This window comes from Leopardus geoffroyi, chromosome B2 (genome assembly GCF_018350155.1).
Source record: "Leopardus geoffroyi isolate Oge1 chromosome B2, O.geoffroyi_Oge1_pat1.0, whole genome shotgun sequence".
NCBI lineage: Eukaryota > Metazoa > Chordata > Mammalia > Carnivora > Felidae > Leopardus > Leopardus geoffroyi.
The window spans coordinates 133,671,620-134,248,335 of record NC_059332.1 but is presented as its reverse complement, the minus strand read 5'-3'; the positions used below and the strand labels follow the sequence as shown (position 1 = coordinate 134,248,335).

At 43.5% G+C, this 576,716-nt stretch overlaps 1 protein-coding gene, 2 long non-coding RNA genes, 1 other non-coding gene and 1 pseudogene across 20 annotated transcripts; 3 read left to right on the top strand and 2 right to left on the bottom strand.

Moving 5' to 3' along the window:
* Positions 1–32,587: 32,587 nt before the first annotated feature.
* TRNAK-CUU lies at positions 32,588–32,660 on the top strand. Its single transcript has one exon. It is a non-coding gene; the product is annotated as a tRNA-Lys (tRNA).
* Positions 32,661–118,160: 85,500 nt separating this feature from the next.
* SASH1 (SAM and SH3 domain containing 1) lies at positions 118,161–453,768 on the bottom strand. 17 transcript variants are annotated; one of them, XM_045499954.1, is made up of 20 exons: positions 453,665–453,768; positions 268,929–269,057; positions 228,168–228,218; positions 227,982–228,031; positions 203,292–203,332; positions 200,925–201,011; positions 198,468–198,580; positions 191,020–191,121; positions 166,360–166,492; positions 159,487–160,316; positions 154,412–154,486; positions 152,839–152,982; positions 149,212–149,347; positions 148,230–148,399; positions 147,258–147,467; positions 146,315–146,465; positions 139,065–139,178; positions 124,589–125,697; positions 123,180–123,311; positions 118,161–121,545 (listed from the first exon to the last, which is right to left on the bottom strand). In XM_045499954.1, the coding sequence occupies exons 1-20, from the start codon at positions 453,707–453,709 to the stop codon at positions 121,282–121,284; spliced, it is 4,086 nt and encodes a 1,361-aa protein (XP_045355910.1). In that variant the 5' UTR covers positions 453,710–453,768; the 3' UTR covers positions 118,161–121,281. The 17 variants fall into 17 exon arrangements, with proteins under 17 accessions (XP_045355910.1, XP_045355912.1, XP_045355911.1 ...); XM_045499956.1 differs by lacking the exon at positions 453,665–453,768 and adding an exon at positions 436,677–436,826; XM_045499955.1 differs by lacking the exon at positions 453,665–453,768 and adding an exon at positions 377,107–377,215.
* LOC123609142 lies at positions 170,494–172,316 on the top strand. The gene is made up of 2 exons (XR_006717629.1): positions 170,494–170,772; positions 171,270–172,316. It is a non-coding gene; the product is annotated as an uncharacterized LOC123609142 (long non-coding RNA).
* LOC123609140 lies at positions 194,629–198,040 on the bottom strand (annotated as a pseudogene).
* On the top strand, positions 269,830–273,891 carry LOC123609143. The gene is made up of 2 exons (XR_006717630.1): positions 269,830–269,943; positions 273,854–273,891. It is a non-coding gene; the product is annotated as an uncharacterized LOC123609143 (long non-coding RNA).
* Positions 453,769–576,716: the final 122,948 nt, after the last annotated feature.

The window sequence follows — 576,716 nt, the reverse complement described above, 5'->3', positions numbered from 1 at the left end:
GAAAGACCTTAACATGGTAAGCTCTAAATATATACTTGTATAAAAAGTTAACACTAATTGAGATATAGAAAGGAAAGGAGAAAGTATGTAGTAATAATATGGTCTGACCATATAGAAATAGTACAGCTATTTTAAAAAAGCAGGGGGACACCTGGGTGGCTCAGTTAAGCGTCCAACTTTGGCTCAGGTCGTGATCTCATGGCTTGTGGGTCCCAGCCTCATGTCGGGCTCTGTGCTGACAGCTCAGAGTCTGGAGCTGTTTCAGATTCTGTGGCTCCCCCTCTCTTTACCCGCCCCCCACTCACACTCTCTCTCTCTTTCTCAAAAATAAATAAGCATTACATTTTTTTTTTTAATTTTTAAAAAATTTGAAAAAGCAGAGGAAGAGCTTTGGCAAAAATAATTTTTAAAATACTTTCAATAATCCTATTGCTAAAAATACTCATGTTGTTAACCTTAAATTGCTTTATGTGTAGTTTAGGATAAATCAAATGAGGAATTATATGAAATAATTTCTAGCATACTTGACGAGCAAGATGTATGGTGTGAGTGACAGGAGAAACAATTTTCATATTGAAAAGATGAAGTTAAAAACTCTGTCGTCTTGAATTTAGAAGCCCTGGTGTCTTTTAGTGGGAAGCACTGTTGTTAGATCCAAATTGCTGCTTAGGATGGTCATTTTTTTCCAGACCTTTCAGTGTTCAGAGCTGGAATATATATCTCTTCCTGATTACACGATGTAAACCCCCCGGGTCTTAAATGCCACTCTGAGACGGATAAAGGGCAGACAGTAGTCCTGAATGGACAGAGTCTGAAGGTACTGAGAAAATCCTGAAGTGGCCAAGAAACCTGGAATTCAGTTTTCTGCCATCTGTGGAATGAGAGCGAGAAGGCTCCATTCGGTTATAGAAAAATAAATGTATTTTCTCACACTCACATTTATGATTTTGAGATTTGTTTCCGCCATATTTCTGTCGCTTAAATGAAAACTAAGGCAAGGTCATCAGCTTAGAAAGGAAAGGGGGCATGAGATGGTTAGGAGGAAGGGAGATTGAAAATAGCCGTCGCAGAGGAGAATGATAAACCTGCCCAGGGTAACTGAGTAAGGGGGACTGAGCAGTACTGAGTGCCTTTGGAGGTCTGTGAGAAAGTGTTGACGGCCAACCTGACAAAAAGAATACTTCCAACAATTTGCAGAGGAGAGGTTTGACCTAGGCTTGGGATTAGCTAGCGAAGCACTGTGTAATGGAAACGAGAGAGGTGAGATTGGTAAGAGTTGGCAACCTTGATATATTTCAGTATGTTAGAATTAAAAAAACACAGTGCAATGTATTTTTGTATTGTATGTGTCAGGAAAAATATATACGATACGGATGCAACATGTCCTCATGGATGTTATTCTTTCAAAGAGCCACCCACATACACTGCAGAAGTATCTTGAGCAAAAATAGAAAATAATTGTTGCGCCTAATTTGTTATTAAAAAACAGCTTATGTTTTATGTATAAATTTTCAATGTGAGTTAAAGAAACTGCTTTGTAGTTTATTATGTTTATTGGGCTTCAAAATCATTGTTTCATTCTTGGGGTGCCGGGGTGGCTCAGTCTGTTAAGCATCCGACTCTCGATCTCTGCTCAGGTTGTGATCTTATGGTTTGTGAGTTTGAGCTCCGTGTCGGGCTCTGTGCTGACAGCACGGAGCCTGCTTGGATTCTCTCTCTCTCCCTCTCTCTCTCTGCCTCTCCCTTACTCATTCTCTCTCTTGCTCTCTCTATCGCTCTCTCTCTCTCAAAATAAATAAATAAATTAATTAATTAATTGAAATGAAAAAAATATTATTTCATTCTTAGTGAATTTGACTTATTCCCAGGAAACCATATGACTAAAATGAACTTACCTATTTTTCACATAGGAAAACTAAAACCTAAGGATAACTATACAATAAAGTATTGCATAAGGACTGAATGTTTTTCTTCTCAAAATCTATACATTGACGCTCAAATCCCCAAGGTGATGGTATTTGGAAGTGAGACTTTGAGGAGGTAATTAGGTTTAGACGAGGTCTTGAGGACAGAATCCCCATGATAGAGTTGATGCCCCATAAGAGGATAAGGACACCAGAGCTCACCCTACTCCTTCATGTAGGATACAGCAAGAAGGGGCCTTCTACAAGTCAGGAAAAGAACCCTCACCAAGAACCTGACCATGCTACCGCCCTGATCTCCGACTTTCAACCTCCAGAACTGTGAGAAATGACTGGTTGTTGTTTAAGTCACCCAGTCTATGGTGGGTGGCTATTTTTATGTTATAGCGACCCAAGCTAAGACAAGTTTATAAGGTATTTTAAGATGAGGAATACAATTTATGTTGCAAATACATATGAAATTCTCAGTTTAGAATCTATTGTATTTATACCTCGCTTGTCAAAAGAAACCAAATGTTTATAGGACATGAGAAATTGTGACTGTCTTTTCTAAAGACATTATACAGTTGAATTTTACACCCTTCCACAAACAGGTTCAGGAAGAACGCTAGTATCCACTGGGCTAACTCATTCAGTGTACATGTCCCAGCTAAATGCCATTTCCTGTGGGAATCCTTTCCTGACCCCCTGAGTCTGAGTTAGGTGCCCCTCTGCTGTGCTCTCATAGCACCATAAATTTACCTTTGGTCAAGGGGTATTAGAACTGCCTGTCTCTCTGTCTCTCTTCCTACTGATCCGTCAACTCTTTGGGAATAGGGTCTTGATGTTGTTCATCAAGGCATCCCTGGCATCTAGCCCAATCCAGCTCAAGACAAGATAACAGCTCTGTGTTGAACGAATAAATGAATTGTCTCTAGAAAAATGAGTGGCCAACTTGAGAACTGTAAAATATACTTTGGAAAATGCAAGGGACTCCCTCCTTCCTATTTTTTTTTTTTTAATCAAAATGAACAGGAATTAAAAAAAGGAAAGAGCCAGAGTTTTTTAAATTGCCCATGTGTTGGAAATGTTGGAGACATTAAAAAAAAAATTTAGAACACTAAAGCAAAACAATGAAATTTGCCAAGAAGGAAACAAGAATGTAACATTAAAATTAGCATCGCCATTCCAGAATCTGAAAGGGCAAATATTTAGAGGAATTTTTGAGAACAATAATAAAGTTTCTGTTCACACAGATGTGAATGAGTACATACACAGTTCATACAGAGATTTTGTTCAAATCATTGCATTTTATGCAAACCAGCTAGTGAGCCCATTTTGGCACTCTGGTTGGTTGTTGTCTTTGTCCGAAATCATGTGCTCCGAGGACAACTATGAATTGGTTTAAACATTAACAGATGCTGGATTTAAAGAGTGATCACCCTCTAAACTGCTGATCACCATGGAAAAGCGAAATACACACTCTCTGTTCTGTATCAAGTTGGAAGCTATTTTACTATAAAGAGATTTCTTCTGTTTGAGAAAGTCTAAAATATGTGCCATAAAAGCAATGGTTTAATGGCTACTCGTCTCTCCTTTGTATTTGGAGGTGGTTGACGTCAACCGATTCTTGCTAAACTATACCCAGCACGATGATAATAGCTCACAGTTACTGAGGGCTTCCCGTGTGCCAGACATTATTCTAAAGGCTTTATGTGTAATAACTCGCTTAAGCCTCATCATAACTCCACAACAGGTATTATGGGACATTTACAGATGAGGAACCTGAGTCATGGAGAGAAATTTGCTTAAGGACACAAGCTAGCAGGTAGGGCATCTGGGATTTGAACCCAGGGGCTGGGCCTCGGCTCTTTTCTTAGTCACAAGGCAAAAAGCCAACTTTGTTCAACTTAGCAGCAGAGGACTTTATTCAAAGGCTAGTGGGCAGCCCTCGGGACTTTTAGGAATGCTGGGGAGGTAGGCATGGGGATAAATCCAGGAACAGTCCCTGAAACCACAGCACAGTGCTGCCCAGGCGAGAAAAGCCTTGTTATCATCTTGAATCCTTGAATCTTAGTGCATTTGTGACCACTGGACGTGCCACGTGCAAGGCACGATAAATCTTTCATGTTCGACATGAGCAGGCAAATGAAAGTCTCTCTTGCTTTTTTTTTTTTTATTTTGTATAAACCAAACTGACTTTGTATCACCCTTTTCCCGATGTTATTCCATCTTCCACTGAGGCAGAAGATTGTACTTCTCAGCACCTAACAGATACACCGAATCCTATAAATGTGGTGAAAATGGTTCTCCGTAGTGAAATACCGTTTTGAACTAAAAAGATAAAGAATGTGGCCGACAGGGAAAAGGGTGCAGGAAGACTGTCAGGCCTTGCTGTGTTTTAAAAGCCTGGTGATATTTTTTCCATCGTGTTTGGCAAGCTCGTGCATGCGTCAGAGATTCGGGGTCAGGTAACCAAGCCTTATTTAAGGGACAAGGAACCCCTAGGAATCAAAGATCAGGTGCCAAGGGTTAAGTCTCCTTTCTAATGAAGTAGTTAGACATGATTATCCATACCAGGCGGGAGCCTGAAACCTAATTATACTCATCTATTCCCAGTACCCATTTAGTGACACCGTGTTGGTGGCTTGAAATAGGTCATGGGGTGATGTTCCCATCACAGGAATTGGCGAACAACTCCACAGCACCAATCGTTAACCATTTACCCATTAGTGAGATGTACTATTGACAGGACTGCTAGAGAGGAAGCAGAAGGGGTCTCTGCACAGTGTTTCCATTACACAAAACCTAATACTGAATTCCAAAGGAAGACATGTATTGTGTTTATTCACTTAACATTTGAAAAGTTATGGAGGAGGATGAAGCTCAAGCTCCTTGGAATTTTTTTTTTTAAAGCTTATTTATTTATTTCGAGAGAGACAGAAATGGTGTGAGCAGGGGAGGGGCAGAGAGAGAGAGGGAGAGAGAGAGAGGGAGAGAAAAAAATCCCAGGCAGGCTCCGTGCTGCCAGCACAGAGCCTGACGTGGGGCTCCAACCCATGAAATTGAGAGATCATGACCTAGCCAAAACCAAGATTCAGACGCCTAACAGAATGAGCCACCCAGATGCCCCTGGAAATTTAGTTTTACATGAATAACAGAATAGAGTCCCCATTGGTACACTTTTGCAGTACAAGTAATTAGGTTTCAATGTATTGTACTTCATAAATAATAGCTAGTATGCGCAAAATATATTTGGACCAAAGATCTTTTTAGAGAATGTTCATTTGGAGGATGGGAAAACAGGAGAGGACCCCCCCCCCACTGAAAAAAAAGGATAAAAAGAATATTCTCAGTAAACAGTAACAACCAGAGCACTAAAATAAGAATGACTCAGGGGCACCTGGGTGGCTCAGTTGGTTAAGTGTCTGACTTCGGCTCAGGTCATGACCTTGCAGTTCGTGAGTTCGAGCCCCCCATCGGGCTCTGTGCTGACAGCTCAGAGCCTGGAGCCTGCTCTGAATTCTGTGTCTCCCTCTCTCTCTGCCCCTTCCCCGCTCATGCTCTGTCTTTTTCTCTCTCAAAAATAAAATAAACATCAAAAAACAAAAGTATGGCCAACTAATCTTTGACAAAGCAGGAAAGAATATCCAATGGAAAAAAGACAGTCTCTTTAACAAATGGTGCTGGGAGAACTGGACAGCAACATGCAGAAGGATGAAACTAGACCACTTTCTTACACCATTCACAAAAACAAACTCAAAATGGATAAAGGACCTGAATGTGAGACAGGAAACCATCAAAACCCTACAGGAGAAAACGGGAAAAAACCCCTCTGACCTCAGCCACAGCAATTTCTTACTTGACACATCCCCAAAGGCAAAGGAATTAAAAGCAAAAATGAACTATTGGGGCCTCATGAAGATAAAAAGCTTCTGCACTGCAAAGGAAACAATCAACAAAACTAAAAGGCAACCAACGAATGGGAAAAGATATTTGCAAATGACATATCGGACAAAGGGCTAGTATCCAAAATCTATAAAGAGCTCACCAAATTCCACACCCGAAAAACAAATAATCTAGTGAAGAAATGGGCAGGAAACATGAATAGACACTACTCTAAAGAAGACATCCAGACACTGGGTGTTGTATGGAAACCAATTTGACAATAAACTTCATATATTGAAAAAAAAAAAAAAAGAAGACATCCAGATGGCCAACAGGCACATGAAAAGATGCTCAACGTCGCTCCTCATCAGAGAAATACAAATCAAAACCACACTCAGATACCACCTCACGCCAGAGTGGCTAAAATGAACAAATCAGGAGACTACACATGGGGGTGAGGATGTGGGGAAACGGGAACCCTCTTGCACTGTTGGTGGGAATGCAAACTGGTGCAGCCGCTCTGGAAAACAGTATGGAGGTTCCTCAAAAAACTAAAAATAGATCTACCTTATGACCCAAAAATAGCACTGCAAGGAATTTACCCAAGGGATACAGGAGTGCTGATGCATAGGGGCACTTGTACCCCAATGTTTATAGCAGCACTCTCAACAATAGCCAAATTATGGAAAGAGCCTAAATGTCCATCAACTGATGAATGGATAAAGAAATTGTGGTTTATATACACAATGGAATACTACTTGGCAATGAGAAAGAATGAAATATGGCCCTTTGTAGCAATGTGGATGGAACTGGAGAGTGTTGTGCTAAGTGAAATAAGTCATACAGAGAAAGACAGATACCATATGGTTTCACTCTTATGTGGATCCTGAGAACCTTACCAGAAGACCATGGTGGGGGGGGGGGGGAGAGAAAAAAAAGGTTAGAGAGGGAGGGAGCCAAAACATAAGAGACTCTTAAAAACTGAGAACAAACTGAGGGTTGATGGGGGGTGGGAGCGGAGGGAGGGTGGGTGATGGGTATTGAGGAGGGCACCTGTTGGGATGAGCCCTGGATGTTTTGTGGAAACCAATTTGACAATAAATTTCATATTTGAAAAGTTTTTTTTAAAAAAATGAGTCAAACAAGATGTCACTAATTATTGTAAAAAAAAAAAAAAAAGAAGAAGAACAAATCACAGCCCAACATATGCAAGTCTCTCTGTCCTTATGCCACCGGCAGGCACTGCCCCTCGCCCCACAAGTTGCTCCTAATGGGAAGAGTCCATTCGATCACAACCACAGCACAGGCTGCAGACAAACAAATGAGGTGCCAAGGAGTGGCAGGGAGAACCATAGACTTTGATGGGGTAAAGACATCAAAATACACTCCATTGCCAGAAGTGGCCCCCAAAGATCAAGCAGAAAGGCCGAGTTCAATTACCGACCCCTGTGGTTTCTTTCCTGATTACCCACAGGTTGCTGAGCCTTGATGAAAGTTGCTGGCCATCTGTGTCCCATCTGTAAGATGTTATGACAGTGCTCGGTGTGTCCAACAGTTGTGTCAAAGGCTTGAGCAACATAAGATAGGCAGACACAAGGGAAGTCATTACCCAGAAGTCACATTAAAAATGCTGTCTTACCTTAGGATTTCCAGAAACATCTGTATGTATGGGAGAAAATGCCATTACTCTAAACATGAAGGGCAGCGATATGGTATTTTTTGATCATAGGCTTCTAGGACTGCCAAGGCTGATACCATTTGCGTCTGACAGAATCTTATATGATGATGATCTCCCTCTCTGAGGGAATGGTATGTGGTTATATTAGTCTGCTGGGGCTGCCATAACAAAACACCTTCAACTGGGTGGCTTAAGCAAAGAAATTCATTTCTTCATGAGGCAAGAAGTTCAAGATCAAGGTTCCAGCTGATTTGGTTTCTGATAAGAGAGCTCTCTTCCTGGCTTGTAGATAGCTATGTCCTCACGCATGCAGAGAGAGAGAGAGAGAGAGAGAAAGAAAGAGGGAGAGACAGAGAAAAAAAAAAGGAAGGGAAATGGAGGGAGGGAGGGAGAGAAGGAGAGAGAGAGAGATGGAGGGACAGAGAGCGAGAAAAAGAGGTAAGGGGAGGGAAAAAGAGGGAGCATGAGAGAGCTCTCTGGTGTCTCATAAGGAAATTAATACTTTTGTATCAAGGCCCTACCCTTATGACCTCATTTACCTTAATTACTTCCTTAGAGATCCCATCGCTAAACATAGCCACAGTGAGCATTAGGGCTTTAATACGTGAGTTTGGTGGCAGGGGTGGGAGAGCACAAACATTCAGTCCTTGACAGCCATTGTCCACAGCAGTCTGGAATAGAGGGTCCCTCACGACCTGGAGTCAGGCATTGGGCACAGCATCTCTCCTTATTGAAATTTAGTCCTCCTATAGGTTTTCAGCTGAGTTTTCCCTTAGGATGAGGAAAGAGACTGAAGACGAAGATTTCCCTTTTGTTTCCCAGGTTGTCAGGGCTGAGGAAAACAAGGGAAATAGGGAAAGATAGTATAAATAAAGGGGTAAGGTCCAAGAGGGGGCAGGGTAAATCCTATGTAATGATTTTTACCTCCTCCATCATTTTTGGGAGTGCCCCATATCCACAAAAGAAAAAGAGACTTTTCACTGGGGCCCAGAGCCCCCCTTAGGGCCTTGTGACCAGTGAGTGAAAACCAAGCCCGTCCTGCTGGAAAGTCAGGAAGTCACTGCCCAGGTCTATCCTAAAAGATCCGAGTACAGAATATGAAGGGGAACTTGCATAGCCTAGACAACGAGGCTGAGAAAAGAACTCAAAGGCTTTAAAGATGTTCCCCAATTTTGAAACTCAGGGATAAACATTTTAAACCATTTTTTAATTAAAAAACATTTTTTAAATTCCCCTTCATGGGAAATCCTAATGCTGCCATCCCAGTGATAAGCCCCCAGCCATGCCCTTGGGGTCGTCATGGAAACGCCCCCAGCGACTGCCATCTTGAGGGACCCGGCTGTCGCCCTGGGTGTCTTCATTGAGGACCCAAGCCTGAGGCTCCCTCAATTTGGCCTCACCACTTCTTTCATTTTCTTTGAGCAGTCTGATTTTTGTTGTTGTTGTTTGCGAACATGTGGGCTTTGCCCACTGTCTAATTATTACATTCCATCATTACAGAGGGTGAGTCTGTACTAGCTATTTGAATGAAAGGCAATGTTTTATACTGACATTTTAATCAGTGGAACTTACTGTCATAAAAATCTCTGTGAGACAGTAATGATTTGCAAAACCTAATATTACATCTTCTGTAGAGTCTGGCATCTGTGTATAATTGAGCGATTTATTAGATGCTTGAGGTTTATTGATTTTCTAGACAGAAAAAAAATTGGATTGCAGCTTCTAGCTGCTATTTTCTTCAAATTGATCATGTTGGTTCTCACAAATGTTCCCTTTGTTCCCCTCGTGCTCTTACTTTTTGCACAAAAGAAACTGTATTATATACAGTGTGGTGTCATTGGCCTTGGACTTAGAGTCAGAGTTTTGTTTTTTGTTTTCTCCTGCAGAAGCTCTTTTGTGCTGTGGTTGCAAAGTATTTTGAAGGCAGTTTTATTCAAAGGAATTTTCCTTACAAAAGGCTCCTTATTTTCTGAATATACATCTTTTTGTCTACATTATCCCTATAAAGGGAAGTTTTCTGAGAACTACTTTGCTTGATTTATAATGAAGCCAAACAAATAGACATTTATTGACAATTAATCCTGGGACTCACTGCTGATGGAAGGATGAATTTCAAAAACATTTGCTTTATACTATTGCTTATAAGAAGATATTTCTGGCTTGAATGGGGCTTTTACTAAAAAAAAAAAAAAAGTCAGTATTAAAACCTAAGGCCACAAAATGATTAAAAGCAAATAGTTGTCCCTTACTTAAAACATGATCCAACATATGCAGTGAGGCAGGCCTGTGTTTAATACATACGAGTTTAGGCTTACTGATTCTTTTTTTTTTAATTTTTACTTATTTATTTTAAGAGAGAGAGAGAGAGCATGGGAGGGGCAGATAGAGAGGAAAAGAGAATCCCAAGCGGGCTCTGCCCTGTCAGCACAGAGCCTGACTTAGGGCTCGAACTCACAAACTGTGAGATCATGACCTGAGATAAAGTCAAAAGTTGGACACTTAATGAAATGAGCCACTTAGGCACCCCTAGGATTACTGAGTCTTTTTGGAGCTTACGAGAAAAGCTAGAAGTAAACAGAGGTATGGAAAAAATAGAAATAGAGGGAATACTTCCTAACTAATTTTGTGAGGCCGGCAGAACCCTAATACTAAAACCAGGCAAAGACATTGTAAGAAAGAAAACTACAGACCAGTATCTCTCATGAACACAGATGCAAAAATCCTGAACAAAATATTAGCAAATTGAGTCCAACAATGTATAAAGTGATTTATAAGCCATGACCAAGTGGGATTTATTACAGGTATGCATATGCAGGGCTGGTTTAACATTTGAAAATCTTTAATGTAATCAATCACAACACAAGTTAAAGAAGAAAAATTATATGATCATATCAATAGATTCAGAAAATACATTTGACAAAATCTAAAACTCATGTATAATTTTAAAAAACGCTGAGCAAATTATGAGTAGAGAGAAATCCCCTCACACTGATAAAGAACATGTACAAAAACCCTACAGCTAAACTCATACATAATTGTGAGAAATTAGACGCTTTCCTTCTAATATCAGGAACAATGCACGGATAACCACTCTCACTACTCTTATTCAACACTGTATTGAAAGTCCTAACTGCAATAAGACAAGAAAAGGAAATAAAAGGTATACAGATGGGGAAGGAAGAAATAAAACTGTCTTTGTTCACAGATAGCATGACTGTCTAGGTAGAAAATCCCAAAGAATCAGCAGTAACAATAACAAAAATCTCCTGGAACCAATAGGTAATTATAGCGAGGTCACAAGGTACAGAGTGAGTATGCAAAAGTTAATTGCTTTCCTGTATATAGCAATGAACAGTTGGAATATAAAATTAAGAACATAATACCATTTATATTAGCACCCCCAACTGAAGCACTTAGATATAAATCTAACAAAATATGTAGAAGATATATATGAGGAAAACTAAAATCCTCTGGTGAAAGAAATCAAAGATGATTTAAATAAGTGGAGAGATATTCCATATACATGGATAGGAAGATTCAGTATTGTCAGGATATCAATTCTTCCCAACTTGATCTATATATTCAAGGCAATCCTAACCAAAATGACAGCAAGTTATTTTTTAATATACACAAACCAGTTCCAAATTTTATATGGAGAGACAAAAGACCCAGAATAGTCACCACAATAGTGAAGGAAAAAAACCAAGTCAGAGGACTTACACTATCCAACGTGGAGAGTTATTGTACAGCTACAGTAATTAAGATAGTATGGTACTGGAAAAAGAATAAACAAATAGAAACATAGAACAGAATAGAGAGTCCAAAGATAGACTTAAACAAATCAAGTGAACTGATCTCTAACAAAGGAGCAAAGACAATTTAATGGCAAAAGAGAGTCTTTTCAACAAATGATGGTGGAACAACGGGACATCCACAAGAAAAAAGAAAAGAAAAGAAGAGAAAAGGAAAGAAAAGAGAAAAAAGAAAAGAGAAAAAAAGGAAAGGAAAGCAAAAAAAAAAAAAAAAAAAAAAAAAAAAAAAAAAAAAAAAGAAGGAAAGAAAGAAAGAACCTAGAAAGAGACACTACTCTTTTCACAAAAATCAACTCAACATAGATCACAGAACTAAATGTAAAATGAAAAACTATCAAACTTCTGCAAGATACCACGGAGAATATACAGGTGACTCTACATTTGGCCAAGACTTTCCAGATACAATACCAAAAGCACGATCCATGAAAGAAAAACTGGTAAGTTGGGTTTCATTAAAATGTAACATTTTTGCTGTGTATCTAAAAGACACTGTTAAGAGAATGAAAGAACAAGCCACCAACTGGAAGAAACTGTTTGTAAAACATGTATCTGATAAGGGACTGTTATCTACAAAGAACTCTTAAAACTTAACAATAAGGAAACAAAAGAGCTCAATTTAAAATGGGCAAAAGACCTGAACAGACACCTCACCAAAGAAGATACACTGATGGTAAAGAAACATATGAAAGGACGCTCAACATCATATGTCACTAGGGAATTGCAAATGAAAAGAACAATGGGCCATTTCTACACACCTATTAGAATGACTACAATACATAAAACTGATCCTACCAGATGCCAGGTGAGAATGGGCAGCGACAGGAACAAACTCTCATTCATTGTTGGTGGGAATATTACCTGGCACAGCCACTTTGCAAGACAGCTTGGGTTTCTTACCAAATTAAACCTTCTCTTACCATATGATCCAGCAGGTGTGGTCCTTGATATTTACCCAAACCAGCTGGAAACGTATGTCCTGTATGTAAATGTTTACAGCGGCTTTAGTCTTAATTGCCAAACTTGGAAGCAGCCAAGCAAGACGGCCTTCAACAGAGGTGAATAGATAAACAGGCTAGGGTACATCCATCCAAGGGAAAACTATTTAGCACTAAAAAGAAATGAACTATCAAACCACAACAAGACATGGAGGCGTCTTAAATGCACGTTGCTAAGCGAAAGAAGCCAGTTTAAAGGTGCGCCCTCTCTGATTCCAACACAGGAGACATTCTGAAAGACGTACGACGGAATTGTCTCCATTCTGTGGAGACAGTAAGAAGATCAGTGGCTGTCAGGAGTTTGGGGTAGGATGGGAGAGGTGAAATGGTGGCGCCACGGGATTTTGAGGGCAGTGAAACTGTTCTGTTTGATGTTATAATGGCAGATGTAGGGCATTATGCAGTTGTCAAAACCCATAGAACGTACAGCACAAAGAATGAGCCCTAATGTAAACTGTGGATGCTGGTTAATAATAATATGTCAGTATTGACTCATCAGTTGTAACAAATGCACTAAGATTCAAGGATTCAAGATGATAACAACACGGGAAACTGTGGGGAGGGGCAATGTATGGGAACTCTGTCCTTTCTGTAAGCCTAAAAGTGCTCAATAAAATTAAGTCTATTAATTACAAATAATAAAATAAATAATAGAAAATAAAATAATAAAAAATAAAACTTTCAAAATCGATTCTTTAAAGGGGCAAGGGGAAAAACATAAAAAGGGTAAGGGGAGAAATGTAGCTATGCAAACACACAGGTTTTGGGATAAAAGGGAAGCTTTGGCATTAAACACAGGAACACACAAAAGGGGGCCTAAACACATGAAAAAGCCACTAGGAATCCCTATATTTTGTGGTAAATCGGACAAAAACAAAAGAAAACAAAAGCTAGGAAAAGCAGTCAGAAAGAAAATAACGTGTCTACTCAAAGCAGAAGAAACAGAACCACGAGGGAAAAAATGAGCCCCCTGAAGGGGGCATGATGTTGAGCAAAAGCACCATGACCCTAAAAAATCCTCGTCGCTGACGCTGTGCGCAAGTTGGGCTGGCTAGCCCCCTCCACAGACGTTCTGTGAGGGTCTATTTCAGCAGCCCCTTCCCAGCTCAGGCGAGGTCCTCTGGAGGTCTCGGTCCCTGTCTGGGGGAGAGTATCTGCAGGTGTGGAGGTCTCGAAGTCAGAGAATGTTGCAAGCTGGGACAGCCACGCTATCCATGGTTGACCTCAGATGGGTCATGACTTCCCAGACTGTAAACCAGAGGACGGTGCAGCACAGATACAGTGTGTACGGAATCTCTGGTCACACCACATGGGTCAGATTCCAGCTCTGTCCCTTCCTGGCGGCGAGGCGAGGGGAATCCCATGAGCAAATGAGTGAATGTGTTAGCTGCCAGTATTCTCTTTTACTCCACTACCTACCCAGTCGATTCTCTGTTTGACCCCTTCGGATTGTTAACTCTACTGGACAAAAGAGAAGACTTTTGTTTGCCTGCACAGCATGCTGCCTTTTCTCTCTCTTCTTTTCATATAATGCTGCTTCTGTCGCCTGCCCAGATTCTGGGTCTCCAAATTCCAGCCAAGGCTCAGCAAGCGAATGCTGCTTATTTTTAAAGGGAGAACAATGCCTATTGTAGCTCTGTACCTAAATGTTCCTGTCCCTGTGCACCAGGTACCTAAAACGCCAATGCCAATATGGCTTTACTGGACCTATGGGGTTAGGATAACAGTTATTTAAAAACCAATGGAAAAAGGGGAACTAACATTCTCCATGCAGTAGCAATGTGGAAGTTGAATCAGAAGGAACATGAAACGAACTTTATTTAACCCAGTAAGAGGCTATCAGTGGTTATCGTTAGGCAATTACTCGGGTGGTTGCACCGGTCGTGTATATTGAACAGGCTCCTGAACCTGAGAAAAGTCGAAGAAAAAGCGTGTGTTTGCGCTCGGGCTGTGGTGCCACACAGCTGGGCTGCAGGCAGAGCCATTTCACATCTGCTTCTTCACACCCTGGTGACTGGGCAGGATTTTACGGTCAATAACAGCAAAAATTTGGCAACTATACACTTGAAACCCAGGAACTGAATCACCAAAGCAATCCAAGGGGGGAAAAAAAAAACAGAGAGGAAAATAGGAGAAATCAAACTCACCCAATGACTGGAAAATAAGATAAAGAAGATTTTTTAAATAGAGAAGGGCAAACTTTGGGTCAAAACAAGACAAAAGAGAATACAAAAAATGAATAAAAGCTTGAGGAGGGGAGCATTACGGAGAAACAGAGTTTCCAAAGGCTTCAGGAAATGAATGGGACGCTTTTCAGAAGATCCAGAAGTTGCAGAATTGTTCGTTGGAATTAGTACAAGATTAGAGAGGTAAAGATAAGGAAACATCTAGGACGCAGTGACTAATTTCTCTGTATCTGAAATAAATATTTGCTTCATTAAGGAAAGAAAAGAAAAAAGGAAACGAAAAACCACGAGTGTTTCAGGAAACTTTTCATTTCAAAATTATATACTTAAGGCCCCAAAACTAGTCCGATATTTAATCTCCTATTAAAAGCATAAAAAGAGAAGACACCAGAGATCAACAGACCCTAATTCGGAAGAAATCACATTTATTTATTATACTATGGGATCAGCGGATTTTTAAGCGGCAACTCAATAAAGTTAGTGGCCATTGATTTAATTATCAGTAATAATAGTAGATGCTGCTTTTTTTTTTTTTTTAATTTTTTTTTCAACATTTATTTATTTTTGGGACAGAGAGAGACAGAGCATGAACGGGGGAGGGGCAGAGAGAGAGGGAGACATAGAATCGGAAACAGGCTCCAGGCTCTGAGCCATCAGCCCAGAGCCCGACGCGGGGCTCGAACTCACGGACCGCGAGATCGTGACCTGGCTGAAGTCGGACGCTTAACCGACTGCGCCACCCAGGCGCCCCAGATGCTGCTTTTTAATAAAGAGCGAGGTTAATAGAGTAAAGGGACTGACCTAGATTCTCCAAAGTATTGAGTGTCAGAGTTTGTGTTCATGTCAGAAGAATCTTTTACACCTAAATAACTTATTTAGAAGAGAAACTTTTTGTCTAATAGTTGTATTTTATCAGTCTAACCCCCAACCTTCTCCCTGCACAGTGATTCAGAGCACAGACCCTGATATCAGGCTGCCTGGGCTCAAATCTGGGCTCTGTTCCTCATTTTCTGGGTGACCACAGGCAAATTACTTATTCTCTATTCCTGTTTCTACATCCATAATCTGGGGGGTATTAGTAGTATCTACTCTAGAAAGTTGTTGTGAAGAATAAAAGAGTTAAGGGGTGCCGGGGTGGCTCAGTCAGCTGGGCGTCTGACTTCTGCTCAGATCGTGATCGCAAGGTTCATGAGTTCAAGCCCTGCATCGGGCTCTGTGCTGACAGCTCGAGCCTGGAGCGTGCTTTGGATTTTGTGTCTCCCTTTCTCTCTGCCTCTCCCCTACTCTCTCTCTCTCTCTCAAAAATAAAATAAACATTAAAACAATTTTTTAAAGAGGGGTGCCTGGGTGGTTCAGTTGGTCGAGCATCCGACATCAGCTCAGGTCGTGATCTAACAGTTCGTGAGTTCAAGCCTCCCATTGGGCTCTGTGCTGACAGCTTGGAGCCTGGAGCCTGCCTCACATTCTGTGTCCTCCTTTCTCTCTGCCCCTCCTCTGCTTGTGTTCTCTCTCCTTCTCAAAAATAAATAAACATTAAAAAACGTTTTAAGAAATTTTTGAAGAGTTAAAACAGTGAACTAGGCAGCAGATGAATAGTGTCTGGTGGATTAAGCAACTTAGGGAGCAACTCCCTCTCTACTCACCCCTTGCAGCCAGAGTCCATAGGTGGTACCTCGGGGGTCCAGACATTCTCCGATGCCTGACAGAGTACGCAGACTTTACCTGGGCAGTAGATCCACCAGGAAGTTCTCCAGAAGGAGTCCAAAGGATCCCAAAGCAAGACTGAGGGGTGAACCCTCTCAAGGTGGCCTGATTCTAAATAGAGGGGGGCCTCAGAAGAACTGCAGCATGGTGAGAGCCACGAGAGGGTCAAGTTACCACGGCAGGTGACCCCTGGGCCTGGAGAATATCGAAAGCAAACTGGGAGGTATTCCGCTGCAGCCAGAGAGGGCAGAGTTCCATGCTTCGTGACCCAGAGGGATGAGCTGCCCTCCAACCAGAGGTCAACAGGGACAACAAGGACCGCCAATAGCCTTGGACCAGAGGATCCTTCCTTACATGCACACTCCTCAGGAAACTTCTACAAAACACAAATGCTACCAGGAGAGGGGAAGAGGAGAGATTCTCTGAGAACCTGAGCATTTGCCCCTAGAGAGGTTGAGTTATGTTAAATCTGAATCAAGTTCTTCTTAAATGGTAAAATTGAGTTTTTTCAACTCTTTGCAGAAATAGAGGCTTAAGGAAGAGATAAGTCCTATAAAAAAGAAAGGGAGGGAGGGAGGGAGGAAGGAAGGAAGGAAGGAAGGAAGGAAGGAAGGAAGGAAGGAAGGAAGGAATGAAGGGGGAAGGGAGGAAAGGGGAAGGGAGGAAGGGAGGAGAAACTGGCTACTGTAGCACTTCTCAGAGTGCCCGTTGTCACCAAGGGGAACATGGTTTTGGTTTACTGAGGGTGATTCTGCTGGACTCCTGTCCCAGCATAACCAAATAGCATCCTTTTCACTCTCGACAGGGTTCCAAGTTGGATGATTTGCAAGGGTACCCTGGTTATAACCCACTTGATTCCAAATGCTTTATCCAGAATTTCCAAGGGTTGGTATATGGGCTTCTGACAGTAAATAACAATAACCCTCAATATCAAAATGGAGCTAAGCCGTTGAGAAATGGAGTGCAGCGTACAGACGAGCTCTCAGAAGCAAAAGAAATGTTGAAAACAAAGAGCTGTGGTACCTCCTGGTGAGGTGCTGGAGAAGAGTTTCACCTAGCGTGCCGTCCAAATGGAGTTAGACAAGCTGGGCTACCCATTCCAAGGCAAGAATTACAAAGAGTAATTTACTTTGATTTTTTTTTTCTGGGATGCAAAGACTTATCCATTAGACGAATATGAATATGACAGTGCGATGCTTGTGGCAGTAACCAGAGCTGCAGAAAGGCAGCTGGCAGGGTGGGGGGTAGGGGGCACCTGGGTGGCTCAGTCAGCTAAGCACCTGACTCTTGATTTCAGCTCAGGTCATGATCTCACGTTTCATGAAATTGAGCCTGTGTTGGGCTCTGTGTGGGACCTACTTGGAATTCTCTCTCTCTCCCTCTCTCTCCACTCCTCTGCTCATGTGTGCTTGTTCTCTCTCTCTCTCTCAAATAAATAAAATAAACATTAAAAAAAAAAAAAGAAAGGCAGCTTGGGGCCAGTGAGGGGCCAATCAGGGAAGCAACTCACCGGGTCCTCACAGCTCTCCCCAGGAATGGGCACAGGCCAATCTCTCAAAGTCAGAAGAACCAGAAAGAGGGGATGTGATAGGCTTGAGAATAGGACAGAAGTCCTGGGCTGGGCATTTTTAACTGACCAGTGACAGAAAGAATACTTGGCTTTGACTAGGTCATGTGCTACTTGGGAGCATGTGCAGTGCCACAACCATAAAAGGTCGTCAATATTGCAGGGAGAAGGTGTCTTGGAGAAGGTCCTAGAATCTGCACTCGGTGGTTCTGACAGGACATTTGGTCTACATGCCCACCCTTGGAGGAACACTGTTGCTGGAATTAAGTTTTAAGGTCAAAAATTCAATATCAAAGGAGAAGATTCTTCCTTGAATGGGTGAAAAAAAAAATTCAGCCGTCATGTTAACGTCAGAAATCTGAGGTCAGGTTAAATCAAAACAATTTAGTTTTTAATGATCGTCAACAACTTTTCCCAGCTCCATTTTATGCCCTTCATTCCTCAGGTTACTCACTGCATTTGTTTTGCATTTTTATGTTTCTTACTGTTTATCTAAGTATAAACCACATCATAAAAGAAAATTATTGAGCTATCCTTGGCCCTTTCTGTTTTTCTTTTAATCCCTTTCCAAGAAGAGACGTGCACGTTGGGATTTTCCTTCTCAGGAAAGTTTATGTTTCAAAGTCAGGTGGAAGCTGCCTGAAGACAGCCTCCCTTTCTGGGTTTTGTTTTTGAAAATAAAAAATGAAGAGCTTTTGACAGAGGAAAGAGAGATAGGTATCTGGTTTGGGAGTGAAGGAGACGATAAGAGACAAGAAAATGTGCAATTAAAAAAAGGAAATGGTAGTTAGATCTTAACTCTTAGTGATTGAGGGAGGGTACAGAACCTCAGAGGAGCTTGCGTGAGGGATTCTGGCAACAGGTGCACAGGCACTGAGTCCCCTGCCCTACAGTGGTGGCACTGAAACTGTGGGGCAATCCCTGAGGCCCACAGAGTCATAGATATCTGTAATATAGGAGGTGGCCGGTATGGGACACACAGCAGTGGAGTTTCCGAAACGTTCCGGTTTGTTGTAAGACCTCAGAAGCCCTCAAAAGATCCTGGCTGGAAGTGGGGGAAAGATGCTGAGAAACAGAGAATAGAGTTCTAATAACGACCACTATTAGCTTTCCCCTCAAAGTTACATTTGACTTGATTTTTGAAAAAATAATGATACATTCATTTCTTAACATGGTACAGGGAGGATAGACATCGACCAAAAAAGAAAGATAACAGGCACCTGGGTGGCTCAGTCAGTTGAGCGTCTGACTTCGGCTCAGGTCATGATCTCACGGTCCGTGAGTTCGAGCCCCACGCCGGGCTCTGTGCTGATCTCTCAGAGCCTGGACCCTGCTTTGGCTTCTGTGTCTCCCTCTCATTCTGCCCCTCCCCTGCACGCACTTTGTCCTTTTGTCTCTCTCTCAAAAATAAATAAACATTAAAAAAAATTTTTTTTAAAAAGAAAGATACAAAAAGGAAATTCACCAGAAATGGTTACATATAGTTGAAGTGCATAAAAAACAGCTCCAAATGTATTAACATTTTAGATTCAGCTCTTTGAGCTAGAGATGCCAACAACTATTGAAACTTATGAACTCAAGTTTTACTTCATATTAACTTATTCTACCCTTCTTCTAGTGGTTGTCCTAATGAGCCATGTGTTTAGGAAGGAGTGGAACCAAGGATGACACAGACTGGCTGCAGAAGAAGACAATGGACCCCTTGGCAAACCAACATCTAAATTATGGAGGAGGCTAATATTAAGATGTTTTAATGCTAGAATTACTTGTGTTCCCATAGGGAATAGAGACAATTTAGTATCGCTCTACCTTTGAATTGGCTTGTCTTTTTTTTCAATCTTTGTTTTCTGAATTAAGGATCCCTTTTAATTGATGTTATTTTAAGGACTATTGACAAAGGGCCCTCTACCATAATGTTTCTTTAACATGGAATAGAGTTTCTGATCATGGACTCTTGGTTCTTCTGAATAGATGCAAAGGTAGCATGACTCATCATCAAGAAACTCAAACAGTTCGTGTTCAGCAGAAACCAGGATATTATCCTTTTTGTTATAACCTTTTAGGAAAAGTGCTAAGGATACATTAGTCACATTTCACGTTAGTAGCCAAGGGGGGGCGGGGTTGGAAATTTTGATAAAGAAGCAGGCTGTCCATGCCCACAGGAAAGACTTCCACTTTTGCATTAGTATGTTGCCTATCTAACTATAATTTTACTTTTTAAGAGTCATTTGCTTAGTTTCAGTGGGATTTCCCCCAAGTAAATTATCCAAATTAACAAATATTAATTCTTAGCATTAGTCGCTTCCCACACCTTTCTTTTTTGTACACTTTATTTATTTAAGTAATCTCTCTACCCAACATGGGGCTTGAACTCACAACCCCAAGATCAAAAGTCTCATGCTTCTCTGACTGAGCCAGCCAGGTGCCCCTCCTTACACTTCTAATTATCCAGTGAGAAGAATTTTCTGAGGAAAACGTCTTTCTAACCGAAGACTCCTGACTTTGGCCTCTGGAGATCAGGGACTTCACTGAGTCTCTACAAAATGGCGGTCTGTCGGCATGAACCTATTTCTGCGGGGCGACCAGGCCTTCAGCAAGCTGGTCATGAAGAGATAAACCTTGGATGTGAAGCAAGGTAAAAAGTGATTCAGCTCACTGCATTCAACTCCGTGGGTCCTTTGAAGAGTTTCCTTTTTATTGAAGTGAGGTTGAGGATGAGCCAGCGATCTAGCCTTGCTAACCCCATTTAGCCTCTGCTCCGTCAGCATAAAGTACAAAAAGTCCTCATTATCCAAGAATAATTGGTACCAGAAAAGAGCCATTTAAAAGTGAATCTGCACAAAATGGGAAGCAAACGTTTAATAGTAAATAGCAAGTACAAAAGGAAGTTTTATTAGGATCTTATCTTGCAAAATGAAGCGACGGTTATGAAAATTAGCTTTCTATAGAACATTAAAAATTTGAGGCTATTGCCACATCTACATAAGAATTCTTAGGATAAAGAAGGACTCAGGTATTGCTTGCTTTTGTGGGGGGGGGGGGGGTAGAATTTGTTTTCCAACAAAGTGATCTCAGCATAGTTCTTCACATTTGACTTTCACTGCGAACTAGAAAGAGGGTTATTTTTCTCTGCAAATATATTCAAGGATGTCCTCCTGTTGTATAATATCTTTTCTTAATCTTTTGATATTCAAGTCATTCTTTTTCAAAGTAGCATCATCCCTGTCAACTCTCTCTTCTTCAGTGTCAGCTCTGTGCCATAAACTTACTTGCCAGTGGCTTTGTGAGTGGCTGGAGTAGTTCTTCAGATTCAATGACTTTGTGAGAGTCTCTCTGTATGGCAAGATTTGCCATTGTTTTTCAGTATTTGCCTTGTAGAGTAGAATGTTCCTAAAATCCAACTACCATCAATATTCAGGTATCCAAAGATCTTGAAACATATTCAAAACTATTTGAGTAGGAACTCTTTTATAAATGTGGTCTGCTCACTGTTAAAAATGTTCAGGTTGTGGGGCTCTTGGGAGGCTCAATCAGTTCAGCGTCTGACTCTTGATGACGGCTCAGGGAATGATCTCACGGTCATGAGACAGAGCCCTGCGTTAGGCTTCCCCGAGTATGGAAGCCTGCTTAAGATTCTTTCTCTCCCTGTCCCTCTGCCCCTCCCCCCCTCAAAAAAATGTTCAGATTGTGACATCTTTTGCAATCTCATCACATTAGGGATTCAATAATGATTGTTCAGACAATGAGAATACCTCTGTGCAATGCAACAGTGAGAGGCGTTTGGGTGGAGGAGAAAGGACCCAGAGCCAATTGTTAACAGTTTAAAAAATTTTGAACACCTTACCCCTTTATTTAAAAGTAACTTAAAAACATTGACCTTTTTTCCCCACTTTCCCCATTCTTATCAAAGAAGTCAATCAACATGATTGAAAGGAAACTGGTTTCTATATTGCCATAGAGAGAGACAGTCTAGGCTGTGAGTCCAAGATCAAGTCAGCAGGGCTGGTTTCTTCTGAGGCTTCTCTCCTTGGCTTGTGGATGGCTGCCATCTCTCTCCATGTTCATATGGGCTTCCTTCCAGTGTCTGCATCCTAATCCGTTCTTATACGGACACAGATCTTACTGGATTGGGGTCTGGTTGTAACCGAATTATTTCTGTAAAGGCCTTGTCTCCAAATACGGTCACATTCTGAGGTACTGGGGGCTTAACACTTCAGCATATGAATTTGGGGCAAAACACAATTCAGCCCATAACAACTGGGCACAGAAGTCTAGTTTTGAAATTATTTTTCTTCAGAGTTTTGAAAGCATTGATTCACTACCTTCTAGTTTTCAGTTTTGCTATTTGAAGGTTACAAAGCCATACTGATTTCAGATCATTTGTGTGTGACATGATCTACCTGGATGCGTTAGGATCTTCTCTTTTTCTCCAGTGTTTTGAAATTTCACAATAATGTAAATCCATTTTCAATTATTTGGCGAAATCCTTGGTGAGACTTTTCTTTTTCAAAAAAATATTTGTTTGTTCACTTATTTATTTATTTTTAATTTAAATCCAAGTTAGTTAACATATAGTGTAATAATGATTTCAGGAATAGAATTCAGTGATTCATCACTTACATCCCAACAAGTGCCCTCCTTAATGCTCCTTGCCCATTTAGCCCATCCCCCCACCCAACACCCTTCCAGCAACCTTCAGTTTGTTCTTTATATTTAAGAGTCTCTTATGGTTTATCTCCCTCTCTGTTTTTATATTATTTTTGCTTCCCTTCCCTTATGTTCATCTATTTTCTATCTTAAATTCCACATGTGAGTGAAGTCATATGATTGATATTTATCTTTCCCTGACTGACTTATTTTGCTTAGCATAATACACTCTAGTTCCATCCACATTGTTGCAAATGGCAAGATTTCATTCTTTTTGATCACCAAGTAATATTCCATTATATATATAAACCACATCTTCTTTATCCATTCATCAGTTGATGGACATTTGAGCTCTTTCCATACTCTGGCTATTGTCAATAACACTGCTATAAACACTGAGGTACATGTGCCCCTTTGAAACAGTAGTCCTGTATCCTTTGGAAAAATGCCTAGTAGTGCAATTGCTGAGTCATAGGGTAGTTCTATTTTTAATTTTTTGAGGAACCTCCATACTGTCTTCCAGAGTGGCTGCACCAGTTTGCATTCCCACCAGCAATGCAAAAGAGATCCTCTTTCTCTGAATCCTCACCAACATCTGTTGTTGCCTGAGTTATTACTCTGAGCCATTCTGACAAGTGTGAGGTGGTATCTCATTGTGCTTTTGATGTGTATTTCCCTGATGATGAGTGGTGGTGAGCATTTTTTCATGTGTCCGTTAGCCATCTGGATGTCTTCTTTGGAAAATTGTTTATTCATGTGTTTTGCCAATTTCTTACCTTGATTCCAAACCAGACAAAGACCCCACTAAAAAAGGAGAGCTACAGACCAATTTCCCTGGTGAACATGGATGCAAAAATCCTCAACAAGATACTACCAAATCGAATTCAACAACGTATAAAAAGAATTATTCACCATGATCAAGTGGAATTCATTCCTGGGCTACAGGTCTGGTTCAAATATCCACAAATCAATCAATGTGATACATCACACTGATAAAAGAAAGGGTAAGAACCATGTGATCTTCTCAATAGATGCAGAGAAAGCATTTGACAAAATCCAAATCCTTTCTTGATAAAAACCCTCAAGAAAGTAGGAATAGAAGGAACATACCTCAAGATCATAAAGGCCATGTATGAAAGACCCACTGCTACTGTCATCCTCAATGGGGAAAACCTGAGAGCTTTCCCCTAAAGTCAGGAACACGACAGGGATGCCCACTCTCACCACTGTTGTACAACATAGGGCTGGAAGTCCTAGCCTCAGCAGTCAGGCAAGGAAGTAAAAGGCATCCAAATTGGCAAACTTTCACTCTTCACAAACAACATGATACTCTATTGGAAAACCCAAAGACTCCACCAAAAAGCTGCTAGAACTGATACATGAATTCAGCAAAGTCACAGGATATAAAATCAATGTACAGAAATTAGTTGCATTTCTATACACCAATAATGAAGCTGCAGAAAGAGAAATCAAGGAATTGATCCCATTTACGATTGCACACACACACACAAAAACAACGTAAAATACCTAGGAATAAACTTAACCAAAGAGGGGAAAAATCTATACACTAAAAACTATATAAGCCTATGAAAGAAATTGAAGAAGACACAAAAACAATGGAAAAACTTTCCATGCTCATGGAGTGGAAGAACAAATATTGTTAAAATGTCAATACTACCCAAGGCAATCTACATATTCAATGCGATCCCTATCAAAATAACACCAGCATTCTTCACAGAGCTAGAACAAGAAATCCTAAAATTTGTATGGAACCACAAAAGACCCTGTACAACCAAAACAATCCTGAAAAAGAAAATCAAAGCTGGAGGCATCACAGTTCCAGACTTCAAGCTGTATTACAAAGCTGTAATCATCAAGACAGTATGGTACTGGCACAAAAGCAGACACATAGACCAATGGAACAGAACAGAGAACCCAGAAATGGACCTACAAATGTATGGCCAACTAATCTTTGACAAAGCAGGAAAGAATATTCAATGGAAAAAAGACAGTCTCTTCAGCAAATGGTATTGGGAAAACTGGACAGAGATATGCAGAAGAATGAACCTGGACCACTTTCTTACACCATACACAAAAATAAACTCAAAACGGATGAAAGACCTAAACATAAGACAGGAAGCCATCAAAATCCTAGAGGAGAAAACAGGCAACAACCTCTTTGACCTCAGCCACAGAAACTTCTTACTTGACATGTCTCTGGAGGCAAGGGAAACAAAAGCAAAAATGAATAATTAGGACTTCATAAAGCTCCTGCACAGTGAAGGAAACAACTAGCAAAACTAAAAGGCAACTGACAGAATGGGAGAAGATATGTGCAGATGACATACAGGACAAAGGGTTAGTATCCAAAATCTATAAAAACTTATCAAACTCAACACCCCAAAAACAAATAACCCAATGAAGAAATGGGCAAAAGACATGAATAGACACTTTTCCAAAGATGGGCCTTTTCAACTTAATTTTTTTTTCCTCAGCTTTACTGAGATATAATCAACATAAAACGTTGTGTAAGTTTAAGGTGTATAACATGATGCCTCAATACAACGTGTGGCAAAATGATTACCACAATAAGGTTACTGAACACATTCATACCTTACATCATGACATTGTGTGTGTGTGTGGGGGGGGGGTGTGGGTGTGGGTGTGTGGTGAGAACATTTAAGATCTACTCTCTAAGCAAGTTTCAAGTATATGATACAGACTTGTGAACTACAGTCACCATGCTGTGCATTAGATCCACAGAACTCATTCATTGGAAGTTTATACTCTGAGCAACATCTCCCCATTTCCCTCACCCCCCGGCCCCTGGCAACTACCACTCCATTCTGTTTCTAGGAGTTTGCTACACAATATTTGTCTGTCTACCTATCTCTCTGCCTCTCTCTCTCTCTTGTTTCCCTGAGCATCACGCCCTCAAGGTCTATCTGTGTTGTTGCCCATTGCACCCCACCCTTTTCTCAACAAACGAGAATAGAATTGTGCTTATGAATGAGGGCTGTGATGAAGGTTCCATGAACAATAGTCGTAAAGCAACTGAAATAGTGACGACACACAGCAAGTGCGCAAATAATTATTATTAAAGATATATACACAAATATACATCTGGCACAATCTATTATCTGCTAAAGAAACTGGAGCATCAAGGACAATGGAAGGGATTTCTCAGAAGGGCTTCTGGAAGCTTCATGTTAACCAATATGACATCCCTGGCAATTTTGCCAAATTAAACAAATTACACAAGATGTATTCAGACTTCCATTTGAAAACTCACAGAGCGTTGTATATTTTTCTAGAAGAACAAATATGCAGCTCTCTAATCTATTTTGAGACTAGGAGGTCTTACTCACTAAGGACACCAGAGAAATCTGGAGCTCCAGGCCTGTGATGGTCATCACAGATCTGCTGCTTGCTCTTGGAATTTAGTGTGAACTGACCACAGAGCTGCCTCTGGTCTACAGCACCCATGGGCAGCAGGGTGGTGGCAGGACCATGCATCCCTCGGTGCTGGCACCCAACTCAGTCATCCCACAAAGCCCACTGACCGCTGTTGAGAGTCACTGGAAGCCAGTTTCACAGGTGATGGATGGATAAGGGGGTGGCATCACGAGTAATGATGTAAGAAGCATTAAATAAATGGTATTAGGGACCTGTGGAGGACACAAGGTCTATGTTGTTTCAGTCAGAAGAGTCATCGCATTTTAGTAGTAACAGTCTTGTGCCTTTCCTTTCATGGTGAAAAATAGGAAAGTAGCCCAGAATGGAAGATTTGACAATAAAGTATGAGAAGGATGGTTCTCGGATCCACATAAGAAGAGATGGTGCCTGGACACCACAAAGGATCTTCTTCTGACTGGACAGTCAACACATAGGTAAACTCCCCTTCTTTAGCCATTATTTCAAATCTTCCCTGATAAATCATCTTCATTCTCTATACCTTACAGGGACTGATGAATTTGAAAAAAAAATGTGAAACACATTTTTAATAAAATTGTTTATATAGACAGAGGTCCCATTAAAAATGCTTGCCCACGGCTCACATCTTGGGGACTGCCCTGGTTGAGTGTTGGCTCTGGAGCTAGACTTCCATGGTTCAAACCCCAGCTCCCCTACTCACTGGCTGTGTGTTCCTGAGCAAGTTACTGATCTTCAGTTTCCTCACATGCAAAATGGGGATGATACATCATAGGTTGTTGTAAAGATTAAATAGATTAATTCATGTAAAGCGAATGCCTGACCGATGATATGAACTCGACAAATATTATTATTTTTATCATTTCTGATTATTTCCTTAAGATTAATTTCTAAAGGCAGAACTGCTAGCTCAAAGACTGAGTATTCATGTCTATTGATGGGATTGTGAAACGGCTTTCCTGAAAGTCTGGTCATAACATTTCAAAGCCTGTGATTTGATTTCATCACATCTTAAAGTGGCCTATTTAGATCAGCCAAACAAGACGGAAGAATCGAAAAGGAAAAAAAAAGGGGGGGGGGGGAACAAAGCAGAGAGAAGTAAGAGCCAAAACCAAAAAGGAAAAGAGAGAATATAGGAAGAAGAGGGAGATTTTTTAAAAAGAAAACATGAATGAAAATGCAAAATCATCCTTAGCATTTTAAATACTTGTGACTACAAGTTCATGTGGACCAGCCCCTGTTGATTAGAGTCTGAAACTTAAAAGGGGGTCTGTCTATATTGTCCCTCCATTTCCCTCAACCCCCAGGAGTGACCCTTTGAGGGTCAGGACATCTCAACCAGACTCCACAATATCTGTCTGGGATCTAGCACTCTCTAGTAATTAAGAAGGAAAAGCATTTATTCTAAGTAACCCCAAATTAAAAACATTAGCCTCATAACAGTACATTAAATTCTTTAACCTCAAGCTCTAAGTAAAATTTCAGGGAAAAAAATTAAGATCTACTTTTCATAACACATGCTAGGTACTGAATTTTTTAAGGCAACGAATTTACCCTTTTTATTCACAAAAACTCTCCAAGTTTTCATGTACTACAAGAGCTACTGGACGGGTCTTCACTATAGAAGAATTATAGATAAATATGATTAAATTTACAGGGCTTTAAATCTCTTTCTGTAAAAATAATGGAACTTATTTATTGTATCCATCACTGAGTAATTCTTAAGCTCAATGCAATTAGTGCTAAGGGGCAGCTGGGGTTTTAACACATTATTTTTATTTCTGGAAGAAAAACAAAACAAGGCCAAACAATAATTCCTTTGAACACTGTAGCTCTATTGCAAGCACATACACCTCAGTCCTATCTAAGATGTACCATTGGGGTGAATTCAGGGTATTCTAGAAAAATGGGATCTCTTCAGAGAGGATGAACAAAAATTAATCTCCACCATCTCAAAAGATCTTTTGCAACAATAAATATCAGTCTCCTTCAGTCTCTTACCCTATCTCTGCCCAACCTGCAAAATCATGGTTGAACAAAACACTAAATTACATAAATGGGCAAATATTTACCGCTAGGCTTTGCGACAGAATGCGGTTTGAGGTTATAAACATTACTTAATCCTTGAAAATTTTTCGCTTTCTCTCTCTCCTTATCTCTCATCTCCACTTTTTATAGGTAGTACAGATGTTCCTGTTTTCCAGTTGTATAGCTTCTGGTGCAACTCCTGTTTTAGCAAAACAGGTGTCTACGTGTTAAAGTGGCTCACCAGCTACTACAAAGCCTCATGGAAATTCTGACTTTCACATATCCTTAGCATCATGTTTGGTCAGCTTTCAGATCATCTCCCATCTACCCATACTCATGTCCGGGTCAGCAAAAAGAAGGTCTGGCACCCCTGTTTTGTTCCTCTAATTTTGAATATATCCTTTGTCTTTTCTTACCCTCCATCCTGTCTGGGTCTCTGGCAGTTTGGCCGCAGCTCTATGTCGGGTGAGATGGCTCTTTCTTTGAAAAGAACAGACATGGGCCGCCTGGGTGGCTCGGCCTCAAGCCTCGGACTCTGGCTCAGGGCATGATCTCATAGTTTGTGAGTTTGAGCCCCACGTTGGGCTCTGTGCTGATGGCGCAGAGCCTGGAGCCCGCTTCCAGTTCTCTGTCTCCCTCTCTCTGCCCTTCTGCTCACGCTCTCTCTTTCTGTCTCTTTCTCTCTCTCAAAAATAAGCATTAAGAAAACTTTTTAAAAGGAAAAGAAAAGAACAAACTCTATTTGGGACTTAGAATGTGTATTGGTCAGAGCCCTCCAGAGAACGCAGACACACACACACACACACACACACACACACACACATACATATAAAGAGTCTTATTATAAAGAGTTGCCTCATGGAATTACGGAGGCTGAGAAGTCCCATGATCTGTGTCCCTAAGCTGGAGACCCAGGAAAGCCAGTGGTATACTTCAGCCTAACTCCAAAGGTCTGAGAAGCAGGGGAGCCAATGGTGTGGACTCCAGCCCAGGTCTGTAGGCCTGAGAACTAGGAAGATCGATGTCCTGTCTCAAGCCATTGGGCGGGAATGTCCAAGTTCTTCCTTCCTTTGCCTCTCTGTTCCATTCAGACCCTCCATGGATGGGTGATGCCCACCCACATTGGGGAGGGCAAACTGACTTACCGAATCCACCAACACCAGTACTGATTTCATTTGGGAACACCCTCCCAGACACACACAGAAATAATGTGTAGCCCAATATATGGGCACTCCATGATCCAGTCAAGCTGACCCATAACATCACCATCACAGAATAGGATGGCATGCTCCTGGACAGGTGTGTACAAGGAGAACCTCGTGGCATTTAGAAGCACTGAGGTATGAGGAAGGCGGAGGGAATCGGGAAGCCTTAGCCAGGCCCTACACTGAAGAGGAACTCAACCACCTTTCAAGAAATCAAGTTTGCTCCGTTGCTCTCATCTAAGTGAGCATAGGTTGGTGGTTTCAGAGTACATCCGAATGGCCCTTTAGTCAACTTATATTTTGCTAAATTTTATCCTGAAGTTGTAGGTTTGCTTTGCCACGGCTGCAAATATGTTTTCCGAAATGTCCTAGGAAGCTTAATTATGGAGCCCTAAAAGAAATGGAAACATTTCTCTGCAACTTATAAAAACCTACTTGTATTTCAATATGAGAAAGAACATATGTATTATGTAGATATATACTTACACCACACACACACACACACACACACACACACACACACACACACCACATAGGTGGGCCTTCTAACATATAGAGTGCATTCTAGACACCTTACTGGGTTTGGGGATGCGTTAATCATACTCCTCCTCCTCTGGGTTCTAATCAATTTGATATATACACACGTGACAGATGGGGGGAGCCGGGGTGCAGCAGAGGTAGGGGGAGGAGGGAAGTGTGGCTTCCTTGCCCCCCTTCCAGCTGAACCTGGCTGGCCCTGCAGCCAGAGGCAGTGCAGCTGGAGAACCTCAAACAGGATGTGTCCTTCCTGCTGCCTTACCGCAGGGGAGAGGGAACAGAGAGGAGATCGAGACTCGGGCCCGCTTTCTGATTCCAAGCTCCACTGCTGCACTGGCTCGCTCCACAGCCTGGTGGGCTCTCCCATCTCTCCTATCAAGCAAATCACTCCTTCCTCCAGAGAAGAGCTGGTGAAGAAGTAGGAAGAAGTCTGAAGCTTCCTCGTTCAGTTAAGTCCTAGAGATGGTGGGCACGTTGGTGGAGAGGGAGGAAGCTCTTAGTTAATGCATTGAAGTGAGGTGAGGGGAGAAGGGTGCCTTCCTTCAGGACAGGTAATTGAGGTTAAGTGGTAGATTCAGTTTTTGATACTTAGCGTGAGCTGCAGGAGAGCTGGCCTAAATGGTGGAGAGGTGTCTTTAAAGCAATCACGGTACAATAAAGCACTACTTTAAGTTCTCATCTAGACTGAGCTGTTTTTTTAATTGGGATTTTTATTGGAACTTAAAGCCTGTCCAATTCATTGACACACCCTCCCTGACACGCACGCACGCACGCACAACACACACACACACACACACACACACACACACACACACGTGAATAGGCAACGTGGTGGAAATACACAAAAGCATTCTGGGTGATTAAATTAAGATGGCTTTTTTTTTTTTTTCATCCTTTGGTTTACCTGTTTTTTCCTAAGATTTCCAAAATATGACTTTTGTAATAAATAAGGGAAAAAGGAAATACACGTGTTTAAAGAAAGAGTGTACTCTGGAGCTTCTCAGCATGATCTGATCTAATACTTGAAAGCAGGAAAAGACAAAGTCAACCCATCACTGTCCTGGGAAAACCCTGGAGGCAGATAAAGGACTTGGAAGAGGAGGAAGGCAAAAGCCAACAAGATTTTGATACCCAGGGAATGGGGGCCAAGCATGGTCACGTGTCCCCACAAGATACATGGAAGTACCTTTTAAGGCTGTGAGGAAAATTAAATCAAGTCCGTGATGACAGCTGAATTAATTCTGATTGTTGACATTTTGGAATGCTTCTAAGCTGGGCTTTTATAGCCAGCGGACTTTCCCAAAACATTCCCACATTTCCATCGCTTGTTTCATCCTTTATTTTTCCTTGCCAAAGACATTTTTATATTTAAAACTTAGGAATATATGTTTACGATCTTATTTTTTTACGGCTGTAATTTTATTATAAAATATAGAAATGTAGAGAGAAGGAGTAAATTTGCCCTAGTCCAAACACAGCCACGGTTAATATTTCAGGGCAACTTCTTCAGTCAAGGGCGTTGCCTTCCTGCATCAGCACCGGGAAACAGCCACATGCCATCACGTGTGATGATGGCCAGGTGAAAAAAGAAAGCACAGAAATTTAGAGATGAAGGCCAGATCAAGCAAAGCAGATTTTCTTGCACGTAGAAGCTACGGATGATTTTTCTGTCTTCAATTTAATGTAACATTCATGGCAAAGAGATAGTTGTCTTGGTTGATTTTCTACGGCTGTTCCTACAGACAGGAACATAATGCAGGGGAAAGATAATGAGCTCGAGCTGGAGTCCCAGCCCTATTTATGACTGTGACCTTGAGAAGGCTGCTTATCCACGGTGAACCTTGGTTTCCTTCTCTGTGAGATTAATATGCCCATTTCGTATGGCAACCGAGAGAACTAAATATGACAATATACCAAAATACTAGGCACACCATACGTCCACATGTTGTTTTAAGATTCTAAAATAAATTTAGTATCGCTGGTAAAGTTTTACCCATTTATCTTCCCATTCTAACTTCTTATGCTTAATCACAGCGTTCTTAAAATTTTTATTAATATTTAATTTTTTTAATGTTTATTTATTTTTGAGAGACAGAGAAAGACGGAGCACAAGGAGGGGAGGGGCAGAGAGAGAGGGAAACATAAAATCTGAAGCAGGCTCCAGGCTCTGAGCTGTCAGCACAGAGCCCAACATGGGGCTTGAACCCTCGGACCGTGAGATCATGACCTGAACCAAAGTCAGATGCTTAACCGACTGAGCCATCCAGGCACCCCAATTATAGTATTTTAAATCTGTATACTTGTATTTGAAACTTAGAGAAAGAATTGCTCTTCTTAACATGAATTAGCTGTCTTTCACTGAATTACATATTTTTAATCATGGAAAAACCCCTGACAAAATCTTCATCTATGCAAATACAACTCCAAACATCTGGATTAGTAATTATAGGTGTCAGAAAATAGGGACTGTTAGGCCAAGTTTCAGTTATTCCTTTATTTTAAGAAAAGGATACGGAATGTTACTGAATTGTAATTTGAGGATGACTTTTTTCCTAGATGTTCACAACAATGGAACTCCTTTTAGCTGGAGATAGAAAACAAACTTACCTATGCTTTAGTTTATATTTATCTCTCCCTTTTAGCCATATCCTCAACATTGAGCGATGAATGAAGAACATTAATAAGCCATTAGAAAATAAAGTCACTAAGTGAAAATTTATTTTCTTCTTGGAGAGTTCACTTTATAAACTCATTCCAAGGGAAAAACTCAAAAATGAAGAAATCAGATGTCAGTTGTGAAATCAATTATTTAGGTGTGGTGGGGCAATAAATGAAATATCTGAACTTGAAGGAGCTTTGGTAGCTGGACTCCCTCCAGATTATCCACAACCATTAAGAAGGCTCACTATTTTTTATCACTTTCTCTATTCTTGAATTTTTTAACTTCTGAATTGCCTGCGACCAAATAAAGTCCCAGCAGTTCTCAAAAACTAACCAAGGCAGGGGTGCCTGGCTGGCTCAGTTGGTAGAGCATGTGACTCTTGATCTCAGGGTCGTGAGTTCAAGCCCCATGTTGGGCGTGTAGCCTACTTAAAGAAAAAAAAAAAAAAATCTAACCGGCACAGAATGTTCTTCTGAAAACCTGGGGGTGAGCAGCTGTTATTGAACCAAATGCCTAAAGCAGTAAAAGATGCTATGGCCAAAGTAAAATCATGACGAAAATTCAGAGAAGTAAACCATCATGACCTATAACATACCTGCCTTATATATATCATACACAACCTGTATTTCACAAATATTTCACAAATCACAATGGTTACATTGCTGGTATTTATTCAAAAGAGAGAAAATTTCCAAGTTCTCCTTCCTAAGAAATATCATCACCCCCTGCCTGAGTTGATGGGAAAGGTCATTCAGCAGTTTTACCAAAGGAGGCAGGACCCCTGCAAAGCTGAGTCCGTAGCAGGGTAATAGCCACATTGGATGCTAGCACTTGACAGGTGACACGCATTTCTGGACCCAGCCTTTTCCAGTCATGGCTCTACACCGATGCCTGTGTCAGTAAGTAAAAAGTTTCTTGGTGTGCACGGTTTGCTTCTCTAATTCTGAGGACTTCTGTGTTTATATTGATAGTTACAGTTTAACTGTATCAGAGTAGAAAAGAACGTTCCGATGCAATATGAAAATGATTCACCTTTAGAAAATTCTTTCTAGCATGATATACCAAATGAACTGTTTTTCATCTTTCCTGAGATATTCTTGACATATAGCATATGTAGGTTTAAGATGTACAATGTGATACTTCAATACATGTATATATTGCACAGTGATGGCCACAATAAGGTTAGTTAACTCCTCCGTCACCTCATGTAATGGCTTATGTGTGTGTGTGTGTGTGTGTGTGGTGATAACATTTAAGATCTGCTCTCTTAACAACTTTCATGTATATAACACAGTATTGTTAATTACAGGCACCATGCTGTATGTTAGATGCCTAAAACTTATCTATCCTATAGCTGGGAGTTTGTACCCTTTGACCGACAACTCCCTGTTTCCCCCACCCCCAAACTACCACTCTACTCTCTGTCTCTGCGAATTTGGCTTTTTAGGTTTTGCGTATAAGCGAGAACATAGTATTTGTCTTTCTTGTATGACTTATCTCACTTAGCATAATGTCCTCAAGACCTATCCATGTTGTGGCAAATGGCAGGATTTCCTTCTTTATTTTTGAATGGCTGAATAATATTCTTGTGTGTGTGTGTGTGTGTGTGTGTGTGTGTGTGTGTGTGTGACATTTTCTTTATCCATTCAACCATCCACAGACACTCTGGTTGCTTCTATGTCTTCTACGCAGTGAGTAATGCTGCAGTGAATATGGGAATGCAGGTATCTCTTCACCATCACGATTTCATTCTCTGAGGACGTCCTGTTACTCTTGTATAACCCCCTTGCCTGTCTGGGCCTCTGGCAGTATTTGGATCCCTGAGGGAGGTGGAGAAACTTCTCTTCCCCAGAGCTCTTTGAGAGCTAAAGTAGTAGAATGTGCAACAGAGGCCCCCATGCTCCTGTGAATTTTATCTTCAAAATTTAGAACATTATTTCTAATAGTCTTTCCAGCACCATCCCTATGTGCTTCTGAAGCTGGCAAAAGCTTGCCTAGATGACCTGAGGGCTCCGTAAGAATACACGATGCCACCAAGTGTCCCAACTGTCCATGATCCTTTAGGCTTTTCTCCAGAGAGCCTCATCTGAACTATCTTCTCCTCTGGAGCTAATTCATGACGTAGCGCCCTGAATTCACTAATCCAATTACTTATGATAAATAGTGCCCTAAGGAATATAGAACAAAGAAGCGGTGGGGGGGGGGGTCTGGAAAGGTCTGAAACACAGCCCATTACGAGCAGAGAAAATCCTGCAACCAGGAAAAGGAAGAGTGATCTCCACAATTAGAAATACCCTGTTTCTCAGAAGTATCTCTACCTCCCCTATTACTGCTTTTGCTCACCGGATCATTCGCTCGGCACAGCCTTGCAGGATTTCTTCTCTTCTACACATGAGCCAAATTCCTTCAAGCCAGTGATGGTCCCCTGGTTGGCTGCCTCTTTTCTCATATAATGTAATTCTTTCCTATGAAGATGGATTTGAGTAGAAATTTCATAATGCTGCTGTAATATTTCTCTCTCACTCTCCTCCTTCACACTTGCAGCGACATTTGGGCCAATTTCGTTTCAGCATAATGCATGGTCTTGCCATCCATAATTCCAAGGGCAACTATGAATGAAATGACCATTAAGTGCATTAGTTTTCGATGCTATTAAGGCCATTAAGCATATTAGCAGGCCCATTACTTCATTTTCCTACAGATGTTTTAGTAATAGTGCCCACTGCGATCTCCAGTCATGAAGAAAATGTGCGGCCTTCCCACGCAGAAGCGGCCCTGGATACGGACAGGAGGCAAAGTGCACGTGGACCAAACTGGATCGTTAGTGGAAAACGATGCAGGCTCCAGCCTGCCAGCTGACCCGGGCAAGCATGAGACACCGCACACTAACCTGTGCCCACTTTGCCACCCACCTAGTTGTATACAGCTCATTAATTTGAAAACCAAAAAGAGAAAGAGAAATTAGGAAGCACAGTCTTAAACTCTCTTTCGTCTGCCCTTCATAATGGCAGCTTCAGAAGCAGAAGAGCCTGAAGGTCCAGAAAAATGCAAAAGCTTCTTGATTTAAGTGTTAAAAATAAAAGGACCAGAAAGCCTTAAAGAAGCCAAAAGAAAGAACCTCTGACTGAAGGAATCATTTCAGAACAAGCTTTGGAAACATTTAGCCTATTCCTTTAATTAATTTATTCTAAGGATGGTGCTGCAAATATTACCTAGCTAACCTTGCGGCAGAAGGAAAAATCTCCGACTCTGATTTCTGTGCACATTTGTTCTACCCTTACTGAAATGGCTAGTTCACTCGTCAGGAAAACCACCAGGCTCAGTTCCTTTCCGGAAATAATGTATCCAAACGAGAAGGAGGCATTCTACAGCAGAAGAGATGCCAACAGAGTTGGGTAGGAATGTTTTAGAACTTCACAAGTTACTGTAGGAAAAAGTTAAACTTAATGTAAAATTTTAAACTATAGCCTCAGACTCAAAAATTCTGGTTTCCTAGTATTTCCTTTGTCAAAGTGAGGAACACTTACAGTTGTGAGTAACCAAAGGCCTGTTCTTAACCATGATGATGACATTTGTCGTTTACTTAAGAGACGCAGCAGCCCAGCGAGGTCCTCAGGGAGCCAAACTCTTTCTATCTTTTCACTCTGCCACTCTTAGTATGTTGGCTTTCTGGTTCCATGACTGCTGCTTCATTATCACAACGTGGCTACCGAGGTGCTGGCCATCACGTCTATAATCCAAACCAAAAGAAGAAGGGAAGAGCAGCCCAAGAGCTGAGGGCCTACTAAAAAGTGCAGGCCCTCTGCACTAAATTGCAAAGTCCTTAGGATAGAGACTGTATCTGTCTCATCTTTGTACCACCTCCCTGTCTGGGCAAATGCCATAGGGACACATAGATACTCAAAAATCGTGGATTTAAAGAGAAAACCATGTACTACACCTAATCATGTTTGTCACCAAATACTAGTCAGTAGGTTTTTTCCTTTGGGTCACTCTGAATGCTCCACCCAGTGCATTCAGCTCACCAGGTCCGGACAAACAGCCACAGAGATGCCACGTACATGGAGCATAGCCTGGAAAACCACAGATCACACAGTAGTGACCCTGATGAGCAGATGTGCCAAGAAGAAGGTACCTCCAAGAGCAAATTCTTCCCTGTTTAAAAATAGAAATCATGACTAACACAATGCATGGTCAGTTTATTAGCACAGCTTGGTGCTCAAGGGATGTTCTTAACCGAAAGGCGTAAGCAAAATATCTTCGTTCTCAACTTACAATTTTTTTCTATCCTCAAAGGGTTAAAAATAAATACGACCAATCCAAAGCCAAACTGGAAAAATGCTGGAAAATGATGTTCCCTTTTTCCATTTTTAGGCAGTTAGGTCAAATGGTTTGTAGTCCTAAATGGATTCTGACATATATTGTCAAATTGCCTTCCAGAAATCTCTTGGTAAGCAGTGATGAGAATGTCCCTAAACAGAAAATCCGTGTATCGATCATTTACTCCTGTCTTTGGTATCCCCACTTTGCTTCTGCAATATACTAAATTAGGAAGAGTGATCCAGGGATATGCCTGACTACAGGTGATAAATACTTATTCATGGGGCTGGTCTGAGTAGTCATTATTTTTATTTTTATTTTATTTTTTTTTTTTAATTTTTTTCAACGTTTATTTATTTTTGGGACAGAGAGAGACAGAGTATGAACGGGGGAGGGGCAGAGAGAGAGGGAGACACAGAATCGGAAACAGGCTCCAGGCTCTGAGCCATCAGCCCAGAGCCCGATGCGGGGCTCGAACTCACAGACCGCAAGATCGTGACCTGGCTGAAGTCGGACGCTTAACCGACTGCGCCACCCAGGCGCCCCGTCATTATTTTTAGCTTTCTGTACCTCTACTCCCCATATCTGTCACCACCAGCGGCATGAAGTCCTGCCTTTAAGAGAATCACCAAAAGGCGGTATTTTTACAGCCTTGCTCAGAAATAGAAAGCCCTCTCTTGCCAGTGTCTTTCTTTTCCCTCCCACGGAGGCCAACCAGATGCTCTCTCCTGAACTTTGAATCTTCTGTGACTCCAGCAACAGCAGTGGGTACTGTTGGAATTCATTTGTTCAGCGAAAATAGCAGTGCGAGCACCATCTGGCTCGTGCTGTCTAATCCTTCTGAATGTTCTTGGTCCCTGACTATTATAGCAACTCAGTGAAACTTTCATCTCCTTCCATTAAACTCCTCTTTTTCTCTAAGGTATCCAGGATGAGTTTCTACTGTTTGTACACACGGATTTCTTTTTAAAATTCGTGACCACACATCTCCAAGGGCCTCCCAGTGGTGTCCAGCCATCTTGCCCGGATCTTGAGGAAGCTTCAACCGAACTTCCTTCGATTCCTATCGCCAAATTGACAACCTCATCTATAGCTACATTGGCTTTTCCGCCCTTCCTCCTGCCAGAATGAAAGAATTGTCTCCACCCTCCCCTCACAGCCAATCTTGGAACATGAGGTAGAAGCCATGTATGTGGAAGTCACAGCAATAAAACAGAAAGGGGCTTGGGTTCTGGAAAAACAGATGCGATGGATACCACGGGGCACTATACAAACACCCACCTTCAGGACAGAAGCATTCACTCTTCCTGCTTCCAGGAGGGTTGGCAGCTGGCTGCGGTCAGCCGACCCCTTGTCTGGGACTTGTCCTCATAAAGAGAGCAGCACCACTTAAGGTCAGGTCCACGTCCCTGCAGCAGCCCTCATCCAATCACAGGACAGCGTGAAGGTATGAAGTTCCATCCACCTTGCCCCAATCTGAGACAATGTTGCAGGGCTACCCTCGCTCCAGAATGATCCATAAAGAGAAGCCTTGTACCAACTGCATCACAGTTCACCTTTCCTCTTTGCCAAAATCCTATTTCCTTCGTGTCTGAGAGGTGCCCTAACACAGCTACGGTCAACATCTCTCTCATCAGAGTCTGCTTTCTGAGGAAGCCAAGCAGCAACAGTTAATGCTGGAAGTAGGCCGAGCGAGCAGATTCTAAGCGAGAGATTTTGGAGCTGGATCACCAGCTGGCAGCTGGCAGTTCAGGTCCCATTGCTGGTGCTGGTTACTGGTAGAGCCTGGCACGCAACTGTTAACACTTTTACTGCGATGAACTGAGACGTTATACTGATAGAAGGACATGTGCTGGCAGCTGCAATATTTGAGGCATTTGGGAGATAGAGGAAAAGAGTATAAGGAATGAGAGGGCTATTACTAGGGACAGTCAGCGTTTTGGAAAGACAATGAAAGGCTGAGAGTAAATTAATCGACAACTAAAGGCTACCTGTGAGAGCCAGAGGGCCTTCTTGGCCACAAAGGAGATTGAATCCTCAACTTCAACAAGTCTGTTATGCCAAGGTCAGCGTCCTTCTTGGAAAGGAATGGGACCCTGAGAAATAGAATTGGGATATCAGGGCCACGCCTGAACATTTTGAATCCCTAGATTCTCTTCAGCCCTTTGGGTTTCCAGAAATGGCCCATTGCTGCCTGTTAAATGTTAGCACTTCTCTCTTGCTACAGCACCCCCTCCTCTATGGGACATGTGCCTCTCTTAGTGTCGATTTAAGGAAGACACGGTGACAGAAAATGGAAGGGGAAGGAAAGTTTCCCAAGTTTTTATAGGAGTAAAGCATTTCCCTGATAGGAAATATCTGTATCCTCCTTTAACAAAAAAAAGAAACAAACAAACAAACAAAAAAAGGACAAGAAACAAATCTATAGACCAATAGATTTCATGATCATAATGTAAAAACCCTTAAAAGCATTTTAACAAATCGAATCCAACAAAATATAAAGATCGGCAACTGAGGTTTGCCTCAGAAATATAAGGTCAGTTTTCAACATTCAAAAACTAATCAAGGTGGGAAACCTACTGAATGGGAGAAGACGTTGCAAATGATATATCCAATATGGGGTTAATATCCAAAATATATAAAAAACTTATACAACCCAACACCAAAAAAACAAACAAATAATCTGATAAAAAAAAATGGGCAGAGGAACTAATTGAATAGATATTTTCCAAACAAGACATCCAGATGACCAACAGACACATGAAAAGATGCTCAACACCACTAATCATCAGGGAAACTCAAATCAAACCCACAATGGGATATCACCTCACACCTGTCAGAATGGCTAGAATCAAAAAGAAATAACAAGTGTTTGCAAGAATGTAGAGGAAAAGGAACACTTATGCACCTGCTGGTAGGAATGTACATTGATGCAGCAACTTTGGAAAATAGTATGGAGGTTCCTCAAACAATTAAAAACAGAAATACCATATGATCCAGTAATTCCACTACTGGGTATTTACCCAAAGCAAATGAAAATGCTAATTTAAAAAGACATATGCACCTCTATGTTTGTTGCAGCATTATTCACAAGAGCCGAGATATGAAAGCAACCCAACTGTCCACCAATAGATGAATGGATAAAGAAGATGTGGGGTATATATACAATGGAATGTTACTGAGCCATAAAAAAAAGAATGAGATCTTGTCATTTGTGATGACATAGATGGACCTAGAGGGTATTATGCTGAATGAAATCAGTCAGGCGGAGCAAATACCATATGATTTCACTTGTATGTAGAATCTAAAAACCGAAACGAGAGAACGAACAAACAAGAAACCCACAAAGCAGAAACAGACCCACAAATACAGAGAACAAACTGGTGGTTGCAAGAAGGGAGGGGAACGGGGGTTGAGGAGAATGAGTGAAGGGGAGTGGAAGGCACAAGCTTCCAGTCATGGAATGAATAAGTCACAAGGATAAAAGGTACAGCACGGGGAATATAGCCAATGGTATTGTAATAGTATGGTATGGTGACAAATGGTAGCCACGCTTGTGAGTACAGCATAAAGTACAGGCTTGTCAAATCGCTATGTTGTACACTTGAAACCAAAGTAACGTCGTATGTCAACACCATACTTCAATTTAAAAATCTATGTTGTTCACCGTACTAACGTACTAAAAATGAAAAGTGATATGATTATCTTGAGAAGTACATAAAGTCCACTTAACAGTATTCAGCATCTATTTCTGATACAAATTCTCAGAAAAACGAAGAATAAAACGGAACTTCCTCGTCCTGATAAAGAGCATCAGCAAAAAACATAGGGACTTAGTGGTGGTGAAAGACTAAACAGCTCTACCCCGAAGATGAGGAGCAAGGCAAGGATGTCTGTTGTCATTGTCTCTATAAGACATTGTATTTTAGGTCCTATCCATGGCAATAAGGCAACAAATATAAATAAAGGGCATCCAGATTAAAGAGTAAGAAGTGAGCTACCTTTATCCGCAGATACGGTAACTTACGTAGAAAATCTAACAGAAGCTACAAAAGGCTACTGGAACGAAAAAGATTAGCAAGGTTGCAAGATAAAGATCACCACACAAAAATCTAAACTATATTTCCCCACTGTAACAATAAACAACTCAAAATTGAAATTTAAAAAAAAATCACTTACAAAATGCTTAGGGAAAATTCTGGCAAAACGTGTAAGACTCATATGCAGGAAACTATAAAACAATGCTGAGAGAGATAAATGAAGACATAAATAAATTGAGAGATATGTCATCCACATGGTCTGGAAGGATCAGTACCTCTAAGATGTCACTTCTCCACAAATTGCTCCATAGGTTCAATGCATCTTAATCCAAACTCCAATAGACTTCTTGTAGAAATTAGCAAGCTAATTCTAAAATGTGTATGGAAAGACAAAGGATCTAGAATAGCCAAATTTTTTTTTTTGTAAAAGGACAAAATTGAACTGTTTACACTACCTGATTTAGATATTCTAAAAAGTGTGGTATACTACCCACAGTGTGGTACTGATGTTAAATACAGACATAAAGATCAATCATATCAGTGGAATAAAATAGAAAGTCCATAAATAGACCCAACCATATATGGTTGATTGGTTTTAGTATATTCACAGAGTTGTGCAATGATTCCAGGTTAATAATATGTTTTTTACCCCCAAAAGAAACCTTATATACATACATTATCCCCTCTTCCATTTTCTCTCTTCCCTTAGCCCCTGGCAACTAATAAACTACTTATGCCTCTGTGGATCTGATTGTTCTTGACATTTCATATATGTGGAATCAGACAATATATGACCTTCTGTATCTGACTTCTTTGACTTAGTGTAATGTTTTCAAGGTTCATTCCTGTTGTAGTATGAATCAGTAAGTGGTTTATTACTTTTTATTGCTAAGTAATATTCCATTATATGGATATGTCACATTTTGTTTATTCATTTGTCAGTTGATGGATATTTGGGTTATTTCTACCTTTTAGCTATTGTGAATAATGATGGTGTGAACATTTATGTACAAATGTATGTGTAGACACATATCTTACTTTCTTGGAGATATATACCTAGGAATGGAATTGATGGATCATATATCAACTCTATGTTGAAATTTCTGAGGAAATCCCAATTGTATTCCAAAGGAGCCACACTGTTTTACATTCACACCAGCAATGACGGAGGGTCCCAATTTGTCCACATTCTCACCAACACACCTTATGTCTTTTTGTGAAAACACACCTTAAATGCCTGTCCTTTTTATTGTGGCCATCCTAGTGGTGTGAAATGGCATCTAACTGTGGTTTTGATTTGCATTGCCCTACTGACTAGCGATGGTGAGCATCTTTTCTTGTGCTTATTAGCCATTTAAAAAACATCTATATTTCTGTGCCTATTGAGGTGGACATGTGGTTTTTCTCTTTTATTTTATAAATAGAACATATTATACTTGATTTGAAAAAAATCTTTTTAAGGTTTATTCATTTTTGAGAGACAGAGAGAAACAGAGCGTGAGCAGAGGAGGGGCAGAGAGAGAGAGAGGGAGACCCAGATTCTGAAGCAGGCTCCAGGCTCCGAGCTGTCAGCACAGAGCCCAGCCTGGGGCTCAAGCCCATGAACCGCAAGATCATGACCTGAGTTGAAGTCAGACGCTTAACCGACTGAGCCACCCACGCACCCCTATTATACTTGATTTTTACATATTACATCACTCTTGCATTCCTGGGAGAAATCCCACCTGATGCTGGTGGATAACCCTTTTTACATGTTGCTGGAATCAGGTTGATAATATTTTGCCGAGGACTTTTGCCTCCATACTAATAAAGACTAATATGTATATTTCTTTTTTTGTCATGTCTCTATCTGGTTTTGGTATCAGCGGTAATCCTGGCCTCAGAGAATTGTTTGGAAAATATTTCCTCCTCTTTTATTTTTTGGAAGGGCTTACGAAGGATTGGTATTCATTCTTTAAATGTTTGGAAGAATATGTTAGTGAAGTTATCTGGGACTGAGCTTTTCTTTGTGGGAAGGTTTTATTTTTTTTTTAATATTTATTTATTTTTTGGGAGAGTGCAAGCAGAGGAGGGACAGAGAGAGGAGAACAGAGCGGGCTCTGCGCAGACAGGCTGACAGCAGTAAGCCCGATGCGGGGGTCCAACTCACGAACCAGGAGATCATCACCCGAGCCAAAGTTGGATGCTCAACCGAATGAGCCACCCAGGTGCTTTTGTGGGAAGGTTTTAAATTACTAAATCCATTTCTTCACTTCTTAGACATCGATTCAGGTTTTCAGGCTTTTTTTTTTTTGGAGTCAGTTTCAGTAGTTTTGTGTTTCTAGCAGTTTATTCATTTCATCTAAGTTATTTAATTTGTTGCCATCCAATTCCGAAGGCCTGCCTCTCTCGTTGGGCAGAAACTGTACCACTGCACAGGATCAGGGAAACAGATCATGGCCTCCTCATCGAAGAGGGACATCCTTGCTCTCCCAACAGATGCTGAAGGGGGCAGGTGGCAGTCTCTAGTCTTCTTGGCTTGCCCGCACCTCTGCCCTGTGCAAGCTGGAGAGGAGGCTACGGTGTCCCTCGACTGCTGGTCCTGTAATAGTGTTTCTACCCTCTGAGGAGAGTCAGTGAAAAGAGCCTCATCCTCTTGGGTCACGGATGATAGGAATACAGCTTCTGCAGCACAGGGCTTGGGGACAGAAACACGGGCAGCCTGCCCCTCCCAGAGTGAAGGTGCAGCCATGTTCGAGGACACAGCAGGGAGACCGAGCCCCCATATCATTCTTGGCTGCAGCTGCCTGAAGGAGGGTGCACAGAGCAGTGTTTCCATAAGATGCAGCTTGAAGGTGGAGAGGAAGGAAGCAAGTCATGGCTCAGATGCCAGAGACTCTGGCTTTTACCGAATTTAGTAGGTTTCCTTACCTGAACGTTTATGCATTTGCTGTGTCACATTAGAACAGTTCCCAGGAACTAAATGGTTGAGTTTTTAAAAATAATTTTTGGGGTGCCGGGGTGGCTCAGTCAGTTAAGCGTCCGACTTCAGCTCAGGTCATGATCTCGCAGTCCATGAGTTCGAGACCCGCGTCAGGCTCTGTGCTGACAGCTCAGAGCCTGGAGCCTGCTTCAGATTCTGTGTCTCCCTCTCTCTCTGCCCTTCCCCTGCTCATGCTCTGTTTCTCTCTGTCTCAAAAATAAATAAAAACATTTAAAAAAATTAAAAAAAATTTTCTCCAGTAAAATGATTTTTCTAGTGGGGAAAGGGACCACCCACTTCTCACTTCTTCATCCTGGAAGTCTGTTGCCTATCATTCCCCCATCCCCATCCAGTCAATTCATCTGATTTTTGGACAAAGGTATCAAGGAATTTAATTGGGGGGGTCAAGGATAATCTTTTCAAAAAATAATGCTGGAACAATTGGCTATCCTTATGCAAAAGGATTACCCCTGTTCCTTATCTCATACCACACACAAAAATTAATTCAAAATGATTATAGACCCAAAAGTAACAGCTGAAACTATACAATGTCTAGAAGAAAACATAGGAGAAAATCTTGGTAACCTTGGGCTAGGAAAAGATTTCTTCCTCAGGACACCAAAAAGCACAAAGTATGAAAAGCAATAGAAGATGCACTGGATTTCATAAAATTTAAAAATTCTCAGCCTTCAAAATGTATTTAAGTATTGAAAAGGCAAGCCACAGGCTGGGAGAAAATATTTGCAAATGTTTTCTAACAAAGAATTTGTATCTGGGTGGCTCAGTCGGTTGAGCATCCAACTCCTGACTTTGGCTCAGGTTATGATCCCAGGGTCAGGATCAAGCTCTACATCAGACTCTGAGCTGAGCATGGAGTCTGCTTAGGATCCTGTCTGTCTGTCTGTCTGTCTGTCTCTCTCTCTCTCTCTCTCTTTCTCTCCTTCCCCCGGGCTCCTCTCCTCTCTCCCAGATGCTCTCTTTGTCATGGAGAATATTCTGTGTGTATTTCAAAATGATTACTTTTCCTCTGGGCATAATTTAAAGGATTACAGTTTTTTCTCCTCCTTCCTAAGACAGGAGAGGATTTTTCTCTGATCTTTGCCAGGAGAACCTGGGGGACCCTTGGAGGTAAATTGCACAGAGTATGAGCCTTCCCTAAGATTAACCACGCAGGAGTTTTTAAGCCTCAACCCAGTCCACACTCAGCCTTCAGCAATTTGTCAAGATGACCATGTAAGTGTTTCTACAGTTACTGGCTCTAGCCACTTCTGCTCCCAGTAAGCTAATCATTGCTGTGATTTTCTTTATTTGCCTATTTCTCCATTTCTGTGGAGGCCATTAGCCCTGTGACCTCAATTCTCCAATGGATCCAAGAAAAGTCATTGGTTTTCAGTCTGTTTGGCTTTTTTCTTGGGAGAATGGGAATGGTGACTTCCAAGGTCTTCCCATGTTGGAACCAAAACCAGAAATCTCTCTCTCTTTCTTTTGTTCTCTCTCTCTTTTACTTTCCATTCCTCCCTCCCTCCCTTCCTCCTTCTTGCGGCAGTGTTGGTGCAACATTAATATCTGTTTAACCTCAGTGATTTGAGTTCCCCTAAATTCAAGCTAGAGGCAGCATTCCTTGAGGAGGCCATGCTGTTCACTGAGAGCTTGAATTTACACTCCAGCCTCACTTAGCAGTTATTAAAACAAAATGGGCCTCAGTTTCTGTAAAAAGACCCCTGGTAATCAAATCAGCAAGAAAGCACATAGACCTCCAAAGCTCATTACTAGTCCTTTGGCACATTAAAAGGCATTTTAAAGCATTTCAGTGGCTAACACTTAAGTGTATTCCAGACAGGAGATATTGCTTTGAAAGTCTTTCCTGGAGCATCTGACTCATCTGCCTTCCCTCCAGAAGAAGCAAGGTTCATGAGGGTTTTCAGTGAGTTAGACTGTTAGAAAAAGGCCCTCAGATGACTGCTCATGCCCACTCAAGGTTCAAATTGAAGCATTTTATTAAGCCAATACTCCTGGATTGTTAAGCTATTTAAGATTCCAATGATCCCTATTAGTCACCGTTACGATAATAGCAACAATAACAAAATATTAGTCTTGTTTGGCACATAATTCCAGTAATGCCTGGTTTTATGCATAAATGGTTTAACATGGCCACTATTACAATTTTTATTTGCCCTTATTCATAAGTAAAAGTTTATCAGAGATTTACATCTTTTGGGGATCTTGTTGACTAACTTCACATTCACGGTATTTGTTTTTGCTTCACATAAGTACATACCAAATGGTCTGGCATGAGTTTAGATGCCCCTGGTATACTGTTACCTATCAGCTATAGCTGCTTCCGAATGTTAGATTTCTCTCCCTACAGTGGTCAGATTTTGCCATATGCCCTTCTGCTGGCGGTGTGGTTGTTATACCTGTGGAGGTAGTTATATTTGTTACATTATATTATATTATATTATATTATATTATATTATATTATATCATATTATATATGTAATGTTATATGTTATGTTATATCATATCAGTCAGCTAGAGCTGCTATAACAAATACCGCAGACTGGATGACTTCACAATGGACATTTATTTTCTCGTAACTCCAGAGACCAGAAGTTCATGATCAAGGTATCAGACAGGACTGGTTTCATCTTCACATGGTTTTCCCTCTGTGTCTGTGTCTGTGTCCTAATCTTCTCTAATTGTAAGACACCAGTCATATTGAATTAGGACCCACCTTCACAACCTCATTTTCACTTAATCACCTCCATCAAGATCCTATCTCCAAATACACTCACATCCTGAGGTGCTGGGGTTAGGACTGCAACATATGTCAACTGTATTTGAGGCACTTTACATGATCTCCTCCTCACAAAATCTCTTTGAGGGGGGCGGTTATTATTTCAGATGAAGAGACCAAAACAGAAAGTCAAGGAGTGGGTTCCAAGGCGTCGTGGTTATTAGCACTGCGGACTCTGAAACGTGCAAGTCAGGCTGCTAGGCAATGGCAGAGTCAAGATGAACGCGTGGGTGTGGCCAGCTTATGAGTTCGTGTCTGTCCACCAAACCACACTACTTATCTTCACTTTATCCCAGAACTGTTTACTCCTCTGTGTCTCGCCTCCTTTGGGCCTCTCCACTTGAGTGATTTGTACCCTTGGCAACACCACTGCTGACTCCCCAGCCCAACTTGTCGATCGACAGATTTGGAAATGAAGACGAGTTGTCACTAGAACAGGTAACGGGCTCTTGTCCTCGAGTGGTCCAAAGCCTCAGGCCTTCCTTACAATCTCTAGGTCAGCACAGACTCGGTAACTAGCGCACTGCATGTACAAGGGCAGTTTGTCTTGATGTAGCCTCCCGTCTTGGGATGTTCCAGGCATCACTTAAGGCAAATCACTACTGAGGGATCTGATAGCATGTTTGGAGGCAGTTACTGTCGAAACGCCTAGTATCGCTAGGTACTGTGTCCTAGAAATACCTCTTCCGAGTTTAGCACATTCTGAGTTTAGGACTCATGGCAAAATAATCCTTTGATACAGGCATATCATATGCCAAACACATTCATGAAACATTTGCATTGCTTCTTTTAAAACCTACAAAGAGGACCAGCCTGAATGTAGGCAGAGGAGACAGCTGCCTCTGGGATGATTTCAGGATACCCAGGAAAACGTCCTTGGTTAAAGAACTTTGTCTCCCACTGGATACTGCTTTTTTTTTTTTTTTTTTTTTTTTTTTTTTAATTTCGCTTTGTGTTTTGGTTTTCTTTTTAATTGCCTAAATTTTCCACTCTACCATTGTGACATATGTTATTTTTGTATTATTGAGCAATTAACTCATCTTCTATTTACAGCTCTCAGAAAATGCTAAGCAATTGCTTTCTCAGAACACCCATCCCCATTTGCAAATAACTTAGGTTGATTTGCAAAGGGTTCAGAGCTAATTCAACCATTTGATTAGTACTGATGCTGACAGAAAGCAAAAAGAGAGTCCCTGGACTTCAGTCTTCAGCCCTGCCACACACACATAGGTATTATTTCATATTGATTTTTGCAGGCAGCCCACCCAGGCTGATCTGCTTCAATTTAAGGAGATGGTCTCAGTATTTGTAGTCACGAGTAAATATTAATCTATAAAACTTGGGTATTTAGCTCTAAACAGAATAAATTATAAATATAGACAAAAATCATAAGAACTAGAGGGGAGTTAGGGATTATTTATTTCAGTCCCCTGATTTTTGTGTTTGAGAAAACCCAAGTTTTATTAATAAAATTAAGAGATTCATCCAAGGCTTCACAATTAGTTAATGACAGAACTAGACATTGACCCTAAGCCCTGGCTTCTCCCCCCAGCACCATTTCCTATTATACCCTGCATATGTATATAAGTTCATACGTATACTTGTTTTAAATTATCTGTACTGGCCTCTAAAATTGGGTTTCAAAACAACATCGTTTTTGAAAGACAAAATATAAGTCAGGAAAACTCTATGTCTTAGTCTTTAAAGATATTCAAATAACTAAGTTATGACTTCTGCCAGCTTAAAAAAAAGAGGAAATGCGATATTTAAAATGGCATACTAAAATATCATCTATTTCCTAAGTTTTATTTCAATTTACAGTAAATATTTTTAAACCCCTACTTCTCTGATGTAGCTCTGAGTCTAAACTAACAGCTGAAAAAGAAAATACTAGGCAGTAGATGCAGTCCCCAAATCAGGGTCATTTTCAGAATACGCCCTAAAGCGTTCTGAGGGGACACTGTCGAGGATTATAGACCTAAAAGCTAAATGTGTTTGGTTCGTGGGCTCAGACTGATACAAATTATGTCGCTGCTCTTCTGGAAAGTTGATCTGACCTGCCCACAATCTGCATCCTTCGCGAGGGCAGGTGGGTTCTGGGCTTTCTCGAGGATGCAAAGGGCATTCTCAAGTCCTGCCCTCTGGGGTTCTTCTCATCACATGTGGAAATGGGTGTTCGCACCCTTGCACTTTATAGTAACTTATGATGTGACCCCCCCCCCACCCTATCGATCGGATGTGCTGACTAGTACCGTACTTACGTTCCTGTCCTAGCTCCCTTAGTAGATCGGAGGATCACCATTTTCTGGTGTGTGTGCCCATCACAGGACCGAGGGCAGTACTCTGCATGTCATATGTGGCCCAGAAATACTTGTTGGATAAATAAATAAGTGCAAAACTGACTAAGATGAAAAATCACATCTGTTACAAAGTGCTTGCATAAGAAAATACAATATATTTTGTGTGTTTAAGAATTAAAAAGTTTACTATGAAAAGGAAATGTCATTTCTTATAAATGTGTATGGATGGCCATTATTCTTATTAATCATACTTTTCTGTCCTGTTGGTGGATTTATCTGTTACTTTTTGATCTTGGCTTATATTAGTGAATATAAGTTATACCGAAGGTATCTATGGGGATGCCTAAAATAGTCATGCATCTATTGTGGCAAGAGAAATTTAGAGTAGTCCAAGTTTCTTAAATCAAGCCTTGGAAAATTATATTTGTTCAAGGTCAAAAGTAAAAGCAAAGTGATGGTAGACCCCTATATTTGCTATAGGTATCAAATAAGGATTTTTGGTTTATTAAATACAGTTTATTGTCAACTTAGCTAACATGCAGTGTATTCAGTGTGCTATTGGCTCAGGAGTAGATTCCCATGATTCATCACTTACAGACAACATGCAGTGCTCATCCCAAAAGTGCCCTCCTCAAAGCCCATCACCCATTTCCCATCCCCCTTGCCCCACACACATCAACCCTCAGTTTGTTCTCTGTATTTAAGAATCTCTTACGGTTTGCCTCCCTCTGTGTTTGAAACTATTTTTCCCTCTTTCCTTCCCCCATGGTCTTCTGTTAAGTGTCTCAAGTTCCACATATGAGTGAAAACATACGGTATCTGTCTTTCTCTGACTTATTTCACTTAGCGTAATACCCTCCAGTTCCACCCACGTTTTTACAAATGGCAAGATTTCATTCTTTCTCACTGCCAAGTAGTATTCCATTGTATATATAAACCACATCTTCTTTATCCATTCATCAGTTGATGGACATTTAGGTTCTTTGCATAATTTGGCTATTGTTGATAGCGCTGCTCTAACATTGGGATACATGTGCCCCTATGAATCAGCACTCCTGTATCCCTTGGATAAATTCCTAGCAGTGCTATTGCTGGATCTTAGGGTAATTCTTCAAATAGGGATTTTTAAAATACATTTGCAAACTATTAAAATGCATGTACTTGCACACACCTCTGAGTGTTTTGGCTTCTATGTTGAAATTAACTTTTAGGAAAGAAGCCAAATTATAATTGGAGTAAAGATCCTACATACATATGCCATCATCTTTGCTTAACTTTATGGACAATGCCCTAATATTAAAGAGAGCTAAAAATTGACATGGATTATTGGGATGAGGAGGAAGAACAGCCCAAAGGAACAGGCTGAGTATTCTAATTTCTCATGATGCCGTAGACTTTTTTTAAGTAAAAAAAAAAAATAGAAGTGTGGAAAGCTCACCATTACAAGCACTGCTACCTTTGAAAAAAAGTCTTATCATTTGGGGAAAAGTTGAGTCTTAAAAATACAAACTTTGAATGGCTGAAGTCATTCACGGTTGACTTAATTTTCTGTCCTCTCTCATCTCAGGGACTAATGGCTCTTTTCTTTCCGGTTGATCTACTCGTTTTCAGACCCCTGCTCTTCCCTATACTTCCCTCCTTGGGATGCCTGACAAAGACTCTTCACTCTTCACATCTAACTCAAATGTTCTCTCCCTTGAAGAATTTAATCCTCTATGTTAGAAGTTCACATTTCTGGGGCGCCTGGGTGGCGCAGTTGGTTGAGCGTCCGACTTCAGCCAGGTCACGATCTCGCGGTCCGTGAGTTCGAGCCCCGCGTCGGGCTCTGGGCTGATGGCTCAGAGCCTGGAGCCTGTTTCCGATTCTGTGTCTCCCTCTCTCTCTGCCCCTCCCCTGTTCATGCTCTGTCTCTCTCTGTCCCAAAAATAAATAAACGTTGGGAAAAAAAAATTAAAAAAAAAAAGAAGTTCACATTTCTTCCATCATGGTGGCTTTTATCTAGAGCCTGGGTCCCCCCACATGATAGGACCCTCACCAGCTCCTAACCCTCTAAGCTTGGTCACTGTCCTGGATGTAAGTCCCAACTCTGGGCTTCCTCTCTCATGACTATTGTTCTCAATTGCTTCCTACCTTCTCCTTTTACTCCTTCACAAATCTTTGTGCTGTATACTTGGAAAGCCATACTTCAAATAGCTTTGCAGATATTTTGATCATGAACCAAAAAATAAATCCTTTTCTTTTTCACAACTCAGAAAACACATGGAATATGTACACATTTTATAAAACAATGTGGATTGCATTCTGGTATCTTCCATTTTCTTTTTTTAAAAAAAATACTCATGTGACTCTCAAAAATGAATAAGTGTTAAAAAAAATTTTAAAAAAGGGGCCCCTGGATGGCTCAGTCGTTTGAGCGTCTGACTTCAGTTCAGGTCATGATCTCACGGTCCATGAGTTCAAGCCCCGCATCGGGCCCTGTGCTGACAGCTCAGAAACTGGAGCCTGTTTCGGATTCTGTGTCTCCCTCTCTCTCTGCCCCTCTCCCACTCATGCTCTGTCTCTCTCACTCTCAAAAATGAATAAATGTTTAAAAAAATTTTTTAAATAAATAAAATAAAAAAATACTCATGTGGGACAACTGTATATCCACATGCAAAAAACTGGAGTTATATCCTTCCCTCATACTATATACAACATTTAACTCAAAATGAATCAGAGACCTAAATATAACAGCTAAAACTGTAAAATTTCTTGAAAAAAACATAAGTGAAAATCTTTTTGACCTTGGGTCGGGCAAAGAGTTCTTAGATAAAAGACCAAAAGCAAAATCCATAAAATTTGATAAATTGGATTTCATTAAGTTATTAAGTTATTAATTTAATTTGAAAAATTGATAAATTGGATCTCATTAAAAACTTATGTGCTTCAAAAGATGCCATTAAGAAAATGCAAAGAGAAGTTGCAAACTGGAAGAAAATATTTGCTAAGAAAATATTTGCTAATCTTGTACCTGATAAGGGAATATCTCAAGGATTCTTATAATTCAAAAATAAGAACATAAACAACCCAATTACAAAATGCACAAAAGATTTGAAGATATATGAACGGTCAATAAGCACAGGAAGATGTGCTCAACCACATTAGTCATTAAAGAAATGAGAACCACAATGAGATACCACTACAGACCCACTATAAGAGTTATAATCAAAAGACTAATGCTACCAACTGGAGAGTGTGGAGCAACTGAAATACCCATACATTGCTGTTGGGAATGTAAAATGGTACAGCCACTTTGAAAAATAATTTTGCTGTTTCTAAAAAGTTAAACATAAACTTTTCATATGACACAGCAGTTCCACTCTTTTTTTTTTTTTTTTTTTAAGCAGGCTTCACACCCAGTGTGGAGCCCAAAGCAGGGCTTGAACTCAGGACCTTGAGATCAAGACCTGAGCTGGGATCAAGAGTCTGACACCTAACCAACTGAGCCACCCAGGCACTTCTGCAGCTCCATTTCCAAGAGAAATGAAGACATCCATCCATCCAAAAACTCATACACAAATGTTTCTAGCAGCTTTATTTATATTAGCCCCAAATGGGAAACAATCCAAATGTCCATCAACTGTTGAATGGATAACACAATGTGGTGTAGTCACATAATGGACTATTCAGCAATAACAAACAAACTATTGCTACGTGTTTAACATAGATGGACCTCAAGAACACCATGCTAAGTGGAAGAAGCTAGACACAAAAGACTGTATATTGTGTGACTCTATTCATATGAAATGTCCAGAAAACGTAAATATAAGGAGATCGGGGGTTGCCTAGGGCTGAAGATGGAAGCAGAGATAACCTGCAAACGGCACAGCAAAACTTTTCGGGGTGTTGGAAATGTTCTAATACTGGATTATGGTGATTGCTTTGTAACCATAAATTTACTAAAAATTACTTAACTGTACACTTACAATAGGCGAATGTTATGGTGTGTAAATTATACTTCAGCAAAGCCACTTTAAAAATTAAAATACGGGCGGCTGGGTGGTTTAGTCGGTTCGGCATCTGACCCTTGGTTTTGGCTCAGGTTGTGATCTCACAGTTTATGAGTTCAAGCTCCACTGTCAGTGCAGAGCTGGCTTGGGATTTCTCTCTCCCTCTCTCTATGCCCCTCCTGGGCTCTCTCTCTCTCTCAAAAATAAATAAATAAACAAACATTAAAAAAATAAAAATAGTGCTGGTCAAAACCTGCTAAACTGATTTCTTGGCTCACTAATGAGTCATGATCCATCGTGGAAAACATTGCCTTATTGTATAGTAAACAAACACCCCAATATTCTTAAACTTCTCCTTGAGAGTCCCCCCCACTTCTTGCCTTAAATGGAACCAGAACATCAGTTTTCTTTCCCAACGTTGTGTCCAGATCCCCCCCCCCCCAAACCTAGGCTCACGCTCTTCTCCTGTGGACTTCCTATCATGGGGTTTTTCCCTCCTATACCCCTTCCTCGCATCTCATCAATGGCCAAGTCCTCCAGTGATACTTTCTCAAACCCGGTCACATCTCTCCATTTCTATTCTTCTGCCTTAGTTCAGGCCACTAATCTCTTGGCTACTGATTATTGAAACAACTTCCATTTGGTTGCTTTGACTCTACTCTTGCCTCTTTACAACTGACAGGCCCTTCTAAAACACAATCTTGTGCTACTACCTGTTTAGACATTTTAATGGTTTCCAGTGTCCACAAGGTGAAGTCTAAACTATATGCCTGTCTCCCCTAAAAACTGAACACTCCTCTAGGGTGGAGATTTAAGTGTTTATTCTCATTCGTCTTCCCCAGCCCCCAGCACGATGGACTCTACACTGTCCTAATCTGCTATGCATTTGTGAGTGAATGAATGGAAATGGGCTTTTCAAAGAACTGTATTAAAACTCAAGAGTTTCCCCCAAGAAGTTCTTGGCTTTGGTTTCACCAGCAGAGCAAACAAGAGGCTCCTGGTAACAATATGCAAACTCACCAAATGTTCTACATTCCTGAAATCTGCCTGGGGACTCATCATTCAGACACTGTTTTGACTCAAGAGAGTTGATTAGCTTGGCTCTGGGCTCCAGTGAGCAGCCTCTTCTTGCCAGGCACTCCTAGAATCTTCCAAAGACGAGGAAGAATACATTTGACATTTACATGGAACATAGAGATTTGAAAGATACTATGCACATGTGTGCTAATAGTTTATATCCCAAATGTCTCCAGAAAGGCTTAGTCAATGTCATTATTGAGCCTGGCAAAGTGACAGATCTGCTCTACAGGAAGTAGTACAGGAAAGCATTGCACTGTCCTTTCCTGTCTGCCAACTTGAAAATAAACTCTGTCAAAGTGCATCTTCTTGGTTCACTGCTAAAGCAGAGCTGGGCACCTTCAGGAATTACTTGGCTGCCTGTGTCTTAAAAGGCTGTTTTTGTTTGATTCTAAAGTTCCACTGCATTTTCAGAAGAAGAGTTGGATAACTATTTTTTTACCCAGAGTTCTTACTGAAAAGGAAAGTCACCATTGCATTCAGCCAAATTAAGGCTGCTTTCTGTTAGGCAAGAAAGGAATTCTCGTAAAGGACTTTACACGTAGCCATTTTGACACTTCTCTTGGCCTTCAAAATTTAATTAGATCATGTTCTTTGTTCAGGAAGATAAAAAATAAAACAAAAGAAGCAGGATTCATAGAGCAAAATTTTCATTGAACTGACTTTGCAGAAGGAACCATTTTTAAATATTAAATTACCTTTAGGGTTATATTTTATAATGTTTAAGATATTTTCACAGTTACATTTCCCTGCACCCTCTGTTCTTGCTATCCCTTTGTTTTTTGCTTATGCTTTTGTTTTATTCTAGAAGATCATTCTCTCTCTGTTCTGGCCAAGGCTTCTCTTCCTCCAGCACCCAGTTTAAGTGCCATTTCCTTCAGGAGGGCTGTCCTGAACTTGAGCCATCACTAACACTTTTCTGGAGAACTATTTATTGCATTTTGAGAAAAGGTGGCCAACGGGGGCTAGGAGTTAGGGGGAGGGAAGCACATAAGAATCTTAAGGATGTCATAATATATTTTGAAATAAAAGACACAACTATTATGATGGATTTAGTGATATGAAAAAGAAACAATCTTCTCGAGAGATAGAAGGTGATCTCTCTTGCATCCACCCTTTTCCCATCAGAATCTCTAGGTGCAATGCTTTTTGTTAAATTGAGAAAAACTAACACAGAATCTACACCACACAGTGCACTTAATATGGAATACTCAATGTGCGTAAAGTTCTTAACAGTTTATGAAGGGCTCACACACAATTCTCAGTTAGTCCTTATTCTAACCTCACAGGTGGGGTCAGTATTATCATCTCAATCTTAGATAAGATAGCTGAATGTCACAGAAATTAAATGTAAGAAATGACACAATAGTAGGAAAGGGGGGACCCAGCCTATTATCTCTATTTGGTTTGCTTTCTTTTGTACCATGCTATTGAGGGGGATCAGAATATGCCACCCCTAAAATAGGCCACGTTGGCAGAAGGATTGTTTTTGAACTGAGGGCAATTAAGAAAACAACAGTCATAGGAGGAGCTCTCTGTCCTCCCTCTTTCTGCCTAAAAGCATAAATTTCCCTTTATGAAAATGTCCCCCCATCCCTCCCCCATGCTGGGAAGAGACCATGACTCTTATCACACTGACTTAAAAATTAAAAAATAAAATAAAATAAAATAAAAATAAATTTAAAAAAAATTAAAAAATTAAAAAAGCAAAGAAAACTCTGACCTAAGTCTGCATAACAAACCTTACTAAATAACCTTTATTTGCCATTACTTTCTCACATATATTTACCTTCTCACAATTTACTGCCTTAGAAGTGGGCACCCCTTTTCCTTTGGCATGTCACTTTGTCACAAATTTATCATCCTTGGTTAAAATGGTTTAGAAGATCCCAGGTCTACCCACTTTGGGCGCTTGTCACTTCTCCTCTGTAAGGCTCCGCATGTGCGTAGGATATAAACCTGTTCTGTTCATCTGTCTTTTGTCACATTGACTCACAGTCCCCGGGCTAAGGGAGTAACCTAAAAGAGTAGAGGAAAGATTTTTCCTCCCTTACACTATGATCTTGTTTATCTCACATCTGGTGTCTCCAAATTTTGTGAGAGATCTTTTCCCTCAAACTTTTGATGGTGTCTAGTACAATTATGAGTGAGTGGGTGAGTGGATGGATGAGTGGATGAATTGGCTATAAGAGACATCTTAAGTTTAACACGGAGGTGTTACAGAATTCAAACTAGAGGGATGAATATCTGGCTTCCCCAATACCTTGTTAATATTCTCTGAATTAAGACGTCCATAGAAACCCTAAAGCTATTTAGATGTTAATCATGATTACTAATTTGATACAGCTGGAAAGATTCATGAGCTAGATTTTGATCAAGGTCACAAGTTCTTGGACATCATTGTTCATTATTGTTCAGTGAACACTTACTATTCATTAGAAATTATATCTCTTCTCAATACACATTTGAGCATGCTTGTCTGTAGTTTAAACAGACTCTTCAAAAGAGAACTAACATGGTCTTTGACAAAGACGTGAAAACAATCAGTAAACTAGTCATCAGCTATTTTTTTCATTTAAATGTAGAATTCCTTTCTCTTTATGAAAGGGAAAAGATGGGACAAAGTAGTTGGGCCAACAACGTCTGTACCCCAGAGAATTATCTGACATTTTTGCATGCGAAAATGGGGTATCTGTGCAAATCCAGCTGTGGCCTCAATGGGCATTTAGGAACAATTGATTCCCTTGGTGGCTTTGCCTTCAGATCACTGTTTCCCTGACATTGAAGTAAGTACCGCAAGTTCATCAAAGCTGACTCCTCCTTTCTTAGCTGAGATTAAGAAAACTAGGTCTCTTGTCAGCTCTTGCTAATGAAGACAAAATAAACCGTGCTTGCTGTTAAGCACTGGCACATACACTATACCTGCTTTAGGAAAATAGCACATGATTCCAAGGCCTCTTCAAATGCATAAGGACACAATATCTGTGTATTCAAAGTTTGGAGCCAAGTAAATCTGAAGATCTTTGAAAGTAAAATCTCCAAGGAAATTCCTTTTTTCCGTACATTTCTAGCTCGGTGAAGACTTTAAATTTTTTTTCAACGTTTATTTATTTTTTGGGACAGAGAGAGACAGAGCATGAACGGGGGAGGGGCAGAGAGAGAGGGAGACACAGAATCGGAAACAGGCTCCAGGCTCTGAGCCATCAGCCCAGAGCCTGACGTGGGGCTCGAACTCACGGACCGCGAGATCGTGACCTGGCTGAAGTCGGACGTTTAACCGACTGCGCCACCCAGGCGCCCCGCTCGGTGAAGACTTTAATACTTGATCCTTGAGGGCCCACTATGTGCCAGGAGCTTTCAAGAGCATTATTTTATTTTCTCTCAGTTATTACAATGACCTCAGGCTCTGGCCACAACACTACACTGTCTTCAACTACCAGTGATTGGCAGAAAAAGTACAAGCATATTTTTAAAAATTAAAAACATATAGGAGAGCTCTGTAAGTTTTTTTTTTTTTATCATCTTATTTGACAGGTGGGTTCCACAAAGGAGAAAAAATCAGAATCTCATCATTTTTAAAATATGAAAATTATCTTTATTAGAACAGTTGGTGCAAAAGGAAATGCTGTCAAAATAAATCCTTTTTGCCCCTCGAGGGGATCATGTATTTATCAAATTCCCTGCATTTAGTTCATGCTAATTATTTTATTTCGGGCTGGAGGAATCATAGAAAGTGCATGATAATTATGAACCCAGATAAAGAAATTTAGGCAAATTCCCTAGTGTTACAAACATCTGATTTTTCTCTTTAAAATGTTTAAAGATTGAACATTAATGTTTAGAAAGATTTTTCAAATGTCATATTTAAGTACTTTCTCCCCAAAGACTACATCATGCTTTTACTAATTAAGCAATGTGATGGCTTCTGGCCAAAATAAACTCTTCAGCAAAATTACGCTTGTGTGTTTACCATGGTGCAATTATTTAAATGTTTGGATGCCAGGAAATGGCGTTTTAAAAACATAGGTAAATACTTTTTAACATTATCCAAGTGGCTCTGTTAACTTGATTTACAAAATCATTAGCAATTTCTGCCGTAGACTGTCATTTCAGCAGAAGGCTATTCTACCAATCTCTTAGGAATGACTCTTAGTGTGGGTCATCCCAATTTTGTTTGACTCTGAAGAAATTTAAAATCAACCTAAATCATTAATATACAACTACTTCCCAGGGATATGGACAGGACAGCTAAATTCCAGATACTAAATTTGGAGTAAGGATACTTGAGTTTGAATGGAAACTTTTAGTTATAGTTGAGGTTCTTGGACACGACTGGGAAAGGGTACCATTTTATAGAACCATTTGAAGCTCCAATTCCCTAATCCGGGTGAAAACTCTTCATACATAGACGTTCAAAAGTTATGTGCTTCACCTGGGATGACAGCATCCACAGTTGTGACCGAACCAATAAAATCAGCTGTAGCACCAGGCAAAGTACAGGTTGAAACTCATTCTTTACCTTTGCCCTTGAGCTAGGATTTCTGCTTTGCCTCAGAATAAATCAGAGCCCATTCACCCCAAAGCAGTCATTGACCCCACTGCCCTCCATGCCTGCCCCTCCCGGCATAGCCGGCTGCTCACAGACCCCACCTGTTACTAACTGCCCTCCACCCCCACCCCTTCCAATTGCCCCAGGTCTTCAAGAAAACACAGTCTTTGTCACCTGCATTTCCAAATTTATTCATTCATATAAAAGTACTTATTTTCCATGAGCTTTTATAACTGATTCCCCTGGTAGTGTTTTTTAGTATGATTGCAAAAAAAAAAAAAAAACAAAAAAAAAAAACAAAAAATGGAACTGTAAGATAGTCACTTATTAAATAGTAAAGTTCATTACCAAGTCTCACACACACACACACACACACACACACACACACACACACACACAGATGATAAAACTATTTTTTTTTTTCTACACCAAACTCAAAATGCCTAAAACTATTTGTTGAAGGATGTCTCACTGCCCATCTACCTCAAGGCCATATGGGGTGTTGTCTAACAGGCAGATTTATCTGGAGGACTCCGTAGTTGGCCAGCCATCTAAACTCCCTAGGGAAATGTCACCATGCTGACATTTGGGCATGATGGTAAGCATTCAGTCAGCACCTGAATGCATTTGGATTTACTCAGGAACCAACATATGTAACTACAGTATGACACTTTTCCCTTTTATTTCTCTTCTTCATCTACGGTACATCCACTGTTACTTTCTAATCCACTGCTGACCCTTTGAGACACTTTGCCCAGTCCCAAAACATGCTATGAGCACTTCATGGTTGGGGGGGAGTGGGGTCCTGCTTGTAAAGTCAGTCCTGAGCTACTTGTTTCTCTTTGTTCCTCAAGCTTCTTCCTCAAGCCTGCATCTGAACGTCACTGTAGACAAGGGAAGTAAACGGATTCTGGAGGGTGGTGGCAAGGACAAAGTGGCAAGTCCTCATAATGGTAGCACTAGATCTCTATGTAAGGGGACAGAGACAAGCAAGACGCTTGTGAGAAATTTCAGGCTAATGTTACTCCAACAACTTCATTGTGTTGAGTAATGTGAATGAGCACGTTTATTTCTACTGTGTTATTTCACCATTAGTACCATCACCACATCTCCTGGAAACCAAAAAGAAGGCTTTAGAGCCTCTGGGGCAAACATTGAAAAAACAAAGTGTGAAAGTACACTGCTCAAAGAGCCAAGTTATTTAAGGTGAGATTAATCGACAAAGTATCGTTCATCTCTCAGCCGATTTGGCCGATTTCTCCATAATATTACCCGGTCTACATGGCTCTTTCAACTTGGTTACCAATTCCAAATGAATAAACCACCAGTCCAGTCTTTGAGCTTCCTTCTTTCATGATTAGATATCGTGGACTAAATAACAAGCACTCATGCTTTCTCAAGTCCTTGGTTGGGTCTCAGAAATCACGTACAGTAGTGCCCCCTTTGTCTGCGGGGGATGTGTTCCAAGACCCCCAGCGGATGCCTGAAATGGTGGATAGTACGGAACCTTATATATACTCTGTATGTATGTATATATGTGTGTATACTTATGATAAATTTTAATTTATAGAGTGGGCTTAGTAAGAGATTAACAACAACAATAATAGAACAATTACAACAATATAAAGGAATGAAAGTTATGCGAATGTGCTCTCTCTCAAAATATCTTACCGTACTATACCCATCCTACTCCATGTGATGATGTGAGATACAAAATGCCTGCTGATGAGGCAAAGCAAGGTGATGTAGGCGCTGTGACAAAATGTTAGGCTTCTATTGACCTTCTGAAGCTCCGTTAGAAGGACGATCACCTGTGTCAGGGCTACAGCTGACCACACGTAACTGAAACCACAGAAAGCAAAACTATGGATAAGGAAGGTAGGGTGCTCCTGTACCGGGTAATGCCTCTGAGACCCCAACAGTCTCTCTGTAAAAGCAACAGCCAAGATTAAGCCAGTAACAGCAACAGATGAAGCTATGCTTTGTACGGCAATGCTCAAAGACTCAAGCTTACATTTGCACTGAGTCTCTAGATTCTTGTGCCTTTGTTTAGTCCTTCATTCTGAAGTTCTAAACTGAGTTACGGTTTGAGAAAATCGCCACCAGAAGCAATGAGCGTGGGCAGGAAGGCTGCTATCCGAGGAGAGATGGCACCAAGGAAAAAAATCCCTGCAAAGAGCTGATATGTTTTGTTTTTATTTTCTATCTCCTTGAAAATTATAATACAGAAACAAATGCAAATCCAAAATGCACCAGCTGTCATGTTTCTTTGACAAATCTATTAAGACCTTATCAATATCTGGGAGCTGTCGTCACAGCTCCCTCTCTATTCTGTTCTCTTCTCGCCCCTCTGGCTTGCCGCCTCTCCAGCCACAACTTTAGTTCAATTCTCCACCCTGACTGTGCTATTCCATGCTGATTTGGCTCAGGACCCTCCTTCCCTGGCACCATTTCAGGAATGACTCTCTCACCCAGAACCCAGGTCACTATCACCATTTTAGAATTGTTTCCAGAATGTTCACTGGGAAAGTCATTGTATTCGGCACAATAACATTTATAAAAAGTAGATTAAAACATGGATAGGAAATATAAAGAGGAGATCAGACAGATAAATGGAGATTCTGAACACATACTTTCATAGAGATTAAGAACATATATATGCATTCTGATGTCGCATACATAATTCATGATAATTTAGGGAGATTACTTTGTTTCTTGAATTCTTGATCTACAGAAATCCACTCAGTACCTCAGCACCACCAAAAGATTAATTGTAGAGATACTAATGCCCCTGGGTGGCCAGATGCTTCATTTTTGAACAGGACTACAAATACAACAGAGTTTTTATAAGGTTTTTATAAGGCATGACTCCTAACCCTTATCAATTCCTATCCTTACCAATTGCTACATAAACACATGCTCCAGGAAAATGGGACCTGTCACCTTGGCAAAGAGTTGGCAATCCTCAACACTTTTCCATAGGGTTCCTGGCAACAGAAAGTAAAGAAACTCTGTTTTGTGGGTAGTCCCTGAAAACCCACAGGCCAAGAGTCAATAGACCGTGGTATCGTCCAGGGAACTGACAATTTGGAGACAGAGCAGGCAAACTGGGATTTTCTGGCCACTCTCTGGAACCCAGGAGGAGCTGAGCAGACATTTGATGGCACCAGCTGTACCCCAGACCAGCAAGAGGCAGAGTGGTAAAATCTTCCCGAAAGAAAAGAAAGCAGTTCATGCCAGAATCCGGAACCAATCCAGAGAGGGGTGCGCTGGCCATTCCGGATTCTGGGATACGGGAGACAGTAAAGCACAAGTTTTAGAGGCAGATCGACTCCAATTCTAATGTGCTACTTGCAAGCCAGGTGACACGGCCTTGAACAAGTGACCTGGTATTCATTTTCATCATTTATAAAACGGAACCAGTCATACCTTCTTTGTCGTGGGTGTTGTGCGATTTGAAGAAGGGCATACTTATGAAATCATTTTTGGCACACTGCGATATTGCTTCTTACAACCGTATGGACTTGGGGGCGCCTGGGTGGCTCAGTCGGTTGAGCGTCCGACTTCGGCTCGGGTCATGATCTCGTGGTTCACGAGTTCGAGCCCCGCATCAGATTCTGTGCTGACAGCTCGGAGCCTGGAGCCTGCTTCGGCTTCTGTGTCTCCTTCTCTCTCTGTTCCCTCCCCGCTCGTGCTCTGTCTCTCTCTGTCTCAAAGATAAAATAAACATTAAAAAAATTAAAAAAAACCTGTATGAACTTGGCAAGTTATTAAACTCTGCACCTCCATCTGCGGATTGATTACATGACAATAATCATAGTATCTGCTTCAAAGTGGTCCTTTGAGTATTAAATGAGATAATACGTGTGAAGTACTCAGAACCATTCCTAGTAAATGAGATCAGCTCTTTTTAGTAACAGCAGTGAATGTCAGCTGTTAATATTAGGAGTAAGCACTCAGTAAGTGAAAGCTATAATCACTATGATTATCATCATCATTATCATCATGCAGAGACTATAAGTGAATTTACAGAAATATTCACTACGGAATTTTCCGAAATCGCCAGATCCACTTATTGCATAGAATAAAACTGATCTTCCTTCCTCCTAACCAGCTTGCTTCAGTCGTAACGTGATCATAGCGTTTATAAATAGAAGTCTCCAGGTCATGCTATCCATGGCATTTCAGAGTCTCCTTAGTGCTTAAACTTTAGTGAAGAAATGTGAAGTAATATTTGCATCCTGGGCCTTTCCAGCAACAGAATATCACATTTATACAAACGCTGACACATACACACGTGTACAGGCATTCACAATCCACTTGGCCAAAAGGGTTGAAGTTTTCATGGTCTTTGGCAGTTTGAAATAGCTAGATTCCAACGAGGCTGTCAAGGTAGTGCATTGGATGCTTGCCATATCATTTAAAGATCAGAGAGTTACAGGATCTTAAGGATAAAATAGATACCCTGGTGGTCATCTAATTCAGCTTCCCACGTAATAGAAGGTTCTTCGTCAGCAACAATGCCTGCTAGTCCCTCCCTTTGGGGAGAGCTTGCCTAGTGACCAACCATCGTTGGACAACTGAAGTCATGACATGATAAAGTTTTTTCACATAGGGGCACCTGGGTGGCTCAGTCAGTTAAGCATCTGACTCTTGATTTCAGCTCAGGTCATGATCTCACGGTTTGTGAGTTCAAGCCCTACACTGGGCTCTGTGCTGATGGTGCAGAGCCTGCTTGGGATTCTCTCTCTCTCCCTCTGTCTCTGCCATTCCCCATCTCTCTCTCTCTTTCTCTCTCTCTCTCGAAATGAATAAGTAAACTTAAAATAAATAAATAAATAAATAATAAATAAATAAATAAATAAATAAATATTTTCCACATATTGAACTACAGTTAGCTTCCCAGAATCTTCTACCCAACAATCTTATCTCGGCCCTCTCAATAAAAGAAATCAAGTCAACCCCCTCTTATCCATGAAGACTGTTCACTCACTCTTCACAAGCTTTAAAACAGCTCTCACGCCTCCCTTTACTTTTTTCATCTCCGGTTCTTCCAACCCTATTTCATCCAGTTTTATCTAGTATTATCATGAATAGTACAATGGGAACATTTCCTCCAGGGTGGATATCTGTTGTGTTTGCCCATCTGGTATCCATTTCCCTCTGCTTCTATCCAGAGGGTTCCTCTTTCGTATGGGAACCTATCTTACGTATTTTCTATAGGCATAGTTCTACCTGCTGGTACCCACCTCTCCAAATGGAGAATGGGCACATGACCTACCAATGGCCATCCTATTCTGTCCACAGTGATTGGTTTAGGGATGTGACCTAAGACAAGTCAAGGACAGCCCAACTAAGGGTTCTGCCGGAACCAATGGGGAAGGGGTTTTCATTGTGCTAGTGAATGTAACTCCTAGATGTTAAAGGTCATATGTGTCACCATTCGGTAAGAACATGTCTTAGAATGAATACAACCACACAGGAAAAGAAAAGTCAAGAGACTGAGACAGGCAGATTTCCCCCTACAGTGAGCATTTGGCTCCAACTATGCTGCGAAGAAAGTTTATCTCTGGAATTTGTAAGCATGACAGACAATGCATGTTGTGTTGTGAAGCTTTATTTATTTCATTTTCAACTACAGACACAACTGATGAACACGCCTCCCTCACCTCTGTCATGGAAAGAGGGCAGGCCCAGGCATGGGGTCCAATCTGCTCGCCTTCTCCACTCCCTAGCAGCTGCACAGCTTCCCCTGAAATAAGGCCCCGTGAGAAGTGGTTATCAGTTGTCTTAGTTGGGGATCTTCTGATTGTAGGAAGAGAGACTGACAGAACCAACACAAACGATAAGAATGTTTATTGGGGGGCGCCTGGGTGGCGCAGTCGGTTAAGCGTCCGACTTCAGCCAGGTCACGATCTCGCGGTCCGTGAGTTCGAGCCCCGCGTCGGGCTCTGGGCTGATGGCTCGGAGCCTGGAGCCTGTTTCTGATTCTGTGTCTCCCTCTCTCTCTGCCCCTCCCCTGTTCATGCTGTGTCTCTCTCTGTCCCAAAAATAAATAAACGTTGAAAAAAAAAAAAAAAAAAAAAAGAATGTTTATTGGAAGGACACAAGAGTGCAATCATAAATAAAGGCTTCTCCCCTTTGAAGATGGATCTAATGTATTTTGCTGCAAGCAAAACATGTTAAGATCACTGTAAATATTGATTCCGTCATCATTTGAATTAATTGTTTCTGCCGGGTGTGTATCTTATTCATACTGTTATGAGTTTGCCTTCTGTGGTTTACTAAACCACCGATACAAAAGCAAAATAAGACAAGGCCTCAGAGCCCATGCCCCCAACCCCCGCTAGAAGTGTATACAGTTTAACCTGCCTCTTCCTTAATATCCCTTGGGTCTAGTTAGCCAGCCAGCTGCAAAACTGTCTAACATTTCTCTAATCTAGCTCACATTTCACCGTCTTAATCGTAACCTATCCTAAAGGAGATTCTGAAAAATACTTTTCTTAAAAGAGAAAGGAATAACCCACTGCACCTGACATTCACCATCCCCTCCCCACTTTCCAGTGGTAACTGCTACTTCCCATTCTGAATCGTGAGCGTCTGTCTTTCCAACAAGACTGTGAGTTGCTTCAAGTGGCCGACCTCAATGTCTGCATTAGCATATTGGTGTTTCTGTGGTCTCTTGTCACAAATTCAATTTTAAATGTTTAATTTTATCTTGCATGCTGATGTTGGAGGAAAAAAGAGGTTAACTAATTAGAAAAAAAAAGAGAGAGAGAGAGATTGGAAACAGGGAGGAGGAAGAGAGACGAGGGTTTTGGCAATAACCCAGAATGGATCAGATTGGCCCTTTTTACGAATTTATAAAACGATGGCATTGGGTTTTGTTACATCAATACTTAGTTTTCCTCAAGAATAGGGGTTTCCTTAGTATTATTCTTACAAGCCATGATTAGGAAATTAGCCAATAACAAATGAATTAGGTAGAAAGGGGAAGAGACAGAAAAATAAAGGAGATAGGCTAAGGTGGGGTGAAATGAACCACAGGGCAGCAAAAAAAGCAAGAAAAAGAAAGAAACAGAGAAAATGCTGGAAAGAGAAAGCACAAAAGTTGCTTGCTCCCCAGTACGTGGATCAAATAATCCTCTTCCTGGGCCTCTGGCCCCGACACAGGGAGGGTTATGATTTGGTTGTTGTGGGCTGGCCCCCAGGAGAGAGAGGAGATGAGCTGGTCACGTAAATAGGAGGTATCACTTGCAATGGACTGAATGTTTGTGCCCCCCCCACCTCATTCACATGTTGAAGTCTAATCCCCAGTGTGATGGTATGTAGAGGTGGGGCTTTGGGGAGGTGATTAGGTCATGAGAGTGGAGCTCTCATGAATGGGATCTGGTCACCCAGAGAGACCCTTCACCCCTTCCATCATATGAGGACACAGCGAGAAGACAGCCTATGAACGAGGAACTTTAAAATAATGGTTTCATTAAGTAATTATCAGACATTGAATCCTTGGGCTCATTGATCCCGGGCTCATCAGGCATTGAATCCTTAGCACATTGATCTTGAACTTCCCAAACTCCAGGACCATGAGAAATAGTATTCTGTTGCTTATAAGCCACCCTACGGCGTTATGGGTATTTTGGCATAGCAGCCCAGACTAAGACACTACTATTTGGATTTCCTGACTTTGAGACTTAGATGCAGTTCAGATGAACTGAAATGTACAGTCACGTATGTGAGAATACCTTCTACCAGCAAATTATTGAGCTGCTACAAAACATCCATTTGAATTTCCAAATAACCCTGAGGAATGATAATATCACTCCCCCGCCCCCCCCCCCCCACCTTTTTTAGATAAACTGAGGTGTGGAGATAGTAAGCAGCCATCTTTGATTAATGCCTAATTTGTAATGTTGCCAGAATGTGATTCCAGGCCATTCTTGCCAGGGCTCACGCGACTACCCCGGGCTCTGCGATTTCAGGCCTGGATTTACAGCTCACCAGGGACTAACAGGTTAAATGTGTTTATCATTACCTATTTTTTAAAGATTCCTGGATTTTCTTCTTAAACTGTGACACTGAACTATATTTTATCACTCACTGTTTTTTCAATAAGGTTTTTAATAAACTTCAAGGTTTGGATTCTCACTTTAAAGAAACAAGGCACTTTGTAACTGGAGGTGATATTCATCACTGTGAGGTCTGAAGGATATTGGCTTGCTCACGTGTTGAAAGGCAACGCAGCTGCCTGCAATGAATCCCAGGTCACAGACACGGGACAGAGATGGTGAACGGGGTCTGGTTGAAATAAATGGAACATCTGGCCGAAGAATTTAGATTTCCTCCTTTAGTTTTCCCCTCTCTCCAGTGCCATTGCATAACCTCTGATGATCCCTGATGATCCTTGGAAGTAAAGCCAAGTTGTTGGTCACGCTGTCAATATTTCTTCTGCACCATCATTTTAATTGTGAAAGCCATGATGAAGCAAAATAAAATAAAAAATAAAATAAAATAAAAAACCCACTTCTTCCAGAAAGTTTGCAACTTACAGTATTTATAAGGGCAATGAATGGACTCTGTAACTGACTGTTACTTTGTTTCTTTAATAATTAATCAGGTATTAAGTGAATCTATTATAATGGATAATTATTTAATGAAACCGTTATTATAAAGTTCCTGAGAGCAGAATGCAAGCCCTTACATCCATCATCTTCCTGGGCCGCTGGCCCCGGCTCGGGGAGGGTTACGATTTGGTTGCTGCGGGCTGGCCCAGGAGAGAGGGGAGATGAGCTGTTCACATAAACAGGAGCTATCACTTGCAATAATAGCTCAAAGGATGCGATTTTCCCACAGAAACTACCTTATACACAAGGTAGTTGCTAAAAAATAACAGTCACCATGAGAACGCACATCAACTCCCATTTTCCTAAAGCGTCATTGTGTTCCTCTTCCTCTTTCGGGTCTCTGCATCCCCTTTCTGGCTTAGTGCCTCTCAAACCACGGCTACAGGAACTGATATTAAATTTAGAGCCGTATGACGGGTTTTGACCCTGAGACTTAGATTCCGGGCATGAGAACTACCCCCAGCACCTCTCTCATTCTGATTGCCGGGCCAAGACTTGGTTGGTTCCAACCCTCAGAGGAATCCAGGCCGCTCTCTGCTGCCCCCAAAAGTGGTTAAAGGTCAACAGATCCCAGAGGCAAATCGGTAAATCGATTTGGGGTTCCAAATCAATTGTATCTTTTTGCTGCAGTGTGGTCTATGTCCATTGGAATCACTGTCGACCGAAAGCCCCCTAAGGACAGGCCCACACTCAGATGCGGGAGACAAGGTAAAGGCCACAGGGTCCCCAAGCCTCGCACCTAGCATTCGCGTGTGCCTGTAAGCTTCGTTCTTTGTTCTTCTTTTTGTTTTGTTCCCTGGAGACGAGTGACGTATCAGGAGTAGTAGGACCTCTGAGATCCTATGAAGGGGAGAAAAAGGTCAACGAACTATGGGAAGAAAGTGCTTAAAAAAATAAAACGATTGTGTTGGGGCCCCTGAGTGGTTCAGTTGGTTAAGTGTCCAACTTCAGCTCCGGTCGTGATCGGATGGTTCGTGAGTTTGAGCCCCGCGTTGGGCTCTGTGCTGACAGCTCAGAGCCTGGGGCCTACTTTGAGGCCTGTCTCCCTCTCTCTCTGCTCCCCTCCTCATACTTTCTGTCTCTCTTAAAAGTAAACATTAAAAATAAATGATTGTGAAAAATAAAATAATTGTGCATGCTTCATGAGAAAGGAAAGGAGACATCTGCTCAGCAGGTATAAGGGAGAGAAGATTCAATACAAGTTGAAAAAAACTTGAGAACAAGGAGAAAGCCCATGGATACAACCGATAAGGCGAGCCACGAGCCATATGTGACAAGTGTGGAGTGGCCAGAACCGCCCCCCCGCCGGGAGCAGAGCTGGTAAAATGCCAGGCGGAACTCCTTCCCTTTCTCGGCAACGCTGTCAGGACAATGAAAGAAGAGTTAAGAATAGGTCTTCCAGTCGGAGCTCTGGATTGCAGAGAAATAGGAAGCTAGACAGAGGGAGGGACACTGAGAAGCACCACAGAATCTAAGGTTAGGAAACAAAGTATAATCCTCCCTGCTAGGGTCTGTAAAGCCCGGGAATAGGATTTCCATTTGTCAGTGGTGATGTGGAATTTTATCAAACTTCTCCACGTGCCTCCTCCTTCTCTCCCCTCTTTCAGGCTTTCTTCCTCAGCTTACTAATCTGCTGCCCACTCTATGTCCCCAGTTTCTAGCACCTTCCCATTTCAAAGCTCTCTCTCTCTCTCTTTTTTTTAAAGTTTATTTTTATTTATTTTGAGAGAGATAGAGAGAGAGAGAGAGTAAATGGGGAAGGGGCAGAGACAGACAGACAGACAGAATCCGAAGCAGGCTCTGCACTGTCAGGACAGGGCTCCGTGTGTGGCTCGAACTCACGAACGGTGAGACCATGACCTAAGCTGAAGTCAAGAGTTGGACGTTTCAGTGACGGAGCCACCCAGGTGCTCCAAAGCTCTCTTGACTGACAGAGTTCTCTGGACAAAGTAGTTAAATACTGAGGGGGGAAAAGACTGATTGAGATAGCTCATTGGTCAAAGCTGGATAAATACATGGCCAGCTGTGTGCTTAGGCTGCTTTCATAGTTTATTCCTGACTCTGTCAGTGTGTACTTAGGGCAACTTCTAGAAGTCATCAGTGAGATGGGCATCATGGCACAAGGATATTCTGGTATAAACCTAGAGAGATGAGAATAAAGGAGAAAACATATGCCTTCGCTCAGCGAACATATGTTGAGATCTTTATGTGCCCAAGTACCATGCTTGGTGTTTAGAATAAAACCTGTAAAGGGCTTATCATCTAACTAAAGTCATAAACTTATAAACACCCAGCAACAGTATAATGGAATGGATGCTTTAGCAGAGGTTTGAATCAATTGCTATGTGAAAATGGAGCTAAGAGAATTAATTCTTCCTGGGAGACTCGGGAAAAATCTTCAAAGGAGCTGATGTTACCACCAGGCCTGGAAAAGTCTACGGACTTTTACAGGGAAGTATGAAGAAACTTTGTTTCAAAGCACTGTTATTTGATCCTTCTAAAAGTGCTGTGAAGAACATTGAGCAGATTGTTATTATCACATAAAGGAGGAAACAGAGTACCACAAAAGTTAAATTAATTGATTGAGGCCACATCCCAATGTGGGATAAACTCCAGATAATCCTCCAACTCCTAGTTGATTGATTTTTTTTGTGATATTTTGTGCGCAGAGATGAAAGGATGACTTTGTTCCTTTGCCATCAATAGTCCTAGAACCATGAATGATATTACTATGATTTAAAGCTGCCTTCCTTGGACACCTGGATGGCTGAATCGATTGAGCGTCCATCTCTTGATTTCAGCACAGGTTGTGATCCCAGGGTCTTGAGACTGAGCCCCACTTCAGACTCTGCACTGAGTATGAAATCTGCTTGAAATTCTCTCTTCTCTCTCTCTCTCTCTCCCTCCCTCCCTTTCTCCCTTTGCTCCTCTCCCCTGCTCGTGCTCTCTCTCTCTCTCTCGCATGCTCTCTCTCTAAAATTAAAAAATAAAAACTTAAAGCTGCCTTTCCTGAGTTTGATTTCCGTCACTTACTTTGCAAAAACTCATATATTTAGAACATATATCTGTCCAAGTCTTGATGGGAAACCAATGGCGCACTCAAACAATACGATTTGCGGAGAATTTAATAAAGGGATTCTTTGCCTAAGTGTAGGCAGGGTTTAAGCGAATCAACAGAAGACAGTGTAGGATCCCAGAACTGGCAACAGTAAGGGTCTTTTGTCACCGTTACTACCCCTGGGTTTGAAGGGCAAAATGGTAGTGGAGTTACCAGAACCCAGACACAATAGCAGGGAGAAGCCACACGGGCAAGTGCTGTGGATTTCAGCTCATAGGAAGACACAGACCACAACTTCACTCACTTCCGGTTTTCAGAGCTCCCTCCAGTGCATTCCATTGACCAAACCCGTCAGGAGTCAGAGGTCACAGAAACCCAATGATGAGATACACAAAATATCAGCTTTCCAGAGCAAGATCCCATTGGAGAAGGGTAGAAAGTGAATCTGGAGAGACAAACAAGCAGCATCCAGCACAAGGAATAAAGGGCATATTCAATGTGGGAGGCCAGCGGTTTTCAATCTGTTTCGTTTTACTGTTTTTCCACTCATACACCTCTGGAAACACACACACACCCACCCACCCACCTCCCACCCCCCCCCCCCCCCACACACACACACACAGAGTTCTCTTTTCTCCTTCTCTCCTTGGTATTTCCTTTTGTATTTTGGAAATCTGACTACACGAGTTAGTGCCCTGGGTGTTCAGCCAGGAATCTGCTCCAGGCCAATGGAGCCAAATCTACATCTTCCAGTCTCTTGGTCATTGCGAGTCCTGAACTGAACTTGAGGATGTATGCTTGCCAAGGTGAAGGATGCAAGGTGCAATGGAAGCACTTATATGATTCTGAGGTGTTCCAAACCCTGTCCTTTTCAGGACCTTCTTGGTATAGTCTGAGGCTGATCTACGGGATCGTTTTGAGGAAAAATCTTGGATGTCCAGGCTAAAGTGTATCATAAGCTCTGACGGGATGAGCCACGGACTCTCTTGCACCAGCTGAAATCATTCTGCTCTCTTCTGTGCTAGGAAGGGAGGGCTAAGGTGGGCCAACCTAGACGCAAAAGATGACTGCATCACGGCAGCTAAAAGATCACCTTTAGAGGGGACTAGCTGGGGAAAAATTTGTTTTCCTCAATGTAACAGGGCACCTAAAAGTTTACTTTTGTGAAAAAAACAACTCCTTCATTTGTTTTGCCAGTGAATGAAGTTTGCCTTGATGGCCACTTGTGAGAAGAATTCGTAGGCATGTGAATTATCTTCCTAACCTTATTCAGTAATGTTTTCTTCTCTGAGACTTGAGTACAAGTGCCCCTATGCATCAGTACTCCTGTATCCCTTGGATAAATTCCTAGCAGTGCTATTGCTGGGTCATAGGGTAGGTCTGTTTTTAATTGATAGGAAAGCCGATTTTATTGCAAGGTGGGGAAATGACGGTTTGAAAGGGGTGGGACGGGACACTGTTTATTTTAGAGCATGAAGATGAATTTCACAAAATCTGATGTTTACGCTAATAACTATGTGGCCATTGAAGTCAAACCAAAATCTTATATTCAGATGATATTGAAACTATGTTTTATAAATGAGAGGTCTCAAATCAACAGTGGGCAGTAAGATGTTTCTGGAGAACCATTTGTGGTGGTCCATTGTTGTGTGTCCCTCTCCTCTACCTTATTTTCGCTCCTCAGAGCCCCCAAAATTGCTTCTAGCCGAGTATTCATCCGTTGGGAGGCTACCCACCCACATTAGTCTCCATCATGAACTTTGCCCTAAAATACTCCTAAATACTTTTTTATTTAGTGTTCCTGCCACAGGCAATAAGGAGCTCAGCTGTCCTGCGATTAATTTTATCCTAGAGATATCACAAAGGAGTGCAGAGAGAACACCGAGGGGATGTTAATGTAGAAGTACATTATATCCCACAACTGGCAACATTTTGCAGAAAAGAAGATTTTTAAGAGAAAGAAGGAAGTTGATGTTTTGAAACCAGAATGTCTGTTTTTTTTTTTGTTTTTTTTTTTTTTTATCTTCCCCTCTTCTTTGCCTTTTAATTTCTTTTTTTTTTCTTGGCCAAAATTTTAGAGTTGGGAGGAAGCTTTGAGCAAGTTTCTAATGTATCAACGGCAAGGCTAAGGGACTTCGCCAAATAATGGCTAGTCTAATGATATTTGGTATTTTAGGGGATGAATGTCAGGCCAGGTAAGAGCAAAGTCATGAAACAAGAAGGGTCTTCCTCTTGTACATTGTCCATCTTCCCCCCTCATCACTGTGGCTAACGTCTCAGAACACATCCTTGAGATCCTCCCAGCCAGCAGTATCTCACGGTCACAGCCTTTGCAGTTTTGAGTCCATCGAAACAACCAAACCACTTGGCTTCAGCGCCCTCCGTACCCAACTTGAGGGAGCTAGCTAGTTCCTACCGATGCAAGCAGAGAACTGAGTGGCTGACAGGGAACTAATTCCAGGTAATGGAGTTGTACGAAACGGAACTTCTCAGAGACGCTGCTCAGACACACAGAAACTGCCCTCGTGGTAAGGATTTGGAGAACGTCAGCATGCAACGCGGCAATTGTGTTCTGGGTGGGCGAGGCCTTTTGGAAGCCTTCAACTCTTGTTGTTTCGACCTCAACTGTGCCTCTTTCGCGTAGGAGTGACCCTTGAAGTCTTACCACGGAACTGGTTGAGGGTTGAGGTCGTAACCTCCAGGCCTCAGACTCAAATATGGGAGAAGTTTGTAGTTCTTCGGCTTTGTTTATTTGGTCTTTCAAATACACAAGCCAGATGGCACTCGGGAAGATCCAAGATTAGTGGTGCTGCTGCTTGATGACTAATGCAATTAAGTAAGTCTTGCTGTTGGCACAGCACCACAGCAACAAATCCCATAGTGTCAAATGCTTTTGCCAGATGGATTGCTCAAACCTTTGGAAGCATTCTCGAGTACACATACTTAATCACTGCCGGCCGAGTTCATGGAAAAATGACATGGTACTTGTGTGGGCGGAAGGTTCCTGTCACTTTCTTTGGGCAATCAATCCCATTGTCAGCGTCCATAGCCAATATTGTCCTTACGTCCTCTCTGACAGGCTCACTAGCCTATAAGAATTCATTAATTTAAATATTAGAAACATAGTGAACTTAGGAGATCTAATGAGTTTTTCCAAATACATTCAATTTTTCTAGAAAAGCCCTGATTTCAAGCATCTTGTCGCACTGCCTTTTAAAGTACACTCGGGGGGCACCTGGGTGGCTCAGTCGGTTAAGCATCCGACTTCAGCTCAGGTCGTGATCTCACAGTTCGTGAGTTCAAGCCCCACATTGGGCTCTGTGCTGACAGCTCAGAGCCCGACGCCTGCTTCGGATATTAGGTCTCCCTTGCTCTCTGCCCCTCCCCCACTCGCTCACACGCTCTCTCTCTCTCCCTGTCAAAAATAAGTAAACATTAAAAAAAAAAAAAAGAAAGGGAAGGAGAGAGGTGAATGGTACTGGAAACAAATCTATCAAGTCTAGATAGAGGAATACAGCGGAAGACTGAGTCACAGGGTCTTCTAACCCCAGCGACAATGCCTACGGTGATCACCGAGTAAATCTAGCTACACCAAATTGAGAGAACACTGATGCCACTGACAGAGAGCAGAGCTTGGAAGGGTTTCCTTTGGGGAGAGGAGATAAACTGGGTGTTTGAATGCATGACTGTGAGGTGATAAAGGGAAATTCAAAGGAAAATACCTCTTAGACCATGAAAGAGACACACTGGTCTCAGGTGAGGACATAAAAAGAGTCGCCTGCAAGCATGGGATACTGAGGCTCTGGTAATGGCTGACCACTCACAGGAAGAGAGGCTGGAGCAAGAGAATAATAGAGGCCCGGAGAAAAGGCTCATGGGTCTTAAGACTCTTATCCCTTAAGTCTGAGGACTAGTCATGTTCTGCCCATGGACTGAGGTCTATCCAGGTCTGAGATGTGAGAATAACAGAGCTGGAAGCCTACCTCGCATACTTGATCAAATGGCATTTCATTATTGAAACTCTGGGAGCTGTTTTTTTTTTTTTTTTATTTTTTTTTTAATGTTTATTTATTTTTGAGACAGAGAGAGACAGACCATGAACGGGGGAGGGGCAGAGAGAGAGGGAGACACAGAATCAGAAGCAGGCTCCAGGCTCTGAGCTGTCAGTCCAGAGCCTGACGCGGGGCTCGAACTCACGGACCATGAGATCGTGACCTGAGCCGAAGTCGGACGCTCAACCGACTGAGCCACCCAGGCGCCCCTGGGGAGCTGTTTTTAAAAACGCATTGACTTCCGCTAAATTAAAAAAAAAAAAAAACACGTGTTCAAAATTACAGGGATGTGTTTCAACCTCGCAGCCTGAAGCACTAGGTAAACCAACCATGAACATGATGCGTGGCATAATTTATCTTTCACCATCTCTGCTTCTAATCTGACACAGATGGTCACACAACTACCTTGCTGAATTGCACAGTCGTTATCATCCTGATTCTTAGATGAGAAAACCAAAAACCACAGGAACTTTGTAGCTTGATCCAGACCAAATGGCAAAATGGCAGAAATATGACTGTGACCCGGGTTTTCCGATTCCAGATGCTGTGCTCTTTCTGCTCTGTGATGAGAAGTCATGTTCAACAGCGATGCAGAAAAGGTGGGACCTCTTCCAAAAGGCCAAATGAACAAATTCCCATAACACTGGATCTCCAAGAAGAATCTCCCAGGGAAACAGACTGCCCAGTTCTCTGCACTTCCTACGTCCCCCAGCACACGCACGCACATCCATACGCACACACCCAAGCCTCCTGACAGAACTGTCAAGGTTTGGGGTTGAGTTATGGTCCACTGCAGGTACCTAGGTGCGCGATGCGTGGGGAGTAATCTGCTGCTACGTATCCATACTTCATAAATACGAGTGCTTCTCCATTTACACACTTTTAACTCGAAACCATCCACACAGATGAGCGAATCTCCTTTTCAGGGCAAAAGCCCACCATCCCCACTCTTCCCCAACAGATGGCACCACGGTTGTGCACAGACACATTAGTGTCCACCAAAGTTCGTTAGTCTGCGGCCAAAGTCGTAAACTCAGGCAGGTAAAGTAAAGGAATGAAGTGTAGACCAGTAGACGACAACGGGGTAGCAAAACTTGTGAGAGACGGAACAGCAGGTGTCTGGCCAAAAGAGGGCAGCCGAATCTCGGCTCTAGCCAGCTGACAATCATGAGGGTTTGGGGGCCCATGTTTGCAAGATACTCTGATTTTTCAAGATGGTGTGAAAATTCTGATTTTTTTAATGTGAAATCTCCTGGTTTTCAATTTTGCAGCCAATTCACATTTAATAAAAGCACTGTGTAGACTAAACACACCCCACATCTGCAGGCCAGATTATGTTGGTGTTTTCTGAGTTGGTTTATTAACATTATTAACTCTGTCATGTCCAAAAAATGCAAAGCTTTTGGAGAGTGATAAAGTGATAAGAAGAGGGCCAAGAAAATCCGAAAGTCTGAGCTAATGCCACCAATGTGCACCATTCCCTGGAGAAAATTGGGTTTACATAGATGTGGGTACATGGACTGATTCAAAAGTAATGCTTTGGACTTAGGAACAAATGGACTTAGAATCAGCTTTGAAGAACCTCACACGCTCATCAAGACAGATGCACGGACAACAAACATCCGTACTGTGATTCTCCCAACATGTTTATAAAAGTAACACTGCTCTGTGATCCAGGTAGATTGAAAGTCTCTGGGAGTTAAAAAAAAAAAAAAAAAAAGTTACATCAAATGTGAGTTTTGAAGGCAAGATGTGGCCACTAAATAAGAGAGGGACTAGGAAAGACACTGGGATGTGGTGAGAAAAAGTGTACAGGATTTGGAGTCAGGACCTGAACTTTAGTCTCAGCTCTGTTATTAACACGTGCCTGACCTTGGACAGGTTCTGCAACACTTAAATAGTTCAATTTCATTTTCTGTAGCACAGGAGTTAATAACTATTTTCAAAACAAAATTGTTGTAGTCGTGATGATAATGTAGCATAGCTTACAACTTGCAAGGCTGAAATAAAATTTGAAATATCACTATTAAAATGATAATGAAGATGACAAGGAAGAGGTGGGCAAGAAAGTAAACATATCCAAAAAGCACACAAAGTGGAAGTCGCTTGGACCCTGCAGAAAAAAAGTCTCCGCTGGTGCTTTTAGGTTGAAAGAGAATACAGACTTCTCAGGAAGTTTTCTGGAAAGGACGCTAATTCCAAAATTACGTGAGGGTGGGCAGACAGCTGCATCCCACCAAGGTACTCGAAGCAAAGCTAGCTTCAAAGCCGGGACACTGTAAATCCTGGGTAGTGGTTTAAAACACTTTGTTCTTACTTTGATAATTAGAGTCATTTCCGTTGCATGGCAAAAGCTTGCCCCGGGGACTGGAATGTATTGGGGGGCACACCCGTGCACCAGACCTGCAAGCAGAAAGGTGCAAGGGATAAGAAGAGGCCAACTCTCATTACCTTGGGAGTTCTGTGCTAGGATATGGGTCGTAGGCAAGGGAATGATAGAGAAATAGTGCCGCATCTCTATCATTTCATACTAAATTGATACTTATCTCCATTTATATCATTTTATAACAAGCATTTGACAGCATGAATGTCTAGATTTTCTCAGCTAATATATTTAATTTAAAAAGATTTTATGGGTGGGGCGCCTGGGTGGTTCAGTCAATTAAGCGTCCAGCTCAGGTCGTGATCTCGTGGTTTGTGAGTTTGAGCCCGATACCGGGCTCCCTGCTGTCAGCGCAGACCCCGCTTCGGATCCTCTGTCCCCCTCTCTTTCTGACCTTGCCCCACTTACACTATCTCTCTCAAAAATAAATAAAACATTAAAAAAAATTTAACAAATAAAAAATAAAAAGATTGCATGGGAGACCTCCATTCTCGCCATGGTGCATAATGGATTAGACTTACCCTCTCATCACGAACAACAAGAAAATTGGACAAAATACATGAGGGGACAGTTTGGAGATACTAGACAATGGATAAAACAGGACTGTGATCTCTCAGAGAATGGAAATGCATGAGGTGAACCCAGTGGTCACCCCAGCTCTCTGTGTGGAGGCTTTTCTGGATCATGAATCGTGGAAAGAGAGATCCCAGGTTGTGTGGCAATCTTACTTTATTTGAGGAGACAGAGCTTGAAGTTTGAGAAGACTGAACTGGCTGGAACCCATGGGGCAGAGTACTACAGAGGGTGGAGGACAGTACATGGCGAAAGAGTTCCAGAAAACCCCATGAGGATCACCAATCAGGCTAAATCAAAATCGTCTAAACACTCCAGTTGAAAGGTAAAGATTGGGGGTGCCTGGGTGGCTCAGTCGGTTAAGCGTCTGACTTTGGCTCAGGTCATAATCTCGTGGTCTGTGAGTTCGAGCCCCACGTGGGCCTCTGTGCTGACAGCTCAGAGCCAGGAGCCTGCTTCAGAGTCTGTGTCTCCCTCTCTTTCTGCCCCTCCCCTGCTCTCTCTCTCTCTCTCTCTCTCTTAAAAATAGATAAACATTAAAAAAAATTATTTTAAGGTAAAGATTATCCAATTGGATAAAAATGAAGGACCCAACTATATGCTACATACAAGAAATTCACTTTAGCGGCACCTGCGTGGTTCAGTTGGTTGGGCATTGAACTTTTGATTTCGGCTCAGGTTATGATATCAGATCATGGGATTGAGCCCAGTGTTGGGCTCCTGCTTGAGATTCTCTCTCCCCCGCCCCCCCTCCGGCCCTCTCCCCCGCTCACACACTCTCTCTCCCTAAAAATAAATACATACATACATACACTCTCTATAGAAACACACGAATCGGTTAGAAGTAAAAAGATGAAACAACATATATCATGCTGATCCTACAAATAAATAAGAAAAACATTTAAGCTGGAGTTTCTATATTAATGTCAGGCAAAATAGATTTCACAGCAAAAAACGTTACCAGAGATAAAAAGGTTAGTTCATGATGATAAAGGTTAATTAATCGAGAGAACCTAACAATCCTAAATGTTTATGCAACTAATAATAGATCTTCAAAATACTTGGAACAAAACTGATAGAATTGCAAGGAGGAAAAAGAAATCTGCAATTATAATTGGAGAGTTCAACACTCCGTTCTCAGGAACTGATCAAACACGCTGACAGACAATCAGTAAGGATATGGAAAATTTAAACCATTCTAGCAACCAAATTGACCTGACATTTATAGAAACTCTACTACACAACAGCAGGATGAATATTCATTCTTGCACACAGAATATTTACAAAGATAGACTACATCCTTGTTTACATAAAAGAAGTCTCAAAAAATATAACAGAGTTCAAGTCATTCAAAGTTGTCTGACCAAAATGAAATAAAAAATTAATCACAGAGGGGCGCCTGGGTGACTCAGTCGGTTGGGTGTCCAACTTTGGCTCAGGTCACGATCTCGCGGTTCGTGAGTTCAAGTCCCCCGTTGGGCTCTGTGCTGACAGCTCGGAGCCTGGAGCCTGCTTTGGATTCTGTGTCTCCCTCTCTTTCTGCCCCTCTCCTACTCACACTGTCTCTCTCTCAAGAAATAAATAAACATTAAAAAAAATTTTTTTTTAATTCATCACAGAAAGCTATCTAGAAAAGTCATCAAATATTTGGACACTCAAAGAAAAAGCCAAAAAATAAATGAGAAAGCAGCTCTAATTAGAAAGTATTCTAATAAATTAGAAACGAGAAAGTATTTTAGCAGAAAACTCTTACCAAACAAGGTCCCCATGTAAACCTGAACACAATGACTTAAATCCCACCCTTGGAAGTGATACTCTGAAATGTATTGTCTGCGGATAACTGGTCTTTCTCACCCATTCTAGGAAATGAAACAGCTGAAAGTCTTAAGTGGCAGGGAAAACACTAGAAACAGAGGCAGGTTCTCTGTACCTAAGAGAAAAACAAAGCTATACCACGAAGAGATAAAATTTTAGAGTTAAAATTTAAAAGACTGACAAGATCCCGGGCATCTCCTGGGAAGCCACTGATGCTGGCTCCCAGCCCTTCCGGTGAGGGTGAAAAGTGGTAAAACAATAGTTTGCGTGGTTCCGTTTCCATGAAATTCCATCATTGGGAATACTAGTCAATAGTGACCAAAAGCAGATCAGTGGTTTCCTGGGGCTGGCCGTGTAGAGGGGGCTCTGACTGAAAAGGGCCACAAGGAATTTTTCGGGGTGCTGAAATGATTATCGCGGTGGTCACATGGGTGAATACACTTGCCAAAGCTCTAATTAAACTTTACACTTAAAAGGATGGATTTTATTACATACAAATTATATTACACTGATGTGTTTTCTTTTTAAAAGATTCTTAGCGGCTTCTATCTCCTGCAGTACAAGGGAATAAATATCCTTTTTAACTCTCTTTTTGCAGAAGGCTCTGCTGAACAACAGCGGGATGATGGCTCGTTCTTGCACACTGAATACTTACCAAGGTAGCAAATAAAAACATAGGTTAATATTTAATGTTTGTATTATTTTGATTATGAAAGTGCTACCCATAGCTAAGTCCTTTTTTAAATGTTTTTTTAAATGTTTTTATTTGTTTGTTTGTTTGTTTATTTTTGAGAGAGAGACAGAGACAGAGACAGAATGCGAGTGGGTTAGGGGCAGAGAGGGAGACACAGAACCCAAAGCGGGCTCCAGGCTCCGAGCTGTCAGCACTGAGCCCAACGCGGGGCTCGAACTCATGAGCTGTGAGATCATGACCTGAGCCGAAGTCGGACGCTCAACCGACGGAGCCACCCAGGTGCCCCTTGCTCTTTTTTTCCCCATGCATTTAAAAATGTTTTGTTTGGGTTTTTTCTTGCCTTGGGGTTTGGGGGAATAAACACAGACCAGCCACACGAGAACAAGCAAAGGCTATTTATCCGGAGCTCGCTGGAGCAAAGCGGTCAGTCACAGGGACTCGGGGTTCAGCAGAAACCCACAGGCAGGCAGTGAACCGTGTCCGGTCCGCCCTGATTGGAGGCTGTTGGCCTGGGGAAACTGTAGGTGGGCTAACTGGAAGTGGGGGGTCCATGTGGTTGGCTGGGGGGTCCATATTTGGCTTTCTCTCGTTGGCCTAAACTGGAGGTGAGAACACACGTTAGAAACTAAGCTGTCAGTTGGTATTCAAGTCCTGGCTGCTTTTGCCTGATTGTTACAGGGATCGCTGTTGGTCTTCCCGAACCAGTTGTTAGACACAGCGGTCTGGCTTCCTACAAGTCTCACCTATAGATGGCAGGCTGGCTTTCTGGGCTGGTTCCCTGCAGCCAGTGGCTTGGTTTCCTCGCCTAGCTGCTGTAGGCTGGGGGTCACCCAGTTCCATTTTTACACATGGTCTGGCCATTGTCCATTTCTATATTCAATTTCTCAAGTTTCTATGACCTTATCCTTCATTTAACCCCCGAATCATCATCAGATAGTTAAATCCCTTTCCAGGTATTCTCCCCAGCTTTTAAATATAGTCTAGATCTCTAGATACCTTCTCAGGTATCTCTCCCTTTAATCTGCAGGCTGCAAACTTCCGGGAATCTTTGAGTCTGCCTTTTTAAAATTCATTTATTTTTTAACATTGTGATATCGTCACATAACACTGTGGAAGTTCAAGGTGCGCGTGTGCTGACTGGACACGCTTTCATATTGCAGTATGGTTACCACCCTAGCGTCACCTGGCCCCTCTATCCCATCGCATAATTATCATTTCTTCTTTGTGGTGAGAACCATTCTGACCTAGTATGTTAGCAACTTTGAAGTTGATATTGTCCACTAATCACTATGCTGTGCATTAGATCTCCAGGATTTATTTATCTTTCTATTTATTTATTTATTTTATTTATTTATCTACGAGTCTGTACCCTTAAATAACATCTCCCCAGCTCCCCCCACCCCCCACCCCCTGGTAACCACCAATATTGGAATTAGCATTTCTTGTCCTCCCAGAGATTCCTTTTGTTCCTTTCCTGTATTGGATCTCTTTATGCCCGTATTCCATGCCCCCTCTCAATTCAATCCCTTGTTTTGGTGGCACACCTGACTTTCTCGAGGAAACTTACACGGGAGGTAAAATCTGGAGGACTTAGAACATCCAAAACTCTCTTTAGCCTAACCTCACAAATAAAGAATAACTTGGAAAGGTAGAGATTCACTAATAGAAAATACTTTTCTTCCAGAAAATGTTCCTTCGGGAATTTAAGGCATGGCTCCACATTGCCTTTCCACTTTCAATGCTGCCATCATTCTTCTCTCTCTCTTTTTTTTTAATAAAGGTTAATTTGAGAGAGAGAAAGAGCGTGCGCATGCACATGCATGAGTGGGGGAGGGGCAGAGAGACGGGGAGAGAGAAAGAATCCCAAGCGGGCTTTGTGCTGTCAGCACGGAGCCCAACTGGGGACTCCAACTGATAAACGGTGAGATCACGACCTGAACCGAAATCAAGACTTGGACGTTTAACCAACTGAGCCACCTACGTGCCCCAATTCTTCATTCTTGATATGCAACCTGCTTTGTCCCTCTCTGGAAACTTATGGGATCTCTTTTTGCCCCTAACATTCTGAAAGTTCACAACAATGCATCTTGGCATGGGGGCCCTTTGACTGATGGTACTGGGCACTTAGTGGGCCCTTTTAGTCTGGAAGCTGCTGGAAAGTTGTCTTGATTTACTTGGTTGTTCAATTCCTCTCCTCTATGTTCCTTGTCCTATTTCTAGAACTCTTTCTTCAGGATATTTGATTTCAGAGATTACTTCTTTAATTTTGTTCTATTTTCTCGCCTTGTTTTTTTTTTTTTTTTTTTAATCTCTTGGTCTTTTTGTTCTATTTTCCGTCAAACTGCCTCAAATTTATTTTCTAAGCGTTTAACTGAGTTTTTCATTTCTGCTACTCAAACAACCACTCTGTTTTTCGTTCTATCTTCATATCCAGATGTCCCCAGTGGTGACAAATCAGAAACACTTTGGGGGTTTGCAATGTGAATTGGGTAGCTTCTTGGCTTTTTCCTCCCAGCCAATTAAAGAATTAATCTTCTTAGTCTACCAGCCGTCCGCTTCTGCTCTTTCATTTGCTTTGCAGTCTCCAAAAGTTTGTTATTATCGTCTCCATTCCTGTTCTTTGTCCTGGTTTTGAGCCGTAACAAAAATATTTTTGTTAGCATTTTATGGGGGTTTGAGAGAGAGTGAAAGTAAATCCATGCGTTTAATCTACTTCTTAGCCAAGAGGTGCTGACCAGGACAACTTTACTGCTCCCCTCAGCTTGACTAAACTGTGGACAGACTTCTTCCTGGCTCTAGGCCCCTGACCTCCTTTCGCTTAGAGCATTTCCTTCAATTTTTTAAAATGTTTATTTGTTTTGGAGAGTGAGAGAGAGACAGAGACAGAGTGCAAGTGGGGAAGGGGCAGAGACAGAGAGGGAGACACAGACTCTGAAGCAGGCTCCAGGCTCTGAGCTGTCAGCACAGAGCCCGACGCGGGGCTCGAACTCACAAAGCACGAGATCATGACCTGAGCCAAAGGCAGATGCTTCACCAACTCATCCACCCAGGTGCCCCAACTTAGAGCATTTACTTTAGAAAACTTGCCATCATCAATTCTTTCCCCCTCTCTCGGAGATGTAAATCTTCTCCTGGCTTTTTACCATACCGAGGCATGTCTTTCTCAAGGACCTGGCAGGCATTTCCTTGAAATGTAATCATTAAGAAACATAGGGCCCATATATCCCAGTTTTTGTGAGAGGGTAGGAGCCTAACAGCAAACCTAATCGTGTTGACCAACCTCCCCCCGACTAACATCCTCTAGGACCTGTTCACTAGCGCACCCTGGTGTTTAAAAATTCTCCTCACCTTTTGTTTCAGCAAAGTTAAGTTCAGTCTCTCTCCCCTATTACAGTAGTCTTAAACAAAGTCTTTCTAGACTGTTTACCTCTCTTTGGTACAATTTTTCTTTTGCAGTATGTGTGCCTTTTTATTTTTAAAAATCATCGGGATCGGTAACTGATAAAAGCAAACATCGTATCTGGAAATACGTTTTTGACACGCTGTCCAACTCCGTAAGCATTTCTGGAACACTTGTGTCTGTGTGTCGTGCTCATATTATGTCAGGTACTGAAGATACGCCCTCCTGCCCCCCCCCCACCCCCACCAACACAAAGCAATAAATTCAAGGAAAGGGCAACCACATCCAAAAGCATCTATTATAGTCATTGAGTTTGACTTGTTTACTTATAACCAAGATAAAGACTGGCTTTGTGATCTCAGGCAAATTCACGCTCTTCTCTGTACCTCTGTCTCACTCTGAAAAACAGTGGTATTGGACCATGTGGTTTCTAAATTTCCTGTTTGGCTCTTAGATTCTGAGAAGAGTTTAAAGCAATTCAACAACTTGTTTGGGGCAATAAAATTAGTAAAAAATGATTGTTAAGTTTTTACCTTAGTCAGAATTTATTTACATATGTTACTAGCTTATTTTAAATAGTGGCGGAATTGGAGAGAGACACCACAGCTAGGCACAGCTGACCTCTCTGAGATGTACTTACACGTCAGTATGTGAGCCCTAGCCGAAATCCTAGTGAGTTTTTTCCCCTTGCAGGACATAGTTTCAAGGTCCAAAGAGTGTCTCCAGAGAGTTTTACATTTTGGAGCTTGCTAAGTTCTTCTATAAATACTCCAGCAAAAGGAAAGAAAACAAGCCATCAGCAATCACAGTGACAGGGATTTATCGCGCGGCTCAGACTGCTGGACTTCGGTCCTGACTGCCGTCAGGGTTATAAAAGCAGCAGAGTCATCTTTCAAATGGATCTAAGTGTGCGCTGTGTGCAAAGACCTTCCTCACCTCACTGCTAACAAGTTAAGATCGATAACCCCGGAGTCTCTTCAGCCTTAGGGGGTGCTTGGCATAGCAAAACTCAAAACAGTGTTCACTCCGCTCCAACCCCTGGCTGAGGTTAGCCCAAAAGTAGTGCTGAGGGTATAGAGACGCAGAAGTAATCTGCAGTCATATAGAATTGAGTTCCATTCGCCATCTGTTCCCATTTACGAGTTGTAGGACGGTGGGCAGGTTTACTTAACCATTTTGAGCCTCATAGACGTCACAGATGATGTGACCTGCTTGAGTGTAAGTGCCTGGCATGTAAATGTGCCTAGTAAGTATTAGCTGAAAATTGTAAGAGTAAGTGCTAATGTTAGAGGAAGCCATGGCAGTTTAGTCTACCTTATTTGCATTGGAGGGGATAAAAGCATGCTCCCCCAAAGCATCTCACTTTAGCATAAGAATTACTTTGAGCTGAAGCCACTGAAAAAAAAGCAGATGCAAGGACGCCTGGGTGGCTCAGTCGGTTAAGCATCTGACTCTTGATTTCAGCTCAGGGTTCGGTGGATCAAACCCTGTGTCGGGCTCCATGCTGACAGTGCGGAGTCGGCTTGAGATTCTCTCTCTCCCTCTCTCTCTGCCCCTCCCCAACTGGCACTCTCTTCTCGAAATAAATAACTTTAAAAAAGAAAGAAAGAAAGAAAGAAAGAAAGAAAGAAAGAAAGAAAGAAAGAAAGAAAGAATCAGCAGATGCAGGGAGAACTCTCTGACCTCCTCCTTTTCCCCTAAACGTAGGACAAAAATGTCCCACGAGAAAGGTGCCCTTCCTATACCAGGAAGGGCAGAATGACTCTTATCCTTTTATCAGCCCAGACATGGAATCTACATGGCAAACCTTATTGAAACAACCCTTATCTTCCATAGGTTTCTTATATAGATACATCTCCCCACAGTTTACCACTCCTAAAAGCCTAAAGCCTTGTTCCTTTGTTATGGCTACATATTTGTTATTCTTTGTTAAGCTGCCAGACAAGCCCCAAGTTTGAGTTGCTCATCCCTGAGTTTTTCCCATGTGTATGTGCACTACACAAGTTCATAAGTTGTTTTTCTCTTGTCAATCTGACTTTTGTCAGTTTAATTTCCAGAGCCCCAGTCACCAAACCTGAGAGGGTAGAGGAGAAGGGGAGCCTGGGTGGCTCAGTCGGTTAAGTGTCTGACTTCGGCTCAGGTCATGATCTCACAGTTTGTGAGTTGGAGCCCCATGTTGGGCTCTGTGCTGACAGATTGGAGCCTGGAGCCTGCTTCAGATTCTGTCTCCCTCTCTCTCTGCCCCTCCCCTGTTTGTGCTCTGTCTCTCTCTACTTCCAAAATAAATATAAACATTTGAAAAAAATTTTTAAAAAAGAGGGTAGAGGAGAAGACTTTTTTTTCCTTCCCCTACAGTGTGTGTGTGTGTGTGTGTGTGTGTGTGTGTGTGTGTGCATATATGTATGTATGTATATGTATGTGATAACTGTGTATATCCAGAGGGACATTGATCTCATCTATCGAGTCAGGAAGGTTTTATGGAGGAGACAAGTCACAGGATAAATGGCTTATTAAAATAGGAGGAAACGAGAAATTTGAGGGGATCCTCAGACAACAGAGGGATGAACATCCAAAGTTGTGTCTGAGATCCAGTCTCTCTCAAGTGGGGTTTCTTACCTAAGCCACATAACGCAGAAAATGATCGGAGTCACTGCTATGTTATAGGACGCGTAAGGCTGAGACAGGAAAAGAGATGGTAAGTTTGTCAGCAGGAGCCGTGGGCAGCCAGGCGTATGGTGAGTAGTGAGAGAAGAAAGCGGTAGGACTAGGCACAGGAGCCATTGCAGGTGTTTGGGGGAAATGCTGAGTAATCAGAAAATGTGTAGGCTGAAGCATGAGGGGCAGTGATCCGGACACAGGCTGGGGCTGGCTGGGTCATCCGGAGGGGAGGACTCGAGGGCTCTCGAAGATTGCCTCGCCTTGAGTGCAGGGAGCATCTGCCTCTGGAAGTCCGTGAGCTGGAGGAGGAGGGACGACCCAGGTCTGCTGGCCCCTCACATCAGTTACTGGATCAGAGCAATCCCAAGTGTCAGTCATTTTCGTAGCATCTTCATGGTTTGTACTCTATCTTCACAGCAGCTCTCCAATCATTCGTTTTTTTAAGTCGAAATAAATGTGGCTCCCTTGTGAGCAAGAACACCCATGAAATGAGTGTCTCTGTTAGTTATATTTTCTGCTTCACAACATTCATTCAAATAGCTTTTAATGCCTTTGTCTGTATCCCGCCTAAAATTTTCAGAGCACATTTTGGGAAGTCCCAGGTTATATCACATATATTGCATATGTGTGTTATTAGATATGTTATCTATTAACATATTAGATATGTTATCTATTCTATTACATTGCTGTCACTGAGGTCATGCTACTTAGAAGAGGAAGGCGGGGCTGTTACGTATTTAGACAGGAAGTATCTGTGTTTAGAAGAATGTTGATAACTGGAAAAATAACATTGATTGGCAGACTAGGCACATGATAGTTGTCCTCATGCATATTAGTTGAAGTCCCATCAGGGAAGAGGAAGGAGAGTCCTTGGATTAGGACTTCATTAAAGGAATTAGACCTGACAAAATTGTGGGAGCAGCTAGGAGGTAAAGGCCTGACAAGGAGAGGTGGAGGTTCGGGAAGAATGCCCTCACCAGCCCTTCTGAAGCATTGGTGTGGATGGGCCATGTGCGGCTTGCAAGGATCCAGGAAGCCGGGCACGTCCAGCTACTGGAAAGGAACCGCAGCGGAGAGCTGGTGCGGCAGCCTGTGGTCCCTACGTCTGGTGGTGGGCCAGGGTTGCTACTGGTTGGCAGGGCCAGCAAGGAGAAGGAAGAGCTCAACTCGAGAGCAGCAAAGCATGGAGACACTGGCAGCAGCTGGCATCTCGGCGTCTGTTGCTCTCGGCAAGAGAGAATCCTAAGCAGGCTCCACATCGACAGCATGGAGCCTGATGCAGGGCTCAAACTCAGGAACCGTGAGATCACTACCTGAGTTTGAAACCAAGATTTGGACGCTTAACCAACCACCTGAGTCACCTAGACGTCCCCATGTTCACTATATGGCCCTGCAGGATTGTGTTTATAACCTTGATGCACGTGCACAAGCAACAGCTTATTAGGTCATCCGGCCATTCATTTGCCAAGTACTTGTTGAGCACCTACATGCCAAGCACTGTTCCAGAAGCCGAGGATATGGCAGTGAGCCCCATAGATCAAATCTCTGCTCTCCGGCGAACAGTCGGCAATAACCGACACACGAGCCCACTCTATGTAGGATGGAGATAAGAGTTATGAAGTAAGAGCAGGGTACAGGTCTAGAAAGGGGGTGCTCTTTTTAGATCAGGTGGTCGGGGAAGCCTCTCTGAGGAGAAGTGGGTGAACTATGGAATTCTGTGGCTCCCTGGAAGGAAAGTCTTCCGGACATACGCACAGCATGTGCAAAGGCCCAGAGAGCAGATGTTTCAGATGCTGTAGGAACCACAGAGTCCAGTATGACTGTGGCAGCAAGGGCCAGGAGGAGAGTGGTAGGAGATGAGGTCTGAGGCCAAGGAAGTCTTCGAATTTCATCTCAGAGGAAGTGAAAACGCCTGAGGGTTTGGGCGGCACGGTGACCTGCCGCGAATATGAGGGAAATGGAGCGGTTCTGTGGCTCGTTTATACCCGTGTAAGTAAGTAGGGCTCGAGAGGAAAATGCGAGGGATAATTTAACTATCAGCTGAGGGAAAGCACTGAGGTATTGAGACAGCTCAGTTTTCTCAAGGTAGGTTATTTTGTTTCAAACCTATGCCCTGCAATTGGTCAAGGGCCTCATCTGTAAGAAACACAGCCTCTGGCTTTAGCCACGCTTGTCTAGAGGCCAGACCCCTCCGTGAGGCCCGAGGCAGCCTGGCGGTGGCATCCTGTCGGCTTCCTGCCCTAGTCTCTGCTTGTGGTAGAGGCAGGTGAAGGGAGGGCTTGTTTCCTGCGCGAGGGGGTCTCACTGGTAAGTGTGAAAGGCAACGATGGAAGCCATGTGCTAAGTCAGAAGAGGACTTAGCACAGGGAACGGGTTGTGTGAGTATAATTTCAACTTCAACTTCTATTTCATGGCCGAATGCCAGTCTTCATGGTCATAAAATATTAGAGCTGGAACAAAACCGTTTGGAGAACTTCGAGTCCTATAAACGATCAGACTGTGCTGAGGAACCCTAGGATTGCACAGAGGTGACGTGGGGACACTTTGGAAAGGGGATGTGAGGGAAAGCCAGTAGATTTCCTCCACCCTGACCTCTACCCCACTGCTCCCATCTTAGATTAAATATTTATCTAAGATTATTTTGGAAGGAGGAGTTTTGCAGCTTAAAAAAATAAAAGGTTTGAAAATCACAATACACTCAGTTTAATCATCTCGTCATGGAGATGAAAAAAAGGTTCAGAGATTGATTACAAATGTGCCGGACAGCCTCTTCTCAAACCTGGCCTCTTAATCACGTATTGCCTAGGAGCTATGTTATTTAATGAGCATTTACTATGTGCCAGCCACTTGACTGAATTTTGTACAATGTTTATCTCATTAATCCTCCAATAAACCTATGAAGTAGGTATGAATGGCCCTGTTAATGAGAAAACTGAGACTTAGGGAAGTTAAGTAGTGTTTTAATGCTAATGGGTAGCAAAGTCAAGATTTGAACCCAGGCCAACCCATCTGACACTTAAGGTATAACTTATAAGTTTCATGTTATCCTTGAAACAAAACAAAACAAAATTACCAGCCAAGGTGATTGTCATTATCATCCAAAGAAATTTGTTAAAATGCTTAGAACGGCCACAGAGTCTAATATAACATTTAGAGAGCTTTTAATAGTTTATTTAACATTCTTTATGTTGTACTTGCTGTAAGCAGAATACTCTTATAGGGGATTTACAGATATTAACTCACTTAATATCTCCAATCGCTCTAAGAGGGAGTTTCTAGCAATAGTCCCAACTTGCAGATGAGAAAAAACCCAGGCACAGAAAAATTAAATGATTTGCTCCCTGCTGTCAGAGGAGGGACGTACACCTATCAAAGGCCACACACAAAAACAAGTGATTCAGGATCTAGGCTCCTTTCCAACCTAGGCACTCTTCAACACACGCTTCCTAGGTCGCCATGGAAAGTAAAACAAAGTGACAGGTTTTAGGCGCCAGAGCCTGAGCGGGCTTCACTTCCTCTCACACCCCATTGGCTGGAACCCGATCACATGACCACAATTAACTCAAGCGAATCCCGGAAATGCAATCAGCGCACGGAGGCGGAAGAGGAAAAAGTCGCGTGCATCTAGCGCTGCCTCTATTACAGAGAAGGACGCAGTAAGTGATATAAACTGGAGGGGGAAAAAATCCAATTTCTGTATTTAATCGTTTTTAATTACACATAGAGGAGGCTCAGTGCATACAGGTGGTGAATTCCTTTAGCAAATGGCATTTTCTGAGTAGCCGCGCGCGTGCCCCAAGAAAGAATGCATAAGATTTACCGCTTGTGCCTGTGCTGTGGGGAGGCAGTGTGCGAAAGCGGAGGGCTTCGCCTTCCTTTTCCTTCTCGCCCTGTACTATATGCGCCCCTGTTCCCTCTCAGCCCCCCCCCCCCCTTTGCTTTGCAGGCTTGTTTTGCTCCCCTCCGATCCAGTCCAGGCATGAGGCCGGGCAGGGTCACCTGACACTGGTGGTGGCCGTGGGGCAGGAGGAGAAAGAAGCTGTTGGCGGGGGCGGAGAGAGCTGGGGGCAGACCGGTGCCCTGCTTCTCTCCCCCCCAACACCTGTCCGCTCTCCTTGACCCGAAGCAGCTCTGCTGCTCTGAACCTCAGTGTCCCCGCTCGTTCCGGTCCGGTTTAGACCAGATGTACTCCTGGAGTCTGAAAGGAGAGATCCCACGTGTGGGGTGACAGGAACTATTTCAGGGGAGTCCAGGGTGAAAATCAGGGCTGCTTGGGGTGAGAGGCAGCTGCACCTCAAAGGTGGCCAAAGTGCTGACTCAAGGAGAAGAAGCAGGCCACAGAGAAGTGTTGATCCTTCCCCAGGCACACACATCCCCAAAGCTACTAAAGCACGCGGGCGGCCAGGGCGAGAAGGGGGTGAGGCCCCTAAGGGAACACCGCGGGCCGGCATCACGCGCTCCGACCCTCTGGGGACCAGGGGAGCACCTAGAGATCCCGGCTGGCCGATGGGCGCCGCGGTGAAGCGGGGAGCCCAGGCCCAGTGCAGCCCCACAGCTGCCGCGTAGGAATCTGGGGCCAGGGCTGCCGGAATACCTAGTTTTCAAAAGGAATAGGAAATCTTCGCTTGCTGTGCCTCCAAAGTGTTATGTGTTTGAAACCATTGCAAAAATGTTGCGAGTTAAACAAAACCTGGGCACAGGCCAGACTGACCCCAGGCAGACAGCGTGTGGTGGGGGTTACGTCTACGGGGCACGGTCCCCTACGGAGAACTGTCTCTGTCCAATCGGGAACCGCCCGGGACGCAGCCCCGTGTGTTGGTGGCTGTTCCGTGTTTGGGGCCCCGGAGGAGCGAGGCCCTGGACTCAGCGAACCGGAAGCAATAAAGATGAAGGCCGCGTGCTGTTGGCTTACCTCCAGGAGCACTTTCCAGCGGCGGGGAGAGGAATCCGGCTTCTTCCTGATGACCGCAGAGCACGGAGTCTCGACCTCAGCTGCGCAGAATGACGTGCTCAGGCCACGCTGCCCTCGGCCCCTCGCGCAGGCTCCCAGGTGTGGCTGTGGGCTCATCCAGCGCGGGAGGGGTGGGCCCGGCGCACCTGCCCGCAGACCCCAGGACTGCTGAATTTATGAGCATTGGATTGAACTAAGAACACACTTAGAAAGCTTGATGTTTGTACAGATGCCGTGGGGGAAACCTTTTGCAAGCCCAAGAATCTCCCGGCAAAGTGGATAAACCATGCCTCACCTGACTTCAACCCTCCCAGTTTCTCGTTCTCATCCAGAATGGGAGAATCCGGTTTTCCGAAATTGAGACTCGCGTGTACCTCAAACAGGAAAATGGGGAAAGGGGTCGTGGGGGGACACATTTGGACGTCACTTCAGGAGTGGGAGTCCCCCTCACCCATAACCCTGTGATCATCAGGGTGGGGTGGGGAGAAGGTTGAGAACCATATGCAAGTACAAAAGGACAGGATTTTAAGAAAAAAATCATTTTCTTTGGAAAACTATTCATTATTTAAAAGCATGACTTAATTATTTAAAACATTTAGATTTATGTAATTATTAAGATATATTACATTGCAATTATATTTTAATGTATATTTATGTAGGCATAATAAACGAACATATATCCATTTGTATGATTATTACAATTATTTTTAAATTATTAATGAACAACAGAAAACACACTATACATATGATAAGCAATAGATTTTCAGTTATAATAATAAATATATCTAGTATTGAGAAGAAGGAAAACAAGAATTGGAAGTGAAAACAAGATTGGGGAACTTGGAGGGGGAGGCTCTGTTGGTTCTGCCTGCATCATTGTGTCCCGCAGAACAGATTTTCTCCTGCTCTCTCTGCCCTTTGAAATTCAAATCGTCTTTGGGGCGCCTGGGTGGCTCAGTTGGCTGAGCGTCCGACTTCAGCCCAGGTCATGATCTCCCACTTTGTGGGTTCGGGCCCCACATCCGGCTCTGTGCTGACAGCTGGGAGCCTGGAGCCTGCTTCAGATTCTGTGTCTCCCTCTCTCTCTGCCCCTCCCCTGCTTGCATTCTATCTGTCTCCCAAAAATAAGTAAATATTAAAAAAAAAAATTCAAATCGTCTTTGTAATCTCTTGAATGGTCCTGACTGGCCTTATTTCCATCTTCAAAGTTTACATTTTATTGATTTTATTTTTTTTTAATGATTTATTTTTTTTTAGAGAGAGAGAGAAAAAGGGAGGGAGGGGCAGACAGAGAGAGGGAGAGAGAGAATCCCAAGCAGGCTCTGTGCTCTCAGCTGAGAGCCCAACACCAGGCCCTATCTCTTGAACCATGAGATCATGACCTGAGCCAAAATCAAGAGTCTGATACTTAATCGACTGAGCCACCCAGGCACCCCCAAAGTTTACATTTAAAATTTTTTTAAAGTTTATTTATTTTTGAGAGAGACAGAGTGAGTGGGGGAGGGGCAGAGAGAGAGAGAGCGAGAGAGCGAGAGAGAGAGAGAGAGAGAGAGAGAGAATCCCAAGCAGGTTCCATGCTGCCAGCAGTAGAGCTCAAAGTGGGGTTCAAACTCACAAATCGTGAGATCATGACCTGAGCATAAACCAAGAGCCAGACACTTAACTGACAGAGCCACCCGGGTGCCCCCCCCCAACATGGATTTTGGAAAGCATTAAATGTGAAGAAACTTTGAGATTTACATTGGCCTGACCCTGAATTCCTGTGACACTGAAAATTCCTTAGCCTTGACCTTTTGTCAGAGATTGTTTTCCTTGCATCCTAAGTACCTCAGCATTAGATATGGGACCAGCATTTGTTCCATTATTCCAAGTCATTGTTTTTACAGCCTAAGTGTATGGATGATGGATAAATTCCAATGAAATTTGGAGGCATATCTTTTTTTTTTTTTTTTTAATTTTTTTTTTTTCAACGTTTATTTATTTTTGGGACAGAGAGAGACAGAGCATGAACGGGGGAGGGGCAGAGAGAGAGGGAGACACAGAATCGGAAACAGGCTCCAGGCTCTGAGCCATCAGCCCAGAGCCCGACGCGGGGCTCGAACTCACGGACCGCGAGATCGTGACCTGGCTGAAGTCGGACGCTTAACCGACTGCGCCACCCAGGCGCCCCCTGGAGGCATATCTTGAAAACCACTTTCAAGTAGTGGAAATGAATGGGGGTCATTGTCATACACACCCCCACTGCCATATTATGTCAGTGATGACTCATTTATGATGTTAGTAATTTAATTTTAATATAAAAATTAAATACAGTGCTTACCCTTTATTCTAGTGAGTTGTCAAACCCCCCCCCCCACTCCGCCAAGGGGTCCCAAGGTAAGTCCTTAAATGGGTCACCTCAATGTACTCACTCTTCAGCTTTTCCTAAAATGTCTCTGAGGCATAAAGGAGAGAACATGGTCCATTGGGGTCTCTAAGGGAAAGGAGAGCTTTGGCCAATGCAAAGCAAGTAATAAGATATTTCCTTGAGTTCTTTTGTTCATCTTAACGTTTTATGTACATTTCGTCTTCCATTTAAGAACATTATACTTATGCATGTTTAATCGAGCACATTTGCATCAAAGTCAGGTAAATCTGACAAAAAGTGATAGTTTCGGCAGACATCTGTGTTTGGCTTGTTGTTCAAGTGCCTTGAATTGTTGAAGCACGTTGGTAGGATGAAGGAGTAATGTTGACATGAATTTATCACTGAAGAAAGCCAGCTATTGGCCAAAGCGTTCATTCACATGCTCCCCAGGAGCCTCTAACTTCCCAGAAATATTAATAAGAACTCTAAACTTCCAGGTAATAACTTTTAAAAGCTACTCTTTTCATTACAGAATAACCACGGGTAGTCTTAAGCTTTGTTAAGGGCGATTGGCTGCTTGTAATAACTCAGCAATTGAAAAACTGAGTGTAGGCTATCTGGCAAAGGGGGTGCAAAAGAGGACACGTATTTGTAGGAGAAAGCTGTGCATTGGAACACAAACCTCCTTGAGGCATGGACATAAATAATACAAGGCAGAGGCTTAAAATTTCATAAATGAAGTGTGGCTCCAGTGCTGTGGGATGTTGAGTGGGAGGGAGGAGCGGACATGAAACTCTTGAAGGAGGCCTTGCAGGTGTCCTGGGGGCAGGACTAAGAAACCCAGAAATGGGCATAAAGGGAACAGGCTGTACAACTGAAGAGCCGCAGCAATGATTTCTGAAAGGGTTGAGTGTATTTGTTTCGTGATGGGTAATGTACATAGTCACTTATTTGTGTATTAGTTCCCATAATTGACTACGCATGAGACCGTAAAAACATTTATATATTCATCACAGTGACGTTTATTCTTCAAATATATGTGCAGCCATAAATATCATTTTTTGTTTATTTTGAGAGAGAGAGCACAAACGGGAGGGGCAGCGAGAGAGAGAGAGAGAGAGAGAGAGAGAATCCCAAGCAGGCTCCACACTGCCAGTGCAGAGCCTGATGTGGGGCTCGAACTCACGAACTATGATACCATGACCTGAGTCAAAATTGAGAGTCAGATGCTTAAGCAACTGAGCCACCCAGGCACCCCAGCCACACACATAACTTTAAAGCATAATGCAGAAACTTGTAAATGCTAATTATTAGCTCCTAAGAGTTCTATTTTGTGCATATTGTTTGAATTAGACTTTTTTTTTTTTTATAGGAGCAAAGAAAATTAAATAGTACTAAATGGTTTATAACAAAAAACAGTGGTCCCGCCTTGCCCCTTCACTTCTCATACCTCTGGTTCTGATCCCCAGAGGAGATCACTTTAAATTCTTCAACTGTTTTGTTTGATATGTATTTCTAGGTTTCTGAATCGTATGCTTATATGAGCTTTTTAAAAGTTAGACATTACCCATTGATTTCCTGTTATGCTAAATGACGATTTTGTGCTCATATGTTCCCTACCCCATGTCCTCTCTTGCCATATTCCTAATACTTATGTCCCATCTTTAGTTAGGTCAATAAAAAGTATTGACATTTGTATCTTCATCTAAATAATATTCACTGTAAAACCTAAGTCGTCTCCTATTACCGTGTTTTCTTGCCTGGAAAATGCTTTGTTTCCCTGGACTTATAATTTCCTTGTCAGTTTTTCTGTTTATAGTTTTCTGTATGTGGAAGGTTTGATCTTCTCCTATAAAGTTGTTTATATACCAACCAACTATTTTTTTTAACTTGTTCTAGTTCTTTTTTTTTTTAATCTTCTTTAATGTTTATTTACCATTGAGAGAGAGAGAGAGAGAGAGAGAGAGACGAAGTGCGAGCAGGGGAGGGGCAGAGAGAGAGGGAGACACAGAATCTGAAGTAGGCTCCAGGCGCCAGGCTGTAGGCTCTGAGCTGTCAGCACAGAGCCTGACGCTGGGCTCGAACTTATGAGCTGTGAGATCATGACCTGCGCTGAAGTCAGATGCTTAACTCACTGAGCCACCCAGATGCCCCGATATCATTATACTTAAGCATATCGAGAAGTCTGTCTCTTTATTATTATTTTTTTCCTGGAAACCCTCCTGACACCCTTCATCCTTGTACAGTCTGCACTGGTTGCTTCTTAAGCCTGCCACACAGTATCATCCTGGGACTTTGCTGCTGGACTCTCTGTTTCCTGGGTGTTGTATTCTGTTTTCCCCCCAGCTTACGCTCTCATTTTTCTGCCACATTCTTCCATAGCCAGTCTTCAGCGGTCCCCAAGGATCCACACTGCCCGAGGGTTTTGCCCTCGTGTAACCCCCTCCTACACCGAATTCAGACTCACCTGAACTGAGTACAATAAAATCGATGGTGTGTCACCTGTGAGGCTGAGTCACGAGGGGCGCTGCGGCTCCTGCCTCGCTCTCTTGGATTTCTCACCTGCTTTGTGGGAAGTCAGCTCCCAGGACAGACAGAGACCCTGCCAATGATGGGGAAGTAGTGCAGAGGCTCATGCGTTCCCAGTGCTGGCCAGAGGGGGGCAGCAGAGACACCGGTGAGAGAATTTCTCATTTCAATTTTGCACTGAGCTAATATCCTTAGATTTGTTAAACATGGAACACACGGATTCACTCTGGTTTTATATGTATTTATTCATCATCTCTGGGAAAGTCTGAGGAGATAGGGCATCATTCCACTGCCCTGAGGCACCGTAATTGGCCTAAGCCACTGGTGACCGTCATAATTTAGTGAGCTGAGCCAGAGATGCACTTGGTTTGCATCTCTGTGAAGGATCTACTTAGCTGCTAATGCCATTAAAAGCAAGCTTACAAATCAAGTCACTGTGTCACAAAATGTGAATCAAGATTTTCAGAAACGAAGCAAAAGTCATCAGAGGGCTCTCACAGAAAATGGCACTTCTGATTGGTGATAGGTCAAGGGCACTGGGCACCACTAATAAAGTAAAGCAATTTATTTAAACTGTTGTTTATTTTGTCTTTGTCTTATACTTTTAAATCTCATTTATGTTTCATAGCGGGCATAGTATGTTAATAGAGGAATGCATTTACGTAATCTGTTAATAAGGACACCTATGTTTAGGGTGTGCGTTCAAAAGTTTTAAGTGACAAGCATGCAAGGTCAAAAAAAGTTTGGGGAGCACTGACATCATCCCTTTTCAGGAACTGCTCAAGAGAGGGAGTGCTGGGGGAGTGCTCCCCAGGCTGGCCCAGCGGAGAACCTCACTGTGGCCCTTAATGCTCCCCCTTCCTCATAGCTGTGGTCTTCATATCCAGTGTGAGGGTTTCATATCTTATCTTGTTCTAGGAGGTAAATAGTGACCCCATTTTCCACATAAGGACACTGTGAGTCTCTGGGTTGCGTAACTGGCACCCCTTTATATGACAGTAAGTGGCAGAGTCTGTATTTGAACCCAGACCATACTGATTCCAGAGCATACATTTTGTTTCGTCTTATGCTGCCCAAGACCTTCCACACAAGTGGCCTTCCTACAACTCCCATGTTCACTTCATGAATACTCTGCTTTACCAGTCCTAAGTTGTGCGACTGTTTTACACTTGAAAGTGTGAAAAACCAGGCTGCACCTCATAACTGATGGGGTCTCACTCCTGCTTACAGCCAAGTGGCAGCAGGCCTGACGTAGTGGTCACTGTGCATGCGCACACGTCGCTGGTGTTCTGGGTCAAGACTGGTCTGTTACAGCTATGCATAGTTTTGGACCGCAGCAATTTAATGACATAGGAATTCTGTGTGTTGAGAATTGTGATCTTTTTTCTGGGTTTGATGTTCTCACTTCCTTCAATCATTGCCGATATGGTTTCCCTAGCAAACTATGCCGGGTTCTCTTCATACCTTTGTTTCCGCTCTTCTGTCTGGAACATCCTTCCCTTATTTTTTTCTTGGTTGGCTATTTCCCAAGCCTCAGTTCAAGCATCACCTTCTCCGATACACCTTCTGACATCTAACATAGCTAACACGCATCTAACACAGGTTTCCTCCCTTGTCGGTCACCACTATTCTTCCAGCTCTTGGAGATCAGGGCTTCAGCCACCTCTGTGAACCTCAGCATACAGAACTTAGCATATGGTAGTCAATATAGGCAGCAAAGGTTTGTTGAATGAATAAATGAGGAAGTGAATGAATGAAGCCAACATTTCCACAGGATGCAGACTGTGGCCATCTTGGTGGGGCCAAGACAAGCTGGAGATCCACGCCATCATCTTTAGCCTGGAAGAAGCTCTGTGCATTAGAGGGCACTCAGCCTTTGGAAAAACAAAAACAAACAACAAAAACACAACCGAGTTTGAGTCCCTGCATGGGCACTCACCAAGTGAGACTTCTTTATACCTGAGCATGAGAATAATTCCTACCTCATAAGGTTGAGAGGAATTAAAAGCAGAATGGCACACACTCCATGTGTTAGGTCCCTTTACTCTCATATCAATTAGCATTTAGTCGGGAGTAATTATCTGGTTATGATAAGGGTGTTAGCTATAAGGGGACAAAAAAGATATCTCTAAAGAATACCCTGAGGCTGAGAGAGAGGACTGAAAGAAAGAGCAAACTTAAAAGAGGTGATATGGGTTGAACCGTGTCCTCCAAAATCCATACGTTGAAGTCCTAACCCCAGTACCTCAGGATGTGACACTGTCTGGAAATAGGATCGTTGCAGATGTAATTAGTTGTTAGGATAAGGTTATACTAGAGTAGAGTAGGCCCCTAATCCCAGGTCGCTGGCATCATATATAAAAAGGGGAAATCTGGAGGCAGCAGGCACACAGGGAGAACGCCAGGCGAAGATTAAGGCAGAGACCACAGGGATGCTTCTACAAGCCAAGAAATGACAGAGATTGCCAGCAAACCACCAGAAGCTACAGGCAAAGCTTGGACCAAATTCTTCCCCCAGCCTTCAGGAGGAACCAACCTCGTCAGCCCCTTCATCTGGACTGCCAACCCCCAGAACTGTGAGACAATAGATTTCTGTTGGTTGACCCGGCAGTTGACGGTACGTTGTGAGGACTGCCCACTTTGAGGAATTCAGGCCTCCCTGAAGAAGCTGTGGTTCCGGCCGAATGGAAGACAGATCTGTTTGCTAAGTTGGCTCCTGTTAGAACCGGTCCAAGTTGCAGGGCTCAGGCAGACAGGAAACGCCCCTGCCTCTCCCAGGCTGGTAGCGGGAGGCCTCCTGTGGGAGCTGGTGGGTCATAGCTGGTGGGCAGGAAAGGGCAATATGGAACTCGCTAACGACGTGGGGTGCCGCTGAAGCTGGATGGGGGTGAGCGCCAGTGGATACTCACCCCCATGCCACTGGTAGCCGTGCAGTAGGAGCAAGAAGAAAAGGAAAGCGGGCGGGCTACTGAGAAGGGAAGTCCCTTCCTCAGACAGTGGTCTCTCCAGCACCCCTCCTCTTGCCCCACGCACGTGCGCACTCTCTCTCAGAATAAATGAATAAATAAATGTTAGAAAAGCACCAGATTTACCAGTGGGTCTAACAGCTACACGCTTTCTAAGTAGCAGTGACTGGAAATGACATTGTGGAGTATCTGTAACCCCTGTGAGGTGATCTGAAACTAGTTTGTATCGGATAGTGCTATTACTGGTGGTGTGGCTTACATTCTTAATGAAAGAAAATGCTGAATTTCAGCCAGAGGTTTTGGGGGGAAAGAAGGATGTAATTCCTCTCTTGAAGTTTGCGGACCCTCTGAGTTCGGAGCCCCTGTCAAGAGGTAATTCCGGCATCAGCACTGAGGTTGACCTAGACCTCACCACCCACTGGGCGCGTATTTTTGAGACTCACACCAGGGGTTCGAATCACCTCAACCCAAGTGTCAGCTGTTCTTGTTTTTTGGTTTTTGGTTTTTTAAATTTTTTAAATGTTTTATTTATTTATTTATTGAGACAGAGCAAGCTGGGGAGGGGCAGAGAGAGGGAGAGAGAAATCCCAAGCAGGTTCCGCGCTGTGAGCGCAGAGTCCCACGCGGGACTCAGACTCGTGGACTGTGAGATCCTGAGCTGAGCCGAAACCAAGAGTCGGAGGCTTAATCAACTGAGTCCCCTGGGTGCCCCTCAGTGCCTGCCATTCTGATGCGCACACCGTGCTCTTACGGAAGCTGTAGACACCTCTCCACACAAGCCACCACTGAAGGCCTCTGCAGCAACTCGTGTCTCCCCCCCACCATAGTTGCTGCCCCTTGCTCGGAAAGGCGCACAAAACCCAAGTGCACGTGGCCTTGAAAGTGAGGAAGAGGGAAGTTCCCAGCTTCACGATGCTCACTCCGTGAAAACCGAATGACACCTGCATAGTTTTTGGGGGGGGGGGGGGGTCACGTGGTTCTGCCCACACCTCGGCCAAGTGAGTCAGTCAAAGTCAAAGAGGAAACACTCGTGTATTTGCATGGGTGGCGCTGGAGGGGACAGCTGACCCACTGACCACTTGGCTGGCGAGGATAAAAACAAGGCTGACTTCTCTCATTGTGGCCTGCAGCTTGGAAACCTCAGTCCTGAAAAACAGGCTCAGAAGACAGGGCAGAGTGACCCAGCCTGGCCAGCACAGGCTGGAACACACACCTAAAGTCCAAAGGCTGCATGCTCACTTTTTGCCCAATTCCACCCCCCTGGGGCAGCCTGCGAAAAGAAGAGAAGAGGAGAGGAGAGGAGAGGAGAGGAGAGGAAAGGAAAGAAAAAAGAAAAGGTGCTGGCATCCTTTACTGGTGTGTTCTCTTCATCCAACAAATATCTGTTGGGCCCTGGTGTGTGCCAGGCACAGTGCTGGATGCTAGGGAGATAATGATGAAGTGTCCCAAGCCTCCGGGAGCTCCATCTAGCGAGAGAAACAGACAAGTAGGAAAATAATCAGCGTATCGTGATAACTATATGGGCTCAGAAGTATATCCTTGTGCTATGGGAGCAGGGGCCATGAGGATCCATTCACCTCATTACAAAAGAGCTTCATTTAAAAAAGGTGACATGGGGCGCCTGGGTGGCGCAGTCGGTTGGGCGTCCGACTTCAGCCAGGTCACGATCTCGCGGTCCGTGAGTTCGGGCCCCGCGTCGGGCTCTGGGCTGATGGCTCAGAGCCTGGAGCCTGTTTCCGATTCTGTGTCTCCCTCTCTCTCTGCCCCTCCCCCGTTCATGCTCTGTCTCTCTCTGTCCCAAAAATGGATAAACGTTGAAAAAAAAAAAAAATTTAAAAAAAAAAAAAATAAAAAAATAAAAAAGGTGACATGATTTGTGGGGCACCTACCTGGGTGGCTCAGTCGGTTAAGTATCTGACATTGACTCAGGTCATGAGCTCACAGTTCGTGGGTTTGAGCCCTGTGTTAGGCTCTGTGCTGACAGCTCAGAGCCTGGAGCCTGCTTCGGATTCTGTGTCTCCCTCTCTCTCTGCCCCTCCTCCACTCGTGCTCTGTCCCTCTGTCTCTCAAAAATAAATAAATGTTTAAAAAATGTATTAAAGGGGCGCCTGGGTGGCGCAGTCGGTTAGGCGTCCGACTTCAGCCGTCCGTGAGTTCGAGCCCTGCGTCGGGCTCTGGGCTGATGGCTCAGAGCCTGGAGCCTGTTTCCGATTCTGTGTCTCCCTCTCTCTCTGCCCCTCCCCCGTTCATGCTCTGTCTCTCTCTGTCCCAAAAATAAATAAACGTTGAAAAAAAAAATAAAAAAAAATAAAAAATAAAAAATAAAAAATGTATTAAAAAATGAATAAGCGTTAAAAATAAATTAATTAAAAATGAAATAAATGACATGATTTAAAAGTTGCTAAGAAAGTAGATATTAAAAGTTCTCATCACTGACATTAATAACTCAGGCAATAACAGATGTTGGCGAGGATGCGGAGAGAGAGGATCTCTTTTGCGTTGTTGGTGGGAATGCAAACTGGTGCAGCCACTCTGGAAAACAGTATGGAGGTTCCTCAAAAACTAAAAATAGAACTACCCTAGACCCAGCAATTGCACTGCTAGGCATTTATCCACGGGATACAGGTGTGCTGTTTCGAAGGGACACATGCACCCCAATGTTTATAGCAGCACTATCGACAATAGCCAAAGTATGGAAAGAGCCCAAATGTCCCTTGATGGATGAATGGGTGAAGAAGATGTGGTATATATATATATACAATGGAGTATTACTCGGCAATCAAAACGAATGAAATCTTGCCATTTGCAACTACATGGATGGAACTAGCAGTTATTATGCTAAGAGAAATTAGTCAGAGAAAGACAAAGATCATATGACTTCACTCATATGAGGACTTTAAGATACAAAACAGATGAACATAGGGAAGGGAAGCAAAAATAATATAAAAACAGGGAGGGCGACAAAAAACACAGGAGACTCTTAAATATGGAGAACAAACAGAGGGTTGCTGGAGGGGCTGTGGGAGGGGGATGGGCCAAATGGGTCAGGGGCACTAAGGAATCTAGTCCTGAAATCACCTTTGCACTATATGCTAACTAACTTGGATGTAAATTTAAAAGATTAAATAAAAAATTTTTTAACAAAGTTTTCATCACAAGAAAAAATATTTGTAACTATGTGAGGCGGTGAATGTTAAGTAAACTCTGGTGATCATTTCACAACATATACAAATATCAAATGCTCATGTTGCACACCTAAAACTAAGATGACGTTATATGTCAATCATATCTCTTTTTTCAATGTTTACTCATGTATTTTGAGAGAGAGACAGCGTGCGAGCGAGGTGAGGGGCAGAGAGGGAAGGAAAGAGAATCCCAAGCAGGATCCAAGCTGTCAGCGCAGAGCCTAATGTGGGGCTGGAACCCATGAATTGTGAGATCATGACCTGAGCCAAATTGAGAGTCAGGCACTCAAGTGACTGAGCCACCCAGGTGCCCCAGTGTCAATTTTATCTTAATAAACTGGGTGGGAAATGCACATATTCAAAGCAAATGCTTTCACCTCCATAAAAGAAAAAAATAAAAACAGCAGGCAAAATGCATTACTTAAAAATTTTTAAGTTTATAATCTTTACACCCAATGTGGGGCTTGAACTCATGGTCCCAAAATTGAGTCCCATGCTCCCCAGACTGAGCCAGCCAGGAGCCCCAACAAAATGCTTTACTTTAAACTATGAAAACAGGGGCACCCGAGTGGCTCAGTCAGTTAAGCATCTGACTTCAGCTCAGGTCATGATCTCATGGTTCGTAGGTTTGAGCCCCGAGTTGGGTTCTGCGCTGACAGCTCAGAGTCTGGAACCTGCTTCGGATTCTGTGCCTCCCTCTCTCTCTCTCAGCGCCTCCTCTGTTTGTGCTCGCCTTCTCTCTCTCCCTCAAAAGTAAATAAACTTAAAAAAAAAAAAAAAAACTATGAAAAGAAAGCCCTCCAAACCCCAGGTTACTTTTCTTTTTAGTGATTTTACCCAATGCAGAAATATAAGCAGCACATATCAAGTCAAGGGGAGAGAATAGGGATGGAATTTCTCATCATCACCCCTTGAGAATGGCCTCGATTTCCACCCCCTCCCACTTCTAGCACACCTTTACCCCAGGCCTCCTCCCTGCCAAAGCCAACAAAAATGCGAAGAAGTAAAAAAAAAACAAAACAAAACAAAACAAAAAAACAAAATCAAAAACAAAAAAAAAAAACCCAAAACGAATAGAACAGTTTATAAAATTCCACAAGGCGGCTAAAGTTGAAAACTAATCCTGGCTGCCATCCCGCTAAGAGACACGAGCCAGCTCCACTGGGGATGAGCCGGGGACATCGTCCCAGAGACTCAGTCCCTTGAGACCCCAGGCACCACAGCCGCCGACCGACGGGTTTGGCAAAGGCTGAGAAGCATCGCCGGCTGTGGCGTGCTTTAGGGTCCCGCTTCCCCGGGGACCTCGGGCAGGATGAGGCAGGGAGGAGGCCTTTGGGAAACATGGTGGTGTTTCCAGGCATGTCGATGGAAGAAGAGGCTCTAAGAGCTCTTCTTCGCCATGACCCAGTGTTCTCCTCGGTGGAAAAGTGGGAGCCAGAGGCTGGAGCCGACAGCCTGAGCACCAGCACGGTTGGTAGCCTTCAGGACATTCGAGTCATTGACGCGTTTCTGGGATCGCCCCCGGTAAAGTAATGGGAACTGGGAAGTCCTCCTTCCCTTCCCGGGCCAAAAACAGCAGAGTACATAAATCGTCCAATTTGTACCTTCCGAGAGTGCCGGGGCTTAAACCGGCATTCCTGCCTTAGGCATCTGTTTGGCCTCCCCCGGCTGTGTTAGCCATGAGCCCGAAGAGAAAGAATCAATTTCTCCATTTGAATGCTCCAAAATGAATGCTATACATTTTCTCCGATCTTGGAGCGGCCCGGGGGGGGGGGGGGGGGGGGGGGGCGGTGTGTGCGGAAATACCTGCAAGGAAAGTTTGGGTATTTGTAGCATCCTCCACGATCCACGATCCAACAGGCACGAACCCTCATCAAACAACCTTTTGTGCGCAACTCCCTTCAACCTCAAAGCCAATGGGGCGGGGACAGCGAGGGTGGCAGGTTCCCAGTGGCTTGGGCAGCCACAGTCTCCATCCGTCCCGCAGCGCAGAGAATTACTACGGTGCGCCTCCCAGCAAGGCCCTATTCCATACGTTCCGAGCCCGGAACGAAATAGGAAGTGCCCAGGTGCCAAAGTAAATGAGGTTCCTCCCTGGAGTGGTGCCGAGGCCCTGAATTTAGAGCACAGTTGAAAGGGCCCTTGGAAAACTTTTGGAACCCTCTGCTGGGAAAACGGAAGAAATGCACACCCTGTCCCTGCGTCCAGTGAGAAGGCACCGGGTCTTGCTCTGCCAACCGCTGGGGGGCACCACAGCTCTCGGATGCGGGCCCTTCCTTGGGCCAGAGAAGAAGGCCCCAGACAGACTCGGGGTCTGTTTTGGAAGTAACAGAAATAAGCAATTCTGAGCCAATGAGCCTGAACCGGGAGAAAGGGGGACCTTCTTGTCAAAGGCTGAGGTCCCAGGTCTAGGGCAACTTTTAATCTCTCCCCCTTTCTTCTCCTTCCCTCCTATCCTGCCACTACCCGCTGCTTCAGAAACACCACCCTGAAAGACATTTTCGGTTCGGCACCTGCCATGGAAGCCAAGAGGAGGGTTCTGGGAGCTAAGTGAGGAATGACACTGGGCAGCGGGGAAAGGACGGAAATTAATCCCAGAAGAGGACAGGTGAGTGGCGTGGGGCCACCTTCCCATTGCCATGATGGCCCAGGTGTGGCACCTCCAAGCCCTGTCCTACCACCTATCGGGCGTGCAGCCTGCTCCCCGCGGCTTTCCTGGGTCCCGCCCCAACCCCCACCCCCCCGGAAGGAGGGCCTGAACCCTCTTCCCCGCAAGTGCAGCTTCACCAGCTCTGCTCCCCCAAACCAGCTGCACCCACACACCCTGGAAGCGAGGCTCACCAGGGCACAGTCAGTGCCTGGTCAAAGCCTCTGACTCCTGCCATGTGATTCCATGCAGTTCTGACCAGAGCTCCCACGCTGGGGGCCAGGGCGGGGTGGGGACCGGCACTTGAGCCCCTCCAGAGTTTAGAGTCTGAACCCTTAGGAGCCCAACTAAGCAGAACTTTAAGAAACTGCTGAAAAGAAAAGGATCAGCTAGGATCAGGCCCTTGCAGTCACTAGAGTGACACCACCCAGTGATTCTAAGTACTAAGATGATTCTGACCTGAGCCACTCCTTGTTATGCAAAGTGGTCACTTAGAGGAAATTGGGTACATTTGAATGAGGACTGAGTTGCCACCTGTGCTGCCACCTGAGTGTCCTGTGCTCTTCCCTTGAGAGGATGTAATGGGATGGGACCCAGACACACCGAGATGAGTCCCACGGGAAAAGGCACGAAGGGCCTCCAGCTCTGTTCCGGGGAAGCGTGAGTCCAGATGATAACCTGGGTCCAGTTCCCCCACCAGAAAAGGTCCATTTGAGGGGCCGGTTGGGGCCGATCGTGTGACTAAGGCTCCAAGTGCCCTCAATCCTGCGGGGCTGAGTGTGAACCCCCTCTGGGGGCTTTAAGCCTCAGACAGACATAACTGTGGAGAGATCGGGGTTGTCCTTTGTCCTCCCTCAAAATAAAATATCGCTTTGGCTTTTGAGCTCATTTGGAGGGGGAAACGCAAGGACACATTGAACCATAAAACACAGTTTTCAACAGTTACCCCAGAGCAGAAGAAATTATGATGGCAGAAAGCTGGAGCCCGTTCATCGTTGACTGGCTCCTCTGGCTCGGATCCCAGCCTTCTGTTAGCAAAGGAAGCAAGGCGTGCCTCTTTGAGTCGAATAAATCCGGGGATTCTCGGGCAAGTTTTTCAGGCACGTCTTAGGAAGAGATACAGGATGCCATGTAATTTGGGCAAATGGGAGCTAAAGAAATTAAATTTGGAGGCGCCTGGGTGGCTCAGTCGGTTAAGCGTCCGACTCTTGATTTCGGCTCAGGTCATGATCTCACGGTTTTTGAGTTCAAGCCCGGCATAGGGTTGGTGTGGAGCCTACTGGGGATTCTCTCTCTTTCCCTCTCTCTGCTTCTCTCTCTCTCTCTCTCAAAATAAATAAATAAACTTAAAAAAAAAACCCTAAATTTAATAGAAAAAGACTATCCACATTGGTAAAGGAAATCAATCTGTGTAGGTATTTTCAGAGATAGAACAACAACCTTGAAGCTGTTCACAGTATCCCCTTCCCTTCTATTACTGGTTCTTTAGATGAATAACATGTTTAAGGAAACTGAGGAGCATATATAAGAGATAGCAAAGTGTCATTGAACACAACTGTAGCCACTTTGTGGCGCTTTCAAACATGGCTTTGGATTGATTTACGAGGAATTGATTTATTAGGAAAAATAAAGGAAGAAATGACTATGATATGATCTAGCAATTCCTTTTCTGGGTATATGTCTGAAGGAAATGAAATCACTATCCGGAAAAGATATATGTACTCTCACGTTCACTGCAGCATTATGCATCTACGATAAAGACGTGGAAGCAACATAAGTGTCCATAGACAGATGAATGGATAAAGAATACATATATTCCGGAAATCTATTGAGCCATAAAAAAAGAAGGAAACCCTGCTATTTGTGACAACGTGGATGAAACTTGAAAGCAATTACACTAAGTGAAATAAGCCAGACAGACCAAGACAAATACTGTATGATCTCACATGTGGAATCTAAAAATCCAAACTGGCAAAAATAGAGATCAGATTGGTGGTTGCCAGAGACAGGAAGTGGTGGTGGGGGGCGGTGAATTGGGTAGAGGGGGTCAAAAAAAGTGCAAACTTCCAGTTATAAGATAAATAAGTTCTGGGGATGTGATGTGCAACGTGAGGACCATAGCAAACAATTGTGTTGTGTGTATTTAAAAGTTGCTAAGAGAGTAGGTCTTAAAAGTCTTATCACAAAGGAAAAAAGTTGGCAACTGAGTGAATGATGCTAAAATGTGGTGACTGCTTTGCAGTATGTACACGTATCAAATCATTATGTTGTACGCCTTAAACTAATACAGTGTTGTATGTCGATGACATCTCAATAAAACTGGAAAAGATAAAAGGAAACAAGATGTTTGCAGGCTCGGTTGGCATCCAGAGGGCTCCCTCAGTGCCCTTGCTTGACTGTGAGGTCAAATGCTCCGGCAAAGGGCACCATGATGGGGCTCTGGGTTGTCAGGAAGGGGATGGTGTACATGAGTTAGTCGCATCTTGCTAGAGGAGGCTAGATCTAAGATGGTAGGTCTGAATCCCATCTTAGTGAAAGATGGTGGGCAAAGGATTCTAAGCCAGGAAGGAAATCCAAGCCCAGATGAACATGGGAATCACCATGGAATATTCTAGAAACATTGAAGAGACGTGACACCTCTGACCGGAGAAGGGAGCAGCTGTATTTGTGGAGGGTCTTGAATGCTACTTTCAAGATTGATTGCTATATCCTCAAAGAGCCTGTGGTAAATAGAAGGCTGTCTATATGCAGAGGCACTGGAGTCCGATGGAGTACATGTTCAGCTGGATTCCTGAGCTGAGACTCTTCTGTCTCTACAACCCCACCATCTGCTCCACAGACACCAAATCCCTGGAATGAGATGGCTGCAGAATCTTACTCTCTCTCCTGCCTCCTTTGACTACTGCTAATCAGGGAAGGTGTTTTCAGCAAATATTTTATAATTATTGGGAGGAAATGGTATCCTGGCTCTCCAGTGGCATCGAGGACCCAAGTTCTGTCTTTCTGCTTTTCCCCTTCTGCAGGTAGGCTTTTGTCTGTTGACTTGGGTCACATGGAGTGGCATCATGTCAGGCTCCCCACCTCATGACTGCAGGTGAAGCAGAGGGAGGGGCTTGCTCTCTATTGGCGGAGGAAATACTACCCCAAAGGCCATAGTCAACTTCACCTGTATCCCATTGCCCAGAAGTGGGTCCAATGCCCACTGCTGGCTGCAAGGATGGCCGTTGAAGGGGTGCCTAAGGAAGGGGCTGCCACTGCCGAAGGCTGCTCGGGGCCAATCACGACTCATCTCCTGGGGCTGGGAATGGTGAAGCCAGACAAAACTGAGATTCCGAAATAAGAAAGAAGGGGGATGGCAGTTGGGTAAAGGTTAGTGGGGCACTTTGGGCCTTTCCTCCCATTTCCTCCTTTCCTGGATGATGACATTGAGGAAGGGGCCTGTCCGGGGCCACGGAGCAAACACAGAGCCAGAGTGTGCTCCCTCCAGGGCGGTCACTCTGTTCTCTGTGGTGATCCCACACAGAAAACCAAGTACTTCTGGTGGCCCAGTTCAATTCCTGAAGGCCCTTTTCTCACTGATGGTACTCATATTTCTTAACTCTCACTACGCATCAGCGTATCACGGGGAACTTTAAACGCAGGAAAGACAATGAATATTCAGGTTCCATCCCATGTGATTCAGATTCAACTGATTTGGAGTGAGGCCCTAAAAACCTACTTTTCCAAAGCTTTCGAGGTATAATGGTATTTTTAACGTGTCAACGTGGCCAGGCTAGTGTCACAGACTGTATTCCCCCCAAATTCATATGTTGAAACCCCACCTCCCAGGCGTGGAAGTCCTGCTATGCCACCGGCCACCGCATTTCCTTTGGGGGCTGGTGGCACCGCTGCCCCCTCTAGCGGTGCCCGGTGAGCACTGTCCTCCCTGGGATATGCCTCCACCTCCCGCCCTCGGCAGGATCAGGTCAGGCGTCCGATCTGGCACGTGAATGCCCTCTGGTGGCCGCACGCCGCAGCGACTGCTCCCTCTACAAGGGCTGATTTCCTGCAGCTCCGGGATCTTTGCTTTGGCTCTGATTTCTTCTTAAGCCTCAGTTGCTCACATGCTCCAGTGAAGCCTTTGGTAGGTAGAGAAGGTCAGACTCTATCGATTTACTCTGTCACCAGCCATCTGTGTATGACTTCAGCTGCTCCTGTCAACTCTCTGGGTCCTGTCTCCTGGCCTATAAACGGAGAGGATTGGAATAGATCCTTGCCAGTTTTAACATTAAGGATTCAAGACCTTGTCGTTCAGGGACAGTGATTTATTAAGCAAATACAGTGTATCGAGTGTAGAGGTTCAGGCTCAAAGGAGAGCAAACCTGTGCATTCCTGGCAGAAAGAGACAGAGAATAAGCAACATAGAAATAAATTAAGCAGTGAGTCAGAAAATGATGGATGCTGCCGCTAAAAATAGAACAGATGAGGGGGTCAGGAGTGGAAGGAAATGTGAAGGCTGAGATGATGGGTCAGGATAGGACTCGGAGAGGTCATCTTGGAGCAGAGACCTATAGGAGGGGGTTAGTCATATGGATTTGGGGGCAATGACTCTACCAGTCATTCCAGAGGGAGGCAAACACCCTGTGTAGGCCCGAAGCGCAAGCCTGACTGACAAGGGTTGGGGACCAGTAAGAAAGAAGGCCTGTGCTGGTGAATACGCCCGCCCGAAGGCTACAGTGATGGGGTGTGGGGAACCGAATAGGAAAAGGGGGGACACGTACCTAGAACCCTGCTGGCCACTGCGGAGAATTTATCCTTGACTCTTCAGAAGAGAAGCCACTAGAGGGTTTTGAGCAGAGGGGTATGATCTGCCCCATGTTTTCACAAGATCCTGGTCTGTTCAGGCTACCAAAATAAAACACCATAAACCGAAGTGGCTTAACCAACAGAAATTTACTTCCTCACAGTTCTGGAGGCTGGAAAGTCTAGGATCAAAGTCCCGCAGGGTCCAGTTTCTGGTGGGAGCCCTCTCCCCGGCTTCTAGAGGACAGACAGCCTTCTCACTGTGTCCTCACAAGGTGGAAAGATGAAACCCTGGAGTGTCTCCCTCTTCTTATCAGGGCACCAGTCGAACCCCAGGGCTCCCCCTCAGGCTTTCATCGAAGCCTAATCACCTCCCAAAGGCCCACCCACTAATACCATCGCACTGGGGGTTAGGGCTTCGACACAGGAATTTTGAGGAACACACACGTTCAGTCCAGAGGAGTCACTCAGATCGTGCTGTGAGCTAGATAGCAGGGGGTGGGTGACGGTGGGGGCGGGGAAAGGGGCTGTGGAACAACCCAGCCAGAGGGGCAGTGGCTGTGTCATGGCCAGTGAGGTAGCAGTGGAGGTGGTAAGAAGCAGTCAGTTTCTGGAAATGGAGGTGAAAGGACAGCCAGTGGGATTTCCTGACAGGTCGAATGTGGAGGCTAACAGAAAAATAAAAGGATGGCCACGGGTTTTGAACCAGGTATCTGAAAGTTGAGACCTGTTAAGGTTAAGATGTCTATTTGTGGAGAGAATTGAATGTGGAAAGCTCAGGGACTTCAGGGGGGGGAATTGTTGCTGGAGATAATTACCATACTCTAAAGGGCAAGGGTTTTAGAGTCAGACAGACTTGTGCTCAAATCTCAGTCCCGTTATTGACTGGCTGCGTCAGTCTGGGAAAGTGTCTTAACTTCTTAACTTCTCTGAGCCTTGCTATTCAGGACGTATTTATTCATCACCCCCCTGTATCAGGTACTGTTCTGGATACTGCTGGATGCTGCGAATACAGAAATGAATCAAACGAAGCCCCTGCTGGCAGGGTGCTTCCCACTGGCAAAATAGGGGTGAGACTAAATGGCCACTTGGAGTTGGCTGAATGTTAAAGCATGTAAATTGCCTCAAACACGCGATATGGTGCTTTGTCCAGTAAACAGCTGATTCTACCGCCCTCTTCTTGCTTTCTACCAATCAGAAGAGTGGCAGATGTTTGAATGGACCAGTGAGGGGCCAGAGGACATTTGGAGTGGCAGCCTTCCAGTTCTCCAGGAACGATGGAACTGACTCCCTGGGAACAGAATGTAGAATGTTCTTGTAGAAATAGAATGAGATGCTGCCTCCACAGCAGAGCACAGCCTCTGATTTTTATTCTTTGGCTTTATTCCGGAGCCCAGCTGAACCCGGGATAATGTTACAAATGAGATGGTGCTGGAAGAGGAACCGTTAGTCTAACAAGCTCATAGCAAATGGCTGCGACGTGTCTTAACATGTAGTTGGCTTTTGTTGCAAAGCATTACATTTTTCCTTAAGTGATAGATGTTTGGGATTACTTCTTTTATTCCAAGCGGGCTTTTCTTGGTGAAAAGCGAACCACAGAGAGGAGATCACCAGGGGCGAGAAGAGGCCCTACACGGAAGTCTGAGGTTCTGGAACATTCCAGAGGTAGGGGGAGGAGAGACGCTGAGAGGCAGCAGCTGTAGAGATGGAGGAGGGCAGGAGGGGTCGAGAGGAAGCTCTGGAAGAGGAGCACACAGAGATGGGCTCCAGGAGGTCAGAGGCGGGATGTGGACACCGGATTTCACGTCAGGACATTGATTCCTTCAGTGGCTATAGGTGCATCCAGGGAGCAGTAGGCTGGGGAGTATATGAAGAAAATATAGGAAGAATATAGAAAGAAGAGACCACAAGAGCAGGAAAAGCGTTCAGGAAATGTATCTGTGAAATATGTCTGTGGGTGGGAATTATCTAGACCAGAGAAAAGTGCAGTTGAGAGAGAATTTTTTTTTTTTAATTTTTTTTTTCAACGTTTATTTATTTTTGGGACAGAGAGAGACAGAGCATGAACGGGGGAGGGGCAGAGAGAGAGGGAGACACAGAACCGGAAACAGGCTCCAGGCTCTGAGCCATCAGCCCAGAGCCTGACGCGGGGCTCGAACTCCCGGACCGCGAGATCGTGACCTGGCTGAAGTCGGATGCTTAACCGACTGCGCCACCCAGGCGCCCCTGAGAGAGAATTTTTAAAGTGAGTAATGGGTATTATTGTTCTGGCTGGTGGATCTTTCCTCATAGGCAAAACCAACAAACATCTCTGGCTCACGAGCAAGGTTTGAAATTTTTTTAAAGACCCCCAGATGGGGTTACCTGGGTGGCTCAGTCGGTTAAGCACCCGACTCTTGGTTTCGGCCCAGGTCAGGATCTCATGGTTTCTGAGCTCAAGTTCCATATTGGGCTCCATGCTGACGGTGGGGAGCCTGCTTGGGATTCTCTCCTCCCCACCCGCACCTCCCCTGCTCTCTCTCTCTCTCTCTCTCTCTCCCTCTCTCCAAAGAAAAACAACCACACGTAGCCTACCTCACAGGCCTTGAGTCTGAGATGCCACTGCCTTGGATTGCGTTAATACAGGACTCTGCTTCTAGATCAACATAGTCCCCAAACTGACCTGCCTGAGGACGCTTCCTGCCCACATGCCTTCCCCACCCCTTCTTCTATATATGCCTTTCTCTCGTTTCACGCACACACGCAAAAGTACATCTTAACAGCGCATCTTAAAAGTACGTTCTTACAAAACAATGCATCAGTCCCACTGGCTTTGGGTCACAGGATTCCAAACGGAAGCACCTTCCAGCAGTCTCTTTCAAGTACTTTTCGCCCAATGAATCATCATAAACCAAAGCAACAAGATGTATTTGGAGCACTTACTACCTGTACATTTGTGGCCAATGGTTGGATGTAAACATTTTCTATTGTACAGTATTAGGTATACACTGTCTAACTTTTTTTTTTTTTTCAACGTTTATTTTATTTTTGGGACAGAGAGAGACAGAGCATGAACGGGGGAGGGGCAGAGAGAGAGGGAGACACAGAATCGGAAACAGGCTCCAGGCTCTGAGCCATCAGCCCAGAGCCTGACGCGGGGCTTGAACTCACGGACTGCGAGATCGTGACCTGGCTGAAGTCGGACGCTTAACCGACTGCGCCACCCAGGCGCCCCTACACTGTCTAACTTTTGATAACTTTATTGACATACACTTCATATGCCCTTTAACATGTACAGTATAATTCAGTGGTTTTTAGCATATTCACAGATTTCATGCTGCCATCATTCCTTTATAATATTAGTACATTTTCATTACCCCCAAAAGAACCTTCTACTTATTAGCAGGCACTCGTACTCTCCCCAAATACCTCAGTAAATTCTGCTACTGGACCCTTGTCAGGTAGATGATTTACAAATATATTCTTCCATTCTATGGCTTATCTTTTCATTTTTTTATGGCTCCCTTTGATCCATAATAGTTTTTTAATTTTGGTGAAGTCTATCTACTTTTTCGTTTGTTACTTGTGCGTTTCTCTTTTTTTTCCTTTTTTTTTTTTTTTTTTTTGTGCTTTTCTTTATCATCTCCAAAATCCTTCACTTAATACAAGGTCATGAAGATTTACTTTCAAATTTCTCCTAAGATTTTTCTAGTTTTAGCTCCTACATTTGGGTCTGTGATCCACTTTGAGATCATCTTTGTATATGACGTGGGGTAGGTGGGGGAGGGGGAAGGAGGTCATTCTTTCACAAGTGGGTATCGGGTTGTTCAGCACACTTATCTCCCACTTTAATGTCTCATTTAATTTTCACAATAGTCCAGTGAGGTAGGAATTATTGGTCGTGCTTGCAAGTGAGGAAACAAAGGCTCGGGGAGGTTGAGCGGCCAGAGACCCTGAGGAATTCCATTTCAGGAGTGAAATTTAGGGGTGCCTGGGTGAATCAGTCAGTTGAGCATCTGACTTTGGCTCAGGTCATGATCTGACTGTCCGTGAGTTTGAGCCCTGCGTCGGGCTCTGTGCTGACAGCTCAGAGCCTGGAGCCTGTTTCGGGTTCTGGGTCTCCCTCTCTCTCTGCCCCTTCCCCACTCATGCTCTGTCTCTCTCTCTCTCTCTCTGTCAAAAATGAATAAACATTAAAAAAAAATAAAGAGTGGAATTTAATGACTCCAAAGGCAAGGTTCTTTCAACTATACCAAAATGAGCATCCACTATAATGCCAGGTGGTTGTAAAACAAACACAGAAAGAATATTCCTTTAACACCTTTACTTCTTTTTCCAATTAGATACACCGTTCCTGAGGAGCTGTGAAGCGTCAAGAACTCTAAGGCTAGGAAAGATAAACAAGACCTGTTCTTGTTTTTAAAAAGCTAATAATAATACAGTAGAAAAGAGGAAATTTCCTACAAATAGGATGGCCTCGGAACCGTGGAAGTTAATTAAGGGAAACCTCACTAGAACAGGGCCAGGAGTTTTGACAAGGAGAACTCTCAGGCCCTACCACTCATCATTAATTGCAAACTTGATGGGAAGCGAGGCACCTTGCACTTGTGAACGTCTTTACCACCCAGAGGAGGAACAAAGGCTTTGCTCCTCCCCCGGCAACAAGCCAGCCAATGAGAGATGGTCGCAACGCAGCCAATGGGAAGCCATTATACTTCTAACTCCCAGTTTACTCCAATGAACTCTGTGTTTACAACAACCTCCCCAATTCTCGCTTTCGCTGTAAAAGAGTGCCCATCGCCTTCCCCCCCCCCCCCCCCCCAGGGCTTGCTTGGGGTTTTGTCCCAGCTTGTTTGTCCTGGATTGCAGTTCTCGGCTATTCCCGAATAAGCCCATCTTTTGGTGGTAACATAACTGGCAGTTTTATTTTGAAGGTTGACAGAAGTCAGTCTTTTTGTTAAAAGCAACAGAAAATAGTTTCCGGAAACAGAGTCCCGGGCTCCAGAGGGTCAACAGGAGACTGGCGAACCGATAAACCGCCTGGAATCGAGGTAGGTGCAGCAGCTGCGAAGCTGGAAGCCAGGGGACGGTCCTGGGCCAAGGCAGCAAGGCCAGGACATCGCGGCTGTGTGGCACCGCACTGTAGACCAACTGCGCTCAGGTCTCTGCATTGGTAGATCTGGGTCCAGACAGAGGTGGGAGAATCTGGCTGGCTTGTGGAGCTTGAGTTGTGTCCCCCACCGTGTGGTCATGGGACTGAGGGGCGCGCCACATCACACACAAGGAGGCATCCTCCCAAATAAGGGGAGTCAATGCTGGAAATGCCTACTCGGAAGACAGTAGAGAAACCACTCTTCTCTCTGCTAGTCCAATTGCTTTTTTTTTTGCATTGAGGAGCCACGAAGCCACACTGTCTCCATCTTAACTTTTAGGCCTCTCAGTATTTCGCATGACCTGTTCTAATGAGTTTAAGATCTCCCTGTGGTCAGGTATTTTACCCACCACTACCTTGGGTCTCCTGTGGCACCTTAAATACAGGCTTACAGCATGTGCTTTTAAATTGCTGACGATGCCTATTCGGGTCCCCCAGGGACCACAGTCAGTTCTTCATAACCCACGTGTGGGCTCTCCTTGGCCATTTCGTCATCAGTTTGATTTTCCTTCCGGCCCGGAATGATACCAACAACTCTACCCTCATGACCCATTGGGGATGTGCAGGTGTTGGCCCCCTTCGACGTCAGCCTCATTCGAATGAGGGGCCCAGAGTGGTTGGAGATGGACGGGCTCTGTCCGAGGAGGGCTGTGGGCCAAATCGTAGCTATAGCCTTGCCCGTACATATCTGTGAATACTGCTTCATTTGGAAGTTCAAAGTGGGAGGCTTTAGAGTTGGAATATTAGGAGTATTTGAGAAAAGATGTTTGGCCAGTGGCATAAGGAATCTAACAAAAGAAAGGCTGAACGAGCTGTGGAAAGGACAGGAGGACCACGGGTTCCTCCATCGCTGAGCTTCCTGGGCACCGCCATCAGATAGCTCAGTTCCAACCCTGTCATGTGTTGACACTCAACTCCAAAGCCCAGTCCTGTGGTCGTGGAGGCTATGAGCTAGGAGCTCTGCTCACCACTCGGAGAGGCCTGGGGGACACCAGGACGAAAGGTTGCACCCAGATCCCTGGAAATGCGAGGATTGCCGTTGTCCCAAAGGAAATGCAGGAATTACCCCCAAAGGGGGGCTCTGGATGGGCCTGGAAAGCAGAGCACCAGCCTGCTGCAAACACGTTCAAGGGGAAGCTGCAGAGAAGCGAGGGATCCCAGGACCGGATCCTGAGCACGGGTAGGATTAGGCAGATGGAGGGACGCCCCTCCAGTCATGCTGTTGTGAGGAGGGAATCGGAGGTGACGACGTGGGGGAGTTTGCAAGTGTGCTGAAAGCAGGTCCGGAGAGGGGGGGCCCAGGACATGGCTTCCAAGTTTTTTATTAATCGGGGGAAAGGATCATCCAGTCAGGATGAGGGGCGAGTGGATCAGGAGGTGGGAGGGAGAGAATTTCTTGCTTATTTTCTCATGCTTTTCAAGACTTAGTGTGTTTGAGGGCCTACTGCTCTTAGCACACAGGCACACAGTTCTAAGCCACATCGACTGCCTCCTCTGACTTGTTTCTCTCCTTGACTGAGTCGGGTTTTCCTCTGGTTCCCACAGACCTCCGTACACATTTCGCTCATGGCTGTGACCTTCCTTATCTGTTACCCAGGTGTTGAGAATGCATGGGATGGCAGTAAAGGCCCATCAGCTGAGTCTTAACTGCCATGGTTCCCCCGCGCGTCCCGGAGTCCTTCCACACTTGTCTCCAGCGTGGTTAGATTAGGACCTTCAGGTGCTTTTGCTCAAGGGCACGAGGACAGGCAGCTAAATTCCCTTTCTCTGGGGGTGGGGGGGTGAGTAGTGTTGGAGGGACTGGGGGAGGAACGGCGATGCTTGCAAATAAAGCTGCCCGCAATCCTGAGGGGAAGTCCAGACACCTACACCTGAGTATTCACCCTGCCTCTCACACTCACACATGGACGTGCACTCCAAGGAAGGACTGTGTACAGTGAGCTCTGAGTGGGTCCTCCCAGCTAAGAGTGAGAAAGCCATCATTCCAAGGTTTCCAAAATGGCTTGTGCGGTTAAAGAATGACCATTATCCTTCTCTCCTTTCCCTAATCAAATGTATGTCGTTGTAACTTCTCTTTTTAAAAGTTTATCCCTTTATTTTGTGTGTGTGTGTGTGTGTGTGTGTGTGAGAGAGAGAGAGAGAGAGAGCGCGCGCGCGCGTGCATGTGAGCACGAGTGAGTACGAACAGGGGAGGGACAGAGAAAGCGGTAGACAGAGAATCCTAAGCGGGCTCCATGCTGCCGGCACACAGCTGGACGCGGGGCCTGAACCCACAAACTGTGGGATCGTGGCCTGAACCGAAATCAAGAGTCGGAAGCTTAACGGACGGACTGAGCCATGCAGGTGCCTGTTCTTTGTAACTTCTAAGTAAAAGCAACCCAAGTGTCCATATATGAAGTGCACTTAGAACAAACACCAAGAGTCGGGTCATGGTTTCTTAGGAATCACAAGAAAGTATTTTCTTTGAATTGAACCGTTGAATCTTAGGAGTCAGTCTGAGAGAAGATTGGAGACTTATAGTTATTTAAAATAATTCAGCCCTTGAGATGTACCACCACTCTAAGAATACATGAAATCTCCCCATTTGCAAAATGGATTAGGGGATAGAGCCTAAGACCCGGATTTAGAATTAAAACCTATCTTGCTAAAGCTTCCTTTAATGAAGTCTACCAGTGGATTTAAAATATTCTATCAAGGGGTGCCTGGGTGGCTCAGTTGAGCATCCGACTTCAGCTCAAGTTATGATCTCGTGATTTGTGAGTTCCAACCCCGCATCGGGCTCGCTGTTGTCAGCACAGAGGCCACTTCAGATCCTCCTTCCCCCTCTCTCTCTGCCCCTCTTCCGCTCATGTGCTCTCTCTCAAAAATGATAAACAAAAGAAGGTAATCTTTCCTCTTCTCAATCCCATTCTGATGCATTTTCTCCAAAAAATTTGGCAATATTTCATCTTTCTGTTTAAAAAAAAATTCTATCAAAATCTAAAATACATGTAATTTTAACACAGTTCCATGTGCTAAGTGATATTGGTACAAGGATATTCCTAGCAGCTCTTTAAAAAAAAAATGTTTATTTTTGAGGCAGGGGGAAAGGCAGAGCGAGAGGGAGACACAGGATTCGAAGCAGGGTCCAGGCTCTGAGCGGTCAGCACAGAGCCTGATGCGAGGCTCAAACCCACAAACTGTGAGATCATGACCTGAGCTAAAGTCGGATACTTAACTGAGTGAGCCACCCAGGCGCCCTCTAACAGCTTTTTTTTTTTTACAACAGCAAGATATTGTCCTTTCACAGAGTAGTGATTAAATTATTGGCATAACAGTATTATGTGGTCTTTAAGAGAATGGTGGGGTATTGACATGGAAAGATCTCCAACATACGTTGAATGTAAAATCACGGTAAGGAAGTGTGAAGAATATAAGGTCATTCCTGTATGGAAAAATACATAGGCAGTTGTATTTGTAAATGTGTGGGCGTTTCTGAAAAGATATACACACACCGGTTATACTACTTACCTGCAAGGACGGAGATAGTGGCTGGGAGGAAAGGAGCGGGCGCTTTTTGTTTTTGTCTTTTTTTAATCTCAAGTACGGGTATCAGCTATTCAAAATTTTATTACAAACACTGTCCTCCTAATAAAAAGTTTTTATATCAATTGTGATACACCAATTTGAAACTTGATTTTTGTCAGGTCAATTTCTGGAATATCCATCTGAACCTAGATTTTTTTTTTCCCCTCCCTCAAAGATTTGGGTTCTGTTACCACTTAACTGTGTGATATTGGATGAGTCAACCACCTACGTGGACTCACTCTTCATTTGAAAATGATGGGCTTAGACTGTAGATGCCTTCAAAATTCTTTCTGGTCTGAGATGCTGTGGTTCTGGGATTTGATTATGCAATATTTGGGAGAGGCAGTACGTTAGCATATTGCAAAGAGAATGAGTGTGTGTGAGTTTTGTGATGTGGCAGAATTAATTGTATACAATTGTTTTTACAATAGAGTTCATTTTTACACCACACTTTTGTAAATTACCTTTCATTTCTACTCCGTTCATCTTTGAAATACCCAAGGAACAACAAGAGAGGCATAGTCAACTGACGAAATTTATTTATTTTTCCTAGGTACATAAGATGACATAATTATAGACAAGTTTGATACATAGGAAAACCCTTCTGTCCACCTTTCTCTTTGCTAAATGAATCATCACAATAGTTTTTACAATTTTTAAAACAATACACAGCTTTCCTGGGCTGAAGCGATCGCAAGGACATATCGGTACTGGTATATTACAGCTACTTACAATGTTTAAGAACAGCAATGGAGAAAAATAAGTTATTTAAATATTGATTTCATATACAGAAAGTGCAATGTTGTTAGTTGTTATATAACTTGCTTGACAGTTTCTTGCATTTCTCTATCAATTTAAAATCAAGGTAACTTGGACTCAGACTACTATAGTTTCTGAAAATAATACAGTACACACAATGCAGCATTGACTTGGTGAACTGATTTCTTTTGCTGCAGTTATGAAAGCAAATTTTGCTATGTCAGGAACTGGTTTGCAATAGACTAGTAATTTCCAATTTCCCCCACACCGGGGATCAGGACAGAGAAAAGGGCTGCTAAGAGAAGGCCATGAAAATGTATCTGCTTCCTGGTTATCTGGGAATGTAAATAGTGGTTGGGACTGGCCGCATTTCCTTCTAGACAGCTTTACAGTAAAAATTACACACAACGGATGTGTAGCTACCTGAGCCAAACTGCCTTTCCAGGTTTCTTTTGTGCTTTCCAAAGACAACACTTCCTCAACATTCTGTACCAAGTGCAATTGATTAAAACCGGATATTGCTGGCACCTAACACCTACCTACCTGTCTTCTGACACGCGGTCCCTAAACCACCTTAGTCAAATGTCACACACAAACATTCAGGCTTTTCTAGGATCAAATTAAAAGTTTAAAGCAAAAGACCAAACAAATACTAACAATAACAACAACAAAAAATTTTTTTAAAAGCACGATAAAGTAAAAATCTCAGACCCCTCAGGTTAGGAAGATCTTCCCACTGAAAATCATTCATGGTCCCTGAATTTGATTTTTCTACGCAAAGGCAATGATTTCCAAAGAAGAATGACAAAAATAGGGTTTGGCATTTTCAAGAACTCCAGGACATTCCCTTTTCTGGTGCCACTTTTACTTAAATGAAAATCTGACACTGAAAATGAACTAACACTGGGAAATTCACAGATGACCCCTCCTCCTCTGTTATCTGTTGTGTGACTTGTGTGTGGTCGGCTTACACTATGAGCAGGATCTCAGAATGTCATGCCGAGGCTCCGTGTCCCTGCACCTGTCTCCACCACAGCACAAGCGCTACAGTTCGACGGTATCGTCACATTCCACGTGGGCTGTGTGCACAACCCGAGATGGCAAAAATGGGCTGTTTTTCAGATTTCGGTAGAAAGTTGGCAGCTTTTAGCTTTTTATTCTGCATTTCCACAACTTTTTCACATGGCGTCTTATAGAAGGTGAATACTATTGAAGAAACGTGTTTTTTTTAAATGTATACCAAAGTGTGAAAAAAATATATAACCTGAGAACATCCTTTTCCTCAGAAACACGGATCCAAGTACATAGAGCAAATGCTGAAGATGGCTTTGTAATGAGTGAAGTTACTCCCCCCTCCCCCCCCCCCGCAGGGGAATCGTTTTAACGAGGAGATGAAATGTTTAAGAGCTTTTGATCAAGGCTTTGTCTTCAAAGTGTTTGTTGTCAATGATCACATTCAATGCTTAGAATAGTTCTCATGACTAAGAATGTAGAGGAAATTCATTTAGTAAGCGACGGAAACCTTAATTTAGTTGCCTGTATTTCTGTGTGCTAGAAAAGTCAGACACCAGACTAAAAGAGAATGAATGGTAAATGCTCTAATCAGTAGGAAAACAACTGAAAATGGCAAATACTTATTACATGGCTAACGTGCTTTGTCTGGCTCCAGAATGAACTATTATCTGAATTAAAAGAATGATCTCAATAAAGGGAGGAAAACAGTACCTTAATTATAAAAGTGGAAAAAAAAACTTTAAAAATCTCTTATAAACTACTTCCCTTTTAAAAGCATCTTTCTGAAATATTCAACCTTACGCTGGCTTTGCAAAGGTGACCTGTTAGCTGATGAGTGAATTCTGGAATGGTCGTGGTCGGGAGTCAAAGTCAATACTGCAGCACGGTGACCAACATCGTAAACAAAACAAAACTGATTTAAAATGAAGGTAGTTTCTATACACACGCGCTCACACATGGACACACATGCATGCACGCTTACATACACACCTGATCTGTGAGTTTCAGATAGCTTTTTACTGGATTTGTGGTTAGTTTAAAAACTGAAAGCCAACATGAAGTTTGTGCCTGACAAACACCCCTACAAATTAAGCCATGTTAGAGTGAGGCAATTAGAAAAGCCCTTTTTTTTTCTTTTTTTTTTCTTTTCTTTCTTTTTTTTTTCTTTTTTCTTTTTTTTTTTTTTTTTTTTGCTGAAAACATCTCTGGTATGTTAGATGGCAGTCTAGGCTGAAGATCTGGAACTATGGTTACAGGGTGGTGAACACCAGATAACTGCTTAAAAGCTTATATTAAGGCAAATAAAAGCTGATTGCTAGAAAGCAATTATTAAAATGTCTCTTGTTTTCTTAAAGGAGAATAGGACTTTTTTTTTTTTTTTCCTAATGCAGCCAGATTTTCTTACTTTTGAATAAACAAGCATAGTCAATGGCGTACAGTAACTCCTGGGTCTGTTACTTTGGCCTGGCCAATACCCACCTGCCCTCAGGCATCCCGCAGGGTGACAGACAGCAAGGCAAGGGCATTCTCCAGCGGCTGCCCCCTCCCTCTGCCAGCGCACCAAGACAGACTGGAGGCACAGCATGGGCGGCGAGCTGGCATCCTGGTTCTTTTGTGTTCTGAGAATAAAAGTTAGTGCTTGTCTTTTCTTTGGGGGAGTCAAAGAGAACCACACCAATTTCCTCGAGGGGGGCTCTTCTGAAGAAGAGAGGGTCATCAGTCCCGTGCCCAGGTTTCGTGCTCCAGTCGGCCTTACACCGGGCCTTTCTTCTGGATCTGGTCTGCAGGTCCCAAGGAGGAGGGATTGCATTAGCATCCTAAGCACAGTGAAAGGGTGGCTCTTGTCCGGGGAGCTCCATGATGGGCCTGGCTACATGGCCTCGGGGCCTGGTGGCAGTTTGAAGAGTCTGGCTGCAGACACAAGCTTGCTTATGTGTCTCTCCTCTGTGATGCCGGCCTCCTGAAGGCAAGTGTGGGACAGAGAAGGCACTTGGCCCAATGTGCTGAACCCGGCTTCAGTGAGGGCGCTGGTATACATGGGCAGACCGATGGAAACCAGCCAATCTGACACAGACGAGACACATCCGGGAGAGAGGGGCTTTCTACAGATTTCTGTGAGTCCACCACTTGGGATCTGGATAAAGAAAGAAAGCAATTTTATAAAGACTTGACACAGGCTACTGGAGGGCTCTTATATACCTAAAAGGAACACTACTGAAATACTGCACTGCTAGACTATTACAAAGTGATCCTGCTGTGAGGTGTCGAAGACCCAAGAGTAGCATCAAGAATTCTTTCTCAGCTTCTCGAAGGTGAGATCTGTCTTCAAAGAAGTGTTTGAGGTTCTACAAAGTATTTGGAATTAGATCTAACCCTAATTAACCTAACGTCCAAGTCTCCGATTTGTAAGCATTTCTATACACTGCTATTTTGTCTTCTGGTGATAAGCTTTTCAGTGAAATCTCTAGGTGAATAAAGAGGCAGGCCTGTGCGGTAGTGTGGCAAGTAAGATACTCAGTGGGTAGAGTTTTGTTTTGTTTTGTTTTGTGTTTTTAAGAGCGCGTGAGCAGGGGAGAGGGCCAGAGGGAGGGAGAGAATCTCAAGCAGGCTCCATGCTCAGTGCAGAGTCTGATGTGGGGCTCAATCCCACAACCCTGGGATCATGATCTGAGCCAAAATTATGGGTCAGATAGGGAACTGACTGAGCCATACAGGCGCCCAGGTAGAGATTTTATAAAACAGATTTTCCATGGTATTTTGAATCTACGTTAACCAGAAAATTAGATATATCATTAGTGTAGTTCTAAAAAACATAAAATGCAATAATACCAAGTGTTGGCTAGGGCGGGGAAATGGACATTTACAATTGACTTCTGGGAAGACCAAGTGCTACATCTTTTAGGAAGGTAGTTTTCTGACAAATGTGCAAATTCTTGAGATTTTGTGCAGACTTCTACAAGCAAATCCTCTTGAAGGAATATATACTCAAATTGACCTTGAGAGTCTACAAATACTTATTATATATTAAGGGTGTTGTTTGCTAAGTTATTTAATAAGTTGGGGAAAATCTAAGTGTTGCAACCATTTGGGATTGGCTAAATGAGGGCACATTTACCTACTAGAACGTTTTGACATTGATAATATAAAAGAATGTTTAGTAACAGATTCATGATCTGAGAACTGAACATCAGGTTTCAGAACTACACATTTACTATTGTATGTGCAGAGAAATAGCTAGACAGACTTTTTTTAAAAACTTTTTCAGGGGTGCTAGGCAGCTCAGTCAGTTAAGCGTCTGATTTCAGCTCAGGTCATGATCTCATGGTTCGTGGGATCAAGCCCCACATCGGACTCTGCACTGACAGTGCAGAGTCGGCTCAGGATCGTCTCTCTCCCTCTCTGTCTGCCCCTCCCCTATTTGCAAGGGTGAGCGCGCGCGCGCTCTCTCTCTCTCTCTCTCTCTCTCTTGTTCTCTATCTCAAAATAGAAATAGATACAAATAGTTAGAAATAGATATAAATTTAAAGACCTAAAAAAAAAAAAACTTTGATAGTTCTGGGATTATGGCCAATTTTCATTTTTTTCTTTCCAAAACTGTATTTTGAAAACTTTACAGGCTGAATATTGCTTTCCCTCCAGGTGTCTCCTTTTGATAGCTGGAGGGAACCCTGGGCTACTGCGTGGCGGCCAGCATGCGCATCCCGAAGCGCCCTAACTCCGTGGACTTCCAAAGTTGAGCGAGGGGAGACCGCGGGTGCCGCTGCTCACCGCCATGCGGTGCTGCTTCCGAAGCAGCTTCACGCGGATCTGGTCCATGTTGGTGGCAACTTCCCTCTCGGGCTGATCCAAGTCCTCTGCATATCGCTGCACCAGGGCTTCGGGAATCCCACAGCGGCCGTGCTGTGAGGGAGAGCAGAAATGTGGCGTCACGGGTGGCAATGAATTTCTTCTTCGACAGCAGCAAACACAAGACAAGGTAGGCTAAGACACCTATGGCTACTGGGACGTGTCACCAAAAGTGTTCACTCGAAGTGAATAGATTGAGAATCACGATGGCTGTGTTAGAACATGTTTACATCTTGATCTTTCGGGTACTGATGAGCTCTGAGGAAAAGGTTTTGAAACCTAAGAACATAATCGTCTTGTATCATTTGGACCAGTGACCTCACCTCACTGTACTGGATCATTTTGCACCACATGCACCTTTTCCTAAACGACAGGGGAAACGGGCAGACTTGTGCCCTACGGCAGGTAGTCTCGCGTTGGCGGCCCGTCTATTTTATACCGCCAATCCCTAGGCGTGTACTGTAGACTCAAATTCTCGCTCCTTTCCGTTCTAAGGGATTTTTATTCACTAAATGTCGAGGAGGAGGAGGAAGATCATACTGTAAAGGCATTTGTGGTGAAAAGAAGTTTATAACAAGGCCTCCCAGGGATGTACTATAACAAAATATGCATTTCTAGGAATAATGTACAGCTGTATCTATCATCATTGGTCTCCAAAATCGTTTTGGTATTGGTAGATCTACTCTTTCTTTTTTCTTTTTTTTCAAATAAGCAACGTGCTTTCCATGAAAGGAGTTTAAATGAGTTTTCTCAGTGCTTTTGGTACAGCAGGATATTTCATATAATCATTCCTCCTCTGTTAACTATACAGATAACTGTACAATATAATTACATCTGAAAAGGGTTCTACAATTTTCAGTGTGCTCACATTTATTTGCTCCTAATAGTCCCTGTAGAAAAGGTAGTTACGCAGGTTATTATGAATCTCATTTTACAGATAGGAAATGAAGTGGGTACGTGTTCACATCTAAAAAGATACATGTTCAGTAAGACCCAGAGACTGCACTTCAGGTCTGTCCGCTAAAGCAGCCCTTTCTGGAACCAGTTCTAGTATTCCTCGATAGTTGTTCCTGCAAAAATCTAGCCGCCAAAAATCGAAACCAAGCAAAAGGAGGGAAGGGAAGAGAGAAGAAAGGTCCAAGGCCGTATTTGCGTCGGCTCCCGTTCGGCGCATCGCCTGGCGCCTGGCAGCAGAGGGGCCCCACTTGGGCCCACGCACCCCCGCGGCGAGCACGGCCCCTGCCACCAGGCCGGCGTCAGGGGCAGCTGTGGTGCTCCTCTTACCTGGCTGCCTGACTTAAAACAGCAGAGGCCCGTGAGGCCTCGGGTACCTTATCAGAGTACGGCTCCTCGGTGAGATCGATGCCTTCAGCTCGCAACTTGTTCTCAGTGAGCGTTTCCAGGTCCACTCCCCGGGCGCAGGAGGTCTTTCTGGTCAGAGCCGGGCCCAGCTTCACGCCATGCTCCTGGAGGCTGGCGCTCTCCGGGAGCTCTGAGAGCCAGGGCGGCGGCCTCGAGCTGGGTGGGCTGCCGGGCTCCTGTGCCGAGGGAGGCCTAGGAGCCTGAGGTGAATGACAGTCACTGGGGCTGCCTTTTTTAGCGGGCAGGCTTGGTGCGTCGGGACCGGGAGGGCCGGGGTGGAGTCCGTTGGCCAGGCGTTCTCGGCTTTTCTTGGCGGGAACAGGTGGAGGCTGGGAGGGATGTCTGGCCTGCGTTCTTGCCTCGGGGCCCCTCTGCTCGGCATCTAGGCCTTCTTTGGTGCCCGCGGGATGATGCGTTCCTTCAGACTCGAGTCCTTTCCTGTGACCCTCGAGAGGTGTCCTTGTTAAACCGTGTTTAACTCCAGGAGGCTGAGCATCATAGTTTTTGGGCAAACACGGAGGAGGTGATGTGCCACGGGAGGAGGCTGCTATGGAACCATCTAGTTTCTTAGCTGTCTTCTGAGGTTCCGAAAATCTCTTGCTTTGGGTCAGTAGCAGTGCATTGTCAACAGCAGGATCTCGTTTGGGGCTTTGAACCTTTGTGATGGAGGGGGTTGTCTTTTGTGGCACTTGTGGTACAATCTGAGGGGAGGGTTCTGTCACCTCGCCGGGCACATCCTTCTCAGCAGCAGGCTCTCCTTGAAGGTCGTCCAGGGAATGGGATCTGGGCCAAGTTTCCACGGGCTGGGGGCCCTCCAGGGTCTCACAGCTCCGACAGATGGAAACGGGCAGGCTTCTTCGGTTTTTGTTCAGACCAGTCACGCATGGCTGGTCACAGCACTTGGAGGTGTGAGGGGCGAGACCGCTGCCCAGCCTGCCTTCCTCCCCAGGCTTCAGCGCATCCCCGGACTTTGTTAAAGGCAGGGTTGGGTAGTTGCCCAGCTGATTCCTGTTAAAGGACTTAAAGCTGGACTCCACTGACGACTTGACAGAGAGAAGGCCGGTCTTCCGAGTCTTGCCTGTGAGACAAGGGAATATTTTACAATCGTTTTAAAAAAACAAACCAGTCAAACTCGGGTAAAGTTGTGCTGACATAACTGAAATCCCCATGTCCTGTCTCCCTGTTGAATTATACTAAGGATATGAGATCACCACTTAGGACTTTGGGTGATATAGGGTTATTATGGCCCTTATTTTTAGGAAGAAGTTTTAGACTTATTAATGGACTTGTGGAGACCGAAACTAAATGTTAGGAGGGAAAAAAATAGGCTGTGTCAGACAGTAAAATCAATCTAGGCCTCATGTTTGTTCCTAGCTGTGGTCAGTGAAAAAGAAGGTTGATGGTCCGTACCCCACTTAGAAACCACAGGATGGGATTTCTGTTTTGGGAGGACAGCTTCCTAAGGCCAGGGTTGCAAAGGGCGGCTAGACTGAATTCTATAAATGGTGCCCCCTAAGGTTCGCTGGTGACCAGGGAATTCTCAAAGTGCACTTTCCCCTAAGCACTCCCCTCTGGCTGGTTTGTTCGCGTGCGCGAACTATGTATCCAGTATCCTGTGTGTGAACAGTCAACCAAACTTGGCACAAATAAGCAAAGAAGCTTAAAAAAAAAATAAGTAAAGAAGCTTGTGTGAGTATTTTGCTTGCAATGATCTGTAAAACACTGATACAGTTCTCATTTCAAATGGAAGCAACAGCCCTGATTAAAATCAGTTGCCAGGCTTATAATTTAACTATCAGTCAGACATCATCTAATTTGACAACTGCTAATTGATATCAACTACTAGTATTGCTTGATGAGCTTCACTGAGAATTTACTATCTGTGGTCAGGCCCTGTGCTAAATCGTTTTCATCAGTACTTTTTTTTTTTTTTTTTTAACGTTTATTTATTTTTGGGACAGAGAGAGACAGAGCATGAACGGGGGAGGGGCAGAGAGAGAGGGAGACACAGAATCGGAAACAGGCTCCAGGCTCCGAGCCATCAGCCCAGAGCCTGACGCGGGGCTCGAACTCACGGACCGCGAGATGGTGACCTGGCTGAAGTCGGACGCTCAACCGACTGCGCCACCCAGGCGCCCCTCATCAGTACTTTTAACACCACCCCTCCCGCCCTGCCCTGCCCCGCCCCAATTAGGTGTCCTTTGCTCTATTTTGGTTAATACTATGTTTGGTGTGTGCTTTGACACTGGGCTGAGATGCCTGAGGGGAATACCCAGATGATCCTAGTATTTCAGGCTGACAGAAAAAGATAAAAATTTTAAACCCATGTCACATTTGGAAGGGACAAAGAAATGGCTGGCTGTAATTGTCAAAAGACGACTATGTTCTAACAAAAAGCTTTCTTCCCAGTCTATTGTTTCAATAGACGTTTCTAATAAAATATTTTAATTTAGAATTTTGACCTCTCCTGCTTAAGCAGTCTCAGCCTTTCAATAAGAAAGCAGCAAGGAGAGGGGCGCCTGGGTGGCTCAGTCGGTTAAGACTTCGGCTCAGGTCATGATCTTGCAGTCCGTGAATTCGAGCCCCATGTCGGGCTCTGTGCTGACCGCTCAGAGCCTGGAGCCTGTTTCAGATTCTGTGTCTCCCTCTCTCTCTGACCCTCCCCCGTTCATGCTCTGTCTCTCTCTGTCTCAAAAATAAATAAACATTAAAACAAATTTTTTAAATAAAAAATAAAGCAGCAAGGAGAAATCAGGGGGCGGATGGATTCAGGTGGGTACAAGAAACACATTCTCCGATAAAACCTTCGTGTGCATGCTGTACAAATGAGGGAAAAGGGACAAGAAGAAAAGGCCAGCACACTGTGACGATTACTACTGGTTTGGCCATTATCAGCAGTGAAAACCAGATTCCTTCCAGGATTTCAGTTTTCTAACTGCAAACTGATAACAGTAAATGGATGATGTCAGGCAGAACTCCAGCACTAAGACTGATGGATAAGAACAGGAGCCGTCTCAATAAGACTTATAATGGTCCCATCCTTTTAAATCAGACACAAATCAACAGGGGAAGTATTTTGCAGTTGGCAAAACAGAGGCATGGTCAAATGGCACCTTACGCATAATGTGAGGGCTTTGACCCCATCCACCTGTGTGTTAGCAACATGCTAAGCACTAGAAGTCATCATTTCGTTGTTACATGGAGATTGTTAGCTCAGTGTTACTCCTGAATATGCTGAATATCACAGATAAAATTGAAAAGGGAAATACTTCTTCAGAAAGCATATCCTGCTAAACATAAAGTGTAAAAATCAGTTAAAACTGAAAAATTCTTAAAACTATTTTAGTATATGGGGTGCCTGGGTGGCTCAGTCAGTTATCGTCCAACTCTTGATTTCCGCTGAGGTCATGATCCCAGGGTCATGGGATCGAGTCCTGTATCGGGCTCTGTGCTGATCATGGAGCCTGCTTGGGATTCTCTCTCTCCCTCTCCCCCTCCCCTGCTCACTTGCACACACACACGCTCTTAAAAAACAAAACAAAACCTGAAACCAAAAAAAAAAAAAAAAAAAAAGTTTTAGTATAAATTTTAGAAATAAGGCTTTCCTTCCTTCTAACTGTTAATATAAACTATATGTGTAAATTACACTTGCACACATTCTACTTCTGTCGGAAAGATCCCTGAATTCACCTGGAGTGAAGTTTGCCAGTGTCTACACTGGCAGGTAACATCCGATTCTTTTAAGCATGAAGTCCGCTGATGTTATCTGTGAAATCCTTACCATCCAAAGCAGTTCGGAGAATTAATTTCCTGAAAACGTCTGGATGTGGAAAGGTCATTAACAGGAGAGAAAAACCTTCAGGAACCATAGGACGTAGGTGTTTGTTGGAACTCCGGAGTCACTGTGCTCCAGCACTCCAGCTGAGCAGTGCAAGCACAGTGAACACACAGTGTTCTAGTAGTTTCAGGTATACAATGATTTACCGATTCCATACATTTCTCAGGGCTCATCAAGTGTGTTCTTAATCCCCTTTATCTATTTTACCCCCCACCCACCCCCCCGCTGTCCTCTGGATCTGTCCCTTTGTTCGTTTTGTTTCTTAAATTCCACATATGAGTGAAATCATACGGGATTTGTCTTTTCTCTGATTTATTTCACTGGCATCATACACTCTCGATCCATTCGTGATGTGCAAGTGGCAAGATTTTTTTCTTTTTTATGGCTGAGTAATATTGCGTTGTGCATACATACCGCATCTTCTTTATCCATCAATCAGTGGACATGGGTCGCTTCCTTATCTTGGCTATTGTAAATAATGCTGCAATAAACGGGAGTACGTGTATCTTTTCAAATGAGCGTTTTCACTTTCTTGGGTAAATACCCAGTGGTGAAATTACTGGATCCTATGCTAATTCTATTTTTAATTTTTTGAGAAACCTCCATACTGTTTCCCACAGTGACTGTACCCGTCTCTGTTCCCACCAACAGTATGCAGCTTCCTTTGTCTCCACATCCTTGCCAGCACTTGTTATTTCTTGTCTCTTTGATCGTAGCCATTCTGACAGGTGTAAATTGGGATCTCGTGATTTTGACTTATATTTTCCTGATTAGTGATGTTGAGCATCTTTTCGTGTGTCTGTTGGCCAACCGGATGTCTTCTTAGAAAATGTCTATTTAGGGGCTCTCTGCCCATTATTTTTTTGGTGTTGAGTGAAGTTTGGTGTTTCTATATTTTGGATTTTAACCCCTAATTGGATATATCATCTGCAAATATCTTCTCCTATTCTGCCTTTTGTTTTGTTGATGGTTTCCCTTATTGTGTAAAAGAATTTTATTTTGGTATAGTCTTAATAGTTTAATTTTGCTTTTGTTTGCCTTGCCTCAGGAGACCTATCTAGAAAAATATTTCTACGGCCACTGCCAGAGGACTTACTGCCTGTGCTTTCTTTGAGGAACTTTATAGTTTCAGGTCTCATGTTATTTTTGTATATGTATAAGAACGTGGTCTAGTTTCATTCTTTTGCACGCAGCTGTCCAGTTTTCCCAACCATTCGTTGAAGAGACAGTCTTTTCCCCATTATATATTCTTGCTTCCTTTGTAGATTAATTGACCATAAAAGTGCGGGTTTACTTCTGGCTTTCTATTCTGTTCCATTAATCAATGGGTCTATTTTGTGCCATAATGTTTTGATTACTACAGCTTTGTAGTGTATCTGAAATCTATGATTGTGATACCTCCAGCTTTGTTGTTCTTTTCCAATATTGCTTTGCCTATTCAGGGTGTTTTGTAGTCCCACACAAATCTTAGGATTATTCCATTTTCTGTGAGAAATGTGGTTGGTATTTTGATAGGGATTGCATTAACTCTCTAGACCACTTGGGTAGTATGGGCATTTTAACAATACTGGTTCTTCGAATCTATGAGCTTTTTTGTTTCTGTCCTCTTCAATTTCTTTCGTTAGCGTGTTACAGTTTTTGGCGTCCAGATCTTTCACCTCCTTGGTCAAATTTATTCCTAAGTATTTTATTATTTTTGGTTGTTATTCTTTCTGCAATTTCCTTATTAGCATATAGAAATGCAACGGATTTCTGTTTATTGATTTTGTATGCTGCAACTTCACTGCATTCATTTATCAGCTCTAGGATTTGGGTGGTGCCTTTAGGGTTTTCTATATATAGTATCATGTCATCTGCAAATAATTAAAGTTTGATTCTTCCTTTCCACTTCAGATGCCTTTTATTTCTTGTCTGATGTGGCTAGAAATAAAAGTGATGAATAAAAGTGGCAAAGAATGGACATCTTTGTTTTGTTACTGATCTTAGAGGAAAAGCTGTCCATTTTTTACCATAGAGTATGTTGTTAGCTGTGGGTTATTCATATATGGTCTTTTGTTGAGGTATGTTCTCTCTAAATCTACTTTGTTGAGAGTTTTTGCCATGAATACTTTATCAAATGCTTTTTTTTTTTTTTTTTTTGGCATCTATTGGGATGATCATATGGCTTTTATCCTTTCTTTTGTTAACATATCACACTGATTTGCAAATACTGAAGCACCCTTTTATCCCTGGAGTAAATCCCACTTGATTGTGGTGAATGATTTTTTTAATGTATCGTTAGATTCAGTTTGCTAATATTGTATTAGGGATTTTTGCATCCATGTGCATCAGATATTGGCCTGTAGCTTTCTTTTTCAGTAATGTTATCATCTGGCTTTGGTATCATGGTAATGCCCTTGTAGAATGAATTTGGAAGCTTTCTTCCTCTTCTGTTCTTTGGAATAGTTTGAGAAGAATAAGTCTTAACTCTTCTTTAAATGTTTGGTAGAATTCACCTGTGAAGCCATCTGGGCCTGGACTCTTGTTGTTGCTGCTGCTGTCTTGTTTGTTTTTTACTGATTCAGTGTCCTTGCTAGTGGCATTGTTGGTGTTATAGTGGTGAGCAAAATTGCCTTCCAGTTTCATTGCTAGTAAGTGGTCTGTTCAAATTTTCTTTTTCTTCCTGATATAGTCTTAGAAGGCTAGATTTCTAGGAATTTACCCATTTCTTCTAGGTTGTCCAATTTGTTGGCATATAATTTTTCGTAATATTCTCTTAGCCTTTTTATTTCTGTGGTGTCAGTTGTTATTTCTCCTTCATTTGATTTGAGTCCTTTCTCTTTTTTTGAGGAATCTGGCTAAAGGTTTATCAATTTTGTTGATTTTTTTCAAAGAACCAGCTCCTGATTTCATCTGTTCCATTTTTTTAGTCTCTATTTCATCTATTTCTGCTCTAATCTTTATTATTTCCTTCCTCTACTGGGTTTGGGTTTTTTTCTTTTCTAGCTCCTTTAGACATAAGGTTAGGTTGTTTGAGATTTTTCATGCTTCTTGAGGTAGGCTTCTATTGCTGTAAACTCCCCTCCTAGAACAGCTTTTGCTGCATCCCAAAGACTTTGGATCATTGCGTTTTCATTTTCATTGGTCTCCCTGTATTTGTTGATTTTGTCTTTGATGTCTTGGCTGACCCACTCATTGTTTAATAGCATGTTATTTAACCTCCATGTATTTGTGCTCTTATCAGATTTTTTTCTTGTGGTTGATTTCTAGTTTCATACCTTTGTGTCTGGAAAAGATGCCTGTTGTCATTTCAGTCTTTTTGAATTTGTTGAGACTTGTTCTGTGGCCTAACATGTGATCTGTTCTGGAGAACATTGCATGTGCACTTGAATTTTATATCATTCAGATGGAATGTTCTGAATATATCTATTAGGTTCATCTGATCCAATGTGTCATTCAAAGTCTGTTTCCTTGCTGATTTTCAACTGGATGACCTGTCCATTGATGTGAGTGTTCAGGTTCCCTACTATTATTGTATTACTGCCAATTTCTTCCTTTATATTTGTTAATATTGCTTTATACATTTAGGTGCTTTCATGTTGGGTGCATAAATATTTACAATTGTTGTATCCTCTTACTGAATTGTTCCCTTTATCATTATGTAGTGTTCTTCATTGTCTTGTTACACTGGTTGTTCTAAAGTGTATTTGGTCCAATATAGATACTGCTACCCCAGTTTTCTTTTCACTTCCATTTGTATGGTAAATGTTTTTCCACCCCTTCGCTTTCACTCTGTGTGGGTCTTTAGGCCTGAAGTGAGTCTCTTGTAGGCGGCATCTAACAGATTTGGAGCATTTAGTCCGTTAACATTCAAAGTAATAATTGATAAGTATGTACTTATTGACATTTTACTGTTTTTACAGTTGTTTTAGTTCTTCTCTGTGTTTCCTTTCTTGGCTTGCTGTCTTCTTTTGTGGTTTGATAGCTTTCTCTAGTGATATGCCTGGATTCCTTTCTCTTTATTTTTACATATCTATTACAGGTCTTTGATTTGTGGTTACCATTAGTTTGATAAATAACTTCCCATGCATATAGCAGTCCATATTAAGTTGATGGTCCCTTAAGTTTGAAACCATTCTAAAGGCACTAGATTTTTACTCCCCCTGCCTACCACGCTCTCATATTTTATGTATGATGTCATACTTTACTGCTTATTTTGTGAATCCCTTGACTGATTTTTTTATAGATATAACTGATCTTACTACCTCCTTACTGGTATTTTAGTGATTGAACTTCTATGTTTGTATTTACCTGTGAAATTTTTTCCTTTCATAATTTTCTTACTCTTGATTATGGTGTTTCCTTTCCACTCAAAGAATTCTCTTCAATGTTTTTTTGTAAGGCTAGTTTAGTGGTGATGAATCCCTTTAACCTTTATCTGGGAAACTCTCTTTCCTTCTATTCTGAATAATAGCCTTGCTGGGTAGAGTATTCTTGGTTGCAGGTTTTTTGTTTTGTTTTGTTTTTTCTTTCTTTCAGCACTTTGAGTATATCATGCCACTTCCTTCTAGCCTGCAATGTGTGTGCTGAAATATGAGCTGATACACACCCTTATGGGGATTTCCTTGTATGTAACTGTTCTCTCTTGCTGCTTTAAAAATTCTTTGTCACCACTTTTTGCCAATTACTCTGTCTTGGTGTGGACCTCCTTGGACTGATTTTACTGGGGGCTTTTCCTGCCTCCTGGATGTGGATGTCTGCGTCCTTGTCCAGAGTAGGGAAGTTTTCAGCTATTCTACCTGATTATGTCACTGAGTTCCCTTAACCTGTTCTCATTTTTTCTTTCTGATGTTCAGCCTGGTTGCTTTCCTATCCTCTGTCTTCCAGCTCACTGATCCATTCTTCTGCCTTCTCTAATCTGATTTCCTCTAGTGTATTTTTAATTTCAATTATTGAGTTCGTCTCCGATTAGTTCTTTATTATCTTTGCTGAAGGTCTCCCTGAGATCCTCCACTCTTCTCAAATTCAGTATGTATCTTTTTAACCATTACTTTGAATTCTCCACCAGGCATATTGCTTATCTGTTTCATTTGGCTCTTTGGCTGTGGTTTTGTCCTGCTCTTTCACTTGGGACATACTCTTCTGTCTCATTTTGTCTAACTCTGCATTTGTTTCTAAATATTAGGAAAGTCATTTATTTACGTCTCCTGATTTTCAAAGTAGTGGCCTTATGAAGAAGAGATCCTGTGGTACTCTGTAGCCCAATGTCCCCTGCTTATCGCAACCAGGAGCTTCAGGGGTGTCTCCTGTGTGTGCCCTACTGTTGTACTGGGCTTCATTTGTCTTCAAATGGTCCACTTTGCCTGTTGTGGGCTGGGTTTGGTCCCTGTGCTAAGAGGTCTGGGTGGTCATGGGCTCGCAGTTGGGTGGTGTTGGCAATCAGACCGGATGCCTGCCCTCAGCCTATTTGCAAGGGGTGCCGTCACACTCAAGTGCAGGGTGTTGTCCCGAGAAGCTTTTGTTGGTGGGCGGGGCTGGAGTCAGGCCAGATGCCAGGGCTGCAGGTGCCCTGATCGGCAGAGCACTCACTCCACACTGCCAGTGACGAAGTTTGGCTGCCAGGGCATGTGGTTATCTTCCCCTCTCTATAGGGTGGGAGTCACTTTGAAGAGGCAGCAATCCCTGCCAGGGCTGCTTATAGGATGCGACCTGGCGAGAGCTGCTTTGGAAGGAGTCGTGCCAGCTGAGGTGGTGTGAATGGGACGAGGACATGGGGGCAGGGTGCATGGTGTTAGCAAGGGAGGTGGAGAATGTCCCCCCTGTTTCCTGCAGGTGGCCCAGGGATCTACATGGTGGGGATGGGGGCAATAGCACCAGTTCTTGGAGAAGTCTCCTAAAGACCCCTGCTTCTCCAGTACCCATTCTGAGATTAGTAAATAAATCTCCTGCACATATACGCCAGGTGCTTTTCAAACTGCTGCTTCTCTGCCATATCTTGGCAGGGCTGTTTGTCGTGCTGGCTCTTTAAGGGGACGATTTCCTATCATCTTCGGCTCTCCTGGAGCTGAGCCACTGATTTTTTAAAGTACCTGGAATTGGGGTGACTGGGTGGCTCAGTCGGTTGAGCGTCGGACTTTGGCTCAGGTCATGATCTTGCAGTCAGTGAGTTCAAGCCCCGTGTTGGGCTCTGTGCCGTCAGCTCAAAGCCTGCTTTCGATTCTGTGTCTCCCTCTTTCTCTGCCCCTCCCCCACTCACTCTCTGTCTCTTAAAAATAAATATTAAAAAAAAAAAAGTGCCTGGAGCTAAAGCCCAGCTGGTTATTAAAAACTCAAAGTTAAGCCCTGTTGTTTTTCAAAGTCAGATGGTGGAGACTCCTCTTCCCGCTGCAGATTCCCCATGTCTAGGGTGCCTGGTGTGCCGTCTGTTCTCCCTTCTCCAGGGCTTGTGTCTCTCCTGTTTGTGGTCAGTCTCACCAGGAGTTCGGTTCCAACCACGACTTCACCCCTCCTACCTTTTTGATATGTCCTTCTCTCTACAACGGACTGGGAGGTCTGTTTTGCCAAATCTTTGGGTTGTTTTCTGGGGCGGATGCACAGATGTGGCTGTTACCTAGCTGTGTCCATGGGACAAGGTGAGCTCGGGCTCCTCTGACTCTGCCTTCTTCCCAGGAAGTCTGCCAGGTGGGTTTTCAGTCCAGGGGTTTAGGGAGAACCATTATCTTCCCACACTGATAAAACACTTTGGCAGAGTTCATGGGTCAGATTTTGAGGTCTCCAAAATGATCATTAGAAATGGGATTAGGGGGAGGTGACCTGTGCGCCTAGGGGCACACTTGGAGGTGACTGCTCTCGGGGTCAGGCAGGTGCAGCCGAGTACCTGAGAGTTTGAGTACCTCCTTGAAGTCTGCACCCTGCCTGCTTGCTCCCCCCACTCTCGTCCTGGTTTTGGAGCCCATAGTGGCTCTCAGACTGTTTTTTAAACTATAATCTACAGTAAGAAACACACTTCACATTCATCCAGTGCACACAGACACATGCACACGCAGAGACATACACACTGAACCAAGATTACAAGTAACAATATCAGTCTTACCTTTGGAATGCACCCTGGTATTTTCTATTCTGTTTTACAAAACTGTTTACGACCCTCTACACCGATTTTCCACCCCACTAATGAATTGCAACCTGCAGTTTAAAAAGCTTTGCTTCAGTAGGTGCTCAATATTTTAAAATGTGGGCTACTTGATGGGATTCCAGTGGCAGCTAAAACCTATCAACCCTGGGCATTTTTCACAATGGGGTTCCTGTGTTCAACAGAAATTTAGGGGATCCTTTACTACTGTCTCTAATCTTGCTATAATAGGAGTTTGGGGGCCACAACAGGAAATCAAGAGCCACCCACTGTAAAATGGAGGGCACCTGACCCCATTCCACTTATGACTCCTGTGAGAGACAAGTAAGCTTTCTGAAATTTCCTACTGATTGCTTCTCTGTTAGGACAGGGAGGAAACAAACAAGACATGTGGCCTTCAGATCACCGTCTCCCTCAGTAATTGCTCTGCACTCCGGCCATGCAGTGGAGGCGTTTATGATACCGCTGCTTTTGTGACCCTTCTGGATGGTCTACCTGGTAAATTGTTTTCCTTAAGGACCTAATAGCTCCCCATGCTCAAATGCTGGTTTTTACTGCAAAAAGAAAAGGGCATAGGAGACACACAATTTAGGGTTTACAGCTGTAGGTATTTTGGATGCAATTGATTTGCCTCGCACGACAGTCAGGAGGAGGGGACGGTAGAGACGAAGAGGTGACTGCTAACAGAATCACCCTTTCTCAGAAAATCGGACTTTTGAAATTGGGAATTTTCAATACAGGAGTATCCTTTTTAATGCAGCTTCATCCATAAAAGATGGATGCTGAAGTGTGGAGGGGGCTCGGACACAGTGAGACCCGCAGACCTCCATGGACCAGCGCTTATGCATTTATCTCTGCACTCAATGAAAATACTTTCTTCGTGAGAACTAGAATAAATGGTGCAGCTTGGTTTAAGATTTGGAAAAAAAAAAAAAGGGGGTGGGGGGAGGCGAATACTGTGTCCTTAAGTGGACAAGCAGGAAAGATAGAAAAAGAAGTCACCTCTATTTTGAAAACATCGTTTTGGTTTGAGTTGTGGACTTCTGCCAATTTTACACCTTGGTCACATACTGTTATGCTGCTTTTCAAAGCGAAGTTTATGGCCAATCTTGTTGTTCCAAAACCTATCTACCGAACATCATCTATGAGCATATAATTATGACGGATACATTATAAGTAAACCACGGATTCAAACTGAGTTTGTCATTTGCGGTGGATATGGCACTCAGTACTCCAATGAAGTGAAGGAAACAAACATATTCTCTAGTAGCTTCCAGTAAGCAGACCATGGGTAGACCTGGCCCAAGGACGTGAAGTTGGGAGACAGAACACTGAGCCCTAGTCATGCTCTCTGAGAGAGAAGGAAGCACCATATTAGATGTGGGCAGCTGGGTGATATCTAGCTGGCCTGAAGTGTTGAGATTGTTTTTTTTAATGTAAACAAAAATGTAATATTTTAAGATTTAATTCTGCATCCTGTATTCAGAGATCTAGCTTCCACAGAAATGAAGCAAAGACTGTTGGGATAAAGTCAGTCTTTTCACTTTTAGTATGAATTGAGATGTTTTTGTACTGTGATTTTTGATAAACCCCTGCCAGAATCTAGCTTTTCATCAAAGGAGTGACCACACCCGTGACCCACAAGTTGGCCTGCTTCACTGGGCAGATTCCAGATCCTGAGGGCCACCCCTGCTCAGGCTGTCTAGATAAGAAAAACTGAGGGGAGCGAAAACAACAATGCTGAAGGAACCCAACGCTCATGCCTTGGCTTTGCATCCTGGTCCCGCAAGCGCTCCTCAACATCCTTACCTTGAAATAAGGGACAGATACGTGACCATCCCAAACACTGGGATATTACCGCTCCTCAGAATAAATAAGCCAAAAGAAAAGCATAAAGAAGTTTCCCACCATGTGTGTTGCCTTTCCCCTGGTTTGAAAATGGGGGTGTCTATTTTAATCCAATCCACTGTTTTTGAAGGTAGTAATTATAACAAGTGCAAACTAAATCCTTTCTGGCTTAGAGTTCAATGAAGCCCAGATACCACGGGCTGATGTATAACGACTGTAATGGAGTATGGGCTTAAAAATGCTTATAGGGGGCGCCTGGGTGGCGCAGTCGGTTAAGCATCCGACTTCAGCCAGGTCACGATCTCGCAGTCCGTGAGTTCGAGCCCTGCGTCAGGCTCTGGGCTGATGGCTCAGAGCCTGGAGCCTGTTTCCGATTCTGTGTCTCCCTCTCTCTCTGCCCCTCCCCCGTTCATGCTCTGTCTCTCTCTGTCCCAAAAATAAATAAACCTTCAAAAAAAAAAAAAAATTAAAAAAAAAAATGCTTATAGGATTGGAAAATTAGGTCTAAAATACTGCCTACCATCGACAGACCCTCGTAATAGCCAGAGTGGTACCAGGTGAGAAAAGAACAAGGATTTCAGCTATCATTTAATCTCTCCAAGCTTTAAAGTCTTCATCTATAAACTACGCATTGCAGGGGTGCCTGGGTGGATCAGTCGGTTAAACGTCTGACTTCAGCTCATGATCTCAAGTTCGTGAGTTCAAGCCCCACATTAGGCTCTGCGCTGACCGCTCAGAGCCTGCTTCAGATTCTAGGTCTCCATCTCTCTCTGCCCCCCCTTGCTTGTGCTGTCTTTCTCTCAAAAATAAACATTAAAAAGATAATAAAATAGGCAGTCCCAGGTTTGAGTGATGATTAGTAACTGCAAACCTAAGGACCCAGCCCACTACCAAGTTCATAGTCTGTGTTTCATAAATGCTAGGTATTAATATTACTTTAACTCTTAGAACAAAGAGAAACTCATTTACTAGTTCAGGGGTAAGGGGGCTCAGATGCATGAAGTCAAGTCTTTGGCTAAAAAATGCTGTAACCCCCAGAACTCCTCACCCCAAACCACATGGCTCTTTCCTGATCCACACCGGGGCTGAGGCGCTAAGAGCTTCAGGGCCATGGGAAGTTGAGGATCCTTTCTCTGACACACAAGTGTCTTCAACTCTCCACTTATGTGCTAAGTGGGATGGAAGAAGGAGACCACTATACTCCTTTCTCGAGAACATCAGTTGCCTGGTCTCGAGGGAGAGGTTCAGTCTTTTGAAGAATCTTAATTAAGTGCCAGTATCCCCCAAAGTATGGCTCAGGCTGCAGAGGAAAGGTAGTCCTATGCCGAAGCATAGCTGTCCAGAGATGATCCAAAGGGCTGGCATATTAAGATATTAAGGTGCACTAGGGGCACCTGGGTGGCTCAGTCGGTGGGGCATCCGACTTCAGCTCAGGTCATGATCTCACAGTCTGTGAGTTCGAGCCCTACGTCGGGCTCTGTGCTGACAGCTCAGAGCCTGCTTCGGATTCTGTGCCTCCCTCTCTCTCTGCCCGCCCCCCCCCCCCCCCCCCGCTCATGCTCTGTCTCTATCTCAAAAATCTAAAAACATTAAAAAAAATTTTTTTAAGATATTAAGGTGCACTCATAGTTATCCGTGTGGACATTACCGTTTTCCAGGTTCTCGCTGCTCTCGTAGCACCCGGAGTCTCGTGGAGAGCATCCACTCAGGCCCTGGCTGTCGACAAGCAGCTTCTCCTGGGATCCCGACTGGTCGCTGTTACCTACGGAAGGTAAACACACAGCATGGAATCAGAGGGGAGTGAAAATCAAAGTCAACCAAATCCCGATTTTTATCCTGTTATCAGTGCACGTTTTGAAGCCTCAGACTTTTGGAAGAGCGCTAATTAAAGTGAATGAAATAAAATGAACGGACGAGATCAGAACAATTTTCCGTAAAGGTAACATCAAAATAAATTCAGGGGGAGAGCCTCTAGTTGCAGTTCATCAATTTCTGTTAAGTTACCCAGAGGAGGACTCTGGCCTCAGGCCTGTCAGGAAGGGAGAAATTCATAGCTTTGTGTCTGCTGTGAGGGAAGGACAATCAGTGTCCTTTATGAGCAAGGGGACCCCGGAGGGGAAGCTTAGGGTGCGTATGCCCCTTTCACAAGCAGGTTATTAGAGATTTCTCTGACAAGCGTCTGGCCGAAGACGTCTCTTCCAAATTAAGTGGTAAATGAAATACTGACTTTAGGAGCATTCTTAGGTCTTGGTGACAAGCTCTCGTTCTCGGATTCTCTCAACAGGAGTAAGGCTGGCAGCTGGGGACATTAACCCCTAACCTGATGGGGGGCACAGGTTAAATCCTTTTGTTTGTTTGTTTGTTTGGAATGTGTTAGAGGGTTTGCTTTCCTTTCTGCCTTCTCCTTTTGTTTTGAGTCAGCGTTTCTGTTCCCCGTACACAAAGGTAAGACGGGGGAAAGCTTGGAAATCCTCTAACCAGGACGCTGAGTAATGGACACTCTTCAGCTGGGCGAGTGGAAACTGAATGTCCCCATTTTAAAGAAGCCTTCTAGAGAAGTACCTGATGTTTCTGTCAAGGGCCCTCCTTATTTCCCCTGTGATTGGCTTTTAGACATTCCCTTATCACCAGCCATGTCACATGCGCATTCTATAAAAGGGGGCACAGAAGGCCTTACGTGGGAGTGAGGTTACACGACGAACACCTTTGTAATATTGTGCAGAGGGGGTACTTGGTCCCATAAAACAGAAACCAAGAACAACTTTTTCTACCTAAAACAAGTAAGTTCATGATAAATGGTCTTGATTTCTTTTCCTTTCTCTTCACGGCCCCTCCCCTACCACATAAAAACAAAACAAATCTGATGGCTTTTCTCAGGTCATTAAGAAATAAATCGCAGGAAGGCAGACGACTGCATCCCACAACGTACAGCTGTTCTACTCACCACTTCCTGTTTGCATTTTTCACATGGAAAGCGTGTTATGACACTAATCCTGGCAGAGTAAGCTGGTAAGGTAAAACTCCAGATTAAGAGGTGCTGTTTTTGGGGAGTGCCTGGGAGGCTTAGCATCCGACTTTGGCTCAGGTCATGATGTCACAGTTTGTGGGTTCGAGCCCCAGGTTGGGCTCTGTGCTCAGAGCCTGGAGCCTGCTTCAGATTCTGTGTCTTCCTCTCTCTCTGACCCTCCCCCTCTCGTGTTCTCTCTCTCAAAAACAAACATTAAAAATACCTAGGAATAAATCTAACCAAAGAGGTGAAAATTGTATAAACTGAAAACTATAGAAAGCTTATGAAAGAAACTGAAGAAGACACAAAAAAATGGAAAAATTTCCCATGCTCCTGGATAGGAAAAACAAATACTGTCAAAATGTCAGTACTACGCAAAGCAATCTACATATTCAGTGCAATCTCTATCAAAATAACACCAGCATTCTTCACAGAGCTAGAACAAACCATTCTAAAGTTTGTATGGAACCAGAAAAGACCCCAAATAGCCAAAGCAATCCTGAAAAAGAAAACCAAAGATGGAGGCATCACAATCCCAGACTTCAAGCTGTATTACAAAGCTGTAATCATCAAGACGGTATGGTACGGGCACAAAAACAGACACTCAGATCAATGGAACAGAATACAGAACCCAGAAATGGACCCACAGACGTATGGCCAACTAATCTTTGACAAAGCAGGAAAGAATAGCCAATGGAATAAAGACAGTCTCTTCAACAAGTGGTGCTGGGTAAACTGGACAGCGACATGCAAAAAATAAACTCAAAATAGATCAAAGACCTCAATGTAAGACAGGAAGCCATCAAAATCCTCGAGGAGAAAGCAGGCAAAAACCTGTTTGACCTTGGCCGCAGCAACTTCTTACTCAACACGTCTCCAGAGGCAAGGGAAACAAAAGCAAAAATGAACTACTGGGACCTCATGAAAATAAAAAGCTTCTGCACCATGAAGGAAATAATCGGCAAAACTAAAAGGCAACTGACAGAATGGGAGAAGATATTTGCAAACGACATATCAGATCAAGGGTTAATATACAAAATCTATAAAGAACTTTTCAAACTCAACACCCAAAAACCAAACAATCCAGTGAAGAAATGAGCAAAAGACATGAATAGACACCTCTTCAAAAAAGACATCCAGATGGCTAACACATGCATGAAAAGATGCTCCACATCACTCATCATCAGGGAAATACAAAACCACAATGAGATACCACCTGACACCTGTCAGAATGGCGAACATTAACAACTCAGGCAACAAGAGATGTTGGTGAGTAATGCGGAGAAAGGGGAACTCTTTTGCACTGCTGGTGGGAAGGCAAACTGGGGCAGCCACTCTGGAAAACGGGATGGAGGTTCCTCAAAAAACTAAGAATAGAACTACCCTACGACCCAGCAATTGCACTACTAGGCATTTATCCACGGGATAGTGTGCTGTTTCGAAAGGACACATGCACCCCAATGTTTATAGCAGCACCATCGACAATAGCCAAAGTATGGAAAGAGCCCAAATGTCCATCGATGGATGAATGGATAAAGAGGATGTGGCGTATATATATACATATACATGTATATATAAAAATGGAGTATTACTCAGCAATCAAAAAGAATGAAATCTTGCTATCTGCAACTACGTGGATGGAACTAGAGGGTATTATGCTAAGTGAAATTAGAGAAAGACAAATGTCATATGACTTCACTTACATGAGGACTTTAAGACAGAACAGATGAACACAAGGAAAGGGAAGCAAAAATAATATAAAAATGGAGGGGGACAAAACATAAGAGACTCTTAAATACGGAGAACAGAGGGTTACTGGAGGGTTATGGGAGGGGGGGATGGGCTAAATGGGTAAAGGGCATTAAGGAATCTACTCCTGAAATCATTGGTGCACTATATGCTAACTTGAATGTAAAGTAAAAACATTAAAAAAAGAAAATCAAAATTTTTTTAAGTGCTATTTTTTTAAACTAATGAAAAATTAACTGGAAGCACAACAGCCGAACGTTTACCTTCCCCCACACAAAAAGAACATTCTGGAGTGATGTCCTCATTATGTGGAAGAGTCTGTGGATTTGAAGCAGCCTTTGTCCTAGTCTAGCATGTTATTTAGGAAAATGATATGTATAAAATGAAGGCTTTGAGCTATTAAGTTACAACCCAGGAAGAGGAATCAGTGTAGTCTGTCCTTGGCAAGGCAGTTCAGTGTATCACTCCAGCCAAAACAGACTCTGAAGTGCTGACCAAGGGGCATAAAAGAGAACACCTGTCCCTGCCCCTGCATGAAAATGCAGACCGCGTCTGCATCTTCAGGGATGCCGGCCTTCACCGGACACCGTCAGGTACCTGAGTGCACGGGGAGTGAAGGGATCCTTCACATTGCCTCACAAAACCAGTTCAGCTGATACGGTCATGGGGCATACGTCAAGGGGCTGTGGTCCATTTTTTTTATTAAAGGTCCAGTCGGCAGCTACTTAGCAGGAACCCAACTATTAAGCTTAGCAAAATTCCCTAAAACTAAAGGCCAGTATTTCCCAAGTAACTTGCCCTTCTTCCAAGAGGTGGGTACGTACCTCCTACATGTACTGCAGATTCAAGGCCATATCCCCTCCCCACACTTACTAGCATGAATGCGACAGTAGAGGACAAGAAAGGGGAGCTAGGACCATGAACAGTCTCACAGTCAAATAAGCATAGGGGACTGGGTTTTGGGGGCTGAAACCCTGTTTGGGCATGACCTGAACTTGGGCCTGAAGCCCTCCCCCTACTCCCACCCCAACACACACACACACACACAGGGAGGAACAATGTGCTAAGACACTGAGATATCCAAACATCAAAAGGTGCTGGTGCACAAGCACCCATGCCATTTTCTGGGAAGCAATTGCCTTGGGGAGGAAGAGGGAAGGGAGTGGCATTCTTGGAGAACACGCCTTTCAGTGAGCTTGTATTTCTTTAAAAAAGAATTGAAGCAACTATGCCAAAATGGTAACTTTAGTTGGATTTTGGGTATGTGGATTTGTTTTTTTTTCTCTGTACTTCTCTGCATATTAGAAATTAATTGCCGATTACAATTTTTAAATTTTTTGTTAATGTTTATTTTTGAGGCAGAGAGAGAGGGAGACACAGAATCCGAAGCAGGCTCCAGACTCTGAGCTATCAGCACAGAGCCCGACGCGGGGCTCAAACCCATGAACCGTGAGCTCATGACCTGAGCTGAAGTTGGCCACCCAACTGACTGAGCCACTCAGGCGCCCGCCGATTATAATTTTTATTAAAATTATTAACCAAGAGCTTTCCTTTGGCAAGCCTACGACAGTGGTTTTGGTATCAGTGTAGGGAAATGCTATCAGACCATTAGAGTCTTTTCCAAATGGAACCCTGTACAGAGGCCTGCATTCCCCACGCACAGACGTGCACGGAGGAGCGCTGGTCGGTCTGCCTGCCAAGCAGTTCTGGTGATGTCCTTCCTGCTCCTGTGGGTGGCTGAGCTAGAAAAGGTGCAAGATCTGAACAGATCTCTGGATCTGTCTAGGGCACAGAAATGCAGTTTGACAGAATCTATGGTGGCCCTCTTGGTCACCAGTTACTTAGAATACTACTTAAAATTTAACTGCACTGAATGTAAAATCTTACAATCCTAGGATAAGTCTAGAGCCAGACCCTTGGCACTAATCAGCACCCTGAGCCCATGAAGCCTTTGTTTTAGAACCAGTAAGAGGACGAGCTACTTTTTGCACTGGGGATAGTCTGAGCAGGGGCGCAGCACAGATTTTAAGAAGCAAAGAACCCTCCTTAGACTTTCTGAGTATGCCTCATCATAGGTTCCCTCCTACAAAATATCCCCTGGTGCAAACCTCAGGACGGTGAATCTGAGCCAGTGTGGCAGGACAGAGACTAAGAGCACATCCAGCCTGTCTTACCCTCTGTGTTTAGCTTCGGTCCTCCTAAAGGAGGAAATGTTCTGAATGCTCCAGGAAACGTAATGGACAGGGTTGATAAGCCAGCTGTTCTCAGTGGCTGAGGAAGAGCAAATGAGCTATTTTATAGAGCAGCTGTGGTCCAGGAGACTAGATGATTTAACGTTAATTGATATCAGTATAGCTGGCTGGCCACACCAGGCACGGGGCCAGGAGGCTCCTTGTGCCCAACCTGGCCACAGACCCCCAGGAGACACCTCCTATACCAAAGAGACGTAGTTATGAAGTGGGATTAACTATGAAACACAACTCTCTTCAGATCTATCCCTGAAGGCAGTATGTTTATCTAGGATTCAGCCATCTATTTGATGGTATGTGGTCCTCTATATTATCAGTTAATTTAGAGGGAGGACCGATTAAGCAGAAGTGAATTTAACTGTACTGACTCACTTGCTCCCATGTCTCTTGGGCCTGATGCATTCAGTAATGTATTTCTTTCCCACCATTAACCATGGTTTGGGTTTGTCTTTTAGCTATAGAAATGCTATTAGCTAGCGAAGCAGAGCACGTGAAAGAAAATGCATTTGAATTCAATAACTAGGAAAGATACTCCCCTCGTGATGCATAATTTCAGGAATATTTTTGATGTCAGATTGAAGAATAAAGAGCAAGATAAGACTAGGCTAATGGAGCAAAGGATACAGTATATTCAAATAGACTACATAAAAGCTGGGAGCTTACTGAATGCTGTCCATGGACTATAAAAATGAGCTATCACCTCAGCTGAGAATTTGCAATATGGAATCTCTTACATATTCATTTCAGATACTCCTGCTTCAGTGGAAGCCAATGAATGTCATATATTCATTAACCATCCTATTCAATAAGAGAACAATTCCGGTGTGCTTTGAGAAGTAATTAACCCTTGGCTGGGCAAGATACTCCCAGTATGTCTGTTACCTTTGTGTATCCCGATGGCATGCTGAGGCTGCACGTCCCATAGTGCCTAAGTTGGCATCTATGGGGTTAAGAAGACCGCAATTCAGGGGCGCCGGGGTGGCTCAGTCTGTTAAGCATCTGACTTCAGCTCAGGTCATGATCTCACAGTTCATGGGTTCAAGCCCTGCATTGGGCTCCGCGCTGACAGTACAGAGCCTGCTTGGGAAACTCTCTCTTTCCCCCTCTCTCTGTCTCTCCCCTGCTTGCACATGCACTCTCTTTCTCTCAAAGTAATAAATAAACAAACTTCAGGGCACCTGGGTGATTCAGTCGGTTAAGCGTCCGACTCTTGATTTCGGCTCAGGTCACGATCTCGCAGTTCGTGAGATCAGGCTCCACACAGCAGATTCTGCATGGACAGTGCGGAACCTGCTTGCGATTCTCTCTCTCTCCCTCCCCTACTCGTGCTCTCTTTTCTCTCTCAAATAAACTTTTAAAAACAAATAAATACGGGGCGCCTGGGAGGCTCAGTTGGTTAAGCATCTGACTTCGGCTCAGGTCGTGATCTCACGGTTCATGGGTTCGAGCCCCATGTGGGGCTCTGTGCTGACAGCTCAGAGCCTGGAGCCTGCTTCAGCTTCTGTCTCTCTCTGTGTCTCTCTGTCCCTCCTCGGCCCACCCTCTCTCTCTCTCTCAAAAATAATTAGAAAAAAATAAACTTTAAAAACATGTATTTTAAAAAAGAGATTTTTATATTAAAAAAAAAGACACTGCAATTCAATCCTCTCTTACAGCAGCCTTTTCCTCAAATGTTACCCAGAAACATGCCAGGAAAGGGGCCAGCAGTAAGGTTTTCTTTGCTCCCACATAAACCAGAAGGGCTACATTGGAAATTTGTGCCTTTGTGCTGCTGTTTGACATAATACAAAACTGGCCCTGGCTTTGGATCAAGTAGGACCAACTGAATGACTCTAGGGACGTGAGCATGTGACCGATCTAACGAGGGACACTTGTGTGCCGGGAGGGACTTACTGTCATATTCCTGTAACAGCTCCACCGCCGTCAAGAGAACAGCCCTGTGTTCCGGGTCCCTGATATTTAACTCATCCAAATCTTCCTCCTCCAGGAGCTTAAAGGTGTCCAGGTCTTCATACCCATTGAACAGGAAAGTGGGCATGTGCTCCTGTGAGGGAAAGAAGCCAAGGGAGTCAGCAGGCCCTGTGATTCTGGACCCTCAAGCAGCCTCGAACCCCTAAAGTCTTTCCACAGTCCGTTTCACGTAGCTGGAAGATTAGTAAGTATCGCTTGTAATCTGCTGTGTACCTCTCAGCCCTACAGCTGAGCAGGCGCGCAAGGCATTTCATTAATCAGGGGTCAAGGACATGTACCTCGCAGGCTGACATGGGCCCCGCTGGCTTGCATTTTCACTGTGCCCCTGCTTTAGGGCCTCTAACGCTGCAGCGTGCACAGCCCAGGAGACTTCTTTCGTTTATAGGGCTGCTGAAATCCAACTCAGAAAGCGCGATGACTTCCTCAGGAGCACGAGGGTTGTGCAGGGAGGAGACCGAATCTACTGCTGCGGCCCCAGTTCACTAGATCCTGAGAGGGACAGGGGGAGACGGGCCGTGGGCATAAATCCTCAGTCTGAGGAGCTGAGGGAGCAGGACACCAGGGGTTTGTGTTTACAGCCCTTCCTGGTAGTAGCTCGGAGCTCACGGCTCTCTGGAAACTGTTCTTGGGGCTAATAGCAAGTTCTGACCGGGGACTTAGGCGGTCACCCACTGCAGAGGTCAACGGCAGCATTAGAATACCGGTACCTATTTCTGTAGAATAATGGCTACTCATCATAGTAACGGGCTGCCCTTGTTGGATCACACAGATGACTCTTTCTCCTTCCCTGAATGTGCCCTTGCTTAATTTAGGAAAAGGAGAGGCAGCAGGGAGCCAAATGTGACCAGAACAAGAAGAAACTGACTTTCAGGTTGATCCGATCAAGGAGATCCTCCACAGATTTGGGCTGGGGTGGTCTTCCTTTTCTCCTCCTCCTGGTGGGGCGCTTGGGCTTCTCTTCTTCCTCATTTAGCACATCTACATAGATGAACTTGAATGTGCCAACCTTGTTGTTCAACAGACCCATCCAGGTGCCCATGGGTGGCTTGCTGATTATGTCGATGATGTCTCCTTTCTGTGGCCCAGGGAACAAAGATCCTTCCATTAGGTACATCTCTAGGCATGAACCCTGCACCAATTAGATGTGTTAACCACACAGATGAGAAAATACAACGAAGGGCCAGACTCAGGGTTCCACGGGTCACTACACACGAGTGGGAGCTTGGCAAAGAGCCAGAGCTCTCCTGCCTCTGCTAGATTCCTTGCAGGCCTGAGGTCTCATACCCTCCACCTCCCCTTCACCACAAGGTGAAACGTGGCTGAAGTATCTCTTGGTGCTCATGGCTGGCTGGACACCTGGGTGGCCCTCTGGATGCCTGGCCACCATCCAGAGCTCCTACTCCCTAGAGAAAGAATTTCCCACCAATCAAATGCCAGCAGCAAGCCCTGTCGTAGAAGTGCTTCATACATTTTGTGCAGCTCCATCTGTCCTGTAAAAACCTCACTGGTTAGTCATACAGAGAAGGCAGTAAGGTTTCTTCAGCTGGAGAAAGCAAAACCGGAGGGGGGGGGGGGGGGCGGGGACAACAGGAACTCTAAAAGGAAGCCGAGGTCAGAGGTAAGGACCGGTGGAGGGGACGGTGATGACAGAGCATTAACATAAGACCCGCCTTCGTCCTAAATGCTACCTGGTTTTCGGTTTTGTTTTTCTGTACTGAGGAGACCAGTTTATCACAGCAGCCAAGATACTGGCACCACAGTAGCCCAGCACTCAAAAACAAGGACAACAGAACACCTCTTAAAGAAACCGTCAGTCTGAGGCCGGGCAGAGACGTACCTTGAGCTTGAGTGAGTCCGTGTCATAGGGACTAGGCGTGAAGTCGGTGTGCACCCTGGCGCGCCCGCAGAAGGGGCCCCGGTAGGGGGGTTCCTCATCATCACCGTCTTCTGACTTGACACTCTCCCTGTTGCTGGTTGAGGAATCCGTGGTACTTACGGTCTGACCACCTGCACAGGAAAGATAGGAAGAACCAGGGTAAACACAGACTTCCTGTGTAGCAAAGCTTAAAGGCATTAAAGGTCATCACAGATCAGGAAATTAAGGGACAGATCAGGGAAGTCACAGGCCACAACCGTTGTGTCAGGACCACGGCAGGGCTGGGTTAGGAGTCCAGGGGATCTGAATTTTCTGATGGTTATTCCTAATCAACCGCCTAAATAGACAAGGGACTCCAGCAAGTTATCTTTATGACCCAGGAATCCAGGAGACAGACTCCCTAATGGAGGACACCGCAAGCCTTCCACATTCATAACCTCTCAGGCATACTGTCCTTACCCCTTGTGACAGACAAGGAAAGTCAGAGAAGTCAAAGAACTCGCACAAGGCCAGGCGTTCTGAAAATGGTGGGTTTGAATTGGTCTCCTCCCCCACGCCATTTGGCGACACCACCATTAGTCCTGGAGTGGTTGAATGGCACGCATTATCTGTGACATTTATAATTCGCTCTTTCCCCACGTCTTATGTTGGTCATTTCAAGAGCCTTTGCCCTTGACTTCTTCCCTTCCATTCTCCAGATCCTTCCTCCGAGTTGCTTCCCTGTTTTCTCCAATCAAAATTCATCACCCGTTTGTGCCACTGCTGTAAGTCTGCTACGAAACAAATATGACTCTAGGTCCAGACATTTCGCAGGTCTGTCTCTAACAACACCCGAAGGGTGGGAACTTGTTCTTTTCATCTTTCGATTGCCTGACCCTGACACCCAGTAAAAGTCTGATGTGGACTCCAACGGAAACCATCTATAATTACAAAAGGGACGCACTCATCGAGCTCTGGCCACTCAGAGAACTCCGTAGACTCTCGACAGAACCTCCGGCTTTGAGCTTCGGTTTGTCCGTGTGTTCACCGTCAGGCTGTGAAGACGGAGGGGAGCCGGGCATTCCCTCCAGGCCCGAGTCCTATAACGGGTTTCAACAAAATTAAGTTTCATCAGCGTGGACGGGTGTCCTTTTATAATTTGAAGCAATTTAGCCCCAACTAAATCAATCTAATCCATTTTTATCCCCATATTTGATTCTGTACCCCAAATCCTCCTTTTTAATCTATAGCCTTGCTTCAGTTTAAAGTTGCTCATGTAACGCAATCATTCTTCATGCTCAAATAGATGGTCTTGAAATCTCCAATATATACATATATATATCTACCTCTTAGAACATTTTATTAAAGGCTTAAAAGATAGGTAGCATAGTCTATAGGTCGGTAGTAAAAATGAACTTCAAATGCAGATCAAGTACAATCTACCAGTAATGTGTGATTTTGAAGTACTATCAGAAAACATTGACTCAATCTGAAGAGAAATGTTTATACCTTAAAGCAAAAATAAGTAAATAAAAGACCAGATTCTCTATCTGTTTACATAAATTATTAAAATTAGTTCATGAAATAACCAATTTAGGATACAGATACATAGCAAAAATACCTTTTTTTTTTTTTTTTTTTTTTTTGGTCTGTAATAAAATTTCTATACGTCGTCTGTGGTTTTAGCTTCTTTCACATCCTTTATGCGTGCAGCATAAAAGCTGTGCAGTCCCTTTCAGATCCGAATGAGGACAGTAGTGATTCAGCAGTACTTTTTACTTTTGGGGCGGCCATGAGACATTATTCTTATTTTGGTGGCCCCTCATTTGCACATGTTAAGTATGGCACGCTCATTTGATTAGTGGTGCTATATGGAGAAGCAGTATCATGCTTTAAAAAGTTTGCAGTCTGATTGGTTTACTTGCCAGAACATACCACTTTCTGGCATATCACATAGCCACGTGAGCACAAAACCATCTAAATGAAACCTGTTATTTGCATAGTGCCGAATCATCAGAAGAGCTTTGACGCGATTCTGCGGGTCCTGCAAACATTTAAGGCAGCCTCTGACCCAAAGCCCATTTTTTTAAAAGTACGCTCTAGGGGCGCCTGGGTGGCGTAGTCGGTTGAGCGTCCAACTTCAGCCAGGTCACGACCTCGCGGTCCGTGTCCGTGAGTTCGAGCCCCGCGTCGGGCTCTGGGCTGACAGCTCAGAGCCTGGAGCCTGTTTCCGATTCTGTGTCTCCCTCTCTCTGCCCCTCCCCCATTCATGCTGTGTCTCTCTCTGTCCCAAAAATAAATAAAACGTTGAAAAAAAATAAATAAATACAAATAAAAAAATAAAAGTACGCTCTAGGCCCAACATGGGGGCTTGAACTCACATCCCTGAGATCAGGAGTCGTGTGCTCTACTGACTGAGCCAGCCAGGGGCCCCCCAAACATCCCTTTACATTTAAGGAAAATGAACAAACCCCCAAAACAAATATAAACAGAGGTGCCATCAACTGAGGAGTAACTGAAGCTGTGAAGTATGAATTCCTGAAAATATTTTCATTCCTCTTTCTGAAACATCAACTAAGTCATCTTTCCAATTATCTTTAAAAAAAATTTAAGCTTGTTTTGAGAAAGAGAGCGCACACGCATGTAAGCAGGGGCGGGGCAGAGAGAGGGAGAGAGAGAGAATCCCAAGAGTCAAGCACTGTAGATGCAGAGCCCGACTCAAGGCTCGATCTCACAAACCATGAGATCATGACCTGAGCCGAAATCAAGAGTCGGACACCCGACCAACTGAACCACCCAGATGCCCCTCCAATTATCTTTTTTAATGCTTTTGGAAACACCCATCTTAAAAAAAACAGCAATATGAAATCTACATCTCTGATACTGTATGTTCTCAAGTACTTTACTAATTTACTCATCGCCTATTGTTTACCTATGAACAGGTACTGTTTTTTAGGTGCTGGGTGTACAGCAGGGACAAAGCAAAGATCTTTACCATAATGGTTGATACATTTCCTAAAATGTTTAAAAATAAACCTTGCAACATTAGTTTTCTCTCTACAAAAAGCATCATAATGATCATTTATTCCTTTTAAGTGAAATGACTGCTTCAAAAAAGTGGAGAATTAGACTAGAAGCCTGCTAGAATAGTAGTATAATTCTAGACAACGGCGGAAAAGGACATTAAAGTTCTATGCTCATGATCCATAAAGCAGAAACCCCTTAAGAATGCAAGTGTATAAGAGCTTTTAGTGGAGGTTTCAAATCAAGGGAAAAGCAAACTAAAGTGCTTCAACTTGATGGTGCTGCTTTCAGTGACTGGCAGGACGTCTGCTTCATAGGAGAGCGCAGTTTGCCTCACTGCTGTGCAGAAATCTAGAATCGCCATTGCTCCCAATGCCCGCAGGGACAAAAAGGGAAAACGATCGTGGAGAAGACAAACAGGATGCAGCCCGGACTTCTGTAGGTTTAACAAGCCAGAGTTTCTCAACCTGAGTACTGTCAGCATGTTAGATGGGTAACTGCTGGGGGGAACTGTCATAAAAGGTTTACCAGCACCTCTGTCCTCTATCAGATGCCAGTAGCATAGCACCCAGCCTGCCCCACCCCCGCCCAGTTGTGACTATCAAAAACGTGCCCAGTTGGAACGGAAACAAAATCCGTACACGCCCCCATCTTCCCCCGTGACAACCACTGTAAGAAGCTGAAGATACTGTGTGGGCTTTGTCTGAATCACAGTGCAGGCCAGTGGCTGGCTGGTGTTCAGGGACTCAAACGGGGAGGTCTGGATTTTAGCTTCCTCTGACCACCAGAGGGCAGCAGCTGAGCAAAAATGTCCACTTTCCCTGTTTTTATTTGGTAGGTAAAGCAACATTACCCAAAGATTTCAAGTTGACAAACGTCTCGAATGCCGTAAAGGTGCCAGAGGAAAGGAAAGGCAAATGGTCAATGTCACCTCAAGGCCGAACTCTCCAGATGCCTTTATTTCCTCCACCCAAACGATGAGAACAGAAACTGGTCATGTTTCTACTGATGAAATCACAGAACGGGACGGGGGGGGGGGGGGTGGTGTCTACTCTGTGCTCTCTCAATGGCCACAGAGAGGTCCAATCAATGAAAACACCCCCAGAAACAACTGCTATCAGAAGGTCTACCTGCCAGGAGCTTTTAGAGCTCCTACTTCCTCTACCTTTTTTGAAAAGTCTGTTATCTAAGGAAACATGAGTATCTTTTTGCGGTTTGATTCTGGCGATCCATTTTGTAGCAAGGGATATTCTATCAAATTAAATCCTTCCTCTGTGTCAAACGTTAAGATGCTTTCTGCACTAAGGAGTAATCACTTCTTCACATGATTTCTTTTTCTTGTCTGTACATGAAGGCAGGGCCTGCATCATGTATTCCCAGCGCTAAGCAGGGACCACCCACCCTAAGTGCTGATGTTTACTGAGTCAATTATTGAATAAATGTCAGTCGAGCTTCTGGGTCCACAAACTAAGCATGGTCCTGGAGCCTGGTTAATACCAATGAACGTATTTGCTACCATATCAGATCATAGATCTGATAGCCCTTGGCTTGGCTCTTTGTTCCATACCTGCTCAGAGACAGAGCTGCTGTATTTTTTAGACATTCTCTTCCTCATTGTCTCTTTCACGGATTTCACCTTTTTTCCAAGAGAGATGCGGGAGGCCGTGGGTGATTTGATAACTTCTTTGTACACAAAATCTCCTTCTTTACTCTGCAAAACAAAGTGTTGTAAATACCTTTAATCACAGTAAAAGGATGCCCAGAAACAGGTTTTATTATGCAAACCATTAATGTTCTACCTCTTAGAAAAATACTGGCATCCCCCAGGATCCTGAAATTTTTCCTGTGTTAACTCAGTGCTGTTATTTGTCTTTTCGATTGAAAATTAAAAGCTACTCGCTAAGGCCCTTTTGTATATTTGTTTAAAGTGGGATGTGGGTCACTTATTATTTTTTTAACCTTAGTATATTCTTCTCCTATTATACTTTTCCTCATCATTTTAGATACCCAAGGGGACTGCATTTCATTGATAAAGAGTAATTTAAATGAACCAATGTTCACATAATCCCAGCAGTGGGAAGAAGAGAAACATAATACTACTGAATCACCCCAGGAAGAGTGGAAAGAACAACATGGCAAATCTCGGTCATCAGAAGTCCAATATCTGATCAGACTTAACAGCATTCTTGAGCTCCATGTGGTCAACTGCTAAGAATATGTACATTTCCTTCCCTGAACAAAACTTGGTCATCTCTCGTTCTATTTTACATCTTAGAAAACGACTTTCCCCTGAGAAAGGAAAAGAAATCCTACTTCCTCTATCATTTTTTTAAAGATTTAACTACACAAAATTATTGGTTTATGAATCAATAAAGTTTGATATCCAAATAAAATAGTGTTATTCTTCTAGGAAATTCTCAAACACTTGAAAAATCACAGATGGGTATTTTAGCTGACATATGATAGATACACAAATATAAAGCATGGAATTTTAATTTCATAGTTGCAGGCAAAATGCATAAAGAGAAAACAAAACTGTAGGTAAAATTCACCTACATCCTTGGAGCCTCAGAAAGGGAACCATAGGGAATGGAACTTGTGCACCACAGTGGTGGACTGTCCCCAGAGTGATCCAGAAGCAGATCTCAGGCAGCTGGAACCTTGGCTCTGAAGAGTCTGGTTTGGTTTGGGCCCAAGGATACTGGGTTCATTCCAGGACACTCCAGATCAGGAAGACCTACGCTTATAGAGAGCCATGCACTTGGCCTGTGATAAGACTGGTTTCTTAGATATTTGGGCACATCCTGTTGGACCCCGGTCACAGGGCTCCATCCTGTCACGCTACCTGTGCGTAGTGGCCGTGTACACGTGCTACTAGAAGCCAAACTCCTCTGGATTTGGGACTTAAAGAAAACCGGAAGCAAAGGCATCACAGGAATGGAGGTGGTCATCGTCGTTCCACACGGAACAGCAAAGCATCTCCATGATGGGTACCAAGGGGCTTCTATCCAACTATGATGCAGGATCACCGATGTTACGCACTATCCTTTCTCAAACTAGGAGAATTTCTCAAATTTGAAACTATGGCAACCACATGCTTGAATCCAAACCTTTCTGCTTCTCCTTTGATGTGTACGCACCATTGGGTCCGAACTGTTGCTGCCAATGTGTAGAGAACGATTCGTCAAGTCAAATCCTCCAAAACTGCAGGTTCTCTGTGGAGAGGAGAGGGCGGGGCAGGAATAATCCAGTTATGTTTAAGTCAGCCGGCAGTGCACCAACCCAACACATTTCCCATTTGCGGGACAATCACCGAATCACAAGTATGTCCACAGGATGAAAATAGGAAACAAGAAATGATGAGGAAAAAAAAAAAAAAACATACATGATTCATGTTTTAAGGAAATTTCCCTCATTTTGCCTTTCCAGAGGCCACTGGAACTGTGCCTATACCAGAGGTCCAAAATCCCCTTAACGTGCAAAAACCAACTGGTTAAAAAAAATACAACCAAACACCACCCATGTGTTTGTTAAGTGCTCCAAGATTCCCTGCCTCTTAGCAACAGAACGTGCCGTTCCGGTCCCCTGATTTCAGCTGCATATAGTAATGATGACGAGGAAATATGTATTAGGGGATCCACGGGCTCAGAGTAGTCTTGGAAACCCAGATCTGGAATCCTGTATAGCTCTACCACTGACAGCAGGCTTTTCTAACAGACTCTTATTTTGCTTGGTTTTAAATCTCTGCAAAGGGGAAAAAAGGTTATGTTTATAGTAGTACAATCAGGCCAAGAGGATTACTCACTCATTGCTTCCTTGACCTAGCCAAAAATGCTGCTAACTTTCCCAGCTAACTGCCCAACTTAACTAATCGTGACCCTTTTACTCAGAGTGTATGAAGACACCGCATTTGTCCAGAAAGAAAAGGTTGATTCAGTGACTGTCTTTGACCACACTCCTTAGTTTCAATAGAAAAAAATGCTGATGTTGTAAAGAATCAAAAACCTTATTGTCCTTTAATTGGTTTCAAACTTTATGGAACTGCTTATATTTCAGTAGTTTTATATTTCAAAACTTGCTTCGAATTCTTTGTTGTATTTCCAGCAAAAGCTATTCAATGGCCACTCCCTCCCCCACCCCAAAAAATCTGTACGACAGACTCAAAGCACACTCATTTTTCTTACAGCGGATTCACTTTTTAAGCGATTGGTAATAAAAGCTGAATAGCAGATCTGGGTTCCAAGATTTTGTATGACGTGTTTCCCAAAGAAGTCTAGGTCACAGCTATCCCGTGGAAGAAATGGACAGAAAAGCACAACGCATACTATAAACATGGCTTGTTTGAAAGAAATATACTTGAGATGTGTATTAACTGACTTGAGAAAGCAGAAACATCTGGGAAGGAAAACGCCATGGTTCCTGGAATCACACAGGTTGCCCTGGTCCTGCCACTTCCTTGTAGGGGGACAGATAAAGCACTTAGACTCTCTGAGCTTTGGTTTGTTCAGGAGTAGCAGACACGCCGTGAGTGCTGGGCTTTCACTTTTCATCAGGCCTGCTCTGATCTGATAGCTTGTCCCGGACCAATTACCATATCCTACCTTATCTGAGTTCAGGCTTAGTAAAACATCTAAATATGTAAATGAAGGACTGAAGCTTAGTTCTGGGCCTTACATTCTGGGAGCTTCCATTGTAAAACCAGAGCCTCCCAGGCGGGGGCCAAAAGGTAAGAGATGGCAGGCACCTCGGGGCAGAATGAGGGGCCAGGATAGAGAAGTGCTGCAGGAGGTACTTCGGGATAACCAAATTCCGGATGTCACACAGCAGTGTTTCTCCTTCAGCTGTTGTTGCTGGTTCGAATAATCCGCCATGGACATAATCCTAATTGTGTATCAAATATCAATGGATAATCTGATCTCCCTTATAGTCAACCTAACTGTATTCTCTTCTATAAAAAGCGAGGGGCGCCTGGGTGGCTCAGTCGGGCGTCTGACTTCGGCTCAGGTCCTGATCTCGCGGTCTGTAGGTTCGAGCCCCGCGTCGGGCTCTGTGCTGATAGCTCAGAGCCTGGAGCCTGCTTCGAATTCTGTGTTTCCCCCTCTCTCGGCCCCTCCCATGCTCTCTCAATAATAAATAAGCATTTAAAAAATTTTTTTTAAATAAAAAAACACAAAAGACCTCTTTGTACAAAAACATTCACCAAATCCCCTAACCTGGCAAGCAATGTTATGACCACCTCTCAAGGTTCATTTTTAACATTTACTTTTCCTTTCCAGCTTATAATGCCAAATAGATGTTTGCATTTTTGCAAAGGCAGTGATTTTATTCTAGTTCCTTTCCTGTGACTCAGGGCTTTACAGATATAGTATGGCACCCAGATGCCTCATCATTTTATGGCTTCCGCACTTCCCTGCTTTAAATTCCAGCATCAACTGCAACACTGCAGCCCAGCATGTACTTTCTGATGCACATGAAATAACCGAGAAAGAATTTATGTGGAAACTTCTAACTGTAATAAATTAGAAGCTCGTTTATGTCTTCATATACCGGCTGCATGCATTTATTCATAAAATAAAAAGCTTAGTGTTAAGAGTGAACTGGGCTTCTCAGCTACCAACTAAAACCTCTCCCGGTGATATGCTAAGATGTCTGGAACAGACTCTTCTTCAGGAGTGGGGGACAAAGAACATAATAATAAATATCGCTTGGACGAGTCTTAAATTTTTTCTGTAATATCAAGTAGTTCTTGAAACAGCATTCCTTCACCAGAGAAAACAGACTATAGGGAGAAACAGTAAAAGTAAGCCAATCTTTGGCTTTGGTGGTCCACACAAATGAAACCTAAGTGAGGTTGTTTTCAAGGTCTTCGTATCTCCTGTAGCGGTAACTAGAAGAACATTTTGGAGAGATGCTTGTAGATGAGGAGAGCCGGTCAATGGAATGGCCATGCAGTTGAAAACATGTTTTGGGGGGGTGGGGGGTGGGAGTTTAAAAATGGACAGAATTCCAACATGTCATGCATGCCTGTCCCCTCAAACAAAAAACTGAATGACCAAAAATACGAAGACAAGTGACCATTTCCAGTGAAATACAGCATTATCATTTCCCTGAGGTTTCATCAAGCAAATATGGCGTTTTTGAAAGACAAAAAGATCAAGTTGGAAGAGTAAAGGAAACTGTGCACTAGGACAAGAAGGATGGAAAACAAAATGGTTTAAGGAAACCAAGCAAAGAAATTATCTAAACCCCATAAAACCAAACCAAGATAACCCCCCCCCCCAAATAAAACTGTTGTTAAAATGCTTATTTGCACTTACAGTTCTCCAATTGGAAAGTGAAATTTCACTTTTGTGATGGTACAATTATGCTTAACAAGAAAAGGTATGTGCAAATTTCTAATTTAGCCTTGAAGATATTATTTTAGCCAGTAGAACTGTCCAATACTACCTCGGGCTCATAGTATCTTAAAAATATGCAGCCTTGGGTGACCTCTGGGATCGAGATTACACAGTGCCACCGTTACAGGGGGTGAAACTTGGTGCTTGAAAAGAAGCTCGCCCATGTCCATACTCAATGTCAGTGAAGAATGAATCCCTGACACACAATTAAATTCGCACAGGTCTTAGAAATACAACTTCTAGAGAGAAAGTCTTGAAGAAGTTATAATACTAACCTCGTAATTAATATGAGGGACACATGAGCAATTCAAGGTAGTCAGGGTGGAAAAATTCTCGGTATGACATGATTTAAGCTCATGGCGGGGAGACCAATGAACAGAGCTGAGGTGGATGTGTTTTATCAAGGTCATGTGCAAAGGTACAGAGGCAGATGAACTGGGCAGAGCCCTTCTGAAGTTAATACATTATACCAAGATTTCTTTGCCACAGCATTTTACAGAAGACCTGCAGGTCAGAAGTGAATGAATGAGGAGGATTTTGCTGTGTACATCAAGCACAAACCCAACCACAAACTATGGCGATGATAGAGAAAGAACCAGGAGGGAAGCTGTCACTAATAGTATTAATGTGTTACAAGATGCGCATGAGTGAGAAAAGATGGAAAATACGCTCCACCAAGACAGTTGACACATGTGGGAACATCTAGAAGACTAAAGACAAGGATGGACCTAGCAATCCTTTTGGAACAGAGAAGTCATTTGAGGGATGGCATGGACCAATCAGTCTCCATTTCTACAAAAAGCAGAACTTGAATGAATGAATATAAGTTCCAGTAATCGTCTGGGGCAGAACATCGTATCCGTGAATGTGAAGGAACCCGGGAAAGCCCCCATGGGAGGCTACAGTATGGTCTGTTCCTTCAGACCCTTAAAGGGGGTTCAGCCAGCAGTCGCAAGGGGACAGAGGGCAGGAAGCCCACAGCTCTTCCTTGCTCTGTGCCATTTTATATGGGTTTCTGTGCAAGCCAAAAGTTGGGTGGGAATTCCAAGGGGAAAATGCCTATATTCTCAAGTTTAATATAAGTCATGCCCTCAAAAGTCAATTTTTACTAGGTCTTTGATAATTCAGTAACAAAACTGAAAAAAAAAACATTTCTGAAAGTAAGTGTTTCATTGCTTGCTACGTACAGAAGAATTTATGGGGCAGGGGAAGACGTTTCTGAAGGTCCACCTTTCTGTTTAAGATAGAACATCCAATAGATTTAAGTAAAACAAAAGAGCTCGAATATTTTTCCCCCTTTCCATTTAAGAACTTTCTGGTTGGCACTACTAATAAGAGAAATGTACTTTATGAATGTTTTCAAATCACCAAATCGGTGATTCTGTTGATGGCGATCTTTCATTGAGCCAGTTTCTATGGTTTTAATTAAATGAAAGAATAAGCAACTCGTTTAAGGGCAAAATGTCCTTCTGTTCTGAATCAGATTCTTTGAGGTCAAGTGACGTGATGGCTGGGAACCAACCAGCCTAGAAGGAGGCCAAACCCCACCCCTGGACTCTGAAAGCCCTTCTCTGGATCATCTTCAGTGTTTGGTCTTAATTAAAAACCAAAGAGCTTCAACGGGCAAGAGGACGAGTGGAAAAGAAGAAGCCATTACTAAAAGAAAGCAGGGTGAGAAATTTGAGGTGATGGCCGAAAGTCATGAAGTTAGGAGAAGAGAGGGGAAGACGCCAGGTTCCCCGGAAGAAAGGCCATAACGCTTGACTGCACATCACAGAAATGACAAGGCCGTCCTGGTGACCATCTTTGTGACTCACGGACTTCTGGTGGATTCTCAAGAGAACCCTTTTAGTACAGCGGTCGACCGTGGCGGCCCACTTCCTCTTGGTCTCCTCATCCTCCTCCAGCAGGCACCGCCTGAGGTCCTGTCTCTCGGCCTTGCTCAGGGTCCTGTCCGAGGCAGGCCGCACTAGCTGGGTCAGGTTCAGGTGGCTGTACAGGCTCCGCTCCACCACGTAGGTGATATTGAACTCGCTGACCGAGGGGCGCCCGCGCGCCCTCCTGCTGGGGACGCCGCAGCTCCCTCCCCCTTTGGGTTTCTGCCGGAGCAGGTCACAGGTCACACTGTTGACTCCTTTTCTGGAGGGACGCTGGCAGAGAAAAGCTCTGGAACATGAATAATTAGTATCCATTTTCTTCAGGCGGATTTGCTTCCGGACACTCTGAACCTCCTCCAGGGACACTAGAAGGTGGTGCCTACGTCGGTGGTGGTCATAGAAGCAAACACCATCCGTACTTACCCCATGGCTCAGGGACCCGAGACCCTTCTTCATCTCCCCCTCAGTTAGGGAGCGGGAGACCTTCTGGGCCTTTTCTTCTTCTGGGTAGGAGAAGAACGTCCCCATCTTCTTGGGGGGCTTAATCAGGCCCCGAGTCTCTCCTTTGCTGAAGGTTTTGACCAACTTCCGGCCGGCTCCCCAGGTATCCAGGCTGCTGGATGATGGAGAAGTGGTGAGAGAGTCTGAATCATCTTCTGGAGGTTTCTCAGGAGAGCCATCAAAGAAAAATGGCTTCTTGTGTACTCCAGAATAAAGGGCGGACCTCTCATCCAGAACTGGGGAATTCTCAAACACATGCTCCTCCCCGCCTGGAGGGAAATCAACACAGAGATGTTCATGGTCTCTTGTAAACATACTTCTCCATTCCCTCACAGGTATTTCTTTCGTTACAGCCCCGCCCTACAAAAACTAAGCCAATCGTCACAGAAACCACAGTGATCCCCTCCCCATATCACTTACCCTCTTCCTAAGCCCAGCTCCCACTTAAATGAATGCATATAAAAAATAACAAACTGTGCAAATGTAGGGCTTCACAAGCTTAATGTTAGAAGGTGTTGGGTGTATTTTCTTCTCCTTCTTTACAGTATCTTTGTAGAACAAACCCCTGAAGAAATCTACAAAAAATGTCACTGGGAAAGCCCAAGCCAGTCATTATCATGATATTCCATAGCCCTTAGCATTTGAAGATAATTAATCCCGCCCCCCCCCCCAATCTGATTACCCTCCCCAGGCTGTGGGAGAGATCCTCAGAAGCTAGGAATCAGGATCTTCCCCCCTTCTGAAAGGCCTCCTGTTGAGTCCGGTTGGGATTTCATTGTCAGAGTGTGATGAATGCCACGTGGCTGACAGTGATTTTTTTTCTCCCTTGGTACATGTGCCATTTAAGTAATCAAATCACCAAGGCAGCCTGGGTGCAGAAACACCATACGGGGTCACAGCGTGCGAACGCAACTCACAAACGGTCCCCAGTTGACAAGCCAAACACAGCAAAGTTAGGGAACTGGGGGATTCCAGCCAGGCATTGCCATCCACTGGCCCGGCTGGGAAGCAGCAAGGGCATTTAAGGGCCCGGACACGCAGGCAGCCTCATCGAGTGTTCCACTCTGTTTCAAGGATTCCAGCTCTTGAAGCCTCCCCTGGAGCAAGGTATTGAGCCAAGCCCTCCGAAGCCCAGTGGAAAGGTTTGGACCCACTGGCAGGAAAACGGAGTTCTTTTCTGCGTGTGTTATGTGAACAGATGTGAAAAAGAAGTAGGTCAAACTGTGGGTGTAGGGATCCTAACTGGCTGTGTCCCTTTAATTATAAGGAACCTTTTGAGAACTGCTGCTTTCCACCAGCTGAACTGTGAAGAGGAAAAAATAAAAAGTTCCTTGGAACAGAGGGATGGCCCTAAATATACCAGCCGGGATGCGGGTGCCAGTGTGTGGTTAAATGTCAGAGAGAACTGCTCGCTCCGGAGAGGGGAAGGATGAAAAGATTGGTATCAGCCTCTTAAAATTCTAAAGGTTTCTTCCTTTCCCAGCTGATGGGAGTTACTATTACAAGTATAAAGAAAAACAGAATCGCTGCTATTAAGTACGACTCAAGACGGATTTTTACGTCAAGGAGACAGTGGTGGGGAGGGAGATTCAGAACTGTGTCCAGTCCAAAGTTCTCCATAATCTGCAGCACAAATGTATTCCCTGAAGGATTATTCTCGGATCTTTCATGAGAGTTGTTGTTTTTTAAAAAAAATTTATTTATTTTGAGAGAGAGCAGAAGCAGGAGAGAGGCAGAGGGGGGGGGGGGGGGAGAGAGAGAGAATCGGAAGCAGGCTCCACACCACCAGCACAGAGCCGTCACGACTCAGGGCTTGAACTCATAAACTGTGAGATCGTGACCTGAGCCCAAATGAAGAGCCGGACGCGTAACCGACTGAGCCACCCAGGCACCCCCTTTCATGAGTATTTAAAAGCAGAGTATAATCGAGCTCTGGCAGGAATTTGCCAGACCAGAGGCAGTGTGCAAATACTGTGAAAGTTTCCCGCTCCTTCCTCAGGACCCCTGACTAATAAGGTATGGAGACCAAGGGCCCTTCTGTTGTTAGAAGTAAAAACGGCCACCTCTTCTAGATGCGATCCACCCTCCGCTCGCAGGAAGAAGTGACAGGGCCGAGAGGAGAGGCACAGGCTGGTGGCAGAGGCAGACCGGCACTGGACTTCTCTATAGAAGTGTCCAGATCACAGATCACGGCTTTGCATTTCGCCCAGGTGCCCACGGAGGTGCACAAGGCCCTGATCTACCCACAGTCCGAAGGGGACTCGGGGAATTCAGGTGCGTCTACTGGAAATTTTAACAATCTGTCACCCAACAGTGGTCTGGAAACGTTCTGGACTCTGTGGTTAGGTTTGTCATCAGAGATTCCAATACTTCCATGACACATCTGAGTCTGGAACCAGCCGGTACACACATGTCCATGACCTGTAGAGCTCTGCGTCCTGATCCTGAAAAGCCTGCATTTGGTAAGGAGCTTGGAGGGAAATGGGGCAAACGCTGTGTGCCGAGGGCAGGCCTTGCATAGGGTACGTTCTTCCCTCTGTGTCTGACCCGAGGCCTGAAATCCCAGCCTCCACTTGATTCCTGGGGTTTAGAGCCCTGCTTCTCTCCTTCTGGGGCCTCCAAGTAAAACTACTTAATGGGGAGAATGACAGTCAGCGTGCACTGACCCCATCATCATTTGGTGTGACCTGTTTCACATGGCGACCTTTATCTCTCCTAGTCAGCTGAGATCAGAATACGGAAGGAAGGTGATTTTAACAGGGGTAGGATTTAGGGTGACTTAATGCCAAGAACAGAGATTTACGCCCCAATTCCAGCTCTGTCTCTGCCACTCACCATCTCCATGACCTTGGGCAATTATTTCATCGCTCTGAGCCTGTCTCCTCGCCTGTAATAATGTCTACCTATCTGAGAACTATCTGCTGCAAGGCTGTTACGAGGATGAAAAGGATGAAATTAGGGGCGCCTGGGTGGCTCGGTCAGTTAAGCGTCTGACTCTTGATCTCAGCTCAGGTCATGATCTTGTGAGATTGGGCCCCTCATCAGGCTCTGTGCTGACAGTGTGGAGCTTGCTTGGGAGTCTCTCTCTCCCCCTCTCTCTCTGCCCCTCCACTGCTCTCTTTCTTAAATAACTTTAAATTTTTTTTTTAAGGATAAAATTAAGTGAAATACGTAAAGGTGCTCTGTAAGGTAAAAAGCACTGAACGAAGGCTAATGATTCATTCATTATTGGGTTACAGATAAGCTGGAACAATGATGGAAGGTAGGTGCGTATCAGCTCTAGGGGAAAAAGCACAGAAACGGGCCGATGGAGGGCACTGACCTGGCCTATGATTTAATACTGTCTAGGGTCATCCATGCCCTGGAGGAGGACCTGAAACTCAGTTACATGGGTGAGACCAGGTGAGAGACGGAACTCTCATGGCTCTCCCAGGACTCCAGAGCTGGGGGGCGGTGGGGAAGGGGAGGGAACAGAGTGAAGACCCAGGCTGCCCGGACTTAATCCCGGGCCTTCTGCCAGCAGGCTCAGTGACCTTGAGGGAATTATTTAACCTCTTGGCGGGTCAGTGCCCTCATTTGTGAAATGAGGGTGGTATGAATGCCTGCCTCTGGTGGCTATTCTGGGGATGACATATTAAAAGAAACACAAAATCTAAAGTGTTTAGGCAAGTGGCTGGCACACAGAATGCTCTCAGTAAAGGTTAACTTAGCATTGGCACAGACATGTGGGAAGCCAAAAGGCTCAACTCTTTGAAGGTCCAGAGGTGGCAAAGGAGGGGTTATTGGGAACGTGAATCTTTCCTGCTTTGCAGATTCAAGGGCCAAGAACCAGCTCTTCTGTCGATGAGGAGCCTCACAGAGTTCCGTTCCACAGGGGCTAGAGGGAGCTCTCGTCTAGTCTGGTCCAGTCTCATGGGCAGCCTGAGCTGGCAATACCCACCTGCCCACTTAATGGCACCCTTGCTCCCCAATTCATCAGACACCAGAGGTTAATTGGGACTCGGGTTCATTTAATCCATGTTTCATCTGTGGAACCTAATCCAGACTCAGGTGAATTATAGTTCAGGGCTAAAGTCCATACAATGACTACTTTTTACCCTAAAGCTACCTCTCCAGGTATACTCTTCCCTTTTTCCACCGTGTCTCTCAGAGATACTTGGACTGATCTGTTCTGACATAAATATGCAAACAGAGTATTGCTGTACTGTTATCAGATGTTAGTCTAGTGGAAAAGGCGGCCCGAATGCAAATGACTCTTCTGTAGAACTACACGCCACCAGGTGGCAGGCCCAGCACCAGGTACATGAATCGTTCCCTCTCGTTTATGGACAAGAATCACCAATCTATTGGCTATCTTTGAGATTTAATTTTGCCAAGTATGCAAGGTTTGTTTTAAGATGTGGTGCCCAGGGGTGCCTAGGTGGCTCAGTCTGTTAAGCGTTCAGCTCAGATCGTGATATGATCTCATGGTTTGTGATATTGAGCCCCACATCAGGCTCTGCATTGACAGCACAGAACCTGCTTGAGATTCTCTCTCTCTCTCTCTCTCTCTCTCTCTCTCTCTCTCTCTCCCCCCCCACCCCTCCCCGACTTGTGCTTTCTCTCTCTCAAAATAAACAAACATTTAAAAATAAAATAAAATGCGGTGCCCAAGGTTGAATGACAGCAATTCCATATGGTTCTACTTACTATTTATTACCAACTGACAGTATGTGTGTGATTTCATTAAGAGCTGCCAGTGAGAGGAGATCAGGCTATAATTCTGTATTGTGAAAACCAGCACTGATGAGCAGGTGTTAAAACATCCAAATATAAAATCAGCATTGCACCCAGAGGCAAACAGAATTACCACACAAGAAGACGCCCGAATGGAACCTGGAATTCCACACAACTCTATGAAATTGCCCATAAGCACGTTTCTCTCCAGCCCCCCACCGCCCTTTCCCATCCTCCTTTCTCTTCCTCCCTTGCCTTCACGCTCCCATAATCCCCTCACCTTCGATATTTCTCCAGGGGATTTAAACGGATAAATAATTACAGCAAACAGAAATTTAAAAACAGCAGTGAAAACACCAGGAAACCCTCATCTATGCAAATAAGGGGAAATCCAGTCCCCTCCATGGCTTGATCTTACCAGTGTACAACCAAAAGGCTTCTCGAAGATCATTTTCAAATCTACGTGTTAAAATTCTGAAATTCCTTAAGACGTAGGTGTGACATTTTAACAAGTAATGTGTTTTTTAAAAAATAAGACCTAGTCTCTCCAGTATTTTTTCCAGTCCACTTATTGTTTTCCCAAATGGGAAATCTTACTCTTTTCTTTCATCCTTTTGGGAGAACTTTACAAGATGCTGCAAATGCATACTGCTAACAACAGGAGAGACGGATATGGTTGAGATTTAAATTGTCATAATCACACTTCAAAGGTTAACTATTCACTACAATAAATCCAGGCTCATGCCCCTTCTGATATTATTGCTTCGTCTGACAAGCAGCTTAGCCAGCAAGATAGCTCTTAAGATCCACTTAGAATGAAAGGTCCTTAGAGCCCAATCTGAATGGAGTCTTCAGACTGTTTACAGGAAGAACAAATCATCCCTCAGAGATCTGAAAGGGTATTAAGTGCCTTGATTGTTAGATGTTTGTTTGAGATGGATATATATCAAATCTGGACTAAACTCCGTGGGCAAGAGCCACCAGTCTTTGGTCACAGAGGCTAGGAAGAAGTTATAAAATAAAGTTGATATAAGGGGCACCTGGGTGGCTCAATCGGTTGAGCGTCTGACTTTGGCTCGGGTCATGATCTTGCGGTTTGTGAGTTCGAGCCCCGTGTCGGGCTCTGGGCTGACAGCTCGGAGCCTGGAACCTGCCTCAGATTCAGTGTCTCCCTTTCTCTCTGCCTCTCCCCCGCTCTCTCTCTCAAAAATAAATAAGCATTAAAATTTTTTTTTAAACAATGAAGTTTACATAAAATGATGTAAGCTCAAAATGAAAGCTATGCCACACCTTGAGAAGACTTCGTTGTCACATACTAGCCATCCCGCGTTGCTGTAACACTGAAATGACTAAGCTCCCGACATGCCAGATGCCAGGATCCGTACATGCTGAGCAACGCCCAGCTAACACGCACACCCAAAGCGCTCTCCGCCAGCCTCAGCCAGAACGCAATCCGTTTTCCACTTGAAATCATAACCCTTTTTCTACTGAAAAGCTGATCCCAGCTGATCTACTTTGGAATAAGCAGGGCCGAGTGTGTGTGTGTGTGTGTGTGTGTGTGTGTGTGTGCGCGTGCGCGCGAGCTTGCGTGTTTACCTTCGGTGCTGGGCTTTTTCATTTCTTCCACCCTGATTAGTTTCTTTCTCACTCTGCGAGTGGAGCTGACCAGTTTGTGTAATCTCTTAAACTTCACCGACTCCTCAGTCTCATCATCCGATTGTTCTCTTGACTGGCAAAGAAACAAAGGGAAAAGTTAATCAGGTAATTGCCCCAGGGCTCTGCTCTGGCAGCTGGGCACAGCCCGGCCTCCCCGCCAGTCTGAACTTGGGCAGTTGTGCAGCTGAACCTGGGGCGCCAGCTCATTGGCCCAACAGGTTCGCGAAGCTCCACATACCATCCTGAGGCCTAATTCACCGGAGCATCAGGCCCCTGCCCAGCATGCCCTGCGCTTGTCTCAGTTACTTCCCAGTCCTCTCAGGAGAACTCCGACGGGGCCCTCTCCACAAGGCTGGCCCCGTAATTCCAGTCCCGCTGCTGTGGTTTGGGCCCGGCTCTCCTCTGTCTGGCCCATCAGGACCGCTTAGCGTGGTCATCAACTACTTCTCCAAACCAAAATTCTGTTGACTTGTTCCAGTCCTCCCCCCAAAATCAAAAACAGCAGGGCAGGAAAAGGGAAGAGAAGCAAAAAGCCGCCTTCTATCGCGTTTGTTAGGACAGTCCGCCACATCTCAGCCATGCCTGCGGCCTCTCCCGGCTCCTTCTGAGAGCTCGCGAGGCGCGCGAGGACAGACCCTGCATTCCTCCACGGGGGACAAGGGAAAAAGCTGACCTTTTCAGCCATACAGCACAGCGCATATTCCCCAGCATGCCATTTCAGTTTGCAGCGACTCGAGTATGCTCAACCCAGCTGTTTTCCCTCAAGTATCAAACATTACAGAGAGAAAAAAAATTCCCTCCGCAGCAGTGACCCCAGTGAAAAACAATCCTTTCCTTGTGAACAAAATGAGGTTTGCGTTTCCAAGTCAGCTCTAACGTCCAATACGCAGCTTCCTCTGTTTTATCGGTGCAAAATGTGCAAAAGCAAGAGAAGTCTGCAGCTTTTGGCCCAACAGGCCAAAAGGCGTGCTGCGCGGGCAGGGTGCTCGGGCGTTCCTGGGGGGCGGAAGCGCACAGCCCCCCCCCCCCTACCCCAGGCAGCTCGCGAGCAGCCCCGGCTGATCCTGCACGACCTGGCAACAGCCCTCCCTCCATTTCCTCCAACCTAGTTCACAGAGATGGTAAGGACAGGGACGCCTCATACAATCAACACAAAACAAAACCCACATCTCTGAGCTGGTCTGACATGAAGACATTCCCACCCCTCCTCCATCATCCCGCCTCCATCGACCATCAAATGGGGACGTAGTAAGACTTAGCCGAGAAGAGTTCAAGGGTAAACAAGGTAGAGATACTGTGAATTACTTGGGCAGAAAAACGGTGCAGCATGTCGGGAGGCCACAAATATTTCTGTGGCACTATGGCACTACGTAAGCGATAAATACAACCCATTTCCTGGCCTCTGTCCTTCCCCTGGGGCTCCCAGCATAAGGCCATTGTACTTTCTCTCTGCACAACTGTAAGCAAACCATTCACCCACTGAAGAATAATTATTATAACCCATAAATGGTGAGTCATCAGGACAGGGGTGTTTCTCAGGCTTCCCTTCTGTGAACTGTATCCAATTTCTCTATAATTCCTAAAGTGTTACCTATCCATCTCAGCATTAAAGTGAACTACTGCTTACCTGATGATGAAGAATGCGAATTGGACCCCCAGGTAATGGGGGGTGGGGAAGGAGGATACATACACATTGCACGCTGGCCATCTGGCCTAATGTGTTTGGCCTAGAACTTAAAATGTAACAAAACTAAAATGAACTAGTAAGTAAGTATAGCTTCTGCTACATAACAGTATTGAATGGTATGAATTTCATTTATGCTTGGTGGAACTGTTGATATGTGATGAAATGGTCAGTGGTCAACCAGAAAAAATGAGAAACTTGGTTAACCCTCATGCTGGGTCATCAGCACCCGAACAGAACCCTAGGGCATGGGATTACACATTCACACTGAAACTATTCTGCCTTTTTGATGGATCTCTAAAACGAAGCAATTCCAATAGAAGAAGAACCAACATTAGATTATAGTGGGACAAATCTAGAACATGTCTGTCACTCTCGTATTAAAAAATTCCGAAGTTAATGGGTGCCCAGGTGGCTTAGTTGGTTAAGGGTCCGACTCTTAATTTCAGCTCAGGTTGTGATCTCACGGTTTGTGGGATCAAGTCCCAAGTCGGGCTCTGCACTGACGGCGAGAGCCCTCTCTCTCTGTCCGCTACCCCCCCCCCCCCACCGCTTGTACGTGTGCTCTCTCTCTCTCAAAATAAATAACAAATAGGGGCGCCTGGGTGGCTCAGTTGGTTACGTGTCCCACTTCGGCTCAGGTCATGATCTCACAGTTTGTGAGTTTGAGCCCCACACCGGCTCTGTGCTGACATCCTAGGGCCTGCTTCTGATTCTGTGTCTCTCTCTCTGCCCCTCCCCTGCTCACACTCTGTCTCTCAAAAATAAATAAACATTAAAAAAATTAAAAATAAATAAATAACAAATAAAATGTTAAAAATTCTGAAGTGAGTGTAAATGAAATGAAGATACAGGATGCTATGTTACAGAATGAAAATTAGTTTTGTATGTATACCTTGTACCTAGCTTGAGGGCTGCTGATGGTGGTGAGGGGGAGGGGTATGCCTGTGCATTCCACAAATATGTAGGAAATGTGCCATCAGAGGGAACTTTTGAGGGGAGAAATCAAAATAGCTAAATCAGGGCAACAGAATTAAAGGCAAAAACCTCCTCCGTGAGTCCTACTTTCCTCCCCCCTGATTCGCTGGGGTGAAAAATAACATATTCCAGGTACTTATTTAATTGCTTTCACATGTTCCATCTAGTTTTGAGAAACAGGAGCTCTTTAGAACTTTGAACTAATGTTATGTTTATTTTTCTAAAAAAAATTATGAATATTTTAGAGGTGTTTGCCATTGACAAATCACAAATCACAACAACCAGTCACTTCTCATTATCGTGCTTTGGACACTAAACCAGATAGATGCAGCACAATTTACGTGAAGAAAAATGTCATCTATTTCTGTCTTTATGCTTTATTATTTTTTTTAAATAGAAAATCCCCCATGAGTCAGCCTAGAAGTCACTGGAGTTGAACAGTGTATCCCAAGGATGCATTTTATTGATGGAGAGGTGTTGACTTCTCACTTCCTCCTGAGTCCAGAGGAAAAGGAGTTTGTGAAATATTTGCTTTTAAAAATTTCCCTCCAGCTGTTTTAACATAGACTGTGTATAAGGCATGCATTTCATTTAAACTGTTAAATAAAGTTAAATTCCTCATTTCAGCTCTCTCCTTTTAAATAAGCATATGCCACTTTCCAAATGCTGAAAATAACTTGTGTCTTTTTATTCAGAAATTACACCCCCAGAGATGAGGGTGTGAAAATTGAAAAAAAAACTATTTAACCGTATCTGTGTATGCACGCGTGTGCACACATTTAAAAGAAATCTGTGCACCTGGAGGAACTCTCATACAAGGAAATCTACGGGACATATAAAATGAATAGTTGGTTCCAAGAAACAGACCCCTAGAATTAAACAGGACTACTAGAGAACAGGTTTTAAATCAACTAACGTAAAAAAATAGCAGCATATGTTTATGCACCTTGTCACACGAGGTGGTATCTCCTCCTCTCCCTGCCCGGCCCCAGGTCACGGTACTGAAGTAAACTTTAATTCGCTCGTCTTCTAAATGAGAGCGTGAAAACGCAATCATCTGTATAAAACTCCTCCCCTCCCAACGTTAGCAGAAAAAGGCAATTAATTTATTCTACCAAAGGAGGTGGAAGAGTGGATTTACGTTATTGTAAATAGAAACATTTGATTTCCAAGCCTCTCTATTGCGGATTTTTCCACCAGAAAGCCCATATGGCTCAACTTTTAATTACTTTGGCTAATGCTACATGTAGTGATTCTGTGGTGAATGCTTAAGTGTTTCATTGCTGGTTTCCATGGCAACATTACATCAGATTACAGACAGCTGGCTCCACAGTTTTAAACCATAACAAATTGACCAAGCCAAGGCACAAAACTAGAGCCGCTTTAAAGAGATAGTGCACCATTCGCCTGCCAGGGCGCTGAATGAGGGGCCTATGGGGCCCACTTGGCAGGCCGAGGAGGGTGGAGCCTCCTTCCTTCTCAGCTTCTTTTGGAACATGTGCATCCTTGACACATCTGCAATGTTCTAATAGGAAAGACATGGGGCCAGCGTGGAGGACTTTTCATAACACAGCTACGCAGAGGAGGATCGGAAAAAAGGGAACACAATTAATAGCATCTGTAGACAGAAAAGTGTGTGAGTCGAGCAAACGGAACGGCAGCATCCCGCGCTCTCCAGCCCGTCCCTGCAGGTGGGTAACAGATACTTCACGGCCACCCACCCCCCCCCCCCCCCAGTAACAAACAGTTCTAGCAGCTAAGGTGCGCTGTGACACATGCTTTCCAAAACCGCGCGGCACGGCATACTGTTGCAGGCGCGGGAGCACTGTTCCCTAATAAAAGTTAAACTGAACTCGCAAGGAGCCACCGGAGTCCCTCTGGGGGCTGCTGGAGCCCAGGGTGAGCGCAGGATTACGACTGTGCCTTTTGCAGAAACAACGCTCAGCTTGCTTCCCCGGCTCTCTCGACACCCAGCCCACTGTTGCAATTAGCAGCCAGACTAAGTCAGTTTATCTCCCCTGGAGACACACACACACACACACACACACACACACACACACACCCCGCTATAAGATATTTAAGCATTTCTGAAATAGTCTGAAATCGGAAACGTATTTTGCTTGCAAAATTCACACAGCAGTTTCTGGTCGACTGGGTGCAGAATCACACAGACGCTTCCATTTCCCAGGTCTGCACTGCCAGCGGCGTTAACCGTAAGGGAAGGAAGCGGGTCGGCTGCAGCTTTATGAAAAGCTGAATCAGGCAAGGCAGTCTGCAGTCCAGTCCTCCGCACTGAAAGCCTCCACGATGACAACTGGGCTCCAACCACGTACACTCAGTCTCTTGAGAATCCCTTTATTCTCAGATTAAAATCCCCTATTCTCCCCCCAAATCTATGCCTTATTGGGTGAGCGTGCTGGGAAAGAAGGCTCGGGGTTCCATAGCAGGGAAGGAAAGAAGGGAAGGAGGACAAATCTCGAAGAAGCTGAACAGAAAAGAGGAAAGCATCCTAGCCGGGAGCAGTCAAAAAAGCTTTTCCTTGCAGGGACAGAAAGCACATTTTCCCTTTCACGTTAAACACATCCAACGAACTTACCGGCTTCGGCATTTAGCAGGCCTAAGGGGCAATTTCGAGCACGTCTGGTCCCCCCGCCCCCGCCCCACGTTGAGCGCGTCTTCACTCCTGTTCCGTCAACTCTGTGATCTCAAAGTGAGGATCAGGCACTCCTCAAACATGTTCCTTTGGAGTTACATGATCAGACAGGCTCCACCAGCACGGCTTAGCATCCGAAGGAGGAAAAAGTGAAGACACTGGGTTCAATTAGCTGCTTTCTGCCTGCTGACTGATTCCCCAGTTACTTGCTAACTGCATAACTTGTAAGAAAGGCATAAGTCATCAGCTCTAAGCAAATCTCCTATTCACCACAAGGAAAAAAGGGAGTGTTGTACGTGGCAAACAATCCCTGTTTTCACTGACGAAGGCTCCCTGACCTCCCGCTGGCCTCCAGTTCCTTAATTACTGTCTATGGAATTCCAGAGAGAGAAAAAAAAGGACGCGGGAATCTGAGCAAATCCGGGACAAGGACTAACCCTTACAAGTGACTGAACTTAAAAAAGATCTCTTTCGCAGATACTCCTCCAAACATCCCCTGAAGGGAGTAGTCTCGATTGAAAATAGACACCTTCCAATGGCTATTTTTGAAATTACTGAATTAAAACTTGTGATTTTGGTTTTCTTCTGGACTTGTCACTTTCGATCTGTCCCCGCTCCTTTTTCTATTTTAACTACCCAAGTCAATGTAGGAGAGATATTTCCTGTCCGGTGATGCTTCTAAAACTGTCTTACCCAATTGTTTCAATAATCATTTCAGAGCAGCTGGGGTTCTCTGGTCTTCTAGAAATGTGTGCACGGGGACGGTGTCACAAGATGATCATTTAATTTTCTCAGGGGTGTCTGGGGAGTGACGGGCACATGCTGTTACTTAAACAGAATATCATCTGAACAAGACAGGACTGAAAACCCAGGTGGAGTCTACGACGTGGGTTACAAGTCATGTCTGTCTTTCAGGAGTAAATTCAGCCATTTGGGTAAGTCACGTGTTCCCGCTGGGCAGTCTGAGCTGTCCCCAGTCCAAGGTGCCTCTCTCCTTGTTGGGCCTGTATGTATGTATTATGCAAGGTTACCTCGCTTGGTAGGACATTTCACGTGCATGTGCGCGCGCGCGCGCGCACACACACACACACCCTTTTTACCACGCAGCAGAGGTCCCAGCCAATGCCACAGACCACCAGAACCCCATCTATCTCTTTGTCCTGGGTGTCTGTCCTTCGCTCAGCCCCTTTGGCGTCTCTCGCCCTTCAACAAGAGCTGCATGACTCCCCTCTCCCCCAGTTTTCTCCTCGGAAGCGTCTCCTCCAACCCCTAAAGGGATTTCCCATTCTCTCTCCCCATGAGGGTTTGCTGCACCTTCCCCATACTGCCTCGCTCTGCCCATACACTCACCGACACCCCCTCCCCCGCTGCCCCCTAAGGGTCCACCTGTGCCACCCGCTGTGGCGGGTGCTTTTGCGACATCATGTTTCCGACACCCGTGTTTACGGTGTGCTCGTAATTCCCAGGCACTGGGCTAATCTTTACCCATTTGACCTCGTTTCCCAGACGGTCAGTGGCAGAGGCAGAATCTGAAACTTCATGGTTTGGCTCCTGCACCTCCAACGTGCACGTGAGCTTTCTTCACCCGAGACCGCCAACCACGTTGCACGCAGCGCTATGCTTAGAGTTCCTTAAAACTGTCAGGAGAAACCCTCGGCTGAATTTCCTTGCTGCTTGGTGCAAACTAAGAAAATGCACATGCCCCATGGGAGCGGGGTAGAGGGAAGAGGAAAGCCGAAGGCTTTTGGAGCTAGAACAACCAGAACGATTCAACAACTAGACCTAGTTGAATTTCCAGGTCCTCCAGCAAATCACTTCACATCTCTGGGTCTTAGTGTTCCTCCATGCACATTTAATCCAGTAACATCGATCTTAAAGTGTTGTTTTAAAATTTGTGTGTGGGGGGGGGGGCGCCTGGGTGACTCAGTTGGCTAAGCATCCGCCTCTGGATTTCGGCTCAGGTCATGATCTTTGGTTTGTGTGATCAAGCCCCGCATTGGGCTCTGAGCTGGCAGGACAGAGCCTGCTTGGAATTCTCTATCTCCCTTCCTCGCTGCCATTCATTCATTCCTTCTCTCTCTCTCAAAATAAATAAATATTTAAAAAAACCTTTGTGTCTGTACAACCTACAAGTGGAGCTCAGTAAGTGCTTATGACATCTGCAGTCTATTGCTGATTGGAATCCGAACAAGACCAATTTTAATTCTACCAAACTGCTGTTGTAGGGGCTATGTAAATAGCAACGGCAAAGAAAACATGTGAAAACTAATGATGTGGCCCACATTTGAGGCTGGGTCTGAACAGGCTGTTCAGACACAGAGAAGATTCTGAGCCAAATTAGGAGCTGGAACTCTGAACCTGGTCAGAGGTAGGCTCAGGGCCCCTTCATGTCACCCGTGAACAGCATCTGCTTGGGCATGTTTCTTAATTTCTCCGATTTATAAAATAGGCGGTGATCAGCCTCCAAAGGAGATCCTGAGTGTGAGGCCTAGAGCCTGGTCGGCAGCTCTGGATGTCCTGTGAGATGCACAGGAAGCCAGGCCCTGACTGCACCAGGTTCTGTGAGGAGGGTGGGGGAAGGACGCATCCCTGCCCATCCTCTTGGTGGCCTGGCCCTCCTGTCCCCCGTCCCCCGCCATTAGCTGTCACTGATACGACTCTCCAAGGAGGAGTCAGGTCTTTATGGAGGTCCTCCATGTTGGGCACTGCATGGGCATCCAAGACCGCTCGTCCTTTAGAAGACGGGAAAGTCCACAGGGGCCATGTCTGTTCTCCCTCCTTACACTCACGGTGCCCAGTGCACGCCCCACCCACAGTGGGTCCTCGGCAAACGTGTGTGTCATCGATGTGGAACGAGAAGTTTAGACTCTCCGGCCCTGTTGTTCCCAGCCCCTGCTGTGGGATCTGAGTCAACTGTGGGATATTTGAGAGACGAGGCTGGGCCAGGCCACCCTGGGAAGCTTCTTGGTGGAAGGCAGTTCAGTTGGAAACCAGGGAAGAAGCTTCATGAAGGAAGGGCATCGCTGATCCTGCCCACTGGGCGGTGGGCTTGAATGTACTTAGTGCGCGGGAAGTGTGCAAATTTGCTGAGAACAGATTTGAGCATCAGCCTCCCATCCTAAGGAATGGTTCGTTAGGTCCTCAGGGCAGAGTCCAAAGGCCTTCCCGTGGAGTGTGGGACTTCGCAGGGTTAGAGCCCTGCCCTGCCCCAGCTACTGTGGGTATCGATGCAGATACTACATGGAAAGGCCTCTCATAGCGTCTGGTTCTCATCCTTCGACCCCCTCAGAGCATCTCTAATATTCCATCTCGCGTGTGCCTGCACACCTTCGCACTGGCAGATTCCTTTTCTGGGAATATCTCTGCCCACCCCATCTCCTCCTACCCATCCTTCAATATTCAGTCCATAGGTCATCTCCCTTGGAAAGCCCTCCTGGCTTTCCTCTTCTTCCAGAACCTGGGTGGCTGAGAGCACACACAGTCACAGGACTCAGCCGAGTATATGGCAACCACCATATCACTGAGGAGACCAGGGCCACTGTCCTGTTCACTTCTACGTCTGTATTTCAGTAAATGTTTATTTCTGATTACACGTGATACGCTTTCAATTACAAAATGTGGAAAATGCAGATACAGAAGGAGAAAAAGAAATCACCTGAACCCTCCCACACTCAAAAAATTTGTCGTATTTTGGTTTTTATGCTCCTGCTTTTGACACACACACGTGCATGCACGCGTGCACACACCCCCCCCCCCCACTACCTACCCTTAGGTTTCTATGTTTTGTTTGCTTTTTATAAAAAAAGTGCGACTTTGTGATCGTTAGCTGCCCTATCTCCCACAGTCACTACCAGGGTCCCCACGCCCCCCTCACGTGAACACACAGGAGTAGAAACAAAGGGCCTGATTCCAGCCGCTACCCTCTGAGCCACACCGCTGCCTCTCAAAGTTTCCTTTAGAGAAACTGTGGAGCCCTCAATGGATACTGTTCAAACAGTTCTAAAATCTGCTTTTTAAATTTTGAACATTTTTCTTATGTCAACAAACAGCCAACAAATACAATATATTAAGGATTCACCAGTATTCACAGAAATATACCCTAGTTTTCTTAATGCCCTGAATCATTAGACAGTGGAATGTTTCCAATTTTTCAACATCATAAACAATACTCTGATGAACTTCGTTGTCAAATTTCTAACACATCTAACACATTCTTCTTTTTAGAAAAACAATTAGATTGTGGAATTGGTGGGTAAAAGATGGACATAGCTTAAAGTCCTTGGATAGATATTAAAAATTTGGTCAGAAGAAAACAGTGTTACTTTAAAAAAAAATTTTTTTTAACATTTATTTATTATTGAGAGACAGAGAGACACAGAGCGTGAGCAGGGGAGGGGTAGAGAGAGGGGGAGCCACAGAATCGGAAGCAGGCTCCAGGCTCTAAACTGTCAGCACAGAGCTCGACGCGGGGCTCGAACCCACGAACTGCGAGATCATGACCTGAGCCGAAGTCAGTCGCTCAACCAACTGAGCCACCCAGGCGCCCCGACACTGTATTACTTTTAAAGCTCACAAGTTGTATAAAAAGAGTGCCTATTTCCTTACACAATTGCCAACACTCAACATAATATCTTTTTACACTGAGGCAATTAAAAGTAGTGTCTGTGTCTGTGATAAATGGATATTGTCTGGTTGAAATCAATGGATGGATGCCTCCAAGGAGTTGAAACAGGAGTGAGTGGACTTTACTGGGGCTGCAAAGATTGCAATCCACAAGTCTTGGGGGAGAGAGAGCCCACAGAGAAGTTCAGAAATAGGATTAGCGAGAGTAGCCGTGAGGAACCCAGAAGAGGAACAGAGAGATACAGGCATTCAGAAGTGGGAGAATTGGGTGCCTGGGTGGCTCAGTCAGTTAAGTGTCGGACTTTGGTTCGGGTCACGATCTCACAGTTGGTGAGTTCGAGCCCCTCATCAGGCTCTGTGAGGACATTCGGAGCCTGGAGCCTGCTTGGGATTCTGCGTCTCCCTCTCTCTCTGCCCCTCCCCTGCTCATGCTCTGCCTCTCTCAAAAAGAAACGTTAAAAAATTAAAAAAAACAAAAACAAAAAACAGGATTGAACTCACCTTTGGCGGGGGAAAGTGAGACATGTTTCACTGAGGGGAGGAACACTCGCTGGGAGGCTGGGGGCATTTCTGTGTCCCTCCGGGATCCTCGAAGGCCAGTGTTTAGATGGCCCCAAGGCCTCACTTCTTTCTGCCCCCGCGGCCTTAGGGGCCTGCCTCCTTGGCCAGGCAGAGAGCCGGCTGCCGCTGTTGCCCTTCTAAACAGCATGTGACACCGATCAACAGCGGCTTTCCGGCCCTCCTCTTCTCCAAGCCTGATTTCATAATCTCTCCAACATGCCTGATCATCCTGCGCTGGTCCAAGAAGTGATGCATTCAAGGTCACTCCCTGCCTTGGGGGCAGCACATTGGCTCCTGCCCGGTATGTTCAAGATCAGCACGGATGAGTACCTGTGATCAGGGTCCAGCCGTGGCAGGGGCCTTCTGGTCACAGCCATCGGTTTAACGTGCTATTCTTCGCGTTTACAAAAATAAATTAGTCTCACTCTCTAAAGAAGTCGAAATTACATTGTGAAGTGTTTATGAGTTGTCAGAGTAACTACAGACAATATGAAACACATTGTGAGCTTTTTTTCCCTCTGTTTCACAAAGGACCCAGGGAAGGACTCATCTGTTTAGTAAGAAATATTTTGCTCATTAGCTGGTGACATCATTGCCCTCTGAAATTAGGAGATTTTTGTCAGCATATGGACGAAAAGAGGAGATTCCATTCTTCTCCCAGAGGTGCAGTAGAACATAGAAATAATCTCTCTGGCAGTTTCAAGATTAACTAGTTGCTGCCAGATTTGAAGAACGAAGAGGAAGAGGAGAAGAGAATTCTCTGATGCTTTTATTTGTAAAAAGGTATGTGAGGATTTGAGGTAATATTACCCTCCTCCGGGGGTGAAGGCTTGTCAGCACTTAATTCACTTATGAAACTATTTGAAGAACTAACTATAAAACCAAAGGAACAGCAAATGGATGCTACATTCCACAATAAATTCTATTCTTTTTCTTAAACGCATGAACTCTGCATGTCTTTGAATCCCCTCCAAATAAAGTTGCTAATTTCCCCAGAGGAGGAGGGAGAAAACAGAAGACTTCAGGAGTCCCACAGCCAAGCGTAGGGAGACCCGTCCCAATTCTTCAAGTTGCCACGGACCAGAGAAAATGGCTTTCCTTCTTCTCAAAGGGGCCGTCGGGGAGGAGAGAGGTAAGTGGAGGAAAGAGAACTGAATTCCCCCTTTACTCTGTAAACGTTTGGAAGATTTTTCTGCCTGGGACTGTGTCACCCTGCCCAGAGGCCAGACAACCCCACTGTCCACATAAGTTAGCTGAGCTCAGGTAAGACATGATGGGAAGGCGGTCAGCCACTTATGAGGTCCCTCTGTTAAGACTGGGGTTAAAAAAAAACAAGTGGGGTAGCGTTACCCAAAGCAAATCTATGGTGTCGGGCACACTGAAGACTGAAGCAAAACACCAAACCCACTCATTCTCAAGTGCATTCAGTTCTCACATAGCCTGTGCCATGGAAAAAGGATGATTCAGAACAGAACTGCCAAGTGGGGCAATTACATATGCGTTTGAGGCTCTGGTTTCGCGAGCTGATAGAAGTCTTCATCCCAAAAGCAGTAAGTCTCCTAAGGGATTGGGTGGTGTTTGCAAAGTCACATTACTTTTATGGCATCTGAGAGCGACTGATTCATGGATCAGGCATGATCTTCTTGGACAGGGCTGCCAAACAACCTTGCCTAGGCACATGATGATGAAAAATACAGAAAACTGATAGAACCTACATGGCAACAGGGGGAAGGTGTGGACACTGATGATCTTTCCTCCAACCAAAACTTTGGCCGCGGATCAATCAGCACAATCGTCTCTTGAAGCTGGAGGCAGATGGGCTAATTTCACCTCCTGGAGTCACGATCTATCACCTTAACATAATCATCCTTATGTTTGGAGAATAACTAATGAGCGAACTTATTTCAATGGAGTTGCTTCCACAAGCAAATTTACTTCCAAATTGAAGAAATCTAGGCTGCATCCCTGGAACAGAATCATGGAGAGCTAGAAAGGCGTTGTTTGTGGCCTCTCCTTGGCTATCAAGTCATGATGACTGCTGAAAACCAGACCACAGAATATCCTTCCCACAACAACTAGCAAAATGAGTAACAGCCTCCAAAAAATGAAATTACTGCAGACCAGCAAAAAATATTCCACCAAGAGCACCCAAGCAAGGAAACACACATAGTCTAACACACTAAGCCTTAAAATAAAACTTCATGATGAAGGGAAGAAACAAATTTCTGAAGACCCAGGAACAAGGCCCCACTTCTCTAAAAGCCAGACCAGTGGGAATCTTGAGAATTATCCCAAGGAACTTCAAAATCTCGAAGGAAGTAAACCGTGTGGCCTTCCTTTTTTTAATTTTTTGATCTAGGACCAATGGGAATTGCTTCAGGAGAATCATGTGTGAAAAGATGGAAAGTTCAGTAAGGCTGATGCGGAGTGAAATAAAGCCTCTTAGATATTCACCAGAACTGGAGACATAAATGAAAGGCAGACTGGTTTTTCTCCACACCAAGTAGGATGAAATGAGATGCAGCACAATGACCACAATCTTTGGAGAGAGAGAAGGCAGAGCCCAGGTATCCTAGCAAAGACCGCATTCCACCTCAGGTGGGTATCCCCACTTCTCTGGCCATGACATCAGGCTATAGCAACAATAAGCATGAATGGACCACAAAACAAAGCCCTCAACTGTAGCTGGGAAGAAGGGAAACAATCTATGCTCAGATAGCATGACAAACAGGTCAAAGAGTAATCTTCGTTATATCAGCACAAACAGAAAATCTGACCTGAGCTACCCAAGCGTGATCAAGGTCAAAAGAAATATATGACCACTCCTCAAACCAACTTATAGCAACGGGAAAAAAAGAGAGAGAAAAAGCATGGAAGAACTTAGAGATCTTATCTTTGGATCCTGTCTCCCTATCAGAAGAAAATACAACTCAAGGTGCAGGAAGAAATTTCTAACAGTTGCTTCACTCTGTGAAATAGTAAGAACATGAATTCAATTAAGACTTCAAAGACAAGAAATTGCAGTCATAAGGAAAGAGAGGACCGAAATAATCTATTATAGAACCAACGTATAAGTAAGAATGAACAAAGAACCATAATCTATACCCTACAAGTCAAAATACTGATCTAGAGAAAAGCTGATTATTTAAATCCATTTCCTCCCATGGTCCAAGTTTTAAGACTGACCCAGCTCTTCACCTATGCTCAAGCCTCGTTGCTACCTCTACCTGACATGTTTCTCTTTCTTCTCCTGGTGAATTCTTATCATTTTTTAAAAAAATTTTTTCACGTCTATTCATTTTTTTGAGAGACAGAGCACGAGTTGGCGAGGGGCAGAGAGAGAGAGAGGGAGACACAGAATCCGAAGCAGGCTTCTGGCTCTGAGCTGTCAGCACAGAGACCGATACGGGGCTCGAACTCACAAACCGTGAGATCATGACCTGAGCCGAAGTCAGACACTTAACCGACTGAGCCACCCAGGCGCCCCACTCTCACTCAGTTTCAAACACCTTCTCTGGGAAGGCTTCCCAAACTCTCCTCACTGGCGCTGAATGGATTTTGTGTGTATATTTAACACACGAGGTGGGAATATGCCAAATAAGCCCCCAGCCATGCTATCCACTGGTCTCTCTCTCCCTCTCATATACAAACATCTATGTATAGGGACTAGTATGTAGTAGGTACTCAATAGTGTTTGCACAACAAAGGAGTCAAATGATGCTCAAAACAGCATTCTTTCACCTGCGTTCTGGGTCAAAAGGGCAGGGAATAAACCTTTTAGGAACTAATTATGCAGTGTATATTAGCATCATACCAAGAGTAGAACAATCAATAAGGGACGACAGAGGGGCGCCTGGGTGGCTCAGTCGGTTAAGCGTCCGACTCCGGCTCAGGTCATGATCTCGTGGACGTGAGTTTGAGCCCCACATGGGGCTCTGTGCTGACAGCTCAGAGCCTGGAGCCTGTTTCAGATTCTGTGTCTCCCTCTCTCTCTGACCCTCCCCCGTTCATGCTCTGTCTCTCCCTGTCTCAAAAATAAATAAACGTTAAAAAAAAAATTAAAAAAAAAATAAGGGACGACAGAGGGTGTGGTAAGGTACAAAGAGGGAGAGGAACAAGAGACAAGGAAAAGAGAATAAAGGGATATTCCTACAGACATTATTCTGTAAATAATTAGAATTTGGTTGTATTAAAATATCGTTTTCCGGGGCACCTGGGTGGCTCAGTGGCTTAAGTGTCGGACTTCGGCTCAGGTCATGATCTCGTGGTTCGTGGGCTCAAGCCCGGCATCGGGCTCTGTGCTGACAGCTCGGAGCCTGGAGCCTGCTTCGGATTCTGCGTCTTCCTCTCTCTCTCTGCCCCTCCCCACTTGAGCTCTGTCTCTCTCTCAAAAATTGTCTCATTATCAGATGCTGAGTTTTGATAAAATGGGTAACTGGCAACTTCACATTCAAATGGACTTGAAACAAAGTGATGAGCAGCCTGTGACTTGAATGAATTAGCTTAGGCTAGAGGTGGCCCTCGGGCCAGATCCGACTCTTGAACCACAGCACGGGCCTGTATCTCTCCAGCCCATCCATTGTAGAAGATCGGACACTAGGGCAAATGATTCAAGGAGGGATTAACACGCAGTAAATCTCATTAAACAAGTGATGGAAATCCTCTCTTACCCCAACCTCCCTGAGGTTGCTTCCAAAAGCAAACTAAAAACTAGCATTCCCAATCTAATACGCCAATCCTGAACCCAGACGGCGTTACAAATATCTTTACTTAGATACAATCAGCTAGCCGGGGAAACGGGGTATGTCCTCTTTGGTATTCCTGTACTGGGTTGGACAAATAAAATGCCATTTTATAGGTCAAAAGCTAGACACTCCAGTTTCATCTGGCTCACCCTTCCAAAAGAAACGACAGACCAGGATGTATCCCAAAGCCGCCCTCAGTGTTAAAAACAGCGACCCTCGGACCACGTAGAACCCGGGTATTTTGCCGTTGTTTCTTTTTGCCCGCGTAGCCCTTGATATGCCAAGGAGGCTGCGCAGGTAGCGACCTCAACTCTCCGTAACTGGACAGACCGGTGAGGAATGCGCTGTGCCTGGTTAGTCTGCCAGGTGCAGAGAGCCGAGTCCCCAGTTACTTCTGGGCCCGCCACGAGAGCGTTTCCACTGCGACACAGGCATGACACAGGCGTGACACAGGCGCGGAAGCCCACGCCCACACGCTCGCTGAGGCCTCCTTCCCGGCTTTGTTCAGAGGATGATCTTCAGGGACTCACGGCATGGCGTGGCCCTAGGTAACTGCAGGACGATTCACCGCTTATTCTTCCCAAACAGCGACCCTACAGCACACGAACCCTGAAATCCTACCGGACCCACCCCTAAACCCGCTTACGGCGATACCACCTTCTGAAGCAGAAAGTAAACCTGGTTCTGTGTTTGGTGAAAGCGTAACTAAGTGAACGCGCCTTAGCTGCCTGGCGTTTGTTCTGACAACGCCAGCCCCTCGGCTAGCCTGAGAATGACACGTTCAAAGAGTACTTTCAGGGGAACTCAAAGTATTTCAAGAGGAACAGGGAACCGAAAGGTAGAAGATCTCAGCATAAACAGAAGCTGGCATTCACTGGGTGTTTACTTTGGGCCGTGAAATTCTTGCAACGCCTGTAGGGCATAGATGCACTCGTCCAGGTTTCCAAACGAGAAACCAGGGCACAGATCGGTGAATCAACTTCCCCGCCGATGCGGAGCTAACAGGTGGTGGAGCTGGATCTGAACCCAACGCCCGCGTCCAGCTTAACGGGGTCCCGCCCCTAAGCACGCTGGGCCAGCGCCTGGCTTTCCTGGCAGGGGGAGCCTCCTCTCTGGCTTTGTTCAAAGAGGATGATCTTCAGGGACTCCTAGCAAATACACGCCTCAAACCTTGGCCCCTTTCCCAGGGAGAAGGCTGGGGATGGGAGGGCGGTGCGGAACAAATGACAAGGAATCACCTAAGCAGTGGTTCTTGGTCAAGCTTATATGCAGTTAGAACAAAATTCCTCTTGAGGCGCCTGGGTGGCTCAGTGGGTTAAGCGTCTGACTTCGGCTCAGGCCGTGATCTCGAGGTGCATGGGTTCAAACCCTGCATCGGGCTCTGTGCTGACAACTCGGAGCCTGGAGCCTGCTTCAGATCCTGTATCTCCCCCTCTCTCCCCTCCCCATTCACACTCTCTCTCTCCCCCAAAAATAAACATTAAAAAACAAAACAACAAACAAACAAACACAAACCACAACTTCTCTTTCTTGAGAGACTTCACTAGGCGTGCTGCTCCAATGGGCTGAGTTTTATCTCCTGGACCCAAGCTGCAGGTCTAAAGAATCATTACTTTTACCCTTCTAAAGAGAATTTTAATATGTCCCTATTTTACCATCATTTCAGTTTCAAACTCACTTTTAGTGAAATTAAGAGTAGTATTTCTTCCTGTGCATTCCCACCCAGCCAAGTAAAAAAGAAATTTATAGAAAGTATCCATAAAGGTCTGAATAATCATCTGGAGGCTTTAAGTATGCATTAAAAGACCAGAATCAATAAGTTATTTTTAACACGGTTCCATTTAGAAAGATTTAGAAAAGTGGCCATTATTCTGGCACAATGGAACACAGCACGGTATAAAGAATTGTGGGTATCTGTCCCAGGGATGCACCCTATAAATGCCCTCTGGCCCATTATTGGTGGGCAATGTTGCTCTTTTTCCTGATCATATTACAAGTCAAGTGAGTAAAACTCTTCTGTGGAAGAAATAAAGAGCTGAAGCACACATCCAACCAACCCGTGTTCAAGCCCAGCTAATAGCAACACGCAGAACCATTTTCTAGCCCCAAATCCAAACTTATGTTGCCAATTAGCATTCTGTTAAGCTGAAACCCATATATGAAGAGTTAGGGGGAAAAAATGTCTCTAGGAAAAGAGATACAAAGAAAAAAAATAGGAACACCACTAACAGCAGCCAGTTTGTTCAGAAATGTAAGCTATGTTTATGCTTGGAATCTTCCCTTTCTTAAATTTCCTTGTAAAACACAAGATAGGAGGGAAAAGATAGTATAAGGAAGTCAACCATTTTCATGGAAAAACCTTTACCTTACCTATAATGTCAACTCTAATTCTGTGGTATATGTGAATCTTCACGTTAGTCTATTCATCCAATAAATATTCACTCAGAGTCAGCAAAATATGAAAATCATATGTTCTTATAATTGCTAGGAGTATTTAAAGGTGGGAGAAAATTTTGTAAATTCGACATGTGTTGTCATAGAAAAGAAAGTCTTCCTTAGGGTTCAGATTTCCCCAAGTGAGGAAGCTAATGATATTGATTTATATTTTCTTCTAATACCTTTGAAATATAAAAATAAAACTTCTGATACATTTTAACTTCTACACATTGCCTAGAAGTTCACCCTAGTAAGAGAAACATATTCAAAATAAACAGATTAAGATAGTCAACTGGGTGGCTCCGCTGGTTAAAGCATCTGCCTCTTGGTTTTGGCTCAGGTCATCTCACGGTTCGTGGGTTTGAGCCCCTTTGCAGGGCTCTGTGCTGACAGCATGGAGCCTGCTTGAGGTTCTTTCTCTCTCTCCCTGCCCCTTCTCCACCCTCTCTCTCTTTCTCTGTCTCTCAAAACAAATAAATACACTTAAAAAAAAAAAAAAAAAGACATCCAGGTTAAAAAAAAAAAAAAAAAAAAAACAATTAAAAAAAAAAATCTGGTTCAACCCATACTATCAGACTCTAAAAAGGAGCATCGATATGGGACGTCCCCTGAACGAGGAGGACAGGTCAGTCTGTTCCTGAAGGGGACATGTGCATGGGCTCTGTTTTCCCACCACATTCTGTGTTAAGTGATTGAATTGTTAACCTTTTCTTCGGCCCTAATGTAAATCAAGCCATTCAGCACAGGAACCATTAAACAAGTCACTTTGTAGAATGCTGTCTCCTGGCTTTCGGCACATTATCTTTTAGAAAGCTCCAGTTTAGACTAAGGCTGTGGCCATGCCTCCTTTCAAAATATCAGACCCAAATCCTCTGGCTTGATGTTAGGCAGGTGAAATGACTCTGAAAAACCTAAGTAAAGCCTGTCTGGCAGTGAGGGACAAGTTTAGTTTGTAATTTTTAGGAAGCCCCCAAAAGATTTAATGGTCTTGCATTATATGTGAACCGAAACATCTCATACTATGGGGATATTTTAGTTGCGACCTTAAAAGGCCTCAATCACTTAAAATAGTATTTGGTAAAATGTGGAAGAAGTAACCGCCTGACATTGTCTCCGCTGCCCAAACTCTGGAGCTCGGTTCAACCACACGGCTCTCCCGTGCCTCAAGCCAGGTGAGCCACAAAATCTATCCAAAGCCAGAATGAAAGGCTATAAAGAGACGCACACATGGATGGAAGGTGTTATTATACCTCAGCTGTAACATTACACCACTCTTTGCACAAATACTACCCAACTCAATTTCCCCCAGTGTAGATCAATTCTAAACCGATGGCTTGCTTTACCAAATAACTCACTTCACCCAACGTTTCACTACACTTGCTTCACCCTAGTCAAGAAGCTCCAGATACAGAAAGATAATTCCAGGCTTTTTCTGGAACACATGTTGTATCAAGAGAAACCAACAAAAGGGACGAAAATAAATGTCTGCAATGGACTCTAGGAGCTCTCGTGCCTCACTGTCCCCGTTGCTGCTTTAGTTTTTCCTCAACATCATGTATTTTTTAAAATAACTTCAATAGCATCATAATTAAACAATTTACAATCTGACGTTTCTTGGAAAGACGTTTTACCGCAAATGTTTTCGTCAATATGTAAGAACCAAATAGAGATCACCAACGCTTACCTACCGATTTGTAGAAACACAAAAATTGTGATTTACTAAAACTTGGGCCTTGAGTAAAAAGCTATAAACCCCAGGAGGATGAAGAGCATGATTTCCTTGAACGTCGTCTTAACCGGAAGGTAAATTGAACCTCAAGGCATAAGGCTGAAGGCTTAAAATGAGAACTCTTAACAACCTTCCCCTCGCAAAAGAAAATAAAATTTGTCAAAATAAAATAAATTAAAATAAATGTCCAGATATGTAACAGGGAGTCAAGTGAAGTACTCAACCAGCAACTTTTTTTTTTTTTTTTTAAACTCTAACACTCACAACAGAAGTTTGTTATTAATGAAAAACAGCAGAGAACGCATTCTCCTCTGGCAAAGAGAAAGCTATTTTTCACTTCCCCTGGTAACTATCTTTAGTACTTTACATTCTTGGAAACCAGGAATGTGAATATGGATTTATTGTGGAGCAACACTCAATTATCTCATGTCAGTTACGGGGGTGGGGAAGCCTATGAAATCAATGCAAATGAAATCCTAAAGCACGGCAGGCATCAATATAGGCATTGAGGTCTGGTGACAAAGGGCTTATGATCCCTGAAACTTTCATGGCCTGGACATTCCCGACTATGGCCAGTGGGCTATTTACATCTCAGTATGGAAAAGAATCAATGGAAAACTGAAAAGCCTTCGCCCTTGCACAAAAGATAATCAAAGCGCCTAAACCACCGCGGCTCGAGTAGGACACAGTGGGGATTATCTGAAATTAATTATTCTGCTATCAGGCGAACGTAGCATAATTGAGAAGGACTATTTTGGAAGGGGTTTCTTGCTGAGTCTCCATAAAAACACAGGACGTGGGGTAAGAGGGGTGAGCGTCACCTACATTAAGATTGCAATCAAGTTCAAGCAAACTTTAAACAAGTGGTGGTCAGCGGTAGGAACGAACAGGGGGACTGAAAATGGGTGTGGGTTGTTTGCACAAAGCTAGCTAGCAAAATATACGGGGTAAATAACAGCACTTCAGAAAACTCCATGGCTGAATGGCCTGTCTCCACCTACCTCTGAGCAAAAAGTCACTCTAGAGCTTCCGGAAGACCGTACTAGAAACGGAGGGTACACATGGTATTTCTGGCCCTCCATCTAAACAGAACAGGCTGGATTTATTTTTTGAGTCATCTACGAAGAAGCAGTTTGCTAAGATGCGAATAATGTGAGTGCGTACATGACGTCTCAGGTCTGTGTGAGCACATGCGGGGGGTGATTTTTACCTCTACGCCGCGGGGTAGACTCCGTTAGGGCAGGGCCCCGTCTCTCCCGCTTCTCTACCTTTGTAACCTGAATATCTAACCCTAAGCCTGGTATACAGCAAGCGCTTGGCAAGATGTCTCCTAAACGAACAAAGAAACGCTCAAGACAACGAATGTCCATCTTGTAAGACGAACCCATTTTATTCCGACAATTTATACTAAGATGTTGGTTCTGATGTACCCGCTGAAGGGGATCCAAACAAAACAATGCCTAATAATGCTTTCCTAGCCGCTCGTTCAGGACCACTATAGTACTTGGTTTATATTAACTTTTTCCTAAACCAGACGAGCCTCCCTCCTTGCGGTCCAAGTGTGGGAGGTTTTCTATAGTCCTGCTTTTCCGACTGGATCATCTTATAACCTTCCCCCCTTGACTCAGATGCTGTTAATCAGGGCAGTACGCAGGGAGCCTGATACTAAAGGACCCACTATGGACAACTGGGTCTTTGTGTTCTCCCCAAATTGGGTTTGAATCACATCAGTCCTGAGTTACTGTATTTATTCTTCATGATTCTTTGGGTTCATGATTTACATTTGTATCATGCTAGTCTTTAGGACTAGGGGATCGGAGACCCAAAAAGGCACCCTGAAATCCACAAACACAGTTCTTTTGATCACTTCAAAGTCCCAGGACACAATGCTGGCCAGCATACGATACGTTTATTACTACAAACGGTAACTTCTCAGTCTCTTTCACACAAAAGCAAACCAAGCAGGACTTTCAAATTAATAATCCTCTGGGGGCTTTTTTTGTGTTTTGTTTTTTTTTTTTGGTTTGTTTTTTTAGCTGAAATGGAAATCTGGTGCTTGACTCAGGAAATCGGAGACAAGAAGGTAGCAGGAGGCTTATATTTACCTCTGATAAGCCATCATTTGCTGCTTAGATGCAAAGAAGCCGTAAAGACGGAGTCTGTGGTTATAGGACGGGAAACATGCTCTTAAGGCAGCCAGGAAAGATGAACGCTTAAATGCAACTTTGTTCACTAGTATTTCTCAAACACAAACACACCATATGAACTGGACACTGAGTCAGACACTCGCTGGAGACACAAAGATAACATAGCGTGTCTTTCAAGGAGCTCACGATTCCCAAGGAGGTTAGAATGTGTCCAGTGAATTCTGATACTCCAGAATAATGGTCAGGCTTCAGGTACGAAGCTAGTTTAACAAAAGCACAGAGTGGGAAGCAATAAAATATACTTAAGGAGACTAAAGGAGGTTTCAGAGACACTGAAGTTGGACTTTATTTTGAAGGACGCACAGATTTTTACCTGGGAAAATCTCAAGGAAGGTATTTTAGATAGAGGCAATTGCACGAGTTAAAGCGGAGTGTGTGAGGGGCGCGTGGGTGGCTCACTCGGTTGAGCATCTGACTTCGGCTCAGGTCATGATCTCGCAGTCGGTGAGTTCGAGCCCCGCGTCAGGCTCTGTGCTGACAGCTCGGAGCCTGGAGCCTGCTTTGGATTCTGTGTCTCCCTCTCTCTCTGCCCCTCTCCAACTTGTGCGCTCTCTCTCTCTCTCTCTCTCAAAAATAAAAAGCATTAAAAAAAATTTTTTTTAAATACCACGAATAATAAAAGTCATCCAAATAAAAGAAGTAAAACTGTCTCCATTCACAAATGACATGATCTCATATGGAGAAACTCTCAAGATTCCATCACACAAAAACTGTTAAAGATAATGAATAAATTCTGTGGGGCACCTGAGTGGCTAAGTTGGTTAAGTGTCCAACTCTTGGTTTCGGCTCATATCATGATCTCACAGATCTGACTGCGCAGAGCCTGCTTGGGATTCTCTATCTCCCTCTCTCTCTGTCCCTCCCCTGCTTGCTTTCTCTCTCTCTAAAAAATAGGTGAATAAACTTTAATAAACAAACAAACTAATTCCACAAAGTTGCAGGCCACAAAATCAACATGTGAAAATCAGTTTTGTTTTTATACGCTAGCAATGAACAAAGTGAAAAAGAAAATAAGGAAACAATTTTACTTACGATTGCATCAAAAAAGATAAAATGCTTAAAAATAAACTTAAGAAGGCAAGACAAATACACTGAAAATTATAAAACATTGCTGAAAGAAATGAAAGAAGACAAATAAATGCAAAGATATCCTGTGTACATGGGTTGGAAAAACTTCATGTTAAGATGACAATACCATCCAGATCAAGCTACAGACCCAACGCAATCCCCGTCAAAATCTCATGGCATCAAAAATAAATAAATAAATAAATAAATAAATAAATAAATAAATAAATAAAACAAAAATGAATCTCATAGCATCTGTTGCAGAAATAGAAAAACCCATCCTAAAATTCACAATAAATCTCAAGGGAGCTGAGCAGCCAAAACAATCTGAAAAAGAAGAACCAAGCTGGAGACCTTGCACTTCGTGATTCCAAAACTCACTACAAAGCGACACTAATCAAAACAGTAGGATACCTACAAAGGACAGACATGTAAACCAACGGAATAAAATCAGAGAGCCCAGAAATAAACCCCAGCATACGGTCGATTAATTTTTAAAAAGGACGCCAAGACCATTTAATGAGGAAAGAACAGTCTTTTCAACAAATGGTTCTGGGAAAACTGGGTTATCTATTTACAAAAGAATGAAGTTGGACCCATATGTTACATCATATATAAACATTAACTTTAAATGGGCCGAAGACCTAAACTTAAGAGCTGAAACTATAAAACTCTTAAAAGAAAATGGGAGAGGATGTGTGGGTGGCTCGCTCGATTAAGCATCCTACTCTTGGTTTCAGCTCAAGTCACGATCCCAGGGTCGTGGGATCGAGCTCCGCATCGGGCTTCATGCTGGGTGTGGACACTGTCAAGACAGTGAAAAAGGCAACCCCAAAATGAAAGAAACTATTTACACATCGTGCTTCTGATGAGAGATTAATAGCCAGAATATGCAAAGAACGCCTGTAATTCAACAGCCAACAATAAAACAACCCAATTCAAGAATGAGCAAAGAACTTGAATGGACATTTCTTTCAGGAATATATGTATACCTTCTCATTACCATTTTATACCCTTTAGGATAGCTATTAACAAAAAAGGGGGAAATTATAAGTGTTGGTGAGAAGTACAGAACTGGAACTTTCACACACTGCTGTCAGAAATATATAATGATTCAACCACTGTGGAAAACAGTAGAGTGGTTCCTTACAAAAGTAAACATATAATTAACATGTGATCTAGAAATTTTACTCCAAGAGACACACTGAAAAGAAGTGAAAGCAAGGACTCAGATATCTGTATACCAATGTTCATAGCACCATTTTTTACAACAGCCAAAAGGCAGAACACCCAAGTGTCAATCAGCAGATAAATGGATAAACAAAATGTGGTCTATCTATATGGTGGCATATTATTCATCCTCAGAAAAGGAATGAACTTCTGGCATGGGCCGCAAGGTGGATGAACCTTGAAAACATTATGCTACATGCAATAAACCCGACACAGAAGGACAAAGACTGCGATCCCATGTACATAAAGGACCCAGAATAGTCAAATTTCATAGGGATAAAAAGTAGAGTGGTGGTTTCCCAAAATGAGGGAAAGGGAGTTACTGTTTAATGACTATGGAATTTCTGTTTTGGATGATGAAAAAGTTCTGGAAGTAGATTTTGGTGATGATTGCACAGCATTCGTGCTTAATGCCACTTAACTGAATATTAATCGAACTGAAAGTGCTTAGAAGATTAAATGTTAAGTTACACAGAATTTACAACCAAAAAACAGAGCATGACTAGCACTGTTTGGACTGCAGGTACGTCTATCAAGCAAAGAAAACGGAGTAATGTGTCAGAAGAGACACTTATCTTCAGATCTGGGTGGGACCTGGTAGATGCAGAAAGAAGTCCAAAGGCAGAAACTGCCTAAGATCTACTGTCTGGTAGAAGTGGTCGAGATGCTCAAAGAGACAGCAAACTTACGTTGCAGTTTGACGAGCCATCGAACGTCGGGTAGGAACCGTCTGGCCAGTCGGCAGGGTCCAAGGCCGCTGACTGCCGGTGCTGGGCCTCATACTCTTTGAGCTACAACAAGAGAAAATGAAAGATTGAAATGAAAATAATGGCCAGCACTGTCTACCAAGCAGCAGAGAGAATGTTCTGGGCACCTTCTTCACGCCACTACTGGGGTCTCAGTGCCGGCCAAAGACGAGGTTCTCGAAACTGAGAGGGAAACGGGTGGCCTGCCCTGTGATTTTTCATCTACACCAACCTGACGGGCACAACGGACTCTTTGTATCCTGTGTTCTAAAAAGAACCTTGATTTTCACTCCAAGGTCCTCCAGCATCAACACTGATCTTTCTCAGTTCAATCATAAGTTCAAAAACAGAAATTGTCTGTAGGATGGCCTCTGAATTACTTCTCTTTGTAGAAGACACAATGGGGTAGACTATGGACATTTTGATAAGACACAGGTGGAAGCCGGAAATGGACTTTCTAAAATCACTTGCTTTCCTTGTTCTAGACTGCTTCAAGTTACCAGTTACATGTTATCACCTAACAAACATTATGGGCTTTATTGAAGAACCTTGTGGATGAGAGGAAAATAACCAACTATCTAGAATATGTTCAGAGACTAATCTAAAGTTTGGGTTTAGACACTAGGTTTCTACTTTCTGAAATAGAAAGACAAGTGAGATATTATAAGAAATTGGCAAATTTTAAGGCAACAGAATTCGACGAAAGGTCTTTTAGAATGGCAAATGTGAGAAGTTCCAAGTGTGTTTTCATAAAACATGTAGAAATTTAACTCTGCAACAAAATACACTGAAGTTGCCATTGTATTAAAATTCTATTATAAAGTAGTTTTTAGATACAAATTTAAGACACTGATTAAATCAGTTCCATAAATCAAGACACCAGAAAACCAGAAATGAATGATCTGACCTAATAGCCCAGGAGATGGTAACATGACTGTCTTCAACCTACAGGAGCTACACAGATGTAGCAAAGTCATCATGTTGACAATATCCCTCGAGGGAAAAGCAACTTTCTGAAGTATCACTCCTACCAGGAAATTCTTTTCTGTGCATACTTGTGATGGGAGACAGACTGGGGAAGGCAGATCATAGTGATTAATTGGCTGCAGAACCAATCGGGAACCCCTGGGCCAATTACGCAACTCCTCCGTGCCTCAGTTTGAAATTGAGGATGACAGAAAACTATCTCACGAAACAACTACCACAATCACTTAATACAACAAAACTCTTAGCACACCGAAAGCATGCAAAAGACTCAGTATGAGCATAGTATTATCACCACCCTTGTGGTTTCAGACCAAAGAGAACTCAAAGTTCACATCAACTCCAAGAGTTGGAGCTTTTGCTCTTTGCTAATATCAATTTAATACATTTTAGTACATTTAATATCATTTTAGTACATTAGGGGCATTATTTTTACTCTAATCTTTATAGTACATTTATGTAGGAGAATGCTCTTTCCTGGGGCTCCTGGGTGGCTGAGTCGGTTAAGTGTCCAACTTCGGCTGAGGTCATGATCTCACCGTTTGTGGTTCAAGCCCCACATCGGGCTCTGTGTTAACAGCTCAGAGCCTGGAGCCTGCTTCGGATGCTGTGTCTCCCTCTCTCTCTGCCCCTCCCCCACATTACAAAAAATTAAAAAATAAAATTCTATGTTTTAGAGTTATAAAACAGGATCTCTAAAAAGAATTTTAAGTGCATTTTACAAGGGGAAAACCTAACCTGATTTTATATACATATATATATATATATATATATATATATATATATATATATAAATATATATATAACTACTCTTGTATATTCCACTTTGCTCCCAAAGAAGCTCTGACTTAAATAGAACTTCATGGAAGAAAGACAATTGATTTCATTTGAGAACTTAGATCTTTTAAAGCAAATGTATAGTTTTAAAACAATGACAGAAGTATGTGTGTGCACGTGTATGTGTGTGTGTGTGCACGTGTATGTGTGTGTGTGTGTGCACGTGCGTGTGTGTCTGTCTCAGGAGGAAATACTCCTTTCACATCCTATTTTCTTTAGTCCCATAGTTTGCTCATACTTGAAGTCTAGGACATGATTCCTAGAGGGATGGCCATCTTTAGTAGGTTAATGCTTACTCTATTTTTAAAACCTTTGAGGAGATACCAAAATGTCCCATTTCTACAAAAGAACATTTATATTATATCTAATCTAAATCCCCTCCAGCTGCAATTTAACTTCATTTCCTTTTATTCTGTCCTCAGTAGAGATTAAAACAAAATAAAACAAAACACTCTTCAGTACATCCTGAAGAGATGTTGTTTAATCATCCTTCATATACTTGGAGACAGTGATTAAGTTCTTTTCTGCTTCTTCTCGGAGATAAATCTTTACCATTTTTCACCCATGGGATCTATTTTAAAAACCCCATAATCATTTTGTTGTTTTCCTATGGATTCTCTCCATAAGCCTCTGTAGTTGTCCAAATCTCTGTGACTGATCACAGTTGCTGCTGCAAGGAAATAATTTAATAATATATATAGGTTCCCAGTTTATAAGTGTGAGCTCTGGTATACCAGATGCCCAGTCTCTGTTGACAAAACTGTTCATCACTTCCCCAGTTACTGTGGATTTGGGCTCACATCTACACCCTATAATTCTCTCTGGAGAACTCTCCGTGGTCGACAGGATTCATTTCCCAGAGGTATCTAGAAGGCTGCCTCCTCCTTCCCAATCAGCTTTAAGCCTCTCTTTCTCTGGCAGGACAACTTTACAAGGCAATTCACCTTCCAGGGCTCCCTACTCCCTAGGGGATGGTTCTGAAGCTAGATTTCTCCTAAAATCGCATCTCTGTCCAGATTTTTCCTCTGGCTCTTCTGCTACCTTCCCTCACTTAGCGGCAGTCAAGTCAGCAACAAACATTGAGCCCCCCCCCCCAACTTTTTTTTTTTTTAAATAAACCCCAAAGACTTTATTTAGGACTTTCACACAGATATGACCTTATGGAACCAGCCACATGTTTTCCAGATGGATAAATATGTAATATTTAGTAATTGGATCAAGTTACATGAGTAGTCTTTTGTATTGATAATTATATTTTAGGAAATATGATTATTAAATCATGGTTACAGGTCTCCCTCAATTTCCTATAGATAGTGCTTCCAGGTAAAATGTCAAAGGACGTATTTTTCTATGACATAGCTCCACCATGCTAAACATTATTGTTCCAAAGCAAGAGAGTTCTCTTCTAGCCAAAACTTTAGAACTGAGTTTATTCCCTACCCACCCATCCTCACACACCACAAAAAGTACCCGATAAATGAATAGCCTGTGGATTCCAAGTATCTCAGAACTATCCCAAGATGTGAACACTCTGAACTTACTTACCAAGAGTTACGTATGCTTTTAAAATTAGCACCTGGGGGGCACCTGGGTGGCTCAGTTGGTTAAGTGTCCAACTTCGGCCCAGGTCATGATCTCACAGTTTACGGGTTTGAGCCCTGCATTGGGCTCTGTGCTGACGGCTCAGAGCCTGGAGCCTGCTTCCGATTCTGTGTCTCCCTCTCTCTCTGTCCCTCCCCCGCTCACACTCTGTCTCTCTCCCCTTCAAAAAAATATTTTTTTTTAAAAAAATTAGCACCTGGAAGTTGTACTATATAGAATATGCTAATTACCTAGACCCCTCCCAATTTTTTTTTTTTTTACTAATAAGCTTGACTTCTCTAAAGCATATGTAGTAAATATCCACCACAAAACTATTAGAAAATGTTTGAAGTGCCATTAGATTTGATGGAACTATTCAGTTAACAAAATATAAAAACCCTAAGTTAAGCCACTGTCTGTTTAAATTACACATTCAAAAAAATACAGAGTTGTTTCATAAAGGTCATTCTCTTCAAATGCTGCTTTGTGGCTTACAGTGGTGTTTCACATATTAATTCCTTGTAGCCTTTTTCGTTTTATCTCAGTTGGTATCGACAACTGGGATTTTCAGGTGTGTGAATCATGGCTGTGTATAAAACATCTATCAATGAGATCAAATTCATATAAACAAAGCATAACAGACCAACCTGTCTTTGACATTACACAAAATGCTCCCAGTACAAGGATGTACCAGGGGATACTCCCAGCTCCAAACAGCTCACAGGCAAATTTCTCTCCTGATCCTGGGTTGTCCCCTCAGGGGTAACATTTAGACGTTCTACCCACGGGTCTTAAGGCGTCTGATTGACAGTGAGAGAAACCTACACCCGATGTCCTGAAGGACCATTCTCATCGAGAGGTTCAAGTCAAAGGGTTTTCTTTTAATACCACGACCAAGTAAATTTAGCTCCTTGACCTGGTCATTAAAGAGGCAGATCCTTTCCACAGACTATTATCTGCTCTAAATAACGTGTTGCTTCAAGTGTGCTGTCTCTGGCCAATGCAGCAGCCCATCCAGGCGCTAGTAGCTGAAGACATATGCTGCCCTATCGAGGGCAGGCCAAAGGGCTTCCCTGCTACTTCATCGTCTGGCAAAGGACACCCATCTTAGTGTGCAGAATCTCGTAAAGTTTGGAGAATGTCATCGGTTTTGTTCTTCACCAAAACCTGTGCTTCTGGATCGCCTTACAGAAAATATTTTTGACCTCTTGACGGAGCTCTGCCCCGAGATTCGGCAAGGCTGCCCACCTGGGAACAGACGGACGGCACGGCTAAATCCTCTACCCGAATCCACACACCGCCGTGTCACCTTCGTGTGGCGTTAACTTCTGATTTCCTTTCCCATAAACAGTGGCTAGCTGGTAAAATGATCGGCTCGGACAGAGCTTCGAATTAACTTTTCTCTCCAACTTTGAAAATATTCCTTTGCTGCTTTTCAAACTAGAGACATGTGCCACCTAGTCTACGGGCCTCCCACCCTGAACGCACCCGATCTCGCCTGATCTCGGAAGCCAAGCAGGGTCAGGCCTGATTATTACTTGCATGGGAGAAATGTGCTACCTAAAACTGACCATGTTAAGGCCCCTTTTTAGAAAGTTTTTATTTATTTTGAGAGAGAGAGAGAGAGAGAGAGAGCACGCGTGTGCGCACACATGAGCGGGGGAGGAGCAGAGAGAGAATCCCAAGCAGGCTCCACTGTCCACGTGGAACCTGACGTGGGACTCGAACCCCCGAACCGGAGATCATGACCTGAGCCGGAATCAAGAATCAGAACCTCAACCCACTGAGCCACCCAGGCGGCCCAAGGCCACTTTTAATATTTTCTTCTGCTCCAGGAAAACTGGATTAGGTACATCCCATGCAACTCCCTTTCCAAACATAAGTGCGGCCAGACGACTGTAGACATCGTCTGCATTCTGATCTTCATTTTTATGATTAAAAGGGCAAGGCAAGCGGCATTTCTCCCCAGAAGTAAACATCCCGCCTGTCGCGGTAAAACTAAATGCAGGTTCGTGTTTCTCACATGTATCCTCTAGGCATCCAGTTGGATATTTCCCCAAATGCCATGCCATGTTCAAGGAACGGAACTGGAAAGAATATACACGGAGGACTCGTGTCTCCGCTGGCAGCTGGGCCAGGTGGCCAGAGGGGTGGTGGAGGACGGAGACCAGGCTGAGTGTGAAAGGGGGTCTGCAGCAAGGACAAGGGGTTGGCACCTGTCATCTGTTCCATCGCTGGCCCAGCACTACTTTGGTCCATCAGGGGCACTGCAGGCCGAGGTCACCTCCAGTTTTTCGAGTCGACGGAGCAGGAGAAGTCAGCAGATGGGCGTCTGAAGGTGGCCTTGGCCTTCAGGCCTCCTGCTACACCCAGTCCCACCTCCCATTCCTTTCAAGTGCTTTCTTTCCCCCCCATAATTGTCTCAGCAATAAATTAAACCTTTTTTTTTTCTTTTAAACTGTTGAGGTTTAGAGTCAGGTACACTAAACTAAATTGAGGGTTCCTGTCACAGTTTCAAGGTTTCAGGTCTGTAAGATTCTACTTCATGGTCTAGTCTTAACACATTAAATGGTTCCTTGGTGACTTAAAAGTTTTCGTTTGTTTCTAAACCTGCCGAACTTATCACTGTCTACACAGCACCAAACCAGCTGATCGAAGTGGAAACCCAAGAGTCCATCAGTCAGTTGGTTTGGCAACAACCAAGTAGGAAATCTCTTAATAACTGTGACCTCAGTAACAAATGCTACCCCTGTCCCCTAAGGGTTAATTAGGTTCTTTTAGTGCTCTATTTAACTCTGAGCAAAAAGTGTGTGCCACACTAAACTGTAATTAATATCTACTTAGAAATAAAAGGAAGCAAAAGTTTTAAGTAGACCTAAAGCTTAACTTTTAGGTTATTCAAAGTTTCATTTGTGATAGTCTCTTACGGAACCGATGTTTGCAATGGTTGTCCTATATTAAATTGTACTCGGCTTTTTATTTACTAATTTTTGGTCCTTATTACGTTCTTATCAATCTTTTGATGAGGCTTGTGAATGTTGCCATGGCATTCAGAGAGTCATTTTCCTCGTTAAAGTGGTCCACAGCTCAAAACTATTTGCCATTCACTTATTCATGTAGTCGCTGAAGATGGAAATCAAAACTTACAGCATGGAATGCTTGTATTAAGTAAAGAGAGTGGAATCAGAATTTTATCCGACAACATAGGTACCTGATGACCGCCACCAAAGTATCATCAAAACGCTATTTTCATCTATTCCTGTACCCTCTGAGGCACCGGTTTTAGTCCCCTACAGCTGCGATAACAAACGGCCATAGAGCAGGTGGCTTAAAAACAACAGAAATTCCTCATCATTCTGGAGGCTAGAAAGTCCTAGATCAAGGGGATGGCAGATTTAATTTGTGGTAAGGACCTGCTTCCTGGTTCACAGATAGCAATGTTCTCACCATGGGTCTTCACATGGGGGAAGGGGTGTGGGAACTCTCTGGGGCCTCTTTTATTTATTTATTTTTTTTTTTTTTTAATTTTTTTTTCAACGTTTTTTTATTTATTATTTTTGGGACAGAGAGAGACAGAGCATGAACGGGGGAGGGGCAGAGAGAGAGGGAGACACAGAATCGGAAACAGGCTCCAGGCTCTGAGCCATCAGCCCAGAGCCCGACGCGGGGCTCGAACTCCCGGACCGCGAGATCGTGACCTGGCTGAAGTCGGACGCTTAACCGACTGCGCCACCCAGGCGCCCCTCTGGGGCCTCTTTTATAAGCTCACTCAGTCTATTCATGAGGACTCCACCCTTAGAACCTAAGTACCCCCAAAGGCTTTACCTCCAAATAACACGGCATCGGGCATGGGAATTTAATATATGGATCCGGGGGTTGCGGTGGGGAGGGCGGACGTAAACATTCAGGCTTCAGCAGTCCCCAAACATTGTTCCATGTCAGGGGGGCCAAGGACTCACAAATGTAAACCAAATCATCTATGCTCTTACCCTTGCAAGTGCTTCCTCAATGGTGATCATCTTCTCCTTGACCATCATCATCAGCTGAATCCGTTCCTCATCACTCATTGTTATCTCGCTGGCCACGTAGCCCACATCTTCTCCTAGAGATTGAAGACAAAAGACCGGAATGAAGAAAAAAGAGAAAACAGAATGCTAATCCTGAAAGCTCCTCGTTCGTTCCGGGCTAGAGAAGGAGGTAATTCAAGGGCACTGTGTAGCACGGTACGTTACTGGAGCAAGAGAAGCAGTAACGGGCTACTTTTGAGGAAGCCAACGAGTCCGTCTTATCGAGAAACAGGCTCTGAGAGCCTATGGACGTTACCATAGACACAGACCCTTCAAAATGATCAGAGACTTTGTGATGGAGGGTCTAGCAGAGGAGTTTTGGAAGAAAGCTGACAGGAAGTCTGGAATAGCAGCGGGGGATGGAGACCTAATTTAAAGACATGCTTAGAGCCGATAAGCATTCCAAAGCTCCTTTGGCTATGGTCCTCTGTGACCTTCCATTTCAAATATGAACAAGAGGAAAGTTTTTTTGGGAGGGGACGGAGGGACCCCTCTTTCACAACACAGAACTTGAAGGTCACAGAGTCAGCGGCAGAACAAGACCTACAGCCCGGTGAGACCCTAGATTCTTCCTAAACTGTGTGACTGTCGTTCCTCACAGGAGAAGCACAAATAAATACAATTGCAGGGATGCGGCATTTTGGTTCACTGGAGGGAAGGTTATCATATATGTATACATCTGAAAGCCTCGTCATAAATACGCATCCAAACTGGGAGGGAACTCAGCTTGCCACTCAAAACTGAAGGCAGCCAGAACTGCTCGGGGCCATCCTCGCTAGGATCCTTCCAAAGTGCTTTTCCGCAAAGCCAATGGATGGCCGCTGCCTGTAATAGACGTGAGCCACGCTGGCTTGTGTGCTTTTGGTCAGCGTGTGAGGCTGTAATGCACAGACTGGGAACAAGCCCACAGTCTGGTCGCTCATCTTTCTCCTGCCCGGTCTTTCTTACGCATACTTCGCCAGCTTCGGTGTCACTAGGATGCTGGGCTATGGCTAAATTTGCCCTTGGTCTAGAGGGACAGTACAAGAGTCCGGCCGCAGATCGGCAGGAACCCGCTGCAGTCGGGGCAACCCTGGAATTCACGTTCCCCCGGGTTTCCCTATCTCATTTCCATTTTGTAATCAATCAGTCCAGAAATACCACTCACGCTCCCTTCGCCACTCATCTACTTGTCCGGAAGAATAATAGCGTGTGCTGGGTGAGGAGACAAGCCTGCTGGTTTGATTCATTTTACTATCTGCGTCGCCTCCGATGGTGGAGGGGGCGATGGGGAGCTGGCTGGATTTGTTTTTGTTTTTGTGTGTGTGTGTTTTTTTAAATCCACACGCGCCAGCAAACTATTGGCTTCCTCCCTCCCCCCATCCCTTTCTCGCTCTCTTTTTCCTTTCCTTTCTTTCTAAATAAGACTTTGTTGGGATCCAAGGCTTACTCTGCATCCCAAGTGATCCTGGGTGCGTACCAAAAGGAAACACTGGCAATGTCGAAGCGTCCTAGCTTTATGGCAGGACAACTGAAATGGCCCCACCGAATGTTGCCGAGGACCCAGGTGCGCTAACCGGTGTACGTGCTGTCCCTGTCCGCTTTTCTCATTTCCGTGTGTCCCAATGACCGGGGAAGCATTCTGAACAGAGTAGGACGCTACGACTTTGTAAAAGAAAACAAACAGTGTCACTGGTGAGCAACTGAAAGTTTTCATCTCATGATAACCTCATTCGGCTGGACTGGAATTCAGAAGTGGCTTTGTTTTCGGTTTCTGTTCCCTCTCTGAATACTGGGGAAACATAAATCACATAACGGGGCCGCAAGGGGACGACATATTTACTTACTATATGAACAACAACAAAGACACGGCCAAGAGGAGGGCAGGACTCCCTTCACAAAGCCGCCCAGGCAAATTCCCATGATGTCAGACCGTTAGAGTTTCCCAACCCCGTAACTGTCCCTGCCACAGAGAAGCGTCGCAAGTTCAGAAGACTGCAAAGGCCCCAAGTGGCAGGACTGGGTGGGGGGGTGGGTCCAACCCTAACAAATGCTATGGCTTTCTAGACCCTTTTAGGATAGATCTTGGTAGGTCAAGATCTTCTTGAGGTTGGCGCGACCGAGAAAACAAAAGATTTGGTCTTTGCCGTCAGACCTATGAAAAGGAAGATTGGCCAGACTCTTCTCATCTTATCTTCTTTGATTTAAAAAACAAACAAAACAAAAAAACACCACTGGGGTGAAGTCTTAAAGTAATGAAGGTAATGTCAGAGAAGTTGAAGACTTTATGAGCCCAGGCAAAGAGTCACTGACACTCTAGCGTGCAGTTAGACCAGTGGCAAAGGGCTTCCCTGCATTTGAGAGCTAAAGGGACCTACTGTCCGTCAGCTGTAACAGTACCTTTTGAAGTCTGTCTCATTATTCCTTTCTGGTTCTTTCGGAAGTTCTGCCAGAAATACTTATTTTTCTTCTTCCAATCTCCTTTTCCTTTAAAAACAAAAGTGGGGGGGTAGGGAGGCACAAGCAATAAATTCATTAATAACAAAAGTAGCCTCTTCTTTAGAATTCAAAGCTTATAAGAATACTTTGATTTCACAAAAAGACAGTTTTTCTCTTTTAGTTTGTGAAAGACTTGGAAATGCCTAAAAAGTTGTTTAAAAGAAATGCAAATTTCCTAGCAGCGAGCAATGGTGCAGTGGGGCTAAGATGAGAAATAAAGAAACATCAAAAAGGCAGGCCAAACACACATTCTTATATTCGCTTTGATGTTGTCTAACTAGGATGTCTAACTCTGCCTTGTCTTGGCTTGTGGTAGATTCTCCCCCTCTGGTCTCAGCCACAATTATTTCGACCCGACCACAAATAGGATGCTTTAAGAAGTTAACTTTGTTTTGCCGTTATCCCTGGTGTGGATCCCCATCTTGACTTCGTTCTGTTATTCCAGATTTAATGAAGAGAACAGAATGGCTGGCATGTCCCGTGGGCATTAGTCAACAGAGCTGGTCCCATGGGCCTGTGGGGTTGACCTGCATGCCTTCCCTAGGGTGTGGAGTGCTCGTGGGTGCAGCCGCGGTGTGGGCGGGATGGGAGAGGAGACTCCCACCCCTCTGGCATTCGGGCTACTTGGTGACCTACCGTCTGCAGCTACCCAGGGTTCCATGACAAGAAAAGCAGACTGCGATCCTGCTGTGACCTCTCCCAAATGGGACCCCTCCTTCCTCCCCTCCCCAGCCCCCGACGGTTATGGGAATAGTCTCACTTGTCTTAACAACAATGTCACTGCCATGGCCAGACATCTGCAGTGTTTGGTAGGATTCTGATCGTCACTGATGCAGAATACCTTTGAAAAGGCAAAAGGAAAGGAAGCGAGCACATAAAAAGAACAGAGTGGGTCTTTATTTAAAAATGAAACAAAGGAGCAGCTCTCACGTAGACGTGGCACGCTCAAAGCAGAGGCTTTGTCACTGTCACCATTTGGTGTCTGGTTGCTCTGCGGCCACTGGAAACAGGACTCAGCGGAGTCATGCGCTGTTGGGTCTCCACAGTCTAGACTGGTGGTGCCAGGCGATATGGCACAAAACAGACGTATGGAAACCCGTGTCCACAGGGTTCCCGGGCTAGAAAAGGCATCATGTGTCACAACAAGATGCCCTCATTTAAGTTCCAATACACCCTGGAGCTACGGGATAAAACCCATGCCAGCTAGGCCAAGACTTCCTATGTACTCACAATCTTGAAAGTGACCTTGATGGCACCTGCTGTCTCTGGCTAAACACTGCAGCAAATATCAGCCACGCAGGGTTAAAGCAGAGGTAGAATTATCACTAAGGCAACCTTTCTCTAGGGCAATTAGGGATTATAATGTATTTCTTTTACTGGAAGGTATACTCCCCCCCCCAATCTTCCTCTATTTTAATGCTTCCAAAATGGAGGTACAAATTAAAAAATAAATAATAGCTAACATTTATTGAGCACTTACCATACCCAGGCACTTTGCTAGCTAATGGTTTATTTCATTTGATATGCACAAGGAACATGATGTATTATTGTTTTCCATTTAGTAGATGAGAAAACCAAGACTTCAGGAGGCAAGAGACTTGCCCAAGGCCATAACCACTGAGTTGGAAGGGTCATGATTCAACTCCAAGTCGAAACCTGATCTGAGCACTTCTGCTCCTGATCACAATCGACCTTACCTTACCACTGTGACCCAAACGGAAAAGGTGTTACTAAATCAAGACTGGATTTTATAATCAAGGAAATATAAGACATGTAACACCTTAATTGTGCATAATATTTGATTCAGAAGTTCCAAATCAGAGAATTCATCCTAAGGACATGATCAGGGATAGGTTCAAGGATTTTTAGGATAGTGTCAATTCTCTGAGAGCAAAAATTAGAAGCAACTTAAACGTCTAGCAAAGAAGCGATGGTTGATTGAATTATGGCTCATCCAATATGATGGAATATTATACAGATTTAAATTTTTTTTTACTGCAAAGAATATTCAATCAATGTGGGAAAATGCTCAGGACCTATTCAATACAAAAAAATTATAATATGTAGAGTATGATCCCAATTATGTTTAAAAGAAAGCCCACACAAATACAGGGCAAAAAAAAGAAAGGAAAGGGATGTATCAAAATCTTAACAGTGTCTCTTTCTGGGTGGAAAGATTCTTTGTGGTTTTTGTTTTTTCACCATTTGTATGTTTTATAAAGTATTAAAATTCTTTTAAGTCATTAAACCAAGAAAAGGAGTACTGACCTACAGAGCCGTCTTCTGAGTTTGACTTAGGAAGAGTGCTCCTAGAAAAAGAAAAAAAAAAGTCTGATTACCAGGGAGCCTTGCGTTGGTGTGAGAACTGAAAACCCTCCCAATTCGTCTGACCCAGCATCAATACCACCAGCAGAGCCAGGGGAATTCTGATAGGGTGTTTATCACTGCCCTTATCTAGCCAGCTGCTGCTTTTCTAGAAACACACTCATGACCCATTGGTCAACACGTAGTGAAGATTTACTCCAGGGTAAGACCTCTATTGAATGAAGGGAATGGATTTTACTAGATGATCACTGGATAATCCACTTGTGTGAACTATGAACTACACGTTAGGTTATCGCCATCGAGAAGTCTCTTGTGTAAGTGGGGAAGACAAAGCAAATAATAATAAAAATCAAGACCCAACACCATATGCCAGCCCCTTAAGCCAGCAGGTGAGTAACGTGGTCAGCTGTAGGAGGAATGTAGGAGATCAGATGCTCCAAACACAAGGGGGGGGGGGGGGAACAGTGTGTAGTTTCTGCAGTTGGTTTTTGACAATTCGCAAGCACGCTCTCCGCCTTGCTAGATCTTTCTATGTTCGAAGAGAAGCCAGGAAATCTGCTTTTTGTTTTTTTAAAAGGGGGGGGGGCGGCGGAGAGAGCTCCACATTTTCCAGTGATGGCAAATAATTCAATGTTTGTAAAAATGTGTCCAAGTTAATCAATACATGTCTGGGCACCAAATTTGGCCCACACCCCACCCACCCTACCCTGGCTGCCCGTTTGTGACCGCGGATACAGACAAAAGCCAAATACCTTGAAACATGAACACGGCCCCAAACCAATCAATTAAGCGTTTCTCTTGCAAACACATGGACAGACACCAACTTAAAGCAAGAAGGGAAGAAATCAAAGAAAGGTAAAATGGGTTCTCTCAAAAAGGTCAGAGTAGAGGTGGAGCGCAGTCTTTCATTAAGTGGGTCCGAAGCCTAGAGGGTGAGTTCAGTGTCCACTTGCTGACAGGGAAACCCAGGAAGAAGGAACCTGCCTCCGCACAGAAGCACAGCTACTCAGGGGTTTATACCTGAATCTTCCCAATACAAGTTCCTCTGCCAGGGAGGAAGGCGGGGGCATCTAACAAAACTCTCCTGGATGTGAGAATGCATGGGAAGACCAAGGTCAGGAGTCTAGAACCGTGTTACCCTGAAGAGGTCAGAGGAAGAGAAGCAGAACAGGCAAATGGCGATCTGCTACCTGCCTTACAGGTGAAACGACCTCTCGAAATGAAGGTGACCAGAGAGAGCAGGAAGGGCCTTTCTGTCACGCAGGGTCACCTGTGATGGGCCATCTCTCTTTAGAGCAGGTGCATGGATACTAGCTGACCGCTGGCTGCCAGGTGAGCACAGAGGCTCAGGCCCCACCAATACCTTCAAACCCTCAATGAGAGAAGAGAACTGTTTCCGACTAGCACACGAATCTAACAAACCTCTCCTATCGATGAGGGGAGGGCGGGGGGTGCTAAGAACAGAAGTAGGGGAGGCATCCTCTCATTTGCTGAGGACCACAGCTCGGTCTGAAGTCATGATTTCCCCTTACTGAGATGCTGTGAACACAGAAAATAAGGAAAATCTACCTCATCATCGAGTTGCGCCAGGATTTAGCCCCAAGGATCTTACTCTCTGCCCTCCCACCCACACAAAAATGAAAATGACTGAAGATATTTCAAAAGCCATTTCAGTTTTTAATTCACTCAGCAAAAAGGTACTGAATGCTATTACGAGTAAGGTATATGGATGATAACGAAGAAATGGGACTCTCGATGTAGGGAGGGCGACAAAATGTGAACAAATGAGAAGTACTTGCAAAGGAGAAGGAACAGCAGGAGGAAGGGGAAGGGAGGGCAGGGGTGCAGAAGGCGGAAGAAAAGAAGAAGGAACAGAAGCAGTACAATCAAAGCTCTCAGAGCCACAGAATTACAGGCAAGGCACAATGGCAGCTGAAGAACAAACTATAGACAGTTGGCCAGTTGGCTGGGGATTAAGGCTGAAAACCTTTCTAAATACTATGTGAGCTAAAGTTTGGGTTCTTAAGTTTTGTGGGTTTTTTTTTTTTTTTTTACTCTCGCATTTTGAGCTCAAAGTCATGGTAATATGCATCAGTCCACCTTACCTCAACTGGTCATGGCCTTCCAGCACAGCCATCTACGACTTTTGTCTGCTGTATACAGCAAAGAGAGCGCCACATTTATTTTTAAACTCACTCACTCTAAGGACTAGGAGAGTCTTGACCTAATTGCTAAGGATCAAAGATATCAAATATCCCCAGCTCTTGATCAACTGCTTAACTATGTAATAAACTATAAATATGTGAACTTTTGCTTTTTTCTAGAAGAAATCTTTTCATGGGGAAAATGGCCTCAAGAAACATTGCTTTTCTTTAGTCCTTTGCTGATTTACAATAATACACCCTTACTGAGTTGTGAGGAATTTTATTGAATTAAAGGGTTTTTTTTAAGTTTATTTATTTATTTTGGGAGAAAGAGTGTGTGAAAGTGGGGGGGGGGGAGGTGGACAGAGAGAGAGGGAGAGAGAGAGTCCCAAGCAGGTTCAGCACTGTCAGCGCAGAGCCCAGTGTGGGGCTTGATCCCACGAACCATGAGATCATGACCAGAGCAGAAATCAAGAGTTAGACGGTTCATCACTCAGCCCCCAGAAGTGGCCTGAGGTTCCACCAGCTGGTGAGAGGCCAACAGAGTTATCCCCAGTCACTGGCAACCCAGTTGTCTTTCTCCCAGATGGTGGGCTCTTCGTCTCTGGATAAAATGTATGTAAAATGGACTCTGTCCTATTATTTAAAAAAACGCAAAGGCTAACTTCTATTTTCCAACCCATTTTTTCATTCTTCCTGCAAAATAAGAATGTCTTCTACTATAAAAATACTCAAGAACCCACACTGCCTAAAAAGAGAAGTTCTCACTACCACACAGCTATCACAAGATATAAATGTGCTTTCCTCTATAAAATTCTAGCTTGTAATTTTTTATTTTTATCTACTCTCTTCAAATTATGACACATATTTAAAATTTATCCTCAGGTTTGCAATCTCCATCTCTTCGTTAACGTGTTTCCACTAGTGATTGCATGCATTTCCCCACATGGCCAGCAGATGGCACTGCAGCTCCTCTATTCATCTTGCGGTGACCAACGGGAATTTTTATTTTTAACGTTCCGCGAGTTCACAATCTAGACACTGGCCAAAGAACAGCAAGCCAGTGTTTCATAAGTGTGAGGCTCCCCAACTCATCAATGTGCAAAGGGGGAAAACGACATCGTATGAAGTTTAATTTGGACGTAGTGAATTGTCCCTGCAAAGAGAGGCTTGGCAGAGCAGGTGAGGCGAAATGCCATCTTTCTCCCTGAGACGGATTATAAAATCTATCCAGCAGGAGCAAAAACCCATGATGCAACCAAATTCCAAATTTGGATGGCAGCAGGTGGAAAGGGTCATTTACTGATCTCCTGGTGGAAGAAATTAATGCTCAGAAGTCAGTTCCAAAGAGGCCTCCTCAGCGCACCTCCTTCTTGCGGCCAGACGCCACAGGCCTGGGACCCACAGGCTGGAAGCAGGTTCGTCAGCCCTTTTCTATCCATCACTTTCACTGTCAACAGGGTAAAAGGGATGGGAACCTCAGCGTGGGTTTCTGGGTTTCGATGATGAAGACGCAATAATTAGCATCCCTCTGCGCTCTGAACATCTACTTAAGCATTGAATAATTCGAGTTTCGCATTTAGTCTTTGAACTCGATCTTAGAAGTACCTTTACGTCAATAACTATTAGACCCCAGTGTAAATATTTTTCCTCACGATCCCTAAGCTACTTTAGCCCTCTCTGAACTCACGTTCACTTAAGAAAATTCAATAAACGACTTATTAATGAGATAATAAAAAGAAAATAAGGGACAGCATCCCTGAACTTAACCAATTCCTTTCATCCTACCTCAATCTTTAGCAAATTCTTTGTTAAGATGCGTCATTCCTTTCTTTTCACCCACTCACTCATTCATCCTTTCTTTCCTTCAATACACATTCATCCAACTCCCATTATGAGGCTGGCATCCTCTGAGGCATTGAGAATGTAGCAGTAAATAAGACAGGTTAAGATCTCTGTTCTCTTAGGGCTCAGGATGGGCGGGAAGCGAGGTGGGCGGTGTAGATCAAGAAGGGGGGAGAATGTTCGATGGGATGGACAGAGAAGTCTTCTCTCAAGAGGGGAGAGGTGAACAGAGACCCTAAATGATGAGCTGGCATGACATGTGCCCCACCCCCGTGGGGAAGGCTGGGTAGGGAGAGAACAGAGGAAGAAAGCAAGAGGTCTCCCTCCTCTCACATAGGAAGTTTGAGGTGTTTCTTCAACATCCCCGTGGAGATACTAAAGACACAGTTGGGTATGTGCGTCTAGAGTTCACGGGCATTGCTGAGGACTGGAGATCAGGATTTGGAAATCACTTGCACATTTAAAGCCAGAAGACCAGCTGAACACAATGAAGAGAAGTGGCAGGAGGCCTGGGCTCAAGGGCAACCCAGTCCTCGAGCTCAGGGAAAGAAGGTGAAGCAGGCAGCGGGACTTAGGAGAAGGAGTCCGTGCGGAGAAGGAAAACCGGGAACACGCTTTCACCCTTCCCGGCTGAAGTAACATTAAAATCGGTTTTACGCAAGCTATATTGCTGCCTCAGATGCCAGACAGGGTAAATTCTAGGTTGCTCTGTTTTCTTTTCTCTGGAGTCTGTGGCTTTACAGTAGAGCCCTCCAGGTGGCCACAGACAAGGAGCAACAGACAAAGGTCCAAAGGAGATTCTTTACATTTGTGTGGAATTCTACCTCTTAAAGAAAACACTCTTATCGCCAACCCGATCGCTGATCCAGAGACTACGGAGCAATAATCGGGATAAGGGCACAGAGCCAGGCAGGGGCCTAAGTGGGTTTAGAAGCCACATCTCTGACTGCAGAGTCCAGCGCCCCACGCACATCACCCTATCGTTTCTCGTTTACACAACAGAAATTCGTATTACGTTACATGCGTCCTAACCCTGTTGCTGGGTGAGTTACTAAAATGATAGGCTCAGAAGAACCGGGGAAGACAGAGCACGTTTTCAACACCAAATGTGAACGTGGCCTATGAGTTTCTTAGAACCAAGTATTTCAAGAGCAGGATCGGGTTATGCAGATTCTGTCTGCGAGTTGACAGGAAAGAGGCCACGTACTTTGGCTCAGGCTCATTTTTCTTCTTATGTCCATTTACATAAATAGTCTCAGGTACCTCTAGGCAAAGGCAACTCCGTCTCTTTGCAACGTACCGACTCCGGCACGCAAGCAAAGTGTAACAAATGCCCAAACATAAAAAAGAGTTCCCAAAATAGACCTCATGTTTTTGTTTTGATGGGCTGTCCAGAAAACTTCATTATGAGAGAGAGAGAGAGAGGAGAAGCAATAACCTAATTTCTAAGAATGGAACATGTGTTATACGTTACTGGAAAACCTATACTTAAGAGATTTTTAAGTTTCCTTTATCTTGAGTCTCCGGAAATTCACTTCTTCATTAGTTTCTTTCCTGCTGAATTTTGAATCAGGGCTTTTGCTGTGTCTGGGTCCCTTCCTGCATCATCCCAGGCCTGCCAAAGCGGTCCCCAATGCCAGTAGCATTTTCCTCAAGACACAGAAAAGGGACGGAGACATCTGTGCTATGGAATTGTGCGTGGGAGTGGGAGGGGAAAAGAAGCTGAAAGGGTTGAGGAGCTTTAGAGTAGTTGATTTTTTCTTACGTGTTCATGGGTTTCTTATATGCTGATTATTTCTTCTCAGTTGATATGCCTTCCTTAAATATGACTAACTACTTATATTCACATTTTGCTTATTTCGTAACAAATCATTTTGTAGAAAATAGGTAATTCCTTAAATTTGGTATTTATTATTATTCTTTGGATATTGAAGATATTTTTCATCATAGGAGCATATATCCCCTATTTCATAAAAATACGTATAAAACAAATTTCTGTTTATGCTATCTACTGTCTGCTATAAAAATTCAAGGGTCAGCCATGGGACCCCATGGGACCAGGGCCAGGGCAGGAGGGACACAGGGGTCCACCGTGCTAGAGCTGCTCACTCTCAGCACCAGGCAGGTTTAAGGAGCAAGGAAGGGGTCTCTCTTCCTTCACCCTAGATCTGGCCCTTCCCTGCCAACAGCTGCTGGCACATAATAGAACTTAACTTGCAAACTTACTGGCTAGGATTGAAAGTAATTCTGTTGCTCATATCTGGTGTATTTTTTGAGCTCCAAGATTATTTAGTATCAATGACAACGCTGGTGACACTTTGTCACCCTGGTCAAAACACTCCATGCATACAGGCCTTTTCTTTCATTTCAGCCTATTCCCAGTCTCTCCTTCTGGCTTTTGTTGCAAGGTCACCTTCGTAAATGATCAAGGCAGGTGTCGGAAGGACCAAATCCAAGGCAACGACCTGACACAGCCCATGCTCAGCACTCACACGCTCAGAGTCAGGCACACCCGTGACAGTGCGGTCACAAATCTAAGCCATGCCTTCCCTCTCATGTCAAGTAGTGATGATAAAATCAGTACCTACCTTAACGGGCTGTTAGAATCACATGAACTTGGCAACTGGTAAGACCCCAGTCAGGGTGACCTCTTATAACTATCACCGGACCCCAAAGGATGAACGCTCTCGGTCTCTGCCCAGAGCCCTGCCACCCTCATTCCACCAACGATGGCCACTAGGCCCTGTGCTCGGCTTAGTTTCTATATTGCCACAGTTCCTCCTTTTAATTTTTTTTTTAGCATTAACTTCCCTCAAATAATCCGGATGGCCATAACAATTCCTCTTCTCAACTGCACTCGGTACGAGCAATTCACATTTTCTCACATCCATTGTTTTTCTCACAATGACTGAATATGACGTCAGTGGGTCTTCATCCACATTGTCCAGCATCATAATATTCCCATTTGCTGATCACCTATTGTCCTCCTTAAACAGTAAGATCTGTACCGATTTAGATTCTTGCATACGGCACAGGGTACACGAAATAGTTTTTTGACGACGTTGAAGAGATGTTCAGTATGGATGTATATACCACAGGAAATGGTTTGGACCCACCCATCGGGTGATACCAACTCTCCCAAAGAAATGGCAGTGATGTGTGGATATACGATCTCCAAACGTCAATACCATCCGACGTTTATTTCCAATTTGAAGAGGACCTCTTACCCTACCGATCGAGGGCTTGAAAAGTTCTGAAAGGCCATTTAAAAGGTTTGATACTTCCAGCCATGAGTTTTGACATTTTCAACTTTTTTCTGCCCTACCCCCCTTTTTAAATGATATCTTTGGTGGACAATTGCCATCCGAATCACTGTAGGTGACCCTAGTCATTATATAGGAGACGTTTCCAAAGGGGATCTTATTCAGAAAAATAAGAGAGAGGCATAGTCAATCTAGGTACGCAACAACAATCTAACAACAATAGCAACAATCATTTTTGTTATGCTTCAATCCCCTGCTAATGACATCAGGTACATGGGAGTTGTAGGTATCCACACGTGATCTTTTCTGCTGCAAATCAAGCCTATCTCTCTCTCTTTAACATTAATTTCCCCAAATAGCTAGGATGGACATAGTGACTCCTGTTCTACTTTTCGATTACACTTTACAAAAGCAACCCATGTTTTTCTTAGAACAGCACTCACGCACGCACATACACACATCAGCGATTGAATATGATGTCAAGGTAGAGATGGGCAGACGGGAACATTTTCTACAGCCCACTACCCCCGCCCAGACAGCTACCTAACACCATGGCTCATGATGTGGGGTTCTAGAGCCCAACCTCCCGTGTTCAAAGCCCAGCCCTACCATTTACCAACCAGTAACTCGACAAATTACTTTGCCTCAGTGAATCCCAGTTTCCTGCTATGCAAAAGGGATACAATATTACCTATCACGTAGGTTTTCTGGAGATTTGGGTGAACTATAACTTGTATGGTATTTAGAACACGTTTGTACATGTGAAGCGTCACTAACAAGATGCTAGCGGTTAGGACTGCTGGTCTTTTCCTCCAACCAGCTCTCCCTGTGGAGTCAAGTTTCTCTCGGTCCTTCTCAGAGAGCACTTCAGCTTTCTGACACGTAAGGGGCTGGTTCCCTGGCACCTCAGCGGTGGCCAACAGGCTTTCCAGGCCATGAACAGCCTCCATCCTTCTCGAGTCTGAAAATCCATCACAAAGGCAGACTGAAAGAGATCTGTGTTCCTTCATCCGTGGAGTGGTAACTTGTACCAGAAGTGAATGATGCAGGACACCCGCAGAAATTTAAGTCCCATGCCTAAAAATGAGCCAAATGTCATCCCCCCGCCCCATGGTGGAGGGCCACGACCTGTGTGTGTCTCAGCTACAACCTTTCTTGGGCCAGGACTATACAACGGGCAGAGTGTAGAGCTGCACAAGCCCGCAGATGTGGGCTCAGGGCAGGGAGAAGGACACACGGGAAAGCATACCGTCACCTTCCAAGATTTCCGAAACCCTCCCAGTGGGTCTTCTCTTCTCCATCTGGGCCATGTTATTCTTTGCTTGGCACTTCATGGGCCCGGCCTATCCAAGAAGCTGATACAAGCGTGCTGTAGGGATGGCAGCTTTGATGTTGTAACACTACTGAAAGTAACCATATATATTCCAGCCTTGAGAAGTTACAAATGCCTTCCCAAGTCCTGAACACTTAGTAACTAATCAGAATATTCCTATGACACACCAACCACATGGTGTATGATACTATTTTTTTATGCAAGTTCAGTACGTTTACGTAAGTTCGGGGAGTTCAGTAACTGACCATTCTCATATAAAAACAACCAACAATGATTTTCTTTGCTTGGTATCTACTGTTTGGCGTGGATAATGAAGCCCTCTGCAGCTTGATAAGGGAAACGTATGCAATATGGTCCATACCTTCCAGGAGTTTACAACATCATGAGGTGCTTTATATCGACGGGTTGTAAGAAAATAGCTGGGGTGCCCGGGTGGAGCAGTCGGTCGGGTGTCCTATTCTTGAGTTAGGCTCAAGGACGTCATCTCACGGTTCATGAGATCGAGCCCCGCACTGGGCTCCATGCTGACAGCATGGAGCCTCCTTGGGATTCTCTCTCTCCCTCTCTGCCCTTCCTCTGCTCGCATGTGCATGCGTGCATACATACTCCCTCTCAAAATAAACTTTAAAAACAGAAAAAAAGACCAGCTGAATGAGTGACTATAGCTGGCAGGACTAGCTGTCTCCCATTTCAATATCCCCCTTTCTTAAGAGAACCAAGATTTGGTTTGGGTGGCAGGATACCCTGTTAAGACACTCACTTCCCCATACACCCCCTCGGAGGCTACGTGTCAGTGGCCAGATGCTTCCTTGAGCAGCTGTACCAGCCTTGAAGTACCCACCTCTGGCCTCCTTGCTCTATGAAAAAATACGCCCCCATTTGCCTGAACTCCACAGTCAGGTTCGGTTACATACGACTGAATACAATCCTAACGCATTCAGTGGTTAAGAACTAAAAATGCCCAACTTCTACAAAGCATTGGTCTGGGTTTACCGAGCACGTTCATATAGATCTCACTGTATGTCCGGCTCACGGAGACCCTGAAACAGCCCCATTATACAGATAAAGAAGTGGATGCCTGGCAAGCTCGCGTAAGTGACTTATCCCACTGCGGGTCACAGAGCTGGGGCTTAAACGCAGCTCTTCTGGCCCCAACCCGATTTTCACCCCATTAAAACACCTGATTCAGGAAAGGAAGGGCCTCTCCTGTCTGAATCACCACTGGATTCACGGTACCAGGGACGAAACTGTGAGCCTCAAGCCAAAACGGTGTCCGTTTTCTCTACTTATTGGCAGTGAAAGTGCAATTTAAGTTTGTCACCTGGCCACTGGCGTTCACAGACACCGGTCAAGCACCGATTTTTGACGCTTCCTCGGTAGGCGTACGAAGGTGTTGAACGAAAGGAAACCTTAACGTCCTCTTCTGCTTTGGGTGCAACCAGTAAAAACCAATGCCTTTCCTTTATGGCCTCGATGTGAATTTTAAATTTTACTTAGGTCTTTATATTTTAAGAATTACTGAATTGTTGTCAAAAGCAAAATAAAACAGGGCTTTTAGCCCATTGTTTTCACCCCCAAAAGCCAGTTTTTATAAAAGGAGAAAAATACCATATGCTGGCTACTTATGCTGTAAATGAAGCAAAATCACTTCCAAATCACTTCCCCTTTAAACTTGAGTGCATACATGTAATAAATCTGTGGTGCAAGAAAGCCTCTTCTGCAAGGAACTGTGGCTGAGATGTGGGGCCGGCTGGATGGACACGTCCCCGTGGAAGGCCACGGCCATCAGGACGCGTAGTACACGGGCCTCCGCTCAAGAACAACTATGAAAACGACCGCCACCCCGCCTGGTATGGGGTGCACATGGGGTCACTGGCGGGAACCGGGCCTTTGCTGTTCTTGTCAAATGCGCAGGAACCTGCAGGGAAAGGCGGGCTGCAAAGAGTCGGTCCCTGAGAGCCTCAGCCTCGGCGTGGGGAAAGGGAGAAGGGAGACGGAGGAAAAGAGGCTCCATTCAATTATCTCCAAGGTCTGTTTCCATGGCGATGGCTCCGGAAGCGGGTCAGAACTTTCTCAGTGGAAACAAACAGCGGCTCCCATTCACCACGGCCCCGAGCCACGCCGGCCCTGCGGGCCGCTGTGCTGTCTGGGCACAGAGGAGCCGGGGAGGGACACGGGGGCTGGGGCTGTCAGCCTCTCTTGTGTCAGCTGTTCTGAGGGGAGCAGCGGAGTCGAGAAGCGGCCTCTGAAGGCCAAAGCTGGCGGAGCTGCGGGCCCTTCCTCGCCTCGCCGGTCCCAGTGGCCAGTCACCGTCCAGGACGTGGCGGCGGGAGCCATGTGCCTGTCCTACTTCTCCTGCCGGGCGGCACAAAGGATTGGGTCCCTTCCGCAGTGACCACTGCCACAGCCCTACTTTTAATTCCTTCAGACACAGCTGATGGAAAATTTTTATGTTATAAACACGATGAAGCTGAGAACTCAGGCTTTCCTGTCTTCTCAGATCTCTGGCTCTCTCTCGCTCTCTTTTTGAAAACTGAGATATAACTGACATATGACAAATTAGCTTCAGGAGTAAAACATAACGAGTCGGTATTTGTATATATTGCGAAATGATCACCACAGTGAACCTAGTTAACTTCCGTCACCATCCAGATCTCGGTTTTCAATTCCCACGCGTGTCCTCTGCCTTTGCAGCCACCGAGCCACGCGCTCACTCCGCTGGCTCATCTCACTTTTGCTCTCAGATTGCTTCACATCCTTCCCCCTTCTGATCCCGAGGCTCTATCTGAAGTGATGCGCCAGCACCCGACAGAGACACCAGGAAGCGGTCCCAAGGGTCACCGTGATGACAAATGACCTCTACCAGCATCAGCTGAGTGCCACCCCCCTGCCCCTGGTGATGGAGACGTGCAGCAGAAGCAGAGAGCGTCAACCTAACGGGTAAGAAGTAGGTTTCGGCAGTGATTCGACCACGCTGGCTGCCGAAGAGCCGCCTGGAAAATGTATTAAAGACTCCACAGTTCCACGTCTCCACCACATCTGGAGAAGTCCATTCGTTAGGCCTTGGAGGGGCCTGAGCGTCTGTCTCTCCAGCTAACTGTGAGGTACGGATATGCCTGGGACACTAGTTGAATCCACGAGACACATTCCCCATCCTTCCTTCTCCATTCCCTCCTTATATCCTTCTACTCCAAGGCCCCCAAAATCTAGTAGGCAGATTACAAGGGCAGTTTTCAGAAGAGAATTCAGGGTACAAGAACGCAGTAGGATCAAGCAGCCAGGCTTACAGACAAAAGCCTGGGGGCCAGGGTTCATCTTGGGGGCCACGTACCCATCCCTAGTATGCAGGAGACACTCCTTAAAGACTGAAGGAATTTGCCAGTGGGATGGAAAGAATTGAAAAACTAGAAGCATAATAAAAGTTCAGGCAAGTGTTGGACCCTCAGGATGTGTCCCTTTGACCACTGGTCTCCCTGCCTCCTGGGGGCATCTAGACCTCATCTCCTCACATTGACAATGGCCCTTCTCGCGCACAAAATCCACCCCTGGGCAACCTCTGGGCTGCTCTGAAGACTTCCCACAAGCTGGGCCTTGGGCTGCCTGGACCCTGAACCACCAGCCCACCCCCGACGTGCTGCACCCACACACCTTTGCAGGCCCTCGCGTCTGCCTGGAATGCCGTTGCCCTCCACCTGTGCCTAAGAACCACCCCCCCCCCCCACCCCTGCCATCATCCCCGTGCTGCTCGCTCCTTTGGGTACCTGTGGTGCATCTGTGGCCTGTCAACCTGGCTCAGCTGGAGTCCGTCTCCCAGAATTCCCTTCCCTGCCCTGTTCTACATCAGCATGGGTCCTGTAAGTCACGTGACAGGTAGAAAGCAGAGGCAGTCGGCTCTTCAGGCCCTGTGGCTCCGCAGCCAGGATGCCAGCTCCTCTCCAGGTTCCCGGTGAGTCAAAACTGGAGGCTTGCCTGGAGCTGGTGACAGAGGACATGCCCATCTCGGCAGGTGGCAGGTCACCGTCTATCCCCCACTCTGCCTGCAGCCTTTTGGCCCTGAATGCCAGTGCGGCTGCCTTGCAGCCACATCACCGGACACAGAAGGAGACAGCCTGGCCGGGGCTGTGGAACCAGCCCCAACGAGCACATGCAGTCAAAACCCTGCGATGATGTCACCGTGACGTCGGCTCCTCCAGCAAAACCCGGTCTGATGCCGAACTTCTGAGTCTGCGGCCCATGCAGGGGCCTGGCCGGCCCTCCCCTGCTGTTCCTCTGCACTGCGCTCCCGTCACATCAGGATCATGCGGTCATGGCTCCTTCGGGCCAAAAAGAGGACAGTGACCCGGGCACCCCATGCATCCTCCCGGCACCTAGCAAATCTGCGCACGCAGCAGAGATCTGGACAATGTTTATTCGGTTACACCCCATTGCTGCCTGGCCCGTCGCTGGTCTTTCCTGATGCACCAGCGTTTGGTCCGTGTGATGGCCTGACCTTGGCAGGCAGATAAATGGATGCGGGCTAGAAGTCTACCTCTGCCTCACCGGAGCTGTGTGGGGGTGGCGATCTTCGTCAGTCATTCAGCCTTCCTCACCGCCTCCCCCATCTCCTGTACTGTGAGATACACCATTTACTTTATACGATACAGTGGTCGTAGGTGTGGGGCTTCCCCTGTTCCTGGCGGGACGGGGGACTGCCATTTGCTTACCGATCGCCTCCCCTCCCCAGCCCCACCCCCACCCCCACCGCTGCCCAGTGTCCCGTTCACTTCTGCAGGGCACAGACCCAACCCCAGCCCCCTCGCGTCCTACATACCTCCCGGCAGTGGCCTGTCTCCGGCCACCACGCACACGCGGCCTCCGGCTGCGGCCCGGGCGCGTGGTCTCCGGCTGGGGCAGCTGGGGCTCCCTCACCAGATGAAGCGAAGGGCAACGGGGTTTGCAGTGGGGGAACAGCTGAGGTGGAGAATTCGAGCACAGCTGCTCCCGCCCCGAGCCCCTGCATTCTGGAATGCTGAGCCCCTCAGATATGCTATGCGACGGAGCACACACGTGTGCAGACACAGATCCCGCCCGCACACACACATACTTCAGCCCGTCGCACGAGCTCTGAGACCGGTTGCTGTCTCCCAGCCTTCCCGAGTAAGGCGCACGGAGGAATGGCATTTTTTTTTTTTTTTTTTTAATTAAAAACAAATCTCTTTTGAGAATGGCGTAGTTTAAGCGGCCGTGGCCATTGACGAGCTCTGGGTACGACACCATCCGACAGATGGAGGAACCGCACACACGGCTGCCGCTGCCATCGGCCGGGCCACGGGCCACGGGCCACAGGCCACGGAGGCGGACAAGCGAGAACAAGCGAGACGTGAGCACTAGCAGATGTCAGGCGCCGTGCTTCACACAGCCCCCACTAGAAGGAGCGTTCACTGTGCACATTTTGTGGATGAGAAAGCTGAGGCTTGGGGCACTTAAATAAACTGTTTCTGATCCCACGACCAGCAGAGCTGAAACTCAGGCTCAGGTTCTAAATGCCAGCACCCACCTCCTCCTCCCGGGAGGCCAGCGGGGACACAGCAAGGACACATCCACCTGAACGGGACAGGACCGACTTGTGAACTATTCTGAAGGACACGCCTCCACGTGGCTTCCCCATCCCAGGCGCATGGCCCCCATGGGAAAGGTCTGGCATTCCCCTCCCCGACCCACGGCCCTGCCACAAACAGGATGTGGAAACAGGATGCGTGGTCTCAGCTCCAGGGGACGCGGCTTGACCTGGACTTCCCAGCAACGTGCAGACCTCATCAGCAATTCTCAGTGAATCTAATCTGTTCCAAAGGAGGGTTGGTAACCGCGCGGCCCGCGGGTTTCTAGTGCTTCCTTCTATGTCTGAGAACGAGCACGGGGAGCCCCATCTTGTCACACAGCAGGACACGCAACCCCGGACAGCAGACCCCATCCGTTTTCAGGGGCGTCCACAAGGGATGGACCCGAAGCCCTCTCCGGCCCAGTCTCCGGGACCGAGAAACTTCTTGTTGAGCAAGAGGGCGGAGGTCCCTCGGAGGAAACAACTTACCCAGAGGAGAATGCCTTACACACTTCAAGTCCCCAAGAACACCACGCATCAACTTGTATACAAATGTCCACAGCAATACTGTTCCTAATTGCCAGAAAGTCCAAACAACCCTAGGTGTCCACCATTCAGTAAGTGGATAAGTGAAATGTGGCACATTCATAGAACAAAAGGAACCCATGGGGATGAGCCGTGAGAACATTATGCTGAGTGAAACAGTCCCTTAAACCGCATGTGACTGCATTTCCACGGAACGTCCACAAGGGGCAAATCTATAGAAACAGAAACTCAGTTAGCGGGTTGTTCAGGGGTGAGAGAAGCGGAGGGCAGCTCAAGGGTGCGGGGCTTCTTTTGGAATTGACAAAAATATTCCCAAATCGATTGTGGGGACAGGCACAAAACTGTAACTCCATCAAAAACTGCTGAATTGGATCTCTTCCATTGGTGAGTCGTATAGTATGTGAATTATATCTCAGTGAGCTTGTCACCAAAAATAAAATAAAATAAATGTCACCTCCCACAAAATTGCAGCTGTTACAAGTTTTAAGGACTTTTTAAAAAACTGTAATATTTTGTGTGTAGTTCTCAATGTTGTACCTTTATCTGGAGGTAATATGTGGTCATTTCTTTTTTAAGTTTTATTTATTTATATGAGAGACAGAGAGAGAGAGACAGAGAGAGAAATATCCCAAGCAGATTCCACACTGTCAGTGCAGAGCCCAACTTGGGCTCGATCCCACAAACTGTGAGATCAGGACCTGAGCTTAACTGACTGAGCCCCCCAGGCACCCCTGGTCTGTCATCTCTATTTAACAGAGAAGGAAAAATCTGAGGAGACTTGAACAAGATTACAAAATGGAATTGGGGGTGGGGGGCAGAGGAAGGGGAGCAGCCCTTAGATATAGATTTGGGGATTTGTGGAAGCTACTATTCTGTATACTACATGTTTTTTTAAAAAAAAAATTTTTTAGAGAGAGAGAGAACAAGTGAGCTGGGGAGAGGGATGTGGGGGGAACAGATGGGGATGGAGACAGAGGCAGAGAGAATGAGAATCTTAATCAGGCTCCACACTCAGCACGGAGCCTGACAAGAGGCTTGATCTCATAACCCTGGGATCACGGCCTGAGCCAAAATCAAGACTCAGCCGCTCAACCAACTGAGCCACCCAGGCGCCCCTAAAATGTTTGGACAGGTGTCTTTTAAATGTGAATATTCACCATCAGAAAGCACTTGCTTCTTATTACATTGCTACTGGTTTAAGGAGACACTGACACATGCTGGGAAACAGGTAAGACCAAAGTACGTCTTCTGTAATTCCGGTCCTGGGGACAATCCAGTTTTAGCCCTATTTCAAAGAACTGAACAATCAATGCTTTCAATGCAAGTATTTAATGAGCACTTGCTCTGTGAAAAACAACTCTTTTGGACACCGAAGACAATTCAAAGAGGGGAAGAACGTGAGCTCTCAGCCTCCTGGAGCTCGAGATCATGCTAGGCCAGGCAGGACTCAGGAAGTACACAAAGCTAGAGCCCCAGGCGAGGGCCTGAATTTGGACCAGACAACATAGATAACAGACAAGTTTATTGGGCACTTATTAGGTGCTGGATAGCTTATTAAGTGAGGTATATACTGTACAGATCATCCTCCTTTTACAGTTGTGGAAACTATAGACACCAAGATCCAGGTAAGAAATAGCCTGGGTTTGAACCGAGAGAGTCTGCAGTCACACGGGGTATCTTCACCCCAAGGCTGTCATGGCATTCAGACTGGATAAGGTTTTTTTGTCTCTAGCTCTGAGACCTTAGACAAGCTGATCACTCTCAAAAATGGTACAGACTTCAAGGAGTCCGTGAAAAATCAAATGACAAAATACAGTAAAAGTGATTAGCAGGGTGTCCAATAATAGAAATGAGCCAATGAGCGTTGTAAGCGTTACAACGATGATGATACTTGTTACAATACCCTGAGACGTCAGATCTGTGCCAAATGCTACCTGATTCCAAAAGGTGGAAAGAACACGGCCAGTGAAGAGACTGAGAAGGCACTTAAAGAAAGGAGACGCTTTCAAGGAATGAGCTCCAAGCAGCCCAGGAGGCATCTGGGAGATGAGAGGCTGCGGCAAGGCTGGCGGTGGGAGGGAAGCCCCGGGCTGAGGCTGCACGGGGCGTTCTGATCAAAGCGCAAGCACGCACAGGTCCTAATTTATAGGTGCCACTGGGGAGATCTCTGCATCCCCTGCCTGCTCCGTATGGTCCGATTCTACTTTAGGGAGACTAAAGATTCTACTTTAGGGAGACTAAAGTGTGTCTACTTTGGTAGACACACTGTCCTAGTTCACGAAAAGAGCATTAAAGGTATTGCTTGCAGTAGTGAAGGTGAAAAAGAAGGAAACACAGGAAAAGTTACAGGAGTAGAAGCAACAGGATTTCACGATTAAAGTTTTAGAACCATGGAAGAAAAGCAACAGATAACAATGCCAAGGCTGCGTGATGTGCAGAAAAATGGTCCCAAGGACAGAAAAGGGGACGTCTGATCAAAGAGCAGGTTGTAAGAGGTGAGAAGGTAAGAAGGGAGGGAGCGAGGGGTTGTGCTGGTAAGATAATGCATCTGGGGCGACAGTGACAGTAATGAGCAGGCATCCGCCAAGTCGCGGCAACATGCAGGTCACCAGATTGGGAAATGGGGCACAGGGACAGATGTGTATGTGAGGTGGGTGCCCAGAGACAAGAGGTCAAAGCCCTGAGTGGGGGCACCTGGGGACAGATTGCAGGTTGGATAAAAAGCCTTTGGGGAACTCCAGTGGTAAGGGATGGGCAGAAAAAAAGGAACCACCAAGACTGGGCATCAAGTGAGGACAAACTAGAACCCATAACGCCACAGACCCCAAGGGCGAAAGTACACGCAGACCCCACGGGAAAGGCAGCAGTGCCGAACCCGGCCAGGATCTGCGAGTGGGGAGGGGCTCGTGGGTTGGTTATTGCTGCAGCACTGACCTCAGATGGCATTTCAGGGAGAGGAGGAGTCGGGCTCCCGGGCAAAGGTCAGTAACCGGGGAAGAAGTCAAATTACGGTTTGCGAGAATGGCGAGAAGCCTTCTACGGGATGGAGAAGAAGAACGAAGCACGTTTGTGACACTCACCCACTTGGTCATCGATCCGATGTTACTGAAAGTCTTGTATGTCAAAGACCCAGGGGTGGGAGTGGGAGGTGGCCCCCCTCCACCGACGCACACACGTGCGCGTGCACCTGTAACCGAGGCCCACTGCCACGGGAGCAGGGGAGCGCGGAGTTCCAGAGCCCAGCGGCAGGACACTGTACCCCAACCCTGTGAATTAGGGAAGACTTCTGGCAGGAGACCAGAGCTCGATTTCTAAGTGTGATAGGATCTGCCCAGAGAAGGAGGGTTGGGGGGGATGCTCAGAGAGTCAGGGACGGGGCACCCCACCGGAAGGAGCAGCCATCTGGGAGGCTCGGCATGCCGTGGGAGCACATGGCCAGTCTGAGCAACCCGGGGAGCTTCACTTCACCTGGAGAGCAGGCGGGACGATGAGGGAGGTGAACAGGCGGGCAGAGGCAGGTTGTGAGGGAGAAAAAGGCACAACGAGAGATGCGAGCGATCCACGGTGGCAGGAGAGAGAGAAGCAACCAGAACACGAGGATCACAAGCAGGGCTTCTTCTCTGAGGGCAGAGGGTTAAAGGAGGAGGCTTTTGGGGGGTGGGGGGGGGGGGAGGAAACTTGACGCCCTGTCAGAAGAGTAATCAGCTACCCAGATGAAACAAATCCGAGAGGGAAGCGGTGTCCAAACGGAGTAAATGCTTGCATAGAACATTTATAGACCAGATGCCATCCATTTCATTCGAGCACACAACACCGCTCCATTGGCTTGCCCTCCTTTGATTTATCTTCCTCTTCCATCATGCGATATATTTTTGGGCTTTTTCACCATGAAACAGTTCAAGTGTAGCCATAGGTAATGAAAGAAAGTGAAACTAAATCAGTGAGTTTTCAACTCTGGTGAAAGACTTAGTAGAAAAGAGCTGATAAACATTGGCGAAGGTGAAGTTTTGAGATTTATTTTGGACCTTCCTGCCTCTGTAAATAAATAACTGAGACAGCTTATATGTGAATGAGAGTAAACTTGTCTCTCCTTCCAAGAGGACCACAGGACTGCGGGTTTTAGCTGCTGCTATTTACATAAAGCCAATGAACTCAATGTGCCCCTAACCTCTCTATCTGCATAAGCAATGCAATTGTAAGTATTTTGGAATCGTAGCGTGACGGTTAGGAGCACAGGCTCTCAAATGGGATAAAATCCAGGCTGTGTCACTTCATTAGCTGTGTATCCTTGAGCAGCTTATTAACCTCTCTGCGCCGCAGTTTCTGCCTTTGGCAATAGGAATAATATCAGAGCAAACCTCACAGGGTGGTTGTATTAAATAAGTCAATGTTAAGTGTTTAGGTCAGTTCCTGGCCCATGCACCAACACTCAATGAACATTACCTGCTATTTCCTCTTTTTTCTTTTCCAACTTGCAGAACCAACCCTGTAAAGACTACTCCCAATCTAGATACACACCTAGAAATAACCAGATGGGCTTCCCTACAGTTGGCTTCCTTGAAAGTAATGAATCCAAATCATCCAGATACACAGCTTATTAGCCATCTAGCTAATTTGCAGATTACTGTTTCAGATGTATACACACACAAATAAAAGACTAAATTATTGTGGAAAATACTGCTAGCTTTCTACCCAATGTCTAGTCTCCCTCCTTCCTTAAGACACTCATTTTGTTCAGGGCAGTAAGACAGTCAGCAAAAAACACGCATGTCGGGGCACCTGGGTAGCTCAGTGGGTTAAGCGTCTGACTTCAGCCCAGGTCATGACCACAGTTTGTGGGTTTCAGCCCTGCATCGGGCTCTATGCTGATGGCTCAGAGCCTGGAGCCTGCTTTGGATTCTGTGTCTCCCTCTCAATCTGCCCCTCCCCTGCTCGTGCTCTGTCTCCAATCAATCAATCAATCAATCAAATGTAAAAACAAAACAAAACAAAACACGCACATCCCCAAACTCTCCTATGGCAATGGTCGCCACATGTCCCAATTTTGGGCTTACTTTCTTTGCTTTATTTTTCTCCGTTGCAGAGTCTAAAGCATACAAATGATTTACTCCAGCTCCCTACATGCAGCTCGTGTCAGCTCATCACATATCCTAGAGCCCCAAACAGGGTCCTGCACACAAAGCCGGTGCCCAGTGAACAGCTGCTGCATGAAGAAATGAGTGACACAAACTGGAATGTGTGGGACAGGGTTTCTAGGAAAGCTTTTTAAAGGGTACGCCTGTGGCTTTTTGCCCTTTTACCTTCTTCACCCTGTTTCTCCTTCCCACCTGGGAGATGGCAGCAGCCACTATAAAACCAGGAGACTGACAAAAAGAACAAACAATATAATCTGGCTACCGGAAGGCTCAGCTGAGCCACAGCACAGCCCTAGACACCCCCCTGGAACGAGGATATATCAAATGAACACTGTATTATTTTTCATGCTGCTTTATGTCATGTTTTCTGTTATTTGTAGCTAAACGCATCCCCAATACAGTTATAAAGAATGTTCCCAGCAAAAAACTCTTTCTCGCTAGGTATTCTTGAGATTAACTGGTGAGTACCAAAAAATGTAACTAATGTTCAAGCTTGTTAGCCAGTTGACGCAAATCTAAGATCGGCGTAATAAAACAGATAGTCTCATCAATAGGCAGTGTAAATGGATATAAATAGAAGAGGTTCAAATGAAAACTCCCTTGGCCTTTTTTATATTTTCAGTGAAAATATATAGAGAGACAAGATAGATTGTAGGAAAATAAGGATGAATGAAGCCTTTGTCAAACTGGTGGGGGCAGGTCTGTTCTTTTTTTTTTTTTTTAATTTTTTTTTTCAATGTTTATTTATTTTTGGGACAGAGAGAGACAGAGCATGAACGGGGTAGGGGCAGAGAGAGAGGGAGACACAGAATCGGAAACAGGCTCCAGGCTCTGAGCCATCAGCCCAGAGCCTGACGCGGGGCTCGAACTCCCGGACCGCGAGATCGTGACCTGGCTGAAGTCGGACGCTTAACCGACTGCGCCACGCAGGCGCCCCGGGGCAGGTCTGTTCTATGTATGTATGTATGTATGTATGTATGTATGTTTCTTCCTGTCTGCCTGTACATCTATCTATCCATCCATCCATCCATCCATCCATCATGCAGGTCTCACACACCTACAGGCCAAATACAGCCTTAGCAGCCCCATTGGGCAGTGTCTCCAGGTGACGTGATGTCAGGTATATTCCCACCCTCTTTGTTCTCTGGCTAGAGCTGTATTCCTGTAACTCGAGATTGTAAACCCTGGTAAATGATAAGTACCACTTCGCGAGGTGACTTTTTTTGAAATCAGGTATTTGCATTATAATTGACACCTGATACCTTCCTTAGCTCAGGTTTTAAGTGGGGGAGAAGGGAGGGAGAAAGCTGTGCTGAGGGTCTGGACAGTGGGGGAGTCACAAGGGCCAATCACTGGACAGTGGGAGCCACAAGGGTCAATCACTGGACCCCCGGCCCCCCATCCTGTCATCGAGGCCTCTGCTTCAAGGGTGGGCTGCTGTAGAACCTGCCCACTTTTGTCTACTGAGTTCTCTTGCCTTTTGAATACAAAGCAGAAGAAATGTTCTGCCCATAAAACAAGACTGCTGACTCAGAATGATATTTGGGTTGGCAGCTACTTTGTGGACATTTAACCAGACACAACCAACTGGTTTGCCAGGTCATCCTCCAGGGCTTACAAGCAGCATTTGTATCTGAAGAATGGCACATTTTCAAGTACAAAAATACAAATAATTCAATAGAAACAAAAGTACCCAGATTATAATTTGAGCTAGACTGTCCATCTTATTAAAAAACAAATACCTTTTGGAGGGTTTAATCCAAGATAATGAGCAACTTAAGAATAAGTATCATCATTTCTATTTTAATTTATTTATTTTGAGAGAGAACATGAGTGTACAAGTGGGGGAGGGGCAGAGAGCGAGATTCCCAGGCAAGTTCCGGGCTGTCAGTGCCGAGCGCGACAGGGGCTCAATCTCAAACTGTGAGATCGTGGCCTGAGCCAAAATCACGAGTCGGATGCTCAACGGACTGAGTCACCCAGGCACCCCAAGTATCATCATTTTGTAAACATCACCATAAAAACTGATTCAGGCAACAATCATTGAGAGAATCTAAAACCATCAGGTAAAAGTCTGATGAGGAGCAAGACATTTACGAGGTCTCAGATTATCTGCCCACAAAGTATTTACCAACTGCAAAGGGAAAGTTCTAACTTCTCAGAAGAAACTTGATGGACATCACCTTCATCAAATAACCAAAATTACTATCACCAACAATGGGACGAAGTGACGTCATGATGTAGTGAACTGAAAAGAATGTAACATCAAAAATGCACTACCCGAACCCTAAAACGGAGCCCAGATGGAGGAATATTTCACAAAACAACTAGCCTACCCTCTTAAAAGACCCCATCAATATCATAAAAGACAAAGAAAGGCCAAGAAATGCTTTCAGATTAAATATGACCAGAAAGAGGACACGCAGATGTGATGAGTAATTTTTTTAAGTGTTGGATTGACGAGAAAGTGCTATAAAGAAACACTATTGGGGCAATTAGAGAAACTGGAACATGAACTGTGTATTAAGCAAATCACTATTGGGGCGCCTGGGTGGCTCAGTGGTTGAGCATCTGACTTCAGCTCAGGTCACGATCTCATGGTTTGCGAGTTCGAGCCCCGCGTCGGGCTCTGTGCTGACAGCTCAGAGCCTGGAGCCTGCTTCAGATTCTGTGTCTCCCTCTCTCTCTGCCCTCCCTTGCTCGCACTCTGTCTCTGTCTCAAAAATAACTAAACATTAAAAAGAAAGAAAATTGGTTTTAAAATCCTTCTCTATGGGACTGTACTCTGAGTTCTGTGAGAATGGCCTTGTCCTTAGGAGATAAATGCTGACGTATCGAGGAGTGAGGGTCACAGAATTTTTAACTTACCCTAAAATAGTTCTAACATTACGGTATTATGTAAGTGTGTGTGTGTGTGTGTGTGTGTGTGTGTGTGTGTAGGAGGGAGAAAAAGAGCATGCAACCCGGTAAATCTAAGTAAAAGTTATATGGAAGTTCATTGCACAATTCCTACGACTTTTCTGGAAGTTTAAAAGTTTTCAAAAGTTCTTTAAAGGAAGAAAAAAAGGGTACCATAGTTTCCAAAAAACGTTAATAAGGAAATATAGGACAAAATGGATTAAAACTCCCAAGTTACTTAGAAACACTTCAGTTTAAGTAAAACATTTAAAAGAACAGAAGCAAAATGGCGGTCGTACAGATGGAGAGGCTGAGGCTGTGTGTTCGAAATGTTTCGTTAACCTCAGAGAAGGCTGAGAGTCTCTTTCTTGGCCACAAAGCCATGTCGCATTTTACCAAGTGAAGGATATAAACACGGAAAGAATGACTACCCATAATTGAGGGGAAGAATATCCAGCCTAACTTAAGATTGGTACAAATCTGGTGAGTCACTTCCTCTTAGGAGGAAAGGCAAACATGTCTTGTTTCCTGAAGGACTCAGATTCTGAACGAACACCTGAGTTCTCGGCCCGAATCATGCCAAATAGGTAGCGAAGGAAGTCAGAAGAACCTCCAGTCCATTAACTCCGCGCTGCTGCCCACACTCAACTTCATCTATAGCCATGGTATGTCCAATTTCCAAATCAATGTCAACCCAAATCCCCAAGCTACTTCAGCCTCCACGCTAAGGTGCTAGGGGGTTACATGCAACTAAAGCCAAGGAGATTCGAGTTAATTGCACATTGATCGTCCAACCTTGAGTGGGCAGTGGCCTTGGTTTGCTTTTTGCTCGTCACCCCGATGTTCCTCAGTCCTGACTGAGCCAAATCTGCTTAGCCTCTCGAGAACCGAAGTGCTGGCAACACGGCCTTCCCCCCCTTGAAGCTGCCTCTGGCCAGCAGCACACACGTGGACGGATTAGGCGGAGCTGTGCTGTAAAGCACACACACGCTCTCCCAATGTGTGCTTTTCATTCCAGAAATACTTTATTCCTAAACCACTTCTATGCTTCTCTTGGCACAAAACCGTGTAAGTGGCTCTGTGCCAAAGGAAGTGTCTGTATAAAGCTGAGCACTTTCTTAAAATTTCTTTACCTCAGAAGATCACAAATGGAACATTCTAGTGTAATTATGATGGAATAAAGGGGAAAAAGGAAAGGTTATAGGAAACGAAACGAAACAACAAAAAACCCATTTGCTTTGTTTTGGTTTTTTTAAGGTGCCTAAAAGAAATACTGGCAATACGAAATATAACATAGAATTATCTTCCAGGAGACTAAAAATTACAGGGTCCAAGTCAGGACAAAGAGGTAAAAATATTGCCTTCAACAGGAAAGAAAAGTGAGCCTTTGTCATCTTTGGTCACAGGCATTTATTCTTGTTTTAAGGTCACCCACCAAAGCAAGGTGCAGAGAGGGGCTTTCCAGTCATTGTTTTATTCTGGAATATATTGGTTTTTTTTTGTACCATGCTTCTTTAGGACTTTCCTCCTCTATCAGAAACTAGTATAAAAGAAGAAAACCCACGTTGGTGGACCTAGCTGTCCTTTTCCTTCCTCTATGCTTGTTTCCAGGTATTTACTTAGGGTTCACTCACAAGAAGCAGTGTGAAACCAGTAACTCTTTGCAGAGTCATTAGGCATCATCGACTAAATTACACAATACACTCTTACCCACCTACACACACACACACACACACACACACACACACACACACACACACACCCCATGCAAGGAAAATGACATCATGCTCCATAGCACATACACAACACAGTCGCCCACTTGACTCCCACCAGGATGGACCTCAGAGGCACCTTCTTCCAAATTCCGATCCCGGGCAGGAGGGAAACTTACTTTCTCTCCACTTCTGGTGTTGACACGGCGCTACAGAAGCCAAGCGACTCCTAGGAGAAAAGAGGCACAGCGTGAGCACAGCCAGAGCGGCAGGCTTCATCGGATTTGTACAGAATATCACTTAAAAAAAAAAAAAAAAAAAAAAAGGCAGAAGCAAAAATAGACGATTAAAGTCATTGTGCTTACTTCGATCTGGGACCGCAGCTGAAGTGACGTGGGGCTGGCATCGGGTTTCTCCTAAAAGAGAAACAGATGCTGCTTTAATGAGGCTTCCAAACGTGGCACACACCAGAAAGACAAATCGATGTGTAAGAAGAGATGGGAGCATTTGGGAAATGCTAGGGTGCGGTGGGGGGGAGATGGTGGAGGTAAACAGATTTTCTGGGAAAACCAAAGCGTTTTGAAAATGAGAACTTTAGAGTCTTAAAACTGAACTGTTTTCCAAACTTCACCGCTTGACTCCACTGGCAGTTTTAATGCAGAAGAAACCAGCACAGTCTAACTGAAGGGCACCGACAGTTACTGGGCAAATCGTTCTCTCGATGTGGTTAGACCATCACTGGGACACAATTTACTGAGATCCATTTGTGTTCGGTTTCTTTTTCAGTAATATCGGAGTTGCGGTCCGATGTTAAAATGCTGAATGTGTTCAGAGAATTTCATGACGTCGGGCTGGTTGAAAGTGTCTTTACGAAGGTGGAAAGCTAACCTGGTATTATCATGGAGCCCTAGAAATCACCGTGCTCCTATAATACAAATGAGTTGGCCTACAAAACAACAACTCTCAGTATCCAGTTAACAGATGCAATAAATGCATGATGTCATCAAAAATCATCAAATCATAAAAAAAAAGGAATTGAACCATTTTAGAGCTCAAACCATTTTATAGTTAAAATTTCCATTTCCTGGGGCGCCTGGGTGGCTCAGTCAACCGTCCGACTCTTGATTTGGGCTCAGGTTATGATCCCAGGGTCATGGGATTGAGCCCCGAGTAGTGCTCACCACGGAGCGCGCATAGAGCTTCCTTGCGATTCTCTCTCCCTCTGCCCCTCCCCCTCCCCTGTCCTCCTGTCTCTAAAATAGAAGAGAAAAGAAACACCTCCATTTCCCCTTTGGATGGGAAAAAAAAAAAAAAAAGAGGTAAACCTATCACCTGTGACAAAAATAATATATTGAAATAAGCACTGGCAGCAAAATAGGAAAACCACACTATTAGAAGCGTTAGAACCTACTAGGGGAAAATATGAGCTGTACTAGGAAGCACAGCACAGAGCACCACATCGATATTTTTCACAAATACAGAATACTTCTAAATCTAAACAGGTGCTAAAGTACACGTCCTCATCAAAGTATGGTTCACAGTCCAGAGTGGTCCCCAGCTGATCAAGTCATAAGCAGGACAATAGGCAGTTTTAGAGGAAGAGAGTAATATCACTAATGAGGTTGAAAGACCGGGTTAATTATGAGTTTTTCAATAATCCTATTGTGTTCTTAATAACTGTTATAATCTTCAGGATCGCACATGTACCGTATGAAAATTGTTCTGTTAGTCTCGGCTGACATTCAGGATACGGGAACAGGATCATCTCAAATTAGGAATTGTCACTGCATCTAAATGTTCAATTTATTGAAGTTACCTATTTCATTACTAGCATGATTATAAAAATAGGCCAATATGTCAAAAACTTAGCAATGAGATAAGTAAGACTCAGAGTACATTTATCAATGTGACGAAGTAACAAGAATCCAGTACATAGATCGACTATAAAATGAATGTGCTGAGGTGAGAAATCTGAGAACAGGGTGGTTTGGGACGAGTTGATCAAAAGAGAAAAGTACTTTAATGGACTGGAGACTCACTCACCCTTAGTCCCGGGCCTTATTTGTTATGAAAAAATACCAGCGTGGTATTAACTCTGGTATAAAACTTCTCTTTGCTTAACATCCTCTTGGCCTTTATTGCCACCTTTGTTCAAAACGGACGGACTTCTACTTCTGTCCCAGACCTGATGCACCATTTTTACAAAACAATGTATGGAAATGTTTGAGTCACATTCCTAGTTCAACCGATAGGACATCAGGCTCCGGTGTTATCAACACGGCAGATAGGTATTTGGGGGTTCCTGGCACTTAGCGACCAGTCATGATGCCGTGATACCTAACCTCTTAGCATCGCTTAGAGAAATTTACAAACTTAAACAGCAGGAAGTAAGCAAAGGTATAGTTTGCAATTTTTTCGACCTACATTTTCCTGTTCAGAGTCAGTGTGGGAATCTCAGAATGACGACAGGTCTCTATTATTTCCTCTGAAACTTTCTCTAGCGCCTTTAACACCCAACTCCAGCCCGTGTCCTTCCATAGCCATCAACGAAAACAATGTCTAATTCAACTCTCCTCCTCTCTTCCATTCTTAACTGTTCTTCAAGCTTGAAGTCTCTACCTCACTAGGTAACAGTCCGTGATAGGGAATTACCTGCTTTCATTGCATATTTTTGTCTGCATTTTTTCTAACAAATTTTCATTTGTTGAGTGCACCATTTGTTACCCCACATCCTAAACTTAACATTTACGATACATTATACAAAATGTAGCTTTTCCAGAATACAAAGCAGGTCCTTGTTAACAACCACATTAAATATAAGATGATCAGGAAGTAACATTCTAAATAATTCATCTTCACATGTTGGTTTGTTACACACAGCAGACTGTATTTTAGGGACTTTTTAGGAAACTGGTTGGGGATATAGTTGGATGTAGAATGTACTAAAATTTATCCCTTTAAAATAATGGACCCAGATAATGTTTTCATGCAGAACATCTGCTTTTTCAGAACAGGAGATGTTAAACACATCTCATGCAGTGATGTTTCTACTGCTTCCCCTCCCCAAAGCATACTACAAAGTAATGATTTTCAGAGCAAATCTTAATAATCTCAACTCTCGAAGAAAGACTACCATCATCATTACGAGGCATTTCTTAGAGCAAACACACCCTGAAGTAAAAATACGACACAACAGAGAAGCATGTAAAGTTATCCACTAAGTTTAGACCTATGTGTGATGGTTGGAGACAAAGCGGAATGGAATACTGGCAACCTTCCGTTATTACGGCCCCGATGGATGTCACATATCAATGACAAAAGTCCAGAAGAGTAATTACTAATTACTATCATGTATGTGTGAATATTATCAAGTAGTTAAGACATATAGAAGTATATAACAAAAGATACAGCAAACTCTGTGGATGGGGAGAGAAAGTCTCCTTGACATTCCCCTTCCCAGTCTACGGATTAGGTTGCCCTCTTCTCTGCTCCCAGTCCAACCGGTGTAAGGGGCAGGGGGCATGGCTCTAGAGTTCCAGTAGGACAAGACAGTCCTGATGCAGGGGGAAGGTGGGAGGGGGCAGACAGTCCTGATGAGGGTGGAGGGCGGAGCAAGTTGATGCACCTGATTGCCCAGTTGCAAGCTATTTTATCTGGGGAACAATGGAGGATCCACAGTGTAACTCTTGATTTGTAACTCAATCAGTCATCATGTTGATGGAAATAGTAAAAATGATGAATAATCCAAACACAGTCCTTGAGTAAACATGTATCTTTTGGACATGTTCTGGAAAGAGAGATCACTGAGAAAGAAGATTCTCCTCAATAACACGTGCTGACTGATCCAGTTACCGCTGCTGTGTAACAAATCATCCCAAACTTAAGTCACATAAGCCCACAAGCATTTTATTACATTCACAGATTCGGAGGGTAAGAATTCAGAAGGGGGAAAGCAGAAAAGCCTTCTCTCTGCACCGTGGTGTCTGGGGACTTGGCTGGAAGGTTCGAAGGGTGGGGGTGACTGGATGGTTGGAGCTGTAATCATTAGGAAGCTTGCTCGCTCACATGTCTGGGGGCTGATGCTTGCTAACAGCTAGGACCTACGCAGGGGCCACCTGCTGGAACAACTATACAGGGGTGCTACACGTAACTGCTTGCCTTCCCCACAGCACGATGTTGGGTTTCAAGAGAAACCAGGCAGACCAAGAGAGCCAGGCAGAAGTTGTATTCCTTTTTCTAACACAGTCTCGTGCAGCAAGTTCTTCTGCTGGAGTTACATGCTCTCCCAGGTGCAAGAGAGTGCACAGCCCCCATCTAAGTGAAGAGTGTCAAAGTCACACGGTAACCTCCCTGGGTTGGGAGGTATCATTATGGCCCCCTTGGGAAATTAGCCTGCCACACTGACTGCCAGGGAGACGGGAGCTCTCCTTAAGTTTTCCAAGTAAGGAATCAGATGAGACATATTTATTCGTGACAATGTCCATGAGGATTCTTTTGTGATTTTTAGAGTTTCCTCCAGAAGCGCATCTTGGCAATGTATTTCAACCTGAACCTATCACTTGAAGGTTGAACTGTCACAAGGTTTTAGACTACAATTATGACCTCTCTTGTTTCAACTTGTTATAGTGGGTGCCTGGCTGGCTCAGTGGATAGAGCACGCGACTCTTGATCTTAGGGTCGTGAGTTCAAGCTCCCCGTTGGCATGCAGCCTACTTAAAAAAAAAATTGAAAATAAGTGCTAAACTCAACTTATTATAGAAAACCTTAAATATGCAAAAGTAAAGAGAATGGTACAATGAACTCCCAAATTCCTATTACTCAGCTTCAACAATTATCTACTGATCGTCAATTTTGTTTCATCCGTACCTTCACACGTGCCTTGGCTCCACCCCATTTTAATTTCAAGAAAATCCCAGATACCATATCGTGAAATATCAGAATTTTTTTAAATTTTTTTTTTTTTCAACGTTTATTTTTATTTTTGGGACAGAGAGAGACAGAGCATGAACGGGGGAGGGGCAGCGAGAGAGGGAGACACAGAATCGGAAACAGGCTCCAGGCTCTGAGCCATCAGCCCAGAGCCCGACGCGGGGCTCGAACTCACGGACCGCGAGATCGTGACCTGGCTGAAGTCGGCCGCTTAACCGACTGCGCCACCCAGGCGCCCCGAAATATCAGAATTTTTAATAAGATTTCGTAATCAGGCTTTCTTAAGTCCTGTGACTCAATCTTGAGTAAATGGTCAATTACCAAGAATTTGACTCTTTCCTAGCATTGGAGAACATTTTTTGGTCACTGCAGGGAAAAAAAAAAAAAGTATCCAACAAATCTATAGATTCCACTTGAATGTTGCAAAAGAAGATGAATAAATGTAATCAAATTGGAGCAAGGCTAGGGGCGCCTGGGTGGCTCAGTCAAGTGTCTTGACTCTTGATTTCGATCAGATCATGACCTTATAGTTCTTGAGTTCAAGACCTGGGTCGGGCTCTGTGCTGACAGTGTGGAGCCTGCTTGAGATTCTCTCACTCCCTTTCTCTACCCCCATTCCCGGAGTGTGTGCTTTCTCTCTTGCTCACTCAAGATAAATAAATAAACTTAAAAAAAGAATTGAACACAGCCAAAAAGTTCGTTACAACAGTATTCACTATTGTTTAAGTACGAATATATCCCCAACACTTTTTGAGTGTGATATGCTCATTGACTTTGCACTTGACAAAGTATTCTAAGGAGTATTTAGTGTGATATAACTCCACAAGTTAATCCATGTTCCATATAAGCATCCAGAGAGCCACACAACCCTGGTGGCTAACCATGAACCTATAACTATAAGTTAGGGTATTATAACTTAGTCAAATGTTTTAGAAATACATTTTAAAATAAAGTGAATGCATGGAATTTGATCTATGGATTAAAATGCTCATCATTAAGCTACATCTGCAAACCTTAATTAAGAATGACAGATATCAGGGTGCCTAGGTGGCTCAGTCGGTTAAGCGTCCGACTTCAGCTCAGGTCATGATCTCACGGTTCGTGAGTTCGAGCCCCGCGTTGGGTTCTCTGCTGATAGCTCGGAGCCTGGAGCCTGCTTTGGATTCTGTGTCTCCCTCTCTCTCTGCCCCTGTCCTGCTTGCACCCTGTCTCTCAAAAAGTGAATAAACATTAAAAAAAAAATTTTTTTTAAAAGAATGACAGAAGTTATTAAACATCACAAACCCGTAGTGAGTTTGTATGCTACAAATACTTAAGGAAACCTCCCGAACTTAATGAAGCATTACAGTGGAAACTAAATTATAAATACAGCCCAACATATGCACATGTATGTACGTATGTGGGCAAACACAAGGAAAGGTTAGAGGGGACATACACCAAGTGTGAACAGCAGTTACCTACATTTACTATTGTTTTTTTACAAGCATGTAGCCTGGATTACCTTCATTATTTTTTCTAATATAAGATCAGCTTCAAAGCACAATCTTCAGAAGCCATATATGTTTTTAAATTATCAACATGTATATGTTCATAAGTGTATGAGAAAATATCCGACAGTTTCCTTACATAAAGGGCTACATCTGCAAAGACTTTCATCTTCAACTTTTAACATATTTGTCAAATATATGTTGCCTTTAGATATTTCTAAAGACACAATACAGGTTTCAAAAAATTAAAACTGGCAATAATGTTATTTGTACCCCAACAACTAAACCAAGAAATGAGAAATGTCTCAAGAAATACTGAAATTTAAATTTCTCAAATTAGGTCATATTTGAGAAGACCCATATAGGTCACGCTCTATATTAAAATACCTTCATGAGGTGTTAAAAATTTTTGGTAACTAGGATCACAGATCGCTACGCATGCATTTTCTGACTAATAGTGAAGGTCCATAATGATTTTGGAAATCATCTCACACTGATTATTTTGAGGAAAAAGACAAAACTGTATAGTTCCATATAGTTTAAAAACGTAATCATATGATAAAAAGTTACCGGGTAGAGGGGAACCTCACATTTATTTCTTGTCAACTTGGGACGGCTCTGGAAATAGTACCCCCCTCAATGTTTATTATGTCTCGTACAGAAGCAAAAAAAGGAACAAAGTTTGCACATGAAATCAGCAGTTTGCCGAAACCAAAACCAAAATATGTGAACACGCGTGAGTGTTTCCACCTGTGCGTGCGTGTGCACCTGCACGCACAAGCACACCTGCCATCTCCCTGACAGGCTCTGGCTACGCTGTGTAACACACCGGAGTCCAAAACCCGGTGGGGGCCGACTGAGGTCTTGGAAAACAAGTATCACACCACACCCCCACCCATACTCTCACCACGGTTCCACCTTCTTGGGGAAATCCACACTCCTCCCAGCCCTTATTGCTGCCGGTGCTTGAAGACAAAAGAACTTGACATCTGGAAAAGCAGGTGGGATAAATCCCTCTCTTACTCCAAGAGCAGAGAGGAAAACCATCAGGCGCCGGTCAGCTCAGCTGAGCGCCAAGGTCTCCTCCTCCACGCTGGGCACAGGAAGGAGCTGGTGGAAAGGCGAGAGACCACATGCCTGGCAACACTCGACACTCAACACATACCATCACTGATGCATTCCATTAACGGAGGGAACGCGTTCTCAGTTGCCGGGGAAAGTTGCTGCCTGTGATGGATTTTAAATGCCACTCGTGGCATTTATCCCTTTACAAGAAGACTATGAAGTTGTGGGAGCTCCCAATTGGTCAAGTGGGCTCCCCTCTTGTCTGGCTGCCTTCTCCATTCTGGCCGAACAATGCGGTATCTGTTCATTCTAGCAGGACGTAAACCTCAGCACTTCCGTGGGAGTTTCCTCACTCCCCAGCAAATCAGCTACCGGGAGCGGCTGCTTCTCCGTTCACAAGGTTTCTTGTGTCCAGCCATGCCATTCCATTCCCAAGGCATCGGCTTCTCTGCAGTCCTTCACCCCACAGACACCCAGCCACCACTGTTGAGTGGAGGAGAAGGTACTGAGTGGGAGCCAGGAGGACTGAGTTCCGATCTGGCCCCCGCTATAGGAAGACCTTCAGACCTCGTTTGTTGGTTTGTTTTTTACGTTGGTTTTCCAATGGCAATGTAAAGAAATGGACTAGTCGATTATCTTTAGGTCTCTCTTTGACTCCAAGATCCTACTCAGATGAAGCACTGTCCTGCCGATCAAATCACTACTGTCAACTAAATCTTCTTAAAATAGTACTCTGTTCTTGCTATCTAAAGTGAGGTTCGTGCAACATGAGCATTAGAATCACCTGGAAGCTTCTTATAAAGGTGGTCTAGGACCCCACCCCAGACCGAAATCAAAATCTTTATTTTCCCAAGATCCCTTAGGATCTATATGCTCACTTCAGTTTGAGAGGCACACTGCTGTGTACTCTGGATCCTTTCTCTGTTCCAAAGTCTTTCCAAAATTGTGGAAACATAGAACGGACACGATAAAAATCTCCATTTCTGAATAAGAGGCCCTCCTACCAACTGGCCTGATTGAAACCCTCTTCTTCAAGAACGGGTGCTGGGTCCACTGACCTCTGAGTGCCTGCTGTCCCGGCGTTTCACTTTTGCTCGTCGTACCTGGGATGTCCCTCTTCTTCCACTCCATCCTTCCAAGGCATTCTTCAGATCCAAGTCCAAACCCACCTCTTGTAATACCTGCTCTGCCCAGCCTTGCCTTAAATGATATGCCCGAGTTCAGTCCTAACAGGAACCAGCTACACCATTTACTTATTAGGTGTATCTATGCATAGCAACCTTCTGCTCACTTACCTGTATCTTATTCCGTCAACTAGATTGTAAACGCCTTGTTTAAATTTGAGAGAGAGAGCACATGCAGGGGAGAGGGGCAGAGGGAGAGGAAGAGAATCTTGAGCAGAGTCCATGCCCAACATGCAGCCCAATGCAGGGCTTGATCCCACAACCCTGGGATCATGACCTGAATCTAAATCAAGAGTCAGACGCTCAGCTGACTGAGCCACCCAGGCACCCCTATAAATACCTTCTTAATAGGGATTCATTATACCCACTGACACATACACATGTATTTCATGCTTTGATTTTAGATTTCCTTTGGGGTTGCTTACTGGGGAGCTACACCGGCAAGCAAAAAGTAATCAGACAATGATTTTCCAAAATCTACAACTTAGATCGGTGTAAGAACTTAAAAAGAAACTGGTGGGGGTGTTTACCCACTCTTCGGATAAAATCAGTACTGGCTTGTGAGTTCTACCTCCAATTCCTTACCGCTTCACGTTTTCATGACTGGTTTCACCCAGATCAGTCATACGTGAGACAGGAAATGTTAGCCATTTTTTCAGGCACCGATAAGCTCATGGCCTGGCATACGAAATTGCCTCTAATGAGTGCAAGTGAATGGAAAAATACTCCCATCCCCCCACATCAAAGAAGAAAGATTCTAAGGAAAAAAGTTTTCACAGTTGAATGCTATTACACTAACTTCAACCTTAAAACCCATCCATAATGAACAGGTCAGTAAATTTTGAGAAATACTAGTAAGAAAGAAACCAAAAGTGGCAATTTCCACCTGGCCATTAATATTCTGTGGTAAAATCATTAAATATTCTTGCTGCATTAGTCTACGTTATGCAAGTATTCATTATGTATTTATTGAAACCTTACCATGTTCCAAAAAAAAAAAAAAAACGACTTAAGATGGCTTACAAAACTTCAGTTCAACTTTACATGATAAAGTTAAAAAACTAATGAAATGATACAGAGTGGGAAGAGGAAGAATCAAGATTATATAGTAAAATTGGTCTAGGAATTTTGTTAGTTAAAAAATATGGGGGGCGCCTGGGTGGCGCAGTCGGTTAAGCGTCCGACTTCAGCCAGGTCACGATCTCGCGGTCCGTGAGTTCGAGCCCCGCGTCAGGCTCTGGGCCGATGGCTCAGAGCCTGGAGCCTGTTTCTGATTCTGTGTCTCCCTCTCTCTCTGCCCCTCCCCCGTTCATGCTCTGTCTCTCTCTGTCCCCAAAATAAATAAACGTTGAAAAAAAAAAATTAAAAAAAAAAATATATGGACAATGGGATCCTACGCTGGTGATGGACCACACATTTGGGGCCAAGCTTTTTAACATTTAAAGCAAAGAAAGAAACACGATCAATTACAAGACTGACTTCATCCATACCTTTATGTTTTAAGATACTCACAAGACACAAGGCTATTCCTGAGAGAGAGAGAATTTCTTCTCTGGCTTCTGGCAGAGAGGACACAGTATCACGCTGACCAACATCAGGGGCAATGTCCCTGCAGAACTCATCTTGCCCCAAAAGGGCTTGAACCTTTAATGCTAGAGGTAGTCCTGAGATCCCCCAGTGAAAACTGAAGCAGCTTACAAGTCCCAGGGTGTATCCTCCCCCACCTATGGGAAGGAGTCATGAGAGTGCCCAGGACAGGGGCAGAACTCAGTCTGAGGAGACTGCAGGGTGACCATGCCACCTTGAAGCACGACTGTGGTAAAACACATGGGGTCAGTAGAAGTTAGATGAGTTGCTTAAGTTCAGAAAGAATTTGAATCTAACAGGGTCAGGCTAGGTGCTCTCGTGCCTCACTTCGAACTTCTAGGCTGTCTTAGGAAACAACGTCCTAGATCTCGTAGAACTTGAACACTGTTGAGTATATACCATGTACCAAGCGCCCTGCGTAGACTTAGGAGTAGGACCAAACCATACCATGCCAACAGGTCGTTCCAATAAGACGAGTCATGTTTCAAGAATGCATCTTCTACTATGAACAAAACTAACACAAGAGTGTCAGGTCATACAGATGTAAATGCTAGAAGGCACTGTGTCAGTAAAGGCATTTTAATTGTCCTTAAAGAAAGAATCGAACAAGTTGTAGCATTCAATTCTTCATTTTACTAGCAGGACTTGGCTTATGGACGCCAACATACAAACGGCCTCTACGTTTCCCAGTGGTGGACACCACGATGGGCCACGCCGGATGGTATCACCACTCACTGAGCCCATCTAACCTCACCATTGTGACAACAGCATGGAGGCATCTACTTTCTTTCGGCTTCTTCCCATGTCTTTCACTTAATCATTCCTTAATGTTACAACTATTTAATGAGCACATACCATGTGCTAAGCGCTGCCCTAGTCAAGGATAAAACAATGAAAAAGAGAGTCACTGCCTGCGTGGAGTTTACATTCTAGGGATTTCTAAAGTCCCTCGTGGGAATCATTGGCACTTAACGTCTGAACCACGGGTCCTAGCACATTCCTTCTGTCCTGGCACCAGGCGGATGATGACCCAAAGACCGTGCTCAGCTGCGAATGCCACTTTTTCTGGGAGATCATGAAAACCAGGAGAACTTTCACAAGAATGGTGTCTGGAAAGGGGATCAGATAAACAGATTCAACTGGAAGAACCAGGGCTGTTTACTCAAACAAGGGAAGGAATTATACAAGCACGTGAAGGGCTTCGAGGGAGCAGAGGGCGGGTAGCTGCCCAGTGCCTTTCCCCACAGGGTCACATAGTTGCAGCGCCCCGCACCCTGGGAGACACGGGGGAGAATATGGGGTCAAAAGACATTTATCGCAGTGTTTAAAAATGTGTAAGAACTGGAAAGAAAATTCAATCAGAGTATCAGTAAAAATATTAAACACTGAATTAGTATAAAACTTCCAAATGAAATCCTGTTCATTTTTTAAAAAAAGAACTTTATGCTTACTTACTTGAAAATAACTTTTTAAAAAATTGGGTTATAGGCTTGAAATGACTATAAGCTATAACAGCTAGGAACTTTTAATGATGAGCTTTCAACGCTACGGTTGGTGATCACTAATAAGGAATCTTACTCAACAAAGAGATAAAAGTTGTCTTAACTGTTTTTATGACCACTGAAATACAGCAACTCCTATTTCAAGGATCCGATCGTACTTTATTTGATTAATGTCGTCGTGAAATTTCTTATGAAAATGTGATAGATTTCAAATCCAGCTGAAATGTTTTCCTATTAGGTATTACAAAGTACTGACAAAGTTCTAACATGCAGCCTTGGGTAGCCAATGTCATCCTGAAGCCAGCTTGGCCACAGCGGACCAGAGGGTCCCCGTGCCCCACCACCACGTCTGACCATTTGGTCATACCTTGGACTACGTGTCTGAACCTTAAACCAAACTCTTCTGACAGCTCCAAGGCCCCCTGAGGGTGTCGTCCAGCGACAGCATACTGGGCAGCTGGGAGCCAGAGCCCACACCACCACTGAGCTCGCTGCCCAGAGGAATCGAATATTAAGATCCCATCTTGGACCCGGCTCCAGTAAGCCCTAGAACAGCCTTTCCACACTTGGTACATTGCAATCACCTGGAGGGCTTATTCAATACAGATTGCCGGACCCCTCCCCAGAGTTTCAGATTTAGTCTCTCTGGGCTGGGTCCTCTAATTTTCATTTCTACCAAGTTCCCAGCTGGTGCTGAAGCCGCTGGCTGGTGAACTGGTCCTCCACAACCGCTGCCCCAGACAAGCCTGTTCAGAGGGGCCTGCAGGCTTGGATGCAGTGGTCTGAAGGTTGAAGGGATCGGTATAACCTGAGTCATACCTAAACCTGGTAGGCCTCATCTTCAGGGCTCTAGAAAGGGACGACGGAGATGCACGATTTTAAAGTAAAAGGAAAGAGATGGGTTTAGTACCATTTTTAAAAAGGCGGTAAAGCTAGGTGACCAACAGTAGGACAAATTGCTTACAACACGTGAAATCCGTATCGTTCTTTGAGCAGGACCACAGGACCATCGGCAGCCTTGGAGGGTGGTTCTTACGGAAACGGGTTCAGCCCTCTGTCTGCTTACAGTGATTCTACGATTTGTTCTGGAGTGTAATGGCTGGAAGTGAGCTGTTGTGGGAGAATTTATCGTTTACATTACGCTTTTTTTTTTTTTTCAACGTTTATTTATTTTTGGGACAGAGAGAGACAGAGCATGAACGGGGGAGGGGCAGAGAGAGAGGGAGACACAGAATCGGAAACAGGCTCCAGGCTCTGAGCCAGCAGCCCAGAGCCCGACGCAGGGCTCGAACTCACGGACCGCGAGATCGTGACCTGGCTGAAGTCGGACGCTTAACCGACTGCGCCACCCAGGTGCCCCTACATTATGCTTTTATGGGAAAATGAACTACAAGATGGAGACTCTTCAGAAGCGTGTGCCAGCCTGTAACCGAACTAACATTCGTGTACTCGTTTGTTCACCCGGTACTTCCTAAGTAAGCGTCAACTCTGTACTTAGTTGACATGCTGGGTACCAAATGATTAGCAAGCAGATTGGGTATCCGTGTATGGATTTGACAAAATTATGTAGCCTGATCAAACTAGAGATGCCAAATTTAAATGAATCCTCTAATAGACTGGCTCACATTTAGTCATGACCTAGAGCATTCCCGTCTTTGTAGCTGTTAAATCAAAGGTGCTATATCCATGGCATTTAACGCTCCTTCTTTTTCACTCTTTGAATTGTGTTTGCAAACCATCTTTATAAGTTTTATAACCATCTTGAAAAGGCTCAGAGTCAATGACAAGTCGGTGCATTCTGAATTCAGGAGCCACAAATTTGTGTTCCTAAAATAAGTGAACTTTTGGAATTAACAGTGTTGTAATGATGTAAACATCTAAAAACGCAGGGATAGATGTCATCGTATTTGAGAAAGAAAAGGATACAATAAAAATTGGAATATCAGAAAGTTGAGGCAAATACCAAGTTTTAGCCCTGGGCAAACTTTTTTGCTGCTGTATTATAAATGCTAGAAAAATCAGGTTTATAATGGAAACACGGGCAGACCAAGCCGCAATGTAATACACATAAATGATATGTTTCTGTTCCTGTATAGTGATTTTCCTGCTTTCCAAGCATTAATCTTTGAATGACTTACCCTATAAATTATTGCACTTAGTTCAAAAGCAAATGAAACTTAAAATACCCATTTATTGAATGGCTCAAGTGCCATGTTGAATTTACTGTGATTTATCTGTTTCTTTAATGGTGACTGTAGCAAACATACTTCAGTGCTCACAATTACTACCTGGTTGCACAGTTTACTCTGTTTTAAACATAAATCTATCCCCCTGTTCACAACAGCAGCTGGTTTGGGCCAGGATCTCACTCATTCATCCACAACTAAGAGGTCCAACTTTTTCTACAACCTGAAAGCCTATCTAGGTGCACACGGAGGTACATGTCGATAAACGGTACTCCTTCTTTGGAAACTAATTAAATCCACACGCACCAGGATTGCTACATTGGAGGAGGGGGCAAGGTTTCATATTAGTTAGCAAGTACAGTTTACTCCCCGTGCTCACATGCCTACCTGCATCCTGCTGGCACTAAAGACAGCCCTGTCTGGGGGCTCCTGGGTGTCTCAGTCGGTTAAGCGTCCGACTTCAGCTCAGGTCATGATCTCGCGGTCCGTGAGTTCAAGCCCCACATCGGGCTCTGTGCTGACCGCTCAGAGGTTGGAGCCTGCTTCGGATTCTGTGTCTCCCTCTCTCTCTGACCCTCCCCCACTCATGCTCTCTCTCTCGCTCTCTCTCTCTCTCTCTTTCAAAAATAAATAAATATTTTTTAAAAATTTAAAAGATCCATATGGAGTTTTTTTAATCTCACACGATGACCAATTTCTTGTCTACAAGCAGACTTTGTGGAACATTTGCCATTTAATTATTCAACACACACATATCATAGTGCTTTAGTAATAGAACGCATTTTAAAAAATAGTCTCTTTTTTTTAATTTCTTTTTAACATTTATTTATTTTTGAGAGTGAGCGGGGGAGGGACAGAGAGGGAGACACAGAATGCAAAGCAGGCTCCAGGCTCTGAGCTGTCAGCACAGAGCCCGAAAAAAACAAACAAAACGGAGTTTCTAAAATGTCAATAATTTAGAAATTTCCTCACAGAAATTTTGCTTTACTTTCCCCCTCTTTCTTACTGTCCTGTCCAATTCTCCTTTTCTATAGCACAGGAAGAAAGAATTAGAAGTATTTTCTGGTCATCTGTTAACTAGCCTCAATCACGTCAGTATCATCAGGTTGTTAGCTAGAAAATGGTTATTGTGTATAAGATTATGCACATTATATGCACATAAAATGTGCATGTACGCAAACATTAAGCCAATTGCCCCCTAGCAGATAACGATTTTTCCTCAAGAAAGGCAAACAAATAAAACCTCAGAAGAGTACAAACAGGAAACATACCAAGACCTGGTCTCCAAGGGCAGAAAACAGATGGATGGCCCTTTCCTAGCATCTGGAACAGGACAAATAAAAGCAGTGAGTCCTAATGGGACGACCAGTTGCCTGGGAAACTATAGAGAAGGGCTGGCTGGGTCCCTGACTACTACGTGTCCCTCTAGAGAGGCTGGAATTTTTAGAGAATCAATAGAATAAGAACCTTGCACGGTACAGTTAAATCTCTTTAAAAAAAAAAAAAAAAAAGATGTAATCCTAATAATGATATGGTATCACCTCTAAGCCACCAGGTTTTCCCTGTCCTTAAGTGATGTATGCAAGGTGAAAGCACTGACATTTAAATTTTTCATTCACTCCATGAAATTCAACATAAGGAGAACACAACGATCAGAGTTTTGCCAACAAAACCCCACGCTAGCTAGAGTAAGAAACCCTTAGCAGCCCAGTACAACTTTTAAATGTTATATATAATAGATTTTGAAAGTTACTATGAAGTGTCTCTTGGAATATTCCAGATTTTTTTTTTTCATTTTTTTTTTCAACGTTTATTTGTTTTTGGGACAGAGAGAGACAGAGCATGAACGGGGGAGGGGCAGAGAGAGAGGGAGACACAGAATCGGAAACAGGCTCCAGGCTCTGAGCCAGCAGCCCAGAGCCTGATGCGGGGCTCGAACTCACGGACCGCGAGATCGTGACCTGGCTGAAGTCGGACGCTTAACCGACTGCGCCACCCAGGCGCCCGGAATATTCCAGATTTTAAAGTGTATTTATTTCTTCTGAGAGGGTGAGCAAATGTGTGTGAGCTGGGGAGGCGCAGAGAGAGAGGAAGAGAGAGGAAGAGACAGAGAATCCCAAGCAGGCTCTGTGTTGTCAGAGCAGAGTCCGACATGGGGCTCAAACTCACGAACCGGGAGATAGATCATCACCTAAGCCAAATTTGGTGTTTAACTGACTGAACCACCCAGCCGCCCCCTGAGTACCCCAAATTTTAATCACCATATACATGACCTTAACAACTCGTGAAAACGCTTAATACACTAAAGAGAAACGGTCTTTAGAAATGAAGAAGATTCTTTAGTTCTTTGCCATAAAGTCTTCGCAGAGCCATAAGCAAAGCCCCCAGACTTCACCAAAAATGCTGTAACGCTGGGCTGAGCCATGCAGCACACGAGAATAGGCAAGAGACAGTCAGGAGATGACTGCCAGGCAAGGTTCAATGCTGGGGAAAAGGCTGGATGTGCTGCAATAGAGAGGGCTTGTAAGTCATGTTCTGGAACGTCGAAGTCAGTGAGCATTTTCGACAGAACTTCAGGAAATGTCGATGTCCTCTTCCCCGTGGGGTGTCGCTGATCCCCCCATGACTGTCAAGTGTCCCCACCGCAGTACTCAACCACACTATACTGTTTTGTCTACAACCTTCTACATGGACTGCACCGCAGGTTTTCCGGGCAGAGGTTGTTCATTAACATCCTAAGACCTAGCGAAGTGCCTGGCAGAGATTAACTAACCAAATAATAAATATTCATTGGATGAATAAATGAATGAAAGGTACCAGAGGGGACTGGAAGTGGAGAGACCATGGCGCAGAAAGCCTAATACCTTGCACATAATGAGAAATCAATACACATTCATCAACTGAATTAAAAGTTCTATTATGTTTTTAACCTCTGGGTACTGACATTGTAAAGCCTGATCCGCAAACCAAGAGAAAGATCGTACGTTGGGCAGCGAAGCAAAACAAAGACAGAAACCACGTTAAGTTCTATATATAGCTTCCCACATGTGTCAAGGGTTTTGTCAAGGATCACGTAGACTGCCATTTGTCCTGGTTTATCCTGCGTAGTCAACCGGGGGAAAGACTGAACAGAGTGGGTTGAGAATCCATAAAAGCAAACACTTGTTTTCCTTAAAATCCTCGTTTAAGTCATTCCATTCAAAGCGGCACACGTTTTTTTTTTTTTTTTTTAATTTTTTTTTTTCAACGTTTATTTATTTTTGGGACAGAGAGAGACAGAGCATGAACGGGGGAGGGGCAGAGAGAGAGGGAGACACAGAATCGGAAACAGGCTCCAGGCTCTGAGCCATCAGCCCAGAGCCCGACGCGGGGCTCGAACTCACGGATCGCGAGATCGTGACCCGGCTGAAGTCGGACGCTTAACCGACTGCGCCACCCAGGCGCCCCAAAGCGGCACACGTTTTAAGAGTTGAACCGATGGTCTGATTCGACTGCCCACACCAAGAGACCATCGGCTAACTACAGAAAGAACACTAACAAATTCCTCGGGGTTACACCAGGTCAATACACCTCCATTAACACCAAGTATTTACCAAGCACTCACTGACCACGAGGCTAGTTCTCACCCAGCACTCCCCTTCCCTACCTTCTGGCAGTCACTGGATCTCCACCCAGAAAGCGAGTACGTGTCCCAGGGCCGGTTCTGCACTTCTGCTGTACTCTCTGATTCTTCATCATCGCCATCGTCACCTTCCTCTTCATCATCTGCACCGCCATCACTGCCAACGTTTATCAAGTCCTACTTAAGGCCCTTGACATAGATTATGTCAGTTAATCTTCTCAAAAACCTCGTAAGGTAGGAAATTTTGCGATTTCCATTTTACCAGCAAGGAGACTGAGGCACAGAGATGAAGTCTCCTGCCCAAGACCACATGCTAGGAGGTGTCAAGTCTATTTGATTCCAGGATGCATACTCTTAATTGCTATGCTAACACCTGATGCCTCTTCCGGTCAGCGCCCCAGTGCTGACAACCAGGCTACCTTGAGCTTTCTGAGTCCCTGTCCTCCTTCCCTACTCCTTAGCCCATACCCAGGGGTTTTTGTTTTGTCATTTTCTTCCTTCTCAAAGCCTCGTTGTGAAAAGTGTACACTAATCCAAGTCTTCTCCCAAGACAGGGGTTCTGTCCCATCCGCGGTCAGCCTGGTGACGGAGTGAGTCCCTCCGACCCGCTCTCAGATCTAACGATGGATACACATCCCCATTCAAGCTGCTCCCATTTTCCTAGTGTGGCCCCCGCCCCACAACTCTGTCCTGAGGACCCCCCATCACCTGCTGCTGGCCTAGACTTAAACTTCCTACCGAAGGCCGGAGCCTCTCTAGTCAATCCAAACCGTGAGGGCTCCCTCGGCGGGCAGTTCTACATCCAAGTACCAGTCTCTCCTGCATGTTTCTGATGCGGCTATCAATAATTGGCTTTGCCTGGCAAAAATCGGAAGTTGCTATTGGGTGGGAATGAATCTTGCTCAGTAATTACCGCCCCCCCACCCAGACAAGATATTGGGTGGTCTAACTATTCCTCTGGCAATCCAAGAAGACTCATTCTTGAGGCAGCACAACCACAAGACAACAAAGACATTGTTCTGGGCTGACGGTGCATGCGCAGTAGGGCCCTTTCCCTGCAAGTCACTGGGGAGGCCGCCACCTGTCAGATACTGTGCGGCTTAATTAGGTAACATTTGTGAAGGGTTTTGTGATGTGTGGCACACATGTTGTCCCGGGAGCTCACACATGGCATAGCACATTGCAAAATTCAAGAGCTATTTTTAAAATCTATCTACCAGTTGAGCAAAACCTAGAGCGTTTGGCGGACTGTGGTAAACCCGTTACTCTTTCATTGAGAGTCCCTCAAAAAAAGTATACACAACTGGTGGGGATTACTGAATAGGACACAAAAGACACTTTAAAAAGAAAAAAAAAAAAACACAACTAGTTGCAATCGGTGCCAAGTTTTCAGGGAAATCTCAAAGAGCTTGCTTTGTTTCATCTATTTTTTTGACAACACGTAATTCAAGGGGGTAAAAAAAAGGAAATCTCTTTTCTCTTGTCATGTCCAGGTATGAGAGTGAGTCATGGCACCGTGGGCCAGCAGAGGGCACAAGGAATCGGCTTCCGGGACGCCCTGGACCCTGTCAACACCAAGGCCAGTGTCTCTCTCTGAAGCCCCGGCTAGACTTGCTTGGTCAGTTAAGTCAAGTGCTTGGATGGGTACAGGTTTAAATGAGTGATCACCTTTAGCTCTCCAGACTGTAATCACACAAGCTCTTCTGGCTTCAGGAAAAAGAAAAGGTTTGTTTTTAATGGACGAAGGCGGTCCCGTTCCCTCTTTAACAATGCCTTCTTTTGCCAAAGGGAATCCTACCCAGTGGCTACATTTAATGGAATTGCCTTTGGCTAAGAGGTTTGCCACACTTCCCCAAAACAGCTGTACTTATCCTCCAAAGGCGGTTGGAGGCCCCTGCAGTTTGCCTCCTTTCCACCTAGGCTTTCCCCTCTACAATCAACACACCATCCCGATGGTTCTGTGTGACCTGCATCCTGCCGGCTCTCAGGTGATAGCCATCAATTTTCAAATTCTTGAAGTTTGCAGGGGCAGGTGCTGGCATGTTCACAAACACATTCATATTTACCTCTGTAATATCTAGGCTCGGAGAAAACAATGCTAACCATACCACATGACTCAGTCAAACCTGAACAGCGATCTTTCATTTTCTTTAAAGAAAACTGCCCTGCGGTATATTTCCTACAAAATCAATGCTTTTCTTCAAGTATTGCTTTATTGATATTGTTTTGTCCTAGATGTGGGACACAATAGGTGGGGGGGGGGGGGGAGGCTCTATAGAAAGGCCTGGGTCAAATCTAACAAATGTCAGAAAAGTGATGTTCTCCCTTCATGTTTACTATTTAAGCAGTGGAAGAATCGCAATATATGAAAATCAGTACCCAGGCCCTTTTATAGTAGTCCGAATTTCCTAGATGTGGAAATATCTTTGAAGAGATTTTTTTTTTTTTTAATTTTTGAAGGAAAGAGAGGCAGACAGCATGCAAGCAGGGGAGGGGCAGAGAGAGAGGGAGACACAGATTCTGAAACAGGCTCCAGGCTCTGAGCGGTCAGCACAGAACCCAACGCGGGGCTCGAACTCACGGACGGCGAGATCATGACCTGTGCCGAAGTCGGACGCTTAACCAACTGAGCCACCCAGGCACCCTTCTATTCTATCCAATTCTATTCTTTACAGAGAGAGAGAGCATACACAAGCAGGGGAGGGGGGCAGAGGGAGAGGAAGAGAGAGAGAGAGGGAGAATCTTAAGCAGGTTCCACCTTCCACATGGAGCCTGACGAGGGGCTCAATCCCACCACGACCCTAGGATCACAATCGGAGCTGAAATCAAGGATGAGACACTCAAATGACCGAGCCACCCAGGTGCCCCTAAAGATTTTATTTTTAAATAACCTCTGCACCCAGCGTGGGGCTCAAACTTACAACATGTGATCAAGAGTCACGTGCTCTACGGACTGAGCAATCCAGGCACCCCCGGAGCCAAACTTCTTGAGTGAATTTTCTATACCCACTGCCTCAACTTGCCTCCTGTTGACCAATCTTTGAAGGCCGTACATCAAATTAGGTGCTGAGAAGACACTGATGGGTAAGTTTCAGAACAGATCTCTCCTACTCCAGCTGCTTCCTCAAATCGGAGGCCACCAATCTTAAGCCCCTCCCCGGCTGTATGGCTCCACGAGAATGTGTGGACAGGACCTCAATCTCTGCACATTAGAGCGTCGCACCTTCTCCTCACCTGTTAATAACCACACCAACCTCCTAGCACCTTCATGCATCCCCCCCGGCCCGACCCCCGAGAGATTCAGTCAAGTTCTAAATCCTGCCAACAAAATGTTTCTTGCATCTATCTCATTTCCGTTTCTACACCTAATAATATTGTTCTTCTGCTACCTTTGATCCGGACTGCAGAACAGCCCCCTATCTGTTCTTCCTCCTCCCAAATCATCAAATGCACTCTTGATAAATCAAGCTTTTCAGGAACGGAATTCTCCTGTGGTTCTCCTAATCAAAAACTGCCCCCACCCCAAGTCAGTAAATAAAAAAAAAAAGGAGGGCGGCGCCTGGGTGGCCCAGTCAGTTAAGCAAGCGTCTGACTCTTGGTTTCAGCTCAGGTCATGATCTCACAGTTTGTGAGTTCCAGACCCACATCGGGGTCTGTGCTGACAGTGTAGAGCCTGCTTGGGATTCGCCCTCTCCCTCTTTCTCTCTCTGCCCCTCCCCTGCTTGCTCTCTCTCTCTCTCTCTCTCTCTTTCTCTCTCAAAATAAATAAATAAATAAAACTTAAAAAAAAAACTTTTCTATGTTCCCTCTTAACAACAGAACAATGTCAAACTATTAAACTGACATTCAAGGCTCCCATGACGCGGGTGCAACTTTTCTGCAAGTTAGTATTATCTCACTAGTCTAACTGAAACTGAGCTGCACCAGACTTAGTAGCTAAGTTTGGTGCCATCGGTAAGAAATCAGCCTACCCACCAGGTTCACAGTTTCTGAAATACTTCCCTTTAGAGTATCATCAGTAAAATCTTAGTATTCCTCAGGATCACAGAGCTCCTTTCTTCAAGAAATGCCTCTTTTCCCGTGATTCTTTCTCTCTCAACCTCATGCCGTTGTATTTTAGCTTTGGGGGACTCAAGGCAAACTGAAGTTAACTATGGCATAAATTATAAGTTTAAAACCCAAACAGTAACTACTTCACTATACTGTTTTCCACCATTTTTAACAACTTTTTCTTTCTTTCCATCATGGACGCCTTAGGTATAACTCTAACATACGGAAGAATCTTCCTCTCAAGGTGCCAGTGCTGAAGGAGATGCCAGCTACTGGGAGACAGTGAGGCACAAATTGAAACTTACGTGAAAAATACCAGATGCTTATTAATCCTATCTTACGGGAACTGTGGCTCTGTCGATCCTTACATCAAAACCTAGTTAAAATAATCCCTCTACCTGGCCACGCTGTAACCCTCAAAACATTTTGAAACATGGTTAGTCAGACATATACATATATTTCTGTAGCACCTCAACTACAAGTCACAACGAGTCCCCAGTACCCATGTTCAGCCTAGCCTCAGGCCAGAAAGGGGTTTTGTAAAGACACGAATTATACCAAAGTGGAGATTCAGGATTTAAAAGACTAGTGAAAAATCCGTGAAGGGTGTAACCGGCAATAAGATTTGGCAAATATTCCCATCAGGGTCGTTGAATAAATCCGGAAATGACTGGGAATGGTAAGGGGTGTTTCCTGCTTCATATTAACTTCACCAAATTTTACATAGATAATTACAAAAAACCCACGTGACATATTTTTAACTCCACACACAATTTCAGATGTGTGGCCTTGCACGTGGTGAGGTCCCAATACATGCTGACCGCCTGTAACTGTAATGCTGAGCTACAGAAAATCCTAGCCTCTACGTTTTCATGTGTGTTTGTTCACCGGGGGAAAAAATTATACTGCATTTCTCCCGGACCCCAGCACACATGGTAAAGTGCTCACTCAATACTTAGTGACTGACTGAATCGCAAGATTATGTATTTAACTAAAATTCATGCAATCGCTTAAATGAAAATACAGACCCAGGAGGCGATTTTTATGTCTGTGTCACAGATGTGTGGGCGAAGCTTTATAGGACACCTCTGGGTAGCTTGTGACACGGTGGTGCATTATACTAGTTTATGACGAAGTCCTCTTTACAGCTAGCCCATCTTAGGACGCTTATTACCTCTAATGCCACGCGGTTGTTTATCACCTCGGGAGGCTTCCATTCACTAAGGAATGTGACTTTATGTGCATCTTATAACTAAGACTGTCCTAGGGAGAGAAAATGTAACGTTAGTAATATGGGTTGCTGCTTAATAGGGAGGTATGGCTCTGTCGCAAAGAGAATCGACTGACAACTATTCTAGGTTAGAAGTCATCTCTTGTTATTTAGATAGGCAACCATTAAAAATATAACCGTAAGCCCTGCTTTCCACAATGTCGCCCTTTTCTTATAACAAAAACACCCCCACCGCGAAACTGCAGCACGGATTGCCCTGCGACAGTACCTAAACTCATGGTCACTCTACCATGGGTACATCTACAACCTCCAACTGACACACACCGGGTTTTCCACAGGCAACATCCTGATGGGAGAAACAGGAGTATCCGTGTCCAGCTAAGAGTGCGATGTGTTCTGTTATGATCTGTGGTGAAAGTGACTCTCCAAGGGACCAGAATGTTCATTTGATACCTGCTTCGTGACTGCCTCCAGCAGTTCAGCTTTATTTTTTTTTCCAACGTTTATTTTATTTTTTTGGGACAGAGAGAGACAGAGCATGAACGGGGGAGGGGCAGAGAGAGAGGGAGACACAGAATCGGAAACAGGCTCCAGGCTCTGAGCCATCAGCCCAGAGCCAGACGCGGGGCTCGAACTCACGGACCGCGAGATCGTGACCTGGCTGAAGTCGGACGCTTAACCGACTGCGCCACCCAGGCGCCCCCAGTTCAGCTTTATTAAAAGCACAAGAAGTCGTCTCCTCCTGTCGTCTGGCTTCCAATAGAGATTGCAGGTTTTAAGAACAAACTTGAAGTCACTTAGGTATGAAATCTCTTACATAGCCCCAAGCGACATTGGTATAAAAGGCCACCCTTCTCTTAATCTCTTCTTGTTCTCGAAATCTCTTACTATTATGTTGGTGGCAGATTTCATAGCATTTTAGACACTTTAAATAAAGCTGAACTTGAGAATTCATTTAAGCAAAAAGGGAAACATGAGAATGTTCAAATCCCATAGTGCTATTCACCTAATACTACTTACAACTCTTAATTTTTTTTTTAATGTTTATTTTTGAGAGAGAGTCAGAGCACAAGAGGGGAAGGGCCAGAGAGAGGGAGACACAGAATCCAAAGCAGGCTCCAGGCTCCGAGCTGTCAGCACAGAGCCCAATGCAGGACTCAAACCCACAGACTGTGAGATCATGACCTGAGCCAAAGTCAGATGTTTAACCGAGTCACCCAGGCGCCCCTACTTACAACTCTTTATAACGGGCCATTCAGTTAATCATCCTTGGCCTCTTCAAGGTCAAGTGACCAAGAGGCACCAGGTACTGTGGCAAATGCTCTGAAGGATATAAGGATAGAAGGATGCAATTATAAGGCACTTATAATCTGGTAGAAGGGATAAGACAAGTATGGATAATAATACAATGTAGTGGGGCGCCTGGGTGGCTCAGTTGGATTAAGTGGCTGGCTCTTGATTTCAGCTCAGGTCATGATCTCATGGTGCTTGGGATATTCTCTCTCTCTCTCTCTCTCTCTCTCTCTGCCCCTCCCCTGCTCTCTCTCTCAAAATAAATAAATAAACATGAAAATGATTTCTTAATTCAAAAAATAATAATACAAGGTAGAAAAGAACAGACATCATATGATAAAACTGGAGATTCAGAAAAGCAAGGCCCACTTCCCTCAGGGGTCCAAGGAAAAGAATGCAGAGGAGGTGGCCCTAGAGGGGGACACAGTGACAAGTGTGTGGTTGATCAACAGTCTATAGGCAGAAACAATAGGCAAGAGAGGCAGGGGCTGTTTTTCTTCACAATAAATCTCTTGAAATTATGCAATTGTGTATAAACTGCATGATAATAAAAGCCAAAGGGGTACCTTTCACCATATACAAAAATTAGCTCATAATGGATCAAAGGTCTAACTGTAAGAGCTAAAACTATAAAACTCTTAGAAGAAAACATAGGAGAAGGGGTTCATGACAGTATGTTTGGCAATAATTTCTTGGATAGGATGCTAAAATCACAGGCAACAAAAGAGAAATTAGATGTATCAAACTTCATCAAAATGAAACATTTTTACATTTTTGTTCCTCAAAGAACACTATTAACAGAGTGAAAAGGCAATCCAGGGAATGGGAGAACATATTTGCAAATCCTATCTTTATAAGGGATTAATATCCAGAATATATAAAGAACTCCTACAACTCAACAAGAAAAACAACCCAATTCAAAAATGGGAAAAGGATGGGGCACCTGGGTGGCTCAGTTGGTTGAGCGTCTGACTCTTGGTTTTGGCTCAGGTTATGATCTCAGGGCCATGGGATCGAGCCCTGCGTCAGGCTCTGCACTGAGCATGGACCCTGCTTAGAATTCTCTCTCTCTCTCTCTCTCTATTTCTCTCTCTCTCATTCTTTCCCTCTGCTCTTCTTTTCCTCCCTCCTTCCCTCCCTCTCTCAAATAAAATGAAAAAAAAAATTTAATAAGAAAAGGACTTGAACATTTCTCCAAAGAAGATATACAGATGGTCAACAAGCACATGAAAAGATGTTCTACGTCACTAATCATTAGGGAGATACAAATAAGAACCACAATAAGTACCACTTCCACAGCCATTAAGATGGCTACTAGAAAGGAAGGAAAGAAGAAGAAAGAAGAAAAGAACAAGTGTTGGCAAGAATGTGGAGAAACTGGAACCTCTGTGCACTGTTGGTGCGGATGTAAACTGGTGTGGCTGCTGTGGAAAACAGTAATGGAAGTCCCTCAAAAAAATAAAAAAACAATTACCATAAGGTCCAACAGTTCCACTTGTGGGTATATGCCCTCCAAAGAATTGAAAGCAGAGGCCTAAAGAGGTATTTGTACACTCACGTTCACAGCAGCATTACTCTCAATGGCCAAATGGCAGACGCAACCCAACTGTCCTCCGATGGGTTAACAGATACACGAAATGTCACATGTACATACAATCGAATATTACTCAGCCTTAGAAAAGAAGGACGCTCAGACACATGCTACAACACTGATGAATCCTGAGGACATTATACTGAGACTGGAATAAACCAGTCACAAAAGAACAGATACTACATAATTCCAAGTATATGAGGTATTTAGAGTGGTTCAATCCATAGAGACGGAAAGTAGGAAGGTGGGTGCCAGGGGAAAGGGGGTACTGGGGGGGAAGGGGAGAATGGGGAACTGTTTAACAGGCACAGGAGTCCAGTTTGGCAGGATGAAGAGAGTCCTGTGGATGGCTGTTGGCGATGAAGGCACAACCATGAGAATATACTTAATGCCACCGAACTGTCCACTTGAAATGGTCAGGATGGTAAATTTTACGGGTATTCACTACAGTCTTTTCAAAAAATAACTTTTTAACTAAAAAAATAAGAGCTAAACTAAAAAGTTCAACCCTCCTCACCGCCACCCCTCTTATGAAGAATGCCTTCCTAGATGTGAGGAGGCCCTGTTTTCCTGGCCCCGCATTCTCCCTGGTCTACTCTGCCTTCACTGATAGTCCCCAGCACAGCACTCTACCTGGACAAACCCCTAGGGTCAGATCCTTCCTGGACTACTTTAGGAGTATATTCCTCAGTATATCCCTAGAAGTATATTCCTAAGGCCCAATGTCTTAGCACTCAGGCTGCACAATCACTTGCAAATTGTCCTAGAAGGGAAGATGCACATGTTGGCTATGTCCCTGCTGGATGCTGATGAACAGGACACTGTTCTCTCTTTGCTTGAGCACTGAATTTAAGAATCTGTATACAAACAGCAACATTATTTAACACCACACAACGAATCAAAATCACACACCAACTGCCTTTATTTAGAACTCCTTTTTTTCTCTTGCAGTTTATAAACAGATTTCACGCATATCAGCAATGCCCACGTGGAGCCTCCTAGCAAAGTCCTTCAGAGGTCCTGCTCTTTGAGGTTCGGACGGTAAGCATTCCAGTCAAAGGAACCAAGCAAACAAACAGAAGGATTGCTCAATACATTCAGATCTGATTAAAATGTTGTTGGCTTGTGTTCAAAACTTGCATCTCCTCGGGTCAGGCCACATGACGGGCACCCAGCAATGAGAAGCATGTGCATCTGGCTTGTTCTACAGCCCTGCCCTATCCTCTGTCCCATCCTCAAGTCAGTGTGACATGTGCACAAACATATCTCCACCTGGAGTAAACATCTCCGAGTGTTACCTTAACTGTGGAGGCCACTACCCAGCACAAGACGGGTTGGGTTCCAAAGATTACCTTGTCAATTTCTGATTTTTTTTTTTTTTTTTTTTGAGGTAACACGCGGCTTTAACGTCAGCACAATTGGGCACATTCCCAGCTCAAACCTCAGGGTCCGGTTTATCTCATGACGTGCCGGGAAACGAAGGCAGGACCCACCCCGCCACACAGAACAAGCTTCTGTGGGAAAATGGAGTTGGTGCCCAATCGCCGATTCCAAGATAAATCTTCCCCCAAGGGAATGAGTGAAGGTGCAGCCTGGAGTTGCTGTCGGTGGCCACTAGTCAATAAATGTTTTATAAGGAACTACAATCAGGGGTAGCTTAATTAAAAGAAAATATCCACTTGGAAAACCAATATAGATCTATAACCTTGGCCATTACCGTACTAACCAGACGTGCCCTTAGAAGTTCAGCCCTGTTAGGGGCGCCTGGGTGGCGCAGTCGGTTAAGAGTCCGATTTCGGCTCAGGTCACGATCTCGCGGTCCGTGAGTTCGAGCCCCGCGTCAGGCTCTGGGCTGATGGCTCAGAGCCTGGAGCCTGTTTCCGATTCTGTGTCTCCCTCTCTCTCTGCCCCTCCCCCGTTCATGCTCTGTCTCTCTCTGTCCCAAAAATAAATAAACGTTGAAAAAAAAAAAAAGAAGTTCAGCCCTGTTAAATTCACCTAAGCCTCAGCTGTTTACTTCTGTTGGTCCAGCTTATGGCACAGGATGGGCTGAGCCATCGCACCAGTTTTGTCCCCATCACTCAGAGATCAGTCTGCCACTTGATTTTATGCTATAGAGTCCTGACCCTGGCTGAATGGACACACTCCTCCAAACCAGTTCAGCTAAGTCTTCCAACCAACGAGCGTGACCACCTTTACCTTTTCTATTTTCCTGATGCTTAATGTAGCTTTCCGTGAACGGATGGAGAGCTAGAATCTGTTGCAGGCAGATCCGTATCACCCACTTATGACTGTGACTAATCTAATCTTGTCCTTGGCGGTCTCGTTCTATTGCAACATGGGCTTCCTCATGACGCTAATAGCTTCCCCATGGCACCAAATACGTTACTGAAACACACCAGAAATCCAGTAAATGTTTTTCCTCTGCTGACTTTACCAGTTCCCTGCATTCGCTTTCAGGAAGAATACCGAATGCCATCATTTGGCCATTTCTAAGACACTTATTACAACACACTACAACTACAATATTATAAGACCCTCTAATGTTGGGTTATTCTGTTAAATATACTGAGTTTTCAAGAAAAAGCTACAGGCAAAACTGTAAAACGTCTTCACGTGATTTTACCTTCTTGAATGTAATTTTTTCTCAAGTCTATCATCCCCTGCATTCTAGGACAACGCAGGGAATATAATTTCAAGAGATTCTTTTGAATTCAGGATTGCCCACGGAACCTACAGAGCTACTCGCTCCTATTCCAAACAGTCCAGGTTGCTGAGCTTTTTGAGTTCTTCTAACTACTACTTAAATTTCTTGTCTCTTCATTTACTTCGTACCACTATCAGATGACTATCTCTAGCAACTTGTCAAACCCTCTCTTAATCGCCTGCTTCAATTCTGCCCTAGGTAAAACATGAGGTCTGTCTGTAGGCCAGGAGAGATTTCCGTGCGTGCAATGAGAAAAAGAAGAGAAATGGAGAAAGAGAACGTAAAGAAAATAATGTGGAACCCCAGAAAACTACTTAAAAGCTAATTTTTCCAGACACATGAAAAGATGCTCAACGTCACTCACAATCAGGGAAATGCAAATCCAAACCACAATGAGATATCACCTTACACCTGTCAGAATGGCTAGAATCAAAAAGACAAGAAATAACAGGTTTGTTGAGGATGTAGAGAAAAAGGAACCCTCACGCACTGTTGGTGGGAATGCAAACTGGTGCAGCCACTGTAGACAACTGCATGAAGGTTCCTCAAAACATCAAAAACAGAATTACCATATGATCCAGCAACTGCACTACTGGGAATCCCAAAGAAAACAAAAATACTAATTCAAAAAGATATATGGACCCCTATGTTTATCACAGTATTATTTACAACAGTCAAGATATGGAAGCAGCCCAAGTATTCAATAGATGAATGGATAAAGAAGATGTGATACACACACGCGCGCATGCACACACGCACGTGCACACACACACACATGCACACACACACACTGGAATATTACTCAGCCATAAAAAAGAATAAGATCTCGTCATATGCAATGGATAGACCAAGGGGCATTATGCTAAATGAAATAAGTCATCAAAGGACGAATGCCATATGATTTCACTTACATGTCGAATCCAAGAAACAAAATAAATAAACAAGAAATAAAATGAGGAGACTCTTAAATACAAAGAACAAATTGGTGGTTGCCAGAGGAGAGGTGAGTGGGGAGAAGGGGAAAAAAGATAAAGGGGATTAAGAGGTGCAAACTTCTAGTTATACATAAATTAATCACAAGTATAGCAGAGGGAATACAGTCAATAACAGTGTAATAACTTTGTATAGTGACACATGATGACTACACTTACCATGGTGAGCACCGCATAATGCATAGAAATTGCCAAATCACGATGCTGTACACATGAAACTAATATAATATTGTACATCAGTGTACTGCAAGAATAAATAAAATTTAAAATATTTTATAAAAATAAAAAAATAGTGGTGCCTGAGTGGCTCAGTTGGTTAAGAGTCTGACTTCGGCTCAGGTCATGGTCTCACAATTCGTGGGTTTGAGCCCCTCATCAGGCTCTGTGCTGACAGCTCAGAACCCGGAGCCTGCTTTGGATTCTGTGTCTCTCTCTCTGTCCCTTCCCCAAGCATACTTTGTCTCTCTCTTTCTCAAAAGTGAATAAACATTAAAGAACATTTGTTTAATAGATCGATTGATCGATCGATAGATACACAGAGGCATCTGGGTGGCTCAGTGGGTTAAGCATACGACTCTTGATTTCAGCTCAGGTCATGATCTCACAGTTTGTGAGATCGAGCCCCCACACTGGGCTCCGCACTACCTCGGCTTCTCTCTCTCCCTCTCAAAATAAATACATAAACATTGGGGCGCCTGGGTGGCTCAGTCGGTTAAGCGTCCGACTTCGGCTCAGGTCATGATCTCGCGGTTCGTGAGTTCAAGCCCCGCGTCGGGCTCTGTGCTGGTGGCTCAGAGCCTGGAGCCTGTTTCAGATTCTGCATCTCCCTCTCTCTCTGACCCTCCCCTGTTCATGCTCTGTCTCTCTCTGTCTCAAAAATAAATAAAGGTTAAAAAAAAAAATAAAAAAAAAAAAAAACATAAACATTATAAAAAGTTTATAAATAAATAAAACCTGTTTACAATTGTTACCTTTGGTAACTGAGTATTAGGAGACTTTAAACTTCTACTTTCAAGAATTTTGTAGGTTTCTTTTTTCCATTTTTTTTTTTACCATAAGGATACTGTTGTAATTTGAATAAAAATTATATCATGCTTTGTAATATTACACTTTCATATTATATTACCCAAGTGCATGAACTAATCTGTAAATCAAGATCCACATCCTTGGGGAAGAAGGCAAAGAAAACCTCTCGGAGCAAAAGGCAAGGTTAGTGAGTGGCCTGGGTGGGGGGGATTCAGAGATTTGACAATGACCTCCATTTCAAATCCCTTTCCTTATACTTACTAGCAGCTGGCTTTCGACAAGCCCTATTTTTATGATTGTTACTTTTATAAAAAATTAGTTACTCTAATATAAATAACAAAACAGTATTTGTTACAGATATTCACGGATCTCTAACTTATACCCAGGAATTCTATGGAGGGCACTATAAACATTATATTCACTTACTCTTTTCAACAACCTGATGAAACAGCCATTGTCATCCCCATCAGGCAATGCCCAGACTGAGGCGCTCCTGGCAGTGAATATCCAGGTGGGTGGGCAACACAGTCTGGGTCTCCCCCACCAGGCAATTCGTTTCTGCCTCAGCCAACTGAAATCCTAAGATTACTAGTATCTGTCTCACAGGATAATTAAAAGAACTAAATCAGGTAGATGTTGATGTCTTATAAACACCAATGTACTTTTTAAAATGCCATTATTTGGGGCGCCTGGGTGGCTCAGTCGGTTAAGCGGCCGACTTCGGCTCAGGTCATGATCTCGCGGTCCGTGAGTTTGAGCCCCGCGTCGGGCTCTGTGCTGACAGCTTGGAGCCTGGAGCCTGTTTCAGATTCTGTGTCTCCCTCTCTCTGACCCTCCCCTGTTCATGCTCTGTCTCTCCTTGTCTCAAAAATAAATAAAACGTTAACAAAAATTTTTTTAAATGCCATTATTGTGATCATTATGAACATAATTATTATTACGACCTCCTCATAGTGTACTTACTCTTTCTAGTTATTGACATTCCTTTAGGTAGTGAAGCAGATAAATTACTCTGAGTTTGACACATGTTAAGTTACACTGGCGATCAACCATGCAGAAGACCTTAATTGATAATTATCCGAACATCACTGGCCTTTAAAAGATTCATCAAAAATATTAAACAGTGGGGCACCTGGGTGGCTCAGTCGGCTAAGCATCCAACTCTCGATTTCAGCTCATGATCAGGTCATGATCTCACAGTTCGTGGGATCGAGCACAGAGCCTGCTTGGGAATCTCTCTCCTCCTCTGCCCCTCCCCTGCTTGCACGCTGGGGCAAATAAATAAATAAGCTTTAAAAAATATATTAAACAGTAAGTTTTTCCTTAAGCTAGAATTCTCCTTTAGGAAGAAAGGTTTAATCTCCATGAATCCAATGACTAACTCCAATAAGGAATTCAGATAAAATACCAAAACAGATTCCAGAAGATGAAAGAGATCAAAGGAATATACGGGAAAAGTGAAACCCACATCCTAAGGGAGAAAGGACATCCACATACAAACAAAAATAACCCTTTGAAATCACAGCTGCAATCATCTTCCTCTTGGCATCTCTCTTAAGAAGCCAGGCCTCGGCCGTCGCACACATTAAAAAAATAATACACACCTCCACAAACACATCCAGATGTTCACGAATATTCATGATGTGCTTCCAATCTGGTTTGGACTTGCCCTTGATTTATTTTTGATTAAGTTCCACCACTTTCTGCCTTTATTTCTAATACCGAGACTGCTGTTACATCAGGAGGTTTAAAAAAAAAAAAAAGTAGAAACTGATGTTCTCGGAGTGCCTGGGTGGCTCAGTCGGTTAAGCATCCGACTCTTGATTTCAGCTCAGGTGGTGATCTCACAGTTTAGGAGTTCAAGCCCTGAATCAAGTGAGCTAGAGCCCCGCTTCAGGCTCTGCGATGATAGTGTAGAGCCTGTGAGGGATTCTCTCCCCCTCCCTCCCTCCCCTCATGGGATTCTCTGTCTCCCTCTCTCTCTGTCCCTCGCTCACTTGCACCCTGTATCTCTCAAAAATAAATAAATAACGTTAAAGGGAGAAAAAAAAAGAAACTGATGTTCTCTTTTAAGTAATATAGTGGGACATTAAAGAAAACTGAGATGTATTTTCCAAAGCCATCAGATTAGTTTGTGTCCTTACAGATATCAAATGGTTGAAGGGCCAGAAGAGGAACTGAACTAACTGTACCAAACACATTAGCTCAATTTTGTATCATCTTGCTTTCTTCTATTTATAAAATTCTCAAAACTTCCAAACTGAAGGAAAGGCAGCTCCAGATTAAAATCAAACACACACACACACACACACACACACACACACACACACACTGCTGAAATGGGTGTAATGATCTTCTCTCTGCCTACTTGGGATTCTCCTCCCTCTGTCTCTGCCCTTACCCACCAGACCCTCTGTCGAAATAGATAAACTTAAAAAAAAAAAAATGGAGTGGCTCTGATCAATACACTAGGTGTTGCAGGGCCCGATTCTTTCTGTCCTTAGCCATTGCCGTGCACGGGAGCTGAGATGAGAGACTGGCCTCAAGGAGGGACCCACTGGTCGGGAGGCCAAGGTCAGGTGTGTGGCAACACCAGCAAAGGCTCACAGCCCTGCCCCAGGTGACTTCCTGTCTGGGTCCTGCCCTATCTCTCTAACCCCATTTCAGATGCTCAACACTCCTTATTCCCTAAACAGAGTCATGAAGGGCAGGTGGGCCAGTCTTCACCAGAGGCCCCAAACTTAGACTCTGATGTGATCATCAAAGGATTTGTAGATACAGCCACAGAAACCCACTTAGGCCCTGAAAATAGGCAAACATTCATCACACTCCTTTATATTTTGTCTGAAGGCAAGACCACAGTGCCTCTAGTGTGCTGTAAATTCACATGTTTCAATAGCCTATAGTTCCCTTGTGATAGGCACAAATAAATCATACTGTAACCTCCGAGTTAAAAGCATTTACTTGTTAAATGTAAACATGTACAGGGCACTGCGGCTTGGGTAACGTGGTGTAAATATTTCAAGGGCCCCAAAAAGGCACCCGGCCTGGGCCTCACTCAACAGGACGTTTGGAAACGTCCTGATTCCAAAAACAGGAATGCTCCCGTCCCCTCCCAAACCCAGGCCAAGCCCTCCCAAGCCCTGATTCTGCCATCAAAGTGGCCTCTTTTACTCTAATTCCTTGGCTTTTCTCCCTAGTTCCTGTCAGTGCGATTAACATGTAGGAATTCTCGCTCTCGTATGTAAGTGAAAATAACCACAAAGCTCAGACTTTTTTCCCTTTCTGGCACACATTCGTATTTTGAGCAAGACGCTATTTTGGCTTTTAAAGCCCTGGGCATGTTGTGTTTCGTAAGATGCAAAGAAACAAAAATAGTCATTTCTAAATGATCAGGAGCAAAACGAAGCTGATCCCTATTTGAAAACCCTGACGAAGGCCTCTCAACTATCCCATCTCACAGAACCCATCTAATCTGTTCCCATAAATTATACACGCGGTGGACAAAGCTTTCTAAGTGTAAAAGGATAGAAGAACACCTAAATTACAAGCAGCACCGGAGGCCAAGATCAAATCTGGCAGCCGAGAGATCGGTTTATGTCCATCCATGTTAACGCGGTGCAGGGCACAAAAGAACGCTCAATTGCGGCTGGGCATTTGACTACAAATGTGACTTTGTTAAGAGCAGAGCGGGGCCCTGTGCGGCCATGTGGTTTAAGGCATAATGCCTCAGTGTATTTTGCCATCGAGTATGTGAATCCCACAGCACAATGTAGTTCAGACTCATCGTCTAATGCCCACTGTCTCTGACTGCAATCTGCAAATTAACAGTAGCCCAAAGCTGGCAAATAATGTCAGTGAAGACAAAACGAAACAAAACAAAAACAAAAACAAAAACAAATGCCCTTCAGAGCAACAGTCGGGCTTCAGTGGTTGGATATTTACACTCGGGACACAGACCGCATTCCCCTGCTGTGGAAAAGAGAATCGGGGTTCCGGGGGGGCACATGTGCTCTCTGAACCTCCGTGCTCCGGGGCACGCAGCCCTCCCTCATTACGCCTGTGAGATACGGCCTCAGGTGGGGGTAGCCTCGCTTTCCGTCATCATTTTCTGGAATGTTCAGGCGGCACAGGAAACCTGTTTTCCACACGCCTTGCCGTCTCAATAAAACAACAACTCCCCCACCCCCACCCCAGAGACTGGACGAAGTCTGCGTGTCTGTGGGGAAGCACAAGTTCACCTTGACCCAGCCAGTCAACCGTTGTGCAATGGCAATTATTTTTGTTTTGTCTTCTGAACGGTGATGAATGAGAACCTCCTATCTTTTTATATTATTTCTAATCCGAAGACCTGTGAAAGACGAGCATGTATCTTTTCCTCCACGTCATTTCTACCTTAGGTTTCAGCCCCAGTAAACCTCCTGCAATTGCCTGTAAACGCCACATCTTCCCTCCCAATTTTTGACCTTTGCCTTAAGGCAAACTGTGACCTTTGCCTTAAGTTATTCCGCACCGTCCACCCCCCCTCCCCAAATCAGGTTAATCTTCTGTGTCCTTAATGTTGGTGCCTGGGTAACACCTCGTGCGGGAAGCCTTCTGGGACTTTCCTACACTCAGTCAGGGCTTTTCTCTGTACATCTTCCTGCACAGCATCTTAACAGTCTGTTTACTTATCTAACGGCCCCACTAAATTGTGATCTCTCTAGGGGTGAGTTAAGCGTCAGTTAAGCGTCCAACTCTTGATTTTGGCTCAGGTCGTGATCTCACAGTTCGTGAGATCAAGCCCTGTGTTGGGCTCTGCGCTGGCAGCATGGAGCCTGCTTGGGATTCTCTCCCTTTCTCTCTGCCCCTCCCCCACTCACATGAGCTCCCTTGCTCTCTCTCCAAATAAATAAACAAACTTAAAAAACAAAAACAAAAACTGTGACCTCTCTGTTGATGGGGAAAACATCTTTTACCTGTCTTTCTGGAAAGGCAAAATCTCAGATACAGGCTTGACGTTCATAAAATATTTAAAAACGGGGACACCTGGGTGACTCAGTCGGTTAAGCATCCTACTCTTGAGTTCGGCTCAGGTCATGATCTCATGGTTCATGAGTTCAAGCCCTGCATCAGGCTCTGTGCTGATAGTGTAAAACCTGCTTGGGATTCTCTCTCCCTCTCTCTCTGCCCCTACCCCTCCCTCTCAAAATACATAAATAAACTGAAAAAGATGTATTTAAAAATATGGAGTGCCTGAGTGGTTCAGTCGGTTAAGTGTCCAACTTCAGCGCAGGTCATGATCTCACAGTTTGTGGGTTCAAGCTCCAGGTCAGGCTCTGTGCTGACAGCTCAGAGCCTGGAGCCTGCTTCGGATTCTGTGTCTCCCTCTCTTTCTATTCCTCCCCCACTCACACTATCTCTGTCTCTGTCTGTCTGTCTCTCTCTCTCCCTCTCAAAAATAAACATTAAAACATTTTTTAAATAACTACAGACATAAACGAACTTAAATACTTGTTGCGCACCTCTTACACAGCATGAATCTTCTCGATGTTGGAATACAGAAGTGACAGACAAAAATCTTTGTCCTCAAACCAGGACTTGCTGGGAAGGGCCACGAGGAAATTTTGCGGGGTGGTGACCACGTCCTATATCATGCTTGAGTGTGCGTGACGTGGATACATCCACTTGCCAAAATCGTAGAGCTGAGATTGGTGCATTTCAATATGTAAATTTAACCTCTCGAAGAACTTCAAAAATTTAACAACAGTCAAGTGGGTGTGGGGAGTTAAGGATAAAGTAGGAACGTCAAAATGCTAAAAACTGTAGAAGCTGGGTAAGAGCCACAGAAGTGTGATATATTATGATGTTTATATTTGTTTAGTTCTCAAAATAAAAAAAAGAAAACTAAAAAGACTCTCTGCAATCATATGAATATCCATTAATGAAATGTAAGTAACAGATAATCTTCAGTGTTTCCGGGGGGGTTTGAGTTAGGAATAGAAGGGAAAGGAAATAAACGAACAGTTACAGGTCACTTACAATGATGTTCCAGGTCCTTTATAGCAGTTTTCTCATTTAATTCTTACAATACCTTCAGGAGATATTTTTACCCCCATCTTACAGATGGGGAAACTGAGGCGTGGAGAGGTTACACAATTTGCCAGCTAAAAACAAAAGCCAGAATTGGGCCCCAAGTGCCACCACCTCTTTCCACCAGTGTTTCTCACACCCTTTGCCACTGTACCAAACACAAGGGCTGGGACTCCCGCGTGGGCTTAGGCTTGGGCTGGTATAGTCTGAGGAAGCCCCAACAAGCACCACAGTCATGACAGATATCACTCTTACTGCCTCTTAGTCCAGAATTACATCTGGAAAGATTAAATAAACTTCAAGGAACAACAATTACACCCCAGAATGGTTCCTACACCATCGGCAATGGTTTTGAGGTCACATTTCTCTGTTACATGATGCAACATTTTAATTTACGTTCCTGGTCCTTAAAGTCTTTACCTGGGCTCCCATTTCCTGGCTCACACACAGATGTGATAATGATCTGGCACAGAGCCCGAGGAGGGCTTTGGCTGACGTCGTCCACAGGGTCCCCCTGTAGGTAGGGACTCCTTCATCAGGGCTATGCCTCACCAGCAACCACACAAACCTGTTTTCTGTCAACACCCCAGCAGACTCAACCTCACAGATGCCAAGGAAGTTGATATGGCCAGTAATAATTGCCCACCTTGCCTGTATCCCTTTCCTGGACACGGTGTCACTTTGACAGATGTCAGGCTTAGCATCGCTAGAGATGGGCCCATTATGGACTTGGAAAGCCGTATCATTTCCAAATGCAGACTCGCCCAGCCAAAAAAAACACACAGGGCTCAGGGATGTGCCAAATGTGTGGAAATATGGGCAACTTCCCTGCTGTTCACAAGCACTAATGTCCCAATCCCCAGCAGAGGCAAAGGCTGTGGTCCAGACATACGTTCCTTTAGGGCCCATTTGGTGCTAAATAAAAACTCTCTCCATAGTTATAAATTTGAATCATAATCCCTGTTTATACTGTTGGATTTTCACCCATCTGTACTCTCTGTTGCCTTCATCTAAACTAACTGGCCCCCAAAAACACTTTATCAAGTAAGTGCTTTATTCTAGTTGGGAGCCGGGTGATTAGGTCCTGGAAAAGTAGCTTGGTATCCGGTCCAGAAAGTTAATTACTAACATAATTATCAAAACCTTATATTTTTCAGGGTTAAGTCAAGCATCTCTGTGGGCAGGGGCGTCTCTTTGGTTGGTTTGTTCTCTAGTTCATACGTAATTAGCTCTTAAAGACAACACATTTTTCGACTTTTAAAGCCAAACACGGATATCTAAATGTCTGCTCTATCTTTGAATATTCCCTCCATTGCCAAAATTCACCCAGAGAATCTGAAATGAAACAAAGTCATAAACTGTTTCAACCTATCATTCAAATCTCCCAGTATTCAAGGACAGCAGACACAACAAACTTAATGCGTTATTTTCGTAGAAGATGCTTGAGGCTCCGAATGTATTCTTCTTACTGCTTTTGGTGGATTATTTCTTTCCCAAGCCACCTCAATTCAGCTTTCACGGGACTGCTTACTGACACAGAAAGGAAGTAGTAAGTCACAGGCCCTCAGACCCAAAGCTGCACCAACAGCCGAGAGAGCAGGGAAGGAATTGGTCTACTTGTCTGAAGGTGGAACAATATGCAATAAAATGAATAAAAACCATAGAATAATGCAGCAAAAGGCAGCATTATGGAGTGAAAGTGACAGCTTTCCAAGAAAATGACTTCCCATCAGGACTCAGTCTGTGATGAGCTAACCACCCGGAGAGGGAACTTTGAATATGGAGCTATGGTTGCATACCCGGCCTGAATGAACGATGGATGACCTCAAAACAGCTTAAGACGCATCTAACATGGACTTCTAGACTCCGGAAGCACGCAAATGACACACGGGACGCGTGGCATCTAACCTGACGGTCAGCGGTCTACGAGCTCCCCTATACCTCTGCAACCTGCCTGCGATTTCATAGAAAGAGAACCTGAATGTGCCCATCTGGGATCTTCCTTTTCTCCCAAACTACAGTCTAAGGAGTGAATGAAGTTTCCAGCCTGGCTCGAATGAGCTCCCATCAATTTTACCCACTACCACACTGCTGCACCTTTCATGAGAACTAATTAAGCTCATCCGGAGGGGTTTTTTTTCCCCCCCAGACTGTCTTTTGCAGCTCTGGACCCGAGCACACCAAATTAGGCCCATCTGTCTAACCGGGAGGAAGTTATGTGCCCCACTGCCAAACAGGCTTTCTTCCCTACCTAGACGCTGCCCTCCGAGGTTCCTAAACACCTTGCGAGGATTATGGGGACCCCAACTCTTAACCAGCTAGAATTTTGGCAAGAGCAGGGGATCACCTACCAATTCACAGCAATCCTTTCCTCGCATGGCAAATGTCACCATTTCTTCCAAAAGGAAGCCACCAAGCATGCTGCCGGGCTACTGTTCAAAGTCAAAATTACGATATCCAAGAGTTCAGCGCAACTTTTACGTCGTCGTTTCGCTGCCATCTTGCCCCCCAAAAGTCTTTTCTCATTAACTATGCCCCAAAAGAAGAGCCTAATTAATTTTAACCGAGTCTTCTCCCACGTGAGGTTACTTTTGTTAAGAAAAGGAAACAGCTCCCTCTCTCCCTGCCCCTCCCCAACTTGTCTCTCTCTCTCAAAATTAAACATTAAAAAAAAATGTAAAAAGGAAAAGCGGGGGGAGGGGAGGCGCCTGGGTGGCTCAGTCAGTTAAGCGTCCAACTTTGGCTCCGGTCATGATCTCACAGTTTGTGGGTTCAAGCCCCGCATCGGGCTCTGTGCTGATGGCTCAGATCCTGGAGCCTGCTTTGGAATCTGTGTCTCCCTCTCTCTCTGCCCCTCCCCAACTTGTGCTCTGTCTCTCTCTCTTAAAAACAAACACTAAAAAATATTTGAAAAAAAGGAAACAACCCTGCCATTCACACATGCCAGAGGACAAAGTTAGAAGAAAGACGGCCTTGGCAATGATGTCGTCTGTGCCTGCCTGGGCCACAGAGTCAGGCTCCCAGGACAGTGGCTCTTGGTCCCCAACCGATGCTTCTCGGGCTCAATCAACTCGATTATACTCTTACCACCACTGCCAACAACTCAGTGAACAAAAAGGAAAAAGAATCAATAATTATCTGACAGTCATATGCTGTTACTCCTGACCTAAGGAATCTTCACTTAGGTTGAATTAGGGAAAGAAATTAAAATACACAGGAATGCCAGAGTCTTACTGTAGAAGTGAATCACGCCCCTTTGTAGAATAACTGAGGTGCCTAAACTAGTTGTTGGGTCCATTATATAATAGGTCCTTTATAACATAAAAGGAATTACTAATTAAAGAATGATCTGTTCTCAGTTTCTTAATTATTGCTTTTTTTTTAATTCCTACCCTAAGCAGATTTATGAAAATTAAAAAAAAAAAAAAAAAAAAAAAAAGGATACAAGTGAATCAGCAGTTTTCAAACTTTTTTTTAAAGGCAGAGAGAATCTTACTCACAACAGATCCATAGAGGACCCTTCTCCCCTCCAAAATCTAGAAGATGATCAAAAAGGAGTTGACCTGGATGTGGAGACATGGAGAGTTCTGCCTCCCCTTCCTGAAGGGGTCACCACAGTGAACTAAAACAATCTGAAAAGCACTGAACCACAAGGAACCCAAATAGGATGTATGATGAAAATTTAAATTAATAAATGCAGAAGCTTCAGTAAGATCTGTTGCAGCAAATGTACTACCTGGAAACACTAGCACACATGTAGATTACAGAGACCTAAGCTATTTATTTACTTATCTGTCAAATGCAAGTTTAAATGCTGCACTAATCCTACATAAAGGTCTTCACAAAAACAGCCAAATGAATTTCGACACCTCAGTGAGAGAGCGGAGCCGTGGAAAACAGTGATTATGAAGAGGTCTTAATGACATGGAGGAACTATAATAAAATATTAAATAAAAAGGCAAGAATTATATTGCTGATATAAAAACACACTGAGCAGAATCTGCTAAAATACCAGCATGCTAATTACCAGGTGAGAGATGAGGGTGGTTTCTGGCTGCTTTAAATTTTATTTAAAAAAAAAAAAAAAAAGAAAGAAAGAAAAAAAAAAAGGAAGGGAGCAAAGGACAGAAGGAAAGACCTACCCTCGACATTCTTTGGGCTTAGAGTCCATGAAAATGTAGCGTACACTGGCCAAGAGTAAAAACATTCCTTTTGCTTAAGTTAAAAAATAAAATCTAGCCTTTTAATGAATACAGATATTCGGTCATGCTGCCCCAGCCAATATGCATTTATTTGGTCACCACAGAACTGGGTGATTAATCCTCTGGGACCTGAACTTTTTACCCCAAACTAGGGCAGCAGCCTGCAGACAGACGGTCCAAGCACAAGGAAGCCGGTCAGAGGGTCCGAGAGGGGGCGCTGGACCGGACCCCGGGAGGGGGCGCTGGACCGGGAGGGGGCGCTGGACCGGGAGGGGGCGCTGGACCGGGAGGGGGCGCTGGACCGGGTGGGGGCGCTGGATCGGGAGGGGGCGATGGACCGGGAGCAGGACACCGAGCGGCCCCGCCGGGCAGCAGCGTCCTCCCCGTGCCACCCACTCACCACGTCCAGGTCCTGGGAAACCCTCCGCTTCCGCAGCTCCTCCATCCTCTCGCACACATCGGAGAAACAGGTGTTGTAATAGTCTGCATACTGCTGCGCCAGGTCATCGATGTTTCCCAGGGAGCCGTCCTGAGGGCGAGGCGGGCAGCAGGAAAAAAAAAAAAAAACAGGAAAACAACAAAGGCGGTGAGTCCACCGGCACGAAGACCTACAGCTTTTGGTGCCCCTCCCCCCAGCATTTACACTAAGAACGGCCGGTATTCGTTAAGTGGGGAGTATGGGCGCCACCTCCAAATCCTCCGGACAGCTATGGACACGGGGCGGGGGGGGGGGGAGGGGGGACACAGGAACTATGTGCTCGCCTTTACAGTAACTCAGAGAAGTTGAGTGCCCACCGAGTCTAGGGCTAACAAGCAAAGAAGGCAGAACTCCCAACCCAGGACTGCCTGCGGCCAAGGCCGCGGTCTGAAACCCACACCTCTGCCCGCCTGGCAGGGCTAAGAAACCCCCAGGCGGGCGCCTTCAGAAGAGGCACTGTCCGGGCAAGAGGCTCCCTGAAGCCCCATCCGTGGCTGCACCAGAGCCTCCTGAGAAGTCCCGACGCCAGGACCCCACTCCCAGGAATTCTTATTGCGAGCGGAGGGCTGAGGACCCGTGAGGGACGCCGCTCCCGAACCACACCTGTGCCTCCCTGAGACCCTTGAAAAGAAAAAAAAAAACCCTACTCCTTGAGTTATTCCAAGTACACAAGCGAGAAGCACACACGTTAACAAATTCACCTAAAGAAGGAACAGGTCTGTGGCCCCGGCAGCCGCTCCGGAGCCCACGTTCCCGAGTTCACACTCAGCTCGGCGGCCGCTCACAATTCAGGGGCCTGAGGCGTGTTTCCTAAGCTCTGGGAACTCTGGAATAGTACGGATAACCTCTGGACGGATAACCTCCGGTAACAATGGAATAGCACGGAACCTATCTCCCAAGGAGAAGCGGTGAAGTAACACGGTCCACCTGGCACACAGTAAGTGCTCAAAACTTGCTTAGCTACTCATGTTCACTACAAGACGATGTTTCAGACTATAGTCTTCCTTTAGGGCAGTCGAGGCCTTGAATGCGTGTCTGAACACATACACACGGAGGACACACATTTGTAAGTTATGCCATTTCTTCTACTCACTCGTTCATTCATAAAGACATTTGCCCTCCCCTGTTTACCTCCCGACGTGTCCTTTCTTTGGTAAGAATAAATGGCCCTACCAAGCCAACCAAGGAAACGCAACTTTTAGGGAGCCTAGAAGGTGCACACGCTTTCCATTTTACGGTCCACAGCCCTGTCTAAACACGCAAACACACTCAGATGCAGGTGGGGTTGGGGAAGTAAGAGTTCTCCCAAAGCCTTTCCGCTAAAGACCTTTGGGCCTTGTCAGGAGGCCTGCGTCGGAGCGAGCATCTCTATCCCACGTCTGCACTCACTGATCTTATACAACCCACGTACAGGAGAAACAGAAATGAAAAGAAATGATATTTTAGAAAAAAACCTCTCCCTCCCCCCCACCCCAAGAAAATGTTCTCCTTTGAGGTAATCGTGTCCAAGTCCCCAGGACAGATCTAGGAAGGAGACGTTTGAGCATTTGAACATGTCTGGGCAAAAGTCATTCCTTCATTTGGTCGTCGGTCCGTCTCAGACAACAAGCTGGACAGACACAGAGGCTCTGGGGGCCTAGCCTCCTATTCAATATGTTTACTGTCAAGTTTCCAAGAGGGAAGTAATATCGGTCAAGGCAGAAATCTGCTGCTGGGCCTCTGAGGAAAGGCCCAGAGGTGGTCAGCCTGCTGGTCTCTGCTTTCCTGCCGTCAGCAAAGGAAACTGCCTGAAACCAGAATCACTCAGGAGGGAGGAAGCCAAGCCAGAGTATCTTATAGTGAAGTTTCTGAAATCTAGCATGATGAATCAAATTATGATCCTAAGGTTTGTCCTGACTCGCCTCGGCCCTACGACAGGTACCCCCATGGGCCACAGCATGGAAACCCACAACCCCCTGGTGGGTTTTCTCATCTGTTTCCCCACTTTGCCCAACCTGCCATCGACCCCGCCACCGAAGTGACCTTGCTAAACAGATCTGACCGGCTTCCCCTCCTCGGAGAATCCCCCATGCCGCCCCATCACCCAGCTGAAAAAGCAAACCCCCGCCTTGCCAGCCCAGCTCTCAGGGCCTTTCACCTCGCCTCTGCTCCCCAGTCGGGCCCCGATGAGGAAGGAGCTGAGAGCCACTGCCTGTGAGGCCCAGAGGAGCCAGAGAGAAGCAAGCAGCTTCCTACAACGACCACTTTCCCCTCGGAGCAGGCCCTCTCCCACCCCACACACACCTCAGGCCCAACACCTGAACTGAGTTCTGACCACCAACCACTACTCACAGCCAGGACAATGGGAGCAAAGTGCCCGCTGAAGCATGGGCTTGAGTCTGCAGCTGCTGGGCCGGCTGCCTTCTATTAACCCAGCATTTTTGCTTAAACTTCAAAGAAACAAAGTCCTCATGGTCCCCCTACTCTTCAAGATCCTCCTGTTTCCTTAGTCCGCGCCCCCGGTACATACTGGGAAGGACCAAGGAGCTCCCTTCAAAGCACGCGTTGGAAGGTGGGGGGAAACAGGGTTTATAGCCATATCACCTGAGAACCTATTCTTACGAGTTACTGCCTGGATTCTGCCACTGCCCACAACAGCTGGGGCCCCTGAAGTCCTGGGGCCCTTCAGAGTTGTGTCAAGCCTATCAAGAGTATGAGGCTATCCTGTCTCCATCCAGAAACTTCCACCTTCATCCATCCAGGAAGGGAAACATACCTGTCACCTTTGACCAACTACAAAACCTGTATCTTCTAATACCTGAGTGAACTTGTTAAAACCCGTAGACATTACAGCTACGCACTTTCCTATAGACTGCCGTTCTTAAATGAAAATTTCTCTCCCTCCTTCCGCCCGCTGCCCGGCCCCCATCACAGAGGCACTAAAAATTGTACTGTTTTAGCCAAGGCACTCCGATCTTGAATTCTGGCTTCTCAAAAAACAGCCAGCTGAACCGTACAACTTAACACAATCACTGGTTTTCTTGGATCAGTCAAGTCCACTCCAAAAAAGTTTGTAAGCCATTATTTACATAGCTTTTTTTCAAATCACTTCCCCACCCCTCCTTTTTCCTAGCAATACCTTCAACATCAACTGTTCGGTTCTCAAGTTTCCAAGCTGCCGATCAGATGTGTTTTTTTGCCACTGGTGAAAAAGTTTAAGTCCCTATCCCTCAGCCCAGATCACCCCAAATTCCCCAGTATCGCGGGGGCCTGGAAAATATATGAGAAAAAAAGCAGCTGTTCAACTCAACCCAGGCCAAAGACAGCAAACACTTCACACCCTGCAGCATGTGGCAACGTCCAACCCGGACTTGGGGCCCGGCAGACAATGATTTAGAGCAGCGTGGCACAGCTGCCCCTGTGTTTTCCCAAATCGCTTTCCAGATGTGCAGTAAGTCCCCAAAATTTCCACTTTCGGCAGCCTTGATGATGTAAGTGCCAAGAGAGGCAAAAGAATAAAAGAACGGGATTTTAAAAAGTAGGTCTTGTCTGCCATCCCCAGGAAGAAATCCTTATCGCCCCAATCAGATGGAACCAATGAACCACGAGACGATGGTCTCTTCCTCCACTCAAAACCCATGCTCTTTCCGGACTATCTGGAAACCTTGGCATCATTTCCGCCCAACGTGTTCTTGAGATAGCGAAGACCTATTCGGTGAAAACATTTGCTTCTGGGCGCCTGGGTGGCTCCGTCGGTGAAGCGTCCGACTTCGGCTCAGGTCACGATCTCACGGTTCGTGGGTTCAAGCCCCGCGTCGGGCTCTGTGCTGACAGCTCGGAGCCTGGAGCCAGCTTCAGGTTCTGTGTCTCCTTTCTCTGCACCGCCCCCCCCCCCCTGCTTGTTCTCTGTCTCTTTCTCTCAAAAATAAATTAAAAAAAATAAAAACATCAAAATATTTCCATATTAGGCTGTAGGGAATTTAACCAATACAGCTGATGTTAATACCACCACACCTAGTGCATCTTTCTTTCTGGAATGTGAGGTTATGTCTGACCCAACACCCACAGTGCTCATGTCAAGAGGCACTCAAGTTGCAAAATAGTAAACGCTGTCTATGCTTATTCTAATAGATACAATTATTAAACTACTGAAATCGATTTCTTTTTAAACTTCTATTTCTCTTAAGGTGTTCAAGATTTCTGCTCTAGAGTCATTGCTCGCCTAATTTGTCTCATTTCTTATTTTTCGCCTTTGGTTCTCATGCGTGAGGCTGAAGGAATATGGGTTCAAGTTTAGGAACAGGGGGAAATCTTATTTCCTCCAAAGAATTTAAGTAAATTATGAAAGTGTGTCACCCGATCTTTTTGTAAGAATTTCCCCATACGCAGCTAAAAAGAAAAGAAAAGGAAGAAAACCCATGCAAATTCGAGTTCTCTTTCCTTTTCTTCCTGCAAAACCAGGCCACGGCATCTTTCCCACATAACCATCCACTTCGATTGGTATGGGTTTAAACTGGATCGGCGGTCTCACTACCAGGGGCAGGTCAACAGAAGACGGACCCTGTGCAATCTTCCCACGAAGCCACTGCACACCAAACACTCATCATTTATGCAGCCAACATAAAAATGCAGAGATACGGGGCATTTGTACCCAACAACTCAGATGGGGCGGGGGGGGGGGGGGGACTGCTGTCGCAATTAAGGAGAAAAGAAGCAGCACTGTTCTCGTAACGACTGACTTAGCAGTCTTTTCTGATCTTTATCCCAACGTACTTCTGTCTCTGGAAAATGTAAAAACTCAAAGTACTATGAAAACAGAAAGCATTTGTATCGTTAACTTTGGTTATTTTTGCTCTCTTCTTTCCCAGATGTCGTTTATGGTGTAGGGTATCCAGACAGGCTTATGTTGGAAAAAAAAAAGAAGACAAAAGTCCTGAAAACACCCGGAAATACAATGTAATCTGTGCTGTTGTATGCAGATCGAATGCAAATGAATGCAAATGACCTGTAATCCTGATATTTTCTGTATCTATAAAGACAGAGCCCCAAGGGAAAACTCCAAGTGTTGCTCTGAATCCCCAACGTTGAGGGGAAGAAAGAGAACAGACTCCTGGCTCATTTATTTAGTGTCTCTACCTTTTTTGGTCTATAGTAATAAGTATATATACATTTTGAATAATATAAATTATACGCTCATTTACATTGCTCCCTGTTGTTTTGGAGAGGGGTGGAGCTGAATATATCAGTATTCATTCCCCAACAAGCTAAGTCCACTGGAAGAAATCACTGCAATAACAACGCAGCCCGATTTCCTGAATGACTTTTACTCTGCGTTTTCATTCTTTTTTTGTTGTTGTTGTTACATTTATTTATTTTTGAGAGACAGAGACAGCGTGAGCAAGGGAGGGGCAGAGAGAGAGGGAGACACAGAATCGGAAGCCGAGCTGTCAGCACAGAGCCCGACGCGGGGCTCGAGGGCTCGAACCCACGAACTGTGAGATCATGACCTGAGCCGGAGTTGGACCCTTAACCCACTGAGCCACCCAGGCGCCCCTCTGCGTCTTCCTTCTTAATTAGCTTCTTTAAAGATTTGGAGGTGATAAATGCTTTCAGCAAACGTTCCGGTGAAATTGCTGCTGCCATAAAAAAGACTTTAATTCTGGTTTCCTCATTCGGCCTCACTGCATCTGTGAGGCGTCGCTCCCAGCACTAGCTCTGCTTATCCCCATCCTGCCATGTCATTCGTGGAGAGAGTCAGTGAATATGCCATGATCTCGAATATTTTTCTCCGAGGTATGTCGCTCCTAGCATTTCCGCAGATGGTCTGGGCGGGAATACAGTTTGTCTCAGGAAGAAGTTTTTTACGCAGGACAACCAAAAACACACACTAAAGGGACCGTATTAGGTCATGCTGGTGGTGATGAAAAGCCCTGGGGGGCGGGGGGGGGGGGGCACACCCACGTGGCAGGTGGCTGGAGGGTTGACTTCACATTTCCACTCCCCCTCTCCAGAACACCCTAGACCTTGCCAGGCCCTCTAATTCTTGCCTTGGCAAATATAACCTTGGTGCCCGAGGCCCCCACTATTCCGCACAGAGGTCTCCGCTTAGCATAAACCCAGCCCTGGGGAAGGAAGGCCTCAGGCAGGCAGCACTGAGGCTCCCTCCCTCCCAACACTCTCTCAACAACTGCTTCTAAGGAAGTGGCCTTCAAAGGCCTGAGGAAAAACACCAAAAACAAAACCAACAGACACACACACACAAAACGCAAAACGAAAACCAAACAACAACAAAAACTAGGGCATGGGACATCTTTGACAGCATTATTTATAAACTACTTACAACTCTAAGTACTTATTAATGTAGACTGTATCTATTTACATTAAAAATGGATACGGGGCGGGGGAGTGGCAGCGCCTGGGTGGCTCAGTCTGTTAAGCATTCGACTTGGGCTCAGGTCATGATGTCCCGGTTCGTGGGTTCGAGCCCCGCCTCGAGCTCTGTGCTGACAGCCCAGAGCCTGGAGCCTGCTTTGGATTCTGCGTCTCCCTCTCTCTCTGGCCCTCCCCAATTCATTCTCTAAAAATAAATAAACGTTTTTAAAAAAATGTACTGCCAGAATCTCACACAAACTAGGAATCCCTAGTTATCAACTCAGAAGGAATTTGAAAAGCTCGGTCTAAGTAGGAAAACTCCATTTCCTGACCATAGAGAGGAGCAGCTACAACAAAATGGGATTAAAAAAGGCCTCCTCCGTATCCCTCATGGGGAGGGTGTGCTGGATCTCTGATGTCACATTAATGATCAGGTACGATGAAGAAAGTGATCAAGGCTATAAAATTAATATGCGTTTCAATCATCAATACCTAATACAGTATCCCATCAATTCCAATAATATTTATTGAACACCTAGGACACTCCAGACGCTACACTAGGTGCAAAATATTCAATGTAAAATCAAGAAACACGGATGTTTATTATTAACAGAAAAGCAAAGTATGCTTTTTAGTTCATTTTAATGTAGTCATATGGTGAAGTCATGGAAATCTGTTGAAGGGGTTTCCTAGACTGTGCTCGGTGTAAGGTCTTTTTGGAATTAAAGACACTGGAAGATCTAATTTGCTGAGCTATCATCGGCACAAAAGAACATGTCACAGGAACCTTCAGAACTTGAAATTGAAGGGAAGTGACTGGAACGTTGACAATTTGTTAAAAAAAAAAAAAAAAATTCCGGTATAGATTCACTCTCAAAACGGGCATGTGGAATTAGCAGATGGCAATTTCGGACTGAACTCATTTCTCATTTCTAAACTGCCCTGAGCTTAATAGAATCATAGATTTGGAAAGAACAGCAGAGTGAGCTAGCTGGGTGGCAATGAACGAGCTAGTTTGGTGGAAATGAAGTCACAATTTCTGACCATATTCACAGATTTTGATGAGTATGAATCACACTTGACAGTTTCTCTGGCTGCCTTCGGCACATGATCATGAGGGTATGAGCATTCTCAAGCATTTGGCCAGTCAGGATCTGATGCCGGGTTTAAAAACAGTGACCTGTAATATTCTGAGCCATTTGGAAATGAATATATTAATCTCACAACAATCCTGAAATTTCTGGTTATGTTGTTAAGCCTTGTACAATACTTGAGGGTTTCTCCTATTTTAAGAAAACGATATTCTGCCATGGCTTGCAGAGTGGGGGGTGGGGGGGATAACACAGGAGTCAGAACTGGATTTGACCATGGTTGATTTCCATGGAATGCACTTAAGGAAGGCTAAGAGATTTAGAGGTCATGGTGACCTGATCAAAACTGACATCAGGCATCATGCTTGTAACCATTCACTGTTATAGAACCAGTGTTGAGCTGCCAAAGTTCTAGATTTTTAAGAACTGGTAGGTAATGCCTACAGGGTGTTATCAAGAAAATTCACATGGCTAGGAAGCCTGAGGACACTGCTCAGATGGCCGGTACTAAAGTACGTGGGTGCCCCCTTACACTGTGATAAGTTCTCAAAACTCTCATCCACCTCCTTAGCTGCCGCCAGCTGCCCATGCCTCCTTTTCCCGGTGTGAACTCTCCAACCCCCCAAACTTTCGTTCCTGAGTCCAGTATTCCAGAGATTAGCATCCACCAGTTCCACGGATGCCAGACTCTCAGGAGTCATTCACTTACCCCCAAAGGAAGAGGTCACTATGACGAATATAACTTATACTAATGTGTCATACATAAGTCAATGTTAGTATAACATGTCTTCTCTAATATCTCTCCTAGTCTCAAGGGTCTCAAAATGTCTCTCCATGTTCATCCTAGCAGTGTTCAGGCCTCGGACAGAACTCCCCAGCTACTTACCCTCTCTCCAATCTCATCTCATTTGCAACCCACTCTATGCGCCATGCCCACTGGTCACTTTTCAAATATAAATCTTGAGAACTTTAAAAGGTCTCCCAGGGAGGATTTGACAGCGTTGGTCTGTTGGATACAAAACAAGCAGCTTTTTACCTGGAACTGTCTGTCTTTATAGACTTGCTCCCATGGCACCACCTCCCTATCCATACACCAGTTTGGTCCAGATCAAACCAGTACATGCAGCAGCACCGTATCATCCGCGCTCCTCCTTGTGGCTTCTTCTGCCCGGACCCGCTTTCGCCCTACTGACCCTACAGACGGCAGCCCATCCTTCACAAATGGGCCGTGAATGGCACGTGACCTTCCCACTGCGTCACTGTAAATCTTATACATTCCACCTGCAAATGGAATGACCTGATGTCTGCGATCTGCTTCAAAGTCAAGGAGGGAGAGGAAAAGAGTGGGAGCAGACATGGACGAAACAAGACTGGCAGTGACTGATTAATGGTAGTGCCGGAATATGGGGCTTCTTTAAAATATGCTAATGTTGTATATATTTGAAATTTTCTATTTTAGGACATCTTTGAAAAGTGACTTTTACTTAATTTACATGGTTGTTATCCCCAGACTTTAAACTCCTTGAAGGTGGAACTGGGTCTTACTCATTTTTGCAACCTCAGCACCTAACACCATCACAATGATACTTAGCAATCACCTAAGAAGTGTCTATCGAAGGAAGAAGGAAGGAAGGAAGGTCAGTAGAGCTGATCTCCTTGCTTCCTGAGGGTCTCATAACATTGATTCAGTATTTTCATATATAATGGTGAGATTGTAGTCTCAGTCTCTGGCCCCACCAACCTTACAATAGCAATTGAGTCCGCTGAGTGAGACGATCAAACGTGAAATACATCGTTAGAGATAACAATACATAAAGAATGAGGAGAGCGGGTGGGAAATACATTTCCAGGCAGAAGGCACCACAAATATAATTCCTCTGAGTCAGGAGACAGTCTACCTAACCTGTTCCAAGAGGAAAAGCTACCCAGGTGGCTGAAGATTCGGTGCAGAGGTGTGGCAGGACGGGAGTCAGGAGAGAAGAGGAAGAAGGAAACCCAGGTTGAGGATTCTTCATGTGCAGAATTGATTTCTGATTATTTCCACTTACTGCTGATAATTCTTAGCACGTTGACGGTCATGGATCTTGTTGGAATCCAATGGAAGATTCTTATACCAGGAAGATTAACAAGAAAGTTCCGCGGTGCAATGGGCCCAAGGTCACTACAGGCTGAACGTTCTCCTCACACCCTGACAGAAAAGGCAAGTAAGCGGGGCGCCTGGGTGGCTCAGTGGGTTAAGCATCTGACTTCGGCTTAGGTCATGATCTCGCGGTCCGTGGGTTCGAGCCCTGCATCAGGCTCTGTGCTGACAGCTCGGAGCCTGGAGCCCGCTTCTGATTCTGTGTCTCCCTCTCTCTCTCTCTCTCTCTGCCCATCCCCCACTCATGCTCTGTCTCTCTCTGTCTCAAGAATAAATGAACATTAAAAAAAAAAAAAAAGAAAAGGCAAGTAAGTATCTCGAAACAAAGACTATATAGAAAGGCACTGAATATATCAGGAATGTATCCAGTTGAATCCTTTCCATTCAATCCCCAAGGGAGACCAGTAGGAAGACACACCTGGAATGCTGCCAGGTCAGGTGGTGTCAAAGAGCAAATACTACAGCAACGCTGAGGCCAAGGAAACGAGCACATTCCCTTTCTGGGAATGAGCTATGGCCGGCTGAACAGAAACCTGTCTGTTCCTATTTACCGGAGGCTATTTTAGGGCCCTTCGTTCATGTGACACCAATTGGGTCGTTTCTTTCCAAAGTCAAGGAGAAACCGGCTCACCCGTTGCCCTAGAAAAACTCCAAGTAATCCAAAAACAGCTCTTCAGCGCACCCCTAACCCTCCTCGAGCGCATTTCCTGACCTAGCTTCTGACATGTGCCCTTCTGTCCATCCCCTTGATCTCACGGACACTCATAACCATCAGTGCTGTAAGGACTTTATTTAGGCACTCAAAGGCCCACTTGTGAATGTGGGGTAAACAGGGAAAATCTGCTGGCTTCATTCTGTGCCCATCCTGACCTGTAACAGATAGGCAAAAGCAGATGAAGAAAATGTCAGCCGCAAAAAATTACTCTTGTCCCAGGCACATAGGTGAGTATTACCTGTATCTACATCTGTGTGTCTGTCCATCTGTGGATGCAACCATATAAAGCAGTACGTGACATGAAGGCCATACTTTTATTTCAATCCTTTGGGAAGGAAAAGTTCTTCCCCAACTACATCATTTCCCCTCAAAGTGATCTCAACTTTCATCATAGAAGATTTTCACAACTGCCAAGAATATAACATGACAGATCCCTGAAAAAGCATCCTTAGCAATGGATCTCTTCTTACTTGGAGATTAAAGACATCTTGGAGGTTGAGAGTGAAGATTATTTGCTTTGTACCACATCCTTTAGAGAGTTACAATGTGAACTTGACAGGCATTTTATACCTAAAAGGACAAAACAAACAAACAAAAAAACAAAAAAAAAACACCACCTAAGACGCATTTACATCATTCTACCAAGCCACTTATCACTAAAATGAAAATGTTCATTTTTCCAATTTGCTCACAAGCTGAGAATTTACTAACATCACCACTGCCTTTTTCATGACACCTAATGTTTAAAAATTTCGAAGATATACTTTTTAAGTTTATTTATTTGGAGAGAGACAGAGGAAGGAAGCTCAAGCGGGGCAAGAGCAGAGAGAGCCGGGGAGAGAGAATCCCAAGCAGGCTCCACACTGGCGGCACAGAGCCCGACGTGGGGCTCGATCTCACAGGGAGCCGTGAGATCATGACCTGAGCTGACATCCGGAGTCGGGCACTTGATTGCCTGAGCCACCCAGGCTCCCCCATAAACGTTTTTCTTACAGAGCAATTCACTTCTATTGAAGAATGAACGTGTTTAGGTACTTATCAGCCATATCTCGTTTCTTTTAACAGTTTTATAGGTCAGGGTTTGTTGGGACATAGTCCCCTCCTTCCTATCCCATGCTCTTAGATTTCTAGACCAGTCACATGTCTACCCCACTTACTCAAACTTTTTCAGGCTTCTCACCTGCTCTATAAAAAAGAGCAGTTTCACTTTTTCCTCTGTGATGTGGATAAGATACATTTTTATTTTAATTGCCACATAGTGGGGGGGGGGGGGGAGGGAAGCCTGAAAACAAAAACAAAAGTCATGAACATAGTTCTAGCAAGTCTCTTAAAGAGTCCCCTCGTTTTTAATGCTGACTCTGTCAGGATGGGCTGTGTTTTTCCATTGGCAAAGCACAAGTCAACAGCTCTCTTCTACACTGGGAAATCAAACACGCGGCTGCCTCCCATTCACCCCAGGAACCCTGTAACCACAGCAGCCGGAGACATCCTGTTTGAACCTAAGTCTGATCCTGCCGCTCTACTCAGAAGCCTCCAGTCTGCCTCAGAGTAAAGGCCGCAGCCCCCCCCCCCATGAACTGAAAGGCCCCTGGCACCTGTGCCCCCCCCTTCTCCCGTGCCCCATCTGGAGCCTCTCCGGCTCATTGCCTGGCCACACCGGCTACCTGGCTTCCCCTCCAGCCCACCAGCTAGCCTGGCCTTGGAGCTGGCTCCTCTCTCGGCCCCGCAGGGCTCTTCCCCCACCTGCCGCAGCCGGGACTCGAAACCCTGCTTCCCAAGGACATCCTATCTACAATGACAACCTCTCAGGCACACACAGTCTCTGACCCCCGTCCTCTGCCTACTCTCTCTCCTCCTCACCTCTCATCACCTAAAACAGTTTACATATGGGGCGCCTGGGTGGCTCAGTGGGCTGAACGTCCGACTTCGGCTCAGGCCATGATCTCACGGTTCATGGGTTCAAGGGTGCAAGTCCTGCGTCAGGCTCGCTACTATCTTCACGGAGCCACTTCAGATCCTCTGTCCCTCCCCCTCTCTGCCCTCCTCCACTCACATGCACACGCACTCTCTCTCTTTCTCAAAAATAGTTACAAGAAAATAGAAATAAATAAATAGAAATGAAATTTAAAATAGTTGGCGTGTAACTCGTGTCTGTTTTAGTCCCCTCCCCCAACTAAAGTATAAGGTCCATAAGGGCAGAGATTTTTCTAAGTTTTGTTCACTGTTCAGGGTGTAGGGCAGCGTCTAGAAGAATCTCGAAACTAATTTACTGAATCAGTGAACGAATCGAAACGATAAAATGATCAATCAACAAGCACTGTGCCAGGCACTATGTTCAGCCCCTTGGGAAGAGGAATATAAACAATTTACACGTTGCTTTATGTTTTGGTTTCATCTTCTCTAGGTAATGGACCGACTCTTCGGTTCTCAGACTTGAAAGTAACTGGCAAGGCTTAATTTCTACAACACCCACGACTCCATCATAATTCAAAAAGCCAATATTAACTATGCGGTGCCTTCTTTATGTGTATCATCCTGTTCTTTGTACGGTTTCAAAAGAAACAAATGGAATATATAGTGCAAGGTGTTAATTACATAAGCTTATTAAAAACAAACTCCTAAGAGGCGCTGGTTTTAATACTTAGCACTTTTATGTTTATGTAGTTTATTAGTTTTTAAATGTGAGAAAGTCAAATGCAGTAGGCATAATGTTGCAAAACAGCCACCGCCAAGGGAAAACTATTTCACGCACAGATAGACAAGTCTTTTCAAGGGCTGGTTCTGGGCTGCAAGTATGAAAGTGAAAGAACCCGGCAGCAGAAGCAGGTTTTTATAGGACAGTGTTTTCTGGGTTCGGGGTGATGTCGGGCTTCCATATGCAGCGTGCAATTACGTAATTTGCAGTGTCCGCATTTTCACACAGTCAGAGATGCGGTACTGGTAAGATTCCATTTTGTAAAAATGAGTGAGGGCTATTTCGATTCATTCTCTATATCTAGGCCATAAACAACCTAGTCTGCTAACTCTAAATACTTTTCTGTATTGCATTTAAAGAGAATGTTCTGTTATGAATGTTCTGTTAATGAATATCCCGGAACAAGATCTTCTGACCTCTGTCCACAAACCAGGCCATAAATGCAGATAATAAAGATTCTCAAAAGGCCATTAGAGGTAACTGTCCTCCAGCTCCAGGTAGTTCACAGCCCTCCTGGTCACAGAAGGCAGGTGTGTTGGGAAAACTGGTGAGTAAGAGGCTCCCCGCCCCCATTGCTGCCTTTCCTTATTTGCGAGCACCATGAACCTGTAAAGTTTCCTCGCTCTGTGCCTAGACTGAGGTCAGGTCCTGTTCCCACCTCCCCACACATGAGCGTGGCTGTGGAAGCCTGGCATGACTCACAGGCAAAAATGCAGAAAACCCAAACTGATTTTCCATAGAAATAATTCAGGAAATTTCTAAAAAGGTATGCCAATTAACTTCAACCTCACTTCGTTTTTTTTCCAAAACATTTGCCCAGTGACAAGAGGCTCTTCTCTCCCAGCCCCCTCTCCATGCCAACAACACCAGTGAAAGGTATAAAATATGGCAGAAGTAAGAGAATTACAGCCATTCCTGAAAAATATAGTCCATGAGGCTGGCATTCTGAGAGCAACACTTAAGAAGACGACCAAGGAGAGATACTAAAGCATGAGGCATTTGCCAATATATACATCATAGATTTTTTTTTCATTATACATTTTCATTTGTTTCATTCATGAGTGGCAGTCTTCCTTGGAGAATACCTTATTAGGTCGGAACATATTTCTGACAAGAGACCCTAAATATCTCCTAAGCAGAGACAGAATTTAATAGAAGGAAATCAAGATGACACTGTTGAAAGGTAAGAAAAGGAAAAGGCTGGGGGTGCCTGGGTGGCTCAGTAAGTTGAGTGTCCAACTCTAGATTTTGGTTCAGGTCAAGATCCCAGGATCGTGGGGAGCCTGCTAAGATTCTCTCTCTCTCTCTCTCTCTCTCTCTCTCTCTCTCCCCCTCTCCCTCCCTCCCTCTGCCCCTCTCCCCCATTTGTGTGGTCTCTTTCTGTAAAATAAATAGAAGAAAGAAGAAAAAGACAACGATGTCGAAGATGAAGACGAAGAAGAAGAAAAAGAAAAGGAAAATTCTGGGATCAAAACATTTTAATCCATTCTATTCAAATATGGAAAACTGAAAGACTAGAAGTCTGGAACTCATGATTCAGAACTTTCCACAGACTACTTCTGTGTGAATTTCCTCCTGATTCGAAATCTTGCCAATTCTCCTTGAACCTCCAATGATAATTACTCACCTATTTGTTTCTTAGAATTGCGTTGGATTTTGTCCATACCCCACAACTTGTTTTTTAATCAAAGATATTGAGGTGAACTTAAAAGACCTCAGAATACTCTGTCTAGGAGACATCGGAAGAATCATTTGATCTCTCCTTACAAACCCTCCTCACGTTCACCTTCCATTTTATAAAAGAGAAAAATGCTGTTTGTTATAAGATACTATTCTACCTACTTTTGTGGAGGATTTCCTTGGTTTTATTTCTGGGTTCCTTTCTCTTTTTTGGAAAAGGAAGAGGAACAAGCAGTATATGGCATAATTTTTTTTTTAATTTTTTTAATGTTTATTTATTTTTGAGACGGAGAGAGACAGAGCATGAGCAGGGAAGGAGCAGAGAGAGAGGGAGACACAGAATGTGAAGCAGGCTCCAGGCTCTGAGCTGTCAGCACAGAGCCCGACGCGGGGCTCGAACTCACAAACTGTGAGATCATGACCTGAGCCGAAGTCAGACGCCCAACCGACTGAGCCACCCAGGCACCCCTGGCATAATTGTTAATACCCCCCAATCTCTAACCTCAAAGAAGCAAGTTACTAAATTTCCTTGTGCCTTCGAAGTACCTGCCCACAGAGCAATGAGGCCAAATAACAGGGATCAACAATCCACATACAGCACTCAAAAGAGTATCTGGCACCCAGAACTCAATAAATGATTGCTCTTAACCATTGCCATTGTCACTATCAATACCAATGTTATGGAATATCATGATCAACCCTGGGTTGTCTGGCTGAAAAAATTTTCCTGCGTCATAATGAAATCCCCTTTGTCTAGGTAGAAACAGTTGCAGTGGGTGAAGCAGATAGGACTACAGATAAAATACGTAGAAGCCAAGAAACCCGTGATAAGCCCAGCTTCCAAAATGGCTGGCCTTTTTCTCATTCGTAGAAGGGGAATCTATCTGCAGGTATGTCCCTCCTATGCTGTGTTATTCCCTCAGGGTTTATGGAGTCACTCTGCCCTCCCTGCATGTATTTGGTCCTGGTTGTCTCACGCACGCACATTCAGGCACTTTCCCCACCACGTATCAGCTCGGCCAGGCCCATGCATGTGGCCTCTCACAATGCAGTACATCTGGAACTCTCTGCAGTGCCTATCACAAGGTCGCACGGGTAGGCATTTCATGAAAGCTCAACAATCTTCCAGACTAACAGCATGGAGCTTCGTGCATCATATGGATGCCGCTAAAATGATTTGCTTTTGTTCTGTTTTTTTTTTTTAATGTTTTTTTTTTAACATGTATTCCTATTTTTTTTTTTTTTTTTAACAGACAGAGAGACAGAGTGGGAGCAGGGGCAGGGCAGAGAGAGAGAGGGAGACACAGGATCCGAAGCAGGCTCCAGGCTCCGAGCTGTCCGCACAGAGCCCCACGCGGGGCTCGAACTCACAAACTGCGAGATCATGACCTGAGCCGCAGTTGGAAGCTTAACTGACTGAGCCACCCAGGCGCCCTGCTTTTGTTCTGTTTGATTGAATTTGTAGAGTACGCTGACAATAGAATTTGGCGTGCGTGCGTGTGTGTGTGTGTGTGCGTGCACCTGTGCACGTGTGCATGCATGGGCGTTGGGGAGGTTGACTGGATGAGCTGGGGGAGAAATTGACAAATTGAACATGTACATGCCTATATTGTGTCAGGTTTTCTTGCATGTTATTTCACTTAAAACACACAAGACTTAATGTAGGTTTTACTAAGCATACAACACCAGTGAGGGCATAGACACTCGGGGAGGTGACAGACACATCCGCTGCCACTTGGCTAGTAAAACACAGACCCAGGCTTCAAATCCATGCCTATCTACTCCAAAACCTGACGTCAGCACTTTAGAGGGATGGACTTATACCAGTTGGGTATATAACAAACCTTAGCTAGCCTTATCGCTTATTTTAAATTGTAAAGCCATCTCCTGGGGCCTCCCACAGAAGATACCCCCTCTCGTGACATTTTTTAAATAAAGATGAGTATTAGTTAGCAGTTCTCCGGAGCTGCAGAAGCGTACAGATGAATAATTCACTCAGCCGCATATGAAGAAACATATACCTGGGTGCTTGGTGAGGCCAAACACATTGGCACGTCATCCAATCCATCATTTCTTCCTGAGGCTGGTCCCATGGCTGACCCAAGCCGCTCTCAAGTGGCTGGCCTGTGGCACTGTGGGAAATGCTGGGGGCTTGGAAATGTGGACACAGCTGCTCAGGGGGCCTCTGGGAGGTGTCCCTGCCCCAGCTCTCTACCCCAGTACCACGTGTGAGAGCATGAAATGGGAAAAAGAAGCCACGTGCCAAGAGGGGCGCAAACCCAATCAATCCCCACCCCAGTGTGGGCAGGAGAGCGGGCCTTGGAACTTACAGACTGGAGAGGGTGGGCCCAGATACAGATCTAGGCTTGACCTCAGCACAGCTCCCCAGAGGGCGGGGTGGGGGTGGGGGCCAGCTCCGTGTCACCACATCCTGGTCAACCCTGGCCCACCCTCCACCAGGACAGCTTCCTGAGGAAATCCTGCCTGCTACAGAGAAATAAATGGGTGGCTCAGCCAAAGGATGTAAACAGAAGCAGCGTGTTTTGTTCTGTGTCCCTGCCCACCCGAGCAGGGTCTCCACTGAACAATTTTTTGGCCGCAACGCAAGTGAAAAGCCAGGCTGAGAAAAAAATAAATGCCAAGCTGAGAGATGGCTTGATTGACTAGGAGTTGGAAGTCAAGAAGGTGCACGGTGGAGGGGTGCCTGGGTGGCTCGGTCGGTCGAGCACCAACTTCGGCTCAGGTCCTGGTATCACGGTTCGTGAGTTCAAGCCCCACGTGGATTTGCTGTGGTCAGCGTGGAGCCCGCTTCGGATCCTCTGTGCCCACCCCCCCCCCCCCCCGCTCTCTGCCCTTCCCCTGATCGTACTCTCTCTCTCAAAAATAAACAAACATCATAAAAAGAAAGAAAGAAAGAAAGAAAGAAAGAAAGAAAGAAAGAAAGAAAGAAAGAAAGAAAGAAAGAAAGAAAGAAAGAAAGAAAGAAAGAAAGAAAGAAAGAAAGAAAAAGCAAGCGCACAGTCTGACTCAACTGAGCATTGCTGTCAGGACTAAGTTGTTCACACCTAAACTTTCAGCTTAAGTAAAAATAATTACAATATACAGTAAGACACAGCACTCTTTTTCCCCCAAGTTTTTATCTAAATTCTATTCTAGTTGGTTAGCATACAGTGTAATATTAGTTTCAGGTGTAGAATTAGTGATTTGATACTTAAGACAACACCCTGTGCTCATCACAAGTGCCCTCCTTAATCCCCATCACCTACTTAAAAACATTTTTTTAAAACTGTTCTTTATTATTGAGAGACAGAGCGTGAACAGGGGAGAGGCAGAGAGAGGGGGAGACACAGAACGGAAGCAGGCTCCAGGCTCTGAGCTGTCAGCACAGAGCCTGACGCGGGGCTCGAACTCACAGACGGCAAGATCATGACCTGAGTCGAAGTCGGATGCTTAACTGACTGAGCCACCCAGGCGCCCTCCATCACCTACTTAATCCAACCCCCCCCCACCCTAGTGATCCCCCCACCCACACACGAACCCTGCCCACCTCCGCTCAGGTAACCATCAATTTATTCTCTAAAGTTAAGAGTCAGTATCTTGGTTTTCCTTTTTCTTCCCCTCTGTTCATTTGTTTTGTTTCTTCCCCTCTGTTCATTTGTTTTGTTTCTTAAATTCCACACACTGTACTCTTTTAAGATTTTCAGCGATCCAAGGATCTGAATTTCTTTTCTTTTTTTTTTTTTTTTTATGTCTATTTATTTTTAAGAACGAGAGAGACAGAGTGTAAGCAGGGGAGGGGCAGAGAGAGAGGAAGACACAGAATCTGAAGCAGGCTCCAGGCTCAGAGCTGTCAGCCCAGAGCCCGACACGGGGCTCGAACTCACAGAATGGAATGTGAGATCATGACCCGAGCTGAAGCTGGACGCCCAACCGACTGAGCCACCCAGGTGCCCCAATCCACACACAGTACTCTTAAGGCATGTTCCTGAGCAAAAGTCAAAAAGCTTGACAGCCTAGAACAAGACTATGCGGGTGTATACCTACCTGGCTGGGGAGGAAACTTCACAGTTAGGACCCTGTTCCCTGGTGTCTCCCCTGAACACGTGACAGACACTCAGTAAATGTTTAATGAATGAAGATGCCGAGGTAGGAAAATCCCTCCCAGTTGGCTCCACACCCACACATGAGAGTATAGATGTACACCAAGAACATCGCATTAAAAATCGTAAAACAAAAACAAAGGGAAGAGAATGAGTAGAAAGGATGTTGTTCTTCCCCACCCCCACCGCCCCCTGCTTAAACCCAAGGCAACTGCTGTATCTCATAGGTTTGTGCTTCTCCTTAGAAATTCTCTTTAGGGGGGTGCCTGCATGGCTCAGTCGATTGAGTGGCTGACTTCCGCTCAGGTCGTGATCTCACAGTTGGTGAGTTCAAGCCCCAAGTCGGGCACGCTGCTGTCAGCACAGAACCAACTTCAGATCTTCTGTCCCCCTCTCTCTCTGCCCCTTCCCTGCTTGTACTCTCTCTCTCTCTCTCTCTCAAAAATAAATCAATCTTAAAAAAGAAGAAGAAGGAGGAGGAGGAGGAGGAGGAGAAGAAGAAGAAGAGGAAAGAAAGAAAGAAAGAAAGAAAGAAAGAAAGAAAGAAAGAAAGAAAGAAAGAAAGAAAGAAAGAAAGAGTAGGACCAGAGGAGTCCCAAGGCCACTGGGGGCCCAGCCCCTTCTCAAGATGAAATGATTACCTGCCTTTACAGTAAGTCAAAACGTCAATAGACATTTTCTCCTGTTCTATCTTAATAAATCCACGCTCCGGGAAACCTAATGGAATTTTTGTTCATTATTCTCTGAAGTAGAAAATTGTCTCTCCTTTCCCTTCCCCGCCCTGTCCACCTTCCTTTCTGCCATCTCACCAGGCACAGTCATAGAAGGAAGGATGCCGCCCGCAAGCCAGCACCCAGCCCTCACAGACACTGCCACATCTCCAAGACAGCAATGGCTCATAGTTCTTCTTAGGAGAAAGGAATATTAAAAACGGAGCACCTGGGTGGCTCAGTCAGTTAGGCAATCGACTTTGGCTCAGATCACGATCTCATGGTTTGGGAGTTCGAGCCCCGGGTCAGGCTCTGTGCCGGCTTCAGATTCTGGGTCTCCCTCTCTCTCTCTGTCCCTACCCCCCTCGCGCTCTGACTCTCTCTCAAAAATAAATAAACGTGAACAAAGTTTTTGTTAATGTAATACAGATTCATATACACACTGGAGTATGGTAGGAACCAATGTGAGCTGCGAAGCCAGAATTCCTGGGTGTATGTCCCGGCTGCAGTACTGTGGGACCGTGGATAAATACCTAACCTCGCTCGGCCTGATCTGTAAAATGGGGTGATGAGGATAGACCCCACCTCTCATCTCATAGGGCTACGTGACGATTAAGAGACATACCTCGTCAGCACAGTGCCTGCCACTCAGGAAGCACTCAATAAATCTCAGCGAGTATTACTAAGCACCAAAATTCGAGAATTAATTGTCTAAACAAATCCGCAGGACACCTCTATCTGTCAAGCATTTTATTTTTAGGAACGGTTACAGAGGTATTTGAGATTTTTGAGGCATTTAATTAAGTCTGACACAGTTATCCACCCTCCCCCCCGCCCCAGGGAGCTTTTTAAACACAAAGCTTCATTTAAATATAATTTGGAACCCTACTTCTAAGTACCAGAAATGGCATGTGTGTTAGTGTTTGTACCAACTGGCGATGTCAGCAGATGTCATCAACAATCATTTGGACTGTGGGATTTGCTGCCCTCATCCACACCGTGGACGCCACCGTGGCCATAGGGTTCAATTTTAGGGCCTGTTTTCTCAAACACCTGCGAACAGTCCTGTCTGCCCATAGGGGTCGGTGAACAGCGAGTAGGGAGTGTGCATTGAATGATGCACCTTCCAATGGGACTGTACAGCTTTTGCTCAGTGTGTTTCCTCAGAAGAACAATGAGCTTAAAGTGAAAACACGAGGGTCGTGCATCATGGAAAGTGTTAGGGGTGGGGGACCTAGAAGGTCTTTTTTTTTTTTTTTTAAGGGAAAGAGAATGCACGAGTCAGGAAGGACAGAGAGAGAGACAGAGAGAGCCTTAAGCAGGCTCCATGATCCCCATAGAGCCCGACGAGGGACTTGATCCCATGACCCTGGAATCATGACCTGAGCCAAAATCAAGAGTCGGAAACCCAACCGACTGAGCCACCCAGGCACCCTGCAGGTCTTTTCTAATTGATCAAATGCCTCCGAAATTTCAAGAGAACTGAGCAGAGTAATTGGGACCATGAGTTTAAAAAGTTAGTTGAAGAATGTATCCACATAAAGACTCGTTTCTTTTTGACTTGCCCCACCACATACCCATCACCCCTTCTCACCAATGAGCCAAGGCTCAGGAGATGCAAACCTGAGGCCTTTTTTTTTTTTTAATTTATTCTGAGAGAGAGAGAGAGAGAGAGAGAGAGAGAAAGAGAGAGAATGCAAGCATGTGCACAAGCCAGCGGGTAAGGGGCAGAGAGAAAGGGAGAGAGAGAACCCCAAGCAGGCTCTACGCAGTCAGTGCAGAGCCTGACGTGGGACTCGAACTCACAAGAGTGAGTTCACGACGATCCCAGCCGAAGTAAAAGTCAGACACTCACCCGAATGAGCCACCCGGGCACCCCCCAGCATGAGGCCTTCTCTTCCCTCTCTCGTTCCAGCCCACCACAAATCAGCTGCCAAGTTTCCTCGTTTCTCCAGTACACGGCTCTCAAATCCACCCTTTCTGTTACGCTGGCTCCCTTCCCATCCTCCCAGCGTAGAAACTGGCATCACTGTACCCCCCGCCCCCACTCTGTGGCACAAGGCCCCGCTGCCTCCCGCTGGCAGGGCTAAGAGCGAGTGATGGGCTTCCAGCACCTTCCAGGAGGGGCGAGGATGCATTCTGGTCCACTCTAGAGGCCCAACTGGGGGTGGGGGGGGGGTGGGGGGAACGGGACAGACTGCGCACCCTCAGGCCCCTCTGGTCCTAATTCAATCTCTCAAGTGGACTTTCTTCCAGAAAAGAGAATGTCCCGGTAGTCCAGTCACCTCGCTTTAAATTCTCAACGTAAATTAGTTGAATGACACTGGGTTTCTCTTGATTGCCCGCCTTGACCCCCACGACCAGAAACAGTCTACCTAGGTGATCAGGCAAAACACCAGGATGTCTTCCTCAATTCTTCTCTGTCCCGCTAGCCACCAGCCCCAATTCATTTCTACATCTGTGCGCTCCTGTCCAACTCCAGGACTATGGCCTGGCCCATGCCACGCCCACCTCAGTACCATCCACTTGCTGTAACACTGTTAGTGATCTTTTAAAAATATAGGCCAATTTGGGGCACCTGGGTGGCTCAGTTGTTAAGTCCGACTTCGACTCAGGTCATGATCTAAACGGTTCGTGAGTTCAAGCCCCGTGTTGGGCTCTGTGCTGACAGCTCAGAGTTTGGAGCCCGCTTCAGATTGTGTCTCCTTCTCTGCCCCTCGCTCCCTCCTCTCTCTCTCAAAAAATAAATAAACACACAAAAAAATTTAAAAAAAAAATAATAAGCTAATTTCAGTACTCCAATGGTTTCTAATCTTGTTAAAATAAAATTCTGATGATAGCCAAGGCCATCTGGCCTGAATGTCTCTTTGACCTACTCTCAAATCTCCGATGTTCTCCAAGCAATACTCTTTTTAGCCTCGTTTCTGATCCTAGAATTCACCAAGTTCATTCCTATCGTAGGGCCTTTGAGGCTGATGTTCTCCCTGCGTCAAAAAGTGCTTCCCTGCCCCCATTCTGGCTCATTCTCACCTCCTTCCTTGACAGCCCTGTTTAATCTAGCCCCTCAGGAAACTGAACTGCTTATTCAGTCTTCAAGGAGTTGATGGTTTTGTAAAAAAAAAAAAAAAAAAAAAAAAAACGCAAAAAAGACCAACTGCAGAAATATAACATGTATTTATATTTTATAAAATGTATTTATATCGTGCCTTGTTTCACAGTGAATTTGAGGTATTATTCAAAGTAATAAAAGATCGGGGTGCCTGGGTGGCTCACTCGGTTGAGCGTCCGACTTCGGCTCGGATCATGATCTCGTGGTTTGTGAGTTCGAGCCCCACGTCGGGCTCTGTGCGGACAGCTCAGAGCCTGGAGCCTGCTTCGGATCCTGTGTCTCCCTCTCTCTCTGCCCCTTCCCCGCTCATGCTCTGTCTCTCAAAAATGAATAAACGTTAAAAAAAAAAAGTAACAAAAGATAAAGTCTTTAAAAAGGGAGGGGAGGGGCCTGGCTGGTTCAGATGGGGGGAGCGAGCGACTCTTGATCTCAGGGTTGTGAGTTTGAGCCCCACATTGGAGTATGGAGATTACTTAAAAACAAAATCTTTAAAAAAAAAAATACAACAACAACGAAGTACTAAGTGATGAATAAATTTTAAAGAGACATAAGTAAAGAAAGGGTCATGCTTTATCCATCTTCCATGGCTTAATTCAAAAGAACTCAGTTCCAACATGGTCATCTCCCCAAAGGGTACACAGTTCTGTATGCTGCAGGATAGATTCTCTCGCAGAGAACCACTATCAAAAAGGGGATCCCAGGGGCGCCTGGGTGGCGCAGTCGGTTAAGCGTCCGACTTCAGCCAGGTCACGATCTCGCGGTCCGTGAGTTCGAGCCCCGTGTCAGGCTCTGGGCTGATGGCTCAGACCCTGGAGCCGGTTTCCGATTCTGGGTCTCCCTCTCTCTCTGCCCCTCCCCCGTTCATGCTCTGTCTCTCTCTGTCCCAAAAATAAATAAACGTTGAAAAAAAAAAAAAGGGGGGATCCCAGGGGCACGGAGATGGCCCTGTCGGTTAGGCATCTGCCTCTTCATTTTGGCTCAGGTCATGAGCCTGACTTTGGGCTCTGTGCCGATGGCATGGAGCCTGGCTGGGAATTTCTCTCCCCTCTCTCTCTCCCCCTCCCCTGGTCTCTCTCTCAAACAAATAAAAAACTAAAAATGGGGCGGGGGGGAGGGAGCCACAGATACTAATAAGGCAGCATAAGAAATCTCAAACCCCCAGCATCAGTATTAAAAGCCACCCCCTAATTCCATATCCATCAGAGTCCATTACGTGGGTGAGGAGGAGAAAAGACAAGAACTTCCTCGGACAAGAGCACCCTCTGTGGAAGCCTCGTTTCCTCTCATTTTGAGAAATGACAAAGTTCAGGCCCAAACTTAGATACTGGTCAAGCTTATTACACCCCAAGTCCAGGCAGTTCACATCAGACGCTTGGAAACCTGCTACTCCCCCACCAAGTCCACACAACACATCCAAGCCGATGAAGTTCCTTCTCACTCCCTCTTACGCTTCATTCCTCCCCAGTATCTAACACACCTTACGACGGACTTCCTGGGCACAGTCTCTTCCTTTCCTAAAGACCCCCTTCTCAAAAAGTATCTCTGTAGGGGTTAATATCCAAAATACATAAAGAACTTATACAACTCAACACCAAATTAATAATAATAACAATGATAATAAGAATCATAATCTGATTAAAAAGAGGCAGAGGACCCGCCGGCGCCTGGGTGGCTCAGTCAGTTAAGCGTCCGACTCGATTTTGACTCGATTTCGGCTCAGGTCATGATCTCACAATTTGTTAAGTTCGAGCCCCACGTGGGGCTCCCTGCTTGGGATTCTCTCCCTCTTCCTCTCTCACTGCCCATCCCCTGCTCATGCTCTCTCTCTCTCCCAAGATAAATAAAAACTTAAAAAAAAGTAAAAATAGGCAGAAGACCCGAATAAATATTTGTTTCCAAAGAAGACCTACAGATGGCACACAGACGCCTGAATAGATGCTCACCACCACTAAACATCAGGGAAATGCAAATGAAAACCATAATGAGACATCACCTTATACCTGCTAGAATGGCTAGAATCAGAAGGACATGGGGTAACAGGAAACAGGAGCGGAGAGAATGCGGAGAAAGAGGAACCCTTGTGCCCTGTTGCTGGGAGTGGAAATTGGTACAGCCCCTGTGAAAAGCCGCTTTGAGGTTCCTCAAAAAACTACAAATAGAAAGATCGTATGATCCAGTAGTTCCACGAGTGGATATTCACCCAAAGAAAACAAAAACACTAATTTGAAAAGATATATGCACCCCTGTGTTTATTGCAGCATTATTTACAATAGCCAAGATACGGAAGCAGGTGTCCGTATATTGACGGAACCCAGGTGTCCATCAATAGATGAATGGATAAAGAAGATGTGGGACAGATATAAAATGGAATGTTACTCAGTCATAAAAAAAAAAATGAAATCTTTCCATGCACAACATGGACAGACCTAGGGGGTATTCTGCTAAATGAAACAGGTCAAAAAAGACAAATATCGTATGATTTCCCATATAGGTGAAATCTAAAAAACACATGAAAATTCCCATGAAAGATGGGAAGAGTGTGATCCAACAGAAAATAAAACGGCACACAGGCTGTAAATGTCAAATGAATGATACACACAATGGGTGTTAAAAGCACACGTGGAGAACAGAAATACTGCCTTTGCGATGTCGAGATACCTACTATAAAAACGGTGCAGAAGTGTAAGTCACTTGACATTGAGGCAGGCAGCCAGGAACTTGTCCGGTCAAAATGGGATAGAGTAACACACTCGGAGAAAGGGATTTTGCTAATCATAGAATGTTCTCTATTTTGTAAATATTGATATCCTTGACTTCGTGTTTCATATTTACTCTTTTGCAATAAATAGCTCCTGCTGTCAGAACTCTCGGGAACAGTGTTCATGCTACCCCTGTGTCCCCTCCAGCCCCTGAGTCAGGAAGCTGGTCTATCCCAGTGAGAGCCACCAGCCAGAATTAACTGTCTCACCTTGACCCTGCATCAACAGAAGTCTTCCTTTTGGTCTTGAGTCATTTCCTGCCCCAACCGTAGCAATTTGACTTTTATGGTCTTCTTAAATATTGAATCATAAATTCTAAATGTGGTCAGGACAGCCAACTTTTGCATTCTAACTCCCACACTACATTAAAGTGTCTGCACCCTTTTTTTTTTGCCCATTGCCGAACTTGACTCCCAGTTAGTGATTCTTCTGCCGTTCTTTTAAAGGGCTACACCCTGGTCCACACACTGGCTCCATCGACTTTCTGGGGCCCACGAGGTGAGTGTGCGCCCAAAGGAAGGGGTGGCAGCTGGGGGTCATCTTTGAAAACTTTGGGGGCCCTCTTCCTCCAGGACCATGAATCATCTTCCTTCTCAGTCTCAAGTTTAAAACTTTCCTTTTCCTCTGCGTATCAGAAGCTTAATAGGATGTCTGCTGGGCTGTGTAATAGTCTCCAAAGGGAAGTGATGAAGGTCTTGGCTTGAATCATTGCACTCGGGTTGGAAAAGTAATCTGCGGGAACGTACTAGAGGGAGCAGTCCCTTACTAACAGGATGGGCCACAGATGATCTGAAAAAATTAGTTTTTCTGACTATCCATTTTTTTTTACTTCACGAAGACATTTCTGTGGAAGCATTTTATTCTGAATGAATGGCGAAGATTAAAGCTAATTTATTCAGGGGTCTGAACCTGTTGGAGTGAATGTCCAGAAGACTTTAATTAACGTGTCCAGTAAAGAATCCACAGGGAATGAAATATAAATCATTTCCATTTTCTCCATAACCTCTCTAACATTCATTTAAAACCCTCAGCAACCCAGTAAGGAGTGCTTTCCGACGCCCCAAATCCGGCATGCTACGCAGCCTCACCGACCAGGGAGCAAAGTGGCACCAGGAGGCATCTCAAATAGAGGTTAACATTTGCATCCAGAAACCTCTATCCCTACTTCCCTAACACAGTCCTTAAAGAATACAGATTCTCCCAACCTCATGATGGGGTTACGTCGCAATAAATTTACAGCAAATTGAAAATATCCTAAGTTGGAAATGCATTGGATACACCTACCACAACGCACATCATAACTTAGCCTACCCTACCTTAAAACTTACATTAGCCAAGAGTTGGGCAAAATCATCTAACACAAGACCTATTTTATAATAAAGTGTGGACTAACACATATAACTTATTAAATACTGTACTAAAAGTGGAAAACGGAATGAATGCATGGGAACAGAATGGTTGTAAGCGTACTTACTGGCTGTTTACCTTCGTGATCACGGGGCTGAGCGCGAGCTGTGGCTGAGAGTGCTCTACTCCATACAACATTGCTAATCCAGGAAACGATCAAAACTCACAATCTGAAGTTGAGTTTTGACTGAATGCAGAACGCTTCTGCACCATCACAAAGTCAAAAAACCATGAAGTTGAACCATCATAAGCTGGGGATCATCTGTACCATGACTCATCTCCCTCTTACTGGACTGGAAGGATTGATGGCCAAGAATTCAGAGGGTGAGCCCGAAGGGTGAAGCAAGAGCGCCCGGGGCTTATGGTATCACCAGCATTCCTTTGGGGTCTTGTAATCCTGTGCCCCACAACCCTTTGCCACAGTCTTTGACACTCCCTACCCCAGCTTCTCTGCCCTGTCCTAGTAGTCAATTCAAGAAATCTAACGTGAATGGGATTTGATCCGCGTTGAGCTGATTTTTCTCTTCGCACACTCTCCCAATTCTGTTCCGGGTAGTGGCTGGGATGGGAGAGGAGGGCGGGCAAAGAAGTGTCCTCTTCGGAGGACTGACTCAATTCCACCACTTCAGAACACAGATGTAAAAGTTTCCTTAAGTCTTCATTTCTATCACTCACATCAACCCTTCTCACTTTCATCAAAATACACATACAACTGACCCTTGAGCAACACGGGTTTGAATTGTGCAGGGCCACGTACTACGAGGATTTTTTTCTAGAAATAATGGACTGGTACTATAAATGTATTTTCTCTTCCTTATAATTTTCTTAACAACACTTTTGTTTCTCTAGCTTATTTTGTTGTAAGAATACAGTATGTATTCTGTATATATACGTATGTATATATGTATACATATACAAAATATGTGTTAATCAACGATGTCATGGTAAGTCTTTTCTGGTCAATAGTAGGCTATTAGTAAAGTTACATGTGGATTTTGACTGGAGGGGGGGAGAGGGGGTTGGCGCCCCAAATCCCTGCATTGTTCAAGGGTCAACTGTACATATAACGGTAATAATCATGGAGGGCAGGAGAAGAGGGAAACGCCACAGACACTGGGATGAGGCCTTATTTGTGTGGGAAAATGGGACACGGAGCAAGTCCTTCCTTTTCCCACGGTTAATTCCTCCCTTCAGATAACCTAACAAATGCTGGACTTCACCAAGGAACCTGACTGACTTCCCTCTACTTCTGTCTCGCTTGTTACCCCCTAAGCACTTGGGAGAACAGAGGGGTCCATCTTCTACATCCCTAGTGGAACCCAGCCACCCATGCTCAATAAACATTTGTTGCATCGATGTCTGTGCTGTCATGGTCAAGTTCCTACTGGGGCTCACTCCTGATCGATCTTCTCAATTTTCCTTCTCCTGCTGGTCAAGTTGCTGGTCATTCCAAACTACTAAGCCTGGAAAAAGTTCTGCTCTCCTTAAACTTTCCTCCTTTCCTCAAGAGCTGCTTTCCTGTAGAAAGGAGATAACAAAGCACCCACCTGCATCGGTTTCCCAGGGCCACTACATCAAAGTGCCAAAAACTAGGTTTCTTGAAAAAGGAATTTATTATGTCATGGTTCTAGAGGCTAGTAGATCCAAAGTCAAGGTTGGAGCGCCTGATTGGCTCAGTCGGTTTAGCATCCGACTTCGGCACAGGTCATGATCTCGAGGTTCCTGAGTTGGAGCTCCGCATCGGGTGAGTCTGAGCTCCTCTCGGGGCTCTGTACTCTCGCCCTCTCTCTCTCTCTCTCTGCACTTCATGGGGTTCTCTCTCCCCCTCTCCCTCTGCCCCTCACTCACTTGAGCTCTCTCTCATAAATAAATAAATAGATAGATAAATAGACAGATAGACAGATAGATAATCAAGATTTCAACAAGGCCCTGCTCTCTCTGAAACCTATAGGGAAATCCTTCCATGTCTCCTCCTAGCTTCAGCTTGCCAGTAAGCTTCACCATTCCGCATAGGTGTGTATAGATGCATCACTCCAAACCTCCGTCTACATATGATTCGGGGGTCTTCACATCAGCTTCCCTCTGTATCCGTGTTCAAATTTCCCCATGCTGAATTAGGGGCCACTCTAACAACCTCATCTTAACCGAATTAAACCCAAGAAGATCCTATTTCCAAATAAGGTCACGTTCTGAGATTTAGGGGGTTAAGACTTTAACGTATCTTCTTTTGATGGACACGATTTAACCTATAACACCACCTCACCGGGTTATTTGACAATGAAATGAGAGGATACAAAGACCGAAGTCTGAGAGCCTACACCATAAAATTCCTACAAGAAAACATAGGCGATGATCTCTTTCATATCTGGCTTAGCAACAGTTTTCTAGATATGTCTCCTCAAGCAAGGGAAACAAAAAGCAAAAATAAACCACTGAGACTACACCAAAATAAAAAGGCTTGCAGAGCAAAGAAAGACATCAAGAAAACACAAAGGCAACCTGATTAAATGAGAAAAGATATTTGCAAATGATATATCCAATTAGGGTTATTATCTAAAATATATAAAGAACTTATACAACTCAACACCAAAAAACAACAACAACAACAACAAAAATAATAATCTGATTAAAAAATGGGCTGAGGGGGCACCTGGGTGGCTCAGTCGGTTGGGCGTCCAACTTCAGCTCAGGTCATGATCTCGCGGTCCGTGAGTTCGAGCGCCGCATCGGGCTCTGGGCTGACAGCTCAGAGCCTGGAGCCTGTTTCGGATTCTGTGTCTCCCTCTCTCTCTGACCCTCCCCTGCTCATGCTCTGTCTCTCTCTGTCTCAAAAATAAATGTTAAAAAAAAAAAAAAAAATGGGCTGAGTACCTGAATAGGTATTTTTCCAAAGATTTAGACAGATGACCAACAGATACATGAAAAGAAGCACAACACCACTAAACATCAGAGAAATGCAAATCAAAACGACAATGAGGTATCACCTCACACCTGTCAGAATGGCGAGAATCAAAAAGACGAGAAATAAGTGTTGGCGAGGATGTGGGGGAAAAGGAACCCTCGTGCACTGTTGGCGGGAATGTAAATTGGAGCAACTTCTATGGAAAGCTGAAGGTTCCTCAAAAAATTAAAAATAGAGGGGCGTCTTGGTGGTTCAGTTGGTTAAGCATCAGGCTAGGGTCATGATTTTGTGGTTAGGGAGTTCAAGCCCCGTGCTGGGGTCTGTGCTGACAGCACAGAGCCTGCTAGGGATTCTCTCCTTTTCTCTCTGCCCCTCCCTCACTTGTGCTCTCTCTCTCTCTCTCAAAATAAATACATAAACTAAAACAAAACAAAACCTAAAAACAGACATACCATGGGATACAGTAAACTAGTGAGTTTTTACCCAAAGAAAATAAGAACACTAATGTGAAAAAATATAAGCACACCTATATTATTGCAGCATTATTTACACAGCCAAGATATGGAAGTAACCCAAGTGTCTGTTGACAGGTGAATAGATAAAGAAGATGTGAAAGATATCCACATTAGAATATTACTGCCACTATAAAGAATGAAATCTTGCCATTTGCAGCGACATGGATGGATTTAGAGGGTATTATGCTAAGTGAAATAAGTCAGAGAAAGACAAACACCATGTGGCTTCATTTACATGTGGAGTCTACAAAAAAAAAACACAAAAGCAAAAACAGACCCATAAATACAGAGAAAAGCTGATGACTATGGGGGGGGGGGGGGATGGAGGTGTGAGAATGGTCAAAATGGGTGAAGGCAAGTGGGAGGTGCAGGCTTCCAGTTACAGAATGAGTAATTCACAGGAATGAAAGGTACAGACAGGGAATACAGGCAATGGTGTCGTAATGGCATTCCATGGTGACGGGACAGTCAATGACACTGGTGGTGAACAGAGTGTAACATGTAGAGGTGTCCAATCACTATGTTGTACACCTAAAACCAATGTAACATTGTGTGTCAACTGTACTTCAATAAAAAGAAAAAGAAAGAAATGAGATAATGCATGAAATGAGCTCGGTACAGTGTTTGGCACATAATACATGATCAATAAATATCAGCTAATATTAATATGGCTCATATTACTCTTATTACTAGGTCATCCAGTCTTTCTGCCCTGTAGCGTCTTTGTAAAAAAACTTCTATGAAAAAAAGTCTTTGTGGTAGTCAAGTTTCAGTGAAGAATATTCCAATATCCACCGCGAAAGCATGTTAACCTCCAAACTCCTTGGGAAAGGAAATAATTGCAGTGGTTGACTGGATAGCAAATCGTAGAATGTTCTTTGTTCTATCCACTGAACTCTGAAGCACCAAGGAAGCATGGAATGGAGACCAGTGTAGGAACCCGTAAAGAAAGTCCTCCGAAGAATCTGCCGACAACTGAATTTCTAGGTTCTTTTGGTTGGAAGACAAATTTGGGATTCCACCCTGACATTCTCCCTACGCTGCCACCAAGAAGGCACGCTTCTATTTTTAAAGACAGAAGTCCATACAGGACAATAGACACACACAGCATTAGAAAACCAGAAGCCAAGGAACCAATTACCTGGTCTCAGACTCCGTAACTGGGCTGAGTAGAGACTTAAAGAAAAACAGAACAGGCGATCACTCTTAGTTCCAACAGATATTTCAGAGTCGAAAATGCATTCATAGTTGTACAATAGCGACCGTGCGTCACAATCACAGCCCTGCCGCAACGTCGGCCAGCTTTCCTCTGCACTAATAAGGCTTGTTTTGATTTGGACCTTCTTGGAACAACGAAAGGTAGTGTGTTACTCCCCCTACCCCCTTGCATTTTGCGAAGTCATTTTTCTACCAAAACAATGCTCAGAGCCTCCTCCCTCCTCGCTGCCAACTCTGTTGCATAATTCAGTACTCATCTTGACCTAACTAGCAAATTCAGGACTCAAACCCATCGTGCTTTGGCTTGTTCGCTTGGTCCTTGGCTGATTCTCTGGAACCATCTGTAACCCAGTGCCTTTGAGCAACACTTGCCCTGGATTTTCCCCTTCATGTGTAAGGACTTGAAACTGAACATCCTCATACTTGCCTGCAAGTAAGTCCACAGGTATACGCTCAACAGGTTTATGTGTCCTTTCAAAAATGTTCACTTTTTTTTTTTTTAAGTCAAACCTACTGTTACAAAACCATACTGCTTTGTAACTTGAAAACCTTTTTGGCAGGAGAGTCTGCCTTTCCCAGGGCTGGGGAAGAGGCCCTTCCTGTTTTCCACAACAAAAGCACTAACTGGAGGTCAGGAGAACCAAAGCGGGGCTGGTTCCAGAATCCGCGGCAACCCAGCGACAGTGAGACACCAGACCTTTGTGCTTCTCTCTGCCTCCTTGGAAGAGGTGCGCCTGCAAAGTCCTGAGTGGATGCCATCCCGACTATACACACCATGGCGCCCAACACCCCAGAAGACACCAGGCAGCCTGGGTGGAAAATGGGGCAACACAGACCACTTCCTGGCTTTACCCCCAAACTGCTCCAAGAAGAGCAGGGCCCACAGCCACCTGGGTCTGCTCTACTTCAGGAGGCAATGTGCAAAACATCTGCAAAGACACAGCTTCAGGGTTTCACATCGCATGCTTAAACTCAGAAGTCCAAAATCTACAGAAGCCAAAATCAACTAGCAATTGCTGAATTGTGGGTATTGACGTGCGGACAACGAAACGTCGGTGTGTTTGAAAAGGAGACTAGGAACCCCAGCTTACTCCCAGGCTAAAGAATAGAGGTTGCCAACAAGACTGGGCTGCTGGTGGCTGTAAGAGTTTTAAACCGGTCAGTGTATGGAAAGACACCCCATGAAGTGCAAGGAATCATACCAATGTCAATAGCATCATCCGATCTCTAGAGCAGCACTTCTGAGAGTCAGTGATGTGATCTGCTAAAAATCTCTTGATGTTGAAGAAGGGAATTAGTTCTATTTGTCACCCCTCCCAGTTTCTATCGAAGCTCGTCCGCCGTGGAAAGGCGTCCTGCCTTCTAAAGACACAAGGTCTGGAATGCGCAGCTCTTCAGGGACTGTGACAAGCTAGGGAGTTCTTTGATATAGAATGTGGGGGTTTTACTGTCTGACGTTCTGTTCTGTTGAAACAGCGCTTAGTTCTGTGCTAATGCGCAAGTTACATCACTCGCATTTTACTGTATCTTTCATGTATCATTTATGAATCATTTGACACCTATGTGGTCTAAAGCTCATCATGGAGTCTCAATTTCCTAATAGCCTCATCAAGGCAAATCGCCACATGCATCAGTGTTACGAGGGGCTTTCATTAACTTCCCACCTGGAGCCCACATGTTACCGAAGTCAGAGGAACGTATACTGCAGAGGCAGTATTGACCTTTTTGCAGTAGACTATGCCCAAAAGCTACACTTTTGCAGAAAGTTTTCAGTTAAACTGTAATGCATGAAAAAATATGCCTTAACACTGAAACGTTTTATCTTTCCACTAGAAAACGTTCGTGGTCTTTATAGACTTTCCGAAAAATTTCAGATTCCTTCTGGCTGTCTTCAGATGCATAGTGAAGTTACCCCCAAATAAAAATGTACGTAAGTGGCAAATTTATTCATTCCAAGGTTACAATTCTGGGGCACCTGGGTGACTCCACTGGTTAAGCGTCCAACTTCGGCTCAGGTCATGATCTCATGGTTTGTCAGTTCGAGCCCCACATCGGGCCCCCCCACTAATAGTGCAGGGCCTGCTTGGGATTCTCTCTTTTCTTCTCTTCTCTTCTCTTCTCTTCTCTTCTCTTCTCTTCTCTTCTCTTCTCTTCTCTTCTCTTCTCCTCTCCTCTCCTCTCCTCTCCTCTTCTCTTCTCTTCTCTCTCTCTCTCTCCCTCCCTTAGTCTCTCTGCCCCTCCCCCATTTGTGTTCTAAATAAATAAATATATACATACATACAAGCTTACAATTCTTCCTCAAATCACAGCAAATTCCATTTTCTACCATATTCACACTGCAATGTTTGCAGGTTGCTTTGGCTCTGGTGGGGATACTCCCATGTGATATTTTTATAAATTCTTCATTGGAGACTGAAGACTCCTAATGCAAATAAGATGCAAAGATCCAGAATGAACGGCAACCTTGACAGAAACAGCAGTCAATTCAATAAAGCCTGGGGAAAATATTTCCCAAAAAGGCTCAAGATAATGAAAATAGATCTAGTACATTCCCATGAGTCTGACACTCAAAAAATAAAATCATCCGTTAAGTGGATGCTTTCAATATCTCACATGCTTCTAACAGGTCAACTGTTAAAAAAGATCTCATGTTATTGCAATCTGAACACCATTTAAACGGAAAATATGGTTTCATTACAGGTATCTTCTTGCCTCCAGAAAATTCTGCCTATTCACACGTTTTATACATTCTCTCTCTGGAGTATAGAGAATATTTGTAACTATTTCCTAACATGTAATCTGAGGTTAATACTTTGAAGCAATTTATGCATTTATTTTTAAGTCATGTATCTTGAAAAGGGAAGGTGACATAAATTAAATCAATAGGTATCAATTGTAAACTGAACACGTGGAATCAGATCATCCTTCCATCGAAAGATGAAACTGAAGGAAAATTAATTCACATTCTAAGTAAAGGAGATTCAACGATTTTCTTTTAATGTTTATTTATTTAGGGAAAGAGGGGGGAGGGGCAGAGAGAGAGAAAGAGAGAGAGAGGGAGAGAATCCCAGGCAGGCTTCATGCCCAGCACAGAGCCTGACATGGGGCTCGATCCCACAAACTGCGAGATCGTGACCTGGACCAAAATGAAGAGTCGGACGCTGAACCAACTGAGCCACCCAGGCGCCCCTCATAAGAATGAACACTTGTGATCTGCTTTCCATATGCCGTGCATAGTTTTAGTGACTCAATTAATGTCACCCTACTAGATGACGTGGGTGGCGATCTGGCTGATTTTACAGAGGAGAAAACTGTGGCACAGCATGGTTCAGGAACTCGCCAGGCCACATGTCCACCAAGTGTCTGAAGCCAGGATTTGATCCCTAACAGTCTGAACTACTTCCTTTGTTCTTAACTACTCTACAAAACAATCTTTCCGTCTTCTGAGATGTTTCATTTTTGTTCGTTTCTATATGTTCTCATTCTGTTACTCTTCTGTTTAAAACTTAAAAAATACATATTATGACTTTTTTTTAGTAAGACTTCATTTTTTTTTTTTTTAGGCCCGTTTAAGATTCATAGCAAAACTGAGGGGAAGGTACAGAGATTTCCCATGTGTCTCCCAACCCCCACTCATGCGTAGCCTCCCCATTATCAGTATCTCCCACTGTGATATTGTGATTTATAATCAGATACAATGTACTTGGTTTTCCTCCAATTTCTGGCACAGGCCTCCTAAAACTCTTAGAATGTCTGGAGTGATGGGAGTATCTTCTGCGGTTCATTAAGAGTCCCTCTGGACCACAGCTGAGTTTATGCTAATGAAGTGCATTAGAGTGGCACCCCCAGAGAGTCTCAAGATCACGCTGATTACTTGAAAGACCAAATGATTAGAAAGCAGGAAATTTCAGTCTCACCCCCCCTCCCCCCACCACCTACAGGGAGGAGAAAGGGGCTGGAGACTGAGTTCAATCGATAGCCAATGGTCAACGACTTAAATCAATCGTGCCTACATAATAAAGCCTCCATCAAAACCCGAAAGGACAGGGTTCGGAGAGCTTCCAGATTCGTGAACACCAGGTGTTCTGGGGCAAGCAGGACCCCAAGAGCATGGAAGCTATGGAAGCTCCCACGTACCTTGCCCTGTGCAGCTCTTCCATCTGGATATTCCAGAGCTATAGCCCTTAGAATAAACTGGTTAATCCAGTAAGTAAATTGGTTTCTTGAATTCTCTAGCAAATGGGAGCTGCTCTAGCAAATTCATCCAACTTGAGGATGAAGTTGTGGGAACCTCTGATTTGTAGCCAACAGTTGAGAAGCACAGGTGACAATCTCGACTGGGTCTTTAGGACTGAGTTTTTAACCTGTGGTAGACAGTGTCAGACTTGAGTCAGATTTGTGGCCCATGTCCGCTGAGAAATGGACAACTGCTTGGCAGTAGTGAAATAAACCCATCAGGGGTGCCTGGGTGGCTCAGGCGGTTAAGCGTCTGACTCCTGATTTGGGCTCAGGCCATGATCTCATGGTACACGGGTTCAAGCCCCACATCGGGCTCTGTGCTGACGGCTCAGTGCCTGCTTGGGATTCTCTCTCTCCCTCTCTCTCTTCCCCTCCTGCACTTCTGCTCTCTTTCTCTCTCAAAATAAGTAAATACGCTTAAAAAAACAGAAAAGAAAAAAACCCATCAGATCCACCAGAGTAGTACATCATTACCACGGATGACCCTACATTGACATTTCATTATCTCTCAAAATGTAAAGTTTACATTACGTTCACTCTTGGTGTTGTACATTCTGTGTATGGGTTTGCACAAAAAATTCTTTTTTTTTTTTTATTTTATTTTTGAGAGAGAGAGAGACAGAGAGAGTGAGCAGGAGCTCGAGCTCACGCACCGTGAGATCTGACCTGAGCCGAAACCAGGAGTCAGAGGCCTAACCAACTGAGCCACCCAGGCGCCCCAAGGGTTTGCACAAATTTATAATGACATGTATCCATCATTATAAAAATCCTCTGTGCTCCGTCTGTTCATCCCTTCTCCCCCCACAACAACCCACTCCCCTCAACCTCCGATCTTTTCACTCTCTCCATGGCTGTTGCCTTTCCCAAAATGTCAGTCAGAAACCTTCTCAGACTGAGTAGTATGCATTGAAGGTCCCTCCATGTCTTCTCATGGCTTGATGGCTCATTTCTTTTAAGTGTTGAAAAATATTCTATGGTCTGGATGGACCACTGATTCTTTATCCAATCTCCTACTGAAGGACATCTTAGTTGTTTCCAAGTTTTGGAAATTATGAATAAAGCTGTTATAAGCATCTGTGTGTGTTTCGGCGTGAATGTAAGTTTTGAACTTCTTTGGGTAAATACCAAGGAGCACAATTGCTGGACTGGACGGTAAGAGTATGTTTAGTTTTGTGAGAAATCACTAAACTGTCCTCCAAAGTGCGTCTGTCATTTTTCATTGCCACCAGCAATGAAGGAGAGTTCCTGTTGCTATACAACCTCTTCAGCATTTGGTGAAGTTTCCCATATTTTGGCCATTGTTACAAGTGTGTAGGGGTATCTCATGGTTTTCGTTTAAAAAAAATTTTTTTAGGGGCACCTGGGTGGCTCAGTTGGTCGAGCGTCCGACTTTGGCTCGGGTCATGATCTCACAGTTCGTGAGTTCGGGCCCCACGTCGGGCTCTGTGCTGACAGCTCAGAGCCTGGAGCCTGCTTCGGATTCTGTGTCTCCCTCTTTTTCTGCCCCTCTCCTGCTCACGCTCTGTCTCTCTCTCTCTCTCTCTCTCTCTCAAAAATAAATAAACATTAAAAAAAATTTTTTTTAATTTGTTGGCGAATAGCAAGTCTTAGGCAAAAGGGTACAAGTCCAAGGGCACGTGCCTGGCTCAGTTGTAAGAGTATGTGACTCTTCATCGTGGGGTTGAGAGTTCAAGCCCTATATTGGGAGCAGAGATAACTTGAACACATAAACTTTTTTTTAGAAAGTATTAACATCCACAAAATTAACTAGGATAAATTTTTAAAGTAACGAGAGATCAGGATACATACTGAGATTTTTTTCATTCTGCTCCTCAATGACACTTTTTTCTTCCAGTGGCACTTTTAATTAAAATTACAATTACATGCATCTTTTTTCTTTCACTTTTAATTCCACTATTACCTAAATACCAGGAGAGAAAATGAAGCCATAACCAAGCTCAACAGTTCAGAGTACAGGTACCAAACCTTCCTCAAACTAACAAAGGAAGTTTCCTAACAAAGGAAGAAGCAACCAAATTAACTCTGAATCAAATCTGCATCACAGACACCAAGGAGAGCTTCAGGGCACAACAGTCCAGAGGTCATTCATTATAAACACACACTTTTTCATGTTTTTTACCAATCATCTTAGAAAGGTGAAAGACAATAGGAGAGCCCTTCAGAAAAGAAAGAATACTGATTACAGAGAGGAAAAAAGTATCTTATCATCACTGCTTTTGTCTTCTGGGTCTCAGAGATCCCCTAAAGCCTAGGCGGCCAGGGTCTGTGTGAGAATGTCTGTATTACCTGACTTGACAGGCAAGAAAAAATACAAGCTGGGTTATCTCCATGAAGCGTCTCATCTCATCAAGAGTTCATGCTACTCAGGGAAACGTATTAGGGAACAAAACATGGGGCCACTAGACAGCTGGCCGGGAGCAGAATTAATGAGAAACAGATCTACCATTTTTGGGTCTCATTACCAAAAGTAAGTCGATAAATAAAGGAGCGTGCCATCTGAAAAATGACAAATCCAAGTGGTCACAAAAATTAGTCTGAAGGTTTGGTTAATTCTTACAGTGTCAGTCTTAGTCTATACTCCCTGGCATTAAATGGAATAGTTAAATCCTAGAGCCTTAGCCTCTATCCGTTTAAATTCACTACTGTGAGATTAATTTTATTTCTACTGTATGATAAGGTGTGTAAACCATGAGTAAGCTCATCATATATCACAGTGAGATTAGTATGGTCAGGGCTGAAGCAAAAAGCACTCTTTAAAAGAATACGTGAGAGGTGCCTGGGTGGCTCAGTTGGGTAAGCAACTGACTTTGGCTCAGGTCATGATCTTGCTGTCCGGGAGTTCAAGCCCCGCGTCGGGCTATGTGTTGTCAGATCTGAGCCTGGAGCCTGCTTCGGATTCTGTGTCTCCCTCCCTCTCTGCCCCCCCACCCCCACCCCACCCCGCTCACACTCAGTCTCTCTCTCCTTCAAAAATAAACATTAGAAAAAATTTTTTAAATAAATAGAAGAATATGTTAGATCAACTACTAGTTATAGATTTTCCTCTTTTTTTTTTTTTTTAATTTTTTTTTCAACGTTTATTTATTTTTGGGACAGAGAGAGACAGAGCATGAACGGGGGAGGGGCAGAGAGAGAGGGAGACACAGAATCGGAAACAGGCTCCAGGCTCTGAGCCATCAGCCCAGAGCCTGACGCGGGGCTCGAACTCACGAGATCGTGACCTGGCTGAAGTCGGACGCTTAACCGACTGCGCCACCCAGGCGCCCCTAGATTTTCCTCTTATGTCCTTTGTAAAGTTGAGTTACAGATTTGCTCCTGAATCAGTCTGCACAACTGAGTATTTCCCTCTACTTTGCTGTTCTCTGGAACAGAGCTTGTGAGCTTAAGAGAATCGCCGAAAGCAAGTTAGCAGGGAGCAGTCCTTGACTACCTAGAGATACTGAGTAAAAACACGGGGGACTAATGGAAGCCAGACACATAACCGATATGCTTCATAAACATTTAGCCCAGGTTCTCACCATTGCCAACTCGTCACCCACCAAAGTTACTTTGGCAAGACCCAGAAGGAATCATGTCAGGTGTCAGTTTCAAATTCTGCAACAACAGCTTCTCCCTAGAGCCCAGAGAATGACTGCACCCACTTAAGTGCTCCGTATTCTCATCTTTACTCCCCTTGGCTCTGCCCAGAAAGCCCTCCTTCCCTTCTTTCTTCCTGAACCCTCATTGGAGAACACCTCTCAGGGAAACACCAACTCAAGGCCAGGGTCTAAACGGAAAGGCATTCCTGTAAAGTGACCACCCCGCCTCCAGTCCGTGGGCACCCGGCTCTCTGCCCACTGCGCCTTGGGGCTGAGCGTTTATCTACAGGAGGGATCAGGGGCCTATTGCTTTTCCTACAAAACGTTGTCTTTCTGGAAGTCAGGGGTAAGTGTTGCCAGGGGCAACAGCTTGAGCAAAAAGGTAGACAGCCAAAAAAAAAAAAAAAAAAAAAAAAAAATGCCTGGGTAGATACATGAGAGAATAAACTATAAAACCGTAACTAGCAGTTGATTTCTGGGAAACAGCGCATGATCCGAATCCCAGCGCCTGTTTACTATCTGTGTGATTTAGGAGAGCCATGTGGATGTCTCCACGTAAGATGGGGACGACAGTGTTCACTGGTCACAAGAGGGTATCTAGTAAGGTAAGTGTGGGGAGGGCTCAGGACAGCACCGGGACTTCCTGCTTGGGAGCACTGCCTCCTCCTGGCCCTCCCTCCTCCTGGCCCTCCCTCCTCCTCGCACTCCCCCATAGGCTGCATTCTATCGTCAGAGTCGGAGGACACAGTGAAAAACTTGAATGTGGCTAGTAAATCAGGTGGAAGAGGGAAGAGTTCCCGGGTAGAGAATGGCCCATGAAGGCGGAAAGTGGGGAGAAGGGGAGTGTGAAAGGTCACCGCAGTGCAGGGGTCTCTTCCGACAGCAACAGATTCAGTGACTCCAGCCAGAATTATGAGACTTAATTTTGTCTCTGGCACAGAACTGAAAATCAGGAGGCCGCAGTTCTGAGCCCTGCTCTGTACCTTGAGCCCTTAATGCCTCCGCTAAAGGAGGGGGTGGAGGGCTCACGGCCAAGGTCTCTCCGCTCCCTGCGCTACATCACCCTGCAGCTTCCACTTATAAAAGCCACATTTCAGCTGGCGAACAGGAACATAAAATTAAGATGAAGTCAGAATATTTGAAACTGGGGCTGATGCTCAAATTCCAAGACCTCAAATTAATTAAGTCTTTAGTGGATGGTCTGTACCACAGACACCACCCAAAGGGTATGTAAATTATTGCTTTCAAAGGAGTTCGCATTTTAAAAGCCCCCTAAGGGTCTTACTAAACATCTCCCCTCCCCCACACTTTGCCTAAAATTACAAAGCGAAGGAGGATCTTTTTTTTTCTTTAAACGACATTCTTTAGTAAATAGCAAGACGGGATAAACCTAATAGTTTTTGGACTGAAGCCTACTATGTACAAACTGTGGCTTATATAGGAATAAGAACTGGGAAGGTCCACAGTATCCCCATACAATGGATATTCTCTAAGCATTGCTAGGAAGTGGGTGTAAATTGTAGGAACAGAGCAGGGAACAGAGGAAATATAAGGTTTGGGGGAGGTGCATCTTGCAGGATCTTGCAAACAATAGGCACTTACTGACTCCCTTCTCCTTCCTTCCCAGCAAGCCCGCAGCTTTGAAGGACTGGCTAAGCTTTAAGTCCTCCCAATTCTGAAGGAAAAACTTAACCATCACAACATACCAAATGGACAATCAGTGCTGGAAAAGTGATCTACCATGTCTAATAACCTTAGCAATTCCTACTCTTACAAACAACTACCCTCCCCCACCAAAAAAAAAAAAAAAAAAAAAAAAAGGAATGTTGTGTCTGCAGCATAAAGATAAAAGAGTGAAATCCCACAGGATTCTAACTTGCTTTGCACTTCTCAGCAGAAATGTAAACACGTCCTCGTGAAAGTTGACATGCTTTGAAAACCCGGGCAGGCCACATGTTGCAGAGTTAGGGAACAGAAGAAGAACACATTTCACAAGAAAGCCGTGGCCTGATTGCTCAGGGTTTACAAACATTTCACAACGTGCCATTACTGTTTCCAGTGGACGCACCAGGATTCTGGTTTGCATGATGAAACCGCTCAAGCAAGACACGAATTTATTGATGTCTTCATAAATGCACTCCATTATAGTAAGTACCATCCCTACAGAACTGTATTTTCATGTGGCTCCTGCATTTAAGAAGTATATACTTTTTTTCCTTTTCCATTCAAGAAAACCATGTTCTCAGGATCCAGTAAGTCCCAGGCACTGGAGATTTCAAAAAAAAAAAAAGTAAAATACTGACCCTGCCCACCAGGCGTTTTCACAATGGTTAGTGTTTCGGTAAGCTCCTTTTCTCTTAATTCCCTATTTGCATATTCACTTACTGGCATTTATTCATTCTAGCACAGCTCGAACATTCTCATGCCATAAATTATACTATTATTTCTTCTCTAAATAAGCATTTTGTTAACAATTATCTAAAGGCAACTGGTTGGTTCAGAACTGTGCAGGACTGAAATTCATTTAAATGCAAAATGTGTCCCAATGAACTCAAACAACCATCCTGTATTTATTGAGATCTATGCCTCTGGGGCAACACCCCTCCCAGGCTGAGAACCTACGAAAATCTCGGGGCAGATGCTCCGCACCTCTCAGGTTGGAAAAGGGAGCTATGCTCATTCATCGAAAGAAATTTTAACTTAATAGGTTTGGACGTTTGATTTCTACACATAGAGGAACCCGAAAAGTAGCAACTGTGCCTGAATTCTTTGAAGTATGTTTGGATGTGTAATTCCCTTACTACCTCTACTCCTCTCCTCAAGTTCAGTACTTAAAAAGAACCTCCCAAGTAGCATTTTCCTAAAAGAGCAGATACGGGGCGCCTGGGTGGCTCAGGTGGTTAAGCATCCAACTTCAGCTCAGGTCATGATCTCATGGTTCATGGGTTCGAGCCCCACATTGGGCTCTGTGCTGATGGTGTGGAGCCTGCTTGGGATTCTCTCTCTGCACCTCCCCTACTTGGTCTCCGTAAATAAATGAATAAACAAACTTCAAAACATATATAAATAAATAAAACAGTGAATGTAGTGACATTTCTATTAAGTTTCTCCGGGATGGCTAACTATGGAGTATCGTGGCATCAGCCTACTAACTGGTGTAGATCAAAGAACTGGGGTGCAATCTGTCATTGTCACTAACAAGGTGTATGTGTGCCATTGGTCAAGTCACTTCACCTGTGTAAGCTGATAGGCTGCAAAAGCTTATTTAAAAACTGAAGGAAATGGTATTTTTTTTATCTCAAGCAACAGAGAACGTCAACTGTCAATTTTGTGTCTCGATTTATTTCTAGAAAGACAGTCTCCTATAAACACTTGGATGACAGTTTTCTAAAAGAATAAAGATCCTTTTAACCTGGTGACTTTTTACAGACATGCATAAAGGAGAGATAAACCATATCTTCCTCAGAATTTTACTAAGGAACAATCCTGATATCCACATTTACCCCAAAGGAAAAATAAGACGGTCTAAAAGATGGGAAAACAGAAGTGAACACAATCGCTTCGGGACAATCACTTACATTCTTTCCAGCCTCACACTGAACTATGGGCTCTTTAAGAAGCACATATTTTCTTTTCTCCTATATCCGTCCTTTGAATAACAGGTTTGAGCTTCTGAAGCTCCACCCCAACTTTTAAATCAACCAAAGAACACTGCTACACCTGCCCCAACAGCACTGGAATCTGCCAGGGAAGGGAAAAGCAAATCTTCACAAAGTGCCACCTGCCAATGCCCCCCCCCCCGCCCCGTCCCAAACAACCCTGAACCCACACCCCCATTTAAGTGAGTCCCTGCAGCTCTCCCCTCTACAGACACGCCCTAGTAAAAGATGCACGGTGATGTTATCAGACCAATTTTCTCAGTGACTAAAAATTTACAGAGCAGGATCTAAGCAAGAAATATCAAGATAAGCTTCACCACAACTTTAAAACAGTCACTGGGTTTTCTGAAATTTCACTGAAGGCCTATGTTCATCAGTGATGTTCAGAAAAATGCCAAAACTTGAGGTTTTACATTTTTTTAAATGTTTGTTATTTTTGAGAGAGAGACAGACAGACAGAGAGCAATTAGGGAAGGGGCTGAGAGACAGGGAGACACAGACTCAGAAGCAGGCTCCAGGCTCTGAGCGCTCATCACAGAGCCCAGCTCGGGGCTCGAACTCAGACTGCGAGGTCATGACCTGAGCCGTAGTCGGCCACCCAACCAACTGAGCCACCCAGGCGCCCCGAGGTTTTACATTTTTTTGATACACTTTTTTTTTTTTTTTTTTTAAATATTGGAGAGTGAGAAAAGCAGAAATCTTTGACCAATCTTCCCTGGTTTTCTGTGCAGGAATAATTATAAACACCAATGAACATCTAAAAATGAATTAAGTGACACTTCAGGATGTCTGGAAAGATGAGACACAAGACTATTTGCAGGGGGTAAAAAATAGAGAGCTATGGTTTATTGAGTACCTACTATATGCCAGTATGCGGAGTACTAGTTATACATCAACTTAACTAAACCTCAGAAAACTTGAGCAAGTCTTCTTTGCCTCATTTTTCAGGTAATGAAATTGAAGATCAGTGGAGTTTAACACCTTGGCCAAGGTTCCGCAGTCAGTCAATGGGAGAGTGGGGATTTGACCCGGCCTCACTCACTCCAAAGCCCAAAAGCTTCATTCCTGTACACTTCTCAGCACCCCCAGTTTCTTTCTAAAACTACACCTTCCATTAGAAAACTAAGAGATCCCAAAGTAAATCTAGAGCATTTGCCAACAACTGCCAATTCCAACTCTTTAAATTTGACGTTTTCTGTGTGGACTAAGATGTCTGACTGTAATAACCCCCACCCATCTGATTCCAGTCTACCTGCCTACCTACAGTTCCACCAAAGGAAATCTCCTAATTCCCCAGGGCTCTGAACACGAAACAAGTTAAGTTAAAGCTTCATCCTCCACGCTTAAGAACTATTTTTCAGAAATCATGCCAAGTCCACGGGCGGTTTTACTTACTGGACATTTCAAAATACGTGACAGCACAGATTTAGCAAAATAAGTCCTATTGTTTTTAGTTCCAAACATAAAACAACAAATATGCTGTAATGCTACCAGCTGAACCACCGCCAACAGGGTAAGCACACTTTTTGGTGGTTCCCAGTAAGAAGATGGCTTGTTTTCCTCTCGGGGTCAGACAACAAATGGTGAAGAGATAAGCATCGGGAACATCAGCCTCCGGCCCAAACCAACTGTGAACGCGCAACAGCCAAATGCTAGTTATTTACGTCTACTCTTTGAAGGACTCTAACCTTTGCTACGCCAACTTCTCAGCAGGTGTCCCAGATTACCGTGCCCGCCTGGTTAAGAAACGTCTTTGAGGCGATCTGCGGCTGCTTATTTTTTCATTAGGGCTTGAAATCCTATACCGGTGTGTTCTTAACCCCCTGGGACCGAGAGCGAGGGCAGGACGAGTCGGAGACGGTGGGCTTGCCAGGTGGGCGAGCGCGCCGGGAGCGCCGGGCGCGCGGGGGCTGCCCTCGCCCCGCCCCTCCCCTCCCGCCCGGCTGCAGGTAACTCACCAGGATGCCCATCACGTCGCTCCAGAGCCGGGAGAACGCCTCGGACATGCCGGCGCCCCCCTCGGGCTCGGGCTCGGGCTCGGGCTCCGGCCCCGGGCCGGCTGCTCCCGCGTCCTCCATGGCCGCGTCCCGCGCGCCAGCCGTGCGTCCGGGTCCCCGGGGCGCCCTCGCTCCGCACCAGCGCGCGGCCGGCCCCCCCTCCCGCCCCCCGGCGCCGGTCCCCGCCCGCCGCGTCAGCGAGCCGCGCCCCCGCGGCGCATGGCCCCGGCGACCCCGCGGGGGCCCCTCGCAGGCGCCCGCGCCTCGGCTCTAGGTGGCGGCGGGCCGCGCGCCTGACAACTCCAGAAACTTTCCCAGCCCGGCTCGGCTCGGCCGCGGGGTAGCGGAAGGCAAAGTCCGCACCACCGAGTTTTACGGCGGGGAACCGCGGCGGCCCCAGCGGCGCCTAAAGCCGCGGCGAAGGCGTTTCTTCCCGCGGCCGGGACCAGCTCGCTAAGGCACGCGACTCGTTTCTTCCAGCAAGTCCGGGCAGGGCCCCGCTGGGCTGAGCGCGGCGCCTCGGCGAGCGGCCGGGCGCTCCTCGGGACCCCTCTCTGGAAAATGAGCTCTTCCAGCTCCACATGACTCTCTCCCCTCGACGCTAAAGAAAGCGTTTAGCAACAAAAGGTGCTCTGATGTCAGGCTCTTTGCATGGAAATGAGCCACAGACAGGAGAACAAATCGCCTGTTGAAAGAGCAGCCGCGCTGCGTCTCCCGCCTGCGCAGGCTTCCAGTCGCGCCATGCACGGAAACGTTTTGGGCCACAGGAACTCGAGAAAGTGGATCTTTAAGCGACTGCCGCCGAAAGCGTTCGCGAGGAGTCGGTGTCGCTGCACGATCGATCCGCACCTCGCCCCGCGTGCAGTCAAGCCATCCCAGGAAATGCAACTCTGCCGCTGTCAGCCGAGACTTGCAAAAACAAGTGTGAAAGCTTGGGCACGAGCCATCGTGTGCACCGTTTTTATTATGAGCGGGACGTTTTGGTTCCTGGGTGCCCACAATGCCCTGCATTGCTAGGGGTTTCGGCTGTTTAGGGAAAATGCGCTTTGGGTTTTAATGGTTGCCTTGTAGTGAGAGCATAGGGAAGGGCCAGTTTCGGAGCTAAATGTTATGGTTGTAACCACTGAGGCAACACACACTCCGTGTGTGTGTTTTTCCAAGGACAAGATCCATGACGGGTTTATTTTATAAGGGAAATAGCCCTGTAGAGGTATTTATCCTTTTATGAGTCTTTCTTTAAAACCCACTCAAGAGAATTTTCTCTGGGAGATGACACATCTTATTTGGTGATTGATCCCTTTGTGTAACCGTTAAGAAACCACAAGGAAACTGATCCTACGTTAAAGGGCTGAGAGGTACCAAAGGAAAAAAAAAAAAAAAAAGCAGGTGAAATGCGCCAGGAAGAGAGAGCCCTTGCTTGTTTGAGAGGCCTCTCTTGTTTGTTTTTGTTTTTCCTTCGGAGTCCACAGAAAAGGAGGGGATAAGAGCGTGTCCTTGAAACGTCCTTGCTACAGCATTAATTACTGGGAGCACCATCCATCCACACACATGGATGAATAGCCCTTAAGGAAAGTTCAAAATTGAGGGAAAAAAAAAAAAAAACTTTTTAAAAAGTAATTACATGTATAAGCGTAATCCCTGATGACAATAGTTTTGAAAAGGAAGAAAAACAATGAGGAAGTGTTCCCTTGAGAGTAAGGAGGCATCAGGTTGAAGGGTCAAGAGTGCTGGGCACTGCGTCAGTACGACCAGGCCTGTGCTTTCCTGAACGGATGCAGGAGGTATCCCGGATGTGTGCTCTGAGATGCTGGGAACCCCAATAATTTTAGTTGAAGCAGTGGCGGGCTTTACTAATATCATTATCGCATCGATAGAGACATGAAACTAAGAAAAAAACCCCAACCTTTCAGGGTTGATTTCACTGGTGTATTTGAGAATTTCGGTGTATTAGTCACGTGGTAACTTACTCATTTCAAGAAAATACGAACCGTGCGGCGTCTACCAGGAGGCAGCCTGTTCTCCACATAAATACTTTCGGGCAAGTGATGAAGCAAGAAGTCAAGTAATCAGGGTGGCCGGAGCCGGGTTGGGGAAGGACTAAGTCTCCAGCACCAATCATGAGTCTTTCTTCTTGACTCATCAGATGACCTAGGGGCAAAGCATTTAACCTTTCCGTGCTCAGTTTCCCCATCCTAGATGAGGCAAGGCCTTGCTAATTGCTACCCAAGTCCTCAGAGGTGATATTATATTTCAGGGTCATCTAAAGACAGGTACTTTTAAGCAACAACGCATATACACCTATCAGTATAATTAAACCTTAGCCCACATTTTGGTGTTTCTAGAAATCAACCTACCCTAGATATTTAAGCTCCTTTTCTCAGCGCTCCCTAATAAATGTATGGGGAAATGAGATAACTAACATTGGGGGTGGGGGGTAAGGGTGTGTTGATACCCACAATTTTGCTGTCTGTAGAGAAGTAAGAACTTTTGAGGAGTCATTTTCAACTTCTACGACATGAATAATGTTGATGACCATGTTTAAAATGAAGCTGAACCTCTCTGCCCTCGACTTCATAATGTGTCTGCTCAAAACGAGCCCGATTACTTCTCCCAAATTTGAATCTTTCCTCCTTTAGTTAATGTCAATCTTTGCTTTCAAAAATTTCTTCAGGGGCAGGGCGCCTGGGTGGCTTAGTCGGTTAAGCCTCCGACTCTTGGTTTCGGCTCAGGTCATGAGCTCACAGTTAAGTCAGTTCGAGCCTTGTGTCAGGCTCCATGCTACCAGCACAGAGCCTGCTTGGGATTCTCTCTCCCTCTCTCTCTGCCCCTTCCCTGCTTGCACTGTCTCTGTCTCTCTCAAATAAATAAACTCCAAAAAAAAATTCTTTAGGGGCTTTTGAACAAAATGTAAAAGACTGATCATCAACATCATGATCATCGTCATACTATTTCAGATCTGATACAGTACCATTTACTCAGAGCTTTCTATAATATATCCCATGAGGGTGAAAAAGGGCCTGGGAGGTGATCTGGGTAAAATCCCTCCTTTCACGTAAGAAGAAATGGGCTCCAGAGAACTTGAACAATCAGTCCAAGTAAACACAGCTACGTAGCACAATCAGATGACTTGATTACTTTGAAAAATTCTTTTTAATGTTTATTATTTTTGAGAGAGAGAGAGACAGAGACAGAGACAGAGTGCGAGTGGGGGAAGGGCAGAGAGAGAGGGAGACAAAGAATCCGAAGCGGGCTCCAGGCTCTGAGCTGTCAGCACAGAGCCTGACGTGGGGCTTCAACTCACAGGCTGTGAGATCATGACCTGAGCTGAAGTCGGATGCTTAACCGACTGAGCCCGCCCCTGATTACTTTCAAAAGTTCTTCATCTTGGGGCTCCTGGGTGGCCCAGTCAGTTAGGCATCCAACTTCAGCTCAGGTCATGATCTCACGACTTGTGAGTTGGAGCCCCGCGTCAGGCTCTGTGCTGACAGCTCAGAGCCTGGAGCCCGCTTCGGATTCTTTGTCTCCCTCTCTCTCTGCCCCTCTCCCGGTCACACTCTGTCTCTCTCAAAATAAGTAAGCATTAAAAAAAAAATTTTTTTTTAGGGGCTCCTGCGTGGCTCAGTCGGTTAAGTGTCCGACTTCAGCTCTGGCCGTGATCTCACGGTTCATGAGTTCGAGCCCTGTGTCAGGCTCTGTGCTGACAGCTCAAGAGCCTGGAGCCTGCTTCGGATTCTGTGTCTCCCTTTCTCTGCTCTTCCCCTGCTCGTGCTCTGTGTCTCAAAAATAAATAAACGTTTTAAAAAATTGAAGTTCTTCATCTCTACTGTAATATGTTTGCCCTTACAAAGATCTGCAGGGTAGGCAAGTATAGATGTACCACTAAAGATGTGTATACACAAAGTACCCAGGAATCCTACTCACCCCTTCTGTCTTTCTAATTGGAATTGCCATGGTGTTGGTGAGTGAATTCCAAGGAAAGAAAAGGAATTCCAGAAGATTTCCCAGCGATTTAGTGGAGACCCAAAAGTTGATTGTGAAATCAGTTCTGTGGATCCTAATATATATTCATTGCAATGAATGAGGAGTATCAGACTGCATTCATAGAGATTAAATATTGATAATACCTATCTCACTGAGTTATTTTTTAATTTTATTTGAGCGCGCGCGCGAGAGAGGAAGCACAAGCAGGGGAGAGGGGCAGAGGGAGAGAGAGAATCTTAAGCAGGCTCCGCACTCAGCCTGGAGCCCAACGTGTGGCTCGATCCCACAACCCTGGGATCATGACCTGAGCTGAAATCAAGAGTCTTAAGTGCCACCCCCTAGAGTGTTATTTCTTGAAAATTAGTCTCAGTCACATTGCTGCACATACAGATGTGTAACACATATATAGAGAGAGACATATATGTATGAATATAAATATGGCATGCTGTGTAAAAAGTGGTTCTCACTATGAGTCAGGATTTTAAAAGGTTCAAAGTACTTAGCAATTGTCGGGTGTTGCCTACAGTCTATGTAGGTCATCATTCTGACGTAAGAAAGACAAAGCAGTCATGCCAAAGCTTGGCATTAAAGGTAGAGTTTGGAGTAGAGAGCCCAAATGTAATGGAGTCAGGACAGAGAGCTGGGTTTGAATTTTCACTCAGGTTTTTATAAGACATTGGGCAAGTTATTTATTTCATCTGGAAAATGGGATAATTCCGCCTATTTAAGATGATTGTTGTAAGGCTATCTGTAATAACTCGGGCAATAATTCTCTATTAATTAGAACCTTTCCTCCTTTTTTCCTCCCTTTGCTTTTCCTTCCCCTATCCACTCCTACCACGAAGGGGTCGCTATCAGCAGGAAATCTCCCCGTTCATACCTACATCTTGCATAAAGGAGTAATTCTTAGCCTTTAAATATGGTGGCTGAGGAAAGGACTTGGGAGGTTCCGTGTGGCAGGGTGGGGCGGTGAGGACTGGTCAGCTCTTGTAGTAAAGGTGGTAATAACGGCAATAACAACATCTGTCACTTACCGAAAATGTACTCTAGGTCAGGCAAGGTGCCTGACATCTAAAAAATATTTCAGTTAAACGTTAAATGGAGTTTATGATTTCTCGCCACGATCCACCACCCTGCTCGTTTCATATTTCAGTACTTGTTCATCCACGAATTTGTTCAAGCTACCAAAGTCAAGAGACCTGCTTGAGTCCTTCCCCTCGCTTACCAACAGTCCTGTCTGAACCATGGATAAGGGGTGCCTGGGTGGCTCAGTCAGGTGAGCGTCCCACGCTTGATTTCGACTGGGTTCGTGGTCTCATGGTCGTGGGACGGAGCCTCACGTTGGGCTCCGAGCTGACAGCGTGGAGCCTGCTTGGAATTCTCTCTCTGCCCCTCCCCCACTCGCTCGAGCTGGTAGGTGTGCTCTCTTTCTCTCTTTCGAAATAAATAAACAAACCATGGGTAAGCCTTGTGGATTCTACTTCCTAAATACTTGCCAAACTCATCCACCTCTCTCCATCTCCCCTGCCGCTGTCTTAGTCCATCCTACCAGCAATAACAACATCTGTCAATAGTTTACAATATTTTATCTAGATCACTGCTCCTCAACGTGTAGACTGAAGAACAGAGGCCGTGGCATCACCTAGGAACGTGTTGGAAATGCACATTTCCAGGCCCCATCTCAAGCCTACAGAATGAGACAGTCTGGGGGTGGGACCAGCCATCTGTATTTTCAACGTTTATTTATTTTTGGGACAGAGAGAGACAGAGCATGAACGGGGGAGGGGCAGAGAGAGAGGGAGACACAGAATCGGAAACAGGCTCCAGGCTCTGAGCCATCAGCCCAGAGCCCGACGCGGGGCTCGAACTCACGGACCGCGAGATCGTGACCTGGCTGAAGTCGGACGCTTAACCGACTGCGCCACCCAGGCGCCCCCAGCCATCTGTATTTTAACAAGCCTCCCTACCACCACCAAGGTGATTGTGATAGCTGCTCACATCCGAGGGCCATTTGGAACCATGGAAATGTCAGACTGAGGGAAAAGAACACATTGCTGAGGAAACGCGAAGTTTTAAAATGCAATATCTCGAAAGACGATACCGGGAGATTGCTTTAAAAACATTAATTGGTTAAAAAAACTGTCACGAGATAAGTGAGTGGCGATCCCCAAGTCAGATGCTCAGAGAGATTTGGCTTTAAAGGGCAATTAAATATTGGAATTAAAATGTATTATCCATAGAAGAGTACCTGTTTTAGGAACACAACGTCATGGAAATACTTGGTATTTTTTAAAGACAAGGTCTGAAAGATTATAAATAGCCCAACTTATTCATTTATTTTTTTAATTGATATTTCATTTTTTTACCATACTGCCTTCTGAAATTAAGCAATGAAAACAGATAAGCTCATTTCATGTTGGCCTACCATCAGCAACGCTCTCTGGCACTCCGACGCTGGGCATCCCGCAGTGCCTTGGGGATCTAACCTCCAGGAGAGACTGCAATGTTACATGTTTCCCTTGATGATCCCACACATTTTTTTTTTTTCACAAATGCCTGAAAGATGAGCCAACCTCATGCTAAAGCATTACCTGTTTAAAAACCTCTTCGTCTCAAAATATTTGGTAAGAGAGATGAGAAAAGAGCTCAGAGAAAACTAAACAGGAATTAAAACAAAGTAAAGACGGACCACAGGCTCGGGAGAGAAGGTAAATAAGCCTAAGGACGAGAGGGCCATAAATACTTTTCTCTGAAATCTCTTCTTCCACCCTGATAAGCTATGTCACTGGCCTAACCCGTTAGGTTTTCATCTGTGTCGATGCTGTGTAAACACCGAGGTTCTGCCTGGGAATTATCCCGTCAGGCCTACTAGTATTCGAAGGCCATTTGTCATTCCGAAATACGAGGATTCTGAACTATTCAGTGATGCATCTAATGGACAATTCTGCTGGGCTGCCGATAGTGATTTCACAACGTTTAAGGCAAAGAACCAAAAGACTTCAACTCATAAAATTACTTCTGAATTAACATGGGGATAGTGTCCTGTAGAGAGACCCCTGGTGATGTGACAGCAAACTGATACCTCAGAGAGGAGAAAAAGGGAACACGGGGAGGGGATTATCTTTGGAATCATACGCCCTCCTATTTATCTTTTTAGATTAGGAGAGCATAAGGGGGAAAAAAAAGTGCTGATAAGAGACCAGAGATTGTGTTAAATATTTCCAAATTGTGCGAGGAAAGGCTTAAGAGCATACTGGGGAAGTATCGCCCACCAACCAAATTTCTTCGTCAACCTTGTCCATTTTATAAACTTTACCCAATAAGAACACCTATTAGGCTGTCCCTATCGCTTAAACATACTTGCAAAAAAGAATTTTTTCTATTAAATTAAAAATCTCCAGTCAAAACTGTTGCTCTGCTTCTTTGAAGTTCCAAAATATTATGTGCCACAGGACAAAAGATTGTTGTTACTTAATTAATCCCGCTAAGCATAGAGGATTATTACAATCGTATCTGGAAATGAAGTTTAAGCCAGGATGCTCTGGTTGAACAACAACAAAAAATAACTTATGGTTAAAGACACTTGTGTACGGCTATTTAAAAAGGAGGGGGGCATTGAACTGTGACTAACATCCCGGAAAAAAAATACATGTTGACTCATTAAAACAAAGGAAAAGTATGATATCCTTTTTACCATTCACTTTTTTACAGAGTCACGTATTTGCTGGATAAATTATTTAAGGAACAACTCTGAGTCTCAGGGTCGACTTATTTAGAAACCCTAACAGCCCAAACTGATGCCAACTCTCTATATGCTTCTGCTCTATGCTGTTCTATGTCTTTTGCGAGGAAGTCAACATTTCATATCACAAGGAGCAACATTTTAACACTAGTAAAATTTATCTGCTGGCTATTAAAACGAAACACTCCCATTCCTGTTCCCGGAAAAGAATAAACAAAAAAACACTCAACTTTCCCTTCGGCTATAAAATTCTATCATTTTAGAATCTTAGAAACATATATCTTCCTTCTCAAGCAATCTGCCCCCCCTCCTTTCCATGTAGAGTAAGTCATATGGTCTCCCCCTCATCATTCAAAGCCATTGTCCTCTCTTGGTTACTTTCTTTCAAATCGCACTTCCTGTGACACACAGAGCCATGGGTGCATGTGCACGCGAACACACACACACACACACACACACACACACACACACACACAAAGGCTCAGTTATCTCAGTTCTTCTGAGATGCCTTACACAATTGAAGATATAAATAAATGAACTTGGTGAAGAACTCATCAAAAGAGGTGATGCCATGGGAATGTCTCAATGAGCTTCTCACATATGGAGATAGAAGTTTGAATGACAGGACACTGGGGTCATGGCTACTTCTTGAAATAGTGCCTTGGTCAAGCTTAGTGAAACAATTCCCTGTTTAGGGAAGCATATAACATGCTCTATGGTTAGTGCTGGCCTGAATGGGTTTGAAATCTAAAAGAAATATTAATATGGGTAAGCAGGCACCAGATTTTCTACACCATTTCCCTCTCAATAAACACAAATATTTTTAAAGAAACAAAAAAAGGATTGTCTAGGCAAAAATTTTCCCTATGCCTTATAAATGAAACAGCTAGGTGCTAGCTACTCTTTATCTAATAAATGTCCTCAAAAATCAGATGCTGTTGATTCCAATAGCAAAGAGACACTGAACAAAGGCCACTTGTTCTAGAAATGAGGTCATTTGGACAGTCTATCCATTAAGAAAAAGCCTATTTTGCTTTCAGAGGTCACCTATTAGGGCAGGAAATCCATCTTTCAACCAGTGGACTTAACATCTGGCCTAAGTCTTCTGGGCTGAAATGTCAATTTCCTGGTCTAAATGGAACACACATGAAAGGAAAAAGATGAAAAATACAAATTTACATTTGCCAAAGAATTCTTCAACAGTAGCATGGATTATAAAAATTCTCCAAAACATAGCTACTCTTGAATGATCAAAGCTAACAAACGAAAACAGTAAAATATCTGTGTGAAAATTTTATTTTTTTCTTTAAGAACTACATAAAGGCAAAATTAAGAGGCTAAAGCTAAATCATAGCAAATCGACCATGCACTGGCGAATCCATAAATAAATCTACTTTAGTCTAGACCAACTCATCACAATTCATGAGGATTCATCCCAGGCTGGACCAGATTTGCTTTTATATTATGAGAGAGAGAAAGAGGAAAGAGAGAAAGAGAGAGAGAAGGAAGAAAGAGAGAGAGGGAGAGATCGACTCACAAATCAATAAAACTTAAAGAAGAAAAATGAGAGGATTTTTATCCAACATCAGGAAATAATATTTTAAAGCTGGTTAAAAGTATCATGAAACATTTAATGTATTAATTAATTCTCCTAAATAAATTTATACTACTTTCTGTATTCTTTGAGAATATTGCATAATTTTGACTAGCTTTTCTCCTACCGGTTCAAATTAAAGAGATTTTGGTCTGTTATTCAGTCAGTCAGTCATCATGCAACAAATATTGATTGAGTGGCGATTATGTTTGGCATTACGTTGGGTATTAACAAAAGATAGCCCTGGTTTTCAGGAACATCTAATCTTTTTTTTTGAAAATGAAGTGTTAAACTGTCCAATGTAGGTTTGTTTTATTTATTTATTGTTATTATTATTATTATTATTTTTAGAGTTTATTTGGAGAGAGAGAGTGCATGTGCTCACACGTGAGCAGGGGAGGGGCCAAGAGAGAGAGAGAGGGAGAGAGAGAATCCCAAGCAGGCCCCACACTCAGCAAGGAGCCTGATGTGGGGCTCAGTCTCATGACCGTAAGATCATGACCTGAGCCAAAATCAAGAGTCGGCCACCCAACCGACTGAACCACCCAGTGCCTCAACTTTAATTTAAGTAACCTCTACACCCCACGTGGGGCTCAAATTCATGACCCTGGGATCAAGAGTCACATGCTCTTCCAACTGGGCCAGCAAGGTGCCCCGGGTTTGTTTTATTGATTATTGGCCATGTGGAGCCTAGAGGGGGGTGAAATTTAAAACAAGACTGTTTTTAAGTCATGCTGCTAACCTGGGAAAAAGGTTACAAAAATTAATAATGTGGCTACTTTAGCACATGCGTCTTGGTTCCTGCCTGATCCCACACGGCATTTCCAGCTTGATTTTCTGTTCGGATCCAACTTAGAATTATTCGGGGAAGCTCTTATCTATCTTTTTCCACATTCTCTGTATTCTCTGTTTTCTGCTTCTCTGTTTTGTTCAGTCTATTCATTTGTCTGAAATATTGCCCTTTTCTCCCCCCAGCTTTATTGAGATATAACTGACATACAACATTGTGTAAGTTTAAGGTGTGCAATATGTTGATGTGCTACGCTTATATACTGCACTATATCCACCATAACATTAAGCTAACATTTCCATCACCATCATGTCATATAATTACCATTTCTTTTTCGTGGTGAGAACATTGAAGATCTACCCTGTTGGCAGCTACAGTGGTAGTAACTATAATCACCATGTTGTGTATTAGATCCCCAGAACTTACTTGTCTTGCAAATGAACTTTGTACCCTTCAACCAATATCTCCCCGCTCCCCCATCCCCATGGAAACCACCATTCTACTCTGGTTCTGAGTTTGACTTTTATAGATTCCACATATAAGTGATACCATACAGTATTTGTCTTTCTTTGACTTAGTTCACTTAGCACAATGCCCTCGGGGTCCATCTGTGTTGTCACACATGCCAGAATTTCCTGCTTTCTGATGCCTGAATAATAATACTTCATTGTATTTATATTTATTTGTGTCACATCTTTCTATCCATTCATTGGTTGACATACACTTAGGTTGTTTCTATACCTTGACTATTGTGAATTATGCTGCAATGAATGAGTGCAGATACCTCTTTGAGATGCTTTTTTCATTTCCTTTGGATATATACCCAGAAGTGGAATTGCTGGATCATATGGTAGTTCTATTTTTTAAATTAAATTTATTTATTTATTTATTTTTTTTTTTTTTAAGTTTTTTTTTTTTTTCAACGTTTATTTATTTTTGGGACAGAGAGAGACAGAGCATGAACGGGGGAGGGGCAGAGAGAGGGGGAGACACAGAATCGGAAACAGGCTCCAGGCTCTGAGCCATCAGCCCAGAGCCTGATGCAGGGCTCGAACTCATGGACCGCGAGATCGTGACCTGGCTGAAGTCGGACGCTTAACCGACTGCGCCACCCAGGCGCCCCTATTTATTTATTTATTTAGAGAGAAAGCATGTGCATGCGAGCACATGGAGGAGGCACAGAGAGAGAGAGAGAGGGAGAGAGAGAATCCCAAGTGGGTTCCATACTGTCAGCATGGAGCCCAATGGGGTCGTGAACTCATGACCCACAAGATCATGACCTGAGCCAAAACCAAGAGTCGAAATGCTTAACCAATTGAGCCACCCAGGTGCCCTGGCAACTCTATAATATTTCAAAAAAAAAATCTCCATACTGTTTTCCATAGTGGTTGTAATAATTTACGTTCCCACCAACAGTACACAAGGATTCTTTTTTCTCAAGTATCTTTATTTTTTGAAAGACCCATAGGATATGATGGTTAGTAAAAAAAAAAAAAAAAAAAATGATACCCATTGATATAAAAGAGAATGGAAAAGTGAGAAAGACAGAGCTTGGAGAACATCAGCATTCAAGAGAATGCCACAGGGAAATGACACAATGTCTGAGTGATAATGGTCCCAGAGGAGGAGAATCATGATGCGCCATGTCACGGAAGGTGGGAATTACAGAAAAAAGCCATCAGCAGTGTCCAACATGATGGAAAAGTCAACCAACAGTACACTCATTTGGGAGGTTACTGATAATCTTACTTGGCCAGTGCAATTTCAGCATCAGGGGAAGGAGTAGAAGCTATATTGCAGGGGACTGAAGAATGATGAAGAAAAATGGAAAAGAAAAATGATAATCAGAGGGGATCACAAGGTCTGAAGAAAGATTTTTAAAGATGTGAGCAAATTTGTAAGTTAAGTGGAAAAGAACTAGCAGAGAAGGGGAGGTTGCAGCTTTACAGAGTACCTCTAAAATAAGATCCCAGAGGAAATGATGGCGATGACATTACAATTTAGATTTTTGAGAAACTACTGTTGTGGGGTTCCCTCATTTTGAGGCCACATGGACTACCTCTTTCTTGAAAACACATTGCGTCCAGCCAATGACACAACAAAACTGATCTAAGCATTCTATGTAACAATTACATTCTAACTCACATTTTCCCGATAGACCACCTTCAGTGGATTTTAGGGTTTTCATAAGCTTTTATGCAGACATTTTAGATATGTCAGTTCAACAAATATTTATGAAATGTCTACTGTGTACTCAGCATCGGGAATAGGAAAATAAGTCACAGATCCTGATCTTGGTCAGCTTTGTCTACTGAGGGAGACAGACACAGAAACAAATATTCTCAACCCAGCGTGATAAAAGAACGCCCAGGTCCTTTGTAAACCGAGAGCCTAGATAGCCACTGCAGCCTGGAATCATCATGGAAGCTATCCTGTAGAGGGCTTTGTCTGAGTTAACAATTCTTGAAGGAAGAGTCAGAATTTGCTAGCTGTATAGGCTCTAAGTTGGTTTCAGGCTACGAGAACAACCAGAACGAAGGTACAAAGACATAAAATAACAGTATGTGTTAGAGGAACTTGAAACTGTTTTAAGAAACGTTGGTGAGGGGCATCTGGGTGGCTCAGTCAGTTAAGGATCAGACTCTTGATTTTTGGCTCGGGTCATGATGCGCTCGGGTCATGGTCTGTGCTCTTGGGCTCCGGGCTGACAGCGTGGAGCCTGCTTGGGATTCTCTCTTTCCCTCTCTCTCTCTCTGCCCTTCCTCCACTCACGCAGGCTCTCTCCCTCCCTCTCTCTCTCTCGCAAATTAAATAATCATTAAAAACAAAAGAAATGCTGGCGAGAGAACGGCTGGATCCAAATCTCAGGGTATACGGGTGGTGGGTCCCAGTGTACCCCGTACGCTGTATGCCAAAGAGGTTAGTCTTAATGTTCTGGAAGAGGTCATTCTTGGTATTTTGATGCTTCCTAATTTCTTTTCTGGGATGGTAGCCTTCCTTTTACTTTCAGAGTGCGCCATGAACTGCCGAGAGCCCCTGGGCCGGGTAGGTAATTACACAGCCTGTGATAACAGGGTACACGTGAAACACCATGGGCACATTAGGGAGGGAGCGAAATTTAGAACACTTCATTAATGTGCAGGTCGCACCTGCCCAAAGGCCATGCTGAGTTTTTTCTTTTCCTTTCCAATATTAGTATATGGGCCACCCCCCTTGATACTTTCTAACAGCACTACCAATCAGCTGATCTCGTCCCAGATCTCTCCACCAAGTCTGTGATCTGAAGTTGTTCACAATCTCCCTGGCTTTCTGAGTCCTTAACTCTAAAATGAGCTACTTGGGGTCTCTTCCATTTGTAACCTCCTGTGATGCCAGAGGGGGGTGTTTAGATACAGAAATGGGCTTAGGGAATAAGGTCGAAGGCAGTCACGAGGTGCTAAAAGTCTGGGGAGCAGGCAAATGCCTTTCCTGCCTCATGGAAGTCCTTTATACAGTGCATGGGTTATGGCATCTGGAAGATAACCTGTATAAGAAATGGCCAGTATATGCATTCTTGATGAGACTAGAGGGTTCCTCCATTTTCTATCTAGAAATCAAACAGGATCTTCATGAAGGTGGCAAGGATATGAAGAAAATTATCACCGTAAGTTCCTGTAAGATTCAGAAATTTGCTCGGATGCATCACAATCCATAAAAGCGTTTATATCCTCTAACCCAGTATTCAGGTTTCTGGGAACTTAGTCTGGCAAATTATTGGGGAAAAAATGAGAAGCTCTGTGCTCAGAGAATTATTATCACATTTGTATAATATTGAAAATTTGGAAAGAAGCTTCATATTCCACAAGAGAAGAATAGTCAAATAAATGATGCTATGGAAAGAATAATACTCACTGGTTAAAATGGTAATATAAAGAACATATAACAGCGTGGGAAAATATCCTTTGTATAGACACTTAACTCTGAGAAATTAGGAGTGCCTATGTACAGAAATGAGAAGAAAACGTGCCAATAGCCTATGCCATTGTTTCAATGATAGTAGGAGATCAATAAATAGTTTTTGAACGAATAAATGAATGTAAAAGGAGAACTGGGAATGCACGAGGATGGTGGAATTTTGAATTACATTACCACTGAGAAGTTCTCTACGCTGTTACCCTGTAGTTTGATGATAAACACAGAGTTAATAGCTAACATTTTAAATGTTTACCGTGGGGCGCCTGGATGGCTCAGTTATTAAGCATCTGACTCTGGCTCAGCTCATGATCTCATGGCTCATGAGTTTGAATCCTACTTCCTGTGAGCTCGAGCCTGCTTTGGGTGAGTCCCACTTCTCTCTCCCTCCCTCTCTCTCTGCCCCTCCCTCACTTGTGCCTTCTCGCTCTCTGTCAAAAAAAAAAAAAAAAAAAAAAAAAAAAACAAAACGTATCCTGTGTCTGGACGCTACCCTATACATTACATATTTTGAAACACTCGCTACTCATCCATCACCTTCCAAAACGTGCCTGCTACCTTTCCTCCTCCAGATTCAAGCCTTCATGGAGCCACATTCGATGCCGGTCAACACAACTGTGCTCCAGTGGTCTGGCTAATGAATGATTGAATGCCTCAGTGACAGAGAGTGGCAGAGACTGCAGCCCATGATATTAGCGCCTTAGACCACAAGGTCTCCAGTGTGACACCTGGGCAGGAATTCTCAGTACTCAGAAGCTTAGACTTCTAGATTCTCTATGTAAATAATTGCAAAAAATCAGAAGGATTGAGCTTCTGAAGCTGGACGCCTAAGATTTCTTCTCAAAACCCAGTCTCAGAAAGTATAACTTTTTACATTACTTACGATAATTCTTGAATGCCTCACTGTTCAAGGATGGAATGTGCTGAGAAAGGTTTACATATTGTCGCATTTCCAAAAAGGAATAGGAATGTCTTATGGCAAATTTTTAAGGAATGGAATCTGAACAGATGCAGCCTCCAATAAAAGCAAGTGGGAGCTGTTGGGAGTCACGCTTGAGAAAGGTTTTCTTAATATTTCCTCAAAGCTTCTTAATAATAACAAATATTCAGGAACCACCTCTTTGGATCCACCCACAGTGTTTAATTTTCCTGGCTTTGCAGGTATCATGATAAACGTGGTGTCCCAGATTAACAAGAGGTCTTTATTGGACTGAATTTTACCATTGGCTTATGCATGGCTGGGGTTTTTAGAGGCCACTGGAGTTGCTTGTCCGTATCCAAGAGAAGTATTTAGCCTTTGGTCAGCAACACAAGCAATTTCACCCTTGATTTTTCTTGGATACGGAGCCTACCTTCTTTACTATTCATCTCAGCTTTTCCATGGAGAGACACTATTTTTGAAGTTGCTCTGTGCCTTTGGCTATTTCTCCCAATTCCTTCCCTTGCTGGCTGACTCTCAGAATGGAGTTCAGTCAGCCAGGTGCCATATCTGATCACCATTATATTCCTAGAGGCACAAATGGCAGTGTTTTTAAGCACAGCCATCTCGGGGCGTTGTATTTCAGTAGCTCGTGTGACATAAAGAGCCTCACTTTGATCTTTCAAGCACGCGTATATACTCAAGATGCACACCTCTTCCCATAATTCTATAATCCCTGCCTGTGCAGGAGCCTGGGCACTTCAGGAAAGCAATAATAAATGCTACTTGAATCGTCCCAACATATGGTGCAAGTTTCTCCCAGAAATATTTATAACCTATGAAGGAAAACCAGCAAAACATTTCATAAACCAATGGTGTCCCATGCCGCTCATGCTCTTGGTCTATAAAATAAAATGCCTAACTTTCAGTGCCTGTGAGAAGAAACACTGAGAGTCCAAATGCACACTGCCCAGCATTCCCTGAGAGCTTTCTTCTAATCAGAGATGCATTCTGGGCAAGCCAATTAATCTGGGCACCATGCCCTGAAGTGGGCTGTGTGCTGCTCGATGTTAATAACAGCATGACATATATCTATGCCCTGTACCCACTTAATTTGTCCCTGGCTGAAATACATGAACTTTTATTTGTGCTATTATCATCATATCCTGTCTAGACTGAAAACAGCTACAGAACGGCTCCCTTCATATTCAGTGAATTAAAAATAAAAAGGCCCGTCCGTCTGCTCTGCCTTGCCTTCCACCAGGGACTCTGGTGGATTTCCACTCGGCCTCTCCCGCCTAAAATGGGAGAAACAGAGGGAAGATCACGGAAGCTGCTTCCACCTGGAAAAACCTAGATAAGGGTGAAATTATGGCAAACGGTAAACAAGGTGCTGTGACTCCAGTAAGGGTGTATTTTAAGTAAATCGCTTGAGGAAAACAATGAAAGTTTTAAATCAAGCTAGGCAGAAGTAATACTTGGGCTCTATTTTTTTAACGTTTATTTATTTTTGAGAGACAGAGAGAGACAGAGCACAAGTGGGGGAGGGGCAGAGAGAGAGGGAGACACAGAATCCGAAGCAGGATCCGGGCTCTGAGCCATCAGCACAGAGCCCGACGCGGGGCTCAACCTGAGCTGAAATCGGATGTTTCACTCACTGAGCCACCCAGGCGCCCCTTATTCGGACTCTATTTTGATTCCAGTTTGAAAACACTGGTGTGCCAGGAAGTCAGCGAACAAAAGGATTCCTGTATCCTCAGGGTTGCGAAGGGGCAGAATCTATTGGTCCCTAGCACAAGGATTCCAGAAGGCGGAAATGTTCAGAGGTATGGCAGGTTTTCTTATTCCTGAGATTTTGACAGGCCAAGAAAGTTCCCATGACTAAGCTTTGAAATAGTTTGAAATGATACAAAGCTGACCAATCAATGCATCAGAAAAACCAAAACCAAAACCAAAACCTGCCCAGTTAAGGGTTCACCCAATGATCAAAAGTCAGAGTGGAGCACACAGGCTTTGGCTTCAGACCTACCAAGTTCAACTTTTAGCAAGGATTCTCCAAGCCTCACTTCCTTGCGTGATAAAATAGGGCTAAAGGACAACGATACAAAAAATAAAATAAAATACGGTTAACGATAGTATCTCTGACGTGTGTTGTCCAAAGGAATAAATGAGCTAGTTTGTAAAGAACCTGACACTATGCATGGCACATAATAAATTCTCAATAATAATAATACTAATAATATGAGCTATGTTTATTATTATTACATGGAAAAGCACTTAGCACAATACTTATCACAGAGGGACCTCTGAATGAATAACAGGGGTTATTAAAATTTTCATTTCAGTTCTGTTTAACATTAATGATAAATAGTAGCCCACTTAATCCCTTGAATGTTTGCCGATCATTAACTGGTTTCTTTTTAATCCATCTATACTATTGTTCATTAATGGACTTGGGGCCTGGGAAAGAATAAGGTATTAGAAATGTATCTTCTCTTTCTTGTCCCTCCTCTTGAGCTAAGGACACAGTAATCGTCTTGGGAGAAGCGAAGAAGAAAATAAAAAGACATCTATTTCCAAAATTTGTTTGAGGGCCTAACCTGAAAATATATGCCATTGATTAGGGAGAAATGACCATGAATATCTTAGAAATAACCCCTAGATTCAGCCGCAAAATAATATACTCAAGTGGGCTCAGTAAATTCCTCATTACCATATAAATTGTTTTCAAGTCTGATCTAATAGGATATGATTAATAATTGGGATTTATTTTCTTCCAACGAGCTGAATAATTGAAGGGAACCCAATACGGCGTAAAAGACCGTTTCCAAACTGATCAAGTAAGTGTTGTCTGCTTTGTTTTGTATGAGCAAAAATAGTCTAATTAGTGTGCAGGGTCCTCGAGGATGCTGCATGAGGAAGTACGTGGCTGTGGTCTTGGCATCGTGTGGGTTCACTACCGGACGTGGGACTGTATCGACGCCATATGGCTTCTAAAATGAGAATAGCACAAGTTAAGGCTGCAAGGGGACGGGACTTCTGCTTCTGTGTTGTTTATACTCTGAGTAGAATATCTAGTAGGCTCCAAGGACTGCCTGAGCTCCTTCCCAGCCGTTTCCACTTCCTCCCTAGACCATTCCTGAGAAGCACGAGCTCGTTTCTGGCGTAAATGTAACGCAACCTGAACTGCTTATGAAAATCTGGACAGGAAAACACTGAGCTTACGCTAAAGGTGATTTTCAGAGGAACAAGGTTTCCTTGGGCAGATTGTCCAACATACAGAGCTATGCAACGGAGAGGGAAGGGCTGGCTGGTTAAGGGAAATAAAACCAGCAAAATACGGCCTTGGATTAGGAGTTAACACAACGTGCTCTGGCCCGTTGACACAAGTAGAGCTCTCACTTCTCCACCAGAAGGGGCAGGTAGGGGTTTTTAAATTCTGCTCTCCACCCTAAACCCGGCACGCAGCTGCACGTGCACAGCCCCCATGGCCCTTGTCGAGTAGAAGCGACATTGAAATGACACCCCATCTGCTCTACACATGTCAGTGAGCTCGTGCCACCTGTCGAGGGATTGTAGGGACAGTAGAAGGGGAAAGAGTTTCGACATAGGTTTATCTATTTATACAAACAAAGAGCCACTTCATTCAATGTTCTCCCTCTACCTCCACCCTCTAGTTCCCTTCTTTGCCAGAAATCTTTCGAATAGCTTTGCAGTGGTATTCTGCACCCAGAAGAGAGTTAGTTGTGTTTAAATACCACGTCCCAAGAAGCACAGCCCATTGAAAAGATGCACTATACTTCACACGGTAGACAAAACAACGGCTTTAGGTTGTGCTCGAACCGTCCTCCCCGGGCATTCACAAAAAAGCATGAAGACAAACCACAGCCAAGAGGTTTTACATCTGAGCTAAAGGTGAATTTTCTCCGGGTGAATCTAAGACACTGGATGGTTGTAGAGGAGTCTATGAAAGTTCATTCCAAAGATCTGGACCTTAGGAGAGCATGTCAGAATCAGGATGCCATGTCTGCTTATGTGAGCCTCCACCCAGCCTCCGCTGATGCAGTTGCCCGACACAATATCCAAGCCCAACTTGGAGGTTTGGCTCAAAAGTTCCCCTGCCACTAATTCCCATGCCCTGGGAATTACCACCCTCTCCTCCAGCATGTGCCTCCTCCTCCTTCTTCATGATCCCAGAGAAGTATCCTGCAAACCTCACACTCATAGGACTTGGCACATTGCATTTCAAGTGTTCATTTCATTTCATTGTCTTCTTGTTAGACTTGAGCTGCCTGAGGGCAGGAGCTCCTGGTCTTTCTTCCTTGTTATTATTAGTGCCTAGCACAGTGCTCTGATATAAAAGAGTCTCAATAAAGAGTGATACTAATAGTCAACACTTAGGGAGTACTTCCTATATACCAGTCACTGTTCTCAGCACGTTAGTAATAGTACCCATCTCCTGAGGGTGTTAGAAGCAACTTAAATAAAGAATATAAAGCCACATCCATCACAATCCTGGACTTCAAGATGTATTATAAAGCTGTAGTCATCAAGACAGTACGGTACTGGCACAAGAACAGACACTCAGATCAATGGAACAGAACAGAGAACCCAGAAATGGACCCACAAACGTATGGCCAACTCATCTTTGACAAAGCAGGAAAGAATATCCGATGGAATCAAGACAGTCTCTTCAGCAAGTGGTGCTGGGAAAACTGGACAGCGACATGCAGAAGAATGAACCTGGACTACTTTCTTACACCAGACACAAAAAGAAACTCAAAGTGGATGAAAGACCTCAATGTAAGACAGGAAGCCATCAAAATCCTCGAGGAGAAAGCAGGCAAGAACCTCTTTGATCTTGCCCACAGCAACTTCTTACTCAACACGTCTCTGGAGGCAAGGGAAACAAAAGCAAAAATGAACTATTGAGATCTCATAAAAAATAAAAAGCTTCTGCACAGCGAAGGAAACAACCAGCCAAACTAAAAGGCAACCGATAGAATGGGAGAAGATATTTGCAAATGACATATCAGATAAAGGGTTAGTATCCAAATTCTATAAAGAACTTATCAAACTCAACACCCAAAAAACAAATAATCCAGTGAAGAAATGGGCAAAAGACATGAATCGACACTTCTCCAAAGAAGACATCCAGATGGCCAACTGACACATAAAAAAATGCTCCACATCATTCATCATCAGGGAAATACATATCAAAACCACAATGAGATACCACCTCACACCTGTCAGAATGGCGAACATTAACAACTCAGGCAACAACAGATGTTGGCGAGGATGTGGAGACAGGATGTCTTTTGCACTGCTGGTGGGAATGCAAACTGGGGCAGCCACTCTGGAAAACAGTATGGAGGTTCCTCAAAAAATTAAGAATAGAACTACCCTATGACTCAGCAATTGCACTACTAGGTGTCTATCCAAGGGATACATACAGGTATGCTGTTTTGAAGAGGCACATGCACCCCAATGTTTATAGCAGCACTATTGACAGTAGCCAAATATGGAAAGAGCCCAAATGTCCACCGATGGATGAATGGATAAAGAAGATGTGGTATACACACACACACACACACACACACACACATACACACACACACATACACACACACACACACACATACACACACACACATACACACACACACACACACACACACACACACACAATGGAGTATTACTCGGCAATCAAAAAGAATGAAGTCTTGCCATTTGCAACTACGTGGATGGAACTAGAGGGTATTACGCTAAGTGAAATTAGTCAGAGAAAGACAAATGTCATATGACTTTACTCATATGAGGACTTTAATATGCAAAACAGATGAGCATAAGGGAAGGGAAACAAAAATAATATAAAAACAAGGAGGAGGACAAAACATAAGAGACTCTTAAATATGGAGAACAAACAAAGGGTTGCTGGAGGGGTTGTGGGAGAGGGGATGGGCCAAATGGATAAGGGGCACTAAGGAATCTACTCCTGAAATCATTGTTGCACTGTATGCTAACTAACTTGGATGTAAATTTTTTAAAAAATTAATTAATTAATTAAAAAATTAAATTCAGTAAATTGAAGAGAAAAAAAAGAATATAAAGCCACATAAATGGTCAACAAGGTAGCTCATCTTATTTCATGCATTACGTAATTTAATTCTCAGAACATATTTTTTTATGCAATGGATTATATATATATTTTTCATTTTAAAGATAAGGAAATGGATATTTATAAAAGTTAAAAAACTTGCCTAAGGTCACTTACTCAGCTTAAATTCCCAGAGCAGAGTTTTGGTTTGTTTTAACATCACCCTCACAACTAAGGGTGTGACAACTAAGTACTGTCTACAGTTTTGCTTCTTTTTCTTCCAAGTCCCATCTGTGGAGGTATAATTTACACGTAGTGAAGTTCATGCTTTTGACTGAGTTTTACAGTCACCTAACCACCGCCGCGATCAAGATATTGGCAGTGTTGAATCACTCTACTGTACATCTGAAACTAATATTACACTGTAGGTGAGCTAACCGGAATCTAAAGAAAAACTTAGAAAAATATACAGGACAGTTTCATCATGCAAAGAATGCCCTCATGACCCGAAGTGCTTAACTCCTTCCCCTCATCCCAGGCTCCGGAAAACACTGATCTGACCTCTGTCCTTGCTGTTTCGCCTTTACCAAAATGTCACATAAGCGGGATCATGCAGCATGTAGTCTTTGGAGTCTAGATCCCTTCACTTGGCGTTTCGCGTTTGTGAAGCATTGGGGATCCGTCCGTGTTGCCGCACGTTATCAGTAGTTGTATCTTATTGCCAAGTGGTATTCCACTGTATGGATGTACCACAGTGGATTCATTAACCAGTTGAAGTGTGTTTGGGCATTTCCTGGTTTTTGTTGATGATGAACAAAAGTCCTTATAAACATTCATGGGCAGGTGTTGGGTGAACATAGGTTTTCGTTTCACTCGGGTAAAGACCTAAGAGTGCGATTGCTGGATAGCATGAAAAACTTATAAGAAATTGCCAAATTGCTTTTCTGAAGCGGCCGTACCATTTTGCATTCGAACCAGCAATGTGTGACAGTCCCCTTGATGCAGTCTTGTAAGTACTTAGGATTGCCAGGTTGTTTTCAGACATCCAATAGATATCTAGAGGTATCTCAATGTGTGTGGTTTTTTTTAAGTTTATTTACTTATCTCGAGGGAGAGAGGGGGAGAGAGAGAGAGAGAGGCATGAGCAGGGGAGGGGCAGAGAGAGACGGAATCCCAAGCAGGTTCTGAAATGCCAGCGTGGAGGCCAACTCAGGGCTCAAAGCGACTAATGGTGAGATCATGATCTGAGCCAAAGTCCAGAGTCACAGGCATGACCGACTGAGCCACCCTGGCCTCCCTATGTGTGTTTAATCCCATGTGGGATCGGAAACTCCGACAGACTTCTCTACATCTCCCATCGCGTGGTGCCTTGAACACAGTATTTCCTCACCAAGTAGCCAATCCTGTTCTCCCTTGTCCAAGAAAGAAACAGTGCCCTGGTATATGGTGCCTGTGGATTTAGAGCCCTGACCCGCCCAGGAGGTTGGCAAAGGTCACCTGTCCAGTATTTACAGTGGAGAACCATACCTTAAGTCATTTAATGCGAGGGTGGAGGAGCTGGTCTTTTCCCTACAGCATTATGAGCCCCCCTCTGCCAATGGCATGAGGATAATTGCCTGTCTTCTGACAGCTCCAGCCTGAGGTACAAGCTCTGGCTGTCCTGAGGAATGATCATTTGCCAGTCTGTTCTGGAAAGTGGCCAGGGTCATTTTAGGAGCAATTTAGGGCCAGGACCAGTGGGTGGATGGGGGTGGAGGCCGCAAATTTGCAACACTAGTATAACTGAGATCAACTGCAGGCTCGTTTCTGATCCTAGAGTGGAGACGCTGGTGCGGGAAAGCCCCCGCGTGACCCTCAGTTCCGCAGGTCTATAAGCAAAGGCTTTTCTGCAACCCACGGAGGGAAAGGCCCGCAGACCACGGCTCCACCCTTGCCGCGGCAAAGGCAAGAGGATCTTATAAAGTCCACCTCAGGGGATTTTGCGCTTTTACCCTATCACTTGTTCTCAATTATAATAACCTTCAGTTCTCAGCCAAAAGTCCATATTCTCTCTTTTCCATTTGGCATAACCACAAGCACCCGGCATTTCTGTCGGGGCCACAGAGAAGAGAATCCTCCAGACTGTAAAACAAAAACAAAAGCAAAAACAAAAACAAAAACAAAAACAAAAACAAAAACAACCATTTTCTAGATACGAGGAAATGGAGACCAAGAAAGACAAACAGAAAATATTTTTAAAAAGCTACCAAGCGGGGCATCTGGGTGGCTCGGTCGGTTAAGCATCCAACTTCAGCTCAGGTCCCGATCTCATGGTTCGAGCCCCGCATCGGGCTCTGTGCTGACAGTTCAGAGCCTGGACCCTGCTTTGGATTCTGTGTCTCCCTCTCTGTGCCCCTCCCCCACTTGCTCTCTCTCTCTCTCTCTCTCTCTCTCTCAAAAATAAATTAAAAAAAAAACATTAATTTTTTTTTTAAAGCTAGCAAGTTAAAAAAATTTTTTAGAAAGGTACCAAGTCTCTAGCAAACAACTGGTCCAAGAAAATACAAGAAATGGTTTTTTGCTCAGTGCCTATAACAGATAAATTCTCAGAAATGCCATATTGTTAGCCATTATTATACACTTTTACTTTTTTACAATTTTTTTATCGTGGTAAAATGTCATTACTATATTTTGTATGAGCTGTAACACACACGTGTGTGTAAACGATGCATATGGGTGTACATTTGTGCACACATACATACACACACATGCAACAGTAGAGAGAGAGAATGAGAGAGAAATGTAGAGGGACCCAGAGATCAGGAACCCAGAGAGAAAGATAGAGTCAGATACAGACAGCAGAAATAGAGAATAAAAGATCGTGAGGACACTTTGTCTGGTGTCCATCTTGCTTATCCCCATGTGACATCGCTGAGCCTTCGGGCTGTGTCTTTTCTTTGTTTCCTATCCTCACATTATCATAGAAGTTCTGGGATCATGGCTTCTCTTCAGTGCTCTGCACATCTTGAACATTCAGAGGTAACTGGGTTATTTCAGGGAAAATGAAATAAAATATACTTGGTGAATAAACATTCATAGAAAAGTCATCAAACCCTGAGCCAAGAGACTCAAATTCTACTAGCCAAGTGTCTTGTTTTCCAGCAAACGAGAGAGAGAGAGAGCGAGAGAGAGAGAGAGAGAGAGAGAGAGAAAGCCAAGTTAAGTTGATTAAGGGGCTGAGTGTAAATTGTAAGAAACTAATTCAGGAAAGGACTGCCCATTGACAGCATGTGGGAGATGACAGATCATTCTAGTAGGGCTGGATTCTCCACACAAACCATACACCATCCTTTGAAGCCTGAAATCAACAAGGTGTGGAAGGGCAGTAAATACAATAAGATGTATGAAGCAGTGAGGCACCCATGGAACCTGGTTCATAATTATCCCCTTCCTGGAGGATGCCATTATTTAATGGGTTTGGCAGCTCATTATACAGTAAGCTTTTTCAGGGCAGGGCTCCCAGCTTCCTCTCCAGTTGCCTATGAGGATTGTGCTCAAGATGTGGCACATGGCCAGTTCCCTGGGGCACTCAAGGACAGCTAAGAGGTATTGTCACCACATACGTTTAAAAATAGTGAAGTCGGGTCACCTCGCCCATATCTACTTGAGCACACTGCATAAAGTGTGGGTAGTCCCTGGAGGTACTAAGTCCTGTGGCAGGAGGAAAGTTCTCCCAATATTTGGGTGCAACTGGTTTCTGAGACTCAGTGGGCTGACCACTGAGACTCATCAGGGTTGAATGAACTCAGACCAGCCCCATGTGGCCTGCTTTCTGGAGAGTAAAACATAAGCCGTAAGGCAGGGGCATCATAATCGTAATTCAAAGGCCACTTTCAATGGTGATGCCCATTATTCAGGCACTAGAGAGAACCCAGATTAAAATATGACCCTTGTCCCACTTTTATATATTAAACCAGTAGTACTTTTTTTTTCATTCTTTCTTCCTTCCTTCCTCTTTCTTTTTCTTTCTTTCTCTTTCTTTCTTCCTTCCTTTCTCTTTCTTTCTTTCTTTCTTTCTTTCTTTCTTCTTTCTTTCTTTTTGAGAGAGAGAGAGAGAGAGAGAGAGAGAGAGAAGCAGCACAAGCTGGGGAGGGGTAGAGAGAGGAGACAGAATTCATCTGAAGCAGACTCCCGGCTCTGTGAGCACAGAGCCTGACATGGGGCTTGAATTCACGAACCGTGAGATCATGATCTGAGCCTAAGTTGGACACTTAACCGAGCCACCCAGGAGCCCCTAAACCAGTGGTTCTTAAACTTTGTTCCACCCCAGAAACTTCTGGAAGGTTCCCAGAGTGTCTGAATCAGTTCGTCTGGGCTGGGCCTGAGAATTTGCATTTCTAACGAGTTTCCAGGTAGTGTGCCGCAGGGTTGGGAACTACAATTTGAGAACTACAACGACGGCATCAGGACCCTGGGTGGCTCAGTCGGTTAAGCATCTGACTTCAAAGCTCAGGTCATGATCTCATGGTCTGTGGGTTCAAGCCTTGCATGGGGCTCTGCGTGGACAGCTCAGAGCCTGGAGCCTGCTTTGGATTCTCTGTCTCCCTCTTTCTCTGCTCCTCCCCTGCTCATGCTGTGTCTCTCTCAAAAATAAATAAAAGTTAAAAAAATTTGTTTTAAGAAGAACTACAGCATCAGCATTGGCTTAGATAACATTTCCGACTTCTTTTCCTTTAACCTTGACCCATGAGGGAACCTTCGGAGTTCAGACACTACTGAATGATTCTATAGTATAAGAAAATAGTCCACAGTGAAATCAACAACGTTTCACTTTCACAGAGGTCAGACTTCTGGCAACTTTAAGGATGTGGAACATAGTTGCAAACTCAGAAGCAAGATAAATAGGTCTTTTCAATTGTTAAATGAGGACTATGACAAAGTTAACCTTACTCTATAATGGGTAACAGTGTAAAGACCCCTTTAGGCCCGAAGGTAAATAAGCCAATACACTGGGAAAGCTGAGATGTACTTGTTGCAAGATAAGGGCGAAAGAAACGTGAAGGCAGAAGCATCAGACGATATCATCTGTATATATGTCTGATCTGACCTGGTCGTGGCTTCTGAGATCATCATTACATTACAAGCAAAACACAGTAATTGATTTTCATAAGATTCAGGCCCCTCTTACAGCAACTCCCTCCCACTCCTGCCCAAGAGCCAAATAATATGAAAAGGCCAATAAGGAATTTTTTTCCTGGATGTGGGAGTGTAAAAAGACTTGGTGCACGATAATTACCAGCTGGAAGAAGTGGTTTTGAGGGGGCTGCTGGGTGATGTGTTCTACAGTCTCGCTCTCAGAGGGACTGGAGGGATGGGAAAGAAAACTCTACCCCTGACTCAGCCCTAGGGGACTTGTCTGTGTGTCCAGGGAGAGGACGCTGTGAACATGGAGGGAAAAGACTACTTTTGTAAACCAGATGAAGAGTTGTAAATACTAGTGGGGAGGGACTGTTCTCGGATGTCAGTGACATCGGAGACTCCCTGGAGAAAACCAACAGCTGCTTTTGAAAGGACCCCAAGTTTTGGAAGCAGAAAACACCAGCAACAGAGGAATGGCAGCGATGACGTTGACCACCAAGGATAGGCTTCGCAGGATCCAGCTAGAGGTGGGAACTTGGGGCTTGGAGGCCAGGGAAGCTTGTGGGTCAGGGCTCATGTTGGTTCATCTCCATCCACGCCCCTAAATCCATCTCTGATGTGTCCCCGGGGAGGCTGATGTCTACAGACGGTGCCCTGACTCCCTGGTTCTCTGGCTTTCTCTGAGTCGGGTCAATGGTGGAGGATAAGATTGAGGAAGGAGAGAAGCAAGGCAGGGTACTCATGTCTGTCCTGACCTTTGCCCTACTCCCGCCAGGATTTGGGCAGTTGCTACGTTCCTCTAAGCCTGGGGCTCTGTAGAGGTGACCCTATTTCCGGGGTCATGGTTCTTCATTGAACAACTGTTTGCTCCAATTTTCCCTTCAAGCCTAGAGGTGACAAAAGCTTCCTGCTGGTGCTAGTGTCTGGAGCGTCACTAGAACATTCCTTGTTCTTTACTCCTGCCCATACCTCTGTGAAAGAGTGCCCTCATTCAGTTCTTGTCAAACCCTTTGAGTCAGCCTCCTATTTGCTGCCTGGACTCTGGCCGGAATAAAGATCAAGGTCAAAGCTTTCACTAATTGCACGTGAACTTTGATGAGCTCCAGATTGTAAACTCAGGAGCAAATGGAATCATCAACTTTCCTTGGGAACCATGTAGCAGTATATAATGAAGGTAACGGACTTGAGGAAGTAAGTCTTAGCTCAGGAATGTCAACGAGAAAACCATTCTAGAACGATTACCAAGATTATACAAGCCAGGGCTAAATGGCTGACTACTATCCAGAGAAATGTCCACTCAGAAACTGATTAGCATAGAACGCAAAAGTTTTTTAAGAAGGTGTTCTAGAAGTTGTGAAGTTTTTAAGCTTGGTCTTAAAAGAGTGATAATAAAATTATTGAAAATATTCAAAAGATTGTATGAATATTAGTAGATTTAAGAAAGAATAGAGTAAGATGCCATGTCCTTTAAAAAAGAAACAGCTTTTTTGAGAGGCATCTGGGTGGCTTAGTTGGTGAAGCACCCACTTCGGCTCAGGTCATGATCTCAGGGTTCATGAGTTCGAGCCTCACATTGGGCTCTGTGCTGACAGCTCAGAGCCTGGAGCCTGCTTCAGATTCTGTGCCTCCCTCTCTCTCTGTCCCTCCCACTCATGCTCTGTCTCCCTCAAAAATAAATCAACATTGAAAAAAATTAAAAACAGCTTTTTTGAGATACATTTCACATAAAATACAATGGACCTATTTAATGTACACGATTGAATGTATTTGAGCACATTCACAGCGTTCTGAAACTATCACCACAACCTAATTTTAGAAAATGTTCATGCCCCTTTAAAGAAACCTTGCATCCATTAGTAATCGATCCTTATTTCCTCCCCCATCCCTCACTTCAAGCCCCAAGCTCCTCTATCTACTCTATGTTTCTATAAATATGCCTATTGAGGACAGATCATAGAAATGTAATCACATAATGTGATGTTTTGAGACTGACTTTCACTTAGCAAAATGTTTTCGAGGGCCGTCCCTTAATACACACAGCAGGTATCAGTCCTTCATTTCTTTTTATTGCCAAAGAATATTTCATTGCGTGGATATATACATATTATTTATCCACTCATCGGTTACTTGATGGGCATTTGAGTTGTTTCTACTTTTTGCCTACTCTGAATAATGCTGCTAGGAACATGTGTGTACAAGTTTTTGTGTGGACATATGTTTTCTTGGGTATTATCCCTAAGAGTGCAACTGCTGGGTCATATGGGAATTCTGTTCAACTTTTTGAGTAACTCTCCAAAGTCTAAAGCAGTTGTCACATCTTAAAATCTCAGCAGCCATGAATGAGGGTTCCAATTTTTCCATATCCTCCTCTCTCTTTTTGAGCAGAGCTATCATATAGGGTGTGATGTGGTATCTCATTATGGTTTCGAACTGTATTTCCTTAATGAAAAATGATGTTGAGTATCTTGTTGTGAGTTTATTTGGCCATTTGCATACCTTATTTGGAGAACTACTTATTCAAAGCATTTGCCTATTTTTAATTGGTTTGTCTTTTTATTATTGAACTGCAATAGTTTTTTTTTTTTTTTTTAAGTTTATTTATTTTGAGAGTGAGAGAAAGCATGAGTCGGGAGGGGCAGAGACAGAGAGAGGAGAGAGAGAGAGAGGAAGAGAGAATCCCAAGCAGGCTCTACACTGTCATCATGGAGCTCAATGCAGGGCTTCATCCCATGAACCGCAAGATCATGACCTGAGCCAAAGTCCGACACTTACTAAACGCAGGAACACAGGTGCCCCTGAACTGCAGTAGCCTTTAATCTCTTCTGGATGTAAGCCCCTAATCAGAGACATGTTTTACAAATATTTTCTCACATTTTGTGGCTTGTCTTTTCACTTTCTTGATGGTATTGCTTAAACCACAAAAGTTTTGAATTTCGGTGTAGTCCAATTTATCTATATTTTCTTTTGTCACTTGTAGTTTTGATGTCATATCTGAGAAGCTATTGCCTAACCCAAGGTCACAAAGATTTATACCTATGTTTTCTTCTAAGAGGTTTTTGTTTTTTAATGTTTACTTACTTTATTTTGACAGAGAGAGAGAGAGAGAGAGCGCGCGCACATGCACAAGCAGAGGAGGGGCAGAGAGAGAGAGGCGGGGGGCGGGTGGGAGGGAGAATCCCAGGCAGGCTCTGTGTTGCCAGTGCAGAGCCAAACTTGGGACTCGATCTTATGAACCCATGATATCATGACCTGAACCAAAATCAAGAGTCAGGTGCTCAACCAATTGAGGCACCCAGGCGCTTCTCTTCTAAGAGTTTTATAATTAGCATTTAGGATTATGATCCATGTTGAGTTATTTTTGTACATGGTGTGAGGAAGAAGTCCAATTTTATCCTTTAAGCTTTTTTTAAATGTTTATTTATTTTTCAGAGAGAGAGAGAGAGAGAGTGCAAGTGGGGGAGGGGCAGAGAGAGAAGGAGACACAGAATCGGAAGTAGGCTCCAGGCTATGAGCTGTCAGCACAGAGTCTGACACGAAATTCAAACCCATGAACAGCAAGATCATGACCTGAACCAAAGTCAATTGCCCAACCTACTGAGCCACCCAAGCACCCCCAATTTTATCCTTTTGCATGTGGGTATCCAGTTGTCCCAGCACTGTCTGTTGCAACGCCTCTTCCTTCTCCCATTGAATTGTCCTGATATCCTCACTGAAAACCAACTGACCATATTTGTTACAGTTTATTTGCGAACTCTCAATTATATTCCATTGATCTCAATGTCCATCTTCAAACCAGTACCACACTGTCTTGATTATAGCAGCTTTGTAATAAGTTTTTAAATTGAGCATTGTGAGTCTTTCAACCTTGTTCTTTTTTTCAGGATTGTTTTGGCTATTCTGGGTCTCTTGATAGGGATTATGCTGAATCTGTAGATCAACTTGGGGGAATACTGCCATCTTACATATATTAAGACTACTGATCCATGAACATGGGCTGTTTTTCCATTTAATTATATCTTGAATTGCTTTCAAGAACGTTTTGTAGTAACTCAGTGTATAAACCTGCCCTCCTTTTGTTAAATTTATACCTAAGTATTTTAGACTTTTTGATGCCATTATAAATGAAATTGTTTTAAGTTCATTTTCAGAAAGTTTATTGTCAGTGTATAGAAATATATTGGCGTTACATTCTGAAACCCTGCTGAACTCACTTATTATTTAATAGGTTTTAAGCAGATTTCTTAAGGTTTTCTATGTAAAAAATATCATCTGCAAATAGAGATAGCATTCTTTTTTTTTTTTTCCTTTTCAATGCGAACGGCTTTTATTTCATTTTCTGGCATAATTACCCTGGAAGACACCTTTGATAAAATGTTAAATAGGAGTGGTAAGACTAGACATTTTTATCTTGTTCCTGATCTAAGGAGAAAAACATTTGGTCTTTTACCATGAAATATGATGAGTTGTTTGTTTGTTTGTTTGTTTTTTTGTAGGTGTCTTTTGTTAGATTGAGGAAGTTCTCTTCTATTCCTAGAATGTTGAGCTTCCTTTCTTTTTATCATGAAAGAGTATTGAATTTTGTCAAGTACATATTCTATATCTATTGAGATTATTATATACTATCTTTTATTCTATTAATATATTGCATTAATTGATTTTGGATGGTAAACCAACGTTGCATTCCTGAGATAAATCCCATTTGATCATGACATAGAAACCTTAGAAACTAATGGTTTTGGTTTACTAGAATTTTGTTGAGGATTTTTGGGTCTATATTCATATACAGTATGAATATAAGGTATATGTCTCTATTCATATTAGACATGAATGTAAGGAATATTGGTTGTAAGTTTCTTGTAGAGTCTTTGATTTTGATATCAAGGTAAAACTGGCTTTATTGAACGAGCTTAGAACAAGTTGAAAGGTGTTCTTCCTCTTCTGTTTTTTGAAAGAGTAGGGGAAGGATAGGTATTAATTCTTTGAATGTTTTGGATAATTCATCAGTAAAGCCATCTGGCCTGGCGCTTTTCTTTGTGCAAAGTTTTAAAATCTCTACTTTAATATCTTTAGTTGTGATAGGCCTATTCAGGTTTCCTATTTCTTCTTGAGTCCTTTTTAGTAACTTGTATTTTTCTAGGAATTTGTCATTTCATTTAAGTTATCTAATTTTTTGCCAAACAGTTGTTCACAGTATTTCTTATAATTCTTCTTATTTCTGTAAGGTGGGTAATGATGGCCTTCCTTTCATTTCTAATTTTAATTATTTGAGTCTTCTCTTTCTTTTGTTCCTTGGTGAGCCTAGCTAAAAGTTTGTCAGTTTTGTTGATTTCATCAGAGAACCAATTTTTAGTTTCAGTGGTTGTCTTTATTTATTTTCCATTCTCTATTTTATTTATTTGTACTATAGCCTTTAAATTTTATCCTTTCCTATTGCTTTGGGTTTAGTTTTCTTTTTCTACCTTCTTTTTTTTTTAATTTTTTTTAATGTTTATTTATTTTTGAAGGAGACAGAGACAGAGTGTGAGTGGGGGAGGGGCAGAGAGAGAGGGAGACACAGAATTGGAAGCAGGCTCCGGGCTCTGAGCTGTCAGCACAGAGCCCGATGTGGGGCTCGAACCCACAAACTGTGAGATCATGACCTGAGCCGAAGTTGGACGCTCAACCGACTGAGCCACCCAGGTGCCCCTTTTTTCTACCTTCTTAAAGTGGAAGATTTTATTGTGGATTTGAGATCTCTCCTCTTCTTTTTTTTAAACACAGACATTTGCAGCTATAAATTGCCCTCTAAGTACTGCTTTAGCTACATCCTGTAAGTTTTGTTATGCTGTATTGTTTTACTTCATCTGAAAACATTTTCTAATTTCCTTGTGATTTCTTCTTTGATCCACTGACTTTTTATAAGTGTGCTGTTTAATTTTCCTTTATATTTGAATTTTCTAAAATTTCTTCTGTTATTGATTTCTAATTTAATTCCTTCATGGTCAGAAAACATATTTATATGATTTCAATTCTTTTTATTGAGTCTTTCTTTATGGCTTAATACATGGTGCATCCTAGAGAATGTTCCATTTGTGCTTGAGATTAATATGTATTCTGTTGTTGTTGGATGCAGTCATGTTTTGAGTTTTTAATCAAATTTAAAGTACAAAGGTGTCTGGAATCAAACACATTTTTACCATCTTCACTGTACCCATGGGCAAACTGGGAGAAGAAGAATAGTTGAAATCACTTTTTTACTATGTATCTATATAGAGATACATAGGTATATGCAAATATAAAATATTTTCTGCAGTGTGCAGGCATATAAGTTTGAGAAGGAGGAAGCATAAAGTCAGAAACACCATGGATCTAAGATTTCCAACTCCAACTTTCTGACACAAGTATAGAGGCAAATCCTAGAAAATTAAGAGTAGATTCTATGATCTGAAGATCCTCTTTGATGTTAAATTGTTGGTAAATTACTTAACTACTCTGCTTCTCTCTTTGATCATTTCTGTTAACCAAGATCATAATAGTACTAGGTTCTTAAGGGTCTTGGGAAAGTTAAATGACAAATCTTTGAGTTAAACAAGAAATGACATAAAAATGACATAGCATAGTTTTAGGCCCATAATAATGATGTCAGTTGTTTTTAAATTTTTATTTCTTTTTTATTTTTTTAATTTTTTTTTTTTACATTTATTTATTTTTGAAAAACAGAGCGTGACAAAGCATGAGCGGGGGAGGGGCAGAGAGAGAAGGAGACACAGAATCCGAATCAGGCTCCAGGCTCTGAGCTGTCAGCACAGAGCCCAATGCGGGGCTCGAACCCATGAACTGTGAGATCATGACCTGAGCCGAAGCCAGATGCTCAACCGACTGAGCCACCCAGGCGCCCCTCTTTTTTATTTTTTTATTCTTTAAAGTTTATTTATTTATTTTGAGAGAGAGAGAGAGCACAAGCAGGGAAGGGACAGAGAGAGAGGGAGAGAGAGACAGAATCCCAAGCCCTGATGCAGCACTAGATCTCAGGAACCACAAGATCGTGACCTGAGCTGAGATCAACAGTCAAATACGTAACTGACTGAGCCACCCAGGTGCCCCTATTTTATTATTTTTAAATGATTTTTAGTTTTAAGTAATCTCTACACCCAACATGGGGCTCAAACTTTAAACCGTGAGATCAAGAGTCACATGCTCCACTAAGCCAGCCAGGCTCCCCTATGTCAGTTGTGTTTAGATATAGATGTTATTTAGATATAGAATGTTAGTTTATCTTAGATATAGAAATTGCTATTACCAGTAATAAAGCTCTTTTTCTTCCCTCAGGTAAAAGGTACAGGAAATGCTTCTTTATAATGCTTTAGGGTTTTTTTTTTTTTTTTTTTTTGAAACTCTGGCCTTATTTCCTTGTTCTAAATACAAGGAAAAGCTCTTAGTTCTGGGAGGCAAAGAGGGTTTTTTGTTTGTTTTGTTTTTGTTTTTGTTTTGTTTTTTTTTAAACAAGACCCCTAAAACTTATTCTAGGGCATCCACAATGTTGGATCATTTGGTGAGGATATGAGAGGGGGGAATAAGCATGTCACGGGTACAGGAAGGTCAGACTAGTAACTGTTAACGTCTGTCCAACCTTGAGTTTGCGGAGAGAGACAATAGAGGTTATGAAGAGAAGTATTAGCATAAAATCATCTTGTGAATCTGGTCATATTAATGAAAAAGGGACACATTAATCAATTTATTTCTTGGAACTATCTTAAGGTGTTTGGCCTTCCATATTCAGTTTACTAAATCACTTCTGACAGCATGTTATGGTAACGTAGTCATAGGAAAGAGTTAATTCACTTCCACCCAAAAGCAATTTACTACCTCTCAAGTGTAGAATAAGAACTACAATGTGTTGCTAAACTGATATCCATGCATCAGTGGAAACCGGCCCCAGGAACTTAAAGTTTCATTGCCTCTCCAACATCTTGACAATGCTACTAAAAACATCCACCCAAATGTGGGGGGAGGTGGGGACAGGCACCTGTAAATTTATTCTGATTTAAGATTTGAGACTTTGGGTTTTATATGTTTATTTATTTTTGAGAAAGAGAGAGAGAGAAAGGGAGAGAGAGAGAGAGAGAGAGAGAGAGAGAGAGAGAGAGAGATCAGGTAAGGTCCACAGAGAGAAAGAGAAAGAGAGAGAGAATCCCAAGCAGGCTCCACAGGCAGTGTGGAGCTGGACACAGGGCTTGATCCCAAGACCGCAAGATCATGACCTGGGCCAATATCAAGAGTCAGTGACTTAACTGACTAAGCCACCCAGGTATCCCTAAAATTTAAGACTTTGTAACTAAAGATAACATCTTGAATTACTGTATGACTTTTTCTGCCCTCCCAATTCAGTTTGACATTTCACTCAAAGGCTTCTTAAGTTTATATAATTTTCAGGCAAAAAACCTCAGAGAACTTCTTAAAGGACTTAAATGATACCAGGAAGTATAATTCTTGTACCACCAATAAATGCTGAAAAATAAATATCCATCTCTAAAGTCTAAATTAGGAAAAAGAAATCTTTATAATGTCAGATTGCTCCATAAAATATTACTAAGTGTCCTGGAATTTGCTATAGTTTAAAACTCATACATCCTCATAAAACCATTCTCTAGAATGTAAGGCCCAAGAGGACAGAGAAGTTCATTTACTTCCCTAATGCCTCCCAAACCCCTTCAGCAGCAGAGCGTAGCTTAGACTGCTCAATGGGGTATTTGTTGAATGAATTCCCCTCCTTGAACATGTAAACATTTACATACAAAGTATGTTAAATGTTTACAACATTTTCTGTGTGCTTTATTCATGAATTACTTAATCATATTTCAACTCAAAAGAAAATATGATTATCTAGTGGTTCTCTGATAGCAAATATATAACTGATTTAAAATGAGAACTTGCCAGGGTGTCCAGCTGGCTCACTCGTTAGAGCGTGTGACTCTTGACCTTGGGGTTGTGACCTTGAGCCCCATGATGGGTCTGTAGAGGTCACTTAAAAATAAAATCTAAAATAATAGCAATAATAATAATGAAAAAAAGTGGGAAATTGCCAAATAGGAAATTAAGGTAAAACTTGTTTCAGGTCAGTAATTCATTAGAGTTTCTTTCCCTTTTTTTTTTTTTTTTTTTTTTAATGTTTTGAGAGAGAGAGAGCCTCACCCACATGAGCAGGGAGGGGCAGGGAGAGGGGACAGAGGATCTGAAGCTGGCCTGTTGCTGACAACAGAGAGCCAGAGTTTGTGGGGCTCAAACTCACAAACCATGAGATCATGACCTGAGCCAAAGTCAGACGCTTAACTGCTTGAGCCATCCAGGCGCCCCTCCTTATATTTTCTTTTAATGAATATTATTTCCCTTCAAGTTTGTAACTTCTGGCCATGTATTAGTTTTTGCTGAGGTAGTTGGATTGCGTTTACACTGATGGTTCAGTAGGGTCACCAGATAAAATACAAGTAACTTGTAGTATGTATCTGTCTCAAATATTGCATGGGACATGTGCATACTAAAAAATGATTGTCTATCTGAAATTCAAATTTAACTGGACATCCTGTATTTTCTTTCTCCTCAATTTGACCACCCTGTCTTCAAAGTATTGTTGCTCTCATCTTGAAGGGTGTCACAATCGAATACGGTTGCTTGACACGTAAACCCGTAACTATCTTCAAACATGATGTTTTTAGCTTACACTGCTTATCATCATCATTCCTCAGGAAAACAAACAAAGTAAGGAAGAAAATGGCTTCCCAAGGACAGCAGTGGAGTCGCTCTCCACAGGGCTGCTCCTTTGTAGTTCTGGAAGGTCAGTGACTCCTGGGGGCAGTGCCACCCCAGGGCCTAGAGTCCTATTCTTTGTGTTAAATGAACCCTACTTCACATGACAGGCCCCTATCAGTGTATTCTTCCAGAAGTTTCTTCTCACTCTGGAAATGCAGCTCCTGACCATGTGGAAATGCCAGAAATTTTAAGAATGCGGCAACAAGGAAATTCTCTTCTCCAAGGCCCTTCTTCCCTCAGGTTAACCTTACTCAGAGGTAAAGAAAAAAAGACTACAGCTGCAGACCTTTGGCTCTTTGATCTTTGCCTTCACAAGTATGCAAAAGTGTGTCTTCAATATTTTGCTAAATTCCCCAAATTCTTTAAACAAGAGGCAAAGTCAGAGCTGCCATGCAATGGCTCCAGTCCTCAGTACGGTTCTTTCCCCTGCTCCCACCCCCTTTCTCCAAACTAACCTCAAATGGACATTGAACACTCTGTTAACTTTGGATAAACAGCTTCCGGGGGCTGTAGGTCCCAGCGGCTACCTTTTGAGCCTGACAGAGAAACATTCAAAAGTAATTGCCCTTCGGTCAGTTACTCAACACCACTGAACCTCAGTCTTCTCATCTATGAAGTGGGGCTATGAGTAGCCTATAGGGTCACGTGAGATATTAGGATAAAGTGCCCAGAGATATAAGTGCTGAGTAAATGTTGATATTATTAATATGAAAATATGTATTTAAGAAGATATGTGTAGAAATTGCTTAAAAAATTTTTTTTATTACGTTTCTTTGTTTTTGAGAGGCAGAGAGAGACAGAGCGCTAGTGGGGGAGGGGCAGAGAGAGAGGGAGACACAGAACCTGAAGCAGGACCTGGGCTCTGAGCCGACAGCACAGAGCCTGATGCGGGGAGGCTCGAACTCATGAACTGTGAGGTCATGACCGAAGCAGAAGTCGGACACACAACTGCCTGAGCCACCCAGGCACCCCACAATGGTTTTTAACAAGTATTCTCTCCTTTGTTTACTTTTTTAAAGTTTACTTATTTCGAGAGAGTGCACGTGCCCAAGCTGGGGAGGGGCAGGGGGAGAGAGAAGCCCAAGCAGGCTCCACGCTGTCAGCGCAGAGACCAGCGCGGGACTCGCTGTCACCAACCGCGAAATCGCGACCTGAGCCAAAATCGAGAGTCAGATGCTTCGCCGACTGAGCCCCAAGAACGCTCCCTTTTAACGTTTGTTTATTTTTGAGACAGAGAAAGACAGAGCATGAACGGGGGAGGGGCAGAGAGAGAGGGAGACACAGAATCGGAAGCAGGCTCCAGGCTCTGGGCCATCAGCCCAGAGCCCGACGCGGGGCTCGAACTCACGGACTGTGAGATCGTGACCTGAGCTGAAATCGGACGCTTAACCGACTGAGCCACCCAGGCGCCCCAAGAACGCTCCCTTTTAAAGTAGCAAAGAGTTCCAACTGGTTTTCAGGGTAACTCAGCGAAGGCTTAATAAAGCCAATACATATGATAAGTGGCATTAGAATCATCCAGAACTTTGAATTTCATCTTTGGAAAGGACGCTGGGCAGTTGGCTTCCCAACGCTTAGGGAAAGATGACAAGAAGCGCGGTGTTCTCGTCTCCACTGCGCTAGCGCCGAGGATGGAACGCGGCAGGTCAGAATGTCAGGTAGCGGTGACCTCGCGAAGGGCCAGGAGGCGGCCAACCCGGCAGTTACCCCACCCCCCAGGTGAGGGGCTGCTGTCCTCACACTGCCCTCATGTGAGCTGGGGTCTGAGGGAGAAAGCCACGCTGATCTTCATGTACCAGGGGCCGCGGGGAAGATGCCAGTCTCTGCTGTGGGACTGTCACCCAATCAGCCAGTCCTCAAAAAGAAGTCAAAAGACTAGGCAATGTTGTTTGTTTCACTTTTCCTCCGTGTCTCTCTCTCTCCGCGGGAGAAGAGGCTGAGTTAAGGACAGAAATCAGCATCTGGAATCTGCTCACTCAAAGAATAATGGATCTATTCTGCTCAAAAAATGCCTTGATTGTTGATTTGTTTACTTCAGCTCCTTTTCTGAAGGAGAGTATCAGAATTTTGGAGACAAAGCAAAATTGGGAGGAGAGAGGGAGAGGGAGAAGGAGAGGGAGAGAGAGAGAAGGAAGTGTGCATGCATGTGTGCGAACAGAGAGCTCTTTTCTCTAAAGGGTTCAAAATTCCCCAGTAATGAGCCTGCCCACCCAGCTGAGGCATCCAAAGTGGGGTTACCCTTTCCCCAAACCTATGCGTATACCACTTTTAAAGCAGCTAGCAGGAAATACTGGCACTCATTCATTATCCTGGGCCTTTCTTTGCTCATCTATAAAACGAAGACATCGGATTAGACACAATCTCAGATTTTTCCAGACCTAAAAGCACTCTTTCTTATTATATTATTGAAATAGGGACAGTGGACTAGAATTCTTCATAATCAAAGCAAAGTCAACGGTGTGTGTGTGAAAATGTCTGATTAGGGGCACCTGGGTGGCGCAGTCGGTTAAGCGTCCGACTTCAGCCAAGTCACGATCTCGCGGTCCGTGAGTTCGAGCCCCGCGTCGGGCTCTGGGCTGATGGCTCGGAGCCTGGAGCCTGTTTCCGATTCTGTGTCTCCCTCTCTCTCTGCACCTCCCCCATTCATGCTCTGTCTCTCTCTGTCCCAAAAATAAATAAACGTTGAAAAAAAAAATTTTTAAAAAAGAAAATGTCTGATTAGTACAAAGGCCTTACTCGGCATTCATGAAATGCTTCTTTGTCTATTTCAGAAGTAGGAACCAGATTCTACACAGTTGAGCGAAACCCCCATCTTTGGAAACGGTAAATGTCAACAGGTAACAGACGACAGAGGCTAGGAGCTAAAATACCCTACTGAGTCACTGAACCACTTTAGAAAGAAACTTGGTGTTTTTTCCCCAGTGCTTTTCCCCACGCAATTAGATAGAAGGGCGGTTCACATTTCAAGCCATTTTTTGTGCTTCACCCCTTCTCCGTTACCAAGAAGGGCTTGGCATGTAATTAGGCAAGCGGGGGGTCACCACCTGGCACTGCTGTTTATCAGGTTATTATTTAAATGTGGGCATAAGCAATTCCATGCTTCATGAAAAAAAAAAATAGTTAAAATAGTTAAAAAAAAATAGTAACAGCAGTGACCCTGCACTAAGTACTCGGTTATGTTCTGGAAAGTGTTCTAAGTAAGAGTTTTACCAACTGTTACTGAATCATCCTACATCCTGATGAGAAAGGACCTGCTACTATCGTCTTTATTTGGACTTCATCCCAGTGAGAAAAGACCCATCAGCCATCTCTGCAAGGGGGTTCGTTTATCCGGTGTCGGCGAGCTGCCCTCCGTAGGGAAAGGATCCAAGATTTGTGCAATCCTGACCCTGAAGTTTGTGTCCTCAACCGTTCCTGGATTCTGCCACTGACATCTAGTAGATCACCAGCCCTGTGACAGTTTCCTGGCTGTGTGGCCTCATTCATATTCTTGCCTGCCTCCTCACATAGCCAACACTCGTGCAAAGAAATTTGCGGTCATGGAACCGAATTTCTCCGTGCAAAATCTGAGCGCACCACTCCGCACTTAGGCAAACGCCCAGCACCACGTGAGTATCCCTGACGGGGCCAGCCTAGGTGTGCAAGACAAAGACACGTCATGCTTTTCAGACAACAGGTTCCCTTTGGCCTCCCCAGAACCATTTCAAGGACCCAATTATAATTCACAGGATCCCCCATAAAACATTCAGCCGCCCAAATTAGGCCAATGTCTGTGTCTGAGGTTTCTCTTGCTCCCTGATGAATCTTAATACTCTCTGAATGGGTAATAATAGCAACTATTTCCTAAGTTCTGGTAAGGAGTGACCTTCCCTTTTCCTCCTCCCAGGATGACTGGCGTGGCTGTACTAAGGTAAAGACGGACTACACGGCTGGCTGAGAATGGGGAGCACCGTGTTTTGTGACCGGTGGGGAGGCCCTGGATGATGGCTTCCTCTGGGGTTCTGACTCAGTTGCGCCTGTAGGGCAGGCTAAGGGCGCTGGCATGCAGATTTCAGGAAGGGTAGATACCAGCATCAGTGGCGTAAATGAGATTTTTCAAATTCCCCTCCCCCATCCCCTCCAGGACTAGCTGGCTCTCTGCTCCGGTGTCTGCAGGGCTGCGGGGGAGAGAGCAGCTGCAGAGAAGGGCCCGGGCGCCGGATGCAGGGAAAGCACCTGCTCACAGTGCTGCCCAAAGTCCCTGCTATGAGACGCGAGTCCCAAGACTTCTCCAAAACCCTCGCAAGACAATCACAGCACTTCATTCTGAAGGGGAGAAAACCAGGTGGTTCTAGGGCACTTAGCCGGGCATTTAGCCGACTAAGTCGTAAGCCGACTGGGGATGGTCACAGGCTACAGATTTCTTGCTCTGTGCAAAAAGCCACACCTAAGGAAACAAAGGGCAATTTCTCTTCTCAGCACTAGCCCAGGGGCAGTCTGGTTCTGAGCACATCTGAGGGTCATTGCCAGCACTGCTGACCCCCTGTAGGGTTTGGATGATGGAGGGCTTGCAAGGTGCTCTGTGGCCACTCTGTGGGGATCTATACCCAGGGGCAGTGAGCCCTTCCAGATCACTGTGGATCCCGGTAGAGCTAATGCACGTCCCCGGGCTGCTGTTGGTTTAAGCAGACCTTTTACAGCCTGGCATAGAGCCTTTGGTTGATTGAACTCACGTATCATTTGCCTTTGTTGCTCTGCCGGATGCTAATTTTTTTTTTTTTTTTTTTGCCCCGATGCTAATTTGCTGGAGAAAGGAGCCAAAACTCAGCCCTGGCTCTAGCTACATCCTGAGTGACTGAGTCCGGTGAAACTCAACGATAGCACAATGTCCTTCGCAGCCCTCTTCCAGGTGCGGAGACTTCTAGAGGCTCCTTTTGAGCCACAGGGCCCACAGGCCAAGACACTCAGAAGAGATGGATGGCCAAGTGTTGCCATAATCGGTAGTAATATCTGTATACGGAAGAAAATCCTGTTTTGTGGAAGGCTCTTAGGCCAGATTCCAGCACGAAGCAGGGTGGGGCCTGGGTGTCACCCTCAGCCCGTGGCAGGGCTGGGGGGAGGGGGGGGCGCAGGCAAGCTCAGAACTCAGGGCAGAGCCTAGTTTAAAACCTTAAAAAAAAATGAATTAGATAATCATTCAAATTGGATAGCTCAGTTATATAGCTCCCCGAGGCAGGAAATAAGACTAAACTGTCTCTTCCAGCTGCATGATTCGATGAAAAGATCATCAGAGAAGAGCTCTATCTACCTTCCAATCTCAAGTAACACTTAAAAACACTTCATTAAGTACATTTTACAAAGGTAGTTCCTTCCTGTTCCATAGTCAGCCTGATTCTGTTAGCGGTATTTCAGATGCTAGGTGGCGTCTCTTTCAGAAGGAACTTAAAAGATTCCAAATTCCTTTAAATACTACCATTTATTTGTCTTGCTTCTAAACTTTTCTTCTCCTCCACAGATTTTTCCGTTCTTTTCCTTTCACCTTATCCCCAACAGCCCCCCTGGGAAACCAGCGCAGACAAGGATAAGAATTACAATAAATAGTTCATGCCCCAGGCTGTGGCTTTCTTATTCTTAGCCCTTATTTTTGGCTTTTGTTTGACTTTAAAGAGCATTTCAATACTCACTGCACCAGTCACATCTTGCCTCTCCCTCCATGTTTCTCTTTTTTTCTTTTTTTTCCTCAAGAGTCTGCTTTGCTTAGCATCTTGGAGAAAGCTTAGCCTACCTCATCACAGGGGGTGAATGGCTCTTTTGATTCAGAGGCACGGAGGATGGACAGATGCGAGCAAGTAACTTCTATTACTCATATCAGGTTGAACCCCATGGAGTTGCCTATTGGACGATTTTTGACCCATAAAAATAAACTCATATGGTTTAATAAGAGGTTGAGGTTCCTATTCATATCGTGAACCTCAGTTCTGTAAGCACGATTCAGGTAGAAAGATTATCTTCCCCTTTGATAGGCTACCTTCAGGCTGAATACCATATTTTTCTAAAGACGAAAATAGCATTTACTGGATAACGTGCATCCTTTCCCGGAACCTTCACTTTGGTTCCATGAGATAGGAATTATGACTCCCATTTCACAGGTTGGAATACTGAGACTCACAGAGGCTGAGTGAAGGCAGGCCTGCCTCACTCAAGTTTCTAGCACTTTCCCCTCTACTATACAGTCTCCTGTTTGCATTAACCTCTTGCCCTTTTTTTTTTTTAAAGTTTATTTATTTATTCTGAGAGAGAGAGAGAGCATGTGTGAGTGTGCGCACATGCACGTGAGCGAGGGAGGGTCAGAGAGGAGAGAGAGAATCCCAAGCAGGCTCTGAGCTGTCAGTACAGAGCCTCATGTGGGACTCGATCCCACAAAATATGAGACCATGACCTGAGCTGATATCAAGAGTTGGACCCTTAACTGACTGAGCCACAACTGCCTGCCCTTTATAAAGCTCTCCCTAATATTTCTTTTCACTCGATTTTGCCTAAAATAAGTAGAGGTAAATTATCTATCACCCGATCTTCACCAGGCCCTAATTGCCCAAGATATGGTCGTGATGACTCCCTGTTGATAAAGAGACTGTAGGAAGTGCCATTTACTTATCAACAGATGGTCTCTCATTTCCTCATGTGGAACTACTTCAACATTACAATTTTTTTTTTAAGTTGTAGACAGATGACCAATTTGTACGTGCTGCAAACAAACCGGGAAGCTAGAGCACAAATGTAGCGTGTGTATCGATGCCATCGAATAAAATCTAATAAATTACATTGATCTGACACATACTTAATGAAGTGGGTACTCATTACTATGTTTCACGGTGATGAGGACTAAATGGGATGCATTTCACGTAAATGACTGTAATTGGCTTGATTGTACACAGTCAAACCCAATGTCTAGGTTTTTTCTTATCACATTTAGTTTTGTAAGATGGATACAGGGTATCAGTGTGGACGGTGTCCTCGGACGCCACATGTCATTGTTGTCACCGTCACCATCATCATCCTCGTCGTCATCATCACACGCATTGACCAGCACAGGTGTGGCTCTTACACACCTTCCTTTGACGTTGAGGGCGTCCTTTCCCCTCCTCCCAACCCCAGTCTGGGATAGTTTCTTCTTGGGTTGTGGCCTTGGGTTGTGGCCTTGACCCAAACTCATACTCGGGAGGGCTCCTTCAGCAGCCCCTCAAGCTGTGCTTTTCTTTCGCCTTGGATGTCCTGGATGCCAAAGGCTTGAAATTGCTAAGCCCTGGGCTCCCTCTGATGTTGTGGATGGGAGAGGTGCTGGGGTTAATGTGAGAGATGACGAAACACAGCTGCAGGAAGGGGAAGGCAAGGCTTAGGTCGGGGCTGCCGGCTGAGTGTGGGATTTCCGTGTTACAAGTGACCCTATTCATACTGGTTTAAACCAAGAGGAATTTACTGGATCTCATCCCTGAAATATCGAGAGTGGAACCAAGTACTCTTGGATGTCCTTGGGGATCTGTGTCTCTCTTTCCCTAAGCTCTGCTTTCCTCTGTGCTGATTCCGTCCTAGGCGGGCATTTCTGCATGGTGAGAAGATGGCCATCAGTAACGCCAGACTTACGTCAACCATCTCAGAAACTATAGAAGAAGGTACCTCTTCTTCAGTAGTTCCAGCAAAATTCCTGAGATCAGCTCTGATTTGCCTGGCCCTGAACTAAGCAGAGAGGCCACGGCGATGTGCTGATGTAATGAGTGGCCAGGCCTCCGTCCCAGGCACATCTTAGAGCTAGAGATGGATTTAGTCCCACTAGACCACATAGGCCTGATAGTGGGCAGTGCCCACTAGGCCTGATAGTGGGCAATAGTGGGTAGCCGCAGACAACTGGATGCTGTTACCAGAAAAGGGAGAATAAAGAATGAGTTGCAGCCACAGTAGAAATGAAAATATAATAGCATGTCCTATTTTGAGAAAGAAAATCACGAAAAAGAAGCAGGGAAAGAGGAGGCCATTCAAAGACAAAAGGAAGAAGAAATCTAGGTGGTTAGGAACAGGAGACAGTTAAAATGGACTCCCCAAATTTGTCAACGTCAACCCGGTTGATCGAACACAAATAGTGGCCACAAAACTCACCTCAGTGGAAATTCTAGTACATAGCACGTTTTTGCTATTGACCCTTCGCTTTTAAAACTCCTTAGTTGATTGAATAACAACTGGACTTTCTGTATTTCAGGATTTGTTCCTAATGGAGAAGTCTCAGTCGCCTGGACAATCTTGGTCCCATTAGGCCATAATTCAAGCCAGTGAGAAGAATGTTAGATAGAATATGCCACAGGAGAAATTCACTGGCTCTGAGCCATATCAAGAGCCTTGGCATTTCTTAATAAAGTGAAACTCTCCCCCCCCCCCTCCTTTTCTGATGTAATCTGCATTTTGCTAAATAGGACTGAAAGCATCTTAAAACTTACTCCAGAAAAATGAATAGTCCAAGCTTTGATAACCCTTTAAGGTTCTTAAATTGCAGGAATTCAGGTTCATTCAATATTTAAAAGACACTGGAAAATGGCACATTGTGCTTCCCTCAGTGTGACATCACCTTAATTGTACTTTTGGAGAACAAAAGAGTGTTTGGGGTGGGGGGAGTTGGTCCTTCGGATGATTGGCTCCAGGCCTGACCATTGAAGATATCCTCAGGTCTCCCAGTGGGGGCCAGTGACGTGAGCGCAAACAAGTGACATCATGCTCACAAGCATTTTTATGATATTCACCCTTCGACCTGAGAAATGCATGAAAGCAATATTCTAAAAACACCCATAAAGAGAATCAGCACCGTAAAAAAGTGAATTCCCCTGTACTTTTATAAGAAGAAGTGATATTATTACGGTCATTTCTGGACCTTTTGGCTCTGACACCACAGGAATGACAGGAAAATGTCTGGAATGGTCGGGAATATAGGAATATAGGATAATGTACCGAAAAAGGTTGTCTGGAAGGTAAGATGCCTCATCACCTCTTTCAAAAAACACATTGAAATCTATAATAACAACTTTTAAATTAACTCCTAGCTCTTAGCAGGGAGCGAAGGGACATTCTTACCATCTATCTATCTGGAAATCAGAGACAAAAAGCTAAGGGTGTTGGTTGTAATCACAGATCAAGACTGGACATTGCCTTAAAACTTAGAGACTCTCTTCACAGAATTCCTGGCGTTTATTTTCATTCACCGTTGCTGGATAACAAACGTAGGCAATCAGGACAGAAATGAAATCACTCTCTGGTTATATATTAAGGGAAATAGCATCTCCAACCCCCCACTTGCCAATGTATAAAACTCATTGTGCTGGCCTTTAGGTTCCTTGTTTTCCAGATAGCCTTATCGGTCACAATTATCTCTGATAATTGTTAACAACAAGTCTCTGAAGCTAATCGAGCTTAAAAAGAAACCCCTACATAAAAGCCTTCTCTTTAAGCTTGTTTTGGACAATGGCCAAGGCTGCCATTGGTTACCGTGAAGACGCCCATGGCGGCCCCAACCCAAATCTGCCAGACTGGTCTGGAGACTCTTGTGAGGCCAGGCCCCCTTGTCTAACCACTTCACTGTCTTTTACCCACAAGTCAACAGGAAAGGAAAACAGTGACAAAAAAGGAGGGCAGAGGCTCAAGGCTTGAGACTGAGGCATAATGAAATCAGCTAGGATTGGGTCAGATCATGCCTTCATACCCGAATGCATCAATGGCCGCGTCTGCCCAAGGTTCACTATGCTTCCCCAACCCTGAGTCAACAAGAGTTTCCTCCCCCTTTTCTTGTAGGCTATGAACTCAAAGTATAAAATGCTTCCCAAATTATGGATTATGTCAGGTGACCTGGAGTGGGAAATAACCCAAACAACCCCCTGAAACTGACCTTGTGTCCTGCATCGTTTGGGCACGGTAAAATAGAAAAGTTGCGCACCGTGTGAAATCCAGCCATCTGCAATTAACTGTGTCCCCCATAACCTAAAGGCTGGAAGGTGCACTCTCCCTGGCCTGGCTTCCTTGGGTAGCCAGGGCTTTGATGTAAACGATTTGGGCAACATGCTGTGTTCACATTTAGAAGCAAGATTCCGGGCCAGCTGCCGAGAACCAGGTTAGAAATTTCCACCTAATTGTGACCAGACCAGGTCATTTTTCTGATGGCCCCGCCCTGGTGAGTGTTGTGTAAATTTTCTGTATGTCTGTGTTGGCTTTAGGGTTGGCAGGATTTGCTATGAGATAGGAAACCGCTCCAGGTTGGCAGAATTTGCTGTGAGTCAGGGAAAGGGGAGGGGTGAACGCACGGGTGGTAGATAAGAGACAAAGCACTGGGAGGATTTTTCTAAGCTGGTGGATTACTCCTGTTTTATGTAAAGAAGAATATATTGTTCCTTCCCCTCCCTCAGTTTGTTTTTGTATTTTCAATTGTACTGAGTTTTAGATAGTTGATCTTAGAGACATCTGTGTGCTGTGTTTTTTTTTTTTTTTTAAGTTTTTCTTTCTTTATTTTGAGAGAGGCAGAATCCCAAGCAGGCTCCACACTGTCAGCACCGAATGGGGCTGGACCTCCCGAACCATGAGATCTTGACCTGGGCCGAAATCAAGAGTCAGATGCTTAACCAACTGAGCCACCGAGGCGCCCCTTTATGCTGTTTTCTTTTTAAGCCCCTAGCCTAGGAGACAGCCTGTGTGGTTCTGGGAGGGACAGGATTGTGATTCCTGTGAGTCTCTCCTCTAGGGGACAGCAGTGAGGGCTCATCTCCTAAGCGAATCCCAGCACCGCTCAGTCACTTACTCTGCTTTCTCTAAGTGATTGAAAAGTGCACTTGACACATATTCCCTCTTCAGAGATCAAGTTATAATTAAATCCAGAAGGACCCTGCCAGCTGGAGCCCACAGGTTTTGAGTTGGGTATTTGTTTTTGCAAAAGCCCGCAGCGATAGCTTATATGCTGGCTGCCACGTGCATGACGAGTTAGGCGATCATGAAATGTGTTCTGGCTACACTGTATTTTGCTCGGCGAAAGTGGACTTGCTCTGAGTACAGATTTAAGCATTTTCGCACACAACGGAAGCCCGACTTGTTTCCAGACAGGACGAAAGGTTAGCTTGATATTGTGCTGACAAACAAGAAACCATAACTAAGTAGTTAAGAATAGGTAAACACAAATGGCTGGGGAGCAGGGAGATGTCTGGTGGGATGCCAGCGTGAAGCCAGATTTAACGGCTTCATCAAAGGGAATGTGTTAAATGCTCATTAACTAAATTTACAAATGATCCCCAACTGGGAGGTGTTGCAAACAACAGAGGCGCGCACGCGCACGCACGCACACACACGCACACACACACGCACACGCTAATTACATGCACACAAACGGAACAGGAAACGAAGTAACAGCTTGCAAAACAGATCAAAGATAAAATGATTTTAGAGACAAACATTTAAAGGCAGCGTTAACACAGATTTAATAGGGGATTGCACAACAACCTAGACGGGCAAGTGGCTGTCTCTGACGAATGTCACTGGGGCACTGCAGGGGGTAGGAGGGGAGTCTGTGCCCATGGTGGCAGGGGCTGTGCACAGCCACAAGGAATCCTGGAGAAGAGCTGAGACACTCAGGAGAGAGAGCAGGGGTCACTGGACATGAACAGAGACAGAATAGTGATTGAAGACCACTTGATTGTAATGTGCTGCCACATTCTTTTTTTTCCTCTTCTTTCTTTCTTTCTTTCTTCCTTTCTTTCTTTCTTTCTTTCTTTCTTTCTTTCTTTCTTCCTTCCTCTCTCTCTTTCTTTCTTTCTTTCATTTAGTTATTTATTTTGGGAGAGAAAGAGGGTGAGCACAAGCGGGGGAGGGGCAGAGAGAAGGAGAGACAGAATCCCAAGCAGGCTCTATGCCATCGGCGCAGAGCCCGATGCGGGGCTTGAACTCACAAACCGCAAGACCATGACCTGAGGTGAGATCAAGAGTCAGATGCTTAATCAACTGCACCACCCAGGCACCCCCATGCTGCCACATTCTAAATGTCTGTTCCTATAACAGCCCTAATTTTCCAGGGCCATAGGAGTCACTGACCCAGACCACACTGTGGCTCTTGAGAGTGGGGGAAGGATCACACTGGACCACACTGGCACCCCACAATCACCCCTGATCCTCAAGAGGCCATTAGGAGTAGACTCCTTAAGGTATTGTTCTGAGTGTCGGACAGGTGTCTTGAGGAAAAAGGAGTACCTTCTAGATTTTCAGCTCCATCATGATGGCATCAGAGACCCAGGGCAAGAATAGCTCCTGCACTTCTGTCCCATCCCTACGTGTGACCTTTTAGGCTTCCTCTATAGGCTTTTCTTGCTAGTGGAGCACGTGGAGAAAAGGCAGAGTGGGATGGCAGACTGGGGGACAGGACACCTGGTTGTAATTCTGCCTCTGCTGCTAAATATTTGTGTGACCACGGGCTAGTCCCGGACCTCTTTGGTAAGACCAGACTTCCTGCTGGAGAATCCATGAATTGGCTTCAGGGAAGTCTTTTTTTTTTTTTTTTTTTTTTTTTTCAACGTTTATTTATTTTTGGGACAGAGAGAGACAGAGCATGAACAGGGGAGGGGCAGAGAGAGAGGGAGACACAGAATCGGAAACAGGCTCCAGGCTCTGAGCCATCAGCCCAGAGCCTGACGCGGGGCTCGAACTCACGGACCGCGAGATCGTGACCTGGCTGAAGTCGGACGCTTAACCGACTGCGCCACCCAGGCACCCCAACTTCAGGGAAGTCTTAAATTCCTCGATGTTTATAACCATTTTATGCGAATGTGCATATGTGCACTTTGTAGAGAAAGGATATATTCTTTAGGAGAGAATCACGTTTTTAGAGATATTTCCCATGCAAAAAAGTTAACAACCATTGACTATCACTAGATTGTTGGTAAATCTAGAACTTGAATCCCTCACTCATATAACGCCTTCAATCTCTAACCTACCTAAGCAACCAGAAGTGTTGGTTAAAGAGAAAGAATCCGAGGCACCTGCTCATCTGTAAGTTGCCAAACCTGTAATCCAGACATCTGACCACCTTGATTAGATGTTAGAGGCTCTTTGCTCAGTAGGTTAGAACATAGGAAAAGTAAGATCAGAGTTGGCAGCTTGATACATACCTAGACCATTTCACTTTTTGCTTGCAAAGTACCCAAGGAGGGAGAAACGTCTGCCGGAATCGCCTGTATGAAACCCTACTCTGAAATCTTGGAACCCAAGAAGATTTGTGGAAAAAAGTACAGAGTCTTTCACTGCTTTTTGAAAAATATCAACTGTATTGTCAATAGCACACCCTCAGCAAAAGCTTGTAAAGGGTTTTCCGGCTACCACTCTGGGAAATGGCTTTCCTCGAGCCCCCCAAACACCCAGCACCACACTATAAGCTAATATTATATACCCAGTATGGGGCTAGATGCTTATCTTGTTTTAACCATGCTACAACTGTAGCAACTGATAGTATTAGCTTCACCCTCATTTTCCAGATAAAGAAATAGAAATTAAAAAAAAAATAATGTTTGTTTTTGAGAGAGAGAGAGAGAGAGAGAGAGAGAAAGAGCGCTGGGGAGAAGCAGAGAGAGAGAGAGAGAGAGGGAGAGACACAGAATCTGAAGCAGGCTCCAGGCTCTGAGCTGTCTGCACAGACCCTGATGCTGGGCTCGAACCCACGAACCCCAAGATCATGACCTGAGCCGAAGTCGGATGCGCAAGGGACTCAGCCACCAGGCGCCCCAAGAAACGGAACTTTAGAAATGGTTAGGCAGCTTTTCTAAGGCCACATGCGAGGAGGATTGGAAGTTGAATTCAAGGGCCCCAGTTACGGCCTCGCTACATAGCTCAGGATTTTGTGTCTGATTCCTATGCATGGGGACTGGAGGTGAGCAGGCTTGAGGTCGAGAGAAGGAGGTAATGTCACATATGCTCCGTGTAAGTGAATGTCCTTCCTCACATGCACATCCCATAAATACAAGGTGGATTGGATACAAAGCAGCTTAACTTTTATCTCCTAATGACTTCCTCAGAAAATCACTTTAGGACAATATGGTTCAAGGCAAAACAAATCTCTCTCTCTCTCTCTCTCTCTCTCCTTGCACCCACCCTTCCCCTCTCACTCGTTTTCTCTTATTCTCTACCAAAAAGACCCCATATCCTTGCAATCCTGCTCCTTAAAATAATGCACTGTCTTAAGCTGGGCTGTGGACATGTGCTTGTTGTTTACACATTTTTCTCTGAAGAATCTGAACATCAATAAATCATAAATTTTTCACAATCTGTCTGGAAAAAAAAAGATTTACTTAGCCTTAAAAGTGTTCATACCACTTGACTGAGCAGCTCCATTTCTGGGAATCTCTTCTGAGGAAATGATCCGAAAGGAGGACAAAGCTGTATATGCCAAAAGACATCCCCAAATTGTTTCTAATTAGAAAAGCTTGAAATACTTTATTATTTTTATTTTTTTATTTTTTGAGAGGGAGAGAGAGAGGGAGAGAGAGCAGGGGAGGGGCAGGGGGAGACGGAGAGAAAGAGAATCTTAAGCTGAGCGCGGAGCCCGATGAGGGGCTCTATCTTATGACCATGAGATCATGACTTGAGCTGACATGAAGAGTCAGGCGCTTAACTGACTGAGCCACCCAGGTGCCCGGAAAATCTTGAAATAATTTAAAATGAATGATCGGGCAAATTTAAAAGAACGATTGGACAAATCATGCTACATTTGTGAGTTGAAATATTACACAGACTTCGAAAAAAGATGCTTACAGAGAGTTTTTAATGGTATGAGGAAATGCATTTGATGAAGTTGTAACTGGCAAAGCAGGATATGAAATTACGCATAAAATAAAATTGCGAAGCTCTGGAAAAGACGTAAAACAAGACTGAAAGAAAACAAGGCACACAGCGAGTGCCTCTGGGTTGTGTCACCACGGCTCTTTTGTACTTGTTTCCAAGTTTTAATTTCACCCGATTGAGTGTGTATTACTTTTATGAAATAGAAAAAATAATAATAAAAAAAAATAGGCTGCCTGTTGGTTCTTGTCATCGAGAATATTCTGGTAGATTCCTGCATCTGCAATTGGGAAGACTTTTGTCCCTTGTCCTGAAGCAGATCACATGCTGCTGCTGACGGAGTGTAGCTAACTCACGGGGCTCCCGGAAGGCATTTTGGAGTTCATGGTCTGTCCTCATTCCCACTGCTTACAGCACTTAAAAAAAATAGAGAGAGGCGCCTGGGTGGCTCAGGCGAGCGTCTGCCTCTTGATTTTGGCTCCGGTTATGGTCTCGCGGTTGATGGGATCGAGCCCTGCGTGGGGCTCCGTGCTGGCAGTGCGGATCCTGCTTGGGATTCCCTCTTTCGTCCCCTCCCCCGTGTGTGTGCGTGCGTGCTCTCTGTCTCTCAAATAAATAAACACAAAAAAAACCCGATATCGATATAGATACGGATCTAGATCTAGACATGGGTATAGATAACAATCCCTCCTCCAGGCAATCCAGTGTTTGCTACAGTGCCTCGCCTGTCTCAAGACTAGACACACATGGGGAGAGACCACTGTGAGGTCCAGGCAGGCACACGTGCTTCTGACCAAGCAGGGAAGAGCTGTGATCATGTGAGGCGATCGCGCTCAAACACACGCACACTCACACACTCTACATTCCCCCCGGCCTGCGCTCTCCGGGAGGAAGCTGTGTGGCGGGGGTCCAGGGGCCCCGGTGGCAGCTGTCTCAGGGCCCAGGTGGTCGCAGGGTGGGGGTGGGGGTGGGGTCACAGCTGTGGGGCTGTGGGGACACACAGGCAGACAGGGCTGCTCTGCGGTCATCTCTCCCTCGTGTCCCCTCAGCCCAGCAGGCCGTCCAGGAGGAGAGTATCACACTAGCTAAGCAGCCCCCGGGGTCTGGGAAGAAGGAAGAAGTGAATCCGGGTTCAGCCGGAAGCACACAGCAAGCCTGCTGGCGTTGGGGGGGGGGGGGGGCTCAGAGGCAGGTGGGAAGCAGCAGGCCTGGATCTCGTTAGGTATCGTCCTTGGGATATGTGGGTGACCTTCCCCCATGTCTGGTGCGCCCTGGTTACACCTGCAGGGGTGTCCTCTCTGCAGAGAAACGCGCTTAGAAGCAGGGGCTGCAGGCCGTTCTGGTGCAGGGAGAGGCGAGCGGGGAGAGGGCAAAACAAGGCAAAGACACCGCGGCTGATGTTGGCCACAACCTTGATCGAGCATCTGTGAGTCCTGTTTATCTATACCTTATGTTTGGAACATAAAGTACATTTATCTGGTTTAAGAACTTTATCTTTAAAGTGACTTTTTAAAAAATGTTTAATGTTTATTTTTGAGAGAAACAGAGTGTGAGCAGGGGAGGGGCAGAGAGAGAGAGAGAGAGACAGAATCCGAAGCAGGCCCAGGCTCTGAGCTGTCAGCACAGAGCCCGACGTGGGGCTCGAACTCACGGACCATGAGATTATGATCTGAGCCAAAACCAAGAGTCAGAGATGCTTAACTGACAGCTAGCCAGGCGCTCCTATTTATTTTTAAATAAGGCACTTTTCACTTCTTTTTATTTTTACTTTTCATTTTTAAGTAATCTCTACTCCCAACATGGGGCTCGAACTCAGGACCCCAAGATCAAGAGTTGTGTGCTCTACCGACTGAGCCAGCCAGACGCCCCAGCAAGCAATGTATATTAAATCAAATAGTATTCACGACCTGACTCCTCTCCCTCCCCCACACATAGAGTTCCCTACTTCACCCCTCCTTTCCTGACACAACCACAACTTGCACTTGTAATCATTTTATTTGTGTTTGTTTCTGGCATTGCCTTCTTCATTTTTCTTTTTTTTTTCTTTTAATTTCTTTTAACATTTGTTTATTATTGAGAGACAGAGAGACACAGAGCATGAGCAGGGGAGGGGTAGAGAGAGGGGGAGACACAGAATCTGAAGTAGGCTCCAGGCTCTGAGCCGTCAGCACAGGGCCCGACGCGGGGCTTTAGCTCGTGAACCACAAGATCATGACCTGAACTGAAGCCGGATGCTTAGCCGACTGAGCCACCCAGGCACCCCTGCCTTCTTCATTTCTAAATCGTGTGCTTATCCTGCCAATTCTTTTTTTTTTTTCCCATTATAGACATGTAGACATTTTCTGTTGACTTTCCAAAACGAGAAATGATGATTTCACGTTCCATCCTGTCTCCCCACCCTCACCCCCCTTTTCCTCCCAATCTAGTGATTGTGTCAGCTCAGGTACTCTGAGAAGCAGAAACCAAGGTAGAATTAAAAAATGCACAGGACCTACTAGCCTGTGAAAGATAAAGGGGGCAGCTCCAGGGCTGATCTGACACCAAGGAAGGAAGGTCAGGTACAAGGAGACTTAGACTTCAGGGTAGTTCTGAGAAAGTCAAGGCCAGGCTGATAGAGAGACCCACAGTAAAGGCTGCCAATTGGAGAAGTCCTGAACTGGGCAGCAAGGACTGGCTCTCGTCCCTTTGCTGTGCTTAGTCAATAGCTGGGAACCCAGCGGTGTCACCCTTCCCCGTGAAGACAACACTGGGTCCCAAAGTGGGACACTCCCCATAGCAGGTTACCCTTTGAAGGGAGGTCTGAGCTATGCATCTCTAAAGCGACCACATTTATATTCCAATTTATGGTTCTATTAATGTTCAGCGCTTCCATTATCATCAGTAAATATTGTTCATGGCTGAGTCATACTGCGTACTGTAATCATTATTTCTTTTCTCATTAGTTATTTTTCCTTGGAGTCTTCTTTTTAAATTTGCTTATTTTTCTATATACACATCCATTAATCTGCTCCAAACTTTCTGATAGAATATAAAACAACCTGCAATATGGTAGAACCTATTTGTATATCAATTTTCTTTCTTTCTCTTTTGGAGATGTTCCATCTGGAGCCCCATTCGGGGCTTGTGGTTGGTTGTGCTTTGCTTATTCCTTCATTTTGGTGGAGCACATCTTCCAGGAGCTTGCTGAAAAGGGGTGTGAGTGATGTGAAGGTTTTGATTCCTTATATACTTTCAGTCTACCTGATGCTTGCAGGTCAGAAATCATTTGCCCCTCAGAATTTGGAAGTTATTGTTTCCCGGCTTCCAGTGTTTCTGTTGAGAAGTCAATGCCATTCAGATTCTTGATGCTTTATGTGGCCTTTCTTTCTTTCTTCCTCTCTTTCTTTCTTTCTTCTCTTTCTTCTTTCTTTCTTTCTTTCTTTCTTTCTTTCTTTCTTCTTTCTTCTCTTTCTTCTTTCTCTTTCTCTTTTTCTTTTCTTTTTTCTTTCTTTCTTTCTTTCTTTCTTTCTTTCTTTCTTTCTTTCTTTCTTCCTCTGTGGCAGCTTTTAGGATCTCCTATTTATTCCTGGTGTTCTAAAATATCATAATGATGTGTTTTATCCTCTATGCTGGGTGCTGGGTGGGTCTTTCTAATCAGGAAGCTCATGTCTTTCACTTCTAGGATATTTTTGTATTATTTCATTGATTTCCTCCATTTTATTTTTTCAGTGCTTTCTAGAACTTTTTTTATTTGGATACTTGACCCTATTGGACTGATTATCCAATTCCCGTAGACTATCTGTCCTGCTTCCTATCTGGTGCTGACAGATTTTCTGAGCTTTATCTTCTAAGCCTTCTATAGATTGTTTTGTTATCAGAATGTTCCTTTTTTATTTTATCTGTTTTTGGTTTTGTTTCCTTGGCCTCACTGAGGATACCCATTGCATGTTTCTGATACAGTTGTATCCCCCACATCGTCTCTGTTGCCTCTGAGTTCATTTTCCCCACTCATCTGCTTTCTCCTGTTGTGTGATGATCCTTTGTTCTCACTTACGACTGGGGCACCAGAAATCAGATGGTAAGCCCTGCGATGTGGGGCTTTTTGTTGTAGCCTTCACCGTGATTGATCTGACAGAGGGCCCAGATTCTTGTAGGAGACCCCCATATGTCAGCATTTGTGTAAATCTTCACCACTGGGCAGGTCTTTGGGAGGAATCCTCCCCAATCCTCTCTTGGTGGTGGTAGCTGGAGTGGGGAGAGGCCATGTAAAACCCTAGCTGCCAGCATACTGGGAGCTGAATTTGGGAAGATAACTGGAAAGTCTTGCCTTTTAGTATGTAGATTTTCTCTTCGTTCCCTTGTTTTTCGGGTAGTGACTGAACCCCTTCCTCAGCCATTTCTGAGACCGGACTGTTTCTGGTTCAACTTCTCCCATCTTCTGCTACAACGGGGAGTGGAGTAGTGTAGCTTCTTGGCTGCCCAGACAGGCCCAGGATGGTGGGGGCGGTGGGGGTGGGGATGGATTTCTAATTGCTCCCTATACATACAGGCTTCCAAAGGATCCTCCTATTTTCAGCCCTTCCCTGCCTCCTGGCCTTGTAGGGGATGGGATAGCCCTGCCTTCTTTCCCCAAACCCGAACCTTCCTAGGGTGAGTGGCTCCACTGAGCTTGTTCTTATGGGTATTCTCTAAATCCTACACCCCAAATAATTAATTTTCGGTTTTCCCCGCTGGATACTGCATCAGTTGCTATGGTTTCCCTCAACCTGGGTTCAGTCTTGCCAACTTTTGTTGGCTTTTCTCATTTCTGTTATCCATCCTCCAACCTCCCCACCCAATACAGCACTGTTGTTCTGGTACCTTTATTTATTTATTCATTTATTTATTTTCTCTTATTTCCATTTTACCAGGGTTTGAGGAGGGAGAGGGAAAAAAGAGCATATGTTCAATCTGATATGTATGATGAGACATCATGCTTCTACTATGTTTAAAAAAAATTTTTTTTAAATGTTTATTTATTTTTGAGAGAGAGACAGAGTGCAAGCAGGGGAGGGACAGAGAGAGAGGGAGACACAGAATCAGAAGCAGGCTCCAGGCTCTGAGCTGTCAACGCAGAGCCCGACATGGGGCTCGAACCCACGAACTGTGAGATCATGACCTGAGCCAAAGTCGGGTGCTCAACGGACTGAGCCACCCAGGTGCCCCCACAATCAGTATTTTTTAAATGAATGAGTGAATGGATGAACGTGACCCCATTTAACTCTCAGAGCAACCCAATCAGTCATAACTCTAATATTAGAGTTAATACATCTGACATTAACCTTAACCATTAAAGATTAGGAAACAGGTCTCCGAAATTTGGGACTGTTTCTTCCAGAGGATCACTCTTTCCAGAAAATACTTTTTCATATAATCTGTGAAATAACCCATGCGAAGGTGTCAGCTGGGGCTGAAGGAAAGTGCTGAGTTGGCTTGGCTAAGTTAGTCCAGAATTAGTCAGCATTCATTCAACAAAATATTAGTATCAGCTATGTACTACTGGGCTGAGAGATTTATATTCATTAAATCTCCTCCCATCTCCACAATAGCCCTGCCAGAGAGCTCGGTGGCCTAAAACCATTTCCAAAATATCCATTTTACCAGTGAAGAGTTTACTTAAAATTCAACCTCTGTTTGAGAATCTGGACTTCATTTTAGTGTCCTATATTTCCTTGGCATTTTGGAACCGTTTAATGGTTTAAAAACAATCCGTTCCTTTAAGGCTGCTTCTAGCTTGATTTTGTATTTCTATTAGCTACTTATTGAACTTGCAGGCCTTTTTTTTAAATGATGGGATTGTTCTGGATACTTGAAAGTGCCTTATTCTATTTGACCTACTTTTGGAGAGTTAGACTCCTTTCGGTCCGTTTATGCAAAGCCTTTTATTCAGAATTTAAGTGAAATTAAAGTTTAATTTAATTTAATATTTATTTCCAGGACACCTGAACAGATGCAAAAATACTCCAAAGGGGATTGAATTTTACATGAATGGGTTTATGGGTAAGATGTTCTCCAGCCAGGCTGTAATGAGAAAAGGATTGGAGACAAAGACCTAGCGAATCCACTGACTCCCCTCAACTCCCTCCCTCTCTTCCTTCTTTTCCCTGGACTGTAATCCAAGAAGACGACTAGGTGCTTCCTGGCTCCTGATTTTCATGATTCTTGGTGTCAAATGCTACTTTTTCCAGTTTTCCTGAGTCAAAGGTACGGACTCAGGTGGGTCATTCACTGGTTGTACTGGAGACAGGCAAAACCTCTGGCAACCTCTCCAAGAAACCTACCTACCTATTCATCCAAAAGCCATGCCCTAAAACATCAGTGGGGCATGTGAACGGGCTTAAAATAGGAATGACTAAAATAGCCAGAGAATTAGATAACTTTGTAGCACTTGCATAGTGATTGTATTAATTATAGTAACACTTAACACTAATTCAAACAGGTAGAAGAGGGCAGAACTCACATTTTTTCTGCCTACCTCACTGTCTTTGGATCAGAATTTGTGGAATTTGTTAAATGTGTTAACTATTTGAACAAGTCTCTATTTTGATAAAGGGAGGATGGACTCAAAATTGCTCAGAGGAATTTGAGGGAGAGGTAAGTGTTCAGGGATGGCACACGAGTAATGGAATATTTGTAGCACATGGTCCTTTTAAACTCAATCTAGGAAACAAAAAGGGAGTGTTGAAAGACCGTATATTTTGTTACTTTTTAAAAACCGATAAAAATAGATGACACTTCATAAAAAAAAAAAAAGAGGAAGGATAATATATGATTATCTTTATTTTCATATTTGGAAAACGGAGTGTCACCATAGCAATGACTACAAACTTCCAGGAAGAACTGTTTTTAGAATTCCCTGGACATTATCTTGAATAAAGGTGATGTTTTTCTGCTGCCACAGTGCTATGTGGGCCGCTAAGATCATCTGATCCTTGCCGCCTGTCTGTCCCCGGAGATTCTGACCAGTGACCCTGAAGCTGACTTTCCCTGGTTGATCTGGGCATAATGAACCAAATGTCCCTCCATGCTATAAAACTCTACCACTCTGACTTTTCAGGTGTTAAAATTGTATTTTAAAAAGTATATCCAGTGGCGCCTGGGTGGCTCAGTCGGTTTGAGCGTCCGACTTCGGCTCAGGTCATGATCTCGCGGTCTGTGAATTCGAGCCCCACGTCGGGCTCTGTGCTGACAGCTCAGAGCCTGGAGCCTGCTTTGGATTCTGTGTCTCCCTCTCTCTCTGCCCCTGCCCTGCTCATGCTCTGCTCTCTCTCTGTCTCTCTCTCTCTCTGTCAAAAATAAATAAACATTAAAAAAAAAAAAAAGTACATCCATAGGGATATACTCACCGAAGGGGATTTTAGAGTGTTGTTGATGATGGCAGCTGAGTCGCCATTTGATCTGCACCAGGAGCCACATCAGCTGTGAGTACATTTCTGTGTGAGTGTGCAGATTCTGGAGCCAGACTGCATGGGCCCAAGTACTGGCTCCTATACTTCCCGGTCATATGACTGGTTGTGTGCCCTCCTATCAGTAAAATAAAGATTTTATGTTCCTCACACATGTATGTATGTATGTACATATGTGTGTACGTCACAGGGTCGTTGTGAGGTTAAAATGACTCTTCGAAGGGTGCCTGGCACCTGGTAAATGGCATAATAAGTGTTAGGAATGTATTACTATCCTTACTACTTATGTAAAGTACGCGAAATATACAAGGCACTTTTGGGGGCTACAAATGCCTAGGCATGTACTTGGAGGTATATATGTTAACAATAATTCCTTTTACAATCCTGGAAGTGTTAATTTCTCACCAGTGCGATTTCTCTTCCTTTCTCTTTGTAACTACCTCCCAGCAAACAGCTTTTTCTTAATCCCTGCCCCCCTACTTATTTTAAATGTGCAAATAATCCCTCTTCTTCTATCACAGCTTATTGAATTCTACTTTGGGCTGTTTCCTTCTTATACTCTCTCACAAATCCCCTGAAACCCTCTTCTTTTTTTTTTTTTTTCACACTTCCAAGTCTATTTTATTTTTAATCACCCAAGCAATATGCAAAGTGGCTGATAGAACGTAGAGCCATGCTGTTGACAAGCTGAATCAAAATGAAGGGGGTGAGTGGCACCAGGTGACTGTCCAGGTCTGGGCCCAGGGGCCCAGGTTTCTTCCGGTTTCAAAGTTCTATGTCTGCCATTTCAGATTTAGACTGATATTTACTACCTATCTTCAACCTGGTATGGCTTAGACTAGAGGATTTTAGATCGATTACCACTTAATCCTTACAAAACTTACAAAATCCTTACAAAAGCTCTTCGAAGGTAGGTGTTCCTCCCATCTTACGGAGACGTAAAAGCAAAAGTAGAGAGGTAAATGATCTGTTCAAGGCCACATAGCTAGAAAGTAGAGAGCTAGAGATATATTCTTTAAAAAAATTTTTTTTTTATTATTGTTTATTTTTGAAGGAAAGAGAGACAGAGCATGAGCAGGGGAGGAGCAGAGAGAGAAGGAGACATAGAATTTGAAGCAGGCTCCAGGCTCTGAGCTGTCAGCACAGAGCCCGACCCAGGGCTCGAACTCATGAACTGTGACATCATGACCTGAGTCGAAGTCGGACGCTCAACTGACTGAGCCATCCAGGCGCCCCCAAACCCGTATATTCTCACTCCAACCTCCATTTTCTTCCCACTGCTCATAATCCCTCCCATAGAAAACAGTGTAAATAGAATAATAATAGACAGATTCTATCCATATCATACCCTTGAAACTTTCTGAAAGATCCATCCAGAATTCCATACATGTTTTTATTTTTTATTTTATTAAAAAAATTTTTTTAAATATTTATTTTTGGGAGAGAGAGACAGAGTGTGAGCAGGGGGAGGGGCAGAGAGAGAGGGAGACACAGAATTTTAAGCAGGTTTCAGGCTCTGAGCTGTCAGCACAGAGCCTGATGTGGGGCTTGAACTCATGAAACACAAGATCATGACCTGAGCCAAAGTCAGACGCCCAAACGACTGAGCCACCCAGGCGCCCCCCCCCCCATAGAAGTTTTTAAATAATTCTTCATCCTTCTCTAAAACTTTTTCTCCAGTAGTCCCACCCATCTATCCATCCATCCATTGATCCAATCATACCATCCATGTATGCACCCGATTATGTATTCATCCCTCCATCTATCCTTCCATCCATCCATCCATCCATCCCCCTATTCTTTTATTAATTATCTACTTTGTTTCAGGCATTGCAATAAGTTCTGAGGAAATCTCTATCTTTAAGGAGTTCTCAGCTTAGAGAAGAGGACACAACATGTCAATTATAAATCGCAATATAATGTGGTGAATGCTAATTCATCAAGGTATTTTGAGGTGTTCTAGAAATGAGGAGAGGTGGGGAGGGAATTTATGACTTTTCATAGGGCATATTTTCAAACTGTAGTCCTTGGCAATTTAGAAGGTCAATAGAGGAACCACCTGAAGCTATGTGCAAAAGGTTTTCACAGCGCTTTGTGACCAAGGGAGCCGAGAGGCACGAGTTTGAGGCTCCGCAGAGGAGTTTTAACTGTGTTAATATTTGAGCTGATCAAAAGTTTGGCAGGAATCAGAAGGGGAGGAAGACATTCCAGGCAGGATAAACCAGGAGTAAAAAACAACATGCAAATAATTTACTAGGACTCTAACCTAGGGTACCATTGAGGAAGTAGCAGGAGACAAAGCACTTAGGATGGCTGGTTGGGGTTCAAACAAAGAAAGGAACAGGGCGCGAGGCCAAGAATTAATTCTCAAGGACATTAAAAACGCTCTCCAAAGCGGTACTACAGTTCATTGTAAAATTTATTCTCTAGTGGCATTAAACAAAATGATAAAAGCTCTTGCTGTCCATTTCCAGAAACTTGTCACAAATCCTCACTACTTGCGGCTAAATCTGCATTCAGGGGTTGAGCTGGGAGCCAAACTTGTTTCTGGGGGATAATGTGTTCTGAATTCCAAACAATGGCTTACGAAACTTCCAGAGAGAAGTGAGGCCATGAGTTGGCTTGGTGGCACGGCCCCTTGGTGACATGTCTCGTGTTCAAATACGGGCCAGGGAAAGGGGATACAATCATTTGTATATTTTGTTACTCAAAAAGTAGCAGAGAGCTTTTGGGAGGTGGGTATCACTTATGGTAATGGTAGTTAAATTTATGATATGGGTTTCACCCTGGAAGTGTCTGCCACATTGCTTTTCTTTTCTTCCCAAACCTCTGGGGTTGAGATTAAGTAGGTTAGTTAAATTAAGATATATATATATATATATATATATATATATATATATATAGTTATCTCCCAAAGAGGAAGCTGGTCTCTCAACTAGAACCGTTTCTATAGATTTCAAGGCTCATTTGCCAGTCTCCTTAAATAGGACAGAAGAGATGTTTCTAAGCCTAATAATTCCCCTTTCTGTCCGAGTTGATCAATACATCTTTTTGGATGCTCTAGCACAAAAACCCAAATGTGCTTCCTTTTCTAAAAGGAAGCCTCTGTCTTGCTGGGATTAAGAGGGCATAGTCCCATGACACAGTTCGCAGTCAATTTCTGGCATCTGAAAAACCTTCCCTCTTTCAAGAACTGTGGGCGACCAGTCAAGAGGGAACAGGATTTTGGCATTTGTACAGAAAATCTTACCTGCCAACTGGGCTGCTCTTAACGTATTGTTTCTGAAACCAGGGGAAGCCCGTGTAACAAGGGCGGGCTTTGTACTGTCAGAACATTTGTGATGGGCCCGTCTGCACGGAGTGGAAGCGAAAGATGGCCAGCTGTGTTTGTTCCTTCTCTCCCATACCAGCTTTCCTCGGATTCCTGAACAATCTCCTAGGACATGATTGTTACCTCTCAAGACTCATATTTCAGACTTCCTTACTTTGCTAATACCATAACCACGGAATCAGGCATTTTACATGCGATTGTTCTGACCGCCACACGAACACTTTTCTCTCAATTACCCAGGGCCTCCTGGTCACTACTTTGGGCATGAATCTTACCAAAAAGATGGGTGGAAATTTAACAAGGTGCACTAGGTATGTTCAGACTGATGCTTCTTCTAGGACTCCTTTTCATAATTCTCTTTTCATTCAACAGGTACATATCAGATATCAACTGTACTAGGCACAGTCCTGAGGTTCTCAGAGAAGACGGCAAGGGGAATAGACTTCTGGAAGTAACCCACGAGGCCCCCACTCCCCAAAGCCCAGTCCAGAATCCGAGAAGGAGCCAGAAGGAGCCAGGCTGGAGGGCTCAGCATCTGTGCCTCAAGCTTCTGGGCCCTCAGATCCTTCCTTGTTCATAACCACTCTATGCTTCTCTTTCCTTTAATTGTCTTTAATGGACAAGTCTAACCTCCTTTCTAATTAAAAAGAAAAAGCATGGGCATCTGGGTGACACAGTTGCTTAAGCAACCGGCTCTGGATTGTAGCTCAGGTCATGATCTTACGGTTTGTGAGATTGAGCCCCACATCGGGCTCCATGCTCTTAGCTTGGGATTCTCTCTCTCTCCTTCTTCTCTCTCTCTCTCTCTCTCTCTCTCTGCCCCTCCCCCTCTCATGCTTGCTCTCTTTCTCAAAAAATAAATAAACTTAAAAAAAAAATAAATAAAAAGGAAAAGCACGAGGCACCGATGTGGCTCAGTCAGTTAAGCATCTGACTCTTGAGGTTTTGCCTCAGGTCATGATCTCACGGTTCGTGAGTTCGAGCCCCGTGTGGGTGTCCTCGCTGATAGCGTGAAGCCTGCTTCGGATTCTCTCTCCCTCTCCCTCTGCCCCTATCCCCCAACTCGCACACTCTCTCCGAATAAATAAATTTTTACAAAAGGGAAGCACTTCCCAGAATAATAATATACTGCTTTAACAGAGAAGACCAAAACAAAGCTAAGACTTCAGTAGGATATTAAATGCTACACAGTTACTCAGATGGTCCCTGTCCCTTGAGGCTTATGGTAAGGGATACATAGTTCTATCCTACATTCTTAGCAGGAATGCACATCTTTTAAAATAATTTCACAGATAAGCAGAGGTTGGAAAAGTGCTGGCTTTTCAGCAGTAACAACTTCTTGGCTTACAAAACCGTGTTAGAGTCTCAGTGTGGGGGGAAACTTTTATATAAATATCTGCATAATTATAGGAATATATATTCTCTTATAAGTGATAAGTCCCCAAAACGGCAAAACCTGGCAGAAGAATTCCGAAGCAGCACAGCCTTCCGAGCCTCTTGGGATTCTGAGCAATCCGTTAGTAGCCCTGACAGTCCCAGACAAGGGTTACTTGTCACCTATTAGCTACCATAGTCCCCTTCCGAATATTCCTGCCTAAACGTCCGAAGGACGCTTCTGCACAGAAACACCGTTCTAAAAAATTTGAAAATGGATATCTACGTACCCTGCGGTCCTGATCCTCCATGAAGGGAGCTGCTGTGTAGCTATCAGGCCATACGTTCGAATGTTCTCTGACTTCCTTTCTGACTCAGATCGAATGAATCCGCAGCACTGATGTAAGGCTCTTAATGGGAATCTGTTTTCAATTCAGGGCAGATGTGGGACACTCTTGTAGCCCTAGGGATTATCAACTTTAAAACAAATCGCCTTCAGGATGATAAGTCAAGAGGCAGTAACTGCTTCCTGAGGCCTCCTCGGGGTTCCTTCCAAATGCTTAACATATAACACAATAACTATGGCGCAGAAAGGTTTACTCTTGAGCTGCTCAGACTTTGAAACAAAGTTTGCAAAAATGATCCTCTGAAACGAGGCGTGGAAATATTTGTAGAACTTTTATAGAGAAATCCAGATATTTTAGTAACATACAAAAGTGATCAAAATGTCCTTGTCCCACCCCCCCCCAAAAAAAAAAAAAAACCTATCTTAGGACTGTGTTCGGTTCATTGAGTATAGCTTTTCCACACGCTGAAATTAAATTGTTCTGGTTCAGAATTTTCTTGGCTCAAGGAAAGGAAAGGGAGGATTATTCCAAGACTTCCACAGAGAAACATCCAGAAAGCAATTTAACACGATAAGTCTAATGTTCTAGAATTAGCGTTCACGCGGCACGAACTGCCTGCATCTTGGAACACCCTTTGTTCTGAGACCACTCTGTAGGGTTGGTCCACACAGGCCAGGATTTTAGACTCAAAAAAACACAGCTGGGGTTTAGTATAGTTTAACCCAACTTAATAACCCTGAAAAGAAGTTAAAAAAAAAACAAAAACAACTAACTTATAAGAAATCTAAAAGAAAATTTTAAGATTAAAGAAAAAAATTTTTTTTTTCAACGTTTATTTATTTTTGGGACAGAGAGAGACAGAGCATGAACGGGGGAGGGGCAGAGAGAGAGGGAGACACAGAATCGGAAACAGGCTCCAGGCTCTGAGCCATCAGCCCAGAGCCCGACGCGGGGCTCGAACTCACGGACCGCGAGATCGTGACCTGGCTGAAGTCGGACGCTTAACCGACTGCGCCACCCAGGCGCCCCAAGAAAAATTTTTTTAATGTTTATTTAGTTTTGACAGAGAGCAAGAGAGCGCAAGTGGGGGAGGGGCAGAGAGAGAGGGTGACACAGAATCCGAAGCAGGCTGCAGGCTCCAGACTCCGAGCTGTCAGCACAGAGCCCCACGTGGGGCTTGAATTCGTGAACTGCAAGATCATGACCTGAGCCAAAGTCGGACGCTCAGCTGACTGAGCCACCCAGGCGACCCTAAGATTTTTAATTACAACTTTCCTGGGGCGCCTGGGTGGCTTGGTCGGTTAAGTGTCCGACTTCGGCTCAGGTCGAGATCTCACGGTCCGTGAGTTTGAGCCCCACGTCAGGCTCTGTGCTGATGGCTCAGAGCCTGGAGCCTGTTTCAGATTCTGTGTCTCCCTTTCTCTCTGACCCTCCCCCGTTCATGCTCTGTCTCTCTCTGTCTCAAAAATAAATAAACGTTAAATACAACTTTCCTTTTAATTAAACAAGTTTTCCATAGAACTTTAAAATATGAAAAGTAAGTGTGCCTGCATTTCCCCATAAAGCACACACAGATAAGTTTAGGTCTGAAGAGCATTAGCAAGGCATCAGGAAATAGTCACCTGAAGTTATGTATTCAGAAAACACAGTCAACTCTTTAATACGAGAGTGACATAACAGAGCTACGTGGTAAAATATTAGGTCCCCCACCAATGAACAGTAGGGCTCCTGTCTCTCTCATCTTCCTGGGGAAAGAGGAATTAAACTTCCAAGAGTTTACACATGTGCTAAATAACCAGTAAGCAGTGTTACGAGGGGTGTTCGGAGTTCTGGATGGGATGTCAAGGGACCTGTCCCCGGATCTCTTTAACCGGAGGGTCTCTGGGCAAGCCACAGCCCAGGCCACAGTTTCTTTGGAAAGTGGCTGAATTAGGGAGGTGGTTTCTAAAATACACACCTCACATACCAGTAATGATGCATTAACCAAGACTGGGCAGAGCAGAGGTAAAGGTCTTGCTGTTGTTTTCGTTTTCAAGGGTAACTCCCACTAGCCAGACGTCTCAGACAAAATTTGTTTTCTGCCTTGAAGCATATATTTGTATTTATGGCAAAGGCAAGTCTTAGCTAAAAAGTTGGAACTGAAGGGTCAAGAAGCCGACTGCCTGATACAAATCAGCACTTAGTGTTTTGTTTTGGTTTTCTTTTTGGTTTCACAGGCTTCTCTGGAAACAACCACCTGAGTGAAACTCCAGAATTCTGATCCTCTTCATGGGCATCAATTGGGTACTGAGCACGCTTATTATGATGCGTCAATTAAAAACATGAAATGGGTAAGAGAAGTCAGATGTGAGTGAGCTGTGGGTAAATGTTGCTAGGCGGGCCGGGCGGGGATACCTGGCAGGGGAATATGGAATTGAGTTGTGAGGTCCAAGTTCAAGGTCCAGGGCTGCTACTGAGGACCCCTGTGGCCTCGCCTCACTTCTCTTTTCTAACCCTTGTTTCCTTGCCTATACAAGGAAGGCATCGGTCTCTGCATCCTTTTACCTGCCTAAGTAATCAAAGGAGAAATTCTGCCCCACAGGATGTCACTTTTGTTTTGGAGTTTGACTCTCAGGAGCACTGAAGCTAAGACTACAGAATCAGAAGTTCTGTGTACATTGGATGACAACCACAGATCAGGCAGAGATCTAGGCCAGTTAACCTGTGCTATTTTCTTTCTCACAACCGTGGGAGACGCCTGTTTACCCGCAGAAAAGAACTCAGGTATACCAGCAGTAATAATAAAAATTAAGGTTTTCTTTCCACAGGTCAATTTTTATGTCTCAGCTATGATTTGATGGCATATGAACATTTTTAACCTTTAACTTTAATTTAATTTGATTTTTTTAAAAGTTTGTTTATTTACCGTGAGAGTGACAGCGACACAGGGAGTGGAGGAGGGGTGGAGAGAGAGAGGGAGACAGAGAATCCCAGGGCTTGAACTCCCCACACCCAGAGATCATGACCAGAGCAGAAACCAAGAGTCGGATGTCTAAGTGAACCAACCACCCAGGTGCCCCAGCTACGATTTGATCGTCTACGAACATTGTTTAAAAAGTCACGTATGACATTGCTGTTGTGCGTTGGGTTGTGTCTCCTCCAAATTCCTCTGCTGAAGGCCTAACCCCAGTACCTCTGAACGTGATCTTATTTGGAGATAGGATCTTTTACGGAGGTAATTAAATTAAAATGAGGTCATTAGGGTGGGCGCTAATCTGACTCTAAAAAGGGGAAATTTGGACAGAGACACACGCATACAGGGAGAACACTGTGCGAACAGAAAGCTAGCCATCTACAAGCCAAGGAGAGAGGCCTGGAACAGATTCCCCCTCCCAGCCCTCAGAAGGAAGAAACCCTCCAACACCTGGTAGCTTCCGCCCCTGCGAGACAATACTTTTCTGTCGTTTAAGTCGCTCATCTGTGGCACTTGGGGATAGCAGCTCTAGCAGAGTAACACGACTGGCATCTTCCGAACAATGATTGTGCATTATGCCTTATATCCTACTGTGTATCAAACACTTACATAAACAAATCAAGGCATTTTCGACGCGAAGAACGTGAGAGCTGGCCAAATGGGCACTGGGAATGGGCTGACAGTGGGGAAACGGCCCTTAGCTGCAATACAGTTATAGTTTTGTGTTTTGTTTAAGTTTACGTATTTATTTTGAGAGAGACAGAGACGGCGTGAGCGGGGGAGGGGCAGAGAGAGAGGGAGACAGAGAATCCCAGGCAGGCTCCGCAGTCTTCGTGCAGAGCCCGACAGGGGCCCGGAACTCATGAACCATGAGATCACTACCTGAGCCATTTAGGTGGCCTGTGTAGTTTTAAAAGAAATTCCTATCTCTCTGCTCACTGGCCAACTTCCTCCCCACCGAATCCAACACACAATATAACAGAAATGATTCAACAAAGCACCCAAAACACAAACAAGTGTAAAAACCTAAAGAAGCTGGAAAGGGGGAGGGCACACACTTAGGAAGACCCGTGGCCCCCCTCTCTGTCTGGGTATCATACACGCTGACTCGGCCCAAGAGTTGGGGTCACGTCTCCACCCGCCATGCCACGCCAAGCACGTGTAATACACCCCTCTTAGTAATTGGAAGAACTTTCCCCCAAATACAAGCAAATGCAGCAACAACATACTGTTATTTCATATCACAAAAAGTTAGGCTACATTGATTCTCCCTATGAAAGCACTTTTTTCAGAAATGAGAGATGCTACGGAATGGAATGGTGAATGCACATTAAAATAAGCACTGATTACTTGGAGCAAATTGATATCGTTTCCAAAGATAAAACCCAGACTCAATCCAGCATCATTTTTTCCCAAATGCCTTATCTGGCAAAGTTGAGAAGTGAGTAAATTTTACAAAGCCATTTTAAAGGAATGCAAACGTTCTGAACTTAGAAATATTCATTAAAATCAATCTCCATTATCTTTTTTCTTAACAAGCTTAGAATCAAACACAGTCTCTAAGTACTGACAGTATTTATGGCTCACCCAAAGCTCAAAGGCTGGACTCAAACAGTGCAAGGAATAGGAAGGAAGAAAGCTTGAGTTAACTACGTAGGCCAGGCAAGTGGATGTGGCCTCAGCGAAAACGGGATTCTGCAAGACTTAACTTTTCAAAGACAGTGCTGGAATGTTCAGTGAAACTGATAGACCAGTGGTTCCGGCAGAATTTGATGCTTTCAAAATAGTGAGGGGGAGTGGAAATGTTCTTGCCATGCACAGAGTTGAGCAGAGTTTTGCAACTTGGATATCAGCAGTTAATTACTTTTTTTTTCCTTCATATTTGCCATAGTAGCTTGTCTGTATGTTATTTACATTAAACCTGATCTACCTAGCTTCCCCAGGAGAGTTAAAAGTAATAACGTAGGCTTTACAGAGCTATGCAGTATATCCTTTTTGTAGGGGACAAAATAAAAATTTAGTTACGTCCACCCCATTTCCATCCTGCACACCAAAACTCGAGCTTATTACCTTATTTCACAATATTCAAACATTTATTCTTAAATGGAAGCCTTCTTCTTTCGATGCATTTCTTGTGATCGTAAGTTGTTTAATCAAGAAAAATTCTGAAACACTGAAAATCTTATCCATCAGTCAAGATTTCCTGAAACTCTAGAAAGGGGCTGGTGAGATTCTGGCAGTAAGAGAGCTATCAGTCGTATTATTTATTGTTCACATACTTGGTTAACACACATTCGCCTTTCGTTCAAGGGATTCATAAAGTTTCACATGGTTTAGAGATGAATCAAGTATGAAGACTTTAAACATTATTCCTTCCAGCTCTCAGACTCTGATTCAACACAGTATTTCTCATAATTGCCTGCTGAGAAGAGACAGCTAGGGGTAATTGTTGAAAATACAGACTCCCATGGGGCGCCAGGGTGGCTTAGTCGGTTAAGGGTCTCACTCTTGATTTCAGCTCAGGTCAGGATCACACGGTTCTTGAGATCAAGCCCAGCATGGGACTCTGTGCTGTCACCAGGGAGCGTGCTTGGGATTCTCCCTCTCCCCCTCTTTCTGTGCCCATCCCTGCTCTCTCTCTCTCTCAAGAAAAAAAAAAAAAAAGGAAAAGAAAAGAAAATACAGACACCCAGTCCCTTCTCTTGGAAGCTGATTCTGTAGGAATGAGGAATGGAGGGACTCTGGGGCTCCTTATCACTGTACAAGTCTGAGAAATACTTTATCCTCTGACTCTTAACCTTGGCTGGATATTGGAATTGCTTTTGGAGAGAAAAAATAGTACTGAGCCTGGGTCTGTCTCCTACAGATTCCAGCTTTAGTAGTCTAGGGTATGGCCTGAGCCTTTGGATTTTTAGAAGCTTCCAATTGATTCTAATGTGCACATAAGGTTGAGAATCACTGATTTGATTGAACTGTCAATTAAGTGAAACACGTGAGAGCAATATTTAACATTTCCGTTAAGATATTCAAAGTACATCATTTGAATGCTTGCCAATGTGTTGAGAAGGGAAGAGTGGACATTATCTTTCTTTTACAGAGCAGCAAACAAAAACTCAGAGGGGTGAAGTGGCTGGATAGAGGTCCTAGTCGAAGCAGAATGACAGGATTGGTAGGCTATTTCTGAGGTATTCTATTACCTTACCTATGTTTCTTTGCTCCTCGATGGCTCCCAGCTGTGCCAGCCTCCCTTTAAAAACAAGCCAAAACAAGGCTTTTGGTTGCCAAAGCTTCTCTTACTTGAGCATTTGTATTAATGATAATACTGATAACCACCACAGCAGTGGTTAGCATCAGATCTTTTCTACACATGGTGCTAAGTGCTCTGCATGCATTATCTTAATTGCCTAAAAGACTTCCTGCGGTAGGTTATCCTCCCTACGTTATAGGAAACTGAGGCTTAGAGAGTAAGTAACTCGCCAACGTCACATTCCTACGCAATACTCTTCTTGTCCTTGAAGTCAACCAAATTTCAGCAAGGGTCAGAGAGGAAAGAATCTGATAAAGTAAGTCAGAGAAAGCTATTATGGATATGATATGATAGTCATATCCATATTATGGATATGATATGATATCCATATGGATATGGATATGATAGTCATATCTAGAAGGCTAAAGTTGTAGCCTTCGTGCATTGTATTGCCACTCCTAACATGGGGAGTCAATCTTTAAAAAAAATTCCAGAGCCAGCCATCCAGAAACATGAGTATCTAGCACTTGATGAGTTCACTTGGAGAAATTATGGATTGTTAATTCTTATTTTATTTCTGGAAATGTTATTTCTCTTTTTATGTAAAGACTATTTGGAGATCGGATCACTTTGACCATAGTGTGCAATATCCAAACTTAGTTTGTACAGAAAAAAATCATGCCTTTACCACCTATCTGGTCTCATTGCTAAAAGCGCTAGTTTATTTATTTATTTAATTTAATTTTAGTTTTTTACAACTTTCTTAAATTATTTATTGTTTCATTTACATCCAACTTAGCACATGGTGCCACAATGATTTCAGGAGTAGATTCCTTAGTGCCCCTTACCCATTTAGTCCATCCCTCCTCCCACAACCCTTCCAGTAACGTGTGTTCTACATATTTAAGAGTTCTTATGTTTTGTCCCCTCACTGTTTTTATATTATCTTTGCTTCCCTTCCCTTATGTTCATCTGTTTTGTATCTTTAAAGTCCTCATATGAGTGAAGTCATATGATATTTGTCTTTCTCTGACTAATTTCACTTAGCATAATACCCTGTAGTTCCATCCACGTAGTTGCAAATGGCAAGATTTCATTCTTTTTGATTGCCAAGCAATACTCCATTGTATCTCTATACCACATCTTTATCCATTCATCCATCGATGGACATTTGGGCTCTTTCCATACTTTGGCTATTCTCGCTACCTTCCTGCTTTGTCTATGCCTAAGGTAACCCTGCCTTCTCACAGACAGTCATAGTACCCTGATTTGGCAGGCTTGGGTCTGGGTCCAAAACACCTTTTTTTTTTTTTTTTTTTTTTTAGCTTTGGGGTCTTGAGCCATTTGCATCCAGATGTGGCTTAATGTTCTGAGAGAATCAGACCCAGTTGGAACATTAATAAATATTCTCATATCTATTTTTTAATGTTTATTTACTTTTGAGAGACAGAGAGAGAGAGAGAGAGAGAGAGAGAGAATCTGAAACAGGCTCCAGGCTCAGAGCTGTCAGCACAGAGCCCGACACAGGGCTCAAACTCACCAACGGCGAGATCATGCCCTGAGCTGAAGTTGGACGCCCAGCTGACTGAGACACCTAGGTGCCCCAGAAATTAGCTACAATTTTATGATGCCACGAAGGAGAGAAAGATGTAAAAAAAAGAGAATCTATTCCTCTGATTGTGAAGACTATACTCTGGTGTGGGAATCCTAGCTGACTTCGTAAAATGTGAGGTTATGTAAAGATCGAGGGGGAATTATTTTCTTATGTATACTACAAAGAGAATAAGTCTAGTGAGTCAACCAACAGAAGCTTAACCTATCCATCACCTTGTATATAAATCTCGATTTAGTCAACAAATATTAACTGAGCACTTACTCCGAGCTGGACACGGGGACTACAATGACCCTCCTGAAATGTCTCTGAGGTGGGGGAAAATGGTTGGTTCACTTAAGAAACTGGAAAATCAAGTATCATTGGTGTGTGGAGAACACGGGAGCGGGGGTAGGATCTGAGGCCATGAGACTCTTCAGGGGCCAGGTCATACAGTCCTCTTGGGGGATGATAATGAGTATGGATTTTATTTTAAGTCCAATAGGAAGTCATGAGGAATTTGAGGCAGAGAAGCAGAATGATCTGATTCATGCCTTCATGTAATTCCTATTGTGTGTGGAGAAGGGATATTGTAGACAGTGATAACCTTTCTCTTCCCAAGCAATCCTTGTTAAAAAAAACAGAGCTTATGAAGCAATCTGCCCATGTTTTTAAAGTAATCCTCCATGGACATAATCCTTTATATTTTTGTAGAAAGAGTAGCTTTTACATTCTCAATGGGACCGATTTATGGATATATAGACAATTGAGCATTAACCTGCCTAGCTGAGGACAGCATTGCATTTGATGACACTTTTTGTCAAAATAAAAGACAACAGAGCCCTTTCAAATCACTGTCAGTGAAATGCATGTCTTCAGGTCTCTCTCTCTTTTTATTAAAAGTCTATTTATTTATTTATTTAGAGAGAGAGAGAGAATGTGCTAGTGTGCGAGCCGGGGAGGGACAGAGAGAGAGGGAGACAGAATCTCAAGCAGGCTCCACGCTGTCAGCACAGAGCCCAATGTGGGGCTCGATCTCACAAACCATGAGACCATGACCTGAGTCGAAATCAAGAGTAGGATGCTTAACTGACTGAACCACGAAGGTGCGCCTGGTTCTCTCTGTCATCAGGGAAAGGTGCTGTGCTGAAAGTGAAAGAGATCCAGCCATATGTGACCTCTTTAAAGTCTCAGGTGGAGCATTGAGAACCCCATGCTTCCTTGTTCTGGGCAGAAAACAGTACACAAAACACATGGGCGCCTACCTAGGATAATGGATTGGCATACCAGTGTCAGTGCCCATCGTAACAGAACTCCTAGCACCCCCGAATACTGTACATAAAAGTTAAGACACCCAAACTGTCCCCAAGCCAGCTCAGAAATAAATTCTCCACCCTTACGTACTCTTCCGTTTCCATGGCGCAGATGGGGGCAGGAAAACCGAAATGTTCCGTATAACGTAGAGTTGAACACGTACAAATGTGACAACGTCCATCCTCTTACAGCTCTAAAAGGCCAACTCTCTTTACCCCACGATGGTTTTCTTTTCAGGTTTCAGTTCAATGCAAAGCATGTTTCGGTCGTTGGGTTGTGAACTCCAAAACCTGTTCACAGAGGCTTGTCCTGGAAATGCCGACAGATGCCTCACTGCAGCCGCACTCCTGGGCACCGCTATAGTCATCAGTTTTAATGAGAGCTGTTAATATCACCTCCATCAGAATGGTTGCCCTGGGCTGACATTCTGGGCCATGCACAGGTGCTCTCGGCCAAAAATGTAATGTAGGTTATTACATTATCAATGAGGCACAGATGTGCTTTCTGTCTGAACTCAAGGTGGTGCTCCTGCCAAGTGCATAACTCTTTCAGGGGGCCCAGGTCTGTTTGTATCAAAATGCTGTTCTAGCTCAGTGAACCTGAGAACTGCCTTCTGCTTCCCCAGGACATGAGTTTAGAAAACATGCCTGAGAATGCAAGGAGGCTGGGCCCTCGAAAGCAGGTGTAGGCTTTCTTAAGAACAACCATCCCGCTCTCCATCCATTGCCCTTTTAGTGAGTGTTCCAACCACGGCGTGTTCATTCATTGACTTACCAGGTTTTCCCTGGGCAGCTATCTGGGGCCAGGTACTCAGAAGAAGTCAAAGGTGAGCTTACCAAGGAGTTTGCCCCCAGGTACCCTGTAATGATCTCTACTGTTTTTGATCTTCTCTTCCAGCTTCTTCAGATTTGTCTCTCAAAATCCACACCTCCACTGCCTTCCTCTGAAGCTCTAGTCTTAACATCATGGTGTTTTTCCACAAAGTTGGATGTTTACCCAATTTTACATCCCCAGCATCTCCTTTTTCCTAGTTTGAAACTCCCTTTTCACTGTTTTGTTTTTTTAAATTTTTTAATGTTTATTTATTTTTGAGAGAGAGGGAGAGCGCGCGCGAGCGAGCAGGGGAGGAGCAGAGAGAGAGGGAGACAAAGAATCGGAAGCGGACTCCAGGGTCTGAGCTCTCAGCAGAGTCCGAAGCGGGGCTCAAACCCACAAACCATCAGGTCATGCTCTGAGCTGAAGTCGGACGCTTAACAGACTGAGCCATCCAGGCGTCCCATCACTGGACTTTTTGTTATTCAATTTGGTCCCTGGGATCTATCTATCTGATCTATCTGACTTGTAGATTTTCCTTAAAGCTGCAGCAGCCAGTCCCTGCAGTTAGCCTAGCATCCTACGTTGGCACTGCTAAGCCAGTGTGGATGCCTGGGTGCTGAGAACTTGGCCTTGAGAGGCACGGAGGAGCCACCACCCATGTGGTCCCGCACCTGCCTATGTTCTCAACATGACGCATCCCGTCAGGGATAGAATGGTGGCTCAAGGAGGCCAAAGGGCTTCTCCTCTGTGTGAGGAAGCACATTTCAAATTGATCCTGACTTTGAGAGTGACATTGCCTTGCCATCCTGGAAAATTTATCTCTTGTACAGAAGCTAAATGACGAGGAGGTCGGTACACTGACCACAGTACGGTCTCCCTACTCTCATTTCAGTTTCAAACACAGAGATGAACAAACACAAGGAAGATACCAGGAATGTCTGTATATGTGGGCGTGTGTGAGCTTGGAAAAGTGTCCAGAGCTTTTGGGGTATCTGAGAGCACCCAGCTGAGGAAAACATGAGAAAAACACAGTCAGGACCTGACATTATTCAATCCTTCTGTTCTTGAGCTTGCTGTTTATCCCCAACTGTTAACCAGAGATGACAGAAGGATCCTGAAGACAAATGGGTGCTCTTCTTCCCCATTTTCTTTCCACCTGCACCCCGCACCCCGTGCCTGACTTCACTCCCTGCCCCCTCTCCCTGATTCCCATTCCGCGTTTGACTGATGGCTTGCAGCGGCAGTTTGAAGGGATGGCTGGTGGCATTAACCCTGTTGTCTGTCTCCGTACCCTCCAGGGATGAGGCTGTTGCTGGCAAGCACAGGACTGTCATTCCTGTAGTGGCTGGGAGCCCCAAAGACCCAGCCATCAGCGGTGCCCTCATGGCGCAGTGGCTGTTCTACATGGCTGGCCTTGTTATGAAGCGAATCTCTTGACAGGCAATTTGCTGCTGCCACCTGTATCTAGAAATCTTTGCTAAGACTGCAAAATGCGTCCAGCCTCCTCCCTTCTCCCAGGTCTAGTTTTGGCGACATGCTTGCTTCCAATTACTGTACATTGCCCTGTTTGCATTTCCGTTCGGTGCTTGAAATATTCTGATCACCTCTCCCTTCTCCTGGGCAGATAGGCACATGTTTTATCACTGGGAGGAAGGCAAGGGCATAAGGGACCTAACAGATGATAATAGAAAGTAAGTGTCAAACTGATGTGCTTCTGACTCAGGAAGACCTGGGGCTGCATCAGGTCCCCTGGTGGGAATCTGAGTTTGGCTGAAATACAGAAATGGGAAGGCTGACTTTCTGTCTAGCGATTTACCATTGACTTTCCATGGTCAAAACCAAGTGAAAATCTTCCTGATGATTGCCTCAGCAATAGAAAATTGAAGCTATACATTTTTAAAAATTATTTATTTACTAGAGAGAGAGAGAGAGAGAGAGAGGGGAGGGAGAGTGCACAAGCACGGGAGGGGCAGAGAGAAGGAGAGACAGAATCCCAAGCAGGCTCCTAGCCATCAGCCCACAGTCTGATGTGGGGCTTGACCTCATGAACCACGAGATCATGACCTGAGCTGAGACCAAGAGTCAGATGCTTAAGGAACTGTGGCACCCAGGTGCCCCTTAACAGTTTATACATTAATATCTACAAAGCTTTTTCAGGAGCTTTATCAACTACTATGCGGATTCAAGACAAGGCACATAAGGAACTGATTAATGTTATCATACTTCCATATCAAACATTAAGTATAAACTGTATCCTGAGATTTTGGGAGGAAGGAAGGAGGCAACTAGATGACTAATGCGAGAAGTTAAGTGGTATGTAAAAATAATTTAGATTCAAATTATAAATCCTTTCCAATGAATTTCACATAATGGAAAAATTAAGCATCTTCAAGTTTCACGCAAATTAAAAGAAACATGAAAATGGTATCCTCTAATTTCAATTCTTCTGGTACTTTCAAAATGTATATTTCAAATAGATAGACATCTTAGATTTAAGCATGGACTAAAGAAAAGTGTTGATCCGTAAATATGCTACTTTGTTCAGAAATTAAAAACTAAGGAAGTGATCATTTTAAAAGCCAAGCTTTATCATGCTTTTAAAGCATGTTACAATGATGAAAAGTACCTTAGTCTTTAAAAGATCTTATCATCCAAAAGTCTTCCCCCAGCAGACAAGGTGTGGTTCACTCTCAGAGTAAGGGGCACCCTCTGTGAGATCCAAGGTCTTCTGTATGTCAGGGGAGCCCATCTCCAGCCATATTTTTTGCCAGGCATCTCTTCTTTTCCATTGACTTTGTGGTTCATTTATGCCGTTAATAAAATTGCATTAAGTCACGTGTGTGACAGGTTCTGGAGGTATAATGATGGGTAGGACAGACCTAGCCCTGCCTCCTGGACTGTATGGGAACGGGCAGCGAGACAAGCATTGGCAATGGAACCAGGGCCAGATGGGAGAAGGAGTTACTCCTTGTTGGGCCTTCAACAGGAGCAGCTCACTAACATGCTCGTTGGTGAAGACAGTAGAAGGCGGGGCATTGTGCCCTCGTCTCAGAGAAGAACCTCAGAGAGGTGTCTGGACTTCCTCTCTCTCTGTCCACACAGTTCATTAGAAATCCGAGGACATTTTATACAACTGGCATCAGCAACCTTGCTCCTTCTTAGAATTTTGGTTTGGTCTTGACCGACTCCAAGTTCTCCTGGAACAGGAGTTGCCCCTTCATCATGGGTGCAAACACCCCCTTCACCCTTGCCGACAACGATCCTTGAGTGCTATCCGGTCAGGACATACGCACAGCTAAGGTAACAGAATTGAATGGGAAACGGGAAAAACACCGGACTGTTTGCACTGGTACGTGGTAACCATGAAATAAGCAAACGCTTGATTTTGTTGACTGAGGTCAATACGAAAGCTGTTGCATCTCTTATTAACAACTTTCCGGACATTTGATGCGTGCCTTTTGGAAACACCTCAAGCTGAGCCCGTTGTTCGGAAATGTCAGAACGTTCCATTCTGGTAAGCATTCGACTCCGAACTCTGTGAAGCGCAGCTAAAACGTGTGAGCGGAATGGAAAAGGCTAAAACTGGAAGCTGAGTCAGTAGACAGTGAAAACGTTCTGAAGGGGCTTTCTGGTTTTGGTTGATTACAGGCTTGAATTTATGATCGAGGGAGAGAAGCCCACCCATACTTTCCACTCATGCCTTCTTTTTATGGTCTCCTTCTGAATGCAAGGAGCTGCTTGTATCGGGGCAAGGACTTTTTTGCCTACAGGGTAAGGTGATCTCAGAACACTACGGCCTGAATTGGCAGGGGAGCAGCGTGTGCTCCTAATGGAAGGTGTCAACGATCTCATACCTAAACTCTTGCTTCTTTCTCCATTTACCTCCCACAAGAGTATGTTGGCAAACTAAAATATGGAGAAGTCGTAGTTACATAGAGGATAAGGGCACAGACTTTGGAGTTCTGAGGTTTGTATCGTGGCTCCACTACGATTAATGCTGTGACTTCGGGCCAGTCGGTTAAACAACTGCGAGTCCCAGTTTCCACCTCTGTAAAATGGGGGTAAGAAACATGTCCACTCAGGGGCTTCCTGTGAGGATTCCATGAGATCATGACTCCAAATCACTTAGCTTAGGGCCCCGTGCAGACACGGTCCACAAATGCTACACCATTATTATTCAAAATGGTGTCAAGCCTCTGTGGAAAAAAAATCCGTGCTTTAGTTAGGATTCTTCGGTTTTGCTGATTCTGACAATGGCTCAATCTAGCACAAGCAAGGAGTTAATGTGCATTCCAACAAGTTCAAAGTGGGAAAGCCAAGTACTTATTTTTTTTTTTTTTTAAATTTTTTTTTTTTCAACGTTTATTTATTTTTGGGACAGAGAGAGACAGAGCATGAACGGGGGAGGGGCAGAGAGAGAGGGAGACACAGAATCGGAAACAGGCTCCAGGCTCTGAGCCATCAGCCCAGAGCCCGACGCGGGGCTCGAACTCACGGACGGCGAGATCGTGACCTGGCTGAAGTCGGACGCTTAACCGACTGCGCCACCCAGGCGCCCCAGCCAAGTACTTATTAAGTTCCTCATTTTCTTTATTTACTATTACTCATTTCACAAACGTCTGTGGAGCTCGGCCATCGGTGCACCATCGGGGGAGTAGAGATAAAAATAACAGTCCCCGTCTTCCAGGATCTTGAAGTCCAGAGGAGAAGATCAATAAGCAAGCTGACAATGGCAGTATAGCATTCACACTTAAGAAATGCAGCTTGGCAGACCTATGCTTTGCAAACACAGCAAAAGCATATCCTTCGTGAGAGAAGAGAACCAGGAGGATTACAGGCTCACTGAAGTTGAACATTCTAATTCTAAAGAAATGGAGGAGGGAAGTCAGGAACACAAGAGAGATTACCCCAGCCCTGCCTCGTACCCTGCCCAGTTCCCAAACTGAAGACTGTCTCCTGCCCAGGCTTCAATGTCATTCTTTGGTCTCTAAGGTGAACGTGGCCCTTGGCAGGAGTTCGCGGAGCTCTAGGGCAACCCTTTGTGACTCAGGTTCACGCCGAGTTTGTAGGCAGGGCAGCTTTGACCACATGCCCCAGATCTGATACCTGCTCCTCCTTCCCAGATTCCCTGAATATTTAGTGTTAGGGATCAGAAGTCAGCTCTTTTCTTCTTTGTATATATATCGAAGGACTTTAGTCCTAGCTCTGAGCTTTGTTCATATGAGTGAACTCCTGCTACCTCTTAAAGACTTTACTGATGAACCTTCTTGCCTCCTTGGCTTTATTTATTTATTTATTTATTTGGTAAGCAATGGCTTTATTGAGATATAATTCACATAGCATACAATTCACTCATATAAAATGCAAAATTAAAAATAAATAAAACGTATAATTCCAATGACTTTTAGCATATTCACAGAGTTGTCACACCATTGGCACAATCAACTTCAGAAGATTCTCATCATCCCGGAGAGAAACTTTTGCATTCCTTAGCTGTCACCCCAGTCCTCCCAGCCCCCCACCCCTCAGCCTCTGGCAACCACTCTCTATTGTCTATCATTATCAGTTTGCCTATTCTGGATATTTCACATAAGTGGGTGTTACGGACTGAATTATATCTTCCTAAATTCATATGTTGAAGCCCTCACTAACCCCCAATGTGGCTGTAATTTGGAGACGGGGCTTTGAAAGAGGTAATTAAAGTTAAATGAGGTCATAAGGGACCTGGCCCAATAGCACTTGTGCCCTTATAAGAAAAGAAAGATATGGGGGATATGTGTGCATAGAGAAGATGCCATGTGAGGGAAGAGTGAGCAGATAGCCATCCGCAAGCCAAGGAGAGACGTCTCAGGAGAAAACAAACCTACCAACACCTTGGTCTTGTACTTCTAGCCTCCAGAACTACGAGAAAACAAATTTCTGTTGTGTAAGCCCCCCAGTCTGTGGTATTGTGTTATGGCATCCCTAGCAGATTAATATACTAGATTCATACAATATGTGCCTTTTGTGTCTGGCTCCTTTCATTTAGCAAAATGCTTTCAAGGTTTAATCCATACTGTAACATGTATCAATACTATATTCTTTTTGATGACAAGTAATTTTCTATTATATAAATGTACCACATTTTGTTTATCCATTCATCAGTTAATGAACATTTGGGTTGTTCCCACCTTTTGGCTATTATCAAAAATGCTGCTACAAACACTGAGGTACAAGTTTTTGTGTGGACATATGTTTTTATTTCTCTTGTCATATGTATTTTGGGTATATATACATATCTGGAGTAGAATTTATGGGTCACATAGGAACTCTATGCATAACCTTCGAGAAACTGCCACGCTTTTTGCTGAAATAGCTGCACCATTTTACATTCTTACTAGCAATGACTGAGGGTTCCAATTTCTCTGTATCCTCATCAACATTCGTAATTGTCTGTCTTTTTGATTAGAGCCATGCTAGTTGGGTTTCAAGTACATCTCATTGTGGTTTTGATTTACCTTTTCCTTAATAACTAATGACATTGAGCATCTTTCTTCATAAGCTTATTGGCAACTTTTATGTCTTCATTGGAGAAATGGGTTTTTTTTTTCAGATTCTTGGCCTATTTTAAAACTAGCAAATAGTTTTTAGCTTAACTTTTGTTTATGATGGGGTTGCAATCAATCATTCTTTATATAGTCTAGATACAAGTTCCTATCAGACACCTGATTTACAAAACACTGTCCCATTCTATGTGTTTTTTTTTTTTTTTTTTTACTTTCTTGATGGTGTTCCTTGAAGCACAAGAGTTTTAATTTTGATGATGTCTAATTTATCTATCTCTTCTTCTGTTGCTTGTGCTTTTGGTGTTTTATCTAAGAAACCATTGTCAAATCTAAGATTAAAAAGATTTACTTATAGATTTTCTTCTACCAGTTTTATATTTTTAGATCTTACATTTAGGTCTTCTATCTGATTGAGTTAATTTTTTATCTATGGTGTGAGGTAGGGGTTTGACTTCACTCTTTTGCATGGGAATATCCAGTTATCTCAATACTATTTGTTGAAAAGACTATTCATTCCTCCACTGAATTGTCTTGGAACTGTTAATGAACTTGGAACTATACATTGACCAAAATTAAAGAATTTAACTCTGGACTCTCAAATCGATTCCACTGATCTATCCATCTATGTTTATGCCAATACAACACTGTCCTGATTACTGTAGCTCTGTAGTAGGTTTTGAAATTGAGACTTGGGAGCCTGCCAACTTTTTCTTTTTCAAGATTGTTTTGGCTATTCTGGGCCCCATGAAGCTCTTTAGGCTCTTGAAGGATCGCCTTTCTCGGGTGTCTTCTGCTAGGATCTACCTGCTGCCTGAGGCATATGAGGGTGGCCTGTAAATCTGCCAAGATTACCACATGGGCTGGTCACCATATGCCTCAGTATTGGTTAGTCTGCCTGAATAGACTTTTTCATGACCCCAGAATTGGATCTTGTGAATCCAATCTCTTGATGGGTAACTTGAAGGGGTGAAGATCTATTTCTAAGCCCGGCTCTCATGGTGTTTCAAATAGGATTGATGTTTTAGGTCTGATGGCTCACTATGGAATCCCAAGAATTAATTAGGTTGGATAGACAACTTAGTGTAGCTATGTTGTGGCTGTCGTTTTTGAATTATAAAAGTAGTATATTACATCCTTAAAAAATGGCAAGCAGATAAAAAATGCACCCAAATCAGAACCCACTTGTTAAATTAAAATGTAATTATCAATGATCTAATGCATTACTATAGATATGCCCTTTTTCTCCCCTGTAGAAGTTTTTGTATCACTTTTGGAAGCTAAATGGAATTGAGAATTCCATTTTTTTTTTTAACCTATGGTTTTCCCTAGGGTTTGAAAGGACACACATATTTTTGGAGGCGTAATCAAGCAAAAATCATACTTTGGACCTAGGAAATTTTCTTATGTCATAAGGGTACAGTCATAGGAATATATTCACCTGGACTTACTCTGAAGATAGGCTGAGACTTAACATGTACTTTGTCTTTATATCAAACCTTTTCCTCTCCAAGAGAATACATGCATTTCCAGACGCATCATCTAATCCTTTTTATCATTGTAAAGACTGGCTACATATGTTTAGGTTAAATCGCTTCGGCTTCCTAGGCACGGAGTAGAACGTGCCACACCATTTATTGAAACCTGGGCTCTGGCAATCATTATGCTCAGATTTTCTTCAGGTTGACCAGCAAGGGGCACTAAAGCATAGCATCTCTTTCCCATTTCCACCCACCAACAGCAGACAGTTTCACTAAGCAACTGGGCATGAATCTGGAAGCAGTGCAGTCTTTAGTCAGATCAAAACACTGGTGGAGGTCTCTCTGATATTTTTCGAAGGTATTAATATTTTTTAAATGAGAAACATTCTGATTGGGCAAAAAAAAAAAAAAAAAAAAAAAAAAGGACAGCAAAACAATTTCAAAGACAGAATCACTCCTTGCTTTCAAGCCACAATTCTCCTGTCTCGTCGATACTATTAGGTAAACCAGCAGAATACTGTCATTGCTTTTCTGTGAATTACTGCATTTTTTTTCCATCCCGAGAACATAATGGCCTAGCCACATAACGAGTTCCTAAAAGGATGGACTACTTGATGTTATGGTGACAAGCAATTATTATAGAGGCCTACTGGTTGGTCTTTTTTTCTTCCCTTTAAATTTTGCCTGCCTATTTATTTCCATCAACTACTAAGGATGACTCTCTTATTGTTTCAAATAAAGGATGCAATCTATATGCTAGGCACACATGATGAATAATTCCTTGTCATAACAAGGCAGGAATGTCCTTCAGAGACTGGCACAAAGTTACTGACGCTGTTTAGTGTTTGGTAATGGGGTTTTCTTTTTAATTTTAGCTTTTATCCCTGCTTAATCACCTCAAGGTACTGAAACACAAAGAATGACAGCATTCAATAATTAGTCCACCAAGCTAGAAGCAAATGCCTATTATTCTTTCATTCTAAATCAAAGAAATAGTTTTTGGAAGCCCTGTCCACTTACCCATATTACAGAAATGGTGCTTGTAAAGGCAATTCATGCAATATTAACAGGCAGTTAAAGGTCAGAGTGTAGTATTTCGAGTAAAATTGTATTCATTCTTTTAGACGCGTTTTCTTGTAAGACTTGGGTTTTTTGGACCTTGCTATTTGTAGCATGTGAGAATTGTATATTAAAACACATCACACACTTCACTCACCTCATTAAAGCCCTCTTCCCCTCAAATACAACCCGAAGCCTCAAATGGCTGATTACTTGAGAACCCTTAAGGAGTCTTAGCTAGATGATGGATAGTTGAGAGTACAATTTCTAATATTTTTCCCTTTGCTTGCCAGGATTAGAAATTGGAGAAGGTTGCAGAGCATGGACTTTTTCAGGGGCTGAGACAGACATCAAGAGTGCAATGAGAAAGAGCAAGAGAAAGGAAAGACCATGGCTTCTCTGTTTTCTCAACATATTAGAGGTGTTCTGTCTTAGTTACGCAAGAGGCTTTTGATATGTCCCTCCCGCTACCTGGGTCTTCTGTCTGACCCCGGGGAGATGGACACACAGATTGTAAATAACGGGCATGGTCAAGAGCACGGGGCCGGGAGTTAGTGTGTGGGGTGCGCATTCTGGCTGTACGACCTTGAGCAAGCAACTGACCTAAGCCTCAGCTAATTCTGTACAGTGAATCCATCCAGTTAACAAAACATTCATTAAGTGTTCAGTGCACCCGTGGGTGAGCATGCACGTGCACGTATGCACACACACACATGCATACACCCGCACGCACGCACCCACACGTGCATGCACGCATATGCTCACGCGCACTCTCATAAACATGCACGCCCACACACATGCACACACACACACACGTATGCACACACACGTTCACACACATGCATGCACACACGCACACAAACGCGCTCACACATGCACACATGTGCACACACACATATACACGTGCACACACATGCACACACACACATGCACACACACATATGCTCGCACACACATCTGTAGTCTTCTCACTTCGCATTCAGTCAGAGCAATGGCTTCTCTCCTCGGGGTAATTAAACTGCCAGTTATACATTTAGCAAAGTTGCCATTCGCTGCTCTAGAACCTGCTAACTTTTTTGCTAGGCGAGAAGTTAAAAATGCAAATTTAGTTTTGCAGCCGGTGAGCCTTCTCTCAGAGAAAGCTGTTTTGCCGGCTTGCCCATTCATTCATTCATTCATTCTGTCATCAGTCATTCATCAGTCACTGGGAGCCAGGCCTTGTCCGAGATACATTCTTAAATTTTTATTACCCACTATGCATCTCGGTGTATAAAATATTGAATCCTAATTGTAGATCCCGTACAAATTAGTTTAAAAGGACAGAATGCGACAAAAAGCATCGTTTGTTTGTTTGCTTTTCACATCCCCAGTGGTCGTCACTGACTGGCAGCTGACGATATTCTATCAACACTTCACAGCTTAAAGAAGCATATTTTCTCACGGTGTCCTTTGTATATGCTCGCCTTGGGAAACACACAGCGACAAATTACATGAAGATGCTTTAGAGCCAAATGAATCTCCTTCTGGGACGCGTGGGGGAAACTGACTGCCTTAATAAACTGTCTTTTTGGCTTGATATAATTGAAAATGTTGCAAATGGGCTAAAAAGCCACGTTATACCAGCTGATAATGGAGTTGTGGGAAGCTAAGTTCCACCGTCAAATATAGTCACTGCTTCTTGAAAACCAACACAAGAACGGCGCCCCTCCCCCGAGCCCTCACCGCAATGTACCCAAATCAGGAGGGAGTAGATTTTGAGAATCGGTACCTGTGTGGCATGAATTCTCAATTTTAATGCCCTGAATGAGCGATATGTTTTGAGACTGCATTTGCTGTGTGTTGTTCGCCGAGCATCCGGTCTTTCTTCCTTTAATAATATTTCAACTCCTCTCTGGGGAAAGGTTTGTACTGGCTTTTGATTAAAAAACCAAATGAAATGAAACGAAACCAAACATAAAACACCCCAGCAAGAAAATCCCCTTTACTGCCTTCTCTCCCAGTCTTTCGGGACCTTGTGCTGTGACGACTGTCCATTGCTCCCCTTACTGGGTTTCTTCCTTAGAGCTTCTCGCTGAGAAGGCCGTGTTGCTTGAGAGAAGGGCTTCCACTCAGCTCCATTGTTTGGTAATATAGAGAGCACTGTAAAAAAGTAATTTTAACTATTTCTGACTTATATCAATTGTCACTATTTAGGGGTTACCATGAGGTTTCTGCCAAGAATTTGAGAAAAAAAAAGGGGATTACCATTGAGAGGTAAATGGCAAAGTCATTAGATCAGAGATATATAAAAAGTGCCTTCGAAAGAAAAACCCTGTTAATAATATTTAGCAATCACCATGATCAGAACAGGTGCTACGGTCCCCGACTTTAGTCCCGTCGTTGCTGGCATACGGTAAGGGCTAGGATTTCCCAGGGAGAGAGGAGTCTGGATGGCCAGCATGACAAGTCAGGACATCAGTGCTCAGTGACTAGCATGAAAGTATGTTCATCATTTAACAACAGGTTGGCAGACCAAGACCTTCTAAGTGAATGGGCCCTGAATCTTCTAAATAAATCTTCACTTTTATACCTAATTTTTTTTTCCAGAAGGTGTATGGTTTCCTTCAGAGATCCCACAAAGTTGTATAAACTCTAGGCCCCTACAAAAGCAGGGTTCAGACCCCCTGGTATGGCCACAACTCTGCATATGATGGCTATCAGCCAGCCAACAGGGCAGGATAGCAATGGTGGAAGGGATTTGGGATGGGCCAGCTCTGGCCATGCCCGGGGTTGCTACCCACTGTCCACTGAAGAGGGTGCTCTTGCTCAAAGTTCTAGTTGTCCCATCCATAGTGTCAGGAGATAAGATTCATGAGGCTATTGTTATAATTATAGCCTGGTATCATTATTATTTCTTATAAATCATAAATGTTTGATATTTCATCAAATATTAATTTCTCCTATTTCATGCTTACCAAGAAACCTTTTGATTATAACTTAGCTCCCACTGTGGCCGCCTGTGGTGTGCTGGCCGTTGGCCTTAGGGTCTAGTTCCTTGGGCAGTTCTATTTCTCGGGAAGAATTAATAAACTGGCATTCTAGTTTACTAGTAATGATTTGAATTACTTGGCCAATTACTTGTTACCGAGAAACACTTTATGCTAAGTTATCCGAGCCTCTGAAGCTAGATTTTGGACCATGGCAAATTGACTAAAATAAACATCCTGTCTCCAGGGACAGATACTCCACTGTATTGCTCTTGGCCTTCTTCCTTTATTTTCAGCTGCACTTTATTGGAACTGTTTATTTGTCTCCCTAGTAGATTGTAAACTCCTTGAGAACTGGGGCCATCTATATTTCAAACACTTAGCACAAATGCACAGTACAGAGTAAAAACTCAGTAAATATTTACTGAATAGAATACAAAAAAGTGTGTGATACTCTGGACACTAAGTAGTAAACCAGGAGTGATGCAAACTTTTAGCTAAATTTACCAATCATTTTGTCTTTAACCAATATATTTCTTCATTACAAAGTATTCATAAAGCTTTGGGGGTTGAAGATATTTCATCTGTGTGTTTACATGTCTTATCAAATATATGACCATGCTGACCATGGTTGTTTAGTAATCCCTTCCTTAAAATATTTTATTTTGTCACTACGGTAGTCCCCGTATTGCGTGATGTCTATCAGCTCTGCGAATATTTAGGGGCACTGGAAATAATTTTGCTCGTGGCACTAAAAGCAAGTGATGAGAAACTAGATATATCAAGAACAAGGCAGCTCCGGTACGAATTCCTTTACTGAAGAAGGTGCAAAATGACACAGATGAATGGTGCTAATGCTAATATAGATCATTTTCACCACCCAGAAAAACCTACTGTCGGTTTTGAAGCCTGCCCCCCCACAAAACATTGTCCCACTATGTTCAGATTTTGAGATCAAAGTTGAGGGAAGGTGAACAAGTCTAATGGTCTAATAGACTTTTCAAAAAGAAGAACGTCCAGAAGAAAATGAATGCACCGGATGCTAAGAGAAATAAAAATCAAAAGACTTCTATTTGTCCCTAGCTAGCCCTTCCTGTTAGTTCTCATTTCCAATTCTACTGGCCAATCAACCCTCGAGGATGTGAGTGATCTAAGAGAGAAGGGGAGAGGGAGAGTAAGAAAGGGAAGGAAAGACAGAGAGAGAGAGAACATGAGCCAGAATAAAGGATGAGTGTGCGTGTGTGTGTGTGTGTGTTTGTGTGTATGTGCGTGCACACATGTGTGTGTTACGGAGAAGCAAATGCTTCAAAGCTTAGTTATTCTTCTCAAACTTGAAAAAAAAATCAGAATAAAACACTATCCCTCTAGCACATATCCTCCCAAAGAAAAAAATATCTTTCAGCTATTATGACCTGTGTTGCTGCTTCTGTCACTTGGCTTACTAACGAACTCTAGCAGAAACGACCAACAATGTATTCACTTGTCCTGTCCGTTAGATTGGCGCATTGTGCCTCAGAGGTGAGACAGGAAACTTTCTTGTCTCAAGCAGCAAATCATACGGTCTCCATCTTCCTATCACGTGTCAGTTGTGGTACAATGACCAACAGGACCCATGCCATGATATCAAGAACTGATTTTATTAGAAGCATCTACAAGTTACCGGTATCATCTTTGTGGCCTTGATAGGGCCCGATTTGGAAGAGTAGCCTGCATTTTGGAATTGGGTTTGTATGGAGAAAGAGAGAAGTTAATGCTGTTTGTTTTCATAAGCAGAGAGGAAGTTATCAACCCCGCAGATTCTAAAATTCTAAACCTCAAGAGCTTTTAAAATTTCCTCTTTAAGGCATCAAGCAGCTGTTTCTCTTGGGAGGGCTCCTGGAAGCCAACTGAGGTGAACATGGGGTAATGGAATGTGGACTTGAAAAAGGAATGCTGAGATCCAGCTTGTAATCACACGCGCGCGCGCGCACACCACACACACACACACACACACACACACACGCATGCCCCAGGCCCTGGAATATGTGAGCAGCTCATCTGAAGCTCTTTTTTTCCGTACAGCCAGGCAAAGCAAGAATTCAGCCTCTCCTCTCTCAAGCGGAGTGGCTTTTCTCATGTCACGCTCCAGGGGCCCATGCTCAGAGGAACCCTGTGGCAAGAAGCACAACTGTGGTCCAGCTGCCTTTGGAGCAGCAGCCTCCAGAAACCCAAGCCAGGAGGAAACACAGCAACAAAAGCAGCAGCAGCAGGCCTCCCCAGACTGCCATGTGGATACATCCAGAGTCTGCCCTGTTAACGCAAGCGGAGGCCTCCTATAGCGGAGGCCACTTAAGTGTACCTTAAATGTTGTCTGGCTTGTTCCCTACCGTTGTCTGCCTCCTTCCACCAGAGCTGCGAATAACTCCTCGGCACCCAGGGCCGTGGCCCCCTCTTGCAGTGTATCTTTGACACCTGAATTACCATACTGACCATGCACAAGAAAACAGCTTCCTGCCACGGCCCGTGGGCCCCCGTCAGTACCCGGCTGTGGCATTCTGTGGTTGTGTTGTTGAGGCTCTGGGAGAGGCCGTGCCCTGCGAAGAAAGCTGGTCTCTCCTGCAGGGTGAGAAGGCACACTCCGATCAATGTCAAGCATGCAGAGAGCACATGGGTTCGAGGCCAGGAAACCGGAACTTAGCAGGTGGTTAGATCTGGGCTTCCAGGAGGCTAAGCGTGCTTCTAGGCCTTGCGGGGGGAGAGGGGAAAGAGGATCTTGCTGCCTGGATGCGGGCCTCCAGCTGGGAAGGGAGGCAGATGAGGAAGCTCCACACTGAGGACGTATTTGCCCTTCGTTGTCCTATTCCCTCTGCTATGCGCAGTCCTTTATGAGACTGCCCGCTGCACCAAGAGGGCCGCTGGAGTGCTAAGCTCAGTCATTTAGGAAGAGCCTCTCTAAATGCTCCAGCCCAGTCTCAGAGTGCTTTGGGGACGTCAGAGGGTGGTCTTGGATCAGCCATTGAGAGTAGCATTAGGTGGGGGGCGTGTCCCTGAGACTGGCCTGGAAATAACAGGGAAGATCCCACCGTGTAGCCGAGTCTGCACACGGGCCTCCCATGGGGCAAGTCTCCCTGCATCACCTCATTCCCAGGATAGGGTTTGATTGAACTAAACGATGGGCTCCCCTGCATCACTTCTCACCACTTACTCCCATAGTCTTCCTAGGAGCTAATATGTTGATAAAGCCCAACGGTGACTATCATGATTGTTCAGGGAGCTAAAAGTGTCTTTAATGCTGAGAGAGAGAGGGAGAGTGTGAGCAGGGGAGGAGCAGAGAGAGAGGGAGATAGAGAATCCCAGGCAGGACGTGGGGCTCAATCTCATGAACCCAGAGACCGTGACCTGAGCTGAGATCGAGGGTCAGAGGCTCAAAACGGACTGATCCCCCAGGCGCCCCTAAAATCCGGCTTTGAAGAAGCATTTCAAGTTTTCCAATCACATGCAGGTCTCCCATATAATCTGCCAGCTGAAACATCTTGTTTGTAGGGATGGGGTTGATGGCATCAGTAAGGGTTAAAATAGCACATATTGAGAGCCACTAGATAACACAGGTTTATACATCCATTGGCCACAGTCCACAGTCCTTAAGGAAGAAACTGTTTTACCTCTTTGGTTTGGGCTGACCCATATAAGAAAATAATTATCCTGAAAACAAACCTGGATTTAGCAGCACATGAATCCGTGGCACGTGGGATCTTGACGCATCCACAGAATATAAGGAAAAAAAAAGAGTATAACAAAGAGAAGAGATCAGAATAAAACGTAGTATGCACTTTTTAGAGTGGCAGCTACCATGTCTAAGAGAAAGACAACAGGACATTAAGATCACCCCTTAACCTGTAAGCCATCTTGAGAGTGACAAACCCCGTTTCTGTGAAAGTTACAATGAACATCAGCGTGCGAGGGACAAGGAAAAGAAACCTGAAATGGATAGAAACCGACTCTTTATTGAGCCTTGAGAAATTAGACTGAACACTGGGAAATCAGGGTCTTTGTTGTTAGGGGAGAGATGCTGAGATCACTGGGGCATGAAAGTGTTCTCAGGCTAATTCCAAGCTACCAAAGTGCAGAGTCCAAAGACACTCGGAATCTCATAAAACGTCTTGCCAAGAAAAAAATGGAACTTTGCCTTCCTGGCTTCCAAAACGAGGGTTTCCATCCAGGTTCCCACTGGAATGGAGAAGTCATTCACATATTTTCCCACCCTTTTTGGTCTCTCTGAATCACAAGGATTTGATTTTAGTTATTCACAAAAGAAAAATAGTCCCTTAAAATCAGGCCAAAGACCAGCGTTCAGGTAACAAAAGAAGGCTAATAGAAAGGGCGGGATATAACGCATAATAACGGAACAACAAATATGCACAGCAAATGGTAGTGAATAATACAAAAAATTTAAGGGTTTGTCTAATGGCATCAAATAAGCATGTTTTCTATCATGAAGGTGTTTTATTTGATAACTGAATAAAACTTACCTTCCCCCAAATCTTCTTTAAATATTAAATCCATAAAGAACAATTTCTGTTTTCAACTACCACTTAGCATTGCTAGTCAAGTCCTCACCACTTGCTTTTTTGACTGAGTAGCAAGAGTCTAGATGACCCTCGTTAATCCTGAATAGTCCTACGTTGCTTTTAAATGCCTACACTTAGAAACAACTAAGGCACCAAGAAGCTAATGAAGGCCACTCTTCACTGTTTAATTCTTTCCATTAGATTTGAAGTCAAAAAAAAATTTAAACGAGGGGCACCTAGGTGGCTCAGTCGGTTACGCGAAGCGTGGGACTCTTGATTTCGGCTCAGGTCATGACCTCATGGTTCCTGATTTCGGCTCAGGTCATGACCTCATGGTTCCTGAGTTCAAGTACCGAGTGGGGCTCCACACCGACAGTGTGGAGCCTGCTTGTGATTCTCTCTCCCTCACTCTCTCTCTCTGTCCCTCCCCGACTCACTCACTCTCTAAATAAACGAACTTAAAAAAAAAGTTAAAGTAATAATCCATACGTGAGGGTCTCACACTTGTGATTTTGGACCTAATTCACAGTTTGTAAAAATAGCCCCTAATGTTTATCGAAGGCTTGTTGTATGCCAAAAACTGAGTTGATTGCTACGAATGTATTATTTATATGAATCCTTACAGCAGTTCCGGAAGGTAGATAATGGAATTAGTTCCACAGATAGATGAGAAGCTGGAGGCACCAAGAAGTTAAGTCAACTTCCCAAGGTCACAGAGCAGACAAGTGGCAGGAGAGGGATTTGAATCCCAGCCATCTGACTCCAGAACCCACACTCCTGACCGTGAAGCTTTACTCCTTTGTGAAGCTATAGGATATCACAGCTTACTCCTTTGATGACAATCCGGTGCTCAGAATTGTCTGTTTCAATATTTACGCAGGATATAAATAGTACCCTGAGACACTCCAGTGGGCATATTCCTATGAAATTCGTAGGCACAACTCAAGGTGTCCATAAGTCTCCAGTTTTAAAAGCAGGAGGAGCTGCCACGTGCCTAGTAGTTTTCACTTCAAAGAATGCATTTTCGAAAAAGTCTAGAAGTGCACCTGCAAAAGGTGTGACTTACGAACTTGTGTGTGTGCATGCACCTAGAGGCATTTTGACTGGCGGAGGTCTTAATATGTACACAGTTCAGCTCTTCAGCTGGGTTAAGTGACTTACTCAGGGTCTGACAAGTAGTTAACAACACGGCCAGGATGGAGACACAAGTCTCGCTTCCTGTTTCGGGATGCTTCCCACTGTTTCTTTCTTCATCTTCACCCCAAGACCAGAGAGGAGAATTCCCTAATGGAGCCACAGAATTTCAATTGTTACCTAGAATCCGCTGGTTTTAGTTCCAGTGGATATTTTGATGGGCGTTAAATATTTTACAGATTTTTTAGAGCTTGCCAAACATAGGTCTGTGGAGACCATGAAATGTTTTGCTTGTAACAGAGGAAAAGAGATAACAACATAGCTTTTAAAAAATGGTGACTGTGCAGGCAAAAATAATGATATGGGAAATGAAGCCCCCAGGCCTAGAGGTCTGAAGCTGATAACTTTTCCTGACCCCTGTGGGAAGAGATTTTTCTTTCGTGGAGAGCACAGAACCCTTGGCTCAGCTTTTACGCTTCCTTTGAAGACTATCTCTTCCCCTTATTAGCACAGGGTAGATCGGGTGACTGTAAATCCAATTTGGGATTTAAATTTAAAATATCTTCCTCTCGATCGTGTGGTAACGGCTTCTGCTCCAAGTTGGAGAGTGCTGCGAGCTGCCTGGGCCCACAGAGGCCTGACACCGAGTAATGCCTGTGGTATGAGGGGCCGTTACCTACCAGCAGCCTGGGGTGTGGGAAACTATTCCGCAACACAGAGAAGGCAGCCCAAACTCTGAAAATGTGATCTCCTTCTTTTGCCAAAGAGCAAGCTATAAGATTCTGGGTTCCATCAGTATTAGTATAACCGTAGGGAAAAAAATGACTTAATTGTAAACCAATGACCTCACCCTAATAACCACGGCCTAATCATCTCTGAAGAAAGCTGCCTTCTTCGTTCCTGCCAACTTGCAAATGAAACAAATTACATCGGAACATGATTATATTCATTAGTGATTATTCCATGAAAACAATGGAGATTTGAATTTACCCTGCATTTAACACGGAGACAAGTAGAACTACAGGGTGGCCTCGGGCCAAGTGTTGATCGACACTGTGAGGAGAATGTTCTGTCCCAGCCTATGAACATACAAGTGTTTCTTTTCTTTAGTGAGACACTGGTTCGAGGTAGAAAAAGAAAACAAGTCAACAAAACTACTGCTCAAACCAGACCTGGGAATTACTTAGTTTAGGACCTTTGAGTGATATTTCTCTGATTTAACTCTGTAGTTTTCTATGGGAAAGAATGACACATGGTACCAGCCGACTCTCCTACCGTAACATGTCAATGTCATGGGAGATTGAACTGATGCAGATTCCAGAAAGGCAGCGGGAGGGCTGGCTATGGCCTGACATCCATTGTCTCCCATGTGGTGCACGCATGAGGAGTCATGTGAGGTCAAGGCAGGGGTGAGGTTCTCTGGATGTCTTGGCAATTCCTTTTTAGGAGGGAGGCAGAAGAGTGAATAAAGTTGGAAAAAGAAAAAAGAAGCACTATTGCAGAATGATCACATTCCCCCCAAGTTGTTCATGTTAACCATTTTTCAGCTGATTTCTGTGTCCTCCTCGAGAGACTGATTAGCAAGTTCTCACGTTGACAGATGAAAGACGGAAAAGAGAAAGGACAAGGCTGGCAGTAGAAAGACTTGCTTGAGGCTGATTAGCAAGTCAGAGCAGGACCCAGGATAGCACTCAAAATGTCTGATACCTGCTTTTGAGCTCTGACAATGAAAGGGAGTCCAGATTTTGGATAGGAAGAAGGTTAAAACAGGTAAGCAAGCTTCCCTTCCACAGTGGTTCAACCGGTCGGACTGCTTCAAATCCATATCCTAGGTCGTGGAAAGCATGGGCCTGGGAGCCTGTGGGAGTGTCAGTGTTGAGTCAGCACTTCTCTAGTGAAACATCCCAAGGCCTTGTCATGGTGAGATAGGGTCAGTAGTATCTTCCTATCAGAAGGACCACATGATGTTATCATTTCCTTTAGGAAATGCCAACAACCCCAAACGATTTAGCCATTACAAGTTTCTACAGAGCAAGAACCTCCCCTTAGACCAAGGAAATAACTTTCTCATTCAAACAAATATGCTTGGAATCAGTGAACAAAAAGTCTTGCCTCAGATAAGCTGTGAAGCCCCTCAAAGTAGAATCCAGTGATAGAGCATAAAGTAATTCTAACATCCTTGTCTGAGCCAACCATCTGGTATGGCAAACTCAGAGACAAGTGAGTACTTGGGACTTTGCAGGGTTATACACTTTGTATCTCTGCTTTCAGTTGACCTTAACCCTGCCCAGCTCCCTGTAATCTGCCTGCAAATTTGGTCATAGAGTGACAATGTTTTCCAAAGTAATTTTTTGGAGCTATTTTTGAGATGACTCATATTGATTTTTTGCCTTACTAACCTGGTAGTCAGTAGAAGTTCTTAGGAGAGAAATGTATATGGTTGTGATAATGGGGGGTGGGGACTAGATGTATTAAGCAAATGTGGATTGAGAACCCACCATATACCAGGTACTTTTCTAGTCCTGGAAATGGATCAGTGAGCAAAACTCATAAAAATCCCTTCTCTCATTGAATTTATAATTGTGTGTGTGTGTGTGTGTGTGTGTGTGTGTGTGTGTGTGTGTATAATTGGGATAGGAATGGGTAAGACATAATGGCCAAAAGCAGTGGAAAATTTTAAATGGTGTTTTCGAAGGCAATAAAGTAGTATGGAGTCAAACTAGAAAAGCAGGAAGGGGGGCGCCTGGGTGGCGCAGTCGGTTAAGCGTCCGACTTCAGCCAGGTCACGATCTCGCGGTCCGTGAGTTCGAGCCCCGCGTCGGGCTCTGGGCTGATGGCTCAGAGCCTGGAGCCTGTTTCCGATTCTGTGTCTCCCTCTCTCTCTGCCCCTCCCCCGTTCATGCTCTGTCTCTCTCTGTCTCAAAAATAAATAAACGTTGAAAAAAAAAATTAAAAAAAAAAAAAAAAGAAAAGAAAAGCAGGAAGGGTGCCTGGCTGGCACAATTAGTAGATTGTGACTCTTGATCTTGGGGTTGTGGGTTTGAGCCCCATGTTTGGTGTAGAGGTTGCTTAAAAATAAAATCTTTAAAAAAAAGAAAGCAAATAGGGGCACCTGGGTGGCTCAGTCAGTTAGGTGTCCCACTCTTGATTTTGGCTCAGGTCATGATCTCATGATTCGTGGGATCAAGCCCTGTGATCAAGCAGGCTCCAAGAGCATGGAGCCTGCTAGGGATTCTCTCTCTCCCTCTCTCTCTGCTTCTCTTTCTCTCTCAAAATAAAGAAACTTTAAAAAAAAAGGAGAAAAAGAGGATAGGAAGTGTTGAGGTGGGAAGAGATGGGTGTAATTTAAGTAAAGTGATAACAGAAAGCTCAGTGAAAGGACAACATTTTAGCAAAAACTTAAAAGAAAAAGTAGCAATCTCTAAGGTCATATAGGGAAGAGCTTTTCAGGCCCAGGGAAAGCAAGTAGAGGCTCTCAGCTAGGGCCACCATGATGCCCATTTTTAGGATGTGTTATTCCCATGGTATCCTTATCTTATGTCAATGGTGTCTGCAGGGACTGTGTCATGAACAATATGCAGTGGGAAACATGGCAGACCTGTCATGAGGAAGGAGAATTCTGGGAAGAGCAAGGAGGCCAGGAGTAGGGGGAGTCAGGGAGAAAATGGAGGGCCATGTATTTTCAGGCTTTTTTGAGTATTTTCAGGTTCTTTTGAGTAACTATGTAGGCAGGCAAGTTGACAACACAAATTTTAGACAGCTCCATTGCTCACGACTACTGTTACCACATATTCTAAAAATGTTGGGGTGTGCCTAGGTCACTTGGGTTTGATAGTTAATAAGTGAGTTCCATGAAATAAAAGTGAAATGTCTTTGCATGGTGGTCTTTCAATTCTCCAGCAACCTGCTGAACTTGGGAATGAAAGTTGCCATAAGAATCAACACCAGTTATAATGGGAGTTTGCGATATCATTTGGAACATTCAGTTCCTTTCCAGAGGACAAGAAAACAAGTGAAATGATGAACTCCTTATGCATAGATAATAAGTAAGCTAGTTCCTTATATGCTACAGCCAAAATTCACAGCATGTGTTAAGTACAGATAGAAAGTAATTTAGAATGTGCTAAAACATATAAATAGAAAAGTGAACTATATGATGAAACAAACAAGAATGTTACCTATGGATGGAAATGGATGCGAGCATCAAATCATAAATCTTGATCATGCTGCCTCTGGGCTGAGAGCTATGTCACCCCCATCTTATTAGCCACCCATTGGTGACCTTCCATGTGGTCCCATTTTGGCCCCACATGAGCTGTGCTCAAAAAATGCAGATAAAATCTAGTGCTGTTCAGCAAGGTAATTGGCAAGCTACAGGTACTGGCCAGGGTCCTTGTCTCTGCACATCTATGATAGAGTGTGCATGGGTCATTGGCCCAGAGGTCCTTTCTACAGCCTCCCTTGCTCAAACCTCAGCTCTGGCCCCAAACCACCCCAACAGTGCAGAGAATAGAACACACAGACGTTCATAATCCAGGATTCAGGTAGGGGGTGCATGTCTTCTGCCTGCACCTCATCCTCATAGACTGACTCTGTCTCTTGCCTCTTGCTTTTTTTGTGTGCTTTAAGTCAATTTAATCAATGGTATGATTCCAGCATTTTATCAGCGTGCCTTCCTGTCCCATGACCTCTGGGACCTCTTGGGATAATTCCCCACCCCCCATACCACCATTTTCCTCCCACACCCTTACAATCTCAGTGCAAAGTTCAAGGTGCTATGAAGTTGCTGACAGTTCCTACATTGGGTTCTTATTTCCTGAATCCTGACATCCATAATGAGCGAACCAAGTCCTTCAGAGTCCTTGTGTAGAAAGAAGTAATTTTAAAATATAAAAAGAGGGGAATAAGCTTACTGTGTCCCTGTAAGCATCTTTTACATTTTCATTAATTATGACAGACATTTCAAATCTTGATGTTAGCCACCTTGTAAGCTTAAAAATAGAAAATTTAGAAACATCATGTAACTAGCCAAGGAAGAGAATTCAAGGCCATTTTGGAATGAGCAGGGGATCTTCTGAGAGTCAGAGCCTTGGCTCATGAGTTTTCTCTTACTATTTGCATCTATTATTACTACTTATTTTAATTGCTAGAAACATGCTTGTACTGGTTGTTTTGGATCAGTGGGCTGAAATAAGGAGCTGTGGGTTTGACTCATCATCATATATAAGAGTCAACTATAGAGCTCCTGGACATGTTATTACAGCTGGAAAGTGTTGAGTTAGTATATAACTTGGAGTTATAAAACCAAGCACAAATACATATTTTAAAAATTATCCAGTTTCTAATCAGTTTAGCATGTTCTGTAAAAAAATATTCACGCTGAAATGAGTTATTCCTCCATATCTGAGTAGGTCAAAAGGGACAATAAGGGGTTATACTAACAGAAAATACCTTTTTGATTAGAGAGATTTTATTTTTCTGAGTTTGTCTTTTCTTTCAATGAGTTGATTACATTTGACCAGATGAAGCATATGATTACATAAGGTCAGCAATCAGAGTCTGTTAATTTGCCTGCAACCCCCGCTTCCCCCTCATCCCCCTCCCGCCTACCAACTACCTTTTAAATTTTTCGTTCTTTGCGGAATGGAGTTTAGTTATGTGATTAAAATGGATGCGTGCTGTGATGACACAAGTGGCCCTGAGGTGTGGTCCAGTCTTTTTGTTAGAAGCCTGCGTCTAAATTATACAGTGGAGGTGCCGAGTGAAGAACATGGAGAACCTACGCATTGTCAGGAGCCGCTGAACACATTCTCCAAAACGAATTCCATTGGGCCCCAAATAACCCACGGACCCATTAAGGGTGAATTTCAGAGACTAATTCAGATATTCTGAAACCACTTGAGAAACAGGATTCTCAGGTCCCGCAAGGTTTTCTTACTTGGCCTTCGCTCCAACTCCACCTCTACCTTCTTCTTGTCCTCACCTTCTCACCCCAGGTCAACTCAGCCAAGACTAGCCATGTTCAGAGTGACATGAAGGATCATGCCAAACCCTAGCTGCCTTGCGGAAATGTCACTGGTAGTAGGCAAATATGGATATTCAGTGTAAACACACAGGCACACACACAGACACACAGACACAGAAAGTCAAGCTTACAAACTACTTGAACCCATCAAAAACAGATTTGCTAAGTTTGTTAGTTTTTTGGTTAAGATATTTTAAAAGGACTGCAATGCAAAGAAATAAGTAATTCTTATGGAATCTGGCCTTGCTTTAAAACTAAATTTAGGACTCTTTAATGAACCCAAGTGGCGTTCATTTTATAGCAAATGTTATTAAGGGAGCTTTTGTCTCTTTCTGTGTGAATCAGGTAAGTGGAGGGGCATTTAGCTAATTTATATCAAGGTATAATTAGTTGCTTAATTTCTCTATCTCCCTCTTCTCTGTAAGCACCATGAAGGTAAGAATTGAATCTTGTCCCTCCCTGTATCACCAGTAACTGGTAACTAGTACATCCATGATGACATATTTTTAAAAGAATATAGATGGATACCTGGATGGTTGGAAGAATAAAAGGAAGGAGAGAAGGAAGGGACAAAGGTGGGGGTCGGGCACATGAGGGCTCCAGCCTGTCTCAAAGCTTGATCTCCTTCTCTGCAGGCTCAGAAAGAACCGGCAGCCCGGGTGCAGTGAGGTGCCTTCAAGCACCCAAGGCAGCATGGTCTTGGTGCCCAAAGGACTCGGTTTCAATCCTTGCTCTGCTCCCACTTGTGGCTAGTTATTTAACCTCCTAAAGTCTCAGTTTCCTCATCTGAAGATAATGCCATCTGCATCAGATCTTTATTATAAATACCAAATAATAGCCTCTCCATGAAAACTCTTAGCTTGGTGCCAGGTGCAGAGTCCTGCATCAGGAGACATTCACCAAATGCTAGCTCGCCAAGGGGCACTGACTTGAGGAAATTTTAGGCATACAAGCTGCCCCTTCTGCGTGATGCACGGTAGGGCTGAAGGACACGAAGCTGAGTGCCAAGTCCTCTGATTTTCCTTCCCTATATTCTTTGGCTCAGAGATTTATTGTTTTCTTTTCATCAGCCGTCTCTTGAAGGCCAATCTTGTCTAGCGACCCATGGCTCAATCCCACATTTTAATCGTCTTGCACGTAGTTGGACGTTCTATTTTACACTTTTCTAAAAATACTTTTTGTATATGCTCATGTTTAACATATCTGACACACCAAGTGAAGAATCCCAAACTAGTGTCTCTTCTCAGATTCCCTGTTAATTTCACTTTTGTTCTCTTGAAATCCAGGGTCAAAGCCTCAGAGTCAGCTATCTTTGATTCACCTAGAAGACTGGTCAAACCATAGTCTCTTGAGCCAGGAGGCTTGAGCCCACTGAACACGGACAGTTATCTGTTGTTGAATGGGTGAGCTTGCTATTTACATCCACTAGCATATGCTTCTCCTGTGGACTTGAAAATTTCTATTAGAATATGGGAGCATATCTCTTCCCAGTTATTAAAGCTTGAAACCTCAAACTCGTCCTTGACAACATACTATTCTTCAATGACCACACTTGATGAATTAAACAGCGCTTGTTCTCCTTTCCATAATCTGTCATATTCATTTTTCTTCTTATATCTGTCACCACAACTTGTGTCCAGATCATACAGGTTAAGAGCATGGACTTTGGTATCAAACGGAACGGGGTTTGAGGGTATACTCAGCCACTTTTTAACTGTGTGGCATTGGGCAAGTTACTAAACCTATCTAAGCCTCTTTTCTCATCTAACAAAAGAGATAGCACAATCCATCTCATATGGATTGGGGGGATTAATTGAGATAGTGTCCAGTGACAATGCCTAGATTCTCACTGCTATTCATACCTGTATATCATAGGGTCATATTATCTTCCATCCAATGCTGGAATTTCTTCCATGACATTACTGATGGATAGGTCCTCTGGCTCTGGCTTGATTTTTTAGGGATGGGTAGATCAGAGTATGAGAAAATATGATTTACTTATGATTAAGTTTTGTGGTTATGAAGTTCATCTTTATATTGAACTAGGTGCCTCTTTCAGCAATTTTCACCATCTGGAGTTACAAAGAATTTGCTGGAATCATTTTTCCATTACAACAACCTTATAAAATCATCTCTCATGCTCCACTTTTACCTTTCATCTTGCAGATTAAACACCACACATTATTGAAAATTTTCTCTTAACATTCTCTGGTTTGCTCCTCTTTATCAATATCTTTCTTAAAATATGTTGTCCTAAGCTGATCATGGAAAGGAAATAGGTGAAGAATGGGCAAAGCAATCTTGAAAAAGAACAAAGTTGGAGGAGTCACATTTCTCCATTTCGAACTTAGTACAAAGGTACAATAGTCCAGACGTGCGGTACTGGCATAAGGATAGATAAATAGATCCATGGACTAGAATTGAGAGTCCAGAAATAAGTCCTAACATGCATTGTCAATTGATTTTCGACAAGGGTGTCAAAATAATTAAATGAGGAGAGAATTATCATTCCAACAAATGACATTCAGATAAGTGGATATCCACATGTAACAGATGTTGGACCCCTTCCTCACACCATACAGAAAAGTCAACTCAATATGGATCATACACGCGAATCTAAGAGTTAAAACTATCAAACTCCTAGAAGAAAACATAAAGGTAAATCTTTATGATCTTGGATCAGGCAATAGTTTCTTAGACAGGACACCAAAGCACAAAAAACAACAACAACTGGACTTCATGAAATTAAAAGCTTTTGTGCTGTAAACTGTATCGACAAGAAAGTGAAAACATAACCCACAGAATGGAAGAAAATATTTGCAAATCATATATCTGACATGAGACTTGTACCTTGAATATAAACAAAACTCGTAAAACCCAATAATAAAAAGATGAATAACGCAATTAAAAATGGGCAAAAGACCCAGGTAGACATTATTTTAAGAAATAAATACAAATGGACGATAAGCACATGAAAAGATGCACAACATCATTAGTCATTAGGGAAATGCAAATCAAAACCACATGAGGTACCACTTACACTCACAATAACAAGTATTGAAAAGCATGTGGGGAAAACTTGATACGTTGCTGGTAGGAACGTAAAATGGCACAGCAACTTTGGAAAACTGTTTGACAGTTCCTTAAAATGTTAAACATGGAGTTATCATGTGACATAACAGTTCCATCTGAAGGTAGAGACCCAAAAGAAATGAAACAGAGGTTAGCACAAAAACCTGAACATGGACCATTATTCATAACAGCTAAAAGGCAAAAACAACACAAATGTCCATCAACTGATGAATGGATAAATTAGGTGTGGGATATCTATACCATGGGATATTACTCAATATCACTCAATAAGGTGTGGGATATCTATACCATGGGATATTACTCTATAACATGGGATATTACTCAATAATAATATTTATCACTCAATAAATATTATTACTCAATAATAAAATGAAATACTGATACATGGCACAAAATGGATGACTCTCCAAGCATTGTGATAAGTGAAAGAATCTAGTCACAAAAAAGCCCATATTGTATGGTTACATTGATATGAAATGTCTAGAGCAAGAAAATCTATAAAGATGGAATGTAAATGAAAAGTTGCTTAGGGCTGTGGGGATGGTGTTGGTGGTTGGAGGGAAGAGACAATGACTGCTAATGCTTACAGGGTCTCTTTTAGGGGTGATGCACATGTTCTAAAATTAAAATGAGGTTGTGGAGGGGCACCTGGGTGGCTCAGTTTGTTAAGCGTCCAACTTTGGCTCAGGTCATGATCTCACGGTTCGTGGGTTCAAACCCCACGTCAGGCTCTGTGCTGACATCTCAGAGCCTGGAGCCTGCTTCGGATTCTGTGTCTGCCTCTCTCTCTCTCTCTCTGCCCCACCCCAACTCGTGTTCTTTCTCTGTTTCAAAAATAAATGAAACATTAAAAAAATAAATAAAATTAGGTTGTGGTGCTGGTTGCACGGCTTTGTGAACATATCAGAAAACATGGAAGTATGCACTTTAAATGGGCAAACTATATGGTATATTAATTATATCTTGATAAAGCTATTAAAAAATGTCTGGTGCAAGTTTAACACAAAAATCTGACCAGTGTTTGCTCACTGAGATTATTTGTGATTTTTGAGGTCTATGCTTTATTTTACATTTTTACATTTAACAGCACTACATTGTAATTTGTACTTGTTCATCTCTATCATAAACTGTATGTGTCTAAGGACAGGGTTTGTTTATTATTTGTTTGTTTACTTATTTATTTATAAATGTTTATTTTTGAGAGAGAGAGAGAGAGAGAGAGAATGAATGAATGAATAAATAGGGGAGGGGCAGAGGGAGGGAGACAGAGAATCCAAAGCAGTCTCCACGCTGACAGCAGAGAGTCCAACAGGGACTCAAACTTGACCATGAGATCATGACCTGAGCCGAAGTCGGACGCTCAACCGACTGAGCCACTCAGGTGCCCCTGAAATGGATTATTTTTACTAATTTTTATACCTTAATTTTCTTGCTAGTGCATTGTCCAGAGTACCTAAAAATGTTTTGTTGAGTATATAAATTTTGGGCTAAATTAATGTATCTTGCATTAGCTTTAGGGTAGACATTTTACATATAATCAACCAATCCTCTTCAAGTCTCTTATGTCGATTGTTGTTAAGCCAGAGCAATTCCATCTTGTGCTTTGGCAATAATTTCTTTTTTTTTGAAATCAAAGTGAAGAGCTTTACATTTATTTGTTAGATTTGATCTCAGATACCATGGGTCATTCTAGCCAGTTAAGATTTTTTTAGATCTGCAATCCCTATTAAAATAACACCAGCATTCTTCACAGAGCTAGAACAAACAATCCTAAAATTTCTATGGGGCCAGAAAAGACCCTGAATAGCCAAAGCAATCTTGAAAAACAAAACCAAAGATGAAGGCATCACAATCCCAGACTTCAAACTGTATTACAGAGCTATAATCATTAGGACAGTATGGTACTGGCACAAAAGCAGACACTCAGATCAATGGAACAGAATAGAGAACTCAGAAATGGACCCACAAACGTATGGCCAACTCATCTTTGACAAAGCAGGAAAGAATATCCGATGGAATCAAGACAGTCTCTTCAGCAAGTGGTGCTGGGAAAACTGGACAGTGACATGCAGAAGAATGAACCTGGACTACTTTCTTACACCAGACACAAAAATAAACTCAAAATGGATGAAAGACCTCAATGTAAGACAGGAAACCATCAAAATCCTCGAGGAGAAAGCAGGCAAAAACCTCTTTGATCTTGCCCACAGCAACTTCTTACTCAACACGTCTCCGGAGGCAAGGGAAACAAAAGCAAAAATGAACTATTGGGACCTCACAAAAATAAAAAGCTTCTGCACAGTGAAGGAAACAATCAACAAAGCTAAAAGGCAACCGACGGAATGGGAGAAGATATTTGCAAATGACCTATCAGATAAAGGATTAGTATCTAAAATCTATAAAGAATTTATCAAACTCAACACCCAAAAAACAAATAATCCAGTGAAGAAATGGGCAAAAGATATGAATCGACACTTCTCCAAAGAAGACATCCAGATGGCCAACAGACACATGAAAAAATGCTCAACGTCACTCATCATCAGAGATATACAAATCAAAACCACAATGAGATACCACCTCACACCTGTCAGAATGGCTAATATTAACAACTCAGGCAACAACAGATGTTGGCAAGGATGCAGAGAAAGAGGATCTCTTTTGCACTGTTGGTGGGAATGCAAACTGGGGCAGCCACTCTGGAAAACAGTATGGAGGTTCCTCAAAAAATTAAAAATAGAACTACCCTATGATCCAGCAATTGCATTACTAGGAATCTATCCAAGGGATACAGGTGTGCTGTTTTGAAGAGGCACATGCACCCCAATGTTTATAGCAGCACTATTGACAGTAGCCAAAATATGGAAAGAGCCCAAATGCCTATTGATGGATGAATGGATAAAGAAGATGTGGTATATATATGCAATGGACTATTTACTCGGCAATCAAAAAGAATGAAATCTTGCCATTTGCAACTACATGGATGGAACTAGAGGGTATTATGCTAAGCAAAATTAGTCAGAGAAAGACAAATATCACATGGCCTCACTCATATGAGGAATTTAAGATATGAAACAGATGAACATAAGGGAAGGGAAGCAAAAATAATATAAAAACAGGGAGGGGGACAAGACATGAGACTCTTAAATATAGGTAACAAACAGGGGGGTGCTGGAGGGGTTGTGGGAGGGAGGATGGGCTAGATGGGTAAGGAACATTAAGGAATCGACTCCTGAAATCATTATTGCATTACATGCTAACTTGGATGTAAACAAACAAACAAATACATAAATAAATAAATAGATTTTCTTAGATTTTTTTCTCTATCATCTAGCTCTATTTTTATCTGCTTTGTATCACAGATAAATCTGAAAAAGCACACTGATTATTAAAGACTTATAAGTTTATTATTAAAGACTTAGAGGTCTTTCTCCAAGATGTTGATAATAACATTGAATAGGAGAGAGCCCAAATCAAAGACTGGTGGAACAACAAACACTCACTTAAAGACTGACTTGGTTAATGGCTCTACTTACCTATACTCTGAGTTAGTCCAGGGGCTAGAATGTCCTTGGCAGTGTCCTTCTACCTGCCACTCATAATCCATCTGACAAGCTCAGATTTAATGCCAGTTCTTTCATGGACCATTGTCTGATCACCTCAGCTAGAATCTCCCTCTCCATCTATCTATTTATTTGTACTACTCTTGCAATAATCTGATACTACCTTGAATTACAATTGTTCATGTATGTGTCTCAGCATCTGTTGTAGACCATAAGAGACTTAAAAGGAGGAATTGTGTGATTTCTTTGATACTTTGACCTCTTAGAATTTAAGAATGCTTTAAGCTTTATAAATAACAAATGAAATATCCAATGCTATTAAAATACTATTAAATCGCACACCTTCAGGGGTTATATATATTTCGAATTGCATATATAATTCTTTTTTTTTTTTTAATTTTTTTTTTCAACGTTTATTTATTTTCGGGACAGAGAGAGACAGAGCATGAACGGGGGAGGGTCAGAGAGAGAGGGAAGCACAGAATCGGAAACAGGCTCCAGGCTCTGAGCCATCAGCCCAGAGCCCGACGCGGGGCTCGAACTCACGGACCGCGAGATCGTGACCTGGCTGAAGTCGGACGCTTAACCGACTGCGCCATCCAGGCGCCCCTATAATTCTTTTTTTAAGCTTATTTATTTATTTATTTTGTAAGAGGGAGAGTGAGCAAGCAGGGAAGGGGAAGACAGAGAGGGAAGAGAATCTCAAGCAAGCTCCATGCTGTCAGCACAGAGCCCAATATGGGGCTCAAACTCATGAACGGTGAGATCATGACCTGAGCCGAAATCAAAAGTTGATGCGCAATCCACTGAGCCACCCAGGCACTCCTAGATTTATGTTTACAATTCTAAAAGAAATGGATATAGTACATATCAAAAACTCTGCTAGAGTAGGTACCTTTCCCATATCTTCAATGATTCATGACATGATTTGCAGGCGCATCACGATTTGTACGTTTAAAGTTTAGAGAGTGAATCATCTTATAGTTTTCAAACCAGTCTGTACTAGCTTGGGATGTGATGTTTCTTGCACTTGTCCTTATTCTGTTTTATTTCTGCCAGTCTTGGTCCAATGCTTGGGTAACTGCTCTGCCTTTTTATGTTGCTCTAGTGCTTAGAGGTGTGTTGCTCTGGTTGTGTTCTTCCATCCCTAGATTCTGCTGGAGTGTAGCCCAACAAAACCTCTTCTCTATGCACCATTGTCACAGAAGCACATCAATGGAAAGGTGGACAATAACTCTCATGCTATTCTCCCATTTCGGCAGGTGGAACTGAGCCACACGTATGAAAAAGGATGGAGGGCTTTACATTTTTGATTTGCAGTATTAAAACCTATAATTTCTAAACCGTGATTTCCAACACTGTGACTGGATAGGGATTACAGTATCTTCCTGGTAACGTTCATCATTTTGTTCAACAAATATTTCCCGAGTGCCTACCACGTGCTGATTACACTGCTCTCGATGTCGGAGATATATCCGTGAACAAGACAAATACAATCTCCACGCTCAAGGAACTCACGTTGGAATGGAAATAAGAGACCCAAAACAACTTTGTCCATAAAATTTTCCTGACAGTTAGTAAGAAGATAAAACAAAATAGTGTCTGGATTATAGGTTTTTCATTTTAAAGATTTTAAAAAATGTTTATTCATTTTTGAGAGAGAGAGAGAGACTGAATGTGAGTGGGGGAGGGGCAGAGAGAGAGAGGGAGACACAGAATTGGAAGCAGGCTCTAGGCTCTGAGCTGTCAGTGCACAGCCCGACGTGGGGCTTGAACTCGCGAACCGTGAGATCATGACTTGAACTGCAATCGGACGCTCAACTGACCGAGCCACCCAGGTGCCCTTAGTTTTTCCACTTTAAACGCTAGGATGCCTAGGACTACAATGAACATTTCCAAACTAATAATTCAGACTTCATTGATTTATACATATGGTAATATATGTTCAGTACTATTTCCTCCTCAACAGCAAGCTGCCACCTCAGACCACCCCCACTCCAAACTTCCCTGCCCACTAATCCAGAATTTTGCTGGGCTTACATTCCTCCCAGGAATTTAGAAGTTAATCTGAACTCTCTTAAACCCATCAGAGTAGTCTTACCCTCTTTGGTTGTGACTGTTTCAGGCAGAGGCATATGACCCAATCCTTGCTAATGAGACTTGAGGCCTGACACAAGACTTCTGAGGAAGGTTTCCTGGCTCTTAAAAAAAAAAACAAAGACATGGGAAGAAGAGATAGTCTTCTCTACCACTGGACATCAGGTTTTGTCCTGGATGAAACACCTGTACCTATGATAATCATTTTGCAACCGTAAAAAAGCGGGTATACAGCCAACATGCCCAAGAAGGCATGAAAGAAGAAAGAAAGAAAGAGAAAGAAAGAAAAAGAAAGAGAAAGAAAAAGGAAAAAAGAAAAAGAAAGAGAAAGAGAAAAAGAAAGAAAGAAAGAAAGAAAGAAAGAAAGAAAGAAGAAAGAAAGAAAGAAAGAAAGAAAGAAAGAAAGAAAGAAAGAAGCTATACTTTTGAAGACACAGTGGAGCCATGGAAGCGTCCAGCCCTGGAGGCACCACCATTTTGCATCTTCTTGCAATGTCAGATATGTTTTTTCTGTTACCAGCAGCCTAAAGCATTTTAACAGATAAAAGTAGATATAAATGCACATATGTAATGAGCATTCTGACTGATTGATTAAATGTATATGTAGGCATAAATTACCTCCTCACTCCATTTGTGATTGTCACATTTATTTTTACCTCAGGCAAAAGCAACTGTAGAATTAGAAAATTTCAGGGTTGAGAATAAATATCTGAATTTACTACAATTAAAGAAATCAATTCACTATCTACTGGTTACACTACAATAAAATAGATGCTTATAAACCTGTTAACTGCTTAAGACCTAATAAGACATCAAATAAGCCAATTTTCCTTTAAGTTCCTTAATACAAAATAAAAATCTGATGTTGAGCCCAGTCTCCTTTTATCGCGGGAACAAACAGAGAACAGTCATTGCTATCAATTGCCTGTTTGTTCTCCCAGAGAGCTCTCCCACAAGCATACATTATGTATGGAGATGAGAGGGGGGTGGGGGGGACAGGGTTCCTTTTCATACTGCCTTTTCTTCTCAACTACAGTTTCTCCATTGGGTCTACTTTTAAATAAAATGAAAGCAAAAATGCTAAACTATTACTGCCAGAAAATAGCTTTCTCTAAAAATGAAATGCCAATTGTCTTGCAAATATTTTCTGCTTCTCATTTGCAATGTTCTACTGGTCACTTTGATATAGCCAAAGCTTCTGAATATTTATAAAGATCTGTTATTTATTTCTTTATTTCTTTATTTGAGAAAGACCAGAAAGGCAGTAACCACCTCGTTGGGTTGTTATTTAGCAATTCAACCTTTATATCTAAAGGACAAATGGTAAGAAACTGTATTTGTGAAAAATCTAAATATATAGCCTTCATAAAGTCACTTTTGTCAGTGTAACTCTACCAATCATCTTGGTGTATTGAGACTTGGAACAAATTTTAAGTGGTGAGTGAGGCATGGGGTGGGTAGAAGAAATTGCACTGAAAATAACCTGTTCATGCTCAAAACAATCATAGGTCTTGTCTCCACCCAGAACCAACAGCACCTCTTGCTCTGCTCATCTTCTGGTTTGTTCTTCTATCATACTAACATGTAGCATGTAACCATGATATTTCTTCCTGCTTGCTTCCCCTAACCACCAACCCTCAGTAGTCCTTGGGGAATAAAGAGCATCCCTCCTTCCCTCCAACTCCCCAGAGGAAGAGAGAAGCTGGTCAATCTCCTACCCACGCTCAACCTTTTCAAGTTTATTTATTTATTTAATGTGAGAGAGTCATTGAAAACGCGAGTCAGGGAGGGGCAGAGAGAGAGGGAGAATCCCAAGCAGGCTCCACGAGGTCGGTGCGCAGAGCCCACTACAGGCTCGAACCCACTAAACTGTGAGATCTGACCTGAGCTGAAATCAAGAGTTGGACGCTTAACAGACTGAACCACCCAGGCGCCCCTACACGAGCCCAACTTTTTGTTTTTTTATTTTTTTAAAAAAATTTTTTTTTAATGTTTTATTTATTTTTGAGATGGGGAGAGACAGAGCATGAACGGGGGAGGGGCAGAGAGAGAGGGAGACACAGAATCGGAAACAGGCTCCAGGCTCTGAGCCATCAGCCCAGAGCCCGACGCGGGGCTCGAACTCACGGACCGCGAGATCGTGACCTGGCTGAAGTCGGACGCTTAACCGACTGCGCCACCCAGGCGCCCCACGAGCCCAACTTTTTGAAAGGAATCAGTTTCTGTATCCTCAACTTCCAGATATATTTTTTTTCTGAAGATGATTTATTTGAGAGGGCTTGGTTCCTATGTGTTTAGAAAAGATTTTAGTAAAAACTGTTCCTATGAGTTTAGAAAGAATAAAAACGTATCCATCACTTGTCCCAAATCTTACTACGGTATATTGCCCAGGCCTGTAAACATTTTGTGGAGAGCTAAACAAAGAAATAAAGAGAAACAATGGTTTGAAGAAGGCTCTTTTACTGATTTATTAAGGCAACTTAAACACATAAGGCTTATTAGCTTTCCCTGTCTTATACACAATTTTGTGAAGTCTTAGTGCCGGTAAAGTAATATTTTAGGTCACGTAGGGATGGATGCTCTCAGTTTAAAACAGCCAAAGCAGCATAGGTTATTGAAGCCGATCTTTTCAAATGCAACTGGAATGTTTCTGTGGGTCTACCAAAAATTTTGGTGATATATTTGATAAATCCACACATCAACATTTTATGTAATTTTTTTTCAGATTTGTAATGCTTTATTTAATAAGGCAGGTAAAGTCTATTTTTTCAAATCAAATCATGAGATGTTTTTTACAATTACAGTCAATTCTCATCTTATCTCATTTCATGTTTTCTACCTCCTAATAACAAAAATAAATTTACTTAAAGTTATAATACAATTTCAGATATCAAATTTAAACGGTGTGAGTTACATGAGCAAACATTTTTTTAGGAGGCAGGGAAGCAAAATAGTTTAAAGACCAATAATTGATGGATTCTGATGGTCTCCATTATATGGTCACTTCCGCCCCTTGTCACCTGAAGCCCCTTTGTTTGAACTCAGTTTTTGCTTATGAGCAACAACGAACAGAACTGCATCTTTTCAGACAAAGAGAGGCACTTCTCCAGCATAATCAGAAATGCTAAATTTTTATTAACACAGCACTTTGACATTGAAAGCACTATTCTAAGAGCTTTATAAATATTAATTTGTGTAATCCTAATAACAGTCCCAAGGGGATCACTGTTATGCCCCCATTTAGTCAGTAGCAAAACTGGCATTCAAATTCAGTCTGCCTGGTTCTCTTGGTCTTTGCTTTTATTTATTTATTTTTAATTACATTCAATTAACTAATTTATTTTTATTTATTTATTTATTTATTTATTTATTTATTTATTGTTTACTATTTCTTTAATTTAAATCCAAGTTAGTTAACATATAGTGAAATAATGATCTCAGGAACGGAATCTAGTGATTCATCGCTTACATACAACACCCAGTGCTCATCCCAACAAGTGTCCTCCTTAATGCCCCTGGCCCATTTAGCTCATCCCCCCACCCACAACCCCTCCAGCAATCCTCAGTTTGTTCTCTCCATTTAAGAGTCTCTTATGGTTTGCCTCCCTCCCTGATTTTATATTCTTTTTGCTTCCTTTCCTATGTGGGGGAAAATGTATTACCATGTATGTAGTCATAATTATAATGGTATGGGTTTTAACTTGATAAACCAGTTGTGAATCTTTCAAGAAGTCAGCTTTTGCATAGCAAAGGAAACCAATAAAATGAATATGGCAGCCTACTGAATAGATTTACAAATTACATATGTGATAAAGGGTTAATGTCCAAAATACATAGAGTTTATACAACTCAACACCAAAAAAAAAAAAAAAAAACAAAAAAAAAACCCCAAATAATCCAATGAAAAAGTGGGCAGAGGAACTGAAGAGATATTTTTCCAAACAAGATATACAGATAGCCAACGGACACATGAAAAGATGCTCGACATCACTAATCATCAGGGAGATGTAAATCAAACCTCACACCTGTAAGAGTGGCTAAAATAAAAACATAAGAGACAACAAGGGTTGGCAAGGATGTGAAGAAAAAGGGACCCTCGTGCACTCTTTGGTGGGAATGTAAATTGGTGCCGCCATTGTGGAAAATTGTACGGACGTTCTTCAAAAAACAGAAATACCACATTTACCCACAGGAAAAGAAAAAAAAGCACTAATTTGAAAAGATACATGTTTATCCCTCTGTTGATTGCAGCATTATTTACAATAGCCAAGATAGGGAAGCAACTTAGATGTCCATCAATAGATGAATGGGTAAAGAAGAAGTGGTGTATACACGCAAAGGAATATTACCCAGCCATAAAAAGGAATGAGATCTTGCCTTTTGCAACAACGTGGATGGACCTATAGGGTATTATGCTAAGTGACATAAGCCAGACAAAGACAAATACCGCATGATTTCACTTATACGTGGAATCTAAAACACAAATGAATAAGCACACAAAAAGCAGAAACGGACCCATAAACACAGAGAACAAACTGATGGCCCCCAGAGAGGAAAGGCAAAATGGGTGAAGAGGTGTAGAGGTGTGGGTGATGCAGGCTTCCAGTTATGGAACGAATAAGTCATGGGAATCAAAGGTACAGCAGAGGGAATATGGTCAATGGAATCGTAAGAGCATCGTCTGGTGACAGACGGGCGCTGCACTTGGGGTGAGCGTAGCACAATGGCTAAACTTATGAAATCACTATGTTGTGCACTTGAAACTAATGTAACACTGTAGGTCAACGATACTTAAAAAAAAAAAAAAAAAAGGCTTGTTTAGTGCCACTTGGTTCCAGATCTCAGCCTCACTGCCGTCCAAAGCGAGTTGAAGCGCACTGAGTTTAAATGCTTTTGGTGTCTCTTTCTGAGGATGCTGGCCCATTTTGCTTTCCAGTGCCCTTCCTTTCTAAGTAATGCAGGGAGACAAATCCCACGGGGTGGGCTCGGTGCTGGCACATTCTCCAATTAAAGAAGAGTTTGATTCACTTGCCTGATTCTTGGTTCTTGATTTGGGCATGAAGGAAAAATTGTGAAGTAGTTTCTGGGGAAATATCCGAACTGTTGATTTATCCACCAAATTCACTATTCCTAAGCTCCTTAAGGGTCCCAGAAGCCTGAGAATCCATTTAATATTGTGGCCCACGGATGCAGAGGAGGTAAAACAAAATCTAGGTGCCCCACACAAATAAGAGCCACTAAAGGTTGGGGGGTAAGGAAAAAAAAAAGCTCCACTGGAAAATACAACTTTATAAAGGAAAGGACTCATATTTTTCAGTTTGGTTTTGTGGGTGGTGAAGAAAGCTATAAAAAAAAAGAGGCTGAAAAAGTAGATAAAGAAAGAAAAACCAAAGGTAGGGAGGGTGAGTGAGAATGAGAGGAGAGGTGGGTTTAGAGCCAGAGGGCAGAGGGGATGGGGGCAGGGTAGCAGGGAGAAGGGGAGGGAAAGGCTGACTTGGAGAGAGGAACACTGCAAAGTGCTTTGATGCACTTGAACTTCTCCGGTCCCTTTCTTCTGTACACCACTGTTATCACTGCTCTTTGAAATTCTAATTAGCCAATTAATCACTGCTCACAGCCCCTTGCAGCTCACCAAAGGGAAAATGGTGTTCCAGGTTGTAGCCAAAGCAAAATCACCCCATGTCTATCTAGATGAACTCAAGTAAAACCAGTCCTGGGGGGTAAAATTTCCCTCCTCCTGCCTTCAGCAGGCTTGGTGAATTTTAGGGGACCCGGGTAATTTTCAACAACGAAACAATCCTGTAAAATTTTTGCCAAAAAATCAGAATTTTAACAGGGCCGAAAACCTTTAAACACAGAGAGCTTCTTCCTATTGACTGCATTTTCAGTGTGACTGTCTTCTATTTCAAACCTAGTCGCTTAGTCATATGCCCCTATACACAAGATATTTGTGTAAATGGGGGACATCAATTCAGCACTAAGCAAGCTCTGTTGAAGCTTTGTCATGTTAATGTAGCCGCAAATGAAAGTAAAATTTTATTTTTAGATTTAACCTCATAAATTGCCCCAAAGCAATTTTTTATTTCCAGCTGATGTATTTGAAGAAAATAGGCTCAGATTTATTGGGTCTGTTAATAAAAAAAAAAAAAAAAAAAAAAAAAGAAAAGAAAATTAAATGACCTCCTGTAGTTTTGCTGCTGTTTATTGATCTCTTTCGAATTTAGCTAGCAATTCAATCTGCAGTAAGGCGTGTTGAATGAAATGGATTGTGAATGTGAAAGTGGAATGAACATTTAGAAAGCATTTTCAAGTCCCAGAAAGTAGCTTTAATAAATGAGAATAAATTAAATTCACATCACTGGGGAAAAAAAAAAGATGGATTTTGTTTTAATGGTGAACTACACAGGAATCATTTATTGGATGTAGGATCTATTGGCCACTTTTAAGAAGCTAGCTCACCGAATGGATTGCTGTAGCTCTGATGAGCAAAGGATCCATCATAATCTATCTTTTAATGATACCTTCAGAGACTTTGAAAAATCACTTCTAACATCATTAGGGTAATTCAATCTTGCTTTCCTCATCCAACCATTGAAACTACCATGATCACGACTACTGCTAGTAGTAATGATAGTAATAAATAATTAATAATAATAAAAATAAGCACAAGTGACTTCACAATGAGAAGTAACTTCCTGGGGTGATTTCTCAGCATTAGATGATGTGAACTCCATATTGCCAAACCCACATGTATGTTTCCATACATTTCCTATTTCACCTTTGTTATGGTTGCCACTATCGACTGTCTCTTTCTTCTTGAAACTCCTTTGACTTTCCTAACACCACGCACCATTCTGTACTGTTTGTCTACAAGTTTCTGTCTTCTTCTAGGTCTTCCTCCTGGGATCCTTTGATTTAGCCAACTCTTTAATTTGCAGCTTTAATTTTTTTTTAATGTTTACTCATTTTTTGAGAGAGAGAGAGAGAGAGAGAGTTGGGAGGGGCAGAGGGAGAAGGAGACACAGAGTGGGCTCCAGGCTCTGAGCTGTCAGCACAAAGCCCGATATGAGGTTTGAACTCGCAAACTGCAAGATCATGACTTGAGCCAAAGTCAGATGCTCAACTGACTGAACCACCCAGGCGCCCCGTAACCTGCAGATTTAAAGTAAGCCTTAAATAACGAAGCTTCCCGGGGTTCTGCCCTCTTTCCTTTGCTTATCCTTTTCCTGGGCAACCACTTTTATTCTCTTGGTGTCAGCTAACCCTTATATGTGGATTTCTCTTTCTTTTTCACAGTTCACCACTCATTTCTTTCCTCAAACTCAGTATGATGATAACTGAACTCATTATCTTTCCCCCAAATATGCTTCTGCCTCTGTATTCCCCAAAGATATCACCATCTACTCAACTCTCATCAGGAATCCTCATCTGACTTACACTACACAGGAAATGACTTGAGTGACTGTTTTCTCAATTCTTCCACCAGTGGCCCATATCTAGGACCATTCCAGATGCTCAGGAGGGAAGTTAATTCACTACATACAACAGATGCCTCTGGATATTAGAGCTTGATTGTCTCTAGGAATCCAGGTTGAGAAAGGTTGTATCTAATGGAAACCCAGCAGCCACCAGAAACATCTCCACCTCCTTCATTCCCCCAAGCAGCTGTCCTCTTGACCCTATTTTTCACCCCCACTACACCTGGGGAGAGCCTCATGCGTAGATTTGCTGCCTAAAGCTCTACTTACTTTCCCCATGGGAATCCACTTCCTTTTTCTATACAGTTAGCTTTACCTCAGGTTAAATCACTACCTTCAGCTTTGCCTTCTCTAGTCCCTTCCCCGCCTGCCCCAAGTCATTTCTAAGATGCAGATCTGATCATACGCTTCTGCTCAAACACTTCAATGGCTCCTGCTGGATTTCAGATTAAAGTTTAAAGTCATTAGCATGACCGAATGCATCGTCACCCCTGTCCGTGCCCCCGCATTACCCACCATCCCACTTTCCCAAGGCTAAACTGCAGTCGAAACCATGCCCCAGGTAAAATTAGTTTCTTCCCGTGACTTCTATGGCACCCTGTATGTATCACGCTTTCTTTCAATCATTTATTCATTTAACAAAAATTTACAGAGTGCCAACTACATGCCAGACGGTGTTGTGTGCACCAGGGAGGCAGTTATGGGCAAAAGAGTCTTTGTTCTCATGGAATCCAATTCTAGACGGAGAAACAGACAGTAAGCATAAACAAATTAAGGCAAATAACATAGAATAATGGTATGGTAAGGGACTTGGAGGTGCTTCCATTAGGGAAGTTGGGGTAAGTCTCTCCAGGAAGGTAACATGAACAGATAAGCGATGCCAAAAAAAAAGAGGCTTTCTGAAGATCTAGAGGGAGAAGTTTCCGGTAGAGGGGACAGCAAATTGAAAGTTCCCTGAGACTGGAACAAGATGTTTGAGAGATGGAAAGAAGCGAGGAAGGCTTCAGAAGTCACTCGAGTAGAGGACGAAAGGGAAAGATGTAGGAGACGCCATTGGGGGCCAGATAGGGGTTTGGATTTTATTTTAATTGCAGCAGAAAGGCATTGGAGGGTTTTAATCAGGGAAGAAGGTTCTTAGGACAGCTGGTAGGATCATAAGCAGGTCAAGAGCAGTGGCATAGTCTAGATTCAAAGTCATGGAGCCTTGAATTGGGATTTTAGGAAGATTGCGGGAAGCACCATATTTGAAATACAGTTGGACGTAATGCCAATAGAAGGTGCCGATAAACTGTGCATGGTTTACCTCTGTGACTCTTTTGTAGTAAGTAAACTCTGTGGGGGAAAAGGGACTGTTACTCATACCTATATTTTTCGTCCCAAACGTAGTGCCTAGTGCCTAACAAGTCACTGAAACTGTTTTGTGAATGAAGGAAGCAATGGGAAAAATACATTTCAGCCAGGGTAGTCAGCAAAGACTTTACGGTAAATGTGAGAATTGACCTGTAACTTAAAAGACTGTAAATTTTTGACCAGTAGAAATTGAAGTAGAGGGAATGGGAGTCCCTAACATTTCTGAATCCTGGTACAGAAATACAAATGAAATCTACTACCTCATGTCTTAATATTTTAAAGTCATAAGTCAAACTAATAGACTGTTAAATAAAATGTGTTCTATCTATTCTACAGTTATAAATCAAGCTAACAAACTGTTAAATAAAACAGGCTCAATCCTTTTACCTTGACAAACATATTTTATAATCACCAGCTTCTACAATTTGGCAGTGGTATGGGAGAGCCAGCCCTTGGCCCCTGGCATGAGGCGTGCCCCCTCTCTTTATTCCCCAGGTTCCTCATATGCACACATGTAAACACTCTGGCCTGCAAGTCTAAACTCAGTCCACTTATCCCCAACCCTGGTCCCCATGCAGACAGGCCATGGAAACTGTCACTGGGCCATTGGAGCAGGGAATTCTGAGTCTCAGGTATCCCGACTATGGACTAGACAGCAGGATTTGGGTTTGGGGTGAGCACATCCCCTTGGTCCTGCCAGTTTTTCAGGAGGAAGGGTAAAGCCAGAGCAGGGTAAGGCCAGAGAAGGGTCCCCTAGAGCATGAAGCTGGAGGAGAGGCCATTGTCACTTGGATCTAAGGGCACTTCTGGTTGAAGGGGTAACTGTGGGAACCATGAGGCATATCGAGGGAATAGAGAACGACTAGTTTGTTTGGAGCAGATAATTCATACAGTGAGTGAAGATCAGATCCTAGATGGACAAGAGTCTGGGGATGAAGAACTTTGATCATACAGGCAATGGGGAATCAAACTCTTCAGCACAGGAAGAAATGATCAGATACTTGTGTGCAGGGCGGATGAGAATGTGGGAGAGACAGTGAGATCAGCAGGATGACTGGACTTTGAAGTTTGGGGCTGGAAGTAATAAGAACTGAAAGCAGAGGGGAAGGAGTTCATGTAATTTCTAAGAAGAAGAAGAAGAGACAACCAGTTAGATGTAGGGGCTGAAGGAAATGGAGGAACTGGGTCAAGGATGGTTTTGCAAGAGAAAATACGGCTGCTGTTTTGTTCCTCAGGCTGTGGACTGGATGTTAGTGTCCCCTCCAAATTCATATGCGGCAGTCCTAATGCGATGGTATTTGGAGATGGGACCTTTGGACAGTAATTAGATCATGAGGGTGGGGCCCCCCACAGTGGGATTGGTGTCCTTCTAAGAAGAGGAAAGAGCTAGCTATGGGAGGATATAAGGAGACGATAGTCTGTATGTCAGGATGTGCTACAGTCTTGATCTTGGACTTCCCAGCCTCCAGAACTGTGGGAAATAAACGCTTGCTGTTGAAGCCACCCATTCTATGGTATTTTTGTTATAGCAGCTCAAGCTAAGACTGTTAAGGAAGGCTGCTCTCCTTCTGAGAAGTCAAGGGAGGTGTTGTGGGTTTGCTTTGAACACCATTCCTGTAATCGAGGCCATCACTCCTATCAACCTGAGCACCCCCCGCTCCAAGGTCTTTTCAAGTGAGCCTCTCTCTCTAGCTCAGCACCCCCATCCACGGTCTGGCTGAGCCCAGAAGTGCAACATTAACAGTGAGCTCTAAGTTATGTTCACCTTGGGAGGGGAGGAGAATATTTTAGAGATTCTAAAAATGTAGGATACTTTTGCGAAAGGATAAAGAAGTCCATCCTGAGGCAGGCACCCAAGTCGTGGTCGGATCAGATTAGATGATGACCTTCAAGAACAGAAGAGCTGACAGGGTGAGGTGGCCTCCAAACTGCTTGGGTTTGAATCCTGACTCTGCCTCTTGCCAACTGTGTTGACCTAGAAAATCCAGACTGGAACTTCTTCCAAAGTCCTGCGAGCATGAGCCTCTTCTGTCCTGACAGGGGTGCTGGGAGAGGGGAGGAAGCTGTCCCTCCTCCCGCCACTTGGAGGGGTGGGGACAAAGGCCAGGGAGCTTGTTCAGTCAGATGCCGCTGGGGCACAGTGTCGTGATAGACTTAACAAATTAAAAGCATTTCCTGTGAGGGGCGCCTGGGTGGCTCAGTCGGTTAAGCGTCCGACTTCGGCTCAGGTCACGATCTCGCGGTCCGCGAGTTTGAGCCCCGTGTCAGGCTCTGGGCTGACAGCTCAGAGCCTGGAGCCTGCTTCCGATTCTGTGTCTCCCTCTATGTCTGCCCCTCCCCCGCTCATGCTGTGTCTCTCTCTGACTCAAAAATAAATAAACGTTAAAAAAAAAAAAAAGCGTTTCCCATGAAAGAAAACCAGGTCTACAGATTTGTACCATTGGACAGAACCATAACAGTTTTGTATTTTACCCATCGCAATAGAAAGCAACTTGTGGCAAAGACCCCAGTAATTTTACTTGGTAGGTTATTGTTTCCACTGGGCTCTTATCATAACCATGTGTCGGGATGTGCTAACTAGTTGGTTGTCACTAGTTCTTTTCTCCTGTCCTCTTTCCACTGTTGCTTGGCAGCTGGGTTTGTTTTCCATTTCAATCAGTGGCACACAATTTCAAGCAGATGTTCTACAAAGTGCTTGACTTTTAAGCAGAGTACGCACGCAGTGCCCTCTTAACGGTGCAGCTACACTCAACCCAGAATCTGGTTTGCAAATGAGGGCGCAAATGAAGCTAGTCAGCCTGGGGACCCGGCTTCCTGAGCTTCCAGTGCTTTGATGGGGGGGTCGCCTCCCCTAATGTTATTGCCTGGACCCGCCCTGAAAGCGGCTTAGTGTTTAGGACCCGCACACACCATTCCCTGGGGAACAGAGGCCAGGCACAGGGGCTGAAGCACACTCTGTATCAGGGTGACCTGTGTTTGAGCCCTGCCTCCTTTGCCTGCTGACTGTGTGAACGCGGGCAAAGCTCTCAGTCTCTGGTCTGTAAAATGGGGAGAAGCATGGAATAGCACCTCATGGGCAACCATAGGGTTAAAAGTGATAAGGTGGGGCGCCTGGGTGGCTCAGGTCATGATCTCACAGCTCGTGAGTTCCAGCTCCGTGTCACGTCGGGCTCTGTTCTGACAGCTCAGAGCCTGGAGCCAGCTTCCGATTCTGTCTCTGTCTCTCTCTGCCCCTCCCCCACTTGCACACACACACACACACACACACACACACACACACTCTCTCTCTCTCTCTCAAATATAAATACACATTAAAAAAAGTGATAAGGCCCATAAAGCATGTTAAGTTCAGTGACCTACACACAGCAAGCACTAGGTTCGTGCCCAAGTAGTGGTATCGTTCCTGGCCTGCATTTAAAAAATCTGAACAATATTCCTATGGGGCTGGTTGCTATTAATGTTATCACTGAGTTATAGATGAGGAAGCCGAGGCACAGAGAGACGAGGTAACTTGTCCAAGGTGGTCCAGCCAGTAAGTGGCAGAGCAGTCTGGCCCCAGAGTCTCTCTGTTTGGTGCTGTTTGGAGCCAAGTGGGTCTGGATGGTGCATAATAATCAGTGCACACTCTATTTTAGGCACCAGGGGTAAGCACTTTACAGCACAAGATTTCATTGAACAAACCAGCCTAATTGTCTCACCATGTTTTGGGGGATGTTAGTACTATTTTCTTTTTTTTTTTTTTAATGTTTCCTTATTTATTTTTGAGAAAGAGAGAGATAGAGAGCAAGCATGCACAATTGGGGGAGGGGCAGAGAGAGAGAGAGAGAGAGGAGAGAGAGACAGACAGAACCTGAAGCAGTTTCCAGGCTCTGAGCTGTCAGTGCAGACCCTGAGGCGGGGCATGAACCCACGAACTGTGAGATCATGACCTGAGCCGAAGTCGGACGCTCAACCGACTGAGCCACCTAGGCGCCCCATCACTATTTTCCTGGTAGAGATGAGGAATATCAGATCCAATGAGGTCAGAGAGGACATACGTTCCTGAGCGGGGCTGACTCAAGTGCTGGCGTCCCACCCTGTTTCCCTGTGCCCTGCTGGGCAGTGCCCCGGACCCTTCAAAGTGGACGGACCCGAGTGGTCACCTCACATAAAGGTCCCCAGGATGCCAACAGGCTTCCTGGGGATGCACGGGTTGAAGCCCACGTGTCCTGACTCCAGCCCATTGTTTTATGTTTTTTTTGTTCATGATATGACAATAACAATGTCCACTGCCACTGTAAGTAATTCAATACACTTCATGTTTCCCTTTCCTCTGGCCACAAGTCTTATAATAATAAAAATATTCTAAAATGAATAAATATTAAAAGCCTAATTTGCACAAACATGAGGCAGCCCAGAAGGCCAAGTAAACAAGAAATCTGGGCACCTTTCTTTAGAAAATAAAAGTAGTAGGAAAAAGAAACAAGCTAAAAAGGGGTAAAAGTAGACGTGGGAAAATAATGCTGCAAAATTCCTTCACGTTACCCATGTTCCGGAAAATTACTGTCCTGGCTGCTTATTAGAATATATTGCTGGTTATAGTTCTGCTAGGAAGAGGTGTTTTGGTTTTGTTTTTTACTTGTTTATTTATTTATTTTGAGAGAGAGAGCGAGCGAGCAGGAGAGATGCAGAGAGAGGGAGAGAGAGAGGATCCCAAGCAGACTCCACGCTATCAGCACAGAGCCCAATGCAGGACTTGAACCCGCAAACAGTGAGATGGTGACCTGAGCTGAAACCAAGAGTCAGATGCTTAACTGACTGAGCCGCCCAGGTGCCTCTGTGTTTGTTTTTGAAAGAATTAGGTATTTTCTGCTAGTTTGGCACCTTAAATCCCCAAATCTTAGTATTGTGGAAAAGTCCAGGCATGCTCTCCCTACAAGGTGATTCTAATGGATTTTACACTGGAACCTTATACCTGGGGATCCAATGAAATGACACCACAATTCGTCATCAGTAAATGTTAAATCATTAAAATGTTGCTTTCTATGACCTCCCATGCAGGGCTGCTTATTACGGAGAATCTCCTTCTCAAATGTTTTAACCTATTACAAGTTTCCTCATGACGAACCATGAAGAAAGGCGGGCTGCCAAAATCTCTGTAGATGTCCTAAAGACAGCCTCGCGCCCCTCCAGGGGGCACAAGACCATAAGAAACGCGCCGCATTAGCTATTGCCAAACCACCTTACGGAAGGCCTATTTACCATCATTTAAACTGACCGAGTCTTATAAATGTTTCCTCTTCTAGAACCTCTGCCTTGTTATGACACACATTTTGAAATTGTATTAATTTCCAAGAAACTGAGATCTGCACACTGCTGATTTCCAAATGGGGCTGTTTTCTTCCAGATATTTACTGGATTTCAGATGGAATAAGACAGGTGGTTTTAGGCTCAAAGCTATTCAGAGGCAGATAGAAAAAAATCCAGCAGGGCCAGCAGCCTTTGCCACTGAGAGCCTGTCCCAGTACTGGCAGGACTCCTCTGGGTCTTTGGTCCAATTCTGCAGAGACAGGTGATGGGTGATCCCCACGCTGGTCTCAGATGAACCTGGCATCCCTGGGCCCCCGGGGACCCAGGGGAGACAGAGACAGACCCGCCTGCCTCCCTAGGCTCTTTTGGTTTGGAACAAATCTGAGCCGTTCACCTGTGACAACCTCACAGGGCCACAGCTGAGCGGTGGACGAGGTGCCAGGGAGGAAGCAGGTGGAGAGGGTCCGGTCTTTCTCTTTGTCTTGCCTGTTCCGCTCAGTTCAGCAGAAACACACTGAGCTCCTGTTAACGTTTGCCAAAAAGCTGTTTGTCACGGAGGCTTGCAATCTCCCTCTCATGCAAAGCACTCTGGTAGTAGGAGCTTCACCTCCCCTCTTCTCCTCCACGTCCTCATTTTCTGGTATCGCAGAGCTAGGAGAAATACCAAATAAATACACACCTTGGTGCATCTGGAGACTCAGTTGTATTTAAGCCCAAATGACACCTGAGAGGGTCCTTGTGGGAGAACGGAGATGGGACACGATTGTTATCCTAAGAGAAGATGCTACTTTCTGCCGAGGGCTTTACTTGTATCACCTCAATTCATCCTTAAAACAACTCTATTGGGAAACTATTTTTCATTCCATTTTACAGAGAACGAGGCCTAGAGAAATGAAGTAACTTGTCAAGAGTCATTCGGTTGGTAAGTGATGGATTCAACACCCAAACCCAGGTTGGACGAACTTCAGAGTCCAAGAACTTGACCATTGTTTGCTACACTGTATTTATCATTTAATCCTGGATTAACACGTGGGAAACGAGGGGCATACGAGCATTTTACTCCTCTGAACAGGCCTTTTTTTGACTTCACATCAAAATGCATGCACCGCCAGTTTCTAGCTGCTACCAAACGCACACATCAGAAATACAGCTCAACGCAGTGTCATGAGCCATGGATACTCTCGTCAGACAAAAACCCACCCGGATACATTGCGCTCGGTGTGGAGTGACAGAACTGTCATAAAGGTAATCATGTAAAACACAAAATCTGCCATTATTATGTTTCTGAATTTCCGAGAAGGCGTTGTGTTGTGTACTGGCTAATGACGAGCACGCTTCTATTCATCAGCTCCAGTTTTATACCCTTGGGAGGAGGGTTATCATAACTATCAAACCAGAGATATAAAAGATTAGGAAACATTTAGTTTTAGGAAATAATGGCTTGGAACCCCAGTCAATCAAAAGCACAAGGGGGAAGATGAACAATACGGTTATGACGCCAGCTGGAGAATCTTTAGAGTTGGACCTTGACAATGGCTTGCAAGTTTTCATATTGCAGACGATAAAAAGGAGGCTGCCTAGGAGAACCACAGTCTCCAAGAAAATATAGACAGAAGATAATTACAAGACCCTGGAATTGAAAATGACTTCTAATGCAATCCCTGCTTTCAGGATTGACTATTTCAATGTTTATAAGAGCGGAAAGGTCAACAGAACTGTTAAGATTTAATAATACCTGTATGGGTAATTTTCTTGAGAAGCCAAAAGAATGCCCAGTCTTTCTTCCCAATACTCCAACACACACACACACACACACACACACACACACACACACCCTTTGGTCAGGGAATTCTGGGCTTCAATAGCAATTACGTCTTGACTGAATCACTGAATTATATTAATTGAAATGGTCTTCACGCTTTAAAGTTGAACTTTGCTATGAGTTTTGCTATGGACAATTTACCAATCCCCTAAAAGCCGAGAAAAGAAATTCTTGACCTGGATTTCACAAATAGGCTCCCCTGAAACTGAACAAATAATTTGTATGTGTAGTATCCTACAGAGAAGGTTCAGAGCTTTAATCAGATTCTCAAAGGAGTCTGAATCCCCTTCAAGGGTCAAGACCATCCTAGAGGCCTGTATGCGGCTGAGAGAAGTCAGAATTTTAAAAGGAGTCCTGTTTCACTCTAACTCAACACTTTCTAGAGCCTTGTGCTTACTGGAGGCTCTAGCCCAGCTGTTGCTTGTTATGAAAACCAAGACAGCTGTGGGAGGTGTTGGGGTCAGACGCAGGTTTTACCAGGAGAAGCTGGCAGTGTCCGAGTCCCCATTAGAATGATGCATGGCACAGGCTTGAGTATAGGGACAGTTTTGAGATGCTCGGGGGTCAGTCCTTAATCTGTCACTCTCTACTGGTTGGAGTTGGTCCCACGAATGGCTTCCTGTCCACTTTTTTCATCTACAAAGTAGAGGGAAATAAGACCTTGTCTCTCAACACTTTCGGGAGGATTAAATGAGATCCCATGGATGGAGGGGCATGATGCACAGTCACCTACCTGTAACCCTTGGGAACAGGTGTGTTTTGGAATTCAGCCTTTGGTTTTCTTAGAAATGTAATATATTTCTATCTTCGATATCACTTAATGCCACCAACATCACCCATGGCTAAATATATGGGTATTTCTACAGCAAAATGATGAATATTCACAGTAAGAGGGATGAATCAAGATTACAGTCTTACGTCAATCCAAGGCAGGCCCGCCGCCCCAAATTTTCAGTGGTCAGAGCACTTGGACTTCGCGATCAAGAATAAGCAGTTGTATACCTGTCTTCTCACAACTTGAATCTTACTTTCTCTAGTTTCCCAAGGTCCTAATTCTTATGCCTCTGGTGGCTTGTCCTCACATTTATACTCCTTTGACATCAGTGTTGGGCCCATGGCCGAACGAGCTACCCGGTGTATCTCTCTTACCTTCACACTCATTTGAACTGCGTCCTGAATAACACGGTGGCTCCCCTCTCCTACCAATGCTCTGGGTGAAGAAGATTTTTCTCTTCTCTTGGCTTTGTCTTAAACTCTCCCAATTTCCGAGGCAGTCTCTCTTGCCACAGCTCCAGTACTCCAAGGGCTGTCTGCTGCCTGTCTAATAAATTCTCGAGGAGCTATCAAAATGACTCCTAGTGACGTTGGTTTGTTCACTGGTCAGCAGAACACTCTTCCCCTGAAGACGAGAGGGGACATTCCTCAGTTTCATTCAGGTATGCCTGAGAGCTGCTTCCAGACTGCTTGAGAATGAATGACGTTGCAAATCTTCCTGAGGACAGCACTCCTAGATTCTCTTCCCCATTCCAGAGTGTCCTCAGAGAAGGAATGTGGGCTCCAGTACCAACATCACAACCCAGAGCAACACTTCCAGTGGCACCGTGCCAGTCAGCAGCAGGTGGCAGCTGTCGAAGGCCACCTGCATGATACTGTGTGGCCGCGGGGATCACACAGTTTAGCATTGGTGCGGTGCAAAGAGCATGATCAGACATATGAGAGTTTGATTTCTAATTCATTCACATGCTGTGGGAACTTGGGTCAGTTACTTAAACTCTCTGGGCTTCAAGCTGTAACATGGGGGATGATATTACCTACTGGACAAGGACTCTAACCTAAATAAATGTCCCAGTACATTTCCAGTCCCTTCCTTCATTGCCTCTCCACTAGTTTTCTCTTCCCAGCCCAGGAAACCCTTGAAGGGCAAGAATATGTCTTCTTTTTGTGTTTATTCCTAGCACAGGGTCTGGCCCACAGCAAGCATGTAACAAGCTATTGAATGAATGAATGAATGAATGAATGAATGAATGAATGAATTCAGCTGTTTTTGTTGGAGGTGGCACATCTTTGGTTCCTCCTAAACCTGATATTCATAATCTGATAAGAGGCCATTAGGATGAAGATGCCTGAGCCAGAGTTTTATGGTCCAAAGAACCATATTTCCTTGCAAGGTAGATAACAGAGTTACACTGCACGAACTCTTTCATTCCATATTCGTGTTTTCTTTTAAAAATGGAACTTTTAACTTTACAGAGTAATACCTCTTACTAACTAGTATTAGAAGTGTCGCATTTTTAAAAAGATGTCCCAATTTCGAGCAAGATTTGAAGATCTACTCCAACTCCATACCGTTTCCTCTAATCTCCAACTATTATTAAAGCTTAGCTAAATCCTAGTGTTCCCTTGGGTTCAGGCAGATTGTAATGACCAAAGTAATTCTGAAATGTTTCAGTAGACTCTAAGATTCATCGAGGGCTTTACAGAGGTTTTGGAAGTTAAGACACCGTAAATTTAAAAACCTATTCGAGCAGCTCTGTATTTAATTATTCTTCCACTCTCTTGGAATAGAGATGAATCGAAATGATTTTGAACATAGTAACATACAAATCACTGGTGCTGTTTTGCAACATTTTTGATTGGCCTCGGCATCTTTACCTGTAAAAGGGGCGCTCTTGGCGTTGTTATGCCCTGGGAAACACTCATGGAAACACCCAGGGTTTTGCTTAACTGTGAAAAGCTGCCGGGCTGGATGGAATGTTATTTTGATATATAGCCCCAAATCCTTTTTGGTGTTTATTTGTCATAATCCCAAGATTCCGTGGTCTAGCAATAAATAAGGGCTATGTACGTTTTTACTTACAATTGATATTTTTCTTTCTGTCTGATTCTTAAGGGTACACTTTTTCTTTTTTGCCTATGATAGGGTAAAACAAAAGTCTTTGTGAGCAATCGCTGTGCCGAGAATCCACGTAGGAGAGGAGGAAGGTCCCGGAGGAGAGGAAGCTTGAAGTTAGGTGAGAGCAGAAGAGTGAGGCCAGCTGGCTGGAATTTTCTCTCACTGTTGTGGGAGGTAATAGAATGCATTTCTCCAGAGAGCACACTGACAGTGGAGGTATAAAAAGTGCTCTGGAACCCTGGAGGTAAAATGCTCGATATAGCTTCCAGTGGGTAAGGACAAAGTGGGGAATAAAGGTGTGTAAATTCCTCATACTTAGCCTAGGTGATCTGGCATTTGTTCCAGGATTCAAGCACATGTATACGCTTAACTCAGCCCGGGCCCCATGCGGTGCTCGCCACGAAAAGGAAAATCTCTCTTAATTTCTCTTTTCTGTCTATTCCCTTCTTGTTGCTTCCAATAGAATCCTAAACTACACCTGAGTAGAGGTGCACAGTCTACTTCATCTCTTCTGATGACAAGAGGGGGCTGCACGAGTTGGGAACTGGCAGAAACAGCCTTTGATTAATATTTCAGTCACAGGGGAGGAATCCGGCTACATGATAAAGGCATATTAAGAAATAGCTCCCAGACAAATGTATTTTGTGAGTTCCTCTTGAATCATCCAACATCGCATTCACACTGCATCAGAATTCAGGTGATTTATACAGTCGCATTAGGGTCTATTAGTATTAATGGGAAATATGCATGTATATCAATATATGCATTAGTGGAGACAGACTCCCCAAAGGGTTTCTGCTTTTGGGGTGAGAGCTGCTATGATTTGTCCCGTCTCCACAGTGGAAATAGAATTATGCCCATTAATTAAGTGTTCGATATTCCATGCTCAGCAGAAAAAGGGCTCACTCTTAAAGACACAAATACAACTATATTTTACATTTGTAATTAAAAGCGCGATGGCAAATGGCTGTGTCTTATTACTATTATTTAACAAGAATTTTTTTTAACGTTTATTTATTTTTGAGAGACAGAGAGAGACAGAGTACCAGCAGGGGAGGGGCAGAGACAGAGAGGGAGACACGGAATCCCAAGCAGGCTCCGGGCTCCGAGCCGCCAGCACAGAGCCTGACACGGGGCTAGAACCCACGAACCGTAAGATCATGACTTCAGCCGAAGTCGGACGCTTCACCGACTGAGCCTCCCAGGCACCCATCTTATTACTATTATTTATTATTTGCTATTCACAGTTTATTTTTACTATCGACTGTGTTTAGTCATGGATTACAGTGAAAGAGAGCAGTTTCTCAGTCCTTGATTCCCATGTCAAAGAGGAAGAAATAGGTCAAGTTTGGTAGGGATTTTATATGGAGAGGCATCCCAGAAGTAAAGTAATAAACTGTCAGAAAAGATGATAGCTCCAATCCACAAAGCAGGGAAAGGCTAAGGCTTTGTCCTGCTCATATCCTGGTGCAAAGAAGTTTTAAGTCAAATTAGAGGCAATAAGAACTCCACGATGTGTTATTGTATCAGCAATGATGATTTCAGCTGCTAATAACAGAAGACCAATTCAGAATGTCTTAACCTATTGGGAGGTTGATTATTTCACAAAAAGGAGGTCCAAGTTGTCTCAGGGTTAATTTGCCTGTTCTAGTGTGCAAGGACCCTGTCCACCCCTCCCCTCCACCATCCATCCGGTCATCTTTATACGTCACAGGTGAAAAATGCTGCTAGTTTCTGGTCTCAGTTGAAGACCCAACAGTGCCAGTGAAGGAAGAAAGATCTCTTTCTGTGCAACTCTTTTTGTTGGTAGGCAAATTTTTCCAAGTGTTCCTTAACAGCCGGCCCTAGGTCATGTTCCTCTTCCAAAATCAACACGTAGTGAAAGAGGTAGAATTCCATCATTGGCTTAGGTAATCAATTTGCCATCCCATTCCAAGAGTTCTAGAGAGGGTCACTGTCCAAGCTCATGGTCTCCCAGAAGAAGCAGTATACCACATGGAATAGAGGGCCCCGAGGGAGAGGAAGCAGGGGGTGGTGGGGCAGGAATGGATAGACAGTCATCTGTGTGTGTGCTATGCCAGTGAGTGCCATTACTGGGCTCCTCAAAAGTCTGTTTAAATGCAGTCATGGGGGTGTCTGGGTGGCTCAGTTGGTTAAGCGTCCAACTCTTGATTTTGGCCCAGGTCATGATCTCGTGGTTGGTGAGTTTGAGCCCCACGTCTGACTCTGCACTGATAGTGGGGAGCCTGCTTGGTATATTCTCTCTCTCTCTCTCTCTCTCTCTCCTCCTCCTCCTCCTCCTCCTCCTCCTCTCTTTCTGCTCCTCCCTCCATGTGTGGTTGCTCTGTCTCTCCCTCTCTCTCAAAATAAATAAATAAACTTACAAAAAATATTAAAAAAAAAAAAACAACACAAATGCAGTCATGGGCACCTGGGGCCTCATTGGCCTGTATGAGTGAGTGCCAGGCTTTGTCCTGGATCTGATTCAATATAGTTGGTCCAAAGACTTAAACATTACGGCTTGGGGCTTGAAGCCAGCTATAGCTGCCGTTTCTAGATTTAGCACATTCATGACAAACTATTGAGCAGACTGCTTATTCTGAAGTTAAACCTTTGACCCCCAACTGACAATTGTTTTAAGTGGAAAAAAGAGAAGAATGATCGGGAAATAAGATGAAATTAATACAGCTTGTATCTTGGTTATTCTTAGCTTTATATGACTGAAAAGTGGGGGGATCTTTGATATCTCAATCTCAATCTTTGATATCTCAATCTCTCCATTCTATCCTTCCTCCCCTCCTCCTCCCCATGACACTCAGAAGCACACAGGATTCTCATATTCTATTCCTGCTTCTTTCTTTCACATCTCCTCCCAGAGCCTTCTTTCACTGTAGGATGTAAATATCGACTAGCTTAAGTAACATCCATTTCAATCATAAGCCAAGCTGTGTGGCATGACAGGCCTCATGCAAAGGGAAAGAATTTTAGAACTAATCCGTTCTGGGATGGATCTAGAACCCAAAAAAGAATGGCCACAGTCAAAATCACACGCTGTAATGCTGCCCTGTGCCATATGGTGGCCAATAGACATATGTGGCTGAAGAGTTTACATTTAAATTAATTGAAATTAAGTGAAAGTAACAATCTCATTCCTCAGTCACAGTGGCCACTGTTCCAAATGCTCAGTAGTTACTTGTGTCCGGTGGCAGTCCAGTATTGGCAACTGCAGACAGAGTACATTTCCGGTTCTATTGGACAGTGTCATTCTAGAGAGAAATGATGAGTCAGGATTGCGACAGCCAGCGACGTTTTTCCCGGAAGATCCAGTCTAATGGGTGGGGATGATCTGTCAATGTTTCAATTGACTTGGGGATGTCTAGTCGGTTCATTTGTTTTGAAGCAGGAACCTGGAGAGTAGCTGGATGTCAGCAGGTGGACGGGGAATACACTGAAAACCATGACCAGCGGGACACCTTTGGGTTAGGCGTTGGTCCCACCACTGACTCCACAAGGACTAGTAGAGGACAAAGGATGCTGAGGAACTCAGAATGCTAGCATTAGGTTGAACATGAACAAGCTTAAATTTTTAAAAATTGCATAACGTATTTACGTTAATTTGTATCAATGAGTACTTTCTACTTATGCCAAGCGTCTCAATCGGCTTCGGCTGCTAATACCAAGTTAGCATGACTAGGTGGCTTCAACAACAGTGCTTATGTTTCACAGTTCTGGAGGCTGGGAAGTCCAAGATTAAGGCGCTGGCGGATTCAGCTCCTGTGAACGCCTACTTCCCACTTTGATCACAGCCGTCTTTCCGTTGTGTCCTCACACGGAGGACACACGAAGAGCTGCCTCAGAAGCAAGCTTTCTTGTGCTTCTTCTTATGAGGGCACTAAGCTTATCTTGAGGGCGCTACCTTTGTTACCTAATTACCTCTCAAAGTTCCCACTGCCAAATATTATCACACTGAGGATTAGGGCTTCAACACATGAATTTGGGGGGAATGCCAACATGCTGTTCATAAGAGCAACTTTACGCCAGTGGCATAAGTGTCCTTGAAAAAATAGTTATTACAATTTCAAAGAAGGTAAATTTAAAGAAAAATAGTAGGTGAAGAACTTGTATCGGGAAGAGCAAATGGTAACATTTCTAAATGTGGCTCGCAAAAGACTGAACTTTGAAACACTGATCTAAGGCAAAAGGGCCTGCCCCAGAAGCCCATTTCTAGCGAGGGCCCCTTATCCATCAGTCATGCTAAGCACGGTGCCTAGGGCTTGCAATAAGACATTTGGGATTCCAGGGAAATGTATTCATTTCTTTTCAACAAATCAGAAGAAAACAATATACTTTCAGGTCAAAGAAATGTTTTAATGGATAATATCAGTATGTTTGCCTTTTCTTCCGGCACAATTAAAAAAACACAACTTTTCATATTTTTTTAACAGAGGCAGGGGCTCATAAAGATGAAAGTGCCTACAGCCCATGACAATCATAACATGACTCTGTTTCTAGGCCCACTTGGAAGGCGCTCCGAGTCAATGGAACACAGAAGGGTAGTGCTGGCTCAGCAGGACAACCCGTGGGTGAGGGTAGGGTAATTGATCTCAGCAGGAGGGCATGGGGAGAAATCAGATGACAGTAGCAGCATCCCACACATGCCCACCAGCTTCGAGAGGCCTGAGCTAAGGTGCGGGTCAGCAGACAGCGTGCCCAGGACTTAGTCCAGGGCCACCAGGTACTAGGCTTAGGACAGCAGGACTGATCTCTGTTCAAGCAAAGACTAACGAGTGAGTCAGAACAGATTCTAAGAGTAGGCAGGGCTGAGCTTTCAGGGCAAAGATTTTCTGGGGACTGGGCACAGGTGAAGGTGGCCAAGTAGAAGATTTTAGTTATCTATCGGGACAATGTATTTGGACTATTTAGCACGGAAATCACGTTATTGGGCTACAGGGCAATCACATAATTGGCCTGAGTCAGGCTGATTATGATGATAAAGAAACACAGAAATGAGAAGCAGACACACACACACACACACACACGGCTACTTAACACAAGTAGTAACTTGAAAGTATTGTCAGATATTCCGTCTGGAAAAGAGAAGTTTATGAAACAATTACCCAGTGCAACCCGAAGGTAAAGGCCGGCAAAGTTAAGGCTGACTCAGAGACCTCTTGAGGAGCTCTGAGATGACAGAGGCATAGATGCCATTTCAAATCAGAGACTGTTGTTAAAGGCCAAGTACGCAGACCAATTCTGTAATATCTTGTAGTTGCTCTTTTGTTGCGAGTGAGGAGAATGACAATGATAAATCACCCTATTATAACTTGTGATCAAAGCAGCAGGTACTTAGCTACCTGACCAGGAGACACCTGAAAAAGACAAATGGCTAAGGAAGACAACGGAAACAAGTTGGAAATTAGCGATGCCTGTTGTGGGGAGAATAGGACAATGCACCCAGGCCAGAGACAGTATCCCAGTCCCATTGAACGTCCATTGATTTGGGTCACCTGACAGGCTTCTTGGAAAAAAGTCTCAATTACTAATAATATACACGAAAACACTCTGAAAACTATGTATGACACATCACACAAACTCAGGTTATTAAATAAGACTACACTAAATATACTTTCATTGTAGACTCAAGTTTTGGTATATTCGGTCAGGGTCAGGATTTTTTTTAGTTTTTTAATTTTTTTGCCAAATAGTCTGGATGTTTACCACTGTGATGTGTAGAATCAGCATAAAGAATGTTTTGGCTACTCTAATGGAAAAAAAAAGAAAAAGAGTGTTTTGATTTTCTAAAGCTTCCAGCTTTTGGTGGCGGGGGGACTCGGAAAGACTATGTGATGATATGGAGAAGACTCGCAGATACTTCTCTATGAAATTAGGCTATTTTGTACCATTGGTTGTGGTGGTTTCTACGGTGTTGTCCAGTGCCCATTCGGCAAATCACTTCCTCCTCAAACCTCAAGGGTTTCTGCTAACCACATTCAAATGCTCTGTAGAAAGTGCTACTCTACATTTTCCATTACCTCAGTGTTGGGCCAAGTAGGCCCGAGAGGGGATCATTAACTGCTTCAGTGCCTCCATGTGTCTGACTAACCACACATCTACAATGCAGTTCAGCAGTGGAGGAAGCCACGTGGAGAACCAGGGCAAAAACACACTGCAATTTTTTCCTGGCCGTCGTCACCAGTCAACATCAACCATGCTGAGAACCTCTGTTGCCAAGGGTTTTGGCTGATGTGCATCCACTTTCCCAACGTAGACTAGCCCCTGGGGGCACAGGTTGAGATGGGGTGGGGTAGGATGAGAGGGACAGAATAAAAGGGGATATAGAAAAATGAACTTCTGAGCTATTAATAAAGACTATACTGGATTAATGAAAAGGACCCATATGTAGATTTCTGGTGAATAGTGATACTCTGGAAAATATGTGGCATCCAATAGTTTGCCCGTTTTTACTTTAAGGAAACTCATTCTCGAAATTCTGCAGCAGCTGCTACTGTTTGGATTATGAATAGTAATCAGCCATATGGTGTGGCAGAAAGGAATCGCACATATTTTCACATGGACAAATATTATTATTCCAAAACATAAACACGTCAATATAAGTGTTTTTTCTCTTGGGAGGAATACAACTCCTGATGTCAGTTATGAGAAAATGACTCACTTTGCATGTGCGAAATTTACCTGCCAAGATTGTTATTGGAGCCTGCACCAGAGGTCTCCCCAAGATTTTCTTTCCTTATTGGTATGAAGTCGGGGAGGGAGGAAAGAAAGAGAGAGAACAGAGAATGGAAAGATGACCCAAGGAAGGGGGCATAGGCTGCTGGGAGCTCTGCCCCCAGGATGGGAGCACCAATCCTGAACTCTCATCATGGAGGATGCTGGGGACTTGTAGAGCCAGCCATTCAGCAATGCAATCCAGAGACAAAAGAAAAGACATAGTATTTCTGTGTACAGCTCCTTTCAGCTGTATATGAGGGCTTCTTCCAGAGTACTTCTAGCTCTTCCTGCTTTTTTTTTTTTTCAAATGTCTCAAGGACAATGTGTCCACCACTGAAAATTCATTCTAACAATGTGTCTATGTCTTCCATTTCTTAATTTGGTCTTGTTACTTCTCTCTGCTACTTCCCTTTTTCTTTACTCTTTCTTATCCTGGAACTTCTTACATAAGCTTTCTCTCTGGAGATTCTACCCCTTTTGGTCCTGGTTGTTCAAGAAAAAGTTAAAAAAAAATTTTTTTTAATGTTTTTTAATTTATTTTTGAGAGAGAGACAGAGCATGAGCAGGGGAGGGGCAGAGAAAGAGTGAGACACAGAATCCGAAGCAGGCTCCAGGCTCTGAGCTGTCAGCACAGAGCCCGATGTGGGCTGGAACCTATGAGGTCATTACCTGAGCTGACGTTGGATGCTTAATCAACTGAGCTACCCAGGTGCCCCAGTGCTGGTTGTTTTGTAACCAGCCCCAACTCTTCTCTCTACTTTCTCTTCCTTCCATGGCTTGGTCATGACTTCTTGTCTGGTTCCCAGGCTGTGGCAGGGCCCCCTTGCCTCCCTCCTGGGGAACAGCCCACAGACTCAGGGAGGGCAGACCTTGGGGGATGTTTGCTGGGAGAGCTGGAAAGGGTGGGTTCAGCCATCAGCTCTTGTGTGTTTTCGCATTTAGGTTCTTTGGCCCCATGGGTCATCTTCCTCCCCTAAGCAGAGGAAGTCACGGAAGGGAGGAAACATAGACGCGCACGGGGTGGCGACTGAGCGAGTCCTACCAGGGACACTGTCTTGCTTTGGTGATGTGAGAATCGGCCTCCATGTGGCTCAGTTTTTAGTGGGCATGCCCTCTCAGTGTGCAGTTCCCACAACTGAACAAACTAGGACTCACTAACCTCGTGGCCCTTCTCTCATGCTTTACAGTTTGGATGACAGATTATTGAAAAAAAGAGACCTCATCCAGCATTTACCTGCTGCTAGGTCACCTTATACACCAGGGCCTTCAGATCTGGGCCACCTGTTGCCAGGCCAGTGCATGTGAGTGGATGGCTCGGGGACTAAGAGAGAGCAGGGACTGGGGAGATACCCAGAGGGTACCTGCCTCCAGTCGCATTCAAAGGAACAGTTGCTGGCCCTGTATGCTCACTGCCGATGAGTCTGCAGGCTGCGTTCAGCCTCGGCCCCTTGTTTGTAATCCTTGCTCAGAAACCCTTTACCCTCCTCTGCTTGGGCACCTCCCAGAGTCCTTGATTTGCTGCCCCACTCTCTGTTCTCCCTTACTCCCCACCTATGTTTGTCCGAATCCACATCCACTGGCCAAGGTCATAGCCAGTGTCACTGGTGGAACCCTTGGGGTCATATACTCCAGCCCACTAATTGGGGGAGGGGAGGGGGCAATAGGCTTTTGTGCAACCCAGAGCAGTGTCTTCTCCAGAGTAAACATTCTGGGTGACTTGACCTGTTCTCCCTATGGTAGGTCAGAGAGAGACAGAGCATGAGTGGGGGAGGGGCAGAGAGAGAGGGAGACACAGAATCAGAAGCAGGCTCCAGGCTCTGAGATGTCAGCACAGAGCCCGACGCGGGGCTCGAACCCACAAACTGCGAGATCATGACCTGAACCAAAGTCGGATGCTCAACCCACTGAGCCACCCAGGTGCCCCTTATTTTTTATATTTAGAGAGAGGTAGAGCATGAGTGGAGGAGAGGTGCACAGAAAGAGCAAGAAAGAATCCCAAGAAGGCTCCTTGCTTGGTGCAGAGCCCGAGGCGGGGCTCAATCCCATGACCCTGGCTAGGATCACGACCTGAGCTGAAAACAAGAGATGGATGCTCACCTGACTGAGCCACTCTGGTGCTCCAGCCCAGATAATCTCTTAAACTGTGTCTAAAACTAAACCTTAACTCACACAGATTATTATCACATTCGTTTTAGTGGACTATAGGGGCAATTATGAAGATTAAATTAGATAATGCCCATGAAATACCTAGTACGGTTCCTAACACTTAGTAAACATGCAAAACATGTAAAACGTTAGTTATTATTGTCATTAGTCAATTTATTATATCAACCATATCACATTTAATCCACATGCCCTCAGATCAAATGAACTCTTATGTATGGAAACTTCTACTGTGGACTTGTCCAATACCTCCACAGAGTTTTTGTCTCTCATTTACAACGCATATATGCACGTAGTAGATAGAAACATAGAACCCGAGTCGGAAACAATAGCATCAATGCTAGGGTGGAAACATCCTCACCAACATAAGGAATGATCTTGTTACATCAGCCAAAGGCTTCAAGGGTTTGGGGAGGGGGAAGAAAGAACCCCCACTAAGGAAAAGAAAGCAAACAGAGAAGCACCGTTCCTTTGAAGAAGATGAGAGTGATGTAGCAAAAACAGAGATCCAACATTAATCTTAAGCTTTCCTGTATTTCAGAGAACACAAAGAATCTCTCTTTCCTTTTCATCTTCCAATTCCAAATGCCTTGCGAAATCTCCACCCATCTTCCATTTTAGTTAAATGGCTATTTTGAAAGTTACTCTGCAAAAAAGTAGAAATGCCAGCCTGTGCTAGGTCTGTATTAAAATTCGCCCCATAAAGAATTCTGACTTTCATTAAAATAACTACCAAAGGAGAGCCAAGAGGTTGACCTTCACGTTGTTCAAGAGCGACACCAATCACCCGGCCTTGGCACACACATGGATTTCTCGCAAGGATTTCAGCAGGTGTTTTCTGAATTGCATCCAGAATCACACTGGACAGAAACGCATCAGAGGTCGCTGAAGCCACATCAATAATGATAAGCAGGATGATCACGGCCCCCTCCCTCCCGCCCTGTGAGCCTGCGGAGATCACAGCCCGGCTGAGTCTGCGGGAGGCTGCAAGCTTCTCGCCAAGTGCCAATGTCATTTTAACATATTCAAGACGGAGACTCTAACAGTGCAGGCCAGAGGTCTAAGGAAATGAATTGAGCTTAGGAGAGGAAAGTAGATGAGAAAACACACACACACGAGTAGTTTTTATCAGTAAGTTTCATTTAGAAATTTGGGACATTTTCAATACGAACGCTTACAATGTTATATCCCAACTGCCATATTTTCAAGTACACAGGTTTTTGTTGTTGTTGTTGTTGTTGTTTTAAGTAAAGAAATTATAACAAAGGGGAAAAGCTAATTATGAAGCATGTTACCTCTTGGAATTAGAAGTAGCAAATACGATGGAGTAAAATAAAATCACATCAACGGTCACAGTTAGGAAATACTCTCTTTTAATTTAATTTAATTTTTAGAGAAAGAGAGGGGGGTGCGAGAGGGGGAGGGGCAGAGACAATGCGAGGGAGAGAGAATCTTAAGAAGACTCCATGCTCAGTGTGGATCCCCACGAGGGCCTCGATTTCTAGACCGCGAGATCATGACATGAGCCGACAGCCAGAGTTGGAAGCTCAACTGAGCCACCCAGGTGCCCCGTGAAATACTATTATTCTAGATTTCCCCAGATTCCTGCTCTCAGGAACTCCTGTTCAGGGTCCCTTTTGGCAGATGAGAATGTTCCCCCATGCAGACCTTTGCCTTCCTCCAGTTCATCAGCGTTTCTGGTCTTATATTCAGGAAACAACTACATTCCCAAAAGGCAGAAAAAAGAGGGTCAAGGAGTCAGAGCAAAGCTCAGTTCTAATCCCTGTACTATTACCAACCCCTTGAGACATACTGGGAAAGCTCTTCAACCTCTCTGTGCCTCAGTTTCTCTTTTCTAGACAATAAGAAATCAGTTGGGTCACAAACTCAAAACTCAAATGTCTACACGTCCTGATAAGTACTGAAACATGTAGATGAGGAGGGCAGTGCATGCCCCATCTACAGGGGATAGCAATCCTCAGCTCGAGCTGATTATTGACCTATCTTTTGATTCTTTTTTCAAGGAAACAAGTTTCTGGATTGTTATGTCAAATCTTCTGAATTTTAAATGTTGGCTCAAAGATTAAAAGAAAAAAAAACTATTAAAAATACTCTTCAGGTTAAAGAGAACATGCTCATGATCTCTTAAATTTCTTCACCTTCTATGATGCAAAATTTCCCTTGAAATCTATCTGGGATATTTCAGTCTCAATACACAACCCCTTGGTTTTTTTCACCTGTGTACTTGTTGTGATAACTTGTTTTCCCTTTCAAACTATCAGGTGAACTGTGTACCCCTTTCCTCTGTCACTAGGAGAGATTTTAAGTCAAGCACAACTATATATATGCACGGCAAAGTGGACTATCTAATGCTGAAGTATACTGTCAGGAAACCAGATATCACTGGGCAAAATGATGTTATTCTGAATAACGCCAGAGAGGGGAGAGATGTGAGGACTAAACTCACTAGAAATAAAACTAAGACCGTGAGGGAGAAAGAAGAAAGATGTTTCACGTTCAGCAAACAGCAGCTAAGAGAGAACTTAGGAAATGTACCACAATCTGAAGAACCCGGGTGTGGGAGAAGGATAGTTTTAAGGGATCAAAGTGTTCTGGGTAGCAGGGGTGGTGCCTGGAATAGAAGTTTTGGCCTGAATTTTCAGGATGGGTACTGGTGTTTGGAGAATTTTCTACAGAGGGTTTGGGTAACTCAAGGAATAGGGAAGGAGGTATGAGAATGGCTTAGGAGTAGATCTAAGGAGAAGAATTGGACTTCTCTTTTATTCTGAGTAAAGACAGACTGATACCTACACCAGAGAGCCATCATTTGCTAACCTTATATAGTCTGCACAAACAGGATCCCATTCATCAGTGAGGGTTTCATATTTTCCCTGACAAATATCCTTCTTTCTTCTTATTCCACTTGTCCCCCGCTCTAATCTGGAACCACTGGCATCTCATTCCGAGCTGGCCTCTAGAATCTTCAGAACTCAATCTACCTGGACACAATCATTTTCCTTAAACACTGCTTTTATCATGCCATTCTACTGTTCCAATGCTTTCCATGGCTCCCATTGCCTACCAGGTCTCAACTTGTCTGCTTGGCCTTGAAGCTTCTTCAGGACCTGCTCAGCTTTGTCTCTCCCCGGCCCTTCACACGTGTTTCCTTTTCCAACACTCAGTCCCGTTCCACCACAAGGGCTGTTTCTGTCTCCCAGAATTTACTCAATGGTGTCCCCTTCACCTGGATGCCCATCTCTCTCCTTTTCAAATCCGACCCATCCTTCTCAGTCTATTTCCTAATGCAGCCTCCTTCGACCACCCTGACTTCAGAAGCACTATTACATTTAATGTCTGAACTGTGCACCCTGCCGCTCAATTGTATATTATTTTGTCCTCTAATCGTTTCATGTATATATATCGTGTTGCTCAATTATATTTTGACCTTCATGAGTCAAGAGCATGTCTTCTCCCGTTGTGTTTGCTGCAGAAACAGAGTAGTACAGAGGCTCAACTCTGTGAGCACTTGCTTAGTGCTTTGTCCAGGTGAGCTCATGTGGAGAAAGAGGATGGGGGCAAGTGAGGGTTTTAGGCTTGGGGAAAAAAAAAAAAAAGATGGTTTGGGTCTCGTGGATGGTGATAAGCACCCAGGACCAGAGAGCCAATTATCACTGTCCACTTCCCCCAAATCATGCCCACTGCTGACTGCCGCCTCCTGTCCACTGCATCCTCGCATTTAGTTCATCCTTGTTGAAATTAGCCTGCGTGACTGTTGTGCTAGGTTGTTGGGCAGGGATGTGATCTACCAGCTGTCCTTGAGCACACAGTCTTGGGGATTTGCAGCTGTGCTTGGAGGCAACTCCCGAATGTGAACTTCCAGGGGCCACTGTTCTCTGGGAGAGAAGTGTTACCCAGTCGCATCCAGCATGGAAGTGCACTTCTAAGCAACACAAGCAGTCTGCAAGAGGGAAGCCATGCAAGAACGCATGCGCACTAAGAACAAAGAACAACCCGAGGACTATGGATGGAGGAACTATTTTGGTCCCCCAGGCAGAGAAGGCAGACACAGAATGTCCACCATCGTGTATGAAGTTGCCAGCTTCTGAGAGCAGAGGCTTGGAGGTCTCACTTCCACCCTGCTTACTAACCAGAGAGCGTCAAGCCCATCATTAAATCTCTATGTCTCACGATCTATGCAGTCAAGATAACAACCTGCTGACCACAAAAGAGGTTGGGTGTGTTAATTATGATAGAAAGACACTGAAACTAAGCCAGCCTTTCAAACCTCCATCTCTTTTGATTCACTCCATCACCTGAGCAGCTCTGGATTGTAACGAATTTCAGCGCCTCCTGCCCTGGGCCGTGCCTGTCCCTGGGCATCTCAGTTGGCAGCTACTTAATCCAACGCCCAGACTGGAAGGAGCTGACAAGAGGTTGCTGAGTTGCTGCCAGCAACCCAAGGCGGTTTCTGAGGCCACTGACCTGGTGGTTAGTGGCCACCGATGTGCCAAGGGGACTGGTGACAACACGTAGTGGCAGACACAGAGCCAGGGACCAAAGAAATTCCAAGTAGGAGAGAATTTTCAAAATGGCCGTCAGGGTAATCAAGGCTTAATAGAACAACAAGCTAGCATGAATTGGCCTAATAGCTGTTTACCTTACAATTCTCACATTCTCTCATGTGACTGGGAATCTCCTTGGGCTGGGGGCTGGGAGTGTCAAAGTGGAGAGAGCCAATGCCTTCGTCTCATCCCTTCGTGTACTTCCTGAGCTCGGCTTCTTTCTGGGCCCCACTGGAGCCAATCAGTCCTGTGCTACACCAGCTCTCAGTCCCTAAATGCACAGACATTCCTTTTTGCCCAGAGGGCATGCGGGGAAAAAAAACCTCCTTTCATTTTTCCGGAGTTGGTCACAAATGAACTCCTAAAAAAACAGAGGAATTTAAAAAATCTAAATCTCACAAGAGCATAGAAATAGTTCAGTTTCCAGAATACAAGTGGTTGATATGCTTGCTAAGTAAATGATTTGAATGACTTGGATACACAAAGGTCAATGTCTGAAAAGCTTGAATATTCATCTGAACATTGTGCTTTTTCAGTGATGCCTGGGGACAGTGCAGTATAGTTTACCCTCCTTTCTCCAAAAGTATACAATAAGACTTGCCATCTCAGATTTACATTAAAAGCTAAGACTTCAGGGATGATGCATATCCTTAATAAATAGAAGTGACGTTTTAATTTGCTCTTATAGTCAACTTCATGCAGTAAAAAAAAAAAAAAAAATCACCTACGTTTGTGACAGAATCTTCTATTTCCAATGAAGTTCAAATTCACATTAGAAAGAGAAAACAAAATGAAAATTTATACTGTGGGACAGGACACATACTAACTGAAAAAGCATTGGGCTGGGGTTGAAGTCTGTGATCTTGTAGCCCAACTCGGGGTTGTTCAACTAGGGGAACTTCAGTTTATTCAACTTTAAAATGAGATGATCAGGGGCGCCTGGGTGGCTCAGTCGGTTGGGCGACCGACTTCAGTTCAGGTCATGATCTCGTGGTCCTGAGTTCAAGCCCCGTGTCAGGCTCTGTGCTGAGAGCTCAGAGCCTGGAGCCTGTTTCAGATTCTGTGTCTCCCTCTCTCTCTGACCTTCTCCCATTCATGCTCTGTCTCTCTCTGTGTCTAAAATGAATAAACGTTAAAAAAAATAAAATAAAATGAGATGATCAGCCAGGGTCACCGAGGCCGGGGAATCTGTACCATTCTCAGAGGCTTTCAGGACTTGACCAATTCATGTGACGTAAACCCAGCAGTTCTTTGTAACATAAAGGGAAACAGCAGGTCTGAATATTCCCAGTTTAAAAATCATAAAAGTTAATTTTAGGCACCAGTATGCTCCTTTATCATGGTCTTCCAGTGATATGCTATAATTATTATATATATATTCACTTACATATGTATACATGAAATCTTAAAGAGGTACACTTAAAATAAAAAATGACAATGCAATATAGAGTTCCAAGAAATTCTTCATTTGTGTTGAAATCCTAGCTTGACTTCACAGTTCCTTTCTGTCAGTGAGTCGTCTTGTTTCATTAAGGTCATATCTTGTATGCCCACAAGATGTTCAGTATGGTTCACCAATAAAATTAGAAAAATTTATGCCCAAACAATCCATCCAAAGCCATTTCTCACTCATACCATGTGGTATGTAGAAGGCATGTTTCACTTTGAAATAATGAGCAAGACTACAATCTTTTGATGATAAATTCCTCTTTCCTCCTAATTTTATGAAAAGCTACAAGGAAAATGCCCAGTATGATGCCCTTGATATTTAAACGCTTCATTCAACTTACCATTTGTGTGCTCCAAAACTCAGCTTCCCTTGCAAAATGCTCCATACTGGAGGGATAAATTTCTTGTTCTGCCTTGTCAAAGGGGTCACTTGGACTGCTCAAGTGACTGAGCGCAGGAAAGCAAACATTTTAGCTGAGCCACTTTCAAAATACTGACGGTTGCGTTCTCTCATAGCTGAGAGTCGTGGGAGAAATGGAATTTACATACGTTAAGGTGAGATGGGTGTGGGCATTTCCCGGGGTCATGATTCAAAACGAAGATATGTTTCATTCAAGGAGTTAATAACATAACTCCAAGAAGAAAAGTACCCCCTAGCTTTACTGCCACTTAAGACCTGACAGCTCATACTTCCATGCACAAATTCACCACGCCTTGGTCACCACGCCAAGAACAAGCCTACAGTGGGTGGTGTAGGTAACTTCTGGCATTGGTCTTTCATAGAAGACTCGGGTAATTATAAATCTCCCAGCTCACTTTAAGGTGTGCACAGTAACACAAGAATGGACACCTGGAACGCAAGTATAAGGTTGCAAATTCAGGGAGACAACTTTTGGCATTCTTGGGGGTGACATTAACCAAAGCCGGCTGCGAAACGATTCATCCCTCTGTGTGCTTTGTTAGAACAGGTAAAATTTGATTTTAGATAGCCGCACAAAGATACACATGCTTAAAATAGTCTCATTTTTTTTCTTATAGCAGACAGGAGAAGAAATACTTCCTTAAGATATCCTAGAGCCTTGGATCTGTCGTTATCGTTTTGGGTCTCACTCAGACACTGAACACTGCCATCTTCTTTAGTCCTGATTAACAATCGCACGAAAGAAACGTATCTGTAAGTAGAGAAGTCTCACACCCTACCATCTCTGCAAGCTGACGAAATAAGAAAAGGTGGTCTAGATAAAATCTGATGGTAGAGACCGAGGAGAATTCTGGTCTCTTCTTTCTGTGGTCTTATGACCTTTACACATTCAACACATCAGATATTTAGAGCCAAAGAAGCGGCCAGAGCTTATGACAAAAAGTAAAACTCCGATACACAAACCGCGTATCCTTTAATAAACCTTCCCCTGGGTGTTCTAACGACATTTCCTTCCTTGGACAGTTTCTAATTACACAGGGCTTAGTGAGCAGTGGCCCTTTACAGTAAAACATAGCTGTGGTCAAACAGCTGAGTTTTACCTCCAAAGCTTGGTGTGGAAAGTCACGAGCCACCATCATGCTGTTCCAACACAAAGTGTACCACTTTTATAGTTCTTCTCTTGCCCGGAGATTCTCCCCCCTCCTTTTAATACGGACAGAGCTTTCTAAAAATGCTCAGTTGGACCTCGTTTTACCCAGGAAAGCAGTTATTTACATCTGGTACATTTTCGCCATTTCCTTGGTGCCCCAAATCAGGATCGACCTCGTCAGAGTAACTGCTTCAATGTCCTCAAATGACTATTTCCAAACTAAGAGACCTGGAGGAATTAAAACAAAAATTGGTCACGGAATAGTAACTAATCGGGAGGAGAAAGATGGTTCTTTTGGGGGTGGGTATGTAAGATTCCTTGCCTTACTTTCCCCCCCGCCCCAGAAGCTAGAGCAGGGCTACACATAGCATAACCACCCATGCACCCCTGCGCCACGAAAACCTGTTTTGCGGGTCTCGCCTCACAGCCCAGTCCACCTCTAGCTGTGTTTGTGCACAGGGTGAGTCATGCGAGGGTTGTGCAACTCGTCCAAGCATGTGAAACAACTATCTGAATCTGGCAGGGCGTCTTTTTTCTTCCCATTTGTGAAGTCTCGTGTTTTCTCTGGCTTACTATTCATTTCACTGAGTACGGATCGGATACACGCACGTTTACGAAATAGATAGGCTTTTGAGAAAACACACAAACCCATGACACTAAATTAAATCATATTAAAAAAAAAATTCAAGGACATCTCGACACTTAAAGGAATCCCTGGCACATCTACTCGTAGAAGGGAAAACAGCTTTTGCTTTAAATTTTTTTTTTTTTTTCAACGTTTATTTATTTTTGGGACAGAGAGAGACAGAGCATGAACGGGGGAGGGGCAGAGAGAGAGGGAGACACAGAATCGGAAACAGGCTCCAGGCTCTGAGCCATCAGCCCAGAGCCCGACGCGGGGCTCGAACTCACGGACCGCGAGATCGTGACCTGGCTGAAGTCGGACGCTTAACCGACTGCGCCACCCAGGCGCCCCAACAGCTTTTGCTTTAAGACCACTTGCCACACGGATGTTTTGCAAGTGTGAGGTTTTACAGGTCACGTTTTCTTAAATTGAGGGACATAAATTCCGACCCTTCGGCCTGTGACTTGACTCCACTAATGTCACTGGATCACAAAACTGACGCCACAGGCAAACTCTGGTCATCTTTTTCACAGAGAGCAGTGAAGAGGGTCTTCTTAGGTCTTCACCACTTTTACTCACTCACAAATGATTTATAAGAAGAAAAAGAGGATGCAGACTTGGTTTACATTTTCCAACAAATTAATATATATGTGTGTGTGTGTATATATATATATATATATATATATATATATATATATGAAGTTTATTTATTTATTTTGAGAGCGGGGAGGGGCAGAGAGAGGAGGAGAGAGAGAACCCCAAGCAGGCTCCACACTGTCAGCTCAGAGCCGGAGGCAAGGCTTGATCTCACACTTTGTGAGATCATGACCTGAGTTGAAATCAAGAGTTGGACGCTTAACTGACTGAGCCACCCGGGCGCCCCCGATATTAAGGGTAATCTGTAAAGGATGAACCAGGAGGGATGCCTTGAAAACAAACCTTCAATCTCCCACACACTCCCTTGCACAAACACAGGAAGTGGAGGACCCAAGGTTTCCTTCTTTTTGTAAAATGTCTCCTCCATGTCTCAAAGAAGAGGTTAGACCCTCGCATGGAATGCAGTGCTGTGTTTAGTGCTACCATGCCCGTTAGTAACAAATGCCTAGAGGTTTAAACTTAGGGTTTCTGTCCCTCTCCCTTTCTGTGACTTTCCTCTTTCCCTCCGTGCCTCTGTGCCTCATCACCTTAGTGTGGCAGACGCCAGACCCCACCTGCAAGATTTCTTGGCTTTTGTTTCCTAAAAGCCTGATTCCTAAAAGGAAGAAAGGAGCAGAATGTCTTTGAGAAACAGGTCATGGTGAGGTGTGGTGACCCAGTTTTAGGAGGAAAAGCTTCTCTCGTTTGGGGGCAGTGACAGGTCCCAAGGTCCCAGGGAAGGGTGGCTCCCTGGTTCTGCCTGGGGAGGCAGAGGACCCCCGGGAGGAAGAGTTGTGATGTGTCTAGGAAGGAGAAAGTACAGGACTGGGGCTCACAGCTCCCACAAAGACCCCTCTGCCTCCAGAGTGTGTGGGAACAACCGATAAGTGCTGGATGTCAAAGACCACTGGGGGCTTGGGCGGTGGGGTGTTGGTGAGACCATAACACGCCCTGTAGCCAAGAGCTCCCACCTTTCTGGACACCATATAACCCTTCCTGAATCTAGTGCAGCCCGGGAAGGAGAGGGGAGCCTAATGATGACAAAAATCAAATGCTCTGGGGGCTCAGAGTTGCTTCAGAGGAAATAGAAATCAAGCTACATTTAGTTCTCACCTGACTCTGAGGACAAGAATTTGTGTCAACTACTCATTCTGATGGCAAACGTCACCCCATCAGGGTCGCCAGTTTCTTTTTCTATATAAGCAGGTGGAGTCACGTCCCTGGACTTACAACTAGAGAACAAGATAGTGCTGTGTGTAACTTCGTTTCTGGACTCAAGGTCACCCAGAAGCCTCTGCTCTTGGGTATCACCTTGACCCTCGCTGTTGGGCTCCAGGATGTGCAGTCCACTGCTGATGTTTTCTGATTCCGCAGGGGTAAGTGACATTGGTTGAAACAACAGATGGGGAGATTTCCGAATTAGAAGTAGTTATCATGTTCATTGCGATTTTAGCTTTTGGACCATAAAAGACAGCACATCCTGACCAAATAAAATTCTATGGCAGAGAAAAAGAGCCATTTAGGATCAAGGAGCAGAGGCCCCATAAGACGATGAACATGGTGCACTCACCCCGTAAGTCAATCTGGCTTTTCTCTCCCAATGTTAAGTGTCGCCATTCCTGAAATGTATCGTACATAACACCTATGTCCATTACCAAATAGTTTCTGGAGCCATTGACAGATTCAACTGAAAAATAAAAATAGAAAAATAGAAAAGGGCCCTGCCATGCCCGTTGGAGCTTGTCTGACAAGATAAAATAGGACATCCCTCAGGGTTCCCTAAATGACCCATAGTAAACCCACTGCATCGTCAGTGAACACCAAAAGCTGGTAGGAAACATCAACTCCCCACCCGAGGAAGCCATACAAACACAGACGAGAGGAGCCTTCTCTGCTTTTCAGAAGGAAGACCCACAGAACACAGGAGCAAGAGAAGAGGAATAATGAAAGGTCCGTGTCGTCCGTGAAGATAGGCGGAGGCTGTGTCTCCGTTTTAATCTACTGTTTCTCAAGTATTGTAAGGACATGACAACTGTCGAGTTGCTGTTGTCAGCTGCGTTTGTCCTGCGTCAGGCTGCCCTCGGGAGACCCTACGGGATCCCGGTATGCATGGCACCATAGTCCATTTTCTTGTCTCTGTTGGTAGGAAATGGTGAGCGAGGCCAGGAAACAAGGAGCGGTAGGAGAGAAGACCGTCTTACCGCTGAGCACACAGAGAAGCAGCACAGGCAGAGGCCTGAAGGAAAGGTAGGGATATTTTCTGTATCGGACATTGGCCGTGAAGGGTCTGTGAAGGAAGAGAAAGCCCTGCTCAGCAGACTATTCCTGTGCTGCACACATTTCTTTCTTGCCTCTGTAGCCTAAAGACTGATTCAGGCCTCACAAGCCTGGTGGTAGAGTGTAAATTCTTTCCGGACACAAATCCAGACATTAGGTCCAATTTAGAGTGCGTTTAAGGTGACCCTGCAGGCTCTAATCTAATCTCAAGATCAGAGGCAACTCTAAGCCTAGGGATGACAAGTGCTTGAAGAGTTCCCTGCTGTTGTAAAAAGAGAGGAAAAGAGGGAAAAGTTTTGAACGAAAAATACCGAATACATGCCCTGTGCCTAGCCCTCTACACATGTTAGCCTTTTATTACCCTCCGGGCCCGGTGAGCTTAGATATTGTTACCCTTGCTTCGCTGAAGAGGGGACTGAGGTTCAGGGTGTTGGCTGGTCATTTCCCGTGGTCAATCAGTCGGCGGCGGTTGTAATAATGAAATTAGTGGAAACGTTTGATGCGATGGTAGTGAAGATCACAACCTCTCTATGTGTTAGGAGTTTTACATACTACTTACTTCATTTAATTGCCCAACAACCAAGCAAGGCCTCAGTCCCGTTTTACAGATTTCAGAAGCTCAGAATGTTTCAATGACCACGGCCATGAGTGTTTCAAGACTACACCGGGATTCAGACCCAGTTTGATGGGCCTCAAAGTCCTTTTCCTTTACATTATGTCATGATGCTCTTTTCTAAGTTGTACATAACCACATTTTTTTTTTTTCCACATGGAGAAGGTTAAAAAAAAAAAAAAAAAAAAAAAGATGTCTAAACAGAGAATACCCAAGAAGTCCTTGGATAAAAAGTTGGTAAAAGTTGCTGTATGCTAAGAGCCACTGAGAAGATACAGACAAGGCCTGCCTCCCTCTAGGTTAGAAAGTCTAATGGACTTATTTTATATATGCACAGAAACTTTGCTAAGGTTAAATAAGTAGTAATTGACAATGATTGAAATCCAGAAGAGAATGGGTATCTAATACTAAATAGTATCTGGCTGCTATTCCTTTATGTATTAATTCACATTTCTTTGTATTTTGCTCTGAATTATACCTCACTGTCTGAGAGATAGAAACTAGTGCTAGATTCATTTCACAACACTGAAAGAGGATAATTCAGAAGAGAGGCTCTTTCAACAGTTCATGCCTAAAAAGTCAGAGTATCAGGACACGGGCTTCTGAGTATCCTAGCCCACCTATGGCAGTTTACCTAAATTACAGTCATAGTAGTCATAGTGTCAAGAGGAGAATAAGTCTTTGGAACTTCACAACCCACATCTATAGGTGGATGATGCCCTCTGAGAGACACAGCAGCCCTGAGGCAGTCTCCTGGGCCACTCCTTCCAGACATGGATGTGTCTGGGTGTCCCTGTTCTTTAGTCCCGTAGGTCGTATCCCTCAGCCATCTTGTTCTCTCTCCTTAACCCCTCCATTGAAGAAAAAGAGGTTACAATTATCTTCAGCCATCTTATTCTCTCTCCTTAACCCCTCCCTTGAAGGAAACGAGGTTAAAATTACCACTAAAATAAGTCACCTTTTGTTTCAAAAGCCTTATTGTTTCTGATCTCAAAATATTTTGCTGGGATCAACTCTACCCATATGAAAAGTCAGACAACGTGCAGTGTAAAATGTGTGGCAGCGCGAGGGTCTAGATTTCTTGGCAGTCGTTGCTAAAGACATTAACACCAAATTTGTGACCCATTCGTAGCAATTTTACAGAATCCCAAAGTGTATCATTGGGTCCCATTTTGTGGTGATACAAAATGGCGTCACACCTTAACCCTGTCTCTGATGGTCAACAATAGGGGTGGTCAGAATCTGGAGTCTCCAATTTCCTCCTCCTTGCAGTGTAGATATGCCGTCTTTTCCAGAACCTTCTCATAGCACGTTTAAGACAGAAGAATAGCCCAATACGTCATCTCAATTCTCTATTTTCTTAGCCTATTGCTTAAGGTCTCAGACTATTTGGGGCTAGAAAGACATCATTTATCTCTCTGGCTAAGTCTACTGTAAAATCAGGAGTTAGCTTTCTGTCTTCTGCTTCCTTTCCTCTGAGCTTCACTCTGATTCTCATCTGGCCTTCTACTGTTTAGTCTTTGCTAAAGTACCATGTGTACCTGAAGGATGTAGTGCAGAGGCAATTAGGAGGCAGTGTAGGGAGTAGTTAAACCATAACAAACAGAAGCCCTTAAATTGATCATCTTGCCACCACCAAAGGTTGTTCTTGGGGGAATGATGGGAAACATTGCTTTTATCAGATATTAGTGTCCATTGTTGGCAACTTTTTTTTTTTTAACGTTTATTTATTTTTGAGACAGAGAGAGACAGAGCATTAACGGGGGAGGGGCAGAGAGAGAGGGAGACACAGAATCGGAAGCAGGCTCCAGGCTCTGAGCCATCAGCCCAGAGCCCGATGCGGGGCTCGAACTCATGGACCGCGAGATCGTGACCTGAGCTGAAGTTGGACGCTTAACCGACTGAGCCACCCAGGCACCCCTACTGGCAACTTGTAATGGTATAACTTTCTTGAATATGTTGAGTCCAAACCAACACTTGTGAATATTTAAGGAAACGATTTTTTTTTTTTTTTGGTAGTTAAAGTCACACAAACCACTTAGAGGATCTACAATCTCTAACTTCGTTAAGCCCAATTTAGTAAACTCAGTCAGCGTCCATTAGTCTTTGGGTGTTAAAAATGAGCTCTTTAAAAAAGAGATCCGTGTCTCTTTCCCACGTAAGGTGCCAGGGGCTATTTACAAGGATGTACAAAGTGCAGTCCTAGCGGGTGACCAGAGGAGGGGAGTGGCTTCTGACACTGGGCTGTGATGCAGTTGTGAGACCATCTAGTTGAGGCTGGAGCTCCGTGATCATGGGGCTAATGCCCTATCCAGTTGCTCCCTCTGCGTCTAGTGTAAGGCTGGGGGTTGATCTGGAAAGATCATAGCAGTGCCTACAGCCACCTGACAAGGGAGGCAACAGGAAGTCCTCACCCTGCACACCAAAAGCAGAATACCAGGTCTGGCCCTAATGTCCACTCTCATAAGGAGACATCACAACTTCTTTCAAACTCAACAGCCAACGTCTACCAAGGCTTATCCTCTGTCTCCTTAATGGTATCCCCCTCCCCCGCCCCCAATTTAGAGAACACTAAGAAATTCAATTACATATTTTCTTGTACACTAGAAAAAGTGTAAAAGGGAAGCCATTTCTGTGCACTGAGCCTAAAATATCTCTATATTGATCTTCCAGAAAACCAGGGATTTGAGTAATCTGAATTCCTGGCAAATTCACGTTCTTTTAAGCATAACCTGATCCAACAGTTGATAATGTTTTTAGTTCTTAGTAAGTTCAAAGGACTTGTTTTGGTTGAGGAAGCACAAGTGTTACATAAAAAGGTTACGTCAAGTGTTAGCTGTGCCCTTTGTGGAATTGCTGAAACACAATGAAACCAAACACAATGAGTTGCACAGGTCAGAAACAATCTGATTTGTACTCCAGAAATCAAGCCATTTCTCCTATGCACACACAATTTATAAAGGGAAGCAAATTACACACATTGCCCTAAGAGGAGTACATACGTGGAGCCATGCATGAGAATAAGAAGAGAAAATGTAGACTGCCCTCATGGGGCATATTTTTCTTCTAGATCATCTAGCTCTGCAGCTACCAATATTTAAGGTTAGTTTAAATGATTTACACTTAAGTCCATTTTGTTGTAAGCATTATTGTGGGTTTGCTTTTATAATTTTTTTTAATGTTGATTTGTCTTTGAGAGAGAAGACAGAGAAAGACAGACAGACAGAGTGTGAGTCGGGGAGGGGCAGAGAGAGAGAGAGAGAGAGAGAGAGAGAGGGAGATGCAGAATCTGAAGCAGGCTCCAGGCTCTGAGCTGTCAGCACAGAGCCCAACTCGAGGCTTGAACCCACAGATCATGACCTGAGCCTAAGTCGGATGCTCAACTGACTCAGCTACCCAGGCACCCCTGGATTTGCTTTAGATTTTCAGAATAAAGATTTCTCCATAGGGGAGCCTGGGTGGGCTCAGTCAGTTGAGTGTCCGACTAGATTTCAGCTTTGGGTGATAGTTTCACAGTTCGTGGGTTTGATCCCTGCATCCAGCTCTGCGCTGACAGTATGGAGCCTGCTTGGGATTCTCTCTCCCTCTCTCTCTGCTCCTCCCTCCCTCCCCCCCCGCTCTCTCTCTTTCTCAAAAGAAATAAATAAACAGTCAAAAAATTCTCCATAGACATCAACTTCCTGTGTCACCTGGCCAATGGCTGACAGGAAACACAATCCTTTCGGATCTGTAAGTTCAGGGCAGTGAGTAGGTTCTGAGCTGATAGACCTGAGCAAGGTCTTCTGGCTGGGAAGCAGCCTCCAGTGGACGAGCAGAAATGGTTCCTGCCTCCCCTGACCAGCTCTCCTGCCACCTGTGCTACAGCAGGCCCCTGGCCCCTCCCGCTACACAGGCTCATAAAGACGTTTTTCTGGAGGCCGGGCGGAAGACAGACTTGTCTGATTCGTGTCCGGGGCCATCAGCTGTGTGTCAGCTAAGCAGCCTTTACAGATCCACAAGGCGGAAGGGGGAAGGACAGCTTCATGACCTGGCACATGGCCTCCCAGGTCTGCTGCCCTCCCACTCACGTGGCCCCTCACACGGAGCCGGCCTGGCTCTCCCCGCAGCGACAGCCCTCGTTGTCTAAGGCAGACAGATGCCTCAGGGACCGTGACGTTTACCTCACAAGGCACCGGCACGGGGCAATTTATAAGAAATGCAATTTCATACGCGGAGTACAAAAGGACCTACTTGTAATGGATGACGGGGAGGTAAAACTCTGCACTCTCGTTCTCTCGGAGTTGGCGTCGGGAGATGAATGTGGGATAAGTGGCACCGAAGGGGTATTAGTTGCAGATTAGTTTCCCTGACTTACAAAACCTCCCCAAATAATTTAGTAATGAAGACCTCTTCTGTGAACTGTCAACTTTATTTATCTGTTCTCCCTCCATTCTGAGTCAGAGTCATGTATACATCCTTTGTGGAAGGTGTCACATTCAGCCAAGAATACCGCACGCTGTATGGATTTACAGAGGGATGTGTCCTTTAAAGTCAACTGAAATGACAGTTTTTATCACGTGGAATGTGACCCACAAAAATAGCTTTTTGAATTATTTCGGTGATAGACATCCTCTATTTTGGTCTAGCAATCAGTATCATTATTTCCGACAAAGAGCGATCCGCCATTTCTCGAAGAGCTTTAAAGAGCAGCCTGGTAGCATTACTTTGTGCTGCAAACAAGGTCATTTGGAGACACGGGTGGGCTCCAGGTGCAGCAAAATCTGGAGCAGGCGGAGAGGGTTTGGTGTGAACCTGACCTGTAGGCAGAAGATCTGAGTCTGGGCTGTCCACCAACTAGTCCGGTGACCTCGGACAGGCCACACCCGCACCGGAGCTTTCTCTTATACCTGCTTCAGAGGATCTAATAACAGTGAAAATGCAGATCCTCTGAAAATGCCCTTGGCAGTATATACATATGGTGACACCATCTTACCCTACTAAGAGGTACCTCCTGGGCGTGAAGGAGCGCCCCCTTCCCCATTCCGGTTTCCTCAAGCACAGTTTTTAGGTCAAGGGAAAATGTGGGTCATCCCCCACACTTCCAAGCCCAAGGGATGGGCTTCTCAGCCCACATCCCAGCTCACTCCCTGACCTCCATCCTCTCTCCAGTCTACACTGGGTTTCCAACAAAGGGACCTCATGGTCTCTTAGGGTCCTGATGGCGCAAATGATCGTGCTGGGCTTTGTGCGTCTTTTTGTCTGGTCATCGTTCCAAATACCGGACACTTATTCACATTCAAAGTGTTGATTCCAACACAGAATCTCTATTCCTTGCCTATTGTACTTTCCCCTCTTGGCCCTGCCTCCCAGACATCTTCCCCACCCCAAATGCTCTTTTTGTCATCCACCCAAACCTCTGGGTACAGCGTGAGTCCCAGTCTGGAAAAAGATTTTTCCTTAGTCTACCAACTCAAGTACATGTTTTCATCTCTAATCCATGATCTGTCTGTCAATGCTGCTGAACAAGTTTGCACATTATTTTTAATGTTCTTTGATTTGATATTTACAAGACTTGAACTTCCTTAGAATATGACTTACATCCCCAAATGGCTTAGAAATAGTAGATTCCTAATGAAACTTCTTGATTGACCACTGGTCATTAGATACTTGCTAACTAGAGGACTGATAGTAAACATCTATTCATTCACACATTCCCTTATTCATCCAACCCACATTTATTGAACTCCCTTACGTCCCTTCAAAACCTGAATTGAACTTCTCTGGAAGTTGTGGCACAATGACTGGAAGAACACAACTGTGAATTACAGATAAATTTTTCTAGTAAGATTCCCTCCCTCTCAGCTGTTTCTCTGGGTTTTGACTAGTGGCTCTTTAAAATACAAATGTTCCCTGTAGCTTTATTCTAGTTTTCTATAATTGCATGCATAACAAACCACTCTCCAAATTTTGTGGCTTGAAATAACAATTTATGATTATCCTTCATAGTTCAGTGGATTTTCTGGACTCAGTTGGGTAGCTCTTGTCCAGGATCTGTCCTCTGGTTGCAGTCAGATATGGACTGAAGTTGGAGGAGTCTAAGGGCCCCATGGACTAGACGTCCAAGATGGTCCACTTGTGTGGCCTGCAGTTGATGTTGGCTGTTGACCGAGAGCTCAGCTGGGCTGTCAGTGGGAATGTCTACATTTGGCTTCTCCATGCAGCTTGGGTTTCTTAGCCTGGTGGCTGGGTTCTGAGGACAGCATCACAGGAACAAGTGTTCAGGAGACTGACCATCTTGGAAGCTCAAGACTGCCTATGACCTCGCTTTGGAAGCCCCAGGATGCCACCTTCACTACTTTCTATCAGTTAAACTAGTCAGTAAGGCCAGTCCAGAGGAGGAGAGTTAGGCTCTGATTCTTGATGTGAGGAATAACATGTGCATAGAAGGAGGGAAAGAATTTATGGCAGACATCTTAGAGACTTTCTATCATGGGCTTCCTTGAAGAAAGTCCCTTAGCTGCCATTACTGGTATTTACTTTGTAGCTTCGCATGTTTTCACGACTGATTTTTTTAACAACCTGATAAGATAAGTATAAAATGAATCCCTATGTTAGAGATGACAAAAACAGGCTCATTATGGTTATGTGACATATTCAAGGTAAAACAAGTTACAAGTGGCAAAGTTGGGTTTTAAATCCTGGCATGTCTAGTCCAAAGCACAGGTTTTTCACATCATGCAACTCTGACTGAAATGATTACAGTATATGAACGGTGCTGAAGGAAAGGAAAGATAAAAAGAAGGAAGTGAATAGAGCTGCTTTCAAATAAGTGACTACAGTTCTCTGATGACAAGCCCTTGTCACTTTTTAAAATGTTTTTTAATGTTTATTCATTTTTGAGAGAGAGAGCGAGCACACCTGTGGGAGAGGGGCAGAGAGAGAGAGGGGGAGACACAGAATTCAAAACAGGCTCCAGGCTCTGAGATGTCAGCACAGAGCCTGATGCGGGGCTTGAACCCACGAACCGAACGAACCGTGAGATCATGACCTGAGCCGAAGCTGGATGCTTAAGCAACTGAACCATCCAGGTGCCCCAAGCTCCTGTTGCTTTTTAGGTAATATATTTAGATGTTCAAGCCTCCAAACATTCCTGTTTTATGGAAAATACTCTCTAAGTTTAGATGAAACATTTTCAGTATATATAATTCAGCAGAGTGAAGGCCCAACATATAATCTGAATTAAAATCTATTGTCAAGTAATACATTCTTATTAAATGGAACAAATGTTTTCCAGTAACTTTTAAATTATCTTGAAGATAAGGCTAAAAATAATCCTACCATCAAATCTGAGCTTTAAGAATTAATTAGAAGATGTGATTTTTGTATTAAGCTATAAGCAAGTTCAAAAAATATTTACATCGTTAAAATAAAACATGATTCAGAGAACAAGGCACATGATTGTTTCTGCTTCATTTCCTTTCAGCTGCAGGGGGCAGCACTGGTCAATTAATGGCTTTTCCTTCCTTCTTTCTTTTTTCTTTTCTTTTCTGTTTGTCCTTTCCTGACAAAAGAAGAGTTATTTCCTTCCATGACATGTTTTCATCTCTGCTCTTCATCACATGACATGTTGCCTTCTTGAAGAGTGCCTCCCAAGTCCTTACTTGAAAGTCTACTTCAAACAGGAGACTGTATTTTGGGGAGAGAAAAACTGATAAAAGATTCCCTATGTTTCTTAAATTTTCGGTTTCCTTATAAAATGTTTCTTTCCTCAATAAGGAACAAGTGAGGAAATAAAGAGAAGACAAAGATAAAAAGGAAAACCAACCCAAAGGAAGATCAAAGTGTCCGAAGGAAATATGAGTTGTTGGCACACCTACTGGGGAGGTGTAGGTACCTTGAAAATGCAAATCTTTTGGGCCAAGGGCATTCTTTGGCTTTAGCCCACTTGTATGTTACTGAGCTGCTGAGGGCTGAGGGAAGAAATTCTTTTCTTTTTCCATGGGTTTTCCTAAATGAGGAAGGGCAAAAATATCGTGATTATCTAAGCAGTGCTGCCCCCTGCTGATAGCAGTTATGTAACCCTACAAACAGATGTTTCGGTTTCCTGTTTCCAGTATCTGCTGGGAAATGTTTAGAACTTTAAAGCTCTGGGAGATAATCAAGGTCACACTAGCCCAGCCCAGCCCACCCCATGTGCGCAGTGGAAGCTGGAGGGGGAAATGACTTGTTCATCAGCACAACGTTCAGTTCGGATCTCTTTCACCCAACTTCATGGGACACCCAACACACACACACACACACACACACACACACACACACACACACACACACTTCACAGTTCCAAAATAGACTGTGTTCAACATCACTGTGCCATTTGTGTATTCTTTTTAAAAGATATGTATGGAAGTCCAGGGCTCTATGGGGAATCTTTTCCTTGGGATCTGACCCAATTAACTCACAGTTGTCAGAATTTTCCTTAAACACCAAAATACAATTTGCGGGATATGGGTGGCACTTATGGTTCCCTACCTCTCTTTCATGGAACAAAACTAATAGAAAAAATTCACTGATTATTCCATAATCTAGTTTCTGGGGAAAGGATTCTTCCATAGCTGTAGCTAATGATTTGAAGATGGAATTAAGGGAATGAGTTCGATATTTACAGAGTCTGGACGTTCAGCAGTCTTTCTAAATTTTCATGCAGTTAGCTAAGTTTTTTTTTAGACTTTATTAATACTTGAACCCTAAATGTAATTCAACTGATCAAAGAAAATTGAATGTATAATGTTACTGCTCAAAGTTTATCAGGATGTTCAGAATCTCATAGCGGCCTGGGGGATAATTAACCAAAACTTTTAATTAGCTCATCTCTCCTTTTAATACCTAGCCACACAATTTGATTAACTGGTTTAGTTCCTAGTTCCCAGATGGCATCATGTTACACTCATGGTGATGATATTTGAGAACTTTTACACTTCCATATCTAATAAGATGTTCTTTGCAACTATATTATGACAATTGGGCAGCTTCTAGGTCAGAGATTCTTAAGTTCCTTTGCCAAAAGAAAGGCCTTGAGATGATGTCACCCTCTCTAGTCAAAGCCCCTCCCTAAACATGGTGCCTACAAGAGGCTTTCTGTGATTCATCCCATCTGACTTTGGTCCCGTCTCTTGATAGCACCCTGGAGTTTACGTGGTCAGCTCTTGATTTTACAGTGAAGATGATTCCGTTTGTGTGTGTGTGTGTGTGTGTGTGCGTGCACACACATGTGCTTGTGCACTACTGTAGAGTCAGTTAAGCTTTAAGCTTCCTGAAGACAGGCGCTGAGTCTTTATTTCTTTGATATTGTTTAGAAGGGCCTGATTTAATCTACCAAGGCAAGAAGCTAAGTGATGTTGGCCAGTGCACTGGGCCTCTCTCAGTAGACTGATTACAGGAAGAACCTCATGGAGGGTGTACCACATCTTGCCCTTAACAAATATGTCTGCTTCTCCCGAGACGCTGTCTGCTTATCCTGTAGTCTGCCTGTTTTCTAGTCACTACCAATTATCATAATTACTGTCTCCAGGCCTTGCCCTTTATTGATCCTAGTAGTTAAAGCAGTTTACAGTCAAGAGCTGTGCTGACAGAAGGTACAAATATATTCACCAGGAGCTCTAATAGAGTTTTATCCCTTTCCTTGCTTTTCAGAATTGTTTCTGTCTGCTTTTATTTTAGATTGTACTTTCCTTATTCTCATTTCCCTCAAGTTTTCTGTGGCAGAAATTCAGTCGGCCACTTAACCCAGCGACAAAAGTTTGGTTGCAATACAGACTAATGTGAGCAACCTGTCAAAATAAGCATAAAGCCACATAAATAATCAGCAAGGTATTTATCAAATGCCATGGCAGCACCATATGGAGGGTTATTCAGGGTTTTTTAGTTAATAGAAAGGGTTGAGGCTGGAGTCCCTGGGTTCTGAAAAGACTCTCACCACGCTGCTATTAAAGAAATGAACTAACAGCGAGCAAGCTGGCAAAACACCAGCCTGTATCCTGAGCCATTGTCAGAAAAATGCATTCTTGAACCTCCAGAAACTTAGAAATTGGAGGTGACGTTCCCCGACATAAAGAAGATTGTTTCTAATTTATACAAGCGGTGTACCAAGCCAAGGAATTTGTTATATGATATTAAAATATCACTATATATGATGGTGAGTGAGTGTGTAGCTTGTGCATGTTTGTATGCTTATAAAATAAGCATCCAGGAGCAAAGATGGGCATAAGATAGATCGGGTCCAGAGACTCTTTTCGGGAAGATACCTCAGAAGACTCAGTGGGAGGAAGTGGCTTGAATTTCCTGAGCCCATTCTGATTGTAGTAAAGGCAGCAGGAGCCTGACCAGAGGAGGGCTTGCATGAGGCTTCCAGTTGTGGGCGCGAAGATGTGTACCCCATAACTCCTGTGTGTGTTGGTCACACAGACTACACACACACACACACACACACACACACACACACACGCTGGACAACCTTGACTCTTCTATTGTTTAAGCCACCCAGTCTATGGTACTTTGTTATGGTGGTTCTAGCAAACTCACACAGGAATGATCACGGGACTCAAGCCAAAAGGCTCTGTTAAAGCTCAGTGGGACTACATGCCTTGACTGATTCATAATGTTTCCTGTGACAAGATAGGAGGGGATGGGGAGACGCCTCTTATGAATTTGGCATCCCTGCCTTATGGCCGGTCCTTCCCGCCTCCATCCTCGGCCAGACACCAGCCAAAGGTGGTACCATGTCCCTTCCCTGGCTCCACAAAGGCAGAGTCTTTGTTCTTTGGAAACCGATGGGAGTGGGTCATCAATATTATCTTCCTTCTGCTAGATTTACTCTCTCCCATGTTGGCATCTAAATAGCTAAATGGGATGATGCTGAGAGATTCCTCTTACTGGGGAGAAAGGTGAAAGCTGTAATTCCATGTAAATTACATCACAGTATATGTCCTTATTTCATAATTTATTTGGCTGTTTATATGTAGACCATGTGTAGGTCGTGTGTAGGCCTGTGCATAAGATTTTGGCTTTTATTTTGATTTAAGGATACCTAAGGTAATAACTACCGTTTTTGTGTGTCCACTATTGATTTGCTCTTTTGGTAGACTAGACTGATTCTTCCCTGGAGAGTCAGCCCTTTCTCACTCTTACCACTTATGTTTATGGAGGTGAGGCTCCCCCGGCTCCAGGGGTGCTCAAGTGACCGAGGGCTGACAAATCGGTGCTTTTTATCCTTTTAACATAGTGTTTGCTTTAGTGATTGGTAAGAGTTCAATTATTTGCCCCCCAAAAAGATTGGTTGAAATCCTAACCCCTAGTACTTCAAAATGTGACCTTATTTGAAGATAGATTCTTTTCAGAGAAAATCGATGTAAAATGAGGCCATTAGGGCGAATCCTAATCCAATAGGACTGGCGTCCCTATCTACAAAAGGGGAAAATCTGGACACTGAAATATGAACAGAGGGAAGACAATGAGAAGACACAAGCAGAATGCAATCTACAAGCCGAGGCTGCTAGAAACTGGGACAGAGGCATGGAATAGAGTTTCTTTCCCTCACAGTCCGCAGAAGGAGTGACACCTTGATTTTGGACATCTGGCCTCCAGAACTGTGAAAGAATACATCTCTGTTGTGTAAGCCACCCAGTCTATGGTACTTTGTTATGGCAGTTCTAGCAAACTCATACAGGAATGGTCATGTGACTCAAGCCAAAATCAGAAGGAATGTCAGCATTCTTACTGAGGCAATCGGGAAAGAGACGGTCTCTTTTCTTTTCTAATTGTGAGAAAGTCAGACTCGGCTTCCAGGTCTGCCAAGTGGACAGAACCTGCCTGATACTGAAGCCAGCATCCGTGGGCAGGGCAGAGATCACGAGGGAGAGGAGAGAGAGATGTGGTCCTGATGACATCGTTTGAGGCACAGGATTAAAACATTTGAAGTAGCTTTCAGACCTGGAGTGTTTGGTTACATTGGCCAAAAAATTCCTTTTGTTTACTCCAAGTTGGATGGATATTCTATCAGCCCAGTGTCTGTCTCCCTGAAAAGGTCCCAACCAAGGCATTTGGCACCTAAGAGTGGACTTGGGGCATGATCGAGCTACCAATGGGGAGACAGCTGTCATCAGTTGATTCTTATTATTGCATAAATATGGTTCAAAACAGTAAAAGGAAGTATGGAAAAAAATGCTCATCGTTATGTTCTATAGTATTATATATCCCAATTACAAAAGGTTGAACTCTCATGGAACGTGAACTCTCCCAGAGCAATTGTCCTGCAGCACAAGTAGTGACTTGAAAAGTGTATGTTTTCAATAGAGAAGTGTGAAATCAAATTGAATCACTCAAATATTACTGACACAGGTCAAATTTGTTTGCCATTATCAAGGATTCTTTCTTCGTGCCATTCCCAACGGATACTCGATGAGACAGATACTTTTAAGAAAGGACAGCTTTGGAAACATCACTTAACACTAAGACATAATAAATATGGTACATTTCAAGTTCACCGATGGTGAAAATACTTCTATAATCTCCACGTTGGGATCCCTGCACAGGCGCATACAAGAAACTTTTTTTTTTTAAGTTTATTGATTGAGTTTGAGAGAGAGAGAGAGAGTGGGAGGGGCAGAGACAGAGAGAGAGAGAGAATCCCAAGCAGGCTCCGTGCTGTCAGCGCAGACTCTGAAAGTGGCGCTCAAACTCATAGACCGTGAGATCATGACCTGAGTCAAAACCAAGGGTCGGATGCTTAACCAACTGAACTGCCCAGGCGCCCCACAATAAACTTTTCTTCCTGAAGAAAAGCAGTCACAGACTTTCTCAGTGGGATGGTTCTGAGTGGGCACAAAGACACCAGGAGAATTGCTGCTAGGCCAGATTGGGACTTCTATTAAGAATCAGTGGTGAAACCTGGCCCAGGACAGCCATGACCCCGAGTGATTGCCATCTGTTGATTATTGGTTTCACTCCAAATTTTCGGTCTGGCATCCACATTAAAAAAGATATGCACACATATTAGCATCAAAATAATGAACCAACCACCATAGCATCTGTGCCCAGGGCAGAATGAATGGGCCATTTTAAATGCATGGCCCATTCACGCCTAAAGGTGACCTCTGCAGTAATTCTGGAGTACCCTCCTGGATGATTTGGCTGGCTGGGAACACAATTCCGACTTGCTGAATTCTGGGATAAATAACAGATCATTCAAAACTAGAATCTCAAGGAAAAAAAACATATAAGGTTATCCGTTATTTATTTTTGATCAAGGATATCCTTTATCCAAAAAATGATTTAGAGCAGCTTACCTAATAATACCGCTAATAATACAGCTACCTAATGTAGATTTAAAATAAAAACAAAAAAACAAGGCAAAGAGAAAATAAAGTACACGAAAATCAGATGGTGTCAAGGAGTGAGACTAGTATGAGAAAAGCATGCCCTACAGTCCTAGGTACGTGTTTGTGGTTGGCTTTTGTGCATAAAATACGAGGAAAACTTAATCAGTTACAAGAGTCAGTCTTTATTTTTTTATTTATTATTGTTTTCACGTTCATTCATTTTTGAGAGACCGAGAGAGACACAGCGTGAGCAGGTGAGGGGCAGAGAGAGAGGGAGACACAGAATACAGAGCGGGCTCCAGGCTCCGAGCCGTCAGCACAGAGCCTGATGCGGGGCTTGAACCCACCAACCATGAAATCACGACCTGAGCTGAAGTTGGACGCTTCACCGACTGAGCCACCCAGGCGCCCCAAGAATCATTCTTTCAAGAGCAAACGCAAATAGGCAGAGAAAGAAACCAAACCCCTTTCGTTCAGGTAAAGAAGAATGTTGCCTGATGAGGACTCAGGAGGAATGTTCCTTCCATGTAGCAGCATTTCAGGAATATGAGAGAACGCAAGACTCTACTCTCCCCTTTGCAGGGTCACTGGCTCATGTGTCCTCCCTGCTGTCTTCCCTCAATAAAAGTATTTTTCTCATAGTAATAAAAAAAATCGTAGTTCATGTTTACCAAGCCCTTACTGTGAGGCAGGCGCCTTGTTAAGTGCCCTGCTTGCAATATTTCGGTACACAGGACAACAAACTCATGACGTGATAGCAGATCACTGTCCATTCACAGGTGAAAGACAGGCTTGGGCCAGGAGTGACATAGTTAGTGGTTAGTGGATCTATCTGACTCCAAAGTTTCTATCCTTATCTGCTGCAGTATACAACTTTTAAAGGACAGTCTGCAGGGGCGCCTGGGTGGCTCGGGGTTAAGCATCTGACTCTTGGTTTCGGCTCAGATTATGATCACACGGTTTGTGGGCTGGAGCCTCACATCGGGCGCCGCTCTGACAGTGTGGAGCCTGCTTGAGAGTTTCTCTCTCTTTCTCTCTCTCTCTCTCTCTGCCTCTCTCCCACTCTCTCTCTCTCAAAATAAATAAGCTTAAAAAACATTGAGCCCTATTTAAAAAATATAAAGAAGGGTCTGCAAGATAGCTAAGAAAACATCTGTAGGTAGCTTCTATTGGGTTTTATTTCCCTCAAGCATTTCCTCCAAGGCTCAGACTCTCCCTGGCGATTCTATCAGGAAAACGAGAAGATAATCTTGTTAACAGATCACGTGCGGTATCATAAAAGTTTAGTGTGTGTCATGTTTATTTCACGAGATGGAACCCTACAATAGACCTTGTTAAGAGTCTAAATTTCAATACGTCACATTCAAAACGCTCCACTTTGCTCTTCCTTGAACGTCTCATGCTCAGCTTGAGCAGAACAGAAATAGTCCGGAAATGGTTCTGGGGGTGGCAGTCAGTTTATGAGGTACAGGCTGGCCATTCATCCGAAGGTCCTGGGCCAGTCATCCTATTGAACTGACATCCCGTGAGCTGTGTGGCCTAGCTAGACTGGCAGAGAGGCGGAGGTGACTGAGGACAGCTTCCCATCCAGCCCGCGTCCCTCATGGCAGAGTCAGCCAGAAAGGTTTTCGCAGCGGAAGATACTACAGGAACAGCGTGAAGGCAGTGTGAAGACAGGCCACACAACCACTGGTTTCTCAGCAGTGGCCAGCCTACCCAAATTTAATGCCTTAAAAGGAGCTACCGTTGGTCCGTCTGGGCAAACTTGTATGGGACAAAAGGTAGAGACAGATACAGCTCTACAAACATATTGTGTGGGTAGGCACACATGCGCACACACCACAGAATACATAAGGAGAGTAAATGGACTGAGCCTGTCATCTGAAAGCATGGTCACGTGTCTGATGTTTCCCTTCACCATTGGCTCGCTGTCCTCTGTCAGATCACGAATGGACTGAGCCCAGGACATGGCCTAAGTGATTTCTCCTGAAACCTAATAGGACGGCATTGCTCATGAAAATTTGTATTGGCGAAGGTGGTGAAGGAGGCAGGATGGTAATGGGTGTAGAAAGGGAACAAGACCCATCTCTGCGGGATCCGCTCTGAGTTGAGAGCAGAGTGGGGGTGGGGTGAGGAACTGGGAACTGAAGACAAAGCAAAAACCGGAAGGAACCTGTATGGACCCAGCCTTCCCGCAACGAGTCCCCTGAAATGTTGTTTTTGTTTTGTTTTGTTTTAACAAGTTTGTTTGTTCACAGCAGGGCACATTTCAAACAGATTTGTTTGAAGATGCATTTAATTACTGTCATGTCGATAATGAAGAGCCTTCTCCCTCTCTCACCCACAAATTTAATTGTACGTACATCCTTCTTCTCTCGTCAACCTCACTTCCAGAAATCTTTCCTCCCATCAGAGCAAATTCTAAATACTCTCCCATTCTTCTCATTCCCTTTAGTCTTTCACCACCAATTATTCCCTCTCCTGTTTTGTTCTCTCCCTCTCAACTAGTTTGTGCCTCCTTAGTTTACTTTCAGGTAACTCTCATCTTAAAAATAACCTTCCTTGGCGGTGCTTCTTAATCTTTCTCATTTCTTTCCCATTCCAGCTTCTAGAAGGAGTCTGTATCAGTGGTTTCATCTTAGCTGCACCATGGAATCACGGGGGCTTTCATTGGTCTGGGATGTAGACTGCCCACTGATAACTCTTAAAACTCCCCATGTGATTCTAATATGCAACCAAAGTAAAGATGTGCTGGGTTATCCTTGTTTCTATTAATTCCTCCAACCCTTTCCCTTCTGGTTTATGATCACTTCACTTCCCTCAGATTTGGCTTGCTAAATTAATCCGTGGTCCAATGATGAGGTTCCATGAGTCTTTTTCAGATCTTCTCTATTTCCTTCCTGAAACTTTCCTACCACTGGTCTCTGGGCAGGTGATTCTCAGTGCCCTGACTTCCACAACCCTTCTTAGAAGTTCTATTTCCTCCCTCATTAAAATGGCGCCACGCTTCACATAGTCACCCAAGCTGGAAACCAGGGCAACATTGTCAACAGTGTCCCTTCGGATTCCATACTCCATGTATCTGTCACCAAGTCTTGCTATTTCTACCTCTTTAAGAGCTGAGTATCTCCTCTTGTCCATTTCTACTGCTTGGCTCAGGGTTGGATTACCATAGCTGAGATTAATGGAAGCTTTCATAATTAGTCTGTTTCTAGTCTTGACCCCCTCACACTTATCTTCTGTATTGCTCCCTACTATGGAACAAAGTTCCTCTACCACCGGGCTACCCTCTGTGTCTCATGATAATCACTCCTCCTTACCTCCTTGTGCACCTTATATCTAACAACTACCAGCTCCTACTAACCCCACATACATACATACCTCTGGCATCGTGCTTATCAGGTAGTTCTGTAACAATTTACTCTCTTACTCCGCTCACACCAGGCTGATGGAGGAGAGTGATTTTGCATCTTTATATGACAATGCCTACCATCAAAACCGGTATATAGTAAGTGGTGAATGCATTTTGGTTCGGTAAATAAATACATTAATATGCAATTCTCTTATGGGGCATGGCCTTATCTAACAGCTAATATCCAAGCACCTTGCTTAGGATGACTAACACAGGCAGGCAAGGCTGAAGGAGAGCAATGCAGAACCCAGAAGGAGAGCAATGCAGAGAGAGGCAGCACACCTAGGAACATGTCACCCACTGAATCAGCCCTGCCGGAAGTGCCCTGCTTCTCTTTCAGGTCTAATTTGATGCATATACAAGACCATTCCTTTAAGACAAGTTCAGTGCCACATATGAGTTTCATTGCAGGCCAAATAGGAGACAATAAAGCACCCTGGAGACATAATAATGGCATGAACCTATGGTAGATATGGTCTGGCTCAGGTTTTGAATAAGTATGATATTTAATACCGAAGGACAATATTCCGGGCACCTCTGCCATTTGAAATAGGAGATCACTGATTGATTGGCCACACAGATCAAAGAGTTGAAAGATTTGTAGGGGTGGGGCCCCTCCTCCCACAGAAAGTGAAATGACTCTTGTTTTTTTTCATTTTTATTAATATTTATTCATTTTTTTAGAAAGAGAGAGAGAGGGACATATAGCATGAGTAGGAGAGGAACAAAGAGAGAGGGAGACCCAGAATCCGAAGCAGGCTCCAGGCTCTGAGCAGTCGGCACAGAGCCCGATGCGGGGCTTGAACCCACGAACTGTGAGACCATGACTTGAGCTAAGTCAGATGCCCAACTGACTGAGCCACCCGGGTGCCCCGAAATGACTCTTATTTAATGTTTCATTTCATTCTTCCTATTTCATGCCCATTGCTTATGAATTAATTTGAATTCTAATATGTGAGTGGCCATACATATGGGCTTCTGGTTGTCCCTTCTGTGAAATACCGATTTTATAATCCATGTAGAGAAACGCACATTTCTTCAGCTTTGACACTAACTTGTCTGGGAGCAACTTAGCGAGGAGACGATCGAATCATCAACAGTAAATTGTGTTCTTTGGGGTGCAAACGTCTAATTGCTAATGCATTAATTAAAACAATGCGGGCTTTTTTGCTTCAAGAAACAAAGCCTATAAAAATCACCCCGTTGCCTTTTTTCTGACATCACCCTCACCCTCTTCCCAGATATTAGGAATGAGAAAATGAAGATAATTTGTATGCACATTTCTGACAACCATTTTAGGGTTCTGTAATGATAGAGAACATTAACAAAGGTCTCTCCGGGCTTTGACTAAGCACTTTCTGGGCAAATGGTTTCATGAATGAAGAGGGTGCTTCCTTTGGTTCGATCATGCAACATTCACACACAGGCTGCTTATGTTTAGCTAAGAAAGCAAAGGGCCACTCCACTCCATTTAGGTGTTTGGATAATGTGTCCCTGTCCACAAGATGGCAGTAAATGTTTGATGAGTCTATGATCATTTGAATCTTTTGTGTGTGAATGGGGTCGGGGGGGGGGGGGGGGGGGGAGAAAGGGGATTCAGACTTGTTCTGGAAGAAAATTTTGTTTATTTGATTTTTATATTGTCTTATATTTTTGTGTCAAATGAAAAGTAACATGTAATTAATTCAAAACGCTTTCAAGTGGGCGACAGTTACATGGCTTATCATAACAGTTAAGCTGTGTCTCATAACAAAGATAATATAATTGTATATGACAAAAGAAGACGAAAAAATGAACGTCTGGCTTGGGGCAATTATAGCGTTCTCAGTATACTGGCTAATAACTTGAAAATACAGTTTACCCTTGAACGATGTGGGGTGTTGGGGGTGCGGACCCCTGTGCAGTCAAAAATCCATACATAACTTTTGACTCCCCCGAAACTTAAGTTCTAACAGCCTGCCATCGGCGGGAAGCCTTACCGAAAACATACACAGGCAATTAACACATATTTTGCACGTTTACGACAATAATACCTACCTTTGCTGAATTTTTTTCCCTAACATTTTAGACTATTAGTGCTTCATCTGGGAGTTTTTTCAAATTGCTGCACATCTCCAGATAATTTTCTACTGCATCTATCGAAAAAAATCTGCGGTAAGGAGACCTGGAAGCTTTCAAATCCATGCTGTTCAAGGGCTAACTGTATATGAACAAATTGGCTTATTTCTGAATCCTAGGTGACTGAATGCCATGTGCAAGAGATTGGGGGTGATGCTGCGGTTTGGATTTTCTTCGGGAGGCAGTGGACGACCCTGGCAGGTTTCTGAGCTGAGGAGTAGCCTCCCGGCAGAGCTTTAGAAAGAATAGCCTGGAAGGTGGGTGCAGGATGGATGGAAATGGAACTGAAGAGAAACTGTGCAGCGGTGGGTAGTTCTGGAGAGAGGCAGCAGTCGGGTCATATCCAAGCTATCATCCTAAAGCCAGGACCATTAACTTCATTTCTTTAGGGCATTTTCCTCGTATGAAAAGCAAAAGGTTGGACCAGGTGGCGCTTTTCAGCTCCAAAACCCACAGGCCTGGCTAGGATCATAGAGACAGGGGAATGGATGCAAGAGAGATTCGCAAGGCAGGCAGAGCAGCACCCGGCCCCTGAGTGAAAAGTGAACGGAGGGACGCGGGGACGGGGTGTTGGCAGAAAGCAGAGGGAAGGGAAAAGGACAACAGTTTGTGAGGCCGGAAAGACAATGGGGAGGAAGGAGAGAATGGCAACGCCAGCTTTGGGAAGAATACAGTTTCAGTTCTGAACATATTGGTACCCTGGCAGAGTCTGAAGCATTTAAATCACGGACACCGATTGCTTAAATTAATCTGAATATTTGGATACATGATCTGCACAGATAATGGCATGATGACTGCCATGGATATTTCCCTTCTTAATCAGCACAGAGTTCGGCACGTGTAACGTGTAACGTGTAATGGCTCGTTAGAGGAGGCAGAAGGATTTTTTTTTTTAATTTTTCTTTTTTTAACGTTTATTTATTTTTGAGACAGAGAGAGACAGAGCACGAGCGGGGGAGGGGCAGAGAGAGAGGGAGACACAGGATCCGAAGCAGGCTCCGGGCTCCGAGCCATCAGCCCAGAGCCCGACGCGGGGCTCGAACTCACGAACCGCGAGATCAGGACCTGAGCCGAACGAAGTCGGACGCTTCACCGACAGAGCCACCCGGCGCCCCAAGGAGGCAGACGGACTTTTGAACGTGACGTTGGAACAGGTGCAAAACAGGCGGTTCTTTCTATCCAAAGATGGCACCAGGGAGCTGCGTCCTGGGAGCTGGGCCCCATGCTTCCTGCTGTGGTGCCGCACGAGGCTTAGGCCACTCCCGAGCCCTCATGGAGTGACACACACGGGAAGGAAAGCCTGGAGGAAGCACAGGCTGAGTCCTCGTGAAGACCCTGCCCTTAGTCCAATGTTATCTCAAGAGCGGAAGCAACCCAGAGCCAGGTTTTCTCCCCACCCGTTTCTGACCCGACCATGGGGCAAAAAGGACAAAGGTGAGTGAAGTCAACAATGGTTATCAGGGAGTGATTCAAACTGTAATTTCTGGCCCTGTCACAGGGTGGGATCAGACACCCAGCCTCATCTCAGGGACAACACCACCATACGGTGCCAGCTGATACCCAGAAGGGTGGACCGGAGGGTGGGAGGGACAGGGATGTGCCTCCAGATCAGCAGAATTTACAGTCTGTTCGATGCATGTGAATCTGAATGTGATTTCCAAACTTCCTAAAAATCTATACAACACTTTTCCTGAGAGTCTGGATTCGCTCATGTGTCAGGGACCGGGGAGATAATCTGAAGACAGATGACAGCTTTTGGAGACCACCAGTTATCTTTCTCAGCTCGCTAGTGATAAAAATATGAACTGTTCCTTGAAACCAACACTAAAAAGGCTCTATCCAATTTTCTATTTCTTTTTTTGAAACCTACCTTTCCTTATTTTAAAAATCTTAATTTAGCAGTTAAAAACAGTGTTTTCTACAGTGTGAAGGGGGTTAGCAAAACACAGGGCCATAAGATTCCTGGAGGCAGGGGAGGTAAGGAAAAGAAAGACATCCATAAAGGAAGGAAGCAAGGGCTAAAGTAATTTTTGAAAAGTGAGAAGAAGAAAATGAGCCTCTGGTTAGTGAAATTTGATTTTCTGCCTTGATATTACCCATCACACCTTAGGTCTCATCCATTCGGAGCCTTTGTAGGGATCTATCTACCTGGTTGGTCCCAAACCAGCTTGAGCAGCTCGGTGCAGAAACCACGACTTAATTCTTTCCTGCACCCCCAACACCTACTCTGCCAGCACCTGGTGACGGGACACATTTGCACATATTGTATAAATCAATGACTCGCTGCTTTGCTTCTCCCTAGCTTTTTTTTTTTAAATGTTTTATTTTTTTTTATTTTCGAGAGAGTGCAAGCGGGGAAGGGGTAGAGAGAGGGGGACAGAGGATCCAAAGCAGGTTCTGCATTGATAGCTTGATGGGGAGCTCAAAGTCATGAACCGTGAGATCATGACCTGAGCCAAAGGTGGAGGCCAAATGACTAAACCACCCAGGTGCCCTCTTTCTCCCCATCTGAGTTTGCTCACAGACGCACATGAACTCTAAGAAGTAAACTTATAGCAACACAACACATTGTAGGAAGGTAAACTTGACGTTACATAGTCAATACAAGTGAAAACCAAATATGATAATTGGGATAGAAATAATTTGGGGAGTGTTCTCACTATCCCTCCTGCCCTCCCTCCTTTCCTTCCTTCCTATATGTCTATTATCTATAAGGTGCTAAGATTGCAGAACATCAGATGAAACCTTAAGGTAATCAAGGGCAACCAATCCTTGCCTTATCAGGAAGTTGTTCTAGCATATTCTTGATAAGAGCCCTATGGCCTTTGCCTGGACATGCGCAGTGATGAAGAACCCCTTACCCCTACAGGCCTCCCATCCTGTATGTAAGCCATGTGAATATCACAATGTTCTTTCTTATCATCTGGTACAAATCTGGGTCCCTATAACTCCTATTTATCGGCCCTGCTTTTTCTAACCTATAAATAAAGAATAATTGTAAGTCCTCCACATCATGATCCTTAAAATATCTGAGTCGTGTCCATCCTTAATCTTCTCCTTTTTCAGTCTAAACTCCCTTGGTTTTTCTCATCATTCTTTATATATTTGGACCTCCCTCCCGGATATAGGATGCTGGTGATGGGTTGTAATATTCCAGAAATGTGGACTAGGCCTGGGGAGGGGGCATTGTTACCAGCTATTTGCAGGCTGGTTTTGTGTGTGTGTGTGTGTGTGTGTGTGTGTGTGTGAGAGAGAGAGAGAGAGAGAGAGAGAGAGAGAGAGAGAGAGAGAGACAGAGAGAGAGAAAGACTCTGCACTGTCATTGTGGAGCCTGAAGCAGGGCTCCAGCTCACCTGATACGGGGCTTGAACTCACCAACCATGAGATTATGACCCGAGCCAAAGTCAGATGCTTAATCGACTGAGCCCTGCCAGGTGCCCCCCAGGCTACTGTTTGTGGAATATTTGAGGGTGTGCGTGTGGCAGCAACTCCAGGAGATTCGTTTCCAGGAAACTGGACAAACTGTTCAAAGAATCAGTACCCGCCTCCCCCATCTCCAGACTCGTGGTTTCCAAACCTAAGCTTACATCAGAGTCAGCTGAAGGGCAACACGGATAGGTCTGGTCTCCCCAGAGTTTCCGGTTCAGTGGGTCTGAACTGAACCCTGAGAACCCGCACGCCTAACAGGTTCCCCGGTGGTGCTGGTTGCTCGTGTAGGGCCACACTGGGAGGACCACGGTCATAGACGACAAGTCGGAGCCGAGATGCAGTACCAGGTAGGGACAGAAGACTCAACGTTAACTGGAAGTCGCACGGGTCAGGGCTGAGACCGGGGTGACATGCCTAGTGAAACGCCCACCTGGCGCAAAACGTGAGAAAGGGGCTCATGCTCAGGGCCCCCATAAGTTCAAGGCCGTGCACAGGAAGAGCCAGTTGCCAGCCAGCCTGGGCCATGTGAGCTGCCGGCTGGGACAGTTTTCATGCTGCCGTGTGGCCCCCACAGCGGGTGGAACGTTGCCACTCCAGGATGCAGACCTAACATGAACAGACAAGAGGGTTCCTAGGTCCTTCACCATCCTGGTGACTACCTCTGCCACTTGTAAATGTCACAACCGCTCCCCCTCCCCCTGCCAAAACAATTCGGTGACATCTTGGGCAACGGTCCGGCGGGGTGGCATTCTAATAAATCATTAAAATCAAAATGTACAAGAGGAGATTTTAAAATTTCACTCGTATCCCCAAAATATTAAAACTGAATTTCTTTTCCAGATGAAGTGAATTCACACCAAGGACGCCAGGTTGAGATCCGTGAACTATTTTCATATCATTTTTAGCCTCAAAGGCTATCCTGTCTCCTAGGAGACAGGCATGTAGATAAGTGATTCTATGTCACAGAACGTAATGAGCAGACATCCAGTGACAGGGCTGCTGATGGACTGCTGTGCTCATACAGAGGACAGAGGGGGCCTAAGCATACACACGTACGTTGTTGATTTTGTGCTTCCAGTAAATTTATTTAGGAATTATTGCTCCTACAGGGACGCCTGAGTGGCTCAGTCGGTTGAGTGACCGACTTCGGCCCGGGTCACGATCTCACGGCTGGCGAGTTCGAGCCCCGCGTGGGGCTCTGGGCTGACCGCTCGGAGCCCGGAGCCTGCTTCGGATTCTGTGTCTCCCTCTCTCTCTGCCCCTCCCCCACTCATGCTCTCTCTCTCTCCATCTCAGAAATAAACATAAAAAATTTTTTTTAAAGGAATTACTGCTCCTACCTCTGAGATGTCTGAAACTGGCAGGGGGACATTGCAGATAAAGAGGAATGACAGGGAGGGTGCCGGGGTGGCCATGTTGCTCTCCAGCCACAGTGCCTTGGTCCCATGCCTGCCTCCACAGCTACTGATGGCCTTGAGAAACCACTGGTCCCCCTAACAACCTTACTCTTTAACATGAAAGAGAGTCAATCTCAAGTTTGGAACTTAAAGGATTCATCAGTTCCATCCAGTGACTCCAGGAAGGACTTCACTTTCATAACCAAGACAAAGAAGTACTAGTGAGAAACTATTTTGTTTCAATGTTTATTCACTTGTTGAGAGAGAGAGAGCGAGCAGGGGAAGGGCAGAGAGCAACTGGAGACAGAATCCGAAGCAGGCTCCAGGCTTCAAGCTGTCAGCACAGAGCCCCACGTGGGGCTTGAACCCACAAGCTGTGAAATCACGACCCGAGCTGATGTCAGACGCTCAGCCGACTGAGCCACCCAGGCGCCCCAAATTATTTTTCCTAGTTTTTTTTAAAACAAAATTTTTTTTAATGTTTATTGTTTTTGAGAGAGAGAGAGAGAGACAAGGACAGAGCATGAGTAGGGGAGGGGCAGAGAGAGAGGAAGACACAGAATCTGAGGCAGGCTCTGAGCTCCGAGCCCCGAGCTGTCAGCACAGAGCCTGACGCGGGGCTCGAACTCATGAACCGTGAGATCATGACCTGAGTCGAAGTCGGACGCTCGACCGACTGAGCCACCCAGGTGCCCCTCAGGCGCTCCAATTTTTGAAGGTCTCCAAGGAAGGTTACACAGTGTTGCCTGTAAGTTGCTGTCACAGACTGCATGTTTGTGTCCCCCTCAAATTCATATGTTGATATTCTAGCCACCCAGGTGATGGTGTTTAGAGGTGGTGACTTGGGGATGACTTTGCTCTCTACCACATGAGGATACAGCGAGAAGCCGATCATCTGTAAATCAGGAAGGGGGCCCTCAACTAGGAGCCTGACCTTGCTGGCACCCTGATCTCAGATTTCCAGGCTCCAGAACTGAGAGAAACAAATGTCTTAAAAAGAAAATTTAAGCCAGCCAGTCTATGGTACTCTGTTCTAGCAGCCCAAACTAAGTGGCTTATCAGTGGAGCCCTTTCTTTGTGTCACCCGACTGTGTCATTTGAATTTCCTTTCTCTCTGTCCATTTCAATCAAATTACCGCTTGCTGTTCAAAGAGAGAAACAACACCCGGCAGGTTTTCTAGGAGTCTATAGTGTCCCCCTCAGGGTGTGCTCGCTGCTGGGGATGATTGACAGCTCAGATCCCAGCGTGTGAAAATAGAGTCTGAAGTCCTTGTTTAGGGGAACAGAGAACTTTAAAGCTCTTGGGGACTGAGCAAGTGCCCTGTTCCAGAAAAGGGAAGGGAGAGGCTAAGGCGGAGCCCATTAAGTCTGTTCCTCCTGTGGCAAGGATGGCCTTTCTCACTGGGTGAGTGGATAAATAACTTATCTGCAAGGCAACACTGGAATCTAGACACACTGTATTTCAAACGATGTATTTCCTATACCTGGATCGATTTCCTAAGTTAAGAAGGGGGAGGCTTGGGTTTGAGTCCTCTGTGACTTTATACATAGCGTCTTTCCCAGTGTGGATTTCAGTTTATTCATCCACAAAACTAGGGACTTAGATTATAAGGTCTCATCTACCTCTTAAATTGTGTCTATTTCTTTGGTTGTGGAGGCCTAAATGTAAAAGCTACCCAAATTGTGTTTTACCTATGAGTTAAGCTTCTAAGAGGCCACCTTCTCTCTGTACAAGACAAATGGACATTTTTCCATCAACAGCTTCGCTGGAGCCCTTCTGCTAGAGGATGTCCTCCCGCCCACCAAATTGTGCATTCCGGGCATGTCACACAACCTGAGCCTGTCACTGCACGTCACCGGCCTAATTTGTCCTAATCCCATAAAGTTCATAGCCCTGTGGATGAGTTTTCCTATTGGCAAACTCACAGCTGATTAATGAGTAATTACAACAGGCAACATGGAGGTAGAGAAGGTCGGCAGGAGGGGATGGACGAATGTTACCTGGAGTAATTCACTAAATTCAAATCAGAAAATATTAACCTCTTTTCAGGAAAACACATGGCAGTGCTGAACTTATGGAGTTCAAGTACCAAGGGGCTGGAAGAATGGAACTTCCAGATGATGAAGGCAGGTGCCTTGACATCCAATGAGTTGGTTGGACAGTTCGTTCTCAACAAAGTCATTATTTTAACCCCCAGACTATGGGGTATAATATCCAGCTTGCTAGCTGGGAATCAAAATGGAGCACAATTATTTTCCTTGCAGAAAAAGTCTGCCCAGGGATGCATTGAAGATGGTCAGGAAACCTACTTTGCTCCTCGTGGCCTTTTCCCCGTTTTGTATTTCCAGGTCTCATGGCCCACCTCCTTCAGACGCTACCCACAAAGGCTACACGGACTGCAATCAAGATTAAAAGCATGGCCCCTATTTCGGCGAGTGAAAGACAGGCTGCCTTGAAGTTAAGGAGAGCCTACTGTACTGTTTCGATTTCTCAGACTCGATCTCTTAATCATCTTTCCCTGATCACAGAGACTGTTTTATTTTTAATCTGTCCTTTATAATGGGAAGGTTTTTTTTTTATTATTTTAAATGTTTTTATTTATTTTTGAGAGAGAGAGAGAGAGAGAGAGAGAGAGAATGAAGTGGGGAGGGGCAGAGAGAGTGGGAGACACAGAATTCAAAGCAAGTTCCAGCCTCTGAGCTGTCAGCACAGAGCCCAACGCGGGGCTTGAACGCACAGGCTGTGAGATCCTGACCTGAGCTGAAGTCAGACGCTTAACCGACTCAGCCACCCAGGCGCCCTGGAAGGTTTTTTCTGACAGAGTTTCACGTGTATGAGCTTTAATCAGGCCTTATTCAAAGCCAAGTATATGCTCTGCCAGTATACTCTTGGGTTCTAGCTCACGATCTGGGTATACTCTGTGGTTAAGAAGAGGAGGAGGAAAAGAAAAAGGGAAAGATGAACTTCAATGATCCCGCTACACTTCACGGGGGTCCTTACCAGTTAGACTCCAATAAATGGACCTCCTGGTCTGGAATTGCCAGAATGGTTTGCGTCTGACTGCAGAACGGTTGTATGCGGTCATAACAAGAATGCAAAATTTGCAGTTACAACTTATTAACCATCACTATTAAGCACATGGCAGGCATTTTGCTGATCAGGCTACCGATATTATCTCCTTTGACCCTCAGGTCGGTTCTCTGAGGGCTATATTATTTTCCCTGTTTTCCAGGTAATGAAACGGAGTCTTAGAGGGTTAAATGACTTGTGGAAGGTCATATGACTATGAGATAGTAGAATCAAGAATAGGACCCAGCTTTATCTGACACAAAAAAATTGTGCTCTGTCAGTCCTCTCCCCTGAGCCTCCAGAACACGGTATTTCACTGTCAATTTCGCCTTTCAGGATTATTGATATTCCATAGACGATTCTGGTCATAGTTATGCAGAAGCAAAATGTGTGAGTTCCTGTGTCTCCTCTTTACTAACAGAAATCTGGTCTATGATTATTTGGGCACATTTGTCTTTAGTATCTTTTTAACACATGCATCAGTTTAATATCAAAGCAGAAGCTTTATGTATTGGGCCCTTGGTACCAATATGTTTAGATTATGTAGAGCTCTGAGCCTGTTTTACTGTAATAGGGCCTCATTCTCTCAAATATATCCATCAAGCATCCATCAGTGTAATATACATCCCTCATTTAAGAACACATTTCCATCAGACCTTCTCTCACTCCACTTTCTATTACCACATATGGCAATTACAAGTTTAAGAATCAGAAGGCTATAAAGTGAATAATCTAAAAATGATTAATTTTCCTGTTAGAAAGCTGTCATTTCTGTTCTCATGAACTGATAATAATCAACCTTGTCACTCCCTTCTTTTTCTAGGCTATGGGCTTTGTGTGAATTTGCTGGGGCTGCCATAACAAAGTACCACAGGCTAGGCGGCTTAAAAAACAGAAATTTACTGTCTCACAGTTCTGGAGACTAGAAGTCTGAGATCAAGGTCAAGCAGGATTAGTTTTTTTCTGAAGGCTGTGAGGAAAAATCTGTTCCATGCTTCTTTCTAGTTTCGAGGGGTTTGCTGGCATTCTTTGGCATTCTTGGCTTGTAGATGCATCACACCCTGATCTCAGCCTTCGTGTTGACACGGCATTCTCACTGTCTGTACGCCTGTGCCCAAACGTCTCCTTTTCATAAGGATACCAGTCATATTAGATTGGAGGCCCATCCCCTAATACTCTACTATGACTCCGTCCTAACTTAACTAATTATGTCCGCAATAACCCTATTTCCAAATAGGTTCTCATCTTAAGACACTCAGGAGTAGGACTTCAACATCTGGAGTTTTGGGGACCTGATTCAACCCATAACAGGCTGGTTGGATAGCAGGTGAGTCGGCGTGTGGGAGGCCTAGCATCTGGCACACTCTCGGAGATCACCCCTGTGGAGCAGGGACCAGTTCCAACCCCGAGTAAACACCGATGCGAGAGCCCCGGGTCTGCCACAATGGAGCTCACGGGATGGGCCGGAGACATGCATCAAGACATATCTTGTGGTGCAGGGTCGGAAGGGCTATTTTGGAGAAGTGAGGCATGTGCTCTAGGAGCATCAAGCGCCAGCACTAACCTGCTTGGAATCGCTGGGGAAGACTTTCGCCAGACGTCTCCTGCTCCTGATCAGCTGTGTATCAACCCCCAAACGCAAGTCTCAGAGTTTAAATGTGACTCATTGCTCTTTGATATCAGAGCTCTCGTGTACTTCTTAGCAGCTACCCTGGGAGAAAAAGGCTTATGATAGCAGAGAGCACCAACCGAGAGTTTTAGAGATTACGTTTCCTGGTCTCTTTGAGTCCCATGGTGTCCTTTTGGTGATTTGGTCAGGAACAAGCCTGAAGTACGGTGTGATGGACCATACTTCAATGAAATTGGTTCAAATTTCGTTTGAACCAATATACCCCCGTGTAAATAACAGCATAGGGAAAGGATTTGTAATGCTCAGCTGACCGGTTGCCCATGGCAAACAACATGGGTACTCCGAAATTCCTACACCATAAGGCAACAAACATTCCCTTAATACTTGCCACAATGGGATCTGACCTGGATTTGTAGAAACCACCCCACCTATCACGGCTTACAATTTGCTTTATCCATGGCACAGCCCTGATTAGTTTCAAGCCTGAAGCAGCAGATGATACATCCGAAGTTTGTATCTCAGGCAAAGGCAACGGCTATTTAATTAATTCCTACAGGATGTCAGTGCACTTTTAAAATTTCATAGTAACAGCAATCTCTAGAAAAGTACCGTAGATATTTCATGAAATAAGGGAAACGTTACAGCTTTACATGTTTTAGATGTAGCTAGAAATCAGCCTCTTTTTACTTCTAATTATTCTATTTTACCCTGGAAACATAATCATTCACACTCACAGGACAAGACAAATAGCTTTATTAACACTGATTTAAATACACGAGCCCCTTCAACTTCCTGCACCCTGGTGCTCTTTCCTGTTGCAATATCATTCCCTCCATGATTAATTCTGGGCTCCCAAAAGGACTCTAAAGCGGGCTGGCAGAACCTCTGTAGGAGGTGAGGTGCAAGGTGCCTATACAAAGGACACTTCTTTTCCTGTCACTACGGTAGAGATTCTCTAAGAGTTAAGGGATTGGATTTGGATATCGCCATCAGCAAGACTCTTTCCATGGCAGCACTTTTTTTTTTTTTATTATTATTACTAAGTCCCCGGAGAGTCATTGAGCTAGCACCCTCCACCCCACCCCAGCTCCCTATGAAAAGCAGAGTCAGGCACTGTCCCATGTATGTCTCAAGGCTGAAAATGCACAGGGGATGAGTATTCTGAAAGTCTAAATATATTTATTTGGAAAAATCTGTCGTGATGCGGAAGAAGAATCTAGTACATTTGAGCATCCACATTATTCAAGTAACGAGAAGGACACGGGGCATGTTTAGGGTTTTGATGGTGGATAGCTTCAGCTCTAAACGTGTACTTCTAACTGCCTTCCTATCTCTCCACGCAGAAGTCCTGGGGGCCCTTAACCTTGACATGATCAAATTTAACGTCATGGGTTGTCTCTCTCCTCTACCAGACACTTTGTTTTATTCTTGTGGCACAGTGATTTCTGTTTCTAAAGATTAGTGATGTCTCTACCCACTTGGTTACCCAAGCTAGAAGCTTTGCTGTCTTTTACCCCACCCTTCCCTTTACGTCGACAACCACTTTCACCACCCTCCATTCTTCCTCTTTCCGGGTGTCTCTCGATCTGTTGTTACCTTCTTTCCATTCCTTCACTCCTGCTTGAGTTAAGACCTCAGCATCTCTCCCATGGACAATGTACCTGGAACTGGCCTCTCCATACACAGCGCCTTTCCCCAGCCCCTACTACACCCCGGGTTTATGCCACCAAATGTACAACAAAAGTGATATCACCTTCCTACTTCAGATCCTCTGTCTACAGGGTGAAGTTTAAACGTCTCAGGTGGGCATACAGTCTTTCCCCATCTGGTCATAACCTGCCTTCTAACCTCATCTCCTCCTTTGCTCGACCCTTTATGATGAACCAGATGATGGACTTTCATCCCTCCATGGAATTTCCTTCCAGTGTACTTCTTCCCTTCTCTCTCCTATTAAACACCAATTAATCTTTTCAGACCAAATTGATTCTACCCTTTGTTGGTCAAACCTGTCAAGATTTTCCTAACTATCCCTGGGTATAATTACTTCTTCTCTCTTTGGCCACGCAGTCTCTTATGCATCCCATATTCTGCCTCCTAACAGAATTAATGTGTAACTCTCAATTGGTCTTCCCTCTTTGGTTGTTCATTCCTTTAGGGCAGAAATTGGGTCTCATTTATTTTTCAGTTCCTGGAGCTTGTCTGAAACATGGTAAGTGCTTAATACATTTTTGATGAATGAATGAATGAATGAAGTCAAGCCTACTATTTATTTCATGTTAGGAACTGTTTCTCCCCGCCTTTTATTTTCAGATTGTTATTCTAGGTAAGGAATAAGGTAGGAAGTCCTATCAAGTCTTAACTATAAAACTATATAGTATCGACAAAAAATTTACAATTCGAATAATGGAACAGATTAGAGAGCCCAGAAATAGACACAGCCAAAAACTTGAGTTATGATATTTCTGCCATTGTTATCAGTGAGGAAAGAATAGAGTTTTCAATAAATGGGGCTGGGGCAGCTTGCTATCCGTATGGAAAAAGGATGAGATTGGATGCCAATCTCTAATCATATGCATTATTTAGTCTCATTTAGTTGTGTGAAAAGCACAACTATTAGTATGGGACCTTTAAAAGGCAATATAGGAAAATACCTTTATCATCAAGAGGAATTTATTAGACAAGAAATAAAAAGCAGAAAACCTAAAGGAAAAAATTGAAATATGCCACATGCAGCTTAGGAAAGTTTATTCATGGAATTACATAAAAAAGTGAAAAGGCAAACCATAAACTTGGGAAAGATATGTTTCAAAGCATACAATTAAAATTCCAGCATGCTATTTAGCACACCGCTCTCAAACGTGAACAGGCAGGAATGGATCTCTACACTCTGAGACAAAGATCAACCCCCAAAAAAGGAAGGTGAAACAATTCTGAGCATGTAGAGAACATGTCAGAAAAAAAGAAAACTTTGAAATCCTCAGGTATGCAAAGAACCTTATCTATTAAATAGCAGAATGCTATAAAAAAGAAATAGTCCAGGAAAAGAAGGAGCTCTTGGGAAAAGTAAAATCTTGATGGCAGAAATGAAAAACTGAACTGGGGAATAAGAAGATAAAGTTGATGAAGTCTCTCGGAAAAAAAGAAAAATTGACAAAGGGGTGGAAAACAGAAGGGAAAAGAACAGAAACACAAAGATTGGACCAGGAGATCCAACATCTAAATAATAATCATTTCATAATAACAATAGTACAGAAGAAAACTATTAATAAAACAGTTGATGGAAAATTCTTCAGAACTGAACAACATGATTTTCCAAATTGAAAGACTCAGTGAACACCCAGCAAGAATGGATGAAAACAGCCGCTATCTTGGGATGACACATCATCATGAACTTTCAGAATATTTACATCAAAGAGAAGGTCCTACAATCTTGCAGAGAAAACTACAGCTTTCTTGCAAAGGATCCGGACATAGAAAGGTTCTAAACTTTTCAGTGGCAAGACTGGAAGTTGATATTTTCAAAATTCCAAAGGAAGATAATTTCCAGCCTAGAATTTTATAACCAGCCAACAAAGACACTTTTAGATTTCTTATATCAAAATTTATCATCCACGCAACCTTTCCTACACAGCTAGTGGTGCATGCGCTTCAGAAAAACAAGGATGTAAATGAAGAGAAAGAACTGGAACTCAGGAAACAAGAGATCTGTTGCAACGGAGAAGCAAAGACAGTCCCTAGAATGACAGTCTCTAGAATGAAGCTCCTAATGACAGCTGCTGCTGACCTTCTGGATTGGAACAGGTGGGAAAATTTCTCCAAGAGGGCAAAAATAATAGACTATTTAATAAGTTTGAACATGTTCAAAGGAGATTTACACAACTGGGAGAAATTTGTGAGTTGAATTCCCGATGGGCATATAGAAAACTAAATGAATAAAAAAGTAAGTTAATTATTAATTTTAGGGGAAACCCAACATTGTGCAGAAAATTTGTACCATGTAGTGAGGCTGTCACAGTTATGGAAACTCTGACTAGTGATCTAACCATATATCATCTAACTAATGATCCAGAAGAGGGGAGTCTGAATATATGTGTGGGGAGATGGGATATGTATGAAGGAGCCAAGTTCTCTCATTCCAAAGTGGGAAGAAAACAGGTATTTTTCTAGAACTGAAAAAATAAACAATTAGTAGCAAAATAAGCATATTATTAAAAATTTTTTTTAATGTTTATTTACTTTTGAGAGAGAGAGAGAGAGAGACAGAGAGACAGAGCTCGAGAGGGGAAGGGCCAGAGAGAGAGGGAGACACAGAATCTGAAGCAGGCTCCAGGCTCCAAGCTGTCAGCACAGAGCCTGATGCGGGGCTTGAACTCACGAACCGCGAGATCATGACCTGAGCCGAAGTCAGATGCTTAACCAACTGAGCCATCCAGGCACCCCATAAAATAAGCATGTTATTTAAAGATATATAGATGTGTAGCATATCTAAAAAATGCATGTAAAAAGCTGAAATTGGGAGTGGGTGTTGGGGTGGGAAATGATTTTTTAATATGAAGACTTGTGGCCCAATTTGCCTTTTTGTGTGTTTTTGTGTAATTGGATTAAAGTAACGACTGAATTAAAAATAGTAACAAAAAATACACAATATAGCATCTCCTAAAGCTCAAAACCAAACAACATAGTGTTCAAGGATGCATACATATGTGAGAAACCATAAAACAAATAAAAAGAAGAAAAAAAGAATGACAAAGTGGATAGAATAAAATCAACAAACCAAAAACACCAGAATAACAATTATGGGGGTGGGGGGTAGGGAGAGGGAGGGATCAGAAGGGGAAGGGACTTTCAGGCTACCCCAACAGTACTAGTAATGTTCTATTTCTTAAGTTGAGTAATGAGTTTGTGTGTTCCTTTTTATGATTCTGTTTTATAACTGGAGAATACATAAATTATATATACACATTAATGTATACATATCAAGCATCGTATAAAACAGAAGGTACTGCTTTTGCATAACGCATGAATCAAAACAGAGAATATCGATTTCCTTTTTATCTATAGCTTGATCTCTGCCTCTAGCAGTGCATTTGGAAAGTTCACAGAGACCCCAATTACAGGTAACAGCATCCTGGGGCAGATCTATTGTCAGCCACTTGGAATCAAGAACTGAACTTTATAGGGATTTTTCATATTGCAGTTAAAAGAAATTAACACAACAATAATTCTCAACGCATCTCCCTCGGAACTAACTAGAGAATGCCGTTATTGACACTTGTGGTTTTTGTCTTAACTCGGGCTCTACTTGAGATTAATTGCGGCCAGTCCTACATCTTTACCTAACTGTTTTTTATGTTAACCTAAGCTACTCCACTATCCATTAGCACCAAGTGCCATTAGCAGTCATATCACCGTCTTCACTCCTCACGCTGAACTTGTCTGTAATAACAATGAGATAGACTGTTAGGAGAAATTCGTCTTGCACAGCACTGCTGAAAAACACCTCTAAGGTTTTCCCAAGTGATATAAAATGCTCCAAAAGTTATAACAAGAGAACATCCAATCTCCCCAAATGGCCCTCGTTGTCAGTAGCTTTATTTTCAATACCAATTGTTGGAAAGTAATGTACTTTTATCCAAGTTGCAAGCTGTACGTACTGGTATTCATTTGCACAGCTTGAGAGATATTTATTTGGGATGACATTGAATCGAGCTCTCACCATTTCTGATTTACACCTTCCCTTTGGGATAGGACATCTCTGACACAGCAAGAATAAAAAATATGTATTTGAAATACATATTGTCATTTGCTTGTCGTGCTTTATCGGCACAGGGCAAAGCTATGCCAAGGCTAATTGGACGCCGTCTCTGCTTTGCATCTTTGGGGATTTTTTAATATCAAAACACAAAAACTTACTTGTTAAAGCAACATTCAATACTTATGGCCCAACAAATACTTATTGACTATGTCTCCGACATAAACAGCTCTAATAAGTTATTTTCCTATTCGCTGACACAAAGGGTGGGACCACCAAAACAGCTGTCAGACTAAGAATGTCATTGTCGCCCTCAATTACATCCCTTTGCTAGACAGCTCTGGCCTGGCACCTGTTTTCTTTTCTTTCCTTTTTTTTTTTTTTTTTTTTTAATGGAGGGCTACTCTACTCCCTCCTTCTTATATTGAAAGAAAGGCAGGAGGGGAATGGAACAATAATTTAGTTGAAGGTCAACTAGGGCACCCTGCTAATGGCTCTCTCTCCTCCCGTGACTGATTGCCTGAGAATAGGAAATCAGCCCAAATCTATGGTTGTGATCAGGGGGCAAAAGCTGTAATGTTGGTGAAGAGAGCACGTGCTACTTACTGCCTTTTTCCCTTGGGAGAAAAATAATTACTACATTTAACTGACATACTTCATAGCAAATGCGTTCTTCAGAGCTCATCAGTGTGAAGGATGCAGCAGAGTGGTACCAGCAGACCCTCTCCGTACCTCCCACACCCTCTTTGTATTTGGTTTTTCAAGGCAACTCCATGCTATGGATGCGAAGGTCTAGATGTGTCCACGCACGCGAAGGTGGGCGCACCCAGGTAAGCTGTGTCTCCCTCTGCTTGTAAGAACCATAAGAGGGGACTCAGTTTTAGGAACAGGCAGGACCCATGACAGGGAGAGAAAAAGCAATCCCGAGCCACTGATCGTGCCTGGAACCATCCTAACCTGCGTCTGTCCTTCCCCACGGGATCTGCTCTGCGCCAGGTTCCCCAGCACCACCAGCGGGAGCTAAGCCAGAGACAACTTCCCAGGAATGTCAGACTTCTGCAGACGCCACCCACATCGTTAGGGGCACAACAGGAAATGAGTTAGGGAAATCACAATGATAAGAGAAAAGCAATGTCCTTCCACTTTGCAAGATGCTTACACGCAGGTGACCTCACCTTTTAATTGCTGCTTACCTCTGGGTCAGAGCAGATTATCGTCCTCATCTTAGAATTTGGAGTAGTGAAGGTCAAGTATGCGGTCCTATGACGATCAGAGTTAGGAACTGACTCAGCTCCCCTCTGCTCTTGGAAGATGGGGGAAATTTCCAGCTCAACTTTTCATATTTAATACTTGAAAATATTAGCTCCTGATGAAATTGACTTTTTGGGGGGTTAGTCTTTGAATTTCTTTTCCCCTTTACAAACAGCACACAACTACTGTGGTAGGTGATATGTTCTTAGGGCTGCGGAGAAAAAACCCATTATGATGATTATCACCGACTACAGACCACTGTGAGTTTTTGTGCTTCCACAGGGTACTGAGAGTCAAGGACATCTTATATTTCTAAATCTGTCATTTACTTTTTAGGCACATGTTCGTCAGTAACCTAACAGTCTTTTACTCTTTTCTCTTCATTTATTAAATGAAATAGGTCCAATTTACCTGACATGAAAATGTGATGGCAGTAAACTGCTAAGCATATTTATACTTTGGCTTTAGTTTAAAAAATGAAAGACCATAACATTTCCTTCAATTAAACATGCAGATAAAATATTAAAATGAAAAAAAAAACCCATATAATATAGTAGGCCTCTTTAGGAAACAATATATTCAATAAAACACATACTGACAATTATGGAGATACTTAATTTGGAAAGGTCACTCCATTTTTTTCTGTAGCCCAGTGGTAACAGATTATGAAATGATGTTATTAAACCTTACAGCCCAATATTTAATCTACAGTATGCACTCAGCAAGGCGTCCAGCCCAAATAAAGCACTCTGTCAATATCTGTTCCCTGAATGATAACTAATTGTGTGGATTTTATAGAACCTGTCTATCATCATTAATAACTTCACAATAATCTTAAATGGATTTTTAAAGGCTTTAGCAAAATGAATAATACCCATTTAGTATATATATTTGGACCTATGGACTATGAAAAGTATTCAGGCCACTCAAATGATAAATAAGTAGACATATAGTCTTTGAAGAATGATTTTAATTTCAGAAGAAATTAGTCTCTCTTTATTCTTATGGAACGTTCCCTCATTTCATTTTTATTCTGTCCCTACCACTCGCTGCTTGCGCCGTGCAGTGTTTTCTTAGGAAAACAATCATTGCCAAATCTTGCCAGTTTAAAAAGCAATGGCTCCACTGAGCCCCCTGGTGTTGGGTTTGTTTCATCACAAAATTTGGAATGTCCTGTATTCTGTCTTCATTTTGCTCTGGAACATTGGGTTGACTATTACTATGATCATATTATTATTCGTAAGTAAAAGGGCAACGATGCCAAATTGAGATAGCACGCTAACCTCTGAGATCCTTTCTTTTTTTAAAAATTCATTAATTTATTTGTTTTTGAGACAGAAAGAGCACAAGTAGAGAAGGAACAGAGAGAGAGGGAGAGAAAGAATCCCAAGCAGGCCCCTCACTGTCAGTGCAGAGCCTCCCGCGGGGCTGAAAGTTACAAACCATGAGATCATGACCTGAGCCGAAATCAAGAGTTGAACACTTGACCGACTGAGCCACCCAGGCTCCCCTGAGATCCTTTCTTCTACTACCAACCCAATCCTAGTCTATTCACAAGGGTCCAGAAGATTTTTAAAGATGCATTGGGTAATTATTCAGTCCACTGTAAGGGTTGTATGTGGCACAGTGCCCATTCGTCATTTTTTTCTGGACTACAGTTTGGTTGTACTACATCAGGGCCTAGGACAGAATCAAACAGAACTTCATTAGACCCACGCAGTACAATTTTATAAGACATTCTTTCTTACGGATACCAAGCCAGCCCGCAAACAACACAAACTGTGGAAAATATGTTCATTTTTATTCTGATGTGATATTCCATATTATAGGCTATTTTGTAACTTTAGATTTGTTGTTCCCAGGGGTGGTATATTCCAGTTGATAATTTGATTTTCCTTTTGTTCCCACAGTCCCAAATGGGCTACAAATACAATATAATCAGTCCCCAACATATGATTGAGCAGTGTTCCAAAAGTTCAGATATGCCTTGGAACTCGAAATACATTTTCCCACAGAAACAGTTTTTAAAAAGTGATAATTCGTTTTCAAGGGTAATCCCTTCAAACCAGCTTAGCTCCTATCGAACTGGAAATATTTTACTAACAATATCATATCTACTGTACTTGGTCAATATTTATGAAACTATTTCTCAGAGGACATAAATTCTGAGGTCCGCCTTAGGACTACCAGAAACACACCTCCTCTCCTTCAGAGGGGAGAACCACCCAGCGTCTGACTAGGGGCTGCCAAGGGTCTGGCTTGGATGGCCAGGCAGGTACTTTGTGGGGGCAGGCCTATGCATGGGGTGGGGAGAGAAAGGGAAAATGTATGTTGTTTCCCCAAATGTCAGGTCCCCATCCCATGTCATGGAGGGCTCCTGGTATTACATCATTTTTCATTTAAGAGAACATAGAGGCTTCAACTGAAAGGCACCATGGCATCTGCTGTAATTCCAGGGACTCTCCCCAGGTACGCGGTGAACGGGAGATTATGGAATGTGTAAGAAAGCATGTCCCTCACCCGTTCGTCAGCAGCAGCCATTTATCGATCCCTGTGACAATCCCTGTGACATTCCAGCTACTCGGCCAGCTGCTGGGGATACAGAGATGAAGAAAACACAGTCCTTGCCCAAGGGGCTTACACTATTTATTTATTTATTTTGAGGGAGAGAGGGAGAGAGGGAGGGGCAGAGAAAGAGGGAGAGAGAGAATCCCAAGCAGGCTCTGAGCTGTCAGCACAGAGCCTGACGTGGGGCTCGAACTCATAAACCATGAGATCATGACCTGGGCCAAAGTCGAGAGTCGGACGCTCAACCGACTGAGCCACCCAGGCACCTCAAGGGACTTACGTTCTAATACGGATGGCCAGATATCTGAATAGATATTATGATACACTATAGTAAACATATCATATATGGAAGCATAGTATATAACTTGAAGGGGTCCTAGAGTATAGCTTGGGGATATATAATAAACACAATTAGAAATGAAATCAGAATCAAGAACGTAATAATCAAGATGTCACAAGGAAATCTATAAGCAAGTATCACATGGATGGTCTATGTCATTCCTTGACCATGGAGTCCCCTTTTCCCACTGAATACCCTGTCACATCAATCAGAATACAACTGTGACATGTAACACAACCATAGGATATTTTGACGTGGAAAGTCAGCGGTATCAATTCAAGAGAAGGAGAAACTTTTAGCTAAGACATCCTGGTTAGTACACATCCTTCCTGTGTTCCTTGTCCAAATATCTCTAAAATATAAAGGTAGTACCAAAAATGCTGTAAATACACAAGGGCTAAGGAAGAATGAGAGAACAGACAAGAAATGTTCATTAAATTAATGGACAGCTGAAGACAGGTGTACTTGGGCAGTTAATAACAGGTGGGGGAAAGACTTAGCAGAGAGAAGAACCCCCAAACTCAAGGCTGTCAGTGGAGGGCCAGTAAGAAGCCATGTGTCTGGCACCACTGAGCTCCAGGAAGCCTCGGGAGATGGAGACGACAGGTACTCACCAGAGGTACCCGCAGTGGAAACTACAGAACAAGTTGCATAACAGGTAGTTGTCTCTCAGATCCCCTCCCCCAGCCTGCGAAGCTGGGCACTTCCCCTCACCTCCTGGCAGAAGCCCTGTGCTCTCCCAAGAGGATGAGTCACAGAAGCTCCGGCTGAGGATGGTAAGGACACATGATGGCGAAAACACGGGAGTCAGATTAGGGAAAGAGTGAATTCTACTAGCCTCTCCTCCCCCATTTGCTCCTCAGGACACTGTCATCCAGGTAAGATTAGGTAAGTTTTCTCTGGGAAAACTGATAACAAAAGGGAGAATCTGATTAATATTTGGGGTTTGCTAAAGCAATGCCCAGTTCTCCTGGCCAGAGACAAGGTTTCATCTGTATATAGAGTTTCTCCTCAGAGTTTTAGCCCTCAGACTTATTTTCTTTTAATGTTTATTTATTTATTTTGAAAGAGGGAGAGAGAGCTCTGAAGGGGCAGAGAGAGAGGGAGAGAGAGAAATTCCAAAGCAGGCCCCGCACCACCAGCACAGAGCCTGATGCCGGGCTTGAACTCACGAACCGTGAGATCATGACCTGAGCTGGAATCAAGAGCTGGTTGCTTAATGGACTGAGCCACCCAGGTGCTCCTTAGCCCTCAGTTTTAGATATGAATGGGCCACCAAGGACCATGGGACTGTGAGAAACCCTAAAATACGAAGGAGATGAAACTCCAAGGAAACAGACTAATTCAGGGAGCAGGAAAACATTCCTATGAGATTATCATTAATGTCCTTTTAAGTTGGGAAGAAAGCATCCATGGGGGCGGGGAGGGTAAGGAAGCAAAACCAACAAACAAAAAGAACAAAAGAGGGCATTTAGAGAATAAGAAAGAACTGCTAGAAATTCAAAAGGAAATTCAAGCAGTATTAATAATAAAGTTTTAAAAACTTCAATAGATAAGTTGGAAGAGAAAGCATAGTATACCTTCCAGATGGTCAAACAGAAAAAGACACAGATGGAACACAGGGGAGAGATAAGAAAACCAGAAAACCAAATACCAAATAAGATTATATATGTAAGTAACATGAGTCTCAAAAAGGCAGATAAGGAATCAAAGAGGAAAGACAAAGGAGAGACTAGGAATTTATCCAATAAATAATATATGAAAAGTTACAAGAATTTATGAAGAACAGAAATGTATTGATTGAAAGGGCCCACAATGTGGCCAGTGCAATAAATTAAAAAAAGATTTATACAAAGATATATTATTGTAACATTTTAAAGTTACAGAGAACTTTCTAAAACTTTTAAGAGAGGGGGAAAAACCAATATTACACATGAGAACTGGGTATCAGAATGGCCTTGAATAACGGTACACTAGAAAACTTAAAACAATAAAGCAAAAATTTCAATAATTCTTAGAGAAAGTCATCTTCCATCTAGGATACAGTAGTAATCCAAACTCTCAAGTATAAACATTTTAAAAATTCATATTTAGACAGAAATAAGTCACAAAAATATACCCCATTGTAACCATTCTCAGAAAGCTACTGGAGAATGTGCTCCATCAAGATGAGAGAGTAGGTCAAGTAAGGGAAAGATACGGGATCCGGGATGTAAGAGATCTGACACAGGGAAGAAAAGAAGGGTGTTCTCAGAATGATAGTGCTGGTAACTTCTAGAACAAACGTTGTGGGTTAGAATGGAAGAGCAGCCAGAGGTCCAGGAGGAATATTCCCAAAGAAAGAGGTGGAACTTATTTTATTATGTGACTGGCACCATTAGGAAGAATCTTTATAGCTCTTTTGGAAAAGTTAGGGTTGAATTAAGTGATAAGTACAAAGAAAACTAAGCAAAGAAACAAAGAGAACAAGATAACCATTAACTCCAAAGAAAACAAAACACTGAACAAGGCAGGTAATAATATTAATAACCAAAATACAGTAAACCACGTGGCTCAGCTGTGACTAGTTACTTACATGATTATTACCATGAAACAATCTACCCTTGATATAAATAAAAACTGTAATTTAAACCTCATTGGAGCCACGGCGGAGAGAAGCATATGGGTGGTAGGGGGGCAAGAAGACAAAGATTTGGTAAAAGGGAGTCAATAAAGAATGTCTCTAATTTAAAAATAAAGCCATGTCCAGTCAATCATGTTATGTACCTCCCTGGGGGTAGATATATAAAGGATTTCAATGCGGTTGTCTCTGCAGAGTGGGAAATTAGGAATGAGGGGGGACGAAAACAGGGAACACTTAATTCCCTTTGTTGGGTGTATAGCACTATTTATTTACTGGAACTATGTACATATACTGCTTGGTTAAGTACACAAATTAAATTAACAAAGGACTGTGACCAGGAATGTGGAATGTGCTAATGCTATAAAATGCAGACAACAAAACCCTGTCACTTCCTTGAACGTGAATGATGTTAAAGGAACATTTAAACATAAAGATAGTTGGTATTTAGCTCTCGTGGCATTTAAAATGGGCAGTCTGGTGCCATCAGCCAGGAGCTGGCACTCTGAAACTTGTAAGTTAACAAGAGCCACTTTGAAGACTGGTTTACCACAGGACATTTTACTAATGTTGGCAAGAAAATTGCATCGTGTTTGTATCTTACTTAACAATTCAAAACACAGCGGTGCCTGGGTGGCTGAGTCAGTTAAGCGTCTGACTCTTGACAGCTGCTCAGGTTGTGACCTTGTGGTCATGAGATTGAGCCCTGCGTCAGGCTCCGTGCTGGAAATGGGAGGCTGCTTCAGATTCCCTCCCTCCCTCTGCCCCTCCTCCACCTATCCTTCCCCCCCCCCTCTCTCAGAATAAATAAATAAACATTAAACATAATTTGGGGCACCCGGGTGGCTCAGTCAGTTGAGCATCCAACTCTTCATTTTAGCTTGGGTCACCAACTCGTGGTTCATGGGTCTGAGCCCTGCGTAGGGTTCCACACCGACAGCGCTGAGCCTGCTTGGGATTCTCTCTCTCCCTCTCTGTCTGCCTCCCCTCCACTCATGCTATCTCACTCTCTCTCTCTTTTTCAAAATAAATAAATCAACTTCAAAAAAATTAAAAATACAAAAGTTCAATGTTATGTGTCTAAAAAGTGGGATAACACAATCTTTGCCTTACTGTCAATTTTGACTAAAGTGAATAAAATTCCAAATGATACCCATTACACATGGATGGATTTTATAGCAGAGGGAAGTAATTAAGATGGTCAGAATAAGTAAACACAGACATCTTCATTATTTTTATTTTCAAACATTTTGGTGCCGCTGGTCTTTCGGATTCCATCCTCAGAACGGCCAGTAGCTCGAATTAGCACTTGGTTGACCCATCCAAGATTTTTCCATTTTAGAGGGTGGACAAAAGAAGCATAGAAAATGGGGCGCCTGGGTGGCTCAGTCGGTTGAGCCTCCGACTTTGGCTCAGGTCATGATCTTGCGGTTCGTGAGTTGAAGCCCCGCATCAGGCTCTGTGCTGATGGCTCAGAGCCTGGAGCCTGTTTCAGATTCTGTGTCTCCCTCTCTCTGACCCTCCCCCGTTCATGCTCTGTCTCTCTCTGTCTCAAAAATAAATAAACGTTAAAAAAAATTAAAAAAAAAAAAAGAAACGGAATCTCCTAAATGGTGACCAATCTTTAAAAAAAAAAAAAAAAAAGAAGCATAGAAAAGTTGATTGCCAAAGGTCTTCCAGTGACAAGGATTAGATGTGAAAACAATATGGTTTGTTAAGCGAAGACAGAACAACATTTACAAACTTGAAATTCAAGGAGAAAGGCACAGTTGCCGTCTGTTTGAACAAGGACCAAACTGCAATGTTAGACCAAACTCAGTAGTTCAGCCACTTCAATTAAATTTGACACAAGGCCCAATTTTCTGAAAATGAAACAGAAATATGTTTTTTGGGGGTCTATGCCGGAACTATGATTTTCAGGACAACAGAGATATTTGGTTTGATCAGAAAGAAAATGGGGAGAAAAACATGAACCATGAAATTTCTAGGAAGGTAAGAAATGTAAAGGCAATAGTTTTCAAATAATTATAGTGGAAACTGCTTCTGTAATTTATTCACTTTTTTTTTTGAGAGAGAGAGAAAGGGAGGGTGGGGGGCTGAGAGAGAGAGGGAGAGAGAGAATCTTAAGTAGGCTCCGTGACCAGCACGGAGCCTGATGTGGGGTCCCATCCCATAACCCTGGGATCATGACCTGAGTGGAAATCAAGAGTTCGATGCTTAACCAACTAAGCCACTCGGTGCCTTTTTTTTTTAAAGTAGGCCTTGTGACCAGCACGGAGCCTAACGCAGGGCTTGAACACATGACCCTGAGATCATGACCTGAGCTGAAAGCAAGAGTCAGATGCTCAGCAAACTAAGCCATCCAGGCAATCACTTCTGTAATTAAAAAAAAAAAAAAAAAAGTTTTCTGCGGGAGACTAAGGCCTTAGACAATGGTGAAATCCCCTAACTTCTCTCTTGCTATTTCGTCCTACGAAAATGCTAAATCTAGAGATTAACCATTGGTATGTTAAAATTTATCTCTGTTAATAGAATCATACACGCTGATTCTTCAATATTTGAAAAAGGCAAAAAATACGGAAAAGAAAAATTAGCCACAATCCTACTCCCCATAAATAATCACTGTCGACATATAGATACATGTCACATCCATCTTCATTCATATGGTGGTGAAAAGATATATTTATTTGCTTCTAAATTGGAATCATAGCATACATCCTTTTCATTGTCATTTTTACTTAATATGTCACAGACTTGTTATCATTAATTTTCTGAGACATGGTATTAGCTTTTACTAAAAGTTTTAAGGACAGTTCTGAGTTTGCCAAACATCATGGCTCACTAGGAAAATAGTCTATCCTTTCTTTTCTTTTTCTTTTCTTAAATTAAAAACAATTTTTTAAATGTTTATTTATTTTTGAGAGAGACAGAGAGAGACAGAGCACGAGGGGGGAAGGAGCAGAGAGAGAGGGAGACACAGAATCCGAAACAGGCTCCAGGTTCTGAGCTGTCAGCACAGAGCCTGATGCGGGGCTCAAACTCACAAACCGTGAGATCGTGACCTGAGCCGAAGTCGGTCGCTCAACCGACTGAGCTACCCAGGCGCCCCTCTTTTCTTAAATTTTTAAAATTTAAATCCTAGTTAGTTAACATACAGTGTAATAATGATTTCAGGAGTAGGGTTTAGTGATTCATCACTTACATATAACACTCAGCGCTCATCCCAACAAGTGCCCTCCTTAATGCCCATCACCCAGTTAGCCCATCCTTTTACCAGACACCCCTCCAGCAATCCTCACTTTGTTCTCTGTAAGAGTCTCTTCTGGTTTGTCTCCCTCTCGGTTTTTATCTTGTTTTTTCTTCCCTTCCCTTATGCTCATCTGTTTTGTTTCTTAAGTTCCACATATGAGTGAAATCATATATTTGTCTTTCTCTGACTTACTTTGCTTAGCCATTATATTCTCTATATCCATCCATGTTGTTGCAAATGGCAAGATTTTGTTCTTTTTTATGGCTGAGTAATATTACGTTATAAGTAATATAAATAATATTATGATATATATACACATACACACATAAGTAGTATTATGATACACACACACACACATAAGTAATATGATACATATACACACACACACACATACAGTACATCTTTATCCATTCATCTATCAATGGATACTTGGGCTACTTCCATAATTTGGTTATCATAAATAATGCTGCAATAAATATAGGGCTACATATACCTTTTCAAATTAGCGTTGTTGTATTCTTGGGGTATATACCCAGTAGTAGATTTGCTGGATCATATGATATTTCTATTCGTAACTGTTGGAGGAATCTCTGTACTATTTTCCACAGTGGCTACACCAGTTTGCATTGCCTCCAACAGTACATGAAGTTCCTTTTTCTCCATATCCTTGTCAACACTTTTTTTTTCTTGTGTTTTTGATTTCAGCCATTCTGACAGGTGTGAGGTGACATCTCACTGTAGTTCTGATATCTATTTCCCTGATGATGAGTGATGTTGAGTCTCTTTTCATGTGTATGTTGGCCATCTGTCTGTCTTCTTTGGATAAATGTCTATTCAGGTCTTCTGGCCACTTTTAATCAAAATACATATATTTTTTGATGTTGAATTGTATAAATTCTTTATATATTTCGGATACTAACTCTTTATCAGGTATGTCATTTGCAAGATATCTTTTTCCATTCCATAGGTTGTCTTTTAGTCTTATTGAGCATTTCTTTAGCTTTTTATTTTGATGTAGTCCTGACAGTTTATTTTTGCTTTTGTTCCTAGACGGAACAAAAAATCCTGGGAGGATATTTTCTTTTCTTTTCTTTTCTTTTCTTTTCTTTTCTTTTCTTTTCTTTTCTTTTCTTTCATTTTATTTCATTTCATTTTGTTTTAACATTTATTCATTTTTGAGAGACAGAGCATGAGTGGAGGAGGGGCAGAGAGAGAGGGAGACACAGAATCTGAAGCAGAATCCGGGCTCTGAGCTGTCAGCACAGAGCCTGATGTGGGGCTCGAACTCATGAACTGGGAGATCATGACCTGATACACACATACACACATATATGTATGTATATATATACATACACACACACACACACACACATATATATATATATATGTGTGTGTGTGTGTGTGTGTGTGTGTGTATGTATATACATATACATATATATATATATATATATATTTTTTTTTTTTTTTTTTTTTCCCTTTAAACCTATGGTCATCTATCTCTCTTCTGTTTTTTGTTCCATGTAGAATCTCATCACATGAGGCCCAAATTGCTCTAGCACCTTCCTGGATGGGCTCTGGAGCTCATTCTTCTCCCTACAAAAACATTTCACTATCACTGAAAGATTATTAATGTTCTTGAACCATGGCTTTAATCATATTATTTTCTATTTAAAGAATGTGCATTTGTTCGCTATCGCATAACGCGTATAAATTTTAGTTTTCTTTGTTTAGCTTTCAAGGCCCTCAAAGGAATAGTAAGGATTCAGTACATGATACCTATTATCGTTCTGTGAAAAAAGCACAGGACCACTTACATGTAAGATGGGTACTTATGGGGCCTGGTGAGTGGTGCATTGTGCCAGGCAGAGAACCTAGGCAGTAGCTCTGTTCCTAGACGACGAAGGCCCTACTCTGTAACCGCACCCAACATCAACGGAGACGTCTTCAGTGGGACTGGTTGTTGTACAGCCTGCTTCTGGCCCCCCAAAATGCTGAAAGTAAAACTGAATCCTGGATGAAGGTATCTTCAGGAGGATTGAGGCACATGTGTAAACTCAGTCTGATGATGAAAGACGGAACATACGGACGATGACCAGACCATGTGTCAAAAGAGAGCCCTGTCCCAGGAGCTGTAGCCATCAGCCCACGGTCGATAGTAACCAGCCTAGGATGTCAACCTGCTTCCATCAGACTCGTAGGAAGCCAGACCGCTATCTCTAGTAACAATCCAGGAAACTAATGCGATATCTTCTGTAACAATTGGCTCAAAATGGCCAGGACTTGATTAAGAACTGACAGCTTCCCTGATTTTTGGCCCTCCTTCCAACTCAGAACCAACCAGAGAGAGTCAAATACATACCTGTAGCAAATCATACGGGATTCCAGTTAACTGTCTACAGCTTCTCCGTGCCCCCCGCTCCACTAGGGCACGCCTGAAGGTTTCCCATTCCTCAATCTGTCTTTGAGCCTCTGTCAAAACCCAAGTGATGGTGGCTGGCTCCCTTGCAATACCAAGCTGTGAATAAATAATCTTTGGTTTTCTTATTTGGTTGTTCATTTATTTCCATGACGGGCTTATTTAAAACAAAGGGCCCAAATGCTGTCACTGGGTCTTAATAGGAACCAGTTTCCAGGTTAGAAAGCAACGTAACCTTCACTAGGCTGCATACTCTGACCATGTCTAGGCCAGTTTGTTCAATTTTTCCGGGCGGATTGATCGGCAATTCTTACCAGGATCACTATACGTCTCCATTCTTAGACCTTAAGAGTACTGTGTCTATGGATCATCCACCAACTTTTTTCCATTTTTGAATCAGACAATGTGACATGGATAGTTCATTTCTCCATGTAATTCTAACTCAGGCTTAGATAACAACTTCTAGACAAAGGTAGTCTGATTTTGGAATTGACGGAAAATTGCTTTTTGCTTTTTAACATTTGCAAATGGTTACATTTTCACAGTAAACAGCGATCCAGTTAGATCAGGCCCCTCTCCTTGTCATTTCTAACCTGTTAGCAAAGTTTACACCATTTGTTTGCTACGTGCTTCTTTGTTATATACCAGAAAACCTTGGAAGTAAACAGAAAAACCAAGAATTTGTAATTGGACAGGAAAATTAGAGGTATGGAGTGACTAATCACAGGAATGAAAGAGATCTGGGAGAGATGAGACTCTAATAATCGTTTGCTGAAGGAATGATAAAATGAGCAGAGCAGAGGGAAGTCGAATTGGCTGGCTGGGGACTTCAGGACACGTGGTCCGGGCATTTGTGCTCTGAAGGTCCAGCTGGACGGAGCAACTCAAATGTATTTTGCAGCTTCCTTCTCCGCTGTCACCCACCACTTTTAGAGGGAAAAGGTCTCTTGTGAAAAAATCTGAAGACCAGAGAGGATGAAAGGGCCCTAAATACTGAAGGGCAGCTGTGTTTATAGCCAAGGAGGCGTGGCCAGGGCAGTCAAAACTCACCAACAGTTGTCAATCCCTCCCTCTGACACCTTTTAAAAATGCTTACGTTTCTAATCTCATTTCAAACGTATTTGTAATACATTTAAGTAAATTATTTATTTTTACTTAAAAACGTTTTAATGAAAAATTTCAACTGTGGTTTCCGTTCAGTCTGTCACTTAGCTTTTCATCAGTAAGTTTTCTTTTCCATGGGATTCTGGGTATAAATGCAATTAAAGCTATTGTATTTATACCTCACTGGAAATGGTTCAAAATGATTAAAAAAAAAAAAAAAAAAAAAGACCATGAAGCAATGAAAGCTAATCTGGGTTGAGCTGGCACCCTGTCCACACAGCCGCTGTGAGAGTCTGGGCACCGAGGCAGGATGCCTGGAATCCTGGCTGTATGAGGCCTAGGCGGGGTCTGGGGATACAGGTTTGAAAGAGAACAGATTAATTGTCTTTTAAAAACAAATGGAAGCCACAGATTTCTCCCAAACCCTGTGCAGAAATCCCAGTATAAAGTTTCCCCAAGGGGACTTATTTGGGATCCTGACTGGTTACAGGGTAGGCTGAGGAGTAGGTTGGGAAGGTTCTGAAGATGCCACTTTGGGGACTCCGTCGTTCCTCAAGAGGAACAAGGGCAAGAACGAATAGGGTACCTCCTTACAACGTGGAGGCTGTGGTAGGGGTGGGCCAGGGACCCTCCCGCCTCGGGTGAGAGCGGCAGCCATGTTAGGGCTGTTTTGATAGCCACTGAGTGGAAGACTGGGTTGCCAGAACCCCCAGGCGGAGAGGAGGGTCCCCTGAATCCACTGAATGGAGCCTCAGTTTGAAGGCTCCTGTGACAGTCACTGAAACTAGACTGTCTCCCCTCCTGCCTCTGTCTGGTCTTCTGTCACGAAAAGTAGGGGCTGTTGTAGATTTTCAAATGTTCTCAGGAGTTCTAATACCCTGTTTAGAAAAACCGCTGAAAGCATTCTGAATTAAAGACCCTGTTCATGGTCAAATGTATATTAATAAGTAAAAGAAGACCATCTGAAGAGGCTATGCACTGTATACGACATTCCATGACATTCCATGACATTCCATGAAAGGCAAGACTATGGAGTCAGTAGAAAGAAGCATGGTTGCCAGCGGTTAGAGAGGAAAGAGGGATGAACGTATGAGCACAGAGGATTTTCTGGGGCAGTGAAATTATTCTATGTGATACTACAATGGTGGATTCAGGTCATTATACATTTGTCAGATTCAGAATGTACAACAAGAGTGAATGCTAATGTAATCTACGGACTTTGGATGATAATGAGGTGTTAATGTATATTCATCGATGGTCACAAGTATACCACGCTGGTGTAGGATATTGATGGTGACAGAGGATGTACACGGGGGTGGGGATGGTAACACGGGAACTCTCGATACTTTCCATTCAGTTTTGCTGTGCACCTAAATCTGCTCTAAAAAATAAAGCCTATTTGAAAAATTAAAAAAGGTAAGAAAACAAATACTAAGTTACCCTGCTCTATCGTCCACAATTACCTCTAGCAGTGCTCTGTGTATTTTTATGTACATTCATATTCTTATATTGGCTCACCTGATTTCAGTCTGAAGAAATTCTTTTATTGTTTCTCATAAGGTGGGTTTTCTACAAAAAATTATCTCAGTATTTATTTAAAAAAAAAAAAAAAGAAAGAAAAACCCTGTTCCTGCAGGACAAAAAAGTGGCTTATGTGCCCTTTAATTTTCACCCCGTTTGATTCCTCATTCGCTTACCCCAATGGCATTTTATAAAACATCTCCCCCCCCCCAAATTTTGCTTCATTATTCACAATAGGCAAAAGGTGAAAACAACCCAAAAGCCTATCAAGAGATGAATGGCTACATAAATTGTCTATCCATACAGTGGAGTATTATTCAGCCATAAAAAAGAATGGCCCTCTGCTACAGGCTTCAATGTGGACAAACCTCGCAGATATTATGCAAAATAAAAACAGCTCACACAAAAGGTCACATATCGTATGATTCCATCTGAATGAACTATCCAGAATAAGCCCTGGGAGAGAGAACAGAAACAGGTGGTTGCCAGGGGCTGGACAAAAAGGGAATGGGAGTAACTGTTTAATACACTCAAGGTTTCAGTGTAAGATGATGAAAATACTTTGGAACTAAATAGAAGTCATGGCTGCACACCACTGTGAGTGTACTAAATGTCACGGAGTCCCTCGCTTTAAAATGAATAACTTTATTTTACGTGACTATCTCAATTAAAACAGAAAGGGAGAGGAAAAAAAACTGCATCAAGAAATGGGACAAAGAACCAGTCCTCAGTAGCTGTCAGCAAGTGGAGACCTCTGATCTCTTCATTCATTCATTCATTCAATAAATGCTTATCAAGTTTAAAATTGTTTTTATTTTCTCCAAAGTCAGCAAGTTATCATCATTAAATGTCTAATTATTCTCTCATTAAACCTGTGACTTAGGTTTACTGTCCGTAGTTCTCACTCTCCTTCCCCTTCAATAACTCTGCTCTCTCTAGGTACTCACCCAAATATAATTGTACAAAACCTTCAGCCACAGAGAGTTTCACTACATGTGAGTGAAAGCACATGGTATTAGTCTTTCTCTGGCTGACTTATTTTGCTTAGCATAATGCACTCTGGGTCTATCCACATCATTGCACATGGCAAGATTGCATTCTTTTTGACGGCTTAGTAATATTCCATTGTATGTATATACCACATCTTTATTGCAGTCATATATGAAATTTAAAAGACAAAACAGATGAGTATCAGGGAAGGGGAAAAAAAAAGAGAGGGGGAAGCAAACCATAAGAGACTCTTAATGATAGAGAACGAACAGGGTTGATGGAGGGGAGGTGGGTGGGGGAACGTGCCAGATGGGTGATTGGATATGCAAGAGGGCACTTGTTGTGATGAGCACTGGGTGTTGTGTGCAAGTGATGAATCACTAAATTATACACCTGAAACCAATTTTACCATATATGTTAATGAATGAGAGTTTAAATAAAAACTTGACAAAAAAAAAAAGAAAAAGAAAAAGAAAAAGAAAGAGGTCACTATATCCCCATTTTTTTGGAAAAAGTACCAAGTGTTCAGCCCTCTAGTTGCAACTCTACTGTTTCTGGAAAGATCCACAACACTTTTGTATCAGCTAGTGCAACACCATGAGAGCCCAGTGGGCCAGAATCAAGAGCTGTGGCCTGCACACCCATGGCCCCGGAACCCAAATACCTCCATCCCAAGAACATTGTGTCCCATTGGTTTTAGGCAAATAGGAACTTCCAGGGACTCATTTCCTAGAGCCTCCTTTGAAAGCAAAACTCCTTTCAAAATGCTACATTGCATTCTCCAGAAACTCCCCTTTAAAGGTAATTGGAAATTAATAGATACCAATTGTAAGAAAAAAAAAAAAAAAAAGACAAAGAATAAACTAAATAGTAGACCAGACTAGACTGCTCTCTCAAGAGCAGACTGGATAAATGGAAGCCATTCTTTGCTGCAGTGAACGAAAATTATGTTTGAATGAAAAGCTAGATTTTCATATCGCTGGATTCAGTAATGAAGTGACAGGAACGTAAAAATCTTGCTTCCTTTATTTCTATTGTACTTATAGGGAGATAAATGCCTGTGAATCCTACTTTATTTTAGTTCCCATTGTAAGACCTCCTAAATTATTTATTTTTATTTGGGCTCTGACATCTCCTTGGATTTTACTTCGATGTGTTTGCCAGTGATCTGCTCATTTTTATTTCAAAGGGGAGACATGGACAGAATCTCGTTGACTTCCCCAAACATGAGCTAACTGCATCACTATCACTTCTCTTCTGCGCTGCTTTTAAAAGAGCAGGTTGCATTCTTACTTTCAGCCTGACGGTGTTTCCTGTCTCAGCTTTATGTCTGTGCGATTTGCGAATTGTAAACAACAATCATTTTTTAATGTTCTTAGGGAAATGCTTTGGCTGCATTTCAAGTCTTTTATGTTTTCTCCTCATGATGTTATCTGTAATTAAGCTTTAGATAATTAACATTTCCCTCAAAATCCGTATCTCTATATCTTTTCCCCTTGTTTGCTACAGAACATTAAACTCAGCTCAGCACCTTCTCCTATGTCCTCCTCCCCGATCCTGAAGGTCAACCGAGTTTTAATTTTCTTCACATGTAACTAATGCATGGAGCATGGGCTGAAATGTAGCATTTAATCTAGCAGTTAACACGGTGGTTTGAGACTAGGAAAGACATGGTTTTTATGTCGCTATACTATTTCTTTTGCATGCAAACGATTCTCAAAAGCGTTCTCAGCCAGGTGATGGACTAAGGACAGCAGTGATACAAAGACCAGAGGCAAGGAGGTGATTCAGCCAAACCTCTCAATGCATCGCAGCTACTTGCAGAAGCAATGTGGCTGTTAAACAGCTCCCCGGGTTGGAGAGGAGGCATTTTTCTTTCAGGGGTGGTGCTAATATGCTGGGAAATAGCTCACACAAACCATTTTGCCATTATTTTGTTATCATAGCTATTAGGAGAATAGAAACTATGCTTTAAATCTAATTGGCACGTCTCTGCAGGAATTCAAACTCTTATAGAATCCACTTTTCCTTTCTATTCATGTAGATGGGGAGAACCGCAGCGTGAGTGAGACTCGTCCAAAGCATGTGGGAGATGAGTAGAAACCCAAAGCCCTTGACATTGACATTGAAAGTGTAGGACAAACCTTCTGTATACTTTCCTTGAAAGGTTATGAATCCTGGGGGTGCCTGGGTAGCTCAGTTGGTTAAGTGCCCGACTTTCGCTCAGGTCATGATCTCACAGCTCCGTGAGTTCGAGCCCCGCGTCAGGCTCTGTGCTGACAGCTCAGGGCCTGGAGCCTGCTTCAGATTCTGTGTCTCCCCCTCTCTCTGCCCTTCCCCAGCTTGCGCTCTCTCTCTCAAAAATAAATAAACATTAAAAAAAGGATTAGGAATTATGATAGGAATAAGAAATAATGTCTCAGAGGAAAGGGCTCTTATTTTACTTTATTTTATTTTTTACATTTATTTATTTTTGAGAGACAGAGAGACAGAGCACAAGTGGGGAGGGGCAGAGAGAGAAGGAGACAGAATCCAAAGCAGGTTTCCAGGCTCTGAGCTGTCAGCACAGAGCCCGACGTGGGGCTCAAACCCACAAAGAAAGGGCTCTTATTTAACTTCCACTTAGATATAACTGAAGACACCAAAAAGAAGGCTATAAAGATGGTTAGTTGCAGAGAAATAGCAAAGCTGGCCGCACACTATTACCAATACTGTTTAATAGCTTAGGTCTTCTGCCCTTAACCATCTGGCAAATATTTCAACTGTCTATGGTGACAGGATGATCTGTATAACATATATATATATATTATATATAATACATATAAATAATAATATATAATATATATAGCAGGGGCTCCGTATGAATGAGAGTTGTGTTCAGACTATGATTCAGTTGTGCCTAAATATGCCTGTGTGTCACTTTCGTGAGAGACTGAAAAGTCCCTTGGGCAAGAATTCACATTGAGAGACTAAGGAGATATATAGGAACAGAGCTTTGTCAAGGGACACTGCTTCTGTGGATAGCAAGGCGTCTCTTATTTGGATTTAACAAAAATATAAATCACACCCGGTAAGACTTGTCAATAGTCATGGCTGTATCTATAGTACTTATATATTTCATAGTCCATCTATCAATGGCAATCTATGCAGTAGTGTCTCCTCCCATGAAATTTAGGGCTTTACAAAAATCTGTATTTTATTTCTCAAAAAAATTTGTTTTTTTGCTTTAAAACTAATTAAACATACATTAAAAAAGTCCAGATAGATTATTTCTTAGAGACTCATTTTAGCCATAAATCCAGAAATTATCCAGGAAACAAACATTTCTTCTACCTAGATCTTTCCTACTGAAGTTGAAACAATATGAAAACAAATGTAACAAATTTAGACCAGATTTGTTTCTTGAAAAAGTCTTCCCACTTCTGCAGAAATGTCCTCTCAAGGGACATGAACATGTCCAAGCCAGTGACTTTCTCATAAACAGGATCAGGAGGGAGCTGTGTTTTCTATGATGAAAACTTCTAGATTTATTAAAAGAAAAAAAAATTTCCCATAACCAGCTAAACTGAAAACTTCAAGGGAACAGCATGTCGAATGTACAAAATGTTTGTGTTTAGTGTTTCAAAAGCAAATGCGTTGTCAATGTGATTAGGTTAATATTTATCTTATAAAGTAACTACAATTTTTAAAATTTTATGTTTTATTTTATTTGAGAGAGAGAGAAAGAGAGAGTGAACAGGAGAGGGGCAGAGAGAGAATCTTAAGCACGCTCTATGCCCAGCATGGAGTCCAACGTGGGGCTTGATCATGGGATCATGACCGGTACCGAAATGAAGAGTCAGACATTCAACCGACTAAGCCACCCGGGCGCCCCAAAGGAACTATAATTTTTTATTCAGAGAAACTCAATGACAGAGTTTTCCTCAAGGAAATTTGGAATAAAAAAAAAAGTTCAGATTCAAGGCAGCCAGTTTTTTGATAAAGTTGTCAACTAGTCCTCAACTTGAAAGCCTGTTGGGAGTTTTGAGCAAGGTGGAAAGAGGACAATGGTTAACCTCACCTGAACTGCACTTGCATTAAATAAAATATTTCCCCTTCTGCGGCTCACAGACTGGCTGGCGTGTGAAACCAGTGGGGATCTGGGGCTGGGCTAAGAAGGTTTTTGTTGGGCAGTGCTGGCTGTACAGAGCTGTGTCCATCATTACTTGCCAGCGAGGCCCCCGCTCTTGTGTTTGGGGCCATTGCCCTAGATGGGCCTACAGGGTGAGGAAGAACATTCACGGACAGCACGTGAACTTGTGTGATAATATGACATCAAAGGAAAGGATGCGTTTTCATGAAACTGTGGGCTCAGCCCCTCCAGAACTCATGCACGAGTCTCAAGGTGACAGATCTAAAATATCATAGCAAGTAAAAATCAAATATCTTTTTTTTTTAAACCTTTAGTAAGATATTAGGAACTCTGAAGTCTCTCCATTATTGACTGCAGTCCTGTTTTCTGGTTTTGCTTTTCTTCTTTCTTTCTTTCTTTCTTTCTTTCTTTCTTTCTTTCTTTCTTTCTTTCTTTCTTTCTTTCTTTTAATGGGAGGTGGGAGATATAGGGTCATTTGAGATGATGATGGTTGAACATGGCCTGGACGGGGGGCAGACACAGTGTGTAGCTGAGTGGGAGGGACAAGACTACATCTGGTCAAAGGAGTGGACAGGACATTCTGCTGGCAGGAAGGCAGAGCCAAATAGCCTAGGAGTCCCCACCCAGGGCTTCAGCAATGGCTGAGTGGTTTCCCAGGCCTAGAGCAACTCAGAAACACCTTTAGGGTATTAGGGGCTCAGCAACAGACAAAGAAAATAATTAAAAAGTAGAAAGAAAGTAGAGGGTTGGTTGCAAAGAGGTCTGTGTATAAGCACATGTGAGCATCATATGGTTATGGTGACTCTGGATATTGCACACACACATGCATGTGTGTGTACACTAAGTAGACCTGGGGTTTCTGCAGCTTTTGGTAGAGCCAAAGTCAGGGACACAGGCCTTGTTACTAAATTTGTGATCCATGTTTTACTCCTCTCCTGGAAAGCCCAACTAAAATGGCTGAGGTTTTGGCTGATACCAGTTCTGCTGAAATATTACCCACTGGTCAGAAATCCTTTTAGTCAAGCAGTTGGAATAACGTGATAAAAATAATCCCTAGAACAATGTACGTTTGTATAAAAGAAATATATCAAAATCATACAATTGCATATAATAGGTGGATTTTTTGGAGCGTCTTTCTCAAAATTCACACAGATGCATGCATATATTTATGCCTCTATGTGTCTGTGTCTAGTTATATATCAATTAAACCGCTAAGCAAAAAGCAAAGAGATTGGTTTCTCTGTAAAGTTTTCTATTATTAGTGATTTCTAAGGAAAAAAAGGTAACAGTAAACTTTTACGACATGGTTGTTTTTTTAGGGGTGGTGGTGGTGTTAGAACTAGCCTCAAAATAAAGCATATCATTGACACTACTTTCGTCTGGAATAAGAGTTTGAAATCTGAAATTGATTCCAGAAAAGAAGAATATTACGTAAGTTAAGGGAAAGCCAAGAAATTTCACTTTTGCTAATAGTCTAAATATTCACAAGACATTTACCACAATGAAATGCATGACTTTAAGTCCCTAATTAAATTGCTATTTCCAAGCCGTAACTACAATGAAAATTCTATAAAGATGGCTATAAACGAGTTATCAACCTATTTCAATCACAGTTTGAATTAACGTAGGAAAACAATATCCAAGGAGAGGGCATAATTTTGATTTATACTAGATAGGTTTAAAATTCCAAACTAGATGGTAAATTCTAGATACATAAGGACCATTTCTCTTTTTCTTTGTAGGCACTCAGAACACTGGATGGTCCTCTGCATAGTCAGTATTCCATAAATCCTACAGACTGACTTGTAAGAGTCTCTTAAACAACCATAAAAATGTCATTTAATTCAAGTTCCAGGTTAGAACATCCTATGAGGCTCCCTGCCCAGTAATAATAAACTCATCAAAGAATGATGCCAACAACTGGACGTTCTCACAAACCTCATGTAAAGGGATTGGTGTTGCTCAGTTTGCACAGAGGAAATCTCTGGCTTGATGTCAAAAATCAAACATGTGGACACTGTGATTCAGCATTGTCATATTGTCTGTCCAAAAACAAACACAAAAAAGAAGTGATGAGAAAAAGATGAATTTATGTTTAGACGCAAGGAACACATCCAGACGTCACTGTGGTATATTCTCTCTGGGTGCCCACACACCTGCCTACCCAGATGGGATTCCAGAATCACACATACAGGTATCGTCGGGGTCACTGGTTTGAGATCCTCTCCAGAAAAAAAAAATGGGAACAAGAACCTTTAAATAGTGACATGAAAACATTTATTCAAAGTTATTTTTAAGTACCTGACATGAACCCCTTATTGGTCTAGTTATTGGGGCTGAAATGGTGAGCAAAACAGATCCTTTGAGTTTCGGGAGATTCAAAAAGGCCCGGGGAAAAGAAGTAACATATGCTTTGAAGAGAACTAAATGTAAAGTATGGAACAGTTATCTGACTCATAAATACACACTTAGCACTAGAAATGACATACGGTCACCACTGTAGCCTCATTCTGTGACAAGCCACTAGCTTCGCCTCACCATAGGAGCTGGTTAGTGAGTGTCCTCTAACATCTGTTGGGGCTCTAACTTTTATTTAATAATTCTTCTTCTTCTGTTTCTGCTTCTTCTTCTCCTTCTCTTTCTTCTTCTTCCTCTCCTCCTCCTCCTCCTTCTTCCTCATTCTCTCCCTCTCCCTCTCCCTCTCCCTCTCCTTCTCCTTCTCCTTCTTTTTTTTTTCCTGATCTGACACTTTCCTTTTAAATATCATTGCTGGTTTTCTGGTCTTGGACCTACCTAGTCTTTATACCAACGAAATACGGTTTTAAATGTTTTATTTAGGAAGTTTTCAAACTTGCACAAAGTTGAAAGAGTCATGATTTAATAAATGATTCATTATACAACAAATCTCCTTATCACTGAGCTTCAACAATCATTAACATTTTGCCAATCTTGTTTCATCTATCTATACCCCTTTTTTAAAAAGTCAATTTTATTTCCATTGTTTGAGATACTTTGATTTCTAATTACTACTGATAAATAAAACAGGGTTCCCAGCCATTTGGTGGATGCCCAGCAAAGTGTAAATCTCAAAAATTATTGGCTAAATGAATGACTGCCTTCAATAAAATACTCTCTGTTTTGGGGTTTTCAAGCCATCTAGGTCAAGGAAAAAAAGATAGACATTCTGAGTTCAGTGTTAGAGGGTAAGGCTTGGGAGAATTCTTCTTTAGAAAGAAGTAAAGGAGGTATTCAAACAGGAAAGTGGGGAGAAAGTGTAGTAGGCTAGGAGAAGGAAAGGAAAATTTCATTTCTCTTGATGCTCTGGGTACATTTAATTAAAACAGATATTGTTCTAAAATATGTGTTACTTTCTAAGGGTCATAGGAATGCCATTAATTAATTAATTAATCAATTAATTAATAAAATGTGTATCATTTATTTTGAGAGAGAGAGAGAGAGAGAGAGAGAGAGAATCTCATGCAGGCTCTGCACTGTGAGCACAGAGCCCGATGCAGGGCTCAGTCTCACAAGTTGCGAGATCATGACTTGAGCCAAAACCAAGAGTTGGAAACTCAACGGACTGAGCCACCCAAGCACCCCAGGGGTGCCATTTTAATGGAAATGCACTTGTTCAAACATATCTCGTTCATCAAGTAGGTTTTTATTGTGCCCCATATGCACACAGTATAAAAATACCAGTTCTAGAGCCAGAGAATATAGCTATACAAGTCTCAAAAACTGCTGAACAAAACAGACATGTGCTCTGGTGAGTTACAGAATGGACTGCTATCAGAGCAATTTTCAGAATCTAAGTTCGATCTTAACCTACTTGAAAAATTGCCAATGGAGAAGCAAAACTTCAATTCTGGATAACCTAGAACCAATAAAAGAGCTTAAAATGATATTAATTGAAAAATAAAAAGATACTGTCACCCAGGGATGACAAATCAGGAGACCTAATCCTATCCTGGCTTTCTGTCAATATTCCAAATGAATAAAGTTACAATTTCAACCTTGACTTTTACATCATCAAGCAAAACCAAAGTAAAATCCCACTTACTTGAGTGACACAAGGATACATCAAACAATATTTGAGTGAAATGGTGTAGTTAAAAGAAGATTGATCTGGGAATCAGAAAACCTCACCGTGTAACCCTGGACAGATCACCACCTGTCTGGGCTTCAGTGTACTGACTGTACAATGGGAACACACTACCACATCCAAAGTTGTCTTTAATATTTCAAAGCAGTAGATGCTGATCTTGTGTGGACCTTTGATGTATTAAAACAGGTAAGAGCGGATCTGCTCTTATAAAAGCAAAGGCAAGAAACCGGCTTAGAATCCCAACTGCTCAGTATCCCTCCCACGCCCAGGTCTCTTCTGGAACCACAGAATTTTAGAATTCCTTAAGATTTATCAACTCTAGAACCTATGGCTGTATCATGGCTAAATAAATCTAAGATAAAACTATTTATAAAATTATTAAGAAATGTAAATGTGATTTTTTGGTGTGTGAAAAATTAATATTTCTATATGATACTTTAGTCTCTTAAAAAGGATCCATCAGAAAACCAAATGCTATAATGCTAATCAATATGCTCATTAGAATTTCTTCTCATCTGCCCCATCTCAAAGTAACAATTTCTTTGAAATTATGTTCATGGCAGCCCCCTCCACTTATTAATTAACTGTGTTTGAGTGGTAAATTATATTAAAAAATAAAAATAAAAAATGTTCTCTAAAATTATAATTTTAATCTACTGTTGCCCATAAAGGTTTTCTTGTGGACTAGTGGTAGCCATTTAATTGTAGGAAGAAAATGGATTCACTGTTTCTTCCACTAGCATCTTATTGAGCAGCATGGATGATGGTAACACACAGAGTTCAGGAAAAATACGTTTTAACCCCAATTATGCATTTCTCCACACAGTAAGTGTTATGGCCTGAACTGTGCCCCCCCACTTTTTATGTTGAAGCCCTAATCCCCGGTACCTCAGAATGTGAGGGGTGTTTGGAGACAGGTCCTAGAAGATGTGATGAAATTAAAATGAGGGCCATTAGGGTGCGCCATAATCCAATGTGACTGGTGTCCATAGGAGAAGAGAAGACTTGGGCACCAAAAGAGACACCAGGTATGAGGGTGTCCAGAGGAAAGGCCACAGGAGCACCCAGAAAGAAGGAGGCTGTCTTCAAGCCAAGGAAAGGTGCCAGCAACAAACCAAACCTCCTGACATGTTTATCTTCAACCACAGCCTCCAGAACTGTGAGAAAATAAATGGCTGTGGTTGAAGCCACCTAGTCTTGTGACATTTTGTTAACCCAGTGCCAGCCAACTAACACAGTATGTTTACACATCCACATATACACCACATACAGTATAGAAAAGGTTGTGTCTATCCATCCATTCATACACATACACACACCTCAGAGATTATTTGTTACCTTCTCCAACTTAAGGCTTCCTAGCATATCTCCAAACACTGAAAACGCCCCCTCATCAAATTATTTTGGAAGTTAGCGCATTACATATGAATGGATGTTTTCAACTTATAGTCAAACGTGTAAGTTGACCCAGGAAAATATCCCATTTGTTTCTCAAATACATCAAGAGATACATGCCCCTTCATGTCTACTAGGTTGCTAACGAAAATTCAAATACAACTTCCTTCTATGTAAGATTCTACAGAGAGAATGAGATTGGTTAACAAATGAACAGAAAGAATTTGGGGACGTAAATTTAATTTGGTGAGTAGATACCTTTTCCTTTCAGATCAGTGTTTTGGGGCTGTTCTTAGGTTCCAGAGAAGCACTGAAATAAGTTTCTGTTTGCTCGCTTTTGTGAAGGAGTTTGGAAACTCTGCTTTGTAATATGTGATGATAGTAATAAATAAATAATTCCTCTGGTATTAATGATATTAACGTTTCATGTAACTCATTCGCTAAGGTGTCAAGTGAATGCCCAAAGCTCTTATAATTCAGTCCACAGTCACTTAGTATGAAACATACGCACTCTGATGCACTATATCCACTTTAGAATCGATGGTACGACTAGGTCTACAAGGTCCTGAGAAGAATCTCATTTTCCCACTGGTCTAAAGTGATTGTGCTGTGTTCCCTGACCTCCGAAAGCTTTTTGTCATTTTTCTGTCATGTAGCTTAGTGGCTCTTTCCTTCCTCCATTCCATTTAAATACACGCTATGGGTAAATTCAATAAACTAAGTAGCCATTTAGTTAAAACTCTCATGGGGTCAGAGCTCTAGGGAACATTTTAAGGCACCGATGCTCCTTCCTCAACTCTGATTTCCTAGATCATTGATCATCTTCCACCAGCTCTTTGAAATAGATCCTCTTGCCACGTACCCTTTAATCTCCTGTGTTGAAAGGAACGCTAGGTCTATTACCCAGCAGCTGGTGCTCCACTTGGGGACGGCTGAAAGGAGAGGAAAATCCTTCTCTTCGCGATTCATAATCTAAAACTCTTCCAAAGAGAAGGAAATTCTGGGCATTGCCAGATAAGAGTCCCTGAAGGTGAGTGGGGAGGACTCCCTCTACAGCCTTCTTGTAGGGCACTGCCATAATGGGAGGCACTGTTGCTAGACAATTCCCATCTCTCCTTTTCAGTGACAAATCACATGGTCAAAGGTGACTGTAGGGTTGTCACGGCATTTTTCTTACATTAGTGCTTCCCTGACTGGAGAGTCCATCAAGGTTGAGGTGGCAGAAGAAGGTCAAATGAAATCCAGGGCCTTGTAAACAGTAGGTATTTAATACTATGGAAGATAAATGAAGGGATGACAATGAAGGTGCCATTTTCTAAATATGTCAACTCAAAATAGGGCATTTTACCCACACCAATGTCCTCTGCTGTAGGTTTCAGGTATACTAGTTCCCCAGTGAATGAAGTAACAGGTATTGACATGAAAACCGAAGTCCAGAGTGAAATAAATCTGGTAAATGCTGGGACAAACCAAATGAAAAAGGCCTTTTTTTTTTTTTTTTTGGCTGTAGGACCTCTCCCAATTCAGATCTCCATGAGATGAAGATCGTATTGAGTGATTCCCAAACTTGTTCTCTGCAGAAACTGTGTCTTCCAGAAGATATTTGGGAAAGGTGGCAATAAAAAGCTTTTAACTCACAGTAGAAACTGTCTATTGCCTTTAAGCTGACTGGCACATAATTTTAAATCCTCTCACACGGTTGTGGGACTGGGCCAGCAGCAAAAGAGCGCCCAGCTGCCTTGTCGACATGGGCTCCACTTTTCACGTTCCACAAGAGCAATGCATATGTATGGCGGGAAAGTTGATGCCAAATTTCCTTCAGAGTTTCACACATTACAAAAATATATGTTTTGGACAACAGGCATTTAGTATGCTGTTCCGTGGTAGAGAAGGATGATGTATGGGAAGGGCAAAGGGGACGGGGCACTGTGGTAGAATTTCAAGAAGGGAAGAGAAACAAAAATGTTGAAAATGCGTGAAGACCGAAAACGCCTCCCTCTGTGCTCCCCGGCTGATAACAAAGCCTGACCGAAGAAAGTGCACTTCAAATCCACCGGGCAAGAATCGTAGGTGTCATGGGACTGGGAAGCAAGAAGCTTGGCTGGCGCTAAACCACCTGATGGGAGTGTGCTTATGGCCGGATCTGCGCCGCAGCGTATTTATTTTGTTATTTAGTAAATACAGCGCATTTTCCAGTGACGACTGACTCATGTTTAAATGTGTGTTTTAAGAGGTTTGGTCATGCCTACCTATAAGTTCAACAACAAAGAAGTGATTAATGTAATATATGGATCCACCCGGGGTAGCCAGTAGACAGATAGTTTTGGATGTTAGACTGCAACCCAGAACAACTGAAGTTATAGTGTTAGTGGGGAATATGGAGATAAGCATATATATATATATATATACATATACATATACATATATATCTGTGTGTGTGTATACACTTTGATTATGTCTAGCAAAACCTATGAAAATAATAACATTCTTCTCTCCCCCCTTCTTTCAAAAATGTTTAATCGCATCTTACAACTTCTATTGTTTCAAGGTGCATATATACATTTAATGACCTGGCTTCATTTGCAAATGTGACTTTGTCATTTAGGAAGCTTTAATGTATTTGTTTTCAAACTTGAGTTACTCTTTGCAAGTTTTAGAGTGAAGACAAATTGGAAAAATAGAGCTCCATGTATACACATTTTTAAAAATTACAGTCAGGGGCGCCTGGGTGGCCCAGTCAGTTGAGACTTTGACTCTTGATTTTGGCTCAGGTCATGATCCCAGGGTTATGGGATTGAGCCTCATTTTGTGGGATCGAGCCCCGTGTGGGGCTATGTGCCGAGCATGAAGCCTGCTTGGAATACTCTGTCTCTCTCTCTTTCTTTTTCTCCTTTTGCCCCTTCCCCACTCTCTCTCTATCTCAAAATTAAAAAAAAAATTACATTCAAATTTCTAGGAAATCTCCATTCTGTTGATTGCTAGATGACTGAAAAGGCACTAAACATTCTGAGTTCTGGCACATAGCTTTCATTACGAACACAGTATCCATTTCAAATTAATTTCCAATAATAACCTTTTCCCTCTATCTTCAAAGGAGACATAAAATCTTGACTCTTCTGGGGGCGCCTGGGTGGCTTGGTCGGTTAAGCGTCCGACTTCAGCTCAGGTCATGATCTCACGGTCCATGAGTTCGAGCCCCGCGTCAGGCTCTGGGCTGACAGCTCAGAGCCTGGAGCCTGTTTCAGATTCTGTGTCTCCCTCTCTCTCTGTCCCTCCCCTGTTCATGCTCTGTCTCTCTCTGTCTCAAAAATAAATAAACGTTAAAAAAAATTAAATAAAATCTTGACTCTCTGAAATTTGTGTCTGTTCTGCCCATGATTTTTTTTTTCCCCCATGAAGGCTGGCAATCAAATTTTCACCAACGGAAATTTTCCCTGGGACACATCTCAGAGTCTATATTTCTTACATCTATAATCAGCTGTAGGTATAACAAAACAAACCTGTCACCATATACTAAGGATGGTTTTCCTTTTGTGGTCAATGATAGAAATTACAAAGCAATATTGGAACTCAAATTTAACAGACCACAAAATTCTACAGAATCTATTTATTTATTTTTTTATATTTTACAGAGAGAGAGAGCAAGTGAGAGAGTGTGAGCAGGGCAGAGGGGCAGAGGGAGAGAGAGAGAATCCCAAGCAGGCTCTATGCTTAGTGCATAGCCCATGGGGGGGGCTTAATCCATGACCTGAACCACAATCAAGAGTTGGATGCTCAACTGACTGAGCCACCCAGATGCCCCTATACATAATCTCTCAACACAGAGCTGGTACTAAATTTACTCTCTGGTCAAGGTCAAGTCTATCAGTAGGTTGAAGAAAAGCAATGACACAAGTGGCCGGCACCCCATCCTCCAAATAGAAGCTCCAGGTTTTATCCTTAAGAACTACCCCAAGAAATCAGTGACTCATTGCTTATGGCAGATTTGACAATTTGGCCTTCTATATTGCACCTTCAACAAAGAACCTATTCTGCCAAATAATTAAAAAGTAAACATGTTATTATATTGTGAGAAAATGAGGATAAGAAATGAATTAGGCTATAAAGCTCATAGCATAGTATGATGGCCATGCATTTCCAGCTGATTCTGGTATCCTTAGACTGACTCATTCACCGGTGTACCTCGTCTCTTAGGAGTATGACCAGAGTGACTTTATAAATCATTTGTGTGATATGGTCCCTAAATATTATTTTCTTTAGAAAAAATAGTTGCAGGAAGGAGACATGTGGCCAAAAATCTAGAGCTGAAAGTGATTTTCTTATTTATGCCATTATGGAGGAAAACTCTTCAAATTCGAGAGGGATTAGGAAGACCAGATTCTATTATCCACTTTCTTTGGTTTATACTATCTACTGGAATATGAATTTTGCCTCTTGGTATTTGTTCTGATTAATTTTATGTGTCGACTTGACTGGCCATCTGGGGTGCCCAGATCAAGCATTAGTTCTAGATGTGTCAGTGAGGGTGCTTCTGGATGAAAGGAACATTTGATTCAGTAGACTCCATAAAGCAGATTGCCCTCCCTGATGTGAGGGAGCATCATCCTATCTGTTGAGGATGAAAAGAATAAATAGCAGAGGAAGGAGAAATTCACACATACATCCTTCCCACCCTTCCCATCAGCCTTTTTTTTTTTTTTCTACTTTGCTGATTAAAAACATTTTTTTTTAACGTTTATTTATTTTTGAGACAGAGAGAGACAGAGCATGAATAGGGGAGGGGCAGAGAGAGAGGGAGACACAGAATCTGAAACAGGCTCCAGGCTCTGAGCTGTCAGCACAGAGCCCGACGCGGGGCTCGAACTCACGGACCGTGAGATCATGACCTGAGCCGAAGTCGGATGCTTAACCGACCGAGCCACCCAGGCGCCCCTCTACTTTGCTGATTAAGCTGTGACATCTCATCTCACCATCTCCTGTTCTGTTCTCGGGACAAGAATTCACACCATTGGCTTCCCTGGTTCTCAGGACTTCAGACTGGGGCTGAATTACACCACAGGCTTCCTGGGGCTCTAGCTTGCAGACAGCAGATTGTGGGACTTCCTAGCGCTCGTGATCACATGAGTCAATTCCTGAGAGTAAATAGCCATATATGTCCTGTTGGTCTTGTTTCTCTGGAGAACCCCGACTAACACAGTGTTTATTTCTCTTTTCACAGTCTATGGCCAACCTTGTTGAAATATTGAAAGATCTCGTGCTGAAAGCTCTGTAAACACAACATATTTTCTTAATGCATTTCAGATCACTAATTCATACAGTTTCTCTACTATTTGCTTCTTAATAATATGGTCTAGTGATCTTTATTCAAAGAAGCAAATAGTATTAGTACTAGGTGTTTTGTGCTCACAAGCAAAACAGAATGCACTTGCATTTGTAAATATCCACTCTATACCTCTTCTCTTCTCTTCTCTTCTCTTCTCTTCTCTTCTCTTCTCTTCTCTTCTCTTCTCTTCTCTTCCCTTCCCTTCCCTTCCCTTCCCTCCCCTCCCCTCCCCTCCTCTCCTCTCCTCTTCTCCTCTCTTCCTCTCTTCCTCTCTTCTCTTCTATTCCTCCCCCCTCTCCTCCTCTCTCTCTTTCTAACATCAGTGTTTGCAGAGCTTTAAGCCATCTCAGAGCAATCTGTCTCATTTGTCTGTGTTCAACTGTGAAAATGCATCCTGATCTCCTCCTTATTCCCCAACGTCCTGACTCCAGCATAAAAGCAGACCTTTATTACTAATTGATCTGGTGTCTTCTTGTCCCCAAAGCACGTGATGCCCAGATCACAGTCTCAAGAAAGAAAAATAATAATTAGTGATTTCAGTTAAAAGCAAAATTGTGCTCTCCACTTTTCTCTCAACCAAGGTCGGATTAGGATTTGCAAAAGGTCAGGATATCTAGACATGGACTAATAACTCAGAACAGAGGAAACATGGTGTTTTTTTATTTCCTTTGTCCTAATTAAGGAGGCAGTCAAATGCATATGTTTCCCATCTCCACTTTCATATTTTGTAAATATATTCTCCATGGGACATGCTAGTATCTTAGATTTAGGATACTTTTTCTTGGAGTCTGTAATTTGTAATTAATTGGGCAATCCCCTCTTTGGTCAGCTTCTTGGAGAAGCTAGATCTTTTTTATTGTCAGACTTCGTGGACTGTGTATAATTGCTCAGTAGTTTGAGATCACTTTTTCTTGCCCCATTAAAATGTTTGAAAACAAACAAATCTAACTAAATGGTTTTCCCTAAGCTATTTATACTAAGTTAATAATCTATTAATAATATGTAATGGGAGTTAACATGGAAATAGAAAGACACACATTATTTTGACAAAGTACCCTCAGGGTCTGATAAGACTTAACCAATTATTTATGTACAGTGAAGAGCAATCTGGTAAACAAGTGCGCCACACCTCACTAAGCTGTGTTCCAACTTGGTTCCAAATCATCTCACACCTTCCAGGAATGACCAGCAAAACTGTCCAGTGGCTTACAAAAAATTCCACCCGGTGCTGATTTCCCTGAGGTTTGGGAGAGGGGCTTACATTTGATTAGACAATGAGCAGGACAATAAAACCAAACAAAAACAAAAACAAAAACAAAAATTAAAAAAAAACACTAAATGTCATAGGTCTGCTGCATGATTTCTTTCAGTTTACATTCCTGTACTTGAAGATCAAGGCCAGCGTGTCTGAGACATTTAAGTGGGCGCCTGAACCCACCCTTTATTTTAGGCATGACAAAACTGGGGCCCCAAAAGGTTGACTGTTTCGTGCAACGTCACCTTGACCTCAGGCTAGCAGGCCAGGGCTCCTTCTACCCAAGGATGCTGCCAAAGGCGCCAAATGACAGTAGAGGCCTGTTCTAATACAGGAGTGATGGCCCAAGCACACTGTGTGTTGTTTTTGACAGCCCAAAAGGTTTTCACACTTTAGAAAAATCTTTTTCTGATGTCTTCTGCCCTAAACTATTTCAAACCAGATTAGCGGATCTAGAAATACTTGACTGATGATATATCTTGATATCCTTGGGCATAATTTCCCTCAGCGTGTCTGTAAACCATTAGTCTCTTTTTGTTACTGCTCCAAAAAAAGACCATCTTTAGCCAAAAACTCGGGGAATCATTTTATGCTACGTGCCTCTTTTAGAAACAAAAATTTCGCCTTAAAGAAAAAATGTTTTACTGTATCTGGCCACAGAAACTTTTGTGTGTGTGTAGTGATTATTTCAATAACGATTCACGCGTTCTAGAGCGTGTAGCGTGCTGTTGTGCATTCAGTCGGTGCTCAGTAATTGCCTGAGACTCTGAACTGGCAAACGTTAACTGTGTGTGAACTTCTTCAACATACTCTTATGTATCAATTTTTCTGTGGTCTCACAACGATCGGCCTCTAAGGACTATTCCTAAAGGGGTTAATATCTGATACATCTTTGAAATTTTACCACCCAGGGAAGAATATGCTCTTTACTTTCACTCATTACTGACTCTCACACATGATCTCTAGACAGCAAGGACTTTTAGTGGAACCATGATTTAAAAGAGCAGAGTGAAGTCATCATTTCACTCTATATATATATAGAAATATGTATATTTTTCTATATATATATATAGAGAGAGCGTGTGTGTGTGTGTACATATACATATCCATATATACAATACATACATATATTTCTTCTACATGTATATTTTATAATTTTTAAAAGGAAAAGGAAATAACATAGCATCCAGCTATATGCCTAGTTATATCCCCCCCATGCCCTGCATTCACCAAAAGGCGACAGTGAGTGTCAGTCACGTTTAGAAGGCTGAAAAGTCAGCCCAGGGATCCTGGCCTTCTCTACAAAATATGGGAGCAAAGAGACAGAATCTGGAGCTGTGCACTTTTTCCAGCTTTTTTTTTTTTTTTTAATGAATGTAATTTATTGCCAAATTGGCTTACATACGATACCCAGTGCTCATCCCAACAAGTGTCTTCCTCCATGCCCATCACCCATTTTCCTCTCTCCCCCTGTACCCCCTATCCACCCTTAGTTTGTTCTCTGTATTTGAGAGTCTCTGTGGTTTGCCTCCCTCCCTCTCTGTTTGTAACTATTTTTTCCCCTTCCCTTCCCCCATGGTCTTCTGTTAAGTTTCTCAAGATCCATATATGAGTAAAAACATAGGATATCCATCTTTCTCTGACTTTACTCTGACTTTCTCTGATTTTACTCAGCACAATACCTTCCAGTTCCATCCACATTGCTGCAAATGGCATGACTTCATTCGTTCTCATTGCCAAATAGTATTCCATTGTATATATAAACCACATCTTCTTTATCCATCCATCTATAAAGGACTTTTTCCAGCTTTTAAGTTAATTCTTAGTTGAGACCATTATTCATATTGTTATTTTACTAGAAGTGGTGGTGAATTTCAGTCACATTGTGACTCAAACCTAAGCATTAAAATACATTTCTAAAGTCACCTCAGAGAGGGACATCTGGGTGGCTCAGTTGATTGAGCATCTGACTCTTGCTTTTGGCTCAGGTCATGATCTCATGTTTATGGGATTCAGCCCCTAGTCAGGTTCTCTGCTGACCTCTCAGAGCCTGCTTGGGATTCTCTCTCTTCCTCTCTCTGCCCTCCCCCACTCACACATATTCTCCCTTTCTCTCACTCTCTCTCAAAAATAAAGTAAATAAACATTAAAAAAAATAAAATCACCTCAGGGTAATTTGGAAATTCAGTTATATTATTCAAACCTCCGTTCTCTGCTCTGGAAATGGTTGACAAAAATCTCACATTTACTGCTTGTGGGATTCTGTATTTTAGTTCCTATTTATTAGTGATCCTACGGTATTAGTCATTCCCTTTGTCAGAAAAGCTTTCAGGTACCCCAAGGTACGCTACTGTCGAAAGCTGATCTATAACATTTTTAAGAAACAAAAGACACTATGACTTTTAGTTTTTGTATTTTAGCCTTCCTGAATAGAGTTCTTCTTGTTCTTATCAAAGAGGTAGTTAACGCAATAATCCTCTTAAACATTGTAACAAACCGATGCAGAAAATGACTGAATATTTCCAAGTTCCTTTCTCAGCCCACAGGCTCAGGAATATGAATTAGGTGCAACTGATATAAATGTTGAATCTTTAATATTTCACACCAAAAGAAATGCCTCCAGGTAGCTTTTAGCATACTGCTGTAATCTTGGGTAATGAATTAATCATACTCGTCCTTAACATAGAATGTTCAGGTGGAATTCATACCGAAGAGTATGGATCAGATAAGCAAGCACTTTTGCTCCTGAAAACTATTTCACCAGTACATTAGAGTTCATGGAATTGACTAATCTCCACAGACTAGGATCTAAAATTAATATAGGCCCCAAAGCCCCAGTGTCGGAACAGTGCCGGATAAGAATCCCCAATCAGGCTGCCAGAAGTGCTTCCAAGAAGAAGGGCACCCAGGGAGCCAGTAATATTAATTCAGTAAATAGGAATTTATCCCACTTACTTTCTTGTCCTGAGGCCTTTCTGATTAGCAGCCCATTTACAGCCACAGTTGGGAGGGACTGTTCGGTGGAGGGCTGGTTCCCCCACTAAAGAGGGGGGTGTCTGCATGCACACTAACATTCCCTAGACCAGATTTCTGCCTACTTGGGTGACACACAATTAATACTGAGGTTGATGGGAAATTGACATGCCCATAACGGTCATCATGAAGCACGGGATGACTCATTATCACATAGTGAGGGAGGTTTGGCTTCATACGTACTATGATGCTATAGAATTATTCGATCCCTTGTAGATGACAGCTGTTTTTTGTTTTGCTATCTGTGCCTCCAGTGAGCTCCCCCAACCCCCATTGTTTTATGGCTCTATTCATTTCTTCCAAGCAATCTTTGGGAGCCTAGGATAAGTAGCATGAGATTCACCATTGGAATTTGGCTTCCTGTAGTTGGATCTGGGCAGAAGAAGGTCTAGGCGGACAGGCCTGCTGGCAACCTTGGGCTGCAGAAGGGCAGGCCACAGGTGAGCTTATCACCTCACTGAAAATCAGCAGGGGGGAATCTTCTGAAAGGCGGGAACACTTACAAATGTGCATTTTATGGTCCTGTATCAATAATTCTCATATTACTTGTGAGACGGCCATTGCTTTCAACTATCCACTTTTTTTAATAAATACGCGCTGAGGATCTATAACGTTGAAGGCACTGTCCTGCAAATGCACATTAGGCAAAAGCGTACGCTGTGGTTTCTATCCTCCGGTTTACGCAAGGCAAGGGGAGAGGGGGAGCAAAGCGAACAATGGAGACCATGCAGGCCCTAGTCAAAAGGCTGATCATAAACTTGCCTTCATTATTTCTAGTTTTATTAATTCTGCAAAGTGAATTTATTCAATCCTTCTCATATAGGTTTCCTACTTCTCCGTGTACGCTCTGTTTAGAAAGTACCACTCCTTTATTATATCATTACTTGATAGCATAGAAATGCTATACACAAGATACTTAAAATACAGAAGGAGAAATTGACCTGTGTAGATATCTGTAATACAAAGTCAAAAGATATAAGCCCTATCAGAAAAGCATGAAGTGCTAGGAGAATTTAAATAAAGAAGAGATTTGCTTTGACGTGGAAGGAGAACAGAGCTATCTTTCAGATCAGTGTCAAAGAATACGCAGGATTTTAAGAGACAAACGCCATGTAAGAAAGATCTCGAGTACTTGGAAACCAACTGTAAAGTGGGAGGGGAGGGGTCCAGGATGGCTGGGAAGTGTTGGCATCTGGTCTGGAGCCTGAGAAAGGAGAGGCTGGTGACCCATTTGCAGACACAAAAAGGAGGGTGGGTGAATGGCAGGAACAGGTGGGGCGTTGGGAGCCTGAGGGTAGGACGTTTCGTAGAGGGCAGGGGCAAGATCTTAGGGAAAAAGTCTAGTCGGTAAATTCAAACACAGCCCCCAGCCCTTTGACCCATATTTTAGCGCCTACATATTGGAGACCGCTGACGTGGAAAGCGTGTGTGTGATATTCAGGAAGCCAGGGCTGAGAGGGAAAAGGGAAAATGATAGAGATTTATGGAACGCCCACATTTATGAGCAGAGAGGAAGAGGAAAAATCATATACGAGAAAATTTCAGCACTTGCAAACCAACGAAGATAATACAGTAAAGGCTGTGAGGACATTGTTTGTTAGAAGGTAAAACTACTGGAACTTTTAATTCACAACATTTCCTCTATTACATCCTATGTGGACTAAAAACTTCTTTAAAAAGGAAGATATTTAAAAATGAAAAGAGGGGCGCCTGGGTGGCTCAGTCGGTTAAGCCTCCCACTCTTGATTTCAGCTCAGGTCACAATCTCACAGTCCGTGAGTTCAAGCCCTGCGTCAGGGTCCACGTTACGGTGTGAAGGCTGTTTGGGATTCTCTCTCTCTGCCCCTTCCCTGCTCTCTCGCTCTCTTTCTCTCTCTCAAAATAAATAGTTAAACTTAAAAAAAAAAAAGAAAAGAAACCACGGATGAATATTTATCAGATATTTCCATGGGAAAGAACTTTCTGAGAGGGAAAGCAATGTAAGATAGGACTACATAAAATATATGTAACCGGGACAATATTTTGCCAAGATCAAAGCGATGCATCCTGATTTTCTCTCTTACTCAGATCCCATCGGCAGCCTCCTCCTTCTGAGGCAGAAGGAGAACCACCGGGTGGACGACGGGCCCAGAGCAGGGGGCAGGCCTTGGAAAAATCAGCACTGCTGAAGTGCCTATTCTGTTTAGCCACAATTTAACATATCAAAGAGTTGGGTGTGGCCGAACCCATCCTCCTTGGAAAGTGCCCTGAGGCTGAGGCCAGGAGGCCTGTGGCTCTGGGCCAGAAGGATGGTTTGACACAGGGAAATTATAAGAGGCAGAAGAGACTCTTAAAAACTGAGAATAAACTGAGGGTTGATGGGGGGGTGGGAGGGAGGGGAGGGTGGGTGATGGGCTTTGAGGAGGGCATCTGTCGGGATGAGCAGCGGGTGTTACATGGCAACCAATTTGACAATAAATTTCACATTAAAAAAAATGATCAAAATAATAGCATATATATATATACATATGTATACATACATATGTATATACATATGTATATATATACTGCACCTCTTGATTGTCATGTGGTGTGCCTGGGACCTGTCCTCAGAAGGTCTTAGAACTGAATTGAGAGCCTGTGGTCCTGGCACCACAATGAGTGTGAGAAGGCTTCTCAGCAGAATCTTGGAGTGGATTCCTTGTCCCCTGCATAATGTGACAGTCAGAGGGCACTATGGCGACTGGTAGAGTAGGCAGTTAGACAGGTTCGAACAGGGTATCTAGAGGCCAGCAGAGGAAGTCAGGGCCATCAGGAAAGTCAGAGGCCAGTCCTGGCAGCCCTCTGCAAGAAGCCTGATCAAACCGGACAGGCCCAAGAGGGCACCTGCCATGACAGGAGACTCCTGATGGAATAAGGAAGAAGAGGAGTGGAAACCCTGCTTCCAGAAAGTACTCACCCTAAGTAATGAATGTTTCACCACCACCATCCCCCCCCAAGTTAACAACTGTCAAGAAAAAATAGAAACCCGAACCCCAAAATAGAAGGCACGCTGCTTTCTCCCTCTTGAGCTCATCTGCTCTCAGAAGTGTACTTTGTGCTTTAATAAACTTTCTGCAGTGTTGTGCGTCTGTCCTTAAATTCTTTCTCCTGACGGGATCCAGAACCTTTAGGGACATCTTTGGGAAAGGCTGGGTTGGCATCTCAGGGCTTGAGGTCTCCTTGCTTCACTCAGAACACACGCAGTCGAGGAAAGAGAGAGACAGAGACAAGGGAGAGAGGGAGGGAGTGAGAGAGAAAGTGAGAGAGACAGAAACAGAGACAGAGAGAGAAGAAGGAAGGGAGTGGGAGACAGAGATAGGGAGGGGGGGGGGGGAGGGGAGAGGGAGAGAGAGAGAGAGAGAGTCCACCACAGAGGCTGTACCAGTGGGTGTACCAATAACCACTCAACCCTATTTCAAATAGACCTGGAGAAGGGGTTGGGAATAAGTGAGGCTAAGCAATTATTTCAACAAACTAAACATTGCTTTGGTGGCCTGTTTAAACGACGCGCTCAGAAAAAACAAAAAAATAAACAAGGCCTAAAAATTAATTTCTGCCTTCCTACTCCATGGGTGAGAGTGTATAAGGAAAACCAGCAAGGTTACAGATAAAATAAACACTTGGCATTTATTTATCTGCACAATGAAGCCTTGTATTGAGTGAATTTGTCATCCTGGTGCATTTCCGCTTGTTAAAGCAACATTAATAAAATTAAAAGTCTAATAACAAATAAAGGGAAAAATGCCAGAGATAAAACAAAGGGTTGATATCTTTTACTGATACAGAACTCTTTCGAATAAATAGGAAATACACTACGATTTCAGGGGGAGAAATGGACAGAAACAACAATAAAAAAATCTCCCAAATGACCCGTCAATTTATAAACTGACAACTGACAAATGCAAATGGCTAATAAACACATCCATACTTAACAAGTTAATAAAAAAAAAACAAAAAATAAATAACATCCATACTATTTTCACTCATCGGAAGGGGAAATCTGGATATGAGTTTTCTGAAAACCAAGTTGTCAATATTTACTAACGACATTAGAAATGCTTACATCTTTTCCTGCATTAATTCCGCCTCTATTAAATTATCATAAAGAAGCTGTTAGAAATGTGGCCACATTCAGTAATGAAATTCAACACTATTCAAGATGTATGGGAAGAAGTGAGAATGTAAATCACAATCTCTTTCCCAAGCTCTCGGTTCACAAACAGATTAACAGCTACCTGTTCTCATGGCCAAGATAGCCTGGAAGACAACGTAACTTTAGAACTTTCCTTGCTGTTCTATTCCGGTCTTTTGTCAACTATGCAGACACTGTGAATGGTACATTGGAGGCACAGTACCAGACACAATAAATTATGGACCCAGAAAGAGCAAAACAGCGATGGACAGAATCCACAATGAACTCAACTTAGAGACCTAGCGGGTACAGCGTGGGGTGAAGAATCAAGAGGAGATAGTAGTAACTCCTCAGTTTCTGGCTCCCTAAAAATGTTACTTTCTGAAAACGTCTCAACCTATCAGGAGTCTCACATTTGAGTGTGCAGGAGAGTCACCGGGATCCTTTTTGAAAACACAGGTTGCTGGGCCTCACCCCCCAGGTTAGCAAAGTGGAGAAAGACCAGAGATGCATTTTTTTAAAAAGATTTTTTGAAAGTAATCTCGACCCCCAAGCTTTCCACAGTGGCAATATTGTAGTCAGGGAGGTTTAAGTAATTTCTCCACCTTCCGTGGGGCTCGCACTTAAACCTGAGATCAAGAGTAGCCTGCTCTACTAACTGACCCAGCCAGGCACTCCCCGAAATTCATTTTTTTTTTTTAAATTTTTTTTTTTTTCAACGTTTATTTATTTTCGGGACAGAGAGAGACAGAGCATGAACGGGGGAGGGTCAGAGAGAGAGGGAAGCACAGAATCGGAAACAGGCTCCAGGCTCCGAGCCATCAGCCCAGAGCCTGACGCGGGGCTCGAACTCACGGACCGCGAGATGGTGACCTGGCTGAAGTCGGACGCTTAACCGACTGCGCCACCCAGGCGCCCCCCGAAATTCATTTTTAATGAGCGTCCCAGGCCATTTTCAAATAGGTCCCCTTTGAAACATATAGGAAACGGTTTTTCTTTTAGTTAGCAAATTACCACCCCCAATGAATAACTAGGGATTAGTTATTCACAGTGAAGATAACAAAAATATGGCACAGCATAAACAGCACAGTATAGTGATGCAATATATCAGCAAATACGGAATATGAAGGGTAGAGACAGAAAGAGGAGAGGGATGATGCCTGTGAAAGAATAACAGCATTTAAAGGGCTGTGAAATAATATATATAAATATAGAAAATATAAATTGTTAAATATAAAATATATATATAATTAAATATAAAAACAATAAATATAATAAATATAATATAATAAATATATAAATATAATTTATAGTAATATAAAATATAATAATAATATAACTAAATATAAATAATTTTAATAGTAATTAAATAAATATAAATAAATATAATAATATATAAATTAAATATAATAATGATAAATATACAATCTAATTAAATATAATAATAAATAAAATTATTATAAAAACATAATAAATATATAATTAAATAAAAATGTAAATATAAATTATAATATTATTTGTAAATACATGTATGTATGTATATTTATCCCCCATTCCTGCTAATAAGCTAATATTGGTCTTTGACCCTCATTGTGACATAGAGCTCTCAAAGCCCTTAGAATTTTCTGGGTAATAGGAGCATATTTTATCATCCAGGATGACTCCTGGATTGGGACTGGTCACCAGAAAGACCAGGAAGGCTTAGAAGCTGGGGACTTTCATCCTGGCCCCTATGCTCCAGGGAGGGGAGAGGGGTTGTGGATTGAGTTAATGATTGATCATGCCTGGGTCCAAAACCTTAAAAATCCCTGAGCTATGAGTTTGGAGAGCTTCCTGGTTGGGGAACACATGCCGGGAGGGTGACTCACCCCAACTCTGCAGGACAGAAGCTCCTTGTGCTTGGGGCCCTTCCAGACCTCACCCTAGTATCTCTTCATCTGGATGTTCATTTGCATCTTTTGAAATATCCTTTGTAATAAACTGACAATAGTGAGCCCTCCTTTTTCCAGGGTTCTGTGAGCCACTCTAGCACATTAGGGAACCTGAAGAAGAGGTCTCTGATCGGTAGCCAAGTCGTGCAGCAGTTGAGGGTAACCTGGAGACATCACTTGTCTCCAAGGGCATCTGAATTGGGAACAGTCTTGTGGGACTGAGTCCTTAACAGGTGGGGGCAGTCACAGATTTGATCAGCATGGAAACACCCACACGTCTAGCGTCAGAAGTGTTGTGAGTGTGAAAATCGGGGAAAAAATGCAGTTCACCTAGACTGAGGTCAACATGGGTAGAGACATTGGTGAAGATGGAAAGAGTGACCCGCAAAAGAGCTAAGGAGAACGGCCGCCAGGTGAGTCTGAACGAGAGAGTGGCGTAGAGTTGTAGATGAAGCAGCCAGGACAGAGAAAGAAACGTGGAGATGGGCACCTCTGGGTTCAGTCATTAGGAAGTCTCTGGAAAGCTGAGAATTGGAAGAAGGGCAGTGGACTGTGGAGGGAGGGACAGGTAAGGAAGCAGGGACCTTAACCACAGGAGGAACTCAGAGGTTCTGTGGGGGTGGGGGTGAGGGGGGTAAGGAAGCACCTGGGTGGCTCAGTCCGTTAAGCCAAGGACTTGGGCTCAGGTCATGGTCTCATGGTTTGTGAGTTCAAGCCCCGCATCAGGCTGTCTGCCGTCAGCCTGCAGCCCACTTCTGATCCTCCGCCCCTCCCCTGCTCGCACTCTCTCTCAAAAATAAACATTTAAAAAAAAAAAAAAAAAAAAAGGTCTGCCAGGAAGTGCACGGGAGAACCAACCATAGCAGCAAAAGTTACCAGGAACCACGGTCTACCCTTTCAGACCATAACATTCTCTTCATGCATTTAAGTGTTTACAGATTTTATTTTGTAGTTATTGTTATTTCTTTTAGAGAGACAGAGAGAGCACGAGAGCGGGGGAGAGGGGCAGAGAGAGAGAAACAGAAACATAAGCAGGCTCCTGCTCAGCGTAGAGACTGACCCAGGGTTGGATCCCACGCCCCCAGGATCATGACCTGAGCTGAAATCAAGAGTTGGACGCTTGACCGACAGAGCCACGCAGGCGCCCCTATTTATAAATTTTAAGCGACATCATTCCTGGATGAACAAAATCTGAATTCCCTAATGCTATGAGGTCTTCACAGGTTTAAAAATTAAGTCGAATTTGTCCCGAAATAGAAAGGTGTGAAGTGTGGGGATGCTCCTGCTAAGCGTATTTAAGCATTGTTACTAACTGTCAGTTTAAACCATCAATACGTGGAAAAGGCCTCTCGCTATACTTGTATGAAAACTACATGCTCCTGTTTTTATAAATGAACACTTATCCTAAAAAAAAGATGAAAACTTTTTTTCTAAGCCGCATTAATAAATCTGTCATGGTTACATAAATCTTAGGAGATGGTGATTTGCAAACAGCTCATAAATTTCCTTCTTGAGCAAGTTCTCATTAGCAAAAGTCTAAAGAGGACTAGTGTCCTCGCTTGCATAAAGCATTTGGAAGTCTGCGTTCCCAATGCATCACCCACCGGCAACCTAGTGAGGAAACCAATGAGATTTAAGTGGGTTGAAAAAAGCCTTCAAGAGATAAAAGCTTCTTTAAAGCTTTCTGGAAAATGTAGGCATCATCTATCTTCCTTGAACCAAAACTAGAGTTACAAATAATTCCACCCCTAATCCCTACTGGATACCCATTAAATTTTACTGCAAAGCCCTGTTCAGCATAGTCCCAAATGAATGTGGGTGGCCCCGGAGAATGGCATCTCTTTACAGGTCACAAGGGAGCGAGAAACAGTTCTTGAGTTTCAGAATTTCAGTAGAGTTTAGAAATTAGAATGGTCCAAGGTCCTTGTTGCCTAAGGATATTGGCTTCCCTATCCCTACGGTTGGAGAACAGGTTTGAGATTGGCGGTAAATAAGGTCATCTCCAATGCCAGTCCCTAATTTAAAAATTCCATTAGGGGTAGGTGAGTCCGTATTTGGAACTTAACCTATGGTTAGTGATGTTTTGGGCCCGGCAAGAAAAAGGTCCCGGAGTTTTACTTGCCTGTTGTCTTTTTCCAGACCTGGTATCTTGCTTTTTCCCTTCTCCTCCTCCTCCTCCTCCGACCTCCTCCCCTCCTCTTCCTTCTCCTCTTCCACCTCCAAGTACGCCATCTTGGCTTTGTAAACCTGACCCAGCAGTCTGCTCTCCAGCCAGGACCCAAACTCCAAAACCTCAACTCCGCATTGTATTTCTGAGTCTGATGCACCCACCACTCCTGACAAATAGGAGTTTGGATAAAGCTTCATACCCGTTTGTGATTATATATCATAACTACATACAATATATAGATATATAAATAAAATAGTAATAAGCATACTATGTAGTATATATTATAGTTACAAATCATGTTACCCTATAAAAATATTTGGCTTGGGGCACCTGGGTGCCTCAGTCACTAGAGCGACTGACTCTTGATTTCAGCTCAGGTCATGATCTCATGGTTCCTGGGATCGAGCCCCGCTTTGGGCTCTGAGCTGGAGGCGAGGAGTCTGCTTAGGGTTCTCTCTTTCCCTCTCTCTCTTCCCCTCCCCCACTCATGCCTGTGCACACACACACACACACACACACACACACACTCTCTCTCTGAAAATAAATAACTTGAAAGAAAACATTTGGCCTATGAGTGTCTCTCATGCTTTAGTGGGTAGCACAATCACTTATGAAAAATAAAGAATCCTGGTCCCCACCCTCAGATTTGTGAGGTGAGAGAGGAGAACCAAGAAAGCTTTACCTTTTCTTTTGAAATAATATATAAATTACTACCCCCAAGGAATCATTAGTGGATACCTTGCCCAAGTGAAGAGAACGAAAAATGGTTTCGATCTTTGCCTGCTGTGCCTCTGTAAATGGCTTCCTTTAGTTACTGCATTAGCACCAGCAATGAACTACGTTTTTTCTTAGGGCATCTGAAGAATCAGATGTTTTCTAATGTAAGTGGGTACAGCAGTGACAGGAGAAAATAAATTATTTTTTTCATGCCCGGGCATGTATGCTTGACCAGGTATTGCTTCCGGTGAGCAGAGATTTGTTTTTTTTTTTTTTTTTTTTTTTTTTTTACAGAATGTAGTTTTCTGATTACCTAGAGTTTGTTCTTTTAGAGATAGAGTGCTAGGGAGGCACAGTCTTATCTGTGGTGAAGAATGGATTCCGACTACAAACGGCAACATGAAATTCAAAGTTGTCTCCTAGCTACTGATCTTAGCTGGCATCTGAGAAGTTTTGTAAAGGACGCTGACCCCCGTGAGCTGACCCTGACATGCCAGCATGCAGAACATGAAAGGATACATGCACACAGACTAAAGGGGGAAAATGAAACCCCAAACAAACCGGAACCCAAACCCTAAGAGGCTGAGCGCTATTTTTGAAAAACAACTTTGATAAAAAAGACTATGAAATTATGTAAAACTAGGGTCAGAGAAAAATTGGGTAAAATGATCTCAGACTGTCTTAATTTCAAAGAATGAATGTATTCATGTTAAACATACAGCCTATGGGTTCCGGCTTCTGTTACCTTCCAAATAAAATGAGAAACAGATATATATATATATATTTGTTCCTGGCTTCTGAAGCTCTGCTTGTTAAGTAGATTTCTGAGCACATGAGAAAGATAAAAGCCTTTTTCATGTGGGGCACAGGGAAAGTGGTAGGGAAGGTCTGGAAAAAATGTTTTCTCTAATAACCTGCCCAAATAGGTAAGCACAGGGGGTGAACCAGAAGATCTGATAATTATTTTTTTTTTAAGTCAAAACTTAATGGTTGAAAAGAGAACGAGCAATAAATTGAATGGGCAGTGAGTCTAGCTCCTAATTCTAAGCATTTAAGAAATGTTTCATAATGATGGCGGTTGCCCACATACGTGCTCGCCCAGAATGAAAGTGAACGAAACCCCTTAGAAGATCTTTGATCAGGGACTATCCCCTGACAGCAGTCAGCTTTTGCTGAGAGGGAAGCATTCCATCCTGTCACGGATGGGACATCACTGCCACCACTCAATCAGACAAAGGGGGACACCCCGGGGTTTACAATTCTTGAGGAGCCCCAATTAATTTATGCACCTGCTAGAGTGTGCCAAGCTGAGTTAAGATTTTTTTTTTACATTTTTATATCTTTTCTCTCAAAAACATTCATATTTATTAATGTTGGCTTAGTAATGTTATTCCCCTGCAGAGAAAAGGAAACGTGTTCATCACAGCATTCTTCCCTACTTCCTCTCCCCTTCCTCCTTGTTTTAATTAACAATTGCTCAGTGCCCTGAGGGCTGTCATTAATTAAAAGATTTCTAAAAAAATCCTTCAGGAATAAGCGGAACTGATATTTTCCTCTTTTTCAACCCGAATGTGGCTTTAAGGTTTATTTTGTAGTAGGTTTCTTTCTCTTTCTTTCTTTCTTTTTTTTTTTTTTTTTATGGTCCTCTCCTTGTGATTAAATTTGTTTCCGAAAGACTCAGTGGTTGATTTTATGCAAATGTAAGATTTTTCAATATAGGAAATAAAGTCTCTTGATATTTTATTAATTCATGCTTTCCTCAGAGTCTGGTAAAAGAGCCTTCCCACCATGGGAATTATGTTTTAATAGAAAAAAAATAAACATTAGCAACTCTTATAATTGGCAAAGTGTACATTTTGGTAATTTCTTTTTTCCATTGTTTAATAAGAAGGTAAAGATATGCTTGGGATTTGAAGGAATTCACTGATGAGGGCAGATGGAGTAGATAACTGGTAAGTACATGTGCCTTCAAGCCATTAGGCTGTGACTTATACTATCTAATTACTATTTTGACCACTGATAGAATTTTTTTCTCCCTCTAGTCTATGAAAAAACAGATTAAATAAGAGGCTATAAAGGGACCGAAATGATTCCAAAGGTGGCTTAATGAAAAAAGAATAAAATGTTCTGCAGTTTTATGGAAGGTTATAAACCTTATGAAGTGAACCGTTTTCTGATGATAAAATGTTGCTGGAAAGGCGGTCCAGAACCTTCTGTGACACAGGAGAGCAGCGTCTCTTTCAGTACCAAGGTCATCGGGAGAGGCTTACAAATATTTTATTGTGGCTCAGATCCCTCGTGTTGCAGTTTCTAAACTCCACTTCCCATGTTAAAATACATGGCTTGCATTGCAAGCCATGGGAATGAACTTTTTAAAAAATCAGATGTGCCTGTGTTGAATTACAAAAGTCAGTTTGTCTTCACTGAAGGCTCCTTGCTGGGAAACGCTTCACGAAAAAATAGCCAAGTTCTTTACTTACATTCTTTTCTCCTTAGTCTCTTTCCAGGTGTGATACTCCTAAGTGCCATCCTCCTCCACACTTTTCAGAGCTTTTTTCTCTAGGCAAGTCCTCATAACTTCTTCTCACCACGTTCCTTTCCTCCTCCAAGGGTGGGAACACTCTATGGCTCCCTCATGTTTCGCTCTGGCCTCTCCTCTCTATACTCTATTTCTCAAAGACTGTTACAACTCTGTGGCAAATAACCTTCAATACGAATCACCAGTCCCAAGTTTGTGCGCTTCTAACTACTTCTTGACCTTTTGACTTAAAAACATCTTTAAAATCTTTAAAGCAATAGACGCACATTATGAGAAAGTGAACAATTAGAAAGGGAAAAATTCAACTAATCTGCTGCCATCTTGAAACCTCCATATTATTTTAGTGTATTGCATGACTACATTTTAACATGATAATCATAGTTAATATCTTGGATTATATTCTACTTTTGCATTTAATACTAAACCAGAGACGTTTGCATGTTGCCATCCAGTCATTTACCAAATTGTAACATGGCTAAGTAGCCTTCATCGAGTAGACAGACCCACATTTACTTAATCATCTCTTAGCAGTGGATGTTTAGATAGTTTCTAATATTGCAATTATGAATAACGCTGTCTTGAATACTTTCATGAATAGTATAATTTCTTCAAGAGAGAGACTCAGAGTGGAATTACTGGGTTAAAGCATGTGACTACTTACACGTGTCTTAAGATACATATATCTTACCTATCTTACATATACAGTAAGATGCATTGGCAAAGTCAAGTTTGTGTCTCCCAAAGTGATAAAATTATGTTTATTTTCTGCTTTTTGTCTCAAACCATTTCAAATTCACAGAAAAAAAATATGAGAATAGTACTAAGAACTGAATACCCTTTGTCCAAAGACCCCAATCAAATGCCACTAGTTGTCCTAACCATATCCTTTATAGCAAAAGCACAAGTCTAGGATACTGTGTTGTACCTAATTGCCACATCTCTCTAGTTTCCTTCAATCTAGAGTAGTTCCTCAATCTCTCCTTCACTTTCATTGTGAAGACTGCATAACCCATTTCAATTTTAATGCCTCAATCACCACCTGAAAGGCAACGAATCTAAAACTGATCTTACCATCTTTCTCTCAAAATCAACTCTCCTTGAATTCTTACTTTCCATCATCTGTCTGCCAAGAACCTAGGCTTAAAATTTTCCCTTTCCTTTGGACCACCCCAAATTACCAAACTATTAAATATTATCCAACTGTCATTCAATACCTTACTTCCATGTTCCGTTAGCACCTCAAACTCAACATGCCCATCATTCAACTAATCAGTTTCTTTTCAACACCTCCTCCTCAGCTTCCTCTCTCTGTAAATAACCTTGAATGGCACCAACACTGGCCGGGTGACCGAGCCAGCATCAAAAGAGACAGACAGCAGGAAAGCATGGGTGTATTCAGGGACAACATGGTCCTGTGTTCTAGAAGAGTAGGTAGGAATAGAAGAAGGAGGGAATAATGTGATTCTAGGCCTTTAAATGCTGTGCCAAATAATTCAGCTGTATTCATGCTTACTTCCTGGACAATACTGTAAGCATTTTAAGGCTCTAGCTATTTTTAAAACTGCCTTATAATCATAGCCACTTTTTGTGTACAGAGTATTAAACAAAAGTTTGTTAATAAAGTTGACAAATTACATTGGGACCTAGAGCCTTTGAGAGTTCATCCTCCACTCCAAATTACTTTCCTCTCTAAATGTGGCATGGCTATTTCTAACTATAATCACTGGGTTTGTAAAACATGGACAATCACCTTACTTCTCAACAGCAGTGGCAGGACTGGGTATACTAATTTAGCAAAAGAGTAACAAATACTTATTGAGGGGCTATTACATTTATATAAACTTAACTGATGCCTCACTTAATTTAGTAAGTGCTAACCATTTTGAAACTAAAAGTATGAAAACTTAAAACTTTAATGAAGTGGTCTTTTACAAAGATGAATATACTGGCTTAATTTTCAAAGAATCCTTTTTTTTTTTTTTTAATTAGACTTCAAGTTTTCACAAGCAAATAAGGAAAGGCTAGTGGCTTATGCTTGTGGAGAGAAAAGGCACTTGTTTGGCTGTTTTTTTAAGAGAAAAGTTTATAGCAATAAATGCTTGCATTAAAAAAGAAGAAAGATCTCCAGTCAGCAACCCAATTTTATATCACAAGGAACTAGAAGAAGAGGTAATAGCTAAGCCCAAGGTTGTCAGAATGAAGGAAATAATCAGATTAGAGTAGAAATAGGGGCGCCTGGGTGGCTTAGTCGGTTGAGCATCTGACTTCGGCTCAGGTCATGATCTCACGGTTCGTGGGTTTGAGCCCCGCATCAGGCTCTGTGCTGACAGCATAGAGCCTGGAGCCTGCTTCGAATTCTGTGTCTCCCTGTCTCTCTACTCCTCCCCTACTCACGCTCTGTCTCTCTCTCTCTCTCCTTCAAAAATAAATGAAAAAAATTAAAAAAAGATTAGAGTAGAAATAGAGAGTGGGAAAAAAATAGAAAAAAAGGAACTAAGAGTTATTTTAAAAAAAAATAAACAAACTTGGAAAACCCTTAGCTAAATTAATTCAGGAAAAAAGAGAAAGGATTCAAAAATAAGATAAAAAATGAAAGAGAAGACATTACAACAGATGTCTTGGGAAGAAAAGGACCATGGGGGGCTGTTATGAATCATTGTATGCCAACAAGTTGAATAACCTAGAAGAAATGGATAATTTCTTAGAAACATCCAAACTACCAAGAATGAATCAAGAAGAAATAGAAAGCATGAACAGACAAATAACAAATAAGAAGATTGAGTCAGTAATAAAAAACCTCTCAATGAAGAAAGCCCAGGACCAGATGAACTTTATTTGTGAATTCCACTAAACATTTAAAGAAGAATTAACATCAATCTGTCTTAGGCTCTTCCAAAAAATAGAAGAGGGAATACTCCAAATTTATTTTATGAGCATCTTATCAGCATCACTCTGATACAAAGCCAGACAAAGATACCACAAGAAAAGAGAACCACATGTCAACATCCCTAATGAACACAGATGCAAAAATCCTCAGTAAAATACTAGTGAACAAAATTCAGCAGCACAATAAAATGATTATACACTATGACCAAATGAGATTTATCTCTAGGATGCACGGATGTTTTAACACATGCAAATCAATGTGATACACCACATTAAAATAACAAAAGATAAAAGCCATATGATGCAGAAAAAGCACTTGACAAAATGCAACAACCATTTGTGAGAAAAATTCTCAACAAAATACGTATAGAAAAACTTACCTCAACACAATAAAGGCTATACATGAAAAGCACACAGCTAACATCATGATCAATGGGGAAAAACTGGAAGCTTTTCCTCTAAAATCCAGTACAAGCAAAAATGCCCACGCTCACTATTTCTTTCTCTCTCTCTCTTTTTTTTTTTTTGAAATACTGTCACTATTTCTAGCCAACATAGTACTAGAAGCTCTAGCCAAATAAAAAGAAATAAAAGACATCCCAATTGGAAAGAGGTAAAACCATCTCTGTTTGTAGATGAAATGATCTTAAATGTAGGAACGCCTAAAGACTCAACAACCGTTAGAACTAATAACCAAATTCTCGAAAGTTGTAGGATACAATATCAATGTACAAAAGTTAGTGGTATCTCTGTACACAACAACAAACTATCTGAAAACAATCGCATTTATAAGAGCATCAAAAAAGAATACAAACTTAAGAATAAGCTTAATCAAAGATGTGACAATGTGGTATATAAACATGAAATATTATTTAGCCTTAAACAAGAAAGAAACCTTGCTATTTATGACAACATAGATGGTCCTGGCAAACATTACGCTACAAAGAAAGGCAGACAAAGAAAGATATATACCACGTGATATCACTTATATATGGCATCTACAATAGTCAAATTCAGAATTCAGGGCACCTAGGTGGCTCAGTTGATTAGGTGTCAGACTCTTGATTTTGGCTCAGGTCATGATCTCATGGGTGTGAAACTGATCGCCACGTTGGGCGTTGCACTGCGCATGGAGTCTCCTCGGGATTCTCTCTCTACCTCTCTCTCTGCCCCTCCCTCACTTGCATGTGCATGTTCTCTTTCTCAAAATAAATAAAGTTAAAAAAATAAAAATAGAATAGTCAAATTTATAGAAGCAGAAAGTAGAATGGGGCTGTTAGGGAAAGGGGGAGAGGGAAATGGGGAGGTTTGGGTCGAAGAGTACAAAGTTTCAGTTATGCAAGATGAAAAATTTCTAGAGATCTAACGCATAGCATGGTGAGTATATTTAGCAATACTGAATCGGATACTCAAAATTTTCAAGAGGGTAGATTTTAAGTGTTCGACTGCCAAGAAAAAAAAAAAAGAAGGAAGAAAGAAAATGGTAACTGTATGGAATAATGGATATGTTAATTAGCTTGATTGTGGCAATCATTTCACAATGTATACATTCATCAAGTTGTATACCTTAAAAATACGTATTTCATATTTGTCAATTATACCTCAAAAAAGCTAGAAAAGTAAAGGTAATGTGGGTGTTCTCTCCTGCTACCCAGTGGCTGTGTGATGAGGGTAAGAAACTTAACTCTCCATACCTCAGTTTTACTGTTGTTAATGATAATAGCTCTTACCTCTTAGAGTTATTGTATTAAATAAGTTAATATATGTAAAGAGCTTATAACAAATGGTGAAAAAGGGTGATACTCTCCTAAGGATTCTTTGAGTTGTAACAATCTTCCTTAAATCCAGTCAATCCTGATTATTAATGTTTGTTAATAATCAATATGCAGTAGTCAATCAATACTCACTTTAGATTAGTGAGCTTGGTACAGTGATGTTTAAGACATAGTTCTCATCATCAAAGAACATCTTACGATAAACATTTGAGAAGTAAAATAATATTTTGGGGGAATTTTATGTGTCCACTTGACTGAGCATGTCTGAGTATGTCTGGGAGGGTGTTTCCGGACGAGGTTAGGGTTTGTAACAGTGAAGTCAGTAAAGTAGATTGCCCTCCGCAACGTGGGTGGGTACCCTCTGATCCGTTGATGTCCTCAATAGAACAAAAAGGTGGAGGAAGGAGGAATTTGATCCTTTTGCTTCCCCACTGCCTTCTTGGGCTGGGACATCAATCTTTTGCCCTTGCACTGGGATTTACATCATTGCCTCTTCTAGTTCCCAGGCCTTCAGACTCAGACTAGAATTATAGTGCTGGTTTTTCTGTGTCTCCAGCTTGAAAATGGCAGACTGTGGGACTTCTCAGCCTCATCATCATGTGAGCCAATTTGTAATCATAAATGTCTTCCTATATATATCTCCTATCGGTTCTTTTTCTCTGGAGAACCCTGACTGATACAGAAGGCATGCTTCCCTCCTCTTGCCAGCTGCCTATCTAGCTAATAAAATATCCATCTTCTCACTGCTCAGTACAGATCCCTTCTATTCCTTCTCTAGTTCTTTATTAGTTCTCACAGGGGAGGAGTGGCTTATCTAATTGATTCTGTTATTCATGGGGCCATATGCCACTATGGTCAGTATTACTGCAAAGAAATACAATTCATCGTTGGGCTCAGTTCAGCCTAGGGCTAGACAGGTGGGCATGTCCAAACCTCTCAGTCTCTCCACTACCATCACCTGCCCTCGCCCCTTTCCCTCTACGCACCAACATACCGAACAGGAGACTCTATTCTCACATACACCCATCCATATATGCTACAACATAGGTGAATCTCAAAAATACTGTGCCAAGTGAAAGAAGCCAGTCACAAAAGGCCATATGTTACATGATATCATTTACGCGACACATCAGAATAGGCAAGTCTATAAAGAGAAGTAGATTAGTCGTTCCCTAGGAGTTGAGAGTGAATGAGGGAGAGTGGAGAGTGATTTGTTTGGGGGGGTGGGGGTGGCGAAATTGCTCTAAAATTAAATGATAGTGATGGTTATACAGCTCTGCAAACGTAATAAAAACCATTGAATTGTATACTTGAAACAGGTAAACTTTACGGTATGTAAATTGCATCTCAACAAAGCTATTACAAAATGAGAATAAACATTCCTTACCACCCATGTGCTTCAGTCTTCTGGGTATACAGGGTTACTTCACCACCATTTCAGATTAAGTGTATAAAAATCAGACACTTAAATTTTCCCTGTTTATATTTAAAGACCTATAACTTATAAGGAAAGCATGACTAAGAATGGAAACTATGCATTCCTCTCATTTCTTACTTGTCCCACTCAAAAAATTCAAGCTGCTCTTCCTGTATATTATCTTCCTGTTCTGTTTGTTTTCTTCCAACCAAACAGTTCCTAGGCGCTCATAACTTCCTCCTCTTCCCCCTTCTTCCTCTTCTCTCCTTCTTCTCCCCCTCCTGTCCCTTCCTTTCTCTCTCTTTCTCTCTCTTCTTTTCAAGGCAACATCCACTTCCCACATTTTAAAACCTTGTCTTGATAAAAGTTTGTTATTATGATGATGACATCTGACCTTCTTTGATTCACTATAAACACTGAACATTTAGTATATACTGGACTCTGTGATTACTACTAAAGATCCAAGATAAATGACCCAATTTCAGTCTTGGCGAGCTTTCAGTCCAAGTGAAATGATGTGATATGTATATGTACATGCATGTAAATAGTTATATGACAACATAAAACAATGCAACAAATATAGGATGGGAGTGTAATTAATTTTAATCAGATGAAATGGGACAGCGTCCTAATCCAAACAAATCTTTATAAACTTGCCATGTTGTCAGTTGACTTCAAAGTTCTTCAAGGTATCATGAACCAAATTTCAAAATTAAAGGGCAAAGTATGGGGTTTAGAATTGGTCCCTCTCCATAAAGAAGCCTATTAGTTAATTTTATATTCATGTAGCATCTATAGATGTTAACAGAATTAGACTGTAAAACTGAAATTCTAATAAAAGGAACCAAAAGAATGTGAGAACACTAGAAAATAAAACCAAACCTTTAAAGACTAAATACCTCTAAATCACAAAATGAAACTCTTACAGAAACAAAACGAACCCAAACCAATTCAAGACAAAACAACGCTTCTTATTTTGAAGTAAGGAAATAAATATGGCAACTCTTAAGGCTTGATCTGCTTACATGTCTATGGGATCCCTGTACAATTCATGTTCACTCTGATGATGCTACCCCCCAAGACACAGAAACAAGAAGCACGCTTAGCTCTGTAGCATCATGCATAGAGAAACTTTGACTAATTTGTCAGTCCATGATGTCACTGTCCACTTTCTGTTGTACATTCTGACGTGCGCTGTGGCATTATATGAATAGATCTCTCAAAAAAACCTAGAATCCTGAGTCACTTAGGGGGATTGTGTGTGTGTGCGTGCGTGTGTGTTCATTTGTGTGTGTGTGTGTGTGTGTGTGTGTGTGAGAGAGAGAGAGAGAGAGAGAGAGAGAGAGAGAGAGAGAGAGACTCCCAAACAGGATCCATGTTTAGTGTGGAGTCTGATGCAGGGCTCGATCCCACAACCCTGGGATCATGACCTGAGCCGAAATCAAAAGTCAGACGGCTCAACTGACTGAGCCACCCAGTCACCCCATTTTTGATATGTAAGTCACCACCCATGGTCAATCTCAATCCAATAGGCACAGTAAAGTGAAATGGAAAGCAATGAGCCTCTTGTGCGGGGTCCAAGGCCTTGAGCCCTGGTTCTTTCTATGGCTGCTGATGACACATTTCCCAGACTTTGTCTTCACATGCCTTGATGTCAATTAATCTCTCCTGGCCCTTCACATTTAGCTGAGTTTCCTATCACCCATCACCTGCTTGCAGTTGAATCTCTCTGGCACTAGAAGCCCGTTCTACTGGTAGTTATGTCCACAACAGGGTGCCATCACCACCTTCTCAATCAGCCTCTTGGTCTTACTTCTTCTTGCACAGGCTTGTTCAACCCTGGATGATGTCTTTTTAGGAGTATCTCTTCTCAATTTTCTTTTATGTACTCAGTTTATGTTTGTTTAATGACTAAACTTTGTCCTATCACCTTTTAGAATTTATGTAAAGGTGAACAGAGTATACTCGTCGATTATCTCTAAGTTGTATGGCTCTCCTTAGGACCCAAATAGAATGGGTAAAACGCCCAGTTTTAAAACCTGCAGGATCAGAGAAAATGAAATTTGCTGCTATCTTTTAAGGTCTTTAAAGTGATAGGCAATAAGGAAGCTGCCAAATCAGAATCAATCTAAAAAAAAATTTTTTTTTTCCCCTGGGAGTGATGGAGAGGGAACATAGAAAGATGTCAGGCTGACAGATGGATCACTGCCATTTCAGATTTGCAACCAGAAAACAAGGCCAGGCTGTGGATCTTGGTGTGAAATTGCAAGCCTTCTATCTATTTCGGGAGATTACGCTGGAACTGCTTATTTTATTTTCCAGCCATCTACCCCTTCTCTTACATACACAGCAGCTGCTACACCTGATGAGGGCTGGTCAAGGACAGTGCGAGAGTTATAGTCCTGCATATTTTCCTGTTCCCAACCATTTTTTTTTTTTTTTTGGTGCGTACCAATTTATAAAATTTATCAAAGCAGAGGAGCTTGTAGATAATATGTTGCTCTGTGATAGGTAATTCCTAAGATTGGATTCTATCATCGAGAAGCAAAATACGGATTACTACTGCATTTTCCAACATCTCCTTCTAGGGTCATTTTCCTCTGGGTGACCTCACTTTCTATGCCCCCAACACCCCCGCACGCTATTGTGCATTATTGCTGCCTTTAGGCAGCCTGTTTGCTTCAAGCACCTTTGTATTTTCTAAATATTTCCCTGAACCTCCCCCCACCCAAACGTAGTTTTTATATCCTGACGCCAATAAAGAGATATGCCAATTCCCAACTCATGCCGGGTTTGGGATTTGAGAATCTGCTCTATTGAGAATCTGCTTTAGCGTTTTTTTCACTAAAAGAAATGGCTACTGGGGCACCTGCGTGGCGCAGTCTGTTGAGCGTCCGACTTCGGCTGGGGTCATGATCTCGCAGTTTGTGGGTTTGAGCCCTGCATAGGGCTCACTGCTGTCCGTGAGGATCCTCTGTCGCCTTCTATCGGCCCCTCCCCCGCTGTGCTCTCTCTCAAAAATAAACATTTAAAAAAATGGCTACTAAAACACATTGCCTTAATCGAATATAACGTGGAAGAGTAGAAATTTAGACAGTGAAGAAAGATGGTATTGCCTCATTTCAAATCACACCCCAGAGGTGACTCTGACCCTTGTATGTAAAAACTGGGCTTATGCTTTCATCTTCAAAAGGAAAAGTCTAATTTTTTACTTTGGTTGAGTCATTCGTTATTCAAATGTCATAGATTGATGTTATTTTTACTGGACATTATATTTTCTTATCTTGACACAGGGAAAATTTTAAATCTTTTAAATACCTTCTGTATTTATAGTTTGGTTTTCGGATATGAAACATTTTTTAGCATTGCGTCATAAAGCAGTGAGTTTAGGGGCACCTGGGTGGCTCAGTTGGTTAAGCGTCCGACTTCGGCTCAGGTCATGATCTCACGGTTTGTGAGTTCGAGCCCCGCGTCGGGTCCTGTGCTGACAGCTCAGAGCCTGGAGCCTGCTTTGGATTCTGTGTCTCCCTCTCTCTCTGACCCTCTCCTGCTTGCACTCTCTCTCTCTCCCTCAAAAATAAATAAACATTAAAAAACATAAAGCAATGAGTTTAATAGCAAACAATCCCGTAACTATTAGCAAAATGGCTCTAAACTTTTAAGAAGTATTGTCTTACTTCATTTTCTGAATCAACTAATTTAAAAGCCATCAATGATGATATAGCATCCTCATGTCAAAGGGAAGGCAGGAAAGTAAGGTCCTAGTTTTACCACGTATACTGGTGTGGGATTGAGAAAATGACATCACTTCTCTGGGTCTCTAAATGTTAAGAGCTGGATTCAGTGATTTTTGAAATTGTTTAGGTCATAGATTCTTGTGAGAATCAGATGAAAACTGGTCCATCTTTTTATCATACACACAAAGACACACAGTTTTGAGGCATGTTATTTAGACTCTTTGTGGCAATATCATGGTTAATATCTGGCCCGAGTTTGAATTCCACCCTCACCGCTTATTGGTTCTGTGATTCTTGGAAAGTAACTAAGACTCTCTAAGCTTCCTTATCCGTTAAGCAAACAAAATAACACCTACTTCATAGGCTATTATCGATCCTAATATACTTACGTACCTAATATAGGTAAGAACACTTAGAGTGGGCTTCAATAAATGATAGGTAAAAAAATTCATGAAGCCAAAAACCATTGGATTAAATTATCCCTAATAACATTTAATGTTTAAATTTTACTCTATGTATTTATTTTTTTTGTTTTCGTTGTTAATAATTTTAATTTTTAGAGCAGTTTTAGGTTCTAAGCAAAATTGAACAGAAGCCACAGAGATACCCCATATACCCCCTCATCCCACACATGTATAGCCTCTCGCATTATCAACATCTCCCACCAGAGACACATTTGTTACCGCCGATGAACATACGCTGACACATTATTGTCATCCAAAGTCCACAGTTTACATTAGGGTTCACTCTTGGGGTTGTATATTCTATGGGATTGGACAAATATAAAATGACATGTGTTCAACATTAGAGTATCATAAGGTAGTTTCACTAAAATCCACTAAAAATCCTCTATTGATCCCTTCCTTGTCCCTGCCACTGGCAACCACTGATCTTTCTATTGTTTCCATAATTTCACCTTTTCCAGAATATCATATATTTGGAATCCTGCAGCTTTTAGCCTTCTCAGATTGGCTTCTTTCATTTAGTGATGTGCATTCAAGGTTCCTCTGGTCTTTTCATGGCTTGATAGCTCATTTTAGTGCTCAGTAATATTCTATTGCCTGGATATAACACACTTCATTTATTCATTCACCTACTGAAGGACAGACATCTTGGGTGCTTCCAAGTTTTGGCAGTTGTGAATAGAGCTGCTGTAAGCATCTGTGTGCAGGTTTTTGTGTGGACAAAAGTTTTCGGTTCCTTTGGGTAAATACTAAGGAGGATGATCACTGAGAGTGTGTTTAGTTTTCTAAGCAACTATCAAACTGTCTTTCAAAGTGACTTTGCCATTTTGCATTCCCACCGGCATCAAATGAGAGTTCCTGTTGTTCCAGGAACAACGAATCCTCTCCAGCATTTGTTGCTGCCCATGTTCTGGATTTAGGCCTTGCTAATGGGTGTGTAATGGTATGTCATTTTGGTTCAATTTGCCTTCCCTGGATGACCTACATTGTGGAGCATCTTTTTGCATGCTTATTTGCCATCTGAATATCTTCTTTGGTGAGGTGTCTGTTTGGGGAGAGAGAGAGAGAGAGAGAGAGAGAGAGAGAGAGAGAAGCAGAGAGTGAGAATCCTAAGCAGACTCAATGCACAGCGTGGAGCCTGATGTTGAGGTTCAATCTCACGACTTTGACATCATGACCTGAGTGTCTTAGCCTACTTTAAAATCAAGTTCTTTGCTTACTTACTGTTGCATTTTAAGAGTTCTTTTTATATTTTGGATAATAGTCCTCTATCAGATATGTCTTTTATAAATATTTTCTGTCAGTTGGTGGCTTGTTTTTTTTCATTCATTTAACAGTGTCTTTTGCAAAACAGCAGTTTCTCATTTTAATGAAGTCCAGTTTATAATTATTCTTTCGCGGAACATGCTTGTGGTGTTATATCTAAAAACTTACTGCCATACCAACGTCACCATCTACTTTATCTTGTAGGAGTTTTATAGTTTTGCATTTTGCATTCATGTTTGTTATCTATTTTCAGTTAATTTTTGTAAAGGATGTAAGATCTGTATCTAGATCCTTTTTTTCTTGCCTATGGATGTCCAGTTGTTCTAGTTGGTATTTAATTTTATTTATAACCAAATAATATTTATTCATTATTTCAGCATACTACTTAAGTCTGCATTTACCAAGCAAGCATCACAGAAGGTTTTTTTAAAAAAAATATCCTCTGGGAAAAAATTTGGGAGTTGGATGCAGGGAAGGCATTCCATTAAACAATGTGGGGGAGCACTGCATAGATCTCGCTTTGAGATTTGCAATGTTCACAGCATATTAAAAATTCTGATGAGTATTAAAATAAGGAAAATACACTAGTGGACCATCTCAGTGTTTCTCAAACTTATTTCACTGGGTGATTCTGTTTCTTTTTATCCCAAATCCTATCAATTTTTCTAAGAATGAGTGTTTCTGGACATACTTCAGGAATTACTCTTTTGGTCTATCATTCTTTTTCCTCCTTTAATCTCATCTCCCTCAAGGAATAGCTTCCTTACTTATTCAGAGGCCATGGTGTATGGTGGACATTGGGATTGCTGGGATATTAAGTACAAATAGAAATAGCTATACAAGATGGACGAGCACAGTGATATGTTTTGTCTGTGTTGACAAGTCCTAAAACACAGCCCAATCAATCAATCAGCCAAAATTCCTCACACATGAGCACCGATTGCTAATTATGCTTGCAGTGGAAGGTAGTTGAGACATTGCTTGATAAGACCACAGTCTCAACATTCACACCCTACAAATATTGACTATGAGATTGCTTCACAGAGTTCTTCATCCAGAGACACGTGGGATGGCTGACATCCATTCGGTTATCTCATCAAATAACTCCACTGAGACCTAGGGAAAACAATTTGGAAACTATAAGTAGCCACTGAATTGATGCATCTGAGACCATCACTGGCATTGGTGGCTCTGAATGTTTGGTGTGGAAATTTGGGTAATTGCATTAGATCTGGGATACAGATTTGATATTAGATACCCGTTAACTAGACTAAAATTTATCAAACACTTAGAAAATTCACATCCTTTCTTTTACTTACTCTAGATCTTCCAAAAAATCTTGCTAGCTTCCTCTTTGCCTTTTGATCTAGATAGACATAGTATTTCTGCACTAGTGACCCTAATTGTGACTATAAACTTGGATTACATAAGCAGGAAGTAACATACCAAAAAAAATAAGTGAGAAAGAAATGTCATGCAAAACAAAACAAAACCCAAAGCAACAAACAAAACCCCAAACAACCCCAAAACATGAAAAAAGAAAAGATAAAAAACAAAACAAACAAACAAAACAAAACCCCCCCAAAAAACAAAGACAACTGAAAGAAATAAGTTTACTTTTTGGGGTTAAGGCACTGAGTATTTTGCTGAAACAGACATGTGTTTTTTACCTTCACAAAAATTATACATCTTTTCTGAGTCAAAAGAACTTGACCCAAAAGAGAGAAGAGACTCCATAATTCTGTCATATGTAAACAGCATACTCCAGAAATAACTCCATCCTGCAATTTAGCAAAATAGTTGGGTAAAAGTTCTTATTTCCCGAGAATTCTGAATATCTCACAAGGATTATTTGTTGTTAGTATATGCTTATGTTTTACAGGAAATTTAGGACTGGGTTTCCAATAAATGCTTTCCCTGGATAAAGCTTTTATATTAAAAAAAAATGTTCATTAAGGCAGAGGCTTATATCTAGCCACTTTTAAGCCTCAGGATTCTGCAGACGCAAGTTTAAATTGGGATTGCGTTTTTACCAGTTGCTTAACAGGATTTTGCTCCATCGAGCAGGCGCACAAAAAAAAAAAAAAAAAAAATATATATATATATATATATATATATATATATTTGAAGTGACTCACACTACATCATAGCTGGAAACAACAAAACATTTAAAAGGTCTTTAGTATAACATATTGTGAGTTGCCAGCTGTTTTTCTGATCCATAGAGCAAATCCTGCACAGAAAGACTGCCGCCCAGAAGGCACGAGCTGACATTGATTTGAATCCACCAGCTCTCCCAGTGGATCAGATGGCATTGCAGCATTGGAATCAGTATTACTATCACATACTCATCTGTCGCCTCACAGGACAAGAGCTGTAAGAAATACGAAGGGACACTGCTCCCGTTAGGGGGTAGCTGCATTTATTTCCATTAAAAAAATAAAAAAAGCCACCACCTATAATGTTAAAATGATATCTAACTCTAAAAAAGAATCCATCCTTTTCTGCCCCAGTATTAATAAACTCAGCAGCAGAATAATACATTACTTCTGCTTCCCAGCCTGTTGTAGCCTTCGTTGGGATTGGCCTAACCAAGTTCTTTTTGAGGTGGCATGGAAATGATTTATCTTCTCAGAAACTCACACCTAAAGACATTCCAAAGTGGTTGCCACTTTTGCCTTGTGTCCATTTCCATCCTTGTGGGTGTACCCACCAAAAAAAGGGACTCTTCAATCAGTGAAACAGAGTCAGGAACTTTTCTACATTGTTATGTATTCTCCGATTTCCAGGATGGCCCTTCCGTTTGAAAGACTGCAAGCATTTCTGAAGAAAGCGAGGTCAAATTCTAAGTCATTTCTTTTTCTTTTTTTTTATTCTAAAGATTTTATTTTAAAAATTTTTTTTTTTTTCAACTTTTATTTATTTTTTTTGGGACAGAGAGAGACAGAGCATGAACGGGGGAGGGGCAGAGAGAGAGGGAGACACAGAATCGGAAACAGGCTCCAGGCTCTGAGCCATCAGCCCAGAGCCTGACGCGGGGCTCGAACTCACGGACCGCGAGATCGTGACCTGGCCGAAGTCGGACGCCCAACCGACTGCGCCACCCAGGCGCCCCTAAAGATTTTATTTTAATTTCAATTTATTTTTTTAACTTTTTTTGATGAATATAATTTATTGTCAAATTGGTTTCCATACAACACCCAGTGCTCATCCCAACACGTGCCTTCGTCAATGCCCATCACCCACTTTCCCCTCTCTCCCTAAAGATTTTATTTTTAAACAATTTCTACACCCAGCGTGGGGCTTGAACTCACAACCCCGAAATCAAGAGTCTCATGCTCCACCAACTGAGCCAGCCAGGCGTCTCCCCACCTGCCTCACATTTTAAAAAAGATTTTATTTTTAAGTAATCTCTATACCCCAGTGGGACTTGAACTCACAGCCCTGAGATCAAGAGTCACATGCTCTACTGACTGAGCCAGCCAGGGGCCCCTTACATTTTAACGCATTTTCTCAGCCAAAGATAAACTGGCTGGCTCTAACGGAAAGCACCGCCATCTTCCTAAGCATTCATTAGCCCTCTGCGTGGTCATTTCACATTCATGGCAGGACACTGACACTGACTTTCAAGAAACATTTGTGAAGCTCATAATTCAAAGCAGCCCAATGTAAGCCTAGGCTCACAGAAAAAGCACAGACTCCTACCCCAAACCACACGCTTCTATCTATCCATCCATCCATCCATCCACCCACCCATCCATTCACCTACTGAGTCAACAAATATTTACTGAACGCCTGTTAAGTACCTGAAGAGACAGCCACAGATAAACAGACAAGGCCCCTGCTGTCACAGAACTCATGTAGAAGGGACGTGTTACCCTAAAAACACGGATTTAATGATAATCACTGCTGTTATTTTTTAAGCGCCTGCCTTAATTCTATTCTTTCCCCAGTGCATTCTTTGCCAGGAAAATGCTCAGGGACAACATCTTTGGGTTAGGAATATAAAATATATTTAGAAAAGCAAGGATGATGTGTGACGTCTACGATATAGCCCGTCAAATATTCTCAAAGAGATAAGAATCTGAACAGAGAAAGTCATAAATACCTTTAATATATAATACTAAATATAGTGATGGAAGCGTAGATGATGTCTGCATGATGAATTGTTGACCAAGTATGTCATTCAGGAAAAAAGTAGAATCAATTCATGTGGGTCTTAGAGCATAAAGAAAGATACCGCTAAATGCGAACCTTGTTTAGCAAAAAATAATTTATTTTTAGTCACAGTAGCAAGAGCCCCTTGGGAATAACAGGTCATTAGAAGCTTTTAAGATTCTCATAACAGACGACATTCCCTTAGGTCCTTTTCTATCCCAACTTGGCCCTAATCATCCTTTCTTTGGCTCTTGTTTAAGGCAGTAGGCTGCAGTATAATATATCTTGACATCATAACCTAAAATATCAGATCGGCCCAATTGTTATGCAAGTAATGCTGCTCTGCAAATGACGGAGGGGAGATGAGATGCTACAAAGTGAAGAGGAAAACGCGTGCCACGTCCACTCCCTGCTGCCTGTGGCTTAATCTGAAATAACATCTGTGAAGGGACATGTGACATTTCGATCCAACAATGCATGTGATGGGCAAAAGTATCTGTAAAGAAATTTCTAGTACAAGGGAATCAGGACGCTGCAGCCTCTGCCTCTGCCTGTCCCTTCCCTCACCACTCCGCGCCCAGCCAGCTCCCTCCTAGGAAAGGGGGCCGGCTGGAATCGGCTCCCCCTGGAAAGCAGCATTTTACAGGGTTCACCCAGATTAGGACTCCATCCCCAGGGATGGGTTCTCCGGCAGGGGGAAAGGCATCTCAACCCCCTCCTGGCCTTGAGAAGGCTACCAGCAAAATGATCTGCTCTGTGCAACCCCAATCCAAAAAAGGATTTAATTCGAAAAAAATTACATGTTGTAATTAGCATCTATGAATATTGATACCCTGGAGGTATAATCTTTTTTTTTCCCCTTCTGCTTTATAAGTTATCTTGGGGCATCTAAAACTGTATTTAAAGAGATTTCAAAATAATCATAGGAGTTGTCGGGTAACTGGTTCATGCTGAGAGATATAATGGAGATAAAAGGATGTCAGAGAAGCAGATTCTGGGAAATATCTATGTACGTACCCACAGCATGCCTGTGTCTGCTTTTAAGGATTTTTTAAGGATGAAAACAGGGGAAAAACACATATATGCATATGGATGCAAAAATATCAGAGAATTCCTTGCCAGCTTCTCGTGTTTCTACTATTCCTCAGCATGTATTGCCAAGATGCCTCTGGGCTCGGTAATGTGTCTATTATAAGCAACCACTCCCTGTATATTAATAAGAAGATTCAGGCTGCAAAACCGCCGAATGAGACTTAAATCAGTTGTGGCCTTAACTTAGTTATCAGCCTATCTTCTCATACTCGTCACACCATAAGGTTTCAGCAACACCCACAGCAGAGTGGATACTCAAGAAAGACGATCATCATTTTTGAAGGAAATAGGACAGAGAATGGGGTCTAATGACAGTGCTTTGCTGCAGTCATTGCAGGAGGTACAACTGAGGCACCATGAGAAAGTTGTCGAGGGGCGCCTGGGTGGCTCAGTTGGTTAAGCGTCCGACTCTTGGTTTCTGCTCAGGTCTTGATCTCACCCTTCGTGAGTTTGAGACCAGCCTCGGGCTCTGCGCTGACACAGGGGAGCCTCCTTGGGGTTTTCTCTCTCCCTCTCTCTCCATCCCTCCCTTGCTCACATGCTCTTTCTCTGTCTCTCTCAAAGTAAAGAAATAAACTTAAAAAAAAAAGAGAGAGAGAGAACGTTGTCTAATTCCTTGGCATCTTCACAAGGTGTGGCAATGGCCCACCAAGTCCCCCACCCTAAAGCAGCTTAATAAAAGGGCATGTGAGTGAGCTCCTGGAGAGGCCGGACTCCCAGGTCTGGTCTCAGGAAATGAATGGAATTCCTGAATGAGTGAAGAAATGAATGAGCGAATGATGGATATCGTTGTGGCACACACCAGTCTTAACTACAGCTGGCAAACGGTGGAGGAGAGTGAGGGAGGTTTCAGGGGCTAGGACATCCGTTCTGCCCACATTCACCAGGACTCAGCACATGGGATCACAGTCTATGTGCCCGGAGTCAGTGAACAGCCAGTCTGTGCCAAAAGAAGCAAGGGCTCAGACATCCAGCCGCTCTAAAGGTCTGCTTGCTCCGTGGCTCCAGCTCTCTATAGGTTCTGCCACCTCTTGAGTATCTGCGGCCTTGGTACACCTCCGACACACAGCGTCTCTGAAGGATCTTGGCCCCTGGAAGAGCAGAAAGCCCACACGGCAGAGTCTTGGTCTATCAGCGTTGGGTCAGTTTCCTTCCCAGTCTATTCCATTCCCATCTCTAGTCCCACTAGCGCATGCTTGGCTCCCTCTTCCTGGTTCTTCATCCTCATTTTTAATTTCAGTTCCAGTAGCAGGGTCCCTGTACTATTCATTTGCCTAAATCCAGACATCAGTTCCGGCCCAGTCAAGGGCCCATCAGGAAACAGAAGGCACATAGGCGCCATTTACACAGGTATAGGGAAGGTATACAGAGAATGTAAGAGATAGAGAAGCACTTGGGGCTGGGTCAGAGGGGCTAAAAACAGAGTAGTCGTAGGAGTCAGTGGGGAAGGCCCCCCTATGGGGGGTTGAGAGAGGCAGCCAGCTCAGGGCAGCCTCCCAGGGAGGGATTCTGGGGGGCGATGACTCTCCCTCTTCTTCCTTCCACTCTCTGATCTCCTACTGGTGATTCCCATTGGCAAAAGTCAACAGCACGCTGGGGGGTAAGGATTTCCTTTGATCCTGTCCACACAGGCTGGCCTCCAGGAGCACAGAGCACCGTGAGGAAGGGCGGAACACAGATCTGGAGGAGCAAATGGAAGCCACGGGGCATAGCAACCCTGTGTCTACACGTCTAGATCCTTCTTTTACAGCTCAGTCCCCATGGATGAGTTCCCTCTGCGAGCAGCTACCACACCTTTGGATGGAGCACTGCCAACCTTCTGGGACTTCAAACAGGTACTTCCGGACATCCCTCCCTAATACCGTCTGCCTATTTACCCACAGCTCCTCCCGTACCCCCATTAGAAGAACAGTGTTTGTAAGCAGGTCCATTTAATTTCCAAGGAAGCATGGGGTAGTGCAAAGATCTTGGACTCTGGAGTCAAAGAGACCTGAATTCAAAATTCCCACCTGTCATTTTTAGCTGCATGACTTTGGCCAAGTTAGACTCTCTGAATTTCATCTGTAAAATAGGGCTAATGAAACCAATATTCCCAAGCAGACAGTGTCACCCTGAGAATCGGAGGAGAGCGTGAATGAAAGCCACTTATGCATTTTGCAATATTCTGTAAAACTAAGGAGGTATCAGGTAACTATTGAGGATGAGGCAGGAGCCACTACAACCACATCATGCAGGTGCAACATATTTTCTTTCTTTTTGTTAAAGCTTATTTGTTTATTTTGAGAAAGGGAGAGCACAGGCACAGCAGAGGGAGGGAGAGAGAATCCCACGCAGGCTCTGTGCTGTCAGCAGAGTCCAACGTGGGGCTCAATCTCACAAACTGTGAGATCAGGAACTGAGCCAGTATCAAGAGTTGGACCCTTAACCGACTGAGCCACCCAGGCGCCCCAAAATACGATATTTCTTCCTTTCCTTCTTTCTTTCATTCCTTCCTTTCATATATATACATATGTAAATGTATATGTGAGTGACGGACAGAGAGAGAGAGACAGGGTGAGTGAGAGAGAGAGAGAGCGAGAGAGAACGAACCAGGGTTCACCCAAAGTAGGGCTCAAACTCACGAACCATGAGATCATGACTTGAGCCAAAGTCAGATGCTTGACTGACTGAGAGCCACCCAGGCACCTGATACAACATATTTTCTTTCTTTTTTTTTTTCTTTTTTTTTTTCAACGTTTATTTATTTTTGGGACAGAGAGAGACAGAGCATGAACGGGGGAGGGGCAGAGAGAGAGGGAGACACAGAATCGGAAACAGGCTCCAGGCTCTGAACCATCAGCCCAGAGCCCGACGCGGGGCTCGAACTCCCGGACCGCGAGATCGTGACCTGGCTGAAGTCGGACGCTTAACCGACTGCGCCACCCAGGCGCCCCTGATACAACATATTTTCTTAAGAGCACATAGCAATTTGGGGGCATGTAGGTAGGTCAGTCGGGAGCTGGAGCCTGCTTCGGATTCTGTGTCTCCCTTTCTCTCTGCCCCTCCCCCACTCGCGCACGCACACGCGCTCTCTCTCTCTCTCTCTCTCAAAAACAAATAAACATTAAAAAAAAAGAGCACAAAGCAATTTAATTTCCTTACTTGATTTTATAGAGGCAATTTACTATTTTCTCATTATTATATTAGCATCCATATTTACATCAACCCTGGCTGACTGCACAGTATATCTTCCAGGATTTTTTTAGTCACTCCTAAATTTCCTATCTAAATAAGTTCCCATCAATTATTCCAAACAGCATAATCAGAGTATTGTGGACAGGGTTTTCCAAGGAACTATCCCAAATCATCAAATAGTAACGCACATCACAATTATTAATTAGGACCCCAAGCTTGAACCATTATATGACTTTTCCTAAGTCCATAGCTCTGTGACAGCCCTGGGGAGAACCCAGTGTTCTAATGTACCATACTGTTCATCTCCAGCAAGGAGAGCTTCTTCCTCCTAATCTTCCCGAGACCCAACTCATATCTGCCGCCACGGGAAGGGGAATGGTGTGATGGCATCCCTTGCCTCAAGTTAGAAGGACACTCTCCTAAAAGCTGAGTTGGGAGCCTTGAATGTCAACAATGAAAGTCAGAGACCAGAAATTTGCCACTGCAGGGTGCTTTTCTTTGCATTCAGTATGTATTTGGAGATGCCAAGAGCATTAGGTCCCAATCTAAATTGTTTTTGAATCGGAAGAACATTATTACGAACAGATACTTTTTAGAAAGCCAAGTGCCTTCAAACTTCACATCTTGCTGTGTCACGAAGCATTCCCACCCAGCATCTCTGCATCCCAGGAACTGAGCAGGAGAAGCTCCGGACAATTATGCCGCCCGTCATCTGCCAATCCAGGACTAGAATAACCTTAAATTCTCACCCAACCTTGCTTTACGGAGATGGCTGATTTTTGTTAGCAGTTCTTTTTAGAATGTATGACTATACCAGGGATTCATACACCTGTTCCACAGTCTGTCAATTGTCTTAGTTTATCTGTTGTTCTTTGCATTTTTACAGCATCATCGCCTGATGTATAAGTAAACCATTTTCATTAAGCCTCCTAGGTACCCAAACACTCCATCTTCCTTATGCCTGACCATCTCTCTGACCTGTAACACGATGGCTTGATTCCCCTTCTCCCCTTACGTGCCCCCTGCCATTCTCTTCCCTGCTCAGTTTTTTCTAAAGGATTGCTCTTAGAATGCTCTTACCTCCCCCGCACCCCTCCTCTCTTGTGGGATGAACCTCAAGAGGCTCTGTTCTTGTCCCTTTGCCATTCCCTCCCCTATTTTCTACTACAGGAATATCAACCGCCATGGCCGCCACCTGGATGCTGCGTCTCCTGTCTCTCTCCACTGCTCACTGCTCACTGCTCACTCCAGGAGCACTGCAGCCCCAGTGGAGGGTCCTGCCTTTACAGTGTTCTCTGAATTGGGGAGGTGCTGGGTGACCCACTGGGATGCCTCTATTGATATTCCTTTATCTAGAACAGGAAAAGACTTAAACCTTGTATTTAATGTATTGATATGACAGTACTCCACGTCTATAATGATTTATAAGTATATATAACTCAGCTATTGAAAGAGGTAGACTTGATACAGATGGACTGGACATTTTTTCACACCACTGCCTTCCAGCAAGTTCTTTGAATTATTCTTTGGATGCAGGTGAAATCTTATCCAGGGGCAGTGGTTAATTTTATCTGTCAAGTTGACTGGGCTAAGGGATGCCCAGATAGCTAGTAAAACATAATTTCTGGGTGTGAGGGTGTTTCTGGAAGAGACTACCATTTGATTCAGTAGCTGGAGGAAAAAATACGTGACCTCACCAATGTGGGTGGGCATTATCTAATCCCCTGGGGGCCTGAATAAAATAAAAAGGTGGAAGAAGGGCAAATTCTCTTTCTGTTCTTGAGCTGGAGTGCCCATCTTTTCCTGCCCTTGGACATCAGAGCTTCTGGTTCTCAGGCCTTTGGACTGTAGGACTCACATCAGCAGCCCCCTGGGTCCTCAGGCCTTTAGACTTGAACTGAATTACACCACTGGCTTTCTTGGTTCTCTAGCTACAGATGGTAGGTCATGGGACTTTCTGGTCTCCATTAATGCATAAACCAATTCTTTTTTTTTTTTTAATTTTTTTTTTAACGTTATTTATTTTTGAGACAGAGAGAGACAGAGCATGAATGGGGGAGGGTCAGAGAGAGGGAGACACAGAATCCGAAACAGGCTCCAGGCTCCGAGCTGTCAGCACAGAGCCCGACACGGGGCTCGAACTCACAGACCGCGAGATCATGACCTGAGCCGAAGTCGGCCGCTTAACCGACTGAGCCACCCAGGCGCCCCCATAAACCAATTCCTAAAGCAAATCTCTTCTTTATCTCTCTCTCTGTATATGTGTGTGTGTGTGTGTGTGTGTGTGTATAAAACCATCTATCTGTAATATATATGTGTATATATATAATCATTTTATATACATACACATATATATACACATATTTATACATATATACATATACACACATATATATACACATATATACATGTATATGTATATGTATATATATATATATATATATATATATATATATATATAAAATCATCTATCTATAAATCCAGACAAGGCAGAGAAGACCAATTAGAAAAGAAATAAGAACTGTCCACTGGCTTTCTTGATCGGGAGCAATATCATTTGTGATTTTAGTAAAAGAAGGTTTACCGGGCTGTTGGGAGACAGAAACCAGATCCCTGTGGATTCACAGAGTGAACAGGAGGTGAGGAATGGAAGTGGCAAGTACAGAATCGTCTTTCCAGAAATTTATCTTTGAAAAGTGGACAGAAATTGCATGGTATCCACAGCGAGAAAATTTTACGGATAGGGACATGCGGAGAAAGGGGGAAGGGAGGGAAAGAAGAGGCAGAGAAGGAAGGAAAAAAGGGAGATGAACAGCATGCGGGGATGTTTATGATAATAGGGTTTTTGCTCAGGTCTCTAAAATTCCATGAGATGTTGGCCCTGAGGCTATTTTGATGTAGAGTGGTATTGAACATGTGACCTTTCAGTAGTTAATGTGCTCCCAAAGCCCTCTGCCCCAACCTCTCCAATTAAAAAGGCTTGAATTATTTAAATTTTCCTAAAAACATCGTATGCAATGGGATTTTCTTTTGTATGTTTCATCTTTTGCTTTGGCTTTTCAAAAGACATGGGGAAGAAGTTGACTTTGGTACCCAGTGCCTCATGACACCTCAGGAAAAAGATCACCAATTCTCAGGCCATCGCGGAAAGCACGCATTCTGAGCAGTGGCAGAGAGTGTGTGGACAGTCCCCTTTCCTTAGAATGCCAAGCACTGTAGGAGGAACGTGAGGAGGTGAGGTGTGGAAGCAGATCGTCCATGATGTAGTCTAATTTACCAGTTGCCTTAGTTTTAAAGTAATAGAGGTAAGAAGCCACGAGTACATACAGTAAGCCCGTGATCTATGACTTGGTATTCGTGGAACGTGTTTATGGGCCCTTGAGGGATAGAAGCCAAGTTCTGATATCATTACCTCTTCAACATGGCAAAGGTTAAAGCGCTACACCTAATGTAACTTTGGAGTTTTATATTGCGAAGATGTTGAGGGTATGTTACTTAACGATCACTCTTTGATTTAAAGATACAAGCAGTTTGCTTAGGGCCCTGCCTTGGTCTCCGGCAGTAAGAGCTGCAGCAGTAAAACACAGGCAGTGACAGATGGTTATTAGCACAAGGAAACCTCCTAAAGGGCTCCAGCAAGCTCAGAAGGTCCACAAATTGAACCGGAATCAGTGAATTCCCGAAGTTTAGAGGTTTCCAACACCAAAGGGCAAGGGGATTAACGGGAGACAATCAGGGAACAAAGGTCAAAAAGCTGCAGGCAGCACAGTCCCAATTTATTAAACAGCCTCTAATTAGGACTGGTCTGGTGCTAATGTCCAGGCAGAGCTCAATCAATAGTTCAAACTGGAATTCTGTAACAAAGAGAGAGAGACGGAGAGAAGGAGAAGGGGAGGGCGAGAAAGAGAGAGAAACTTTGACTTCCTGGAAAGAAAATGTGGGAGGGGGCAACTTTTTTGGCCAGTTAAATACAGTTGTTTTTAGGAAATCCTATTTTCTTTCTCAGTCTTTCAGCTTATTGGGCACTTTCTATGTAAGTAATCTTTTTTTAAAAAAATTTTTATGTTTGTTTGTTTATTTATTTATTTATTTATTTATTTATTTATTTAGAGAGGGAGAGACAGAGCATGAGCAGAGGAGGGGCAGAGAGAGGGAGACGCAGAATCCGAAGCAGGTTCCAGGCTCTGAGCTGTCAGCACAGAGCCCGACGCGGGACTCGAACTCACGAACTGCGAGATCATGACCTGAGCCGAAGTTGGATGCTCAGCTGACTGAGCCACCCAGGCTCCCCTACGTAAGTAATCTTGATAGCATTTAAGTTTTTAAAATGAACTCTAATTAAGAACTTCTAAAAAAAAAAAAAAGGCCACGATAGGGACCCAACAGTTCCCCTATTGCTCGTTATGCTAAAGGGAAAGAGAACAGCGTGACAAAGAACATATCATACTTTATTCCAAAACATTCCTGAATGCAGTCTGTTTAACACGTATGTATTCATAGTATTTACACACACACACACACACACACACACACACACACACACACACTTTCCTCTCTAATGGTAACTTAAGAAGAATAAATCCCAAGTAGAAAACTACGGGAGAAATTAGAAATGGATATAAATCATTCTTGAAATAAAATGCTAACGCAGGACTCAAATGAGTAACCAGAAAAGCAAGCCTTCAGACATTAATCTATTTTCTCACCACAGCAAGGCAGGTACCATCTTTTAATATCAGGACAGGTGCCAGGTGATTAATTAGAAAAGGCCTCCGAGAAATCCACAGGATAATGTTTCATGGAAATACTTGATATGTGCAAGGAAATAAAGGTGAGGGTGCCTCATGGCTTGAACACAGGAGCTGGGCAGCTGGTGGAGAGAAGCCAAAGATGTTACTTAGGCATCCCAGGAAACAGTTGGGAAGTTTATTATTGTTACTTACTTTATACCTAAGGGGATGGGAAGGATGCTGTGGTTGAATCACACACACGCGCGCGCACGCACACACACACACACCCCCACACACACCATTGTAGCACAAAGTTGTATCTTCAAACTCTAAATGAGTATCGTATATATATCAACAGAACAGGAAACAACCCTAAGAAAAACACATAAAACTGCTGTTGAATAATTTAGGCCACGTGGTAAACAAAATAAATAAATACAGTGTCAGTTATTTTCAATAAGAATATTATCACATATAAAATCTAATACACATGGGCTCAATACTGAAAGGGGAAAGGTGTCTTTCTTTTCAATATAATTTTTTAAAATATTAATTTCTTTTTGAGAGAGAGAGAGGCAGAGAGAGAAGGGGAAAGAGGATCTGAAGCTACTAGCTGTGTGCTGACAGCAGAGAATCTGATGTGGGACCTGAACTCATGAACTGTGAGATCATGACCTGATCCAAAGTTAGATGCTTAGCCAACTGAGCCACCCAGACACCACATTAAATACAGTTTTTGTGAGGCAAGTTAAGAGGAATTCCCACAACTTGAAATGTTTTCTTTTAATTTTTTTAATGTTTATTTATTTTTGAGAGAGAAAAAGAGAGAGAGAGAGAGAGAGAGAAAGAGAGAGACAGAACAAGCAGGGAGAGGCAGAGAGAGAGGGAGACACAGAATCTGAATCAGGCTCCAGTCTCTGAGCTGTCAGCACAGAGCCCAACGTGGGGCTTGAACCTATGAACAGCAAGATCATGACCTGAGTTGAAGTTGGCAACTTAACAGACTGAGCCACCCAGGAGCCCCTTGCAATATTTTCTTGTTGAAAATGGCTTGACTTCTAGTTAACAAAGTTTGTCACTAGCCCCGTTGTGAACCACATGGCCCCAAAATAGAGGTGTCTGTCTATTCAAGGTCTCAAATGATCTGAAGATTCAGAGATGTCGAGCTTTCCATACTATGTCTAAGGCATTACGGTGGCAGTAGACGTACAAATGGCTCTGTCTTCTATGCATCTGGAAGTTGCACTTGGCTCCAGCCTCACTGCTCTATGTCCCAAGCTGCCAGGAGAAGAGAGGTCCTGGGAGGTCCAGGGCCCAATGACAACCAGCAACACGACCCACCTTCTTCTGATAGACTGAAGGAATCTGCCCACTGGAGTCAGTTACCAGGGAATTTCAGAGCATGTTAAAGAACGCTGGCTGGTCAGTATTAAAATCAAATTATCTGGAGAATTGTACATGGGTGTAAAAATGTCATGGCATTTCTGTTCTTTGCAATATTTTCCTTTTAAATAGGTCCAGAGGAAGAATAAGTAGCCTTAGGTCAGACTTCGAGCACTATGCATACAGCAGGCTTCGAATAAAGGCTTTTTAGAACTAAAAAAAAAAAAGAATCTCTTTTTTGAAAAAAACAAAGTTTAGGTCATTAGAGTCCATGGGAAACTCATTTTAACACAAAGGGATACATAAATGAGGTGGAGAAGTATTGGAATTCCAGCTGTACGACTCAATTACTAAAATATCACATTGGCAGGCAGTTAAAAAAAAAAAACCCATATAAGGGATATGAAGAATTGGGGACAGGTAAGCATAATTTTGATCTTCCCTGATTTAAGGAACTTCCCTAACAAAAGGTCCCACTTTTTGGGTCTCAGGTTTAAACCTGAGGTCATTACAGAATCCCTGAGGGTGGGGAGGGGATCTGGGGATGGTAGTGACCAGCATTTCCACTAAGGAAGGTTTGCCTTAGGGTTTGCCTATGGTGTGGTTTTAGCTCACACTGCACGCAGACTAGTCCCCAATGGCAATGAACTAGGATGGCTCCAGGGCCAAGAAGAACCATGGCGGCAACAACTGCTCTTGAAAAATTGGTAAGTTGGTGCATAATCATTCTCCTTACTTTACCCTCCTTTTTGGTGCCGGTCAAGAGATACAATCTAAAAATCACTTTTTCTCTCTTCAGCTTAACTGAATCGTATATTTTACTGCCCAGTGGTTTATGCAATAAATGTTACTGAAAGGACTAATTTAGGATCTGAATTTATTTTAATTAGTCTTTGTAATACTGCAGCAGATGTGAGTCTGCTCATACGCAACCTGTACTGGCTGAGAATCTCAATGAAGTCTCAAACATTTTATGCTGCTGGAGAAGACAGTTTTAAATAATATGAACAGGAAGAGGAAGTCAGAGGAAGGGGAAAAGAAGGAAGCAGGCTTGTGTGGGTTTGGACGTGTTTTCTGTGCACACGCAGCCGGTTATGGTGGGGTCGTGGCGTGGTATTAATAACTGACAGCTGTTGTTAACTCCTACGGAAGAGTAGATAACCTTACGTGGAATCCATACCTAGATCCTGGGCTGCAGAGTAATGAGTCCCCCTGGAATGAAAGCTTCGGCCTTCTTTGTTGTAACTATTGATCTACTGTAGAGGCCTGATGTGATTTAGATGAGGGAGGAAGAGATAATGGCATTGATTATTCTATTTGGGAAGCAGACTAAGACAGAACTCAGGTACAATACATGAACAGAAAAAAACCCCACTCAATCATTCCTTGTCTTTTCTTTGCAGTGCAAGGCAACACAAGTTGTCATAGTGACAGGGGAATACATCTTGATAAACATGTAACTTTGAATTTCAGGGACACTTTGGTGTAACAAAACCCTAACATTGCTTTTTCTGCTCCAGCTTTTTGATGACCATGGATCACAGTCCTGGCAAAGCCTTGGATGGTGGCTTACTGGTGAGGGGTGAGCTTGAACTTGAGGGACCGGGTGCTCACTCAGGAGGAAGAACAGTCTTCCCCAACTGAGGTCATACTTTCTAACTTCATTAGGCAAAAGTGTCTTTGATTCAAAAGTGGACTGTGTGATGTAATGAGTGAAGCTTAGCCCACCTAGACCATTCAGCCTAGTTCAATTTCTCAGATGGCGATACAGAGGCTGAGGGGTAAGCGATTTTTACCCTCAGGGCACATTTGCTAATGTCTGGAGACAGTCTGGATTGTCATGACTGAAGGTGGTGGTACTACTTTTATCTGGTGGGTGGATACCAGGGACGATCCAAGCATCCTATGATGCACACAGCACCCTTATGCAACAAAGGATCATCCAGCCCCAAATGTCGGTACCACCAACATTGAGAAAACTTGGTCTAGTTTTTATTTCATAACAGGGTTACCTAGAATTTGTTTGGAATTGTTCACCAAAAAAGCTGCTCAAATGTCTAATAGATTGCCTTGGGAGAAGAATCCAAGAGAAAAACAGAAATAAAAAGCATGGTGGTCGTGGTTTTGTGCCGGGTCTTATCAGACTCTCACGTCCTCACTGCCATCTGCTTGATAGCTGTTTAAACTACAGAAAATCACTGCTAAGCACCCCGTTATCCCTAGCCACCGCATTCTGGGCAGAAAATTAAGAGACGAAATAATGGCCTTGACTTCCCCTGGGTTAATAGTCTAGGCCTGAGTAACACTAAATAATAGCATGGGGGTAGATTTTGGATGTCCTTCCTGTGGCAAGCAGAGAACAGGAGGGACAGGAGAGGAATCGTGTCATGACATTCTGGAATTCAGACACAAAGAGAACCAAGATCTTATCAGTTCTTTTTTTTTTTTTTTTTTTTTTCAACGTTTTTATTTTTGGAACAGAGAGAGACAGAGCATGAACGGGGGAGGGGCAGAGAGAGAGGGAGACACAGAATCGGAACCAGGCTCCAGGCTCTGAGCCATCAGCCCAGAGCCCGACGCGGGGCTCGAACTCACGGATGGCGAGATCGTGACCTGGCTGAAGTTGGACGCTTAACCGACTGCGCCACCCAGGCGCCCCCCCCTTTTTTTTTTTTTCAACGTTTTTATTTTTGGAACAGAGAGAGACAGAGCATGAACGGGGGAGGGGCAGAGAGAGAGGGAGACACAGAATCGGAAGATCTTATCAGTTCTAATAAGGCACCACGTAGTAGAGAAGCTATGAACTTGGACTCTTCAAGTGGAAAACCTAGCTGTAGCACATAAAGCGATATGATTCTGACGCACATGCCTGTGCATAAGCTCTCTTGAATGCTGATTTTCTCGTCTGTAAAGTGAGGTTCCTGGTATTTTTCCTTATAGAGTTATAAGGACTTTGCGGAACACTGCGATTATTTTTGGCTTTCATTGGCTATTTTGCAGATGAGAGAACCACACATCAGCAGCACAAAGTAAAGGTAAACAGCATGTCTGGAAAAGCCAGAGCTACACCTGAAATGTGGCCCAAGGTGAAGGCTCTGTCCATAATGCATGCCACATATCTATTTCCTCAGATTCCCATTAATACTCCCCCTGCTTAACATTGGATGCACATCAGCACCCATCACGTGCCAGGTACCATTCTAGGTACTAGGGACACAAACACGAGTAAGACAGAAGCACTAGAATCATGGTGTGGATGAAGCGTGAAGGGAACATGGACTGGGGGTGCATACTCAGCCTCATGGGGTTGGACTGACTTAAAGCTGAGATGGTCTTCGAACTGGGCTTTAAGTGGTGAAGAAAGTGGGGATGGGGTGGCTCAAGGAAGCCCCCAGAGTCTCCAGAAACAGCAAAAGGTAGTGTTTGGCATGCTGGTCGGTGAGCAGAGAAAATGCAGGTTTCAATAGGATGTTGTGGATTGTCTTTTACGCATGGAAATACCTTATGTTGACATGACTTCAGTTTACAAAGCATTCCTCCATATTCTACCACCATTACTACTGCATCGTGATGAAATGAACATTTATTGAGTGCTTACTATGTTCCAGGAGCTGGGAGAAGCATTTTACAAGAACCAGATTGTACATTTTAAACAAACAAACAAAATCTATGAGGAAGATGCTATTATCATTGGGTGGAAGGAGATTATTCATTAATTTTATTAATTATGAAGAAATTTAAAGGGGATTTAATGACATGCCCAAAATTACAGGCTACTTAATAGCATGTTTTGGCTAAAAGAGGAATCTTTTGACTCCATGTCCAATGTTGGTGGAATTTATCTTTTTTTATTTTATTATTTTTTTAATGTTTGTTTATTTTTGAGAAAGAGAGAAAGAGAGAGAGAGAGAGAGACCAAGCACGAGCAGGGGAGGGGCAGAGAGAGAGGGAGACACAGAATCTGAAGCAGGCTCCAGGCTCTGAGCTGTCAGCACAGAGCCCGACGCGGGGCTCGAGCTCACAAACCGTGAGATCATGACCTGAGCCGAAGTGGGACACTCAACCGACTGAGCCACCCAGGTGCCCCATAATTTAATAAAGATAGTATTAGTACTGGAAATTATCTCAAGGGAGCGCTCTCCTTTAAAAGGTGTTGGTAAAGGGGCGCCTGGGTGGCGCAGTCGGTTAAGCGTCCGACTTCAGCCAGGTCACGATCTCGCGGTCTGTGAGTTCGAGCCCCGCGTCAGGCTCTGGGCTGATGGCTCGGAGCCTGGAGCCTGTTTCCGATTCTGTGTCTCCCTCTCTCTCTGCACCTCCCCCGTTCATGCTCTGTCTCTCTCTGTCCCAAAAATAAATAAACGTTGAAAAAAAAAAAACTTTAAAAGGTGTTGGTAAAAAGAGAATGATCCTGGTTCTGAAAGAGCCAGCTCAGTTGTAAAAAGAATGTTGGTTGTAGTCTTTATCTATGGGAGGATTAATACAGAGAGCTCAGAACATTCCCTTGTCTGCCCAACCTAGACGATTTTGTCAGGTTCAGGCCACAAGCGTAAGATTCTAAGGAGGTTTCAGCAGCACATGGGCCACCAGAGGGGCTTTGAATGAATGAAAACTTTTCTAAATACCGAAATTTGTTTGCTTGGAAGCAAGAGAAGTCATTTCAATTGTGCTGCCAGTAGTTCAGTAAGGATCGCACTAAAGAGTTCAAGTTTCCCTCAGCCTGATGCCCATGAGCCCAGTGGGTCTCTAGATATGTGTGGGTGTCAGATAACTCACAGAGCAAGTGGCAATAACAGGGATTTTCTCTCTCATAACTCGTTCTTTCAGACTAGGGTTCAAACCATTTTAATACTTGGAAATTAAAAACACTTAAAGCTCGTATATTGACGGCGATGTCATGATCAACGCTTTGATTTCAAGGACGTGCCTCAAGGTTCTTGATGGGAGGGGCTGAGGATGTGTGCGCGTGGGAGGGATGCGAATTACTGTGGCCAGAGAGAGGATGTGGCAGATCATATTTCCCAAGATGGTCACACCAAGATCCTCCAACATACATCCTCTTCTTATAATCTGATATATCTACATGCATCCCACCAAGAAGTGGAGTTAATGTTCCCTTTGAATTTGAGCAGGAATGGGACTAGAAAGGAAGTGATGTGATTTCTGAGGCGAGGGCATAAAAAAAGATAGAGCTTCAAAATGGTCTCTCTTGGGATACATGTGTTGGGAACCCAGCTGCTATGCTATGAGGAAGCAGAGGCCACTGCAGGTGCTCTGGCCGAAAGCCCCAGCTAAGACAGCCACTATCGATTGCCAGGCATATGAGTCCTTTTGAGGTGACTCCAATTCTAGTCATTGACCGCAACTGCGTTAGAGACCCCCGAGTGAGACCCTTAGCGGAACCCAATCAACCCAGAACCATAAGAGATAATATTGTTTTAGCCAGTTAGTTTTGGGATCATGTGTTATACAGCAATAAGCAACTGGAAAAACTAGCTCACTCACTTCCTGTGCTGTGTTCATTTTGATAAATGGGTTTGTTATACGTAATATACATATATTACATATAAGAAGAAGCCAGTGATATGATATATAAGACCTTCAAAAAGGTTTGCTAAACTCTAGGTTTCTCCTCCGAGAGAGAGAGAGAATGAGAATCAATCTGAAAGTATACTTCTGACAGTTCCAAATCCTGCATCATGATTTCTAAAATTTAATTTAGAGCTTTGCATTTCTGCTGACATTCTTGTTTCTTGTTTTTTGCTGAAATAGGTTTTTAATGATAATCTTACTGCTTGTGGGCATTTAACTATGAATTCTGAGATTAGCAGTGAAGTAGAGTTAGAGAGATCTCATCATATTCAGATAGCTGAACAGCCAAGCAAATCATACTGTGAACTGTCACCCTCACTGCTGATAAATATCTTTAATCCCATTCAAATATATTCCACTTTCAAGGCTACTCATAATATGGTTTTTCCCCCATCATCAATTCTATTCATGCAGGTTGCCAAAGTCCCCCAAATGATTCTGCCTCCTTTCAATAAATTATCGGAATATAATTAGTAATATTTCAAAGGTCTACTTGACCCAGGTTCCTATGTCTTCTCAATAGAGTAGATTAAAAAAAAAACACTTTGGGGCACCTGGGTGGCTTAGTTGGGTAAGCATCTGATTTTGGCTCAGGTCATGATCTCATAGTTTGTGAGTTCGAGCCCTGCGTCAGGCTGTGTGCTGACAGCTCAGAGCCTGGAGCCTGCTTTGGATTCTGTGCCTTCCTCTCTCTCTGCCCCTCCCTCACCGCACTCTGTCTCTCTCTCTCTCTCCAAAGTAAAATAAAGATTAAAAAAATACCTCTAGCTTACATGGTAATGAAGATATAGACAAAGTCATATATAGGGTCAATACAAGTCCTGTGAATTGGATACAGAGGAAAGATTCCTTTCTCTGTAAATTGGGTTTAATCACTGAAATGGTTAGGCAAGTGAAAGAGAAATAGCAATAAGATAAGAACATTCTGATGTTGGCATAAAGCTGAGGCCAGTCAAATGAGTGTTAGTTGAAGGTGCCGGGTCCAGATTGCCTATGACATACAGGACAGCCGTAACCTGACTCCTGGAATGAATTTTTCAAGATCCCTATAATTTAATCCTGTAGACCAAGTCTTCAGACATTTCCACTGTTTCCCTGTCTAATCACTGCAGTTAAAAAATAACACTCCAGGGGCACCTGGGTGGCTGAGTCGGTTAAAAGTTCGCCTTAAGTCATGATCTCATGGTTCGTGGGTTCAAGCCCCGTGCTGGTTTCTGCACTGACAGTGTGGAGCCTGCTTGGGATTCTTTGTCTCCCTCTCTCTCTGCCTCTCTGCTGCTAGTCTCTCTCTCTCTTTCTCTCTCTCACACACACACACACAATAAATAAACATAAAAAAATAACACTCAAATAAAAAGAAAATACACCCACACAAGATCTTAATGATAGTTAAATCTGAATAAGGCATGACCTGGGCTGCTAGCCCTTGGAGTTACAGATGAAATTCAGTTCCTGCTCTGAAGCCATCATACAGATGGATTATGTTAATTTTACTAGGGCTGCTGTAACAGAGGACCACAGATGAGTGGCTTGAACACCAGAAATGTGGTGTCGCACAGTTCTGGTGGCCAGAAGTCCAAGATCAAGGTGCGACGAAGAATTTTTGCTTGACCAAACTTTAGCCAGGCTTCTAAAACTTCTCCTAGCCCATCTGTGCACTTGTAAGATGTGGTTTCAGCAAGAACTCGACTAAGCCACTTCATCTCTAGCCTTGGTATATGATGAGGTTCCTCATTTCCCACCATCCCCAGGTGATGTTTAACCACTCTGGCCTGTATTCAGCAAAAAACTTGTTAGGTTGGTTTAGCCAGGAACCCCTATGCCTACTATTTCCTCTTAGTAATTTTCCATCCACTGACCCCCACCCTGCAACTTGGCTGTAAATTCCCACTTGCGCATACTGCGTTTACAGTTGAGCCCCAACTCTCTCCACTGGAAGATCCCACTGTACTGGTCTCCATGCTGATTGTGAAGGTCCTGAATCAAGTCTGCCTTATCATCTTTACCAAGTGTCACTGAATATACTTTTCTCTTTAATGGGTGTTGGTAGAGTTGGTTCCTTCTGAGGACTGTGAAGGAAGAGTCTGTTCATGGCCTTTCTCCTTGGCTTGTAGATGGCCTTTTTCCTGTTCACATGGCATTCTCCCTATGTGTGTGTCTCTGTGTTCAAATTTCCCTTTTTTATAAGGACACCAGTCATATTGGATTTGGGCCCCACTCTAAGGACCTCACTTTAGCTTGATTACCTCGTAAAAACCCTGTATCCCCCCAAAGGCCACATTTGGCATTGTGAGGCATTGTGAGGCATTGTGTGGCATTATGAGGCATTGTGAATTATAACTTCAATATATGAATTTTGGGGGAAGGGAGGCACAATTTAACCCATAGCAAATATAATGGTTAAGTAGAGAAAGAAAGTGCAGTGTAAAAAAACACGATAAGAGGCCTCACTGGAAAGTCAAGGCGCACACAATTAAGACAACAATTCAACTGGGTGTAGTACAGATCCAGAGACTTCTAGCATCACATTGCCTTCAATATCAGGGCTCAAGAGGGATTGCCTAATTGTACACACTCTGATTGCAAGGCCACCCTCTGAGTTGCCCCACAATACTCCTGGTATTCTCACTACTTCTTGCCTAGAGGCTTCAGGACTGATGTCACCATGGCTGTTGCCCCTGATCATGCTTCCCACCATATGAGGCCCAATTCTTCCCTCATCTGCTATGCATAACTCCCATCAGGCTGTGGGAAGGCTTCTTCTTTTCCTTCTGAAAAACACAGTCTGTCACTGACAAAATCCCCATACCCTTGACCTCCTTTATGAATGTTCTTGTCACTTGCCTATCTGAAGCTTGTTACCCCCAAGGAGGCTCTTTCCCTGCTGCTCTCCCAAGTGGTAGCCATTTTTCTCCTATAGCTCTCTTCTCACTGGATCTAAAAGTGAGGTACAAGTCTTTTTTGCTCCTTCTAGATTCTTCTTATTTTCCCTTAAAAGTAAATGTATTTGAATCTTATGCTTTCATACTATACCACCTGGTAGTAGTTATCTCCAACTCCCAGGGCAGTCTCTCTTATTCATGAAGATTTTAGGTTCTGGCTCACTCTCTACCAAACTACTCTTATTTTCTTTTAATCAAAAAAATTTTTTTTCAGGAATAGAATTTAGTGATTCATCACTTACATATAACACCCAGTGCTCATCCTAACCATTGTCCTCCTTAATGTCCCTCACCTCTTTAGCCCTTCCCCTCCCCCAACACCCCACCAGCAACCCTCAGTTTATTCTCTGCATTTAAGAGTCTCTTATGGTTTGTCTTCCTCTCTGTTTTTATTTTGTTTTTGCTTCCCTTTCCTTATGTTCATCTGCTTTGTATCTTAAATTCAACATATGAGTAAAATCATATGATATTTGTCTTTCTCTGATGGACTTATTTTGCTTAGCATAATACATTCTAGTTCCATCCGTGTTATTACAAATGGTAAGATTTCATTTTTTTTGATCACCAAGAATTATTCCATATATTTAATGGAATATATATATATATATATATATATATATATATATATAATAATACACACGCCACATCTTCTTTATCCATTCATCAGTCAATGGACATTTGGGCTTTTCCCATACTTTGGCTATTATTGATCAAACTACTCCTGTTGTAACTCATGATGAGTTTTATACCCATGTAGGATATTCTTCCAAAACCTTGGCCTCTCAGTTTTTTTTTTTTTACTTCATCTCTTCCAATTATCTTGTTCCCCACTTACCTCAATTATTGGTTCCCATGGTCATCATACCCAAACCTTGCCATTTCCAATACCTGTGAGAAAGCCTTTAACTCCAGCATCCCATTCCACAACCACCACCTCATATATTCATACCCATTCCCCTAGGATCCCCATTCTAATCCTTCAGCCCCATCAGCTCCTATAATTCATCAATACTCCCTTTTCACTATCCCTCACCCGTTCCTGATGACCTCACCCAACTCCATGTTCTTAATTCCTTATTCAGCTAAATGGTCATGGACAAACACGGGAGTAACTGTCTTATTTATGTCTTTAACTCCCTCACCCTGTCTCATTTTGATACAACATAATGACAAAAGCTAAACCCTTTTAAATTCACTTCTCCACCTATTCCACACCAGCATAAGGATGTTGAAAAACACAGCTCATGCTCACTGGGCTGACTTCAAATTCATGCCTTCATGCCTCTTTTCTGTTCTGTTGATGACTTCACTCAGCCACACAGCTCAATATTTCTTGGAAGCTAGGCGTTAGAGAACATATTTCCTTTTTGTCATGATATAAAATTCATTTTATACATGAAGGGTGAAAGTTATTTAAAAGGGGAAAAGTTATTCTTTAAAGACTAAATTCTGCCTGAGAAGTCTTTTACTAGTTACCACTGCTATCGCAGTTTAAGAAGTAGTTCATAAAAATTCAGAAACTTTAGGCAACTGAGATTTTACTCCAACTGATGAATCTGAAAGATCCTGTAGTTGATACTCTAATTGGATATCCAGGACAGGATTCTTCATAAATTAAAGAAAAATCAGTTCTTCAAGAAATGTGGCTCATCAATTTCTTTTTTAGAAGAGAATGTCACCATTTACCATTCCTAGTCTTTTCTCAGGCAAATTCTGCTTTTGGCTTACTTAATGGGCCATAGTTACCCAAAACATACATATGAAAACTAATGATAATGTCTTCCACTTAGCAGCATCTTCTCTGTTTTCAAGCATTGCATGTAAATTAGAGATTTGAGAAAAAACATTTGCATGTCATATATATGTATTTTTTTCTCTCGTGTGTGTGTGTGTGTGTGTGTGTGTGTGTGCGCGCGCGCCCGCACTTGCTTGCTTTTACTTTTTGAGAGACCAATTTCCAGTTGTAGTCTGACTTGCATTACTTTCCTTTTTTTTTTTTTTTGGTAAATTGAATACCTGATTCTACTCTAAACTCCCCATTTGTGTACAGAAAAAAATGACTGAGGTGAAACTGTGGACGCCTTC

Bases quoted from the DNA above. Each gene is read 5' to 3' on its own strand.
- SASH1 (XM_045499953.1), bottom strand. From the start codon at position 313,973: ATGGAGGACGCGGGAGCAGCCGGCCCGGGGCCGGAGCCCGAGCCCGAG. The intron at 269,058-313,853 runs GTGAGTTACCTG...CCTCGCCCTCAG, and splicing joins GCGACGTGATGGGCATCCTG to GACGGCTCCCTGGGAAACAT. The intron at 148,400-149,211 runs GTGCGTCCCTTT...TTTCCTGTGCAG, and splicing joins GAGTGGCCAGAGCTCGATGA to GTGGTCAGACCGTAAGTACC.